Genomic DNA, 536,930 nt, shown 5'->3' with positions numbered 1-536,930 from the left:
GCTATTATCGTAGCTACTGCTGACACTAAAGATCGTCTGATACTGCAAGATAACATAATACTTTACAACTAAATGTATGAAATTAGGTAAAACAAGAACTTTATTTAAATACTTGGTTAATAAAAATATATCAGCAAGTGTTGGTATCACAATCTGAGGAGTAATTATAAAAAGGTTCCAAGCATTTCATTTTAATTGAATGAGTTTAATAATATGCAAATATGAACCTTAATAAACAGTAATTAAGGTGCTCCCGTCTTAACACTGGCTTCATTTGATTTCAGTCATTGAGTACTATAGAAACATAGGCAAGATATTTTTAAACTAAAATTCAAAGTGACGCTAGTAAATATATCTAAGTATTTTTATACTAAATCTCATTGATAACTTCCATACCGAAACAAAAACGATTGACAAATATAAGAATGATTATTAAAATAAACTTAATTACTTAAAGGTAGTACCTAATAAAGCCTATGTCCTACAATTTCGATAAATTCAACCACACTGCATATATTTCAATCCGTCAAGTCGTTTGAGCTCAGGACATGCTAAAGAATGGTACATACAAACATACACATGCCCAAAAAACATTACCGTCCACAGGCGGCTAAAACCAATATCATGTGACATTTTGCTTTTTTAATAATAATAATAATATAATATAATAATTTAATAAATGGTAATGAATTATATAGGTACTAACATAGCTTAAGTAATCTGTTACTAACACATATTATATGGGTCTATAGTTGCCTGAAATAAAGGAATTTTTTTTATTTTTATTCACCAGTGACCAGAAAACACTGATCTAGTACTGCGACCTGTCATGGCGACTCTAAATTAAAAAGGCGGAGTTGTTGTATAGTACTTCTATTGTAAGTAATAAATGAAAATTATTGGATTATATCCAAAATTTATTTAAAAAAAATGGTTTTGTGACCATTATTTTGACCTATCAACTTAGAAATAATGCTTAATTGAACAAACCATTAAACATACAAAAGACAACGAATTCCATTTAAAGATAATAAGATAAGACAGATAAGATAATACAAATTCCTAAAACCCGAAATAATCAGTTCATAACCCTTTGTATTGTTTCCAAATTCCAAATAGAAACTGCTTCCATTAATACGTAATTATTCATTAATTTTAATGAATAAACACAAATATATTTAAGTAAAATAAGAATATACGTTTATAGAAGAAATGTAGATGTTTTTTATACAATACGACTAATAACTAACTGGCTCTAGGATTAGTATTAACGATACAACAAAGGAGTAAATATATTTAATACGATTCAAATTTGACGCCATATCTTCAAAACATATAAAGAAAATATATTTATAGATTTATAATAGATATAGGAACTAGGATAATTTATTATAGATATAGGAACAAAATCGAACAATTAGTTTGATTAATTTACTGATGAAATGTCGGCGGCATTGACTCTACACCTTTGTCGTTACATAATAGAAGAATAGATAGAGTTCGTTTAAAAAAAACACTCACGAAATCTAAAAACATATATATAGATAAACATAGACATGTAGTCGGTATCGACTTGGCTGCTGTTGCTTTGGCTTCCTTGGAAGAAAATGCTTCCCTCCTTCCTTCCTTCTTTGGAAGATGGAAAATGGAAAGGTGGAAACTGTACTTGGACCAGGGTATACCACATCTTTGTTTAACAGTCCTTACGTTTCTGTGGAAGGGTGTGGAAGCCTGCTAACTTACATGTGAAGCGACTGTTTTAGATCTCAAGAGGCTTTACATAGAACCCCTTATCTAAATGGAATTGGTTACATATTTCCATGGGTTTCAGTGACTACTTACCATCAGGTGGACAGCATGCTCGTGTGCTACTTCAGTCTTATTTGTTTTTATTTTCCATTTAAACCTGTTAAGTACATACCTATATTTATCCACATACCAATATTTGACTATTTTGCTGTGTAATCGGGCACGGCAGTGCCTCCCAAGTCGAGCATAATATTTTAAAATGCCTTACTATCTTGGACTGTTAAAACACAGTAATCCAGACACTGTTGCTGTTGAAACAGAAGTATGTATAGAGCAATCAGACGTAGAGTTCTAATAATATTAACAAATGTCGTCCTATGGTCATTTGAATACAAAATTAATAATTTTGCTTATTATTTTATCTGACAGGTTTAATTTTGTAATAAAATATGAATATGAATTGCTAGTATTGTTTAGTAAAAAATATTTAGATTTCTTCTGCTTTTCACGAATATACTACTTAACTACATTCAAAAACCTATATATTATACACACGCATTCTACACTCACAGCCCCACACTAGGATTCCCTGTCGTGGGTGCCATGGACACACACATAGACAAATACACCAACACCCAGACCCAGAAACAGAACTCTAAATTCATCATTTAGATATCTGTCTGGCCGGGGATGAACCCGGGACCTATTGCGCTTCAGACCGGTATGGTGACCGCTTCGCTACGCGGGTCGTATTAGATTCAAACTATTACTTATTTTATGAAAATTGGTTACACGTGTTTCTAAGCAACTAAGTACATCAGTAAATAACAGGTTCGGAGGAGATCAGTTTAAATATAATGAAGAGAACTGGAGGCCTTTTTGCGTTCTGTACTACCAGCGAAACATAAAGAGTAGAGATTGGAAGCATACCTTTCAGAAGTACTGAATAGAAAAGAGGAAAAAAAAAACCTTTAATAAGACAGATTAGGATGAACGCGTGAAAAAATATAGCCAACAATGTTTGTAACAAATCATTTAATTATAAAATAGTTTTATTTAATTATAAAATCTTTGAAATTTCTTAAAAAACTCTTAAGAAGCATGTGATAAGAACTTAAAAATAAATACTTTTGAATTTACAGTAGGTATGAGTATTCTAAATCAAGTATTGAAAACTTCTCAAGAAGTGTAGAACTACAATAAGCCGACAATGAAAATTTAACATCATCGTAAAATTTAACAGCGCACTTTAATAACTAAAGCCCGAAGCCGATAAAGCGTCGTATCGTTGACAAAAGGATGAGTATGTCGAGAAACCTCTTTGCCCACACCAGCCACGTCTCGCACCCACACACCTGCGACCGCAGAGCCACATACTATACAGATTCACCCACACAACCAAAACTTACCACTACTAACCCGAAACCCATACGCCCACCCGCCAAACACGCCCAACGTCTTGGGTTTTCTTATAAACCACGTTGTGTTCGACGTCCCACTCTATCTTACGACACTATGTCGCAATCTCTCCCTCTAGCGCAATGACGAGCTCCACATAAAGCGCCGCCGCATTCCCGCCTTTTTTCCCACTCCATTTTGACAGCTCGCGGCTCCATATCTGGCCGGAAACTAAGACAGCGTTCACAGACATATTACTTCGACGTTAAGAAAAACATAAATACCCATACATGTATTCTATCCTACATATATATTCAAAACATCATGAATTTCCATACATCTACACTACCACCTAAAAGGAAACTACTTTCAGAACTCGTACATTATACCTAATTACGAATGTACGCAGGTTTGCGTACTACAACATTTAACACGAAATTTCAATGAATTCTCCGATAGCTAGACAAGTCGACCTTGAACCTTCGATTAAATTTTACATCGATACAATATTCCCAATAAGCTTCAGGCTACACTGCAATAATCGATCGTTTGTTTTCTACTTTTAGCTAACATGTCTTATCAAAGTAATAAATGAATTAAAAACTCAATTTAACCTTCTAAACAGTATTTTTACGGTACTAAAGCACCAGGTCTTTCATACGGGCTTAAATGAACAAAACAGTACATAATTCAAATATCGAACGCAGTCTTAAGAAATTCAGTTTTAGCTCAATGTGCGCGTCGTCTTACCGACTAAGTGGCTCAAGACGCGTTAGCGGTGCGGGCGCGGGCGCTGGGCGGGGCTGCGGGGATGCGGCGCCCCGCTATCGGCACACCGAAACACACATTTTTCCCGCCGCAAACCTCGCGCCGGGGTTAGCCGCGGCCCGCAGACGTTCGGCGGGAACGAGACGGTCTATGCCCGCGCCTGCGTGCTAAGACGCGCGCCAATTTTGACAGCTCGCCTCGCAGTGGAAATGCGGAAGTTGGCGCGAACGGACTCTGAACGCTCCTTTATTAACAGTGGCAGGAAAGAAACATGAACTACAGATACTGAAAATGAATGAATTCCTCTACATATCATACTTATAGACACAATATTTTCGTAGAACTTAATCTGAGGTTTAGAATTTGACTAAATGATCAACTGTAGGTATTATTATTAAAATATCCTAATTATAAATATTCAAAACGAGACCGAAAAATTAGAGCATGTCTTAAAGACGCATTATAAAGATTTTTTAAAGAACTTACTTTAATAACATTTTTAACAGGAATAGTGGTAGAAAAATATGTTACACTTATTGCCCTTTACTTAAAAGGTATCCTGTAAAGCCATAAAATCAAGGATAAATCCAAGTTGAAAAATTAAAACATTATCAATTTTAACAATACGAGAAAAAAAAACAAAACTTTTCAGGAAAAGTTTAATCTCCTTAAAGTTAAACAATTATTATGACTGCGGCCGTCTCACCGCATTGTAACGAAATAATACCCGAATTGTTTCAAACATAAGCCTGGGTATCGGCGGACCGCACCTAACTTGGGAGTTGATAGTGTCGACCTCAAAAGTGGTCGTAATAGTAACCCGAACTTGCATGGCGTGTGGCCACAGGGTGGGGTGAGGTGGCATATCAAAACAAAACGGGTGAGGCCGGGTGAGGTCGGATGAGGTCGGGTGAGCTAATCGCGTGGTCGCGGCCGCTGACAATTTGCAGGTTAGCCGCGCGACCGCCGCTGCGGCCGGCCCGTCAGCCGACGATCCTTCGCGCGCTAACTATCATATTAAAACGTTCTCAAATCATACACCAGCGGTGAAACTACTATTACTTACAAAATCACGTACCTACGTATCCTGTTGTTATAAATTTTATGTTTTTGTGTTTATCGCTCCGACGTTCATGGATATTTGTAGACAATTTTATTTCTAAATGGTTCGACCTGCTTGTTTTTCATGGCAGACTGATCTGACTCTGACTAATGTTTTAAGTGTTCAATTAATTTAGCAAACAAGCATTTAGTCTATCCAAAAGTTAATAGCCGCTGGCTCTATGGAATATGTATGAAGCCCAAATAAGACAAGGGTCCTCAGGTTAACCACTAGATATTTCGGTCCTGACGACAAGTTATCATGCTCCACGATCTGGCTAAACCTTTCAGAGCAAAACACAGCATAAGTAGTTCTTATAAGACATAAATAATGACATTTGTGCTGATTTGTGATGCTCTACCAGATAACAGTTAGATATACCGTATCCATTCCATCCAGACACGCTCTTAGATAATTGCCATATAACTCCATAATAATTAGATTTTCCCGTAGTGCGCTTACATATTACGTAAATTACTTACCAAGCAAAAGATGTTAACTTTATCCCTTTATTAAACCCATTAATCTCCTCCTAAACACCAACCGGAGAAAAGTGACTTCTGGACCACACAACACAGGGCAAACCGAATTCAATGTATATAAATTTACATGTTCAACAAAATCAAACCTTTAAACATAGTGTGGCGTAATTTATTTGTTCACACACGATTTATTATTCTGCACGGTGCGATGTGTAAATGGGAACAGCACCGACGTCACTGAATAAATAACTTGACACTTGTTTGCGAAATAAACAATTTAAAATGTCAAGAATAGGGAAAGGGCACGCGAACCCTTTTCCTTCCCGACATTATGTTTCTTGACAACCAATTTCAAAGGTGTTTGCGCTTACGTATGACTGTTAACAGGGGTAAAATGATGGAAAACGTGTCATGGTGTTGCTTTAATTTTTATCTGTAATACTATTAGACACTTACTACACAATACGGAATTACATTAATTTAGGTGACAATTTTAGTAAAAAACCGAAATCTTTTCTTTATTTTATAATAAATTTATTGATATTTTAACAATCAAATTTTATGGAACAATAATCCGTGTAAATACATAGAATGCCTCCTTTGCCTAAAAACATTTATTCAAAACCATTCAAACGAAGTTATTGTTATAAAATATCAAACAGTCAAGGATACTTTTAAAACATTTTTAAGTAGATCACCACTGTGCAAATACGTATAGGAGTTTAGAAACAGGCAGTTTTAAATAGTAGACAAAGTTGGTTTAGTTGTAAATGGGAATTAAAAGATAAAATGGAAATTGAAAAGTTTGATCATTTTAGTTTGGTTCTCTAATATTGTTAGTCAGTTAAATTAGTTAAGTCGATACAGCTACAGCTGTGTCTGAGAAATGTTATAGGGTTGTAACAGCAATTAGATATTATCGATAGATCTACATTCTAAATTATTCTTATTTTACTTCACTTCTAAACGGGAAGAGTCCATACGGAAAACATCGTAAATATTCTTCCTGTGACATATTCGTTACATTAGATAAGTCTATTTTTTCTATCATAGCCATTCAGAACACTCAAATGAAAATGTGCATTCAACACTTTAGCTCAATAGGTTAGTCAAATGTTTTAAAATTTAGTTGTCCATAATATGTATATATTGTATACACACTTACTAAAATACAAGTTAGATAAAAGCTTGTACAAAGTAAAGTATATAATTAGAGCAATAAATAAAGTAATTAAAAATAATGTAGTGTATTAATTGTGTTCTTTTTGTCAAATACAATAAATAATTAAATTAAAATTTAGCACCATGAATATTTTTTTCATACTACACTTTATAAAATCTATTAGAGTGTAAGAAGTAAATAACGAGTACTTAATTACACAATACATCAATCGTTATTCACTTATTATCTAGCTTTATTCACTCTAAAACACATCTAATAAAAAATTCAAAGAGTTATTTTGTAAAGGGAATGAAGTTTAAGAAAATGATATTAGTGCTACGAGTTCGTAGCATATATGTAGACAGTCTACGACTTAACGGAGCCTTAGTGTATTGTTAAGGTGGAAACTAACTAATGCATTTAATTGTAATGAAAAGTCTATATTGTAAGAATAGTTGTATCGAAATTGTTTTCTCATATATTACATATATTTTAGAAATTGTGGTGGTATTAACTACCGTGTGACGTCGAAAGTACAAAAATGTTACAAATCAACGCGAAATGTATTACGTTGAAAAATGCCGAAAGCTTTCAAGAAAAAACATTTTAGAAAAGTGCATTATTAAAGTGAGTATTTTTTTATTAAAATAAAAATAATAATTTACATTGTACTGTACCATGCGCTAGAACTACAAGTTTCATCACATTGTTTCAGTTTGTTGACCGTTTAGTTTTAATAATAGGGGATTTTCTTATATTTTACTTACTTTACTAGAAGACCACCGTAGCACAATAACCTTGCCAATCTGTTCAGAACGTGCGAAGTTTGTTTCCCAGCCAATCCTATGATTAAATATGAATTAAGATACTTGTTTCAAACTCGAGTGTTTGTATGAGCATAGTTATGTGACCTGTGGCATCCTCACGTAAACGATTCTGTAATTATGATGATTCTAATTATAAGGGGATAATGCACAGATTCCGGGTCCGAGGTTCAAATCCCAGGCACGCACCTCTGATTTTTCAAATTTATGTGCGTATTAGAAATTAATTATCACTTGCTTAAACGGTGAAGGAAAACATCGTGAGGAAACCTGCATACCTGAGAGATTTATAAAAAAAATCTTAAAGGTATGTGAAGTCTACCAATACGCACTTGGCCAGCGCGGTAGACTATGGCCTAATCCTTCTCATTCTGAGAGGAGACCCGTGCCCAGCAGTGGGACAGTAATGGGTTGATGATGATGATGATGATGAATGCACAGATAATGAGTGTGACACTCCAAAATAAATTAGGTTCATCTTATTTATTTATTTTTGTAAGATTGGAATTACTTGTTAGTAAGTTATTTGACTTCCCAATGTGGTAGAATATAAGAAACTAGTTATAAATTTAAGATCCTTGTAAAATACTATGTTCTTGCGAATAAATGATTTGATTTGAACAAACTAGCTTCAAGAATCAAAACATACAATTTTCTCCAAACATTTACAATAGGCACTATGACGTGAACAAAATAAAGAATTTCATATGTCACAGGTTTACTACTAACAAAAATTCGCAACAGCGGTTTCAAAGGTCGATATAATTGCCCTACCGACAATACAACCCTTTGTAGCCGCCATATGCCGACGCTGGGTGCTCGCCCTTAAATTACAGAACTTCCCGCTCATAATAGAGAGATATGCCTTTAATATCTGCCGGAAACGGCTCCTGCCGTATTTGCTTTTTGCCTCCGTTCTTATATAAGATATTGTGTAGTGCAATGCAGTTGTACATCAAGCACCCTGTTTTCATCAGCGGTTATTGCTAATCTCAACATAAGTATTACTTTTGTGGTAGATAGATGTAAATAATATTAAAATTAAGTAAAATCTATCTGTATGTGTAAAAAATATATCTGTCGTACATACAAAGCTCTGTGGCTTTAATTGATTAACAATAAGAAAAATAATTAAATAACAACGGGTGTGGTCAGAACTTGATTGGGTGACCGCAAATAAAATTATATGACCACTTCTTTTCTCATGACAATATTTAAGCCCTTGGCCCCGATTACCGCCACTGTATACCAGCCGTTAAATCTTGGAAGATATGTGTGATTATTAGTGAGTGACCTATATGAGTGATTTCAAATATTCCACATGGGTTAACCACTAACCAATTCATCAGTTTGCGGCCTATGTACGTTATGAGAGGAGATTATGATTTACTTTTGGTTGATAATATTTTAGTTCTAACATTCGGCTTTAAGAATAACACACTTACTTACACAAAAACTTTATTTACCTAATTTTCACCAAATTTTTACCTTCCATAGATAAGACGACAAAACTTTGGAATGACATTACCCATAGAAACACTACAAAATTAAAATTATATAACATTCCAATAAATCTTCCCTCGCAATATCCTAACAGGAACGCATAAAAACGATATTATTCTCAATCGACCCCTAAAACCGTCCCCTGCAAGACTGGATGCAATTTCAATCACAATTCCGGGCTAGTACCCGTGACACACCTGCTGACTCACGGCCGAACACGTGCCCGGCTAAGAGGCTACTTAACGTAAGTGACCCCACTTACCGAGTCCCAACTGTGCCGTCCGAGACACTCCAATGGCCAGCAATTTCACGAGCGACGCCCGCCATCTGCGACCGACGCGCCAAAAAATAACATTCCCCAAAAAACATTTGCGAAAGAAAGGGATATTAGTCTCCGCGGGGCCATAATCGAAGCCAATTGGCTCACCGAAGGCTCCGACACGACACTTTCTCTTATTTATACCATTACTTCGCTCTATGGTAATATCGTAAAATGCCTTTATGGATGTGTACACCGGATTTTACAATATGGCTTTTTTGATTTATCACACTTTATGAAACTGTGCTTATCGATGTAATTAATGGGTTTAACATGTGATGTACCTACCTATTAAAACGACTTTTTCAAAAAACTTTTATGTAAATAAATAAAGATTTGACTAAATTTCTTTGAGTATTATAAAAAAATAATTTTAACGAAAATAATCAAATTAATGTGGATACTAAAATGGAACAAGACGTTTGTAACCTAGGTACTTACAGAAAATAGAATCTAAAATATTCCTGCATTACATAACTGGCACCATTAGCGTGGTTGTAATAATGAAATACCCAATTATATGTTATATGACATAATATAAATCATAGTTTCATATTATTATATATAGGCTATACGGTGCTCGATCACCATACTAGCAATAACAAGCTATTAAAACCGTATGCGTAGGTATGTGAATGATATATCAGGCGACGAGGGCAAGTGTTAAAATTAGATTTGTAGACGAGAAATGATCGTGTCGAGAACACTTCGCACCCCGCTGGCTTCATTCCTCGTGAGTCTTGAGTCTACAAATATTAAATTAAAAAGACGTAGAGACCCATGGGTTTTCAAATACATACTTAGTAATTACCTATATTATGAAATAGGTAATCATACTACTTCAACCACTACCGATACCTAGGTATTCATATAATTAATACGTTAACATTTAATGTAAAATATAGAGCGAATTAGTTAACAAATTACGCATACTTAAGGTATTATTGTACAGTTTTGCGTAATTATTTATAATGTATTGCAATTTATGTAAAAAATAAATGTTATTAACAAGAAGTTCATATAAATATTTTTATCGCCACTTTACAGCTTTATAAACCCCCATGTTTATTTTTTTTGACAAAAAAATATTTTTTTGTTGATTAAAAAAAACATTTTATTAGAATACAAGTCAATTTGAAATTGTTACAATTAAATGACTGATATGTGGATTAATCGGATTTTATTGGATTGCTTTGAAAATCTTTACATTCACTTTACAATGTTCCGCAGAGTAGAGAGAATAGACAAGTGTCACAGATCATGAAAAAGACATTAGATGGAAGGCACGAAATTTTTTAATTGTACAGATAATATATTTTAATATTTTAACACTTCCTTCAAATGAGAGCCTTCCTTCAAACACAAAATTAATTTTTAAAAAATATATATTAAGTTTCTATATTTAACATACCAATGTTACCTCTTAACAACTTAAATCTATCTCGAGGTAATGCTTTTGTAAAAATATCAGCAAACTGATGATCTGTGCTTACATACTTTAAAGAAATAATTTTTTCATTATACTTTTCTTTCACAAAGTTATACTTAATGTCTATATGCTTGCATCTTTTGTGAAATTCACTGTTTTTAATTACATTTATAGCACTTAGATTGTCAATATGTAGGCACACAGAGTTTTGTTTATACTCTCCTAAATCACTTAATAAGTATTTCAACCACATTGTTTCTTTGGTGGCTGCACAGGCAGCCATAAATTCAGCCTCAGTGGTTGATAAGGCTATAGTTTGCTGGCGTTGACTGGACCAAGTTATTGCAGCTCCATTTTTTATAAAGACATATCCTGTCATAGATCGCCTTGTTGTTATATCATTGGCATAATCCGCATCACAATAGCCAACTAGATCTGAAGACAGTGGCTTACACTGATAACTTAAACCCAGGTCAATGGTCCCTCGTAAATACTTCAATATTTTCTTTACAGCACTCCAGTGAGACTCATTATAATTGTGCAAGAACTGACTTACCAGACTAACTGCATACATAATGTCAGGTCTGCTCACAGTCGCTAGGTGTATAAGTGATCCAACTGCTTCTCTGTATGGTAGATTGTTGTCGGGTACCGTCTCACTTTTCTGGAGCTTCACATGAGGATCTGCTGGAATACTGTTGGGATTAGCACAGCTCATGTTAAACTTTTCTAATAATTTTTCAATGTATTTACTTTGATGAATAAAAATGTGTCTTTTATTTCTATATATTTGCATGCCCACAAAATTAGAAGGGATACAAGTCTTTATGTCAAAGCTTGTTTTCAATTCATCAATTACTTCTTTCAAGACTAACTTTTCTTTTGACATTAGAAGGCCATCATCTACATAAAGGCATAAATAACATTTAATTCCTTTAACTTGACCAACATAGACACACTGATCAGCCAAGCTTTTGACAAAACCGAACTTTTGTAACACTGTGTTAAATGTATCATTCCAGCACCTGGGGGCTTGTTTCAGACCATAGATTGATTTATTAAGCTTACACACAGTATTAGGTGGACATTCTAAGCCCTCAGGTGGAACCATGAATATATGTTCTTTCAATTCTCCATAGAGAAAAGCTGTCTTTACATCAAATTGAATTATTTCAAGGTTTTGTTCAGCAGCTATAGATAAAAGTAAACGTACAGAGTCATACCTGACCGTAGGTGAGAAGGTTTCATCATAGTCGATTCCTTTGGTTTGTGCATATCCCTTAGCACACAGACGGGACTTGTATCTTGGACCTGTTGGTTCATCTTTCACTTTGAATACCCATTTGCATCCAATCACTTTGGCATTTTCTGGTTCCTTGACCAATGTCCATGTATTATTTTGACTATGTGATTGTAGTTCTTCACCTATTGACATTTTCCATTTCTCTGCATTGGCCGATTTCATTGCGTCTTTGTAGGTCAGAGGTACATCTAGACTTCCTTCATTGTAGCATAGATATGTTTCAAAATCTTCAGTTTTAGATTGTAGTTGTTTGTTTCTTGGCCTTAATGTGACATTAGAGACTGGTAGGTTGTCAATTTTCCTGTCTGGTACATAGATGCTGCTGTTTGGTGATGAATCATAAGATTCATACTCTTCACAACTACTGGAGGAGTTTGTGGAACTTAATTGTTGACTGTCACACGATAATTCTTCATTTACAGACTCCTTCTTTGATTCAGTTAAGTCCACCGGAACATAGTTTCTTACAACAGTTGATTCTAGAAAAACTGCATCTCTGCTTTTCACAATTAATCCAGAGGTAGGAATTATGAACCTGTAGCCTTTGGTGTCACTACAGTAACCAATGAATATGGCTTTCCTTGCTTTTGGATCCCATTTCTTTGTTTTCTCTTTTGGTAAGTGCACCATGGCTTCACAACCAAACACACGCAGGTGACTAACACTTGGTTTTGTTCCAGACCACATCTCCTCAGGAGTTTTATATGACAATGATTTTGTTGGTATTCTGTTTAATAGATAAGCAGCAGTTTGAATGGCTTCTGCCCAATACTGTTTAGATAATTTGGCATTAAGTAACATACTTTTGGCTTTTTCTATTAAAGTTCTATTTAATCGTTCAGCAACTCCATTTTGCTGCGGTGTATAAGGCACTGTGGTTTGATGTACAATTCCATTACTTTTTAGTAGCTCAGAGACACTGTTGTTAATGAACTCGAGGCCATTATCAGTTCGAAGGCACTTGATTTTACATTCTGTTTGATTTTCTACATATCTTTTAAATTCTTTCAATTTCTCGATTACTTCTGATTTCTTTCGTAGGAAATAAACAAATATCTTCTTTGAAAAATCATCGGTAAAGGTTAGGAAATACTTTGCTCCGCCAAGAGATTCTGTCTCCATTGGACCACACACATCGGAATGCACTAGTTCAAGGAGTTTTGAGGCACGTGTACCTTTGTTTTTGAAGGGCAATCGTGCCTGTTTTGCTTCTAGGCATGTTATGCATGTTAAATTGTTATCCTGTTTCTTTAGTACTTTCATACCTTCAGTATTTTCAATCATTTTATTTAAGTCATTGAAATTCAGATGGCCCATTCGCTGGTGCCATAAATATGCATCATTTTCTACAACATCAGATATGTAAGCATGTTCGTTATACATATTTAGTCGATACATATTGTTCACTAAATCTGCTGTTCCCACTATAGTGTTATATTTGTTCAGAATAACACATCCTTTGCTATTGAATTTAACTTGGCCACCATTTCTAATTATTTGGCTAACAGATAATAAATTAGTAGCCAGCTCTGGCACAAAAAGCACATTCTGAAGTAAAACTTTACTGCACTGACCTGTTTCATCACAAACATCTAGACTCAATTGCCCCGAACATTTCACTGGTAAACATTTTTCATTGGCAACCTTGATTGTTTTGATTACTGATTCTTTCTGATGTGACAATAAGTCACAGTGTCTGGTCATGTGTGCAGAGGCTCCGGAGTCAACATACCAAGCATCACTGCTGTTATTAGAAGCAATGAATGCAGCAGCATAACTTGAGCTTTCTGCTTTATTTTTCTTCTTGGACTTACATTCCGTGCTGATATGTCCATACTTGTTACAGGAATAGCACCGAGGTCCTTTTGGAATAAACTTTTTATTTCCTTTCTTTATGAAGTTCGTCTTAGTTGCAAATGCTGAAGTTTGACTTTCACTCATTTTAACATCTTGTAGAATTTTCGATTTAACAGAATCTGAACTTATTTTGAGTCCTGAACTTTCAATTGCAATTATCATGGGTTGATATGACTCGGGTAGACCGGAGAGCAATAAGGTTCCTAACCACTCATCGTCTACTTTAAACCCAATATTTCTCAGTTTGTGTGCTGTCGTCATAATTTTACTGACGTACTCCTCTACATTTTGGCAACCTGTCAGTGTGGTTGTGCACAGTTCCCGAAGCAATCCAACACGGCGTGTCAGCCCTGAGTCATCGAAGGCTTTGGCAAGATTGTCCCATACTTCCTTCGCGCTTTCAGCCTCTTGTATGTGAACGTAATTAGTGGAGTCAACCAACAATATTATTTTTGACTTCGCTTTGGTATCGCGTTTGGAGTCAGTACAGCCTTTCTCAACGCAATCCCAGAGTTCCTCGTGCTGTAAATATGTTTTCACAGCAAATCTCCACGTTGAGTAATTGTCTCGGCCGCTTAATTTTTCTATTAATGTTAACGGATTGCTGGAAGACATCTTGTACGCGTGAATACTTTTAGGTTAAGTATTTGCCGGCTTGCCGAAATCACACTTTTACAGATTACTAATCTTTTATGATCACTCGGGCTATTCTGGGCCCTTAACCTGATACAATTAAATGACTGATATGTGGATTAATCGGATTTTATTGGATTGCTTTGAAAATCTTTACATTCACTTTACAATGTTCCGCAGAGTAGAGAGAATAGACAAGTGTCACAGATCATGAAAAAGACATTAGATGGAAGGCACGAAATTTTTTAATTGTACAGATAATATATTTTAATATTTTAACAGAAATAAAAACGTTGTCATTATATCACGAACGTGCATAAACTTCTCGTCGCGATGGCGCGCGCGGCCAATTTCTCCCGCCATTTCCCCCGATTTTTTTCAATACGCGTTCGAGATCATTTAACATTTTTATGTGTAATCTTGCTTGGTGGCGATAAGACAAGGAGATTTTTGCGCGCTTCTCAGTTTATTTTATCGGCGACGTTTTACGGCGAGCTCTAAACAGATTAAATCTAAAAGAGTGGGGCCCTTCTGCATCCATTTTCTATTTATTGGCTCGTATTCTGGTTTTATAAGATTACTCGCATATTTCTTATGTTGTTTTTGTGTAAGCCACGTTTATAAGATAAGAGGACAGAAAAACAAGTAGCAAAAGTGAAACTTAAAAAAATATTTTTGATGGAAATTTCCCTGAATGAAACTCTCCGTAAGAGGCATGGGAAAAATTAATAGGTACCTATACATAAGTATGGGTAATTGATTTTGGTACATGAGTACCAAAAATATAAAATCAATTACAGATAACATATGATAGGTACTTACCCGTTTAAGATACTTTTATAAACACAATAGTTTAATGAAGATTATTCAGTTTTTCGTAATTGAGGAAACTATGTAACATTTTATAATGATATCTCGTTGGAAGGTTACCCAAAGTAATGAGTTGTATATCATTTGTGTTTTATAGACAAGACGGCACATAGGATCGTCTTTTTTAAATTATGCAACATTTGTATGGAAATACAAGTCACCCCGGACCCTCCTTCTTAAAAATACATCCCATGTTATTTGTTGCCATGGTTTGACGCTTACTCGCGATTTGATTGCTTTTTCATGTAGATCATAATACAGTGGTCTTGTGTATAGGTACAGCCAGTTTTGAAATCTTCATCTGCTCATCTACTTCTGAAGCTGACTGTACATACACTATTTCGATAACGCAATTTTGTCTTACAACAAGCCTATTTATTTAAGGTATAATAAAAGTCTATTAATACTAGATTCAAAGAAAACTTATTTATTCGTATACACAAAGAGATATTTCCTACAATTCATTTTCAAAAAAATAATACTTACGTATTTTTGTCAATTTAAAATTACAATACAATACAATACAATAATTCTTTATTGCACACCAAAGACACAATAAAATAAACAACAATAATAAATAATTAAGGGTACAACCGGGGGTCTTATCACTAAAATAGCAATCTCTTCCAGACAACCATTGATTTTAAGGTAACATAATTCAGTAGTAAGTGAAACAGGGTAGGGTATACAAAATGTATATACCAACTTTAATATGTCAGCAGCTCGTATCTAACATCAAAATAGCAAAAGGAGAAGAACACAGAATGAGAAAAATAAAAGATTGATACAAATAGGTATTTTTGTCAATTTAAAAGTACCTACAACTACATATACTGTAACTTAGCTTATTAACGCGGGTTACATCTATCTTGGTCACCGCAATAGATTCACTCACTCACTTTATAAAGAGACCTCTATGCACGTTGCCCCGACCTTACCTATGTGCCTTCGTGTATCCGTAGCACAATAAAAGTATTTCTTATACGAAGCTAAATATAGGAGGTAGATTTATTTATTTATTTGCAGCACAACAGCAGTACACACTATTGTTCCTGTAAGTATTACACTAAATGGTATTAGACAAATATGCATACGTATTATAGGCGTGCGCAACATTTACAGATTTTCCTTACTAGTTGCTACAGACTTAAAGATATACATTTAATTGATAATAAAGTACAAGAAGAGTACAATAAAAATATATAGATAGGTAGGTACGTTTAGATGTGTTGTGTTGTGCCCCACCAAAGCAGTTGGCGTGAACGCAGCTGCCGCGAGGACAAACAGCGAGCAATCACTAGAGCAAATGTTTGCCGACGTGCCACTACTTCAGTACGCCGCACACTACACGAAATATAAATAAATACAATCATGTTCTACAAATGTTATGTAAAGTACCTACAAGCGAACTTGATTTCGTGGAGTTGGAATAGGGTCACATATATGCAAACTACTTTTAATTTTGGGATGTCTTTTTTTTCACGGATTAGTCATCTATTATTATAGTCATCTGTAGAGATTGTGTCTTTCAAATGTTTTCATCTTATCATCACGGCACAGATCTCCTCTGAGAAATATAGGCATAGCTAAGAGGTAGATAGCCATAGTCCAACACCCTGTAATGGGAATTGTTACTTACACTAAGTATTTTTTAATATAAGTATTTAATCGGATTTTTTAATATAAGTATTTAATATAAGTGTAAAATCGGAAGTTCTTGCTTAAAATTGAAATTCAGATACCCAATGTGAGGAGAAATCATTGCCTACTAAGACTGTTACACCTAACTTTCAAATCAAATCAAATCAATACTCTTTATTGTACCCAATTAAAGAAAATACATATAAAAATAAATAACTAAATTAACAAATAATACAAAAGGCGGTCTTATCGCTGACCACCGATCTCTTCCAGACAACCTTTAGTGAGGAGTTTATAGTAGGCATGAATAGAAAAATAGGTAGGGTTCAAAATAACAATTTTAGGACTAAGAAAGCATAAACATGTAGGTAAAATAAAATATAGCAAAAATTAAGCACCAGTACAAGAAGGAGACTGAAATAGAATGGAAGGGAAAATTCAAGAATAAAGTAGCGTAACTCTGGTCCTTGAGTTAAAGCTTTGTAAGTAATAGGATTTAACCAAATTTTTAAATGAGTATAAGGATTAACTTTGTCTACATATAACATATAATTCATATAGGTACATTCTTTCATAAATGCTTACCTAATAAAGGTACATAATCAAAGAAAATAATAAAATGTACCTACTTACAAAGACGACATATACAAAGTTAAATCATTTTATTATTTCGATAGGTTGCTACATAACCTCGTTGGCTTCCAGCAGCAGCAATTTAAGACCGCTATTCCTTACCTACAACCTTAAAATCGACTTTATAGCACTCGAATAAAGTCGAATTCGGTTTCAATTACAACCTTGGGTGAGATTACAATTCATACCAGGCTAACCTTATATTCTTCAAAGAATGGTTGGTAGATTTTCAATACTCACTTTATTAAGGGTGAGGCGGAAGGAGGGTGAACGAAACGGCCTTTATTAGATTCTCTAGGAACGTAAGTACGAAGCCAATCGCATAGGCTGCGACCGACACCTTGATATTGAAAATTTTCGCAAATTGAATTTGTTGTGTTATTCCTGTTCCATACTGTACCCTTACCATGAGTTTTTACGTTTTGACAAATATGACTGTTTTGGTATTTGTTTACGTATTGGCCTATACAATTTTCAAGTTCTGACACAATCCGCTAGGGGCGCTGATTGGAAATAGTATGGGCAAATAGGTAAAGAAATACCAAAACAGTCATATTTGTCAAAACGTAAGAACTCATGGTAAGGGTATTGTTCCGTGATGCTCGCTTACGCTTATTTATAGTTTATGGGAGTATTTATACAGGCTACATTTAAAAAATGTTTACGTAGACATAGATCTAGATTTAATTTAGTCTAGTTATGTATAAGTATTTAGAGTTAAAAGATTGTGAAACTAAACTGCCCCAAAGTACTTAACATGTCTTTAATGTGTTTTATATTGTATAGTTTAGTCATAGATTAGTATAGTAAGGAAAGTTGTTATTACATTGGTATAAAATTTATAAATTTGTACCCTATTAGCCTGTAATTGAATAAAAAGGTTAACATTGTTATCGCCTGTGGTTTTCGCATAATAAATTAGTTAATTTATTGATAGTTTCGAACGCTGGGCCAGCGGATTCTTTTTTATGTTATCAGTACTCCAACCAGTTACTTAAACGTCCACATCAGATCATTTCAAATTCGTTTTTGGTTAATCGTGGAAAAAGATTGATTCCTAAATAGCAATAAAATTATATTTCACTTTTAAATTATACGATTTTTTATACAAAAATATAGTTAGCAAAACAACGCCATCTATGGAGACACTTCCGAAGTAAGTGAATAGCTATTCCATGTCCTTGTCTTCATAGTTCCTCAATTCACTACCAGAGGGAGCAACTAGAAACATAAAACATTAATTTGATTAATACGAAACTGTATTTTTTGCAATATTTATATCAAAATTTAAATGTGTTATAAGTAGAGACCGGATAATATGCATTTGCATATTTGCATATGCATTTGCATATTTAAGCGATTTTCAAGGCTAATAACATATTTTTACTAATATCTAGTGATGATGCATATTATTGCTATAATTTACAGTAGGTATTTTTCGAGCGTAGCGCACTCGGCAGTCGCGCGTATTTTGTTTTGGTAGGTACTCAAAAAATGAAAGAGACAAATGATCGCGCGTCCGCGCGCTCGCCTACCGCGCTACTCCCACCTATTATGCATGTCATTATTACTTTGATTGTTGACACGCTCGTGCTCGGATAATTCACCTGCAGTTAAAAGTTTTTGTGTGTGTACAATGCCTCCCGAAAAAAAAAGTGTGTCTTCGTGGATAAGTGAATTTCCTGGAACATTTACTTACGACGGAAATGTTTTATATTGTCGAGTTTGCGAGAAAAACATTTAAAAATATTTTGAATGATCGAAGACATAATCTTACCACTGAACATTTGGAACAATACTTGATTGTTAATGTTTACAAAAATATTAAATAATGTTATATGTCTGCTGTATCGATTAACATCTATCAATGGATAGTTTTCTATAAATGTATGCTGATTTTTTAATAAAAAATATAAAACTTAATAGTTTTTTTATTTTATCAAATAACAATAAATTAAAAAGATACATACATAATAAAGTAAAACATAAGACAAGTATTTACTAACAAAATACTTAAATCTAAAGGAATAATATTTACAAAACAAAAAAAACTCATTTAATGTTGCATATTCTGTCAGTTTTCGTGCATATTTTAGGCATTTTTCATGCATATTTGCATGCATATTTCAAGCTTTTTATGTTGCATATTATCCGGTCTCTAGTTATAAGATACTATATATTCCATTTTAAAAATCGTAAGACTGAACGTTTTGAACATCGTTGGTCCACAATAATTAAAAATCAATTAATTCAGTGTAGCCTACTATTTAATTTTTACCCTAAATTACAGTAGAAAATAAATTTAAAAATTAAGAATATTTATGAATATTTTATTGAGCTTCATCAGTAATAATAACAGTTTCAAAAAATATATTGATTTAACTAATACTTAATTATAGATGATACAGATACAGAATAAAAAGCAGCTCGCTAGTAAAGCCCCCTCGGTAATCGTTTCCTATATAGGTTTCTATACACTTTGATAGTCCGCTCTGAATATAGAAATGAATCGCGTCGCCGTATAACTCCTGCTCGGAACAACTTCAGAGCGAACTAGCAGACGAGAACTATACTGAATATTGTATCTTTGTATCGTTTTAAATAACATTCCAAGGAAAAACTACCGAATGAATTGGCAACACTGAATCTGTAAGCGTTTTAGGTTAGGTTTATTTATGTTAGTTGTGTGATGTGTGATGTGTCAGAATTTTTCAATTATAATTAAATCGTAAAAAGTATAAAACGCTGATGCGATACAAAAGATTTTAACCGCCTTACTTGATCTCGTAATGTCTGTCGTAATAGAAACAACTCTCGGAGACATTACCGTGGACCTGTATTTAGACCAACGACCCGCAACATGTTTGAATTTCTTGAAGCTTTGTAAGATGAAATATTACAATTTCAACTTATTTCACACCATCCGCAATGGATTCATTGCTCAAACGGGCGATCCAAGCGGCGAAGGATCCGGTGGGCAATCAATTTGGGGCCTCCTCGAAGGCGCCAGCAAACGATTTTTCTCCGGCGAAAAGATGCCTAAAATACGTCACACCGATGCTGGCTTGCTCTCAATGGTATGTACTGATGATATGATGGTCGGCTCACAATTCTTTTTCACTCTTGCTCCTGATTTAGATTCATTGGATGGTGTGCATTGTGTTATAGGGGAGGTTACGGAAGGACACGAAGTGCTCACCAAGCTTAACGAGGTGATTTGTGACGAAACACATCGCCCTTATCAAGATGTCAGGATAACTCACACGGTTGTACTTGAAGACCCTTTCAATGACTTACCTGGGCTCAGAGCGCCGTCTAGATCACCCTCGCCGAATGCTGAACGGTTGAAAGGAGGCAGGATAGCTCCAGACGAGGAAATTGATGAAACACAAGGTAAAAGTCATGAAGAAATTCAAGAGATGATAGAAGAAAAAGAGGCCAAAGCTCGTGCTACCATCTTGGAAATAGTAGGAGATTTACCAGATGCCGATATCGCACCACCAGAAAATGTCCTATTTGTATGTAAACTTAATCCAGTTACAACTGATGATGACCTTGAAATCATATTCAGTCGTTTTGGCAAAATTGTTAGTTGTGAAGTCATAAGAGATAAAAAGACTGGAGATTCCTTACAATATGCTTTTATTGAATTTGATGATAAAAAGTCCTGTGAAGATGCATATTTCAAAATGGATAATGTGTTGATAGATGACCGCCGTATACATGTTGACTTCTCTCAATCAGTGTCAAAAATGAGGTGGTTGGGAAAAGGAAGAGGTGTACAGTACTTTAACGAAAAAGACACAAAACATGCAGACATACAAAAGGGCAGGTCAAAAAGGTCACCTAGTAGAGAAAGAAATGATAGAAGACAACATTACAAAGATCAAGAGAATAGGGAAAGAGATAATCGGGATAAAACATATAGAAATGACCGACACAACAATCACAGAAGAGATAGAAGTAGGAGTAGGTCTAGAAGAGACAGTTCTCAAAATAGATACACAAGGAGTGATCGAAATCATAGTAATCAAAACTATTCTAGGGAATCCAGAACTGAAAAATCTAGTAAAAACAATAGTGAAAATAACTCAAATAGATATGATAACCAACAAAGACATGATGTTGACTATGATAGACATAAGAAATCAGCTAAACCATCTCCTGAGAGGAATGACAGAAGGGAAAATTCTAGATCTCCAACAAGAAAAGATAAGGACAATAGAGACCAAAGTAGAAAGGATAAAAGGGACAAAACTAATGATAGACACACTAGTAAAAGTCACAACACACATAAAAAAGACTCTAGGGATGAGTCTAATAACAAAGTCACAAAACATAATAGAGAAACAAGAGAACATAGAAAAGCAAGGAAGGAAGGGATGAAATATAATAAAAATAGAGAAGAATCTCAAGAAATAGAACCACATACACCATCACCAGTATTCGAAAAAGATAAAGTTAAATCAAAAAAAGACAAAAAACAGAAGATGAAAGGTAAAAATAATATAAGGAGAGATAAAAAAAAACGTAAACCGTCAACATCTTCAGATAGTGACACATCAGATTCAAGTACATCCTCTAGTGACTCATCTTCAAGTGGAGAAGACAAGAAAAAACGTAGACGAAAGAGACGTCGTTCTTCTTCAAGTAGCAGTAGCAGTAGTTCTTCATCTACATCTTCCAGCTCCACTTCTAGTGATTCATCTAGTACTGATAGTGACTCTAATAAAAAGAGACGAAGGAATGAAAATAGAAAATCAAGTAAAAAGCCAAAGAAAAGGTTATAGTGTCGACTAATGATACACATGTTTGAACATGTAGTACAATTATTTAAGAAACAGTGTTTGTTTTGGGTTTAATCAAGACATAGACGTCTTGACATAAACTGTACGAAGCAATATGTGGTTGTAACAAGAATAATGATATATAATTAAGTCTATATACACAAAGGTACATATTACTTCATATCAACCCTTGTAAGGTAATCCTTTCTAAGTGACATTGACTAAACTTTACAGATGAACTTTATAAAGTTTAAATATAAAAAAATAATAACTAATTGTGGAATTGAAATGATTTTAACAGATATAGAAAATTTTTGTATCTAACAATCATAGATTAGTAAAGATTACTCACTCCTAAGAAGAAAATGTAACCAGTTTTGAGAATTGAAATAGTTGTGTAAAAAAGTTTTGCCACATATCCGTTCTAAAATGTCCCTAAAATATTTGAAGCAATTATTTATTTATTATGTAAATTACGCAGTATTAGTTACTTATTCGTAAATTTTCTCTAAAAATGTTTTATTTGTCAAGAATTCAAAAAAAGAACTTACTAATAAGCCGTTTGTGGCTTCATTCAATTTCAAGGCGGCGAAGTATTTTTTGAGATTTTTTGTATATATTGTAACTTTGAAATTAGTCCTGTAGTTTTCTTAAAGTTGCTTAGTAATTATTGCCTGTCAAGTTTTATTATTCAATTTGGCAACAGGTACCATTGCCTCAATTAATGTCTTGTAGCAGTGTTATTAGTGAACAAAGTATCTTTATAGTCTTCTAATAAGTAATAGTGCTTCCAAATCAATATCTCGACTTGAATAGCAATAATGTAGGAGCATAATAATATAGTAAATTGATTTGGACTTTTAGCTAATCAGATCATATAGGTGATTATTTATATATTTATTTAAAATTATCAAACTGTTTTAAAGTTCTTGTGCATGATACATTTAAAATGTTAAAATAGGTTTATAAAATCCTGGATAGATCCTTGGATTCAAAGCTTGTACCAATTTGTAATCTCTTTTTGCTACTTATATTACCAATGCTATATTAAATGACAGACAACCATGATATTTTGTAATTGAAATATGTAATATCAAAAAATTTAACTTCAAAGTATACAGAACAATAAGTTTAATTGTTTTTAACTTATGTAATGTTTTCTTAGATATCAAATTTAATGTAATTTATAAGAATTACATCATATAATTATAATGTATCTTCCAATATTGAAAAGACCATAATACTAAATACTATATAGTTGCATTTACTAATAGTTATTTATTAACCAGTTTTCATTAGTAATTTTATGATAATAATACGATAGATGTATGAAACCATACATAGGATACCTTGTAAGGTTCCATATTAACAATTGATATGCTATTCAATTCTTTTAATTATTAAGTGGATAAATATAAGACATTATATCATGATTGATTCATGTTAGGAGATTTTGGTAAAGTTTGCGAAAACATATATAATATTTTACACATAAAATCAACTTTCCATAAGTTAAGCCAAATTGTTTTTGGAATCTGTATTGGAATGGCTCAGAATTGAATTATCTCTGTATTGGAATTGCTCAGATATAAGTTTCATTTCTTTTCATTTGTAACAAAATATGATTCAAAAGTAAAAATGTAAGTCAACGTAATTGTTTATTTATTGTGTAATTGTAATTTTATTTTTACCCTTTACATTATCTAATGTAATGTTTGTTGATTAAATTAAGATTAGAAGAAGTACAAATGTGAAATAAAATGTGTCTTAGAGTATGCAATACAATTATTTAGTTGGAAGAACTATCAATTAAATTTAAAGTCATAGTAAATTCAGCATTACAGTTACTGTACTGTACTGTTACATTCACCAATAAAATAATAAAATAACCGATTACTTACGATTCTATATCAATGTTCAATAGGACTAATATTTGAAGTATTGATTAAAAGACATTGTTAATATTACTTCTTGTAAATAAGAAACTAATTTTAAAAGCTTAATGATGTCTCAATTAAAAAGTGTATAAGATAAACCTCACATTATATCTTAAATTAGATATCTAGCCATTTAACTAATATTATTATTGGTAGGTAAATTACCTTTGAAAAATATTCCTTACTCACTTTACCTTTTTGTTCATTTTACCATTAGCCATGCATTGTTTTAATATGATTTAGATAATAAAGTATTGCGAAATCTTATTGCATTGTATCATTGTTTGCGTTACTTTTTTATTTAAAAAGATTAATTAGCGATAAAAATATCCCAAAGGACCGTATTTTAACCGCTGATTATTTTAAAGCTGAACCGTATTTTAACGGACAGGTGTCGAATTAAATGCTTGGTATATTCAAGTTCGTCATCGAAGTTGAGTTATGAAGGTGGTAGAACGCTTTGTAGTTCGACTCCAGCGGCACCACCACCACACCTATTTCTGCCTCATAATAGCAGTGTTAGCATAATAGCAGCGCTGCTGTGTGAAGGGTGTGGTAAGGGAGACACTTCTTGGAGGCTTTCCAGCTTAGTCCTAAAGGGTAGCAGGGCATCTGTGCCAGACCGCAGGAGGAATCTAATCCTATCTAGGGTTGATTACAGATGTCCATGGGCGCAGTACCCACTTACCATCAGGTGGACTGCATGCTCGTCTGCTACTCCTATTTTATAAAAAAAAACTCAATCCTTCCTTCACCACATATTGTATTCATAATTATCTTGGAATTATAATTGAATACAATTCTCTGTGGTTTCTTTATGTTTTTTTTTTATATAATATAGGTGTAGCAGACGAGCAAACAGTCCACCTAATGGTAAGTGGCTACTGCCGCCCATGGACATCTGTAATCAACCGTAGATAGGATTAGATATTCCTACCTGAGGTCGGCCACAAATGCGCAACTACCCCTGAGGACTAAGCTGGAACGCCTCGGAAAAGTCTGTCTCTCTTACCACACCAGGCATGTTACCAACACCTATTCCATTTGGCGGTATAAAAAGATTCAATCAGCTTAAGGACCACATAACGTCCGATAAACTATATGATAGATTTTTATTAATCGACCGAAGTACCAAATGAGCATGCACCTGATTGAAAGTGGCTACCAAAAAGTATAGTTACGATACTATACTATTTTAAACTATTTTAGTCACTAAGATACTATTTAAGTATCAAGTAAAGACTATCTATGGGTAGGCGAAGTACATGCGACATACACTAGTTTTATTATTGTGTTTGTTATATAAGATAGAAGCTTTCTACGGACTATATAGAAACATATACATATACCTTCATAAATCTTTTATTATTGAAAACATTTTCACTTAGGTATAAAAGAAGGATCTTTAATATTGAACGAATATTCTTTCAAGGTACTACAATAGATTCCACCTACGCTTGTCTATTATTAAATTCCTTTGTGAACAAGATACACTTACATAATTCTTCTATTCTTATTTTTTTCTTAGTAAATAAATATAAATTTGCTTATGATTCTTTTACATGATACATAAAGGACTATTTTATTTTACATTATTTTTAGACTATTTTTTAAAATAACACTTTGTTCACTCGTAGATAATTTGTGTAGCTACCTACTTACTGCAAATTTATTACGTTAGGAATCTACTTACATTTATTTCGTATCTGAGTAAAAAAAACAGGCAATATTGGAAATTTTCATTTATTTAGGTATATGTACGTAAGGCTGTTCAGCCTTACGTACCTATACCTAAATAAAAAGAAAAATAATGTAAATAATAATACCTATATAAAGAAAAATAATAGAGTAAAAGATAATAGGTATAGACATTTAATTATTAAAAACAAGTGTAAAGAGCTCTCCTTTAAAGCCGGCGATGCGATGCTTTGGTGACCTCTCTGGTGTTGCAAGTATCCATTAGTTAGGTAGCCTATCAGCATTTTCGATAGGTTTAATTATTAAGCACAATATATAGAAGTTACAACCGAGCACACAGTCTCTTGCTGCTCTTATTGTGTGAGTGAGTACCTACTACGTATTTGAAAATAAGAGTCATTATACAACCTGACACCGAATACAGATGTGTTGTATTGAGGAGAAGGTGTCAACTAAACGTATCACCACATTCTTAAAACAATACGTATTTACTGAAATCTGCGGATTAGTCGAATTGTAGATATTTACTGGTGTATCAGTTTTAATCATATCGGCGCAATAAGAAGTGTAGACATTATACCTATAGGTATATTACGATGAAAGGAAATCATAAAACATGTCAAAGTTTCGAATGGAAGGTACCTACCACCTGATTACAGGACGTCGTTAGCTCGCAGGAACATTCTATTGCCTGGCTCATTCAGCTTTTGTGTTGTAAAGTGACCGAGCATGAAGATGATAGCTCTTAACTTTGTTATTGTGCTACAACGGAGGATCAGACTCAGAATATTGTATGGTCTATATATATATATATATATATATATATATTATTTAATTAAATTTATTTAAAATTATTTATTTAAAATTTGAAACACTTCTCAAGAACCGATGACAATATATGATTTTAATAATTTTGTCCCATTCTCTTCATCAGGATCGCCAGGATTAACGATTTTCCTTACGCGATTTTAGCGTGGTTTTTAGTTTTTCAACTTTAATTATTTACTCGTATATTCACTTGCAAAAAATATAGCTTGCGGCTATATTTTTTGCCAACATTCATAAAAGACCATTCAATGTTGTTCTGCATTAATAGTTCGATATATAACAGAATTCTAAGTGTCGGACGTGGGAACGATCGTCTTACATATTTGTAATCACTAGCTGATAACAATTCAATACTTATAGTTAACTATGTAGGTAGATATTATGTTCTAGGTAAGTACGTAATGCCTATCTATTAAATTGGTATCACGAACGATTTTACACAACGGAAAAACACTCAACGCCTATGAACACAATCGACCTCAAACGTCTATTTATGACAAAAGAAGATCAAATAAGTACCTAAATAATATATCGATAGGTACAAGCATACACAAATAGTATTGCAGATACGTGTGGGAGTTAAAGGTCATAGGTAAAATTTAACCCTAAAGGTCTCTTCATATTTAATATCATTAAAATCAGCGGGGTAATCGTGTAAGCTGTTTAATGTACTGTAATTAATAGATTCTGTCGCCTTCTGCTTGTCTCGGTTCATCTTCCAAGCAATAAGACATATTTTATGATGCTAAACAAGTTAGCTCTACAGACTCAGACGTCATCGAAACGGGGCCGAACTCTACAATGTCTTAGAATAGAATATTCCAGACCATTATTTCGCGCAGATATTACGTTGGGCTTATTTTTTACACGACTCAACATACAGTTAAGTAATAAAAAGTACATTTCGATTTTTATATATTCCTGTCAGACAAATCCGTTAAAGTAAGACCTATCGAATTTCTGCTTAAGTAATATCATAACAATAAATTACACTCTTTGTAATACTTATATACAACAAAAACGCTTTTTTATGCCAAAAGTATTTAGTACTTCAAAATGTAAACATTAACACTAGAATCTACTGTCGATGCCGTAGACGAAAGCTCCAAGCTTATAAATAATAAACTATCAATATATTTTCTTACATTACCTTATAAAGAAAAACTAAATATTAAAACTATACTCATAAAATATATTAGGGATCAATCCATCCCTGGTGCCGGGACTGCGCATGTCGCAAATGTATCGACAGGAACCACGGCTTTTCTCTCCAGCGGGTTCAGGCAAGCGACACTCGTTCCCTGAGAGCCGACACTTCATCAACGCATCCGTTTTCTCTAAAAAATATTAATAATCAGTCAACTTAAATACTTTTACATTGCGAATTAAGCATTACTAACAATGTTACTAATTTATTTGACCGCGATCTTCGCGGTTTTCCTAGTGACCGATGCGGTGCCAACGCCTACTAACAAAGGTACGATATTCGGGGCTTGTAATTGTTGTAATTGTTCTATTTTTTATTTAGAGTATATTGCAAAACTTAAGTACTGTGTTTTCTATGTCGCATGCTGTGGGTGGTGGTGTTTTGTCTCGTGTATCGATTAGCCGGCGAGCGATAGGAGAGCTCTATATTTAGCAACAGGTGGCTCGTCTGCGCCGAACCTGCGGCGTAGTTTTCTCTTCATGATTCAACTATGACCTTTCCCTCGTGTGTTGCATCCAAGAACTAGTTCTATTTATATTTGATATATTCAATTTCAGTTACTGTTACAAGATTTTTAAGGAGGCTAGTTTAGACATTTGCCTTTGTTTAATTTCCCAATGCGAATTCTCTTGTTACCTATGGCCTACCTATGTGAAATATTTAGCTGCTAATATTATTTATTCAATTATATATACTTTATACGCCTATTAAAATTTGTCATTTACAAGCATTGCCGCAAGATTAGAAACATTAGAAACTAAATAGTATTTTTTTATTAAAGCCAATATGTTTATTATCATTTAGTTGCATTTGTCTCTCGGTGAATTTGACACTTTTAGGAAACAAAATAATGTTTATTATAATATTATATTATAGGTACCTATTCGGGTTTTATTACAATGAAAAAATTAAGAAAATCATTAAAAACAACTATTATTTTTTTAATAAATATAATCAAACTACGTAGGTGACATTGATAATTATTTTTGAACATCAGTAACCTACCATCATTTCTGATCGGAATTATACGTAATAATTGGTATGATAGCGAAAGAGACTTAACTTGAAAATTTGCTTTAAATAGTGACAGGTTTAAATTATAACGTCTCCACAATGAGATAAACGCCATACCTACTGATATTGTGATTTGTGTGGCGGCGGCGATGCTATTCAAAAGTAATGAAACACTTAGGTATTATACCTACTAAAGTGATTTAGTCCAAACTGTAAAGTTATTTGAAATTGTAGAAGGCGGTCCCATCGGGGAGTTACCAGAAAATTGGGATCAAACGAAAGATGACACACAATCCCTATTTTTGAACAAGAGCGACAAGAATGATCTGGAACCGTACCCACTCGCGCTCAGCGAGGAAGGTAAATTTGTATCGTGACGCGTACAGTAGTAGCACATAGGATGTTGCATATAGGTGATATTTCATACAAATAAATTTTAACAGGGAATTCTGAAGGATACGAACAAGGAGTGGACCAGAGATATGACTCTCCTCAAGCTACCGGAGAACTGGATAATCTCATCATGAGACCAGAATTGTACGGCGAGCCCCCAGCAATGGAAGGCCTGTCAGCTGGCTACGATTCGAGGCGCCGTAAGCGAGGAAGTGGCAAAGTAGGAGGGGCTGGAGCCGCGACTAAAGTAGCTACCAAATCTAATTCTGGAAAGAAAAATTTGAAGTTAGTACTCATTTAACATTAAATATGTGAAAATGTGTATGATTGGTGTGATGTCAGCCAGTCTGTGATTTCAATGTGGATGCTTATAAAGATTGTATTCCCAATAAATTTTTTTTAAATGTTGTCCGTATATTGCCTAATTAGGGTTAAACTCTTAATGGTCCATTTATTAATAATAAGTTCACCTATTTTTTCAGACCTGAGGATGCTTTGTCTCCTGTAGAGACGATGTCGAATGAGCATGATGCGTACCGCCGCAAGCGAGGCAGCGGTAAAGTAAGCGGTGCGGCTGCCTCTGCTAAAACAGTATCAACCAAAAACTCCGGTGGTAATAAGAAAAACTTCAGGTAATCGTCTGGTAATTTACTTATAGTATTTTGACACGATAATATTTAAAATTAAACAAAAAATTGTTTTCTCTTCTATTAGGCCAATTTCAGAACGTCGCAAGCGAGACTCCGGACTTAGTGCAGCTGATGTGCGCGCTTTGTTGAATTTGTGGGAGGCGCAGGAACGCAGGAAGCAAGAGTGGAATGCCAACCAATGGGCTGCTGATCGTTACTATGGCCGTATGAACTCTCTGGAAGACGATCAACCCGAAGTGGACGAAAATGGAGATTTATGGTACAATGAACCGGTAGTAATTGGGCAACGCGAACGAGAATATCCGCATCGCTCGTACTTCTCGGAACAGAACCGTATGGCGCTCGCTCGAGGCATGCCAGACATGTACCAAGTTGATCCCAATGAACTAGCGCAGAGATACGAGGAAGCTCGTCGTAAGAGGCAGTATGCTAATAAAATGAAGCGTTTCATGGTGGCCCGCAAGCGTTCTGATAATATGATGCACCAGAATAACTACCGGCCCCGTGATGACCTCTACACTTTAGCAGAGCTGCTTCGCTCAGCGCCTCGTGTGCAGGAACAGGATATACCCGTGTATCGGCGGCTGATACTTTAAACAGTTCAGGTCGAAATGAAAATTTGAGGTCATTCTTAACTTGTAAGTTTAATGTTAGATATTAGTTAGCTTCTTCCGTACTCATTCCGTACAGTAACGCACGTTTCTCCTATTAGTAGGCAATTTATTCAACGTAATGTTTTCGAAATTACCTACATTATAAAACATTTCGCAAAATATTCAATTTAAATTCTGAACCTACTCAAAAAAAAATGAATGTTTTAATTATTTCTATATAACGTAACAAATATGTTTCTTAATAAATATGGCCTAGAATTTTCAAGAGTTATCGATGGAAGCTATTTAATTCAATAAATATCTTAAAAATACAAATACCTACGTTATTATTGGTCCTACCTCATTTACCGCATATCTTTTTAGATCATGTACCTACTCTTTTTAATGTTATGAGTATTTAGGAACATTAAGGTATTTATTAACATTTGATGGCTACTCATTATTCAGCCTACTTCTACTATTCTATATCGTATTTATGTCCCGTAGTGGAGTCAAACTTCACACTTAACATTATATTAATCTATCTAAATGTACATGGTATTAACATTTGTGTATTAAATTAGTATTGTCGAAAAATTGACTTTTACTCTAGTATCCAAGCCCTAAAACTGCGTTTAGAGTAAATGCGCGACATTCACTTCGAACGACAAAAGTAGATGTCTACTAAATCGAAACATTATCAGTACCTAAATGTAAATAACATTATGTTCTATAATGCCAATATATTCCAACATTGCTGTAATAAAGCTCTTTACTTATCTCACATATATCTAACTTATCGATAATAGTGTTTATAACTAACGATATATTATACCTAAATTCAAATATGATTATTAGATATTGTGGTTTATCATGTAGAGCGCCATTATGATTACAATAATCGTAAATCCTCTACAACCACACCGGGCATATTAAGCTATCATGATCTTGACTGATGATGGATATTTTAAAAAAAAGTAAATACATATCATGTGTATACCTATACAAGAAATCTACCTACTCATAATACAAAAGAGGTATAATATTATTACCTCTATCGGCCAAATTAAACAAATAAATCACCCTTCATAACTGATTATGTCAAAGCTACTTCCTCTGAAGTATCGCAGCAAATATTTAGAAGATAGTGTAATGTTAATATGTATGAAGAAGTTGATATCAATTTAAGAAAGAAATCTGAGAAAGTACTTGATTCTACTGTAAAATCAAGAACTGAAAACTGCAATGAACTGGAAAATGAAGAAACCCACACTTGGTCGAAGTATGACATGTTTTTGTATATCTTTTATTACATTGTTATGTTTTTAAAACGTTTGGGAAAAGATTTGTTTATATCTGCCTTGAATTTGTTTTATTCTGAGCAAGTGTTACCAGGACATATTTTAGACTTGATGAAAGCTTCAGAAACATTACAATTAGAAAAAAGCTCACGTAATCAATTCTGCATCAGACACTATGAAATAAAGCAACCCTTTAATGGGAAAAATATGTGTGAAAGCCCTATCCATATTAATTGATTAGTTCCAGGCACCTAAGTTGGATACAGAGAATAAGGTTATTTGTAGAAAGATCCTTTAGCGCATTTAAGTCGAATATGCTGTCAAATGAAGACGATACAAACTTTCAATATATTTCGGGAAAAAGTTCTACAACACAAGAAAATTCCAATTTAAATCCAGAAATACAAAAAAATTCTAGTTCACGGCGTTCTTTGCTCAAAAAAACAAAATTTTCCACGAACATAAATACGAAGAATATTGATACATCGCCCTCCACAAGCAAGAAAGATAAGAATAGTGTACTTGCAAATGAGCTCAGAGCTCCAAATACTGAAGTTAATATACAAACTGCGAATAATGTATTACACGACAATGATGATGACAATGACTCTATAGTCGTCGCTTACCTTAAAGTAAAAGATTCTATTATGGATTTAGGAACTTCAACAATACATAAAAGAGTATCTGTATTGGATAAAGTTCCCAAAATGGAAACTATTCTAGAAGGTGAACAATTTGAAGCCTTCCGAATCACATCACTAACATCAAATATAGAACCAACACAAAGTTGTATTCAACAAGGTGACGAAGATAAATTAGACTGATGTAACAATAATGCTATATATTAAAATTAAATTATAGGTATTAAAACTGTTTTAAATATATCCAAATAAATAAGGCCTTCAATATTATCTGATATGGTTTAATTTACTTAAATTAATAAATAAAGTCGAATACAGAACCTCCTTCTTTTCGAAGTCGGTTAAATATTTAGATACTCATAAATACTTATTAAAAAGGCGGTGAAATAAACGAGTTTAACGAACTTTATTACTTATTATCACTTATAGTTATTATCACATTCTCGATTACTTCCTACCTACGATTAGTTAGGAACGAGTAAATGATTAGAATCACTATATTTTATTCACGCATTTCAGTATAAGTCACTTAACAGTTTGTTTTGATTTTTTATTCAGCATTATCGGAGTCATCCTTGGACGTCCACATCCCATCCTTTCCTGGCTCACCAAGATCGCTTAATATTGGCTCGGCAAGCTCTCTACAATCAATTGAAAGTCATGACCCCTTTTTTGTTGAAGCTGTAGAATTTCTTCACGAAGATAAGGACTTTTTAATCGCTGCTGAGACGGGCAACCACAAGATTCTTGATATTCTTATAAGGTATTCTCTGCAACGATTTTACTTATTTAAGTAGGTACTTATCCTTGTGTGATTTGTACCTATATCGTCAATGGAAAGGCTAAAAGTTTAAAATACGACTTTGCGCCTTCGACTTTTAGCTCTTCCAGTGACGAGATAAGTTAAATTGTTTAGTGTACTTATATTCATACTATTTTATAGGCGTGGAACAAATATACAACAAAAAGATCACTTAGGTCGAAATGCCCTTCATCTAGCAGTTTGCTCTGATAGTGAAGCCGCTGTTATGTTGCTTTTGAAGACTGGAATAAAAACTAACGTAAAAGATAATCTTGGCATGACTGCACTCTCACTATGCTTAATGAGAAGGTAAATTAAACACCTTTCTATGATTATATTAATATAATAATACTTAATTGAAGCATTTACCTATTTTAATTGAGATGTTGATTACTCTTAAATAAATTTGCAGACCATCATACAATATAGCGAACCGATTATTCGATCATGGTGCAGAAATTGTACCACGATCTAATCCAGTGGATACAGGTCTATTTCTTCGTTAGTGTTTTATTTTTATTTTTTGCCGGTTTTATTTTTTAATTACTTATCAAAGCCGAATTCGCCATGACAGACTGCGATTGTTGCTACCGTTTGCTAGCAATTTTTTATTTATAATTTAGGCTCAGTTGGCTATTCCAACTGGGGTCGGGTGTTATTAGATTATTAGAGAAAAAATGTACAGTACTAATATGCGATACGTAATAAATATTTCAGAATTTGTGATGATGTGCACGCCAACTACAAAAGACGCTGAAATATTGAAACTTCTTGTGAAGAAAGGTGCTGTTGTAAATGATCCAGAGGCACCCGGTGGACGGCAAGCCCTCCACTTTGCAGCTATGAGTAACAACTGTCGACTTATCGATATACTCGTTGAATTAGGAGCAGATTTGTTCCTCACCAACCATAGAAACGAGACACCAAAAGATGTGGCTGAAACATTTAAATGTAAAGAGGCATTTGAACTATTATCAGAATTAGAAGAACAAGAAGATAGTGATGTGTCTTTATCTTTACAAAATAGTAAATAAATACAATTTAAGTATATAAAATCTGCTTATTTTTAAATCTTTTTAAAGCTTATTTTTAGCTTACGGCTAAATTCCAAATATATAATAAATTAATAATATGTATATAGTTTTGAGTATATCTTTATCTAATTTATACTAAGACTTGTTTATCATGTAGCATTTTTTTGATATTGGTGCCGACTGTAATGAATAGAGAACTCCAGTTGACATAACTTGTTTTCATACAGATTATAATAATTTAAAATTGACAAGTTATAATTTAAATTGCCATAATAAAATACATAAATCGTTACTTTTATTTGTATACCGTGTCAATACAATATTATATTTGTTTATTTAGTAACTTAAAAACCAAGAATCAATGGTCAACCAGTCCCTATAAAAATCTTCTTCAGTTTCAAAGATGGCGGCCTTGTCGCAGTTGCTATTCCGTGCTAAACAATAACGAGAAAATTGATCTAACCAACTATTTTTAACTCTTTTCTGAGGAATTGGTATAATTATTCAAATAAATAACATTTAGCTTTCAATCCTAGTCGTTTTGATAATGTGATATTAAGTGTACCGATGGCTTCCAATGTGCAAGACTCGCCTGTCGTCCAGCAGACATTCGTTGAGGAGATAGATTACAGTGAAATACAAGAGTTGCAGGCAGGTTTAATATTATTTGTGAATTTTTACGTCAACTGTAGCGAGATGAATTCATATTGATAGGTGTTATGTTGACAGGTTGTAGGCAAGGGCGCTTTTGGCGTGGTCTGGAAGGGTTTATGGCGGAACACATTCGTGGCGGTGAAACATATAAACTCGGAGGCTGAGAAGCGAGAGTTTGCGATAGAAGTGCGGCAGTTGTCGCGAGTTTCACATCCTAACATTGTAAGGTTGTATGGAGCATGTACGAAGGGGGCTCATGTGTGTCTCGTCATGGAGTATGCGGAGGGCGGTTCGCTGTATAATGTTCTTCACGTACGCCCTAAACCAAAATACACTGCAGCTCATGCTATGAGCTGGGCACGGCAGTGTGCAGAGGTAACGGAATTATATACCTATTAAACTTCATTTCCCATAGATAAAAACTAAAATAAAAAAAGACTGTAATATTTCTCTCATAATAGTTACTTGAAATTAAATTCAGAAAGAATGTGCAAAGCATTGACACAACAATGAGATTTAAGATCGTAACTGGATCTCTATATATTATATAGGGTCAATTTATTTTTGTTTATTTACAAGTATTCTACATTATTTACATAGATTAGATGTAATACTTTTCGTATAAACATTTTCAGGGTGTAGCATACCTGCACGCTATGAGACCAAAGCCTCTAATACACAGGGATCTTAAGCCACCGAACCTATTGTTAGTGGCGGGTGGACAGAAGCTCAAAATTTGTGATTTTGGAACTGCAGCAGATAAGGCCACATACATGACAAACAATAAAGGAAGTGCTGCATGGATGGCACCAGAGGTATTTTTTCTATTTTACTATACATTATTGTAATAATAGTTTTCGTTTTATAATATGACCTTAACCACTCTCTATTGTTGATTCCAATTAGGAAGCCCCACTTTAGGCAAAGTCCTTTAAGGTATGATTCTAGAGCTATCACAAACATCTCTGTCTCACAATAGAACCAAGAACTACTATGTTCTGGGTTGAAGGGTAATGGCAGTATACCTTAACAAAGCAATCGAACCAAGTGCTTATGAGCAAGTACCCATGTATTTGTTGGTGGAACTTTATTTTATTGAGGGTTTATAAAAATGCCCATCAATGTCAGTAACCACTTACAATAAGATAGATTTTATGCTTGTTTGCTATTTCTATCTAATCTATTTAATGAGTCTAGCAGACTAAGGGGGGACGCAAAGGTGGGCCCGGTCCTGGGGCCACCCAAACACAGCTGATAACCCTTCCAAATTGAACTAAACTGCGATAGTTGAAATGTTCATATGTTATTTTCTAAAAAACAGAAATGGGTATGAATCAGCTAAAAAAAATTATAAAAGCAAATCAACATTTTAGACTACGTATTCCCAGAGCACAATGACATTAATTTCTTCAAAAAAGATGTAAATAGATATCTCCTTCAAAGCCAGCAATGCATTGGCTTCTCTAGTGTTGGAATTGTCCATTGGCTTTGAGGTTGAGTACTTTCTGTTGAGAATTATAAAAAAAGATATATAGTAACAAGTCACTGTATTAAAATTTCCTCAATTTCATAAATTAAATTATCATTAATATTTTTATTTTAATTAAACCAAAATATGACAAGACAGATTTTAAAGGGTAATAATATGACAATTGTCTGATAACATATAACATAATTATTCTACTAATAAATATACACAACAATTAAGTTGTTTGGAATGAATAAATAATCGCAAATCTTAAGTCTTATTTCAAAAACATACTATTGTTATCATTTATTTTTAGGTCATCTTTACATTAATTTATTTAGAATTCACTCAAAATATAGTTAATTTTTCAATTTATGGTAAATTGCTTTAAATAAAATTATGGTTAAAGTTACATAACTCAAAGTGAACTCGTCAAGACATACATGTATATTTTTTTTTCTCGGTACTTAGATTTTTTATGTAAATATTAAAGTCAGCTGTATTTTAAGATGCTTAATCAATTTTTTATGCATTTCACTCTTGTGTGTTTACAGGTCTTCGAAGGGTCATCCTATACAGAAAAGTGTGATGTGTTTTCCTGGGGTATAATCCTGTGGGAAGTGCTGTCTAGAAGGAAACCATTCGAGGAAGGTGGATCAGCATTTAGAATAATGTGGGCTGTACATACAGGTACTACAAAACATTTTGTCTTAAGCCTTATTTTAACAATATGAACATAATTGACTGTTACAAAAAGTGTGGATTTATTTCTTTTCTTTTTTATTAGCATGCAATATAAATTTATTGTCTGCAGTCTCATCATAGCACAAAGATTTTTATCACAGGTTAAGATTGTTAAGTTTTTCTAAATGTGAATATAAATATGTATTCACTTTATTTCAACCTGGTGTATCAGAAACATTAAAATTTCCATTCTTTGAAATAGGATTTAGCAATTTAGCATGTAACGTCCCACTCCATGATTGATTATGATTTTTTAGTATTTCATGATTTTCTCACTTCTCTAACACACTTAAGAATACTAATTTTTGAATTTATTAAGATAGTAATTAAAGTGCCTTTATATTTTAGGTCAAAGGCCAAACTTAATAGAAGGTTGTCCGGAACCAATAGAACAATTAATGACTCAATGCTGGCATAAGATCCCTGCGGAAAGACCTAGTATGGCCAAGGTAACCAATACTATTAATATTTAACAGGTGGTATAGGATTTTATGGTGTACCTTTCCATTTAGAATATTTATTGAATTTTTATAGTATAAGAATTGGTCTGTTAGAATTGAAAAACCTTGTATGCTGCCCTAAAGCAGCTGTTGTTCGGCCCTTATCTACTGTCTTGATTTGTGAGCTGCCATGATACAGACATACTCATTATAAATATCACTCATTTACAAGTTATTATTATAAAAGCTCAACTAAAAGGTGTCAGAGGTTTCAGTTTATTTTGGAACTATTCTTTCTATTGAAAGTTGGTTACAACTCTCCACAAGAAGAACTTGCAGACTTATATTCCCAAGTTTGCTACTATTATTAGCTGATTTTCATTAGACACAAGTAGTCCAGAATTATATAGTTCCTAGAGAAAGTATACAATAATAATTAATTCATATGACTTTCGAAGCTGCGTTTAATATTTAAAAACTTTTAGGTTGTGGAAATAATGGCTGCACTATGTGAATTCTTTCCTGGAGCCGACACTCCTATCAACTTTGACGATCTGGAAGAAGACGATACAGACGCTTCTATTGATGACTACGGGCCGTATGACACGCGTGACAGCTTCGAAGAAGACACAGAGAATGTCTACGGAACAAACAACTCACTGCCATATTCAGAGGACATACCAAGCAACCCTGTAGTGTATCGACAGTCCGACCTGTCACAGTCACCAAGACCGCGAAGTTTTGTGGAGAGCCAAGTAAATAAGCTTCAAAACCTGATGACAGATCCTCATAATAGAGCCTCAGGAGTACAGAGAGATGAGACAGATGTACATAGAATGACGAAACACCCGCAGCACTTTAGAAAGATGGACACTACCGAAGCGGGTAGACCACCCGTTGCTATCAACAGAACATCTAGTTCGCCCGTGCCCTCAGATAAACAGACCTATATGCTCAGTGAAAACAGCACTCCCCACGATACCTTGAATATAGTCAAAAGCCCTTGTATCTTCAGTGGGGGTTCTTCACCAAAGCGGTTGTCGCCGATAGTCAATTACAATATCGGAAATATGAATCCGAGGCATATAGACATCGAGCAGTATTGGAATAGAGAAAATGACAAGGTATCGTCCACTAGGAGCCCCTCGGTTACAAGTAATACTAATTCTACAAGGAAAGAAGATTACAACCAGAATTACTGTGATAGACTGAGTGCCGCGAATAGTCCAATGACTCCCAACAAAGAATATAACGGGAATATCCCACAAAGACTGCCAGTTGACCCAAGATATCAGACACCATTAAGAATAGATGTTGATCCTGTAAGTAATAATAGCCTTTAATTTATTTAAGTCATTGTCATAGTAAATGTTGACAACTGTAAGTCAGTCTTATGAGGTAGTAGTTGACTTCAGAGAAAACATCCATTCTATATAGAGTTACATATCCATCCATGGGCTACAGTAACCACTTGTCATTAAATGGACTACATGCTCGTATGGTACTTTCAATTTTAAAAATTGTATAGAATTATCGCATAGAAAACTTATGAGAATATTTAAACCTGAAACCAAATTGAATCTAAATATAAAATATCACGTAATGATGTAATTTATCATTCTAGGATGTGTGTCTGTAAATAACAGCACTGGGCAGATCAACCATATGCCAAAACTATTTGTATTTACTTATTGTAGAGTGTCGTTACGCCAAAACTATTTGTATGTAGTTATTGTGGAATGTAACGCTAAAACTATTTCTTTGTTGTAGTCGAATGTCGTTGAGGTGTCCGTGAAGTAAAAAAAATATGTCATTATTTTCTCTTCTTTTTCTTGAATTAAAAAAGTATAGGAAACTGCGCTTGCGAAGTGTGCGTTTTTACTTTTTAGACATTTATGAGATTGTAGAAAGCTCTCAAATATGTAGAAGCATGTCTTGGATTCGTATAAAAGGCTTGGCTTTATAAAAGAGAATATAAGCTATGTTAAAGTTATTGTGAAAGCATTATGACTTATTATCATGTATTTTATCTTTAATATTTAAGAAAATGGTTGCCTATTGCTAAAAGCCTTGATCGAAATTTTATTGAAAAAATGCAAGAACAGTTAAATAGTTCTAATATTAAACTATAGTAAGTAATATTTGGTGCTGTGTTTTACGTTTTATTTAATTAATTCACTGTAAAATTTCAGAATGCGTGGGAGCTCAGAGATTTACCGCTCAATTTCGATGACTACGTAGAAGTAAAGAACACAGCTGGATTTGATAAGTTCATCACATTAGGTGAGTGCTAGAATAAAATATCTATATTGCCTTATAACAGACGTAGGAATAACGCGAATTTATTAAACAGTTGCACACTACTGTCTGAAAGGTCCTCTTCTGGCAGACCACATACATTCCTAGATTATAATTTCTCATCTGCATTACTTCGAATTATAGAGCAATATCGTGATAGAAATTATTATTAATTAGAATTAGGGTTATTTGTGTTCAATACCGAATTTGGCCCGCCATTACCTCGTGTAGCTACTATGTATGTAGCGTTTTACCAAAAAGGATGTCTAGAGCTGCTCTAAAATTACAATTACAAAATAAAGCATTAATGTGTAAAAGCTACTATTGTTATAGGCTTATTGAAGTCTCGAGGCGATCAAAGTCTCTCTTTTGCAGGATCATCAGTATTCTTTGGTCGTATTTATGTCTAAATGATAATTAAATTATTATTGGTTAAATAATTAAAGATGTTTTGTACTTATAATATTACTAAATTAAAGGAGCGTCTACTTAATATGAAACCTAACAGGCCGACCTGATGCTGCTGACCTAATATTCACTCGTATGTTCACTGTTTGGTAAATTCGTAAAAATATGAGTAGTTCATCTAGTTATTTTTAAAGGAGCACGTCTTAATCTTATTACTCAGTAAATATTTTTAAACAATTATTGAAATTGTCCTCAAAATGTTAATGATTTGTGAGAATTCCTCATAAGTGTTGTAAACACTGAAAATAATGATGTCAACAGCTTACACGCGTAAAAGTAATTGGCATAATGCCTCAAAACAACCACTTGCACTTCATTAACACTTGGTTCATAGGTGTTTTTTCCTTTTTTTCATTATTTTCACGAGCCAATATTTATTTTGAACTCATGCAGTAATCATTTTGCAGAATACGTATAAGTTTTGCACGTGATGATGCACTATTTGCATTTTGTATGTTTACTTCACATCATAATTATGATTAAGCGTTCTGGTTTGGTTTGGTTTGAAACGCGTGGTAATGTAGAAAGACAAGGCGTCTCCAAATTCTCGTAAGTAGCAGTGCATCTTAAGGTTTGCATCGATTACATGTGGCCGCTCCAATTATTTTTGAAATTTATAACAAATGTTAGAAGTTAGGCATTTATCAATTATCAAAAAGTAGATGGAATAGTCGTTTGCTGGCCCTATATTATAAAAAATACGCCGAAACCACTTTGCGTCCAAGCGCATATTATAATGTGAACTTACATATCCTACAATGGTTCTTTAATTTTACGATTAGATCATGGAATTTTCGACATAAATTATCTTTGGGTGGATTTTTAGCGTTTGCAAAATAATAGTATAGATTACCAAAATTAAAATTCAAACAGATAAAAACGTAAAAGCTAAAAAAAACTTTATGTTGTTAATGTTCATCATCGTAAGTAAGCATGGTTGGAAAGGTTAATAGTTTCGAAATCAAAAAGAGACAATTCATTTTATAAATGATAGCCTTCTTTGAAGTCGCTTAATGAACACAAATATAGCCTAAATCTTTCCAAAAACAAAAATATAAAGCACACTTATATTACAAAGAGGGGTAATCTAAAGTTAACTAATGCATCATTGGTGAGCCATCGCGTCGGAATAGCCGAGTCCTGTGCCAGGACATGCGCGCCTCGTGATTCACTGGCGCTTTATATATCATCCGCACATCGAATATTTAACCCGGGTTCCTATAGAAAATATGGGAATATACCTTTTTCGTATTAGTCATGTTGTGAAATCCATATTTTATTAAGGTTAATAGTTAATACAAAATCCTAAATAGATTATTCAGTATTTTCTTGACTGTCCAATAATTTTGAAGTTATACTTATTTTGGAGCGATGGGAAAGACGATGGAAATGTCTTTACAGAATCAACAACGTTAATCCAATCTACCGTAAGTTTTGGGCTCAATCTAGGACCTTCAAAGGGATAAATCAAAATTCACTCACTGGTCTATCAATGTATTTGCTGGTGGATAAAACGAGAGTTATGAATTAAATATGAATAAATTTGTTTATTTAAAATTAGACAGCTGTTTTCATGAAGCAAAAATAGGTTCAGAAGTACCACATCAAGTGGTGTTGCCATTTGATAAGAAATAAACAGTGAGCGCAAATATCACCGCTTAGTCATCGGGCGTCGCACGCATCTACATGTAACGTTCGCAATAGTTCACATACCCTATTTCATTGCAACTGGCTAACTCATTCACTGCGGATTTAAAATACTCGTAGATGAGACGCTAGCGTAACGCAAGATAATTATGTCGGATTTAGCAAGACTAAACGAGGACGGAGGTTGCACAGGTTACCGTTGGATTTATCTTTGGATAGCTCGTTAAACAAATTGGTCACAGTAATATAACAAGTAAAGTCATTTTAACATAGGTAAAGTCGGTAGCCCTATGGAGGTTTATATAAAATCATAAGAACTGGACTCCTTATGGAATGGACTGGACGAATTTGGTGGAATGGATGGGCGGTACTGTAGTAATTATAGACTGTGGATTCCACACTCTGCAAACTAAACTAATTTCACGTCGTAAGGTATGCTTCAGGACTTCCAATTTTCCTTAAACTTTAGCCCTGGCTTCATAAAAGCAAGTGACGTTTTTTTATATAAAAAAAATCTTTGAAGTAATTAGGTAGCTTTGATAAGAGATCTTAATAGGTAATATTACACAATAAAATTTAACGCTCACACATTGGCTACTGCTCGTATTCTAACGATATAACTGAAGTACACTATATCGTTCTAACTAGGCAACCCATTCACTGGTCTATAAAAAACTACACTAATAAAAGCTACTCGAATTTTTTGCCGTAATTCAATGTGCGAGAATGTTTCGAATGCATTCATCTAATTCTTTGTTATTACAGAACTCTGATAAAACTATTTAAAAGTGCTATTGTGTCTGTCAGTAAACCGTTTCAGTAACAAATCAAGCTTCAAAGTATTAAATGTTAATGAAATTTATAAATACTATGTTTCAAAAAGTTGTGTTTCGTAATAAAACATTTTTCGGCTCCGCAGTAGTGGATACAGCTTGCATAATATGTGCGTAGGATCAATGTTTATTTGTTTGTGCTCATTAATTACTTCATTGATAGTACTTTCAATTTATTTAATGTTTAGTAGACTAATAAATAGAACTGAAAAGAACTAGATAAATTTATGGGTAAAAGACCCATCTCCAGTAGGAATAAATACTATGTTTTTGTTTGGACTTGGTCTAGTCCGAATAGCTTACAAAGACTTTGAACACTTAATTATTTTTTAAAGTAGAATTCTCTATAAACTTATCGTAAAAGAATTATCATTACTTCCAGTTGTGCAAAAACCATGTGGGTTGATTCTTTATTACACTTGCTAGTAAATATTCAGATCGTAAGTAAATTTGGTTACGAATGTACACGCTAACAATTTATTATAAGTACATATTATTATGTAGTAAACATATATTAAAACAAAGAGTCATTGTCGTATTGGCTTATTTCTAGACTATCGTGTAAATGCTAATCTTATGAATAGCCGAACTATCTTTGCCTTTTAAAATTAGAACCGTACGCGTGTGCAAAAAAGCGTGGATTTTTTTCGTAGAGGCACATGATCAAACGATATTTTTGCTATTCAGTATACATTCGGCCGTTACGTCCGTATTAGAACGTAAGCGTACGCGTGCGCGTTTTGGGTGCATTTATAAATTCGACGTGTATAATACATGATTATAGAGTATCGTTCGGTCCAGATGCGGCTCGGGACGGTCCCGGTGTGAGTCACGATTCTCGGAAGAGGCCGCGACTATTTTAGACTGTGTCCGCTTACCTTCTAGGAACCGGGTGGTTTGGGACCAACGACCGATCGCAAAGCCAAAGTATTGTTAGATCGCGAACGGGGTTGCTTGGGCCACCATCATAATGTCGTTTCCTCATCTTATTCTGGCTACTGCTAATCAACATCTCTTCTAGGAAACAAAGCTTCGCGCTAACGCTCGGCTTCGGGAGCTAACAGAAAATGTATACCGACGACTGGTGATTCATTTACTCGGCGTTTATAAGAACCCTTTACATCGGCCAACAACAATATTACTATATGCTCATATTGTAAATAAAGCTCTATGTAGACTTACATTGTAGTGATTGTTTCTCGAAACAATACTCATGACGTCTTATTAATATAGTTACGCAACGGTTTACTTGTGAGTCTGAATGTCAATATTGATCGGCGTCTGCGCAGGTGTAGACGACTTCTATTTATCCACGGGCTTCCGGACTTCGCACGTATCTCCGTCGACAGACAAATGGAAGTGTGTGATGAATAAGCTGAAAATTTAATATTTCACGACTCATTTAAAACGCAATTAATATTGATTTTCATGCTGCTTCCTTGAGTCACAAACAAATTTAAACATAAATGCAGATTTGATTAAGCGATGTGTATTCACGCTGTTTATTTTAATTTACTAGTTTCAAAGGTGATATCTTCAAGCACCATAATATCTGGAAAAATAACAACACGAGATAGAAAAGAAATAAGCGTGTCTTATGTGCGTACGGTTCGTAACATGCAATAAACATTAACCGAGTAATTCGCTACATTCTTGAAAGCTGCTACCCACTCTTGGAAATTTTATGGTAATTTTGATAAACGCTTTTAAGTGAAGAAAGCCTCATGGCGCGTGCCCTGCTGAGTCAGGTTTCAGACGTCAATGCGGTAAGAACAGCATCGCGGTAAAGTAAATAAGTCGTAATATTTTCATGGGTGCCGCCGCGGCGGGCATCTCGCCCGTTATGCGCTGCTCAAATAAACAAATGTGTTGATTTTTATACAGTAACGCTGGCCTTTGAGAGCCGCCCGGGCCGGCTTCATCGTTTCTCACTAACGATTACCGGAATTTACGGACGCGCTCTTAACTGAGGAATAGTTATCGTGGATTCGCTCCGTCCCCGGCCGAACTCCACCTGCGCTTTACGTTTTGGTGCTCATTATGAAATCACCGCAAGCGAACGTCAAGTGGCACGGGCGATGCGCGAGCGGGGGCAAAATGGAGCCATTCGTCTTCCTTAATCCCTATTGTTAAAATAAGCCAAACACATTTGTCTTGTGTCAACAGAAACGCATTGCGCGTGCACGCATGAATCAGCTCGATACAATTAATCTAATTTAAGGTTATCGGGGAGGCATGGGACGGGCTCGGCGACGTCGCACAGTCTCGCGCTGCCGCCGTGCGCTGGCGCATCGCGCATGCACTCCGATGCAACCGCGCGAGCCGGCACGCACCGCTGTCCGATCGTCACTCCGTATTATATCCCGCGTGCTGTCGCCCGTATTCCTGTGTTACTCTCCATATCGTATCTGTGCAACACTTATGCGGCGGGTAGTGCTAAAGAGGACGTTCCCTATGTTATAGCTTAGTGAAATGCCGCAAACAGACTGTTCTGTTCAAGTTTCGATAACAGTGCAACCGAATTGCAACAAGTTACAAGTGTTCGTTGACGTTTTCATGAGTGAGTAGCTGTTTGTTTTCGTACGATATTTACTAAGGGGATGTTAAGGAAAAATAGAAATATTCAATACAAAACGTTTATATATTTAAATATAAACAGTATTTCAATATTAAGGTATTTAAATTTAAACAATGTTGTTTCATCATTTTTTTGTGTTGAATGAATCTTAATATGAAAATGTCATTCTTCTTATACTTCTACAGGATTTTTCATGAAATCTTTCTTTTCCTTCTTTAAAACAATAACTTACATTTGTTGAATTTCGTCTATAAACGCGTAGGTACAAGTATTTTTTTATTTGAGGCATTTGCTTGAACCATCGAATTACCTACACCACTACTTAACATAGTAAAAAATTGATTATAATAGGAGTATACCTATGACTATAAAATCACCCCACTTAAAAACTTGATTATATTTAATATTTTTTTTGTTATGTCATCGTCAACTCTGTTACATTCAGTACCATTGCTTGTCACATATCTCTCTCCTGTTCTCCTCCTAGAAATAGATACTAACACTAAATATACCACGGTAAATTTACTCAATTTACTTTCCTGTATAAAAACATTTTATTACTACAAAACATTCGAATTGATAAACGAATGTTCCTAATTAGTTTTCGCGTCCCCTTAATAACAGAGTCTCGTGGTTCAAGTTCACGTTTCAATCAATTTAATTATTATCTTTTCTCGGGGAGTTACCCTATCAAATTAGACATAAAAGTTGACAAATGTGTATCAGAAGACGTAAATAAAAGGTTCAATAGTGGGGTGAACATTTTATCAGCTACAAGATTTAATTCGTATTTTATAGTATTTCTTATAAACACTGAAAAGGAAAGTTATTTCTCGAGAGGCTTAATTAGAAATAGCGCCAAAATAACCCGTATAATGTTAAAAAATATAACATTATTATGAGTATTATTATGATTAATTTCCATTAATTGTATAGTTTTCATTTCACTTCTTTTTTTACGTTTGTCCCTTATTATTTACTTGTGTATGACTGAACGTTTTTGATATCCTCATTTAAGTATCACGCCATTTTTTTGTAATTACATTACACCATTTTGCACCAATACGTAAAAAATCTAATTTTCCTCTTCATATGTAGGGCCAGTAGTTTGATGGACAGAAGCAGAAGGAAATCATAGTCTTTTTGGCTACCGAATAACGCACTTAACTTTAATTTTTAGGGAAAGTTGCATAGTGACCTGAGAAAAGAAAATAATGATTACTCTAAATAACTAACGACAGGTTTATTTATTTCAAGAGATTGACAAATAATGTGCTCATAACAATATTATGACAGACAATCAACTTGCCGCCATAAATCATAACAAAAATAAGAATTGACTGGCATCGCAATCACGCGGCAAATTTATAATCACCGCTAACGATCGCCGACAGTGAAATAATCGGCTGTCAAAAAGCAATGCCAACAGCCCGCGACGGTTATCTTAGCGTCGGGACGCCGAGTGACGCTTTCGCACAGATGAATCATTGCTAATTATTTTATGATGCACAAGTAGGGCGAGCCGCGAGAGGCGAAGATCGTGTAGTGATGTAAACATTGACGGATACCTCGACGGTTATCTCGCAGCATCTTATGTCACTCACCTGTGTTGACAACTAAACGTCAGTGTCAAACGATTGACAGTCCCTTTATTACTTTTTAAATTATTTATGGTTGAAATATATGTTTGTTTTGGTTATTATCATTCGTAAAACTAAATGGAACTGGATCTGTAATACCAGTTTGTTTAGATCGCTAAATGTTTATTCCTAAATAAGAGTAGTGACATCTGGTGAAAAAGTGCATTACGACTGCTCTTATCATTGAGTCACTCACTTCACAATGTCCAGTTAAAGCTGGGTCTGTACCGCGTATGGCAACACCTAGCGTACTCGGCTCTTATCCAAAATTACGAGCGCTCTAAATTTATTCCCAATGTTAATTCTTTTGTTATACCGTAGCCCGATTTCAAAGCTCGTTACAACCCTCTTTGAAGATTCAGAAATAATTGTGTTTACGTGACCGACAATCAGGTGAATAGGCCCTTTCTGTTGTTCGTCGGCTCCACTTATTTTAGAATAATCGCTTTATACATTAGTTGAAAGTATATTATGAAAGTGTGTGTTTTCTTTAAAAAACGAATTCTATAAGATAAGTTTACGCAGATAAAATTTATCTTCTATATGAACTCTCTTTTAATTTTAAATAACGTTGTATTTTAAGATTAAAATGGAGAAAATAACTTAAATCCAAAATAATCTTTTATTTACATACACAAAGCATAGCAATGAATCAACACTCGACCTTGATAATAGCTGTAAACAATGTGAAATCAAATTATTTCTATATACGGTCGTGCAATCACAATGCACGGAGTCAATGTATAGTGGTGAGACATTTTGCAGACGGCGCTTATAGTGATTCAGTCTGGAATACGATTGCCTTTATAGCTGTGATGGTGGTGCGCAGCGTCCGGGCCGTTGGCATCGGCAACGACATGACTAACCGCTCTAGATACAATCAAAATATGTGACAAGTTTATTTCTATTCGGAACAACACATTCTGCCCTGCTCGATATATCCCGCTTCAAAGTTGAACATCTGCTGATTTTTTTGACGACATAAGTAGGTCGGGGCTCGCGTCTGCGTCACGCGCCTTCCCGGCCGCGGCCGCTCACCGAACGCTTACGTTTACGCAAAAACGTTACGACGCTTCTCTGTGACCTCGAGTTCTATCTCGATATCTGGTTATCTCGTTACTGTGTCAACACTAACTACTGTTTACGCGTATTTCCAAACTAATTTAGAATAACATACACCTTGGTTCAAACTTGCAACTGTTTATTTACGCGTCATTGATACGATAAACATAGAATGCTCGTTTAAAACTTATAAACTGAAGGTATAATTTTAATTGATAATTTAAATCAAATTTTGTCTCCTTTCAATCAATAATTACAATTTCATTTGTACTGACCAAACCTGATGGCCATAACACAGCAGCCTTGATAAGAACACTAGTTCATAGCACAACGGCTTCAATAGAAAGTCAAAACAGCGTTGAGAAGTAGCGAGTGTTAAACGCGTTGCGGCGTAGGGGCTGGGAGCGCTCCCCCGAAATACTCGCGTGACTCACCGAGCTATTTCGCCACGATACCTTTGCCAATAGCTTTTGTATTGCTTCCTGTTGCTGCTTCACCTCCGATTTTTTCACTTATACTATCAAGGATTGTAGATTATCAAGTGGCTCTCAAAAACCTATTTCTCTTCCATTGTTATCATAAGCGTTATTACTGTTTCAATACAAAATTCTGATCCCCGTTCATCTGAAAGGTTGTAAGTCATCATTCAGATCAAATGTTACTTGAAAAACTCATAAAAGTTAAAGAATATTGTTGATAGCTCTCATTATCTATGTTTTCGTGAATTTCCGTTTATATTTCTGAAAATTTCTTGAGCGTCATTTAAAGGTGTTGATATGATGTGGTTTGTATGCGTTGAATCATTTGCCAAAACAATAACAATCTCCCCTTGCTTCCGAAGTTTCTTGTATTAGAAAAATTTAAAACTCACTTCAGAAAAGCTTGATACTTCATTCATTGACATACATTTCACATTTCTTTTGTGCTGCAATAAATTGATAGGATAATGAATGAAACGATTGTATTATTTGAATTAGATCTTGCTTTGTAAAAGTTATCTGTCTTAAATCATCTTGAATGTTCCTATTTCTCAAGAAGAGGATCAGTAAACGTCCGTGCCATCAAGTGGCGCGTTGGGAAACGTAACAACTGGATTAAGGCCCGCCATTTCATGTTGACATTCAAAGGCTGCAACGTGTCTTGTTCTGTAACATGCAGAGCCGATGCCGAGCTTCAGATATTCAGATCACAGTTACGAAATCATACGAAATTGTAATTATGCAATAGTCGTAGTTCCATTTGATCATTGTCGTCGTACTCTTGTATAATATCAGTTATAAATACTTTAGGGTTTCCTGCTCTTTGAAAAACTGGGCGGTAGAAATAAGCTTCACTGAAGTTTCGTCATGTCAATCTTCAATATTCTGTGTCTCATCTACTCGATTGATCTGTCAATATAAATATAAGTATGTGAATATATTTTAATATTTAAAGGAACTATACGCGGTTTTCATATTGACTAATACTGATATTGATGCTGATAATATTAGTCTAAAATGACACATGGGTAAGAAAAAAAATCTGTCATATATTTTCATTTTAAGAACAATGTCATGATCGAAGTTTTCTCTAAATTAAAACAAGGAAAACAAATCGAAATTGTTTAAATACGTGGTAACTTTTTTAGGTTATGGAAGCATAGGCATCAGAAAATATTGGCTATCTATCCCACGGGAGACTTGAATCATATCCCAAAATATTTCAAGAATTTCTTATTATTAATTGTTTTCTTCGAAATTAAATATTTTATACATTGTTTATCTTGATGACTTGTGCGTTTTACTCTCTATAGCCACTCTTCTTTAAATGACCACTTTCCTTAAACAGACTCACTTGATGAGTTCCATAATAGAAGGTTGTACTTAATTTTGTCGCGACCCTGTTGTTCGTTATATTGTATGGATTTGTTTTAACTTGACTATTGTATTTTTATGTAATCACGGATAAGTACTTTGCATCACAGCTAATTCAAATTCTTTTCCTAATGGACTTTTCTTCTTCGTTTATGTTTCATGCTGGCGATTCGTAAAAAAAACTTTCAAACATTGTCACAGTTAGCCATAAGTATGTGGACAAATCTCACCAATGTTAAATACCTAAGTCAGATTCCTACTTGACTGCCAATCAATCAAACAATCACATTGTGTTGCTATCTCTTTGCAGACCAGAATCAAATATTAATTTATTCAGTTTTTGTCTCATCTTATAGCAAATGTAATGATATTAATGTAAACTGTGAGTAGATACGAATAAATTATGCAAGTGTGAAAATAAAAATAGTTTATTTTTATAAAAGCTATATTACTTTGGAAGAGATGCGTGTTACGATGAAAAAGTCGGCCACCATAACACCTACTCGTGGTTGTAAATGGTTACGTCGATTCTACTACGCTGCTTATTTTGAAGCAACTTTTACAATTCATGTAATTATTGCCTCAAATGTATAAATATATTCAAGAAGTTTGTTTTTAATTAAACTAGTATATTTTCATTTATATATTATACACAATTTTACTAAAAACTTATTGAATAAGAACATTTAGTATGAACACAATTTATATATAGCAGTAAATGAATTCGTGAACGGAAAATTTCACGTATTTTAGGACCAAACGTTCCGACCAATAAAATTCCACGTCGCCTCAGTTGTCGTATCGACGGCTACTGGCTTCGATCTAAAGCCATGCAATACTTTGATGTGATCTGGATACTATCACAGCGCAAACGGAGACTGGCCCAGTTCCGATTTCGCCGTAGAAATTGGCACGAAATTGTAAACTGCCCTCTTTACAATAGGCAATAAATATTTACGCACTGCTTCACTGACGGGCCAAACGTGTCTTAAGTTTTATATGGGTTTGAAGTAAGATCTCACAAAACATTCTTATAACAAGCAGATTTTTTTATTTTTCATGTTATGATAGAAATAGCCAATGGACCTGCAGTCGATCTGATATTAAGTGATCACCGATGCGTTGGTAGTGATGATTAAGATGGAATCTGAATCAGTATGTAGTAAACACACCCTTGAACCTAAAATAAAGTCGCCCTTCATTGCTACTATTGGTCAAAAAATAGATGTAGAGTTAGTGCCGCTACACACAAACGCCAAAAAGTTCTACTACCTTCAAGTGGTTATAGACATTTTGAAAGTCGATACAGTCGACAGTTCTTTGATTTTCAACACATCTTTGCTTTGACCTTATTTTGATACAGTAAACATTTTTTAGACGCAGTTGTTTTTCAACAATCTGTTATACGCATGCTATTTTATGTGTATTATATTGCATACTATAAAACCCGTTGCAAGTAAAGATGTGAATGGTTTCCGTACAAAAATATATTTCCCACTTCCAGCTAAGTTCACGAAGTTGTTTTTTTAATATTTTCGTTAGTCATTCAAAAATTGTCTCATCGCCAGCAATATATTTCCCGAGTATATAATTATCCTTTATGTATTTACATTTGAGTTGTACGCAAGGACGCTTAAATTTGTTCAGTAGGTATTTCCGGATCGAATGAAAGTGTCTTCGATGAATCAGACTTTTTTTAAGGCTGGATGTACGACGTAATTCCCTGTCAGTGTCACTCGCTTAGCGCGATCCCAACATTAAAAGTTTGGACATTCTGTGGATTTTTGGCACTTATCTCTAAAGTCGATGACGGGACCTGATGCCGAGCTACCTAATTATTGTTGAAGTCATAATAAATCCCTTTTCTTTTATTATTGTGTTTTTTGTTGCGATCATATTCGGCGTGTCAACGTCTAGGCTAGTTATAGGATCTAGACGTTTTCCGTATTTTCGGCTGCGGTCGTAAAGCGCGTCGCTAATAGAAAAACCTGTCACTTCAGGGACAGTTTCCTCGAGGTGTCAGCCGGCTGACGCAACCGGCGCGGTCTGCGCTCCGTCCCGACGCCAAATTGAAAACATATTAATGCCACGGATCAAAGATAGCTTTACTTCACCGGTAGATTTACGGTATTACCGAGCCGACGTGTAGCACGCGGTGCTCTCCGACCCCGAATTATGAGATTTTCCACCCATTTATCATGCAATTACGTCTCCGTTCCCGTCGTTCCACTTACACTGAACCTAATTGTATCTGATGCTGAACGATGTGGCTTATTTTGGAATGGCAATGTAAACGTGAAATCCGCTATACTTTTCGAATCTGCTATAAGAAAATTAGGCTGTAGCTTTATTTCCTGGCTTGTCTGCTCGCCGCGTATAAATATAAGTTGTAAAATTTGAGCGTGATTCACCAATGCGAGAACTACGTCCAACAACAGACCATTGGATTACCTCTTTAATTTCACTCACGTGATTCGCGTGACGTACTGAAATTGTCCCCCGTCCAGAACTTGTTCGATGATAGAGCAACAGTTTACATTAATGCATTAATTTATTACCTGCAATATGTTTCACCATTAAAATGGTTTAGGAAGTTATATACATAGTTGGCTGTTTAGTAGATTAAGCATGAAAAAATTGTACAATACTTTAAGAGCTGTGGATTTTGTTAATAAATAAAATAAAAAAATTGTTACCTATTGCTAACGGCTGATGCTGTAGCTTCGTTTCCTCTTCTACTCGTATTAAATCTATTAGATGTAGACCGGTGTCTCAGTACGAAGTTATTCACCATGAAGTCACCCTTACCCTTTCTTCGTTTCGGTAGAAGGGTGTGGATGCTCACTGAATTACACCTGAGGCGACCATCTCAGACCTCAGGAGTATCACCCCATCAGTGATTAAGTACAAATGTCCATGGGCGGCTGTGACCAATAACTAGAGATGAATTGCATGCTTATTTCCTGTTTCAATTTTATCAAAAAGGTTTATGTGTAATTATAAAATTATAGTCAAAAATCTGACCATCGCCTTATTAAACTTCAATAGTAAATATAATAGTTTTTTTTTTTTTTTTAAATATGTTTTATGGCACTTATATTAAAAAACAGCACGAAAATATATTTTGATATTATTTTTTTGCTACATCGTAAAAACGGTGATCATCAAACTTGTTATGATTATAAAGCAATAACAAATGTAAAATAACAAATAATAAAAATTGGCCTGTGTGAATCGAGTTCATTTTTAACCTTCCCAACTGAATGAAAAACAACGTGAAAAAAACATAACATCAAATATTAGGCGATGGTATGAAAATGGGACAGTTTTAGCCAATTGTTCTTATCGCCAACCCTGTTGTAGGTCTTCTCAGAGTGGTTAGGCCATAGTTCATCGTGATAACCAATCCTCCATAACTTTTTTTTAACATCTCTCACTCATATAGGTTTCCTCACGATGTTTCATTTCCTTCAATAATTATTAATTGTGCTTCCATAAATTAAGATTTAAGTTTTGTAATAATATAAAACAGTCAGTCTTTGTATAAATAACCACCTCCTTTTTGAAGTCGGTTAAAAACACTACCACAAAATTGTCATTCACGCTGGATTAAAACTGTTCTAAAATCCAGTCCAAAGTTAATTTGAAAATTAACAGACTTCAGCCCCGTTATAAATCTATTAGATCAGATTAAAACGCGTGTAAACTTTATTGTTGGCGGTATAAATTTTATGCTTCATCGAAGTTCGCAGTCGTAAAATGTAGCGTGTATTAGTCACGAGCGTCCAACGACGTCCGGAGACGATCCATCAACAGGAGCGCGTGTCTGTACGCCGGTGCCTTGTCAGCGCCTCTTAGCTGTACATTAATTAACACGCTCCAGCGGGATCATTCGTTTTTTTCATATACCTTCCCAACTCCAAACCGCTTTCGTGTCATCCGTTACGTAAAATTGTACGTAATAATACGCATACAAAACGGACACCGGAAAGCTCGCGGATACTGACAACGCGTGCTATCGTCTCAATGGCCATTCACAAAACAATCATTTCCCCGCAAAAACGTTTTAACACGTTGCGGTTTAGTTGTGGAAGTTTAAAGCGAATACGCCGCGTTCTACTTCCGCTGTGAGTTGAATTTGTGCGTTGGATTATTCTGGGCACTCTTTAGAACTTCGTAAGTTATACTCAGGCTGTAATAAGCTATTAAAACAACGAAGTTGGCAAGCTCCACCAGCTATATATTTTCTAAGGGCACGTGGGAGACGCTCGATAATATCCATATTGGTAATCAGGAGACGGGATTAAGCAAACAATAGATACGTCATACTTCAATTTTCTGACGCAAGTACTACTCGATGCACGTAGTTTCTTGGCTTGAATTTGCTGCTAAAAAATTATAATTTTATCTTCGTACTTATTTCTGATTGTTATGTTATTTTTAGTTTCAACTGAAGTAAAAAGTGGAAGTAAACCTAATTTAATTTTTCATTCCCTAGCTGAGAGTTGTGACACATAGTGGCTGCCTGTAATACGTCATATTTCGAGAGCGAATGCGTTTACGTCGGAACTACGTTGTTTTTGCGCACTGCACCTTTGGCTGATGTATGCCGCAATCGTTGTATGAATTAGGGCCGGCTACGATGCCGTAATCACCTGGACTCTAATTTATCCCTGCGCAATGAGCACGCGAACGTTACAAACGCGCCACCGCCCGGCTATCGTCCAACGCGCCCTGAGGCACGCCGCCCATGTGACCTTACAAATAATTGCATCGTAACATTGTATGAATCACTGCGATGCTTTCAGTGAAATACTACAAAGAAATGTAGAAGTTTCTTAGCGGAGTCTCGAGACGCGTGCGGCGGAAGGGATACGCTAGGGTAACGTTGCGCCGGAGATGAATGCAAGAGTGGAAATATACGTGGGCGAGGGTCGACGACCCGCTACGGAGAGCGGTGCGCGCGCGACCTGCCAGCGAAAATGGCAGAAAACCTCACGAAGGGCGGCAGCACACGGTATCCGCATTTAGCTCGGGCTGACGTCTCTGAGTCACCGCACCGCGAATAGCGGCGGTTTGTTTGTTGCACCGCCCGCTCCCGGCTCTCCCGCCGATTATTTCGAGTCGTCGACGGCGTGCACGGCTCCACAGCAGTGCTCGGCGCACTGTCTCCGCGAGAGGACGCGCCATGCCCCCGCTGCCCGCGCCGCCCGCGCGCCTCCGCCGCCTCGACGCATGTGACGCCTCCGCCGGAATCGTCACCACCATCAGGGACACAGTCAGCTGTAGTTGGATATTTTACAGTGAGTGTCGCCCGTACTCTGTCGCACGCGTCCCGCCGCCTCGTCGGTAGAACGATACGCGGAAACATCGTCGCCCGCCCTACACCGTAGGCCGCATCTTGCGTCGACGCACCCCGACGGCCCTGCGTAGCACCGTGCACTTCCTGCTACGACGTCATTCTGTCGCGAAGTGGTGCGATTCCATATTTTAGATAAAATGAAAACGACCTTTATTTAAAATCGATTGCAGTGTGTGAATAGTCAGGATCTTCTGTTTTGTTTTGTCTTGGTTTTGTTGTGACTGTTACTTAGAAAAATAATGTGTATTTATTTTTCGTTGTTTTTGAACGTTACTTAAAAAAGTGGATTTCTTTAAAAAAAAAACTTCTAGAGTGGTTAAAACTGGTTATGCGTCTGTTATCGCTTCGTTTTAAGTACCCTGCCGCCATCTATTTGCGGGAAAAGGAATCATTCGTTGAAAGCTGAAATCTAGGTGAAGCGTCTGACATCAGCAACACGAAGTAAATTTAACTCTTGACGTATTTAACCCTGCCGTGAAACTGCTACTGATTCTTTCGAAATACCTAAACACTGGGATTGTTATCGTTATTATCGTGCAACATCACACTTGGTACTATTCATTTTTAATATGCGCTGCATTTGATGTGAAAGAGTAGGTATTTCGTAGCATAAAAATAATAATATTTTCAATTAGTTACCAAAAAAAAAGTCTACATAAAATTGTAAATATCTCATGCTATACGCCATTTTGTTATCTTACTTCGTATCGCTGTTGCGTATATAAAGCTAAGTAGGAAAGCTACATCATTCATTCAGACATAATTCAGTTCGTAATTGTTAGACTCGGAATACTTCAAACTATTCTCGAGGCAATAACCTATGCGTACATAAACACAGACATAAACATTGGGTTATACAGAATGTTTTATCTGGGTACGTTGCCGATAGAAACGCAATTTCAATACCATTTGAAATAATTGCTAATTAAATCGAACAGTGGATCTATCTCGTTAAAGTTTTACTGTAGTAGTTTTTCGAAACTATTTTGTGGCGATCAAATATCTAGTTATTGTTTATCTGCTACTGATATTATCTTAAGGTTTTGATATTTAATGTAAAATTTATGCCATCAGTGAAAACAAAAATCTATAACTAGCTTTGAAAGAGATCTCTTTGTTCAGGGGCACTAAGATAGCGTCTCCTTATTGCTTATGTTTTATCTATAATCTTCTAATAAAACATGTGACCTATGTTTTATAAACTTGTTTTAATTTCAATTAGTTTTATATAATGCAAATAGTCACTAACATCCAAAGTCAAGTGATTTTAAGGTACTGTAACTGAGGACGAATTTAAGAAAAGTTACTCGTATGTTAGGACGATCACAAATTTATTTTTATCACTATCAGTGTCTCCAGACTCTTCAAATCAAAATACTAGTAGGTTTACACCATTGTTATATGTTAGAAAATGTGTAGCGCTACAGATGAACCACAAAGAATCCCACCGTCTTCGAGTACACTTGTGAAATTGCTATTTTATATCCCATCCACCAAACAGCAAATAAAGGTAGCGCACCACATATCCCCTCTTAATTGGCGCCTATTCAACCGGTCCTAGACCCCAACCAAACGGTTACTTATTTATTTTATTGTACATTATCTCATATTGTATGATGTGTCGCACGAATATAAATGTTAATTTCGCGTATATTGTCCGCAGGTAATAGTAGTGGGTCGACGCCTGCGGAGGGCGCCGCGCCGCCGCCGTCGGAGCCCGACCCCGACCTGGACTCCATGCACATGATGCTGGACCCACATCTGCGGCCCATCTCGCCGGACCTCGCCAACGACGAGTCCAAGCGGATATTCGACGAGCATAAGCAGTTGGCGCAAGAGTACCTTAAAGTGAGTATTCCTATCGTTTTATAGGATTCCGTGAGGGACTAAATGCGCGGACTAAAACGGCGATTGCCGTGAAGGCTGTCTGTTGTCCCGTAAGTGAAGAAAGTTGTTTCTGACAATCAAGATATTGATTGTTGAGTCTTAAGAGTTTAGGTAGAGTACAGAAGAATTGCGGCATATCACCACATCATAATATTGAATTATTGAACACCCGAATTGTTTGGGTAAGCTTGCGGTAACCTAAATACCCTTTTTTTGTTAGCGAAGGAAAAACCTTCAAAAGGTACCCGGTGCCGTGGGAGCGACACCGGATTATGTGGAACTCTTACCGCACTAAAATTCCCCCGGTGGCCGTCCTCGGCGCTGCGTTGAGGAGTCCAGGATCTCCAAAGGAACGCAACCGGAGTCCTCTTAGCGCGTTGCCCCGTAACCTAAATACCCTAAGCAATATATGAAGATAAAAGTGGTCAATGATCTTTTTATAAGGCTAGTGCCTTATCTGATCTATCTCAAAATCTGGTGACTTGAAAATGAATAGTTTCAGAATTAAAACATACATAATAGTATACAAAAAATAGAAAATCCATTTAATATTCAGTTAATTATAATATAATCATATACCCTTATGTTACAAAAAACATGTATATTCTTTTTATTTCAGATACAGACTGAGCTTGCTTACTTAAGTAAGCACAAGTCAGAGTTAGAGGAACAGATGGGAGACGAGGAGCTCCGACAGAAACGGGAGATCATACAACTTGAGAATGAAAAAGTATGCATTGCAATTGATTTATCACTTGTATTAACGCTATAAGAAATCTTGATGAAAGGAACCTACACGCCTCAAATTCCATAGCGCGTGAGACGTCTACGAATCCCCACTTGGTATGCGGAATATATGCTAGCCGTTCGGATTTACTAAGTAATATCAATTAACTCTGCATCAATAAATTATAATTTATTAGCCTGTGTCAGATTGAAAATTCTGGCATTAACTCCGTTAACACAATATAAAACAGACATGGCTTTATCTCAAAAAAATATTGAAAGCTTGAAATAAAAATACTGAATGATCTGCACCTATTTACATTCTGGTTGGCGCTACACATATTTTAAACAATATTTCTTTTCGTTTCAGGACTCGTTGATAAAACTGTACTGTACGTTGAAGAAGCAGCTGGCGCGGGCGGACACGGACAGCTGGCTGCTGCCCGAGCCGCGCCCGCGCGACTGAGCCCGCGCGAGTGGCCTGCGACGCACAACGGTTTATACGTTCTTTCTTGAAAATATCATGCGCTGTTCCGATTGGGGAAGATATTTTTTTTCTTTCTTGAGAAACTCATGCGCTGTATTCGGTTGCGGATGAAGATAGTATCGTACTGAAATCGACAGTTTTATCGAAGCAATTATTTGGTGCATATATAGGATGATATTTTTTTTGAAGATTAGAAAGCTACATAAAATATTAGTCACATTTAATAATACAGAGTGATAATTTTGTTATTATTTTTGTATGTTAAGTTCAAGATCCTATCTGCATATGCATTATGATTTTGATCTTAGTGTCGAATTCAGTTTGAATTAACAGTCAAAAGCGTCGAGCCATAATACTTTTTGAGCAAAATAAGGAGTAAACCTTTGTGCGGTGCAACCACAATGTTGATTTGCCCAATGAATGATGACAATAAGTTGTTCGCTCGCCGCGAAACCGCCCGAGTCGGATAGAGGACCCAATTGCGACTCAGTTTTATTTGAACCAAATATTGAATGTATTTAGAAATACTACTCAATTTTTGAATACATATTATTGCAATTTATTTATATAGAGCTATCTTTTTAAATTATTTTGTGATATAGAAAACTTAGAAAGTCGCAAGTAGTGTCATCTGGTGGAATAATACGGCCCGGTTGCCCTTGAAACGTATTCCACGTAGAAGTGCAGTGGTGTGCAGCGGACTTCCTGGCGTGTAGATGTAAACCACTTCGTAACATTGATCTCAAGTCGCCAAACGAGCCGTCGTCGGTACAATTACCGTTTATTTTTACAGGATCCTATTATAGATATTGTGTGAGACGTGTCTACAGATTATTTTATTGCAGTTTTTATTTCTATGTACTTAAATGCTTTAATTGTATTACTTACAGATTAATATCCGTCTTGCCTAACAAATTTTACTGCCAATAAGTTACCTTTTTCCTTATTATATTCTAATCATGAAGGCGTAGTACCAAATTATTAACCCAACGTTTTTATTTTTTGTATGTTATTTCACTATTTCCAACAGCACGTTTTAGTGCTATTTTGTGTAAATACAACGAATTTAATATGCAAAAGTTTAGAACCGAATTATTTAAAATTTATAATACTTACATACAATTATAATTTTATGAAATAAATAAATATGTATCGTTGTTTTGGTGTTGAACAGTTTGTGTGTGCAATAATTTGCATATTTTGATTTTGTTAATTTAAGATTAGTGTTAGTTGTTAAGATACGATGTTAAGTTTAAATATATAATTATATACAACACTTGCATTTATTTTTTCACATCTGCAACCTACCAACCATTTATTTGGACGTTTAAACACTTCAATATAAAATACTACACATAATTTTAAAAAAATATTAATTAAAAATATTTACAAAAATCTATTCTATGTAAAAGTTTCATAGGGGGTATAAGACATTGTGGTGTTGAAATAAAACTACTTTTAAAATTCAGTCCAAATTATTCAGTTTTAATAATTCAAATCTGTGTCTATTGGAATGGTGTGTTCATGTTACAATAAAGTTATAGTAAAAAATTAAAATCCTTGGAATTTGGCACTTGAATCAATATTTTCGAGATTCTGCTCTCATACAAATAAATATAAATAAATGCTTTTTCGATGCAACCATCGATTGGACGAATCATTACATAATAACAACTTATTTACAATAATTACATAGGTATTTGTCTTTATTACTAAAATGCTTTATAATTTTTTCCATACAAGGATCTCCAACATGCGGCATTATTGAACAATTTAAAAATACAAACGTGAACTATGTAATAAAGTAATAATATGGTGATTGTTGCTATCTATACTATCATAAAACTGGTTGTCCATTTCAGTGTCACACAGAAACTACTGGACAGATTTAGATGAAATCTTTTATGTTAAAAGCTTAAAATTAGACTTAAAACTGGCATATATTTCATTCTGTTACAATTAAGGGAGCCATAGATATAACAAAAAATATTCTTTCACACAGTAACAATGCATTTCCCTTTTTGATTTTAGAGCTTCCTTTTCACCCTTTACAGCAAATTCAAAAAAAAGAAGTCAGTTATTATATTCAATTTCTGTTAAACTTGTGGTACAACAATCCTATAGACAATATTTTAAAGCCCCAAGTTGTATTGAATAATTACAGCGACGACTTGAAAACTACCTATGTAACTGACATTCTATTGAAACTTCTTCAGTTTTAGTGGTTTTGAAGTCCGCATTAATCTAAGTTAAAAGTTGTACCCACTATGACGTCGTGTCGAGCTGTCGAAGTTGCGATCAAAAGCTAATATTACATAAAACTATTTGTGATGAGTGATTAAAAACCTTGCCAATATTTAATATCTAAATAAATTTATTATTACAATTATAATTTATGTCATATAGTGATATGATAAGTTTAACTATTAATATAATAAATATACGAAATTTCAAAATAAATAATGTCACTAACATTGATAAAACAATAATTCGTCATTGAGAGGACAATAATGGTCATTACACCTCACTAGAGACGGTATTAAAGAAGAAATAAATATTTTTGATTATGTTCCAGTATTGCTGAGGTACTCTTAATAATAGTACAATTAAAATATTTAGAAAAAGAATGTGATTTCTTATAAAACACGTACAGAATTTTTATTAAAGATAAAGAGTAAATACTATTAACCACAACCATAGATCAGTTTATGGTATAAAATATTAACCACGATGTTGCATTGAGTAAGCAATATGAAAAGCAGACTTATATAATAAGGGTAAATTGATAAATCGCAATATACTTTGCATACCTCAGTAATAAAGAACATGCCTAAAGATTACAGTTTTCGTTGTCAAATGCCTAATATTTTTACAAATGATTTAAATCCAAAAATACGTTCACTAAACTACCATAGAAATCTATTTATAAAATTATATAAAAGGCAATTCCATTCCGTCCTTTTCAATAAAGACGATATGCACTAAAACATTAATTATCATACTTGGTTCCTATTCAACAATGACACGAGTAGATTTAGAATATCATAAAATTAAGGCAACAGTTTGTTTGTGTAAGTACAGATTATTGTTAGACCTGCACGATTCGGCAGTAAAATATTAAAAGTAGTCTTTTAGTATACTCAAGTCCTTACAGATTTAACAATAACAGCAGGTTATTAAAAACAGTTCCCTACATAAAAAATAATCTCATTTCAGCCAATATCTACATACAAAATTTTGAACAGCGCCATTCGGAGTCATACACAAATTAGGTCACGATTAAGGGGGAAATGATGTCACATCTTATTAAAAATGTATATCACCCGTCAATAATAATCCAGTAAAATATGAGCGAAGTTTATAAAAAAATAACATTGTAAGTCTCAAATAATTGCGTAGCGTTATGACATCACAGAAATGTGACGTAGTCAGGGTTAAAGACAATAAAATTTATGTAACATATTTTATGGATGGTCTCTTATGCGCGTACAGAATACATCGCAACCAAAAGTAAAACGCGAAATCATAATATCACGATTTCAGCAATACATATTTTGATTAACAAACTTACAATAACATATTTCTGTATATTTATTTAACTATCCTTGAAATAAAAATAATGTATACGGACTTAACAAATATTTTTTCATATTGAAGCACCTTTGCATATATACATACTTCAAAGACGGTATAACATAAGAACTCAAAAAATTGCAAGCAATACACTCCCGTATCTAAATCACTCATTAAAAGGAACTTAACTATATTAGCGTTTTATTTATGTAATAAATTATATAGTAATATATAATAATAATGCATAGACCAGTTATTAAATAAAGAGTCATAAATTTCCCTTTATCACTGGCAGTCAATCCTAGGAAAAGAATATTACAAGTATACATTAGAAATAATAAATAGATACTGTTATGTACTTCATATAAATTGTGGCAAATCTAAGACAGTTCGGCAATAAATATGGCACAAACTTGCGTGCCGCTAAAACTTGGAAAGTAATAACTGTTACCTGAAACCTCTAATTGTTCATTAAATCCACAGACATAGAATATGTCAGACACGCGCTGTGGCAAACAAAATAATGTGTTTCTATACAATGTATATTAGCAAATGTATCGTAGCACGGCCGCGCAAACGCGTCGGCCCTGTCAATGACATTGTATAAAAAACATTATTATGTCTGCTGAGGCTCGTGTCTGGCATGTGCAATGTATGTAGATATATGTAAATGAACCTTAAAAGGTTAATATATATAGTCCGCGCCAAACTGCTAGTCCGCTCTGAATATAGAAACGAGTCGCTTCGAATAGCAAATTGTAGATATTAGCGGGACGTAGACAGCGCGGGATACCTCCTGGCAGCCGTCCGCTGCCTGTTCTCGCCCGGGCACATAGCTGCGTTAGTATGCCCTTATGCTACGGAATATATGCTTATAGTTGTGGGCAACAACTTCAGAGCGGTCTAGCAGTTTGGCACGGACTATACCACTGTAAGGCATTGGAATCTCCCACTTAATGTAGTGTAGTTAGGTGAATACGCCCCAACACTTGTGTAACTCGGTATAGGCGGTTAATGACCAACCCAAATTAATAATACGAATAATTTCCAAGGCAGTTATACACGTCATTAAATCTGCACAAAGATTTACGGAATTAATAGCGATCATAATAAAAATAGTAAATAGTATTTAAGTATTGTACAATTTGTGAGTCAATATTATTATATATTTTTGTATTTAATTCATTGCATAGTTAAAAAACAACACATCATCTGTAACAATGTCATTATAAACAGCAATTTAATAAAATATAATCTCACATTCCCTAAGTCATGGGAGGGGGAGTATTCTTAAAACTGATATAATAATGAGCATTTTGCTTCGAGTCTGTTGTGACATATATATTTTTTTACAATTACGTGTCATAAGACAACTGTTATTATCTTAACAATTAATAAACATCTCAAGAATTTGTGACATAAGGTTTAAAAAGTATTAAAATATATGTGTAAATGAATAAAACATCTCATAAAAATCTCATGAAAATGAAACCAACAATACTATTTCATTCAGTACAATTGTGTAAGATCTGTTTGCAAGCGTTACGTAAAATAAACCGTTTTCGACTTACTTAAATCTATTTAAATCGAAATATAAGCAAAACCTTAACTCAGTATCACTCATAAACACAGTAGACACAATCCTAAGTTTGAGCAATGTTTACAGAGATACAACATATATAACACCATATTATGTATTGTCAACAATTCACAGGACCTCGTGTCGATATACTAATAGATATAAAATTTAGATATAGGAATAAGGAATAAAATCTGATATCTAATGACGGGGAAGACTATTATGGTCTATCGTTGTGTATCCTGTAAATAAATAAAACATATATTAATTGTTGTGAAATACCATTGTAGTGTAATAGAATGTTTTAGTGGTAAAAGTAAACTAAGACGAGTTTTTCTAATACCATAACTTATAACGATACGGTGATCAGTTTAAAAATCAAAGAACCTTAGTTATCACACCTTTAATTCTATCATTTTCAACAACAAGTCAAGCTACAATAAATAAGGTGGTAGAACCTATGTAGTTAGATTCAGGCGGCACCACCGTCACACCTATTCCTGCCTAATAACAGCAGCGTTAGGCGCTGCTGTGTTCCGGTTTAAAGGGTGTGGTAAGGGAGACATACTTTTCCGAGGCGTTCCAGCTTAGTCCTCAGGAGTAGTGGCGCATCTGAGGCCGACCTCAGGCAGGAATATCTAATCTTATCTGGGGTTGATTACAAATGTCCATGGGCGGCAGTAGCCATTTACCATTAGGTGGACTGCATACACGTCTGCTACTCCTATATTATAAAAAAAGGTAGATAAATAGACAAATAACAAAGATGCATGTACTAACTGGTGCGTGTTGGGACTAGCTGTCCGGGCGGCGCGCCTGCCACTTGAAGTCGAGCTGCATGAGCCACTGCTGCGAGCGCGCGCGCGAGCACGGCCGCAGCACCGGCTTCCACACGTCCGCCGCCTCCGGCTTATCCAGGCACATGCCCGTGTTCGTGTGCTTTATTGTGCGCGTCTGGAAACACACCATACATTACTAAAGATTACTCACTTCAAAAGAAAATGTAACCAGTTTTGACCATTGAAATTGTCACTGTCATCTATTTTCGTGTTTGAAAAATATTTAAAAAATGCAGTTTTAGCGCATTTACGAATGAAACGATATTTCTCCGCATTTTTTCTTCAATTTCGTGTTTTTGCACCACTTAACTGCGCATGTCGGCATTGTTCCGCGTAAATTACAGGATCTCGAAAGGAACGCAATCGGAGTCGCCCCGTCGGGCTCGACCCAGGTGAGCTTGACGCTCGCCACACCGTTTGGTGGGTACGACGGTATGCGACCACACATACCGCCGTCCTTTCCGAGGTCGTTGGCCGGGCGGTTCGAGCCCCCACTCTTGCCGCCCGCAACCCCGGAATCCCCATTTAGTCGCCTCTTACGACAGGCAGAGGATGCCGTAGCCCTATTCTGGTTCCGGAACTAGAGGGACAGTGGCGGTATACCTTGGTGTCGTAGGTCCACTCCTGGTTGCCGCGCATGCCGTGGCAGCGGATCAGCTTGATGGGCCCGCGCGGGTGCGCCGCGTCCAGGCAGTTGTCGTCCGACATCACCTGCTTGCGCTTCGTGTACGCGAACACCTGTAACATTCATTATTCATACATTTATTTTAAAAATCACATATGCGCAAAAGAAGTTACACTTAAAAAGTTGGAAGGTTTGAAAGGCTAACGCTAAATCTGTGTCTGCCGTAAAATAGCAGTGGCTAGGCTAACTAGGCTGTGTTTAAATTTGGAGGTTGTTACAAAGGATATACTTACATAAAATGTTCCTACTTAAGTCCTTAAGGGTGACCACGCAGCGGTGATGCCCCAGGTAGAACACCACTCATTATATTAATGTACATTACAAATGCCCATAAGCGGCAGTAACCAATATCCATCAGATACACTAAACACTCTGATTATTTTTAACGTTACATACCTGGTTGCCGCCCATCCCGTGACAGTAGCCCATGCCCAACGGCTGGCCCGCCTTGCCACCTAACGTGTCCAAGCAATTTGACGTCTCCGCATTACGTATCTGGAAACAATGAAATGTAATTGTTAACAAACGGTTACTATTATGAAACACAACATACACACATATCTCACAATAATTTTGTTGTATTCCGTTTCGTCGTAACCATTGACACACATAAATAAATCCAAACCCAGAATCCTAGAAAAGTATTTCGTGCTTAGTGACAAGAGGATGATTATTATTATTTATTTCTAATTATACTATATTGAATGAAACCGCGAGCAAGCTTATACAACAAAAGGTTATCCGCAATTATTAAGTTTCAAGGAGTTAATCCTAACCTACAGTATCTAGTTTCAGACATATAACATATGATAACAGATGATATATTAAATTGAAACTCTTCCTATTACTTACAATAGTTTCATCAATAGGAAATAATCACTGCAAATTTTATATCGCTGTAGTATCCCTAATCGTAATCCTTTAAGTATGTTTAGAATGCAGAACAGATAGATTAATCTTTGTTTAATTTAGATTATTTACTATTAATCTAATCGAAAGATTGTGGTACTACGAGTTACACTTAAGATTGTAAATGTAAATACACGCTATTCATAACAAGTGTTATCAAGATAACAGATTACTTGTTAATGAGATTTTTAATGAATACCACAGTTTAGTATGTAGTGAAACTGATAAGAGTGACTTGAGTGTCAGTCTTATAAAAAATTTAAAGAAAAAATAGAAGAATAGAGAATAGAAGAATAGAGAATAGAGAAAATAGAAGAATAGAGAAAATAGAAGAATAGAGAATAGAATAGAGAATAAAAATAGGAATCAATCCTAATAGAAAACTTACAATATATATTAACTAGCTGACCCGGCAAACTTTGTACAGCCTCAAAATCTATTTATCAAATATATTTCATATAAAATATAGCCTGTTACTCGTGGATAATGTAGCTTTCGAATGGTGAAAGAATTTTTGAAATCGGTCCAGTAGTTTTTGAGTCTATTCATTACAACCAAACAAACAAACAAAGTTTCCCTCTTTATAATTTATTCTGCAATTCCTACTTATTGCTTGTCTTACTAAACCGTAATATCAAGAATAAATTATATAAACATGAAAAATTAAGATGATCATACTCACTTCACCCAAATAATAATAGTCGAGTGGCATCTGACTCTCTGGGTAGATGTTTTCCAAATACCATCTGAAGCTCTTGCATTTGAGGCGGTTCCGTAAAGCCTTGCGCTCGCTCACGTCGCCGACCGGGACGTTCAGTGCACCTGCTCAATTTTAGTCAACTTTTGTTAAAAACAATGCTCACATTTGGTCAACTTCAACTTTATTCGATTGTTGTATCAATCCTTAAGAATCAAACGTACATAACTTCACAGTGGTCCACATATTAGATATAACTTCTAATAATTTCCCCATTACCGATAATCCCTTACTTAGATTAATTATATTTTTATTATTATATATACTAGAAATATTGTTAACAACAGTACTATTTCAATTTAACAATTCATTATAAATAGAAAATAACCACAACCCCACACAAATGAACAATCTTACGGATGAATGAAATGAATGCATGAATGATGTGTTCACATTATTATTTTTAATAAAATTAGGCAATATCACAAGTTTAGTATTCAGATTGAACATGCAATGTTTAACTTAGATGTGTTCCTGTTTGCAGAAGAATTTTAAATTATTTTTGACAAACATTAACAGCATTTAATTTAAATATTATATAAACCACAATTGATGGCAAAATAAATTCGTAAATATTAAAATAGTATTACCTGATGTGATAATATCGTTTGTTGCTTAAAAATAACAGATGAACCGCTAGCAAATGTTAATGTTTCGTACTACAAGACTTGGTTTCCCACTTTCCCATCAGACTTAATTTTAATATAATAAGCATAAATAATAAATTGACACGTTTACTCTGAAATTAATCGTCGTATAATAATTATACTTCCCTATAATTTCAATCACGCTATATTAGTTACAATGATGCTAACTGAAATCGTAACAACTCTGCACATAAGTATTTTTAATGGACAACTTAATTCGAGTCAAACACGATTGCAACTTCTTTCGTACTCCAATTGATTTCCTTTCGCTGTTATTGGCAGTAGGTATATGTATGTTAATTGTAGTAACTTTATGAACAATTAAAATTAATTTAAAAGTTACATAAATGCTCAAGTTAACAGTTACGTCACTGCTTCTTTATCGAACAAGTGCACCGAAACGAATCAATTTCCATTCATTCTTTAACGAATTTACTATAAAATAAAAAAGTAGCGTAGTAATATGTAAAAAAATAAAACACGTCAAAGGTAACTTGCGTAACTTGTTACCATTTATCATGTATAATTCAAATTATCTTAAAGCGGTACAGTCGAATAGATGACGTATGTTTTATGATACTGCAGTAGAACAAATTATTCTTAATTTCAGAGTATAGGCGTCGTTACGATAACAAATCGCGACAAGATTTACGTTTTTTATGTGACGACAATAAATAATATTGAACTAAACAACCAATATCCGCGTCTACGAGCATCAATTACGTAGTAGCTAGCCGACAGCGTCGAATTGGCTGATGAAAGGATGTATTACCCCCTCATGTCTGGTGACCTATTAAATTCGACGATTTTTGTTCTTTCATATTAGAAACAAATATCGCCAATTACAATTTTAGGTAAGTATTCTTACTAAACTACATTCTTTATTATTTCCAATATGGTCTCTCATATTCAGTGTCCGCAGCCCAACAAAATTTTATAGCACTCAGTTTTCTTAATCGTCCCATTTAGTAATACAATAAAACAATTGTGAAATTTATTATTTGATCAGGTAAGGCCTAACCAAAAATACAGCACACGGAGTACGGCGTAGCTGCTAAATGGCTATCTTTCATTCTACCAAGCCTCTCCGTAACGGACATCCGTATGTCTTCCATATTAAGAACTACTACGAATCTCTTGTTCAGAGTAGACTTTTGAGAACCAAACTAGATAGCGCATAAAAAGTGAGCACAGTAACGTTTTCTATCAAAACAAAACGCATCATATCACAATACTAAACATCCATCAGCCAATTCGACACGACCGCAACAGCAAGAACACCAACGCGTCAGTTTTATGGACCTGGGTTAATATTGTAGTAGAAATGCTTCCAGTCGTCGAGCCAGACCTCGGCGAGGCGGGCGTTGTTGTGGTTGACGACGCGGCCCGTGCCGCCGGGGAAGGAGTACGGCGTCGTCTTGCGGAACACGTGGCCCACGTGCGAGCACGGCGCGATCTCCAGCCGCCCGCCGCACATCCACACCTGCCCCGCCCACCGCACCGCGCGTTATGTCACGGCAACTGACTCACTACACTTTACTTAATTTTTATACTGTAACTTTTACACTGTAACTTTATACTTTTTATACTGTAACTGTAACTATATACTTTTTTATACTGTAACTTTATACTCTTTTATACTGTAACTTTATTTGTTTTTTATACTGTGTTTTTGCCTAAATATGATATGATTTAACAGGATTAGTACTTTCGCGGTTTATAATATAATTAGCGCCTATTTATGAACCCTCTGAAACGTCATAGACATCGTCGGTCATAGACATAGTGAATATTCTAGATTTGATTATTAAGCAAATTATTTAATATTATTTATAGCGAATGAGATAATTCAATGAAAACACCCTACTGAGCTTATTGTTATAAAAAAACTTCATTTTTACACTCCGTCACAGCTAATTTTTGTCTCAAACTGTGAGGCATCATCTACTGTTTCATTTGAATTCTATATCTTAAGAGAAGATAATTATTTATTTAACAAAATACGAATTATTTACATTTTACAAACAACAAGTTTAATCAAGTAACCCATAACAATTAAACCTTCCCAATTCAAGGGCTGCGAAGTAAACATAATTACCAATTCCCGTGCAATTATTGGAAATTGCGTCTACTTTAAGTCCTTTGTCCTCAAAACCAAACTGTTCGAGGTAAACAGATCAGAACCTGTTATAATAACGTGACAAGATAATTTCGTCCCGTGAACAATAATATGAAGTTAATTATTTCATTATTATAATAATATATTATTTAAGTAGAGCAATAAGTATTTGTCATATCACGTCTTCTCTCAGTCTTATCTCCTTTTGTTATATTAAACAGCTCGTATAATTCATTGTGACTTGAAAATTAATCGATTATTACTTTTTTTCTAGTTCTAAAAAAATATTTTCTTGTTCATTGTATAATTTGTGAAGCCACCCGAGTTTGGATATTATTTTTATCAAGATTAAATTCCATTTTATAAATTAGGGTTGCCATTCGGGTAACGTAAAAAGATACAAAAATAAGTATACTCTCTTTGGATTGTTTTTTAGCTTATAGTTTTATCATATTTTAGAGTAGGTATACAGACTACGTAAACTAAATTATATTAATGTTGGCTATTAGATTGCGACACAAATCTAACGTACACACGACACGTCATAAGGTACGTACCACCACGTCGTACGTACACTCATTCGTTAGTGCTGTTTGTTACGCCACGTATAATCTAGTGATATTTAAGATCTTTGATATAAGCGTAGTGTACAAATATATAAAAACAATGTGAGAAAATATGTTATTTCCTTTCCTACGAATTACGTATGTCGCTTGTTTGATTAAATTCGAAAAGTCAGTTGCCATCACATAATTATTTTGTCTGTTGTTACTATAACAATGTACGCTGTTTATCGTATTCCGTACATATTGATAATATTGAATTTAGTGAAAACATAATGCTAGATTCTTATGCCAACAATATAGTCGAGATAAACAGTGAACATTGTTATTAAAGCAACCACACAAAAAGCATAATATTAGCAGTATTAGTAATTATGACGATAAACATCATAAATATACCATAAATATACTTTAGTGCAGTTCTACACAGTTAAAGCGTTTAATTTTATGTATTGTTAACTTTTATGACACATAAACTCTAACAATATGGCCACTTATCAATTTATGTTAATATATCGGTTACTCTACAACTAAACAATACAAATATTAGTTTACACTCCACGCATATATAAGTCCCGTATCATATAATAGTTAATTTTATCACTACTTATTCACTTTGTAAGTAAATAAGAAATATATAAGATATAAATTAAATAAGTTACAAAAAACGGTCTCGTTGGATGGCGTTAGATGCGGTTACATTTTGTTATCAATATGTTATTCTATTAAGCCATGAAATGTGGCAGAGTTGTAGCAGTGTGACTAATAATGTTAAAAATGCATAAAAATGAAATACAATATGATTGTAATAGTCGTAAATTTCACATTTTTGTAAGCTATAATAATATATCTTGGTCACATAGAATCCTAAAGCATAGCTTACCTAAAATAAAATAACAATTTAATTCGATATGATAATTTTAATAGCAAAAAATGTATAATATTATTCTCATGTTATCTTCAAACTATTCCTTTAATTAAATTAATATATGATTTTTTGTAATAATTCTGCTACAACTCTATGCCGCAAAGAATTGCTGTGGATAATTTACTGACTCCAAATATTGTCTGACTTCATTACAATTATATCATTGCTTCTGCATTAACAGGAAGCAGCTTAAAAAAGAAAAAAAAATAGGCAAAAAGAAATAAAAAATAAAGTCATAAGATGGTACAGACACAAATAGAGACCTATAGAAAATGATAAGACAAAATAATAGTAAGACATAAAGGATAAAAACATAGAGATAAAAGCAATAAAAAATGAAATGAAGCGAATGATCATGCAGGAATAAACAGTGCAATAATACTTTTTGTAATTACATACGAGGAACAAGAATTGGCGTATGATGATCTGTAAAGTTATAAAGGTAGAAAAAATAGCAAATGGGTTTAGCTGCTGCAGGCCATCTCACCCATTCTGCCTTATGACTATCTCAGTCATGTTTCAGTTTGAATCATAATTAAACGTGGTATTACAATGTAATCCCCAGGACTGTTATTATTCCATCTAAAATGAAGATAAAGATCAAGTAAACGCTTTTCTCATGGGATCAAGATAAAGTGATCACTGCATTCCTAGCGGGGATTCAATGTCATGGTCATGGTATGTTAAGATAATCACGACCCGCGTCTAGTTCGATCTTCGAATAAAAATTAGCTATCTAAATGATAGATAAATATCTAAATGAAGAATTTAAATATGTATACATATTTAAATATGTATATGTGTACGATATAGTACAGTAAATATAACTCCTCTTTAATAGGTTATTAAAGTAATATTATTCACCATTAGACGTTGCCATTCGTACTAGCAAAAACCAAAACAGTTCTTGCTGAAATTTATAAACATACGCGTATTCAAGTTCCTTGCATGTTGTTACTAAGCATTATTTACTGTTATTACTAAAACGTACAGGCGAATGCAGCTGCAATGTTAATGTTATTAATATTCAATGTTAGAAGCTAATCCGTTTAATTAATATGTTAATGACAACAATATAACGCCAATATGGTTAATTGTATCCCAAGCCACAACAAAACTTTATTATATGTGCCTTAACTGCCGACATTTGTCTATTAACAGTGTCATTTGTCTATGGTAATTATTTGTACTTCAAGAATGTAAATAAAACAAAAGTGGCCTAAATGAGAATAAATATTAAATGCGATTATTTTAATCTATTAAAGTATATTATATACGATACTCGTACTTTACTCACAAAACATTGTTTTCTTGATTAAGCAAATATTGGTTAAAAACATGGGTGATATCCAATTCCAACTTGCAGTAACAGAGACCAATAATATCCGCATTAAATTATCTAAGAATCAATATGATATATAAATTACAGCGTACATTCGTTCAAACACCCAAGTGGAACAAAGTTATCGCGAACACGAAGACTAAGTGGAACGCACCTACAACTCGAGACAAATGTCAAAGCTGTCAAAATGTCGGCAGCGTTAGCAACGTCCTCTGCGAACCTGGGTTCATGGCGTAATAGAACTCCCCCCACTCGTCCATCCACACCTCGGCGACACGTGCGGCGTTGTGCAGCACCACGTTCTGCACGCCGCCGGGGAACGAGTACGGCGACTTGTCGCGGAACACGTGCCCAACGTGCGAGCACGGCACGATCTCCAGCCGCCCGCCGCACTGCCACACCTTCACCCCGCCTCATATGTTATGATTGGCTAACTTTTTCATTTATATTGTGAGATTATTTATCAATTCGTAAGATGTGATCAAAGATTTATTTTTAAATCTTTTTATTTATAGTTGACTTCCGACCAGCCTGCCTTCAGGTTACCTTACGGACGGAATATAATACTAAAATATCCAATAAGTGATCAAAGTATTTTCGTAATCTTTCTAAAACATTCTAATACGTTTATTCTCCTATTTCTAAAACGTTTATTCTCCTAAATCGCTTACCGCTTTAAGCGCTTTTAAGTAACATGATAAGTGGCACAAACGAACCCTATTCATCTTCTACTATTAATTTCCTCATCAGCTCTATCACGAATGAAGCTAAATACGATACCCTGAAGCTCATTTCGAGGTTCTCGCCGCCCCAGATGTCCATGCCCTCGTCGTAGGAGCCGATCTTGTAGAAGTATTCGCGGTCGATAGCAAATAGCCCGCCCGCCATAGTGGGTGTTCGCAGCGCCGCTGTACGGTCACCGCCTCGCCTCGACATCTCACGCTCTGGGACTCGGTACCTGGAAATAAAGGTGTCAATGTCTAGACTGTTCTACAAGAATACCTGGTTGTTAGGAAACGATAGAAGAAAATACCTGGTCAATTTTGAATGGTTACATATGTCTTGGCATAGCATAAATGAACAGGTTTATAGGTAGAATAACTAGGCGATATTAAGTTAAGAAAACATGGTCATTGTTAAAAGTAAAAAAACATACCTGGAGTTTTAAATATAAAATTATTTATATTACGATATTTAATTTAAGACGGACATGGCAAAAAATAAGACTTAAACTCGTCGGTATAGCTTAAAGATTATCCATAAATTACGTTACGTCAGAAGTCTTTCGAATATAATAGCATGGTTGATAATCCAATCGTTTACTTATTTATTATTAATTCACTTGTCCATCTCTTTTCATTATCAAACGAAGCTTTATACTAAAAATAAAACATTTTTATCGTGTTTAATTTGTTAGACGTCGCCGTATGATTACTACACATAATTAAACAACAGATTAATTAAACCGGGCAGACACGACAATGAGAGTCGTATTTTTCACTGAATTTTCAATTACTACGTTTACGTTGTCGTTAAATTTACTACTATATTAATGTTATTGAAATTCATCATTCTATCTCATAAAATATTATCTTTGTTATTGTCATAAACTTTCAATAAATATTTTTTAAACTAGGGATCCAATAGGAACTCAATTCTGTTTAGCTTAAGTTAAAATGGTTGATTAGGAATTATTTTGATTGAATAACTATTATTAAAATTATTTATCGGAGATACCTCGTCCGCGTTATGACCTCTATGTTACGGATTTATTCATAAGAGAACTTGCATCTTATTACGAAACAAGAAAATCGCATAGCAAAATGTGTTACGACCAGTTACTACGTTGCGATATCGAGGAATAATGGCAATAAATTGATAAATTTTACGTCTAAACGAGACGATTTTCGACAAGCGTGTCATTACGCTGATAACGTACCGTCCACTCGTGAGTTGTGTTATTGAAAACAAGAAACTCTAAGACAATGACTGAGGCAAAGTACTAATAATAATAAAGTAATATAACTTGTATTAGTGCACTTTAGTACGGATCATGTTTCCTTAATTTCAATATTGTTCATTTTACGCATAAATTTATTTCGGAGGACATATTAAGCAGCGTCTTTGATGTCTACTCTACAGAGTAGTTACTGTAGGTCTCTAACATTATATAAAATAACTTTGGATGTTTTAAAAATATTTTGATATATCTATTGTCCACCGTCTTAGTTCCCATATCCTCAACAATCATTAGAGCACATATAAATATGCTCATATATTCTCACAGTATCAAACAAACAAATATTCCGCTGTTTCATAGCTTTACCACATGTTTTATTATCTTTTATAACAGATCTGCATGACAGATCTCAAATGATTTATCTTGAGCTAATCTGGTACATCGTTACTAACTCCACTAATAGACATGTTTTTTTTCCCTCATAATAAGAATGGTTGTACATTGTCCATCAATATCCCTTTTGAAAACATAAGGGACACACAAATACACCGTTTAAAGCAAATGATCATTCATCTGTGACGCAAATATTTCCCAAAAAATTAAAGTTGCTTAAACTCCAATTTATTTTAAAATGGTAAACCACATTCCGTGCCAATGGACTATAGTGTTACATCATTGGTGCATAATTAAAAATCACTCTTTATCAGATGTACGTTATCGTTCGAACGATAGATCGTATCGTGATTGCGACCGGTTCATGCACAGGTTCTTCGCCTATTCGCACGAGTGGGGGCGGATGTACGCCCGTGGTAACAATGGAGCCGTCGTCCTCTGCTAGTTTCATCTTTACAACTGAGAGAATTTCTGATATCCAATGCCAAATATATTTTTCGATATATCACTTATACCTAATTATGATTTTTGAAAACTTTGAGTAGTACGAATCCCAAGTAAGACTGATTTTTCAAATTAATTTTCGCTTGATGAACAATCGTTTGGAAGGTGGTAGAACTCATCGTGGTTCGACTCCCGAGGCACCACTGCACCAGTAGCATTGATCGCTACTGTATTATGATTGGTAGGGTGTGGTAAAGGAGTAGCGATTATAAGAGACGTTTCAACTTAATCCCCAGGGGTAGCAACGAAGTCAACGAATCCGCAATTAATACTAGATTGAGAGACTGGCAAGTGCTCAGAGAGAGAAAACAATAATGACGATGTACAGAGTAAAAGTACTCAACAAATATTATTTATCATTTATTACTTCAATTTTTAACAGCACGGAGTTATTAATTAACTCCCCAGCACCATCGGCGCCAACAATGGGCGTTGCGCAACCAAAACAACTTCAAATAACAATCGGGCCCTCACCTTGACGCGTCACTCAAGCGACGCTTTCGAACCAAGGTCTTTGCTACGCGAATTATTCAATTAAGGTACTATTTATACCTTCGTTAGTGGGAAATTCACCCATTATCAGAATGTCTAATTAAAATCGAAGTGTCAATTAATAAATAATTAACATGATGAACATTTTTGAGTTCTATACGCTACGATACTAAAATTTAAAAATCTTTAAAATGCTGTCCCTCTGTCTGTACTTATTCTGATGGAACCTTTTCTTAATAGTAGATCACAAGAAAATCAGCACGGTAAAGTGTCATAGTAAAGAACATTCTAACTTACATGTAATAAAACAATCAATGGCAAAAAATATACATCAAATATATTCGCATACTGATAAAATTTACAATAGGATAGAGCTCAATAGGAAGTACCTAGGTCACCATAAATCATACTATTTTATATCATACTTCACCATCGAGTATACGGGTAACATATGGGCTATGGCCTTTGTTTACATGATAACAAATAATAACAACGGACTATTTAATGTGTCCTCCGTCTTCCTATTTAAGGTCAGATTCAGGGTTGATTATCTCGATATTTATAATTTGCAACATTTCCTTGTAACCATAGAATTGAACGAACTGACTTGCATATAAACTTAACGCGATTTAATACTACAAAGTATACTTCTTCTATCAAAAGTTAATTCAGTACGTCTTTCTATCGGATGTCAGAGACCTATAAATGTTTCAACGCAAGTTGCTACTACACAAAAAAACATAAGACTTGTCAAAACAACGCCCAAAATATTGTGATTTTAAGTTTCCGATACAATGGCAACTCTTCTGTTATTGTAGACAAGCATAAGTGAGTGATTATTCTTCACTTGCCGAAAGTATCCCATATCTTTAAATTTAGTTAAAAACAATGTTTCCTACTCACCACCTAAAGTTGAGCTTCCAGTTGAAGCCTCCCCAGGTCATGTCCGAAGCTTGTATGTACTCGAAGGTTGTGTCCGATATGACGTCGATGATTGGACATACCACCGTTGTCCGGTCTTCTACGATCCGCGCCAATAAAGGCTCTAACCAACCCTCTGAGGAATAAATAATTACTTCAATATGAAGAACTGCTGAATTGAAATAGTAAGAAAACTAATTATGAATAACTAATTATGTCGCTACCCTTTTCCTCTATTCTTTAATTATATATTATATTTGTAATTTGAAAATAATATTGTTTTTTTGCGAAAAATAAATTATACTAACGATAAAAACTCTAAAGGTACATTTATTTTGACGGGTCTCTCGCGGAAGGGAAGAAAGACCTCTTCAGAAACAAAATGGCTATATTTATTCCTCTTAAGAAACTATAAATTAGAGCATAGTAATAAGAAGCCGCAAGGGCAAGCTTGTTTTAATACAGAAATTTAAACAAGAATTTAATAACCCACAACAATAACCGCATTAAAACTATTGGTATAGACAATTTTGAATGCGATAACTCGCTAACACGATTCTAAGATTGCCAAAGTTCAAAGTTCAAATTAATTTAGCACGCAACAAAGTTTGTGTTGCCTTTTCTTTTTCAATAGTTCATATGTAATTATTCGACAGCCAATTAATATTTATTGTTTACAATAAAACTTTGCAAGTGGTATGTTTCACGTGACGGAATTTTTAACCGAACAGAGTATTGTGGGAGACAATTCTACATGGAATTCGCGGTACTTTCTCTGTCATACATTCACCATTGACATGATAATTGATAAGATTTCACTGAATATTTGTAACTAAATGATATGACATGAAATTTAGAAAGTTCGCACTTTGTCGGGGCGCAGGGTCAATATATTATGGATATTGATAAAAAGACCTTGTACAAGACGTATTACGTATTTTTTAATATCATTAATTTATATAAGGTATATGTCATTTTCTAATCATACTTAATGCCTATTCTTACAATACCAAAACATAAAAAAATCTTTAACAATTTTAGCTGTCTATTTTTCTGTTTGACTGTCTATACACGCCACTATAATTTTAGCCACTAACCAATATAATCACTGAGCTTTCTTAAACGAGGCATTCACACAAAGACAGAGGACTTATTGGAAATAACATAGAGAAGAATGTAATACTTCTTAGTTACCTGTACATTCACAATGCGCATCGAGGAAGGTAATGACGTCCCCCTTGACATGCTTGGCGCCCAGTAGACGCGCCCTAATGAGTCCCGAACGATTTTCCGTCCGGAAGAGGTGCGTCGGGACTGGCAGCGCCTTTATGTAGTCTTCTAGTTTCTTGCCCAAATGTTCTGTTTCGGAAGGGAATGATCATTATTTTCCTAATTATGATTTATTTGTAAATCATGATAATTTCTTAGTGCGTTGAATCTAACGACTATTTTTGCGCCGAAGCTATGTCTTCATCAATGATGGCAAGGAATTTGCTATCAAGTTCAATTTGATTTCTAGGTTGATCTTTCCAATTTTCATTTACATCTACATACATGTTAACTTCATTTAAATTAATATTAATTCCAGTCATATAAGAAAACCATTTACATATTACAAAAAAAGGATTAATTTCGAAATTAATGGTATGTGTGTGTGTGTCTGTAGAATCGCTGATGTGTGAATATATAATAAAATACCTTTTTCACTAGCGTCGTCAACGAGAATGATCTCCTTGAGCAGCGGTCGCGGCGACCGATTGATGGTGCTCCATATGGTGCGTATGAGTGTCGTCCACGCCTCGTTGTGGAACACTATCACCACGCTGGTGGTCGGCAGCAAGTCTGGATACCGTTTGTTTTTGCATCTGGTGACAAAGTACTGAATTACGTATTGATTGAATGGGGAAGAAAGGTCCTCGAGTGGCGACCACGCGGAGACAAAAGAAGTTCAGGCCGCACCCCGACCAGGTGGACCGACGACCTGAAGAAGACAGCGGGAAACGCCTGATTGGCTGGGAGGCCTATGTCCAGCAGTGGACCTCAAAAGGCTAATGGATGGATGGATAATTGTGTTTTTATTGTTATATTTGTCTTAATATGTACAATTAGCTATCGATCGGAAAGAACATCTTATGGGAAATTAGCTCTACTGTACATCCTCTATGTATTAATTCGTCAGACCGAGTTTATAAAAGCAAAGCAAGATAACATGGAACAACAGTCTGAGTATTGTATAATTGCAACCCTTTAGAAGTACTTAATAAACAAAACATAAAGTAATAATTGTTGTGATATTTATCACATACCTATTCAAAAACTTTCAATTATATTTACAAGAATGAGAAAACTTTGTTGGGGTGCTGAGATTTAGTGTAACAATGTCTGGTTTATTTAATTACAAAGAGAGATAAAAATTTGCACAGAAATGTATTTACCAGTACACTTCAATCTTTCCATACAAATTAAAAACAAGAAAACCTATAATAGATAATAATTATCAGCTGCAGCTCAAGAAAGTCTACAATCAACCTTCAGATCACTTCAATAGAGTAGCTTATGCATATTTAATAGTTAGCAGCTATGAAAAGATTACTGCAATAAAAATACTATTTAATCAGTGCCCGAGGGGAAAATCCATATCATAAATGAGCATAATATGACAGGAAGTTATATTAAGAGGCAAAATGATGCACAGTTATGAGATTTAAAAATAAATATAGTTGTACGAACAGAAATGTGATAAGTAATCACTACCATAGATTAAAGTTGTAAAAATTATAAGATACATCATTTACAAAGAGGTTCTATTGCAATTTATTTTTCTTACAAAGTTATTACTTATTGAGAAAAATTATACTTGTTGCAACACATAATAGTAAGACATTAATTAATTATGACGTTCATTATCATTGATGTCATTAAAATAACATGAAATAACAATTAGCCCGAATTGTTTTATCAATAATGAAGTAATTCAAACTGTTATAAGATTATCGAAGATAAGAAGTCCATTAAGCAAAATAGTTTTATGTAATGATTGTCATCTTGATTGAACGTTTTGTTACAAGGACTACTAATTACAGATAAACTACATAAATTCGGTAATAATACATTACTTCCAGTTAAGATACCAAATTACATTAGTGAACTGATTTTCCAACTTATTATTAATGAATAATATAAATTATTTGCATTATTTACCATTCCAATAGATAGTACACCAGTACTATCTACACCAGTAATAGCTACCAAGCTATTGTATTGAAAAGTAAATTAAAAAGTATGTCTTAATTATTTAAAATATTTATACTTATATTTTCCATACCAATATTTCCAGTGTAATTGCAATTTTTCCTTTAGCTTATTAGTTCGAGTAGAAATTCGACTAGCCAAAACAAATTATTGTCGAGAGACATCCGATCAAGAATCCGGATAAATAAATGTATGAAAAAAAGAATTTACAGTCGTTGATCAACGATTTGCCTCTTTTCGGAAGTTTGATTCAGCGATTAAATGTACATTCTACACACATTTAAGCACTGGTTGCAGTTACTGAACATATGCAAATGAACGTAAAAACGCAATGCAGCATTAATGCAGTTTCGTAACGGTCGTTATGTCGCCAAAACGGTGCAGTATCGACGAAATCGCCAAAACGCGATTCGTCTAAAGTAATTAGATCATCACAAAGTTACTTGATCATGATTGAAAGTCCGGATAATCAAGTTTCTACTGTATATATCTATAATTCAATAACACTCAAAGTTACTCACTTCTCAAATCTAACATCAGTAAGAGATCTGTTGACTGAGATCATGTCACTTGCGAGTAAATTGAACTGGTTCTCTTGGAACTTGTCCAACATCAATTTCTCTTGTTCTATTGGAATGTTTACAGCTTTACCTGGAAAGGAAAATATGTTTAGATTCTTAATAATCTATGATATAATTATATTATATGATAACCTTAGTTATCCACATACATTAGCATATTTTAACATAACTTAAAGCAAAATATTACAAAGTTTTACCTAAATAATATGACTGTAAAATAAAAAATATATGAATTATGTAGGTACTCTATAAATACGAATAAAAATGAATATACAGCATCTTGATACATTAACAATTCCAACAGAAAGTCTATGTACATTCTTAACAAAGAGCAAATTATATGGATGATTCACTAATTACACATAATTGTTTAGCAAGTCTTATGAGAGCAAGATTATGTGTTAAGGTTTTGTAAACATTTTATTACACGGAATACAAAATAATTTTTAATATGTATACCTTGTGTACTCATAGTATGATGCAGTTAAATCTATTATAGAAAGTTTTGTGACCTTCATGATTGGTTTGACTCATACATGTTTCAAGAACTGCTTAGTTAGAATAAGTTCAAAGTGGATAACAAATGATACTATACCAAAATACAAGCATGATTCAAGCAAATAAATTAAAAATATGTTGAGAATCCATCATTTCGACTAGATTAATCATTGGCAGTTTATTCTAAGACTACAACTGAACATCTTTAAAATAGCAAACATTCATTATGAAAACAATAATTAGCAATAATAACACATAAATAAAATCCAATAGACTTAGTTCATTTAAAATTATAATTAACTCATCTACATTTCATTAATTTCAAGTGTGTCTCATTTAAAATATTCAATTAATAGCCTACTTCATATGTTACTGTGCCATTAATACAATATTTCCAGTATTATTAAGGTGACATCTAAGATGTGTAATAAAGATGTTATAGATAAGTGCAATAGCGTAATATAAGCACAATAGTATACTTTTTGTAGATTCATTCATTGTAGATATTTATTAAAAATTCAGATATTCAATATATTAAACTAATCATAAGTAACAACCCTGACATGCTACAAATTTAGTCATTTCAAAAATATATTTTAACATTAGTCTAATAAAGAGTAAAACTATCCTTACCCAGCTCTCCTGGCAATTCTCCTTCAGGTTTTACCGAAGGTGCCACTGCCCATCGTTTCAGCTTAGACTTTGGATATGCTGATAGCATCAGGCCATCTTCTCCGATATCCTGGTCTACCTCATTTTCTTCTATATTTGTGTCATCGTCATCTATTTTTTGTTGTAATGCAGCCGCTATAGCTGCCTTTTTACCTCTAAACTCTTCTAACTATATTATGAAAAAACATATTAATTAGTTCAAACTTTCATAAAAAAAATGATATATCAGTGAGCTATGCATTTCTACCTAGACTAATGCATAGAATATATTTCACTGAAATCTCTTAACACAGTTATTGAATAAACATTGTTCCTACACATAACAGTTCACTGGAGATTACCATTCACATACAAATCACACATCTTGAAATATTTATACAAACACTTGCTTAACAATTAGCACCTTATGAAACACACAGACACTTATATCAGTGAAAGCACTTAAAATATTGCTACAGTGTCAGTAGCTTATTATAACTTATCAACACAAATAATCATTCTCTTTTTCCTAATTTCGGGATTCATATATCATGCAAAGGGCCCCAGGTTCAAATCCTAGTTAAAAACAACCCTGAATGATGTATTTAGATGTGTATTCTACTTCAAAATATTTGTGTACTTGGTTTTAGTTTTCTATAACACAGAACATCCCCCTGGATCCCATGAGAATACAACTGTAATATATTTATTCTATTTTTATATTTATATTATATTTATCACACTTACTTTTAATGTATCACTTGTTGTTTTCTTACACTCCCAGCCATCGCCGAAACAGTCCGAATATAGCGCCAAAATCGCAACATCGACTAGTAACCACACAAGGGACGTAAGTAAGATTATTCGACAAGTGTGTATTCTAATTTTACTTCTGAACATTTTGTGATTAATCTACTGTAAAATCAACTTTATTTCACTGCCACATGTCAATGCAACGCGCCCCACACTTTTGTTGACCTGTAAGGAGACAAAGCCAAGTTGTGGTTGACGTTGCGCGCGTTTTAAACTTCACAACTTACTGTTTTTAAAGAAATATTAAAAATAAACTTTTAATTAAAGTTCAATGTATTACGGCAAAGTAGGTTTCCGGATGTAAATCGTGATAATTGTATATGTTTTTCCAAAGATTCCACTTGTACTGGTCACACAAAAAAATCCTAAACGAATATTCACTTAATCACAGTACTCACTCGGCTTAAAATATCTATTTCAATGAACTATTCCGTTTTATTTCATGAAAGACTAGCGGTCCACTATTACCAAACGCATACGCACGTACCAAACGCATACGTCAAACTTTCTATAACTCGATCTCGATTCTCGAGTGCCGTGTCCTCAATAGTTCGGATACTCTAGTAGATATAATGTCACAATTTTATTACAGACCTAATATTTTTATTACTCTATAATTATTTCTTATTTTACTAAATATATTATGTAAAGAATTCAAAACTCATATTAATATACACTTTTTAAAATTGGTCCAGTTTTCCTTTTTTATAATTTCATAAAAAAATATAGTCCTACAGATTTTTCTGTATGTTCCTATATAGGTTACTATATTCTATTTGTCTGTATGTCTGGCAAAGATCAGCTAGTGCTAGTGACACAGAACACCTATACTCCTATAGTGGCAATCAAAATCACTCCGTTAGGAAAATAGCAAGAGAATATAACCACTACGTTTTAGAGTATAGTCACAGTATAAGTATCTATACAGTATTCTATCTTCATAAAAACGCACAGAACGCAACTTATACCTACGCGCCTCGATTTCGGTATGCGAACAGGCGCGAATGTGCCGCAGTGATGAGCAGTCGGTGTTTTTAAGCAGTTTTTTTTAAAACAATCATATAGCGTGTATACGATAATGATTTGTTTTTTTAAAGATTGGTATTTCCAATTTTTACCGAGCAAAATACCTGGATTCATAAAGAAATAAATGACACACGAATGATAATTGAGCAAAAGGTATTCTCGTTGAACATGAACACATTATAACTACACTTTTCATACCTACTAATTTGCAAGTAATTTATTATATAACTTATTAATTTACTTATTATTTTCCACTAAAACAAATGTCCGTCAACCTCTCGCCTACTAAGGAGCAGCTATGTAAAAATAATATTTAAGAGGCTAAAATATAATATTTACAATATAAAAATCTAGAAGAAATTCAGACGTAAATAAAACACTGTAGGCGCGTAGCCCTAACGCGAACTCTCGCCCAGCGCCCCTGTAGGTATATATTTCAAGGACAGGGCAGAGTTACAATATTGTATAGATCCTTATACTGTGGTATAGTATTCACAGAACACGAAAGTATAAGTTGTTCTGTTCTGTGCTAGGATGCAAAGAGTATAGTAAGCCAAAGAGTATAGTAACCATATACAACAGCTACGATGTCAAAAGTATTTACTATGAATCTCTAATAGAAATGTTAAATATTACTCATTTGATTAACGAATAACGTAAATTCTATTTTTATTATTTCTTATAAATGACGTAAAAGCGAAAAAACTTTTTACTTGAAGAACTGTGTGTGGCTATTTCCAACATAGATGAAGACCCAGAAGACCTATACTCCAAACTCCTAACGGAGGTTTACAAAATCCTCGGAACAAAATCCGCAAGACACACGAAATAATTTGTTAATTTTTACAGCATGTAAATGATGTATGTTGTGTTGTTTTATCTTGATTTGATAAAAAACTAAAATCAACAAGTTGTCATATGTGACATTGTCATGTCAACAATTCAACATAGGAGCTACTTAAAATAGACTGCGGTCAAACAAGAAGTTTATTATTTCATTTTATAGACACTATGTCTGTATTAATGCTTACGTGGTTTCGTAATTGATAAATCCATTACTAATCATGAATCGAATCAAGAATAACAATTCTAGGACCACACGAAGTTCAGTGCATACTAGTGAAACCGAAATGAATGCTGATAATTGTCAACTTATTAACGAGAATAAACCGCCCGATATAAAACATGGAAAAGAAAATTCATGGGTCGCCGGAGTTCAAATGTTTATATCCTTTCTGCTCGCCGGCTATGGAATGGTGGCGGCCAGCCTGTTACTCGATCGAGTACAACACTGGAAAGTCTTCGAGGAAGTATCTGAAGTGTATATCCTAGTGCCTGCGCTTCTCGGATTGAAGGGTAATTTGGAAATGACTTTAGCATCTCGCCTTTCTACTCACGCTCACCTAGGGCACCTTGACACGCATCTAAATAGCTTGGTTATTGGTAACCTGTGCCTCATTCAATGCCAGGCAGTTCTTGTGGGTTTCTTAGCTGCAATGGCTGCAGTGGCCATGGGCTGGATACCTGATGGCAAGTTTTCTATCGGACATGCCATGTTACTATGTGCCTCGAGTGTACTTACAGCATCATTAGCAAGCTTTGTGTTAGGGCTAATTATGATTGGTGTCATTGTCATATCTAAGAGGGTGAATATAAATCCAGATAATATAGCAACACCAATTGCAGCCAGTCTAGGAGATTTAACTACTTTAGCCCTATTGTCCTCCATAGCATCTATATTGTATAAATCTATTGACACAAGCATATTTTTAGCTGGTGTGATTATATTCATTGGTGCTGCCCTTGTACCAATTTGTGGTTATATTGCCTGGAAGAATGATTTTACAAAACAGGCATTGGATGAAGGCTGGGTTCCAGTTGTGTCTGCAATGGTCATCAGTAGTGCTGGAGGATTGATATTAGACTACACTGTGTCTAATTACAAGGGTATAGCTGTATTTCAGTTAGTCATAAATGGTATTGGAGGCAATATGGTAGCAGTGCATGCCTCGAGGTTATCAACAACTTTCCACACTGGTCAGAAGGAGGGTTCAGTTTTAGGGAACACAAGCAGATTGTTATTGCTAATGGTGATACCCAGCCAGTTAATATTTGTTTACACAATAGCTGCCGTGCAAGCTGGTCACACATCTGTCACACCTATATTTATTTTAATTTACATGTCTGCTGCATTGTTGCAAGTTCTCCTGCTATTAGTTATAAGTCATTACATGGTAATCTGGATGTGGAAACTTGGAATGGATCCCGATAATTCAGCTATCCCATATTTGACTGCACTTGGAGATTTGCTTGGTACAGCGTTTCTAGGTATAGCATTTCATATTCTATATGCTATAGGAGATAAGGACAGTGACTTAGGGGATTGAATTACCTACAAATGTGTGTATGTGTGTCACGGAATGTTATCTTTATTGTGTTTTAAGTATTATATTTTTAATCTTAAAATGGTGGCCACAATATCTTATGGTCTTGCTCTTAGTGGCTTTTGTTAAATTTAGTTTTAAATAGATTTTACTGAGACACTATTTTAAAAATATTTAACCATGAATCTAAAAGCATAATATTCTGCGTGTAATTTTATTTAAACCTTTTTGTGTATTTAAAGTATGTGTATAGATTCCATACAAAAGACATTAAATTTATAACTTGACAAAGTATGTACATATTGTTTTCGTATAGTGATTGTTTTTTTTTCAATGTAAAGAAAATTTAGTTTGAAACCAAACTATAAAAAGTTGTATATTGGTGCTACATTTTTGCATATCAAAAATTATATTTTTACTATGTCCCAACATACCTACTTTTGTACTTAACAATAAAAGAAATGTTATTGAATTATGATAGTTATTTTATTACCACAGCAAAGTTATGCATTTGTTCTGCCCCTTTGAGGATAACTTTTCAATAATCTATTCTTACCTACATGATACAAGAAACTTGTGTAAAATTCCACAGTCCAAGAATATAATACTTTATTCTGTTAGTCAGTTCTACTTTTAAAGTGCTGAGCAGATCATAAAATAATGTTTATTTTTTAACAATCCTCTTAGTAAAGCAAAAACACTTGACAGATAAGTGTGCATAAGTCAACCTATCAAATATGTTAAATTTACCCAGTTATATGACATGGACATGTTGATAACAGAAATGTTATCTCAAACAAACAGATGTTGGTTGATCAGCAAGCATTTCTTTTTATTTTTTATACCACAAATTGGTATGGTTGGATGTACAAAAGAAAACAGCATATTTTTTAGCTTTTGTTTATTGTCTTAAAATTAAATGTTTACTTGACTTCACGCAACCTTCTGACAGCAGACCTGCATGAGGAGGCAGCGGTTGTTGAGAACACCCATGCTCCTCCTGCCACAGTCCTCTTACAACGCTTGCAAGACCAGATGCCAACACAGGAACGTTTCATGGCATCCTGGAAAATATTTATAACAGAACCATGATTTGTTGTATTTTAGTTGTCCATTTTTCTTTATAATTATTGACATTTATTTTATAGCATACAAGTACCAAATGAATAATATCTACCTAATAGCAAGTAGCTATTGCTGGCCAGACAACTTTAACGGCTGAATAGGATTGGAGCTTTACTCGCAGTAAGGTATAGACAGATACATTAGTAACTCTAGAGACAACTCGGATAGTTCATGTTGTCGCTTACCACACCTTTTATACCAGAACTCAGCTACCATAGTACATATTTAATATTAAAATCAGACTGTCCAACTGAAAATTGTAGTAATTGTAGGTAAAATCATACATCTTTGCTTATTTATTAGCAAGTTTTACAAATGATAGGTTAGGAAACTTGGTAAGCATATATATTTGTTCAAAAGTTTAAAGTATTTATAGTAGAACATAACAGAATCTGACATTCAGGTACAATTACATTCATAAGGAGTACTAAATATACATGCAAACATTAAAGATGATATGATATCTCAAAATTATTCATCATACACAGTAATGTTTATATTATTACGGTATTGTAAACCAAAATCAAATTAGGCTTTAACTGTTCTTTCAGATTTGTTACGCCGTAAAAGATTGTATATTATGTGTGTTCTTTATGGTACATATAAACTTAGTCTTTGAGTCAAAACTTCTAGCAGGAACATCGATAGTATGGATGACAACTAACCTTTCCACAGAATGAGCAAGTATATTTTGCGTGTTGCGTGACTTCCATCTTCTTGACCATTTTACGCAGTGAGGCACCGTAACGTGTGCCATATTTGCCAGTAATTCCAACCTTTTTCGTACGCTTGGCCTGAAAATAACGTCGAGCGGTCAGTGGTGTAAACTTTTAGAGAAACACTTCTAGTGCATTTAGTCCCAAAATATGAATTATTTGTCGCAGCATTGTCACTAAACACTTCAACTGATCATATTTTTAAGAAAAATAGTCCGTGATTTCATTAATATTTAGAAATAACTTTCTCACCATTTTAAAGGAACCTGCCTAACAGTATTGTTGACAGAAAAAGAGAATTGACAGATAGTGTCGTATTGTAAGTGACATTCAAATGTCAATTTGACCACAGTTAATAAAGTTGCAATCAATTTAAAGATAGGGCTGCTCGTTATATACAAAGCTTGTAAATTATATAAAGGTTTAATATGGAAATAAATAATATCTGATAGACTCTATCCCGCTTGGTATAAAGTTATATTCTTAATAAATATTATAATATAGGATAATAAATATTATAATATATCCTATATTATAATAATTAATGAATTTGCTGTAAATAAAATTTTTGCTAGCTTGTTTTATAAAAAAGAAAATATTTAAAACATTTTCTGTCATTGTCACTGTCATCTGTCAGGGACGACTTCCATTTCAACGACCTACAAATCCGTAAAGGTCGATCTTTCGGTTTTATATAAAACCGTCCTATTATTTGGACGGATTAGGTATAGTGAAATTATTTTCAGAAATGTTGCGAACGATTCTTGTACGAAACCAGGTATTAACAGAGAGCCTAAAAAAGGCTATACGTTGTAATGTCACGAGATGTATAAGCACAGAGTTGGCAAGAAGAAAACATTCTAACAAGTAAGTTGAATTTAAGGATGGTATTTCGCAGCATTATATTGATCCAAATATGGTATTCTATAGTAAAATATCTCTTTATTACGTATAACTTTAAAATATACATCGTATTTTTCGCAAACTTGTCTACATATGCGGTGCGAATTGCATAACCAAAACGTCAATGGTTTGCCTTGAGAAGTGTCATTCGCGAAACATGCTTAAGAGTTGAGGAGGTTCCGGTCGATCAGATTATACTAATTCAAAATTTTTAAATAATTCCTATGTACTCTTTGGAGTTCAGCATAGTTTAAAAGCTTCAATGCTTGCCATATGTCTGATATAACTTGATTAGAATCTGAAGGTATAGTAATCAGCTGAATGTGGTTTACTTTCTACATGTTTTATCAGTCAATATTTACACACTGTAAGATGAAGGATTATTCGTATACTAACAATGTAAGTGTAAGTAAAGTACCCATGTAGTCTATAGTTAGAAACTTTATCAAATACTAGCTTACCCGGCAAACTTTGTACTGCCTCAAAATCTATTTATCAAAAATATTTCATATAAAATATAGCCTATGTTACTCGTGGATAATGTAGCTTTTGAATGGTGAAAGAATTTTTAAAATCGGTCTAGTAGTTTTTGAGCCTATTCATTACAATCAAACAAACAAACAAAGTTTTCCTCTTTATAATATTAGTATAGACTAAACCTTATCTTAAGTTAACCAGCTCAATAAATAAAGCACTACAGGAAAGAATTATGTATGAGGTTTCCTCAGGGGTGACAACACATTTGACTGGCTTTAAGTAGAAACGGATCTAGTATATGGAGTTCAGCATTGAATAGTTTCAATCAATAACAGGTATATCAGGACTATAAAGTTAGTTTGTTAATACAATCTTATATAAAACTGTGACTCTGTAAGCAGCTTCCTACATCTAGATACAACAGGTGTTTCATATTCACCATTAATTGCAAAAGGAGAATAATAAATATAAAAAATAATAACTCTCCAAATAGAAATTGTACATGTAGGCAAATCTTTTGCACCTCTCAGAACTCAATATATCTATAACATTTTAGGTGGAGCATTATTTATGATGTGTAAATAACAGGCCTTGAATATTTAAATGTTCATAACTATCTACAGCTTACACAAATAATGATAAAGAATATTTCTAGATTACTATCACCGTCCAACAAGAAGATTGTATTAGCGCCACAATGGACCATACAGATGAGATATTACTCAGACCTGCCTCCACACAACAAGGTGAAACTGCCAGCCTTGTCACCCACTATGGAGAGCGGCTCCATTGTCAGTTGGGAAAAGAAAGAGGGTGATAAACTTTCTGAAGGTAAAAATAAAAAGAAATCAATTTTAATTTTTAAAATATTAAATATTTGTACAAACATTTGGTAAATCAACTGACTCACATTCTAAATATTACTACTTGCTATGTCTGATTATTGTAGGTTTAAGAAATTCATATATTCATATAATTATATGATTATTGTTCCCTTGCAATCCACCATATATCATGTATTTTACCCCTAAAAAATTTAATATTAGGTAACAAGAGTTACAGTTCAAATTATCCTAGCTTATTGACTTGATTTACCCACTATTGTGCTTCTGTTGAACATAGGTTTGCTTTCAGTATGAATAGGATTAGCTTAGTTGGTAGGGCTTCCAGTTTTGTCAACAACTGGTTCTAGATTCCCTTACATTCTTACTTCTTTACTACTAAAAATATTAACATTCTAATATGCACACCAGCCCTATGGCATGCATTGTATCTGAACCAGGTTATCTAGCGTGAAACTGAATTTTTAGTTCAGATTCTAAATATGAATTCTTTTTCAAATCAGGTGTAGTCCGCATAAAACTGCTAGTCGGCTCTGAATATAGAAATGAATTGCATTGCCTTAGAAAATTGTATCATAACACCTGCTCGAAACAACTTCAGAGCAGACTAGCAGTTTGGCGCGGACTATACTTAATTGTAAGACTAAGTTTGTAGAAGTTCCTTTATGCAGGATAAAGATGAATCTTATGGGTTCATTCTCTCTTAAAATTTTCAAAATTTGCTCATAGACTAGGAAATGCTTTATAGTATAGATGTATAATGTTAATAGAATAAACATAGTTGTAAGAATTTATTATATAATGTTATATAATACAATCTGCATACTAAGATTGATAAGAATGTACTTAGTATTCAACATTGAAAGTTGACCTCTAATAGATCTATGTAATTTATCACATAACTAGTTACTACATAGTTAATTCGTGCAAAAACATATTTTTAGTTCTAAAAAAGAAGTTTGTGAAAATATTGTGTGAATTCAAGCAATAAAAACTATTAGCTATGTGCTTAAAACTCATATTTAAATGTAATACCAAGTTTTACCAATGAAAACATGTAAACATGCAAAGTATTCTTATACAAATTGTATTAAATCAAACCAATTTTTGTTATTGTATCCTGAATGCAATATAAAGTTTACTGTATATGTTTAAAATATGGTATTACTGTCAATAAGCAGCTTGTTAAATCCATAGGTGATCTTCTGTGTGAGATTGAAACCGACAAAGCGACCATGGGATTTGAGACCCCTGAAGAGGGCTATCTGGCTAAAATTTTGATTCCTGCTGGAACTAAGGGTGTACCGGTTGGTAAAATGCTATGTATCATTGTCGAGAACCAAGCCGATGTTGCTGCTTTCAAAGATTTCAAGGATGATTGTGAGTATACAATACAAATTTCAGGATATTCTACAAAATATTGTTTTTTTGTTTATAATATGAATATAGTCCTCAAAGCATGTATTGAATAATATATAACTGGGTGTTTTTTATAAGGTTATCTACTAAAAATTTTATATTTTGTTACATCAAATCCATAAATGTTCATAATGATATGTCATACAATTTGTGGGACACATTTCTCCAAACAATAATTTGTTAATAAAGGCCTAATAATGAATATCTTCATAGTATTGCATGTATGAGTTGGAATTCTCTTAATGATGTATAAAAGAAATTAATGTTGGTTAATTAGAAACATTTGCATGTGGTTATTAACTCCTGATTGTCACCCACAGCCACTGGTACTCCTTCAAAGCCTGCTCCCAAACCCAAAGGTAAATATAATTACTTCCACATTCCACAAGTATAATATTTTTAAATTGTATCATTTCCATGCATTGTTAATGAGTTTAATTGATGTTGCACATAAAATAACCATTCCTTATTATAACATAACAGGTACGAGGGTACGTTTTTAAGTTCGCGGAATGAGGGACAAGGAGCGAAAATAAAATGTCAAAATTATTTTTCTTTTTCTACATATTCTCCTGCAAGACGAATGCATTTTTCAGATCTTTGTATTAACTTATTTAAACCCTCATAAAAAAATGTTTTGTCCTTGTCGGAAAAATAGGAGGAAATTGCGTCCTTTACTTCTTCGTCTGTAGAAAATTTCTTTCCACGAAGCTCTTTTTTCATTTTTGGAAAGAGATAATAATCGCTGGGAGCCAGGTCTGGACTATAGGGTGGGTGATTTAAAATATCAAAGCCCACCTTATGCAGGGCAGCCAGTGCAATACGGCTCTTGTGTACGGGCGCATTGTCGTGCAACAGCAGGACACCTCTGGATAATTTTCCTCGTCTTTTTTCTTTGATGGCTTCTTTTAACCGCTCCAAGATTGTTGCGTAATATTCTCCGGTTATAGAGACACCTTTATCTTTGTAATCTATTAACAAAATTCCTTCTGCATCCCAAAAGACTGTCGCCATGAGTTTGCCGGCCGATTGTGACACCTTAAACTTTTTAGGAGGTGCTGTACCCTTTTTATGCCACTGCATGGAGTCTTGTTTAGACTCAGGTTCATAATGGTGAACCCAAGTTTCATCTCCAGTAACAATTCGATTCAGTACAATATCCTTATCTTCTCCACAGAGGTTCAAAAACGCACGGGAACATTCAACGCGCTGTACTAATTTTTCGACTTCCGCTATCGTTTCCGGAATGGTCACCTCAACAGACCGTCCTGGTCGTGGGTCGTCTTCAAGTGAATCCCTGCCTTGCTTAAAAAGGTTGTTCCACTTGTAAACCATCGTTTTTCCAGGGCAAGAGTCCCCGTAAACCGATGACATCTCTTCCATTATGATTTGCACAGACTTTCCTTGCTTGGTAAGGAACTTTATAACGGCGCGATGCTCGATTTTCTCCATACTTCCAATTTTCTTCCGGATTGAGTTGTTTAATTGTCGATAGTTTTAAAACTAATGATGCAATTGTGATAAAACTTTATATTTATACTATTTATGAGTCACTTAACACGTACCGCCCTTAACGAGCCCGCTATCCCCCCTCCAACCCTGCCATTCCGCGGACTTAAAAACGCACCCTCGTATCAGATAAATTAAGTTAATGTCTTTTATTCTTATTTAAGCTATGTGTAACTTCACTACTATGTGAAAAGCAATGCTATTTATGCAAAAAAGTTGTTCTTTGCACTCAAAAGTATTTTTATTTTTTACATTACATAATGATTTATTTATGTATTTACACCTTATGTAATACGGCATTGGTATTTTAAATATTTCTTTAAAAAGCTTCATAATTTTCCGACTTAGTTATGTGAACATTACTAAGTTATCATTTAAAGCGTGTTTTGCGTAAAGGATACTAATTGCAATTTGATTTAAAGAAACTAATTCATTGTTACATTAAATCTTATTGCCATTTTACGTTCTAAAGTGAAACTTGTGATGCTTCACATAATTTTTTTTCACCAGGTGCTATTGCTAGCTGTCCCTAACTCCCTACGGACATTCATATTTGTTCTCATAAGTTGTGTACTAAACCTTTGTATTACACCACTAGCGGCCGCAGCCCCTCCCCCCGCGGCCGCAGCGCCCGCAGCTCCCTCAGCACCCGCGCCCGCCGCACCAGCCCCCGCCGCCCCCGCCGCGGCCGCGGCCGCCGCCCCCGCCGGCAGGGTCTACGCCAGCCCCATGGCTAGGCGATTGGCCGAGATCAAGAACATTCGACTTGGTGGTGAGTTATGTGAACCTATGTAATTCTGGTTTTGACACGGCTCCATATTCCTCAGAGGAATAGTGGGACAATAATTGTTAATGATGCTGTGGTATAACAACAACTTACTTCCTAGTTTCTGTCTGGCTCTGAAATAATAAATCCACCTCTATAATTTTTTTGAAGATGAAAATAACGAAAATGTAAAATAATAGTATGTTAACTTACATTTTATTTTTACTTATTTCTTGTACGTTTTCTAATAACACAAAGAAAATCATAGAAAATTCATAGATTAAAACCCACCACATCATTTGACATTCACTGATTTTAATCATCATACTATTAGCTCAAAGATTGCCTTTCAAATGTAGTCGGTTTTGCATTATACTCGTAATATTGCACGTGTTTTTATGCTGATCTATCAATTTAAATTGATCAACATCATAAGTCTAGTAGATGTCATGCTATCAGCCGTTGAAGACTTTATTTGATAGGATCGTGAATCTTAATTTAAATTGCTTATTTTTTGATATTCATGTAATTTAAGTTATGATATCATTTTTATTATATAGCTGGTTTTTACTGGATATTAACCGATTTTTAAAATTGGCAGTAGTCCAATCTACTTACTTTCGTATTACACCAGTTCAATCCAGTTATTCACTGGATTGCGGAGAAAAAAATGGTGCCATACGACATGCGTAGATTAATCTTCTTATCCCGAATTTAATGTTGTTTTATTTTTTCGTTTTTTACAATACACTAACTCTTAAGCTCACTTATAGACCACAGACCTATATCTAAACCTTTAGTATATCAAAACTTTAGAATCATCTTGATCTTTATAAACGTGTGAGATTATTACCCAAAATAAATACAGGTCTGTGTTAGAGACCGTCTATAGTGGTATAGACGTGGAGTTGAGCGTGACGTGTTGCATGATTGACACAGGGCAAGGCTCTGGGCTATACGGGTCGCTGAAAAGTGGTGATCTCGCAGGCGCCCCCGCCGCAGCTCCCGCCGCAGCCGCACCTGCGCCCGCTCCCGGCGCCGCCTTCGTCGACATCCCGCTCACCACCATGAGGGAAACCATCGCGAAGAGACTGTCCCAGGCCAAGCAAACCATCCCCCACTACCAGCTGTCCGCCACCGTCAATATCGAGAAGACCCTCGCCATGAGGAAGGCTGTCAACGACCGGCTCGAGAAGGAGAAGGCTGGAGTTAAGGTGAGCGTTCTAAACATAGTAAAGAAAACATGGGGTTTGTAAGGAGTGAATTAATGTTATTAGAAGCTTGAAGAGTTGGAAGAAAACCTACTAAGGCACTTAAAGCTGCAACCAGAGAATTAGTGAGAGCCAGAATGAGAAAGATCCTTACAATATGGAATTATAAAAATGTTGTTGATCTTTATCTAAAGAATCCACCAATATTATAATAAGAAATGTCGTCAATCGTCATTGAGAAATTGTAAAAGGTTATCTTAAGCAATTCTTATTATTCTATATTAATTTTGCTAAACGAAATGTTCGAGGTGTACGATATCTTACAAGTACATGATAGTTAAACAAAATCGAATATTTATTTTTTCAGATTTCCGTAAACGACTTCATAGTGAAGGCAGTGGCGGCGGCATGCAAGCGAGTCCCCGCTGTAAACGCTCACTGGATGGAAACGTACATTCGACAGTGAGTATCTCTTATCTAATCTTTATGTTTGACACTGACTTAGAATCATAACAAAGTATAAACATTGAGATATGCACTAATGGACTATATTTTTCACTACATTTTTGAGCGTAGGAGCGATTTTTAAGGCTTTTAAAATTTTGCAATTTATTTTGTTGTTTCCTTGTTTCAAAATATTATGTTGAAAGATGAATGGAACGTGGATAGGTAACCTAAGGAAAATGGGTAAAAATGTCCAATAATGAATTTTACAAAGTCAGATATGGGATATTAATAATTTTCCTGTTTATCATGAGAGCATAGTAAGCGTGTTTGCAGAATATCACATAAAACCTAAACAACTGAATCTAAATTTGAGTGAAAATAGTTTTACGCAACCATACAGTTTGTAACATTTTACGTTGAGACACGTTTTTAAAAATATCTCAATTTTTGATCACTAAACAACTGAACCTAATTTTGAGCGAAAATGGTACTTTTACGCAACTATATAGTTTGTAACATTTTACGTTGAAAAACGTTTTTAATTTTTTCCTACAACCCTACATTTATGTATGTGACGTACCAACGTTTCTCACCAGATTCTCGAACGTGGACGTGAGCGTTGCGGTGGCGACGCCCACTGGTCTGATCACGCCGATCGTGTTCAACGCGGACTCTCGTGGCGTCATCGACATCTCCACCAACATGAAGGAGCTGGCGCAGAAGGCTAAGGATGGCAAACTGACTCCACCAGAGTTCCAGGGCGGTACCGTTACTGTCTCCAACCTTGGCATGTTTGGTGAGTTACATTGTAGCATATTATTGTATTACAATAACAATGATCATTTAGTGGTTTGTCAATCGGGTGGTTCAAGGTTCGAATCCCAGGCACATATCTCTATTCTACGTATTAGTAATTATTTGTCACTTTCTATAATTGTGAAGGAAATATTTGATAAGAAACTTAAAAGCCCAAGTTCTTAAAAAAAACTTAAAGGTGTGAGAAATCTTCCAATTCGCGATGTATTGCACCAGGTATAGTCTACCTCTCTCACTTTTAAATGTCATAATTATAGCAAAAATATAATGTACGATGTTAGGAAAATGCAGTTACTAATGCAATATAAAATTTCAGGCATTACAATGTTCAACGCTATCATCAACCCTCCACAATGCTTCATCATCGCTTGTGGTGGTGTTCAAGACCTTGTTATTCCCGACAAAAATGATCCCCAAGGGTAAGTAAATTTTCTGTATTCATTTGGTAGTAGTAGAGTGGTAAAGTAAGCTTTCGCTCTCCAAATATGTGGTGGAGTATGCTTCAGTCACTAGGACAGACAGGTGCCCATCAGTGGGACACGAAGAATGAAAGCAATTTATTTTTAAAGATTAATTATTAAGATTAAAGATTTTTGGTTGTTAATTATTTAAACAATAATAAAATTATATTTCTGTTTCGGGTTTGTGTGGTCATTTATATGTCCTTATAGCATCCACTTGGACATAGTCTGGAGTAAACATGTACAAAATGTGGGCCTCAAGAGTTTGTCCGGCAAAGTGCATAATGTTGTAAATCTTATTCTTAATCTTATACTCTACTTATGTGTTCTTTATTGATTGTCTGTGTGTGTGTATCCACAAACGAATACTGTAGGACTATGATTGTAAAATAATATCAATTTGCAGATTCCGTCAGGCGAAATTCGTGACGTTCACGGCGTCGGCCGACCACCGGGTGATCGACGGCGCGGTGGGCGCGCAGTGGATGAAGGCTTTCAAGGAGAACCTCGAGGACCCCGCCAACATCATCCTCTGAACACGTAGACTATTGTAACACTCGTGCAATTTGCTGCTTGGATCACTTTTGTAGATAATTCCACATTATGTTTAAGAATAATGTTTGTTATTATTTTTATTTGGTTTATGATTGGTAAGGATATGCCAACAGACTTAATACGTTATATTTGTATGGGCACTTATTGTTATTCAACTTCAGCCACCAGAGCTTAAAAAAACAATTATTTTTTTTGGAAATGTATTTTTAAAGTATTGGAATAATAATGTGATCATGTTTCTTTATTATTGAATTTGAGATAAATATTTTTTATTGTATATATTTTCGACACTTGTTTAAAATGTTTCTTTTATCTACGTCTCGAATCAAATCTACGTTAAACCATCCTAAACAGCAAATTGCGTCGAGTAGGAACCTTCGATAATATTCTGACATATCCTTCGACACATTATGATCATTGGCTAAAAGCTAGGTTGGGATTTTTTTGATAATTTACAGTATTTTAAGGATACACCATACTGTATAGTCGATTGTAGTTTTAAGAATTCATAAGTAAGTTTGTACCTCTAGATAAGCACACTAGTGACCGCGAACATTCGAAGGATATGCAGGTTAAGAAGGGTTTATTTATTTAGATTAATTAGGTTAATAATCGTACAATGAAATATGCAAAGCAAGGAAACTAAAGTGATTCATTGACATTATAAAAGTTACAAAGTACCAAATCCCGCGATATATTGTTATAAATAACATAAGTTATTTATTTCTGTGCAAGATGATATTGATCGATTGTTGATATTGTATTGGTCTGTATCTTAAGGTAACAATAGACGGTGACGCCTGGAATTTCTTGTATATCTGCAAACTTGCATGCTTGTAAAGTTATAAAGTTAGTAAAGTTACGCATGTTTATTCTATAAAATATTGTTTAAAAGGCACTAAATCATGCATTTTTGTATAGTTTTTAGTTTATATTTTATCGTAGTGTCTTCCATCGTTTTTGGAAAAATTATCTATTAGTTTTTTTATTTATTTTATTTTGTTAATGATTTTGACGGAAATCGGAAGAATAACAAATCAATGTAAATACGTAATGGCGACGCGGCGCTTACGATGGAACTCAGACGTCTTTTGTTACCAACATTATTGTAATGGTTCGATGCTGCCAGATTATTTTATTAATGTTAGTGGAATATATTTTATTTATAAATAAATCCACTTTTAACATAACTTTATTGTTTTATTTTATAACTGGTCGAAGGAAATATAAACATTTTACTATATTGTTTTCGTATTACATCCTGTTTTAAGTCGAGGTGAGTGTTGTTCGAATGTTTATTGGTGGCCATAGTGCAATACGTACATAGAAAAACTCGCATTCTGGATTTAGTTCTACAGATTCCTCCTAAAACATCACGGGAAGAAAGTAAATTGTCCTATTTTAGGGTGAAGCTACACTTTTAAATAATACTACACTGTGATATACACAATTGTGGTTGGTCGCAAACGTTTCAGTACATAATACCATTTGGGACTAAGTTTTGAGCAAAGAGTATAGTAACCTATATAGGAAGTTTTGTGTATTTATAAAAAAACATATATACGTTCGAATTGAGAAACCTCGTTTTTTGAAGTCTGTTAAAAACGGATATTTTTAACACGCTTTTATTAGCTTGGGTTGTATGTATGTAACTATGTAACGGAATCTTTGAACCCGATTTCTATCCACTTTGAAGGTTCAGTTTATTTCAAAACTTTGAAGAATTATCAAAAACCGATGATAATACACGATTTTAATAATTTTGTACCATTGTTCTTGTCAACATCCTCAGGATTAACGATTTTCGAGGCGAGATTGTTCGAGCGCTTTAGAGAAAGTTCATCGCAAAGTTTCTAGATTGCAACAATTATTGCTTTTTAGTTTCAATAACTGTTATAACGTGATTTTTAGTTAGAAAATAATAATGATATTTGAAAATTAATATAACCAGCATATTTTGAGTGGCGCAACCACTAAAAAGTATAATATTACATAGTTCATGGCCGAAAACATTAAATTGGCGTGCAAAATAGCATCTAATTCTACATGACGATGGGTTTGTCATGGACACAATATGACACGCATAACTGTAATTAATTAAATTAATGTGACAGGTGATTATAGTGAGCAAAACTTATAATTAAAACACATTTCAGGCAAGGTTAGCCGTACTTTATACTTATAATTTCAATTTCATACTAAGCATGCTATTTGCATTTTCATTTGCAACTCATTCCGTTCAAATATTTACATAAGATTACTTAGAGATAATGTCAGAAGAATCCGCAGAAGGGGAATCTGAGTCAGAAATAAAGAAGCCTATAAAAGAAATTCCTGTGGTGCAAGACCAGGGATGTTTTCAGCATGATACAGGCGACGTGTACGAGGGATTTTTCGAAGCGAAGAAAAAGGACAGGAGCGTTAAAATGCACGGTAATGTATTGGCCAGAATAAAACAACAAATAGTGTCGATAGAGTTCAACCTAATGTATTGAATCTATTAATAATACAGTCGAGAATTTACGAGTGCATTGGGGAACCTTGAATATCTAAGTATTTTCGCGCAACAATCTAATGTTCTACGTTAGGTATGTGTCCTATGTTCTAACGTAGGAAGCTTAGATCTTGATTTAAGGATGTTCGTACCTACGGATCATCCTACCTTATAATATTAAGTGGTTACTGCAGTCTCCATAGGTATCTTCAAGTTAAAAACGTTTGCGTAAATACTTGCTTTATAGTAGAATGAAGTCCTTCTTACGAGATTATTTAATCGTAATAATATGCTTGACTGCATCATATTCAAATGTAAGGTCTTATAATGTTACAGATTAACCTGGACTTATTATTATACTAGGTATGTAGGCTATGCCTATTACTATGGCTTAATCTCAGACGTAAATAGGTGAAGATAAATACTGACTTACCCAGGTGGATACCTATTTATAATCGAGCGAGGCGAGTAAGGAGACAGCCATAGATTTTAAGTCCTATTTATGTAACGGGCATTCCTTCAGGGACTTACTAAGCTTAAGCATAAATTAGAAGGATTAAATTTTAATACGTACACGCCTAAATAAACCGTAACGTCTTTTATATACTTAAGTAAGATTTAGGAAGTCATTTGTAGCTAGTAATGAGCGTAAAATATCGTTACGATTCCCCAACGAATAGCTAACGGCCCTAGTGCCATTACGTTTGCTATTTTCTGGGTTCGACTCCCGAGGTAAGCAAATGTACAAAATGTTTGAAAGTAGAACATATTGTTTCTTATATTCATTCTATGCAGTAATAAGTATCGACTCATATGAAATATTATTATGTGAAATACTTGCGGCTGAATCAGACGGTGTCCTCACAAACATTTTAACATAAGTCACAAGTGAGCACTTAATTTGGTACTTAATGTTCTACATTTTAAAATTTACGCCTACGATACATCCAAATTGGGAATGCAACGAAGCAGCACTGAATGTTTTTGTCTTTTATCGAGTAGAGTTTAATGGACCGTTCAGCGATCCATTCCAGCTCATAAATGCATAGCGTTACGCTCTAATTGTACGAAACGCTAGATACGATGTAGTACTGTTTTTTTATTTGATTATTTACCTTCATTTTTTAATAAGTAGGAAGTAAACTGTTATTATTACAAAATTTCTGGACAAGAGAAAACGTCGTAAGGTTGTATTAATAATAAGGTTCTGGGGTATACATTGTTTTGGTAGGTTTCGCTGAACTTGAGGCACTATTTAACATTAGAAGGTGGTAGAACCCTTTGTGGTTCGAATCCGGCGGCACCACCGCCACACCTATTTCTACCTAATAACTGCAGTGTTAGGTGCTGCTGTGTTCCGGTTTGAAGGGTGTGGTAAGGGAGAAAGACTTTTCCGAGGCATTCCAGCTTAGTCCTCAGGGGTAGCGGCGCATCTGTGGCCGACCTCAGGTAGGAATATCTAATCCTATCTGGGGTTTATTACAGATGTCCATGGGCGGCAGTAGCCACTTACCATCAGGTGGATGCAGTAAAGTAAAGTAGTGGTAAGTGGCTCGTCTGCTACTCTTATATTATAAAAAAAAAAAATAGAAATTACTCATTAAACATCTTTTAACTATTGGAAAACCGCAAGATATAACTAATATTAATATGTACAGAACGAAAGTACCTATCGGTGATCATTACGACATGCGGATCGTCGAGGTCGATAGCATTTATAGTAAATATTTTTGTACATCAAACATTTTTATAATTCAATTTCTTACGTTTTATCAGGACCAGGAAAGTACACGACTGCAGAGGGCGACACCTACAATGGCACTTGGGACGCGGATCGACTAGGCGCTAATGAAGACGTAGTAGTTACTTTTACGGACGGCTCGAGATACGAAGGCCTGTTCAAAGACTGGTCGTATAATGGTCGAGGCAGATACTTCTATCCTGATGGGAGTGTACTCCAAGGTGACTTTGTTGAAAATTCCCCAACCGGCCACCTTATGTTATTGGATCCCAATGGACATAAATGGCTGGGTCGAGCTGAACAAGGCTACGGGTGGTTTCAGCCAGTTAACCACTTTTATGAGATGTTAGAAAAAACGCGAGAGAGCAGAATTAGACGAAAACACAAGATTAAAGATTTGGTCGCAACAAATATGTAACATGTGGGACAAAGCAAACATTGAACGTATCTATGTTTATTGTTATTGTTTCATCTGTGTGGTTATATTTTACGTTTATTGGCGTTTAAATGAAATATAATTTTGTTGTTATTTATTTATTGGAGAACACGTTTACGCCGAAATTGGCGTACTGCTGGATAAAAGTAGCAACTTAACTACTATTAAGTTTTATTTTAATATTTTTATTTAATTTCAAGACGAATTTAAATAAACATTGCAATTAATGAAATGTACCTATTCAGTATTTCTATATAAAAAATAGTTTCTTTTTATTAAAAATAAGAAAATATTTTTCCTATCTACTTAGATAGACATAATTTATTTAATTAAATACTGTTTTAGTTCTTCATAATAAATTCAGCTAAGTTATCAAGGTTCCTTAATTAGTTTTATATTGTCCCATATCGAAATTGGTGTCGATAAAGTAACGGTCGATGTTTGGAATTTCCATTCATATTGTAAAGGAAGGGCTATACTCAGATTCTATGTAAGTGGACCATTTGGACGTCTATTCGACGTGACAGGAAACGACTATGCATACCGACAGTCAAAATGGGCACATGGAATTAAAAGTGCCTTCCGTCAACAATACAAGTTGTTCCGTCAACAGTACAAAATTAATGAGATTTCAAGATGGTACTTGGCAATAGAATCGGTGAGTCGAAGTAAACAATGGTTACATCGAATAGAAAACGTCTTTGTCGAAGGTGTTAAGTGGTGTAGTTACTCTACCATTTAGGATACGTACACACTTATGTGACACTTCACATTTTGAACCCACTTAACTTAATAGAGCACTTTTAGTGGTAGGTGCGTAATAGTGCGTATAATCGTGTGCGACTTGCTTAAGTGTAAATTTTTCGTTCGATTTAGTGGCATATGCATACATATCACAATGGCAAACTATGCATGAAAATTAATAAGGTATTATGGAGGAATTTTTTAGTGGTTCGACACGAGGCCATGTAGGCGACCGAGCTTTGTAAAAAAACACTATCTTTGACAAAAATCACAGATTAATGAAAGTTTTGGAATAGCTAATGTTTGAGTATTCGATCATAGCGCATAGCTACGAACACGTACACTAGTACCTAAAGTATGAATATTATGAGTTTCAGTTAATTTTATTTGCCCGTATATATGTCTCCAGTGTGTAATGTGCAAGGGAATAAACAGTAAGGTTTCCCTGATAAGGATTAGCTTCAGAATTAGGACTTATTGGTACCTTGGTTACTAATTAGTACTTATTGGTAGCAACCTTAACTATAGGTACAATCTTGAAAATATTGTATTTCAACATTAATTTAGCAATACTTAAAGTAAATAAGCGTAACATTTACTTTTTAGTGCCAACTGACCCTACGCGTCTATTACCTTTTGTGTAAGCAGTAGGTAATGTCGCAATTTAATCTTCTAAAACAGGAGTTGGCAAATAGGCGGCCGCCCACGCACCGCCGAACAGTGACATGTTGAGACTAAGGTTGTTTACACTGTACCCATTATTGCCTCGATCTTTGTATTTTGACCTCGAATGTACGCCTCCAACTGCAGTGGACTGTTAAAAGAAAGAAAACAAAAAATTTAAAAGGATTTTTGAAAGTTAGTGAGTGTTGGTTTAAAACTTATATGTTTGACTCTAGGCTAGAGTTTCAAAATAAGGTGGTGTGATGTGTTTCAAAATTTTATTAATTAAAGTGGGGTTTTTCTTTTCTATTCTAGGAGGATATTTGTCTAGGCTTGTTGAGCTAAGTAGAAGGTATTACGTTAATTTTAACACGTAACTACCGCCTTCAATTGATTTTGCCCCGATGAGTATCCCCCTTTGAGAACCCCTGTTTTAAACAATAATCTTTAACAAGAGCAGACGCTCTCGATAGACGTCGCAAATAAAATATATTTCACCTCACTATGGATTATCGAAATTATAATAGATGCAATAGTTGTTATAACTTAGGTAGGTATATCGATTTCCTGCCAATCTTTAGGTGCGGCATTCGTGACTAGGTTATGACTATCTGGGTGTTATATCGACAATTAAGAGACTCAGGAATTAATTAATGGCATAAGTCCACGATATTACTACCACTGGTATAAACATTATAGCCAAATTACATAGCATTTCGTAAATTATAGTCTTTTTGTAACGATCCCATAATTTTCGAGATGAGAGATATTCTTGCTATTCGTTAGGATACATTCTGCGTGTAACAACCGAGTAATGACTTTAACAGAATTTGCTGACGTCATCACCGTGTGATCCACGCATATCATATTTGCATATAAAATGAATAGTATTAAGCAATAACATGAACTTTAATAATAGATATCTAAGCCTATTTATTGTGAAATAAGTAATGTGCTTCCTTTTTAATGACCACCCTTGATGTGCACTATTTTTAGGATGAAAATTTAAAAATGAATTCAACACGTTCATTCGTTCGCGGCGTTACCTGTGTGCCTCCCTTATTTCGTGTACACAAATACCTACTAAAGTAAAAAATGGAATTATAGACATACATTTATTAGTATAAGCAGAGTCAATCGTCCTAAATTCAATGCAACGCATTCGTAAATTTATCTCGTATAATGTCGGGCGATAGTCTGAAATTTTCGCGCTGAAAAGTTTACAGGAGACTTACTGAATCTTATCGCACGTCATTGTAAGCGATGCAGTGCGGTGGACGGCGGCGGTATCGAGGTGAAGTGCGTGTACTGTGAGTAGAACTTCGGCAGATGTCGGCTAGAGGAGACGTGGGAGCGAGCCACCGCGCCGCGAGCGCGCTGCCCGCGCCTCCCCTTATCACCTTATCAGCCCTTATCACTTACTACTCATCGCGAAACTAATCGCATAACCAGTTGATTCATACACGTGCAAATATCAGTTCCAATGTGATTCAATTGAAGCCGATATGTTTGGAAAATTCGTGGTGTTCACATCATTATATTTGTGCGCGTTTTTCATGATTATTGGATATGTAGCCGGTCAAGGTGAGCATAGCGCGTTACGTTTACTAATACTGAAAAATTTTCATGTTTTCCGATAAGATATACATAATAACCATTTAAAGTACTTGCTATAATTGCACCTCGTGTAATATTTTTTCAAATTACATTCCTTTATTGAACTAATATTTTTTCTTCAAAGTACATAAAAAAGTAATGGGTCGTTATGAAGAAAGAGGCGAGCATCGTAATTACTAACAATCATGTATCGTCCCTTATCAGGCCATAAATGTTGCATCTAACTTCAAAAGGAGTGATTTATAGTCTGTGCATACACGAAATGCATTTGTAACTAAAATAGCCAAACAGACGAATCCTCGATCCCGGAACTCACCTGTTACGGTTGAGTTTTCTAAAATAGAAAATATCTCAAATAGGAATGACAGTTTTATTTATAACGGCCAGATTTGGTTGGTTAGTATTACCGACGGCGTTGTAGAACATTATGCATCGTACTGAAACGTGATTCACTGAATGCGATTAACGATTAATGCTTAGTTATGTGGATGTTAAAGTAATTCACTGAAAATTACGATCCACTTGATTTTCCTCGGATGAGTTGTGACTCAATTTTTCATAAGTACCTACCTATCCTGTTTTATTATATCTACTGTTTTATGATAGTACGTTTGATGTTTATGGTGTAGACAAAATTATAATTAATTGTATAATTAATTATGTTTTCACAGTGTCAGCGTATTAGGTAAGATTAATCCAGTAGTTTTTCATGCAAACACTTATTCTGACATAAATTTATTACTGCTTTAGTTTTTCATTTTTTACGGCAAAAGGTATTACAATGGCGCTCTATTTTATTACACTGTTTAGTGACGTATTCTAGTTCAAGATTCCCTCTTTATAATGAATGTTACCGTTTTTATAAAGAACAGTCACGTGTAACATAAATTATATAGGAAGTAGCCTATTGTTTCTTGATAAGTTTTTTTTTATTTCCGGGAAAGCGAAATTAACCTGTTACATTTTTTATACTATTTACTGTTTTGGACTATTTTTAAATTTAAAAATGTTTTATATTGTAAACTCCTGATCTTTTCTTAATTCAGAGCTTAACACCAAGGGTCTCTTCAGTGCTCAAAACTCAGTAGTTAAAATTATAGGAACTTATCGTAGGTTCCTGAAGCAAGATGGGACTTTATACCCACCAGTCTCTCATATGCCGGCGTCTGCGTTTGCAATATGGTGGTGGGTTGGGATTATTCGGGTCTCGAGGGTCTCTTTGCCCGGGCAAATTCTCAAGGGGTGGAATACCCCCTGGATTTTTAATATTATTTTATAATAATATAATATTATTATATAATATAATAATTTTATAATAATATAATATTATAATATAATGATGTTGTCACATTAAAATTTTACCAACCCCGCTGTTTAGCGGGAGTATATAGGTTCTTATGCAGTACTAAACTTACTACCACTATGGGACATAAACCCATTACATTTTAAGATTCTAACGATAGAATTGTGTGATCGTGTTATCTACCACTTCAAATTTTAAATAAACTTTGAGATACATCCGCTGGTTTATTACCGGGCATCGAGCTACTACACTGCGGAAATATGCGATATAAAAACCGATAAGATGTTACTAATCGACATGCAGGTATGCCTTACGATGGGTATTTGCTTGCCATAGAAATAAGGTAAAAGGAATTACTCTATATAAGATATAGTCATATTATTCTGCCCCATACAAGTAAGAGAATCAGGAAAAAATATTAAAATAGGAGTAGGTCTTGCTTCTAATTTTTTATTTAGTATGGGAAATCCCAATGTACGTTATAGGTATGATACAAATGTACGTAAAATAAAATATGTTATCAATAATAAAAATAACCCTTTAATAAACTCAAATTATTATCATGTATTTAAGTTAATTAAGTTAAATAAAATTAAAATTTCGCAAAAATATGTGCCTACCCATATTTTTTTGTTATATACGTTTCCTCATTCATTAACACTGTAACGTCTATGGCGTTAGGGAAATTTGGGAACGTAAATTACGAGTTTTAATTTTAACGTTAATACGATATTGGGTAACTATAATTACATGCTGTTATCATGATTGGATCTGTTGCTACGTCTCCATTAACCCGAATATTAGGCACGTGCCCGCTATATCAAATTAAGTTATGTTTAGTTATCACCATACGCTCGATATCAGCTAGGACTGTTCCCGTTAATTTGAATTTAAAATGAATTTAATACGAAAAAAATATTGATACAGTTATAGGTTGTGTAAGAATGGAAATAGTAACTACTAACTATTATAATGCTTTCTTATAGTATGTATCAGCGAAATATTATATTCAACCCATAATATTTCACATAACGATGTGTGGGATACATCGTTGTTATTGCATCCATATTAGGTAATGTTAATTTTGAGTAATACATACATTTTTAACAAAAAAAAATGTTCTTCGACGTTATAACCGAATATGAAATAACAAGTACTAAGCAACACCAAGATTAGATATTTTGTATTTTTTCGTTAACCCTTATAAATTTAAATGTCCTGTTAAATTGCCTAAGTTATGGTAGACCTCGTAGTGTTATTGTAGATGGTGTTAATCTGTAGTGTAGGTACTGACTCATAATCGTGTTTACGCCCACACAAACTGTGTCAACACAGCGTGACATAAAAGTGTGTGATGATCCAGTTTTGCCGTATCATTTTTAATACTTGTTCAAAAGGTTATTTAATAATATTGATATTAAGCAACGTATAATACTCTGAAAATGCTTGCGAAAAAGCTTTTAAATCAATATTCAATATTGTCTGAAAAAATCTAGGGCTGTAAACGAAAATGTTATTCAACGTAAAGTTAACCCTTAAGACATATTTTTTTATTAAGTATATAGCGTGAGCAAGAGAGCTTGCCGGTCATATATCAGTAGGTAACCACTGGATTGAAGTCTTATAGATTGACCACAGAAGCGTCACTACCCCTGAGAACTAAGTTGGAAATCTTTGTATAAATCTTCTCCTGTAATCGTAACTCACGCTAAAACAGTGTATTTAATTATAAATATTAGAAGATTGCATGGCATGAATATATGTTGTATTCAACCAATGCATATTTTAACAAAGAAAGTGTCCGTTATTTCAGAAATGAAGATATCATATCGTTGAATTTAGCTAATCAACACAACCTTAACAACATAGTGTCAAAGTCAACACGAGTGTTAGGATAAATATTAGCTGTTATAAAAGTTGTCTCAACGACACTAAAATTACAACACAAAAGGGTATTTTTACTAACAATAGTAAAGTTTGGTGCTAATTTGTGACTAATATTTTATGTTGACAGTTGACCAACAAATGTTGAACAAATTGGTGTGTATCGAGCATGAGGAATGTGGCGCGTGTCTGTCTGCGGCATCACATTGTCGCTGGTGCGCCGATCCCTATTATAGGTCAGCTATCCCGCGCTGCAACGATGATGAGAGGTGAGGACAAGGATTTTTTTATTTTGACGTAATTGAATGTCATCTATAATGTGTGACAGATAGCTTAAAATGCTCCCTTGGCTGCAGTTTTGCGGTTGTTTTGTGAGCGGAAATACATAACTCTCAAAGTCAATATACGTAAGGGAAAAATACTCTATACTAGTCTAGACACAACACATATTTTCATAAGTTTAGGGTGGAGACTACTGTAATGTGTGAAAATCGAAAAAATGTAGAGTTCCTCAGCAAATCTAAGAGGTAGAGTCGACACAGTTCTGTTTTATGTAGAGCATTAATTCTAAGAATTGAAAGTATAGGAATTTCACTGAAAGATGTAGCTAATAGCAAGGCTTGGCTTATTTATTACACTTCAAATTATAAATAACGAAAAACGTATGTTTTGGTAATTATTTGAACTTTATACAGTAACGTTAGTAACGTTACCTACTAAGTTAAAGTTAAACAAAGCAACAAAATAACTGTACTACAAAAAATGAATAGAATTGATTGTGTCGGTAATTGTAGGCGAAATAAGAGGCTTAATTCGAAGCCAAGCTCGGGTCAATAAGTTGTAATGGGTGTTATAAGTTATACTATTTACAAACATTACCGCTTCAATTTAGACTTGACGTGGAGTTATAACGTTCCCACGACTCGTTGAGATTTGAAAAGAGAGGTCGAATTCTGAAAAGAAACAATTGCATTATTTATACGATTTGAACCTTAGAGCATCTATCAACTGCGTTGACGTTCGGCGTTTTGAACTTCCATTTTTAACGTGAAATCCACTAAATAAGTTTGCTACATTTTCTCATATTGTTAATAGGCAATTCGTTTGATTGCTTTAAAGATTAGATTGAAATAATGTATTTTCTATCTGGGTCACTTCAATCGAATGATGAATCAATTTTATGTATTTAATTTGTATGGAGTAATAAAAGATGTTTGATTAATTGTTTTAATCAATTTTCGCATAAAATATAAACCGGGCTACAGATTACTCTTCTGTTATATTAATAACAGGAAATTGTAATCAAGTAGGTTACTGTTACTTGGTGTATCTAATTTATGTTATACGAGCAAACATTGTATCCTATACTTAAAAATTTCAAGTACATATAAACATGCAAATATTAAGAAACTTTATCGAATTGAGTTTAGTATCTATTTATCGAGATCAATAAATAAATAGTAATTGAAGGACTCTTTCACATTTAAGACTATAACTTATTTAATACCTGCTTACAGTTGTGTTAGAAATATATTTAATTATAGTATTATTTTAATTAATAATTTTGTGTTATTTTCATGATTAAATAATGTGTTCCCCCTTACTGTCACTATAGTCACTGGCTGGAACGATTGTATGAGTTAGTTAAAAAAAGAAAAAGAACGCTTTTGACGTTTGAGCATAGATTAGTACGTTTGAGTTGTATTTTGCGCGGGAATAATAAAAGTTGTAAATTGGTCGAAGAAATAGTTTTGTTTTATTCGATGATATGAGATTTCTATAAGGAATACAGAAACAAATTCTAATAAATAGAAATGCATTTCCTCAAAATTAGTCTGCTTGATTGCAAGTAACCTAATAATTTTAACAGTTCTCGTTGCCCTTCGCTCGAGCCGCCTCCGCAATCAAGACATCTCGATGATAGATATGGACGTGGTATATCTTTGACAGACAAATTTAGGACAAAATTAAATGCTTTTAAGCTACGGGCCTGCTTTGATACTTACTTCAAAAATATAATTTAATAATAGATCTACTAATCTATGAATAGATCCGTCATTTTATTAATTTATACAGTGTTATAATTCTAAAGCTAACATTGTCGTCTTTATGAACATAATAAATAGCAATAAAATATAGAGTCAAGGGATAGTTCGCGTAAAATTGCTAGTCCGCTCTGATTATATAAATGAATCCCGTCGCCATAGCAAATTGTATGACTACACTTGGGGGTTACTACCATCTCTTAAAACAATATTATTTTAATCATACATTGAAATTTCGTACCATAACATCCTTAAAACCAAATAATGTTAATGTAATATTGAAATAAAACTTTCCTGAACTATGATGTTTTTTAAAAGATGGTGGTAGACCCCCTGCTCGCAACAACTTCAGAGACCACTAGCAGTTTTGCGAGAACTATAACTGTTAATGAAATGTATAATTAAGCATGTTAGTTTAATAAAGACTATAAACGTAAACATTCTATGATAGTAATATCCAATAATTCGTAATAAGAAAGTTGTTCGTTTCAAAAACCGAATTACTCGGTTCAATAAGGAGTTATTCGGTTCGAATTAAAAGCCCTTCATTCCGACCACCTCTCGAGCTTCGTACAATCAAGACGTTTCCATGATGGATAGTGAAGCGCATGACGTGCCACGAACGCTCTCAATGCGCTTATTTTATTGTAATCGCATGCTGCGCCTGTCCGTATTATCATTGATCGACAATCAATGTCTTGGAGAAACAATGAAAAGCTCCGAAGAATGCCACCAGCTGAGCTTAATTTTGATGCTCAGTTTTAATTACGGGACAGTTATCACTAAAACTTTATTGCTGTAACTTAACATAATAAGTGTATAAGTAAATCTGTTCTTGCAAAATTCTCAAATGTAGTTAGACAAGTTTAGGCCATATTTCACAACGCTTTCTTAGTGGAGATGGATAGACTTTACACATCTTTGAGGTTTTAATTATAAACAAGTAACTCTCAAGCATATACGTATCCTCATGATGTTTTCCTTTCCTGTTGAAGCGATTGATAAGTATATTTACATTATTGATATTCACTTAACTTCAAAAAATCAAACATCGGAATTTAAGTTTCGGATCGAAAGATTATGAGTCTAATTTCAAATCACTATGGTTTATATATTATGTACATTTTGTTATCAGTCTCGTAGCAGCTGGATGCAGCCAGGGTATGATTCAACGTCCAGAGAAGCCTGTTTGGGAAGTAGCCGAAAATCGCTCACTTCAAGACGTGGAAGTCGACAGTGATGAAGCTGTCGTTCAGATACAACCGCAAAGAATAAGGCTTTCTCTGAAACCACGTAAGTTGTGTGTGAGCAATACCTTGTTATTACAAAATTATTGTTCTCCTAGCTTTACGTGTTTGCAAATAAATTGAAAATTATTTTTCATAAAGACAATATGATTTAATTATTAATTGCTTGGTTTCGAAAAATATTACAAAGTTTTAAAAAGGCGGAAGTTTTTAAGTTTGAGGGAATTATCATTATGTCAAATTAATCACACGAAAATAATTATCGAAAATTCATGAAAACCTGGATGTTGAGAAAGGCAAAATTTCCCTCACATTGTCACTTAATAAAAATAAAGGAAACATATTTCCCTTATAAAGCTATCCGGTCATCGGTATTAGAGTCTTTAAAAATGTGATAAATAAGGAGTGATTTATCAATAACATTGACCGTATTTCGACACTGACACCGCTGACTGGACCCTCTATATAAAGAAAGTATAATCAGGTCATGTGCTTGAGATCATAAAACTGAACTATAATGATAGATAAATAAATGCCTCCGATTACTTTGTGACGAGATTTAATTGCACTTTTAACCTCCATTTCATCATTCCAGGGGAAACACGGGTAATCAAATTCACTTACAGGCCAGCTAAAAACTATCCATTGGACCTGTATTACTTGATGGATCTCACGTGGTCGATGAAGGACGACAAAGAGACGTTGGTGTCCTTGCGTGATGATCTTCCTGCACTGTTGAAGAATCTTACCGATAACTTTAGGTAAAACTTTACTCTTGAATGTAACTAAAGGACATAAAATGCACCTGATTTTAAGGCTATTTTATCCTTTAATAGTACCATTTTTAAGTACCCATAAATAAGATCCAAGTCTTCACTAAAATCCGTAATGATTCCTCTGGCGAATACATTGAAATACTTAATTTCTTAGTATAGTCTTTATTTAGCATAGAATATAAAATGTTAGATCAATGAAAAGATGTAAAGATACGAAATATCAGTTTGTATTAATAAATTAAAAAAGTTTAAGGCGTTTCTACAATATTTTATTATTTAATTAAAGTAGACTAAAAGCTAACAAATATCGAATTTTGGTAGAATAGGATAAATAAAAATGAATACTATTTATTATTACACACCTGGCGTATAATGAGCCCTTAATCTAGCATATTTATTGTATTTTGCAGAAATGTTTTGAATCAAAAACAGGAAGATAAAATTAAGTTCTACTCTTTATGTTTTTCAGACATACATTGGTATAGATACTTCGCCGCTCATTTGTCAGTTCATTTTTTGAATTCTTGACAAATAAAAACATTTTTAGAGAAAATTTACGAATAAATAACTAATACTGCCTAATTTACATAGTAAATAAATAAGTATTTCAAATATTTTAGGGACATTTTAGCACGACGTGGCAAAACTTTTTTACGCAACTATTTCAATTCTCAAAACTGGTAACATTTTGATGTTAGGAGTGAGTAACCTTTACTAATCTATGTTTTCAGACTTGGTTTCGGCAGTTTTGCCGATAAGCCGATAATGCCATATATAAGCGTGGACGAACGGCGACGCGCGAATCCATGCACGGTCGAAGAGCAGGCGTGTGAAGCAACTTACAGTTACAAACATCATCTGTCGTTAACGAACAAGGTACTCGTAAAATAGATTTTTATACGTTGGAAGTTGGAGTTTCTCATATTTGTTGAAAACTCGTTGCTTGTATACACAATGCCTAAGTTTACGAAACAGTTTTCTTAATATATACGGGACTTTCGTAAAAATCATAATGAGTGACACAAGCTTTTATTGCTCAAAAATATCTTATGAAATACAAATTTAAAGTCTTTCTACGGCACACCCGTATTTACCCTATCGAACCATGCTTGAACATGTTTGGGAAAAAAATATATACCGTGTTTATATAATGCCTGTTTGGTTCCTGAAAATTCAGGTTTCCAGTTTAATACACAACGAAGTTACAGGGCGTCAAAAATGGCCTGAATTCCTTCGAGAAAAGTATGGTACGGCCGTGCTGCTTTCTTTTCGGCTCGACTTGGCGGAGGCACATCCATGCCTCCAGATAGATAGACTAAATAAAAATACACTGTATTTAAAATTGTGCTTGACCTAAAGGCAAAATGGCGACTTTTGCTTTAACTTTCTGCTATGTGTAAAGTAACTCACATTTATAGCCAGTCAATTTTCTCTATACTTTCCAGGTGAACGAATTCATAGAGGTAGTTAATAGCTCCTCGATAACAGCAAATTTAGATAACGCCGAAGCTCAATTAGATGCATTGGTCCAGGTCATGACTTGCGATAAAGAAATCGGCTGGTCACACCGAAGCAGAAAAATCGTCATCTTGTCATCCGATGGCCTAATGCATACAGCTGGAGACGGAAAGCTTGGTAAAATAATTATGGCTTTTATTAAATATATCGGAATTATAACTTTAGTTTCATAATCATCATCGACCCATTATTGTCCCAATGCCGAACACGGGTCTCCTCTCAGAATGAGAAGGTTTAGGCCATAGTCCACCGCGCTGGCCGTATAGGTGGACTTCACATACCTTTGAGATTTATTTTTTAAAAATCTCCCAGATATGTAGGTTTCCTCACGATGTTTTCCTTCACCGTTTAAGCAAGTGATAATTAATTTCTAATAAGTACGCACATTATTTTATATCACGGCGTGCGTAAATGGACGTTTTACGCACGCTTCGCGTGCGCAAAACCCCCATTTCCGACCCCGTAATATAAAATTTTATACAACACGCGGACGAAAAATGTTTTTCTGACTCGTGTGATTGCAGTCCTCGCCTGCGGCTCGGCCTGCAAACTCACACTTGTCAGAAAAAAATTTTTCGTCCTCGTATTGTAATGTACTATTGAAAAATCGTGTGTACCTGGGGTTTGAACTTCGGACCCCTCGATTGAAACTTTAGTTTAGTAATTGATTATCATTTGCAGGTGGCGCGTCTATAAGAAACGATGAAACATGTCATCTTGATGAAAACGGGTACTATAGCGAAGCTGGAATTTATGATTATCCATCTGTAGCGCAAGTTTATAGACTATTAGATAAGTACAAGGTAATTACAATCTTTTGTTGACCTAAGTTAAGCCATAGTCGTTACGCAAATCCCCATTGTACTCATATTAACCTAAGGCACGCTTACATTACACGATTTTGTTTACATTACAAGGCTATTTCTTCATGCGATTAAAAGGTTATGTGTAATCTATGACATTGTTTTTAGGTGAATGTAATATTCGCTGTAACGGAAAGTGTTAAGTCCCATTACGACAGCTTACATCGACTACTCAGCGACTTTACTTACGTCGCGAAGTTAGAAAGTGACAGCTCGAACATTCTGAAGCTCGTAAAAATGGGTTACCAAGATATCGTGAGCGTGGTAGACTTTGAGGATGATTCCGTATCGGGCCCCGTGAAGGTTAAGTACTTTACGGACTGCGGAGTGAAAGGAGGGCCATTGGTAGAAGCACAACGATGCACCGGAGTCGAATACGGCATGACACTCAATTATGAGGCACATGTTAGTTTAGATTCGTGTCCCGAATACAAAAAGGTCGGTATAAAAACGTGCGTGTCCAATTAACGGTAATTATGTATGCATAGCATTTGTTTGTATCTGTTTCTCTGTTCTACAGCTAACTCAGACAATCAAGATATCGGAGAGTCAATTGGGGCAAGACTCATTAATTGTGGATGTGGATATTCAGTGCGGCTGTAGGTGTGAAGGTGATTTGCTAAGGGAAATATCCCTTACATGTCCTCCCAACTCTCACAGTGTTTGCGGAGTTTGTCAATGCAACAAAGGATGGTAAAGTCTTATCTATATATTCAATAAATTTGAATTTCGTAATATTTAATGATGATTCTACATATATTCAATACTTTGAAGTTATTAACACTGCCAAAATTGAAGCTTAGTACTGTAACGGAAATTATGAATACAAAAATAAATTAAAACATAAATTGCCGGCTTTAATTAAATGTGCTTAATCACATTGACCGCATGATGATTGTATTTGTGCATTTCCTTTATAATTAATTTTTAATTAAATAATACGGTTATGTTGCTATCGGTACATTAAAGTTTATGCAAGTATTTTTACTATGCCGCGTCTGTATGCGTGCCAAACCGTCACAAATTTAAGCATGTGGATCGAGTGTTTGACTTGATTTGTGTAGGCTTGTAGGCGCTTGTGTCAAGCTTTTGATCAAGCGAAACGTTTGAGGTTTGCTGTCACCATGACCGTCTGACGTGCAGAGGGTCCCGGGTTCGATCTCTGGCCAGACATACATCTAAATGATGAATTAAGATTTCTGTTTCTGGGTCTGTGTGTTTGTGTATTTGTCTATGTGTGTGTCCATGGCACCCATGACACAGGGAATATTAGGGCTGTGAGTATAGAAAGCGTTTTTTTTAGGTTTGCATTAAGCGCCTAACGTGTACGTGGCATTAAATTTATTTATTTATTTTCATCGTTAGGTCGGGTCCACAGTGCGACTGTTCTATCGAAGACGAAGCGGCATCGGCTAATCTCCAAGCACAGTGTCGGGCACCCAATAGTACTAACTATCTGGCGTGTTCTGGCTTCGGAGACTGCCTCTGTGGGAAGTGCCAGTGTGACAACGGCTTTAGCGGACGTTATTGTCAATGCAAGGCTTGTGAAATCAGCTCGTGAGTATGATAGATATTTTAACTTTCTTCTTGTATGTTTATGTGCAACTCTGTTACGAAAACACTGAACGAATCAAGTATTCTAGAAATGTAGAGATGTACACTACTTGTATTATATTTTTTATCATGTCAATATAACTTATTACACACTAATCACTAAGCTGTTAAGAAACTCGGTCTCTTGATCGACGGGTCCGAGGTTCAAATCCCAGGTATGCACCTCTGATTTTTCAACATTATGTGCGAGTTAGAGATTAATTATTACATAAGGAAAACATCGTGAGGAACCTGCATACTTAAGAAATCTTACAAAAAATGATTTCAAGAATATGTGATGTATCACTACTTATACCACTTACATATAGATACTTATTCTATTCTGCCCGTGCGTAGCGCGGGCGGGCTGTTAGATGCTTTATAATATGTAGTGATGATATACTTTTTCGCCGTTCTACGCTGAGGGTTAACAAATCAAGGTTGAAGTTTGAAGGTGGTAGAACCCTTTCTGGTTCGACTCCGGCGGCACCACCGCCACACCTATTTCTGCTTAATAACAACAGTGTTAGGCGCTGTTATGTTCCGTTTTTAAGGGTGTGGTAAGGGAGACATACTTTTCTGAGGCGTTCTAGCTTAGTCCTCAGAAGGAGCGGCGCATTTGTGGCCGACCTCAGGTAGGATATCTAATCCTATCTGGGGCTGATTACAGATGTCCATGGGCGGTAGTAGCCACTTAGCAACAGGTGGACTGCATGCTCGTCTGCTATTCCTATATTATAAAAAAAATCAAGATGTCGGAACAAGTATATAGGTACTTACAACACTTATACTGCCTTTAAATTAATACGATCTCATCTTTCAGGGAGAATGGTAAAGAGTGCGGCGGTGTGGGTCGCGGGGTGTGCGGGTGCGGGGAGTGCGCGTGCGCGGCGGGCTGGCGCGGCGCCGCCTGCGACTGCCCCGACACCGACATCACCTGCGTCGCGCCCGGCACCGACGATGTATGCTCTGGACACGGCGAGTGTCATTGTGGTAAGTAGAGTCCGCCCCGCTAGTCCGCTCCGAAGATAGAAACGAGTCGCGTCGCAAATTGTAGATATTGACGGGTCGAAGACGACGCGGGACTTCCGGCATCCTCCGCTGCCAGCTCTCGCCCACGACTAGGTACATACTACATAGCTGCGTTAGTGTGCCCTTAGGGTGTGTGGCCACTGCCGCCTGTCCGGCACCGACGATGTGTGCTCTGGGCACGGCGAGTGTCACTGTGATAAGTAGAGTCCAATACGATGTCATTCTTAAACGGTTAGTGAAAACGGCAAAGAGTAGGTGATGATGTATGCTCTGGACATGATGACTGTCATTGTGGTAAGTATTCCCCGCGCCAAACTGCTAGTCCGTTCCGAATATAAAAATCAGTCGCGTCGCAATAGCAAAAATATTAGTAGCAGAAAGACAGCGCGGGACCCCCCCAGCACCTTCCGCTGCCCGCTCTCGCCCACGGGTACTGCGTTAGTATGCCCTTAAGGCGTTTGTCCACCGTCGCCCGCCCGGCAACCACGATGTGTGCTCTGGACACGGCGAATGTCATTATGGTAAGTGAAGTCCGCGCCGAACTGCTAGTCCGCTATGAATATTAGTGGGACGGCGACAGCGCAGGACCCCCCGAAACCTTCCGCTACCAACTCTCGCCCACGGGTACATATACAGCTGCGTTAATGTGCCCTTAGGGTGTTTGTCCACCACCGCCATCACCGGATTCTCACCGAGGACGACCCGACTTTAAAATAACATGACGGACATTCTTCGGAGACACGGCTATAGTAAATATATGTAGCGCTAATTCGGCGCCGTCATCTTGTTCTCGGTAACGGTCCGGTCACGTCCAGTGACGGCGGCGGTGGACAAATGCTCTTACGTTACGGAGTATATGCTAGCTAAACCTGCGCGCAACAACTTCAGAGCGGACCAGAAGTTTAGCGCCGACTATACCTATATACTTGTTTCGACATATTGATTTGTTAACTCTCGACGCAAAAAGAGGGGTTGTAGTTCAACATATAGTTATAATATAGAGTAAATGTAAGCTGCTCTGTTGTACCTATCGTATATTTTGTTTGTTTAAAAATTCACTTCATTGAGAGTTTTCTTAGTCGTGAAGCGGTGAGTATTAAAGAAAATCTATACAGATGTTGAAGATTAGCTCTGTTCTAGTTAGATGACTATTTGCTGACGGTGTTTTTAATTGATTTGTTAGAACATACGAATAGAATTACTTTTACTACATCTACAATTTTATTAATAGTTATACTATGTTATTTATAGTTTTACTAACTTTACAAACAAAACTAATAAATACGTCGGTATATATTTTTAAAGACCTTTTCAGGTTTAAACTACAGTACCGTGTAAGTAAATAGGTATCTATAAAATAACTAAAGACTTATGCGCCTGTTCTTAACTTGTTAGCAACTAGAACGGATCGATTGAAAGTTTGATTCAAATGTTGAATTAATCAAATTATAGTAGCAGACTCCTTATTGCAAAAATGTCTAAATACGAAACTATTTTGTGTTTTACCGCACTTTCTGAGGTCAGCCACAGTTTTTTCGCTACCTCTAAAGATGGAATGTCTCGTGTAGTTGTTTTTTCTCTACATAACCTTCGAACCAGAACACAGCAGCGCTTAACTGTTAGTACGGCGAAACAGCGGTGGTGCTGCCCGAAGTCGAACCACAATTTTATACATTAAAACGTTTTCAGGAAGATGCCAGTGCTTTTCACCAGATCAAGATAGCGACACGAAGTTCATAGGCGCGTTCTGTGAAACATGTGCGAATTGTGTGAACCCTCTGTGTGCGAATGCGGAGCCCTGTGTGCTCTGCCACCTTAGCAACAACTGTACCGACACGTGTCACATAGGAAACGTTAATTATACAGTCATACAGCGGCTTCATAATGCTGGTGGGTATACTTTTCTTCTTTATAACATGTAATTGTGAATGAACCATTAATTAATGATAAATAATTAAACATAAGCGAGCAAGCGGTCCATATAAGAGGCTTATAAAAAGAGAAACTGTTCTATATTATACCAATGAAAGCTACACATTTTACAAAATGTAGGCTAATTACAGCTTGCGGTTATATTATTCTAAGAGCATACTTTGACAAATGATATGTCATTTCTCATGAGGCTGTGATTTGAAAAAAATGTATATTTAGTAGTTATCTTTATAATGGCAGTGAAATGCAAAAAAACTCGAGGTGTGACAAACTCTTTCGATCAATTATGTATATTTACATTCATTAATAAATATTTACCTTTTATATTTATTAATGTTTTCTATTAAGTTTGTTTTATCAATTTCAGAAATCGCGGACGTAGATGACATCGCTTGCATTCTGCGTCTTGAAGAAGATGGTTTAGAATGCGAATACCGGTACACATACACAGCCGGTATTAACATGGTCATGGCGATGGAAATAATCATCAGGTCCAAGGAATGTTCCCAGCCGACCAGTGCCCAGATCATGATAAGTGGTTTTATCATCATGGCCTGTGTAATAGGGATGGGCGTTGTGGTCATTATGGGGGTTAAAATTGCCCAAATCGTATCTGACCGAAGGGCGTACGCGAAATTCCTCCTAGAAGCTCAGGAAAGCAGAAAAAATATGCAAGAGCTGAACCCGTTGTACATATCTCCTATTTCGGAGTTTCGCTTGCCAGAAGCATATCCTAGGGATAAGAGCGATTGATTGATTTTTTTGAGTCTCTACCAACCTAATTAATGACCTACGGGTAGATAGGTAATATATCCAAAACGTGGATGTGGACGTTTTTGTTATAAAAAATTGAAAGTTAAACTTGACGACTGGTGCGATGCAGCAGTAAAAGAAACTGTTCATCTCGTACTCCCTTCCATTCAATGGGGGTCCTAGTAAGTATAAAAACACATTATTTGAACTTAGCAAAAAAAATATGTTCTTGTATTCTGGAACGTGGTACCGATACACCTAAGCACCCTTTTTTATGTTTTGAGACATGGGTCCTTGAAAAGATCTATGGTATAAGTACTCTTAGCTTATAAGAATATTTCGTTAATTACTAAAGGATTATGCTAGTCGTTATGTGGTAAGTCGGTATCTTACTTACCTTATTAGTTACTCTACAGAAAACGTACTTACTTATAAGTTTAATGTTATTCATAAAAATCTATTAACACACAAAATAAGCTTTAAGCTTTTACTAAGAATTACTAATGATTTATTCTATGTTATGTTTAATAATTGAATATTTCTTAAATTTATATTAAACAGTAATAATTTATTAGTTCCTGAAATTTTATAAATTTCAGAGAACATACTTGTAAGTATTTCACACCCTTAATATAATTGACAATTTTGTTTTTAAATAATGATTAAAATAAAAGACTTGGTGACTATTTGTTGTTTTTTTAATTTCCTTTTTCAATCATTTTACAAAAATACTTTGTTAAACCCCACCCTTCCCATTGTCTTTTATAATTAATTTATAAAAGCATGTATCGTCTAAGTACGACTCAAAATTACTATAGTAAGGCCTGGTTTTTTGGAAAGAAGAGATCTAATTAATAAAATCCTTTTTCAAATTGACACTGAACGACACTGAAACGTAAATACTCATTATATAAGCTTACTAAGAGAAATGTAGAGCTTTATATGTTACAGCTATAAAGTTGGAAATCTCATGCGGTTCCCTTTAAGATTACATCAATTTAAAACAGCTCTATTGCAGAGAATAGGCAGAAAGTTAACTGTAAAATAATTGTAGTTTTAAAATTACCAAAAATAATTTCAAAATATCTCTTCACAAAACAATTACATTTCAGAACGAATGAGGTACCTCATCCTGTTTATTACGAGTATAATTAATCCATTCGATTTCTTTGCGTGTTTTCGTCTATAGAGATTATTATTGCTAAATGAAAATCGGAGTCGATTAAAACAGTATAAGAATAAAGCAGGCATAATTGTAGTCTTATTATCAAAAGGTAAGGATTAGTTTGGAATGCCCAACCTATATTACGCTAACTACATTTTACACTCATAATATAGATTTACTTAACTCACAACAAAAACAAAGCTGTTTTTTAAACTTGTAAAAACAATCCTAAAGTGTATACAAAACGTTATTTCTATTACAATTTACATTTAGTTAATACTATGAGGTATTCAAACATGAATACAGATCACAATCAATTTATGATGCTAAATATTTTGTACAAATTCAAATTAAGTTTATAACAAAAATGGAAGACTACAGACATGTATAAAAGTAAATAAAATAAAAATTAATGGGTGAATTATGAATACAGATATTATAATTCTTCATTCAGCAAGTACTGTGTTTTTTCGGCATTTAATTTTCGAAACAATGTCTCGGTAAATCTAACAAAAAATGACATGTTAATAATGTTGTTAAAAATTAATTACATATCTGGTACTTACGGAGTTGTTGAACCCAAATTACATGAATAAGTACATTAATTTTATTGAGCAAAAAGTCGATTAATACATTATGGAAGTTTTATTTACAGGAAATAACCAGTAGTAGAGTAGAGTAATTAAAGTAAGTACAACTTCAATGAAAAGATTTTATGGAACTTGAATGAGGGTTGGTTTTACTATTAGTTGCGTCCCTCTATTTCACCCGCATTTATGTACCCGTACATAAATGCGGATACAAAATACATATAACTCACATTTGGACTTCATTATTAGAGTAAATTGTAATAGACCTCTATTATATATGAGACTTCATACTGCAGAGAGGTCCAGCTGAATGAAAATTGAAGAATAAAACTCTGACGGGTTGCAGAAATTAACGCGTTCAAACAATATCTTCATTTTGTTTACTATTATAAAAATAAGACTAAGAGGTTACTGTCGCTCATGGATACTTAAAATTAAACTCAGATAAGATTAAAGTCCTACCCGAGGACAGTTGAAACTCCTCCATCGAGTGGATCTTTCTAATACCGCAACGAGCTTTATAATGTTAAAGAAAAAGTACAGATATTGCTTTTTGCAATATTCATTGTATTTTTTTGTTTTAAAATTTAAATGATCCCATCAAATCTGAAGAATTCAATTCGTAACCATGGTACCCACACCATAAATTAACTCTATCCCTATAAAACTCTTATACACGACTGAAGTTAATATAATTGGTAAGCAAACAGTCAATAACATCTAAATATCTTATTTATATTAGAATAGAAGACTCATTCGTAAGTTTAACTTTAGACATCACTTATATTTGATTGCATGATAATATTCTTAGACATATTTCAACTTTTAAATGTTTACGCACGAAATCTTTCAAATGATTTCCACCTTGCTGTAATAATATTTATCAGTTACACGAATGCCTATATTTAAAACACTAAATATCAATTCATTTCATTAATTTCATTGATTTACATAAGGCAATTTTTTGACAGCAATACATTATCCCATACATTACATTATACCATAAGTAGGTACTTATTAACAAAGGTATCTTGGTCCCTTCGCCCTAACCTTATATAGATTTTCCTAAAAGATAAGAATTTGTAAGTACGCACTACATGTTGGAGCGATTTTCCCGTCGTGCGTGCTTAGCTTCAATCACGCGTCTCACACACACGCATCTATTAGCTCGCTACAGTCACTTCGCAGCTAGTGTGCGTTATAACGACAATATGATATAAGTGACACGCGTGCGAGTGGGACCCGCGTGTACACACGCGCGACAGGAAAAGCGCTTTTACAGGTTAGTCACCAGCCGTTAAGTTCGGTTAGGCATTAATGTTATATTAAATAAATATCGTATTTAATTATATGTTGTTCTACAAAACATGACGAAAACGAATAAAATGAAACAAATTATACTCTTTCTTTCCCATTGAACAAATAATTTTCAATAATTAATCACGATATGTAGTAATACATCTATTTATTCATTCTTTTTTATGTTTTACGGAAGATTCAACGTAGTGCGTACTTATTGAGCCATTTCCCAAGCTTCTGACAAAGTTTCTCATCTTTTACGGGTCAGACTTGTCTGTCGTGGCGAGAGGGTGGCGCTAGCGACATGGGGCGCGAGTCGCTCTTTACCGGGATAGCTTTCTGTTGTAATTTCGCGTGCCAAGCCTGAGTGCCTGGCATCGGCGCTGGCGAAGCGTCGGGTACCATCCGACGGATCAGCACTGATATACACGACCATGGTACCACCCTGTAATTATAAAAAAAGATAATTACTATATTTTAAGAACAATAAGGAAATGTGATGAAGTAACTCAAAGTAACACTCTCATTTATGTTGTATTGGAATCGTTCTTTTACATCATATTACTTGGATATCATTTTGTTTTATCTTTGTAAGGATTTAAATATGTGACAATTGAACTATTAAATGCCATTATAAATAACTTATAGCCTAATTTATAACTACCTAATTATCACATAGTATCCAAATTTCTGAGTTTAATATCATGAAAATTATGTGTACATTATATGCACCAAAAAAGGTAGATTGTTTATAAAATTAAAAAGAAAGGAAATACTGACGAGGAGTACCTACTCCCATGGCTTATAGCGTGGACTGTGAACGCGATCCGGATTCTTCATACAGAACTTTTTTGTTTGTTGTCGAAAAATTTTAAAGAATATTTATTTCGAGCCTTTAACAAAGGTAGTTCAGATTATGTTGGGTTTCAATGAGCGACAAAAAGAAAATAAAATATTCAATCTTTATAGAACCTGTTTTAGTTGAAATTCGCATATGGCTTGATTTACCGATAAAAAATTCCAACCGGAGAGTTCCGTACAATGAAATATTCATTTATTTTTAGAATTAGTTATCATTATAATGGTGACACGATTTAAAAGGTAAAACTAACAACGCCGAAAAATAGGGACTTCTTATATGGCGAGTGGCGATCCCTATTTATTTTTAGTATTTGGTTTTCTATCGGCCATCGTTATATGTATGTACATTGCAATTATGCATTACAAAAAATTCAATTGTCTACCTATTACGGTTCAACAGATAAAGCGAAAAATGCCGAAAATTAGCGGTTTTTGTATGGCGACTCCCATTTATTTCATTTTTTTATTTTTAGTATTTGTCTTTATAGTAGCCACCATTATACATAATCTGCGAAAAAGATTAAGTATTTATCTATTACGGTTGCAGTGATTGAGCCTCGTGACCGACGAACAGATAGCGGAAGCTTCGTAATAGGATTCCGTTTTTACCCTTTGGGTACGGAACCCTAAAATCTAAATTTAGAATGGCGTCAGACAATTTTATGCAATTTATATCTTGCGGAAGACAATGTAATTTATTATAAAAACTACTAGTATAATCTAGTATATTTTATTATTAAATTCAATATTTATAATCTAAATGTGAATATGCAAATAAAACAAGCATAGAGAGATGATTAATTGGTCTTGAACGCAACCTTGAATTTTGATATTCTACTATCACTTTATCATTATTTAGCGTATATACCCAATGTTTTGTCTATCATCGAAAAAATTCAAAACGAAATAGCGAAATTAGACAATTTCTGCAACCAATTTTCAACGAATTATTTTATGTATTTTTAATCCTAACAGGCGTTGCATTGTAGACAACTAAGCGTCTACATTACTACATAATACCATTAGATAAATCTGCAAACGCGAGAAAATATCAGTTTCCTAAATCTAAATTTTTTTTTAATATTTTTTTAATAATTATTTTTTTAGTATTATAGCGGGCATTGTAATACATACTCTGTAAAAATTGCAAATGTTTATCTATTGCAGTTCAAGTAAAAGACTTGTGACAGTAACGCTGAAGGATAAGAGAGGTATGCATTTCTAAGCCTCTAAGGGTATACTAATACTTACGTTTTGAGCCTTTGGATCGGGTATTTAAACATATAAACCAAGGTACTTACCATTTGAACGGCATCATCAACCGGAAGAAGCTCGGTATGACCGCCAGCGGCTCGTTGGTGCGTATCGCGAGCACCACGCGGTCCGCCACGTCATTTGAGTTCAGCTGTGGCACTAGCCTGGAATTGATAAAAAACATTAGGTACATAAGGTGGAAATAAGTAACAAACATTGGATAAACATATTGAAGGTGGTGGATCCCCCCGTGGTTTGAATATAAAAACATCATTTAGTCTGCTGTGTTTTGGTTTGCAAGATGTGGTAAAGGAAACACTTACGATGATTTACAACTTGGTCCTCAGGGCTTGCAACGTATCTGTGGCCAACTTCAGGTAGGAATCTAATCTCATCTGATGTTACCCCTCGCTAAACAGGGGTTATAATTTTAATGTTGTCTCATATTGAAATATTATTTGATAATATTATATTATTATGAAAGAATATTAAAAATCGAGGGGGTATACTCCCTTGACATTTGCCCGGGCAAAGAACCCTCTTTATTTTTACCTTTTTATTCGGGTCTCCAGGGTCCCCTCGAGACCCGAATAATCCCTACCCACCCCCATATTGCAAACACAGACGCGGCATATGAGAGGCCAGGTGGGTACGAAGCCCCATCTTGCTCTTGCTCATCTGATGTTGATTACAGATGTCCATGAGCGACAGTAGCCACTTATCGTCAAATGAACCGAATGTCCCTTTGCTTGAAGTTGCATTGATATATTTTAAAAAGATATTGCATTGTTTATTAATACAGACATAATGTAGAGATAACCTGGCATATATACATAACGTTATGTCAGCCCTTGGCAAAGTGTTAATGAACGGAAAATTAGAAACACGATAAGTAGTTGGTCCCAGTCGGTGTCATTAGGTAGCAATCGTTAAACTACGTTCAAAGTTCGGTGAAACATTTCCATGGGTCAGCCATTTCGATTCTCAATTAAAGATTAAATTGTAAATAAAATAAATATGTAGAAAATCGTAAATATCATAATAAACGTTATGTAATGCTTAATGTTTCCTTGATAAGTACTCGTTCGTTTTTAGAAATTACCGCTAAATAATTGTATTTTTTTAAATATTTTGTTGATCTTAAAAAATATATGAATTGGTGTACTTATATTAAAAATTAAGTCGCCCGGATTCTTGTACCTGTTTATTTATTATCAGCACTTATAGTGTTGATACAGTTTAAAAAATAACATGAAATATTAATCATCATATCATATAATGTGGAAGTAAGTGTAGGTAACTTTATATACTGACCTGATTACAATCCTAGATGCTTCTAAAAAGTATCCCTATCCTCAAAGTCAGGAAAATCAGAAACGAGATCTTATAAGCCTATATCACTGCGGAAATATAAAACATACATAGGCTTTAATGTAACCAAAGGCCTATACAATGAATATAGGTACCTATTCCTTGATCATCCGTCAATATTAACATACCTTTCCATGCAGGGAGATTTATGACTACAGTATTAATTAAAGGAAGCGAGACACGATTACCTTGAGTTGACTTCCTCGAACATTCCGGTAGCTCGGATGAAGTAGGGGCAGATGAGTGACGTGTGGATGCCACTAGCCCCTTTCACTTCGAGCTCTAGCCTGAGGGCCTCATCGAAGCCGCACGCCGCCGCCTTCGACGAGCAGTAGTCGACCAGCTTCGCCACGCCGACGTGACCGGCCATGGACGCTATCGTCACTATGTGGCCGTTGTTGTGTTCTATCATGGTGGGTAAGAACGCTTTTACCGTCTGGAAGTATAAAAGGTATATTGGTGGCTTTAAATTAAAAATAGTAATTACCTAGAAATTAAAAATTCCGCTTACGGTGCTCTATGACCTAATCCTTTCTCAATTTAAAAGGACAACTTTACTGAGCTGTTGAACATGAGCAGTTAATTGGTCATACAATACTATAGTCATTAATAAGCAATCACCAAATGATTGTAGCGTCCCCGACTATAATAGAAATATTATTTGGCTCGCAAATATCCTACCACGTCCGCTCGGGCCGACAGTCTCATATAGACTGACTTAATCTTCTTATGACATTTGTGAAGTGACGTATGCGCTCAAGAAAAATACTTATCTACCCACTGACTCTCTGATCGAATACAGAATTAGGCGCTGAAACTAAACATAGCTCTTAGTGGGTATGTTTGTTCCTAGAACAGAACTGCATCTAGAAATAACACAGTTGTATGGCAACCCGCTGATTATAGAGTCGGAACGCCCTGGGTAATAAGTACCTATGTTGCACCACAATGTTTAACACGGGTTAAAACAGATCCAGCTTTGTTGCAACCTAGACTTTGTTAGAGCCGCAACTAAACATGTGTCAGAGGTTTCTATTTACCTTAGCAAATATAAATATATAAAATATTTCCGTACTTGTAGCCGCACAATAGGATAAGTTTTTTAAGTTGAATGTACCGCGATGAAATAAAAACAAGGTAAGAAAAAACCAGACAATAATGATTATTTATATCCAAATTTATTTAACCTAGACCAGGCGATTATTATGGCGATACGCGGGCCAACATACAAAATTATTATGATTATTTAGAGTTAGATGTGGGAAATAATTTTAAATAACACATTCTCATCATTACTGCGCTTGTAGATGCTTATCTATCGGAGCAGTATGCACTTCATACAAGGACAAAACATAGTAAATAATGTTGATTTGTTTAAAACACGGAAAGCTCGGTGCTCTCCGCGTTTGAAACAAGTGTTGATTTCTGTATTTGTATATTAAATATTTAATTACACGTTTTTTGTATTCACAGTATATTGTATATTGTCTTCATATTAAATATAAGCCAGATAATTAATTTACATAGGAACTTTAGCTATTAACGTATGAAAATGAGATATAACCCAGCGCATCCTATGAGAATTAACAAGTACATTCTTAAATTCCTGTGAAAAAAAAACTGTTTTAATGAAGTGACATGTGTATCAGGAAGTTATACATTACGAGGCGAGTATATAGACCATACCGACTTGACTTGTCCTCGCCCGCCGTGTTGAATTTAATATAAGTAGATAAATACGAGTTTATATACTCACACGGCATTTATATTATATTAAGACGGATACAAAAAAAACTGAAGTGATCATTTCAAGCGTTTCAACAACGGATATCATTAAAAGTAATTTAAGCAATGACGTATTAGTATACCAAGCTGCTTCATAGTTGAAGTATTTTTCCATATTACGAGGTTATTCATTAATAAAATGAGACACGACTCCGAAAATGACGAAATCTCGATATACATATTTATAAAATATAACCCTATATACTTTAAAATCAAACTAGTACTTGATTTACTTTACCCAAAGACGAGTTACCGAATATATTAAATACTCAATATATTGTAATTATTTCTATGAGGTCCGAGATGTCCTAGAGCGTACGTTTGCACTTTGTTTGAATTGGACAAGGCCAGTACATAATGAAATCAATAGCTATAAAATTTGCCAGAAATTTTTCATTAGGAATCTATTTAATTCCTTAGTATAAGACTTAATGCGCAATAAGATAATATCGCCCCAAATTAATTATTTATAAGCAAACAACGATTACTTTGTTGTAATGCAATCGTGAGCAAGGTTAATCTTAATATCTGTATAATAATCCGAAACACGTTTGTAATTTTATTAAACTCATCTTCAATGGTTTTGATAGAGCCATGTTGGAGACCTTTATTAAAACTTTATGGTATTGGGTTAAGCTCACAATAAGTAATATTGTTTAGCTTGGTTAATGTTTGATGAAAGGTGCAAGTCACGAAACCTTTTTAAACGGTCATGCGTCAACGGAACCCCCTTTTTTGCAATTGCAAATTTTACATACACAGGATGTTTGCACTACAATAAAATGTTAATGTACTAAAATGTTAATATTTCATTTATTCATATAAAAATTTTTTTCTGTATAATTTTTATATAGACTTGATTTAAAGTTATCTACTACATTTTAAGCAAACAGAAAAAAATCTGATATACTTACCTATGTTTTCATTTGTGTTAATTTTTATATCGGTAATTATTAAATAGTTAATTCTTATCACCGTTAATTCATTAGATACTCTCATTCCGGGCACGGGCTATGCATTAAATTAAGAGAGGTTCAAGCCATTGCCCACCGCGCTGGCTACGTGCGTATTTTAGGCTGTACATAAATCTGAGAACTTTTTTAAAAACTTGGACTTGCAGGCGTGTAGGTTTCCTCACTTTATTTTCTTACGCCGTTTAAGCAAGTCATAATTAATTTATAATACGCATATACTTGTAATAAATCAGAACTAGCCACAACGTAATTATTGCTATATTTAAAGTACTATCTACATATATTTCAGCTCATGCAAATGCATCTTTCCGCTTCAACACAATTTAATGAGGCCGTACACAAACGTTTAATATTTACTTACCCAAAAATGCGCCAATATGTTGACGTCGAATGTCCTTTGTATAAGATCATCTGGAGTATCCAGCAGGTACCGACCGGACACCACACCGGCATTATTAATTAGCAGGGATACCTGTAAAAGAAAGTAGGTACTTCGTTCATAATATACCAACAGAGTTAACTAAAGAAACGTATCATAATAAATAGGACACCCTATCCTGATAATTATGTATAGATGTTTGATACTAAAAAAAACTTCAAAATGTATACTTTTAGACATATTTCGTTATGTGTGAAATAAATCGCACGTCTTTCATTGTAAGATGGATGGATTAATCTTCTGATTTGAAGTTTTCGAGCGAGTGAACAACAATAAAATTAATGAAATCGTTAAATAAAATATAAATACTTCGATGAGTATGAGAAAAAAATATTTACTTCAATAATATAGTTTTGAATAAGGTCTGTTAGTCATAAATAATTAATATCAAATATTTAACCATACTTTTATATTAACGCAAAATATCGCACGTAAATATGGAAAGCAAAAAGTTTTAATTAATAAACATGTAGTTTAATGTTATATATAAAAATGCTAATTTAAAAACATAAAATATGGAAATTAATATGAATATATGGTGTGGCGGTGTGACTAGTAAATTGACGTGAGATTTTAATTTATTAGGTACATGCAGTATGAAAAATAACAAATAAAACCGGATTTCTGCGAATTGCCTTTGTTTAATGTGATAAATGTTTCTTGGGTAATATTTATTTTTTAAAACATTAGTCAACGAAGATATAAAGGAAGTTTGGGTTAAAATGACGTAAATGCTTTTTGCGAAATTCAGTGACGGCATATACACGTACGAGTATAATCTGAGCTCATTAATTTTGAATGGCAACAAAATTTGACACTTTTTTATACTTTTAATAGGTATTTATTTTGGTAGTCGTTTTAGTAGGTTTTCGTTTTCTTTGTTTTTTTTTTGTGTAAACCAGTGTAAATTTTTTTATGCATCTTGGTTTCCACTTCTAATAGTAATAGTTTTGGCCTAATCGGAAACTAAAAAAATATTAAGTACTTCCTAATCATTACGATATTATTTAGTAGGTATACTCGTATAATAATGGTGAACATAAAATACACCTAATCCAATCTATGTATTTCAGTAATGACTTTTAACCAAGCATTTTTCTTTACGACAAATCTATAAAAGTTATAAGTAGCCTTATGATTACTTTCTTTTTATATGTTTGTAATTAGTTAATAAAGTATCAGCAACTATACACGTCACATGATCAATCAAATTGCTACTTAATTTAGAGAGAGAAACCAGTCGCTTACGTAGCAGTCATAAATCATTGTATGTACGTAATTATGCTGTTTAATTTATTCAAAACGACCTTTTTGTGATCTCTTATTGGTAAAGAATAATATTTGATTATTTTATATTTGCTGGCAAACATTATCGTGGATGTCCGTCACTCCATGACTTCCTTATTTATTTATTCGCTTCGTAATAAAATTTTGAGGTCTGGTTAATATGTTAAGTTTATAAATATTGTATCGTGAATGTAAGCAGTGATAGCCTAGTGGTTAAGAAACTCGGCCTCTCGATCGAGGTGTCCGAGGTTCAAATCCCAGGAACGCACCTCTGATTTTTCAAAGTTATGTGCGTATTAGAAATTAATTATCACTTGCTAAACGGTGAAGGAAAACATCGTGAGGAAACCTGCATACCTGAGAGATCTCAAAGGTATGTGAAGTCTACCAATACGCACTTGGCCAGCGCGGTGGACTATGGCCTAATCCTTCTCATTATGAGAGGAGACCCGTGCCCAGCAGTGGGACAGTAATGGGTTGTTGATGATGATGATGATGATGAAGCAAAACTATCAGATAGTGGAATAATATAGAGGGTGTATTTTTTTTTCAAAATTAACTCGTTCTATTTCCGGCTAAAGATATGTTAAAAAGTAATGATGCAGTTTTAATTTTTATCAAAATCAGCCTCGTAACTCTTTTCAGCATTTTTTGCCAATCCTTACAGTTTGGGATTTGGCCCTGAAGGCCCGTTTGAAAAATTTGGCAACGATCCTAAATATTATAAGAGTCTTACTTAAAGTCGATCATAGTATCTAGCGTTATTGCCCATATTAATATATCTGCCAACCACTTTTTTACCAACAAGTAACGGGGTATTTATAACTGTTTAAATGGTTTGACATAGAAATCTCTACATTTAAACTCGGTTTTTTATGATAAACAATACAGATAAGATAGCTACATGTTAACTGTATATAAGATAGAATCCTATGTATGTAAGATATATGAATATATAATATATATAACATAGAATCGAACTTACCTAATTTACGCAAACGCCAATAAATTATACTTATTACTAATAAAAAAATTGAAAAAACCTAAAAATATTTATATAATTTAATTTGTAGTAGCTAGTATGTACGTAGCGTATACTTAGTAGGTACATTTCACCCGCCAAAGAGGTACCCATAGGTATTTGTAAGACTTTTTTAAAAAATATTTAATAAGTCTTCTTATTTTAGGTAATTGATTAATAAGTATTGCACATTGGATAGTTGAATATCATTACATAGCCTTAGGCGATTTGCAAATTTAAACGCAACTAGTATTGCATTCTAATGTTTGAGCAATCATATTTTTTTTGCTTAGAAATTTCTTAATTACCTACTAGAAAGTTGTATGCACCCATGTCAAATATAATTTCTAGAACTGTGTTGAATTTCTTCACCTTGATGGTTTTAATAAGTCACGATATGGTCGAATGTTACAATAAAATGTCTAAGAATAATATAAATATTTATAACACTTAAAAAATAATGGAAATTAAAAGATGAGTAAGAGCATGCAAATAACTTTAAAACAATCTTCAGATTACATTTGAATATAGGTTATTATCTAAAATAAGCAGAATTAATATTAAAATTGTTTAGTTAACAGACGCGTAATATTTAGTACTATAATATAAAAGCATTGAAACCCGTCCTTAATGTTTTTTAAATTGTCTACCTATTAGAAGAAACCTTGAAAACAGTCGAAACGATTTTAATTGCATCTTTGCTACTTTTTGCAAGAAAAATATTTTTAGAATAAACATCGTTATAGATAGAGCTTGGCAATGCTCGCAGGGAAAACAAAATTAAGCTAGTTAATATAATATATCTTATACCGCTTTCGCACGTTTGCCAAACTATTTTCAAACGTGTGGATAGAGTGTTTGTTTCGGTGTGTAGACTTCCAATTGTAGTACAGCTTTTGATCAAACCAAACGATTGAAAACTTTTGGAGTTCGTGCCAAACCTCAAGTGTGTAAACGCAAAATTATAGTTATGTCTTACCCTGCCGACTTCTTCATCCACTTGTTTCGCCACACGATATATGTCGTCACGACTTGCGAGATCCACCACATACCCGTAACATTTGCCCCCGATACCCTTTACTAGTTTCACCGTGTCTTCTAATCCTGAAACCAAATAAAACTATATTGTAATAAAAATATGATAAAATTATATAAGTACAAAATAGAAGTAATTAACACCTCTATTATATTGTAAAATTACGTCTATTTTATTGTTACAAAATAGACATAATTTTACAATATAATAGATACTTATATCTACTTCTATGTAAGACAAAATTTTATTTGTACCTAAACAGTTTTATACAATTTGTATCTAATTAAAGCTAATTACGGATGTCGTTTAGTTAATTTCACAATGAATTTATTTAAAACACATGGTAGTGGGAGATTATATTATATTTATTAAAAGTAATGAAAGTATCCAGCACTACCGTTATTCTTAGTTGTATGGTTTCCAAGAAAGCGCTTTATTATTTCTCCATTCATCTTATAAACATTTCTACAAACTATCGTATATCATATAAATGGAATCCAATATTTCAAATGTCAATCCTACTTTTCACTCAATGTTCAATAAATCTCACTTATTTTACCGACTGGTACTCACGATAATGTAAAAGAAAAGCATTAGATACAGGCAAGAATATTTTTTCTTTATTCATTAGGTACTTTAGCACTTAATAGACAGTGCAAGTTAAATAGAACGTTTTGTATTTTTCAACTTCATATATTTATGTATGTCTATATATAAATAGCCCAATTATAAGTCAAAATAATTCAGTATTTTCTATCTTTTGTTTCGTTATTCGCTGGCTTAATTTTTTTCGTAGCAACTCTAAAATGGTTTTCGGAAGTTATTTCTTCATTATTGACACATGGAAAGTTTTAAAGGTTGCTTGAGTATGTTTTTATATCAAAAACAAGACAGAGTGTAAAAAGTTGTACTGTTATGTTACAATGTGAAGTAAGTGGGGCTACCTACACCGAAACTGGTATGGGTCGTATCAAAAGTCCTGTTTAGTAATAATAACTGTAGTTTTTAAGAGTTGGCCATGCATGAGAAACTGCGAGAATCATATAATCGCACGTGTACAAAAATATACATGTATAAATATATATTCGAGTATGTCTATCATAAGAGCTTTTAAACTATAAAAGAACTTGTAACAGTGACTGACATCAGAAGTTCAATGACTTTAAATATTTGCTATCCTGTTTTCGTAGAAACGCAGTTTTAAGTGTGTAATGTGCTCATATATTTTCGTTATTGAGTTCTTATTTAAGATTTAATTAATCTTTTCAATACTCCGCCGTGAAACTGGTAAGTAGGTACAAGTATAACGAAACCACACAACTTTTTTAACAGTAGTAATTAAATAAATATTATAATGTCATAATATGTGGTGTCCAGATTATCGTTGCTTAAAGCCGGGTTTGTTTATCAACCCGTTACTGTGCTACTGCTTGCACCTCTCATAGTGAGGGGTTTAGCGCTGGCCAAGTACGAATTGGCATACTTCATATATATTTTTTTTCTTCTCGAGGGGGAAACCTTCAAAAGGTACCCGACGACGTGGGAGCGACGCCGGGTTATGTGGGATTTTTACCGCACTAAAACCCCCCTGGTAGCCGTCCTCAACGCTTGTTGGAGAACTCCGGGATCTCCAACGGAACACAACCGGAGCCCTCCAAGCGCGATGCCAAACGGGCTCTTCCCTGGGGGTGCAGTTTTCGCTCCTCCCACACTATGTGTTTACGACGTATGCGACCACACATACCGCCGTCCTTCCCGGAGTCGCTTGCTGGACGGTTCGAGCTCCCACTCTTGCCGCCCGCAACCTCGGAAGAATCCCTTTAGTCGCCTCTTACGAGAAGCAGGGGATACCGTAGCCCTATTCTAGCCCTGGAACTACAGGGACAAGACTTCATACACCTATGAGAACTTTTGAGTACTTATTACGGAGTAGTCATTAACGAGTTGTAACTATAACCTAAAGATACAGTAACTTGTTATAATGTGTACGTACGAAACTATCTTCACTCACTACGAACTACTTCTATGAGCAATATTTGAAACGTATTGTAACTGTTATGACTACCTGAAAGTCCATCAAATGTATTTTACAACAGTTATATACCTGATAATATGAAGTATACAATTAATTAAGTGTTAGAACTATAAACAGTTGTTACTGTCGTTAAGACATAATATATATGAGTTTACCGAAACATAAAATGCAAGGTAATGACAATGAGTAACCATGACCCCAACACGATGTCGAAACTAAATTTTTGGTACCTATGTATTCTGTAGTTATAGACTACACACTAAAGCATACTTAATGTACCTAATGGTCTATGGCAAGCATTTTAAAATATATTTTTAAAATTGAAATATATTCTAATGCATAAGTAGAAAATATTTTTCGTTGCTTAAATTTCAGTGCCATAACACACTTTCTTTCTTAGGCATTTAGTGGCATATTACAAAAGGAATATTGACGTAAGAGTCAAACTATATGCCTAATAGATCTTTTATTTGGATCTTTTTAATACTTAATGGGTAAAACAGGTATTTGGTAGTACCTACAATCTCTAGCGGCCTAATTAACCGAATCACAAGAGAATAATCTTATGACACATGTATAATTTTGTAAAATCAAATCAACTTTTTAGACTGGGAGCCTCCAGCGATCATAGTCCGCCACTGCCTACCTACAATAACAATTATTTCAAATATTTAGTTCATCTTCATGCGTACGCCGCGCCCAACTATAAATCAAGTTGTTTCTATAATAAACATTATAGATAAACATCACTCTAATGAGAATGAAAAATGTCTAAGCAGTCATTTCTAAATCTTTAAGTAGTATCATATATCTTCAATATGAAATATTACTAACCTTTACCTTGCGAAATTTAACTATTTCATATTTATGTGTTACGCTTACTGTTATTTTATGTTGATTAAGTTAGCCAACTGAAATCTGATATCATTGTGCTGTTTTGATTTTCTTCATATTTTTATTTAATTTGCGGTGTTATTTTATTATTAAAATAATTGCATAATATGGGATGAAAAGTACACTTTTTTGTCAATATTTTTTTTACTTAACTTATTTTCTGATATTTATTATCAAAGTGTTAAACTTCTTTGTAAAACAATGTTTCCCATGTTTTACCCATGTTCTTTTACATGCAGATGTAAATTGCAAATAATATACATTATTATTATATTTGCAAAAAAAAAAATACATTCCCGTAAAGATAATTATTCCAACATAATATTTTCACTCAGACTTATATTCATGTTAATCATGTTATTTGTGAACCACATTTTTCATAATTTTAAATTTTAACCTCCATAGTGCTAAATTAAGAAAGGTTAAACAGTGTAATAAGAAAGATAAACACTTGAACGAAGTAGTTCAAGTCTTTATAAGTGTTTGTTTATAGTGTTTGTCACCTCAGGGGTAGCAACTCATCTGTAGCGGACTTCAGGTAATATGAGGCTTTGGGCAGCAGTAGCCACTTACTATCAGGTGGACAGCATGCTCAATCGTCACTTCTTTAGTATAAAATAAATATCCCATCATGTTATACCTACTATAGTTAATCCTATAGTAAGTGGTGTAAGTACCTACGTTATGTTCTATGAAGGTGAAGTTCGATACTTTCGAGTACACACTATTTGTTTAGGTAAAGAGAGAGCTTTAGAGGCCATGTTTAGAAGAGGAAACGTTTTGCATAAACTTCGCAAATTATGGACGAAGAGGGCAATTCATAGGCAGGGCAATGGACGAATTTAATGCCACGTAAGACTTAAGTGAAAAGTAATTTGAATTTTAAGACCAGCATATAAAGGAATATTAAATTATAGTTGATAAGAAATTCCAATGGTATCTATGTGAAATTTCTGTTTTTGCGATGTTGGTTGTTGATTTTCCTACATTGTAGAGACTAGTGGAATTTATTCATTTTTTTAATCTACACTAACAAAATGCACATCTATTGTAATGAAATCAAGTCAGTCCCACTGCTGAGCACGAGTCTCCTTTGAGAGAGAGAGGCCTCTACAAAATCGTGTAAGTGATCTCACGCTTTTCACGATTTTGTAAAGCAGTAAACTATTAACTATTTAATTATGTTCCAAAATATTTCGATACTACTGACAGTATCGATAGTCAACGATTACTTTAATGTTTACTGCATCTTTATTTCTTATTGTCACATCTATTGTTAATTATTTTAGCAGCTAAAACTTTAAATTGTAAAAAGTCTTGTAAACATTTGGCATTGTAGTGTAGTCAGTGATACAGAATGGTTTGTGTAACATTACGATAGCGCAAGAGTTGCCATGTGTCCGGCTTTAGTCAATATGTATTTACAGTTATGTCCGGACCGCTAATTATGTATATATTAACCCCGTCCCGCTGTCAATAGACTTTTGGCCAAACGCATTAAAATATTTATTGACGGTCGCGATTATGATCTGTTTAGAAGTGAAAAAATAAAACACCTAAAGTATTCCTAAATTAAATTTCTGGTGTACATAACCTAATTAGGTAGATATATAAATATCTATATTTTAATTTCGCTCAAAACAAAGCTTACGTTATAAGTTACAACAAATGCCCCACGATACATTAATGTATGTATGTCCCCCTGTTTCAGTGCTTCGTAACCCTTATCATTATCAGATTACAGAACATCTTCGTATGAGTTTTTGCGTTTTTACAAACTCCCTGTTTTGATATTTGTTTACGTATTTGCCCATAAATTTTCAATCAGCGTAACCTAACGGATTGTATCAGAACTGATTGGAAAATGTATGTGAAATACGTAAACAAAAACAAAAACAATCATTATTGTCAAAACGTAACAACTCATACTAAGGGTACAGAAAACCAATCAAATTCAAGTAGGTTACTAAATCCGATTGGTACTTCCAGAGATTCTCGTGTTCAGTGTCTGTGTTTGTCATTTTTCTTCTTGCAAATAACTTGCTCGTATTCGATATAGAATATTTTGTTCGTTAGTTACATACCAACAACAGATACAGAATTTATATAATTCTCCAAACATATCATTTTTAAATTCACGAATCGGCAGCCGGTTTGTAGTTGTAGTTGTAGTTTGTAAAATTTATATTTTGTTTTTTTTTATTTAAGTCATACGCCTGGCAACCCTACGCGCACTGTGGCGTAGCGCGGATGCGTTTCCGCGTATGCGTCGCAACGCTAACTAGATTAACCTATCAAGCGTGACCGCCGTACTGCCTTGCTCCACTGTACACTTCATTTATTACACAAAAACCCTGATACAACGTGTTTGGGTTCGTGTTACGAGTAATGGAAAGGGAATTTCTTACCATTGTAGTTGTACATGAAACAGATAGTTTTCTGATTCAAATTTCCAGCCTTAATGTAAGAGCCTTGTATTCTGTCTTGTATTCATGTATTTAAATACTTTGAGATATTTTAAGTTAAATAACGTCAATACTCAATCAAAAGTACTTATATAGAGGCGTCTTACTCGGAAAAAATACTAAAATTATGGTACGGCTGTGCCGCTTTTTTTTTGTTTTTTAGCTCGACTTGGCGAAGGCCCTGCCGTGCCTCCACATACTGCAGTTATTTAGGGTTGTTACTGAAGTCATGTGTCTGACTTTTTGATTTACCTGTACTTTACAGCAAATACATAGTCAACAACTAGTAAGTACTTTCGTGAACATAAAAACACGAATACTTATAATAAAATAACGCTGTGTCGCTGTGCTCTACATTTTTAATAGAGCACTCTATAGTCGACAATGACGGTGATAGTTAGAGTTAGTTTATGAAAATATAAAGTGATTTCTAGGTTTGATACAAATTCATAATATTCGTAGATAGGTAGGTTTGTTTTCAGTTGCGGGAAAACTCTACCGTTTTGGTCTTGGCCGAGTACACTTGAAACCGCCTGCGCCTGATTCAATTCAACGAACACGACATTCGTTTACGTTGCGTAAACGCCGGAATCCAGTCTACCTTGACTGTTAACTGTAATTCGGTTCTCGGTTAAGTTTTCATACGCATCGTTTTCAGGACCGCTATACTGAGTCTACTGGTTACGACATCAAAGGGTTACACACAACTAAATACAGGATGTGAACAAACTGAAACTCTTTCACAACGCTACAATATAATTGTCAGTTTGACTGTGTTAAAAGTAAACCTATATTGAGCTTATTTATACTTTATTTTTTTAACCTTTAATTTGATTCTTAGATTTCATCATCCTACATTTATTTATTTCAAAGATTACCTATATAATAAAAAGGTGAAAACATTATATTATAACGAGATCTCCCACTTCCATAGCACTTACATTTGTTATATACGCTATGAACAGTTATTTCAACTCGGCCCTAAAAGGTCCTCATGGAATCAGTAAAACTGTATTACCACAGTAATTTCTTAGATATATTGAGAAACAAGTAAACAAAATGAATAATAGTGTAACGAGGTAACTTCTTTGTTCATATACACGGAATTGTACATTATCATAAAATTTAAATGAATTGCAATATTGCATTATTAATATAGTGGTAAAATATAATTTAGACGTACGAGCTATGGATAAACACAGTAATATTATGGTAATATACTTTATGGTATTGGCCCACGACTTATATTATTATGACATTGCAGTGATTTATACGTACATTTTGTAAAGGTATAATAAATTTATCATTATATAAAATGCAAATTAAATATAAGGGTGATGTTTCCTTATCATCGAAAAGCAAGTATTAAGATGGAAATAATAATAGAAAAATAAATAGACGATTATCCTTCAATAAGAAGATTATGTTATTATTTCCGCAAAGTTTCATAATAAATATGCAAATAAATTAATATTAATTTAAATATAATTACTTAATAATAACAGAATACTTAATAATAACACAGAGCAGTGATGCCTAATGGTTTAGAAATTCGGCCTCTCGAACGAGGGGTCCGAGGTTCAAATCCTAGGCATACACCTCTGATTTTTATGTTAAGTTATGTCTGAAGGAAAACATCGTGAGGAAACCTGCATACCTGACAGATTTATATGAAAAAAATCTCAAAGGTATGTGAAGTCTACCAATACGCACTTGGCCAGCGCGGCGGACTATGGCTTAAACCTTCTCATTCTGAGAGGAAACCCCTGCCCAACAGTGGGACAATAATGGGTTGATAACGACTTAATAATATATTGTTTAACTTTATATTGTTTAATTGATTTACAGTTATAAATTAATTGTTAATCGCATGTCTTTTATCCCTTGGTCGTGAATCGTGAGTTATGTTAGTAGGTATAACGTAAAAACGTTATGCATCTGTTTAACATATTAAACAGATGCATAACATCTATTTTCGACATTTCGATAATAAAATTTTATTGGCCATCGACTTTTATAAATAGCAAGCTTGATACGAATGGATGGGAATTTATGAAATGTTAATAAATGATTATTGTAGCGAATCACGAATTAAACACGATGCATGTTTTATGGCTTTTAAATAAGACGAATTGTTATTACATTGAATAAAGAATTTAGAGGAATTATTTATGATCGAAATCGAGTTAATTAATAACATCACGCAAATTTAAATATGTTAAGCATCCAATATTAAGCCACAAGCGACAAAAACAGTGATAGCCCAGTGGTTAAGACACTCTGCCCCTTAATCGCGGGGTCCTAGGTTCAAATCCGAAGCACGCTCCTCTAATTTTCAAAGGAATGTGAAATATGCCAATTCGCAAGTGGCCATCGCGGTGGACAATGAACTAATCCATTTTATTCTAATAGGAGACTTGTGCCCAGCAGTGGGACAGTGGATTGGTGATGATAATGAGGTTATATAAGACTTTTGAGACACGTCACGCTGATGCATACATGCAAAATCAACATGTAGGTATCTTGTTAGAGTAAGACATAAAACAACATAGGCCATTAAACACCTAAAGACCTATATTTATCCTCATATAAAATCATAAAACTGCAGGTAATATTTTTTAATGTATAATGTTTAAGTTATTTCACGTGTCATGCTTACAAACAGATGATTTAACTTGGTTTAAAAATCTGCTGTTTAAGAATACGAAGAATAAGAAAAAGTATTATTTCAATATATTATACCTTACAAAACTTTTTGCCTGCCTATAGAGTCGTTGACACCATTTAATTAGAAAAATAATTTGAGGATTAATGCATACACGTTTAAAAAATGTTAAATCACTACCAAGAAATGACAGCGAATAATTATACTTATTTCATTCTAGTTATTCATAAGTTTTTGCAATATTTTATGCCTACTGTAAGTAATTCATATTCCTAGTACAAAAATTAAGAAAGCAAGTCACGTTATTAATGTTAAAAGATCCTAGATTACAAATGTTTTATTAGATATTAATGGAGAGAGACTCGGCGAAGATTTTTTATACTAAGAATATACCGTTATAAAGCATGGATCCGTGACAGATAGAACAAGTTTAATGATTGATTATAATCATGATTTTAACATATATATTAAGACAATTAAAATCAATCAATCTTGGTTATTTTATAACTGTCTATCTATTAAATTTAACGATAAAAATATATTCCACTACACAATATCGTCAATATCTGACAGTCATGTTGGCTACATGCACATATCTCCTATCTGTAAAAGTGTTTTAAGTAAAGTATGCTTTGTTATAGTAGGCAGAACCAAGCACGACGGCAAAGTATTTTTTAAATGTAAACAGCGCCTATAACTATTTGTGGGCTACAAAATAACTCTACAAAATAACAAAATACTCAAGTCTATCTAGACATCTAACTCTATTTGCCCCCGAGCTATCTTTCCGTGGTTGTTAGTTTTCCGTAGAATATTTCATATTCTAGGTTATTTGAAAGCAAATATCGTGGCGGTCGCTCCCGATATCAAACCTTTAAAACTTTCCTTGACAAGAAAGACTAAGGTAACACTAAATTACACGTGCACTTGACTTTAAGACTCGAGGTTTGGAGATCTTGACTTTTGTCACAGGTCAGAACATAACATTTAATTATATTATTTATACGGTATTTTAACATGACAAGTCCAAGGAGGTGAGATATGACTTTAATAACGGAAGCCATCATTTTCAATTAACAGTTATGCTATGACAGTTTTACCAACCTTATTAAGTTTGACATTTACCCTGAATACGTGTTAAAATCCGTCCTTATTTTTACATTGTTAAAATTTTCTTGAGCAATTTTGTAATTTGTAGAATGAAAGAAATAAATGCCCAAGGTCAAGTTTAATAACCTCATCATTGGGATTGATGTAGGATTTAATTTTGAAGTCTTTAGCACAAAATAAATACCTTTTTATTTTATGCCTTTAGGAAGATTCATTAAAGCGAGGATAATTATGTCCATTTTAAGAATACAAATCATATTTTGGAAACCTATTATTGACTTTGCTTTTTGTTGAATGTTTCGAATATTATTGCATACTAAAATTACATATACCTAAAGTAAATAAGAAATAAAATAAGCCCTTATGACCAGTTTATTCCAAATCAATTGATTAGTGCCTACACGATATAGATAATTATATCTTCATGCTTCATATCATTCTTACACGATATTAAGAAGATATCAAGCGTCGATCATACACTTAAGTGGTCAATTAGCATTCTTCTTCTCTAATGTGGCTTATAATACCAACTTTACATGCATTATTGAAAAAATTGTACGAATATTGATTTATGCTTATACGCTAGAGTGCTGTTATATTAATAAATAAATAGTATGTAAAAGTAAATTCTTCTTAAAATTGCAGTTCCCATGTTAGTGACCGTTTTAGATGCTTTGTAAAATGTGTGAACATTAATAACAATGAACGTATGGAATCATGTCTTCACGTACGCTTATTTGTATACATGCGTCTCGATATACAGACAGTTCCGTTCAGTTTATTTACGAGTCCCCTTTCCCTCAATTCACAAGAAAATGTTCATACTAACAGCTTTTAAAACGGAAATGTGTTTCCAAACGCCTGCAGCCATTTTGTTGGCAAACATCTAAATGAGTCTCTGCTTGCATAGGTACTTTTCCACGTACGACGCTTTTTCAAGAGAATTTAATATTGTCTAACTTAATATTATAGACTTCTTTAAGCAGAAAATGCATCCCCATAAATTCCTCTAGCTTTACGTGAAGCATGTTATCAGAATTCTATCATAATTGGTTCGGCCGTTTCCATGGTTAATTCGAAAATTAATAATATGGATTTTTTTATTTTCTTGCCGTAATCCATGTATATGTATATGTGGACAGGATATTGCAGTTTTACTTTGAAACAAAGTATAGATACATTAATATTATTAAATAAATAGTAAATTCACAAACACATATATTCTAGTCTAATATCACGGCCACGATTTTAGACTAGAATGTAAATTATAGGTTCGGCGGTTAAAAATCTTTAATAATCTATTTATTTACGATTCTTTTGATAACAAAATAACACATTGAATATAACTATCCCCATCGCTTAGATTTAGCAGACACACACAGTAATGACACAAAAAATGTTTAATGTATCTCTATCAAATTCATTCGTACATAAATATACAGGATAAAACGAAACGAACATTATTTATTTATGGCGCAATCAATACTTTCCTTGAATAGTTAATTCCAAGCGACACTCCATTTCTATGTGTGAAGCCATAAACACAAATAAAATAATGAATTCTGAAATAGGTATAATGTTTTGAATGGGTTATCGATAAATGAGTTATTTCTTTATAAAACTTTATGATATAATTTCCGTTAGTGTTAGTTTCGATCTATAAAATCTTAATAAAACAATCCTTTCTAGCTTTATTTAAGATTCTTAATCAATAAACAATACTCTGACTTCTCGGTATCTCTGCTAGACAATTCAGAATTTATTTTTCGGTGATTATGTTGTTTACACAATTCAAAACATTTGAGGTCATATTAAATTGTCCATTTTACGGTATCAAAGACAGAATGCAAAAGAAACGAAATAAAAAGGTTTAAAGCAAAAAAGAAACGATTAGTGAATATTAGCGTTTACCGGTTACCATAAGTTTAAGGCCTCGTGCATATATAACTTCTTTAATGTGAAATCAAAGTAAGGATTAGTACAAACAACAGACTATTTTCCTGTAAAACTAAAAATAAAAATTTAGTTTTTTTATAAATATCAAGCATGGCAACAGCGCCCATCAACCAGCTGTTATAATTATAAGCTAACAATATAATTGTTGTAAAACAATTGAATTGCAACATGCGCGTGTGATTATCGACGTGGCGAATTATATCAATAAGTACATACATTATTTATGAGGTAATTATAATGTTAGGCAATTAGATCAAAGTGTATCTAGAAATAAAAACTCACCGAGGTATATAAAGATAAGTTGGAGTTTAAGATGATAAAATCTTAGAACACTTTGTGGCGTCGCCCCCGACTCTCGCTATATTATTTTGCCTATTTCTGTCTAATAGAACTGTTAAGAGCTGCGTTGTTCTACTTTGAAGTAAGACAGACATTTAGATGAAGTTTTCCAAATTAGTCTTCAGGTGAAGCAAATAGCAAAAAACTGTGACGTAAACAGACAGGTAGAAATTTTATCCTATCTGGAAATGATTACAATTGTCATGGGCGCCAGTGACACCATCAGGTGAAGAGCATGCTCGTTTGCTTCTTCTAACATCTATATTGTGAGCATAGCTAAGTATGGACATCTCACCACCTAGTAATTGAAGGAAGCCATTAACTGGCTTAAATGGCTGACAATTATGTCAGCAATTTAATGGCTGTCATGGTGTTGCCCGACAATGCCGACATGCGCAGTTAAGTGGTGTAAAAACACGAAATCGAAGAAAAAGTGCGGAGAAATATCGTTTCATTCGTAAACGATCTAAAAACTATTTATTTTAAATATTTTTCAAACACGAAAATAGATGACAGTGACAATTTCAATTGTCAAAACTGTTTACATTTTTTTGTTAGGAGTTCATGAGTAATCTTTACTAATCTATGATTGTGAGCACTCTACAGAGTATACATCAGCATCTATCGCCAGTATCAAAGTCAAATCAAACAGTGCCGGTAATCCGTCGGCGACACTAACAACTGCCATCGACATTAACCTACTTACAGTAACTAAATACATCTGTTGCTGACCTTAGCAATTATAAGCTCGCCTTGAACACTACGTAAATACGGTCAACAAATGTTACGAACTATTACGACTGTATTTATGAATATGTATTCTATGTTTAATTGCATATTAGCATATTATTTAAGTCAGCAGCGGTGATGGACAGCATTTTTATTTTTGAGTATAGCTAAGATTATGAGTACCGATCGAAATCGTCCATTAATTAGATAAATGGTTAATTCGTCATTATAAAGATAAATATAAAGTGAAATAAATATTTTCTTTTACTAAGAGTTTTGGAGAATAATGTTTAAGAACGCTGTAGCAAAAGTTTATTTTAAAAAGATTTTTAATTACAATAGCAGGTATTTGAGCATAAGAAAGTCATCGTCATTATTATTTAGTGTTAAAACTCCATTTAATAAACCTGGACGATAGCCTAAAGTTTTTTGACGTCATATTTGCCTTATGCACTTCGAAGAATCTGTCTAGGTTTTTTCCTTATTTAAATCCAATTCCACTAGAGTAGGTATCCCAATTCAAATTAAAACGAATCGATTATATGTCTACGATTATTTACACAACAACAAAATACAATATTGTTTAAAATATGTATATACTGACTTATTTTGGCAACTACTGAACCTATTTCGTTTTAACTCTCCCCAAGGACTAACAAGGAATCCTATGTTTACGACGTCATGTAGGGTAGTCAAGAAGCGTTATGTGTGAGTGGATCTAACTAGATAGCCTGTAATTCTAGGAATAAACACAGAACTAATTCTAGGAATTAGTACGCTTGTACAGACATTGGTTGTAGATAACCAAGGAATTCCTTTTCTATATTGTCTATGCTACTGTACCTTACGCACTCTTACTTTTCACTTTGTACAGATATACCCAATATATAAATGAAAACATTCTACGGCAAGGCCCAGATTTCTTAAAAATCCCATTTAATTTAGTTCAATTGCCACATTATCCACGCGTCCACAAATTTAAATTTACTGTTTTTATAAGTATGAAATAAGTAGAAATGTCAATCACAAATATTTAACCTTAATGACTCTAGTATTATTGACCATTAAATTAAAATAAAATTGTCATTAGGCAAATGATCTATGAAATTTTATACGACCTTCTTAACAGAACACGAGCCTTAAATTGGACCAGTTGATTACAATGTATAGGTATATTAAAATTATATTTTGTTACGGTATACGATAGAGTCTCGTTTAATAAGACTCTCTTTTGTTTAGACATCTAAAAAAACAGTTTTTTTTAAATATAATAATAACAAACGAGCATGCAGTCTATCTTATATCTATTGATCTGTTTAATTCTAAATAAACAACACTTGATTTGGACGGTCTGAAACTCACATGCAGCACAATTGATTCAAGGTAGGATAATACGGATTCTTGAATTAGGTTCAAGAATTTCAGTATTATAGTTCCTTATTACCAGAAAATACCAGCTTTACACTGCTGCTACATTGCAAATGTAATGTCAATACTGTCTTTAAGAAGTCGAGAATGTTGGTTCATACACGACTTAGTAGCACCGCGTTATACTAAAAGTATTGCTTCAACCTTAAGAAATTTAATAGCGTTTTCTTTTTATTATTAACTCTACAGAAAGATAATAAGCATTTTAACATTTAAATAATTATTTCATAAAATATTGTAATAATGTAATGTTTTGAACAAAATAAAAATGTTTAATTTTATATTGAAGAAGACTGTGTGTGTTTCTACAGTTTTTGCGATCCATTTTATTATAATTTCTAAACACGTAGGTACGTAAAATATTGTAAGGTAGAAACGATAAGTCACACTTAGGTGAGCACGGTAGAACAATGAAAATAATTTACCGCCATTAAGTATTCAAATAATAATAATGCTAAGCTATAGGAAGGCATAGACTGCAATTAATTACTTATGATATTTGCATAATCCATAATGAGTAGAGTAATTAATTCTTCATAAGATATTTTAACTAGGTAATAATAATAATAGAAAATAATATTTTTCAACTTTCGCCGACTCTGGAGCGTGTACCTATATGTCTGTAAGTATGCACATTGTACGTATGTTACATTCTTTGGCACGCCTACAGATTCCAGACCAAACGACTTGATGGATTTTAACATATGAGGTATCGTTGGATTTGTCTAAATTATACGCATGACGTAGGGTTTCTACCTAACATTTTAGTTCATTATATTTAAGCAGGATCATTTAATTTGGTTTTTATTATAGTTATTTAAATGTACTACCATTTATATAGAATGATATTTTTAATGTTTATACCACAGACCTGTATTTGTTTTGTGTTTATACAGTACTACTGGTATTAGGTGTTTTATGTCTTCTTCCAACAAAGAGAAACATGTTTATGATTTAGTAATCAGATAAAGCTTAACTTAAGTCTTGTTACAAATAGATTAATGTCTTAGAATGTTAAGAGATAAGTAGCAACGATACAAGCCTCAACTAGACCGCGTTAATTAGTTTCGAAATTTAACAACTGTGCATGTTTCTTAACACGCATTATTTAAAAAACAAAGGCTTATTATTTTGTGGCTGTGGAGTGTGGGCATATCGTGATGTTTTCTGGATATTTGTATTATGTATACTAACATTATTTTGAGTTTTGTAATATTGTAATCAAATTAGGATTTTGATTGTTCACAGTTATGTGTTTGTTACGCGCAGGAAAACAAGCCTGAGAAAACCTATTGAATTCTTCAAAAAAATCAAATTCTCAAAGGAGTACGAAGTATACCAATTGACACTTGCCTAGGGCGACTATGACCTGTAAATAAATAACTATAACTACGATCATTCTGAGGAATTGTTTGAATAAATCTCTCGGTGAAATACCTAATGAAGCTATCGGTTAGTCATGTAATGAAGTGTAGAGGGCACCAGAGCGTGAGGAAGGGCACCCACGCAAAGGACGGACCAAATTAAATTCGCTATGGATTTCATGATTACACCAGGATCTGCCAGACAAGAAACATACGAAAACGACAACGATAACGATAACATACGAAAACGAAAACGATAACGATAGAAAGGTACGAGACATCGTTTGGTTAGCTACACCGGCCTCCTAAAGAAAAAAAAAACAATTAAACACATCTATTTCTGCCTAGCAACAGCTGGCTTGAGCGCTCATATGTTTAGGTTTGAAACCTTCAAAATTGTTGGTTGATTACTTACCAATTTGGTGGGTACTTAGAGGTAGCGACACATGTGTAGCCGACTTCAGATAGGACTTATCTTATCTGGGGTTGATTATGACAAAGAAGAAGAACTACAAAATATCTGAATTAAAAGCAGATATAAAGTATGTCGCTTGATCATAGACTATGGAAACATACAACTATGGATATAAGTAGGTATGTATGTATTTTCGATCAGCTGTTGCAATAGTGGCTTTGGCCTTAGGTCGTAATGCCGTAGTAATAAGGCAAACATCAGTTTCGAAAGCCCACTACGCGCGAAGGGTAAACATTTGATTGCGACTCTATAATGACCACAGGTTATAAAAGTAATAAACCATTAAACTTCACCGCTGCAAAGTATTTTTAATACTCGATCAAAATGTGTAGGTATGTTTTAATTTTATTATGACAACTCTACAGCTCGTCAATAGCTCTCTACTAAATGAAAGAAAGAAAAGTTGATAAACTAAAGGGAAAAGGTACGAAACTGTGTGTGGCTTTTTATGTGTACCTATTTGTTTCTGTATCCATTTATCTAGCAAGATACGGAAACAAAAAAAAATATAGCATTATTAAAAGTGAGATAAATTATAAAAATGTAAAATATCAGCCCAATAATAAAAGTGTAGAGATTTTGTTATTAACCCTATGGTATACATATAAAAGAGTTCAACGAGTTTTACATCACAATTTTACTTCTATTTAATAAACATTTTATGTTTTTATTTGTGTGTTTGTGTCAATACATAATAATTCTTCTTAGATACAATAATAGAAGGAATGAAATGAGATATCAATAACGTTACAGCTAAATACGTGCAATGCGATTTTTAAAAGGATATCTAAATTATACATATTTTGTTGCAATTTCATAGTTATTTCATAAATACTTAGCGTTATTTAATAAGATTCTTACATTATTTAGCTAAAGATTAAGTGGGTTCTTAGAAAGATCTTACTATATGTCTAAAGTGCTATACGTAACAAACACACCACACACGCCACTTCAATCACGAGTCAATACTGTAGTCTCGATCTCAAACAGCGCATAAAGTAGGTAAATAAGGTGTATGTGTGGCAATAATGGGTCGTCTATAAATAATAACATCAATGTGGTGTATATTATCTTATTCTACAGTAAAAGGGCTAAGATATCCTGCTGTTCCTGCTATGAGGTAAAAAAAAAACCTAAATGTACAGATGATATTATCGCAGTCAAAAAAATTAACTTCGAAAACGAGTCGATAGATCATATAAAACATGATCTCTTAGTAGCATCATTATGTAAATCAATCGACGTAAGATAAAAGTGGATTGATCATGTATGATAATATATTCGTAATAACCAAATTTTTGATTTAACAATGTTTTAACCCGCGTTTAAGTTTAATTACGATTAGCTTAAGTTGCACTTCTTAATTCACGCATAAATATACCTTGAAGCATAATGAGGGCAATAACTGCATAATTGGCTTAATTAATGTAACACGTACGTAGAATAACGAAATATATACTTAAAAAAATAGTTAAATACAGTTACTGACCTTGTTTGTTGATATCCCATAACACGACCACGCAGCCGAGCCGCGCCAGCCTCAAGGCGATGAGGCTTCCGAGGCCTCCACCACCGCCTGTTACAACAGCTACACTTCCTTTCAAGTCCTTCTTAGGGTAACCGACGATCGATCTGTATATCGCCCGTATTACGTATCCTATGATTAACAGCCACAGGGAGATAATGTCCATAATCCCTTGTATTATTGTGTACTTATTCCGCATACATTCTGGGATCTCTCTTGTGAGCGGTCCCGGCCTCATGCCATTGATGTATTCTTCTGTTTCGGTGGACATCTTGGTCTCTTTGAAGTTTTCCGTTATGTAAAATATGTCCAACTGACCATTACTTTTCTAAAGTTTATTTTATGGTCCCATACGATTAACAGGGTATTTGTTTATCGTGCTATGTACCTGGAACAAATGATATTCTTTACTTTAATTACTTTATACGTAAGAAAAATCTATTTAAAGTTTTTTCGAGACTTAAATATAATACAATAGTAACAGAAAGAAACAAAAGATAGGTTAAACTTTTCAATTGAATAAACAAAACTAAAACAAGTGTTTTCAAAACAAAAAGAAATAGGTCAAAGAAATATGCCAGTAATTTTAAACATAATATTATGAATGCACATTTCTTTTAATACAATATACTCACACAGTAATTTGCGTATTGATAATAATTTATACAGATGTACCGATATTTGATTTTGCTTACTATGTAAACACCTACACCTGTATTCATTTCGTTTAATCTGTTTTAGTAGGTCGAAGTCGTGTGACGTAACGCATTGATGAAATGCTTATAACATTATAACAATTCGATAAGAGTCATACCGCAGTTCATATTTTTCAATAATTTAGTAGCAAACAAGAATGCAGTCCACTAGATGGTGAGTGATTACTAACACCCATGGATATCTGTTATAATACACACATAACTTGGAAAAATCAGAGGTGCCTGGGATTTGAACCTCGGACCCCTCGATCGAGAGGCCATTAACCACTAGGCTATCACTGCTATGTGCGTTATATAAATTAATTATCACTTGCTAAACGGTGAAGGAAAACATCGTGAGGAAACCTGCATACCTGAGAGATTTATAAAAAAAATCTCAAGTCTACCAATACGCACTTGGCCATCGCGGTGGACTTAGGCCTAATCCTTCTCATTATGAGAGGGGACCCGTGCCCATTAGTGGGACAGTAATGGGTTGTTGATGATGATGATGATGATGGATATCTGTAATTGCACTGCACTGCACGCTTGGACTGCACGCTTGGAGTACCTACATAGCTGTGGTGGTGCTACGTCCCCAATGGAATCATGTAGGTTCTACCACCCTACAAATATTAAGTGGTCTGATCATCATATCCAAATACGAAAGAATTCCTTAGTTTAGTATATTTTGTGTACATATATTTATTGTATCTATCTTTAAATCAAGAGGTCAGCTCTACAAAATGCTGTTTTGAGAAAACACTATTCTTATAAGAATATCATTTTTATCATTTTATCAGATAATTTTAAAATTTTAAAAGCGGTAAAGTGGGATTGTCTGACTAACTTTTAAAAATATCAATAAACCGAAGAACCTAACAAATGGATCTTACGAATGTACTTATTCAATAAATATTTCACTTTTTAACATTGCGTACTAAATTTAGCTTTTTTAAACACAAATGTAAAAAAACTAAGTTTATGTACGTGTATATATTTCCCTATTAATATGAGATTGCGTGAGGTAATACAAACGCAATACACGTAGTCTATTGCTTTTCTTGATACGTTAGTAATATAATACCTAGTGTGTATCGAATCATCTTGAATTACCTTAGTTACCAAGGAATTGATGTACATTACAAAAGCTTAGATAATTCGCTTTCACAAATAGGGCACATTTCACAATATTATTCGATGCAATAATAATTTCATCTGCCATAATGAGTTACGACATCTGTATTTAATTAAGTAACCTAGGTTAAGGTGTGTATGATTTATAACTTCTGGAGACATAAAAGAGTTTGATCTTTAAGTTTATATAATGTAAGTACATAAAATCAAACTAGAACGTTTATATCGGATTTATATTATTGCCATTTGGAATGGCAATAGAGGTAAGTCAGTAAAGTAAAACCTATACATAAATATTGTAAATACTTTGATCATTACTTTATTTTAGGAATGAATACAGAGTAAATATATACCAATATAGAGGTGATCAGAAAGAGAATATGAAAGTAGATTAAAGGAACTCTGGTCTCGTAGCGTGGTAACTACAAACGTACTTCTTTTACCCGTACATATATCCAAATCGGAACGGAAATTTTATAATTAGATAATGTTCAATATATAATGATGGAGCCAGGGATGACAGAACTACCGCGATACTAGCCACATTCGCTCCGAATTAGACTTCTTCGATAAAGGTAACCATTATCACAGAAGATTATAGCGTAAATAGATTGAAATAACGCAGTGTACTCAGCTATACATCACAAAAAGTATTATTCGGGACAATGTCAAAGGCATATAATTAAAGCATTAGGTAATTTAGTTATAGTAATTATATCCGTCATGCAAGAGAATTCAATTCTGGTTAAACGAGTTTGTATTTTGATCTTATGTTGTTTATGACCCCGTAGATATCAATCATATGAATGCCTAAGCCTATTACATACCACGTGTTTATAGATTACAACACTATATGAAGTAACTATTTGACATCTCGCTAAACGAACGGCTTCACCACACAGTACCCTTAGTATGAGTTTTTACGTTTTTACAAAAATTACTGTTTTTGTGTTTGTATACGTATTTCTCCATACATTTCCAATCAGCGCCCTTAGCGGACTGTATCAGAACTGATTGGAAATGTATGGGAAAAACAAATACAAAAACAGACAGTTTTGTAAAAGCGTAAAAACTCATACTAAGGGTACAGATAACTAATTAACTATTACAACCGGTAGCGATACAAGGTTTTTACATTGTTTACAAGGTTTACATTGAACGAGCAAACTGGGAACTAAAATGTGCATGAATATATGCAAATTTTTGACAGAAACTAATTTATGACAAACTTCCTTATGTTAAAACAAATATAGAGTTATAAACGAGCATATGTTATATGACTGGCACCAAATATTAATTTATTAGATAAATTACCATCTGATATCATAGAAGCAGTGAAATAATATATAAAAATAGTAGGAATTATAGTCTTCGTAAAACAAAGAATACCCGTTAACTTTAAAATGCTTATTTCTTGTACAAGGAATATTTTTGTCACTCGATTATTGCAGACAATTATGCAATTAAGGTTTCCTACGCCAAAGAGTAATTTTGTCACCCTCAATTATCGCAGGAAATTATGCTAAGGTTTCCAATCACCAATATGTAGAGTGAAACCAAACAGAATCTATACTACTATACCTTCAAGAACATTTAACGCAAAAACACGCGGGACTAGTCTAAGAAAATGTTTTTTTTTCATATAAACTCGTTTGTATATAATCGCGAGTCGTTTTTTATTCAAGGTTATAAATATTTAGTATTGTGTAGTAATTTTTTACTCAAGCGATATACCTATTCACTGTACGGAGTGCGGTAAAAATTAGGTAGATGCAAGGTCATAATACTAATGATTGCAAGATTTGTCGCGAGAAATAATACTTGATTGATAAGTATCAAATAATTTACAATAACTAATAATTACAATTTAACTAAAAAGGGAAGTAATGTAACCTATATTATCAATCCCGCAATGACGAATCCAACGACACTTCATAGTTATATTAAAATCCATCAATCCGTTTGAGTTGTAGGCCGTGCCAAAGAATGAGACACATTCCCACATATGTATGCTCGAAAAACATTATCCGCCAAACAATTACAAATACCAATTAAAAGCACTCGTACCTAAATGTAATCGCAGAAGTTTTGCTACCTGTTTCAATTCTAAAACTTTATACAAGCAATCCAATCTTATCTTATCACAAACATTTTGAAAACAGTTCGAAATCAGCTGCTAAATATGTGGCGGTAGTGTCGCCTCAGTCACCCTAATACCTTTTACCATATCCCTCATATGTCGACACTACCGTATATAATTCAGTTTATATAAATATATTGTCTCACGAACACGAAACATTTAGATTATAATCCACTTAATTTAGGCTTTGTGAAGCAATTTAGCCCAGAAAAACGAGAAATTGAATGAAATCTTTAACCAAAAGTTGGGTAATACGCAAATGCTTATCATTGCATTGTTGAGGATTATTCTAAATCGTAATAAATTTAATGTGTGTGATTCATTGAAGTGGAACGTCAAGTAGACAGTACGCGAGTGGAAGTTTACTCTTTCATACATCGGCCTGATGTCGCAACCAGCTATCGTCGGTCGGTGAACGCAAGCGTGTTGCACAAACCGCTGTACCCGCACCGTGCTAAACTAGGATTCTATATTCTCTTAGAACGAAGGTCATATTTATAGCACACATTGTAAACAGCGACGTCGTCAAGATATACTGATGAGTATAATTACGTGAGACTGTAGTCGGTCGGTAATCTCGAGTTGCCCACTTTCCAATGGTAATTGTGTTCGCTCTGTAATTGCTTTCGAAATTGTCTATTCATTTTTATTATTTCGCGAAGCTAATTCCTTTTTCTGTTCAGCTAGTATGCAATTTTGTTATTGTTTGGTTCTGTGAGACGATTATAGAAAATGCATGTTTAGTGTAATACAAAGAGCAAGGGCACGTAACTGCGGTTGCATTATCTTATTTCAGTTAGTTAAAGTAGTCACGAATCGGCAGTTAAGTCTTATGAACTATGGTGTTGGCTATTAGGTGTAATATAGAATACAAAGATTCTACATACAAAACTAAGAAATAGAAATAAGTTAAAATTTCTTCATGGCAGACGATTATGATGTTTCATAGTCACTCTACATTAGCTCTAGCTCTATGTAACTACCTTATATTTGTATAATTAAACTAGCTGATCTGGAAAACGTTGTGTTGCCATATAAATAAAAAAATGTTAAGGGTGAATAACCCTTAAGTGATAAGGGTATGAAAATCAGATAGTAGCCGATTCTCAGACCTACTGAATATACATATAAAATTTGGTGAAAATCGGTACAGCCGTTTCGGAGGAGTACGGTAACTAACATTGTGACACGAGATTTTTTTATAAGTAAAATAAAGACTTTGCTCCTACTGCCGACTTTGCATTAGAAAAAGTAGTAATAACGTTTTATTTTAATACCTACAATAAGACAGAAATTGGTTGTCACAGGAAGCGCGCGTAGCCCTGCGGCTTGAACAAATCGTGCTGATCTACAAAGTTAAATAACGTCAAGCGCAATAAAAAATACTAGGTGATTCACTGGACGCAATAAAAAGGCTAGGTAACCCGTAGGTACTTCATACACGATTAAATTCAATGGAAGGCACGATAAACTGGCGATAATTCGCTTTGGATAAACGTCTTGTTTTGTCTTAATGTCAAGGGCAGTTGGAAACATCCGACACGGGTAAGCCATTAACACGTACCGTATTCTACAAACCACATTAAAGTAACTTTGTGAAAAAATCTTCAGCATTTCGGAAGGTGGCAGAACCCTTTGTGGTTCAACTCCGGCGTCAACACCGCTACGCTTCTTTCTGCTTAATAACAGCAATGTTAAGCGCTGCTGTGTTCTGGTTTGATGATTTGAGTTTGGTAAGGGAGACATACTTTTGAGGCATTCCTGTTTAGTTCTCAAGGGAAGCCGCGCATCTGTGGCCACCTCATATCGGAATATCTAATCCTATCTGGGGTTGATTACAGATGTCCATGGGTGGCAGTAGCCAAATGCCGTCAGGTGGACTGGATGCTCCTCTGCTACTCCTATGTTATAAAAAAATATAGATTACAAATAATAATAATACTAGGCGGGAGGAGATCTTTATTTATCAGCGGTATATAAGCAAATGACGCATTCTACGCGCGTGACTCCGTGATCTGCATAGGTGATACGATACTCACTTACCTTACATATTGCTATTGAATGAACTTCAAGAGCATTCAACTTCACCGATTGTTCTATTGATGGACTTGTCAAGGACGGTCGCCAGCAGCCTGGTAGTATTCAACCAATGCCAACAAATCACTATTATCATACAATAGTATGCTGCCCGATAAGAACGCTTTGTTAACTTCTTGATTGTGGTTTTTATCGAGTATGTTTTTGCGAATACGAATGTAATAGTAAACAATACTACAAAAACGTATAAAATGTTATTTTAATTACTTTATAATTGGCTTACATGGAGGATAATGATTAATATTAAATAAGCTATTACATAAATTTAAATGTCGCACACAAATCTCATCTGGCCAGCACGGTGGACTATGGCCTAATCATCCTCACTCAGAGAGGAGATCCGCACCAAGCAGTGGGATCCGCACCAGTAATGGATGGATGATGACGATGAAATTTAATTGCAAATAAGATTTTTTCACAATATCGAAGACGGAGAAAGTAATATGAAAGTTCATTTTTAGTTTCATCGCCGAAACATAACTTTACACCACGTATTTCAATAATATAATATCATGCCATGCAAATATACAAAGACTATGGATAAGACATCTTATTTAGTACGGCTGTAACTACAGGGCACTGGTTATAAAATAATACTGTGATAATAATTAGTTGTACAGGCTGGCGTGTACAGTTTGATTGGCAACGAATAATCTCTCCTTTCTAAATTCGCCAGCGGATAACGGATCGTTGTGGTTATTCGTGTGGTGATAGCCACTAATAACACCTTTCTTTCCGTGGATTTCATAAGGTGTAAAAGAGATTGAATGCAAAAGACAGGTGGTGGTTGAAAGGTGGTCAGAAGTTAAAACCAGAAACTTTGACCACTTCCATGCCTATTTCTAGCATGAGGCAGTTTTTGAGTTTTGGTGGATAGGTGTTGTCCCTGTAGTACCTGGACCAGAATAGGACCACGGTATCCCCTGTCTGTCGTAAGAGACGACTAAAAGGGGCCTCCAGGGTTGGGCGATGTGTTCCGTTGGAGATCACGGAGTACTTCACCAAACGCCGAGGACGGCCACCGAGGGGGTTTTAGTGCGGTAAAAGTCCCACATAACCCGGCATCACTCCCATAGCGACGGGTAACTTTTGAAGGTTTCCCCCTCGTCAACAAAAAAAGGGTTTAGATGCCAGCAGACGCATATGAAGCTACCATTTTGCTCCTTAGGAGTGGCACCGCATCAGTGGTCTGCTTTATGTAGAAACCCTGTTCTACATAGGACTGTTATTCTCTCTATGCGGCAATTGCCACATATACCACCATTAGATAAAGTTCGCAAGTTTCTTTACTACTTGAATTAATATATAAAAATGCAAATTAATCATGATAAAATTAGACATAACACATAAAAATGTAAATTAGAGAGAAGAATCGAGGCGCCTTAATTTTATTTGACTGTACAGATTTCTATTCAGTTTATTTTCCTGTTATCATTGATTAAATTATGCTGAAAAACAATATTTTGCTGTTAAAATTAGCGTTGGTTATAGAAATCTCAGTTACTTTATTCGGTTTACGGTTTGTTTTTTATTATTTATTACTTTCGGCCTTCGATCTCTTCATTTATCGGATATTAAATTTGCTAATTTTGTTTTAAAGCATTTTGACATCGAAGTGTTAATGTAGAGACGAAATTGATAATCCTAATAATACAAAAGCGATACAAAAGTTTATTTCCTTTCATATATTTCCTTAGCTATTATTTGCACACTTACAATGCTTATCATTTAAATAAACAGTTAACTTATCGGACCCTCATAAATAAAGTTGGCAATTAGCAAGATGGATATACAAATAAAAAGGTTTTGTCGTAATGCGTTACAGTTGTTAATAAAATTAAGGTTTTATGACAATAAATATGTAAATTTTCTCCAAGATTACGATTTATAGTAAAACACTTTAAAAAATGTTTGGTCAGAGCCTATAAATTATTCTATAAAGCATCGTTTCGTTTGGTTTCATAATGTGAAATAGGCTTCATCACATTTGAATAAACGATAATGGCCGGTAAACAGTGATTGCTACCTTTATTTTTATATGTATTTTAACAAGTTAGATACCTTAACCTTATTAATTACACAAATAAAATGAGAAAGTAAATGTCATCGATTTTAAAGTCAAGTTATTTTACTCTAGACGTGCATTAGAAAATTTTCAAAACAAGCAGTGTAACATGTCGAGTTGGGTGCTTCTTTTCAATGTCGTACTTCGACTAAGTTAAAAGGACGGTTATTGCCTTAACAAATGTTTTTTTAGGTTTTTATCTCAGTTTTCCATACATAAGGATGCTTTCCACCAGAGATGTGCGAGTTAGCTAAGTAGTGTGCGCTGGAAGCTAAGCTACGAATCAAAGCTAGGCGAGTAAGATATGCTATGATTTTGCTTCAGCTATCGTCGTGACCCTTAGTTCGCATACGTGGCTCCAACCTTTACAACAACCATAGCTAACCAAGCTAAACTAAAAAAATGAAATAAAGCAATATTGTTTGTGGATTTAACACACATGCGCTTAGCTACTTCGCACATCTGTGATGGAAAGGCACCCTTATGGCATAAAGAGTACCTATTTCTATTTCAAAAAATACAGGTTTTATGACCAGTCTCTAAGCTTGTATGTGTGTATGAATAAACACAAAATCAGGCGCGCTAAAACTAGAAAGAGTGAAATTATTAAAATTATTGATCTTTATATCTTCATGTTTATGAGATTTGTACATATATGGAAACATCGTTATGTAACGTATGTTAATATTATAATTGTATGCAAAGATCATTATTCAAGATCATAATTAAGATCAAACAATTATTATAATTTATACGAATATCCATCACGCACGTCATTATTATAACCTCTGTTAAAAAAACTCAGTGTCTAAACAACAAGAAGTAATCTTGCCACAGTGTTCTCCAAGCGTGCAAGTTGCATAAAATAGTAATGATGAAATTATTCATCTCTAATAATACTAATTATATACATAATTTGATAACGAAAAGTAATTTCTAAAAGCTAATTAAAGTTGCTAAATCAATTTGTAACGTGCAAATATTAAGTCGATGGCTTTTTAATATTTTATTCTTTCGTTGCTAGCTTATCTGCCACATTCAAACCATTATACGATTTCGGTGCTTTAAACCTTCCTGTTTTTTGTGAGCACTTTCTCTTGCTTTCACTGCGGCATTGATGGACCTCAATTTTGAGTATAATATCTCAACAGCGGTAAATATATGACCGTTACCGCATTTACGCATGTGAACGTTACACCAACCTTTCATTATATTTTTAAACCTTTTTCGCAGTATTTTTATAATTATAATTAATTACGTGTTTTTATTACCTACCTACTTTATAATTTATGTATGTACTTAAATTAAAATTAATTTAAAGACATAAATAAGGCTACGAAATATCCGAAACATTATTCGGACGAGTATATTTTTTACATATAACGTGTCAAATTTATAATGTAATTTTAATGTTAACGAATTATAACATACAGTTACCGAGAAAAAATATGGAAAAATACTGGCAAGAATATTTATGCCTAAATGCCTATTTATGGGCATCACAAATCATTTGAAAAGCTATCAACTGTCAACATATTTAGGAGGTTGTACAATTCACACGGTTGCCAACTGGCATTGACCTAGTATGTACTCGAGATGTCTGCTGACACACAGACATCCAAACTTTTAAAACTGCTAATTATTTATTGTTGCAATTAGTTACAAATAGTGTTTGAAATAAATAACAGATATATCATTCTATTCACTATAATTATTATTTATTTTGAAGACGTATGAGGTAAAAAACTAGCATTAAAATTTGTAGTTTTGTCTGTCATATCTTTTCTCACTATGTGGTTTGATTTAAGCAATAAAAATAAAACAATGAAATATAGCTGATGTCCTGCTATTTATTTAGTTTGTATGAGTGACTTATGTTATGAATATGCGTTGATATTTTAGATAGGAGTCGGGTAATAACTGGCTCCACCATCTTCACTATCTTTAGCGACGACGGACGGTCTAGGCATACGAAGCCGATAGTTGTGCTCCGCCCAGGCGAGCTTGAAACTCACCACACCATCTAGTGTTCACGACGGTATGCGACCACACATGCCGCCGTCCATCCCGGGGTTGCTGGCCGGGCGGTTCGAGCTCCCACTCTTGCCGTCCGCAACCCCGGAAGCCCCCTTTTAGTGGCCTCTTACGACAGGCAGGGGATACCGTAGCCCTATTCTGGTCCCGGAACTACAGGGACAGACCAAAACCATGCCTTTCTTTCAGCCCATAGCATATGTCATAACTAAATTAAGCTCACCACCAGAACCCAGTAAAGGTGTAATGGCCATGAGGGCTACAATTACACATTTCGAAAAAAAGAACAATAAGAACCAGCGCTCTCGCAACTTGTTGCACAGAACGGGCCAGAGGTTTGGTGAAGTCTGCGTTCAGCTTAGCAGTGTTCTTATCAAAGTTAAACACTCATAATTTATAGCTATTGCATTACATTTTATAGTATACCTTTAGAATGCAATAACGTGTTTTCTCCGATTGAATTAGTCGCTGTCGTTTTAAATCAAGATGACCCTACTGTTTGCGTAATATTAAAATTTACAAATCGGCTAATTACCAGTTGTCCTTCAAAATCAGCGATGCATACACATTAAAAAAATAATAAACATGCTTATAAAAATCGTTTAATGTAACTGCAGCTAAATAAATGAAAATTGATGGAGTCGTACCTTATATTTTTATATTTTTGTGAGTTAAAACGATAATAATATTTTACAATCAACTTTATATTGACGGAATCTATCAAGAATCTTAGTTCTTCATTAATATTCATACCGATTAATGTAGTGTTATGTAATATTACATGCCCGTGTAAAATAACATGTGATCTTTTAACCATCGACTCCGAAGTTTATCTCGCACTGTCATTTTCGTAACCCACTACGATTGTCCCATCTCCCTCACATATATTTCACGTATAGTACGTTTGTTTAGAATTACCTTATTTTGTAAACCGTGGATGAATAGGAAAACTCCTAAATTTTGCTAATTGCCTAGAAAATTATCAAATGAATCAATACACGAATATGATCTTAATACTTGACGAAAGTAAAAAAACACTTATTATTTAACAAAACCCATGTGTTGAAAACTAGACAATATAACTCTTGAGTCTTTTATTTTTAAGGTGACTCATTTTTTAGCGGAATATCGTGGTTCTTTCTACGATGGTATCTTATTATACCTAGGCTCATCGCAGGTAACTAATGGTAACCAAAGAATACTAGAAAATCGTTTTTTAAGTTCATTTTGGTGTATGTACCAGTTTAAGATGGTAGGTATATAATAGTACAACTTCTCGCTGTTATATAATTAAATTTATAATTCGCGTTAAGATTCCATTTCATAGTTTATAGAGTTTAAATAGCTACTTCAAGTTGATTAATTCTTTTTTGAATGTCAATCGATAAAAAATATTCATTTACATACATGAAATACTTTATTTAATTCAAATATCAACATGGCCCTCACACGTGTCACTTGTTTACTTATCAGAAATGTAGAGTTCTACGAAGCAGAAAGGCCAAGTCTTTCAATGCCTTTATGGGGATTTTAAAGGTTTATAATTATCACGGTAGAATAGATGTGATGAATAATAATTATCAAAGCATTCAAAAATCTTCTACTAGAGATATTTTTTATAATATAGTAGTAGCAGACGAGCATACAATCTGTCGCCCATGGTCATCTGTAATCAACCCTAATTAAAATTGGACGTACCACTACCCCTGAGGACTAAGCTGGAATGCCTCGGAAAAGCATGACTCCTATACACCTTTCAAATCAGAACCCAGCTGCGCTTAAAACTGATTTTATTATGTAGAAATAAATGTAGCAGAAATAAATGCTGCCGGTGTCTAACTACAAATAGTTCTACCACCTTTAATAATAGATATACATTATACACCTTTCTAATAGATGTAGTATCTATAGTGCCATAATATTGTATAGTCTACCTTCTAGACGCGTTACTCAATGAATATGCAACAGGTTAATCTCGACGTGATCAGTCTGACATATAAGTTTGTTACCACCGTCCTGTTGGAAGATAATAAGTATTTATATCTAAGATTAATTGCCCGCGTGAGATGATAGTCACAAGCGCGGTGGTACAAATAACTTAAACATACTAGTCGGCCTTGCGTTACTCAACAGCGCACGCGCATTGCCTGGCCTCTTATATAGCCACATATATACTTTGATATATCTATTAACAGCTATTGAATTCGTGCTGTGTTTCTGATAAAAATTGTAATGTTTCGTATTATTAATAAATTTATGTCCAACAATTAACACTCGTTGTTAATAATCAATCGAACTAACGTTTTACCAAAGATCGTAATTTGACTTCTAGTAGACAGAATTTGTCTAATTTCGATTTTAATATTATGCATATTGAGTGGATTGGTTCAACACCAACTCATTACTGTCCCACTGCTGGGCATGGGTCTCCTCTAATAATGAGAAGGATTACTTGACATAACTTTGAGATGTTTTTTTTATAAATCTCTCAGGTATGCAGCTTTCCTCACGATGTTTTCCTTCACCGTTTAGCAAGTGACAATTAATATCTAATACGCACATAACTTTACTTCAGAGGGCCTGGGATTTGAACCTCGGACCCTTCGATCGAGAGGCAGAGTTTCTTAACCACTAGGTTATCACCGCTGCGGGTTGGTTAATGATGACGAAGGTAAAAAAGCTAAATATATTTTACGCAAAATGTATCAAAATATGTTTTTAACAGTCTGCACTGAAAGCGTATTAAAATTTTCCATTATGTTGTAAAACTCGTATTCGTTTCAACAGAATAATTAAATGCAATCAGCGTAAATAATCAAACAATATTTTTGTTTAAGAGTTTCATTCACACATCTCTGTTCATTGCTGTGAAGAATTAACTTACTTTGTAACAATTATTCATGCATGTTTTAAAATTTAAGAAGATCCATCAGTAGTAACCAAAAGACAAGAAGTGACGCTGATTCATGTAGTAATTTATGTTCATTCCAATGTTGATCACTCCAAAATAAATTTGTGAAAGTGCCGATTTGTAATCACGTCCAATAACCCGTTAGTTTTACAGAAACAAAGTTGATTTGCAAATATTCTGGATCAGATAATTTTATCTGTATGTCTATATTTGTACCGTGCAATATTTTACATGTATTTTGTCACAAACCTTAAAATGTTTTTAAAGGACATAATTTTATGTTCACGGAAGTACTTACTATGCAACCTTTAACTTAATTTCTTTACTTATCATTCTTATCAACGATATACGCGGCACAGACCTACTTAAATATATAAATCTTATAAATTCTAACAACCCAAACATATTTGTAAACCTTTTTTATAAAGTTACTTATATTATTAAGTATTTGGGCAACTTCGTTGTCAAAAAATGTCGGCTTCGGAACACACCTAATAATAAAAAACTGTTTTTAGTAATAAACATTTTCAAAATATTTTAGATACGTTCCCCGGAATACAAATCATGACTTCTTTAGTCATTAATTGTTGAAGATACATATATAAACTCAATGTAAATAAATTTACTTTTAAATATATCTATGTGTCACTCTTTGATTTGATCAGTCTGTCTGTCAAGTGTATGTATAATGTAGTGTACAGATTCCAAGTAATATATCGTGATTAATCCTGCAAGTTCGTTTATATTATCCTATAACTCCTTCATTAATAAGTAGCTGAAAAAATTGACTCGTCTTTTCTAACCTTTAGCATGGAAGCTATAAAAAACGCAACTTTTGCTGAATTACATTTACCTAAAAGGTATGCATTTTTTATTAATGGTTGTCTTATATCAGAGCTAATAAACAATTGTGAATATTGCTTACTTAGCATTATAATTCAACCAGTGGCCTAAATATAAGATGCCTAAAAAGCGGAGTGAACATAAAGTTGTCATCTGTGCCACCAATGTCAATATTGCTTTATCTACCTTATTATCAACGACAGTTGGTAACTTAACTTAAAAACGTAAAGAAAAGATCGAAATAATAACTCAAGAGACAGAAAAAATAAGATTTAATCATTTGAATAAAAAGTTTTTAATGACTTGTTTCATTAAACTTAAGCCAATGATTGGATTGATTTTAACTTTTAAGCGTTCGTAACATTGCGGTCATTATCATGTCAATAGTCTCAGTAATCATTATATTTTTTTAAAATACATTCTTTTATTTATTGATGTATATAGATACAAATACTGCTCACAGTTTTATTGACCGTTACATTTGTTGTTTTTTTTTTTGCAACGATCGGTATTGCTTCCGATGAAAAGTTGCTTTAAATCATTTTTTTCTTTACACCATACGAGAAATAAACTTAGTTTTGATATGCGTTCGATATATAATTTATTTCGGTAGCAGGCTCAACTTGTCAATTCAGTTTCGTAAGGCTTTGCTCGACACAGATTTTATTTTAACTGACACTGGCCTACAGAAGATTCCGCTCATATTGTAAACTGGTTTCCCAATTTTGCAAAACAAGTCGATTGCGAATATTTATTGTTTTGTAAGTCATTGATAGCTTGTTTGGTTTGGGATTTTTATATACCATAATTACTACTGGACGGTTTCAACACGATGATTATAATAATTGTTAATCCCTCAGCATTTATGTTTGGCGTCAATTCGGATTCGTATTTAATTGTGTGGTTGTTATGGTTAATGACCGATTATTCTGTGATAAACTCGTAGAAGTTAATAGGTATCTAGTTAGATGTCATGATAAATATATGAAAGTTTTATAATGTTGTCATATATAAATTCATTCACTCCTTTTTCAAGTATTTACTCTTGCTGTGCTTGTTAATTCTTGTAATGTGCATAAAATATTATTAAATTATTTAAATAAATACGAATTTATTAGCTATTTATGTTCTTATAACATAATAACGTTACGCACAGTAATATTTTTTTTTTCTATAACTCATAAATATGTTTTTTTCTAATTCAAAGTCAATCAGATCACCAAGAAGCATGATCGCCTTGAAATACTTTCCAATCTCTTGTGAACTATGCGAAAACGTTTACCTAACACGAATCAACATTTAATTAACTACCCGAAGGTTTGACAAGTCAACTCACCTAATCGTCGATTTGACAGGAAGCCGGTGATCAGCTGATCACACTCACTGTTCACACAAAGTTCGGGTTCGTTTTGACTTGAATGTAAAGTTTCAAGGTAAACGATGATTTGTTGTGTTATTGTTTTTTGGTGCGCGCTACTGTGTGTTGGTGGTGTTGGTGGCGAGAGGCCGGTGGCGGCGCGCGACGCTGCGGATCGACTGAGCGCGGTCCGCGGAGTGCTGCGCGCGCATGCGACCCTCGCACCCTGTAGATCGCGACCTTCATGCTCCGCCGCCCCTGCTTCTGTCAGCGCTGACAACCAACGTCAAGTGTCTGATATTGTCAAGTGACAGCCATGGCAATAAATCTTCCATTGCGGTGGTTAAACCCCTTATTCCGGGTTCAACTGCGGTAATCTGCGGCTAGCCTGACGTCATATTTATGTGTTTTTAGTTCTGTGGATGAGTCACCCTTATATTATCTACGACCGAAACCAATGAAGAGAGATATCATTGCGAATAGAGTTCCAAGAGGAAAATGCAAGTCGCATAAACTGCAACGAAGAACAAATGATTAAGTAATTCAGCTCTTGTTAAATTGAAATATTCGATTCGAGAGTTCAGAATTTTTGAAAGAGTTCTACGAGAGATCGGAAATAGAAATTAAGAAAGTACTCACAATCGCTTACTTAACTACGCAATCAATAACTTGCCTTTATGATTGCTTTGAACAAAAATTGACATTAACATCTTAAGTATCTACATTTTAACATTGTTAATAAGAGTATCTATGATTCTATGCTATTTGTTATCAGTCAGTAAAAGGGGTTTCACTTTCACTTCAATAAAAAATACCTACTGATATTAGGGATGATGATCAATAAAAATACGTAGGTAGGTAATAACTACAAATACCTATTATCCGAGGTTAAACTTATCTAAAATACAAAAAAAAATAGATATATCTACCCAAACTAAATGTATTTTAATAGATCTTATTTTCTTATTTACATGTTAAAAATGCCTAAGATTCAAGATGCCAATACACTTCTATACTTAGGTATTTTATAGAGATGCAAGTTAGCTTAACGATTGTATGTTGAAACTACATTTTCCTTCTGAGAACTTATTTTAATAATACCTATCATTATCAAATTAAAATACTAGTTACAGACAGACCTACAGGTGTAAAACAAAACCGTAGGCTTCGTAGAGTCTAGTGTCCTACACAGCGACACGAGATAGTACGCAAGGCCGACCGGCTTTGGCAATCAAGTATTGCTGCACACCGCATTACGATAACATTAGATTTAAATAATAGGTACTATTTTGACCTAAACGTTACACATAAAACATGGATATTAAAATGATTACTTAGCATTATAATATTATTCATAAGTTTATTAATAGTTATATTTGTGGTTGTTCAAGAAATATCACGACTCTTTGTACTTTCGACCTCTACTGTCACATCCTGGTCTCAAATACTCATATTTATGTGACCCCTCCGATTTTGTATGTCAAAGCTAGTTGCTAAAGGATAAATTTTGTCTATTAGGCTAATAATATTTATGCTGATATACGAAATGTCTATTAAAAGGCGGTAATAGCCTAGTTGTTGAAACTCGGCCTCTCCATTGAGTAGTCCGAGTTTCGGATTATTTCAAAATTATGTGCGTATTAGAAATTAATTATCACTTGCTACACACTGAAGAAATTAAAATGAGGAAACCAACACGCCTATGATATAAAAAATCTCAAAGATGTGTGAAGTCTACCAATACTTACTTGACCACCGCGGTAGATCAACTTCTCAACCTGTTTTTTCGTGACTTTAAAAAGATACTCAGTGCCATAGAAGCGATGCAGAACCCCATATCCATGTGGGATTTTTACCGCACTAAAACCGGTGACCGTCTTCGGCGTTATATAAAGGACTCCGGGATCGCCAAAGGAACGTAACCGACCAGCGCAGTAAACCAACCCCTCAACCTACACTCTTCTCAATATCGCATCAACCAGTGCCATACATTAATAGGGTGACAACGACTAAAGTCATTTTTCTATAGACATTGAGCATGTCAGCCCAATATTACACCTATTCATTTTTCTTTTATGGCTCCACTCGTGTGTTAAGTAGAAATTTTCAACAACTTGCTCGTTCACCTACTTCTTAATTCCGTCACTTTACCTTCACATAACACATTTATCGTGTTTGCATGCTTTAAAAGCACAACCATTTTAATTGACCTTTTAGTGCATACAAGTGGAAGGTCATACTGATACTTCCGATTCCTTAAAATTATCGGAAAAAATATACATTCTACATCTGTCGAGTTTTATATAGCATTTGGAACGAACAACATTTTCAAGGTCCTCAAAAGTTCAGTAAATGTCTTGGTCCGATCGCAGAATTTCCATCTGGTTGCCTTGCTTAGACTCATTAGATTGTTCTCGATAAATAGTTTGTGATGTTATTGTGGTTCGTGTCTGAAGGTAGAGCTGTACCTATGTGTTCACTGTGTTTGGACTTGTTGCATAGAATATACATATCTACCTTAAATAATAATGTGTACATACCTAAATCATGGCAAAATATTTACAATCTAATAATGGGCCTAAAATGTGGTATGAGGAACTTCGTCCTGATAACCGTACTTCATCATCATCATCATCAACCCATTACTGCTGGGCACGGGTCTCCTCTCAGAATGAGAAGGATTAGGCCATAGTCCACCGCGCTGGCAAAGTGCGTATTGGTAGATATCACATACTTTTGAGATTTTTTTATAAATCTCTCAGGTTTCCTCACGATGTTTCCCTTCAACGTTTAAACAAGTGATAATTAATTTCTTATACGCACATAATTTTGAAAATCAGAGGTACGTGCCTGGAATTTGAACACTATACATAACCATGAATAATTAAGAAGTTGAAATGAAATATAAGATTTGGACAATTCGAGGGCAATAAACTGATTGATACCTACTTGTTTGACTAAATTTGGTACGAGATCACACAGTTATGTATGTACTCCTAAAATGGTGTAATTTCATTTTATTAATAACTTCAAAGTTATTTTTAAGATATAAATATTTACCTGCTTATAAAAAGATATCATAATGTTAAAAAACGTAAAACTTAGTGTTCTTTACAAGGAGGTAGAAGGATAACTTCATAAATCGTGATTATTATTGTTTTACGTTGTTTTTTGTTTAGGCACGAACATTTACGAACGAATAAAACCTTTTGTAACAACCAAAAAACTTAATACCTTTACATGAAACAAAAAAAGGTCAAACCTGTTTTAATGACTTGGAGCAAAAGGTAATTTTTATGCAAAAAAATAACACGTGAGTATATGAAAAACATAATTAAACACATAAAATTCTCGGAAATTTAATAATTATTATTATAATATTAATCGTAAATATATAATATAGGAATATTTTACCTCTTTCTGTCTGGGTATAACTGCAAGCATATCATATTATTATTAATCATCTTATTATTAAAATGAATTATTAAAAAATCAATAAAATAGGAATGTTAAAAGAATTATAATTTTCCCAAGTTGGAGGCATGAAATAGAGCCTCAAGCGATTATTTTTTTAAGTATGGTTTTTTCACAACAATTGCATATATAATACATATTATTTTACCTATTTATTTCAATAATTTAAAAACGAATGGTGCATTTATTGATATTTTTTGACTTGTAGAGTATGTCTTAACCAAATCGTTATTTTACATTTATGTACGTTAATTAAGTTAATTAAATATAAAATCTACGCATTTTCTGGTATTTTTTACACATCAGGCAACATATGCAACGCCATCTGTGAGGATAAGCACTAAACGAGTAAGGCATAGAAACAGGTTAACTACAACCTAGCCACAACGCGTAGCCTTCGTATGTGCAAACTTATGTCAGCCGTTGTAAAGTTAACGTCACTTACAACTAGATGGTGCTTGATAGTTACAGGCAGTGACCACGTCTTATTGACTTGTACTGATTTTTTTCGGCTTTAATTATCGTCACCAGTACATTTACCATGAGTATTTACGTATCGACAAATATGACTGTTTTGGTATTTGTTTACGTATTGGCCCATACAATTCCCAAGTTCTGATATAATCCGCTAGGGGCGCTGTTTGGAAATAGTATAGGCAAATACGTAAACAAATACCAAAACAGTCATATTTGTCAAAACTCATGGTAAGGGTACAGATGCAATACAAAAGCAATGGTAGGCTTTTTTGGAATCCTAAAGACTCTTCTCTGATTTCTCCAAGCTATATCCATGTTAGAAATTAATTATCACTTGTATTTACACTGATAGAAAATAACGTAAGGAAACCTACACTCGAGTTTTTAGAAAAATGTTATCAAAAGTTTATGAAGTGTACGAATTCGCAGTTGAACAACGCGGTGGATTATGGCCTAGGCCGCTCTCAATCTGAGAGGAGACCCTTGCCCAGCAATGGGACACTAATGGATTGATGACGAACAGAAAATACTTTACACATATGACAACATGACAACCATCATAATATTTCATTATATGAAATACATCATTTCTAACGTTATACTTAATGATCTGTCCATATATGACTCTACCTATATTATGATTTTCTTCTTTGACTTATTGACTCAATCCTAATGTCTTTATTTTCATTATAGACATATTAAAATTACAATTATACAACAATAAGCAGACATAATAAAAACATTAGTATATTATATATTCGAAAAATATATAATGTCATAGACACGTCTAAGCTACTCATACATTTACCTACATCTATAAAACATGTCATTCGTAGCCTCGATACCAAACCAATTATAGCTTCAATTAGTACCTACCAAACTGCTCTATTGCGACAACTCTACTCAAAGAACATTATAATCCGGAGCTACTCAATCATACCCATTACATACACGCACAGGCATTAAGAGTTCAAGAACAAACTTGGTAACCCATTAATAAATATAACAAATTTAGAAAAAGTAAGTTGCAATTGACAAGTTACTTGCAAAATCTATAATAGTAGTTACACTTCAAGTTGACCTTTATAAAATACCCTTAATAAAATAAACAGCGAAGAAAACGCAATCCCAAATATCAGTATTTTACAGGAGAGCCAAAAAAAATTTGAAAAACCAATTAATGTATTTTTTCTTTTTTTTATAGATTAATAATAGTGTTATTCATCATTGGATGCACCTTTTTTAATTTTTTAAAATACTCGTACCGTGTGCTTAGATCACATTTTTTCAGTAACTGGTTTGCTGATATTTCGTTTCGCGGCCCTTTTGCATTTAATGAGCGATTTATGTATGGTCCAGAGATGACACCGCGGACCCCCATACATATACTCGCGGACCCCCAGGGGTCCGCGGACCACAGCATGGGAAACGCGGCCCTAAGGCACAAAATTTAAGCGCTGGCGTGTTTATTACTTAATTTACCATCAACATGCATTCATACATGTTAAGTTCTGTAATCTTATTGAGCTGAAAAACAAAAGATACCCACTACAAAATAATGTTGTATTTAAATGCAAATAAGCATTTGAAATTTTGCATGAAATCTTCATAACAATATATTCTTACTTGCTTTTTAAGTGTGTATATGTTGCAAGTATACCTTGAAATGTGTTCAAAAATATTGTGAAGAACTATATTTCATTCTTGGTGCAAAAATCTTTTCTTGACGTGTACCTACTGTTACATAACCTTTTATAACTTTTACGAATAAAGTTCACATTTTCTTTACCTATTATTAAAGAAATAACGTTTTCAAACGTATTCTACATCAAAGATATTTAGGCCGCAGCATAAAAATACTGGTAGAATCAAACGGTGCATTCTAATGGTCTCTTATCCACATGTAGCAATCAAAGTCTGTGTTCAAAGTTTTATAGAGATTGTAAACATTTTAAATCCGAAATAATTGAATGAAAACATCTTTTCCCTTTGCTCATTACTAAGGTGTTTTCTTAAATCGGTTTCGTAAATTCTTAATCGAGTATATTAACTAGTATATATTACTAGTACATATTACTACTAGTATATATTAAGCCATTAACTCTATAAAATGCAAAGCGATAACATATAATACGTTAGTATTGTCACGTAGTGTTAGACAAGATTTACCTATCGAACGCCGTAGACAAGATTTATTAAAGTTTTTTTCTAAAACTTGGCATCATTTCTGTTGGTAATAATATTTTATGAGGATTTTCTTTATTTTCTTGAACTGCTTCACTCTATGTATATCTCTGGCGATGGTATAGTCCGCGTAAAACTGCTAGTCCGCTCTGAATATAGAAATGAATTGCGTCGCCATAGTAAATTGTACTACTACACCTGCTCACAACAACTTCAGAGCAACTCGCACAACTTTTAAAAATTACACAGCTTAGTGTAACTGGGCTATATTCATTGATATTTTACAGTCAGTACATTGCAAGGTATTTCAGTTCTTTCCTAAAGCAATAACACTTAGCAATTTCCTTTGTTTAATGCACGGCGAACGGCGGCTGGCGGTCCATAAATACGCCTCAGGACGTTAGAGGGCATAACAAGCGCGTGCGACCTCGGATAATGAGAATTTAACGGGAACTGAATACAAATTAAACTAAGATATACTAACTGACACGTATGGTAATAGAGACTGCGATATCAATAAGGTTAACACCACATTGTAAATATGTAATACCTATAATGGCGGTAAGTGGTGCTATTTTCGGTTTGAAGGGCGTGGTAAGGGAGACATACTTATCCGAGGCGTTCTAACTTAGTCCTCACGGGTAGCAATGCAGATGCGCAGACCTGAGGTCAGCACATCAGCTCCTCCTCCTGTGCTGTAGGACTCCAATCGTATCTGGGATTGATTACAGATATCCATAGCAGTTGTCACTTACTTACCAGCTAGACCATATGTCACCTCATATTATAAAGGAAATTATGTATAAAAGTTTTAAATTTCCTGAGCACGATAACTCAATCCTACAATGGACAATCGAATTTTACTAATAACCTATTACCTTTAATACCTACCTAACTCCAATATCATTATGGTTATAATATAAATGTCAATCGAGCACAATCAGGTACCTACCACTTGTCAATGCGTAGATATACTATAGGTAGGTACATTAGCTTGTCCCTGTAGTTCCGGGGCTAGAATAGGACTACGGTATCCCCTGCCTGTCGTAAGAGGCGACTAAAAGGGGGCTTCCGGGGTTGCGGGCCCCGGGAAGGACGACGTTATGTGTGGTCGCATACCGTCGTATACACCAGATGGTGTGGCGAGCGTCAAGCTCACCTGGGCGGAGCCCGACGGGGCAACGCGCTAAGAGGACTCCGGTTGCGTTCCTTTGGAGATCCCGGAGCCCTCAACGCAGCGCAGAGGACGGCCACCGGGGGGGTTTTAGTGCGGTAAAAATCCCACATAACTCGGCGTCGCTCCCACGTTGTCGAGTACCTTTTGAAGGTTTCCCCCTCGACGAAAAAAAAAAAAAAAAAGGTACATTAGCTTGTTTGTAACTTGCATAACGTAAAAAAATAAATACGAATGAAGCAACTAAAGGTACATAAATGCTAAACCAACCAATGATTATAAAATCATTGGCACCAGCCAAATATAGTTTCACAATTCCTTGAGGTAGTTTTTTTCTTTAGTCGGTTCATTGCGGATTGCCTGTAGCTATAACATGTTTGAAAAATTCTAATAATAAGAAACCAACATAATATAATACGGATATTTGTTTGCAAAAAATATATGTATTGTTTAGAAACATGATGCCTATGAGCTAATGAATGTAGTATATTATACTTACACATTTTCATATAAGTATCATTATACATATTTTAAACTCTTGAAAATGTAGAGTACATAACACTTTCCAGATTGAAATGGCAAACGAGAATACACTCCATTTGATGGTAAATGATGCCACTGTTGCCCATAGATTTATGTAACCGACTCTATATAAAATAAGAATTCTACCTGCAAATGATCACGGTTTCGTTGCTACTCTACTCTACTCTTGAGAGACGGTCGATTCATACAGGTATATAAAGTCAGCCGACATACTACCGTGCCACACAAACGGTAAAACAACTTCACTCTCGAAATAATACAATAAATTTGATAAATGAATACAGTTGCACTTACTTTCAAACTACTTTTATATATACTCTAATGAGTCTACTATATTTAGGAGCTATACGTTATACGTTTAATTTACTTAATTGATCTCCCTTAATATTACCATAGTTGCGTGTGATCCTAGCCTAGAATTGAACTATTTCTTACCTTTTTGGAATTTGACGCTACCAAACCGGGTAAAACGAATTTGTTACGACAAAATCTTTCCAGAGGTAAATTATATTCAACAACAACGTATAGCATATCTACAAAGATAAACAGCTAGATTTAGCTAACTAGCCCTTGGCTAGATTTGATATTTGCGTCCGTTAAGATTTTTCCTGAAAGAAAATTGTGGTGGGTGCGCAAAACTCTCCCCTTGAACACTGCCAACCCCGACATTGTTAATGTGAGAAGAACTGAGGTCAATCTAATCTAGTAATTAAGTTTCTGCTTGTAATTCGCATATATTTACATTGTGATAAGCTTTATTCATACATGCAACACACGTTTGATTGCAGACGACTAGACACTAACTGTGATACTCATTTATCACCTCATGTTTAAATAATTCCGCAAAAAAATACTACCACTTTATATATAGTCAATTAACACTACTAATATTTTACTAATTTTGTTAGGAAAACTTTTAAAATTTGATGCCCCCAAAATCAATACATATGTCAAATCAATACATCAATACATGTAAAATGGATTAATGTAAAATAAACAGAAGTAAACATTGCTATGACTAATGTTCGTTGACCGAAATTAGTTTGAACATAAGCTGTTGTCCAGTAATTTCAACACGGTGGTTCTTACAAGCATGTAGCGCGAATACGCTGATCACATACCATTAACGCAACGTAACAAGTAATTAATTAAAAAAATCAAAAACCCGACTGCACCAAAAAGGCTGAAGTAGAATTTCCAAAAGCAGTGAAATAGGCATTTCATTATTTTTATCCAGAAAGCCAAATACAAAGTTTCATAGTAGGTGTCCGCTTCAAAAACAAAAGATTTTCAAACAATATTATCCTATTTTATTCTCGTAGTGCTCATTTACGCTATATAAAGAACCTATGTGAAACATTCCAGCACGCTTAAGTTTAGCGGTTTCCCTTTGCGTTGATCTCCGGCACAGCATCTCACTCATTTAGTCAGACAGTCATCTCGATGTGTATATACGAGTATATATGTACTAGCAGACCCGGCAAACGTTTTCTTGCCATATAAATAAAAAAATGTTAAGGGTGAACAACCCTTATCACTTAGGGGTAAATAAAAAATAGATAGTGGCCGATTCTCAGACCTACTGAATATATATATAAAATTTGGTGAAAATCGGTGAAGCCGTTTCGGAGGAGTACGGTAACAAACACGAGGTTTTTTATATAAGATAGTATATTATTTAATTTTTGTGTAATCTCCTCTTAATTTCCTTTATTTTGACATCCTACTTGATAGTTTTGGTTAACTTATTTTAAAACGTGTTACTATTTCGCGAAAAAAATCCACCATTTAAGGTCTATAAAATATATTACTTCAGTAATTCATTGTTTCGGTCATTATTTTACCTCTTTAGAGGTAGAATTTCAATATTGTTATCCAACAAGCCTGATACAAAAGTTCATAGTGTTTGCTTCAAAATTGACGGTTGTTCAAATGAACTTTTAACCCTTATTTTACCGTCTACGGGGTTAATTTTTCGGAAGGGGATAAATAAGTGCGTCTTTATTCCTATCTAGAAAGGCAAATACAAAATTTTATAGTAGTTGCTTCAAAATTAAAGGATTTCAAAAAGCTGTTTTCCCCTATTTTACCATCTTAAGGGTAGAATTTCCAAAATGCCTTTCTTAGTACTTATTCACGCTATATAGAGAACCTATGTGCAAAATTTCAGAACTGTAAGGTCCTTGGTTTAGGCTGTACGGTGATTTCTGAAAAATGAAAAAGTCATTTAGTTCGTCAGTCAATCAGTCACGTTGCTGTTTTATATATAAACAAATATGTTTTTATAATCTCCGTTTAATTTCCTTTCATTTGATACCCTACTCGATAGGTTCGGTTAACTTTTTTTTTTAAATGTGTTACTATTTCGCGCCAAAAATCCGCCATTTTGATTTTTTTTTACTTACACCTATCTAAGGACACTCGGGTCATTGGGACAAATATAATGACACCTTAACTGTTGAAATTCATCCAGCCGTTTATTAGATCCGATCAAATAAAGAAAGACAAACATACAAGATACGCGCGAAAAACATAACCCTTCCTTGGCAGTCGGGTAAAAAGACAATAAAATCCATCAACCTGACGGCGTTTCGGCTTCCGTGACAACCATCGCAATATTAAACAGTGTGGTAATTACTTTTTATAGTACATACTTTTTAAGCAATGTAAATGTGATGAAAAATATGCCCTCAGAACTGAACTTTAACTTTTTGGAATTTGGCTATAAACATTTTTCTGAACTTTACATAGATAATTAATTAATTAGGATGTAATGAGTGCTTTATACCAAACATGAGATGTACTTCCCCTATTTTGAAATTATTATTACCTAATATTTGTAGTCACAAAAAATAGACTAAAATATATTTATAGAGGTAAGTTGCAATACATGTTTTAAGCTAATCTATGGTTTTAAGAACATATTTCAATTTGCAACTAACCTCTTCTAAATTAGAACGTCTTACATGTAATGAATTTTTAGACATAATGATTAAATCATAGCACAGACAGCCGAAATAAACCTTGCACAATTTTGTTAAAGCAAATAGGTACTCGTCCTGATCACCGGTTCCTACATATTCTCGATTTTAACCAACCCCAAATTCTAAATAAGTCTTATAAATTTTTAACATTTAATATTACTCAGAATGTCCAATTTTACTATTTGAAACCATAAAACAGTGACTCTAGGACCGCAATTAAACCCCAAAGTTTTATTCTACTTATCCTTTATCTATACAATCTCATTGAGAAATAAAAACATGTCATTTTTAACGTAAAGCAGTAAAACATCGTGTACCGTTATCGGAGAAAGCGCGGGAGTAGCACAAGAGGTGCAGTAGTAGGCCAGCCGGCGCACACGCAGCGCCGTCTCCCGCGTTAATTGCGCGGATAAATAGATTCTATACGATATCTGTGCATTTTTTTTATTTTTCTTGTGAATATTGGATATATTTGACATAATAAAGGTGCTCTTTGGTAAGGATCTTGTTAAATTATTTAAAAGTTATAATCTAGTATATTTCTTGTATAAATAATAAATATTTATATTTTCGAATTTTAATATAATCCCTCACATGGAGAAAGAAAAAATACTACTATAAGTAAATTTTGTTTATATATTGTTTGGGTACTTCTATTTATTTGATTATTTATCGACTTTTATATAATATTTAATTTTACATAATTATTAAGTTGTGAATAATTTAGTTATTATTGAGTTCCTACCACCTGGATATATTACTACATATTTAAAGTAATCAATAATAATAATAATATTAAATTCAATGTAAATGATTAGGTAGGCAAATAATCCGCTTTTGTACAAAGCCATTATTTTTCCGGTTCCAACGAACTATTGCAAAATATCGATTACTATCAACATCGAACAGATTGTCTACCATGGATACCATAAAATAATTAGAGCGAATACCGTACGTAATCTAAGATACCGTTACAAGTATTGCCGCTATTCTACTTATAGTTGCCAATATATCAATATAGTAGTTATATATCAATGTAAAAATATTTACATATAATATCTAGGGTCAATATTGTATGTATTTTTCTACATTTCGTGAATTCTGAAATAAAAAATATAAGAATAAAACAAAATAAAAATATGAATTATTATTCCAGTTTAATAGCCATATTCATCAGAATACAACTCCCATAAAATTCATTGCGTACAAACTATAGTATTCGAGTTTCCTGTCTAAGTGTTACAAAACATTTAATAGTGTGCTCGTAAAATATAATACATCTAGACAATATTGTAGTATATGATGAGATACTCTTAAATACTATTTTGTAGCCCCACGGCAAACCAAAACAACTTTCTTTTAACCACTTTTAAACAATATTTAAATTGTTTGCACTAATTGATTGTAAATTATTATACAAACATAAAATAACTCTTTATAATCTGGAGATCCTTGATTCCACTTAACTTCATCTCAGCAACATTCCAAAATGAGGGGCGTACCTACCATACGGGATCTACCTTTAAAACACTCGCAACTTCTATTATTTTAATCATGTCATTATGCACTGTGGCTAGCTAGCTATGTTGCACAGAATTACCGCTAAAATTGCTTTTTAATAGCCTTGCTTCATATGCATCAAAATATTGTTCCCATGAAAGTATTTTTAACATAAACTGTTCTATTCAAGTATCTGTCTAAGTTTCACATCTCTCTATACTATACTTTATATAATATGAAAATATAATACGAAATCTAGATAATATTATGAGATGAGATACTTGTCGATACCTACTTTTAGCGCCACGGCTAGACTATAGAAATTGTGCACTAATAAATGTCGAAACAACTTTCGTTTTACTACTTTCTCAGAACGAATTTTTAAATTGAAATGCATTTTATATGATTGATTATTTATTTAGCAACGTATTTTTAAAGGTTTTTAACGAGTTACATCAAACATTATTTTTATGTTTCTTACATCGTTTGATGATCAAATGTAAATAAAGTTTTCTAAATATAGGAATATATATTTATAAACAGTGTTATGGACATCGTTGATTTCCTTAAGCTAATTTAAGACATTCTAAAATAAGGTGTGTAACGTAGGCAGTGGACCATTAGGCCAATCGCAATCTCCTATATTTTAATCTTCATCAGTATTCAAGATTCATTTTAATCGATTCAACGGTGTCGCGATTTGCGTATAGTTAAACGTATTTGTTAGATTTAATGATATAGATAATAATGATTAATGATAAAGGACATATGAAATATGTGGATACGGTGAACCCAAATAACGAAAGTTTTAGATACAATTGAACAACATTAGATTCTTATTTACATTGGGCTCCTCATATAGAAATAATATGTGACAAAATAAATAGATTCGTATTCGTACTGAGAAGGTAGTTTGTTGACTTTCAAAAAGTATTCTTTATGAATCAATTTTGAATAAATGAGATTTGAATTTGAATTTGAATTTGAAATGATTTAAATTTCACTCTAAAGACGAATCCAAGCCGGGACCATCAGCATCGAATACACGATCAAGCTGCGTAACAGGCAGTACTTGATTCAGTTTGTAGAATATTACAAGCTACTAAAGTAGGATTAGTAGGTACTAGTTCAAGTTAAACTCCTATCTTACTTCTAAACTTGATGCACAGTATCCAATATAGGTACTGTTTTAGTGAAGGTAGAGGTTGGCCTTAGTTAATGTAGAGCTCCATAATTGAAGGTAGTTGTGTTTGAAAACCACATTATTAACTAATTTATATCTTATAATAATATCAATGTGTACAATTTTATGCATGTTTGGGCGTTTAAATAATTTATTCTTGAACATTAAAACGTAATGTTATTTATTAGGTAAGGAATGTATAAGGAATGTAATTGTATTCGATGTATGACTTATAACATTAAGGGCACCGACAAATATGTAAATACATAACAACAACGATGACCACAAATACCAACTCTCGTGTTGATACAGTACTATTCCCTCTCGTGCTATGGATGGTTGGAAGACCAGGTTTATCCAAAAGATAGATAGAGAGCATTGGGCAAACGGAGAAATCTCTTGACCGTTAACCCATAAAAACAATGTAAAAAAATGGGGCCATTCTTAAGGAAACGAATCATTGTCTTTTGCCATACATTATGTGTACATTTTTTGTAATACCTACCCAAAGAGTATAGTAACCTATATAGGAATACCTATCATTGGCAATGTATCTGGGTGTGAACTAAAATTATTTTACATATACATTTTATGTAATTGTTAGTTGTGGTAATGTTTTCTATTATTTACAGGAACAGACCATGCTTGAAGGTACAAAGATACACACACCATCTCAGATGGCCAGCATTTTCGATATCGCCAAGGACACCGTCCTATTTCTTCTGCTCTCCTGTTACTACATACTGGAGTCATTATTCTGGACCCTCGTTCCTAATATTATACGGCCCATGAAGAGTTTAAAGGGTGATGTGGTGTTAGTGACCGGTGGCGGCGGTGGAGTGGGACGACACTTGGCGATTAAGCTGGCTAGACTTGGTGCTAAGGTCGTAATCTGGGATGTAAATAAAGAAGGTAAAAAACAAAATCTCTAAAAATTTAATCATCATCCTGCCTATTAATTTAAAATTAGCTAAAAACTTAGCATTCGTAGTATTAGTGACAATTCGTTCCCATATTGAAAACGAAGTTTAAAATTAATTAAGAGTCACTTACAGACTGCAGTTGCAGTTAGCTACTTCGATAACATAAAATATACTTAACTTTATATACAAATACATATAGATCAATTTCATGCAGACAAGTACCTATGTTTTACGTAATACAAAATAATACGACTTGAAGTAAACGCAAATTAATATCTGGTATTAGAACTACACATGTTTACATATACTAAAAAGCAACTAAACCTACCTTTTTAGGAAGATGTTCTCCATAAAAGGTATTTCAAAGAGTTGATTGAAATCTTCTGACTCTCAGGTATTTGTAGCGCAATTAGGTAATGATACATTACTGGGCAAAAAATGCAAGAAAATCTTATTTATAAATAGACGAATACGATGAATACTAATGATGTTGAATTTTATATCACTGTGAAATCAAGAACTAAATCCAAACTGCAGATTTTTTAAGGAAGGATAATATGCGTATTAGGTATGTACTGTATTTTAAACTTTATATAAATTAACATTATATGTAATTGTATAGCTTTGCAGAAAACATGTGCAGCTGTGACTGACGAGGGCTACAATATAGCAAGTTACTTGGTGGATCTCGCAGATAGAGCAGCCGTGTATGCTGCAGCGGAAAAAGTCAAAAAGGAGGTAAAGAAAACAAATTTTTGACGACCCGCGTGGCGGAGCGATCACCATACCGGTCTAACGCGCAAAGGTTCCCGGGTTCGATCCCCGGCCAGAGAGATGTCTAAATGATGAATTTAGATTTCTGTTTCTGGGTCTGGGTCTGGGTCTGGGTGTTTGTGTATTTGTCTATGTGTGTGTCCATGGCACCCACGACACAGGGAATCATAGTGTGGGGCTGTGAATGTAGAAAGCGTTTATCAAATTATAATCTAAAAACATTTTTAATAAATTTAAAACCATATACATTTGCACTCGTAAAATTATTTGATGTCTGATATTAATAATAATACTGATGATACGGTACTTACATGCTAATTAACTTTTTAATAATTTATCTGGATACTGTTTACTGAAATGCATTTTTCTTATGTTACTACTTTTTTCTGCGTTTTTGCTTTAATATGGCAATGCTTGAATCCCACACCAAGTTTGGTGCTAAAATTACTCACCACACGAAATATATGTGATGTGGCTATATAGGACAAGGTGAAGATAAATGTTAGGAGTTCAATCCAAAGATTTTATTAATTTTGCAAGAATATTATTGCGTTTACTTCAATATAAGGAAATGCGTGACATTAAAGAATGCACCATTACGACCTGTTCTCGACCATTAAAGTCGCTGGACGGGAGCATTATTGTTTAATGACACTTAATGTATTTCATTTTGAAAAAGTGATATTCAAAAGTGCAAAAGGCAGAATTATCACGATAAAGCATCCGCAGTACTTACATACCTTCAGACATTTTAATTCGTATTTTAATTTTTCTTTTCATCTCAATCCCACCGTATTTATTTGTTCTTGTACTATAATGATTAATCTGCGATCTAGATTTCGATTCTTTAATAAAAAAAAAGGGTTAAAATCGGGTAACATAGGGTGAATACTTATTGAAAAAAAAAAATTTCTTTAATTCGGTGTTTATCGAAATCAAGAATTTTTACGATAATATTGACGAAAATAAATTCAGTTTCACCATTTATTGCATCATTTTATTCTGTAATCGGTATTTAAAAACTGCACCTTTATTTATTTCAAAAAATCGAAAACTAAATTCGAAGGTTAGTTCTTATTAAAGCACTACTCCTTCTACCAAAGAAGATACTATAGACTCTTCTATTCTACTCTTCCTATCGCATGAATCTGTTTCTGTCGTCCTCTGGATTTAATTATTGTGTCGACATCGGCGGTTTTTCATAGAATAGAGATGAAGAGCCAAAAGATTTTTGACCACAATAGCCAATGAACACAACAATGACGAATAGACTCTTAAGTAAACTGCGTTTTTAAATCATCTTTTAAACGACTAGGATAGTAATTGAAACTTGAGGTCATTTTCTGATTACAAAATAACTGCTTACTAAGTTAAATATTGCTTTTTTTTCAGGTAGGAAAAGTCGACATCCTAATCAACAACGCAGGAACAGTTTTTGGCGATACTCTACTGGACTTGAGCGATACGGCCATAGAAACTACGTACAAAGTGAACATCCTCTCGCATTACTGGGTAAGTGAAACTACAGAATTAATAATCATTATCACTATTATAAAGCATCTGCTGTAATTACTTGCGAACAACATTGTGGAAACGTGTTGCACATTTTAAACGATTCGAAGAGACTTCCTCAGATAGAATACACATATTATATACAAGTGTCTTCATCATATTTAAGAAATTAATAGAAAAACTATAGAATATAAATACAATTTAGCAGATTGATAGAGATATTGCTGAAACCGGATCTCTGTGATATAGATACACGAACCATAGGAGGAAACTTGTTTCAAGTAATCTAGATAAATTATCCGAGAAGATTAAGTCATAAAGCCTTTCCAACTGCGTCGCGCTAGGCTAGCTACGATAGGCTAGATAGACTAGGTAACTATTACGGCGGTGCAGTAAAGCGTGTTCATTTATGACACAAAACTACAAAAAAAAAACAATAAGCTAAAATGATTTCATCATAATATTACTAAATTTAAAATTTGTAGCCTATTATTTTTTAGCTCTACTAATTGTAAAACATGCTTTCACGAGATATTTTATAAATTGTTGAAATCTCTTTGAGGTTCTACTGTATCACTGTATTGGTATTTACTATTCTGACGAAAAAGCTGTAGTAATGTAGTTTTAACTTAGTGCCAGCTTCATTTTTATTTGTGGGGGCATACTACAGAATACGAGAATCAGATTACAATAAGTGGACTGCGTACCCGCTTGCTCCTCCGAATAAGTAGTTTTATTTTTAAATCTTACTTACGTTCTACGTCTTAGTATAATATTTAGAATTAGTCAAATTGGCATCAAACGCTACTATTTACTTTGTTGCTTTGTTTAGCTACTTGTTTGGTATGTAATCTCAACGAAAACAAAAGCTATCGTTACAAATGTCTTTCTTGGAATGTAGCAGTAGATATAGCAAAAGCGAGCTAATGGCAGTTATATTCAACGTACCGTAGATGAAATATGAACTAGTTGCGTCATGGTGATTATGTGGTTGTGTTAGGTAATACTGAAATTATGACAAATTTTGCGGCTTTTTTAATAATTAATAATTATTATACGTAACTGTCGGTATTATAAAAAAAGAAAACACTTAATGACTTTTATACGATTGTTTAGCAGCCGTTTAACCGGTTTACTGTATAGCACTATTAGTTATAGAAAAAGATACCCATATATACCTGTAGTAAAAATAAGATTACCATCCCTGAAAAATATAAATTTATTCAAAAAATCAACAAGAATATAGGAAAACTGTAAGATATAAATAAAACTGTATTAACCCTAGGTAGGTTGTAAATTTAAAGGACAAGTTTCTAGTTATTTATTTATTTTGACATTTTGTAAATTCTGTTTCTTTAAATCACGTACAGAAAAAACACTTGCGCACTAGCAAAAGAAAACGATAAATGCTGCCCATTCTATTTTAAATTTTTACCAAAAAATACTACTACTGCGACGCATCATTGCCACTCTAATACTAACTTTTATAATCTTTTATTTCAGACGGTGAAGTCGTTCCTTCCTGACATGATAGAGTCGGGCAAAGGCCACATAGTGACGGTAGGCTCGGTCGCCGGACTACTAGGCACGTACCGCTGCACTGACTACAGCGCCACTAAGTTTGCTACCGTTGGTTTTCATGAGAGCCTCTTTACGGAATTAAGGGTTAGTTAATCATAATTATCCATTATTATTGCTGCTAGGCCATAGGGTGCCATGGACACACACATAGACAAATATACAAACACCCAGACCCAGAAACAGACCCATAAATTCATCATTTAGATATCTGTCTGGCCGGAAATCGAACCCGGGACCCTTTGTGCGTCAGACCGGTATGTTGGCCGCGCCGCCACGCGGGTCGTCCTTGCACACTTGTAAGAATATTTTTTTTATTAGCGAACTCTAAGGCATCTGCAACTACGATGTTTTCCTTGACGTTAAAACGTGTAATAATTAAGTTCCAATACACAGGAGCCCCTCTTGTGAAAGGCCGAAATTCATAAAACTATGCAATAGCTGTTTATTGACGGTCAGTTGCAAAACATTAGCTAACACATTTATCATTAAATTATGTAGATTTACATTCTCAAGTAACCTAGAAATGCAATAGATTCTAGATTTTTCAAGCGAAAACAATCAGAAGATACGTTTTCGATAGATACTTACGTAACAATAAATAGGTATAAGTAAGTACATAAATAACTTTCATTTTTCAATATTGTTTTTCTCGTTATATAATGAAAATGCAAAAGCAATGAGGAAGTTTCCTCCCGTGAGGATATTGCGTTGGGGTATTCAGGCATGACCGGCGTTCATAATCACATATTAAAGGATTAGGTACTACTAAGTTTTATTACGTGCTCGATGTGTCAAACCACTCAAGGGTTACGAGCGATTACTCCTATTGACTATTTAAAATACATATTACATACATACCTGCGTAGTAATACAGCACTATTTTTTGCATTTCCATCGCCTGACCTATTCTCTTCAACGATACATTCCATTTGTGCTTTAAGAACATTGCAACAATAAAGTTTAGTTAGGTAGGTAGTTTCTTAAAATTCCTACTGTAGATAGATAAAAATCTCACACGCCACGGGTGCGGGTTCGATTCCCAACCAGACAATATTTAAACCATGAATTCTCTCTCTCTAAAAATCTCTAAAAACAATATTAAATCATACATTGAAATTTTGTACCATAATTCGATTAAATTTATAATAATAATTGATTTCGATGCAATATTGAAATAAAACTTTCCTGAACTATTATGGTTTTTAAAAGATGGTGGTAGGCCTCCAGAGCGTAATAAAAATACCATCACTTTCTAGCTTTGATAAGTAAAGATACTTCGCCACTTTGAAATTGAATGAAGCTACAAAAAGGCTAAATGACAGACAAAAAACATTTTCAGAGAAAATTTACGAATTAATAACTAATACTGCGTAATTTACATAATAAATAAATATTTCAAATATTTTAGGGACATTTTAGCACGGAGTCGTGGCAAAACTTTTTACGCAACTATTTCAATTCTCAAAACTGGTTACATTTTCTTGTTAGGAGTGAGTAATTTTACTAATCCATGCGATTAGTAGAGGATATTTAGTTATAATAGATGCTTCTAATATATCTTGTTTAATCTTCAGGCTCACGGTCACACCACTATCCACGCGACTCTAGTATGTCCATACTACATCAACACGGGGATGTTCGACGGCGTCACACCTCGCCTGATGCCCATGCTGGAGCCGGACTACGTCGCGGAGACCATGATAGACTCCATCCGGAAGAACGAAGTCAACTGTATCATGCCTGGTTCTGTTCGATACTTACTGCCCCTAAAATGGTAAGCAACTACTCGTATTAACTACATCATGTTCTTAGACACTTGAAAATTTTACAGAGTTTATATGGTGGCCGCTGTAACAAATAATACTAAAAATAAAAAAAAAAAAATGGTGATTGCGGTACAAGAAACCGCTCTTTTTTACTTCATCTAATGAACAGTGGTCCGTGACATTTCCAATTTTCACAGGGCATTTATTTTTATGGTAAAAATACTAAAAAAAAAATTGGGCGGTTTGAGACACTGCGTTTGCGACTTCGACTCGCACTTGGCCATTATTTACAGTTGTTCATGGTTGTGCTGGTTTAAAGATTGAGGAAAAGCATCATTTCAAGGAAACTTTCCAACATTATCCTCGATATAAATTATTGCTAAGTACTAACTACAGTACTTGGTACTTGCTTATGTTTCGTCAATATTACAGAAGCATTTTTTTTTATAATATAGGAGTAGCAGACGAGCATGCAGTCCACCTGATAGTAAATGGCTACTGCCGCCCATAGACATCTGTAACCAACCCCAGATAGGATTAGATATTCCTACCTGAGGTCGGCCATAAATGCGCCACTACTCCTGAGGACTAAGCTGGAACGCCTCAGAAAAGTATGTCTCCCTTACCACGCCCCTTAAAACGGAACACAGCAGCGCCTAACACTGCTGTTATTAGGCAGAAATAGGTGTGGCGGTGGTGCTGTCGGAATCGAACTACAAAGGGTTCTATCACCTTCAAAATTTAAAATAGCAATTTTATATTTCAGCCTGCTTCCAGCCAAAATGTGTTGGGATCTGATGCATCGCGTGATGAAGGGGCCGCAGTCCATGATGGAGTTTAAAGGAAAACCCAAAGTTGCCAATCAATAGATAAAGTAATGAAATTCCCTCAAAATCAATTTCCGATGTTCTAAAGACTTATTCTACCAGTGCAATAAGTCTTTTATAAGCAACGCCTACAAAAGTTATAAGGCATCTGGTTTGAACAAAGCATCATGCAGACTTTATCTAAGCAAAAATGTTATTCAACATTTATTGTTAACTTACCATTTGAAAATGTACATTTAAATAGTGTCTATGTACGCGCCTTTACGGTTATGGAGAATTTATTGTAAATTACTGTATTATTGTATTTTGAATATTATAAGGGCATTATTTGCGGTCTACCAACCGAATATTTGTAGATTCTTAAACATGTTCTTAAATAAGAATTTTCTGTATCATATTTTTTAAGTTATTTAGAAGACTGAAGCGTGCTGAAAGACGAGACAAATATACGATAGTAATCTTTCTTCAATATTAGACTTTTATTTAATCTAAACTCTCCACCATCTACAACCTGTACACAAAAATTAAAAAAAAGGTACCTAAGTACAATTGTACAATTAGACAATTAGACTGGTTAGGAAAGGGCGATGAAACTTGTCCACTTTTGTTTTTGTATTTAATTCAAGTCATAATCATACACACACATAGGCGAAGTAGCACCCAGACCCAGAACGGAAATCCAATTTCATCACATCACAAATATTTGCATGGCCGGGATTCGAACCCGAAACTTTCGAATTGTGAGTCAGAATACAACTACAGTGAAGGCTTCTTACCCAAAAACTAAATAGTAATTGCGGTAATCTACATCGCAAGGGTTTACATTACAAGAATAGGTCGTAAAGTTAAGGGCTATATTGCCCAATTACTACCAAACAGTATACCGTATGCGTCAACCTTTACATCAATAGTCACTGCTAATAAAGGCAATATTTTTGGTCGTTGACAAACATATGAGTTAAATTCTTTGAGCACATAGCGACGATTGTTTGACGATCCACTATTAGCTTAACCCAGATCTCCTCGTGTGTGGCTAATGTAGGTCTTGGTGACGCAGATGTGAAAGTGACTATTCCATTGGGTCAGCCAACGCTCAGCTCTCGATTCGTATTACGAATATCAATTTGCATATATCGTCTCATTGTCATAGCACTATCTGAACCCTTAGGACAATTTTCATGTGGCGCGTATTTACGCGCGCCCGGTAGTTAGCGCCCGGGTGAAAACACACCGGATAGGTTATAGGAAAAAGGCGTTAAAATTATTTCCATTGTAGCGAGTCGAACCTTAATACAATGTTTTCCATACATCTGCAAACAGCGCCTTAGTGACCGGAATTTGAACTAAAATTCAGCAGTACGACTCACGCGAATAAAACAAAAATGTAACTTTTGTTTTTGAAATTTACAATTTAACTTTGTTTCGAAAAATACTATATTGACTTTGTTAGTTTCACTTTCACAATCTGATACTCTACTGTTTATTCTACAAATCTTCACCTTACCGCTAAGTTTGACTATTTGAAAACTGCTGGCGAAACATATAAAGGGATAACTTCTTGCAAAATCTAGGAAAGTCGACCTTAAAATGTTTTAGAGGTGTGGACCATACATTAATACACATACAAGGACAGGTAACAAATTAAACAGGTAACTGCGAGAAAGTAAATAGCAAATATACAACTACTTGATTTATTTATCGAAATTAATATAATTTAATAACATAAGACTAGTATCACATTAGATTAGAATAAATCATAAAAGTAATCTAATCCTTGTCCTATTTCCCAAATAGCTACTCCTGTGCCGTATTCGCGTGCGAGATCTAGCCGCTTCTTAATGGAATATAGTGTGGGGAAGAATATCTTCTTAGCACCCTGAGATGTCCTGCAATTGAACAACTAAAGTAGAAACATGAAGTTGCAAACTAGGTTAGTGTCTACCTGATGGGAGATGGCCACTACTGCCCATAGACCATATAAACCCAGGTAGAATTGACTTCTCATTTAAGGTTGGCTAAAGATGCTTTGCCAACCCTGAAGACCAAGTTCATATCCATTAAAACATCCTTTGAACCAGAACATAGTAATATTTAACACTGCTATTATAACGAAGAAATCGATATTATAGTGCCTCTAAAGTCGTAACAATGGTCTCTAATTCACTTTTAAATACATTATAGGCATCCATGAGCAGTATAGACAGTATAGGTATAGGGCCCATGGATATCCAGTAGAATATGCAATCCATACCCATGTAAATTTGTAATTCTAGCACAGAAGTGACATACACCTAGATAATATTAAATTATGCAAATATACTATAACATCATTATTTTATATTGCTGGATTATATATCATGATCCAATAGACCTGCACCTTAACCAAATTTCATAAAGATACAAACCAAACCCACCTGATTTCAATATAATTTTCAGCAGTGTTATTATTATATTGCAATGCCTGGTTGTTCTTAGCATTCTTTAACAGTTCAATGTACTCAGTGCCAACAATGGGCCCACCTCCATTGGCAGTATAAGAGTTTCCATAGAAATTAAGACCTAATAGGATCTTTGAGCGCTTTGATGGGTTGTCATCATTATCTATCAATTTCTCTAAACACAACCTCACCCAGTATAAGGGAGCATTGGGACCTGTAACAGAAAAAAATAACATTAATGTATCATTCTACAATACAATCCTTACTAATATTATAAATCCGAAAGTAACTCTGTCTGTCGGTCTGTCTGTCTGTCTGTCTGGTTGTCTCTTCTTCACGCCTAAACCACTGAACCGATCTTAATGATATTTTGTACAAAGATAGTGTGAGATTCGAGAAAGGACATAGGATAGTTTTTATCCCGGAAATCCCACGGGAACTAGGGATGGCGATCTATGATCGATTAATCGGAGAATCGATCCTTTTTACCCAAAACATCGATTATTTTAATCGATATTAGTAAGGATTGAATCGTAAACTATGCATTGGATCAAATAATCTTTAGCAAAGTTGAAGGTAGGAATTTACAGTTTTATGTATGTTATATTATTTTCTTCAAACGCGGGCGAAGCCGCGGGCAAAAACTAGTCCTATATAAATAAAGAAAGAAAAACAATTTATTCAGCAAAATACATAAACAAAATAGTAGCATAAAAAAATACTATAGCTCATCAAAATTATTGTGTCTGTCTGTAATTTCCATATTAATCCTTATATGTAATCCGATTTAAGTAGAGGTGTCAATGCAAATACTTACCAGGCTTTTGTGGATTGGAGAAATCATATGTCATCACAGACACAGCCTCTACATAAGGGTGAATATCATTAAATGCTTGTATGAAGAATTCATCACTTGGATAACCTCGGAATGGAGGATAGACTAGAATCAAACTGAGGTTCTCCTCACTCATCTCCAAACCTAAAAAAATCTTGCTTATAATAAATTGAAAATGTAATGTACTATACTAAGTTTGTTATCTATTCTATAACCTATGTACTATATCTATTAGGTCTGTTACCATTTTTATGATTTTAATGAGTTAATGCAGGTCATAGGTCTTAGGACCACAATTAGGGGAGGCTTGGATGCTCCACCCTGCTACTCCAACACAAAATGGTAGAGGATGTTTAGCGACTAGTCTACATCAAATATTTTTACATTTAACAAACAGTTTTTGACAAGGTTTAGTAACTTTTTATAGTAAACCTGCTGATGATGCTTATCATTATAATCATATTATGATGATCTTAACACACTGAGATTATGACATAGTGATTATCTCTTTTACTTTGGATTTCCTTAGTTTCTGAAGCAGAAACCAGAAAGATATCTTTTTACAGATTTTCTGCATTTATAAAAAAAATTGATAACTTACCAAACTGTTGTATAAACTTCACTGACTTTTCAGTGTACTTCCCAATCTGCGAGAGCATTTCTAACACAATGCCATCAAACTTCCATTGCTTGCATGTCTTTTTCACCTCATCAATCAGAGCTTTCTGCTCAGAGTGGGATGTTGCCTCCGAGAAGAATGCCTTCAAATCAGACTGTTGCCAATTGTCGAAGAGAAGTCTTGGTACAACTGAAATAATGCATGATAAAAATAAGAAATAAGGAAACACAATTATATAATTTTACAATTTAAATAAATAATTAATTAATCTAATTAATTTATTAATTAATTTTGCATGAAAATAATGCTAAGCAGATTTATTTCAGAAGGTTTCATGAGAATACAACTACAATGTTCCTAACTGAATTGACAGTTTGAGGTAATACAAAGGTAAAAATATTTATCTATATAATATATAAAAGCCAGTCTAGTCTAGAAAGTAACCATTTAAAATAACACACATTATGCTCAAGGAATATTTTTATTGGATACATTTAAACTATTATTTAAACTAATAAACTTCATAGGAATGTCTTATCATTACTCACTTCTCAAGCTGCTCTCAGAACCTCTCTGGCGAATAGTCTTCATCCAGGCATGGTCCACATCATGCAACCCGGTAATAATGTAAATGTTGGGAGTTTGTCTTTTAATCTGTAGCCATACTGGCGAAATGAAATTGAATTTTGGTGACCAGGTCTTCGCGACATCATAACCTTTGCTATTCCACTAGAAATAAATGTTAAATGACAAATTATTTACTATATTGTAGTAAATCAAATTCATAAATGGTGTATCTATTATTATTAGTTTTAATTGTAACACAGACTTATTAAAATGGTTAGTAGAAAAGTTATAATATTTATCCAAAATATTTCTTACATACAAAAATTATCATTGTTTTATTAATATTGTATAATATCAAAGGCAACAGTTGAAGTATCTATAATTATTTATTTACTTATACACATGAAATCGTATCGCATATAAATAAACAATGATAACAATCGCATTCGTAAACTAATCAATAAACTGACGCAAACTGAAAACAATACCTACAGGCGTCACGAAACCCAGGACTGTATTCTTGAAATTCCTCCACGAGACGTCGTGGTGATACGTTGCGTGGTATTTCAGTATATCCTTCACGAGCGGTGTCTCTACCACTAATTTTCGGTCCAAAACATTATTCTTCCTCACACCCTCTTGTGGTTTGACGCCTTTTTGCGACTTCTTATCCGTTGAAGGCGGCGATAGAGTAGCTAAACATGCACTTAAAAGGAAAAGCACCTGCAGGATCGTTGGTGTGCATTTCATTTTATAATAATCTCTCAGTATTTTAATAAATAAAATGAATTCAAACACCGGCACTCAAATAGCATCTATTCAATATTGACACTCGTTTGACACGTTTGTTCGGTGTTGCATGATAACTTTGTAGTAAAATAACTTTTTAAATCCAAAGTAACTAGTATGGTAAAGCCAATTATGACAAAATATAATTTAAATAATATTGGTTATAGAAATATTAGCAATTAGTAAATAAAATTACATCCGATATTTATTCAAGCTACATAATATTATTACAGCAGGACATTTGGTTTTTGCATTTTATCGTTCTTACATAAATGCCTTGAGTTGCTGATCGAGCTATTACCGACTAGATAACTTACCTATAGTTATCAATGATCATTTAATATATTGGTCAGTGTGTTTAGCCTCATCAGAATCAAATCCTGCGAGAAGTTATAGATAGCTGAAGCTGGTCGCCACATCTGGGAGTCATGTGGGGCGCCTGATTACCGCATGACGGTATAGTCTTTTATGATTCAGTTTGTATGGCTCAGGTATGACCATGGCGATTGTGTCAATTTAGGATCACGTAAGCTCATCTCAAGGAGATGGCAAACCAATATATTCGTCTATTTGAGGACAGCGTTCTCCCGAGTTCCCATTCTTCCTCAGGAATGTGAACGCCTGAGCACGACTGCTGACGCCCAACCGGGTGAAATCCGTGGAATAAATATACCTACCAATTATATTGTACCTATAGTAATAAAAATAATATTTGAACACAGAATGAATATTTCGAAGAACTTACCCTGTTGTGAACAATGAGAGTAGCACAAAATAAAAATAAGTAGACTCGAGACTAATCCATACGAAATTTGCTGGTTTGATCTTTAACTTCAGAAAATAGCTCATTAAGTTTCTTTCTTCTTTTGTGAAACTGCCTAGTTTTATCCATAATAATAGAAGAATTAAGGTAATTATTATAAAATAATTGGAAACTTAAATTGTAAAAATCATTTCAATACGCAGTACTACAATATTGCAATATTATGTGATTGTATTAGCGACTTTCATACTTCCTCTGATGTATTAAAAGAAAGTAATGTCGGTAATGGTCGACGGACTGGCTCATAAACAGTATTTTACCAGAAACCGAGTCCGCAACATGCCTCGGCGACGCCTTTCACGACTTATCGTAACTATTGTCGTGTTAATTACTTTAGGTAAACAATATTTACACGCACTACAATTAAATCAATTATTTATCGACTAAGATCATTGAACTACTTACTTTTTAATTTATTAAGTATTTCCGTGATTGATTTGAAATAAATGTGGGTTCTCAGTTACGGTTTTGAAATAAAATATTATTGTAGTGATGATTTATTTACGTTAACTAATTAATTTCAGGAGTGAGTGCAAAACATGTGCAAAAAAGGAGTGCAGCTAACATAAAGTGCCATGAAAGTGGGAGATTTTACAGGTTTCATTTTTTTTCTATAAAATAAATTCTGTACTTGTTTCAAATAATTACAAAAAAAACAATAAATCATATACTTTTTTGCGATTTTAAAGCACCTGTATTCGAAAATAACTGGTTAATTTAAAAGTACAAATCAAGAAATTAAACATTCCATATTGAATTGGTACCGTATCTACCTACTATTAGCACTTTGGTAAGTATTATTTCATTAAGTTAAGTAATATAAAGTTACTTCCGTTCAGACTAATCCGTTAATCCAAGACCTTTTATTTCCGGTGTTAAAATAATCAAGGTAGATATAATACTTGTTTTCTTTTTCTAATACACGTATTAAGAAATAAAGTAGTCATGATTAGGTCTACTTACGAATATTTTATCGACAGATAAATATATAATTTAAAATATAATACTAACTTTAAAAACCTATATGACACTCGATTGTTTGCATAGGACTTCCCTTTTCATAATTTACCACTCCATTCATAAAACTCTCTTACGTTCCAAACAAACAGAGGAATAAGGAGAAATAACAGGAGTTCTTTTTTGCCATTTAACAAAAGCATGCAGTCCATTCCATCTAAATGATCATTGCTGCTTATGAATATTTCCAAATGATCAAATAAATAAAAGTCCTTGCCTTAGGTACTCGTAAGTCTTTCACTTTCTGCGTCGATCTTAAGATGTGTCGCTACCCTCAAGGGTTTTATTGGAACTTTTCTGACTTCTTTAAGTACCACTTCCATGGACCAAATAACAGCTACACTAGACACTATAGATGTACGTGTAATATATGTTTCTGAGATCCCTCTTCGAAACATGAAGAGTTCTAGCGTCTTCGCTATCAAGTTTCACTGATTTGATAATCCTAACTTAATTCGAATATCACTACTATAAACTTGCGATAAGGTACATGTCTAATATTAATATATTTACATACTTAACCTACTTTTAAAACATACACAGATAATGAGTAAAAACTTGTTCGTAAACATTTTGTATTTCATAAGAGATTTTAAAGGTGGTAGAACCCTTTGTGGTTCGACTCCGGCGGCACCACCGCCACACCTATTTGTACCTAATAACAGCAGTGTTAGGCGCTGCTGTGTTCCGGTTTGAAGGGTGTGGTAAGGGAGACAGACTTTTCCCAGGCGTTCCAGCTTAGTCCTCAGGGGTAGCAGCGCATCTGTGACTGACCTCAGATAGGAATATCTAATCCTATCTGAGGTTGATTACAGATGTCCATGGGCGGCAGTAACCACTTACCATCAGGTGGACTGCATGCTCGTCTGCTACTCCTATAATATATAAAAAAAGAGATGGCAAGTAAATACCGAAACCCCACACAATAATATATAATCTGAGTGAAATTTTGTGGGTTCTTCGTAAGGCGTAACTAACGCTTAATAATTCACGGGGTATCCGAGGTTACGCAAGTTTTCCACGGTGAATCGATTTGCAAGCATACCTACCGTTTTTACTATTCTATGTCATAGAGAAAGTTAAACCTGTAGGAATCTGATAAATACGTACCGTGTCTAAACAATTTATTTGTCTATAATTATTGCGGTTTACAGTTTGCCTGCCAGTAGATTATATTAATAATAATTACTTGGGTATTTCCTGAAAGCTGTATCAGTTATTTTTCAATAATATATTTTTGTCAGTAAAGAAAAAAGTCCCAAATTCAATCCTCAGCCTTTTGCCTCAGCCAATAAATTATCTAATTGAAATGTTTAGATTTCTTAGGTATTACGGGTGTCTACCGAACCCAAGACTCTATAAATCATATTTTATCACAGTAAATGACTACGAAAGCTAAAAGCGTTTGTCGTTCTTATTCATACAAGAAAGATTAGTGACATACACTTATGAATGAAGAAGTATATCGACGACAACAAAAGAGTCACGCACGCGGTAGTGCAATGCGATAGGAAACACTTCCTAGCTTCCTACGATGTTCGATACGATAGAATGCGTGGGGACATTGACCCGCAAGACTTTCGCCACAACCTTGACAGCGCATGCAGCTAAGCTGCCGTCCGCGCGTCCGGGCGTCCGTAAGCAGTGTACTATATGTGTTTCACATCTCGTCAATTTCCTGCACTCGCCCGAGAAATTCACTTTCGCTGTTCTTAAGTTCGATCCGCTTAAATCATCATGACGCAATAGTGTCATACTAATTACGCATGCATTACGTGTTTCGTGCAAATATATCCATGACATTTTAAGTCTGGGCTTATTTTTTTACAATTTGTCCGTTACAATTCGAACATTTTTTATTACTACCTATTATCCTAACAATTGAAATAGGACTGGAGCGTCCTCCTTCGGTCCGTTTTCCCTAATTCCCATGCCAGGATATTTCTTTAAAAGATTTAAAGATTTGGACCAAGCAGACGCACGAATGAAATTTAGTCATTACCTAACAGGCATACACAACGCCTTATAAAATGCTTAAATTTGTTAATGAGTAACAATCTTTACTATAAACTATTCCCAGAGTTATGAGTGAAATGAAATTTAAATATTTTTTTTCGATGGTCCAGATTTTTTGCCTGCGAATATTTAAATTAACTTCTATAAAAATTATTACGTAAGCACATACATTATAACTGGAATAATATTTAACAATCGATGTCAAAGAAAAATCTCGTGGATATGCATGTAGGTATGCAAATGCAGTCGTGCTTAATATTTTGATATTTCTAGGAATCCTGACCGAACGGAAGATGTAATGTGGACCAGCAACGAATGCGCCAAGTACTACCTCTGCCTTGAAGGCGACGTGTTCGAGTTTCGTTGTTCGCCTGGTTTACTTTTCGATGTCAATCGTCAATTGTGTGACAAGCCACCGAACGTACATAACTGCGATCTGACGACAGGTATGTACACTTTCGTTTACTCTTATGTAAGATCGTGTTAATAAATAAGCCTTTCCCATACCGCCTACCGACACAGAATGTGGGCAAAAACATAACGATATTCAGCAAGACGGATGTTAACTTGATTTGTATTGCGATCACGAAAGCCTTAAACACTACTAAAACTATAGAAGATAAACATATGTCTTTACTTATGTAACATTTGTAATTTAGCATAATTACATATTTATTATGAAATAAGTAGGCACTTACTTTCTTCATGTTTGGTCCTCTTTTTTCCGCACTTATTCAAATCTCTGAACTTCTCTTTTCATGTTTATAGAAACTCTGATACCCAAACCACTGCTAGAAAAAGCGACGTGTGCCAACGAAACACATCTCGGCTGTTCTAATGACAGTTGTATACCTGCTGAATACTTCTGCGATGGCTCTATAGATTGCAGCGACTCATCTGATGAAGTAAGTATTAGTGACTTCCTACAATACTTGATAATCGGAATGGCTGAATCGGGAGGCTCTCAATTTCCAATAAATACAGCATAAAGTTAAAGATATTTTTTCTTACTTTCATATTTCTCAACTGCTTTTCTAATATCTAAGTGCAAATGACTTACATCCGACAAAAACGACTGTTGCTAACTTTCACCTTCAGTTACTTAAAAGTCAAAGAATATCAATCCCTAATTACGTACAAACCATTTACTGTGTACAAAACCTACCGAATATAATAATATCTATTTGGAAGTTATGATAGAAGATGACTTAATTATTTATCATGGTTATATCTTGCCCAGGGCTGGTGTGATATCAACAATGATCCCAACTCTGCAATGCCTTGCGATCCGGGTTTGTGTAACTTACCTGAATGCTTCTGTACAAGAGACGGCAACGAAATACCAGGAAGACTCGTTCCAAGCCAGGTAATCATCATTATACATTTGCTTTATTATGAACGGAAATAACACCGACTTCCTATAAATCTCTCCTATAATGAATGATTTTCACAGACGCCGCAAATGATCACGCTAACATTTGACGGCGCAGTCAACCACGAGAACTGGGACATCTTCACGAAGCATCTATTCCCTCCTGATCGTCGGAACCCTAACGGATGTGGAATCAAAGCAACATTCTTCGTATCGCATCCTTACACAAATTACAGACACATACAGAAGTTGTGGAACGATGGCCACGAAATAGCGGTGCACTCGATCACGTAAGTTCATATTTTTTCTTTTTTGAAATCATTGTGTTTATGATATAACAAACGAATGCGTTATATCTGCAAATATGTTTTATTAAGCGAGTTTCTATTTCAGACATCGTGGTCCAGAAGAATGGTGGTCAAAAAACGCTACGGTAGAAGATTGGTTTGATGAGATGGTTGGTCAAGCAAACATCATAAACAGATTTGGTAGAGTATGGATGGAAGATTTTAGGTTGGTAACTAATGAAGTGATACATCCCAACGTATTCTGTTAATAACTAATAATGAACTTGTTCACTGGCTTTCTAATTGATATAAAGTACTTGCGTCCAATAATGATTGTCATTAACTTTCTCTGTCTGTTACGATTAACAACTGCAAGTCCGTCAAACTAGTCCGATATCGCCCTAACGACAGTAAATTGATCGCGTAGCAAAGTACCCAAAGTAAGCAAAGTTTAGAAGGTGGTAGAACCCTTTGTGGTTCGACTCCGGCGGCACCACCGCCACACCTATTTCTACCTAATAACAGCAGTGTTAGGCGCTGCTGTGTTCCGGTTTGAAGGGTGTGGTAAGGGAGACAGACTTTTCCGAGGTGTTCCAACTTAGTCCTCAGGGGTAGCGGCGCATCTGTGGCTGGTGTTCCTCAGGTAGGAATATCTAATCCTATCTGGGGTTGATTACAGATGTCCATGGGCGGCAGTAGCCACTTACCATCAGGTGGACTGCATGCTCGTCTGCTACTCTTATATTATAAAAAAAAAAAAAAAACCTTCAATATATTCATGAACTTTCATTGAATTACCTACCCCTCAATCAATCCTCAATCAGAGAAAAGCGAACTCTGAATCTGATTTTTATTAGAAAACCATCTTAACATTTTTGTTTTTTTATTTGCAGAGGCCTGCGAGTACCCTACCTCTCAGTAGGATGGAATCGGCAATTCCTGATGATGCAGGAGTTCGGTTTTGTTTACGACGCCACTGTGGTAGCCCCAGTTTCCAATCCACCGTATTGGCCCTACACATTAGACTACAAGATGCCTCATAACTGCATGGGTACAGTAACTAATAATGTTTCTCTATTTGTAAGCGCAGCCACCAGTATCAAATTAGTACATTCTTTTTTACATCGTTATATTTAACAGGCGTATATAACAAGTAGAGCGTGTGAAAGACGATTAAGTAAGATGTTATGACTATGAGTCTATTGTAATGGAGGACGCGCTGACAACTTCGTAAGAAAATCCATCAGATAGCACACTGAAGATACTTTATCTTATTTTAGCGTCAAAAAGATCTTAAGCAATTTTATTTTGCTTATTTCGTAAAGTTTTAATTATGTGGATACTATACTGATGTATTATGAGAAAATTGAATATCTACATCCCAAGAGCAGCATCGCTCTACAAAAGATATATTATTTTTTAGGTAACAATCAGTACTGTCCGACCAGAAGTTACGCGGGTCTTTGGGAGATGGTTATCAACCCTCTTGTGAGCGGAGAATACACTTGTGCCACCCTGGAATATTGTCCATCCACCCTTAAAGGCTCAGACATTTATAATATTCTAATAGAAAACTTTAAAAGGCATTACTTGAAGAACAGGGCTCCATTTGGAATCCATCTGAACTCCACATGGCTCAAGAATAAGGAATATTTGGTGGCATTGAAGGTAGACATTTTTTAAACTATTCGATACTGTTATGGATGCAACACATTGTATGTTACATACTGCACAAGTCTTCTCCTACGACTGGAAAAACCTGGAATATATTCCAAAGGTTGATGAATCCAATCCTTTCACATACTTGTACAAATTCGGAATCCGAAGTACAATTTCAGGTTTGAACCAGCTTCAAAAATTTACGAGTACTTACATTTAACGGGATGTTTGTTTACATACCCAAGAATTTTCTAGATATAGCTGCTTAGTTTGAAAAAATATTAAATTCCAATTAGATTACAATACCAAATTCCGTTAAATTAGTCAGAACACTTTTTAGGACAAGTTTTATCATTAATAATAATACTACATAATCATAATATTTCAGAAATTCACAGAGGAATTACTGAGACTACCTGACGTGTACTTCGTGACCTATCGCGAAGTTATCGACTGGATACGACGACCGACGCCTGTGCTCCAACTGAAGAAGTTCCAGCCCTGGCAGTGCAAAGCGCGCCATTTCGAGCCAGCAGAGATCGCTTGCAACAAACCCAATACTTGTAAACTTCCTTCGAAAGTATTGGAACACGACAAATACATGATTACATGTACTGACTGTCCGAAGAGTTATCCATGGATAAGAAACGAGTTTGGCTTTGAATAGACATAACATTCTCTAAAAAAACATTTTCAGAGTTACCTTTAGGTTAAGTAGGATATAATTTAATGGGATTGTTTGATGTAACTTATTTAAATTATCTTGATGCTTTTTAAGTACTAAATTGTGCAATACTTTGTTAAGTAGAAAATAAATATTTTGATATTAACTGTTTTTCTTGTATTGAGTTGAGTTACAAAAAAATATACATATATCATTATTATGTAGTTTGCAATGCTTAGCAGCATATTCAATATACATTTTAGAACAGTTCAGTCAGTACAAACCTTACAAAAATGTACAGAACAAATGTACAGTTGGACTCACTGTTAACAGATTATTCAAAACTACCAGCCAGATATATGAAATGAAATGAAATATATTTATTTTGTATAGGCCAACGGCGGCACTTATAAATCTTAAGTTACAATATTTTTCTTAAACTACTACCGGATCAGAACGCGACCTCTTAACGCGCATAAGAATGTCAAAAAATAAAAATACAGTGTATGTGGAACATGAAGTCTGTTAAAAATTAAAACCACTCACAGAACACTCATATACCTAATGGAATATATATACATAAATATTTATTGGGTAACATATGTATAATGTAATAAACTATATAATACAGTATAAGCATAAATAAGTCGACAGCTTGCTTCAGTTACAGGTCATTTTTATGATGAAATGAATGAGAAAAAAAAAAGAATAGGTAGTCTTAACTTTGTATTCAAAAACACTTAAGCAACCTTAATTCACTCACTTATTTCATTGTTCTTATTGTTAATATTAAAATAGACATATTGCAAATACACTATCCTTCTTGTGTGATGAAAGGATTTGGAATGGCTTCCATGCCGTCCATAGGGCATATTAACACTACAGAAGTACCTCTACACACTACGAGACCTAGTGCTCTTGTGTCGTCTAGGAGCTTATAGGGGTCATCAGGATCTGTAATAAAAAATATATATATTAAAACTAGACAAGTTTATAAGGACTCTTGGATTATCGGGTCTGATACCACTACATACATATACTTCTATCTTAGTTTTGTACAACAGTTTTTAAGAAATAATTAAAACCCAAATGCACTCAGGTATAGTCCATGTATAACTGCTAGTCCAGCGGAATATAGAAATGAATAATGTTGCTATAGTAAATTGTATAACTACACCTGTTTGCAATAACTTCAGAGCGAACTAGCAGTTTGGCAATAACTATAACTTGTTTTTTCATTAGATACATAGTGGTCCGAGACTCATTGGCAGTTTGATTACAACTAACAGTTGAGTCTAACACCAAATGGCCAAAGTTGGGAAGCCTGGAGAAAGCATCGCTTCTTAACTATACTCATCAGATCTAACCACAATAACACTTAACAATATCGTTATAAAACTGAAGCAATGGAATTGTTGTGGCATTGATGTGTCTGAAATCAAACCACAAAGGGTTCTATCTTTAAAATTGACGCAATTATGATTGCGGTTATTATTTAATAATTACATACACATTACATACCTCTAAGATACTCTGTCGTATTGTCTAATACAAGATTCAGGAGGGGGTCATAACCCTTAAGTATGCCGGCGGCTTCCCGCCCTCCCGCGAATTTAACTCGGATACTCTTCTCCAAATATTTACTCAAGTCCAAAATAGATTCTTTCCTTCGTTTCTCTTTATTGTCTCCGGAACCCTGCGATCCCTGGAACATGTAAACACAAACTTGTTTTGGAAAAATAAAGGCAGCGTATCAGTGAAATGTTTTTAATTGATATGATTTACGCACTTTTCCTTTATCGCCGCTTTCTTTGGATGCCATTTGTTACGAACAGAACTTTATGTAGACTTACTGTAAATTATATTTAATAACTTATTTAGATCTAACCGGCGCAAATTCCTACAAAGCAGTAGCACGAAATGAATTTCTTGTAAATTCTTGTTGTTTTGACACTAGAGATGTGCCGAGTCAGGTCAACTCGAGTCAGTACTCGAGTACTTACATAAACTCGCATACTCGAGTACCAATAGTGATACTCGAGTACCAGTGATACTCGAATACTGACGATACTCGTACACTACAACTACTACTCGTACAAGTAAAAACTTGTTTCATTTTGTGTAGTGAGTGGCGTTTTTTTTTTTGCTCTGCCGTGCTATTTGACTGTATGTTGCAAAGTACTCGAGTACTTTGTGAATACTTTGGACTCGAGTACTGACTCGATTCTTTTTTATATGAGTACTAAAGTACTCGAATACCAAAAATGGCCGACTCGGCACATCATTATTTGACACTTGAAACATGAAACATGAAAGCGTAAATTTGAGGTTATTCAGTGTAGCCAACTTCAGCATTAAAAACATTTGTTTTTAATATTAATTTTAATATTATATATATAATATTTTAATATTTATTAAATTATTATATTTAAAAAAACGTTTTTAAGTCAAAATTAAAAAAGAGATAATGCTTAAAGGAAAAACCTTCATATTTATTGTATCTGTTATCTTATATCATGAAATTTAAAGATTAGTGTTCTTTGCTTATTGAAGTTAGGACGAATTAAAAAGTCGATTTTTAGTTTATGCTTGTCCAAAATTGACAGTTGTATACTGACAGCAATGTCATATTGTCAAACAAATGTCAGCTGATAATCGTAATCTGTTTATTTTATTCTGTACGCTTCGATTATTTATTCATTCGTACGTCATAACAACGGCATTATTCCAATACTCCAATTTCACTTCTGTACAAACCGTGTTTATTATATCATGTAAGGAAACCTTAGCCTAGTTAGTTCGCAATTCTGTTCGATTGATTTATGAAGTAATATTTTCGTTCCAGCTGTGGTTGTAATGGGCAATACATTAAACCTGTGAGAGTTTCGTGTTGTGTACAACAAATGGTATATCAATGCGCTCATCGGTGAGCTACATCCTGTCTCACGCTCCCGGAGAGTCGGTGATGTCGCACCCGGACTATGCACAGCACGCGCAGCACCACGCGTGCCTGCTCGTGCTCGTGAAGGGCATAGGGGGCGTGCTCGGCAACTTCAACAAGCTATGGGAGAGGATACAGCGCGTCAACAATATTAAAGTAACTGGTAAGAGTATGGCTTATATCTGATGATTGTGCTGCAAAACTTTAATGTGCTTTGTGTCTAGACAATATTGAATCTACCATGGATAGTCAGAGCCAAGAGTAGTAACTGCACAAAGTTTTTGCAAAGGATACAGTGCATCAACAACATTAAAATTATTGCAAGAAAATGTATTAGTATTGAAATCTGTAATGGAAGAATTTTATTGTGTATCTGGTAGTTAGAGCTAATGCTAAGTAGCTGAAATAAGTTCTGATGAACAAAAGAACAACTATATTAAAGTTGCTAGTAAGTGCAAGATTAAGTGTTTGCAATGCTAATCACTGCAACATGCTCTACAAAGGGCAGGCTACATTGCGTCAACAAAATTAATATCACCTGTGAGTTAATGTATTAGTAATAGTTGTGTAACAAAATCTTCTCATATAAAAGCAACAAATATAATAAATGCTATATAGTTAATTGCACCAGGTGGAAATCTATGCTATTAAGTTAGGATTAAAATTACTTAGCAAGAATCCATCAAAGCCTAATAAAATATACTTTGCCAATAATATTTTGACAGATTTTAACTATGTAAAATGTTTATTTAATTTAATTATATTTTTTACAGACTCCACAGGTCAAGTCAGAGACATTTGGGTGAGATATGTAAGAGATTATCCAGTGGAAAATAATGACTGGGGAGATTTTCAAACTCACAGGTATATATGAGATGAGAAATATTTTTGTGAGGTTCATTGTACTTTCTGGACTTTACATATATAGTATACACAAATACTCTGATACAATATATCTTGGGGGACCTTGGGCTGGGATCCATATCCACAAAAGGATAAGTCAAGTCTCAAGTCACATGGATCAAAGTAGTGACAGATAACAGATAACAATGAATACACTGTGAAAATATGTCCTAAATTGAAACCAAGCCAGTTTAATAAATAAAAAAAAGTAATAAGTCAATTACTGAACTATTGGTACACATATCTTGAATACAGGAGATTTTTTTGTTTACAGGAGATTATTAGGACTGATAACTCTAAGTAAATTCACAAATCAAATAGAGCTGAATGAGGTGTGCAGGGTTCATGAGTCTCTCAAAGTGAAATACTCAAACACACTGTATGATTCCCGAGCATTCATGTTTGGTCCGGGCAGCCACTTGAAGAAGCCGGAACAAGAACCGGAGACATACAGTGTTTATGAGGAGGACAAAGTGTCTAAAGATAGAAGTAGTTTTAGTGATAAGTAAGTAAAAGTATAACAAATTGAAAATATCCACCATTGATTAACCAATGTCTGAGACAGTCTTCTATCAATCTTCATTTGATTAGTGTAGAAAATGTTACTGATGTTGTTGAATGTAATTAACATTAATAAAAAAGGAGTTAAAATTGCATCTTAAAACACTATTTTTCAATATTTATTCAGAAGATTGCGATTTGGGAGTATTTAAGTAATCTATATAATTCCTCTTTTAAATTTCTGACAAAGTTCACTATTATTTTGTAAAAATCTTAAATTACTCTTAGAATCTACCAGTTCTGATACTTACCACCATAGTTACTTTTCAGGTGATTAATTGACTCAAATTAGGTCTATACAATATAATCTATGGATATATGTATTGTACATACTTTCAGAGCTTCCATCCCAAGTGAACAACCAGACAGCATATCCTCGTCAGACAGTTTCCCACGTTCCTCGTCATCAGCAGCTTCTTATGCTGTTCAAGAGGAGAACTTCACCACACCTTCCAACTTCAAAACCACAGCCATGTTCTATGGAGAGAATGACCCAGTGCCGGATCTAGAGCAACATGTTGCGGATCTAATTAATTCTCTGTTTTGGGTGGTTGAATCTAAGAGACTAGAGAGGTCTAGAGAGAAGCTGGAGAAAGTTTCATTGCTTTTAGCTCCTTTTGAGAAGAAGGATTTTGTAGGTAAACCTATTCACCAATTATTCTCTTTTGTTTTAAAGGTATCAACTGAAAAGCAAAGTCAAAGCAATCTATTATCTTTTTTTAGTACTTAAACAGGAAGTAGTTTATGTACAAAAAGTAATGAAAATAATAATACTTTGAGAGAATTATTTATTATTTTGGAAAGTAATAAAAACAAACAATATTGGTCTGTTACACTGCTAATTAATTTTTAGGCATAAACAAGTCATATAAAGGCTCCATATACATAATCAGATAATCATACAGGCCATAGTCCATTACTTGTTTAAGTTAACTTTTCTTGTTATTCTAACAGGTCTGGATATGGAGTCACGGAACAATAAAAAGCGTTGCATGGGGCGCGTGACGAAGAACCTAGCTGACTTGACATTGCAAGCAGGATTAGTGTCTGATGCTCTTAATATTTACCACTCTGCAGCAGAAGTACTCAAATCTGTTAATGATTGGCTCTGGTTAGCTGCTGCAAAGGAAGGTATGGATTTAATATTTAACTATTATCTAGAATATTCATTTATATAAGGGTCCAATCAATGAAAGTTTATGTAAGTCAAATACTACAGGGTCCTCCGCTTTTCCAACAAATGCTGTGAATTGATTTACAAATGGAGCTGTTCACTTTTTATTATTTGTGACAGGTATCTGATTTGGTAGGTTATTGATGGCAACAGTTACAACACTTGTCTGCCATAAAGGATTTCAACCTTCAAATTAATTAAAAATTGTACCCTGAGCCTTATGCATTTTATGTATTAAGGGAATTTACGACAAAGAATATTATTTTTGTGAGAGAATGACCGTAGAAAGAGTCCATCATAATTATAATTTACTCAGCAACAATTTTCAGGTCATTGTGCAACATCAGCAATACTCCAATATCCAAATTTGAGAAACAACACGCCGCTCCATCGTAACGCAAGCTTACAAGAGAGTTCACCGAGCAAGGCGAAACCTCTATCACTGTACCAACCGGGGACTGACCCCTTTAGGAAGTATAAACTGACGTCATCCCCACTCCGGTCTTCTAAAACCTCTAGCCCAATAAATCCACCCAGTGAACTGACGCCGTCCTCTTCAGAAAGTATGGAAACATCCTCACGCCAATCTGAGACGGATAATGCAGATTCGGTATCACTAGCGTCCTCTAGCGACATTGAGTATCAAAGCCAGAAGTCTTACTTAAGCCCCGACTTACCTTCAATACCAAGACAACTCCCCTCCCAAATAAATAACCAACATCTGCTTAGTGGAGAGGAAATCGCAGAGAAATATCGAAAAGCAATAATACACTACAGTAAATACCAAAATGCTGGGATAATAGAGACTGAAGCCTGTTTCAAAGCAGCCAGGATTGCAGTTGAGCAGAATAATAGCTTGCATGCATCAAGTTTTCTGCAGAATGTCATATTTATCAACTTAACTCTTAGCGAGCAAGAGAAGATCCAGAGATTCGACACATTAGCAGAACTGTATAAGGAAATAGGTAAGATTTTATCTCTTCTTTACAAATTGTAGGATTTTTTAAGACACAAAGGTCTTGGAATCTTAACTTATAAAATATTAATATATCATGTCAGTAATTTCTAAATAATTCCCTTTCATTCATTTTTTAGACTTTTTTCAATAAACACTACACACAAAGATGCTTCTGTATGTGTCCTTCTGTCTGGCATGTCTTTAAAACAGAACGACCCATTTTCACAAGATTTTCACTCCAAACTTTACATACGATACTTGCCCTCATGCCCGGCATCCGAAAAACAAAGACAAACAAAACGTGAAAAATAACACTAATACGTCAATACAGTTGTTCTATATAAATCCTAGGGTTCCTCCGTAAGGCGGCGTTTTGCCAGCGGTTGGCAGCGACACGGCAAGTTAGCCCCAACAACCCGAATCCGGACTGGCAACGCTGCTACTACCTCATGCTGCACAGCTTCCCTGGCCACCGACTCAGTCTTGACCCCAACTATGTCATACAGCATCAAGTGGGTGAGTACAGCTCATACTAAATTCAAACACAAACTAATCAGCTGTTCTGAGCTGTGTTTGTTCCTGCAATCAATGACTGATTGATAGATAATGGATATACAATAAGCTGAGGCAGTATCTATTTGGTGCTGGTGGTAAGTTGATTTAGTTTATTAGTAGATTTCAATAAAGAGTTTTTATAAAAAATTGGAAAGAATAGAAATTTTATTTTCTTCTATTTTTATTTACAGTACTGAAACTAAATAAGATTTTAAGATATTCCTCTACAGTAGCAACCCGTCTACGATCGATTACAAATACGACTCCTGTTGTCTTTGTGGTAGTTGACAGAAGTTCAGAAACATTAACCACTTAGTCTTATTGTAAGTTCATTCAGTGATAAAAAAATCAAAGAAAGCGTCTATCTACAGTTATTTTTAGGGGACATTCACCTTTTTTATTATGATGTTGGTTTCGTCCCAGGTTGGCCAGCGCTCCAGATCCAGCTGCTGCAGGAGTTAGTGGTGGCGGCGCGGCGCATGGGGCACCCCGCGCTGGCCACGCGCCACATGACCTTCCTGCTGCAGACCATGTGGCCGCACCTCTCGCGACAGGACCACCGCGACCTCGCCATCCAGCTGCAGGTTCGTATACCGCTAAACCTAACAGCGAACAGCTTAATAGTACTAAAATGTGGGAGAACCTTCCGTGTTACTGCCATGCTTATTACTTTTTTCTGTCTGGTAAAGGTAGTATTAAACACTGTTGGGTTCTGATTTGAAGAGCGTGGTAAAGGAGGGACACATAAAACATTTTAACTGAATCTTTACATTGACATTTTTAGTTTAGTTTAGTGTATATTTTTATGTTTCATCATCGACCCATTACTGTCCCATTGCTGGGTACGGGTCTTCTCTCAGAAGGGGAAGGATTAGGCCATAGTCCACCGCACTGGCCAAGTGCGAATTGGTACACTTCACATACCTCATGATTTCTTAGGTTTGTAATTTTCCTCACAATGTTTTCCTTCACCATTTAAGCGAGTGATAATTGGATACCTAACCCATCTATGGACACATATCCGAAATAAACTATTATTATACTATTATTTTTAAAATTAATTCATAATACACACACAAGTTTTTATGTTTAAAATCGAATATACTCTAAATAATATATTCTCATATGGGTAGCAGAGAGCATTGTGCACCGATTGACTTTTACTCAGAGATAATTTAGTATAAATTTTACATTATATGCAGAATAATACGCCCAGGGTTGACTGGCAGAGAATGCCATCAGGCATTATGTTTACCCTTCGTCACACTTGTTTAAGGTGTTTCAAGAACATTAAATAAATAAATAATATAGTTCGGTACTTACAAGAGAGTCTCCTTCCAGGCGCTATCAGCTCAATGCGAGGGCGGGCCGGTACCCCTGGTGCTGGAGACGGGCGAGGTGATCCCGCCCGCCAACCTGACGCACGTGCCGCGCTGCTCGCAGTTCTCGCCGCGCCCCGCGCCGCCCGCGCGCGCGCCGCACCTCGTCAAGTGCAAGTCGCAACACGGACCGTTCATATTCACCCCCATACACTTCGGTAGCTTAGAACGGAAGGCGAAGAAGGATGAAGGGAAAATGGGTGAGGTTTTAGTGATTGGTGCTTTTCAATTTATTTGTTGTTTTCCTTTTGATTTTTTAAATATACGAGAAACTAAATTATGGAATAAAATTAGTAACTAAATATGTAAAAAGACGAAATAATGACGGCAAATATTTTTATTACGATTATTTATTATTCTTAAACCCATAACCACCATCAAATACATGTGTATGTATCATCCCATCATACCATCACAATTTTAAATAGCAAATCGAGAAAAATATTCGAAGTAAAAAATAAATGTTTAAGAAACACTATTAGAATCAATATTAGAAGTTCTATTCACTACCTATAATCTTTAAAATTATGTTTCAGAATACTTATGGGTTGAAGACGACATCTGCGAAGTACAAATGAAACTGACAAACCCGCTACCATTCGAATTAAAAGTATCGAACATGCGCCTTCTGACGTCAGGGGTCGTATTCGAATCTATCCCAGAAACTATAATCCTGCCGCCGGACTCACCAACAACAGTCAATCTACACGGAACACCAAAGGAAGTGGGCGAATTGCAAATATTAGGGTACTCCACTCATACATTAGGAGTCAAATCGAATTGCAGGTTGAAGAATATGCCTACGCCACACAAATTCCCCGCCTCGTTCACAATTGAAGTGATTCCGAGCTTACCAACTATAACAATAGAAACTACAGTCGCGCTTTCGGGTAACATCAATTTGGCAAACGCTGAGAATGTTGGAAGTATTACGAATATTTCCTTGTATAATGGTGAAAGCACTGAATGCACTATTAAGATCACTAATACCAGTAATGTGCCTATCGAATATCTGGATTTGGCTATCCAAGTAAGTATTATAAATGTAAACACATCTATAATTATGTACTCTGAAATTAGGTATCAATATATTCTAATAAAAGAGAAATAATTCACATTTACCTACAATGCCCTAGTTTCAACTTAGTACTTATGTGTAATTAACCACTAACACTAACGTTTTTATTAGGATACATAACTGCTACTTACTATGTTATAGTGTAATGTATAAAATTAAGCAAAATAAACAATACTTATTTTCAGTCAAACATGGACAACCAACTCCAATCAAAAGTTTTCCAATGGTCCAATGAAGACGTCCAAGCGCAACTACCAATCGCTCCTAACGCCGTAGCGACAATAGTTATGAATCTGTATGGCGAAGCCGATTTTCTAGACCTGGGCGGAGTGGGGGAGAACTTGTTCCCGAACAGTCTAACTTCGAACTATCCGTCGAGAGTGGGGTCCCCAGTGCCACATGCACAGTCGTCACTGCCAACGCAAACTTCGAATCCGCAGACTTCGCTGAGCAGTGGTCTTATGCCTAGGACTTCTGGCAGTTTCAGGTACTTACATAAATTTGTATTTTTCTACTCACAAAAAATGTTTTATTATTTTAAAACCTTTAACGAAAGTCTTAAATGTCACCTGAGAAATTGGATTTTTTTCAAAGATGGCTTTTATTCTAAAGCCTTATTTGCAAACTTCATTACAAAAGAGTTAAAAAATGATCACTGATCTAAGCATATAATATGTGAAAATACAAGTCTGATTTAAATACTACTATTAATTTATTCTAGATCAACAAATTCTCAAACGACAAGTTGGTCCGCGCCAATATCAGTAATGCCACCATCAAGAGGTCGTCAAATTGAAACACAGGTATATAAATAAACCTTTATTATAATTACAGGTCTGTGTTCCTTGTTATCTTAACGAGGCTAGAAAGAGTATAGAAAACTCGTTTTTTCTTATAAGTTGTAAGAAATTGCTTAAAAAATTCTACAATTTTGACTAAACTTTTTTCAGATAATCATAAGATATTCCGGTGGAGCGGGCAAAGAAATGCACTGTCGTCAATCAACTCTACAAATGAATCTGGAACTGCTGCCCAGCGTGTCCATTACTCACTGGGATGTATTGCCTGCTGAAATGTAAGTTTCTAACCAAAAATATTGATCAAATAATCTTATTTTATTAGTAAAGTTAATAAAAATATTTTTTTCTTATAAAATCGTGCAATATCTGTAATAATTGGCACCGGAAAATTATGTAATATGATTAATGTAACCCCTAAGGCTTTGTCTTCATCATAGAAACAAACTAGAACAAAGTCGCTTACATCGGGATTATAACACCAGGAGGTAGAAATTGATGTGGATATGGTCATGCTCAAGTAGGTACTAAATTCTGTTGGAGATCGATTATATCTTTGCGCGTTTGCGATCTTGACCCTTGACCAATCACCATTATATAGAATAATGTTTTGTTATTTGTATGTTATATACAAATGTTTATTATTCCAGCCCCAGCCAGCTGTACCTGGTGCTGGACGTGCGCAACCTGACCGCGGAGGAGATGGAGCTGCACTACGCGGCCGGCAAGCACCTGCTGGTGGAGGGCGGCGAGGCGTGCCGCGTGCCCGTGCCGCTCGAGCGCTGCCCCTTCGACGCCGTGCCCGCCAGGACCGACGATGACGGTAGTGTTGGGGAATAGCGATTAAATATAGAGTTTATAATAGCGTTTTGCATTTACACGTTGGTAATGGGTACAGGAGCGAAAAGCTTCAAATTCAATTACATGTTACTGGTAATAATTTTGAGCTTTTTAGGCAAATTACATGTGATTTACCATAATAATATTTCTTCAATCAGAAGTACTTTTAGTACTTCTAAAGTTTAATAAAATCTTCACATTATTGAACACATATCGTCTTGGTAAGAAGATTACAAAAAATACATATAATATAGTGTAATTTAAATGTGGCATGTAAAACTATTATAACACTATTTGCGAAGTATGGATTGAACGGCACGTGCAACCTTTTCAACCAGCTTCTTACTGAATTAGAGTTATTTACAGGGACAATGAAGCGTCGGAAGGCGGCTTCGGGCAAGTTAAAAGGCCATTCCGACGTCTAATTTACCAATTTCTGTTACGTACAGAGACAACCGAGTGCCGATCAGCGGGTTCGGGCGCGTCGGGCGGGTCGTCGGGCGCGCTGGAGGCGGCGTGCGCGGCGCACGTGGCGGCGCGCGTGGCGCTGCGCTGGCGGCTGGCGGGCGGCGCCGCGGGGCGCGCCGGCGTGCGCGGCATCACGCTCTCGCAGGCCATGCTCGACGTGGTGCGCATGTCGCCGCTGCACTGGGGTGAGTGTGCCGGGGGCGGGCGGGGCGCTGCGCTGGCGGCTGGCGGGCGGCGCCGCGGGGCGCGCCGGCGTGCGCGGCATCACGCTCTCGCAGGCCATGCTCGACGTGGTGCGCATGTCGCCGCTGCACTGGGGTGAGTGTGCCGGGGGCGGGCGGGGCGCTGCGCTGGCGGCTGGCGGGCGGCGCCGCGGGGCGCGCCGGCGTGCGCGGCATCACGCTCTCGCAGGCCATGCTCGACGTGGTGCGCATGTCGCCGCTGCACTGGGGTGAGTGTGCCAAACACCAACGATTTACGGTTTTACGCACTAATAATGGAGCTTGGACTTTCTTTTTTCTTAACGAGGGGGAACCTTCAAAAGGTACCCGACGACGTGGGATTGACGCTGGGTACCTTTTGGAATTTTTATCGCACTAAAACCCCCCGGTGGCTGTCCTCAACGCTTGTTGGAGAATCCGGGATCTCCGACGAAACACAACCGGAGTCCTTAAAGCGCGATAACCCAATCGGGCTCTGCCCTGGGAAGCAGTTTTCGCTACTCCCGCACCATCTAGTGTTTACGACGGTATGCGCCACACATACCGCCGTCCTTCCCGGGATCGCTTATTGGACGGTTTGAGGCTTGAGCTCCCACTCTTGCCGCTTAAAACCCCGGAAGCTCCCTGTTAGTCGCCTCTTACGACAGGTAGAGGTTACCGTAGCCCTATTCTAGCCCCAGAACTGCAGGGAAAAATGGAGCTTGAACCTGGACTTTGAAAACCTATACATATACAAATTATTATATTAAAATAACATAGTAACGCTGACAACATCGTCAAGAAACGTTCATACCGATGAGATCTTTAAAAAAAGCTATAAAAGGTGCGTAAAGTACCAATTCGCACTTAGCCAGCATGATGGAGTATTACCAAATCCTTCTTATTCTGAGAAAAGACGCGTGTCTAACCATGGTACAGTTATGGGATGATGATGATGATGTATGTAAGGCACGATTCTAACGTTGCGTTTCTTTGTAACAGAGGTGCAGGTGAACGAGCAGCGGGTGCGTCCGCAAGCGGAGTGCGCGTGCGCGGCGGGCGAGCGCGTGCGGCTGCGCGTGTCGCTGCGCTCGGGGCTGCGCGCGCCGCTGCGCCGCCTGCGCCTCGCCGTGCGCCTCTACCAGGACCACGCCAACGGCACGCTCGACTACCGCCTCGAGAACCGCGTCGCCACCGCCGGGAACAACAAGTATGCTATATATAACATGCTTAATAAATAATTCCGAGGTCAGACTACCGCCGGGGACAACAATATTAACAACATGCTTACTTAAATCATTCCGACACTACTGCCGCCGGGAATAACAAGTATGAATAACATGTTTAATAAGTCATTCTGACGCTCGACTACTGCCGGAAACAACAAATATTAACAACATGCTTACTTAAATCATTTTGACACTACTGCCGCCGGGAACAACAAGTATGAATAACATGTTTAATAAATCATTCTGTCATTCGACTACCGCTGGAAACAACAAGTATTAACAACATGTTTACTTAAATCATTCTTGACGCTCGACCACCGCCTCGACAAGCGCGTCGCCACCGCAGGGAACAACAAGTATTAACAACATGCTTACTTAAATCATTACGAAGTGAAATTTAGTTTGTTGAGATTTGACAAGATTTTGATTGTAACGATGTTTAGGGGATATCGTTGTAAAGGAAAGTGTAAAAGAAAGAATATTAACTTTACTCTCGTATAAGTAATTAACTCAAGTTTTTATAGATTTCTTTTTATTGATTCCGCGAATTTTTAATATTTAAAAATCATAGTGTGGCGACACTGCACTTATCTCCCTTATTCCAGTCCAGCTTTTCATTTGTTTTTGTATCCTAATCCTATGATCATTTTTTACAGAGTCGTCCTCGCTACTTTACTGGAGTCTGCAACATTTCATCACGAATGTACTGTCGTGTTCTTGACGCCTGGAGAATATAAAATTGATATTCAGTGCTCAACAACAGAACCAATGTTGGATGAAACTTCTACTATAAAGGAGACAGACAATCAGTCCATTGCACAGTCGTGCGCGGGCGAAGTCAGTCATGTTTGGAGGTTCATTCCACCAGTAGCTATAAGTGTTACGGATTGAAGAGATTTATATAAAATAAAATAAATATTTATTTTAATTTGTTACCTAGGTTAAGACTGAATAATTATCCAGAAATACATATATTATACCATTATCCAATGTTTTTTTTAATTTTGAAATATATAAGTACCTCAAATATTGATGAAAGATTGAAAAGAAACAAATTAATGAATTAAATACAGCCTGGAAACAAATAACAGTACTGATTGTTTATTCAGTTCTGGTAAGTCTGCTGTTTTCGTCTAATAAGATTATTTTGTATTACTATTTAAAAAATAATTTATTTGTCATGAAAACACCATAACTTTTGAGGCCCATTTAATTTCAAACATTTTTATAGGTAATAAAAATGTGAACATTTCCTAAAGGAGCGTTAGACGTTGCATACCAAATGCAAGAATGCTGAACATAATAATTTAATGTAAATATATAAATATGTAGAAAATTTCAAAAAAACCTCTACGATTTTCTGAATGAATTCGAAAACTCTAAGCGATTAAAACTAAAAATTAAAAACAATGATCGTGCTTTTTTTGTTAAGAAATGCCTATTAACTGTAAGGATATATTTTCATTATAATATTTTTTAGTTAATTTATGTTAATAAGAGTCTATTTAATTGCTGGTGATGTAGCGGAAAACTAAATAAAAAGAAAGAAGGATATTATGTTTTTAGAAAATTAAGATGTCATGGAATGAGTTGTCAGAGAAAATAAATAATGGAGTTGTAATTGAATCTTTTATTATATAAAATAGTATTTCAGGAATAATGAGCTTATATAACATTTGATTAGATCAAATTTTATGGGTTTGCAAATAAATAATAGTTTCCTTAAATAGATTTCAAGGACGATTGCAGCTTTTTTTATTTCGGAGGGTTGACAGCATAGTATAGGAAGTTGGTAGCCCCGTTTCGTTTTAGTACATTCTTTATTTCACTTTCATTCTGTATCTGTGTTTACATACTGTCGGTTTGTACTATCTGTTCATATATTGACATTTGACGTTTGACAAATGACAGCGGAAGCGGACAGCCTAGTAAATAAATAGGAATAATTTAAAACGCAACATCTAAAACTTTGTTATAAAATTATCTTCAAATTAAATTTCATTCCAGACGAGAGTATAGTATAAACGTGTCCAATACGCCTTAGCAATGACATACAACACACACTGTTTCATACAGGGATGCAAGACGACCGTTTTCAACAAACCTACAGGCGTCAATTTTTTTCCGTAAGTCCAATATTTAATACTTTGTATTTCATTAAACTGATTTCAAAGTGATATTTCTTTTATCAATTACTAGTAACATAAACATTCGTTAACGTCACAATCACAGATTTAGTTATAAATATTGTAGTCTTGCTTGAACAACCTAGAAATTAAAAACAACAGTAGCAATTAGAAATATAAACAAAAACATTTCGTCAGTCTGTTCTTGAAGACTTGTGCATATTACATTGTCGTCACCACGTATTTCCCGGTCTTAGAGTTAGTCTAACTCTAACATGTAACTCTTGCATGTAATTTTGTTCATAAATCTTTCACTGATCTTGTTCAAATTTTATTTTATTTGTAACATGCGTTGTGACTTATTTCTCGTATAAAAATCTTTTTTCAACTTCTTCCAGGTGTCCTACTTCAAATGAAATGAGAAATAAATGGCTACATGTCTTAAAAAACAAGTGTTCTTTGATAGACTGGGCCAGGAGCAGAATCTGTTCACGGCACTTTGAGCTTAAATATTTTGATTCACAAAGAAGGCTTAGGGATAATGCCATTCCTACTTTATTTCCAGTTAAGGTATGTAGTTTTTCAATATATATAAATATTTATCAATTTTCATTGTTTCATTCCTTTAGAAACAAAACCTAGTATACACTAGATATATGACTAACTGTACCAATCTGACCTTACCTATTAAATTGGAGATTAGGAATTATATATTTATTTTGGTTATTTTATCACTGTGTAATGATATAATGTTTTATTATGTTCTTTAGCCTTCCGATGCAAGCAAACCAAGACTCGACAGGTTATTGAATAAAATGACTCAATCAGAGCTCTCTGAGAACATAAAAGAAGAATTACAGTTGCTAAATGAACCATTTAATTTAGAGAATGGCCTCAATGATAACTTAAAATGCAAAACAGATGTTTCTGAAAAAACAAAGCTTTGGTTAATAATAAAGAAGCAAGAACACTTGAATGCTAGATTATCGGAAGCAATTGCTCAGAATAGAAGACATGCAGAAATGTTACAAAAAACTGTAGATGAATATAAAAATAAGAGAAAAGACAAGGATCAAACAGCAGAGACATACAAATATATTGTAAAATGCTTACAAGAAAAACTAGCTACTTATGAAGAACAAATTGAAATATTAACAGCTGTGGAATCTGTGTAACAATTAATTTATATTTCTGTTCTTTCATTACTATATTACCTAATAGTTGTAATAAAATAAAATTTAAGTAAAATAGTGTATTTATTTCCAAATATTTAAAATGTTACATAAGTCTAAAACAAAATATTATAGTATAAGATCAGTATCATTTTCAGTCTTATTTTACATGATTAACATAAAAGTTTAATAGTTCATGTATTTATTAAAACTATCATAATAAATATTAGTACATACATAACCTAATTCAGGATTTCACCTTAAGATTATAAAATGCAATATTATAATTATATTCTATATTTTTTAATTTTTTAATATAATCACACAGGTGTCTACAATTTTTTTTTAAATATTTGCTTTGTTAAAATCTAAGAAAAATTGTTCTTTATCAGTGATTAATTAATAATAATGCTCATCAAGAATGTTGAGCATTGTTCATATGGTATTTAGTAAAATTTAATTGTACTAACATATTCTTAAATGTAAATTAAAGATAAAACTGTGATGTTCTGTCACAATCCACAATGTAAACTATCTGTTGAGAGCCTATGAATAGTTACAGGAACTACAACCAATTATTTTCTACGTAATTGCTTTTCTAACAATTCTCTAAGTTTGTGTTTTTTGTTTGTCTTATCTTTTAAGGTTCTTCCAAGTGGTATGATTTCCATTTGTTGAAGGCGCCGTCTAAACCTTTGATAGAATTCTAAAACAGCTGGATCAGCCCACACATGTCGTGAGTCAAAGTCCAAAACTCTCAATGTGTCTAAGCTTTGGGCTCTACTCAAAGCAACATAAGCTTGCCCGGCTTCAAATATTTTAGACAATGACATTTCAACACAATCTAATGTCAGTCCTTGTGATTTATGGATAGAAAATGCCCACGCTAAATTCAAGGGAACTTGTTGACGGCATAATAAATTGCCATTTGAATTTTTAACATACCAGCGCTCTGGTCTTGCTGTGTATTCCTTTTTATTTTTAAATCTTACCACTGGTAAACCTTCTTCAAATCTGCTCACAATTCCTCTAGCACCATTCACAAGACCTGCATTGACGTTAATATTTTTAAGTAACATTACTTGAGCACCTATTTTAAGCACTAGTTTTGAAGGTGCAACTGTTTGCATGTCGAGCAAATTCGTTGCATTATCACTATCCTGAGAACTAAATATTTTCTCATCACCTTTAAGATCACGGAGTTTTGATACATTTATTGTTTTAGAGTCATTAGTGTGAGAACACAACCTTGTAGCCAAGATTCCGTCACTTTCAATTTTTTGAGAAGCTGTGCCGAGAAGTCTATCACTTATTTCTTTTGTCATCCGACCAATTCTTACGCTATTAAGTATTGACACAAATTCTTGATCTTTTTGTCTGTGCACTTCCTTCAATTCAAAACAAAGTTCAATGCATTTATCCCAGCAAGGAGACTGGAAGCAGAATCGTTTACCAGATTTGTTTCTGTCTACTACTGGTGGTAGTTGTAGGAAATCTCCACATAAAATTAGTTGGATGCCTCCAAAGGGTTTATCATTTTTTCTTACATGTCTTGCTACTGTTTCCAATTTCTGAAATATATGTACATATTTTATGTGAAAATAACATACAATAAAAAAATAAGCTCCTTCCAAATTAGTTAAAAAAATGGAAAAAAAGTTTCTATGTACTTTTATTAGATTAAAAAAATATATGATTAAAGTAATTTTTTAATAGCCTAAGGTAAATTTTTAATACATAGCAAAAAAATTGTTTAATATTTTACTACTTACTAGCTGACCCGGCAAACTTTGTGCTGCCTCAAAATCTATTTATCAAATATATTTCATATAAAATATAGCCTATGTTGCTCGTGGATAATGTAGCTTTCGAATAGTGAAAGAATTTTTAAAATCGGTCCAGTAGTTTTTGTGCCTATTCATTACAACCAAACAAATAAACAAATTTTTCCTCTTTGTAATATTAGTGCAGGTAGAAGGATAGATAACAAATGAATACCTCAAAGTAAGCTCCATCCACCATAGATATCTCGTCAATGATAAGATGCTTGCACTTCCTCCACTTCTGAGCCACCAAGGGTAATTTCATTGCCTTCTCACACAGATGTTCTGTGGTACCACTCCCATCCCCAATACCAGCAAAGGCATGAAGAGTTGTCCCACCTGAAAAATATGTTTTAAATTTTAATAAGCTCTTCATTTTCCATCTATATATCAGGCACATATGTACATTAACTGCTTTTATATAATTGATGAATTCAGAGTTTTAAAATAAAACAAAAATACTGCTAGTTTAGAAGATATTGCTGTGCTGCTAAAATAATGTTACAGTTAAAAAAGTGTAGCCTTTAATTATTAATACTTTGCATTTTTTGGACTTTCAATATGGTCATGCTGCAAAGAAATATTTTTTTACTGTTGTGTAAAAATAAAATTGCTTACCAATGTGACAAGCTGCAACACCAGTAGAGGCAGTGGGCATTGTGACATCCGGAGGCAGAGCTGCGACTATTCTCTTGAGCAGGAAGCTTTTACCTGTACCAGCAGATCCAGTGAAGAAAATATTTTTACCACTAAGACAAGCCTCTAAGACTCTTTCCTGTTCAGGGTTCAATGAACTTGTGGTTGTCAAAGGAGATGGAGAATAAAGCTTCTTAGGAGCTGGTCCTTTGCCTATATCCTCAGATTTGCGCTTCTTTGATGGCGGTGAAGGAGTTGTTGCAGTGGCTTTACTAATTTTGCTTTTAGCGCTACATATATCAGCGACCGTCACTGGACTTATCTCGTCAAATGCTTGTGCTTTACCACTTAGAAGTTTAGCCCTCATACCCTGCTTGGATGGGGTACTATTACCAGACTGTTCTTTATCACCAGTCATTTTCACGAATATTGTTCTAAGGAAAGAAACCAAGTTTGTCGGTGGAGCGTTCGATAAAAACAACGTGCATCCCACTTCTTGAAACTTTATGCTAGCCTTTCCTTCGGCCATGAACTTTTTGAACACATTTATACCTTTCAAAGCCAATCTAATTGCAGCATTTTTGTCACTCGATACCTCCATAAACATTTCCCGAAATTCATTCCTAATCAACCGCAGAGAGGCAGACTTATAATTGACTTTCCTGAGAATAGATCCTTGCGGGCTAGTCCATTCAAGAGTTACAGCACACGACAAAAATGATTCTCCGGAATTCATCTTAATAATTAATACGGGTTTAATTCATAAATTAATACTTTGAATTAAAAAACTATGCTAACATTAATTTAAACAAAATGATAAATGCAACCAAAAGTGCGCGGGCGTCGAGTCGACACTGTCAGTGTCAATATTCAAAGAGAATATAATCAGTGTTGGCAACCTGGGAGATGGCGCTGATCGTACCAGGGGTGTAAAATTATCGTATCTGCCGAATAATTATCGTACATTTCATAAGAACGCGTTAGTTATTAATGAAAATAGATATTTATCATAAATTTATATTGCACTCGACCGCCCGACCGGCGCGACACGTCATCGCATACTCGACAAGTAAAAAGTTGTTCAATTTTGTGTTGTGAGTGGCGGTTTTTTTTTTTTTTTTTTTTTTTTTTTTTTCCTCATCCACTCGATTCTTTTTTATATGAGTACTAAAGTACTCGAATACCAAAAATGGCCGACTCGGCACATCATTAGGCGCGATGCGCGCGTTCCGTTTACCGTAAATTTATTAATAAAAATATATTTTTTATTAATAAATAGCCCTTTTTTCGAAAAAATGATCAATGAAAGGCATATATAATACGTTTATGAATTCATTAAAACAGTTTCCCAAAAAGTTTCAAGTAGCCAATTATCGTACATTTGCGTACGATAATGACTCGCAATCGTACATCGTACGGTGGTATCAAATTATCGTACATGTACGATAATTATCGTACGGTTGCCAACACTGAATATAATCACTACGTTTTAAATATTGACAACGTCAAAATTCCTCTTCAAATTCAAGTTTTTTTATACTGTTTTTGCGGCCCTGGCTACTTTCTCTTTAGCTTAACCTATCGATAAAGTAAAGTTTTATTCTGAGGACCTGAGAGCAGGACAAAGACATAAAGTCATTGTTATTTTAAATTACATTTATTATTGAAACAAAAAATATATCATATATATCCTAGCGGCTTAAGGGGGGGGGGGGGGAAGGCGCGGTCCCCAAGAGTATAGTTATTTGGGCGGTCCGCCCCAGGCTCCCGATCCTGGGGGGCCTCCAAACACACTTGCTAAAAAAAGGTCGGCAGAACAGGTTACTATACTCTTTGGTCAGAACCGTAACCGAATCACTGGCGAACTTTTACACTGGGAGCCTCTATTCAACTTTTTGCCCCCGGCCTCCGATGACCTTACTCCGCCACTGCATATTATATACCCAGAGTTATGAACGATAATAAAATGTTCCATGAATGAGTAAATTATCTCCGCATAATTATCTTTTGTTTATAAATAGCAATATACAGAGTTTCCAAGTGATTGCTCTGATTATTAAACTGTTTTGAAAGATAAAACAATATATATTTACCAAAATAAATATGACTTAATTTGTAACCCATTCGTTTTAAGTTTTTAGTAAATGTTTTAGACAACATTTATCCTTAAAGACTTTTATGGCGACTTCCCACAAGAGATGGCGCTGTCTGAATCTCGCTATTGAACTTTTCTCAACATACTTCCCGGTCATAAACATCTAGCCCAAAGGGAGATCTCAATTCGCCAAAATCTTTTTTTGCTATTACTTCATTACTACTACTCCAAGTTACTTGGTAGCTAATAACATAGTTCTGTTATACTTTATTAAAGGGAGCTTTCTGAAGCGTACACCTTCAAGGGTAAGCGTAGCGCGGGTTCGCGGTAAATTTGCAGTTACATTTTAAAGTGAAATAGAGTTTCCATTATTTGATTATTTTGTACAAAACGCCATAAACGACGCTGGATAATAACTTAACTTTACTTAATAGCTTTACATATAGGTACATACGCATATGGTTACCGTACTCAACACTCACCGTTTCTTTCACATCTCTATGTTCACTGGGCTGAAAACCTGAAACTAAATAATTAATAAACACTTTTCAAAGTGAATGATTTAAATAGTCGTACGTTACACACATTAAATCACATGTAAGTATGATTAGTCTAGTTACGTACCTACTATGGATAGCAAATCAACATATTTCAACTAAATAGTACAAATTTCACATTAGTCCGCGCTTATTCTTTTATTTTATTTCGTTCCCGGAGACAGGCTGTCACTTACCGAACGGCTAATAATTCATCGCCGGGTCGTAAAAGCGGCTAAAGATAAACAGACTGTCAGGAGTAAACAGAAATATACGAATATACGTTCCCAAGCGATGTTTACCTACAAACACATTGTATTATTGATTAAATTCAATATTCAATAAATAAAGCTTTCTTCATGACTCTAAAATTAAACATAAAAAAGAACATAATATAACATACATGACAGACACATTTTTATATAATATACCCTTTTATATAATATACGGACGAGCATGCAGTCCACCTAATGGAAATTGGCTACTGACGCTCATGGAAATCAACCCCAGATAAGATTCGATTTCTATCTGAGGTCGACCACAGGTGCCGTCGAAGTTGAACCACAGGGGGTTCTGCCACATCCGACCTATTATATTAATTTTGTTTACATTAAATAAAACTGAACAAATAAAACACTTTGTTTCGAAATATATCTAAAAGGCTTTGCTTTTTTAATTCTATGATGAAAAAACGAAGCAAAGTCAATTTTGGATAATATCGGCCGGTGGAACGTACCTACGCGGCTTTCACAATTTATGAAATAAGTAATTTAAACAATGTATTAGAAGGAAACCGCACTTCTGTACCTATATGGAGACTATTAAAGTAGTTATTAGTTAACTATCTCTTCAACTAAATCCAACATTAATTTATGCAACTGTAGGTAACAACCTACATTTATCTTATGTGTAACTATCTATGTAGGTATTCCGACTAGCAAAGCTCCGACTCCGGTCGCGTTTTGAAATTTGATCCGAACACGAAGACAAGACAGTATTATATCGTTTCAGAGACTCACTGTGCAGAAATCGGTAGTCTTCCTTCAGTATGACGCAATCCCAGTAATGCCAGACGCTCGGTCCAGAAATTCATTACACATGCTATATTTCAAAAGCCTACCTACCGTGACAATAACCAAACCTCGATGCCAAATGACACATGAGGTCATCAGTCAAACACTGTTTAATGTTTAGCTGAAATTGATCGCCTTCTGTCTTTAATGACTGACTGATGATTAAGTATCTAGTTGTGTTAAGTTCAATATTTTCAAAGGAACCCGACATATCTATCTTTCTTTGGAAATATTCCTTAGTATTTTTTTCTTATAGGCCTACGTAAATAATAAAGCTAGGCCTTAAGTAATTATCTGTGAATATTCGAGGCAACTAGACATCTTAGATCTTACACAATCTGGTATTTCAGTAACAATAACAATATCATAACAATAACACTTTATTAATTTCGAGAAGTTTAATTCGAAGTATAAACGGAAACGGCTACTAAACGTATCAACGCCGTTTGCTTTCAAAGTAAATACACTTATTTTCGCGACGATATGGAATTATTTAGCGATGAAAGAATTAAAGTCAATAAGCACCCAGATATCGCATATACTATATTTTATGACTACATTAATATTTTCCATCCTTTGTTTAAAATTAATGATGTCTGACGTTGCGATAAAATTCTAATTTATATCTACCAAGTCAGAAGTCATTGCGGCAGAAATTAAATTAGATTATTACTATTATTCGCCTTGTAAATAAAGTATAGGTATACAAGTATGCGTTACTTCTTCATAATATACCTACATTCTTCTTAATACCTACAAACCTAAATGGCGTAGAATATTATGATTTACTTTTATAGAACTTAAATTATAGATGTCAATAAATCTTTAGAATTACTGTCGTTAATCAGATATTATATTATTGAAATAAAAAATATGTCGGAATTTCTATTTCTACCGAAATGGCCGGTAATTTCCTACTTGATGACAAACGCCAGGAATCAATACAGGAAACGAGCGCACATAACCCAGAATTAGCAAACTGTCCGGTGCATCTGCAGCTAACTGGCGTTTCGCATTGTAACTGCGACAAATGTAGAGGTAAATATCTACCTATCTTTACATTCATTTGAGTAATCCTAACAAATACATATCTATGTATTCTAATAGATTACTCAAATGACCGCATCAGCCCTTTGTTTTACAATTAGGCACGGGTCTCTTCTCTGATTGAAAAGGTTTTGATTAGAGGGGAGGCCATTACACTAGGGCGGGTCAGGCTACTTCTTATAAATATTCTGTATAAATAACATGAGGTTACTCTGCGTGTTTTCCTTCATTGATTAATTCCGGATAAACGCCTATAACTAAACAAAAATCGCGACATGCGGAATGGTAGAATGCCGGTATTTTCCTGGACTCGAACCTTAGACTTGCGCCCTGCGATTTATATTATACCAAACTCTGAATATTACTGCGAATATTTTGTTAGGGAAATGTCATTGTTAGGGAAATAATTATGTATTTATGTATATTAATGTAACACATAAAAAATAAAACATAATTCAATTTATGCAAACATCATAAATTTCTGTCTCGTAAATGGTCAATTCTTTTTTTTCACTGTTATTACAAATTACGCACCATTCCAATACATATACATAATTACTAGGCTTAGGCTTGAAGAATAGTAGGTAAATAGTGTGAAGTTTACATTTCTTTGTAGAGTCAATTAGTTGGCTCCATTCCGAGTAGGCAGAAATACTGGGATGCATTAGCAGCATCTTAAATAAAACTATTTCAGCCTTTTTCACTGCCGACATATTATTGATTTGAAAATGCTTAGGTATATTATTTAATATAAGGTCTTTCAATGTAGGGGGTCCAAGGTGCATATCCTACCACATGTTTTTGTAAAAAAATAATTTCTACTTGTTTTAACGGTTAACGGAAACATCGAGAGAAAACTTACATTTTATTCAAGGGTTGTGAAGTCAAGATTCCGCACTTCAGAAGTCTTTTTACGTCTTTGCCACTTTACTACATTTTTAAAAAGCTGATTTTCCTATATGAGTTCTAACTACTTAGCTACAAACGCGGGATTTATGCGATTTTATTAAATAGTACGTAACTCAAGACCACAGCCTGAATCATAATTCAAGGTATAATATCTCTGTATTCAAACTCTATTTATTACGTAGAAAAGTCCTAAGTACCTACACATTATTTTGTATCGTCTCGCGTATTTTGGATTTTTGTGGATACTAAATACTTTGTAGGTATAATATTACTCGGTGTACCTAATTAGTTGGCTAGTTTCCACGTAGGTAGCGATGCCCGGGTTGCGTTGAAACCGTGTTGAAACAAACAAATTCGTGTGAACGCCGGACAATGCAGGGTGACGTTCGGGTGTCCATATTTACGCGATCTATTAGGACATACGAGAAAGTCGTGAAACATTGCTATGACATAAAACAAATCCTTAGCACTGCAATCCTTTAATATTTTTTTATAACTAGTCGTTGTATAATATTTATTTTATTGCGAGCACGAGCACGAGCACGAGCGATGTTATCTACTCGAGTCCAGATAGTAGGTAGGTACTTACCTATAGGAATCTAACTTGAAGTCGATAATACTATATAGGTATACCTACACATGACTGCCTCATAAATAAAAATTAAACCCCTTAATTATCTGGAGGCACGGCAGTGCCTCCGCCAAGTCGAGCCAAAAGAAGCGGCACGGCCGTACCATACTTTTCCCGAAGCAATTCGGCCCATTTTTGACCCCCTGTAACTTCGTTGCATATGAAGCTAGAAGCCTGAATTTTCAGGAGCCAAGCAAGCATTGTATAGACACGGTGTATTACCAATTTTATTTAATTTGAACCTGTAGTTTAAGAATTACAAGTAGTCAAAGTTCGTAATTTTGTCACTCACTGACTGACCGATCATCAAAATGTTAAGGCACTTCTAGCAGACATAGAAGGTTAAGATTGAGAATACAATTAGTGTTTAGTATATAACTCACGGAAAAACTATAATATTTTGCAATTTCTTTCCGGTTATCTAGATACACCAACTACATAAAATAACTTTGTATCCTATATAAGTATATAGGATTACAAAGTTACATTTGCAGTTAATGAATCTGTGTTCCTGTTCGCGAAATGTACGAGTAGTAGGGGAGCCCATGATGCTTAATGGGAAGAAACTCGAGCGAACTCGTTTGGACCTATACGATTGTATGGATTACACTTTAGTGAGTGAAAAAAAGTTTGTATGATATTTTTCGATTCACGGTGGGAATAGCTTCTAGAGGATTCGAAAGATGTAAAAAAAATGAGTCAGACGGACATACTCAAGGCGCAGCAGAAATATATTTATCTGCTGGTTTGCAGCCATACGAGAGGTAAAAATGGAGAAAAAAATTACACCAGTGCATTAGATTTTCAAAAGGGGATATTAAGTTACCCCAGATGAGTCGCCCATTCGAAAGATTCGATTCGACTCTTCGAAAATGCAAAAAAAAAATCGTTATCTTGACACACTCGAGGGCGTAAGATTATTATACAGGAAATTCCAGCTGATGTTTTACTTCTCATAACCCTTCATCTGACGATTTAGTGGAGGGGTCTTTTTATACCGACGATTTGAAAAAAAAAATGTATTTTCAGTGACGCTATCAGATAGTGTACGCCACCCTCAAATCGTCAGATTGTTATAAATTTATTGTTTTCAGCATGTAATTAAGCTACTATAGATTTCACGATATTTTCCCCGTGCGAACCCTCCAAATGGATGGTTTAAGATACTGTATAGGATGTAAGGTATCTTCCATATCTTAATCTGCCGCGTTCGAGTCACTCTCGAAATCCCCTCTTGGGCTCCCCTACTATTATAGGCGACGTCAATTGTTTTTATTTTCGAGACAAAAGAAGTATTCAATTCCAACTTCAATTTAACTTCAATACAAATAATGGGTGAAGTGCGAATCGAACTCGTACACTGAGGGTTCCGTACCAAAAAAACATGTGTTTTTATATTTACTAATTGATATTATAACAGCCATAGAATGCATTGTGAAAATGTCAACTGTAACATCTATTACGGTTCAATAGATAAAAAACGATAAAGTGAAAAACGCCAGAATATGGCAGGTCCTTATATGTTTGTCCCTGTAGTTCCTGGACTAAAATAGGGCTATGATATCCCCTGCCTGTCGTAAGAGGCGACTAAAAGGGGGCTTCCGGAGTTGGGCGTGGCAAGAGTGGGAGCTCGAACCGTCCTATAAGTGTCCCCGGGAAGGACGGCGGTATGTGTGGTCGCATACCGTCGTGAACACCGGATAGTTTGGGAGGAGCGAAACCTGCTCCCCCAGGGCAGAGCTCGATCGGGGCATCGCGCTTGGAGGACTTCGGTTGCGTTCCATCGGAGATCCCAGGGTTCTCCAACAAACATTGAGGACGGCCACCGGGGGGTTTTAGTACGGTAAAAGTCCCACATAACCCCGCGTCACTTCCACGTCAGCGGGTACCTTTTGAAGATTTCCTCCTCATAAAGAAAAAAAAACTCTCCTTTATTTGAAAGTTTTTCTTTTTATTTATAGTACTTGTTGTTAAAGTGGCCATCATTATACATATTCCGTAAAATTTTAAAGTTTATATCTATTAAGGTTCCAGAAATAGAGCTCTATGTCAGACAGAAAAACGGACAGCTTAGTAATAGGTTCCGTTTTTACCCTTTAGGTACGGAACCCTAAAAAGTAATATAATATCAAAAACATTCCGAATTTCTGACAAATGTCATGAGAATAAAAATAATATGTTACGGCTAATGCGCCTAATCAGTTATAACGCAGATTAGCTTGCCCATTACCTAAAGTACAAAACGAAGATTGTATCAATTTTCACCCCTTGTCGTGTGCATGCCATGATGCCTCGTCGTGTCATGAATTTACGACAAACATTGCATATTTTCAAGAAACAATATCACTTTGCGGCATGATGTCGCTATGTGTCACGATACGTCGTTATGTCGTAAAAAGGCATATATATGTTTTAGCCCTAAGAACGAAAGTCGAAACGAACGAAAGAAAGTCTGAAAAGATGTTTCGAATTTTAATACATAGTTAATCTGCATATTATTATCTTCTAGCTAATCTTGAGACTAACTAGTTAATGTGTATGCTAACGTATTCTGCAATCTAACGGTAACATACACAAAATACAATAACTGTCGTGAGGTAAAGCAACTGTCACCGTATTATAAAATAATAATAAGTTTGTTTCCAAGGAAACAAATGTTTAGGCAAATTTCGCCCTTGTTGCGCTTAAATAAATGTCTGTATGAAAATAAGCATACATAATTATAAAATTTTACAAAGTTCACAATGTAAAATCCTTAATAACTTTTAAACGGATTACCCTAATTACACAATTCCTTTTACCCTATCCGTTTTAGACCTAAACCTACCAAATGGCATTAAAGACAAACCAATATCTACACAAACAAAAAATCATGTTTTCAACTTACGTAGATAATATTTGGAAAAAAATACACCCTCTATATTATTCCACTACCTCATAGTGTTGCTTATAAGGATAAAATTCTTGAAAGTAATGATAAATGACAAAGTAAAGGAAAAGCCTCATTTGTAAGAAAATTTAATTTTTTTCATAATAATTTGGCAGTTAAGTTCATTCATTAATTTAAACATTTCGCATATTAACAATTTTTTGGCCTTATGTTTTAAATCATTCGAAAGCGGACGTTTTGTTCTCCAAGAATTTATATTTTTATGTTCGACTTAGTTAAGGTTATTTTTAGGACCATTATAATAGATTTGTAAATTGCTATGCGTTTGTAACTTGCTATGCGTATGCGGAGTTTACATACAGATGTAAAGTTGACAATTTACGAGAATGACTTTTTCGAGTCAAATCCGAGTGATTACTTAACAAAGAGATATTGAAAATCATATTCAACGTTATTACGAAGTTGTAAACAACGAAAAATAAGAATTTACTAATTAATCAGTTATCTATTTTTATTAAAAAATAAATCCTCGGCGGGAACTTAGTTGCCAACTTATTACTTTCTCATACTAAGCCGTAAGTCATGGCCATAACATCGAAGAATTAGTTGATTAACCAACAAATTCTTCAATTTTATGACTTATGTATAGTCCTAAAGAATTAAACATAAGTCATATGTTATGTATAATCCTTAAGGATTAGTATGCCAAGGTATGAAAATATATGTATTTTCTTCAAAATTTTCCTTTTACTTTAATTTGTCATAACATAACATTACTTTCCAGAATTTTATCCTTATAAGCGACACTATCATATAGTGGAATAATATAGAGGGTGTATTTTTTTAAAACTGAACTCGTTCGACTCCCGGCTAAGGAAAAAGATATTTTAAAAACTAATGATGCAGTTATAGTTTTTATCAAAATCGGCCTCGTAACACCTTTCAGCACTTTTCGCTAATGCACTTTTCGATATTGTTCGGTGAAAAATATGGTCTAGCTGAAAATATTTATTATTAATATACTTTGCAAGTAATAATTTTAAAAATAATTACAGGTTGAATGCAGAAGACAAATACAGACTAATAATTTAAGTATGATTTCGTTATTGGTGAGTAAACTTACTGAAAAAGGATTTACTGTTAATTTCCTGAAAAACGGTGTCACTATTAGTAACTCTATGGATAATATCATCGCAACTGGCCACAACGTACATGGTATACATAAATTTGAACAATTTGTCAAATCACCGATATGTGATTTGACAATGTCAAATAAATATTGGCATAGAAGACTAGCCCGTACTAATCCGGAATATATGCGCATTTTAAAGAATATTGTGACTCGTCTTGATGATGTGAACATTACGACGGATATGTCGACTAGTAAGAAACCATTTCCAAAACTCTGAACGGGAGCGAACGATGTACTGGAGATCGTACATACAGGTTTATGTGGTCCCATGGAAGCTACTTCATTCAACGGTTCAAGGTACATGTTATTATTTATCGACGATTATACTCGAATGACATATGTTAATTTTCTCAAACATAAGAGTGAGACTTTACAAAATTTAAAAAATATAAAGTTCGCGTTGAAAAGGCAACTAGCAAGTCGAACAAGTGTATGAGATCAGATGGTGGAACGAAGTTTTGTAATAGAGCTTACGATATTTTTTTGGCAACAAATAAAATTCTACATCAGAAGGCGATATATAGTATATACCACCAAACATAATGGTATAGTTGAAAGACCTAACAGAACTATTATCGATAAATAAATTGAAGCAAATTTGAGCAAGAGTGTTAAATATTGTGATTTATATCAAAAACCGGAGTCCGACTAAGGCAGTGAAAGACTACGTGCCACTAAAAAAATGGTCTGGGAAACGAGTAGATATTACCCATTTATGCTTATTTGGATGTGCAGCGTATACTCTTATACCAAACAGAAAAGACGAAAATAGGATGCAAAGTCAAAGCCAATGATATTTGTCGGATATTCATAAGAAGATATCGATTGTTTAATACGAAGACACGTGAAATCACAATCAGTCGAGGTGTTAAGTTTTTAGACGATGTTTTTCCTGAGGATAACGGGAGTAATTCCAGTTGTCAAAATATTAACTTTTTCGATTTAATTTATTGTCATGTTCGAATGAAAGTGATGATGAATGAAAAGAGTGCATGACTGATGCTGGTGTTACAGGAGATATAGGTGTACGTGTGCCTGCGGTTACAGATACAATTGATGTAAGTAATGTGACTAATGCTATGACGGATGTAAGCGAGTCTGAAATAATGGAACGTGAATCTGTTGATATAAGTAATGATAGTAATAGGCGTTATCCTGTTAGAGAGAGGAAATAAACTTAATTTTACAACTTTTTAACATGTGATTTAATTTCAGAGAGTGGTCCTGTAACGGCCTGAGTGTAGGCCTGATCGTAATTTGTGCTAAAATAAAATCAAACTTGAGTTCTTGTTGGACCTGCGCGTGATAACATGCTTATAGATGACTGAGTGATTATTTGAGACCAAAAACAATGTATTTTAAAATTATTGCAAGCGTTTGGTATGTCCGTTTGTAAGTCCGTGTCAACTTCAATGGAGGTTGATTTGAAATAAACAAAAGGTAACTCAGATAGTAACAGTAGTCTACCGTGTCAGAGTTTAGTGGAGATTCAACTATTTAGCCAGTTCCACGAAAGAGTTATGTTTGGTAGTATTTATGTAGAGTTTTGTTATAGGTGGGTAATATAGATAAAGGGGGCGTATTGTAAGAACCTTTTTAATATAAATTGTAATCTATATTACTGGTTGTGTATAAAATGATATTGTTCGGTGACTCAAGATTAAAATAGAAATGAATAAAAACGTGGTGTAGCGGAAAATATGTTTTATTAATATATTCTTCAAATAATAATTCTTACAATAACTACAAATATTACCTACAAAAAAGAACGCTCATTCTCGTAAGACAGTGAGAGGGCTTTAAAAAAATCTGTTGTTGACATTTAAGTAATAGAAGGTCCCGGAAAAGAAAAAAAGTAGGCATACCTACAAAAAGGAATGAGATGCCATCAAAAACACTGCTTGTAAAAAAATCCAAGCCTCGCCATTCAGCTCTTCCACCGTAAAAAGTCGTAAGATCCATGCAATCCAAGTCGGTTGATGCAGTCTCTACTTAAGAGACCTTCTGTCTTAAGGTATTATCTCACTATCTAACCTAACAACATCTATGGGACCATATCAATATTAAAAATATTTTATGTTTCAAATAAATAGATTGGACTTGGCAATCGTAGTAATGTTACTCATGTGCTGCGATATGATGCGATTAAAACAATGTGAACTGTTTGTGGTATCACCGCTTCCAGCGGCACCACCGCTAGATCATTTTTTGCGTCTTAAGCGCTGCTATGTTCTAGTTTCAAGAGTGTGGTAAGGAAGATATACTTTTCCGAGGCGCTCCAGCTCAGTCTGTTTCCTCTATATTATAAAAAAAAACAATGTATCTCACAAGTATATGTATATTAAATTAAATTAGTTTGTTTAGTACGATTGCCAAATCCAATCTATTTATTTGAAACATAAAATATTTTTAATATTGATATGGTCCCATAGATGTTGTTAGGTTAGATAGTGAGATAATACCTTAAGACAGAAGGTCTCTTAAGTAGAGACTGCATCAACCGACTTGGATTGCATGGATCTTACGACTTTTTACGGTGGAAGAGCTGAATGGCGAGGCTTGGATTTTTTTACAAGCAGTGTTTTTGATGGCATATTATTTTTCGCGTAAAACTTTATATCGTCACTATATCACTGGTGCTTAAAACCCAGAACAGAAAAAGTATGACGGTGAAACGCCGCAATCGGTCGCACTATAAGAGGTTTCATTAACCTCGATTACCGTTTTATCGAAGTCCGAGTTTCTATTACTCAAAATCATTTTACATATTTATTTATTATAATATGAATTTCAACTGTCCACGGTGTAATATCGTCATGGGGCATGTAGGCGGGCGTCGGCGAAGGCGGAGAGAGCGCCACACATGGGACGCATCTGTGCGCTCGCTGGAGGTGTACCCTGAAACGCGTATTTATAGTGCAATCCACGTATTTTGAAGCCAGTTAAGGCTTATTCATTAATATTTAGTCACTTGTAGCGGCTTCATAATTTAAAAAACTTATCAAAATGCTAAATGTAGATGTCATATGGTTTATTAAAAAATTGTAAAAGTAATTACATTTTATTTTAAATTTTCTTCTGATCATACCGATTACATATCCTTTATATTATATACAGGCATTCAGTGCCTTTTGAATGTATACAATAAAAAGTATATCATACTAAATATTAACTGGTTTTATTAAAATATATCATTTTCTGAAATTAATTGTTTAATTTTTCCAATCATCAAATGTATTTAATATTTTTGTAAATCTTAAAATCGAATAAAATACTAACCAATTAAATGCTAATAAGACGAATATCTAATAGTAATAAAATGTATAACTTAAAAATAATAATAATACTAATAATTGTCTCGGGTTCTCAGAAACAATTAAGAAAAGCTTTTTAGCCAGCTAATCGCGCAAAACAAGTTCAGACAAGTGTTTTGTGTTTTCGTCTTCTTAACTTCTTATCATAATACTTTCAGCACAGGTGTTCGCAAACATTGATAATACTGTGTATTACTAAATTAAAAACTGTAAGAACAATGGAAGCGTTATCAGTTCATCAGGTAGTAGGCTGGCTCGACTATGGATGGGGCACACGTGTGACGTATTTTCCTCTAAGCGCAGCTGTGGAGGTCTTCGCAGATGTTTTATGGCACTGAACATTTCCAAGACGCTTTATTATTTATTACGATATTGCCGTTTAGAACCTAATCTCCGTTTTTATTATCCAGAAGGAACAATGGTCATCATGGCTAAACGTTATTTTTGGCATACGGAGTGCAGCTGTGGTGTCCGCGTGGGAAAGTATGTGTTTTATTTGCATTGTTTGAGCAACCCCTAGGTTCCGCTTAATGACGGCAACTAATTACAATACTTCCTTCAGTATTACCGAAAAGAAACCGGGAAATCAACATTTTGCAAGCATACACCATAAAAACTGTAGGTATTTTTTATAGATTATGTTTTAATTGCTTTATACATAAGAATGTAAGCAGCGATAGCCTAGTGGTTAAGAAACTCGGCCTCTCGATCGAGGGGTTCGAGGATTAAATCCCAGGCACGCACCTCTGATCTTTCAAATTTATGTGCGTATTAGAAATTAATAATCACTTGCTCAGACGGTGAAAGAAAACATCGTGAGGAAACCTGAGACCATACCTGAGATTTATTAAAAAAATAATCTTGAAGGTATGTGAAGTCTACCAATACGCACTTGGCCAGCGCGGTGGACTATGGCCTAATCCTTCTCATTCTGAGAGGAGACCCGTGCCCAGCAGTGGGACAATAATAGGTCGATGATGATTATGATGATGATGATAAGCCTAGCCTAGTCTACTATTAATCTCCAATACTGTAAAAAATCATGTAACATGCATGTATATCTGTAAAATATAAAATATCTGCAGAAGAAAGATCGTTTCCTCGAATTAATTTTCTTTACTAACGACAAGTTTCAACATAGGTATACATTATTAAGTTATACATATAAATAAAATTTAAATGTTATCTGTGATATCAAAATAACCCTCATTCACCCTTATTATTTAATAGGGAATGAAAAAAAACCCACATGTTTTTCTTTCCTAAAGAGTTCAAGACATGAACTTAAATATTTCAATTACATATTATGTTAATAACTCTCACTAACATATTTGTCTAATTTATTAATGACAGTTTTCATGTACCAGTTTCAACTTATCTCATTTTGGAAAATTGCATAAACGGCTCCCATAAATTGGCTTACAAGCATCGTGGCCTCATCTCGTTATCTAAAGCAGGTGTCACTTTCAACCGCAAACCCCGAAAGTTTGAAAATAAACCATACTGTCGTAAAACTCTTAACAAAATAAACTTAGCAAGGCGTTAATCTCTTGGTTAAAACATCTGTACCGCGCTTCCAACAAGGGGTTGACAGCGTTTTATCTTTACCCCGCATTAGGAAAGATTATACTTGACTCATATTAAGTTGTACGTTATAATATCGGCTGTTCTTAAATTCACGTGAGTCATTTAATAGTATATATCTTTAATCTTACTTCATAAGTAAATAAAGATACTTTATCTTAGTAGGTAAATAATATCTTCCTATATTTCTTTATAGATTTCTCGAACTTTGCAGAACAATTTATTAAACGAACACAAGCTATTCAGATAGATTTACCTTAGTATAAGTACTCTTTAATACATAATACAACAATGGCAAGCTACAGAAATTGCAGATGTAGGATTTAAATAAAGTGTCACACTAAATTGACAAGATGTGAGACAGTCTTCCTTAATAGGCCACAAGTGGAGGACCTACTTAACCCTATATAAATGCCCTAAAGTTCTTTTAGGTACATACGAAATCTACATTTAGTCAATCAAGTTTATCCCCACATCGAACGAAATATAATAGATACCTGATGTAAAATTTAGAAAAGTATCGTATTTTAAGAAATAACTTTGTCCATTCATGGTTCAACATATGAATGCCGTTTTGAAAAAATAGATAACGGTAAGTGGTTGTATTTATGAATGAAGCGAAAATACTTACAATAGGAATATGACACTTGTTTAGCAGATGTTCCACATGCTGTAATAACTACCATAAAAAAACTAAAACAATTGTTAAAAAAAAACTACGTAAAATTTTATAGTTGTTTACTTATTATGGTAAAGCAATGATATATATTGAGTTATTATATCATTGAGATAAACGAATATATAAACATTGTAATACCTATTAGGCATATTGATAGGCACCTACGTGTCAACAAAAAATCAAATTTCTACTTACATTAAAGGACCTAAATATAAATAAATGAATACAAGTTACAACTAATACGCAATTCCAAGTAGGTACCTATCTACTTTACTCTTTACAAAATTAATTAATCATCTAATAATAAATTATCAATAGGTATTTCATTATTTTTTCTATAATTTTCTAACGAATTTATTATCTATTTTGTAATGGTCAAACACAGTTCGTTATAAATATATTTCTGTTAATTTTGAATGTATTCAGTAATGGTCTCGTGTACGAACATGGATTGAATATCGGATCTATTATTAACGCCATCAGAAACATCACTGCCTCGGTTGGTAATTATTCCTAAAATACATTCCTGGGTTAAATAACCCTCGAACTGTATTATTTACGAACTGTTGTTTTTATTTTAGTATCATTCCTAATATTATTTGAAAATTGTAAGTGCCCGTTACTATGCACTTTGCTGAAATTATAAAGCATATGTTTAATTTGATAGGTAACAAGTAGGTAGGTATGTTTTTAATTGCTATTGGAAAATAGTTTTTCTATTGCTTCTCTATATAAATTTTAATATTTATTCAGAAATTCTCAAAACTTCAAAGCATGCGCTTCCTTTAAGTGGTTCGATTTCGATGCTCGAGGGTCGATGTTTTTGCATTTCCGTATTCCAAGCCTCTTTTGATTTTTACGCGACAGACATCCGTTGTAAGATTTTTAATGTCCAAAAAAACAATTTTATAATTTTAACCCATAGATAAGTAAAGATTACTCACTCCTAACAAGAAAATGTACCTACCCAGTTTTGAGAATTGAAATAGTTGCGTAAAAAAGTTTTGCCACGTTTCCGTGCTAAAATGTCCCTAAAATATTTGAAATAATTATTTATTTATTATGTAAACTATTGTTGTATTAGTTATTTATTCGTAAATTTTCTCTAAAAATGTTTTTATTTGTTAAGAATTAAAAAAAAACTTACTAATAAGCCGTTTGTGGCATTATTAAGCAATTGTGTTCATTCAATTTCAAGGCGGCGAAGTATCTTTACTAATCTATGTTTTAACCTAGGCATTTATTTAACTTGTCCTATTTAGGACCTGCATAGTTAACTAAAAGAAAAACTTAAATAATACGTAATATTTTTATTTTTTGTAGTTTTAATTATTATTCTAAGGTAGTAGGTAAGCTTATTGGTGTGTACTTTCCTTTTAATTTAATATTTTCTCGTTTAATTAACAACAAATATGTCGATTTAGAAGGTGGTAGAAACCTTTGTGGTTTGACTCCGTCAGCACCACCGCCACACCTATTTCTGTCTCATAACAGCAGTGGTTAAGCGCTGCTGTGCTCTGGTTTCAGGGTGTGGTAAGGAAGACATACTTTTCCGAGGCGTTCCAGCTTAGTATTCAGGAGTAGCGGCGCATCTGTGGCCGACCTTAGGTACGAATCGAATCCTATCTGGGATTGATTACAAATGTCGTTGGGCGGCAGTAGCAACCTACCATCAGGTGGACAGCATGCTTGTGTAATGTAATGACTCATATGTACCTACGTATTTATTATGTACCTATTCAATTTAAATTACACACAGTAGTCGTTAGAAGCTGCGTATTTCATGTTCATAAAAAAAAATAATAACATAAGTTAATTTATACAAAATAACGGATCCAGATTCCATCCAGATATCTACGTCTAATGTCAGATATCAATATAACAATAAACAAGTCCGTTAAAAGTAGATATTCGTAACACTGTCCAGACTCCCGTCATAGGCGTCGTTATGAAGGAGTGCTAGATAAATAAATTAAATATTTATATTGTTCGAGTAAGGCATGATCTGGCGGGTCTGGCCGTGGGATCGCTGCCGGGAATCCGGGGTCCGATTGCGTCAAGTATATTTTTAAACAGCCGACAGAACGACGCGACGACATAAAAACTTACAAGCAAGGGTGGCGCCGAATATTTCTACCTAGGTTAGTGTTTGGAGTCGATTTTAATGTTCTTAATATTTTCTTTGGTTTAGTTTTTCGTATTTAAAATATCCTCGCATATGTGAGTATTTTTATTTTAAAATTCAAAGTTGGTCTGGTGCACTTGCTGTTTCTAATTTCTATTTAGGTACCTAAGTACTAAAAATGACTATAGATTGGTATGTTACTCAGTTATAAAATGCAGTTAGTCATTAAGTTCTTTGCATTCGTTATTCCGTGAAGTCTCACAGGATGCAATCGCAGTGATGCGATCGGTTATGGCGACTGAATCCTCGTAGGTATATAGCTGCCTATGTATGCAGTATATACCGCTTTCAAGATGATGGACAAGATAAACAGAAGACGAGCCACAGAAATATTATCGCCGTCTCTGTCCCGCGCATTCAAGAAAGCGTTGTCAGTGGGAGGCGGCGCCGGGCGGGAGGCGCGCCGCCGCCGCGCGGTGGAAATGGTTATTTTTTGTGTCTTGTCAATGAAGGGACGGGTAGGGGCGGGCAGCGACGCAGGACTTCGTTCAGTCGCTCCATGGCAGCAGGCGCTCGCGCTTACCACGCGCAAATGTTGCACGACAACGCGGCATACAGTTCACCGTCGATCGGATTCCGAACTATGAGTTACGAAAACTACGAAAACAGAGTGCTCATTAAACGCGAGGATCCCGAATGTCACGAAGAAGACGAACATTACTACGGGTACCTGCCTCTCGAAGTGAAACGGGATAGTGCAGAGATGCAAGTTTTCGCGCCAAACTCACCGACTCGTCTCATGGACCTCAGCAACTCCGAGCGGCCGTCGCAGATGCAGCAGCCGTGGCCCACGAACGTCATATTCGACAACGAAGATCGAGTGTATCAACAGCCTCAATATCCACCCTATGACCAAATGTACATTGCCGACCAACGTCAAAAACAGTTTCCGCGAGCATTTTACTTCGACGATTCCAACTCTCAAGACAGGATCGAAAACTTCGATTCCAGTGAAGTGCCAAAATTGAGCGAGCCCGCCTATAGGTCCTCCACAGAGGAGCGGAGCGACGAAAACGAAGAACAAAGAAGGTCGAGAAAGCGGGCCTCGAAGTCGTCACGGAAGAAAGCGCAGTCGTTCGAAGATATTCAGTTGCAGCGAGTGATGGCCAACGTACGGGAGCGGCAACGAACACAAAGTTTGAACGAGGCGTTCGCGAGCTTGCGGCAAATCATTCCATCGCTTCCCAGCGACAAACTTTCCAAGATACAAACGCTGCAGCTGGCCACGCAATACATCGAGTTCTTGTACCAGATCCTGTCGAATGGGGAATCGGCCGCTAGCAGCGATAGCAGCGATACAGGCAGTGAGCACGGAAAGTACCTCGCGCAGGAAAAACTGAGTTATGCATTCTCCGTGTGGAGAATGGAGGGCGAGTGGACTAACGGCCAAACGTGATACCTTTATTAATCATACTACAAAAAGACGATTTAATTCCATTATTATTATCAGTTGTTTATTATTTGTATAAATGAAAGTTTATAGATATATAAGTTGTGTAAGTTAGATTTAAGAAAAATGTGATAGTTAAACTTCGGTACCAAAATCAATTATTTTCTATTAATAAGTGTAAATTTTGAAAAGTGTAATATTACATTATTGTACTAAGATGGTTAATATTATGTGTACCTAAATTTAATACAGCTACATGCCAAATTTATTCAAAAAACGATATGTTTGTAAATATCTAAAAATAGGTTATTGTGAACAAATAACAGTACTAGGTTATTTTTGACTCTTACATAATTAAAATGTATTTTAATAATAACATGCACCAAAAATTAATTAATAAAACATACATATCTTTCAGTACATTTATTGACTACTTATTTTACAAATTCATTTGATTTAAGTAAACGTGATACAATAAAGTACTCAAAATAATAATAAAAAATTAAACAATACAAACTGTTTCTCTTAAATATATTGAATATCAACAAGTTAAAATATAATTAAACTGAATGTACACATACTTAATTTACATCGTAAGACTTATTTACTTTTAGGACCTTAAAATTCAACATATATCAACAATTTCTAAATATTTAGGTAAAGAAAATAAATTGAAAGTAGAATACCGCAGCTTTAAACCTAGTTCAATTATGTTGTATTTATAGACAGTTTTATAAAAAACGTATGTACCTATCACTTTATTTGACATTATAAAATTTTGAGTAGACCAGTCGGTACCTTTTCCTCATATTCTTGGGTTACAATACAATTTGTCCACATGACAGCGGCGAGTAACAGTATCAATAGTCAATTTAGATTAATAATAATAATAAAAGTACATATCAGTAAACATACATATACAGTATCTTTACACAAATGCATTGAATGAGAAAATCAACAAATTATGTTCAAGCGTCTCTTTTCAAAAAGGACGGTATAATCAAATTAAGAAATATAACAAGTTTTTATGGACTAAAATTCGGCTTTAAAAAATATTTTTTTAAACAGAAGATCACAAATTATTTTACTATATAATTTTAATATTTTTTTATTGTTTAGACGTGGTCGTGTGTTCAAATGAACAGGCAGATTAATACAAGACCTGCTTCGAAATAGATATTAGTGGAATATATAATTAACACCTTTTCTTACAAAAGAATATCTATACAATAATCACAGCTTGATGTAGCTCACGATTACAACGAATATTTTACAGTACACCTTTTTTAAATGTGCAGATATTTCATAAGTATGTGGGATTTCATTTACATTTGAAACCTACAAACTTTTTTACAAATATAAAAAAAATATTACAACAAAAGGTAAGGCGCAATGATATTGCTAATTTTAAACAAGGACAGTCAATGCTATTAATTTTGTCATTTATCGTAAAAATATTAACAAACAATACCAAAAAATCATGAATAACATTCCAGTATGGGACATTACAGAACAGAAAGTACATCCCTAAATCATCTAGAAAAGGTATACTTAGGATATTTCAACTGTATAGCACTTTATGATAACTAATGATAATATTTTTATATTCTTCATATGTTTCATTTGCTTTATCAGCAGTCAGACTCCAGAAAACCTTGCACCAAAGACAGAAAACAAATTTTGATACTTGTAATTTTATCTTAAGGATTGAATATAAAATTACTATTTTTAAAGTGGCTTTGTCAGGAACAGTTTCTTAAAACATAATATTGTCTCACTTTTTAAAAAGACTAGATAACATTGTTGACATATATATCTAGTTATTGTATACCTCGTTGTGCACCAATAAGCAAGTAATGATATAAAAGTATCAAAGATACTGAATAATATTATGCAGGTTTGAGTTAAGACTCAGTTTATATTGACAAATACACTTACTTACATTATAATTGCTAAGAAACTATCAGTTCATCTGCATTCATTTCCAATTCATTGATCTGTAAAAATAAAATAATATTAAGTAATTAAAATAAACATTATATGCCTGTAACAGTTAAGTGCATTGGTAATTCAATGTTTGAAAATCGGTTTCTCGCGCGCACCTCTGATGTATCAATATCATGGGCATATTAGAAAATAAATATTACTTAACGTAACAAAAAACGTAAGATAAGTTATATCCCTGAGAGCAGTGGCGGACTAAGGTCGTCGGAGTCCCGGGGAGGAAAGTTGAATGGAGACCCCTCAGTGTAAAAAGTAAAATAATAAAAAATAAAAATAAATATAGTTTATTGCTTTCAAATGGAGTCTACAAAACAAGTGGCATGGGCCCCTGTACTGGGTTGAAAAACCTGTGTTACTGGGTACCCCGCTCTTCCAAACAAGGCGATATTAACAATTTGAAATCTAATTTTAGACAAGAAAAAATATATGAATGGTTACAAAACCTACCTTGGTGACCTATTTTATTTTTCGCGGACATACATGATACACATTTCATAGATTGTTTGGTACTTATGACCTTTTTTTAGCAACTGTGTTTGGGGGCCCCGAGGATTGGAGGCCCGGAGCGGACCGCCCCTTCCGCCCCTTAAGCCGTAAGAGGCTGAGAAATATATCAAAATGGTTATCAGAAGTATGTGAACTTACCAAATCACATTCTGCACTCTGTGGTGCACTGTGATCTGAACGATTCCCACTCTAGAGGAAACCAGTCAGCCGTTAGACAGAAATGGTTTGATAATAAACCATTATTAGTGTTGTTACTAAGTGGTCAAACTAAGGCCCAACTTAGAGGCCAAAAGCAGAATTCCATCTCACCATAACATCACAATGCAGATTATTACAGGTAGTAAAATGCTAATCTACATTAATATTACAAAGAGGAAAACTTTGTTTGTTTGTTTGGTTGTAACTAATAGGCTCCAAAACTACTGGACTGATTTTAAAAATTCTTTCACCACTCGAAAGCTACATTACCTACGAGTAATATAGGCTATATTTTATATGAAATATATTTGATAAATAGATTTTGAGGTGGTACAAAGTTTTCCGGGTCAGCTAGTTTAAGATAAGAATCAATGAATCAAAGATGTCAATGCTTAACGTGATCTCAATATCATGAAATAGCTTAAAATCCCGCTACATAGTCTATTATTATTATATTACGACTTGATTATTAACATTATTATTGATTTTTATTTTGACATGATTACATAAGTCTTAATCTTAACATCATTTACCCTTAACACCTTTAATACTTTTATTGTTAATTCTAACATTTTAACTAAGTTTTGACATGTGTAACATCTGTAAAGGTAGCATTTAATTTGACTTTTGTATCTTTATTGACCTATTGTACTGAATGCTTTACACAATAAATAAATAAAGAAGGACCGATGGTACTGTGTTACTCGTGGGAAATTAGAAACTTAAAGTGAACAAAATATTGACTTAAAATAAATACAAAATGTATTCCTAACTATTAGTGACAAGTAGTTTTATTGTCTCTCCGAGAAGCGCATTACGTCAGTTACGTGCCAATAATAGGGCCATATGGCAAGACAGACGCGGGAATATCGTCATATCTATATCAATTTTAGATTGGCACTAAAACTTTTATAATCGATTAAAACTTTAAGAGAGATAATAAAAATAAAAATTGTCATTTCTACCAATACATATATATAATTCAATTATATTCGCGCTACAGATTAAAGATACACTATAAATCCTCATTTCATAAAAAAAACATTTAATATCATGCAGGTGCATACAAATCATTGGACAGTTATCTTGAGGTGTTCACCATATTGAATTTAAAATGACGTCACTAAGCTAATCCCGCATGATCATCGAAAATAATGTGTATTTGTGTAGTTCGGGGTTAACTTTTCTAAAATACACATGCAAGATTTGATTGGCACATACTAACTAACAAGGCAAGTTAAATAACCTTATAAGAAAATGTCAATTAATCGATACTCAAAAGAAGCTCTGTTTACAAAGGCTTTATTTATTTATTTTAATCAAAATTTGACGAACCGTCACTGTCACATCATCATCATTGCTTATTTGGTCACAACACTACAAAGAACTGTCATCGAGAAAATAAAGACATGGAAATAGTATAAAATTAATTACGCATTTGCGGTACAGATACACAACAGATTTTAATGTTTAATATGGAGATGATTTAAGCCGCGACAGGGTGTAATAGCCTTTTTTTTTTTTGTTGACGAGGGGGAAACCTTCAAAAGGTACCCGATGCCTTGGGAGCGACACAGGGTTATGTGGGGCTCTTACCGCACTAAAACCCCCCCAGGGGCCGTCCTCAGCGCTGTGTAGAGGACTCCGGGATCTCCAAAGGAACGCAACCGGAGTCCTCTTAGCGCATTGCCCCGTCGGGCTCCGCCCAGGTGAGCTTATCGCTCACCGCACCGTCTGGTGCTTACGACAGTATGCGACCACACATACCACCGTCCTTCCCGGGGCTGTTGGCCGGGCGGTTTGAGCTCCCACTCTTGCCACCCACGACCCCAGAAGCCCCTTTTAGTCGCCTCTTACGACAGGCAGGGTATACCGTAGCCCTATTCTTGTCCCGGAACTACAGGGATACCTCGCCGGTGACCGCTAAGTACGGCCGCAGCGACTTCTCCGAGCGGGTTCAGCGCGCTCCCTTGCTCGCTCGGCGTCTTCCAGGATGTAATAGCCTACTATTTTAAAAGTATCTTTATTTATAATTTAGGAGTAGCAGACGACGAGTATGCAGTGCATCTGATGGTAATGGCTACCGCCGGCCATGGACATCTGTAATCAACCCCAGATAAGATCATATTCCTACCTGAGGTCGGCCAAAGATGCGCCGCTACCCCTGAGGACTAAGGTATGTCTCCCTTATCACACCCTTCAAATCAGAAAACAACAGCGCTTAACACTGCTGTTGTTAGGCAGAAATAGGTGTGGCGGTGGTGCCGCCGTAGTCGAAACACAAAGCGTTCTACCACCTTCCCTGATCACCAATAAATAGAAAAATTATTTCACGCGAACTCAGTCGACGGCTCTAACGGCTTAAGGGGGGGTGGAAGGGGCGGTCCGCCCCGGGCCTTCGATCCTGGGGGGCCTCCAAACACAGTTGCTAAAAAAACCAAACAATCTATGAAGTGTGTATGAATCAGCGAAAAAAAAAGGTCACCAAATCACAGGCGAACTTTTTACATTGGGGGGCTCCATTCAACTTCCGCCCCGGGTCTCAGCCTACCTTATTCCGCCACTGGTCGAAGGTTAATACTAATTAGATAAGTGACTTACATCATTATTTAGGTCCCGGTGTAACGGCTGTATGGTTTCCTCGTCCTCTTCGCAGTCTTGTATCAGCCACTCTTCCTCTTTGAGACCCGACTGTGTAACAAAATGTTAATAGTTTAGAATAATTCAACATTTGTATTCTAAACATTTCAATTTAACGTTATTAGCTTAGGTTATAATTGGCTTTATAATGAACCGATACGATAGGCTTTTACGAGGTAATTTTTTGCATATTTCAATTTTTCACATATCTTTCTTAACCGATTCAATGCGGCGGCCTTTTGGACAAACTTTAAACGCCTAGCGGCGAACAGATATTTCGTGGCACCACTGTGGTGCCAAACGCCAGGGACTTTGATGGCACCGCTAAGGTGCCCTCCGCCATGAATTGTAACTTATCGTTTTTTGTTGCTTTTTCCACGTGCTGTAAGTTTAGTAGCCACCCAAAAGCGAAAGTGAATGGTTTAACTTTTCGATTAGTATTTACAAAACTGACTATCTACGTGTAATAACGGAAATGGAAGGTAAGTGTCTTAATTCCAACAGGTGTTGTAAACATTTTTGTAAGTTTTTGATGAATTGATTGTTTTAGTGTTACTATAGAGATAAATATGAACATGCGAGACGTGCAGAGCGCTATGATAGTTCTTTTCTGGTGTTTTGTTTAGACTAAAAAATCAAATTATTAATGGATAGGTTTCTAATAGAATATCGAAATTGTATGCGCTATTTATTCAGACAAAGATAAACACCAAAATACGAATAATTAATCCAGTTTCTATTGGCTTACTATTAACGAAAAGTATGTACTATTATAATAATACAATCACAGTAATTTGCAAAATAATAAATTATATTTTTTTGAAAGGTTTACTTACAATCCCTGAAGTATGTAAAATCACGTGATCTGCTGAAACTGACATTCTAGGAAGGAACTACGTGATAAATAAAGATACGTTTTCAGAACAACTTTGATAAACGTCAATTTATCCGAGTTTTATGGCTTCAAATTTTGGCACCTCTCGGGTGCCACCCGCCATATACAAAAGAAGTGGCATGGCACAACTGTGGTGCCATCCACACGGAATCTGATAATTTGAACAATTGCTAATTTTGCATAACGATCTCCGCAACCGATTGAAATTTTTGAGGAGTTTAAATAAATCCGAAACTAGTGGGGCTAGCGTGGAAAATAGATTTTTTTAAACTTTTAAATAGTTACAATTATAGTGGAGATTACTTTTGAGATATTATAAGGAAAGTCAATAACCTAACTGCACACAATAATTTATGACCCCTTAGTTTTAGGTATTTAATCTAATGGTAAGTGTTACACTACCTTATATTTACATCTGTAATCAACCTCAGATAGGACAGGGATAATACTTATGTCAGTCACAGTTGTGTAGTTATACCAGAGGAGACCGCGTGTTAGCACCGATATGGCGGCGACGTTGCTTTGGAAGTAGCAATTAAATTATTGTATAATATCATATAAGCGCTTCGACCAGGCTCGGTACTTCTTGTACGAAAGCTTTGCGGTATTGTATATAACTGTCCTGCTTAAAACTCTTAAGTTTTTTTATAAGTCGACGAGCATGCAGTCCCATAGACATCTGTAATCAACCCCAGATAGAATTTAATTTTTACCTGAGGTCAGACGCACCGCTACCCCTGAGAATTAAGCTAGAATGCCTCAGAAAAGTATGTCTCCCTTACCACACCTTTGAAACCGGAACACAACAGAGCTTAAGACCGCTGTTACGAGGCAGAAATAGGTGTGGCGGTGGTGCCACCGGAGTCGTACCACAAAGGGTTCTACCACCTTCCAATTTGCTTGTATGTTTTCACATGAACCCTTTTTGGTTCGACTCCGGCGGTACCACTATACCGGCAAACTGGAACACAGCAGCGTTTAACACTGCTGTTATTAGGCAGAAATAGGTGTGACGCTGTTGATTTTCAAATATAATACTCAATCTACGCAAATTTTGCCAATTTAAGATTGAAATTTGACAATTTATTTACATAATGACGATGATATAGTCCGCGTAAAATTGCTAGTCCGCTCTGAATATAGAAATGAATCGTGTCGCCATAGCAAATTGTGGAACTACGCCTGCTCGCAACAAGTTCAGAGCGGACTAGCAGTTTGGCGCGGACTATCTTATACATAAAATTCTCGTGTCACAATGTTAGTTACCGTACTCGTCCGAAACGGCTTTAACGATTTTCACCAAATTTTATATGCATATTCAGTAGGTCTGAGAATCGGCTGCTATCTATTTTTCATATCCCAAGTGATAAGGGTTGTTCACCTTTAACAGTTTTTTTTTTAATTTTTGAACAGATTTTGTTGTTTTTATTTATCTATAATGTGGCATTTAAAAATACATAAAAACCTAAATTTTTACCCTTTTATCACCAACTCCTATTTTTTAACAGCCATTTCAGTAATTTCATAATTTTTCATACCGTTCGATGAAACTTCGGTACGATTTTTATTTTTTTTTATATGGCAACAACGTTTGCCGAGTCAGCTAGTATATAAATAAAGTAAAGTAAATAATACTGACCAGCGCGTCCGCGGCGTCCATGTGCGCCTGGTGCGCCTGCCGCACGTGGTCCTTGAGCGCGAAGGCGCGCGCGTAGCTGGCGCCGCACAGCCGGCACGAGAACTTCAGGCTGTTCTTCTTCGCGTGGTCGTCCATGTGCACGCGAGCCGCGTACAGCGACGCGAACGGACTGCATGAGGAACAAACATACATTACTTATTTATTTATTTTAAGGTTCACCAACACAAGATACACCATCGGTCCTTAATTTCTAACATATAATTTGTTGTTCAATCTTGTTCTTGCAATTACAGGTGAACACAGCTTACCTATTTATTTTCACAAAAAATCGTTTTAATTATTACATAGGCACTACATTATTATTATTATTAAAAAAAGCTATTTATTAATATTATGATTAAAATCTTATTACATTATAATTAGAAAGTCCTAAAATTATTAATGAAATATATTAATATGGTCAAAATTACAATAAAATTAAAACACACACTTATTGTCTAAGATCCCCATATAAGACGACTTTCACCGAGCTGCTTAATGGACGAAACGTTTTTTTTATTTAAATATGTCAAAAAGTATATTGCAAATGAGTTGAATAAAAAATTTCAGTCCGGAATATTATTTTTTTACAATATTTTTTTTTAACATTTCACTGGTTTGATTTATGTACAAATTACATACATACCGATCGAAATATGAAGCCTATAGAGTATGAAAATGTTAGGTTGTCTTTTCCTCTCACAATCCTTGGGTAAGCCGGTATAGACAGGTAAACAAGTTGGCCTACCCAAGGACTGTGACAGGAAAAAATGGTCAACCTAACATATGCATATTAGATAAAAGGCTTCATACTTTCGATTAATTTGTAATTTTTCTATTAACGAAAAAAGTGAAATGTATAAGAAAAAAATCCGAACTATTTTTTTTCAATCCATTTGTAATATACTTTTTGACATATTTAATTTGATATAAAAAAGGTTTCATCCATTAAGCAGCTCTTCTACTATTACACTACTTTTTTTCGTTTAGGAAATTATTATCAGTGGAATATACTAAAATTTATTTGATTTGCTTCCTAAGTCCGGTGAGTATTCGATCGTGTACGATTTATCGCAATACAAACGTAGTGTGAACTGTACTATACATAATATGCCCCAGTGTTCAGTCTGTATGCATATTTGTATGAGCGTTACTTTGTGTATGCACGCATGTTCAGCTCCCCGCCAATACACAAATGCATACACTCACGTACGCGGACTGACGTACACAATGCTTATCCTGTACACACGTACGTATGCAAACGCGGGGAAACGAAAGCTTGCATGCACAAGCATGAATTCCTACTACAATGTTCTACTCTACTCTACCTGGAGTATTTATTATTAGGAAATATCTCTCTCTTTAATAGTTGTCTTGTTGGATTAATGTCCTATATGACATTGATCTTACCGAACTAAAATTCTATAGTGAGTGTTTGGTGTACCAATGCTACAGTTGTTGCTACAGATAATACAGGACCTATATTATTAAATTTATTACGTAGTTTCTATGTACAACAAGATTAGCAATTAATGTCAGTAACAATATTTAAATGAAATAACTTACCGATTACACTGTTGGCAAGAGAAGGGTTTCGTATGCGAGTTTTTATGACCGGCAAGTTGGACGGAAGTTTTGAAGGCCTTCGGACAGAACGGGCACTTGTACGCGCGTACTTCGGAGTGCGTTAACAGATGATGGTTGTACACACTGTGCGCTTTGAACCTAAGGTAAAAAATACATGTTTAAAGAATATTAAGGACTTATAATAGTAAATATTTTTAAAATATTCTACAAAATAAGTGCAGCGTGAAGCAGTGAGTATGACATTCCTATAGGGATATATGATATGTGTTTGATCTGATTTTAGGGTCATAATGGATCGAAATATCGCGTTCCGATCCTTACATCGCAATGTCATGATCCCATATTGAAAAGATCACAAAATTAAAATTAAAATCATTTTTGAATCTAATGGCTTCAAATCGATGACCAAAATCGTTTGATCGTAATCGTCATAGTCGTACAACAAAGTCGGATTTTACAAAATAAATACCAAACTTTACAGGGCAGCCATTTCAAGTTATTCACAAATGTTATTTTACTATGAGCGCATTTCAAATCGTCCCTCGTTATACCGACTGATTAATTTGAAAACTAAAATACATAGATTTTTTTCTGTAATGCAGTAATAACTATCATCATCATCATCAACCCATTAGTGTCCTACTGCTGGGCACGGGTCTCTTCTCATAATGAGAAGAATTAGGCCATAATCCACCGTGCTAGCCAAGTGCGTATTGGAAGACTTTACTTACCTTTTATTTTTTATGAATCTCTCAGGTTTGCAGGTTTCCTCACGATGTTTTCCTTCACCGTTTAGCAAGAGATAATAAATTTCTAATACGCACATAACTTTGAAAAGTCAGAGGTGCGTGCCTGGGATTTGAACATCGGACCAGTCGATTGAGAGGGAGAGTTTCTTAACCACTTAACCACTACGCTATCATTGCTCTCAATAATCACTGCAGTAAAAATATTTACACAATATGTTATCCAAATATGATAAAAAGTGAATTTCGCATTTTTGTCAAATCCGTCTGTGTTGTACGACTATGACGGTACATTCGTGATCCGATCATCTGTAACCTCGAGACGGATCGGCACATGACTAGTTGTGTACCTCTTCCCGCAGTGCTGGCAGGCGTAGGGGCGCGCGCCGGTGTGCGTGCGCATGTGCAGCGTGAGGCAGTACGACACGCGGAACGACTTGCCGCAGATCTCGCATGAGTGAGGCTTCTCACCTGACAAGACAAAATTTTTTTTTTTTATATTATAAGAGTAGCAGACGAGCATGCAGTCCACCTGATGGTAAGTGGCCACTGCCACCCATGGACATCTGTAATCAACCCCAGATAGGATTAGTTATTCCTAACTGAGGTCGGCCGCAGACGCGCCGCTACCCCTGAGGACTAATCTGGAACGCCTCGGAAAAGTGTGTCTCCCTTACCACACCCTTCAAACCGGAACACAGCAGCGCCTAACACTGGTGTTATTAGGTAGAAATAGGTGTGGCGGTGGTGCCGCCGGAGTCTAACCACAAAGGGTTCTACCACCTCCAAAAATACCCGTATCCATATTTCCGTATTTAATACCCGTATCAAAGACCTGTATTAACATAATTAAATTGAGATGTGTCCTGTTAACGTCTTAATTACGGGCCCACATGCATTACAGCGTGGCGCACCCATAGTTTAGTAAACTCCTAATAAGAAAATGTAACCAGTTTTGACAATTGAAATTGTCACTGTCATCTATTTTCGTGTTTGAAAAATATTTAAAAATAGTAGTTTTTAGATCATTTACGAATGAAACAACATTTTTCCGCACTTATTCCTCGACTTCGTGTTTTTGCACCACTTAACTGCGCATGTCGGCATTATTCCGCGTAAATTACACCATGACAGCCATTAAATGGCTGACAGAATTGTCAACCGTTTAAGCCATTTAATGGCTTCCTTCAATTACAAGGCGGTGGGATATCTATACTTATCTATGGTCTCTTTAATCATAATATGCAGGATTACAGGACAAGTCGTATTTATGGAGGTTATGAATCAGATTGTTACTGACCGATTTGAGCCTATTTTCATTTAAGATTTATTGTTTGAGATTATTTACATTTAAGATTTATTTCTTTTTTGATATTCAAATTTAAACTTAAGAAAAACTGGGATCCTTGTTGGCGTTTCTTTTTTGCTGTATTTAGATAGAGGGCATTATAATTGATAAAACTTTATTAAACTTCGAAACAACTGGTAACAGTGTAAAGTGGCTGCTCAATAACTATTAAATAACTAATAAATTGTAATACCGTATACCAATATTCAGACTATTTAGACAGTAATTCAGGAACACTGGCATCGTCTTTATTGTGTAGTGAGTAGATAAAGGTAGATGGACTTATAACAATTCTATACATTCCTTTCATTTCCTTCTATTTCAAGTCAAGCATTCATAATTACTTAATATTATAAAAATATATAATAAAATAATACCTGTATGTATTCTTTCGTGTTTAACTTTTTCATGTGGCCTGGCAAATTTCCTGTTGCAATAGACACAGGTATAAGGCAATGTTTTATCCTGTTTACCTACAACTACCTGAAAACAAATTTTATTACTATTAATATTTTTATATTATTACAGAAAGTTTTTTCCTAAGGTAACTTTATCTATTCTTCAATATTTTAAATAAATTTTTAACAGTTTAAGCTTTTAAACTTTTATCAAAATCTACCCATTTCCCCTTGACCATTATTGCTATTAATATATTTCAGCTATCTACAGCCAATCCAAAATATGTATATGAAATAGATAAGTTATGTAAATTACCTTTTCTAAATTATGAACATTCATGTGCATTTCCAAGTATTCTCTAGAATTGAACTTCTTATTGCAAATGTGGCAGTTAATCTTGTTGGTATTCTTATGTGAGTTCTGATGTATGACTTTGTACTCCACCGGTATTAGCTTGTTGCATATAACACATAGGTACTTGTCCTCGTTTACGACTTGGCCCTCTCTCGTTTCTACTGGTGGCTCTATTGGACGGGATCTGTCACAAAAAAATATGGAATAGAGAGAACATCGTAAAAATTAAGAGGTGAGTGCATTTTCACTATATATATATATATTCTAAGGGTCCCTAAGTCCAAAAGCTGCTACAAATTGTTCACTGTTGTACGTTAATATTTAATAAAGTGACACTGTGGCACATACTCCTAGTGGAAAAATTGGCAGCAGTTCTTAACACTTACTTTCAGCTGAAATCCATTTATCCCACAGAATAACATGGATATATAAGTTTTTTATTAAGGATATGAGTTCATGGAAATTCAAATGTTGGTTATTTTAAATGGTCTAAAGACTGGACAGAGCTTAACAATATCTATGGGTTATTAGGAGTAGTAGGTGAATAAATGGTGTTTAAACACTGATAACTCTTCTTAAGTAAAATAGTAATATTATTACGAACTAAAACTTCTTTTAGGGACTTACTTGATAGGATCATGCATTCTTTTGTGCAATTTAAGTGATTTGCTTGTGGGAAACACTGTGCTACATACGGCACATTCAAATGTAATATTTGCCGAGTCAAATGCTAAATCTGGAACAAGATGTAACATTAGAGATGTGATAATCTAATTAATTATAATTTCATTTATAATAATGGAATTACATTAAACCTGGTTTAGATTTGTGTACTTTCATGTGTGCACATAGTGATTTTGAGTTCTCGTAAGCTACCGGACAATGAGTACATTGATATTTAACTGAAAAATAAAAAAACAAAAAATTAAATATTTTCTACAAAAATAAAATATATTTAAAACTTCAACTCATCATACACATTATAGTATAATAAGTTTGTACTTTATGGTCGAGATACATTTACAATGTAAGCAAAAAAAATATACTTCTGTACAGCAACATGCAAATAACTATCCAATCCCCACTTATTCTAATATCTTTAGCTACTAAAAGGTTTAATTATATAATATGACAATTTGAAACCACTTACGTATTTTACAGGGTCGCGATTTAAATTCAGTTAATGTCGGCTCATACAGATTACATGAAATGCAATTGTAAATTTTAACTTTGTTTCCATTGCTTGTTACCAATTCTTTGACCACAACCTTGTGATGTGGACCCCCTTTTTCTGTGAACAATAATAATATTAAATAAGTAATATACATGATGGTTATTTATTTTGGTGTCCAATAACTTATCCATAATGCCATTAACCACATCTTAGCACCTATAACTTCAGATATAGGTACATATCAATGTATACCATTGAAAGCGCATTCTTACAAATTCAATGAAGTATTTTAACTGAAATTGTTAAAAAAAGTTACAACTTATTATTTTAATTAATACAGAATAAGGTCCCATTATCTACAGACAAAAACATTTTGTTCAATATTTTGACATACAATATTTTGACACACCCCGTGCATGTTACTAAAAATATAAATATGTTCGCATTGTATGTAACAATGTAGTCGTACTTTTCTTTGCCATGGATTGTCTCTGACATATTAAGTCTGTGAAATTACATCATCATAATGTAGCTTTATAATAAATATTCCATATATTGTATGGGATAATATACACTATAATCTTTAAATATTAGTAGGCCTTATGTTCTTATGCGTGATATATATTATAGCAGATCAACAATTAGTAAACAAGTAACCCTACCTTCCTCTTTAATATTCTTAATCATACTGTTGCAAAATTTGTCTACTTGAACAAATCTCTTAGTATTATTTAACCTGTCTTTTTCTACCGTGTCAATTTTCACAATTTGTGCTGAAAAACAAGAATATACTAAAACATACTGATCAACCTGGTTTACAGTATACAATTAGTAAGTAGTAGGTAGTGAGTAGACAATTGATTGAATGATTATGTGAAGAGATCCTTAGTAGGCTGTAGTAATCTAACAAGTTTTGTCACTATTAACAAAGGCAATGTTCCTGAACCCCATGGTCGAGCAGTTACAGTGGTGGTCTGACACAGTTGATCATGGGTTCAATCCTTGACAATTCAGACATGTAAATTTAAATCATGGACACAGAAAACATCATAGTGCGGGGCTATGAGTATAGATAGTGTAACTTTTGTATAAGCCAATAGTTTACTATCAGTCTGTACTCTACAAGGATGGTACCTGATACAAATAATATAATAATACTCGTCATTAACAACTAATCACATAGTCAACCAAGCTAGTGCAGTGTGAATTGGTAAATTTCACACACCTCTTAGTACTTTTTTTCCAAAGAACTCAGAGTAATAGATTTAAAAAAAATGATCCTTCAGCAAGTGATAATTAATTTGTAATAAACACAAGTTGGAAAAATATGGCATGCCTGGGATTCGAACCTCAGACCTCTTGACTGAGAGCCAGTTTCAACAAATAGATTATCACTGCTTTTGCTTGCTAATATTGTACGAATATTAAAAATTATTAATATACCCATTTGTTCAGCAGGTTCAGTAATTTCTTTAATAATGGGTGTTTCAACGATGTCACCATTATCAGTAATCATGCGACGCAGTGTTAACCGCTCTACCGTAGTTTTCGGTACTTCCACATTCATGGGTTCAAATTCAACTGGTACTGTTTCCATATTAATTGTTTCATTAATAGGCTCCTGCAAAATACAATAAAAATGTTAAGGATATTTAATTATTTACTATTATTTTAAATAAAGTTTTAATTTACGTTAAGAATGTTGGTGAGTAGGTAATGTATATGTTGTAGACTTTCGATTTTATTTGAACTTTGTCACGCAATCTCCATATAACTTAAGTAAGCAGCAATATTCATGTATAGTTTTCCCACTCTAAAAATTTTTTAAAATTCGAGCTCCCACTCTTGCCACCCGCAACCCTGAAAGCTCCAATCTACTATTCTAGTCCCGGGACCTGGGATTACTACAGGGACAAAAATTAGGAATAACTTATATACATTTAAACTCTATATGGAAAGATATATTGGTACATATACATATATTTATACATCTACATGTATTTTATTGGTATATCTACATATATTGGTATTATTAGTCTTAAATACAGTAGATTTTACCTCAACAACAACATCTTGATCATTATGATAATTCCTTATGTGTTCAATAACTGAAGTGAAGGATACTCCACAGGTATTGCAGCTATATACTTCTAACTGACTTTTCTCAGACTCTGTCTCAGATGGCACAGGTTCTTCTTGTTTGGGATCTAGGATATTAATAAACCATTATTTTAGCAGCAGTAAGAAATAAGAAGTAATTTTAGCTATTTAAGTGCTCGGTAAGATTGCTTGTAGGTATTCAATAATTTAAAGAACTGAGTAACCAATTACATGTTATGGTAATGCTATTTTCACAGAAATCAAATGCAATATGTATCGCTATAGAATTACAAAAATAAATAAAAATTACCTTTTACAGTAGTCAAGGATATTGTTCCATCATTATTTTGCTTAGTAACTACAGTATTCTCGGTGCATAGGTTTTGAACAGAATCGTTATTGGCCAAGAGTACATATCGGCTCTCCCCATCCTCCAAGACCAGTTTCAGTTCTTGAGAAGGCATAGGTTTCATCAATGGTTTCCCGAGTAGCTCCACATACATTTTATTTACCTCATTATTTTCAGGTGACAATTTAACGCCATCAGCTGGCACTTCTTCATCACCGTTGTGACTTATGCTAGCTGTCAACAAAAGGTTATGTTATGATATAAGAAATTAAAAGAATCTAACTGTGCAAACATTTACAAAGGAATTACCAGTCAACAGATTTTCTGTCTCCTCAGTGGATATTTGAGCATTTCCATCATTTTCTATATCAGAATTATTGTTGTTAGTCGTTTCACAGTTATCAGAATTCAAGTGGTCAACAAGATGACTGACTGAACGACATTGTTTATTACAAACAGGACAAGTTAAATTTAAAACTTCACTAGACAAATGTTCAGCGAGAGACCTTTTAGAATCAAATGCTTTATTGCAGCATAGAGGACAATTTAAAAACATATCTCCCATTTTGAATAAGACATTCAGTCATGCCATTGACGAAAGCAAACAGAAAAGACGTGGAAGTCCTTAGCAGACATGGACACTTATCTTGTAAAGTGTAAACATATCACTTGTGCTTAAATACAATTTGACATTAGGGTACAGTAATTCGTATCTAAATTCTCAACACATTCATTTTTGAGGAACTTCACACCAAACACCAAACTAAAGTCACCAAATTGCACATTTACAACATTTCCACAGATTACTAAGAATGCAGGATACTAAGGTATGTTACTATTATATACAGAATTTGGGCCCACAAGCGGTCTCTTAAAATGCTTAGACAGCTTATTATGAACTGAATTTTGTTAATTATAATGGTCGTTTATTGATAATATAATATTATGAATTATTATATTGACCAAAAAGAAAAAAATCATGGATGATAGAATAGAACAAGAGAAAACCATAGACGATACATTACTTTATGAAAACTTAAACTACGTGACCGATCGCCATTTTGTGGAGTTGTTTTTATTGGTTTTCTCCTAAACATTTGATGAATCGTGCCTATTGTAAAGAATAATCTTTATAAAACTTAAGTATCATTGTGCTCAAATAAATTAGATTCATATTTCGTACAGATCCTAATTGTGGAAATGTTGTTAAAGTGAGTAGTAGGTGTGTACTTATGTATACGTCAATATTTTCGCGGGTAAATTTAACTGTGGCAAGATGTTGGGGAAAAGAATGCATCACAACAGTAAGGGGCGGCTAGCGAGTAAGGGGCATGATAATGGCAAACCCTCCAGTCCTGGAGTGTCCCCTTACAGCAAACCTGCGAAACTGCCTGGCTCTGTTTCTGTTGGCAAAACAAAAGTTGATATATGCCCTATTCCATACATTAGATTACAAGATAATGCTGTTCATTTGCCAAGACTTACTGCCATATCAGCTAGATCTGCAGATGAACCCATTGGAATGGACGAGCTTGATGCTCTGCAACTAGAACTGGAATCATTGCTATGTAACGCGGCGCTTCGTGTCAGATACTTCCAGGGTGAAATTGAGAGTATTGATACCAATGAATCGAAAAGAGAAAAGAAGGGAAAAGCGGCCGGCAAACAACTCCAGTACTCAGTTAAAAGGAAGTTCCAAGATGATAAACTTAAGACCAAAGACTACACAAAACTATCCAACCAACCAAAAGTGCCTAAATTTAAAAATTTCAGTAATGCATCTTCTGGTGGATCACACAATAATTATTCAAATGACACTATGAACTCTGATAATTCTGTTAAATTGGAGTTATCTCAGTTTCCTCTCCCAAAGAATAACATTCCGTATAAATTTTGGAATTCAGTAGAACCCTACTGTGCCCCTGTTACTTTGGACGACATTAAGTTTTTAGAATCATTGCTGGCCCAAAGTAGCAATACAACTTTACCGCCCATACCTCCACTGGGAAGACATTATTCTGAAGTGTGGGCAGATGAGCATATTTCTGAAGATCAGAACGCAGCTAATCCTAATAAACAGAAATCATCTGGGTTGTCACCAGATGCTACAAATCTGCGCAAAAAGCTTGACAAGTCTGAGAATATGATTACTGGACCCTTAACACAAAGACTAGTGTCAGCTTTAATGGAAGAAAATGTGATGCCCTATGAAGTACCTGACATCAAGATAAAACAGGGTACTAACACAAAGAATAGTTATAAGAACTCTCTTACTTTAGAGAAATGTCTTCGAAAAGAGCTTGTAGAACAAGGCATTTTAGACCCAGAAGATCTGCCCCCGCTCACGAATCCTGCCGATGATGAAATATTAGCTGAAATCAAAAAGTGTCAAACAGAACTAACTGCTGTTAGAAAAGACAATTGTCGAAATCTCAAGAATTTAATAGGTTTATGCAAACAAGAGATGATAAGGCTTAACTTGAAAAAGCAGCTCGACCAAGTTGATATGGAATGCATTGATATATATAAAAAGATGGTAGCCGCTAAGCAAAAGAAGCGGCCCATCACTAAGAAGGAAAAGGAGGATGCTTGGAGAGCAATCAATGAACAAATAAGACTCAATAAAGAAATTAATGCTTTACCTTTAACAGGACCAAATACAAGTTAATACATATATTTTTTGGTCCATTTACTGTGCATGGTTAATGGTAGCACTAGCCTCTAATGAGTGTAGCAAAACTGCTATTCATGGCCTTATGTTATCATACAGAAGTACTTGCTATGTAAAGGCATTGAAAGCAAGATTTTGATGGCCCTTTTACCCGAGCCTGATAGTGCATTGCATATAATTATGTATTCATCATTAGTAAACTTTGATTTTTGCCTTAATAAAGATAACTTACGTAATACACACTTTTGTCTTATTTTTTATACCAGTAATCTGATAATCTATCAATATCTATTTATCTGATAACCTATCTAAGATACAATCAGATATCCATCTAAACTATGATAACCTGATAAATCAATAATAAGATAAGGCATGTTATATTTACAGTTATTTTTTTAAAATACTTTGATAATGTTTCTTATCAATTGTTTTTTGTTGATGTTTAATAATTTACACATGCATTTAAAAAGTTCCAAGTACATAATAATTATTTTACTGCATTGCCATAGCAGTTGAGTAGCACTTACTTAGAGATATTAATTACAATAAAATGCAAATATTTCATGATATGGAAACATATTATAGAAAAATCAGTTCAGCCGGGTCCATAGACTATCAGTACTTTTTCATTTGATAATTTTTTTTATATTAAAAAGTGAAATATGCTACAATAAAAAATACATTTACAATAAACTACAAAGTAAGTTCATTAACAGGCGGCATTATATTTATTATCTGTGTCAATTGATAAAGACAATCTCTTTCTGTGAGGTTTTTTGAAACAGCTAAACATAAACAACAGAATTGTTGTCTATATTTATTTGTTGCCAGCTTTATAGACAATTTTAAATTTTTCCCAGATGAAGACATTTTTTTAAGGGTACTTGACTGGAGGATTACTATAAGTCAAAAAGCCCATGTAGTATATTCATAAAAATGAACGTAATTGTAATGATGTTAAGGAAATTACGAAACTTGCTTATATTATTAAAAATAATCTTGGACGTCAGGTTTAATAAATGATTGATTTTATAAGTAATGGAATTTATACATAACTAAAATTAACTGTCAAAATGAATTAAAATATTGTTATTAGAGATGCTTAATAATAAATTTTCATAAACATAAGCGTTAAAATTTTCCACTTTTTAGGTAGTTTTGATAACATAGCAACATTATGATCGCCAGTGGCGCCCCTGTCACAGCTGTCACACGCACAGAAAAGTTTGTCGGACAGACTTTATTTGTCAAACAAAAACAAAAAGTCAAAAACCATAGATTTGTCAAATCAAATAACATAACGTCAATGGAGAACATTCAAATATTTCAAATCATAACGAATCGGAAATTGGTTTTAACGACTGTTGAATTACTGTAATTTTTATTGTTTCATCTTAAATGATTGTAATCTTTTACAATGGACAATCCTTTAACGCCAAATAAAATCCAGAGATTGATACATTTAGCTGAAGATAAGTCCTTCAATGTTCCAAGACGTTTGTTATTAAATGATGAAGATGTAAAACGGTAAGTTGTTCAAATGTATTGTAAACCATAATTACAGGTAATATTTATACGTATACATATTTTTATATCAATTTTGCATCGATGTACATAATTTGGTTAACTAGATATTAAAAATATACGATAAATTAATGTTTACTTATTAAGATGTTTTTTAAGCAGTTTCGCGTCCCATCAAATAACAATGAACAAATCAAATACAACAAGTACAAATACAAACTATGAATCATCGTCAGGAATTCTGGATTTAGAAAAAGTAGAAGGTAAGAGTAAAATACCATTTATTTTGTTCTGTTGTGTATTATAACAAAGTAACAACATAGTAATATTTTTTTGTAGATTTTATTTATCTCTTATTTATATCTATCTTAACTTTTTCAGGATTCGGGGAGTCCGGTATCGGTAATATGTCATTGAGCAAGTCTGTAAGTAATAACACTTATTTTTCCTTCTCATAAACCTACCAATACTTCTACTTTATTATTCTGACTGCAGTCAGATGACTGTTTCACAATGTTATTCCTAAGAGCTTTATTTGAATTTATTTCTTCAAAGATTTAAAACATAGATGGTATTATTTATAAGGTATCTATGATACATTAAGTGTGTTTTGGTAGACCTAGGTGTGATTATGGTATAAAGTCTACTCTTCAAATGGAACAATCAATATGCATTCTTTGTTAGGTGAAGCTTTCTATGAATACTGCAATTTTGAGACTACATATTTAAATTCTAGTGGTAGTTCCATCTGGTAGCTCTTCGTCCTTAAGAGTAAAAAAAATCTCAATAATTTTAATGCATTTAGTGACATTGCAATATTGTCAGACTGCATTCAACCCAGGCGAGATGACAGGCAGGTCCACAGGCACAGAAGATGTAGACATAAATCCTGTAACCTCTGAATTACACCAAGGGCATGATGATTATGGCCGCCATTCCCTCGCCTTGGACAGTCTTCAAAGCCACATGGATAAACAGACACTGGAGATAAATGATCTCATGAGACATTCTATTGCTACTAATTATTCTTTTCATTTCAAGGTAAGTAATACATATATTAGCAATATACACACACATACTTAAGTTATGCACACATGTTAAACTTTATATTCTTACATTTTATGCTAGTCATAAATTTATGATGATAGGATTATGAGTATGGTCCTAGAATTATAAATACAGCATCAAAAAATTTAGCTTAAATGGAGAAAGAATAAAAGTGAGAAAACCTATCAATTTAAATTCTCATTATGTGGGATATCTCTTATATAATTTATGTTTTCAGCGTGATTTAACAGCTGATGAAGTTTCTCTTGTCATGAGGGAAGCACCACTGCCAGTCACACAAAGCACTCAATTAAACTTTCAAGATAGTCTGCTGTAAGTTGCCTTCAATTTTTGATTACTTTAATACTAAAACGATGTGTCTGCTTTATCTAATCAATATTCTTCCAAATTTGAAAGGTTTATTATTTTGCAGAATGAACCATTCCAATATGTCTGTTGGTGCTTACTTTAAAAACAGATGTCCAGAGTTTGGAAGAATACTTGCAAAGACTGATAGCCCTGATAGATCTATGCAACCCAGTATAACTGATGGTAAGGTTTCTTTTTATAATTAATGTGTTATAATTATAATATAGCTCATAAGAATGGTTTTCAATTTTTCTTTTGTATTTATTGTAAGTAGCAAATGAGCTGTCTGTAATCAACCTCAGATAAGATTAGATAGAGTTCCTAGTTGAACCATAGTGAGAGATGGTACTGCCTACCTTACCTTACACTGGTAAAATTTAATTTGCAGTAAAAAGTGGCAAAACGTTTTTATTTATAATTTTGTGTAAAAAGATATTTTACGTATTTTTTATTTGATCTGAAACAGTTATCTATAATCCTTCATGTATTATATATTTTTTGTGTTCTGTATTTTCTTTTTTTGTTTTTCAAATTTTAGTATCATCACATGTACCTGTTGAACCGACGGAAAAGTTTGCAAATCAGACATTCAAATTAGACAACACATTAGACAGTGTTCCAGTGAAACAGCCTAAAGTACCAAATAATGAAAACACAGTGCAACCTACGCTCAACAATGAAAAAGTAATGGATAAACCAAATAACAGTATAATGAACATGTCTAGTATTAGAAATATGGACCCTCCCAGATCTGATCGTGTAATCAAAGGACTAAACATGTCTTCTGCCAGCCTAGCACCAAGCTCAGCTAAGAAATTAAACCAAATTCCTAACACTCCAAAGTCATTCATGACATCGTCCAAACCAACAGATGTTTTGCTCAGAAACCTACAGTCATCTTTAAGAATGGTTACAGAAGATACTGAGGGCTCAATGGAGAATTCATTGAGTATTTCAAAAATTGCAGATTATTTAGGTAATATTTTTATAATAATTCATTTTTTGTCTTGCTTTAGAATTTTCACATGATATTTATTATTGTTCTTTAATTCTTTAGACTATAATTGTGATTTCATTATTTTTGCAGGAAAGCAGTCTAACATCAGTATAACAGACATGCTTCAACTGAACAATCAAACAAAACAACCAACCAGAAAGCAACCACTAACAGAACTTCATATAAATATGCTGGAAAATAAAAGAATGAATCAAGATGTTCCTGTTACTCATTTGAAAGACACTAAAAAGGCTGAAACCGCCAGTTCTTCGGGAACTGTAAACACAGTAATTTCTCTTGATAAATTGAAATTCAAAGATGAGAATGAAGTCCCTTCAGTCATTGTTACACAGGATCTGGAAGTGAAAAGTGATGGCGATGTACGTAACAGTGAACAACATAGTGTTAGAACTCAAAGCCTTGCGAGGTCCAAATCACCGTCCAGCAAGAGTCAGTCCACACTGAGCACTGTGCAGGAAAATATCATGAGTTTCAAGTCTGCAGACAGTCCCACACATTCTAGTAGAGGTAATTTGAGTTGAATTTTAATATTTTAAATTCATATTTTTATTTGATTCTTTTATACCAGTTTCCTCATAAATTTTATTTTATTTTAGGAAGTAAATATGTATGTATTAAAACAAATAGTTAGTGATTTCAATGTAAATTACTATTTTATTTAAACAATTCCAATAGATTGTTATTAGACTATATTAAACCTTTTATTTTATAAAAGTAGTTATTTTTAGTATGTATCATATACACTGATATTATCATATACACTTTATTTACATTTTATCATTATATCATGTATGTACATTATTTTCGATGATAAGTAGTTAACATTTTCAGGCGAAAGTCACATGACACATATTCCTTCCCCAAATGTCGGTTATAGAGAGTTAGATAAGTCAGTAGATTGGCTCGAAGTGTTGCAACAGAAAAATTTGAAAGAAGAATGCTTAGCTAAAGGTTTGTGGGCCTCGCTTCTGTCGCCTTTCTATGGGAATATAATAATATAACAAGTTCTAATGGTTTTACATATTACTAACACAGGCTCTGTTGCATTATGTTTTGGTTGCATGGTAATAATATATTAATCAAGAATTAGGTTTTAATAAAATATTGGTGTAAATTCACATGCTAAATGAGATATTAAGTATCACTAATGTCATGTTATATAGATTTCTTAGATTTGTGGTAGTAATTATTTTCATAAGCATATGCATAAATGCACTCTGCATTAATACATATGCTTTTGTGATTATCAAACTATTTTTTTCTAAGATTGACATATTTCTGATATCCTGTTTTTATTAATTTAACATGGTATTTATTATGTGTTCACTTTATATATAATATTATTTTGTGGCTTCGATATGTCCAGATTTTGTATCTGTATTTTCTTATTTGTTATTATGGAGTTATTGTTTTATACTTTTATCATTTACTTACAGAGAAGTGGGCCGACATATTGGCGACATCAGTCAATGGTTTTGTTGGTAAGTAAGACATAATATCATTTACTGTACAATGTATGAATCTTTAATATTGTGAAGTGTTATAGTAATGTTAAGTAGGATAAGGATGTATATAAATTTATTTTCATGATAAAGTCCTACAAAGCAAGAATAATAACAAATAAGAGAGTGTATTTATTTCATATTAGTCTTCATATTACTTCATATTAATTAGTAGAAATCAGTATTTATTTCATATTTCTTCATCGATTTTAGGTGTAAGCTGCGTCGTTACCATAACAGTGTCAACTCTCACGGACAGTTGGTTGACAGCTAAATTCGAATTTGACGATCTTCCCAATGACGGACAAGATCTTACCATAGAGCTCCCTCGCCTTCCACTTCTACTATCACCAGGCAAAACCGAACAGTTCACTCTCCATCTAACGTCCAACGTAGAAATGGACACTAAATTACCATTTACAATGTATCTTAAAGATGCTTCAATAGATGGGGACATAGAACAGAAGGGATTTTTGGATGTGAATATCAAAATGCCTACAATACAAGCTATATCGTGTGACGGCGTGAACAAAATATCTTTTCCGATTGTGCAAGAGAAATCTATCCTCACTAAATATTTCGTCCTTATTAGCGATTGCCCAGTAGATTTAAAACTAGAATTAGCTATCACAGAAGGCGACAGCATGTTTGTTATAAAAAATGTTCAAGAAATAAAGAGAAATGAAGTAAGTAAAGCATTGATGGACCGCCAAGGTTCTGTGGAAGAGCAGGCATTGAGCAAGCCTAAAGGAAAAGGCACAAATAAGCAACTTTGTAGATTAACTAATGAAAATGCTATAAAAGTAACAATCACATTCAATTCGCCCAAATTATCTGACTTGGACATATGTGAGTATTGAAGCTGAAAAATTTATAACTTTTACTACATTTGACATGTGACATTAATATAATTAAAATAATGTATTCTTGTTTTCAGCTGAAAAATTGGTAACATTCACAGGATCGCTAAACGTAAACTTGATCGGTCTTAATACGGTATTAAAAAAAGTCGGTATTGTCGGTACGGTCGGAATCGCAAAACTTGCAGTACAAACATCCTCTGAAAAAATACAACTCTCCACTGGTAACTATAAAAAATATTTATTGTTTGAGCATACTAATGTAAGTTTTATGTCCTCTTAATCCTTGTAAAGAATTAAAACAAAATGAATTACGAAAGCGTTAAGAGATCGCGAGAAATACGTCGAAACCAATGTTCTTCGTACTAGCGTCGGCAGAGAAGTGAACCCGAAAGAATCGCTATCCCTATTCTTTAATTACGGACGTCTTATCGACCGTCCTACGTGCGAAGTAGGTCACTGTCAGTCTGACAACTCTACTACCCTCTAAACTTTAAAAAAATTTGACGTTCTTAACATTTGTTTTTATTTACATATTTGTTCAGCTCACCTTATTCTTGCCAAATTACATTTCATTTATTTTAATATTATTAATTTTCTTTTACAGAACCAGTCAGTGTCAATCTGACTAACACAGGGTCAACGTGTGGGTCTTGGATTGTCAAATTTAAGAGTTCTGCCTTCACTGAGAGCAACTTCCCATTCAAAGTTTCACCATCTAAATTTGAAATAGAACCTGGTTGCTCTTCAAAGCTAAATATGGTGTATGCAGGGCCAGAAGAAGTTTTAAATGAAGCGTAAGTAACATTAAATACTTTTAATACATAAACATAACATAAAAAAAATACGCTTTCTACACTCACAGCCCCAGACTGGGATTCCTTGTATAGTGGATGCTATGGACACACATGATACACGAACACCCAGACCCAGAAGGTAGATTTCTGTCTGATTGAATCCGGAGATCGAACCCAGGATTCTGCGCGTTAGACCGGTATGGTGACCGCTCCGCCACGCGGGTCGTTAGTATTGATTATTTTTCGGTATGTAATGGTTATCTTATTATTTTTCAGAACTTTAATCCTAGAAGATATTGTTACTGGTAATATAACATCAATAAATATTTCCGGCGGAACGGATAAACCGAAAACATTCCCGATCAAAACTAACTTCAATAATATGTCTTGGGTGAGCGCTGGACGCAAGGAACTGAGTCTGAAGAATTTTAGTAACAAGAAAGTGCAAATGAGGTGCCAAATATTAGGGGAAGGGTTCTCCATAGACTTACCCGGAATGGAGTCTAGGGGTATATACTGTCTTGCGTTCGGGCCGTGCGAGTGCAGACCGCTCCCGATAGTGTTCACGCCGACGTCTAATAAACCATACATTGCTGCTCTTCATATTGTGTTCGACAAAAATAGCAACTTTTCGAGAAAGGTATGTTGACTGCAAAAATCCTTTTTATATTTGCTTACATCATATTTTGTAATAGGAGTAGCAATAAAAAATATCGTCATTTGTAATAGAATAACGGTTTTGCATATCTTGTTAAGTGTATGCCTAGTAGGATTTTTTATTACGAATAAAGTTTCGAATATTATCATGGTTATGGATACAATAGTCCTATCAGTTGACGACGATGTGTACATAGTTGGGATGCGTCGCAATTTTTATCATCTCTGTGTATCCACAACCTTTATATTTGAACTTAGCAAAATAAGGTCCTATTTTTGCTTCGTAACAGTAGTGTTAAGCGCTGCTGTGTTATGGTTTGAAGGGTATGGTAACAGGACATACTTATCCGAGGAGTTCCAGCTAAGTTCTCCGGGGTAGCAGCGCATCTGTGGCCGACCTCCGGTACGAATATTGAATCCTACCTGAAGTCGATTATAGTTGTCCATGGGCGGCAGTAGTCACTTATTATACCATTAGGTGGACTGCATGCTCGTCTGCTACTCCTATATTATAAAAAAAATCTATACGAATGTTTCTAGTTATTCAGTTATTTTAGGGACAGCCAAATTATTAAGGCACAGTCCGACTGTAGTCAGTCAGAGTTGTATAAGTGTCTATCGATCCTCAGATCAAGTTGCACGGCTGCGCGGGCGGCAGCTCGCTGCGCTGGGCGGGGCTGGTGACGTACGGCGACACGGCGCTCGTGCGCGCGCTGCTGCGCTGCCCCATCGACCTCACGCTCTACAACAAGTCCTCCGCGCCCGCTTTCGTCGCCGCCAGCGTGCACTTTAATTGTGAGTCTTGACAATAATGACGTATAATTTGTAAAAGTTTGAAAATTTGTAACATATTTGCCATTAATTGAAATTTCTATAGAGAAGCTGGGCATGATGATATAATAAACTATGACCTTAATCTGCGTCGCAATGTAAGCAACGCCTATAAGAATATTATCTCTAATTTTTTATTCATAAGCAGATACCATGGTTTTAAACAATATTGGGTTTAGTTGGGAAATACATGAACAACTGCTAATTGTTAAGCTAATGTACACACTTCTGTAATTTCGATGGCTCGTTCGTTTTGTCCTGTATGGTTATTATTGGACAGCAGACATTAAATTTTATTAGAGAATCACTAACCTGGAACAGCGTGGTGGAGTACACCTCAGGTCTTCCAGTTGTGTTAAGTTCAGTTTTGGTTACAACCTTCATCAAATTGCTCTGCTTTTTGGTATTCGTTTCACTTATCAGCTTAAATATTGTAAATAAGGGTGTTGAATTCAATGAAACAATACACTTGTAATTTATGTACATATGACACGTCCGTCTCTCGCGGCGATCGAAGTAAGACTGACTTATTCGGCCGGCGGGCACATTTATTATAACAGCGGGTAGTACACGCATCTTATTATGCAAACTACCCACTATTTGAATAATAAAATGTATCGTCACAATAATAAACGATTGATAAGTTAATGGCGAGACAAGTTTGCGTCTACATTTTCCGATATTCTCTCTATCTGTTATGTATTGAATTGTAATTATCGTAGGTACTTTATTATCCAATTAATGTTATCCACCTATTTCTGCCTAAAACAGCAGTGTTAAACGCTGCTGTTTTAGGCAGAAATGTCTACATTTTCCGATATTCTCTCTATCTGTTATGTATTGAATTGTAATTATCGTAGGTACTTTATTATCCAATTAATGTTATCCACCTATTTCTGCCTAAAACAGCAGTGTTAAACGCTGCTACATCCTGGTTTGAAGGCTGTCGTAAGGAACACATACTTAACAGAGGTATTCTAGCTTAGTCCTCAGGGGTAGTGGCGCATCAGTGGGCGATCTCGGGTAAATATTTGATCTTATTTGGGGTTGATGATAGATGTCTACGGGCAACAGTAGCTATTTACCATCAGATAAGATGCAGGTGGTATAAGTCTTGTGGTTCGACTCCGGCGGCACCACCGCCACACCAATTTCTGCCTTATAACAGCAGTGTTAAGCGCTGCTGTGTTCTGGTTTGAAGGGTGTGGTATGGTTTGAAGACATAACTCAGGTAGAAATATCTAATCCTATCTGGGGTTGTTTACAGATGTCCATGGGCGGTAGGAGCCACTTACTACTACTACTACTACGACTACATACTCGTCTGGTACTCCTATATATAAAAAAAAGAAAAACTGCTTGCTTGTCTGCTATGTTATATAAAAAAATATTCGTCCTCCGCAGTGCAATACGCGTGCGTGTCCAGCGGCGCGTCGCTGCAGGGCGCGCGGCGCGTGGTGCGCGGGCGCGCGCGGCTGCCGCTCTCGCTGCGCGTGGACTGGCCGCGCCTCGAGCGCCGCGCCCGCCAAGCGCGCGCCACCGCACTCGCCAGCGTCACCGTCATCGCCGGCCCGGAGTACACGAGGCGACGGATACTCAGGTACTGCTTGGAGCCCAATACAACTCTTTCTAAATAAACGCTTTCTACCCTCACAGCCCCACACTAGCATTCCCTGTATCGTGGGTGCCATGGACACACAATGACGAATACACAAACACCCAGACCCAGAACAGACATTTAAATTCATCATTCAGTTATCTATCTGGCCGGGGATCGAACCCGAGACCCTCTGCGCGTCAGACCGGTACGGTAACCACTCCACCACGCGGGTCGTCATATATTTAGGTTTGGTATAGTCCGCGCCAAACTGAGCAATTTATTGAAGTCCGTTCTGAATATAGAAATGAGTTGTGTCGCAACACGGGGCGAAGATAGCACAGTACACCCCTGGCACCCGTCCGTTGCCTGCTCTCGCCCACGGGTACATAGCTACGTTAGTATGCCCTTACTATTGCTACGGAGTATATGCTTGTAGTTGTGTTCGACGTCATTGGCTCGCTGACTACACCTGCGCGAAACAACTTTAGAGCGGACTAGAAGTTTGGGCGGACTATACAGCGTTAAACCCAATACGGGTACAACTTATACTTAGCTACGAATTTAAGTAGATTTAAACTTGATACAACTCTTCATGGGTTAAAGGCACCACTGCCATACTTGTTTCTGCCTCAAAACAAGATAGCACTGCTATGTATGGTCTGGTTTGAAGGGGGCTGTGAGAGATACCTGTGAGAGAGATTAATATTGTATGATAAAGTACTGCACTGTATTCTGTATCCATCGGCGTTTAGAAATACATAGCTGAACAATCTGTTAATTTATACCAATGTTATGTCTTTTGCGTCCTGTTAATTTCATTCCATTGTGTTTTCACATATTTCAATACTAAATGTAATTTTTCAGAATTTTGAGAAGTGAATCAACTACTGGGGAGCTGGATACTTCCTTGTTACCTGATCACCTTAAAGTTTTAACAGACCAGTTTGAAGGAGAAGACCCAAATATGGATAAACAATTAGAAAATTTCAGAGAAACAAAGGTATAATTTTGTGTAAAATATCCTTATTGCTTTCTATTTTAAATTGTACAATGAGGTTTGCAATAAAAAAAATTAAAAGTATCTTTCATGCTCATTTGCATATTATACAAAAATATTAAATTCCACATTTAGAAGGTTTTATAATATCCCATACTCTAGTCTTGAAAATATAATTATCGATTTTGATGGAAATTGCATTCAAAGATTAATGAAAATTTGTATTACATATATAATTATAAGGGTTATGCTTAAATTTGACATCCATTTGCATCCCACAAGATTTTATCATGACATTTTTCAGCTTTACTCTTCTCAAATCGTCATAGTAATTGAAATCTTAATTCTTTTGCAGGCATCATTAAATGACCTCATCGAAAGTTTGCAAGAGCTGACTGCCCAAATCGATTTGCCGCAGGATTTTGCAGATGACAACACTATTATCATAAGCGACGACACAATGGTCGAGCATCATACTCTTTGTGACTAGTATTATCAGAATCCAGATGTTAAATACTTCATTACCAATTCCATAATTAATTAATCGAACAATAAGACTGTCCATGCCTTTATAGTATTTAAATCTAAATGTTAAGCAATTAGTAAAGAATAATTTGAATACTTGTACCAGTACTTTGATATAGCCTTGTAGTTGTTTGTAATGTATTCTTATATTACTTAGTTCTCATGTAATTTATACTAATCATAGTTCATGCATTAAAACATGATTAAGTGAAGTACAAAGTCTAAAAATTTGCAAATGCACCAATGCACAATTCTGTTATTTATAGTGTCCGTCCTGATTTGGTGAATATTATCATTCGATGCTGACTTAATGTATTAATATTAATTAAAAATAAAGCAAATAAAATGCAATTATTTAATTCATATCATTTATTATTTTCTTAACCAGTTATATTTATTCCAATCGTTTTCCTATTTTTTTTAATAATTGTATCTAAGAGATTCGACTGACAATCGCAGTTATCTGTTAGAAACGACCTTTAAAAATATTGCCTACAACTTATAAAACTAAAATGCTTTTCCATCCACTTATAATAATAAAGTCATTAAACACCGCAGAAATGATATTTTATATACAGTACTAAATTTGACGGTTCATAAAATTTTAAACGGTTACCTTTGCTAATTAATTAAACTAATTCTTTACAACGAGCCCCATTTTACATCAGCACAAGTATTACAAATTATTTACCGCTAATATTGAAAATTAAAGGTTTGTATGAAAATCGCTCACATCGTGGGGCTTGTCGTAAAGAACTGCGTCAATAGTACATCGAGCTTGGTGTATTTTATATTATCATGATTATACATATTATCTCTTACACAACGAAAATATTCTTCTAACGCACGTCACATACCACGAACACACGGTCAGACATTCGTCACGCAACAATCTCACCGCGACGTCATCATCACAAACATATCGCATTTGGCAGTTTATCATAGTTTTCTCACAAATGTCAATATTCACATGAAACTCGTCTAAATACAAAATCGTAACTGATTAAACTGAAGCTAGATATCTCTTACAAAACATTAATACGAGCGAGAGATAAAATGTGAATATCAACAGCATAAAAAGTGAGCTTCACACAGGAAGTCTACATGCCATACACTCTACGTATGAAAAAATCTTATTAAAATGGAAGTACTTATGTTTTACCATGACATTAATACAACAAATCGGGGTCAAAAATGGCTGACATTGATTAGTAGTGCTTTAAAATACGTTTTTTACATAAATTTATTGTATTACATCTAAATATCTAAAGATGCAAAAGAAGACTTACGGGAGACAACGACTTTAAAGAGGATGATTTTATAACTTTTAATTACATTAATTGGATAATGTACAGCTACATAATCCTCAGTGTCATTTCGAGCGCATGTAGCCATCGATATATACATCACACAATCACACTTTTTACAATAGGAATTAAGGGTCCTAAACTAAATAAACCAGTCACTTAATGAGCTACAATATAGTATGAAGATTGCCAACGATACACTGGCCGGGCCAAGCTATTGTAATGAGAACAACATCTCTTATAATAGTTATTAATAATTGCTGAGGCTCGTGAGTTATGTATAAGTTGCTGTCATTCACTCTAAAATATTTCTTAACAAATAAAATACGATCGGCTGACATCATATTCTAAGAGATCAATATGGCTTTAAAACACGTGCGGCTTGCTTTAGAGCTGATCGATGTTACCGTAAATTTTCCTAGTCCATTACTTTCACATAAAACATAAAATTAATCAATCGTCAGAATAGAACCGAATCATTCCACCACTAGAGTATAATGTAGGTGTGAACAGATGGGTGCTGTTTGTCACAAAACATTGAAATCAAGATATGTCCACGTCAACACAATTGACAGATACCAATATAACATAAAATTCAGAAATAATTTGCCATTAAAGTATATTATCACAGACAATTCTAAATAAAAATATGGTGAATGTATCGGGATATTTGCATGACAATTAAAAATAATAAATTCAATTACAAAATACACCAACTATATAACTAGTTTTAATGGTACATTAAGTATCTGGTCACAAAGCGAAGGACTACAGTGTTTATCTTTAAAGTAATAAATATTATTTTATTTCTATTAATGCAAACGTAATTTATAATTTGTCTGAGGGTGCGTACATGTATTTACATAGTCATCGCTGATCCGCGAATTGTTATTGGCGCACTGTTATCCTCGACTTTGTGACAGAGAATTGGGTTAAGATGACAAACTAGTATTTTATGTATATTCCATTAGTCTACATAATTTCGGTTGACATAAGCTATGTAAGGCGCAATGTGCAGGCTATGCCCTGTGGAGAGACGGCCGAAGCTCGTTTCTAGAAGTCCTTTGTAGAAATAAACCATTAACTATTAATCATCAACTGGGCACTTTGATACCCGAGCATTCCTGTTAAGTACTGACTTGTATGCACAAATAGTCTTTGGGATATGACTAACCAGTGATGCTTTAAGATCGGGTCGGACGGAATATGTATTAAGTTGATTCACGCGGTTAATATATCCATAAAATCAGTGTTCAGACCCGAAATAATGGCTACTTTAATTTCGATTGTGGCCAAATAATTATTCACTTTAAAAAAAGTCAATTTGGTTCTTGTAACTTCTGAATGTAAATTATTTCATCGGATGCTATTGAATCTTAAATTTATCAGGCGAATTATCACTATTAAATGCGTACATTTACGCACAGACTGGCATTTTTCGCTTAACATTAGTAAAAAACATATCAGAGATAATGTAAAATATTCGTGCGAACCCGAAGACAAACGATTTCATTCAGACACAAGCAAGGTATGCCTACATACTGCGACGTATTAAATATTATCTTAACACTACGCCCAGAAGCGCCGCCTCACCCGAATTCGTGATAACAGTTTCGATTCACCCGAAGGGCGGGGAGCACGCGGCCCACACAACACACGGAGGACAACATCCAACTAAAGCTCATTGTAAAAATACATCTATATCTATCTGTCGAACGGCGGTTGCTCTCGAACGTGTCTACTTCACACTAACAATACCGGAATCTTGGATGAGTTATATATAAATACTTTTCCAAGGGCGCTTGTCCTGTCGCGCGCGTCTATTGCATCCTACCATCACGTGTCATAAAGACATTGCAGTTAGTTGAAATCTATGCGTATAGCCGACGCATACGCACACGTGTCACGAAGACACTGCAGTTGTAATGTATGCGTATAGACGACGCACACGCACACGTGCAAAGACACTTCAGTTAGTTGTAATGTGTGCGTATTACGCGTGCGTGCGCAATCCCGCGCGACAAGAAAGGCGCCCTAAACGCTCACCGACGTCGCTTGGTCGGCCGGCGCTAGGGCGGCGCGGGGCGGCGCTAGGGCGGGCGGCGCTCGGGCGGGCGGCGCTAGGGCGGGCGGCGCTAGGGCGCGCGGTACAGCAGGTAGGCGGTGAGCGCGGGCGGCAGCGCGAGGCGCGAGGCGGCCGCCCGCAGCCGCGGCCGCCCCACGCGCTGCCGGATCACGCGTCTGCACAGCTCCATCAGCGGCAGCGGCTCCGCTGTAACACACAACGAACACGTTAGTAACCAGGCTAGGTGGTCATATTGCAAACCTTCTTAGATATAATTTATAATAACATCTATATACTACATGTTGAAAACTGATAGTAACTAATATTTGTAGTGGTAGAAATAAAGATTATAGTCAATTTTACTACTCATAAGAAGTATTGCAAATTGAACAGTCACAAGACTGTTCCCTGTTCAATTCGTGATATTTAAAATATTATTCACGATAGAACTTCCTAGCATGCAGTGATGATTAACAATTTCATTGAAAATTAACAATGCAAGTATGCAAGAATTATCAAATATCGATAATTGTTCGTCAAACCGAAAATTAACAATATATTTAATTTAACAATATAACAATAAGCAGCAATTGTCGATATATGGTACACAAAACCTTAGAACATACCAATCAATTATTTATAAAAAACACACACACAAATCATTTTACACTCACGATCTAGCCCGCCTATATACTTCATAGTGATCTCGGCGTGTCCCCACACCGCCGACACTATCGGATAGAGCGTCTTGCCGCGGAGACCGCGCGCCGCCACGCCCAAGTACCGTCCGTCCGCGCAGAACGCGAGCGTGCCCTCGTCCATATCGAGCACGACGAGCAACCGGTCCGGCACTAGGAACTGCTCGTCCGGCCGCAGGAGAGCGGGGTAGGTCGCGCCGCCGCCGCCCGTGCCCTTAGCGTTGTGGTACACCTGCAACACCAATATGCAGCTCTTATCTACCGTTCTACATTCATTGTTCATTTCAATTTATTCTAAGATCTAAGATTAGATTACACGTTGTTACTTATCGCCCAGGTTTATAGCCCAATACATTTAGGAGAAAACAAGAAGACCTATAGATCCAAAAAAATAAATCTACTCCACAGCTTAAGAAATGCTTAAGAAATTGGTATTGTTACCAAGTTCACTTAACACAATTTTCCAATACTTTTCAGGAATTCCCAAACATAAAGATTTCGTAGAAGATGATTAGTCACAAAACATATGTAAGGAAAAAAGCGATGGGAAATATTAAAGGAAAATATTAGTTTTCCTTCCATATATTTAGAGCTCAATCTTTTATGTTGATAATTCAAGCGTTGTAGGAATTTCAATTTTTTTTTATAATTTCTCTTCCACTTCTTTCAAACCCATATTCTGACATTAAATTTAGTTACACATTTCTAATGACTCAACATCTACGAAGGTGGTAGAACCCTTTGTGGTTCGACTCCGGCGGCACCACCGCCACACCTATTTCTGCATAATAACAGCAGTGTTAGGCGCTGCTGTGTTCTGGTTTGAAGGGTGTGGTAAGGAAGACATACTTTTCCGAGGTGTTCCAGCATAGTCCTCAGGGGTAGGTCTGTGGCCAACCTCAGGTAGGAATGTCTAATCCTTTCTGGGGTTGATTACAGATGTCCATGGGCGGCAGTAGCCACTTACCATCAGGTGGATTGCATTCTCGTCTGCTACTCCTATATTATAAAAAAAATCTATACGTTACAATGCGAGCTCACTGTATTACAGAGTTAGGTGGCTCTGGTGGTATGTTACGAGTCAAAACCGGCTCCCTACAACACACTTAACAACTCACTTTATTCCTGCCGAGGTCCCACCCCCAGCTCTGGTCGGTCGCGCCGACGAGGCTCTGGTATCCGACCGAGTGGAGCGGCGCGTGCGACGTTGCCACGCCGACGACCGCGTGCGTGCCGCGTTGCCGCGCCGGCCACACCACCTCCCAGCAGTGCAGGCCGCGCGAGTAGCCCACGCGGCCGCGGATGCAGTCCGTGCTCTGCGCCACCGGGTGGCGGTGGAACGTGAGCGCATCCTCCTCTTTCACGAATATGTTTAGTGATCTGGAATGTGGTAATGGTATAGTTATGCATCATGTTCGTTTAATACACATGTAAAGATTACTCACTCCTAACAAGAATATGTAACCAGTATTGACAATTTAAATTGTCACTGTTATCTATTTTCGTGTTTGAAAAATAAAAAAAAAGTATTTAGAGCATTTACGAATGCAACGATATTTCTTCGCAAATTTTCTTCGATTTTGTGTTGTTTTTGCACCACTTTACTGCAAATGTCGGCATTGTTCGCGCAAATCACACCATGGCAGTCGGAGACGTAATGGGAAAACAGTCAGCCATTTTATGTGTCAGCCATTTAATGGCTTCCTTCAATTACAAGGCGGTGAGATATCTATACTTATCTATGGTTTAATGTTATAGTCCGCGCTGAATATAGATATGAATCGCGTCGCCATAGCAAATTGTATGACACCTGCTCGCAACAACTTCAGAGCGGACTAGCAGTTTGGCGAGGACTGTAGTAATTGGTAGAATGTGCGTCATATTTAGTAAATAATTAAATTACTTGTGTATGTTTACTATTTTTAACGGTAAACATATATCGCAATCTCTAGTAAAGTATAATATCGATTTTGGTTTGTACATGTGACAATACATTATGGGCAATTTAAAATATTTATATAACCAATTTGTGGACATCAAAAACTTATTATCAGCAGTGCCTTAAAATCTGGATACACAAGATTCCATATAATCTTCAATAACTAGAGCACCCATTACATAATTTTAATAATAGGTCGTTAAATAGACAGCGACAACTTGCGCTTGCGCAATAAAATTTCAAACTAATCGTATACCTATGATTAAATTATTAAATACAAGTTAGTCTTTTTTATCCAATTTGTATGATAGCACTTCACTTCATAAATTGTTATAAATAAATATAACGTAATGTTTATGCCGCTTTGGATTGCGTTAAAAAGGTTATCATGTCAGTATTTTATACTTAAAGACCAGCGATTATGTTCGTTGGTCATATAAAGTGACGTCACGCATTTTATTACGTAAACGCACGATGCCATCTTAATGACCCGGGGTTTTATCGGCGAAACAGCCTTGTATCGCCAAATACGTAATCAATCACACGAATTGAATCGTAAATGGTGTAATGCAAGGTCCTCTCCGTAATCTGCATATGCGACGTTCTTTCTCTTTGTCGCATAATGCATACAATATATTGCTATTGGGCAAGGATACCTTATAATGATAACGCCATCTGTCCTTACGATTGAACGAAGGCCAGGAGTGCATCACTCGGTAAGGGGTTATCGATAAGTAACGTAACGCAGATTTTATTGTTTTTCAACTAGGAAGGATAATTTTAATTAGATATGATATTAACAGTGATCACTACACATGATTTTCTCACTACATCACACATTGTATAGACCTTCTCGGCCCAAAATAATAATTGTGACAAATCTTTTAAATATCCGCGCTTTAATTAGATGTAACATGAAACGCGTGTAGCTCTGAGACTCGTGGAGACCTTAACCGATCTACAAAGTTAAGCAACGTCGGCCTTGGTCGGAGTTAGATGGGTCACTACTAATGGCAATTTCTGCGCCCAATGATGGGCGCAGAAACAACCACGGGACAAGTTAAACCGTTATAGGATAGCAATAAATTAATATCGTCGGAAGGTCTTATGGTCAGCCTAAATTTGGCAAAGAATTGGCCACTAATCCGTACCACCGTTACTAATACGCATTGGAGTAAGATGGTAGGGTAAGCTCTAAACATACCTAGTAGTGAGAAATAAATAGGGGTTACAGCCCTACATAACTTTCAACTTATGCCCTTATACATCTACATATCCAGTCATAAATTTTATTGAGCTTTCTAGCCTCTAAATTTACCATAATGGTAATTGGATGGTCGGTTTAAAACAACCCTATAAGTTAAGACATATAAATGGGATACCTACCTTTTAACATTTTTTTGTACAAAAAGGTCTTAAGGTCTTAACTTCTTCATAATTCTTAGTAGCTATCAACAGTCGTTCAAAAAGCCGCTAGTATGTTAATTGTGATTCGCTATTAGTAAATAGTTATGATCAGTACGATACCTGTCGTCCGGGTTCCACGCATGCTTCAACTGCAGCTCGGGATGCGCGGGCGGCGCGTCGAGCAGCGCGTCGAGCCGCGCGGGCCGCGGCGGCTCCGGCGCCAGTTCCCGCGCTACTACCGCCTTGAACGGCGCCGTGCACTCGCGCGACACCGACTTTACACCGCCGGACAGCTGGGGAAACGGAAAATAGATCGGGTTTAGTAATACATTGGTAATGGAGATAGAACTCTTCGTGGTTCGGACACTGAAGCAACCACAACATAACATAATTCATCGTCATAACAAACTAACTTAAAAACGTATAACTTGTGCGGACTAAGCGTTTTAGCAACTCATTCCTGCTGCGAACCGCCAAAGAATGGAACGCACCCACGCCTTCGTTGTTTCCCGATACATACGACCCGGGATTGTTCAAGTCAAGGGTGAATAGGCTACTTCTAGGCAAGCGCGTTTTGACCAAGGCTGCATCTCACTTAACATCAAGTAATGATGCAGCCAAACGCAGGCTTATAGTAAGTTAAAAAAATCATCAGAACAGCAGCACGTCTCTGTGGTAAAGGATAGATACTTATAGCAATGTAACTGAAGTCGATGTCAGGTAACGAAGGGTGTGGCAAAGGAGGGGACACCTTTATCACAGTATAAGGATATACAGTAATTTAACTCTGCCCTGACCTTGAATTAGATACCTACGGTTGCGCTGGGCACGGTAACGCGTTAGGGCTGCCTGCCTACAGTTTTTTAATTACATCTGCATACTTGTCTTTCTTTTTAATTTTTTGATTGTAAATGTTGTATTTTTTTATTTAAACAAATGAATGCTATAGTTAATTATATAGAAAGTGTTGAATGAAAATGCATGTTATGTTTCTTAATATGTATATATTACGTAATAAAAACTATTCTTATAATTGGGTACTTGACAGTTACAACAATAAAATATGAAATATGTTCGACATGATAGCTTATAAATTAACACAAATTATGCAAAATTTAGTTTAAATATCTAATAATAATTTTAATATAATCTATACTCCGATTCATAATTGGGTGTCCAAAATGTAAACAAAGGTGTTGACCTATCAAGAAAATACTTTTCAAATGGTAGTTTCTTATTTTTGACGATCTTAAAATAATACAACTATAATAAAATATTGATCTAAATAAATTAAGATCAATTCTCATTTTCTAATATTTATATTACCTCATTCAGAATAGTCCCTCGGCGGCATATCGCGCGAACAAACGGGTGCCGAAAGGCCGCTAAGCCACGCCCTCAGCCTTTGTTGCGCCGCGCGACGACGAATAAATACGACGCGTGCGTTGTGCAAGCAAGCCCTTCGTTTATCAACAGTTTCGAGTTTTATTTTGCGCGGGAATAATAAAAGTTGTAAATTGGTCGAAGAAATAGTTTTATTCTATTAATTCAGAAGAGGGATAACCTCAAATAACAAGCTCTGACACCTGTCTACTGAACCAAAATTACAACAATCATACGTATTTTTTTAAAATATCAAATTGTATTAATTAAAAACTAATCTAATTTAGTAGTAGTAGTACCTAGTAGATTAAGTATCTAGTATTAACATAAAAATCATTGTAATTGTTTTACCTTTCGGAGTTTCCAGGCAGTTTAAAAAATGTTATATCTGGATGTGTTATTGACGAATTGAAGCAACCAAAAACAACACAATATAATCTATAACTTTTCTTCGCCATATTATTCTTGAAACAACAAAATATCTTACAAAACCGTCACATCACCCGCTCGTCACCGTGGCACATTCACGAATGTTCGTGTACCGAGTTAGTACCGGCCCGAGGCGAGTAGGCGTGGCTTGCGTTTCGTGCGTTTGTATGAAGATAAAATACTGTATATCCTTATACTGTGCCTTTATGACGCGTAACAAATAATTCCTCGGGTAGCTATCTCAGGTAGGTATTTTAATTGTATTTGGGATTGATAACAGATGTCTTCTGACAGCAGTGGTTACTTATGTACTACTGCATGTTCGTTTGCCACTATCGTCATTACATTTAAGTATGTAATATTTTTTTAACTGACCCTAAAGACGTTGTTGTCCTTTCTGGTAGGTGGCGGATATTGGATGCAAATTGTGTCGATTTCTTTTTTGGCACTTATCCATACATGTCAGTGACTATCAATCAATCGCGACATGAAATTATGGGCAGCTACTGTTTATTATGGGAAAAATTGAAAACAAAAAATAAATTTTAATCGGTTATAATTTAGTTTTTGACACTTCAAAAATAAATTGCAGCAGATATTCAATTCGACTACATTTTTATACAGCTTTTGTTTCCCATAAAAAATCAATAATGTGACCAAGAAGACCTCCAGAGGATCAACAACGTAAATCCCAAGTAATGTTAAGTATGCCTAATGCCTATGTTTTTGTAATGCAAGAAAAAATGGTATAGTATAATTAGTATATTAGTAATAGTGGCATAATTAGGAAAATAGTAGTACCTTTTGCCCCATGTTCATGCCCCTGCAGCGAGTGCGGGCGCGCTTCGGCAGCGCCTTGAGGCCGCCGCGCCGCGCCTCCTCCGCGCCGCCGCCGCCGCCGCCCCCGCCCCTCACTGAGCGCACCCCGCTCTTGTACCTGGAACATTACATATCGCGATTAAGACTAGAACATCCAATACGAAGAATGCGATGTTAGTGGTGTGGGTACATTGTAGGGTAAACAATAATACGCTTCCTACAATCACAGCCTCTCACTAGGTTACTCTAGGACTTGAGCATCCAATTAGGCATAGGCTATGTTAGTGGTGTGGGTACATTGTATAGTAAACAATAATACAAACGTTATCTACACTCACAGCCCCACACTAGATTTCTCTGTCGTGGCTGCCATAGACAGACACAAAGACCCAATCACGTCCTTGAGTTAACTGTCTGGCCGGGAGTCGAAACCAGAACCCTGTGCGCTCCGCCACGCGGGTCGGCTTGCGACCATTGAAGATGTTGTCTATTAGTCTATTGAATAGACCGAGTAGAATAGCGTTAAATGTAGCGAGGACATTAAGAGAAACAAATCGATGTCAACTATTGAGACATCTATTTTTTTAGAAAAAAATGTTTTTTTTTGTAATCACATCAATTAGGTATAAATCGTTTACTAGTAAACTAAATGGAATTCATCTAAATCCGTTTGCATGTTTATAATCTACCGCATAGCATGAGTATCGACAACCTTTGCATTAGTATTTAAGTACTCGGACCTACATTTTTATACATGACCTTATTAGCTAAAATATCTAAATATGGTGCGGATTAAGTAATTTGCCCATACATAAAGCTTAATTAAACTCCCTCATACATAGCTCCAAGTATGGGTAACAGCCACGCAATTATTGGATATCTAAATTAATTTTCTAAACGGGGTGACCGGATATGCAGGGGACGTGGGTATATACTTTTAACCAATAGGTCTTTCGGGCCTCAAGAGTAACCAATATAGAACGCTACGTGTGCCACGTTCACTGCATCAGAAGCTCCGTGGCACTTTTGCTATTATACCTACGCTATACAATAGAGCATATATTACAATATTTTTTAAATAACTAGTAAATCAACTTCCATACATTTAATTAACTTAAATACTTTGGTTAACAAGTATTTGATTATACACAGTTAATCATCGTTAGTACTCATAATAATTTTAATTACGCCCAAACTCCAATTAGGACTTTGCTACTTCCCCTATGTCAATTGCCAAATTCCTCGTGAATCCACATCGCTACTACATAATAAACTTAAGTATGCTATAAAATAAGAAGGCCGTTCAAAGTTAAAAATATACGTTGTAAGTAGGAAGAGCACTAAATTCTACAATCAATTCTAAGTGGTACAGCTTCGTTACTTAATTGTATTGTTGGTATCAAAGAAACTGGTTCTCGAGTGGTTTGTGAGTGGTCACGATGTCATCATAGCAGACGCCGGTGCGGGCGTCGGCGGATCCAACGCGCATCTTATGTAACCAGCGGCCGTCTAACCGTGAAAGTCGCCGCTCAAAAGCCAAGGTTAGCATGGCCCTGGAGCCTCGCTCCAACAACACATGCGAATATTACATGACCGTGTTTGTTTGTTTTTTCCTCTAGTATGATATCATGTAATTGCACGGCTAATCTTTAATTGTGCGAGGCATCAACGGCTTCCCGTCGTGGCGGCAGCGTGTCTTCTACGTATAAACAAAGCCCGAACGTCGAGTTCGGTTTTGCCTAATTTATCTGGTGGTGACTACAATTGCGTATGATGTCATCGACGGTGGTACTTTATACACTATGTAGGATGGGAAGGGACGTATAGAAGGCGCGCAAGTTACAAGGCCGTCTGCCTTTCCGTCGCCTAGAGTGGCTGCATGACAAAAGCGGGAAGTGAAAGGCAGTGAATGCGTCCCCTCCCGTCACGTCACCTCCGACCAAACGAACTTCTTCACCGGTTTTACTACATCTAGAAGTCGAATACCCGAACCGTGAAATATTTGCTCAGTTTAGCAGCTACTTATATAACTCTAATAAGATAATGTTTAAATAAATATTCATTACGGTAATATTTTCAAATAAGTGAACGGCGGTTTGTTTAATACACGACCGATATTGGGAGATAATCTGTCGAGTTCACATGGCCGTCGGTAAACAAACCGACACGAGACACGTGACAGGCCGACAGTGTACGCGGCTACGTATTTACGTTATTCTGTGGAACTTATCACTATTGCAGATGTTTTCCACGCCACTAAACCGAACAGTAAATTTCATCCGGATCTCCATTTGCAGTTTGCCGTAATGGTCTATTTCCATCCGGTATTCATGCGCGGCGTCGCCAGGTTTCGTTGAAAAGGGTTTGAGAATTTAGCGAGGAAGTCGTTTTCGGGAGGATAATATGTTAAAAATTGTCAAGCGTAAGATCGGGCGCGGTTGTGTTGAACATAACCGTTCACGCTCGGTGAGAGGTGAATGGAACCGGCGAGCGTTGCTAGGCCGACTACATTAGCGTGTGCCAGCGCGCTCGAACAATGAACTAGACAAATGACGTACGTTCGGTACACGCCATTGTAAATATTACATCCCATCCTCACTCCGTTCACGAGAGTGATTGGCTCGCGGTGAAATTCCTCTCTCCTTTTGCAACCCGCTACGTGCCCTCGTATTGCGATGATCGATGCACATGTTGCCATCCATAAAGGGTTAGTTGTTATTGTTCAGTTACATTCACAATGCACGTTTTATTCTGATTTTCGATATTTAATTATCGTACGACGTATGAAACTTTTAATTAAATTGATATTCAGTGAATAATGTTCTTTCATGATTATTCACATGTTAAGTGCTTTGCTCTACTATTAACGTAATTAATGTTAATGTTAACAATGTTATTATTGTTGGAAATAAAAAGTATATCATATACCTACCTACGTTTGGAGGTAATTACATTAATGGTATCTTTAATGGATCGTAACACATTTATAGATTTTTTCGTTGTACTATAATGGAATTAAAAGAATGTACTAAGGAAAATTTATCAGTCTTCAATATTCGGAAAATTCTATATAATACGTAATGAGTAGGTATGTATATTATAAAGAGCGTAGCATAATTTGTTTACGGGTTTTAATAATAGCACACGTCTAACATGAACAGAATTAATAAAGAATAAGGTTGTGTAAGGAAGGGATGGAGATACATACAGGAAGAATTCTCACTTATTCCTCAGAGGTACCAACGGACGGTTTCAGTTCTTGTGTCAATTAAAGATATCTCCATGGATTTCTAGAACTTTATCTATAAGAACACAAAAATTATATTATGTGGACACACCCTAAGACTATTAAAGGATTTATCCTTTTAGAACACCGTGTTAAAGTTTGTTAACCCATATTCATATACGTAAGCTTTAGCATGTAAATCCGGTTGTAATAATCCGTAATAATACTAAGCCCGGTGTACCCGAGCTCCAGGGTAGCGCTCGGCTAGGGCTTCTAAACGCTCCGCTAAAGGTAGGACATTCCGTTTCATAGGAGCTATTTCGTAATAATGGAAAGAAGTTGTGTAAGGGGATTGTGGTCGAAATTGAATCTAAGAAATCCTCACATAAGGAAAAGCGTGTTGTCTCCTCTCATGCCTTTTTATTGCCTATGTGTGCATGAGAGTATCGAGATCCGCGCAGTAAACATAGACAGTGGGAATTTTGTTAAAACTTATTAGTCATGTGATCTAAATTTTCACCGCATAGTTCAGCTTTCAAATATGAGTACGGTCGTTCTTTTTGCATTTTTTTCCGATTCTTTATACATTGGCTGGTTTTCGTGCTTCTTAGCAAAGTCCTGTATTATCATTGTGAAGTTTTGCAAGCCTACGCTCAGCCCATATTTAGTTGGCTTAAGCTTATCGACTGACTTACTGGCCGACGTGCGCCCGCCGATAAATAAATTACATGCCTCGAGTAGCCAGCTAAATCATGCTATGGGTAAGATAAAAAATATGCTGTATTGTTGTAAAAACTAACCTTCATTACTATTAATAAGGGCAACATTAGCTGGTAAGTGGCTTTATAAAAAATACTGGCAAATACGTGTAGAACTCGCGGCAAGAAGTTTTCATATCAGTTATTACATAGGTGTCAATGTTAACTTCACAAAACATACTGATTTCGAAGGAATGATTTTGGTATTTCTTCCTATATCTGTTTTGTGATAACTTTCTCATTAGCGAATTTTAAGTAGCAAATGATATGCTACTTAAAATTCGCTAAATGTCAGTAACTTTGCTAGTTAAATAAGGGGTTTCATACTATTGAATTAATTTAAAAACAGATGGAAAATGGGTACCAAATATTCGTACTCGAAATAACAGTGTCTAGACTAGAAAAAGAAAAGAAACAACAGTAAACTGAACTGCACCGGGATACAACGGTTCGAGTTTTTTTCTTTCGAACTGCGGAATCCTAAAAAGCCGGCGGATATTTTATTATTTTATTCGTATAAAAACAACGCTTACAAACGAAATTGAAACGTCCCAAAACTGAATTGGACGTCGGGCGAGCGCGGAGGGAGGATTAATTATTAATTGGATCACAACACATCGGTATATTTATGATTTGTTTTTTCCGGCTTGACTTTAAAAGCGAAACGATTTTTTATATCGACCACTCAAACATTTAAAACTCTTTTCAATTAAGTTTCGTTGGCAGATTAATTTTAAATTATCATTAAAACAACTTTTAAGATATTCACCTACTTATTTTGCGGTAAATGCTTAGATAACAGTTTTGATTTGGTACTTTTATATAATTCATCGGTAATTGGTGAATGAGGCAAGCCGATTGAATGAGACATTGATTAGATAGTTAGTTCACAGTCAGTTTTACCGCGGTAATTGATTTCTCTAGCGGAAAGAATATTGATAGACATTTCGATCGTTGGTCATGCCGGTATTATTCAATGGCCAGTATAAACGTTATATATTATTTTAATATCGAATTTCTTCGAGAATGTGCTTACAGTAGATTTTTATGACGGACGATTAGTTCCACTGTAAGCGTAATACCGATTGCATTCCGTTAGTCATTTGTCATACATTAGTCTTAGAACTGACCGAAGCTGAGATGCATATCTGGCCACTCATTCTTGACATTCAGTCAGTAAAATTAACAGTTGTAACATTAATACGTTGTAATATGGGTTGCGATACGGCGGGCATAATGTGCATATAGACATTGCTATCTGTGATTTGCAATCTAATTGCATCGCATTTGCTATCTAACGGAGACCTGTTACCGAAATGGAATTAGTATTACCGCCAAATACTGCGTAAGTGATGCATAATAGCTCTATTCGAGTTTATCATTGATGATCGGCAGTAGGTATAGGTTTGAATAATGCAGTGAGAAAGGAGTCATCGACAGCAGTAGGTATTATTTAAATTTAAGAGGTAGAAAATTTAATCAACCTGACGGTGAGTGGCCACTGACGCCCAAGTACATGTATAATCAACCACAGATAGGATGAGAGTTCTATTGGTGGTGGGCGATGGATTCGTTGGTATTCGTACCATTGATGATTAAAGATAAATGCCTTGATAACTCGCTATAACCACTCTAATAAGATAGAAATAAGTATGGCCGCCGTGTTTTCGGAGTCAAAAAAGAAAGTGAAACTTAGTCGCAGGTGGTAGAACTTCGTTGGTGGTACGCAGAGCGTCACAGGGCGTGACATTACAACTGCGAGATACAAAGACGAAATATATACCAGTAATCTAAATATAATTTGAGTTTAGTACGAAAATGATCATCAAGGTAGGTCGACATCAAAGGACATTTAAATATTCGATTGGGGATCGTATTGATTCGAATCACACGAAGCAGCAACTTAAGCTCGACACGGGTCGGATTTGTGAGCGTTTTCGAACGCAGATAGTTTAACTTGTATCGGAGGATTATAATCATTATGCTGGAAACCCCTAACGAAGTCTGTATATGTAAATATCGCTTAATATATTCATGGCCGCTTATCGTAAATGGAATTAAGCTACGTGATATGCATTATTATGTATATAAAATGTTTAACTACGTTCCTTGCACGAAGCTGTGCGTATGTGTTCATGCAAATCGATGTGTACGTAGTACGTACATCTTACTTATCCGTGTGTATTGGAATAAAAGATACATTCATTAAATTTTGGGAACACAAGTGGATTCTATTTCGTTAATATTCACGACTAAATATAATTTTAGTGTGCCTACTTAGGTATAACACTAACGTGTAAGAAGTCTATCCAATTTTGCATACCATAGAAATATTGAAAAACCGAAACTATTTGAACAGCAGACTGAACTTTAGTATATTTATGCTTGCTGGATATCCTATTTTTATGTATCCCTTAAAATAAATCGATAATTTTTCAATAATTTGTGAATAAGAAATCAATAATTAAGCTAAATGTATTATAATTATTAACCATAATTTAAAACCACTTACGACCAATACTAGTTCGCATTCCTGTTACCTTCAGTCATGTAACCTATCCTGCCAATATATAAAGTTGTACAACGCTTGTTCTTAGAAATCGATAAAACGCATTCAAACACTTCCTGGTAGGCAAGAGACTTTGTACATCCGATCGGTTAGTCTTACAGCTATTAACCAGTTACCGAGAACAGGTGTCAGTCGAGCGGCGAGATCGGCGCGTTGCGTGCCAACCGGCGCTTAGTTCTAAATCATCGGAGCTCAGAGTAATTATAAGAATAGAGTGAGCATACTCGGGTGAGAACAGTAGGGCACGGGTCAGAACATCATTAAACCTGCATACCTGAGATTTATAAAAAAAAAAAACTCAAAGGTATGTGAAGTCCACCAATACGCACTTGGCCAGCGCGGTGGACTATGGCCTAATCCTTTTCATTATGAGACCAGACCCGTGCCCAGCAGTGGGACAGTAATGGGTTGTTGATGATGATGATGATGATGATGATGATAGGGCAAACAAAATTCTGTTTTGTAAAAATACAGTGTTTCTCTTTATTTCACTCTCAATCGCTAATAATCAAGTTTTAAGTTCAAGTAAACAATTAAATTCGTTAACTCACTCTGAGTTTATAGTCTATCAATTTTCAATTCAATTCAATCAGTCTATGTTTTAATAGTCATCAATGTATTGTTAGTGGAATTAAATGTGCTGGGAGTACTTAAACTATAATATGGCATTTCACAACCAGGGCATTTAACCAGTCATAGCGCATTAACTATGATTATGATGACTATGATGACCATTGGACTTATCCATACGGACAGGTGTAGATGCGGATATGGTAATTGAACAAATTGCTTATGTCAACTTTTCACGCAAATTGACAAGTACAGAACAGACGTCAAATCAAGCGTCTAATCATATAAGTTAGCTTTGATGCAATTGCGTTTTGTATTTGAAAACAAAAATAACTGTTAAGTTAAAATGAGGCTATATAGTGTAGCTATATTCAGTTTTAAAGTACAAGTGTGGAAACGTACATGCAAATACTTAACTTTTTCTTTCATAGCCCCCTGAAGTAGTAAGACATTTAACTAAACTACTTCAGCTAATACATTCTTTCTGTTTATAATTAATTATATTTAAGTTTTCCCCTTCATTACGTATTAGTTTTTATTTCATAGCTGTTAGCATTATAAATTAACTCTTATCAAAAGAATAGAAAATGTGGGACAAAGAATTAAAACAAAAACGAGTAAAAGTACTGGCATGTTTGAATATGGAAATTTAGAAACGAGGGCGCTCGAAACACCAATGAAACCATTTTTTACTTTTAAAACGAATAATAAAATGTCAAAACAAGTGCAGAATTTTATATCAGTGTTCTGTTGTGCGCTTTTTGGAGAGTCGTTTTAACAGGGCATTTTTATTGTTACCATATATTCGTGTGGAAAGGTTTAATGTCAATAGGTACAAGTGCAAAAGGTTTAAGTTGTGTCGCATTAACATTTCACATTATCCGAAATGGACGGAGAAAGCGGCTGCCTCGCGAGAGACACTTCTCGGGGAAATGCGAGGCCGGGCGAGCCTTATAGGGTACAGTAGCGCAATATAACAAAATTAAATATGATTCGTTGCGCGCTACAAAATTGAATTTTAGCACGAGTAATAAATACAGTATCACTGCGTCGTTGTGTTTATTTCGACTTTTTACGTTAGGGTTGGAATAGTTTACAGTTACAGTTACCACACGCTAGCGTATTTACGAAATTACCTAAATAATTTTGATTCTGTTATGTAATAGAGCTTTTTAATCTGTCCAAACATCAAGAACTAAATTAAAAGTTTCTATTTTCATCATGCTCGAACAAACAGATAACAAAATCCTGTTGGTTTAGGATCGCCCGTACGAAAGAAAATCATGTTAGACATACATGCTAGGTATTTTAAAGTACCTACTTAGGAAGACACAAAGATGAGTGTCATCTAAGAGTTTATAAAATCTTCCCAATGTCCGCTCTGCATTTATTTGATCTCCTTGGTTAAAAATCAAGTATCATTATAGTTATATCGCTAGTCATGTGTCCCTTTTCAAAATTAGATTTAGAGCTTCAAGTGACAGTTCACTGAGTTATCAATGGTCAATACTAAGTAAAATCTAATAATAGGTATTCATTCATACAAACGTTCACAAATATAATCGATATTATAACAGGGAGCATCGAACAGTCGGTCGACCTTTCTTCGACTTGTTTCACGTATACATATCCATTACATTTTACAGGTCATTACCCCAACCTGTAGGGTTTTATATTAAAAGTGCGTTAACTTGTTTTATTGTCTATAAATAACATAGGAAAGAAGTTGGTAGAACCCTATTCTGCTTAATAACAGCAGGGTTAAGCGCTGCTGTATTCTGATCTGAAGGATGTGGTAGGAAACACATACTTCACCGAGGTATACCAGCTAACTCCTTAGGGTAGCGGCGCACCTGCGGCCGATCCCATGCAGGAATCTTATATGTATTATTACAGATGTCCATGGGCGGCTGTAGCCTCTTACCATTAGATGGACTGCATGCTCGTCTGCTACTTCGACACTACAAAAAAAATCTTATAATAGATTGATTGATTCAATTGTTATTTCCAGTCATCTGCTAAGTGGTGCCTGCACTATATCTTGTACATGTGAGCTCAATTAAATCTGAAATTCTTTTCGAAGTCGGTTAAAGACATGCAAAAGTCGTGTTTCTGTGAGTTACTGACGAAATTTTTAAGTGCCTGTATATATGCAAGTACGTTCGAGGACAAATTACTTAATCCAGTGCAACGCACCTTATAAACAATAGCCCAAACACTTCTATTATAAAGAAGTAGGTACCATTTGCTGCTTCATAACTATGTTACGTTAATTCCATAGTTAAATTAAGCCTTCAAGATACTATGATGGTGGATTTTCCGAGTGAAAAGGATTTAGTCCAACGCGCTGGCCAAGTGCAGATTGGTAAGTTCACACACAACCTTGAGAATGGTTTTAAGTATACTCATTAGGTAGGTTTTCTGAAGATGCTTTTTTCATCGTTTAATTAATTTTTAATTCGCACATAACTAAAAAATATGGGATTTCAACCTCAGATTTCTCGAGTTCCACTGCTTGTCGGAAGTATTTCTATGTACAAAAAGATTTTCAATTAAGACCATTTAATTAATTATACTGACTACAGATAAAAGATACTTAGATATACAAATATTACGGAAACGTATATTAAATATTGAGAGCTCCAACGACTCACTGAACTCCTTTATCGTTAAATTTTGAACTCGGGGAACTTCGTCAAAATTGATAGTCGAAGTTTGTAATCTCTTTCGCGAAAGATAAGCTTAGTTGGTGTAGTTAACTTATCGTTGCTTAAATATTTGTTATTTATATATGCATGAGAACTTGTTAGGCGATAAGACGTATGAATGTATAACGAGTTTACATGGCTAGTTAGTAAAATAGTATAGGTAAGTAATATACTATTGTACCATAGTATGTACCTACAACAGTTCGTGTGATATAAATTAGAAACTACGCATGAAACGTATGCCGTCAGATTTACTATTTGCTTTTTAATAAACGTCAAAAATATTTCGCTTTTTATACGATTTAAGTAGTAAACGAGCATGGTAGGTGGTTACTGCCCCCCATCTGTAACCAACTCTGTATAGACAACTCCTGGGGATTGAGATAGATGCCTCCAAATCTTTCCACCGAAACGCAAAAATCGCTTCACGTTAGAAATAGGTGTGGCGGCGGTACCTCCCCGGTCGAACTATACTAGTTCTAGTACCTTTCAAAAGGTGTTTTAAGTGGTCAATTAAAGTTTTATTTCTATAAAAACGATATGGTTTTTAATCTAAATAACCTATCTGGAGGATTAATAGGTCGTTTCGATCATTCTTTTTTATCAACGTGGGCACAATCCGTAGGTTGGTTCTAAGAAAACTACGCGAATATCTGATAATGGGTTTGAGAATCAGATTAGAGTTGAAGTGATTTTTGTAACATTGAAGTGGGTATTTTTTGTTAAATAATTGCCAGTAATTACTTTAATTAAATATCAAGGATCTTGTTACATCGCAACGCGCCGTGATGCAAGCGGACGTTAATGATTGACGGAAATAGGTAAATCTTTAATTCGCGGATAAAATCTCGAATCGTCATTTACAGGCCTCGACATCACGACTGTCTCTGGTTTCAATAACAATTAAATAATCGCTAGGGCGTGTCACGGCAACCTTGTGTCAGTTGCCGCGTTGCAACAGGGCCTTGTGTCAAGGAAAAACCCACTTTACAGTTTCCCTGGCCCTGAACCGACGCTATTTATTTATTTATTCACTTTTTATTGAACCATTAACGGCGGTGAACACAAAAATTTCAATAAAGGGTAGTACAAAAACATTTACCTAGTATAACATCGCGGCGGGTGTTGGTTACGTTTGCGAAAATTGTTTATCCGTCCGAAATAATTAGCTCTTTTCCAAGATAGGGAGATATAGGGACTTCATTCATAAAATTCGCACTTCTACATTTCTTTGAATGAAATTTCACTGAATATAATTCAAGCAATACTACTGCTGGAGTCTGGACACATATTACATAACTTAGCTATCTCGCACATCTCTGGTGGGAACTTTAAGGCACCCTTGGTCATAAGTGCAGCTATCAGTAAAACGGGCAATAAACATCTTGCCATTCTTGAGGACTAAGTTAGAACATAACATTTAACACCACATTATTATACACTACAAGCAGGAAATAAAAAGGAAACGATCATTTGATAAAGCACAGTTTCTGAATGGCAATAGGTGTAGTTTTAAGCATTTAAAAAAATTGTAACAGGGATTTTCCGTTACGTATGCATGTTCCATGAATTAAGTGCTCCTATGAACTCATAGCTTGAGTAAGATATAGTTCCGCGAATCTGGTGGGTCCATGAAGTCATAATTGAAAGGCTAATCTGTATTAAATTTAATCAACGTTCAGAAGCTTAACCTTTTATAACGTGTTATTAGGATTAGTCAGTAAAAAAATGGGCGCGAAGTTACTGGTTAATTCAAATATTAAAAAAAAAGTATACTACTATTTTTTGTTGATTTGATGTAATAGGCGAATCATATAAAAGAAGGCATTTTTTGCATTGTCATTAATTAAGATAAATTAAATAGACACTGATTTCTTAGCCTAAGGGTCTAACTCCTTATGAGCTGTCGTACAATACAAATGATTTCAAGACAAACTACATTTACTTTCTAATAATCTTCGATTGCTTACAACGGTTACAACTTTTATAATGTAACTTTTCATTCTCATTTTACTATCGAAAGTAGTCTATCAATCATTTTTATTACTATTTCGCGTGTACTCATTCTAAGTTGAAATCACAGTAGACAAAAGCTACGTCATAACATCATATCAATACAATGTTTGCAAATAATGAGTGTTTATTTTTATTTATTCAGTCGTAAAATATTTGTTATTACATTACAGTCAGTGAATAGAGCTGTCATTGGATGAAGTGTGAAGATGTAGGTAGACTTTATTACAAAATGGAACCAAGTAAAAATTGAAAATGAGAGGAATTTGGAAGATATTTACATCTTTTTGGTCCCTAAAGACGTGGGTATGGAGTAAAGGGAGCGTGAATCGCCGAATTTGTGTCAAGGATAGAACGACTGGTTCATATTCCTTCAGTAACAAATTACGAACAACACATTTAGTTAAACTCTGTCTGTATATGAAATGTAATTTTAGTTTCTAAAACTTATATCTATGAAGACTCGAACACATTGACAAAGATTGATTTCACGTGTACATAAATATATTTCGCTCAATACTGACTATTATTAAATTCTCCCTATTCTAAACAAAGGATACATAGGTAATTACATATACTTATGTAATAACATTATTTGGAATTAAACCTGTGGGCGATGGTGTCGATGGGTATTGCAATAGTGATGGATGTGCAATTTATGAAAATTGCAATATCTTAAATCTTACTATTAATTAGTCATTCGTCTCTAGTTCGTGAGAATTGTACATCAAAATACACTTTAAGATTATTTACACTTTTACATTCTACAGTAATCCTAAACGGTTTCTTGTTTTTTCCATCCATTTACCATCATTACTCCTTTTGTACTACTATCCTCTGTACACCTCTCCTCTAATAATAAGAAATTTTAGTGCATCATGCTAGTCAAGACTGTATCGATTCTGTTTCCACACATTTCTCAAGACATTTTCTTCGACTATAAAATCAAGGTACAAATAATTTGCCATCAGCTAACAACCCTATTAAACCCGCCAGCTAGCAACCCTAGCCGCTGCAGTGGGTGAGGATTACATAAGAGTGACGTGTGCGCGTGCGGTATCGCGGCGTCCATGTCAAGGATGCACCGGCTGCGGCTCGCCTTAATGTTGCTGACTTACCGTTAAGCCTGCTTATTTAGCTTATTTTCAAACCAAAAGCGAACTATGTAAGGTCTAACTTTTTGACATTCAATAAGTGTAAATAATCTCTTCCGACTCGCGTGCGAGAAGCGTCTATGTGATTTATTCCCTGATCAGACATACATTTAAATGATGAATTAAGATTTTTTTGGGGTTATGTTTATCTCCTTGTGGCAGATGCTAAATCGTTGATACGAAACATTGAAATGACACTGGGAAGTGGGACTTTGTGAGTATCTCCATTAGTTTATTATTGATATATATGTAACCGCTTGCTATTTATATTATTATCACTTTATAAACGGACACTTGATATTGTGTGCTACATTTATTTTAACAAAATTAAGTTTGTAACCATAAAATATGTTTGAAACGCAAGATCTAAGATTAAGACCAAGGACATACATTCCTCAAACCTCCTAAAACCTTATTTGGCGTTTGTTAATATTCATGCGGTAACCGCTTAAATATAAGGTGGACTGGAAGTCCGTTTCTGTTTCAACTGTATAAAAAATATGCATACCTACATAGCACTACATACCTACGAGTAGATAACATTAAAGCAACCTTGTTTTTTCTTAATATTTGAACCTAACGATAAAGCAGACGTGCTCCCAGACGTAAAGAAGTAAACGTCACCTATGGACATTTGCAACACTAGAGGAGTCGCCAATGCATCGCCGGCTTTGAAGGAGAGCTCTTTTTGCACCTCTTTTGAAGAGACTTTTTCAATTTTTCTCCAATTCAAAGATCAAATTCAAAAATAACTGGTTTTTGAAAATTGTAATTATTGCGTAAAGTGTTGCCACGTCTCCGTTCTAAAATGTCCCAAAAATTTTTGAAATATTTATTTAATAACGTAAATTACGTTATATTATTATAGTTATTTATACGTTAATTTTCTTTAAAATGTTTTTTATTTGTCAATAACTCAAACAATAAATGATAAAATCATCTTTTTGTGGCTTCAATCTTAAGGCGGTGAAGTATCTTTCTATTTTACTTATCAAAGTTTCGAACATTAAACTGTGGATAAAGTCGCCAATATCGATTACCACTTACACTTAGTTAACCGTTTGATTACATCACGGCGCAGTTAGTTATCTAACACGTGACATCTAGAAGCACAGTTGACGTTATGTGCGACGTAAATGCAGTAAAATAAATATCGAATGTCAACAACATGCGATCGCGATTATTATTAACGCTCCGGGCATTGTTGGATCATAGTGCGGGAGATCGACCGTATCGATTAGAGCTGGTATGTATGACGAATTCCCAGCAATCCTACGCAGCTTTACGCGCATATTATTTTTTTGGATTTTTATACAGGAAAGAATCCTTAGGCTTGCAACTTTTTTTTAATATAGGAGTAGCAGACGATCATGCAGTCCACCTGATGGTAAGTGGCTACTGCCGCCCATGGACATCTGTAATCAACCCCAGATAGGATTAGATATTCCTACCTGAGGTCGGCCACAAATGCGCCGCTACCCCTGAGGACTAAGCTGGCACTTTATATTAGGTAGAAATAGGTGTGGCGGTGGTGCCGCCGGAGTCGAACCACAAAGTGTTCTACCACTTCTTGCAACTTGCGTAGTGTAATCCACCTCCAATGTAAAGCAATATAGGAGTTAGATGGGTGACCGGTAGTGGCTATCACCTAATGCGTACTTCCATGTTTCGGAGAGCACGTTAAGCCGCTAGATCCGGTTCTTGTCAAAAGATAGCAGTTGTTAAGATCATTTAGATTAAGTTGGTCATTAATATGTGCCTCTTTTAACATTCGTTGAGTGTTAAACGGTATTGAAGCAACAAGGTACATAATCTTCCTAGTCTAAATCTAGTTATTTTTAAGTTAAAAAGTAGCCTGTGTTGGGTGGGATCATGGGACCAAACATGCGTAAATGAATGTCGAATAAAAACGCTTCATTTGAAGATAAAACCCAAAATGTTGTTAATGTACAAAACGTCATATTGCTATATTGATATTTATGTAATAGGGATATTGGTTGTTATTTCGTACTTACAACACAGACAATTTACTTTATATACATAAATTATGATGAATGCCCGAGGCATTGTGTTGGATCAGAGCGCGGGAGATCGAGCGTATCGATTAGGGCAGTTATGTACGAGCATGATGTATGAGTAATGGTCGGCGCTTGTGTCTAGGCTGCTTGGTTAATAGGCTTGCCGTAAATCTACTAAGTATTGGAATAGTAGTTAGAATTTAGCTTTACTTGGATATAAAATTCGAATTTTAGTCACTACTGATTTTTTTTTAAGTTACGTGTGTTGGGCCTACTACGAACTAACCATCATTTCATTGAAGAGGGTTTCGTCAAGAAAAAACTTACATGTGTGATACGTCAGCTTAAAATTAGTATAAAATTAAATTCGAATTCTCCAATTTAGGAACTGAAAACAGACTGAATGAATGAATGTTAAGATTAATTGCAGATGTCCATGGGGACTAAGTTGCAATTAATCTCTGTGGTTTGAGTACAGCGGCGTCTTTGCTACAAATTATTTCTCCAGTTTAGAAGTAGGGCAGTGTTGGGCAGAATTGGTAACAAGGATGCCGCATAAGGCTTAGGTATAAGTAGAAGTGTTTTGTACAAATACAGCGTTAAAAGGTACAGCTCAGGGGTTGGTGACAGAAGTTCAAGTACGCTAAAGGACTCTCCTTCCTTTCCTTCTTCTAAAGGGGTCTCCTTCGGTTTTTTTTTTATAATATAGGAGTAGCAGACGAGCATGCAGTCCACCTGATGGTAAGTGGCTACTGCCACCCATGGACATCGGTAATCAACCCCAGATAGGAATAGATATACCTACCTAAGGTCGGCCACAGATGCGCCGCTACCCCTGAGGACTAAGCTGGAACGCCTCGGAAAAGTATACTCTCCCTTACCACACCCTTCAAACCGGAACACAGCAGCGCCTAACACTGCGGTTATTAGGTAGAAATAGGTGGCGGTGGTGCCGCCGGAGTCGAACCACAAAGGGTTCTACCACCTTCAAATATGTCCAGAACCTTTATATATATGTCCAGAAACTATACAGTCAGATAAAGCCGGACCGGCACATGCGACGGAGCCTTGACTACAATGCGCGCGCGCCGTAGCGTGTCAAGGGAGTGCTGCTTTCGCCGCCACGCCTGCCAGGGTAGGGTTGTCAGGCCCAAAAACAGAAAAACCATTCACTCCTTCCTGACATCTTTTTAGACACATCTTGTTTTAATTATATAAAAATATTTTTAATTATTTGCTTTTTATTTAACAGGTCGGAGAGCGAGTGAGTGACGTTATCAACTTGTCTAAGAACTTAACAAACGCCGGATATGTAAATATTTGACCGGATACGACTGTAAAAAGCCGAATATGTCTGGCTAAGGACGGATAAATGACAACCCTATCTGCAGGCCTACATAGATATTTTGCATCGGGGCAACACCAGATATAGCCACCTAAAGGTCTTTCAGTTCGCTTATCAACAGTTTCAACTCATTACACTATGCGGTAAACGCAAAAAACATTTAGTAACGCTCCGGAAAGATTTGTAAACGCGTCAAAAATTACTCATTATGCATTAACTTTGAACGCAATCGAAACGTCAAGCAACGTAACGATTTGCGGCAAAAGTACGAAATTTGCGAAAAAAACTCACAAAAGGAAACAAAACGGTGACAATGTGAAGGAGAAACTGGGTCATTGAATGTTTGGCTCAACATTGGCACACAATAGGTTATAACAACATGCTGAAGGCAAAAACAATTTAAACACGGCCTCTGTGCCGGGGAGTTGTGTAGGTTTTAAAACGTGTCGTATGAATTACCCATACGACGGTGCATCGCGTTTGAGGTGATTACATGCGTAAAGACTTTGCCTTGTACATAGAGGTGTTAAAAAATAATCGATTATTATTTTCTTATAATCGATTTTTACAGTAATATTATTTTTTTATAAATTGGATATTATTGGAAACAGTTCGTATGTATGCAAGTAATGAAAAATCTCGAATTAAGTTCATACGTAAAGTAAGTTGATTAAATATAAACGGTGCCATGCCGGTGCCGGTGTAATTTATATAATAGATTTATAAAAAAAAAACGATTAATATTATTGTAAAAATCGACTATAAGAATATAATAATCGATTAAAAAAATCGATTATTTTTTAACATCTCTACTTGTACACGGTGTCCTTATCGCACTAAAACCGTGATTCAATATGTCAACGTAGTCGCAATTACAAATATGCATTCGAATGATTAATACCCTGTGTATTATTTGTATTATGATACAAGCGTACGTAACCTCAAACATAAACAATGCATCTGACATGTATTACGGCATTGGAAGAAATAGTACAAAATCCTGTTTATGACAATTATATCGCTTGGCGTATAATTTAAATGTTAGGTCAAGATCTATAGTCGTAACTATTCCTACGAAATATTATTAGTCTTAATTTTTTTGCGGATTAACATGAGCCACGAGAAATAAAACTTCCCTGATCGCGAATGTATTGCACAAACGCTTGCATTCTCGAAACATTAAAACAAATAGCTTATTACAAACGGAATAGAAATAACTTATTAGAAATGAAATGTAACGAAATCTTAGCCGAGATTGAAGACGGGACCGGAGACACAAAGAAGTGTAGCGCGAAGACAAAGCCGAGCAATCTTCTAAGTGGTACGAGATGTTGGCTGGAGAACAAAGCCGCCCCCGCTAACCCTCGCCCCGCAGATAAGCACACCCTCCACCTCTAAATGCCTTTAACACCACTGAATGACTCCGTGTCTGCGAAACTTTGCAATATATACTTTTGAAAACGACCGTTACATTATTTTTTATTGTATTTTCTTGCATATTCCTATATGCTTTTAAAATAATCACAATCGACCATAACTTTACCATTACTGTGCCATTAAAGAAATAGAATTCTGAAATTTGTAGAATTTTTCAAAATTTGTTTATGTTCATACGACCATCCACCTTGTTTTGTAAGTATTAGCGATGAGCTGCTGGGTTTGGACTTGTGAAGATACATACGTACACATACATTAATACGGGGTGTTCCGGACCTAGACCTTAGAAACATATCCTGCGATTAACATCAGATAGAACTTGCGCCCTTAGATTTGGGACAGATAAGAGACAGCAGTAAAAACCAGAGCTCTTTGCTCTTTCCACTACACAAAAAGGAAGTAAAATTACTAAGAGGAACTCATTGTTTTCATCCGAAACCAGTTTCAAGGACTGGTTCGAAAGATAATTGCTTTGCAATTAGTCTGAAACCAGAATTCCATGGGATAATAATATTTTGGTTTATATCGTATGAATTTCTAGAGGATACTAACTTAGAAATTAAAACTTAAAGGGTAGCATTGTGACTTATCCTTTAGTAATTTTGTATTTACTTAATGGAAATCCAAAATAGGACTGAAGATGTAACTTAAATACGTTTCGAAGCAAAATAAACGATGATATACCACCCGTAGAGATGACGAGGCGAAGTTGGTTCGTCTTGGTATTATTATAGCCAGAAATATTTATGTCCGCGAGTATTTCGAGTAATCGTAAAGTGAAAGCGTTTAAAATGTGTTTAATATTTAATTTTGAGTTCATATCCGCAAATATACATGCCATGAGTAAAACCACTCGATAAATGTTAACTTGAGACCTCCGAGCAATTTTTGGTACTTAATTTTTTTCCGAGACACGTGTGTTTTTATGATGTTGGAGATAATTTATTGCATCGATTTTCACAACGTCCACGACGATTTCCAAAAACAGAAGTAGGTAAGTCAGAAACAAGAAAAGCTTATAAGAATTGGCAAAGAAAACGGCTATAGAGTTTAATCAATTCATATGAAAGGAACTTCTCTGAAGCTCTAGTTAGCAAATTTTCAAGTTATAACAACACATTGTGAAAATGTAATACATAACATTTTCACCTTATCTTCAATTAACCTTCCCTGTCTATCAAATTAGCTGTGTAAGTACTGTTGGATTATAGTGTACAGCAATATTATGCAGTTGTGATCCTCATCGTTATGACCATTTATTATTTCAAAGTTACGTTTCTTATTCATTTTAAATACTATACATATTGATATTATTACACACACGTAAACGGTAACTTTACAGAAACACTACATTAACTGGAAGACAAAAAAACATATCAATTAATTTAATGATAAGGCCGACTGGCTACCTGGTGGAAAGTAGTCACCGTCGCCTATGGACATTTACAACACCAGAGGAGTCGCCAATGCATCGCCGGCTTTGGAGGATAACTCTTTTGCACCCCTCTTGAAGAGATCCATGTCATAGCGCTCAGGTAATAATGTATGATATGAGTCACTAATGTAAATCTACGACACCAATGAATCAGGCAAACGGTTTCATGAAGATAAAGTGGAGTATGCAATATACATAGGGATATATTTGTCGGGTGCGGGGGAAAACACAGAAAGACACAATCGCGCGGCCCGTTTAGCAATTCTTTCTTCTCCTGCGGGACGAGTCGGCGTAGGGTGGCGTCGATCTGAATTATTCATACACTCGTACCTTGGCTGTCAGACGTAATGCCACGACGGCGGGCTCTGTCGGGTAAATTACCACTGAAACTTAACCGTACATGAACTGATTCAATTTGGATCATGGATCAATGTCGATGTGACTGTCGTAGGAACAATCGGGGTTATTAAAGAATTCATGAATTTTGATTCAACACGCATACAACTTGAGTGTGAGATTCTCTAGCTGTACCTATTTATTTTTATTAGATATCGATGTCAAAATTATGTAAGATAATAGACTCATTGCGTTCTTGTGGGTTTATCACTCAGCAACCTAAATATAAGACTGAATGTTTTTGGTTTAACAAGTAATCCTTCAACAGTGGTAGAACTGTGTTTGGATGGATGGAACAGTTTTTCTGGAATGTCACCACACTTATGTGACGCAGCTGTGATCTATTGGCAAAAAGTTGTTGCGAACAACTTGCACATATGTATAACTTGTGTACTTGTAATTTTTATAAAAAAAAAATTATCCTGGTAATTCAGATAAGCATATTTCAATGTTTTTATTTCTTTTATACTTTCTTCGAAATGTAAAAGTAAAGACCGACTTATCGCATCGAAATAACTTTTTATTTCTTTATCTCTACAAACAACAATATGAACGCCTAGCATTACTAACACAGTTCGTACAAGTATCGAGTTGCGGGGTAAAAGCACAAGACAGTTGTTTTGTTTTCGTCGGATAAGATCGGCGATGCGGTTCCACCGCATTCAAAACCGGTATTCGAGAAGGGCTCCTAATGTGATGCGCGATATATCAACAACACCACTAAATACCAGTTTAACAATACGGTTTGTGGGAGAGTTAATATGTACATATATACGCTATGTATACAAAAGTGGATGTATTGGTTTTCAAAATAACTTTTATTTTCCAATGCGCTTTTAATACAATGAGACGTAAATTAATACCAGAAGATAAAGATCTAGTATTCATCAATTCACGTATTTTTATTACTGTCTATAATTCTGGTAACCAAATGAGAAACTCCTCTTTTAGCGAGAAAATCAGGACAGGTTTTATTTGTTAAAAGTGTGTTCATTTTGTCACTATTTATTCTTAGTGTAACTTTAAAGTGCTGCAAGGGCTATGTAATACTTAATATATATGTATAACATTAGCTGACGTTGTGTTGCCATATAAATAAAAAAATGTTAAGGGTGAACAACCCTTATCACTTAGGGGTATGAAAAATGCATATAAAAATTGGTGAAAATCCGTGAAGCCGTTTCGGAGGAGTACCGTAACTAACATTGTGACACGAGATTTTTATATATAAGATATTCCGGCTAATGTACGAGTATTACTTAGTGGGTTCCTGGGTTATATTGTAATTTGTATAGTATAATAACGTGGTGGTAACAACTTTCGACACCACACCACCGTGTAAAGCATGATTGGCAAACATTATATCATATTATATAAGAATGGTGCGACAAATAAGTACGTAATAAGTTTACTCGTGTTAAACAGGGATATCCAGATTAGTCAGTTTTATTTATAACATTTGCTAGGATTTGCAAACTGTTTGGTAAAGTAGGATTTTTTTCCATAGTTATACCTAACACTTTCTATATGAAATATAATATCTAAGTACCAGTAATAAAAAGATATGAATGGAAACAAAGACCGAAAGTGCAATTAATAATAAAAAGTATCACTTAAATAAACTCAATTAATAGATAGTTTTAACGTGAAGCTGGGTAACAAGCTCCCTTTCATTTCATTCATCAACGTAATGAGAAAAAACTTAACGCCATGTGAGTTAATTAACTGCCTAGTTATTATTATTTTTTTGTTTCGAAACCTTATTATGTCGTTATAAATGTAGTTTGAATAAACCACTTCGATTGTAAACCTTTGGCTTGGCAAACAAGGAAAGGAATCTTAAACAAGGAAGCAATGACAACAATCTTCAATAGATAAAGAGGATTTGCTAATATAATAACTTTCACAGACAAAAACGTTACGAGCGCAGTATGCGACGCGTATTGAAAAAAGACAATAATCCGGGAGCGTGCAAAATGCTAGTCGCACTATATGAATAAAAAGCTATAAATAAAATAGAACACAAAGGGCAAAGGATAAATTGTGTGGCGTATGTGTGAGCCGAATGGGGCTGCTAGTGGGGTCAATGACACGCACCCCGGCCCACGGTGGGGCACAAATACAGGACGTGACTCACTGGGGTTACCAGCTGCTGGCAAAACTACCCTCGGCTGAGCGTGTTGCTGCATGCGCTGCTCTTTATTCTTAATTTTAATTAAGTAAACAAGCTCGCACACTATGCAAAGCAGTTGCTTATTATATTTTAACAAAAGATACATTTTCAAAGTAGGTAATGTATTAAATTCTATGCGCCACTGCGAGTGACGTGCGGACTGAGCAAAGCAAAACTGTTTGTCCAGTAATTGTACAGGTAATCATTGTTTACTGCTTATACACAGCGCTTTATCACAATATCTGACTAATGAGCTGACCAGTTCCAGCATTTCTAGCTTATATCTTTAAACATCATACGACATAAAGATGAATACAAATGTGCAATTCGAAGTTGTCACAACATTTTCTGTACATGTAAAGTACGTAACAACGATTGTGATGTAGGGAGTGAAAGCGGCAACATATGCCGGCCTCATTCGCTTTGTAATGTGTCGATCTCGTCGCCATATGGTACATTGTGAGCACACACTAGGTCACAATAGTCCCGATTTTAAAATTTAAATTGTGATCTACAAATTGATTGAATTTTAATGCATTTTGAAAACTGTAAAAGGACTTAACATTTACATTTATAATCGGCTTAATACATGTATAAAACGCAAGTAATGAATAAGTATAAACAAGGTAGAGTAATCCAGATGTCAATGGGATGCTGTAGACTGTAGGCAAAGGGCGAGGAACCACAACAATCGGCCTTCACCTAGGGTTGGCTGGGCATCGATCCTACGAGTATGTCTGCGCCTGCTTGACGGGTATATTTATAGATATGCTCGACACTGCAAAAATCAACTTACTTTACGCGAACTATGTATCGCTGCGACAGTTTCTTGCCAGTAATAAGGACATTGCACCTAACGTATAATGTGGCTGAGTCAGTAACATTAGTTCGGCACTGGCCACCTTAAAATATTGTGCGGTGTAAGTATATACAAATTGTGTTAGTCGTGTGACTCACGTCGGTTGCTACCAAACTTTAAAGGCGGAAACTAGCAAGGGAGTGACGTAATATGTATTGTGGTTATTCATTAAAATAAGATCGACGTGAGAACGATCGGCTCAAGGAGAAGGCGACCATTAGCGGCGTAGAGTCGTCCTTGTCCTTAGGTGTTCTCATGATGAAAAAGAATAGTTGTCTCGAGGCGTCAATAACCTCGGCGGTACGGATCGTGGAGGTTGCAATAAATACGACATCGGCGGCTCTGGCCTGGTCAAGAGCCTTTCAAGGCCGGGAGGCGAGGCGGGGAGCGCCCGCGCCCCACATCTGCGCCTGGGCCACTCTTGCCCTACCTGCATTCCACCAGATACAAACCGCTCTCCGATTTACAAATCGTATTTCATATTGTTGAATAAGAACTTTATGTAAAAGCTACAAGTTCTAGTTCAAAGGATTCTGATTAACTTGAAAATCCTTTCATTGTCGATTTCCAAGTGGTGTTAAGTAAACGTTTCACAATAATCGTTTGGTAGCATCTGATAACAAATTTTCTTGTTAAATATTTTAAGAGAAATCACGACGCAAATTTTTAAGACTACATGTGCTCGGGTCGCCAGTTTCATAACTTAGTCTGTCAAGGTCGCACATTAATGGCTTTGTACTTGAAACGTTAACGCTATCGGCCTAGAACCTACTGTGTAATTCCTCCCGCCAGCAAAATCCTCCGAAGCCCTGCACTTAATGGCACTATTATTTATTTTCTTGAGTATCTCCGTAGAAAATGACACTTTAATCAAAACATTATCTCGGAACTATTTTACGGCGGAGAAATACTTGCACCGGGGCACGACACTACACACTACGAGCATCTGTTTCTTTGGCAGGTAGAGCGCGTTGAAAAGAGACGGACACATGTCATTCTGTGCGAGGATTCAACAAAAGATCGGTGCGCCGCGCCAGGAAGCGTGCGGCGGTGATGCGAACTCACCGCAGGTCGAGGAAACGTGCGGCCTTCGTTCTCCTTTCACAGGACATGTCGTCTGCCGGTTGATGCACTGCGATGTCACTTCACCAACGGGGCGTAGGCACCATGCTCGCGGTTCGCGCGCGTGCGTCCGCGCACCTCGGACACTACCACCGGCGGCGAGAGAACGCGCGCACTGAGCTCGAGGCTCGGTTCGGCGAAGCGCGATCTACCTGCCCGTCGTTTCCGCGGCGAGGTGAAGCGGAGGTGCGCATCGCGGCGCACGGGCAGGTACGCGGCCGCTCGCCGACGCGCACGCTTGGGGGAAGGTGGGGTACTCGATATCCTCTCCGCAAGTTCCAATGTATACCCACTCTAGCCCCGTCAAAATTGTCAATAGACCACTTATACAACCCGTCATCGATAACTGAAAGGTTCTTGACACTAATTAGAAAGTCCTTTATTAATAAAAACCTACTAAATATAAAAGAAAAAGCCCGTTATAACATAAGGGTAAAATTTATAATAAGGAGCAAGGTACTTTGTTTTAGTACCTAGGTATCTATTAATTAATTAACAATCATAATCGAATTGTTGTCGCAAACGCAATGGCAATTAAGTTGCTGACTGTACATAATCTTAATAAGATTTTCCCACGGCATCATTAGTTTGACGGAAAACAATTATGTTTATTATTTGTATTCTTTGTAGGCGATTGTCCTATGTTTAATGGGTAGTCAAGTCGCCTTATCAAGTCAACTTCTTTGTTGTAGTTGTAATGTTTGCATTGTTGGCATATTTTTAGTATCCTTGTGTTAACTAATCTTAATTTTTGTTAGAATAACGTATAATTTAATAAATAATAAAGTATAATTTAATTAAAATAATATGGCAAATAAATATAAAACACGAATTCCATCTAAGGTTTCTGAGCAGAATGTTGGAACACTACAAGGGACTATAATCATACCTAAACACGACCTTTAAATAGAACTTTTATATGGCAGGTAAATATATGTAGGTGATGATGCCAAGATGCAACCACGAAAACTACTAAAATTATGGTGGATAATAAGTTAAGTTCTTAATTATAAATAACTTAAGTTGCCGAATTAAAATTATAAGATTACTTCTTTCGATCTATTCCCAGACGACAATCTGCTAATTTCCGTAATTATAAAACGAAAATTGTGGAGAAATTCCAAAATTGAAATTGGCCCACGTGGCCCTAATTTACATGTGAATATCGTTTGTTGAAATATGAGTCATTTCCGAAGGCTCGGCCAACTTTCACCGACTCATGCGCCAACAATTAACCAAGTAAACGTGTGCTCTCCCTTCCTTCAACACAATTTACTTACTCGTGGCCGGGAGTTTTATAGCCTTCTAATAGGCTGAATGTGGGTCATGTTTTCACCTACGTTCAATAGGTTAAACTTTGTCCTTATAGAAAATTTTGACAGATTAAAATAAAGAGAAACCTTTAAAACAACAATCACTTGTATATAATAGCATGATTCGTTGGCGGTATTTTGTTCGGCATATTACATATGTACCTAGTAATGTGTTACTCAATACTCAAAATAAAAATATGTGATTGTATCAGATTATAGAAGGTTACAAAAATCCATAAATAAATTTAAATATAAGCACACGCACATGGATAAGGTACCATTATGCTAAGATCTTAAGCAGTGTCCACTTCTTTTATTTAAGTATTCTTACTAATTTGTATTGAACTCGGCTTTTAGCAGATGATTTATTCCTTAATCGTCCACTTAAATTGAGCTCTACAGCCGAGATCCATTTGAAAAATCTTGTAACAGTCTCAAATACATCTAATTTTTATAACTCAAAAGAAAATTCAATTAATACGCTTGCGAATAGCTCTTTATAGCATTACAAACTTTTATTTTTCAATTTAACCGTTATCAATCAACGAATTGTAACTATAAAATAATTTAATTCTTTATCCAGTTCAGTCTCTTGAAATTTAAGTTGCCTTTTATGTCATTGTAATTGTTTTACAACAATGAAACGTTCATTGAAAACAGTTGATTGTAACAGTTTTAAGTAACACGCGCTTCATGGTCAAGCAGTTTTTATATCAGAAATCTAGTTTTCAGGTCAATAGTACGACTGTTTTACTTAATCCCTTTCTATGTCATATGTGATTTGAGTTTTTATATATCGAAAGTTTTAAGGCCTTTCTTGGGTGCATTCGGAAAATATGTTTGGCAGTATTAGGATACGTGAACACAGACTGTCACTAAAATTGACAGTCAATTACAGTCCGCGCCAAACTGCTAGTCCGCTCTGAAGTTGTTGCGAGCAGGGTCATACAATTTACACGATTAGCACGAGTCACACAATTTATTATGGCGACGCGATTCATTTCTATATTCAGAGCGGACTAGCAGTTTGACGCGGGCTATAATAAATATATATATTTGACTAAAATATTAGACAAGAAATAAATACACGTGAAAGTTACAAACGTGAATTATTACAATTGTGATTATTATTGTTCATTTAACCTTATTCTCATTGAATTGTTTTTTTGTTATTATGATGAAAATTTTCGATTAATATGTGAGTTTAACTCTCTATTAGTTTTAATATTCGTATTATTTATTTGTAGGCATACCAAACGTAGTAATTTCAGCGCACATATGAAAAGTGCATACACCCACTTTTGAATCGACTTGAAAAAGGCAGAGGTTATATTTTTTCATGTGTTCCTTTTTTGTGGACGTATACAATCGTATAGAATATTTCTATACAATTCTATACTTTTTTTTTTTTTTTTTTTTGGTTACGAGGGGGAAACCTTCAAAAGGTACCCTATGCCGTGGGAGCGGCACGGGGTTATGTGGGATTCTTACCGCACTAAAACCCCCCCGGTGGCCGTCCTCGGCGCTGCGTAGAGAACTCCGGGATCTCCAAAGGAACGCAACCGGAGTCCTCTTAGCGCGTTGCCCCATCGGGCTCTGCTCAGGTGAGCTTGACGCTCGCCACACCGTCTGGTGGGCACGACGGTATGCGGCCACACATACCGCCGTCCTTCCCGGGGTCACTAGCCGGGCAGTTCGAGCTCCCACTCTTGCCGCCCGCAACCCCGGAAGCCCCTTTTAGTCGCCTCTTACGACAGGCAGGGGATACCGTAGCCCTATTCTGGTCCCGGAACTACAGGGACAATACAATTCTATACTAGTAGTCTAGTAGTTAATACTCTAGTCTAGACGCTAGTAATGGTAGCATGTTGTCCCACGAGCTGTTTATAAAACCATTACGAAATTGTACAAAAGTTCGATTTCTTACCCAATGAGTTTCCTAACAGTATTGTAAGTTACACGCAGTAGTGTTGTAGGAATACCGGAAAGGAAAGAAACAACTTTTCTTATTCTGTAAATAAGATGTCAAACTCTGCGAACGTACGAATAGAGTTGTTTTGTAATACGAAGGTACAAATGGACAAGTTTGTGGAAAGCTGAAAAGGGATAACGAACTTTAGTAAAACATTTTTTTCTTCTAGAATCCTTTACCTGCTTTGTTTTATTTTTAATTCTCAGCATGAAACTATGTGTTTCACGCAAAGTTTTTCTAAATATTTTCTATTTTCTAAGGGAGGTAAATATGTTACCCTTAACAAACAGAATCATAAAATAAGTACTATACTAGTTCAAATACACTATTTAATTTAGATACCTATTCTAAACGCAAAATAAACCTATATATAAAATTCTTGTGTCACAATGTTACTTACCGTACTCCTCCGAAAAGGCTTTACCGATTTGCACCAAATTTTATATGCATATTCAGTAGGCCTGAGAATCGGCTACTATCTATTTTTCATATCCCTAGGTGATAAGGGTTGTTCACCCTTAACATTTCTTTATTTATATGGCAACACAACGTTTGCGGGGTCAGCTAGTTTCTATGTAAAATACAACGTTGCCCCAATACATAAGACGACCCAATATATACAACGACAAAAAGCGCGGCTTAATTGGATGGTATGCAAACGAAAATCCTCTCGTCACAGTAGCTTGGCGATGTAAATAGCGTATAATGGTAGTGTCCTGAGCGCTTCTCGTGTACTTTCTACTTATCCTCGTCCCGGACAAAACGACGGGACGAGAATTCCCGCCGGATTCCCAAACGACCCTCTTGTTTTTTCTCCACTGAAATATCATTGTTGCCACACTCCCCGTTGTTCTCCCAGTAATTCGGTTTATTGTACACAAGTCACTGTGTGGGCGACTATTTTCAAAAACAACAAATACTTTCCGCAGCTTAGAAGGATGAATGTTAATTGCACGTCTGATGTTATCGTTTTAATGGCAATAAAATACGGTTACACTAACACTAAAATTATGAATACTCTAAACATGGAAATTACGTAATCGTGTACTCGCAAGTACAGCTGCGGGCCCGTAACTAGGTAATTATAAGTTATGTTCACTGATAAAATTAAATAAGTAGTACACATTTCGCACAGCGATAAGAAAACCTAGAATTGTGGATACTGTGCCTTTTATAGTATACGTTCTTACTGTTATCCTTTCTGTAACAAGCTAAGATTCTCTATGCTACACAATTAGAAAAATCTGCACGGAATTACAATAGTAGAATATAGTTTTGACAAATTAAAGAGCCATAAACATAGCCATAACTTACTGTGATTAACTGAATTAACGGTTACAATTATGTTTCGACCTACAAGTATTATATAGGTTATAAATAAAATTATATTTGTAGGCCAACGACTGGTTTTATTCGATAGTGTCTATTTCAGAGCTTTTATGGTCTGAAATATTGTTGTTTATATCACAATAATAGTCATTTTAGTATCGTTACAACAAAAGCGCACATGCATACCACATAAATATATATATTATTCGTATATAAAAAAATGTATCTTTTTGATTAAAAGTACAATATTAAAAAAGTTCAGAATTAAGTGTAAATTACAATGGAATTAAACAACTCAATTACAACGATACGCAACATAACTAATCAATCTTACCATAAAGATAAGCAAGGTCAATTTAAGTGTGGTCGTAGGAAAGTAATATGACTATTACGACTAAATTTATTTCGATAAATATAATAGATATGTCAATATAATGTGTTTGTACAATATATATTCGTATAATATGTTGTAAAATATATATTCGTAATAGATTTATGACCATTAAGATACTTCATCATAAATCAAAAGAAGTGAACCCAAATTCCAATAAAAGGTTTTTGAAGGTGGTAGAACCCTTTGTGGTTCGACTCCGGCGGCACCACCGCCATACCTATTTCTACCTAATAACAGCAGTGTTAGGCGCTGCTGTGTTCCGGTTTGAAGGGTGTGGTAAGGGAGACAGACTTTTCCGAGGCGTTCCAGCTTAGACCTCAGGGGTAGCGGCGCATGTGTGGCCGACCTCAGGTAGGAATATCTAATCCTATCTGGGATTGATTACAGATGTCCATGGGCGGCAGTAGCCACTTACCATCAGGTGGACTGCATGCTCGTCTGCTACTCTCATATTATAAAAAAAAAAAAAAAAAAAAAAAAAAAAAAAAAAAAAAAAAAAAAAAAAAAAAAAAAAAAAAAAAATGTACAAACTACCTAAAGTAATCAAATAAAATCAAAATGTGGATTAAAGGTATAAGATTCTTTGTAGAATTATGTTTTTACGTCAATATTTTACTTTTACAAGACGTTTTATATGTGGAAGTAGGGGGCGAAAGATTCCATAATAAACATCTATGGCATAAAATAGTATTAACTTAAAAATAATGGAGCAAGACAAGTTAAAACTATTTCAGAGTAAACGTTCTTATCTATAATGCTAGTCTTAAGAGCATAAATAGAACATATATAGAGCAGAGATAGCCAGCCAAGAATTTAGACCACCCATATTGGCCGATTAGGTTTTTATTTTTGATTTTTTTCTTACATCCATTCTTGAAATTCTACCCCAATGTATGATTATTCTAACTTTTGGAGTGAACTATAATTATAATAATTACAGATAACATTGTGATGTCAGGATTTTTGTAGTATGTTTTTAAAGGTGTGTGAAGTCTACTAACTCTCACTTGCCTTAGTGGAATATGACCATAATTTTTCTCATTCTGAGAAGGCGACCCGTGTCGAGCAGTAATGGGTTGATGATGATGATATTAAATATAATAATATGTCTTCTGAATGACGTTGCAAATTGATAATTATGACTTAACGAGAGTTTAAAGAGACTGATATTTATTTTTAATAATGCTTATAGTCCTATGTTAGGTATTCTTGCATCGAATGGAATGGACACACACGAAGACGAAAACACAAACAACAAGACCTGGGAATTCTTTATACAATATTTAGTTACCTGACCGAGGATTGAACCTAGAACCCTCTGTGCGTCAGTTGGTGTTTGCTACGCCGCGTGGATCTTTGACGCGGGTAGCTGACTTGGGAAAGTCTTAGTACCTACATACTTAATTACGTAATACGGGTAGGAGCGGAAAATTCAGTTTACGTCGAATTAATAACGTCGGCACTTATGGGCTCTGACGTGATTAGAAACTTGGAGGTGAGGGAACTCGTATAATAAACGCTGCATATTCCACCCCCAGTGTTATGGCAAACATTTCCTGCTCCGATCGATCGCTCGTGCTACTATGTTAAGCAGCATTTATGTCGAAAACAGACTGAAATTATGAGAAAGATTGTAATTTATCTAATGTTACATAAATCCGATGTCCTCGTAGTATAAAGTTAGAGGTTGGATTCAATTGCGTCGACTATATCGTGCACTTGCTTCCCTTACGATTTCGACAGAGTAACTTATAAGGCTAAGAAGTGTTCGAACTCAGCCTGTTATGAGCCTGGTGCTTCTAACAGGCGTATTGAATTTATTTCTATCTATTTCAAAATTTCGACGTTTGATCAATTAAGATGATTATTAGTGATTTTAAAAATATACATTAAACGTATGGACATTTAATATATATATTAAACTAACCTGATTTTAATATCAGTATAGTTACGATACAATATAAGTCTTGTCATAATAATAATAATATAAAAAGAAATTAAAAGTCTAATAGTGTGGATTTTTTAAAAACGTCGGCTTCAATCCACCCTGTAACTTTATCGTTTCGAATTCCGTGTGACCGCATAGATTAATGTTCCTGTGGTCTCGTACGTAGATTCCTCGACGCGACCCAATTGGCATTCGCATTTTTTACTTACCACTGCGTAATTCTACATCAGAAATCGATAAGCTTGACGTGAATACGACGTTAATGAATATTGCTACTGATTTCATTGAGATTTTACTCTTATTTGTGTCGCTGTATATGTTGATTATAAGAATTCTTCAGATCAAAGGGAGAGATAAGCATATTACCGTAAAAAGTAAATGTAAAATTACATTATCGTAACGTATTACTTACGATATCGTAGATGTAGAGCCTGCTTGAATATTGTAGCTTAAAGCCAATCAACATTGTTGATTCTACTAGATATTCAAATATTTATTTTCAGAAGACGAGAATAGAATAACTGTTAAAATTAGAACATAATCACATAACAAAAAACAACATGTTTATTAAGCGGATTTGTCGATATTTTCGGGGTAAAAAGTAATCTACCTAGCCATTATCAAGTGTCTTCAAAACTATTTACTGAACCAATATATTATTCCATTTATTTCTAATTTTGTAGTTGTTGTGTTGTTGAAATGTCTTTGCTTTAACTATAACCTACTATCAGTTTACGCTCATTGAACTTATACCTCAATGTCGATGATAATCATCGAAATATGAACATCTCTATAATAAGAGCCGACAGCGTGAACTACGAACTCCGTTCGATTTGATATAAGTACATGTATCTATCTATCTCAGCGCCACATCACGGATCGATAGCGTATCGCGAATACGATATTTATGGAAATTGCTAATGCTTCCACTCAGATACTCTGATATTTTGTACGGATTCATAATAAATTGAGTAAAATGTTGGAAGTATAGAATTGTTAGACATACCGTTTGAGAACATCATTGCAGTGCGTATATTTAACGTTATATTACCATAGTTTAAGTTTACTGTATACTATTTTCATTAGTGAAAACCATCCTTTTTTGTAATAGTAAAAAAATGTATTCCGAAACACGTACCTAACCATATCTAAGTTATTTTAGCGCTAATATTTTAAACTTACTAAACTTTATAGGGTTTTCATGAAAACGTAGAGATGTTTTTAAGGTAAACAGAAATACTATAGTTTGCGGACGGAAATGCGAACAAAAGCTCGGAAAGAAACACGTAGGAAGAAGCTGCACACACGCGATGCAGACATTACAAGATGGACGTGTACAATTCAGTAGTAAAAGAAAATGTAGTTATTAAAAAATAATAATTAGCTGGTTATCAGTATCAACCCCTTACTATTTATATGCGTGTTTGTGTGGCAAGGGAGACATACTGCTACTCCTATATTATAAAAAAAAAATACTATGACGACGCATTCCAGCTTGGTCCTCAAGGTATACGGTATCTGTAACAGACCTCAGGTAGGAATCTAATCCTATTTGAGGTTGATTACAGCTGTCTATGGGCAACAGTAGCCACTTACCATTAGGTGTACTGCATGCTCATTTGCTACTCATTTCTGGAAAAAACTATCACTGCCTATACGGGTCATTGAAAACAGCTGATCAATAGACTAGTAAATAAGTTAGAATTAGCTGTGTTAGAAACAACCTTTACTTTAAAAAACAATTTTGTATTGAAAACTTTTTTAAATACCAAATAATGCCTTTATCTGAAGACTTTGAAGTTGAGCTTTTTTGGTTAATCCCAAAACCAAACACAATAAAACATTTTCACTAGAACAGACGCGTATTAAGCTAAACTTTATGAGATGGGTGTTGCCGTAACGATTCCACTAGGCGTTAAGTAGAATAATGTAATGAAATAGGCGATCGTTGCCAGACTTGGTTTGTAATGAAAATCTAAATGCACGCGAAGTCAGCATTAGGAGTTGGGCGTTGGCGGAGTGAGCGTATGATAAGGCTTCTTCCATCTGATACTAGGTTGGTATACTAATGTGTTACTGTGAGGTGTACTGCAATGGTGGGTACATCGATCTATCGGTCTCTAGAAATCCGTTGCCGGAGATAGACCTTAATACTTTTGATTTAGTCATTGTGCTTGGCTGTGCGTGTTGATGACAAACTGACAACAGTAGGTGCGTAGTAATTTAGAAGAGGAACGATGCTACCAATCATTTATTACACTTAAGTTTCTTTGGGATTAAACCATAGATTAGTAAAGATACTTCGCCGCCTTGAAATTGAATGAAGCCACAAACGGCTTATTAGTAAGTTCTTTTTTTGAATTTTTGACAAATAAAGACATTTATAGAGAAAATTTAAGAATAAATAACTAATACTGCGTAATTTACATAATAAATAAATAATTATTTCAACTATTTTAGGGACATTTTAGCACGGAGACGTGGCAAAACTTTTTTACGCAACTATTTCAATTCTCAAAACTGGGTACATTTTCTTGTTAGGAGTGAGTAACCTTTACTAATCTATGGGTTAAACAAACAATGAAGTAGATAAATAGACAACGTAAGAAATCTAGGCTTACATGACGGATACTGCTAAGGACATCTAAGGCAAATATATGTACTTATGTATTCTCCAGGTTCAAATACCAGGCACGCACCTCTGATTTTCAAATTTATGTGCGTATTAGAAATTAATTATCACTTGCTTAAACGGTGATGGAAAACATCGTGAGGAAACCTGCATACCTGAGAGATTTATAAAAAAAAAAAAAACTCAACGGTATGTGAAGTCTACCAATACGCACTTGGCCAGCGCGGTGGACTATGGCCTAATCCTTCTCATTCTGAGAGGAGACCCGTGCCCAGCAGTGGGACAGTAATAGGTTGATGATGATGATGATGATGTATTCAAATGGATAGTATATGGACGCAGTTAGCAGGTATTAAATATGGAGGAACCTATAGGGAGGTAGTTAAACGCTAAATAAAGTATATTAATTGCTTAATTACTATTGTTGTGACACAAATACGACGGTAATTGTAGTGATACGCGATCTAAAAAACAAATCAATTTGAAGCGCCTGTTTGTAATTTAAAAATAATTGCCATACTTTCCTTTATTGCACGATACTAACAATGAACATTTAACTACCCTACACTAGTTTAAATACACTATAATAAAAATAAAACAGTAGTTATTATAACAAAAACCTGACTGTATAAAAAAGTTAACTGAAAAGAGAAATAGGTAACATAGTCATAGAGTCGTAGACTGACTAATTCGTTTAAGTTGTAGGAGTGACATACTCTCTTACAATTTAGAAGAATCCATCGACACCTCATATGTTAATATCAGTCAAGCGTTTGAGCTGTGGGACATACATACACATACGCTTATATATAACTAGCTGACTCGGCAAACGTTGTGTTGCCATATAAATAAAAAAATGTTAAGGGTGAACAACCCTTATCACTTAGGGGTATGAAAAATAGATAGTAGCCGATTCTCAGACCTACTGAATATGCATATAAAATTTGGTGAAAATCGGTAAAGCCGTTTCGGACGAGTACGGTAACTAACATTGTGACACGAGAATTTTATATATATAAGATATTCACTATACACATTACATTCCGATAAAATATATAAGTAGGCAGCATTAACACTGCAGGCAATCAACGCTACTAGGCTAGGTGGCTTATAAAAAGCTAAATTCACGCGCTCTATAACGATTTCAGGGCGGCCGCACTGAATGGGGAAATTGCGCTTTTCAGCGAAATGAAAGCTCGCCCGCCTGCAGAATTCCTCTAAGATAAAAAACGCACATAAATTTTCGGATCCAACGCTCCTTTGATATTACATTATGTAACGGGCTGCTGTGAAACGGGCGTATTAATTTTTTTCTGAATTATTGCTATTTCATTCCCACTGCTTATTATTCTGCGAAGCATCTACTACCTAGTGCTTATAAATATTTTATGTAAAAATTTACAAGCTCCGAATATTTACTTGCACTAGTATGTGTAAAGTGGTCACCATTATTAATCAACCTCACTCATATACAGAGACCTAGAAAATGTAAACATCGTATCACTTCTGTATACTTCAACAAAAAAAGAAACTTACTCGTAACTATAATGTAACTGATTAATGTTTCCTGAAATGATAAGTTGAAACGCTACGTACATTCTGCCAACTCCAGCAGAGTGGTTGTTCTGTTCCTTGTAAGATATCAAATATTTATTATTGCCAATATGATCTACGTCAAGCTTCATACTTGAAATGTTTTGGGCTTGGAAAATATTAAAAAATAAAATTATATTTTCCTGGAGCGTGCGATCGTAAAAGACTGGATTTACGAATTGAATTGGCTCGAAATATTTCAATTTCTTGTAAGAAAAATATTTCCTGAGAACATTTTATTATTGAAAACAATTTTATCAAAAGGGAAAAATAGAATACCGGCGACAAACAGTATCGAGTAGAAGTAAATAGAGCCTACCTAGAGTCCAGAGTTAATTAAGTACAACATGAAATAAACAATCATTAACGTAAATATTTCGGTATATTGGTACTAAGGACCCGAGTAGACATGCTATTACAAGCATTGGTGATCGTCGATTTAGCTGCTTGTCAGAAGCTAGATACAACAATCAAACTCTCCACATTATAGGCGTAAGAACACCTGTAGCCGCGATCGGCGATCTTAGAGTTTTACTCCTGTAACGACAATTAAACACATTTACTCACAAAAATGCGATGCACGCTAAAACGTGAGTTACAAAAAGATGCGTTCCGATACCGCAACTAAACGCTGCAAATCGCCAAAACATGATACAGCATCGGTGCAAACGCCAAAACGCGAATTGCAAACGCTAAAAGTAGCATATCTACTAGGGCCTACGTGGAAATGAAAATGCGTAGCGTGGGTTGCGTGCGATAATAATAAATGCGAGCAAACCAGACACCACACTTCATTTTCCAATCCATTAAATACCTACATTGTTACGAATTTAACGTGTGCAATAATTTCATTCCACAAATAACTTCTAAATAATCTGCCTACAATTCGAAAACGCAATACGCACCCACATTAATTCTATGAAATGTGGTGATTTTAGAATTTATCATTAAGCCCGAATGGCGTTGCAGCAAACATAGTGGTGCGTGTGTAAACGTGATGACTGTATTAGAATTTATAATTAGACGAGCTTTGCTATCCTCAAAGGATTTTCGATCTACAAAGGTGACAAAAACATTCGGGAGTTGTAGTGGCATAATGTTAAAAGCGCAAATTGCAATGGGTTGAAAATATCCAAAGTCCAAAGCATATTCGGGAATAATAGGTAGGCAACGGTACCTACTCTTGTTAACTATTCTAAGTTTAAGTATTGTTAGAATTGCAAACATTGTTTGAATCGCTTCAATAGTTTCCCAGATTATCCTGTACATACCGCACAGAAACAATACATTTTATATTTTGTTATAGGGAAAATTATATATGAGCTAAGCCAATGCATTAAAAAAGCGCTTATTTATAATTGCAAACATCTTTAGCCACTTTATAGAATAATGTCAATATTTTGAGGCACTTCAATTTATTTACCTAGATACCTACTACATGGCTATGTATATAGCACTAGAACAAACACAGCGTTGCGTATGTAAGTAGGCGCTGTTTAATTTTTTGTACAGCGAACAAAACAAGAGAACTTTTTTTGTTGACCGGCGGAAGTGGAACACCGGCATTGTGAATGCAGATCTAGGAAGAGGAAATGATGTATCTTACGCAACAAGGTCGCCGAGGCGGCCGTGCCAAAAAATGTTAACAATTGTAGCAGGAAAGTGTTCTCCCTGTAATAATGCCCTGCCCTGTAAGTGTACTCGTGAGAATGATTTACAAGCGTGATGTATTTTCTTATTTATTCACACGAAAAGGATTTCCAAAAAAATACTAGGTTTAGTTGGACTTAAATGTAGGGCGTAGCGTAATAAAACAAATGAAAGAATGTGGGTTTCAGTTTGTACACCTCCTACACCCATTAGGTCTATATAAAACAAGACGTCTAACTACTTTTTCTGTATATTTCTATACATAGAGGCCATGAAAGCTTATGACATGGTTTAAGTGGATCTGTTCATTAAACGCAGAAGGTGGTAGAGCTTCCCTTACAAGTATCGACCGAAACATGATACCCACACCTCATTTTCTTTTATAGCTCACACTGGTGTGTTCTCGCTTAGAGGGTGTGCAAAAGCAGAATGTATTAAGACCTAAGGCGATCCACTTTACTTTTCAGACCCTTGACCGATTTTAATAAAACTACAATCTTATTTGGTTGTGACTGCATTATGGGATTTACTTAAAATACTATAAGTTACATATGTTTTGCTTTATCTTAGTCATATAAATATAAATATCTACAGGAAGTTCATTCGTTTATTTATAAAAATTAGGAACATGATCAAGACCTTTGGCCGGAAATTAAGTTTTTTTAACAGTCAACACATTTACATAAATAGCTAATATTACTTAAGGAATATAGTTTGCATAGTAGAATAATATGAATAAAGTAACTTATTTATGATATAATATGAATAAAGTAAGTTATATTATTTATGACCCAATTCTGTCTGGTCAAGCTCTACCATTATGAGTTTAGAGCGTTTCTTTGTTCAAACTCTGTTGCTATGTAGATTTAAATTGGTTGGTTTCAAATGAAAAATCAGATATTTTTTGTCAATAAATTAATAGAAACTCCAGTTACATAACAATTTATTTTTCTACTTATAATAAACCTACTCGATATACTATTGATTTGGCGAGTTATTTTCTAATTATATTCTTAGACGTTGTTTAGTAACGACGATGTATGGTGTTTTAAGTTTCTTTAAATTAATTTCGAAGTTAATTTACAAAATTATATCGCTAAAAGCGGAATTTTTATAGAGTACTTATCAAACATTGGAACTATCCGCAATTTCAAAATCTCTTTTCTGATTCCCGATACCATAACTGAAAACAGGATTTTCAAGTTTTGTGTGTGTATATTTGATCTAATCATGGAAACGGCGGAACCCATTTAAACTTTCACTTAACCCTGGAGTCAGGCGTAGGCTGAACACGAGCGGAAGTTCGTCATCAATAGTTATACAGTAGGCTACCTGTACACGTGAAACATTATACCTGTTTAGCTTTATACGAGAAACGATCGTATGTAATGCGATTATGCAATCCGCTTTAACATATCGTTATAAACACCAATGCCCTATGCACATATATTTCCCGGCAAGAATCGACGCTAGTGTGTGATTTCCACGTTCATATTGCACGAGTGTAGCGACCGTGTGCGATAATCCTATTTGGTTCATCTGGTGCTGTTCAAGTGGTATTCATGTATGTTACACGACAATGTATTACATTTTTTCCGTGTTAAGCTTATTGAAATATACTGTTAATACATACAGATTATTAACAGTATATTTCAAAAAAATATTTTCTCATTACTATACATTCAATTCAACGACGTATTTATATAAAAATACATTTAGACAAAAATTGCCATTTGAATGAACTTTAATGTTAGGTACACGTACTTATCTTAGCAAAAAACTACTAGTAGACAACTATAAAATGCATTGAACTTTTCAAGCATACGTACATTTAACTTGGTTTAAATAACTGCGCAAAAACAAATAAAGTTTTACTCTTGGAATAGGTATAAACGCAACGAAGAGAATTCTTAAGTAGTTACAAAATCCCATTTACTTTATGTACATTCTTGCTATAAAAACGCTACCTACCAACTGTAAAATGTCTCGAGTGAAAATAGCGCAGTCTTGGTTAGTTAAAATACCTTAAGGCTTAAGCCATTCAAAGTTGTAGGTAAGTTGGTGGCCTCAGAAAACATACAAGCGCTTAACATGAAACTGTAACTTTTTGTTTAGAGGTGCAATGACGTCATAGTTTAGGTGTCGGGGTACTACCGAGACCCTTTTAAACATCCAAACTTGGCGCCTGTCACCGACTTTGAAGGCATGCAAAATTAACTAAGGATAATGAGTAGAGCTTAAGCGACGCTAATCCTGCGTGATATTACTTGCGATCTCCAGAAACATAGGTACTTTGCCTACAGTTTATATGAATTATTTATTAGCTACGCATACTATTTGCTTTATTTTATAGACGTAATCCTACTAATTTTTGTAAAAGTAGGTGAAGGTGGTAGGACTTTGTAGTTTAACACGGCGGGACCGTCGCCACACCTTTTGTTTGAGCTGCTGTGTTTTGCCTTATAGTATGAGACAGGCTCATTTACATACATAAATCGTCCGTCGTAGTGGTCGAATATTTTTTTATAATATAGGAGTAGCAGACGAGCATGCAGTCCACCTGATGGTAAGTGGCTACTGCCGCCTATGGACATTTGTAATCAACCCCAGATAAGATTAGATATTCCTACCTGAGGTCGGCCACAGATGCGCCTCTACCCCTGAGGACTAAGCTGGAACGCCTCAGAAAAGTCTTTCTCCCTTACTACACCCTTCAAACCGGAACACAGCAGCGCCTAACACTGCTGTGCTTGTGTTATAAGGTTGAAATAGGTGTGGCGGTGGTGCCGCCGGAGTCGAACCACAAAGGGTTCTTCCACTTCCACTTGCCTTTGAAGTTGGGAACCACCTTCAAAATGTGTCTGTTATTAATTGTCTGTTATGAAATGGAAATAAAGACTAAACTTTAGATACGTGCAAGTATACATGCATTCTCAATTGCAACAAACTAGCTTATTTTTAATAAGGTACGTAATTCTAATATAGCTTTAATCTACTTCAAAGTTTATCGATTAGTATAGAATATTTCATCTCTGAAAAAGACGCATTATAGGCAAAATTAAGTTTAGTTAATGAAAAAATTGGTAACTAATATTCAATTCTATATAGTATACATATATATTTTTTGGATTGATCGTCGATATTAACAGGCGACAGTTTATTACTTTACATCGTGTGGTCCCGTTTGCAAGTTATATGACACAAAGCCAGAAGCATTAAATATTACAATAGGAATATAATACTCTATTCATTTCGCAAAATACACTTCATTCCAAAATTCAACTTTAGATAAGCCCTTACACCGTTCGAAAGAAATGAATGTTTTCACGATAACACCACCCATTGTTTATACCTTTCATTTCTTTTCTTGTTGTACTTAGTTACATGGTAGTGAGAAATGTTGGTTTTAAGTGTTCTATGAAGAACTTGGGGCAATAAACTTTTTACAAAAAATACAACCAAGTTCTGAACCACCCCAAAGTGTAAAACAACCAAAGAAAGTTTTTGTTAACTAGGATTTTTCGAGTTTCAATAGATAATAATAATGGAATTTTTGATAAAGGTCTGTACGAAATTCGTCATCAATATGACAAGTCAGAATAAGGGTTTTATGCATTTCATATGTAAAATAAACGAATAGATTCATTACAAAGTAAAGTTCTGGACATAAAAAATGTGTTTAAGATAAATCCGTCTTAGGGCATCTTAGTGCAACACATATACGCGTGTGGCATTTATTTACATTTACACAATGTAACACTCTAGCACAACATTACACGACAGAAGTATGCTACTCTATTATGGATAAGGATAACAAAAACAGCGTCGCGAAATGGTCTTGTAATGCGAGTAGGTCTAAATCTCGCCGCTGCACAATAGACATGGGTTAGTTATAAAAGATCAGATCCTTAAAGTACAGATTTTTTAAATCTTTATTTCATAAAGGAGCTTGGTCACTTAGTGACTATATCGCTCCTGCAATTACATCGAATAATTTAATTAAAGTACAGATACAAATAAATACCACGTTACTCGACTTTAAAATATTTTAAAAGTATTTTACACAATACTAGTTCCGAATTCCATTCTCTAAGTATTAAATGCAAATGAGATTACCAGGATTTCAAACCAGGTTTTTAAAAGCCTCCTTTCCAAGCTGTCTTGCGTATTCTTAAGGACTTTTGTTAATCAAGTTCAAATTAATACTACATCTCTATTTATAAAGTAGCTATCTCTAGCCATGCTTTGTTTTGTCTCAATCTAACTATTTATTTGGAAACAATAATTGGAAATAAAAATGTGTAAAACGCTCTTATATAGAGCTCTTATATAATGCGACGTTGTAAAAAACACTTTCCACATTCACAGCCCCCTACTAGGATTTTCTGTGTCGTGGATGCTAAGAACATACACAACGACGAACAAACAAATACAGACCCAGAACAAAACCTAAAATTTATCATTTACATATTACATATGTCTGGCCGGGGATCGAACCCAAACGTGCAAGCGTTGGATAGTCTATAGATAAACATTAAAAATATTTCGCGTCTTAACTAACTTGGTATAGATAACCGGTTGAGTAAACACGGCGCTTCCCTAGCACACACTCCTGTTTGCGCGGCGTCTCATCAGTAGGACTACCATGAGTTTACAAAAGTATTACTCGCTAGCGACTGCGTAAAATAAACGTATGAAAAATTGTACAGCGCCTCTGGTGGTTACTCGTAGAACTAAAATCCGTAGTGACGTAACTCGATACGTAAAAAACCTATCGAAATCAAATCGCTAGCGAATGTCATTATGATCTATTGCCATACAAATTCGGTCCCATGAGTCATTAATTTGACAGACGTTGTCAAGAAATACCGTAACGATAGTAGTTATGTTATTCACTAGCAAAATGACAATAGTTTTCTATTTACCATTTCTATAGTGGCGTTTCTATGCCAACTCATGGTAATGCTACAGAACGCGGTACGTGTTCTCATTTCGTGAAACAAATCGCGTCTACTTTGTCGGAAGAAACAAATCACGGATATTTTAGATAAGTCGTGATAGGAGCTTTGTTATACTGGATGTTCGCAAACATTTAGTTTTCTGTTTTTGTTTGAGTATCTCTGAATTATTTATAAGTTACGTTTTTATCGATACTGATGTATTACCAGTACTGACCATCAATATAATGCTTTGATAATTGGTTGTTTTTTATACTCTTTTCAATATCTTAACCGTTTTATTATTAACATTATTCAATGAATTCATCGATCAATTACGCTTTCGTGACGGAACTATTCAATTAAAAATCCTTATACAATTCATGTACAATAAGTAATAAATAAAATATGTACGCTAAATCAATAATAATTATTTAGATATTTAATAACAGATTAATTTCGATACAGTCGAAACTTTCGAATATTTGCCTGTTTGAAAAAGAGTGATACGTGTTGCGAGCGGGCTGCAACCGTTTTTGTGTAAACACAGGTAAACGATTCAATTGTTTCCATTGGCCACACTCTTCGTACCGCACCGTCCAGGCGGCACTGACGGTGACACCCGCATAAATATTTGCACAATCGCTGGAGCGGTTGTTACTAAATAAGCATGAACTCCCTACTCGATAATACCAAGGCTTTCCACTTTCAGTAACTATGTTTACGTCGGTTACTTGCCACTCGAGCCGCTGCCGTGCAAATTTCAACGCGAAAATTCACCACGTGTCACTTTAAATGACATTCTACTTTGCATACCTTTCGCGTCTCGTAGATTTCTCATGTCGTTTCTTATAGTCCTCAGATAATAAATTAACAGAATTATACCTAGACTGAAAGCATTAAAACTCCTTAGAAAACAAAATAAGCGTATTACCGTAAACGTTTACATTAGCGTTTATTAGCAACTTCGAATAAAAAAGTACATTATCTTTCACTATCAACGTTGTAATTAATCTTAGTTGTATAAAAATAACTAGCTACTTAAGTATAGAATTGGTAATGAACACGTTTCTTCGTTTACGAGGTCTCGAGAGTAAATGGCGCAGAAAGGAATTTGTCGAAATGTCAATATCGCGTCGGACCGTGAGGGTTATTCATAAAATTTTGCATAAAAACTTTAATGTGCATTCGATAAAACCGCGTACGATACGTATGAAGAATACGATATTGGAAACATAGCGACCTCGAATGTAGTAACGCCCGCGAGTGTGGTAGCGTGATGAATATGATTTGCATTTCGCAATTACATTCATTATTGAGCGTATTATATTATTCGTAATTACAGAACACAAACTGATTCATAGTAATTCTAAAGCTAAATTGCTTTTCTATCAATGTTAAAATAATTCTTTAAACTTGTATTATATTATATTAGAAAACTTTAAACATCGAAATAAATCACTATAAATATTCAAACAAATTATTTACTGTGACAATCCTGTGATAGTACCAAAATTTTTTATCAAAATATTCTCAATGGACAGACACCAAATTTATAAATTTCGATATGTATACGTAGATGAGGAATAAACTTTTTGTCACAGAAAAAAACACGTAAACCTGTACTTTGAGTACAGCCTGTAAGTCCTTATCAAGGAAATGATAAACAGATAGCTACCTTAATAACTTTATTTTTGAGATAACTTATTCATGAAATTCAACCGGTAAAATTAAGTGGTCACCTGGTGTTAACTGACCTTATATGCTCATGAAGATCCTTCATCAAGATTATTTGTTCCTTTTAGAGTAGTTTCGCGTTGTTTACTGTTATGTTAATTGACAATAAATCTCATGGACATACGTAAAGTATCTCTACTAGGACAGTTATAGTGACGATCTTGCGCACTGCATATCGAAGTTCCCCATGAAACAATCCATTTTCCAAAGACCATTTCGACTCCACCGCAACAGTTAGCTGCAATGCGGTTAAAATGGTGTTACCTTTGCTTGTGTGCTATATGCTTTTGTAGTGGTAGTTTATAGCTAGGTTTTCGAATTCATTTGCTAAATTTCCTTCAGTTTCTCGTAGAGTTGGTGCCGTAAGATAAAGATAAGGAAACGATCTATGAAGCCAACAACAAAGTGCATACATCTACAGAAAAAAAAGTGTAGTTTACGTATAAGTGTTAGTACTTACGTATAAGTATGATATTGTACGTATTTCTCTACGTTTGGCGACCTCGAAACTATATTTCGCGCCTGCGTCGATAACAATAATCGTGAATTAAGTAGACTTTCTCGATAGTCCTTCAATATGTTCCTTACTGTTATTGTTTTACTATTAACAAGAAACGAAATGATAGTGAGTAGGTACTTATACAGAAACGATATTATTGAAGTGTTGAGTACTTGTCACGTATAATGATATGTCACCTTCATAATTTTGAAAGTTAATTTGAAACTACACTTGAGTATTATTAGCAACAAAAATGTTATCAAAAACAATCTCAATAACCTTTATTATCATTTAAATACCTTAATATTAATTCTAACCTTGCGGCAACGAACAACCTCGTAACTTCATGTAAAATAAATTATTCAGCCTTTTAAAAATCCCCTCTTCCGTAAAGAAATTCTTTGAGAGGCTAATGTAGCGTTTGAAGATGAAAATCATAAAACTTTTTTACACTTCATTCAGGTCGATAGATTGATCAAAGGGAATAATTCGTGAACACACTTTAAAAGTTAGATAAATAAAGTAGATAATAGTAATATCCATTATGATAAAACCGTTGAGGTATTAATAAAATCAAACAACATTCATTTGGACAAAGTGGCGTACCACAACGATGCGTCAATTAGTGAATCATATTATAAATCGTTTTACATCACCCAAACTCATTTATAAACTCCACTATGGTTTCTATGATATGTATAGAATCTTTCAGTATTATTGAGGTATAGCTAAACTTAAGAATAACAAGAACATATTTCACTAAAAGGTGCATACAGCTGAATGAATGTTAATAACATAAGCATACACCTGCGACGATCGACGTACCTCAGGTAGCGGAGCGCAACGTAACACAGTACTCCATTATAAGGCGCATCACGACCGAACACAGTTTTATATGAGATCACTGTATAAACAAATTGCACGTAAAGTCGATACGAGTTCGCAGTCACACCGTAATATCGTACCGTATAGCCGTATTGCTGTAATGTAACACGTGTACGGAGCAGCGCGCCGAAACCAACTGGGACGGACGATCTATTATAGCGGTGCGCGTGCACAAGCTCTCGGTCCATTTCCCCCACGCAACTTTGCTCCGTTAGAATTTGTCGCATCGATCATGTATTTCTCTATGTTTCCTCGCATGCATCTAGAGAAATAGCGCTTAGATGCATGCGTAATGCACCCGTCAATCACACTTTGTGACGGCCACAAACGGAGATATCGGAGCCGTAGTGGTGAAATGCACAAACATTAAATAGAAAGTATGTATCGAAAATGCATAACCATTACCGATAATAAGCTAATTGCACAGTCGTATTGTTATTATTCTTTGAATAGTTATGTTTTCTTTGTCGAACAATAATTCCAGAGTTAATGTACATTTGTAGAAGAAATTTGGTCGGTTGTTTAGGTATATCGGAAGGAATTATTAAAGACCTATTTCACCGCACGCGATCCTCTGATGGGAAGTGGAATTATTTATTGTACCTTGGTGTTAGGGGAATTCTTTTAGCATAAAATATGTATTTATTACCTTTGTTATATAATTATTTTTAACTACATTTAAATTTCAAGTGATGTTTGACAAAAGTACATACTTAGCTAACAATTGTCGTAAATCATGAAACTATTGAAATCTGCTGAGAGCACTTTACAATTGTATAAATTGTATTAATACAATTTGAATATTATTTGTTCTTTACGAATATCCACACGTGGCTCTGTATGCGTGTTATTTATGTTCAAAATTACATCGATATGTTGCAATTTGGACATAACTAAACTGACGCATAGAATCAAAATAGCGTACAGTATATGGATTTTACGCCAGTAATATCATTAGATTATGGTCCGTAATGTACATATGTGGTATACATAGTAGTTTAGTGGGTCGAGATACGAGATGCAGTGCATACCGTTAGGTGTGCGTTCAATTTTTTCCAATGCACTCGCGATGTTCGAGAGCGGCCGTTATTCACCGGCGAGACAGGTGTCGCAGTTATCGTCATGTTGGTTTCCACGTCGAGTCGAGTCAGGGATGGGGATCGGAGATTGTTTAATCGTAAATATTTTGAGACAAAAATCATAGATTTATTTCAATTGATATCAACAATGAACCTACCCCAGGTGTAAAAAAAATACATATTAGATTCGCATTTTTTTAGTTAAGGCATTTTTTGACAAAATTTGTGAATTTTGGAATACAGATGACATTTTTTTTCGCCAATGTATACCTAAAAAAAGGACAAAAAATTGAATGTCAATCATTGAGAAATCGATCTTTCAGACTTCGATTCGAGTAGATTTAAAAATCGATCTTTTTAGGGAAAATCGCGATCCCTATTACCAATCTCTTACATTTCGACTACTTTCCCATTCCCGTTGTATGTTATCTAAATACCTACTTAGGCGCTGCGTGTACATTTATATGCTTGCAAACTTAGTTTTTCACCCGAGTAATGACATAATCTTAATAACGTCGAGCCGTCTTGGCGCATCATGCAATATAATCGTAATAAGTCTAGAAATATCGGTAGCGATAATGATAGGTTTTGCAATGCATAAAAAGAGTTACTTGTTTACATATAACAAATACTGGAGTAGAGCAAAGAACGTCTTAATATGAGATGCCCGGAACCTACGCATTCCGAAGTAGTTTTATTGGATGCTGGAAGGAGTATAATCCAAAACAAAAATAGCAAAGTGCGATTCGAACTCATACCACGGAGGGTTCCGTGCCACAAAATTTTCATTTCATATTTTTAATACATATTTGTAATCATAGCAGCCCTGAAAGTACATGCTTTGTCAATAAGTGTGTATGTATCAATGTTTAATTAATAGAGGCTTTAATTTATCCAAACCGAAGAACGCCTTTATTTTTTTATTTAAAAAATCTATAATGTTTCTTGAGTCTATTTACTTTAGTTAATATTTTACTTTAAGCGTAAGTCAAGTGATGTTTTGTTATTAAATAATTATGTTGATTACACTATGACCTACATTCACCGCACGTTATCAGCACTTAACGTCACCTAATCAGAAATGAAAATATTAGTAGGTACCTACTCAAATATTTGTAGAGAGGCCCTACAAGTTTTATCCAATTAAGTTTCTTGTCGCAATAATAATCACTTGCCTAGAGCTTTGAGAATTCCACACAATTTAAAACCAGACAAGATACGTTTCTGTTTACGGTTGTACGACTTTCAAAATTTTTTTTACTTAATGTACAAGAAAACCTTGTGAGTTAGCCTCGGTGTCAGCCTAATAGAATTTATAAGTTCGGGGCGTGCTGCATATTAAGCTGCGCCAAGATCGAAAGAACAATGCTTGTATGAAAAGTTTTCTGTATCTAGAAAAGATTTTGCCACTTATCTATAATATAATGTAAATATTTCCGTAAATATCTGTTACTTGTATGTAAAATACAAACGCTTTTTTTCCATTGTCAGTTTTTTTAAAAGGTTTTCATTTTGGGAAGAACTTGGTTTTTAAAGTTCTTTTTAACATACCTGTGAATATTTTTAGAATTTCAATCAAAGCCATTGATTTTGAGATAAATACACAGATAGGGATATATTTAAAATTCATACACCAAGTTCAGTAATAAATTAATAAGCTAACCCGCGAGAAAAATTACAATGTAATAGCTCACACGACTATAATAATATTGATAATCCGCGACATTACATCACAAAGATTTTTTATGTAGCGGGTTCCGAGTTCGATTGCCAGATAGGCAAACATTAACATTATGATTTCTTGTTTCTAATATAGACGTTCAAACCTCTTTGTGTATATGGCTATATGTGTCCCAGGCAACGACACAGAAATCCTAGTGTGGGGGCGATTAGTGTAGAAAGCGTATAGCATACTACTATAATAAAGTGTCCCGCTACTTACAAGAATCTAGTGCGACTCATGTTCTGTCCAGTGCGGAACTCGTATTACCTGAAACAAATAAACAGATAGTATTCTTAGTATTATTAGATAGTAGATTTTGTATTATCATCAACCAACCCACTGCTGGGCACGGGTCTCATAATGAGAAAGATTAGGCCATAGTCCACCGCGCTGGCCAAGTACGTATTGGTAGACTTCACATATCTTTGAAAACTTTTTTTTAAGATTTCTCAGGTATGCAGATTTCCTCACGATGTTTTCCTTAACCGTTTAAGCAAGTAATAATTTCTAATGCGTACATAACATTGAAAAATCAGAGGTGCGTGCCATTGAATTGAACCTCGGACCCCTCGATCAAGAGGCTGAGTTTCTTAACCACTAGGCTATCACTGCTTGTTTTGTACACAACAGCAATACTCACATTCGTGTATCAGTGACAACAAAGGGACATTTGCACAGACATGGATATGTCATACATGTGGACAAGTTATAATACGTGTGTGGATAAAGTCATTATCACGTATATTTCATTTCATATCGTTTATTACTGGCCGTTTATTCCGATTGTGTATAATGTAGCGTGGTTGAATATTTATTGTAGTGGTAGTAAAGGGTTGTATGTACAATGTACATACATCATAGGTATAAAAAAATAAAAAAAAGTAAAATAATAAAAATAATAATAATGGTAGTCCGTAAAATGTAAATCCGTAATTGGCTAATTAGTTTAACATAGAAAGTATTATATATATCATTTAAGTAGCTGTGGATTTTGTTGAATAAATAAATAAATAAATAAAATTGTTTAATCGCGACTATCACGTGGTTTTTATTTAAAGCGTTCAAAGCTTATGATACCTAAAAAGCGTATTACTACTCTACTCGTTTTATTTTACGCATAGTGATAACGTTTTTATGTATTTTTCGGATAGCTCTGACATTTATTATGTGTTTTTATTAAAATAATTATTTCGATAAATATAGCGATGATTTGATGATGAGTTAATAAACATATTTTTTGTATCATTAGATTGTTGTTCCATAGCAATTATAATTTTCTAATAGTAGATATATATTTAAATTTTAATGAGTAGTTGGTACAAATTTGAAAGGTGGTACAACCAGTATGGTCTTACAATTTTGACCGAAGAGGCACTACCGCGATATCTATTTATACCGTGAAGCAGTTCCTTCGTTTTCTTGTCCATACCCGCTGACTTACATAAATACATAACACATACAGCGTTATGAGGCGTTCCTAGTCTCAGGAATGGTAACGCATATGTAATTTGGCTTCACGTAAGACCCCCGTTCTATATGAAGTTACATACAGATTACCATGGGTGGTAATGACCACATACCCGGTGAAATACATGCCATTTGTTACTAGAATCTTATAAAAAAATATATCGATACGGTCATAAACAAATGATCTTGACCACGGAGGTGATTAGATCGTATTGCGAAAATAAATGACACCGCTCGTATTGCATCATTGCATTATAATTATATGTTAAATCAAACATGTTTTGCGTAAGGAGGTCAAGTTCGCGTGTGGAACTAACTAGCATCGGTTGGCGATCTCCGTACGTTCGTACAATATACACGCTTGTAGTCTGTTTTTAGGGTTCCGTATAGTAAAGAACCCCGTTTTGTCTATATGTCCTCACTTTAAAGTGCTCAAGCTGGTGAACCGTAATAGGTTAACACGTTTTTCAACAAGTGCCTTGCCTTCTTCGTATTCTCTTACTTAGGCCAAAAACTAACACGCTGATCAAATGCCGACTAAAAAATCTCACACAAATTCGACAACAGGCGAGACAAAGTCTTAGGCGTACGTATATGTTTCTTAACGACGATTCCTTCATAGTTAAAGCAAGTGATAATAAATTTATAAACACTAAAATAAATACTATATTCTGAAATTTTATTTATCTTTGCTGACAACATATTAACAACGCTACCTTATATGCACTAACACACCAAGTTAAAAGAGTCAACAGCAGCTGGGGTCAAGTAAGTGGCACAATAGTTGAGAGGTCGTTCCATTCGGCAAAATGTTACGAAATCTTCATTAGGCCCAAGTTCACCGGTAAACTCACAATCGAATGTCAATCCTCGAGCCGAGACCTTGCGGAGTGACTAACGAGTAGACCAGGCGGTAAACGCGAACGGCGAGCGGACCAAGGTTAGACAGGTTTGGTTGAGGGCTACAGGAATATTATATATGGTTCTATAAATAACGCTGTATGGTCATAGCCCCATATTAGGATTGGGTCGTGGACACAAAAAGACATAAACACGCCGGTCTAAAACACAGATCTACATTTATGATTTACGTATGAACGAACTGAATTTCTTAGTTGTAGCTTGATTTTACGGCAAAGAAAGAATATGTCTAAGACTTCTCTATAACATATTTAAAGATGTATGAACTCATACCGTTCTTATTCTCTTTATATAGCGCCTACTCATACCCATCATTAACATGATGACGTGTTGAAGAAACGTATCGTATCATATTGTACGGAGGCCAGAGATCGCTGATCATTACGAGAACGTGTCGTATGTACATTGTACATGCTGCGTCTTAACGCTGAAGACGTATCGAAATGTAATGCGTACGAATATGTATGCCGAGTGCGGTTCACTCGCGACCGTAACCGTCGTAATGGGTCCGCACAAAATGCCCTTTATTGCCTCTGATGGGTCCATAACACGGTCATTGTCGTGACATCAATTAACTGCGATGAATTGGCCGGTTCGCTTCCGATGCGATATTTTCCCGTGTAAAATACAGCGCATCAAAATTAATAGGATATTGGCGAGTCCGCCTCCCACGTTATTGGGTACGCCCACCGAATGAGTTTTAAATCACTGTATGCATGTTATAAACGTTTGGTAAAAATCATGACTGGCCTAAAAATGCAATGTAAACCTATAACTTACGAAAAACAAAACAACTATAAATGAAACAATGAATTAGTACATAACATGGCTGATTAAACTGATGACTATACCAAAATTGTTTAAAGGAAATGAAGGAAAAGATGTATGATGCTACAATTGAATGTAACGTCTTCTCATGGAAACTTCGGCATTAGTAGGTATATTCGAATTTGCCAATAATTATGAAAAAAACGTATTATATATTCAACTTTAAAATCAGTCAACAGTAGATAATAACCATATTATACTAATTTATTAATAACCATACATAAAATAATATTCAACGCGATATTACTTTTAAAAATTATTTCATCTGTTTTGATCAATACCTCAAGCAGATAAGTAAAGATATACACGCGGTGTCTTAGTATTACAAAATAAAGCACAGAACATGAACTAATAACTCAATCAAAGCCAAACCCCTCAATTTCACCGGTTTTAATAAAGGAGGTTATACGCTTGTCCTATTTCGTGAAATACATTAAGCATTTGCGATTAAATCCAAACAGAACCATTGAAATAGCGATGCTAAACAAAAACGCGCTTAACACGGGCCTTAGACTAGGACAAATGAAGCGAGTCACAAGACAAATGTGGAATTGATACGGGGTTCATCAGTCGGTGGCGAGCGGTGGCCGTACGGGACCCGGGATTTAACTAGGGACCATTAATCTCGGAGACCCAGATAAGCGGCTGCGAGAAATGTTCAATCTGCTTTCTCTCGCTCTATATCAACTGTGGAATTATAACTTAATTATAAGTTTGAATTCCGAATGGAACGCTGTGCGAAATTCGTGTTTTTATGTGAGCGACAATTTATTAACAGAGATTTTTTGTGCACCTAATGAGTATTGAACTATTTGACCCCCTTTGGGAGAGGCCCATGCCCAGCCGTGGGACATAAGTATGGTACTTATGTCCCATGGCTGGGCATGGGCCTTTCCCTCACAGATTGGGAGGCTTAATGTATTCAATCAACCACGCTTCTCCAATGCAAATCAGTGCAAATCAGTGCAATGCAATGCAAGTCCAGAATGAATTTCGTGAATGAACATATTTAAAAATCTAATTGTAAACAACAATTTAAATAACATTGATCTCATTTGATTTTACGAGCAAATGTTACTTATACGAAATTATCCAATAAGTACAATCGTACGTACGACCAATCCAATCTACACTAGCGAACCCAAAACACAATATTTATTCAGGAGCAAAAAAAAAAATTGGATCGTCAACTTTGCAAGAGGGATAATCAACAAGGTCGTTATTAACATAAGACCTGTCGATGACACTCTGATGGCACTCTAAGAGTTCACTCCAGTTGTTGCGGCGCGCCACCGAAACGCCTCAACGATCATCTGTGTACACTTTGCCAGAATGTGCGCGCGCACTACGATCAATATCTCCGGCTGCCCCGACTTCGCACTACGTAAACTCCGTCGAAATTTTTAAGACCTTCAGATTGACGAGAAATATTATCTTGGACGAGTTGTAGCTCAGTGCGTGGAGGCGCCGGCGAATCGTATGCTATAAATTTCACTGCTGTCCGGTTACGCGATATCCAATGCGATCTGGCGTCGGAAATGAAAGATTGCGGCAATGTTTTATTCACTTAGCACTAAGACCAGTAGAGACTGGAGTTTGATTCCAACTTCCCGGAATGCATACGACCGGTAACCAATATCTTATTTAACTATAGCTTAAACCTGTACTACATCAATAATAAAAAAATATTTTCAATAAATACACATTAGTCTATTTTAGGATGGCATGCGATGATGAGATGCGTGACGATAGATAAATTATTTAAAAGTAACCGTAAAAGTAGTTTCGCGTGAGAGACTGTACACTTAAAATAACTCAATACGGTATACGATCTCTAAATTACTATACATACATACATAAGCACACAGTTTTGCCGCGTAGTGTCAATCGATAGCCCTATTTAGTCTAGTGCCAGTCTACCGATCGAATACCATACTGTTTATAGCCAGCTATAGACCATATAATACTGTCCGAAACATTTGAAGCTTAGATTAAAAAATCTAATTATTTTTCCTAAGATGACTCTATTTACTTAATCGAATAAAAAAATATCTAATATTCTAAGAAAACACTCATTAAGTCGAATTCAAGTATCAGTCAAGTGATTAATACAACTTATTGAGATTGTAATTTAATAAATACCTTGAACTATTCGCAATTAGTATTCTAACGAAATATAAAACGATGGACGTCGTCAAAATTAATTACGCATTAATTAAAGACACCGCTAACATTTCATCTATTCATAAAATTCTATAAGTCATTAATTAAATTTCTCCCAAATTAATTCAGCTGTAGGTACTGTACTGTAAACGTTAGGGAGTATCCAAAGATAAATGTGGGAGAGGTTGATTACGTAATTGTATTAATTTATTAGCAAAATTTCCAGTAGATAACCCGCTAAAACTATTAGTGTTATTTTCAGATGAATATCTAGGAATCCGAAAGGTAAGCTTCCTTCCACGACTTGGTTCAAGCAATTAAGTTTTCCTTAAAAAGTGTTAAGTTATTTTGAATTTGTTAGTTGAAGTTATTTCTACTTATTTGACAGACAGTCATACTTCTTATTAAATAATATCTGGTAATAATCTGGTATTTTATTTTGAGTGCATACGTATTAGAATTTCCTAGACAATTAAATATACCAAAAAATGTATTAGGACTTTTCTTATCTACGCGTTTGCTTAACAAATGGACGTTTTATAAAAAGCTTTGTCTTGGAGAGCTTCGCTGGTACGTACGTTTGAACTTGCTTTAATTGATACAAAAAGCACGAATAAGCTCCACGACAGGAGGAGCTTCAATAATTTACACGTTAGACTGAACGTAAAAACGATAAACAATTTCAATGCACGGAGAAGCTTCCTACTCTGCTCTAGTGGAGCGTTCAAACTTGCGATTAACGTCGCATAAGTTCCATACATTGTATAAGCATGTTTCCGATATTATATAAACATAAACAGTTTTTATTCATGTGTAATATCGATTGTATATCGATATATATATATGTCTTTGGGCAACTGCTGTAAGAAAATATCGACTCAAAAACACACGTACTGAACTAAATTATTAAAAGCAAAACTAAAACTATTCTCAATCGTGCAATCGCTACGTTTCTCTACTAATTACAACACTTTATTAAAAGAGAAAGAGAAGAGATAATTAAATCGATTATGATCAATACTCAGTATTTCTCGATGGTTCGTTACTTAAATAACAACTTCTTATCAATACCGACAACTGTGACTTTAATATCGACGGACTCGTAAGACAACAGATTTCTGTATCGATATATGGGCTACGAAACAGTTAAACTGAAACGATCAGAAACGACCATATCTAACATATAGTCTTCAGTACACGTCCGCGTTTGCTTGAACGAACTTAATATCATCAAAGAAGCACGTGCAGTTTCACCATTACACAGTCTACGAAGTGTGCCTCAGAAAGTAACAATGGGGAAGTGCTCGCCAACCGTCACAATGACATGGGTGGGCGTCGCACGGGGTTCATTGAACGCCATTGTGAATCTTCAGGTAGGCACCGACACATGGGATAGTTTCACTTTGTATCCCAACAACCCTATGTGAAAGCATTGGTTTATATTGTCCCATCCGTAGAGTTGTTTCCTTTCAAACAGCAAAGAATCATAAAATTTAACATTTTAGTTAATTACAAAGCGTTATGAACAAAGTAAGCACTGCCATGAAAGCATTTATGATTGTAAATATACCTAATGGTCAGTTGATTAATGATTTTCTATATTACAATCAAAAATTTGTTATAAACAAAATTTCCTTCAACTCATTCCTAATGTGACTCACAAGTTCAAAGACACTGATCTTCTCACATATTTCGGTGTTTCCTCATACTATATTTAAATTTACGCGATCATTTTTTATGTGACAATACAACACTTATAAATTCTAGGTATAGCAGCGAATATAGAATAGAGAAGGGTTCAAAGTTTAAACTAGGTAAACGGATAGAATTTGCGTGCATCGACGTCAGCTTCATAATGGGTAATGCAATATTAAACGAGGCGTAAGATCCGGCGAGCTACTATACTTAAAGTATTGTTTTCAAACTTGATCATTTCTACTTGAATTTAAGATAACATGCTAGTTTCATACTGAATTGGTAAAATTCTTGAGTATGTACATAAAGCACTTTAAATTCTAACTCATTTACACACGCCGGAAATTTCAGCGAAGCAAAAAACATGATATTTGGTCAGTTGTTCTTACAAAGAAAAGAATTGTATACGACATGTACATTTCAGGTATATTTACACAAAGAATTTCAAGTGTTGTTATTGCAAAATAAATGCACTAAAAAAAATGCTTTTAAAAAATTGACTGTTCGACTTGTCAGTATCTAAATTGCTTAATCGAGTTAAGCCAGCAACTTAAAAATGGAAGATTTTATTAGCAAAAAAAATTTTAACAAAAAAATACAACCGACTTCTATGTCACTACAAAGTAAAAAACAATTGAAATAAATGTTGGTTTAGTACATATTTCTGAAGTCGGCGCTCAATATATTTCGTTGGATAACGATGTAAACAGCGTGTCTAATATGAGCGATAAGAATTATTAAAATCGGTCCACTAACGGCGGAGTAATTTGTGTACATACATAGAAAAAAGATACCGGCCGATTTGATAACCACCTCCTTTTTGAAGTCGGTTAAAAATATTCAGCCTATTTTTTACTTCAAAGTAGCGTAAAATAGAAAAAGTCAATGCAAGTTATGACTTAGCAAATTAAGTCGTAAAACCTTACGTTGTATTTTACAAAGTACTTGAACTTTGTCGGCACTACGTTTTTTTTGTTGGCGTGTCATGTACAATACTAAAACAAGACAAGATTTTAACAACGTACTTGTCCATAACAACTACTACAGCACAGTACAAATATATAGGTTCTTATACTGTGACTATAGTCTTACTATTTCGCAGATTTTGACATTTCAGTGAAGACATAAGTAAAGCACTTAAAATAAAATTGTACACATTTTATATACATCGACGTCAATATCATGCCGTTTTTTTAAACCATATTGTATATTTTCTGATTTTAAACAGTCCGTGAGCTAGAGCTCCCCAGCTGTGTGTTGTGTTCTGACACACGTGTTGTCGCAGTTAAATATAACCGGCAGTTCAACGCTCGAGGGGGGCCGGAGCGCACAGCTAACCTACTACCGTTATGGTGGATTACCGACTAAAACACCGCACTCAAATTATATACAAATTAGATTTAAATACTTCTGAAAGAATTATACTGATATAGTCTGACATACGACTAAAGGTGGTAGAGCTGTGTAAGCTATGAAAGAAGTAGTAACGACTTTGTTATTGACTTCAATGAAACTTTGTTGCGTTTTATACACATAGGCCTCTACAATATGATTTTTGTGTTGTGGACTCACAAAAAGTATACATAAGAAGAGCAGACTAATGGCAAGTAGTAAAAAGTAGATCTACGGTAGAAATCCAAATCTATCATTTAAATATCCTTCAAACCTTGATGAAGATCGAACGTGGAACTCTCGTGAGTTAGACCTGTATCGTGACTGTTTTGCCATTGATTACATGCATTGATTGGGTTCAATTGATTACATACACGATGTAAATTATCCGATGTTATTAGACTAGAATTTGTGCCATGAAGTGAAGTTAAGAAGTAACGACTTCAAACGATTTGTCGATTGCTGCTTCTTCACATAAAAAGATACGAGCTAGTGTTATGTTACGATCGGCTAATGGCATTAATAATAATGTAGTTTGTATGTAATAGTCTGCTACTTCCGTCAGATAAACATGTTGAGTGACTTAATCGTAAACTCGTCTCGAGTACCTACATTACGACTGAATCGATTACAGCGAATGGCTAAGACGGGATGAGTGAAGAACGCGATGTGCTGAGGTTTACGTTATGTTTAAGCTAAGTAAAAGTAATGTTAAGGTGGTAGAATAAACTAGTAGCGATTCCGTTGACACTACCGCTAAAATTATTTCTCCTTATTAACAATAAATTATAAATAATATATCTTTATCCTGTCTCGTGCACGCGTATCCACCATTTGTTAGCCCTTTTCCTTTCACAGGTCTGCTGGAAGAAATTTCATTAGGAATAAGCAGTACCTTTGCATAAAATGTTATTTATAAGTCTTTTGTATTAGTTATCTGTGTGCATAAATAAATAAATAAATAAGCAACCGCTGCAGAGGGTGTGGTAACCGTCCTTAAAATACTTATACGACACATTTCTAACTTTCTACTCAGGGGAAGCAACGCATTAGTTGTCGAACTCTAGTAGGATTTTAATTATATTTGTGGATGAATACAGGGTTCAATGGGGGGCTATGACCAAGAGGTGAACGACATGCTTGTTTGTAACTTAATTTAAAGAAAGGTCATTTACCAATGGTCAGTTCATCGAATTTTTAAAAGGATACACATTAAAAACAATAAACCCGCCAGTTAATGTTTCTGCAAGTCCTTATAAAACCTTTCATAAACAACTCCTTTATTAAGTAAGTACAATTGCAAATGAATTTAATTAATTTCTTTTCCATGTATTTTTTAATCGAGAGATATATTTCCAACTGGCTCTCATACTGGGTTATTTGAATTAAAGGAAATCCTAAAATAATAACAATAAAAAATACGTAACCATAATTATAGTACTTAAGTGCTAAAGTACTTACATATGTATTGTAAATTCAAAACGGTGCCCAAGCATTATACCTTAAGTATACAATTTTTGTATTTATCTTTCGTATTCTTAGTTCTACAATCAACAATAATAATTGTACAATCCTACAAACAAAATGTGTATAGATGACAATAAATATAATTTTTGAAAAGCCGAGATTAAACGCAGCAAACAGAATCGCAACAGAGAGCATGATGCTAACTGCGTGATAATGGTCCCCATCCATTGTCTGTGGAATAGCGAAGCTTTTCTAAATATTACTTTCAAAGCTGGAACGTTGATGCTGTAAATGCGACTGCAAAAAAGACTTCTATTTTACGGAAGAATAATAAATGACGATGCCATTAATGAAGGAAATCACAGTGAATAACCGTTGTTTAGTACTAAAGATTTTTTTCGCGGTATCCGATAACGCTTTGTTTACGTGGGTTTTTCTGTTTTTCTTTAACGTCCACTGCGCCGTTAATTAGGGGACTTTTTTGTTAAAACTTTGATTCCACTACAGTCCGCTTATTATAATAGAAAATTTAGCGAATGTTTAAATCTGAAACAAGGCCTTTTTACTTACAAACTGAAGAAGAAAACCATTGGTGGTGATTAATTAGCGTCGCCCAAGGACATCATTATAAGCCACGCTGTAAAGAGCAAGGGTTCTATCCGAATTCAATCAGAGATACGTTGCCACTCCTGAAGTTTAAGATGGTTGTCTCCCATGTAAGGTCATGGTAAGAGACATACTTCTCTGAGGCGTTCCAACTTAGTCCTCAAAAATACATGTAACGGTGGAACCGCCGTTCGAACCATACTAGCACTTCCAATATCCTTTACAAGAACCAGTAATAAGCAAAATGCAGTTAATTTATTGCCACGTGTATAAACGTGCAATCATTATAGCGTGCTTTACGTCCATTTATATTATAACTCATGACATAAACATGGCAAATGAGAACATTTGCCATGAGAAACCTATTGTATGTACGCCACTTACCAGAAGGTAAGTGGCGTACATACAATAGGTTTACTGACTTTTTGTAGGACCGCTGAAATATACGCTCAAATATGCTCGAAAATACGTTAAAGGTACATTATACACTGTTTTGAGTAGGTATTACCATAATATTCATTACCACATAGTCCGAAAAAAATGAATAGAGAGAATTAAAACGAACGTCAGGTGCAAATAACTTTTAAAGCATTATTTTACGATGCGTTTAACTCTATTTATTATATTGCATTATCTATGAATGTAAAGCCAACCTACAATTATGACGTATTGAATTGCATTATTCATATTCAGTTATTAATCGTATTGACGGCGAGTTTCAATAATTCCTCCGATGAAGAGGAAATGAATATCAATATACAATATTCTATTTACATTATGACCGAGACCCGACTTCTATATGTTGTTAGGGATGGCGATTCTTTCCACACAATATCGATTCTTGAATCGATTCGCATCGAAGTGCGATAAATCGAATCACAAAATTAGTCAAGGCTCGAAGAATCGATTCTCCAAAAATCGATCTTCGATCTTTTGGGGGTAAAAAGGCGAAAAAGTGTCAAAAAAAATGTCATCAGGACCAAACAAGCACTGAAATAAGTCCGTTAGCAAAAAAATGTCTATAACACATTTGATAAAGTCAATCAAGTTCAAAAAGATCGACTTTCGATTTTCTACGAATCGATCCATTGCCGGAAATCGATTCAAATAATCGATGTTTTCGTCTAAAAGATCGATTCTTCGATTAATCGATCTCAGATCGCCATCCCTATATGTTGTAGATACCTACTTATATTTGTAGTTGAGGTTCAAAGTTTGAAGCACGTGTCGAGTGCAGGTTTCGACGATTCCTGCGATCCAACTATTTTCATTTAACACAACTTAGATGTCGGACTATTGACGTACGTAACCTACTTTTCCGAGTTTCAGTCAAGTTTAAGTAGAATGGGAAAACCTGTAAATACTATTATATGTGCACGTGGCGGTTGAGGAAATTCTTCCCATTCCTTTTTGCATACAATTTGTAATATTTTTGGATATTTGTATTTTTTTTAATCTTTTATGAGATAAACTTAAAAGACGTAAGAATGAACTTTCATGTCTATATATGTTGTGTTAAGGCAGCCTATGGAGCTCACGAACATGATAATAACTCTTAATAAGGTCAGAGTCTAAAAATACATTTATACTTAATTGTCTCAGGCAAATGAAATACCTAAGTCTGTTACCCCACTACACATTAAATTAGAACAACAGCGACAACCAACGCACGACAATTAAGTCGGGCGGTGATTCTTCCGCAGTTAAATCATACCTTATAAATTTTTTACAATAAATAAACAACAAAGCCATACTACTTCAATCTAAGCACACCATAAATACACGTCAATACAATGATATGGTAGGCGGCTTTGATTATAAGATTGATGTTGCGCGAACATGTGAATAACCGGTGAGTTTTTTTAAGTGTAACGACTTCGAAATAAAGACAAAGAGGTTCGCACGACCTTGTCGGCGTGTGCCTTACTGGCAGGGTTGCCAGCTTTACTATAATATATAACAGGGGTCTATAAACTATAGGGGGTAACTAGAAGATGATAGAACGCTCTGTGGTTCGCATCCAGTGGCACCATCGCCAATACAAACAGAGCAGAGTCCTGCTGCGTTTCTGGTTTCACAGGCGTGGTAAGGCTTATATCCGATGTTTTTATCCGAGGCGTTCCAACTTATCTCCTGAGGGGCGGTAGCACATTGCGGTAAGCTAATGGAGTAGTAAAAGGATACTTCATATTTGAAAAGAATACGGAAACTGATTCTTCTTATGAATGGATTATTTTTTATATAATATTTTAACACCTTATCAAAGCACATAATACTATTATTGTAGAGAATAAAGTGTCTTAAGATGAAAGTGAAAAAATATAGTTGATATAAAATTTCCATTCATCCTCGACATTTTTCGTATCTCTATTTATTTGGAGTGTACTTTAATAGCTGACAACCCTACTCGTTGGGCTGACGAACGCGGAAGCGTCTAACGAACTACCGCCTACCAACCTTACGAATTCTGTAGTTAAACGATGCTCGGCCGTTTAGTTGGGACTTCCCATAACCTCTATGAATGCCACCGGCCTATGTTGCAAGATTTTATCTTTTAATAAGTTTTTTTTCGTAACTCAACACTAAGGACGTACCTATGAGTTTCATTGTAAGTACAACGTTATAAATGCCCTTGTAAGGACTTGGCATGTTATAAATTTTACTACGAACAAGCTAATAAGGCAACGTGTACCTACAAAAACGAACATGTGCTAAGCAATATACTTATTTTGTATTCGCGATTTGCGCGGCGATCGCCGCTGCACGGAAAATGGCTATGAGATCTGAACAACTCATAGCCAATGAGGTGTTGGCGTTTATACAACACGCCATCGACACCATGGATGAAGTCAGCATCATCCAGATCTGTAAGACCAACTTTACACGCGAGGAGATCGGCGGTGCCAAGATCCTCCTGTTTGAGTCGCTCGGGATGAGCGACCGGATGCCTTCCCGCAGGAAGGACGAAAAGGGAGAGAAAGGACTTCAGGACATAATCAATCTCCTAAAGGTGACTGATCCTGATGACCTGCCAGCTTTTGTGGCGAAGAACATACACAAGCTGCCGCCCGTCACGTTCGACCATGTGGATGTAACCAGGCTGTTGAAGGACATCACAACACTGAAGACAAGCCTGGCGGAAGTAGTGTTGAAGCTAGAAGCCTCGCAAGACACCATCAGCGACCTACGGACTGAAATTGCTACATTACGTAATACTGTGGCAGTAAGTAGGTCGCCAGAGGTTACTAACATCAACACGCGTCGTGGGGCATGTAACACCTCGTCAGCAAGTTTCGAGTCTGCGAAACTTGACACGACCCCGACCGCTGCGCCCGCATGTGGTGACACGTGCGTCACCCGCCCCGCACCTCCCCCCGCCGAGGTGTCGCCGTGCGTCGTCATGTCCACGCCTCAACGTGGCTACGCTGCAGCTGCCTCCCGCCAGCTACCCGGGAAGCGGAAGACAACGAGGCCAGAGAGGGAAAGCGGGAAATCCCGCATCGAACCCCCTCGCAGTGCGGTGTCCAACCATGTGACAGACAAGGACGGCTTTATTAAAGTCGAGCGGAAGAGGAAAAAGCCTCCTTGTCGTAACCAATGTGGCACAGCACCGACAGGAGCGGATCATGTATTGCGTCCTGCTGTTCCCGTAACGCTCGTGTATGTCTCGCGGCTTCACTACAACACGAAGCCGTCTGATGTAGTGGAGTATTTGGCGATCAACACCAATACCCGACTGGTGGTCGAGAAGTTGGAGGCGCGTAACGCAGTGAACTTTAGTTCATTTGTTGTACGCGTCCCAACCGAGCAATTGTCGACGTTCCTGAAGGAGGAACTGTGGCCGCAGGGAGTTGTGTTCCGGAAATTCCGTGGACGGAGAGGACCCCCGGCAGTCACCAGACCCGCGTTTCACGTCGCCGCAAATACGTGATTTAGTTATAAGTATATATTAATATGTATGTTAGTCTGTAAGGTATATATGATATGGACCTCTGTATTCAATTATACTTTTGTATCTTTGTTTATATTGTCTGAAATAAATGTTTATTATTATTTATTATAAGCAGTATAAAACCAGGCTTTATTTATTAGTAATGTATAATATGTGCTTTATTTACTTTAAACTACGACACGATAATTATTAAAAACCTTATCTGATAATAACAGTCAGCTGTAACATAAAGTTATTACTTTATAACGTACTTTATTAAGTTTTTATAATGTCATTAGTTGTTTATAAAATCTAACTAGTTTCGGTATAATAACTTATTACGACAAACATTATATAACGTACAATCATATTTTAGCAAGCTTACATGCAATAGTCGAAATAGCCTTAAACTTCGCGTCCAGTGAATAAATCTTGTTTTATCGCAACCCCATCCGTTCCACAGCGTGTTTTACCGGTATTTAGAGACTTTAGCAAATTACATTTCACATCGTACAATTTCAAACGTTTCTTGACCTGTACCCTTATTTTACGTTGTCACCTGTTTATACGTTTTTAAAAAAATAAGTTTTTGTATTTGTTTACGTATTTACCCATACATTTCCAATCAGCGCCCCCAGCGGACTGTATCAGAACTGATTGGAAATGTATGGCTAATACGTATACAAATATAAAAACAGACATTTTTGTAAAAACGTAAAAACTCACACTAACACTGTCTGTATATCGCATATTACCAAAATCATTACACACTTGAAACACTCAAAATACTTTAATCTAAAATAAATAACCATAACAGTATAGAAACAGGTTTTTAATTAATACAACACGTATTGTATAACAAAAAGTCATCTAATCGTTTAGTATAAAAAGACGTTACTTTGCGGAAGGCTTTAACGCAAATAATAATAGTTTGCATAAATTCGCGGGAATTTGATGACTGGTCTATCTCATAATATTTTGATTGAACTTAAAACCGTAACATAATTACAATTTGAAATTTTCCTTCCTTTAGTTTTGCAGCAATATAGCGGAAGTTAAAATGGAAACACACTAAAACACTTTGGAAGTGATCATTATAAATCAGAGTAAATAGTGCACTAAGTTTTTAAAATACTGGAACGAATAAAGTAGAACCGTTAAAACTTCAAGATTTACTAGGTAGCCTAGTTGAAATGGCCGTTCAATACATTACTATAAAGGCGATCAGATTAAGGAATAGTATTAGAATTATAATGCTGAATCTACGCGCTTGCCAAACCACAATAAACCGTCACAAATTTAAAGGTGTGGATAGAGTGTTTGACTTGGTTTGTGTACCAAATTGTTGCAAACAAATCAAGTCGAATGTTCTACGAACATTCGGCTTGGATTTTGTGGCAAGTACCAAGCATGTGGATGTTTTATAAGGGTAAAGACACTAGGGTTGTGAGTTGATGAAATTATCGATAAGAATATCGATTTACACTAAGGTTCCAAAAATATAGATAATCGATTGAATCGAAAGTTTCAACACGGTGATTATTTATCAATAATATTAAACGTTTACATACTTGTTAGAATTAGCCGCCCGTCCTCTTAAACGTACTGCCCTACGAGCCACGAGTAATGAAGAAAAAGGCTTCCAATCTTTATAAATATAAAGTTTTACCTGTTCCCCATTTATAAGTTACACAATCTCTTAACTCTTTCACTTTTAAACCCTCACATTTCCCAGAAACACTTACGAATGGATAAAATATTTGCAATTACGTAATTAATAGTTTCCGCAAATATTAGTTCACTACTTTCATATAGTGATATTTAAACATTTCAATGGGATAATGTCGTATCAACATTAGACATATTACCCATAACTTATGGATGATATTAGGTAACATTTGATATATTTTTGCACTTGACTAACAATAGTCAGAATATTTTAAAGTAAAACAGAAGGCGAAAGGGACCCCTTTACCTAGTCCACTGCCCATATCCCTTAGTTTTTCAAACCAGGACAATGCCTTAACATTGTAATGTACGAGATTCCGATTCGTGTTCGCATTTCACAGAATAGCACTACTGGTTAAGAACGCTTGCGTTCTATCCGGGTGTGGTAAATTTATTAGTTGTTATTTACAAGATGGCAAAATGCTAGCAGTTTCCTTATTTCGTCACTAATACTTAAAAGAAACGTAAATAGTTTTATATGAGGTAGTTTTTCTATTTTAGTAACATATTCATCTACTCATACCTAGCTTGAAACACGTCTGTGCTTTAAATATTGTTATCACATAATAGTCATTATCACCACATTAACAACGGGTTTCTTTCACAATTTTACTCCTTAAGCTATAGTATAGTCCGCGCCAAACTGCTATTCCGCTCTGAAGTTGTTGCGAGCAGGTGTAGTCATACAATTTCCTATAGCGACACGATACATTTCTAAATTCAGAGCGGACTAGCAGTTTTACGCGGACTATACATTTTACAATTTTCACGAGAAGACTTAGGTTACATTATAACACTTTATTACTGGCTTTTTAACATACTAATTCACTTTTCATTGTACCTACTCATTTTCAAAGTGTATGTTTAAGTGGTTTTGTAATGCTTGCGTGGATCTGCACGATAAAATTATACATTTTTGATACATTTTCAGTTTATGCTCCGTTCGCGTTTACTGCTATTGTTGTTAATTTGAATACAGAGTATATTATTAATGCGTTTGCATGAAAAATGTTGGGCGAACCTTTCAGATTTACTGATGAATATTAAGTAAGTATAAGAAATAATGTTAAATCGGAGTCATTTTGTTATCAGATTACGGTTATAAATTTCTTATTTTTGAACTAATTAGGGAATTATGATTAGCTTATTGTCGCATATAAATATGATTTAAGGTGTCACCGCCTCAACATCTATTTCAGCTTTGAAACGAATAGGTTGTTGTGTTCGGCTTGCAGGGAATGGCAAGACAAAGACAATTACACGAGGCAGGACTCATATATGCTCAACCACAGTTGCGAGTTAAATTCTATTTGGGGTTTACGTCCGTGGGCACTTTCCACTTATCATCGGGTGGATTACATACCTACTCGTTTTCTACCTCAAATACATAAAAAAATGGAATTTGAGTTGCATTTTTGTATCGTAATACAAACGATACAACCTGTTTATGCAATACCTAGTTCCGTCCTTGGCCAGTTGATTGGTAGAAGAAATTTCCTGAGCGTTTCCGTGGTTTCAAGGGCACGTTGAGTAGCCCCGATTGTTATCATTAGATAACATTCGTTAAACCTTGCTAAGGCCTTATACTTGTTACATCACTCTGAGGGGCTGGTCAGTAAGTTGTAGTTCGAAACTGTATTATAAGATCATACTTCAAACAACTTTAACTTCAACCTTAACTTCAAACTTCCTATGCCATTAATATTGGCAACATAATTTATTGAACTGAAAAATGTACAAAAAATAGCACAAAAAACATGCCAAAAATAGAATATTTCCGTAGTATCTATGAAAAAAAAATACTGATTATAATTATCTTAGAAATAAAGAACAGTATAAATCTACCAGTACCTGTCATTTAGTAACTGGTCGGGCGACGTCCATCTATAATAATCTAGTATTCGTATGTATCTACTATGGATATTATTACAATATTAAAGTATTTAAAGAGCTAACTTTACTTGAATAACCAGTTTAACTTTATTAACAATATTTTTAATTGCAAAATCATACACACACAATCACATTGACACACCAATACATACACGTACTATATAATCGGTAACAAATCGCTTCAAATCTAAGTAATATCAAGTAGGTACTTTAGCTATCAGTTCTATGTATTTGAAAGGTATTATGACCATTATACTTAAACTGGGGAAGTACCACGGCCGCACCTTTTAACGTGAAGTCTTTCGGTGGGAGGTTGTGGATGCCTGCCGACTAACTTATGAGTCAATCATGTCAATCTTCAGGAATAGCAACGCATCTAGAAACAGTGTGAATTCTATGTTAATATATTTTATTATTCTAGTAGATACTTGTATTTCCTTTTTTAGGTAATGATTTTTAAGCATTTTTATTAAAAAAAAAAGCTATTTGAACGCTTTTTGGAAGCGTCAGTGTAGGTATTTTGTATCAAAATAGTTACATTCGTGTTCTAATTTCTAATACATACATACATTTCAAAACATTAGCATCCCGGTGCAGTCTGGTAAAAATACACACAATACTCAGCTGATTTCAATATAAAAATACATAACTCAGTCAACAATGACGCACGATATATTATTTACCTGTTACATGTCCGAGTTCCGAGTACTTACAGCAATTACACACAAGTGCCTAATAAATAAAGACTCGATTGAACTATTAATATTGACCGCATTTCTTGACATTAATCCATTACGTACTTAACCTACTTGTGTGGTGTCTAACACTAAGTTTAGCAACTAACTACTTTTATTAGTATTTTGATCGTACATACAAATTACATTACAAATTGAAAATTTGTGAAAGTATATAATAAACATGGATTTGAAAATATGTGTCGCCAAAATACGTAAAACATGATTTATGGCCATTTACTTTTTTAATTTATATGTGGTTTTATTATTAATTATTAATTTAAGAATATACGATTTACCATTAACAGACCTTCCATAAAAGTTCCTGTAAAAGTCGGAGAGTAAGACTTAGTAAATAGGTACAAAACTACTTTAGTTTTTATGTTTTGGTATCGTACAACATAAAGTCAGGAATACCTACATAAGTAATACGAATATACGACTTCCTAATAAAAAAATCTATTAAAGCTGAAATAAATGTATAATTTTTAGATCAAAAAAATTTAGAAGTGGGTCTTAAATGTATATACATTATTATACATTTTTGAAAATATATGAGAACTAATTATATCATTACATTGAATGCACAGTTTTCGGCGCATCTCATCCTACCGCTGCTTTTGTTCCTGTTTAATGTTGAGATTTAATAATGGCACTTGAGACGCGATGTTAGTCGAAATTGTAGTGCCGAAGCACCCGTCTGCCGAGTTTTGGCTGTAAAATGAAATGTTTCCACTAGGTAACATCATATTATCAGACTTCTGTAATGGCTGTAATCATTTATGACCATTGTTGGGAACGGGTATCTTCCTACAACTGGAGTATGCATGACCATGCAGATTTAACGGAAATTTGTGTCTAAATTTAAGGGGTCAATTTTTATTTGTCCATTTTCCATTTATCGGATAAAATTAAACATGTTCAAATTACTACTTTGTTTTTAAATCCACCTGCACAGTCAGAACATTAAGGAGAGCTAAAGCAGCTTTTATTCATATACATTTTACGAAAAAGAACATTAACTCAACTAATGACCTAAGATTGTAAGGTTCGGAAGCCTTCGCTTCTTTCGAACATCATTCTGGGAGGTGGGGTGTGGGGGAGGGGGCCACGAGGTGTCAGGGTTCGGACGTGGACATTTCCATCTAAGACGTAAATAGGTCATAGACGTACTTGATCTTATCCTGATATTGTAAAATTGGATCGGCACTGTCCGGCATGAAGTTATCAATTTGATGTTGAAGTTTATTTATTCCTTTAAATCTATATGTATTTCATGAAATAGTCGGAATTTGTTCGTGATCATCTTGTTCGACTCCTTGCGGATCTTCTTAAGAGAATAAAAACGTGAAGGCGTAGTGTAAAATAGACTTCAACCTTCATTCAGCCTTGCGAATAAATTATAATATTTTCCTCTATCTTTAAAAGAGGAAGTGTTAGTAAATAATCTGAGTATGGCTTCTTACTCAAAAGTTCTTGAACATACTTTGGATTCGAATCCAAACCGTAAAGTAAATTGGCTACTATCACTGACATTACCTACATATTATGACGACTCTCTTTTCTTTCCAAGTATCGAGGCAAAAGTAATTGGGCGGGACCACTTCCGAGCCGTTGGGCACATTGATCAAATAAAAAATGCTTCCAAGGTTCCGTGGAGCGTCAAAGCAAATGGGATCCATATTACTATACTTTACGAGATGGATTTTTACGCTCTTAATGGCGTTAAATTGTATGTTATCTTCTGAAGCTGGTTCCGAGCAACATGGCAGGTGCGTAAAGTGGTATTATAACATTAATGTGGACAAATAAGTTTTCATCCAGACACTTTCATAGAAACAGATCTGGCGTTTTTTTTATGCAAAATAAGTACGGAACACCGGACAGGAAAGACGTCCTTTTGATTTTTTTTTTGAAGTTATTACTAGTTATTACTATTTGAAGTTATATTTATTTGATTTTGATGTTATTGGCCAAAATAATAAATAGAGACTATTCCATGTAATTGATGCATCAAACTATTTGAACTACCGAGTCGTCGATCATTGGCTCGTAGCTGCGTCTGAAGACTAAACTGGAACGTCTTATATATGTCCCCGCTTTACAAACCAGAACACATCCACTTTAGAATTTTACTACAGTCACTGGTAGAGATTTATCAGGTATTAAAAACTTAAGGGCAAACGCCCTTCTGTACCATAAATTTATGTTAGCGGTGATACATTAAATAAATGAGGAAGAAATTGGAAAGGCGGAGATTTTAATGAATTATAAAAAATACAAATGTCCAATGTTAATCTAGTGCTGAATATATCTTATCCAATGTGGTTAAGTGTCCAACCTAAGATATTCAGATAGAGGCGGCGAGCTAAGTGGTCCTTTGACACTTGCCACACATGTTTATGCCCGTGTCGGTACACTGAACTCCAAGAGATAAAATGTTGCCGGTTCCAGGAATCGGGCACGAGCGGACGTCGGTCCTTTACTGGCACTCCTAATAGAACCGTAAAACGGTCCTTAGAAGTTCTTTCTACATTGACAGATTCATTATGATTGAAATTGGTTTTCGTAAATAGCTTCGGCCATGTCTACGTGGTGGACTATTTAATTCCATTTTGAGCCCTGTGTTGAGCGATGTGACAACAAAAGGTTGATGATGATAGTATCTATATTTCGGGCTAAATGTAATTTTAATTACCTACGTCGAAAAATGTCTCCAATAATATCATAATCGTCACAAAGTAATTTTATATTTCAATAAAGTAATTTAAGTATATGTGTACATACTTTTCACTTTTGTAATAAACAATAGTTCCAAATAATACCTAGAATAAAAATTCAATCATCAACTAACAACTAGAACTGAAATTGTAAAAGTAACCTAGCTGTCTATTTCACTCGTAAACTAAACACATTAATTCCACATCCGCGTAAAATTGGGTAAAACTGCAACGTGTGGCTCGGTCAGAGATCAACCGCAAGCCGTAGGTTCGGTACGACGGTTGCGTGTTACCCTCTACTTACAACGTTGAATTATACAATAAAGAATCGATAAGCCCCCGCTACTTTGTAAAATACGAAATACCCTTTCACATAACACGAACTTGTTAGTGAAACAATACTGATGTACGCCGCACGAGTTAGGAAAGGCTAAATCTATTCTGAGGAAGAAAAAATGTTATTTCTTGGAATGAAAATTCGGTGGAATATAACTTTTTTTCTAGATGTAAGGAATAGCTAGAGATAATAATGTAAAGGTGTATACTGAGCTACTAAAGCATCGAATTTGCCTCTGAAAGTTTGGTAGTACTCAAACTTGTTTTTGATTAATAGCGACGATCTTTTAGGATTTCTAGAATAAGCTAGAAGTAACAATGTAAAGTTGTACTTTGAACTACAAAATATTTATTGAAACGACAATTAGGTAGGTTGAGCATAATCTTTATTTATAATTTTTCTTTTGTTTGGTCAACAGTACGCGACACTGTACTTTTTAGATAAAACAAGAAGCGTGAAGTAATAATGTAAAGTAATAACATTTGAAATTTTGAAGCGTTGTCTTCCAAAGGGGCACTTGTGTTGAGAAAGTGGCATATCTTCGTTACATTTGCGAGCCGGTCGCCGCAAGGCAACCCCGACGGGAATCGGGATGGATTGTCATTGTAGAAAACTCTTCCGGGAAATAAGCTGGAGCTACAACTGTTAGCCAGAATTTGCGGTATCATGTATAAAACATACAACGAAATTGTTCTGAAGTTAAACAGATTCTGGAAACTATGTTATTTATTTAGTGTTTTGTTTCGGGACATGGCTTTTAATTAAACTTTCTATAGGCAAATTATTTACTGCAATGATTTCGTAGACTGTAACGAGGTTGTTGATATTATTTTGGGCCAAAAACTTCATTTCCCAAGAACATATTTATAGTAACAAACAGGAAGATTAGTGTAACGACCCACCATACTCGCCCACGACTGGATATTTTTGTTATGTAGATTAACGCTCCCTTTTAAAAGTCATCAACTTCATATAACCGCTATAATGTTTGAGGTAAGCTTTTCCGCTACGATCCCAGTCACTCTCGCACGATTTTTCGGAATTTACAAAGAATCCTAAACAGTTTCTGCCATATTCGTGAAGTTTATTATAATGTAATAATGCCATTAAAATTGTTTCGTTATTTCAATCAACCTCCTAAAAAAAGAGCCCGTTCTTAACTTTCATCTATTGAGCATTTTAAATCTATAGGTTTGAAAATGGAACGTTCTAGTTATTTAGACAGACCCGGCCCTTCAATATTATTAATTTGAACAGATAAACGACGTTGCCTTAAAAACTGTCAACGAAACTACTCCCGATCGCGCATAAAATTCATAACATGACCGCCACCGACGTTTTAGGTAAGATTATTGCGATCGTGAGCGGCGAACGACGCGGGTGGTACGCCACGTTGAATATAAACGCCCTGTAAACATTACACGGCTACCAGCTAGTATCCGAGTGGTCCAAGCTAATGATGTGCCGAGTCGGCCATTTTTGGTATTCGCGTACTTTAGTACTCATATAAAAAAGAATCGAATCAGTACTAGAGTTCAGGTATTCAAAATGTATTCGAGTAAGCATGAAGTAGCCGAGTACTTAATAACACAGTCCAATAGCACGGAAGAGCAAAAATAAAAGGGGCACTCACTAAACATAATTAAGGAAGTGTTACTTGCACAATTCCTGCTGCATTCACTCGTTTGCCTATATAAGGTACTGAAGACTGGGGTCAGTGTACGAGTACCGTCAGTATTCGAGTATCACTGGTATTCGAGTATCACTTATTTGTACTCGAGTACTGACTCGATTTGACTTGACTTGGCACATCTCTAGTCCAAGTTCATTAGGCCCCTTTTTAATACGACAGCTGCGGAGCGGCCGATCGGTGATCGGGTTAAAGTAGTAAAACTATACGGAGATTAGTATTCAGCGCGCAAAACGGCTGTTATGATTTTATGTATAGCCGATAGAATATTTTTAGAGAATTTCGCGTAAACGGCTTACGAATGGGGCGTGAGAGGTTTATAGAAATTGTGGCTAGAGAATCAATAACTGTTAAAGGTGTAGATTTGAGGAAAACTTTTCTATTTTCCTGAGCATAAATCACGTCAGGTAAATTAAATGCAAATCGTTTCAAATGCGTTTCGCTACGATAAATGCATAACAATGTCAAGATAAGAAACTAAAGGAATTCTAATAAAACGAATCAGAAAAAACTAGGTCACGGTTCGCAATCGGGATCACAAAAGAAATGAGGAAAACGATTTCCAAAGGGAGTTTCAAAGTGAACTAATAGGAAAATCTATTTTTGACGGTAACGAACATACATATACTAGTGTTGTAAAATCCGTAAATTACTTTTTGATGTAACTGAGACGGGTGGAAAAACGGAACGGATTAAGCTTTCGCAAATAGCCAGTTTTTAGCGGAACGGTCTAGATCCGTCCCTCCATTCGTCTACGTCTGTTCGCAGCTTTACTCAAAAATTATAGCGTTGATGCAGCTGCGCAAGCTGGCGTTTATATACAAGCCGTGCTTTATAAAATATCACACAGTTAAATATATTTCGAAAATCTGAAACGTTTCGTCAACGATCAATGTTGGAAACTTACAATCTTTGACTAGACTTTACTTTAAACGATTTTTATCAAGACGGTGTTAAGTTTGTAAGTGATTGTATGGAAAAACTGCGTACGTATTCGTTCTTATACGACTCTGTTCTTTGTATAAATTATTGGAATGTTTTGATTGTAAATAGAAATGCAAATTAAAATTATATGTAATTCATACTACTAAAGAAATATGTCGATATTGCGTCGAATACATTGGTAACAGCACGTACGCAGTATACGTCACCAATAGTATTTTTGATACTGGGTTTATACAAAGTGTGCATCCGTAATTTTGTTTTATCGAGAGTTGGTCAATTCTCCGTAACTTGACTGCAAACATGATGAGTATGTATATACCTTGGCTATTCTGAAAAGTACGTCATAAAATTTAAAGCTATAATTTTCAGACCATGGAATTCAGCGTTTACTTACTGATACTAACATTGCTCGCGTTTCTACTAAGGTCTGACAGGTGTAGTAAACGTTAATAATACTACCTCCTTTAATTAATAAACAACCTATCCATCCAATATTGACAAATTTCGGTCTATTGGTTAGGATTTACGATTTATGTTAGCGGGCGCTAGTCTGTAAGGATAGTTGTCGAATGTATCTTAACGTATCGGGTTTCATTTTTTTTTATTTTTTTATTGTTTAACCTAACGATTAGGCTGGCAGGCCAATGCATCGCCGGATTTGTATGAGAACTCTTTTTGCACCTTTTTTGAAGAGCCCCATGTCATAGCGCTCCGGGAATACCTCAGGAGGAAGCTAATTCCACATCTTACACGTCTTATCCACCTCTCCATGGTTATTTCCACATGTTATCTGTCATGTTAGCTTTTATCTTATTTAACATTAATTTATTACAGATAGAAATCTACATGGGACATCCCTGCGTTGCGTATTCTTACCTAATAATACGTAGCGTTTTTCATATTTTTTCATGTTCCCCGTATAAATATAACATTTTATGCAAAATATCGTTCTCAAACATAAGTTATGCTACTTTTAGAGCAACGCAGTAAAACTTCCGATATCGCTCATAGCGTTATTATCCGTTATAAAGGGAAAACTTCGAGTCCGCTTTATAGCTACACATATGGAAGTATACTTTAATTGCAGTGTTATTTTATCTTTCCGTCGGATCAAAGGAATTTCATTTTGTTCATAACTCGAGGTCAATTGCTTTTGTTCGACTTAAGGCACGTAGGATTCCTTTCGTATTAGTGCAATAGTGGTACTGTTATCTAATGTTACATAACGTATTAAATAAGTATTGCTTCCGAACATTAACGTTGAATATATTAAAGCGAGTTTAGGAACTAAATTTCCTACAACAAGGAGTCACTCACGCTTTGTATTTTCTTTAAATTGTAAGTAACAAATTATTGGAAATCAATTTAATCCTACTTCTATTTTTTAATGTAGATCTGACGCCTGTTACCGACCCCAGATGAGTTTGTGGTTCCACCTAAGGTCCATCAGACATTTAAGTTGGATATCCCCATGTACTTACTTGTACTGGACACAACACAGCTACCACTTTTAACAGAAATATGTAGGTGTGGTAGTCACTGGAGTCGGGTCACAAATGGGTCTACCACCTTCAATGACTATAACCTATAATGAATTATTGGATTTGTCCAAATTTTAAAAGACTCTACACTACTTTAGTTGCCACGACTTTAATTAGTGTCAAACTGTATTAAATATAGTTTTCTCTTTAGATTTAAGCTCAAAACGCCATTCCGTACGACATGCGTGGGATGAGCTCTTGGAATTACAAAAATCCATTTAGCACATACATGACATATGATATTTAAGAACAAAGACTCCACTGATTGCGCACACGTGTAACATTGAATGCGTCTAGACGACATAAACGCTATACTCAAAACATTTAGCTGTTCACACACTAGAAACTAAATATTAGGTCGTAAACTGACGCGAGTTTAATTTGATGGCAATGACGTGTTGTTAAAACCGGCTATTTAAGTTACCATGAGCTGATTTAAAATTATATCAAAAATATTCAGGTACTATGAACTGTCCAATACAGTTTGTGACTTATACATATGATGGACCATCTTAGTGGTCCGACGTGGCACTGCCTTCAGATACACTTAATGTTCTACATCGTTGGTACGTCCATGAGCGACGTTGGCCACATACCATCAGGCGGACTATGTTCGTTTGCTATTTCAACCTTATAATAAACTTTTCTATATGAAAAAGATAAAAATAGTACAGGAAATACTGACATCTAATGGTCGTTTCATGCGGGCATTTGCCACATCAAACGAAACGCTAATCCGTCCCCCGCTTTTAGGTACTCTTGCGTCTTTTAAGAGGCTGGTGTCGCGAAGCTTCAGAGATATCTCGGAACAAAATTCATTCTACATTTTTTGTACGTGAACAAATGAATCAGACAAAGTACCTCGCCATTGAAGTCTTGGTAAAAGCACCCTGCTGTAAAACAAGATCGTAGCCAAACGATAAGGCGATATACCTACTTGTAATTTTTTTGTTACGTTCAAGTTTTTTTTAATTGCATTTGACATTTTCTAGACTAACCTTGCGTTGACCCATTAAACTAATTTAACTAATCGTTACTGACGTGACACCGTTTATGTATTTACGTATAAGTTCACACTATTAACATAAACATTAATAAACATAAACCATTATCAATAAATCCGTGATTGGGTATTGCTAAACCATAAATCTGACGAATATCTAACGTCATAATTCATAAACGTAGTAAATTTCCACTTGCAAATAATTTATTAATTATGTCAACAGAATACGCACTATAAATGTCAATTACATTACATCTATAAAATAAATTAATAGATGTGACCGATCGCAGTTTGCTCGCATCAAACGACGTACTTTGTAATTGTGTATTGGTTACATGCCTAGCCTACTATGTACCTAATAACTTAATTAAATAAATTAATGAAACGCTTCGCACTCGCGACCACTTACAAGGATTACTGTGTCGTGGTGAGTGGTTTGTTCACCTTGGATATTTACAATATTAGAGGCATTGCCAATACATTGTCAACCTGCAATGTTTTTGTAGTCTTGAAGATCTCTTGACTATGACAAATAGAAATGGAAATAGTGAAGGTTTTTCGCAGTGCGCACTCAAATCTATACGTTCAATACTCAAATGAAGATTGCCTAATGTCGATCCGTCATTTTTATGTGGCTAGTGACGTGATGATAGAATGTAATGTGGGCATCCAATTGAATAGTTTAGTAGAACAATCAATATAACAGAGGCGATTTAACACAGGTAGCAACCCAATTCTTCCTTGCTATTAAAATTTGGGGATCATTGATGATTCCAAATGTCACAGACAAATATATGGATCAATAAGATTCTTTCGCTTACAAAAATAAATACCTTACATACAGAAATCTGAATTATTTAAATGTATGCTTGATCGGAAATTCTGTTCTCGACCTTTTGCAGTAGTGTCTGACATAATAATGTTTACGATGTGGACTTATTGATTGTTTCTAGTCCTAATATTTCACACATAACGATATAAAATATTAATTAAAGTAACACAATTCTTTTAGCATCCAGATTAGAATCTAAACTGAAGAATAATTATGCGATGTACGAAGAACTCAATAGTGTATCTCTTGAAAGGTTAAATGCAAATTCGATATACAATCTTGAACATAAAAATACACTCGTAAATATTTAAGATTCTTGCAAGAGAAGAAGGAACTAAAATCTAATAAAACTAAACATGCGCTACAAAGAATTAGTCATTGCTATTAAATGACGTCAACCATTAATAGAGTGATAAACGTGTTTTGCTAATGGACTTAAACAAATATTCGTAAAGCATTAATGCGATTGTAAATATATTATGAAGCATTGTTAAGAAATAAGCAATATTACACAATGTGTTATGTAATATCGTAAAAACACTTATTTTAGTTTTTAAAGGCATTAGGTATAATCCTGAAGTATAATTTAATAAAGTTATCTTTCCTATATTTTTTTAGAAACCTATTTTACTATTCTCGCAAACTATTTCGGGCAAAAGGAAGAGGGTTAAACGCAATACATGGGATCGAAATCTTGTGTTAGTGGAAGCTTTGTAATCTCCGATTGCCTAGTGTTAACAATCTGTTACGATTTATTTATTTTTGTTCTTAAGGAAAATATTTGCTATAGAAGAACCGGAGTCACACCATATCGATGGGAAAATACTTTTTTATTCTCGTTCTATTGCAGATTAGGTATAAAATTATAATATTAATCTAGGATCTAGATTGCATGTATACTTTATTATAATGTATTTTATCTGAGCTGTCAAACGTCGGGACTGTAAAGGGCACATGTATCGTATCGGTATCAAGGAGTTGGTATATATTTGGGGCAATGGCCTTAGATACCACTGACGTTACCATCGCTTATTTCTTTATCAATTATGAAACGAATATCAAACGTCTATATTTCGATTACATCGTTGACAGATATGCGATACTTGCGATGTTGTTGCAAGCGTATAAGGAAGTTATCAACACTAGACTATTTAAATCCTCTCAATAGGTTTACAAATGAAGTTCCTGCATGCATAAAGTTCTTAGCGATGTATCACTTGTTTAGTTATTTGTCTTATAAGTAAGGAATCTACAGTTTGTTGATGTGTGATCGATGACATAATAAGTTGTACATGTTGTTTACCTAGCTAGGTCAAGAGCAGCTTGCATTCCAGCCGCCACGAACCACCAGGGCGGCAGCGGCGTGCACATCCGCTGCGGGTGTGCACCTCACGCGACCATGCACACCGCGACCACCACGCTCGTAGTTCCAAACACCGGTTCACATTCACCACTCGCACTGGGGTAACTAGGCGCCAATGTCAACGCAGTGTCATGGTTCACCGCCTCTTAATTGACCTAAATACAGATAACGGTGACGTAAAGCGTTTACCAACTTGGGTTTACGTCCGCGACAGATCTGCGAGTTTTCCGGCGCATGGATCGATACAAAAATTAATTGTTTCTTATGGTCAAAGTTACAGGATCTTCAGTTTCAAGTTTTCAAAGGAAACGTTGATCGCAAAAGAAGTATTAATTGCACGAGATAGGAGTAACTTCAAACTTGTAATTAACTTGAAATTTAAGAGCGGTAATAAAAATATTAAAGCAATAAAACTGCACGATCGAGACTCCAATTTTTTTCAAACTTTAGGGGAGTCAATAATTAGAGGGAGCGACCGGCTGAATGAAGAGAATAAGGGTTGTTATGGCGGCAGCGGTAGGGTCGATAAACTTTTTATACGAAGGGCCAAAAATTTACTCGCAGACGAGTCGTTATCGAGCGCAGGGTTAGGATGCGCGCGGTAGGAGAAGTCAGATGGCGCACATGCAAGGGTAAGTTCGCGTAAAGGAGTCGCGAGCAACGCGAGGCGGTCGATCAGTGCGTCGCTCGGCTCGGAACTGACGTCGGTCGGGAGCCAGTCGGCCAGCGCGCCCGCCCCCGCGCGCCAAGTGCTGCCCTGTGATAACGCGCCTTGCTGACGCGCGGCGTCCCGACGACATAATCTCACAAAATTCATCATGTCATAAAAGGCTTCCGTGACAACGCTGATCGAATGCTTTCTTACGGAAAATCATACCTTCCGACATACAGCCCCTGACTGAGAGAATTAGATATTATACGGGAAGCCCTACGCTACGTCGGTATCCGTTAGAGAATCCCGTTCTTTTTTGGATGATTTTAGACGAAATAAAATGTAACTTACTTATAAGAAAAAATATTTTTAATGTTTTGTGAATCCAATAGGTAGTAAAGCATGATGCGGGATTTTAATTCACTCGAAAATACAATTGAAACCGCAATAATTATGATTAATTAAGATGTTCTTTGAATTTCGTGTGACCATTTGTTTTATTATTAGCCAGTATTTATTTCATATTTCGCACGTACGCACCTGATATCCCTTACCAGTATTAAAAAAATCGATGATTTAACAAACCGTCTTAACGACGAGATAAGGTTAACGTTGATAGTTCGTATATCAGCTCTTCAACATTAATAAAATTTATACACCTAATAATATAAGTTTAATGAGCGTGTACATTAAACATTTAACGTTACAACATACTCGTATCATTAAACTTTATAAAGACAATTTCGAAAAAACTCAAACTAACACGGATACGAAGTTTCTTATGTTTCTTCTTCACAAATATAGATTTCTAGTGTAGAACCCATCCCGGCACGTATGCGACGTTGCCCATAAACCATTCCGATATCGGACGTTGCTCTAAGCCGCGCCGTCCATACATTAAGATATTGGGGAACCGGATAAAGAAAGACTGCCCAGAAAATATATTTGGTTAAAATTTACTGTGTTCATATCAGTTTTTCTTTACTTGAAAACGATAAGAGGGACTTTTTAATAACAAATTGTTGGCATTTTGAAAACCAATTATACTAATATAACTTTACCGTTAATTATTTACAAGATAAAAATATATAAGGTGTTCATGGTTACGCACGATGAACGCTAAGAGGAAAATTTGTTGTTTTGAATTGTAAGGAATTCCTACAATATTTTGTTATAATGTTTTTCGACAACGCTCAAAACGGCACGTTCGAGCAACGGCATACAAGAACCAGTCTTTTGCGTCATACAGATTTTTGTTTTATGAGATTAAAGGAGCAAACGGGCTGGCGGTAAGTGATCACTGCCGCCCGTGGCCATCTGTATCCATCTCTATATAAAACATCTTACATCTGAAACATAGGTACTATAGATGCGTTGCCATTCCTGAGATCCACCCATAACACACCGAAATGTAAGAACTGCTTCATTCTAGTAAAAGGTATGGCGTATGGCAGTTGACTACTAGGTCTACTAACTAGTCCCTGTAGTTCCGGGACCAGAATAGGGCTACGGTATCCCCTGCCTGTCGTAAGAGGCGACTAAAAGGGGCTTCCGGGGTTGCGGGCGGCAAGAGTGGGAGCTCGACCCGCTCGGCTAGCGACCCCGGGAAAGACGGCGGTATGTGTGGTCCCACGGCACCGGGTACCTTTTGATGGTTTCCCCCTCGAAAAAAAAAATATGGTCGGTTAGGTAAGTATACCTACTCCACCACACGATACTTATTTTAACACTTTTTAAAGATCGAAAACATAAAACAGGGAACCATTATTGTATTATCCAAGTTTACCACATTACAAATACGTGCTGTTGTTAGGCTCAAAATACTTGAATCTAATTTATTTAAAAATATTTTAGATTATTCTAACGAGTGCGCTAATATGCTTCGAGTAGTTTATTTTTGTACTTGTAAATTTATCTAAAATAAAGTAAGAATATTTGTAATGGATTTATGATATTAAAACATGAAAAATTCATATAGAAGACTATGAAGGTTATAAGCGAAATATTCAATGTAAGATGTAGTGGCTAGTTTAAATATTTATGAGATATTTTTATGCGCAATTCGTAAAATAGCAGCCTAGACTGTAAAATCGAAGATTAAAAAATGGTTCATAGTTTTCTTCATCTCTATGCAGTATTGGAACACTTTTTCGGGTTAAAAACCCAACTGATTAATTTTGTACGAAAGTTACGTCTAAAAAAGCTATATTTTGTTTCGTTTTTGTTTGCTTGTGTGTGTTATGGTTCAAACCTTAAAAAATAAAAAAATGTTTTATGATTTCGTATGCCATATAAGAAATTGAGCTTAGAATGTTTTATTAACTTTCATCATTAATTTTAAATTCCATACATAATTTCTTTTCTTTGTATAGTTATGTAGGCGTAAGAAGTTTCGTTTGGGTTAGAATAGCATTCTGATTTGTTTCGTACTGTAAACTATAAACAGAGGATTGCTAAACACCTAAATTGGTCCATTTGCATTTGACAGGGTACTGACTCATTCTGGTTTGCGTAAACAAGCCAATATAAACCAACGTAACAAACAGTTCGCACCGATTTAACATGTACAATATCGAGTTCGATTCTTGTCAAAACATATATTTAAAAAATGTAAAATATTCTTCTGTATTTGTAAAATGTAAAAAAGATTGAACAAAAAGGATAATCATGTGTTATAAAATAAAGAGAAAATATTAATTTATGAAGGTAATTGCATTTTGTGATTTAACACTGAAAATGTATGAGAATACTGTTTTATTCAATAGATTTTAATAAGAAAAAAAATCAAACGCAGAATTACTCGTAACGAAGCAGTTTATGCGAATCTCGTTTAATTTTATTAGGTATAGAATCGTATTATTATATTACGGAGTATTCCTACAGATTAAGATTAGTTTTAAGCTCAACGATCTTGGGAAGCCTATGAGCCTATGTATAGGAACTGTTGATTGAAAGAATATGGTATGGTAGACAATTCCGCATAAAATATTCATCCCACGTGTAATATATTGCGTCATCTAAGAGCACCTTATCCACACAAGAGGATCGGATAATGATTTAGTCGAGCCTTATGTAAATGCATAATACCTACTAATATTAATATTAATGGCTACGTCAACACATAGGCTTATAAAGGTAGTACGATACAAGTCCCTTAATACTATAAGGACTTCATATTTTTTAAATACTTTTAATTTTTATTACTTTTTTATTTTTTATTACTTTTAATACAGGCACAATTTATTTTAACAGCGCTTTTCATTTCGTGCATGTTTACGCACCGCGTATATTAATTATTTCGCTAGTCCCATCGCGAACCATATGCGTGTGTCTATGTATACGATACAAGAGGCAAGCGTACGGGTGGGATACGCATGTACCGTAAACAGGCGCGACAGGAAATGCGCCCCAACGGCAACTCCAACGTTCAGACAATATTTTTGTACTAGTGCATTACCTAATTACAAGACGGAAAATGACTAGTTAGCCATTGTAGGACATTTCCATTTTGTAACGGTGTAAGTTTGGACCTTCGATCAACGATACTATTTCGATCGTAGTCTTGGTCGAAAGTTTGGACATTTCAATGATGACTCTAATTTTATTTGGTAAGCCGTTACTGAAAAAGCTCCTGACAATTTTGTTTCCTATACTCCTACCCAGCCGTGTTATTAATACATAAAAAACAATAGGATTAAAAATAATTGTCGTCTAATTTTTTGATCGGTTAGTATTATGTAAATCAAAGCGATTGTTTAAATCAACTACGCCCAGTAATTTGAGCCAATTAACATTACCATTGCTAGAATCAATCGGAGTAAGTCAAGGTTCTGATGCCAGGCGATCGTGAGGCACGTTAAAGTATCATGGAGTCAATTTAAATAATTTAAAGTTAATAAGCTCGCTGGCTAAATGCAAGTTTCCGTACAAGAAACTTAAAAGAGCTGAGAGCTTTGGTTTTCAATCAAAGTTTAAACGGCGCAAGTTGAAATTTGTCTAGTTTAAACTATCCTTCCTTGTTCTACTTACTGAAATTGATTTTTATTTACGCCAATTGTAACTGAAATAAGAAAATAATTCTATATTGTAGTGTTAATCTGAGAAATTTATAATTATTTAAATTATAGAACATTTTTAGGAAACATTTTTATTTACAAGAATGTTATGTAATTATGTTGTATAAAAACAACTTTGAAGGTGGTTGGTGAAGACCCCTTTGTGGTTCAACTTAGGAGGTACTAGCGCTATACTTTTTTCAGCTCTATGAACAGTATTTAAGTATTTATTTAAAAATATCTTTTTGGACTTCGAAGTACCTACGTATAAGCCTATTCTACTCTATTTTTTTGTAGTCTCGAACCGAAAAGGAAGCATAATAAATACCTTAAGTTTAGTAAACGCTTCTCAAAATTGGCTCCTCTACATAAAACGAACAACACTATTAGATAGAAACTTTGTACTTACAAATTAGGTGCTTTTACTCTTAAGTAAGATACATAAGTTTGCAACTGTACAAGTGAATGCACGAGGTACACACGGGGCGATAATTACTTGCGACTTGAACCCCAAAGTTTGGATAACTCAAACATATAACTTAAAAGCAACACGGCCCTTAATGAGAGCAGGGTCATATGCAGGAATTATGAACATTAGCGTGGTAACTATATTTGGCTGCATTATAATTTGGGAGACTTTAAGAGTCAAGACTGCGTATTATTTATCTCGGGAAGGTACTAAGAGGAGAATGGCTGTTATTCCTATATTCGTTGTCACACATAAAATATTATTTATGATGAAAGTCTGAACTGTAGTATTTATTAAATCGTTGCAGACTGTTTTGATACCTAAGTATGAATTGTTTACATAAAGACTAGAATAAAAAATGGCGGCATTTCTGTCACGATTCTTACAATATAATGTATCAGCGATAAATCATTCATAGATCGTTATTTTTGTCTACACCGCAACAAATTAAGCCAAAATTCAAAATATTTTTATACAATTATAGTAGCAAACTAGTATGCGGTTCACCTGATTGCTAGTCACTATTGCCATTAGTGGACATCTGTAACCAATTCCGTATAAAACAGGGGTTCTACCTAGAGCCGATCACACACATGTTGTCACACATAAAGACTTATGTGCTCGCTTCATATGTAAGTCAGCCACCGCCACCACCCACAAATCTACAAAATGTATGCATATTTTAGGTTTATTGGATTACTGCTAGTTTTTGGAAAACGGATAACATTTTTGAGCCGGAAAGACTTTAAATAAAGGCTTATAATAAGGCGTCTTTATCACACCTCATATTATAATTCAAGCAGCCAGTCTCAACGGGTAACAGGACAACGTAAACGCAAGGTGAAATTCGGTACGAGTGAATGGCTACAAAGGATGTAGCGGGTGACCCCACGAAGAAGCCTTGGTGGCGCCTGCGCATTCTAAATACAAATTATACTTGAGCGGTGTGGGAAATACTCGTATGATACGTAATAATTAAATTTTATTAATAATTAAATTGTTAGGTAAGAACAAAACTATTTAATAAAAGATAACTGATTATTTAAATATGATTTTAGGTCAATCCGCGGTTTTTAAGTGAACTTATTCAAACTTAATCTTGTTATGTTAGGAAGTTGCGAGATCATGGATAAAAAGTGGCAAAAATTTATTATGACATTTACATACATGTTTTATAGTGCCTACGTTGAATTTTTCCATCACTTGAATAGATCAAACGATTGAGAACCGGATATGCCTATTTACATAATAGAGTGGCAAAAATTCCTAATATTATGAGAAAGTTAGAAATAAAATGTGAAAAAAATGTTTTAGGATATGCTTTATGGATAACAGCTGAACTCAGCGCACAATTTATATACAAAGCCTGTTTTTTTTATTTTTTTATTTAATTTTCTTGTAACACCTTAAACTAGTGTAACAAAGGGTAAACTTAATGCCTCATGGCAATTTTATGAAATACATAAAAGGAGTGCAGATAGAATCAGCCGAGTCCTATCCTATGGACACTTCTATCTGCGTAGGTAGTAATTTGAAATTACTTGAATAAATGGCTTTATCACACCTATCAACAGAACACAGCAATACTTAACATTTCCTTTTCAAGCCGAAGTAAGTGTAGCTGTTGTGCCTTGGGAACTAAACCGTGGAAGGTCTACCATTTTTGATCTCCTGTGCATTTTGCCAATAGTTTGGTTACTGTGTTGAGAGTATAATTCTCTAAAAACAATGTTAACGTACAGAAATTAATTACTGTTTTAGAAGCAATGCGTCAGTCCCTCCTAACCTCGGCTCTCCAGCCTTCAAGTCAGTTTACCACTTGAACGGCGAGGTGCCATTGCGAAAGTTGACAACACGGTACGTGATTCGCCTGCAGAGGATTCTCGTTCTTGTTACGTCATAACGTTTAAGCCTCTTCTCTGATTCCAATTTGTTGAAAGATTTTATCACCCTTTTGGGATGTTAACTCAGAATTCAACCACGACTAACGTAATTTCGCAAATGTGACTAGATTTTAAATGGATTGATTTTAATTTATAAAATATTCTTTTCCAAGTTTAATGTTTATAGAGAATAATGAATATTTCTTAACATTATAATAATTCTAACAGTTGAAATCTAGGTATGAGGTATTATCGATATACTAAAATAGATGCACAGTGCACACACATATTGATATTAAAATTTACGGCACATATATCTACTATAAAATTTACTGTACTATGTCCATATAGTAATATAAAATGGTCATATATAAAATAGTAGGTACATATAAAATGTCTTGTGATTTAAAGTCACTTAAAATGCGGGATCGATATCTCAATTTCTGTGGGAGAGAGTACACTTATCGGCCGATAAAGATTTACGAAGGCCCAACATGTCATTAAAAGAAAATTGATATCCAACCGGGGACAAATATCTACATTTGTTAATTTATTTCTTTACTAGCTGTCCCGGCAAGCGGTGTGTTGCTATATAAATAAAAAATGTTAAGGGTGAACAACCCTTATCACTTAGGGGTATGAAAAATAGATAGTAGCCGATTCGCAGACCTACTGAATATGCATATAAAATTTGGTGAAAATCGGTAAAGCCGTTTCGGAGGAGTACGGTAACTAACATTGTGAGTTGAGAATTTTATATATATGATTTATATTGTAACAAACACCTCACATAGTTCTATGTTGGAAACAGGCGTTATCACGTATTTTATACCACCTACACACAACATTCGAATACAAAAATGCTTAAGATTATAATACATATATCCTGAATAGATATTGTACTTGTAAAGTAATCATTGTAATAGGTAGGATATTACTGTAATAATAGGGTTAACAAGAACAGAACTACAATATATTGTTGATAGTTTGATTGATTGAAAAACTGGCTGTCTGTTATAATCCCAATTGTTATATTTTGGGTTACGACTAAGAAAATACTATAACTTATTACATACATATGTATATGTTTACATATACATTTGTGTTATACGGAATATTTTTCAATATGAGAGAAAAACTTTTCGCAAACGAGGTCAGTGGCAAATGTTGGTGTAATTTAATTTATATATCGGATCCATGATATCATAACTTCTAATCGTGTTGATAACCTTTATTTAGGTTTCTGTTGGCTGTTAATGGGCTTGATGGTAGGCAACAATGCGACATTAAGACCCACACGAAGTACTTGTATCTAAACAAATGTAAGTTATGTCCATATACATTATACTTTAAGCAAACGGGCGAAGGTTGCGGTGGCGTAACTGGGTAAAGCAGTAAAATAACGAACTTGTAGGTAGGTATGTAACATATCTTTTAACAAACGTATTTTGGACAGCCTCTCTCTAAGCGCTCTGTGATCTTGTCTTGATGTCAGCTAAACTAGTTAGAGAGTTACGTACGTAATACATTTTGTCATAAAATTGCTTGAAAGCTTTGTAATAAGTGAACGTTAACAAGATATTAGCTACCCAACATAAGCGATAAAACGTTTATCAGAAAGCATAATTGTTTAATAATATTTGAAATCTATTTTCCGTGACACCTATTTCGAATAACTTGGAAAGTAAAATATTATCTGAATAATTTTTTTTTTATAAATAACGCGAAACAAAGTACGTTAATTAACTGTTTTCCCGTGAAAGGGTGAAGTAGGGAAATAGGGAATACCGCCATCCGTAGTTTTGGTTTTTTCTTGTTTTGTGTACGCAGGAATCTAGGCCGCATGCGTAACACTTGTAATCTGTTATTTCTATATATATACTTTTTCTATCATGCGTGTTACAATCATGCAAACTTTATTTATATCAAATATATTGATTTTAAAAGTAAAAAAAGATCCAAATAAAATAAGAAAACAGAAATCGTTAGCAACTAAATATGATAATTATTAATTCCGATTCTAAACGTTTCGATTGAACCGCAGTTATAATTATAATTTTCCGAGGTCGTAGGTTTCAACGGAAAGTGACTCGAGTACCGTCGACGGAATACGTTGTTTAGTTCAAGGGTAGGTGCTTCAGGGTTAGCTTATGGAAAAAAAGAAAATTAATGACCTTAACATTAATCATTTTGTATTTAAAAATTAGATAAATCAAAGTAATCTGGTTCAGTTACTATTGATAAACTTCTTTCGATACAGATTGCAATTCACACCGGCGGCTATTATAGGTATATGTTTCTCGCATTCATTACAAATTATAGTATTTATTTAAATAATTTATACATAATTATATATAGAATAGTAACAGAAAAAAACAGAAACTGCTCTTATGAGATCAGCAATGTTTCCATTAAAAAACTTGCATTTGTAGTAGGTACTTACATAATAATATAATTAAATCAAAATGAAAAAATCAAAATTGCCTAGCAACAGTTTTAACTTTACAATAAGCAGAGTGAAGCTTTATTTTTTCCTTTTAATGGATAAATCGTTAACTAATTATAAAAAAATAAATAAGATAGTTACACGAAAATAATAAGATTAGAGAATCAGTATATTAATTTATTTAATAAATCACAAATATTGTGTTTTTCGAATACAAGAAAAACAATTTGATTATTTCAGCTTATTCTATTGATTAGTAAAGTTATTAAACAAATCGTGGTAAACAATAGGATCCAAAATTGTTTTTGATCCAAATTTCAGTTTCAATTCGATAGTTCCAACGCAAAATTTATTCTTGGAAACCTTGGATTGGACACTCGTTTAACTATAAATCATATCAACTTAATTTAGAGTTCATATGATTACGGTAGACACATCAAAGGTACGATATAAATTAGATACCTACACAAGAAACGAGGGATTCTCAAAGTTAAAAAACTTGCATTTGTAGTAGGTACTTACATAAAAATATAATTGAATCAAAATGAAAAAATCAAAATTGCCTAGCAACAGTTTTAACTTTAGAATAAGCAGAGTGAAGCTTTATTTTTTCCTTTTAATGGATTAATCTTTAACTTATTATAAAAAATGAATAAGATAGTTACACAAAAATAATAAGATTAGAGAATCAGTATATTAATTTATTTAATAAAGCACAAATATTTTGTTTTCAAATACAAGAAAAACAAATTGGTTATTTCAGCTTATTCTATTGATAAGTAAAGTTATTAGACAAAGCGTGGTAAACAATAGCATCCAAAATTGTTTTTGATTCAAATTTCAGTTTCGATTCGATAGTTCCAACGCAAAATTTATTCTTGGAAACCTTGGATTGGACACTCGTTTAACTATAAATCATATCAACTTAATTTAGAGTTCATATGATTACGGTAGACACATCAAAGGTACGATATAAATTAGATACCTACACAAGAAACGAGGGATTCTCAAAGTTAACTACACGTACCTTTATTAAACTTCAATGAACTGTGAATTCTTTTAATAACCGGACTATAGATATAACATAATAAGTTATTAAAAAAAAGAAATACAGTCACAAAGAGGGATAGATATGTATTATTAATTATTTTGATAGATGGCCTCGTTTTTGTAGCAAATTGAGTCAATTCCAGGAGCAATTTCGCAATTACGTCAATTTTATCGCGTATCCCCTACGTTTTAATGGCGTACCCCTTGGTACATATAAGTTTGACAAGCCCTGAACTAGATGCGATCAGCGAGACCTATACGCGATCCGATCTCACTGTTCTTAGCATAACAAGAAACTGATAGGGCATCCTTGTGCAACAATTAATCATCGTCAAAACAGCTTGATAAGTAAACAATGCTTAAGGAATCGTGTTGCGGAATCTCATTAAGTACCTGCGACGTTCGATTGTTTCCACGTCATTGTTACAAATGATCATTAATTGTGCTGTGTTGTCAGTGTTACGAGATTAGTGGGTAACGTAACCTTATATCAATTTGTGCTCGTGTATGTAGGTAATTTGATTATATAATTGGTTTCTTATACAGCTAAAAAGCATGGAAAAGGGCAAAAAATGAGGTAATATATTGTGCGCAGGTGTTCAATCATAAACAGAAATACTTTAACGAAATAATATAATAACGATTGTTCTTGAGCGTTATGAGCTGGTTATAAATATAACTAAACTGAAATAGATCAGTTATCCTATGTAAGATCATTACTAACTGGATTGCTTCGGACTAAATTAATTTACAAAAATTGTCGTACCACACCCAAATAATATAGAACACAACACCCAACCATGTTAAAGTTCTTGACACATAAATGAATTAGTATATCAAATAAATATTTTAGCGGTGACACGGCTGTAAAACCATAGTTTTATACTTTTGGTACCGACATCATTATTACCAGTAGGCTACCATATTAACGCAGGAATAAATTAGGTAGACGTTAAGAACGTTATGTATGAATGTATGATTTATGGTAAACAATAGGTATTTTATTACAATACAATTAAATCACGAGACCGGTCACATAACAGACCATATTAAAGTCCGTTGCAATTAAGAAATATGGGGAATTCTCTAAGGTTTTAATACAATTATACTTCCGTAATAGTTACTAATTAAACCTACGGTTTGCCTACACGTGTACTACAGTACGTAATTATGGCTAAAATATACCTATAAAAACACTAATAGTAAAAACCGCAATAACTAGTAGGGCGCATATTAAACAGATCTAATGGCTGTAGATTACGAAACGTTAAATGAGACAGGTTTAAAAATATTATGACGATAGTAGAATAATAGAATTTGACATCGAACTACTTATTCGGCGATAAGTATCAACTAGTGACAATGAGGTTTATGTAAAAGTATATACAAAAACTTCAGTGCTTGGTTGAACGTCCTAGACACACTCAAGGCCTAGAGCGCCACGGGACCAGCTGAGCGGTGGTGACCGTCAGCCGGTTCAAGGGCGTCGGGTGAATGCCACCAGTCGTATTTTTTACAATCGTCATTCGCTTACGTGATGACTGATCTTATAGAAGCCGGATGGTTACAGCCCGTCGCTATACATATAACTAATATTTGAATCGTAATATACGTATGGTATGGTACCTTTTACTTCCATATCATGAACAAGGCAAGTCACCACATAAACTTACTTCTCTTAAGTAAGAAAATAAAGTTATCAAAACTCTTTAGAACTTTATTTTTTATGGATTATAGCTAGTCTACGTATAAAGAAGTTCCGTATAACATAAAAATAACGCCGTTTCGCGATACAATGCAATCAGACGCCGAGACACAAAAAGCTTAGACTCGCACTTTCACACGGCATTTTCTCGGAGGATGATCACTAACAAAATAAAGAAATTCCGGCAAGAGATAACAAGTTACACCTGCGGGGAGTTGGGATAACTAGCTATAACTAGGTAAGCGTAAAAACCTTTGTTCTTTCACGTCCGAGGGCCGACTCCACGAAAAATTATCTTTTTACTTTTTGCTGCGTAGCTCCCCGAGCGGACCCGAGCAGGTAGCTTGAATACAATCACGCTATGTAGTGGTATGTAACTATGTACATAGTTCTACTGCAGTGTTGAAGCGAACTTTCGTACAAAAGCCTAGAGATAGCCGACTTACCGCATAGGTTTCGTAGTTAAATAAACCAGCGATGAATAGCTAACTTTTGTTTTATTTTGTTCTTAATAAATTACAGAAGTTATTCACACATACACACTGGAATGTGGGGTGTACTGTTATTAAAATTGAGTTGACATTTCCTGGATACTTATACTATATTTACCTGGGACATTTACAAAGGCATAGGTGAATATTAGGCAGTAACTTAAATAGTGTAAGTTTTATTATCATAAAAATAATACAGCGACATTTAAACTTACTTGCATGATTGCAAAACTGATAAACACATTTTTCCATTTTTGTGTGTATGTTTGTTCACGGAACTTGTACTGGATGGATTTAAATTTACATAAGTTATTTTAAGTCCTGAGGCAGACTATGAACCGGACAGCTCTATAAGCAGGAGCTCATATATTATTAAAGTTATACTCACACGTAAGCCAATTAAATGTGCTATGTATGTACCTTAATGTTTATGTGGATTCAGGTGAATAAATATAAATAAATCCATGTTGTTCACAACAATTCAACATTATGGTTATCAGAACTCTATACAGTTGATCTTAAGTGCAATCATTTGAGGTCATCTAAGGATAAGTAGAGACATCTCATGAACACCAAGGCCTTTGACTGTATTTAGTTATTTCCTAGGTAAAATTGCTTGTGTAATGCCATTATGAATTGTAAAGTATGAATTATCTAGCAGGAAACCAAATAGAAATAGGTTAATAATAATGGTGACAATATTGTTAGTAATATTTATTGCAGTGGAAATGACATGATGAAGTGATGTCAATGTTTTATTTAAAAGTAGATGTAATTATGTTATTAAAGGTTAATAAAATATTAAATTGTTATTTTTTATATTATTAAATTTAACACTACACTTGTAGGAATCAGATCTCATCTGGGGTTGACTAAAGATGTCCATAGGCAGCGGCAACTTTACCATTAAATGAATGTTTGCTTCCAAGTTATTTATGATGAAACTAAACAAGTTAATATATCAACTAGCTCAGGATTCATTGGTGCAAATACAACTGTTTAGTAAAGGAGAATGCCCATTCTTGGTACTGGTTTTTCTTCTGCGTCAAAATGAAAGTAATATTAAAATTATTTATTGTTTTTTTTACGTCGTTTGTCCATCAGAATTTTTGTTTTGAACAGGGGATTCCATTTAAGATAAAATAAGACGATATGTTGATTGTTGTTCTTAAAAAATTAAATGGTGGATTAGGGATGCGATCTGAGATCGATTAATCGAAGAATCGATCTTTTGGGCCCAAAAAATCGATTATTTTAATCGATCTGCTGTAATGGATCGATTCAGTGAATCGATCCTTCACCCTAGAAAATCGAAAGTCGATCTTTTCGAAGTTGGTTAATGTGTTATAGACATTTTTTGCTGACGGATAGGTACTTGTTTGCTCCTGATGACCTTTTTTTTTTCGAATCGATTCAAGAATCGATCTTTTTCGGAAAGAATCGCCATCCCTATGGCGGATTTTAAACCCTGAATTCAATAAGTTCCATTAGTGTTGTGACTAAGCAAATAATTTCATTACAATCGATAATTGTTTATAAAGTGACAATTTGATGGCAAGGGTACCCAATTTTTGCTTTAATCGATTTTTCGTATTGCAATGGTCAAATCGCGTGTTGTTGATTGGTTCTCGTAAGAATAATTTCAAATGCATTTGCAATAATAAAAATCTTTATTTTTATAATAAATTATTTTATTTCATTTCGAAGGCATGCGAGTGACTTAAGAGTATGGATGCTTACACAGAGATGGCGCTGCAATAGAACATCGTTCGTAATGAACGATATATTTATATTTTCTTGTTATTTTACATCGATGTTAAAACATAACATACAACACATAAAACAAACAATTTATAAACATTAAAACATCGATGTTGTTTTAACATCGATGTTTATGAACGAACTTCGATGTTTTAAAACATCGATGTATCGTTGCATCCCTACTTGCGCAATATGACATTATCGGTGCCCGGCCGCCATTGTCTATTTTGTTGTGTCGATCGAGTTTTACTCTCCACCGAAATAAACTGTAAAGTACTGTGCTCATTTATATTATTGGGAACGTGTACTTCTTGTTGAATTGAATATACCCTAAAAATGTCAAACACATTGAGTGAGGTGTCGCTGATAAGAACATTCGACCGGCGGAACCGGTGTATCAATTGTTCTTTTTTGATACCTAGAAACCAACGAAGGCATCCTTTGGAACAAGCGCCTAGTTCAATAATCAACATATTGCAGTCATGGATAACTCCTACACAGGTGAGCTTAATTTATTTGACTCTTATGAACGGGCATCACCTACCTGACACATTCTATTTTTTCTTTCTATTAATTCCTGAATGAGGAAAAATATGAAGTATGTATTATTTTTAAAAAGAAGGGATGGCCCCTTAGCGTATCTTATGTATTATGGTATCCAAAAAATACCTCGCGTAACAGGTACTAAGCTAATTATTATTTTATACAGAATAGTTCCAAATAAGTAACAGATTGTGATATATATTTTTTTATTTCAGCTGTCCCCAGGAAGCATTATTTGTACTGAGTGTTCTGAACTTCTCACAAATCAAGCAAACACAAGAGAAACAGTTTTAACTTTGCCTGCCTTTGGACATAGGAGTGTCTGCTTTCCTTGTGGAAATTCTATTTTAAGAGCACGTAGGACATACTCTGTACAAGATCGTCAAGAAAGGAACATTTTACTGAGATTGGTTCCGCTACATCTGGTAAATAATTCAACTCATTAACAATATGCTTATGCAGCTTGAAATAATACTTATTATTGTATTTATACATTATATACATTTTAGGTTTCAAGAATGACACGTGTGTGTGCTGCTTGTTGGAGGTCAGCTACAAGAGAAGTGCAACGGCAACAGCAGCATGACTCCAATCGCCCTCACCTGGAAGATCTTGTGCTGAGTGGAAATAGTATTCCAGATCCACCTCCTCTTCCACCACTGAGACCACATATAGTACCAGAAGTTACACCAAAAGTCACATCATCAGTATATAGACGTGCTGCTAATACATCTGGTCACTGTATTTTTGTGAATTGTTTTGAACCTGAACGACTACTTATACCATCTTCTTTAAAGGAACTATTACTATATAAAAATAAGTTCTATGTCCCAGCTGGTGCGCGTGTCTGCCAGCACCACCTAGATAATGGTCCTTGGCATGAATTAACCTCCCAGTTAAGAGATTTCACTGGTAGGCAATTTGACAATATTTTAAATATGATGCAACGAGCAAACAGTCATACATTAGATTTTTCTAATATTTCAACGATGCCGACTCATTTATGCAATTATTGGCTGGGTATGAACTCGGGTCAGTTTCATGAATTATTAAACTGTGTGCCAAATCTAGCAGAAGAAGTACCAAATGCTATCATAGCTTTGTGTATTTATCTAGTCAAGCTGCGAACTGGTGACAGCAATGAAAGATTGGCCACTCTTTTTAAAAAACCACGGTCTACATTAGAACGATTGATGACAAATGTCAGAAATTGTTTAGTAAATAATTTTGTCCCCTTGTATTTGGGATTCAATCATATGACTGTAGAAGATGTTGCTTTTAGAAATAGGATTATTCCTGAAGGAATTTTTGGTAACCCTGAAATGCCACCACATATTAAACCTGCAATAGTAATTTGTGATGCTACTTATGTATTTCTCCAAAGTAGTTCTAATTATTTATTTCAAAAGGAAACATATAGTCTCCAAAAACTAGACAATTTAGTGAAACCATTTATGATAGTGTGTTGTGATGGTTACATTGTAGAATGTCTGGGTCCATACAAAGCCACTAGTAATGATGCATCAATAACTAGTCTAAACTTAAGAAATGAGGAATCTTGTTTAAGATCATTTTTTAGAAGAGGTGATGTTTTTATTGTTGATAAAGGTTTTCGAGATGTCATAAATGAACTCCAAGGACATGGATTTGTCACATATATGCCTGAGTCTCTTCTTGAAAATGAGCGCCAATTAACAACCGAGCAGGCAAACCGTTCTCGTTTAGTAACCATGTGTCGCTGGGTTATAGAAGTTGTGAATGGTAGGGTAAAAAGAGATTTCAGATTATTTCGTCACGTTTTTAATAATAGAGCTGCTATGCACCTCAAGGACGATTTTAGAATTTCTTGTGCCTTATTAAATAAGTTCCATATTGTCATAGATAATCCACCGGAGGCTTTAGAATATGTTACAATTGCTAAAAGTAGACTTTCACTTGTCAACCATTTGGCAACATATGTAGAGCAAGAAAATATTAATAGAAGGAGAGTATGCTTCCAAACAATCGATAGTAACAATCCTCATTTAGATAGATTTCCACGACTCACAATATCTGATTTAAAGAGGTTGGCCCTAGGTACTTATCAAATGAAGCAGGCCCGTTCCTACTACGGGGAACATGTGCGACAATCTGGAATGTATTCTGTCGAAATTAATAATGAATTAGATGATGATGTTCCTCTCGTCTTGGGTTTAAATAACTATCTATTGAGAGGTAGAATTAAATCCCGACATGTGAACAGTCGCACATATTACACATATTTATTATTAAGTAAAGACGATGCTGTAGCAAACACCCTAGATGCTATAGTAGGTTACTATTGCAGTTGTCTCGTTGGTAAACGAACCGTTGGTTGTTGCGCACACGTAATGACTGTGGTATGGTTTCTAAGTTGGGCTCGCTTTAATGACTTTGATGCTCCAGCACCATATTTAGATAATTTTTTCGATGAGTGTGAGTACGATGAATAAAATCATCATCTTTAATTGTGTTATAATGAAACAGTTGTACTTGTGTGTGTTGTACCAAAACTGTAACTGGGTCCAATAAAACAATTCCATGAAAACATTTGTGTTTTTTTTCCACTGAATCTCTTTAAGCTGTTGTTTATTTGTATTTACATATATTTTTCACGTTTACATATATTTTTTACATTATGCAGCAACATGCTTAGGTTATTTTAGGTTTCTTACCTATTACCATTAAAAGTAAATAGAATATGTTAATCGAACTTCATTATGGGTACCTACTATTAGTTAAAACCGTTCATCAAACGATCTACCTTAACCAATAAGTCGGGTAATTTCGATTTTGAGGTTATGTTACATTTCGGCAAATAACTTCAGAACCCGGGTGCTGATCTAAAAAATAATTATTGGGGATAGTAACTGGTTAATTATACATTGTCCACAACAAGTTTCAATTTGATGCAATTCTGGACGGCGGTCCATACATTCATGGGCATTGTCCTTTAAGAATAATAACTCAACTATCCCCCTTTTTTGGTAGCTTTTCTGTATATTATGTAATATCAATTTATTATATCAAGGAAATACCATTGTGACTACATCAACAAAGGATGTTTCTACATGGAGCTTATTAGAGATACATTGCAGCACCAAAGGACAAACTTAGAAAGTGGAAACACATGATGAATGTTCCTGATTATACCCTTTTTATTGTTTCTAATTTACCTAATTATGTATGAAACTTATGTAGTGGTATTGATTCCGTACTAGGACCACAAAGACTTCTATTACACTCACCTTTAAGCTGATAAGATACTGCAAGTAATAGTTAACTTTTTATTTATGTATTTCCACATATATAATTTGTAACAAAAAATGTGTAACTTGAAGAATTTGTAACATATCATTAGATATGTACATGATAGTAAAAACGATAAAAAGCAGTAGTAATAGTGGTAACATTTACATAGAGGAATTTATATAAATACCTACATTTTGTAACATAAATTGTAGCAGGTAGAATTAAGATATTATCTTAATTTATATTATATTTAAATGTAAACTTTAAAGACTTTCATTATCATTGTTAAATTTATTGCTTTGTTTCGTAGCTTAGCCTTTTAGGGAATACCTAACTACTTAATTGTATTAGTTTAATTTCCACAATTAACTATATATAAAAAATACTCCACATATTGTTTATATGCTGTTAATGAAACTTGTTTTCTCTTCCAAAGTTTCGATTTAAAATAAGTAAAAAAATCAATAGCTATGTAGAAAAGACTTCTTTGTATGTGTTATCACACATAATACTGTGTAATGCTACTTATCAAGAAAGATAACCTCTTTTCCTAATATTTGTTTGAGTTTTTGATTCTATCGCTTGGGCATAATATTGCCTAATAAATTAAACAGTTGGGTTAATTCTAGCACTTAATAAAATACTATATTTGCCTATTTTAACTGCAGTACCAATACGAAATTTAATACTTGTTATAACTGAATGTTGATCAGCGTACACACAGCCTACTGTTTACATTTGACGCAAAACGATTTCTGCATCAACAATGCAATTGAAAACACACTCCACGTTTGGCAGATGCCAAACAAATTAAAGTATTATACTTCGTTAGTACATACCCTAAAACTTATAAAACTATGCGAAAGTATTAAAGTAACTCCGCCAAAGTATCCAAAGTACGTCTCGGAATCGATTTCCAATTTTTCTAGCCAACCGAAGCGTCATTCGTAGAAACAATGAAAAGTTTTTTTACCTTCGTTTTCGTGACTCCACGATGCCGCTTTAGTTTCCCAGCGCTGAGTACAGTTATTCACAGCACTTATCATCACAATACGATAAACAGATTAATAACTACTCTACCATTAAAAGATAGAAAAATATTATATCTACAATTAATTATTTCTAATATAAAATACACAAGCAGGATAATACAAGCAAGGGTTCGGGCATGACACAAAACAAACCAATAGAAAAAGAGAAGGACTAGAACGCGACGCGCATGCGTGAAACTCGGACAACTGTCGATAAAACAGTTCCATAGAGGGCGCTTATTTGTCAAATTTACATTCATATTTTTGTATGGCAACAAAATTAAGTTTTGCATAATCTTATTAATTATTATTAAGCATATTTTATAAAATAAAACATGTATTGTAATGTTGTATATAAAATTATAAAATGTTAAATTAAATTATAAGTGACAGGCTAAATCTTAGAACACTCATGTCATTACTTTGTATTACTTGAGTTATGTAGCGACATCTAGATTTACGATATTAAACTAAAACCATTCCTCCTAACCATGTGTTTTTTGTATTTGTCACTAGGTGTCAGCTTAGGAGTTATTTCACCTAGTTGGTAGCTATTCTTATTCTTCCCGTAGATGGCTCTGATACAATATCAATTAACTGTCTAGTTCATATTTTTAGGTCTCGGTAACATTAGAAAATTGATGGTATTTTAATGAAGGCTGCTTTTTTTAACTTGTGTATAAGCTTTAGTATGTAGTATAATTAATTTTCCCGAACGTAGAGCAATGAGTTTTCGTCTTTTTCTGAAATTATGGCCGCAGGAAAACTATATTTTTGTAGAATTATTTGTGTGTCAATTTATTTAAATAATTTATTATCTTGGATACTAATAAAACAAACCTCTTTCGTAGGTAACAAAACTTTCTAAAAATACATTTCAATACAATTTCCCATGACTTGATGATATTGTTTATTTATTACTAGTAAATTATAGTATTATTTATTTATAGACGATTAATCCACACGGATATTCGGCCGGATAGGTGTTACTATCCGGTATCCGGCCGGATAGTGTTTAGCTCACCGGATAGGCCCGATACCGGATAGTTGCGATATCCGTTGCATCTCTAATAATTAGGTAAATTACAAAAGTAGACATAACTAATATGTTTCTTACGGAATTCTAGAAAAATGCTGTTAAAAGATTAAAAAAATATTTATTGTCCATATGTTGGTTAAGTTATTTTACGATCACCCAAACCGGCGGATTTACGATTTCAACTTTACGTTAGGGTGTGCTCAATTTCATGCCAAATTAACGTTTAAGACATCCGTGCTCAGTTTTTTATAATAAGCTGGTTTCATAAAATATTTGTTCACATCGTTATAAATGTGTTTGTTTTAGTATAATTAGAATTTGAAATAATGCGGAGTAATAAACTCCGTATATCAGGATGATATTTGTCATTCATAAGAATATAAAATATTATCTACTTATATTAATCAAATATTATGATGGAAGTAGGTATGTTTTTACTTACGCAGTTTGCAAGTATTTAAAAAACCTATTATTGCCGGTTAAAATACTATCAAGTTTCATAGCAGTTGTTATTGAAGATATAATAGTATTTTAGCGGTAGGTAATTAAGTAATTTGGTAGTTTTTAGGAACTCTACATTTCTTAAAGACATGTTTAGGCATACGTAGGTATATTGTGAGAAAAAATAAGTAAGCACCTAAATTCGTTTAATCGTTTGATTCTAATATTACCTAATATCTTATGATCTATGTTATTCTAAAAATACCGATTTTACATGGTGAGAGTCATATTCAGAGTTCCAAATAAATTATTTGTGCTCGTAAAAAAAGATTTTATTTATAATTTATTGTAACATAATAAACTATGTATTTCATTTGCATAAATTGAAGTGTAAGATTAGATCCAGTTTTATATTTTTTTAGAACTCATGGTCTTAACAGACAAAGGTCACAAAAGCTCGACCAGTACAGAAATAATACTATTAAGAAACAAAGAAGAATGCAAATAAGAAAATAATAAGCGTTATATCTAGAGGTTTATCTCCACAGTTATAGCAGAAAAGAAATCTCGAAATAAATACATACTTAAAAGTCTGTTACATTTCCTCCCTAAACGTTAAAATACAGGTAAAATTCAAATTTCAAATTGGCTTCCATTGTCGAGGATCTTTGATCTTCGAGCGAATCGTCGACCCAATTTCTATCTCAAAGACATGGGCTCAGTGGCTTAACAAAGGCAAGAGCTTGGACCTAATAGGGGCTCTCAAGCCATGGTTACCGTCTCACGCCTCCCTTTGACGTTGCCGACAAAATGAAGCCAATTTAAAACATGAACCTACCTACGTCAGCTGAAAATAAATTCGGTAATATTTGTGCATACAAAGGATTTTGGTCCGTGGCTGAATTTCAGATAACTAGGGAGTAGGTTTGCGTGAATGTTTGAGAGATTACAAATATAAAATAGTGGTTTATTAGGTTGTTGTACTACATATTATTTGTATCATACACACCATACATAGTAGCTAAGTAAGAAGAGTTACTTGATATATATTGTGTGTATGTTATGTGTCATCCTAAGAATTGCGTGGTATGTGGTATTAATAACTGATTAATTTGATGAATTAGTTATCTAAATCTATGTTTGTGTATGTAATGTTAATGTTTTGTCAATTATCAAGATTTATGACCGACAACATGATATTAACATACAAAAGAGTTTATTGAACTTTTCTTGTTTTTGATATAATACGAGTAGCCTACCTATTTTTAGAAATTTAATACACAAAATGGACAGATGTTATATATTTTAAGATATTTTACAATAACGTCTTCATAGTACTTAGTACCTAATCTGAAACGTCATTAATTTACCAACTTATAATATGTAGGTACCTATTATACATACATCTTGTTACGTATATTTCCAAGTAAAGTCTGCAGACACACAAGAAGTTAATTAGATCTGACGTCGTTTCAGCGTTGCTGAATGACCTGGATACGGAGGCTGCACCGCAGGCGGGGGCGCGGCGAATCGATGTGTTGCCATGACGACCGCGACGTCTGCCGAGGAGCCTGCGCTCTACTGTCCCTTTCTGTCTCGCCGTGATATCATATCACACGATACTTACTTTGAAAACGACTTAAATACCCCACAACCAACCCCCAAAGTTTATTCACTGTGTATAAGTTACAGTTTGTTTTCGTTCAAGAGGAAATCCTGAAGCGTCGTTATAAATGCGAATCAGGATCTTCGTACGATATAATATAAAGAAGAAACAGTTTCTGGAATCAATAAAGACAAACATGCCGTTAGTAGCTTCCAAAAGTAGACCGTATGGAGCGCCGAAGTAGGTTGGGAACCGCATGCTAGGAGCATTGATATGTTAAGTATACCTGTGTAAGTATATTAGACACTCAGTGGGTGGCTTTACAAGATATTTGGGGTTTGTTCGAGTCTGTTAACATCTGGCTCCCCATCTACGGAAGGGTAAAGTCTGCATCTCAGATTGGAGGTGTTGCAATTAATTATTTATTTTCGCCGACTGTTTGGGTTTGCGAAGGGCGAATTATTGTTGTCTGAAATTAATTTTGTTGCAATGTAACATTGTATTGTTGGTAGATTGGGAGAGAAAGTTAACTTTGGATTAAATATGTATTTGTATCTTTCGATATTAATCTTTTCTACCTGCTGTCACAAGAATTATGACAGCAGTTGCGAAGTTATCATTGTTAGCTTCGCAAAAGGAGAACGATACAAACACTATTTGTGTTTAAATATTTTGCCTTATCAAAAGTTTGCCTACAAAACGAACCTACCTACAAAAAGAACTCGTTAGAATTTCAGGATTGGAGCATAAGTGGCTTTAGCTGAATAAAGACGATTTAATCAAGTAAATACTATAGAACTCTATGTAGTTGTGTAGTTATAATATGTAGCTATAATTCTATACAGTGATCTAGATACCCACTCCTGATAAAATCAACAAGAGATATGGTTCGACTCCGGCGGCACCACCGCCACACCTATTTCTACCTAATAACAGTAGTGTTAGGCGCTGCTGTGTTCCCGTTTGAAGGGTGTGGTAAGGGAGACAGACTTTTCCGAGGCGTTCCAGCTTAGTCCTCAGGGGTAGCGGCGCATCTGTGGCCGACCTCAGATAGGAATATCTAATCCTATCTGGGGTTGATTGCAGATGTCCATGGGCGGCAGTAGCTACTTACCATCAGGTGGCCTGCATGCTCGTCTGCTACTAATAGATAATAATAAAAAAAGAACAAAAGATAGGTAGTTACATATACTTACAAGTTTTAGCAAAGTTAGCGATTTATATCAATCAATAAATTTGCTATTTAATACCTTTAGTAAACCAGTGTTAAATAAAGACGTCAATTTTGTGCACATAAATTATAAAGTTTTCACGCCACCGTCGGGACAAAAGCGCGCTGTGAGCAAACAATATCTTGTCTGTTTCTGACGGGTTGAAGAAATATAGTCGTTACGTAATAGCACAGTATAAGGATAGATATTTGTACCGTGGTAATAGTGCATTAGTACACAATATACATAATAGATTTTGAACTTTTTGTATTGGTTACTAATATCTATTATTTTCCCAGTTAAACTAAAGTTTGTTTAAACGCATAGGTATGCTATTTTTGTAGAGCCTGTAATTGATATGAATTATTATTTTATTTTATACTAGGAAAGGAGTATTGTACATACTTTGTCTACTATACTATTTCCATGTCTTTATTTTCTCGATGACAGTTCTTTGTAGTGTTGTGACCAAATAAGCAATGACGATGATGTGACAGTGACGATTCATCATATTTTGATTGAAATAAATAAATAAAGATTACCTGTCGTAACAATTATATCGTTTCATTTCATTATTAGGCGATCATTAACGTTCATGGACATTTTGTAATATGTAACTAATTTCATATGGAGCAGTCTTTATTCAAATTAATTATAGATAATATCTTGCCACCTTAGTGTACTGAGATGGAAGATGAAAAAAGTAAATCTGGCTGAACACACCTTTCAACCAAATCTTTAATGTATAAATCATAGATTAGTAAAGATTACTCACTCCTAACAAGAAAATGTACCCAGTTTTGAGAATTGAAATAGTTGCGTAAAAAAGTTTTGCCATGTCTCCGTGCTAAAATGTCCATTAAATATTTGAAATAATTATTTATTTATTACCTAAATTACGTAATTATTACGTAAATTAGTTATTTATTCGTAAATTTTCTCTAAAAATGTTTTTATTTGTCAAGGATTCAAAAAAATAACTTACTAAAATAAGCCGTTTGTGGCTTCATTCAATTTCAAGGCGAAGTATCTTTACTAATCTATGGTATAAATGCTGTTAATACTTAATAGGCAGAGATATGGTTTGTTTATGCAGTCTAAAGCAGATGACACAGTTCTACATTGTGACAATTAATCTTACAGAATAAGGATTGATTAAAAATAGATAATTTACTCCATATATAAAACAAACTAGAACTATTGGACCTAAAAGCGACTATAACCAATATCGATTTAATATTTATAAGTTTCCCTTAGCAATAGTGTTCGATAAGGTGATTATTCATAAATTACAAAGTTTCAACGTCGCGCCGGAACAAAGCTCTCTGTGAGCAAACAATATCTTGTCTGTTTCTGACGGGCCGTTGAAGGTGTATTGTAAGACTTGCAGCATAGATTGTGGTACAAAATGTTTATCACAAATAAATTAAATTAAATAATCTTACCCTTACTTTTAAATAATTGCTTTTTAGGCTTCTTTACACAATATTGAAGTTATGTAGCTCTTTATAATGTGTAACAACTGCTCACAAGGTCGTCTTTGACATATTGAACTGACTTGGAAAGGGCTACAGTTTTAGCAATTCACAAAATGTGATATTCACTATGTATTCTAATAGTTATCTACGCAGTAGTTATGAGAGGAAAAATAGCTATTTACGGGGAAGGAAGTGAGTGTGTGGGTAACTATCCACATAAGTAACATTTATCATGGGCATCTACAATATTTTCAAATGACAGTTTTTTCAACGTTTTTTCATTTCATGAGTTTACATTTTAGACCTCAGGAGTGTCAGCTAATCAATTATCCTTAGGTGAACTCCATTATCGTTGGTTACCTCAATCAGAAAAAGCTAAGTGTTAGGATTCTATTTTAATTACAGGGATGTATGTCATCGGAATGCAGCTGTGTTGAGCACTACATATATAAGGTAGAAATGGGTTTATCGGCGGTGCCTCCGTATCTGAACCTCGTAGGTTTTTATATCTTAGTAGCTTTTATTCACTCTACATAATATTGTAATCTCATTTGACATGACCTCGTCCAAGTCAGTCGTTATGATAGTCTTACTTATAACATCCAAAACGGAATATCTTATCCAAGAGACCACCCTCACATTTGAATATGCATAGCAAACACGGTCCCCTCCACCGAACATTAATCACTCATAAAAAAGACAAAGCGACTTCTGAGGCCCGTCATATCTACCATCGGCCTTAGTTTCATTAAAAAGTACGAAGGTAACCGAAGCTCCCTAATGACCGGCCGCTCGTGTGTCACGGAACACGCTAATATTTATGTAAATTGCAGAGAATATGATTAGTCCGTCGCCTCCCCTGATAATCATATTTACGGCTTCCACCCACAGGTTCCCCCTTAGGCGCTTCCGTTCGCGACTGTGATTTAAGAAGAGTTCAAGTCATAATTGTTTTCATTGTTTACGTAAGTCAAAGTTGAGTGAAGGCAGATGTTTACAAACTGTTAAGTCATCTGCGGTAGGTATTTTTAATGTTTTGTCGTATTGCTGTCATATTAATAGGGATAATATAACAGATAGGGAGCTTTTCCTGCCTACATGCACGCGTGTTACTTGTCGTATCCAGTCGTTTCATACGCATACTATACAGACGAGGAAGAGACTGCTGCAAGTTAAAAAAATGTGTGTCTGACTGTCATATCGACAGGCAATTAGATATACTGGGTTCGAATCCTGTCTGAGCTTATATCTAAATTATGGACTTCATTGCTTGTTTCGGGTCGCGGGTGTTTATCTGAAATCTGTTTGTATGTGTCTAAATACCCATATAACGGAAACTCTTAATGTAGAGCAATAGTTCGATAAGTTGCGTAAATGGAAAACACATCATGTACATCAACAACAAATTTGTGACTAACTGTGTTAGGACTGCACTTATGTTTTTTTTTGTAATTCACTGAAAAAAAAAACTAATATAAATACTTGACTATAGTCTACTAGTGTCATATAATTTGCTGATAAAATGATGACGGCATAAATTATATAAGGCCTTAATTAATATCTTCTTAATGTGTTTCGTTGGTAGATATTATTAACGACCTACTATAATATCAATTGGGCTGCCGTTTGTAGCTCATTATTACGAAAAAATAAAAAGCAATTATTTTGGACAAAAGAGGACGTGCAACACGCAAGACAGGAGAAGTATGGTGGCTAATGAGTGCAATGAACACGGCGGCCAATAACCCGCACTTCATTCTATTGTTCGCCTGAACCGCATACTTGTTACATATACTTAAGTATCTACTCGTAGGTATATCCATTTTATACTAACTGGTTGGAAAGTGTTGAATAGTAGGTGAATATTATCCATTAATTCACAAATTACATGTTATGTTCTAATTTATTAAATGCTATACAAAATCTTAAAAATATAGGTACATATAGATATTTCTTTATTCCTTCAGCCCCAGAATACTCAGTGCGGAGTATATACTTTCTACCTATAAAGTACCTACTTAAGTAGCTTTTGCTAAAATATATTTCCTAAAACTTGGCCTTGGGTCTGAGGTTCGACACCCAAGCACACACCTCTAATTTTTTAAAGTTGTGGATATTAGAAATTATTTATTACTTGTTATAACGGTGAAACCTAAAACCTAAAAGATTTTCTCCTTTCTGAAAATTCCTTAAAAAAGTTTTCAAAGATGCGTGAAGTCTATCAATTCGCACTTGCCCAGCGCGATAGGCTGCGGCTTATACCCTTGTCTGAGGGGAGACACTCTGGGCATGGTGACCAGCAGAGTGGTGGTAGGTAGTGGCGAAGAATTTTGGTTTTCCGAATTTGTATGATAAAACATCCCTTTTTTCACCTCAATTTTTTTTCTGAGAGAAGATCTATACTTACTTAGAAGGTTGATAACTGATTATTATGAAAGGTGGTAAAGCTATATTACTATATATTATATTACTGTATTAATATATTACTATACTATATTACTATATATTATATTACTATGTAATATATATTTAATCTATTGCAATAGCAAGGGATGCATTGCTTTATTGCAGTTTGAAGGTTGCAACTAGGTAGAGGTATTTACGTAAATGAAGCATTTTAACTTAATTCTCAGAATTTCACCTGTGAATTTCTCAGATTTTCACTTAACATCACGTGCCTGTTATTTCCTATTGCATAAAGTTCTTATATACTATGTTGTTAGCAATTGTGAGTATGTTGTTAGAATTTGAAGTTTCAGGAAAGAAATAAAATTTCATGAATCTTACTTAAGGCCTAAGGCGCTTAAGAGAGTCATATCTTTCGATGTGTCTTTATAGTTATATGGTAGTAGAAAAGACTACAGAAATGCTTTAAGTATTTTATGTATCTCCTTTATATTTTGCACAAAATCATTATGAAACGTTATAATGGATCAAAAAGTTATTTTATACACAAAAACAGAACTTCGTTTCGTCTCAAACTTTACCTAACATTGATAATAAGAAAAGTTTTCATAGAAAAAAAAATCCGTGCTAATAAGGATGTACGATCTACGTAGGTACTTGATTTTTCTTTGAACCTAATATAGCGTGAAGTATTTTTGGTCAAAGAAATAGGGCTTAATTTAAAGAAAAGTCGATATTATTTAAGAACAAATTTTCGACTTAATTCTTGTTTTTGCCTGTAAGTTATGATTAAGGCTCTTTTTCTTTTTTGATTATGTTGAAGATGGAGTGGATGCTTAATTTGGCCACCATTACTTTTTAATGAAAGGAAGCAAACGGGTTAACAATTACAAATAGTTATGTAAGTTATAGAATGACAACCTGGTGTTGAATGGTTACTATTGCCTACCGATTTGACAACCTATCCAAACAAGGCAGAAAAAGTGAAATAGTGAAGATTTACTTGACTTGAAGACTAACTTGGAATGCTTTGTGTTATGTACTTCAGTATTTCGGGTATCTTTGCTTTAGTTACCAGGTTTTTAAATCAGTCAGCATTACAAATATAATGACAACGTTATTAAAGCCCGTATCTTTGCGAAAATTTCGCAAAGTTACTTACTGAAAAAGTTTTCGTTACAAAGGTTTCTATTACCTGATCATGATCATGAAAATAATTTGGTAGACATTTTAAGTTTACATAATAGGCATAATATTTACCTACTGTAGGGAATTTTAAAATAATTAGCTAAAGTGCGACAATGTAGAGCTATCAGTGGTACCATTTTTGTTATATTAGATATTATAATGTAAAACTAAACTTATTCAATTTCTAGATTCTTGAAGGTCATCTAAAATAATAGCTGAGGAAGTATAGGTAAGGAAACAATGTTAGATGTGTCATCGTTAACCGTTGGCCATGTGGAGAAATTATGTATGATTAACCGAGCGCTTTGATTAAAGCGCTCGTGTTAGCATAACACTAAACAAGAAAGAAACCGTAATGGCTGGAGGTAGCAGTAATGACGAGTCGTGAAGTGGGTGGGTGGTAGCGGGCTGAAATGTTCAAGTCTCCACTGACAGTTGTCGAGCGGCCGCGGGTCGGTCACTATCGCGTTTCCCGCGTGAAAATCGCTTTCCCCGCGGTCGCGGTGCGGCGGAGCACGTGAACGCAGTGTCCCGCCGACCGCTCGCGTGACACGCCGCGCTCCTCGCGTTCAACCGCACGACCACCCCATCCTGCAGGACTCGCGTACGACCCCGGCGCCCGCCCGCGCCACACTGCGCCCGCTCCAACCGAACTCGTGCGCGCACTCCGCTTGTTCCAATTTTGAAAAGTTAACTTTTTAATAATAGATCAGCTACCATCGATTGGCGATCGGAATTGTTGACAGCCGGAGCGGTGGAGGACGCGATGCGGCTGAAGGCGGTGGCGAGGCGGCTCAATGCGCAAGGTGAGTGTCACTCGTAACTTTATTAATAACCGCGGAAAGTTGTCCTGAAAGTGGGACGTGAGGGGAACTTTGCGTGAGTTGTTTTGAAGATGCGCAGAAGGTATATAAGATAAGGATAGTGATGCGCTCGCCGTGTGTTGCTATTGGTCGGCACCTCCCCCGCCTGACAAGATAGCAAGGGACATCCTCCGCGCATCGTTGCGCTGTATTGTGCCATATAGCGGAGTAGTAGAGCATATTTTCAGTCGCGGCCTCATTAGGAGGGACGATCCCTCTGTTGTCACTGTCATTGGATGCGCTCGGAGGCTTTTCCTTATTTATTTACATTATGTGTTATGTCAGTGTCACTCTGTTGTCACGTGAAACGAGTATTGTTTTTCCTTATGTAAGTAGGTACCCAGTCGGAACTTTGTACCAAACTTTGTTCAAGGGTAAGAAAAGTTTGTTGCTTAGTTGAAAGAGCAAAAATTGCTTAACCAGTTTTCAGGTTTGGTTTCTTTGTGCTAGTGTTGTTGTTACGGCACAAGTTGATTATACCTACTTCAGTTTGAAGACAGGTAGCTATTTTTTGTTTAGGACAGGATCTTAATGCGTCTTGAATTTTATTTGTTGTTTAAAAGAAATGAAAGCAGTTGAAATTACAGGTCGGATATTTTTAAATTTCTTGTTGGGTATATTATTATCTACTATATGGACGTGTTGATAGATAAATCTATTTGTAAGTGGTAGCTGGAGGAATCTACTTAATTGAAATCAGTCAAAATATACGGGAGTGTATTGTGGAAGTTGATTACTAATGTATTGCAACCCTTAAGAACTTATTTGTTTGTATTAAAACAAAGACCTTAACTTCAAATTAGACGGCAAAAAATATACGTTCTTCATATATAATTTCATGCATAGTAGATTAAGAAAAAGAGCATCACACTTTTGTATTCAGAATATAACCCACAATCGTCGAGAAATGGATACTTAGCTGCATATAGTACCATGTACCAACGTACTGAAAAGAATACAGTAGAGTACTTACCACTTTGGTATCGACTTATATGCTAAAAGTAGCTGCTAGGCTGGGAAGTTGAACTTGGGACTCTCTGTATTAAAATCTTGCGCCAAATGATTCGTACGTCTTTGAAGTCGATATACTAAATTAACTATCAAAATAAGGCTTCAAAATACGTCATTTAGCTTACTTAGCGGGATCACCAACATAGGTATTAAATTGCTATTACTTGCTATTTGTTGTAGCGACCTCGCCAACTCAAACCTACTAAGGAGTGTATAAACACAGGCATAATTTAGTTACTTGATGAAACAATATAATAATGATACTGTGATGTGCTCCACGGTGCATTATCGGGTAAGATGTTATGGCAGTTAATTGATAATTTTAAATTTAATATTATTTCTTTGTGATATACTAATTGTCATTCTGTCGGGAGGGCAAGTTACAATACACCCAAATCGAAATGAGACAAAATTATAGTAAATATCTAAGGATTAAAAATATTCTACGTAAGGTTCAATTTAGTGTTAGAAGAAGGAACGTCATCATTTTAGTACATTTTGAGTTAACCTATAACAGCCTATGACCACTAATCGAACGGACTATTACCTAGTTCTTTCCATTACACCGGAACCTTTCTTTGTATGTTCCACTGCTGGGTTTGGGTTTCTCCACATATGCGAGAGGACTGAAGCGAATTTTACCACGCTGCTCAAATAGAGTTTGGTGGTGGGCGGTAGTTTTTAACTTCAAACCGCCCATAGGGCCTCCGACAAAGTTTAACGACTGTTATTCGGTAATACAGAACTGATGACTTAACGTGCCCTGCAAAGCATGAAAACGTGCATAGATTTTAGCTACTAGTAAACATATTTTTATATAATATAGGAGTAGCAGACGAGCATGCAGTCCACCTGATGGTAAGTGGCTACTGCCGCCCATGGACATCTGTAATCAACCCCAGATAGGATTAGATATTCTTACCTGAGGTCGACCACAAATGCGCCGCTACCCCTGAGGACTAAGCTGGAACGCCTCGGAAAAGTCTGTCTCCCTTACCACACCCTTCAAACCGGAACACAGCAGCGCCTAACACTGCTGTTATTAGGCAGAAATAGGTATGGCGGTGGTGCAGCCGTAGTCGAACCACCAAGGGTTTTACCACCTTCAATTCCTGTTTAATTCCTGATGGTACCCGACGTTGCTTATCCTATTCGACTGGTTGAGATCTACACAAGCAATGCAGCTATCCGCGCTTTATTTTCATTACGTAATACATTTTATAGGTAAAACCGACTGTTATCAGCAAGACAGTTTCCCAAACATCGCTTGCACAATATACTCTGCAATCTGGTTTTACGATGCGTTTTATAGCGGCCCGCTACGCCGTAGAAACCGTAGAAATCTACCTATAACTGATGTTTATACTTAAATTTATAAGGTATTTTTATGTTAGATCAATAGTACAGTGCATGCAGCTTACTTGATGGTTAGTGGTCACTAAAAATTGAAGGAACTAGGTTGAATATGCTTAGGTATATGACACATTCCACAATGTTAGTTACCGTACTCCTCCGAAACCGCTTTACCGATTTTCACCAAATTTTATATGCATATTCTACTGAATGGATAGTAGCCGATTCCCAGACCGGTTGGTCTGGGAATCGTCTACTATCTATTTTTCATATCCCTAAGTGATAAGGGTTGTTCACCCTTATATTTTTTTATTTATATGGCAACACAACCTTTGCCGGGTCAGCTAGTATTTTAAATAAAGTTAGTATTTTGCTTCTTCTTGGTTACTGACTCACATCATAGAGCCAGTTTTAGAGGATAATCAATCTGTTAGCGTATTAGTAAGGAATATCACTAAGGGAGAGACGTCAGTCTACAAGTTTGATATGCAGACCTTTCCGGGTTCGATTCTTAGTCAGACAATAATTAAAATTTTCCTTCAGTGTCTATGTGTTTTTACTGATTTCTTTTTGTGTTCATAATACAGGGTATCCTCGACAAGAGAATTGAAATTGTTATCTAACCTAAGTATTCCAGATACTCTAGATCGACCACTAGTTTAATATTCAATACAATTGTCGCGGTAGTAGGGGTTATTCTATATTCTGTAAACGTTGATGATGATTTTCATTTAAATGGCTTACTGAACAAAAGTAAGGTACCTATACCTAACCTCGTATACATTATACCTACGTATGTATATTTTAATGCACTGATACAGCGTTCATATCTGCTCGTTTTATCGTATGTCATTAAATTGAAATATGATTGTGTATGGATTTGCGAAATATCAATATGTGTTTCCACATATGCAAGTAACGGACATAATATATTAGTTTAGGCCGTATTCTACTGCGCTGGACTAGAACTATTGTAGACATCACCTTTGAGACACCTTTGAGAACAGTTTTTTAAAGATCACTTAGGTATGTATGTTACTTCACGATGTTTTCCTTTGTTTAATTTAAAGAAACTCATACCATTAGGATTTTGATGCTTGATAGACTAATTTCACGAAAGTGTTTTGAAGAGATGAGGTTTGTTGCGTACCTATGTCGAGGGGTTTCAACTTATCTTAAATGGTAATGAGACCTTGTATTCAGTCTTAAGAACTCTTGTCTCATAGTAAATAAAATAAAACACTAATTTACGTATCTCACGTTAAAGTATTTACTACCTATATGTATTTGTGTATTAGTGTAAAGTCCGAAAAACGTCCCGAGTTTAGTTCGACTAGCCACGTTTTATGACCCTCATAAAAGTTCCCGGGAACGATCTCATCCGAGTGTCGCGAAACTCGATGCCCTTTGTGCCGTCCAACTGATCGACTCAAATGACCCTATTCCCTTTCTTAAGAATATAAAAGTAACGATCGTACGTAAAATTAAGTCAATTTGCTGACCGTTTCAGCCACTTTCTCTACGGGCACGTATCGGGGTATAAGTATAAGCTCAAAACCAATATTTGCTCGGCTCCGGTGACATTAACAGTCGCCATCCACCGGACCGTGGCGCTGTCCTCCATAAATAACCTGCACAATATTCAATAAGCCCGAGGTTTATTCCTCCAGGAATAGTAGTCGTAAAGTTCGCAGACATACATAAGGACGGATCCTCGAATCACAATAACGCTGGAACTCAGCGGAATCCATAATCTTATTTTTGTACCGCACCGCGAAGCGTGAATTTCGCAATTACGAGAGTGGCGGTCGCTGCACGGAAATGTCATCTCAAAGGCTCCGCGCTTAAAGGCCACTGTCGCGTGCTAGAAGTCTCTCAAAATAAACACTTCTTGTCTGTACACGTGCGAATGTGGACTTTATCTCGAAGTCGGAGAGTTAGCCGGCGGGAGCGGCAGGTGGTGCGTGAAAGCGGACTCTTTGCGGAGGGACGAGAGCAGATTATGCAGCGCAGATGTCGCACGGCGACATCCATTGTGTTCCCTCCTATAATTTTATCGAAGCTGATTTACGATCGATTGTTCGGCCGGTGGACAGTCAGCGAGGCGTCGTGTGCGTGCGTGCGCGCATGTGTGCGCGGTGCGTGCTTCCACGCCCGTCGTAACTTACCTGCAGATGGCGCTCGGATATGAGAAGCCCGCTCACCGCACGACGCCCTCGTAAATTAAGAAACGTCGTCTCGAACCATGTTCTTTTCAGCTTTATTTTATGCATCGCGCAGAAATTACGGGCCGTGCTTGCTTACCTTTACTGAAAATTCCACTTCCCTTTTGTTACGAGCCCCGTTGCAGCTAAAACTCCCGATTGGCAGATGTTTATATTCAGCAAGCTTCCGCTAATGCCGAGATAAAACACCTTCGATAAAACGAGTAATATGTTTCGCTTGGAAATTGTTTTCCGGCACAATTAAGATTGAATTTCAATACTCAATAGGCACTTGTTAGCTACTGTTTACTTCAATCAATGGGGTGTAAAATATGAGAAATTGCGAGAAAGGCATTAAATGCATCATAAATATTTTTAAACGGATTTCTAAACAATCAGAAATTTCAATTTAAAATAAGTTAATCGTACTAGTTAAACGTTACCGGGCACAAAGAATTACTAATGATATTTGATATCATGAATATTAATTTTAGATTATATTTAAGAATTACTTAGGTAAATATTTCGATACACTATGGTTGTAAGAACAATTTATGTACACTTTTGACAGTGAAAAAAAATTAAACTTTAAAATATTCCTCATAACTCAAACGGCGTCTTGACATTAATTAAGGCAAGACAACTATTAGGCTAAACCAACTTTCCGGGTTGGAATGTGGGCGAAGGCGAGCTATAATTAAAGGCAAGCCAAGGAAATGAGGTCGGCCATACGGGGCTTCAGCGGGGCCTTTCATTACATAACCCAAAGGGAGTGTGGAGAGAAGTGTTTTGTCTTATTTAATTTAATGTACACTTCGTTACTAACGTCATTAAAAGTGAGGTACAAAGGTTCATTATCGAACTTAGGCTTTCTGCGATTGTATGCGGAGTGTGAAATCATTTTTGGTGATACGGTTACTCATTATTCATTAATTTAGTTGCTTATGTCAATCATTATAATTTCGTAGTATATATCTATTGTTTACGTTATAAATCAGGGTTTAGATTTCTTTTTTACAATATAGGAGTAGCAGACGAGCATACAGTCCACCTGATGGTATGTGGCTACTGCCGCCCATGGACATCTGTAATCAACCCCAGATAGGATAAGATATTCCCACCTGAGGTCGGCCACAGATGCGCCGCTACTCCTGAGGACTAAGCTGGAACGCCTCGGAAAATATGTCTCCCTTCAAACCAGAACACAGCAGCGCTTAACACTGTTGTCATTAGGTAGAAATAGGTGTGGCGGTGGTGCCGCCGGAGTCGAACCACAAAGGGTTCTACCACTTTCAAAAATTCCAGCTTCCAGTTTCGTTTAGATTCCAGCTGACTTCCATCTGAAGCTACCATCTTAATCCTCTGGCGGAGCATCGAGTTTTCACTTCAAGTAGGACTTGTGTGCTATGTTACCACTTATCATCTTGAACTGCACTCTACTTTACTACCTCAACCTTTAAAAAAACTAATCTTGCGATAGGGTATATTTTTCTCAAGACAAGATGAAGGCAGAGTTACAATGGAGGAGTTAAATCCAAAGGCTCAGATATACGATGCAAAACTAAAGAATTAAATGAAATGGAAAGAATTAAAAATATCTAAGTTTCATTTTATATGGAACATGTTATCTGATCAATAACTACACTTCTAGAGTAGTTTCTGCAATAATAGGGTGATCTCAGCGAGATAGCCTTATCTGTGACTCACTACCTATGTTTCACTTCGATAATAGCTGAATGTTAGGAAATAACTGTTCCGTGATGCATAAGCTACAGTTGGAGTATCTTTGAATGATGAAAAACTTAGTTTTTAGGGTTCCGTATTCAAAGGGTAAAAGCGGAACCCTATTATTAAGCCTCTGCTGATTGTCCGTCTGTCACAGGGACGTCTACCTCTTGAACCGTAATAAATAGACATCTGAAATTTTTAATTTATATATAATGTTTTTTTCTACGCATATTTTTCAACTACAAAGAGTAAATGAGGCCTTTCCCAACAAAAAATAACTGTTGTTGTAAGTAAGCCTAAAATGTAATAATATTTAAAAATATGTAAAGCAACTTTTTTATTCATACGAATTTGTATCGGGTTTTTATAGTCGTGTCAATAAACTAAGAAATTATAATAATTCTTCCTAAATTATTTGTTAACGATATCATTGATATTTTTATTAAGAATACATACATTATAGCACAGCTGAGTTGATTTCTGAACAATAGATAGCTCAAGTAATTTTTAACCGACTTCCCAAAGGAAGAGAGTTTATCTATTTATTATTTTTCTAAAATTAATTTTAATAATAATATTAAAAATATTTACCATAAATTTACGATAGGTATAGTATAATTTGGTAATTACTTCAGTAGATATAGGTATTAACAAATTTACTCACTAACTTTCGACGAACGCCATGGCCACTCGAAACTAAAATATAAAAAGTCCAAAACAACGTACAAAACTTTTACGCCTACAAAAGGTATAAAGCCCTATTTTATGTCCCATGCCATTACTGTCATTTAAGCATTTAGGACTCGTTATAATACCGAGGTCAGTATTGCGTGAATGACTGAAATTAAAAGAAAAATTACTTGCCGTTACTTTAGTACCATTGCGCATTAAAAACGAGTTGTAGGTAACAATGAGATATGACTGTAGATATTGTTCTGATAGTATTTAGTTATTAGTACCTAAGGTACTTGTCATATCGCCGGCTTATACTTGATTAAGGTTGATAAGTTAATGATTTATACGTATTCTGTAAAATGTAATTAAGATTTACGAAACGACGCGACGACAAAAATTGCATCAAAATAATGAATGGCTTTCATGCTAAATGAAAAATATCAAATTAAGAAAAATGAAGGAATATGGATGTAAATGACAAAGTTCTTTAGCTTTTGTTTTAAATATAGTCACTTCAGAGTAGTTTCAGGGAAAGAATTGATTTGGCTTATTAAATACGGCGTTTGAAACTTTCTCTACGATCGCGATTACTAGTTTGAATACATAAATGTAGACTAAAATGATTTTGTTTAAAAAATACGTGGTCGGATTAGACTGTGATTTCGATGAACCAGAGGAGGTACCAAGAAAAACGTACAAACTCCACGAAGCTCCATTTTATAAAGCTAGAACGCGAACAAATACTTTTTACACTTATAAATAACTTAATTTCATCATTCAGCTGTTTCGTCGGATATTGAATCTTAAGTCCTCTGTATCCTAAGCATGAGTTTTTACGTTTTTAAAAAAAATGACTGTTTTGGTATTTGTTTACGTATTTGCCCATACATTTCCAATCAGCGCCCCTAGCGGATTGTATCAGAACTGATTGGAAATATATGGGAAATACGTAAAAAACAGTTATTTTTGCCAAAACGAAAAAACTCATACTAAGGGTACTGTACCATTCCAGCGACTGCGCCACGCGGGACCTCAAAGGGCAATGGAGTCGCATATAGTTGGCGACGCACAATAAAATAAGTCCTTGACATTAACAAGATCCCATAAGCATCAACGTCCATTTTCACGAGTAAGGTCACGACTCGACCCCGCTGGGAGATGGGCAATTGGCATGTTGCCATGTTGAGTATATACCGGAAATATACGCTAAGTAGCAATAACAAAGAAAACTTTCTATATAAGATTATGGGGAAAACAAACCTCATTGCCAGCTTTGTTGTTATCAAACATATGGGTACCTATTTCTTGTTTTGGTACATTTATATCCATTATATTATAGTTAGTAAATAACGTATAATAATAAAAAATAGCGACAAAAACTATAGGTAAAAAGTAAAGTAATATAACGCCCATCTTTTAAATCAATTATTTTATATCGTTTGTATCTTCATTTTTCAGGAAAAGACGTGCACCTCCTAAGCTATTGTAATTATTATGAAGAGAAGGATCTATATATTCTTCTTCTTTTGTGGTTATTATTTCCATGTACTTACTAAATATAAACTGGAAATATCACATTGACAAAAACACTGTTATCTACGAGTATGGCATAGCGTTTAATTCCATAACAATCTATGTTACAGCGTATATTTCGAAAGAAGCATTGACAAAAACATAAAAATCTTTAAATATTAAGTATTAACATCTTAATTAAGTATTCATTAGTATTTTCTAAGAACTAGAGTCGTCCTTGACATTTACTGGGGGTACCTAACATCTGCCTCCTTAAGTAAGGTCACGAGCTCCCGCGGTGAGATCTTGTTCCCCGGAGTTTGAAGAATATTCGAATGTAATTTAAGAATATTGTAAAACACTAAATTAATTATTCAAATTTAATCCTATATTAAGTATTAATATCTTATTCAAATTGAAGTATGTTTATTTTTCTATACTTTGTACTTTTTCGCATGAAAAGGAAAACTGATGATATGACTAATTTGAACTCCTACTTTACTTAAACATTTTATATTTTGGGGTCGTGTATAAAAAGATAAATCGCATGGCCAGTAGATTATGGTGTAATCCTTATCAATCTAAGTGGAGACCCGTATCTATGGGACAGTAATGGGTTCCTGATTAAAATATAAAGTAAGTTATGAACATCATCTAGTGAAAAAGATCTCTGTTGACAGTTGTAGTAATTTAATGCTTGTATTATATAAAAATTATATTCAGCATGATCAATATGGTGGTCATTCCTGGAACCGCTACCGTATACAATACAGACATACAAAGTACTACAAAGTTGTCAATAGAGATCTTGTTTAAACTATAAGATATCGTATTCAAGCCACAATACATTGATTTGCGTGATTTATGTTCGAATGATTATAATATTTTCCCAAATACATTGTAACCAAAAATGTGGCAAGTCATATCAGCGGTGTTTTATGCTAATTATTATAAATGAATGTTCGTAAGGGTTATTGTCCAGTGCGCGCGATTCGATGCTATCTCGCTTCCGAGCGTCGCGCCGTTATTATGATAATAGCTTTGAGACACGAACCTTATTACAAAAGGCACTTGTTTGTGATCAATCAGTTTTATTTCGTCATGTCCTTTACACGTTAATATTAAATGGGAACGCTCTATAACTACTTGGTTGCCGTCACCCTTAACTACTTAGAAATAAGCCAGCTTTCTAGCTATGGCCTTCCGATTGAATGAATGTGTTGCTGCTTCTAAGTTCAATCGGAAAATGACTTATATTTTTTTTAATATACCTACTTATTTTTTTCTGTTATCAATTTATTATTTTATTGTTATCAACACGGAGATAATGAATTTTGTTCACTTTTATGATGTAATATAAAAATAATATATCACTAAATTGATGCCAATTGTAAACTTATCCTTTATTTTCTTACTTGATTCTCACGGGAGATCTTGGGCCGTATGGAAACCTTCATGATCCTAAATCTCCCGGACAAAGGTCCGTGATAAGCGACATCAATCTATCACCCCAACAATAGTACTGAATCTAGTGGCACTAGTGTCGCCATCTGTCTCTGACACACTTTAGTGTCGATGGAAAGTAAGTAGACTTTGTAAATATTTTATCAATGCTACTATGTTACTAGAAAGTAATAGTTATGTATTACTTTTATAAATATACTTTTATACTTATTAGCAATTTTTAATTAAAATTTCATTTCATCATTAATTAAGGTTGTAGTTATGGAAACGCAAAAAAATCTTCGTAAAAATACGTAAAATGTTTTAACGGTTCTGAATTGCATTGAAATTTGGTTATTATTAATTATGGTAACATCTTTCCATGTTTTTCGATAAAAATTTAATAGCAATAAATATCAGAATCAATTAAATTCATATTTTAACTTATTATACCTAAATTGTTACAATTCGTGATTTATTTAATAGATGTATTACGACGATGAACGACGACGATCCGTCAACCGGACAATAAATACCGTTAATCCAGCTTCTGTCATCCGTCACTGAGATACACTTGATAGAGTCGACAGAAATCCACTACGAGTAACTAAAATCCAATAAAGATTTGTACACAGTTAGCAGTGTGCATGTTTTTAAACTAAACTATATATCTAAACTAAATTAAGTACCTATTATATATAAACAAGTATACATAAACAGAAACATAAAAATAATAATATATATAATTGGTCTGTTTTTTTAATTACGAGGTTTAATTTTTAGACTGGTATATAAAATTTTATGATGACGTAGGTACCTAACGTTGTAATTCATTTGAATTAATTACCTAGAGATACTTTAACAACTATGGCTTGATTTGTGACAGATGAACTACAGTAACTACGAGTATTTTGTATCTAAAGTTTTTAGTACGTACATTCTAAAAAATACCTTATCCTACGGCAAACAGTAAGGGCTTTCCATTTATAGGATTTTTGCAAAAATACTACAAATAGGCAGGCATTGAAAAACTGTCTGTTATACAAGGAAAATATTTTTACCCTTATCTCGAGTGTCGGATTACAGCGTAATGTTCCGTTTTCCTCATTTTATCGCACTTCCGATAGCCGGACCTTTAGTATCCTTATTCTTAGGAAAAAGTAAGAAAAGTTCAGAATGATACGTTTCATCTATAGTAATACTATAGTAGGTACTCAGATCGCTAAAGAATTGATTTAAGTTATTATAACTGGAGTTGTTAATAGACTTAACTCAAATGAGAAAAATATTTTGACTGTGGTAAGGTCTTCCGTAGTTATATCCGCAATAATCCAATGACTATTATTTACATACGAAGCCTACCTACATCTTGATAATAGGTAATAAATAACCTATGATATATATTAATATTCTCATTAAATTTATAATCACCGGTAGCCATAATAAGCTCAGTTTGACAGTAAGACAAAACAATCCCTTGTTTTTGTAAGGGGCACGATCTGTTGTTATTGGAAGAGGCGTTTTGTATTGTTATAAATAATTTATTACGTTAAGGGATAATATTACACAATGGTTTCGTGAGTTTATTTTTGTATCGTCTTGTGCCTTCGTCTTGCACGACGGAGCTAAAATAATCGATATTTTTTTCGAAATATTTAGTTTAAATTGATGCTTTCTACATTTATAGCTGTTCGCTACAATTCAGTGCGTGTAATCATGGGTGCAGTGAACACAAAATTCTTAATTCATTATTTATTGATCTAAGATGCGTGCCATTTCTGCAGCAAGTCGATCGTATTATTTTTGTTTCTATAGTTTTTTTTTTCAATTTAGTAGCGAGCATGCAGTCCACCTGATAGTAAGTGGCTACTGCCGAGCATGGACATCTGTAATCAACCCCAGATAGGATTAGATATTCCTTCCTCAGACAGCGACAGATGTGCCGCTACCCTTGAGGACTAAGCTGGAACGCTCGGAAAAGTTACCTTACCACACCCTTCAAACCAGAACACAGCAGCGCTTACACTGCTTTATTGAAATATGTACGTCAGTCGGTATTTACACCCTTCCATCGAAACGCAAGAACTGTTTATTAACCTCTAGTAAATTAAAATCGATTCCTGCAACTCTGATACGTAACAGAACATGAGAAACCCTTGGGTTATATAATGCATCATAGAAATAGTCCCATGCGTCACGATGTGGCTACAATGTAGGTGTCGATGACGCATTCAGAATCACTTGCTAAAATAGAAAATTGCTGTGTTAAGTCAGTTTTATGCTACAATATCTGTCAATATAATTAGTGGCATATTTGTTTGTTTATAGCGTAATGGAAGTTGAGGAATGGTTTAGGTGTTCAAGCTTCTGGTCATTATAACGGCATCACAGCCACGTTCTACCGATTTCAGAGAGGACGTACTATATTCGGCTGAAAGTCAAATCTTATGTATTTAAAATTGATTCGTATAGAACTCTTTTAGAATGGCAACAAGGTACCACCGCTTCGGAAGGTGTTTTGTTATGGAGAAAAGCGCCGAAAGAATCTCCATAGGTACGTGTGCAAATTTGCATCTTTTAAAAAGTAAATATACAATTTTATATAGTAGTATATATAGATTTGCCTCCACGAGCAGATTTATCATTTAACTTGTATGTAATTATTTGCTAATTTACTAGCAGTCTCTAGCAGTGCAGTTCTTGTTTGAAGATGTGGTAAAAACACTTAAATAGACATTTAAGTTTTCCACATAGTAAAAACAAGCAATTCCTTTATCATAATTTTCAACTAGAATTTCTGTATTACTTAGAAGTGAGTTAGGTCCCAAGGCGGCGGTGTCCATTTAGTATCAGCTGTCTATTTCTTTTAGATATAAATTCGGTTAATAAGTATTTTACTAGAATTTATCTGTTCAAATATTGAATCAATACATAGCACGACGTGAAAGCTTTAGAAGAAAACCGTGAAAATTCAGTTCTCGAAATTTTGCTGCTTAGAAAATTCAGTTACGAAAAAAATTACGTTTTAAAAATAGTTCACTTGTCACATTTTTCATTTGTATTTATCTTGATTGTGTTTGACTATTTGGCTCAAAACCGTTCATACTTATGTTAATACCAAAATTGTGGTAACATGAGCGTGAAATATTATTGGACGAACATGCGAAGGTGGGCAAGGGTAGCCAAAGCAGAAATTTATGAAATCAAAAGAATCGCCGGTTCACGCAATTGGGCTCCTTTACATATTACTTGACCTTTGGAAGGAAAAGTTAGATATAGCGTTTGACTAAATGGAAAAGAAACGGGACTAATGATCAGTGGCATTTTGTCATTGTTTTTAATGAGTGGTTTGTATGAGGTTTTTCGTTTTTACAAAATGACTGTTTTTGTTTTGGCTTACGCATTTCCCATACATTTGCAGTCAGCGCATCTAGCGGGCTGTATCAGAACTGATTGGAAATGTATGGAAAATACGTAAACAAAAACAGACATTTCTGTAAAAACGTAAAAACTTATACCTTAACTTAACCTTGTCAATATATTGGTTATATGACTTATGTTATAATTAAATTATTTTTCAATCGATGATTTATGTGCTTTTATTGCGGAAGATAAAGTTTTTCGAGTGTATAATTTTACACATTATGTGTCACAAATACGTCAAAAATTTGAGAGTGACATAGGCTTTTTTTAGACAGTCGGGCTTTTTGTTACACCTTATAACAAAAGTAGACTGAGTTAGCTAGTTTTGTTACTAAAAGTAATCTTGTTCAAACAACCTAAAAAAAAGTTGACTATAAAGTGTATTTAAAGTAATTAAAAAACGTCGACAATGTTCATAAAGGACCCAAGACATTAAATTTATTTTATTTATTTATATATAGTTATAGCACCACAACTAATTTCCTAAGGTATTGAACGCGAACCAAACAAAGATATGTTCCATATTCGCTGTCAACATTTTAATCTAAAGACTGCAGCTACTAGTATTATAATGTATTCTATTTCCTGTAAATACCGCATATCCATTGTGGTCGAAGCCGCGCATCGTAAAGAGTTAATTGGTGATAAAAGCGCGTAATTGGCGTCGGCTATCGCGCACACTAATGAAACCGAATTGCTGTTACTGCCATACCTAACGATCTATACGATATCTCGATTCTTTTGTACATACTCTTATGTAAGGTTTAAATAATCTGAATCGCACTGTTGAAACTTGTTTTCCGAATTTTCAAGTATTTGTTGTTATCAAAAGTTCTGTATGTATTATAACTACGCGATATATGCCGTAGGATTCTTTAAAAATTGTATGAGGACATATTTTGGGATCTAGTAGTACCTATCGAGGCACACCATACTAGTTTGAAATGAAATAAATCAATCATATAACTTGAAGTTACAATTATATATTTAAAGATATTTCGCAATTAGATCAAACTAATTAAAACATTTCAGTTTAAAAACATTGATAATAACATTACATTTCTGAAATATACATTATATAATAAAAACTTAATTGAAAACAAAAAGTTCGGTCGTGGAAAACTTTGTCTGGTAACTTCGTTTAATTTTTTACGTAACTTGACAACTGTACAGACGAGTTAATTACATTTTGACCGGTCTTTTATAATTTGGCTAGATTATCAAACCTTGCGAAACAGCTTAAAAATATAAATTAGCTTAAGTCGCCTTGAATGTGAAACATAACAGATTTCATTTGTAGGTTAAGTATTTTTGATAGGAGTAAGGCTTAGCACGCACTATGATTTAAACGCGCGTTTAAACGCAAGACTGGTACCGCAAAAAATGTAACACATTGCTTTCTATACAAGTACATGCACTAGTGACTTTTTTCAGTGACTGATTTAAAAAACATTGTCACATTTCAACGCGGCTTATCAAGCACGTTTTTAACACGCTGTTATTAGCTCGAATTGTATTTATGTATGTAACGGAATCTTTGAGTTCAATTTTCACCAATTTCCACAACTTGATTAATTTGAAACTTTGTACACGTATCAAGGACCGATGACAATGCAATAATTTGATAACAGTTTCCCATTAACGTTATTAGATTAATAAATTCCCCACGTTTTTTTACTCTGAATTGAATTATTATTTTAGTAACTTAAATTTTATTAAAATTATTTTTTAATTAGTCCGATTACCATAAAAGCGTGTTTTTTTAGTTTTTTTAATTATTATTTATTTTCCATACTAATAGTACGGTGGCGCACGCATTGCGATTAAGCTCGTTCGGTTTTTCCTTCTATATCGATAGGCGAGCGACCAAACTAACGTCAGAATACCTGATGTTCGCCAGAAATCCATGATGTTACTGAAATAAAATTTAGCCAAAAGCCAATCGCAATGCCTGTACGTATGCGTTTTTGCGTTTTCAGCTATTTCTATTCCGCTTGCGTTTAAGCGCAGTGCGTGCTAAGCCTAAAATCGTTACGAATGCTTATTAAGGCTGTGGAGTCACGTCAATTAGGCCGGCGTTCGTGACTTTTGACTTATGGCGGTCCTCTTCGATGCGTGGCCATTCCGACGATCCGTATCAGAAAGAATGGAATGGTTGAGCAGTAAATGAGATTGGAACATACCGGCAAATTGAACTGTTTGAGTATACGCCTTCCTACTTATGTATATGTGCCACCATATCTATACTAATATTATAAAGAGGAAAACTTTGTATGTTTGTTTGATTGTAATGAATAGGCTCAAAAACTACTGGACCGATTTTAAAAATTCTTTCACCATTCGAAAGCTACATTATCCATGAGTAACGTAGGCTATATTTTATATGAAATATATTTGATAAAAATATTTTGAGGCGGTACAAAGTTTGCCGGGTCAGCTAGTAATAAATATAGAATAGTATTTAAAATCGAGTAAAAGCATTGTCGCTTTTATGGTTTTGTATAATAACTTTCGAAGTAATCAATATGAGGAGAGCTAAAGCGAAGAAAAATGTGGTCGCTATAGCTAACACAGTAATTAAAGATGTTATTGATTGTTTTATAGATTAGTGATAACGACGATTTGCTAGTTCGGTAAAAAACAAAATATAGATTATTTTTGATGTCCAATAGGATCTTTACTAGTAATTTTGGGTATAAAAAGAAATTAGAGTATCTAACTGAAGTAACTGTAATAATTTTCATTTTCAGAATATTACAACTTGTACAATTGTAATTTTGAGAAACACGTGAGACGTAACCAAAATATCTTTAAAAGCTTTATTCTACAAAATCTCAGTAAAAATAATGGATGAGACCATCTAAGTTACCATAAGACCCTATAATAATGCTCACGTGTCTGAAGGCCGTTAGAAAGCATTAAAATTCTAGAGTTTTAATAAAAATGGTTCTAAAGCAGAACAGTTTAGTGGTACAAGTAGCCGTAGAACGCGGCAATTAAAATTCAATTTGCACATATCAGGGGAAAAGAAAAAGTAAGTGCTTATAGCTCAGTACCATATGTACATCAAAAATATAATAGACAAATTTAAACTGAAGCTATTTAAAGTAAGGTAAGTAATGAAAACATATTAAATGGCGTTCTATCTTCCTCAATCCTCCTCTACACTTTTCTCATGAACTTGAACTAGAAATTAGTATACAGGGTGAATTTTTCAAACGGGCCTTCAGGGCCAAATCCGAAAGTATTAGAATTAGCGAAAAATGCTGAAAGGAGTTACGAGGCCGATTTTGATAAAAACTAAAACTGCATCATTTGTTTTTTAAAATATCTTTTTCCTTACCCGGGAATCGAACGAGTTCATTTTGAAAAAAATACACCCTCTATATTATACCACTATCTGATAGTGTTGCTTATAAGGATCAAATTCTGGGAAGTAATGATAAATGACAAACTAAAGGAAAAGCCTCAATTTTAAGAAAATACATAATTTTTCATATTAATTTGGTAGATTGATATGAAAATTTATGGCAAGCCTAATAATCGTTAATCGATAATAATAAAATAAAATATTTGATCTAATGAGACCATAATAAAATATAGATAATATCTTATCATCGTTACGGATAGTAAGACACCTGTCCAATGTAAAATTATTCACAGATATTCATTTGTGTCCGCGTGTCTTAGCGTAATGTATTACAAAAACATATATACGGTCGAATTGAGAAACCTCCTCCTTTTTTGAAGTCGGTTAAAAGTATATATTTTGTAGATAACTGTTTGCGTATCATAATTAGTTATGTATGTGTATTTTGGCAGTATGGTTAATTAGCGGATCTCTCCTTACATTTAGAATTATGAATTTTTACAAAATTTTAGTTATGTAACATTCTAAACTTTCTGCCCTTTAAAACATATAAGTACACGAGCCATAGCCATAATAGCCATTTTGTTGAAATAAAATACAAATTTTCAAGACTATAATGTTAATGTTAATATTTTATATGTATCGATTAAGTCAGTAGATTATGTTGATTATAATATTATGGATGGACAGTGATAATCAGTTATATTTACTGTCTATCAATAAATTATCAGTGAAACGTCATAATCATTAAGGGATTTTCCCATATTTCGGAAGATATTGCAAGATATATAATATTTTGAATTGATGATATATGATATATGAGTGACACGCTTTATGCTGTGACTTTACCTGTGACATGTTTCTATATTGTTTAACTGTACTCATGGCCGTCCTCTAAGGTTCGGTTTGCACGGGAGTTCTTGCCACGAACGTGTAAGATGTGGAATGTTTCTCCTGAGGTATTCCCGGAGCGCTATGACATGGGGCTCTCCAAAAGAGCACTCCTCCAAAGCCGGCGATGCATTGGCGACTCCTCTGGTGTTGCAAATGTGCATAGGCGGCGTTGACTACTGCTATCAGGTAGCACGTCTGCTTAATCGCTAGGTTAAACAATAAAAAAATGGTTTATTTTTTGCGTTGTAACTTATAGCTTTTCTAGTCACGCGTGTGTTCGCCCACATGCGTGTCCCACTCACACGCGTGCCAGTTGCGTTCTATCGAAGGTGCTATCCTGTCATACGCATACAAAGAAACTACAACTAGTTATTTGAGAAGCGCTCATAAAGAAATCGTACATAAAGACACGTAAATTTTATTTATAATTGTGTGATACCTGTGATAGGTATCCTTTAGCACCAGGTGGCATATTCGTTTCCTGCCAACATTAAATACCCAGATAAAATAATTATCCAAAATTTTATCAATTATTACATATTGCTATGTTGCTCGGAAGTGGTGACGATAATTGACATTGATGATCCAACAATCAAACCAGTAGATGTAACTTTAAATAATTGCAATTAAGGAAGTTACAGAGAAGATTGCCCTGTTAAGTTAATAGGCAATAAATTTACATACCAATTCGCGTGTTACAATACTTATTTAAATAAAGGTTTAGCCCCTCAAGGATTCACTTAACTTCCTTTTCAAATAAACACGTTAACACCACATTACTGGTGTCGTGTGACACTGGCGCTATTACCCTTATCATTGGAGTACTTCGTGCTTTCTAGCCTTCCGTGAAGGAATTCGTGGGATTTCTATGGCTAGAAATGACCGTTCTTAACGCATTCCACGTGAGGACGCTAAAAGTAATTTAGTTCGTTCTTGTCATTGTAACTTCTTTGTTTCTTTTGTTTCTTTGTGGTAACGTTTAAGTATTTATATCTACAGATATTGGTCGTGTCGTATGCAAGAAAATCAGATTATTCTACACATTAATAAGACAGGCGCGGGTCATGCCATGCCATGGTTGGATTAGAGAAGATATTTGTAAATACGTTCATACCCAACGATTTAATTGTGTTTTTTAGATATAATTCCATTAAGAGTTCCATTTCTGTTTTTAGACAAGAATTATGTCAGACAGAATCATATTTTTCTATACATTATTTTAGCTTGTCTGCGTGGCTGTGTTACGGTGGTTAGATGTAACCAAATGAACCCTAACACTAAATGAGCCTAACCCTGTATAGTTGTTTATACTACAGACGCCTATATGATGTAGCCATACGAGTATATACATATGTATACATATACGCCTTCTATTAAGGTAGTATAACTAACGTACTATATGTGTATATAATGATCGCATTAATTAGGTAATAAAACACTGCACTGTTATATCTCTAAACATTATCAAGGATTATCGAGTATTTTCCTTCGATCACTAATAAGAACTAGATACACAATCAGCGACAAAAAAACGGTGCGACGAAAAGAGCACCCAAATAGACATTTGGGTGCACAAACCTGTCAAAGTCATAGCTTATGACAGCTAGCTTATGTCGTAAAAATTTATTGCTTTTAGTAAGCAGTTTTTAACACCTTTAAATAATAGTGATAAGGTTGATTTTGCATTAATTTTAGATTCTGTCGCTTAGAATTTTATAAACACGTTTGACGCCACTTTTTACGTCATTTTTGTATGGGATTGTGTATCTAGTTCTTATTTGTGATCGAAGGTATTTTCTAGATAAATCCACAATTGGATTTGGTCGTTAATTAATTATTGCCATTTATCTTCATGCGCTCACCTAGTGTCGAGTTTATCTGATGTTTAGTACTTAATTTGAATAACATTTACCAATTTCAAATACAACTGAATAGCATAACCAATGTCTAAATAGTTAACCATGTTTATAAGTAGTTAGGTATGTACCTACAATTACAATTGATTTTTTTTATAATAGGGGAGTAGCAGACGAGCATGCAGTCCACCTGATGGTAAGTGACTACTGCCGCCCATGGACGCCTCGGAAAATTATGCCTTACTTCACCCTTGAAACTAGAACAAAGCAGCGCTTAACACGTTAGCTGCGGAACGCGGCTTAAAACACCTCGTCCATGTCTGGTCGTTATAGCGGCAGTCGAGGCTGCGTAGCGACGAAGTAGGACCGCTGTCTTTATGTTGAAAATTATCATGTTGAAACGTTGCCGAAAAAAGTTGATCATGGAGGAAGATGAAGAAAAACCGGTTGAAAAATCTGAGCCAGAATCAGAATACAGGAAGATATTTCAAAAACAGGTAAGTCACAAATATACTCTGTCTAGGTGAAAGTCCAGCAGTGAGACTTGGCAGGCTAGGCGTATATCCGTATAGTAAGAAATTACATTATAGATAATTACGTTTCCTGTTATAGTTCAAACAAAAGTTAAGTAGCTACATTATTGATATAGGAAACGTAGGCAAAATCGTTACCGAGTATTCCGATTACTCTTTACCCTAATCTACTCGCTCCTACTTTTCAGAATCCACTGCAAAGAAAGCACATCATCTCGATAAGGGTCCAAAGAAGAAGAGATGTGTCGGATGCTACGAAAAACTCCGCACATTCTTGACATGTCGTGAGGCAGACAAAAAACCAAAAAAAAAATCTCACGGAATGCACTGTTTGCAAAAAACCTTATTGTCTGAAATGTTTCAATGAAAAACATCCATAACTTTTCCCCTTTTTGTATTCATTCTGTCCATAACGTTGATAAATAAAAACAATAAAATAAAATCGATATTTATTTTCCCATCACTAAATTATATGGAAACCTGCCATTTTTCAGTGCGGTCCGAGGTGCATTAGACCCACATTTTATTTTACCCATAGAATCTAAAGTAACGAATTTAACCAAGGGCGGCGGCAGTTTTAGGTTAATCAACTCATTGTTAATAATAATCAAGACAAAAGCCGTCGATTTTGTCTTATTTGGCGCCAAAAAAAGGATTTTAGTCTCCTTCGGGCGGTGGGATTTAACACGCCTCGTGCCGCCACAATGTCGGATATAGGACGAGGTTTAAAACAACTCGTAACGCAGTAATGGAAAGTACAGAAAAATCTGTGCCGCAGGGAACGTGTTAATACTGCTGTTATGAGTCAGAAATAGATATATTAAGTACTTAATCTACTTTGGACCAGAGTAATATGTTTTGTGGAAAAGTCTGCTTCGGTACCTTCCGTAGTTGTTGGAAGAGACACGTACACAGCAGTTTTTATATGTTTTAATTAGCAAAAGCAAATCTTGTAAAGTACGCAGTCAAGATAAAAGAAACAAAAAGGGATTTACCTGTATCTGATCACAGATATTTGACACTCATAAATACTAAAATATTCGCCTAATATATAAGTATACGTTTTAATTATGTAAGAGTTAAGACAACATTATTTGATTGATGAGTGATTATCTGATACATAAATTATCAAATTAAATGTTGCAGCGACTTGTCTAATTGGCCCTTTAATTAAAAGCCTAGCCTCTTTACTCAACGGCGCCGGTCAACTAGGTTCTTGAATGATATTCAGCGGTAGTGTATAATGTACAACAACAACAAACAAACGAACGCTTTCTACACTCATAGCCCCACACTAGGATTCTGTGTCGTGGGTGCCATGGACACACACATAGACAAATACACAAACACCCAGACACAGAAACAGAAATCTAAATTCATCATTCAGATATCTGTCTGTCCGGGGATCGATCGAACCCGGGACCCTTTGCGCGTCAGACCGGTATGGTGACCGCTCCGCCACGCGGGTCGTCGCAATTTAATACAAAATACAAAATTTGATAAAATCTTTAAACTAGCTACCTGATGCTAAGGCTATTCATACAGTGATATAGAAAGGCATTCTTACTTGCAAATTACGATAATGATTATTAAAATACCGGAAAATTTAATTTCATGGTCAAAGCTTAAAGACAAGTATTTCAGCGACTGAGTTTTATTAAAAGAAACAACAGATAATATGCCCAGGCAAATTTATTTATATATATCGTGGCTTCATCCTATGGGCTACTGGGTCGAATTTATTTAAATGCAGTCCTAACCTTTGATGACCACCTTAACACAACCACGAAGATGACGTTGATACAATTGAATTAGTTCATTTGTTTATTATCTAGCTGTTTGATTAAATGGCTGAATAGCATCCAGGAAGTTGGTTAAACGACATCATTTAGTAAAAAGTCTAGGCTGTTTTATGAATGGCTAAATAAGCTAGTAGCCTGCTACATATAAGCTAATCAAGTGTTTATTAATACACATTTAAAGATTAAATTTCCAGATTACATAAAACATATGAAACACCAGGTGTGATGATGATCAGATACTTGTAATTACAAGTCACTCTGATGTCATTTAATAATCTACATATTATTTGGATTAATACTATATCAGAATTATACAAAATTTTTCGCTTGGCTGTTGTCGGTACTTAGGTACTCGCAGTGTTAGGCGCTGCTGTGTTCCGGTTTGAAGGGTGTGGTAAGGGAAACAGACTTTTCCGAGGCGCTCCAGCTTAGTCCTCAGGGGTAGCGGCGCATCTGTGGCCGACCTCAGGTAGGATTATCTAATCCTATCTGGGGTTGATTACAGATGTCCATGGGCGGCAGTAGCCACTTACCATCAGGTGGACTGCATGCTCGTCTGCTACTCCAATATTATAAAAAAGACACTTAATACAATACGTTTGTTCGCCTTTCTGTCTTTTTTATCCGACTACGGAGGGTACTGTTTTTCGAGTGTATTGGGTGTCTCATTTTTTTTACGGGCTTAACGGATTTTTAGCATAAAAAGGTGCCTTTTTCGTAGCCATATCTTAAGCAGTCGCTTTTTTATTTTTTCTAGTTATTAAGTGTTTCGTAATCTATATTGACCTGCCTCAAACTAGCAATTTGGGTTGAGATTGTGTTAGAGATTTACGTAAGTTCATGTATTCCGAAAAATAAAGCACAACATTTTAATTCAACATGTGTGTTAGTATGTTATATTATTTTCTTTTAAACGCGGGTGAAGCCGCGGGCAAAAACTAGGAAATAATAATGATACTGAATATAGTCATACTTGATACTTTAATAGTATTGAAGTATGAATAAGAGACTGTGCTAAAATAAGTTCCTAGTTGTGCATGATACGTTCTTTATCAGGGCTCGTATGCGGTATCAGACAGTTCGCATGTCGTTAGCAGCGTGCGGAGACCCTGATCCAATTACACTTATCCGATTAAGAATTAATTTTCCACTCCATGTTCTAGTTCTGTGTTTGTCTAATATGAAAGGTATTTGACCTAAAACGCATCTATTGTCTGAAGTTGGAAAATATATCTTTAAGTATTCTTTGTGGTTCGTTGGCATATGTGTCTAGCGCCATACCTTTCGCTGCCTTAATAGTGTAAAGTACCTTTGTTGTGTTCTAGGTCATTGAACCTGTCGATTTCATGTGACGGAGTGTACAAGCATATGTCGAAATGATATTTTTACTCACCTTTCCCAAACTAAACCAAAGAAGTAACTCAAAAACTTGGCAAGTAAAAGGCTTAACAGATTATATCAAAAATAACGAGGAATTAGTTATGAAAGAATGGTTTCTTTCCATGGAGACCTAAAAAATAAGCATTTAATTCATACTTATCTTATCACAATCTTGAAGGAAAGTACCTTAATATTTATCATCGAATCAAAGCTAGGCCGAGTGGAAACGTAGGAAAAGCAGTTAATTAGGCGGCGCTGGTCACGCATGTCGCCTATCTCACCGGCGAACATATTTTCTTCATTAACTTGTCCGCCTCCTATATTTTTACGTCGCAGTAAAAAGCTTAAGGTCTTTTCATATTAGAATATTCGCGTGTGTGCCGGCGTAAATCACTGGATTGTCACTATGGTCGACTTATAATTTTATTGTCGGAGGAAGGCGACACGACAGCGCGGCCGTCACGCGAGGCGTCCGTCGCCAACGCCTCACGCTGCTTGACCGCGCGGCACTAACACGAATTAGCTGAATAGACGCCGAATACGAGAATTTTCTGGCGTTACATCTGACTAACAGATCTAATGTAAAGTTATACATTACAATTGATGTTTATTCAATTAAACACGAACTAACTGAAAAGGCGTTTAATTAATACAAGTATGAATATTCTAGCGCAACATCTGTCACATAGATCTGTAAAGTGACGCATTACAATCGGTATTTTTAAGGAAATGTATGTTCACCCAAGCATGTTTCAAATTTATATTTTTTTTTGACAATTTTATATGTTATCCTTATTAATAAATAAAAATCTTATATCTGGAGGCACGGCAGTGCCTCCGTCAAGTCGAACCAAAAAAACAAAAAAAAAGGCGGCACGGCCGTACCATTATTTTCTCGACGCAATTTGGGCCATTTTTGACCCCCTGTAACTTCGTTGTATATGAAGCTTATGAATATAGAAGCTTAAATTTTCAGATTTTGTTTCTTTTATTCACTGCATTGGGTTTGTCTGTGCCAATGAAGAATCAGGTTCCATTGTACGTTGACCGCAATACATTCACCGACCTTACAGTATGAAATCAAGTAAGTAATGAAATATTACTTTACGGAGTCTATAATCAATTCGTCTATGGCTTACCACTACGACAACGTATGGATTCAGCTTTTATTGTCCCCGCTCTAATTATGGAGTTATTTCAAACTAGATCTCACCTGAGATTGCCCGTCTAGACTTGCCATTGGGCGTTTTCTTTCGTGCGAGATTAATTGTATTTGCGGCAATATAAAGTGGATGATTACGTTTTTTGATGGTTTTCGCTTGACCACGCTCACGTCGACAGAGATTAGTTGTTCAGCTTAACTTATTGTGGGGGAAATTATTATGAGATGTACCTATAACGAAATTTCTGGTTTGGAATAGAAAATGCTTTTATTGGACGCGATTACCGTAGCTATTAAATAAAACGTTGAATAATCAAAGTGTAGATAAAGGATCGTCTTATCGTTCAATTGGCAATTGTTAAATTAATGCTTGTAGAGATAAAAGAAAGGACACATGTGGTAGAAAAACGGAAAATCGTATACGAAATTACTCTACATTTTAGGTATTATATCTTTGGTAATTCTTATTGAGATTAAAATAAATACCTAAGTGTTTTACAAAACTAAATTATAACTATAAAAATTACAGTGAAATTAAATAAAACTATTTATTGCAAATGTATACCAGTATTTGAGTTTAAACAATTTCATTTGATATACCTGCTTAGACTAACTAAGGTACTTCAACTTTTAAATATTTCAAGTTGCAATCCACCTGATGATAAGTCCTCACTGCTGCTGCACTGTTGACCAACTCTACATAGAACAAGTTTTATCTGAAGCCAGTCAAAGATGTGTTGTCTATTGAGAACTAAGTTGATCGATTCAAACCGACTCATATCTCTATCGCAAACTATGTTGAAATAAATTAATATATTAGTAGCTGTAGATACATAAACGCAGTAAGTAGGTACATAAACGCTTCACAAGCCGCCTGAAAGTAGGTTGTCCGTGCCCCACCCCGATGCGGGGTTATTATGCGACAGGACGTCGAGCCACTACCTAATAGGTGTCATTATTGTGTCGTTCAGAAATTGCTTCACTATCGGACGAGTTATCACGACTTTATAGGTCCAGATTACATGCTACCTTTTTATGCCGTCGATAGCAACCGCATTCAGCCCCGCCCTGCATTGTTCGTTACGTATTTTAATTGCTCTGAATAATTCTTATGTAGAATGGACGGTAGAATGAATGCGAAAGCTCAGTCGCCGCTTTTTATTTTATATGTAGTGTAGCGAATGCATGACACCTGATATTAAGTGAATGATCGTAGACGTGTGTTACCTTCCATAAATAAGATAAAAGTCCAATATGGGGTCGGTCTTATTAGTATCGTCTAACTACAATTTTCAAACTAGAATACCTTCAGAAGCTTAGGGTAGCGTGTGGTAATGGTACCGCTGGAGTCGTAACACAAAGAGTTGAACCATTTTTATAGATATAAACAAAGCTTTACAGGAAGAATAATTTTTAAAAAGTGTTACGTTAGCTGAGGATGATCAAATATTATTTACTTGGTTAATTTATAGGGTAAAATTTGGGTTACGAAAAGTAGATAGAATTTTATACTTAAGGGTAAGTAGATAAAAGCATTTAAATATTTAACACCTCTTTTGCTTTTAGAATCTAAGCAGATCATACAATAAAGCGTAATAATAGGTACATAATTAGTAATCAATAAAATACTTATCAAAAACGCATAAGACTAATGATCCAAGGTATTTTTAAACCAGGCTCTCAGGAATAATTTAATTTGGAAAATAATTCAATGCAAGTGATTTTTGATTAAGTACTTTATATATTTCGGTTTATCTTTTGTCGTCCTAGTCGCTCCAGCTAACAGCGGTAATAGTGAGGCGTTAATATATGCACCGCTGTGGTATTCATGCCAGCTTGAAAACGGGTGTTATGATACCCAGCTCTGCCGGATATCATACGATACATGGAAAATTAGCGAGGAAACTCCGATGTACAAAATATTATCATTAATTCTTCTTTTTGTTATTAGTACTAGTACGGCCACCTTTTTATTTTAAGCAATATCTACCCTCTATGATCCTTTAAGATCATCTGATCTTAAAAGATCATAGAGTACCAATCCAACTGGATTACATGACCAATACAATGTAATATTTTCGTAACGTTCTAATTCGATTTTGTACCTACATATTAAACGTAGTTATTATTATTACATTAAGTACCTAATTCAAAATTACTTTATGCACAAAGTTATTTATTTTCCTGAATGTAGGTGTTAACAGTAGTATCATTCAAATAAAAGGGATGTAAAACAATTTCGGACTTGGTAAAATAACATCTTGAAATGACGCGGAAAGGAAAATTAAATTTTTACGAATAAAAAATAATTAATTAATTAATATAATTTAAATATTGTATAAGTAAAGTAATGAATATAAATAATTGTAATAAATATTTTAAGACGATTGTTGTGTGTTGATAATAATTTATGATTTTATAACATAAAATAAAAAACAGGCATATAGAGGTAAATGTGTGATAACAAATAATATTGTTTAGTTTATTATAATCTCTTAATATACAATATATACCTAAACAATAAAATAGTTTGTTTTTATTAACGCTGTTATGGCAAATCATCAACTCATTATTGTGTATTGTAGACAAAATTTGGTCCAAGATATTTTGATTCTAGAAGAGCCCTGTGGAATATTTTTTGTGGAATAACGTGAGTGAATATTTTTTTTAAATTGATTCGAATGAACTCACGGATTACTGACTCTACTCGTATAAGATATAATCATGTATCTACTTACTTAGTTTTTCTTAGTGTATACGTACACACATATTATTTTCAAATTAGATTATCGTCCGTCTAAACGTTTAAAACATTAGAATATAGGATACTGTGCTACTATATAATAAGCGTAATTCTTTATTGCAAATGATAGGTATATACATATAGATGCGTATTTTAAATACATTCAAGTATTTTTTTGTTACTAATACATTAATATAATTCTTATATGATTTGGAGCCACGTCAGTCGGACTGTATGCCTGTTTCTAATTAGGTACGATAGGAAGATAAAAGAAGGTTTTTGTTATCTAATTGAGAATTTTAAAATAATTAATAGAAATAATCATAAAACAAACGAATAAATATACGACCTCCGATAATTACTTCATGACACATTTAGTCGTTCTATGTCCGTGTTAAGTCCATTAGTTCATTTTAGGGGTAGATGATGTATCCAGATACAGGGGTCAAGTGTCCCCCCGAGGGGTGAAATATCCATAAAGGGGGGTAATTTCTGGCCGCGCAGTCAGATCGAATATGAAGATAACAGCGGCGGAAAACAAGACAGCAATTTTATGTAGAATTCTGAACTCCTTAATTGACTTGCAGATAACTATCACGCAACATTAAGTATTAGATTTTAATTATTTCGTTGGAAGGGCCCGCTGTGATTGTTTGTTTACTGTCTGGGGTATTGAAATATTTTCTTTGAATTTCAAGAGTTAGTTATTAATTTTCTTTGCGCACTTCGAAGAGAAGTGATAGCTTATAATCTTGCCGCTCAGAATATGTATTCCTGAAGTCTTTCAGTCAGTGTCAGTTGGAAATGTGTATTTTATAATATAGGAGTAACAGACGAGCAGACGACCTGATGGTAAGTGGCCATCGCCGCCCATGGACATATGTAACCAAGTCCAGATAGGAATAGATATTTCTACATAAGGTCGATCACAGAAGCGCCGCTACCCTTGAGGACTAAGCTGGAACGCCTTGGAAAAGTATGTCTCCCTTACAACCAGACACACCAAACCAGAACACAGCAGCGCTTAACATTGCTGTTATGAGGCAGAAATAGGTGTGCCGCCGAAGCCGAACCACAAAGGGTTCTATCATCTTCAAAAATGTCTAGAAATGGGGAAAGCTGAACTTCCTTAAGTTTTGAATAAAATTAGCGTAAAATAGAAATAGTATCTATCTGCAGTTCGTACTTGATATATATTTATACTGGTAACTATTTTTTTCTACTTCATTTCTAGTTAAGCCATTACTATTATGACTATTAAGGAAGTAGTGTTTCCACGAGGGTTTGACATCGGCGTGGTATGGTACAAACGCAACCCTTACAAGAAAGTGTCGACAATAACACGAGTATAAGAGGGTTGCTTTTATGGCTTTCACCAGATGGCGTGTGTCATTGGTGCACCCATATCTATACCAGTCTTACTTGACCCCTCCATCTTCAACATGACGACATTCTCTCGAATTAAATAACGGAGTTGAGGGTGCGAACTGGGGTCTTATTAGATTGGTGGCTTCACTGAAGGTTAGATGTCAAACGAATCTGGCACGTTATATTACATCGGCGATAAATCTGTAGCCAGTAATAGATTTCTGGACATAACAATATCATACATCTTTAGTACAATGGTTATGATAGAAATAGAAGACATTGGAAAATGTATTTTTCTTATTAGGCTATTTCAATTTCTAAATGTAAAGTCTTTAACTCCAATAAGAATAACATAATGAAGTATAGAGTTATATAATTAATTATATTGTTGTAATTAAACTTCAGATAACAATCTCTTATTGTGGATAACGTGTGTTCGTGATTAACGTCATCTTTATAATTTCGTTCCCCAAATTCAATGATGTCGACTGTTATTTTGGCATTGAGTAAAGCTTAATATATATATTTATCTCTCTTATCATAATATACTTTTATAATTAAACCATTTACATGTATTGAATATTTAATTGGGATCAAATTAAAAAAATATTCGAAAATGTATTTTCATGTTTATTTTCTTTTTACATTTCCCATGCTTGTGATTTCTACTAAACTTGTTAAAAACATGTATGTATCTATACATATTGGTATCTATACTTATATAAATCTAATATATAAAATTCTCGTGTCACAGTGTTAGTTACCGTACTCCATCGAAACGGCTCTACCGATTTTCACCAAATTTTATATGCATATTCAGTAAGTCTGAGAATCGGCTACTATCTATTTTTCATACCCCTAAGTGATAAGGTTTGTTCACCCTCAACATTTTTTTTGCCGGGTCAGCTATTAATATGGGTAATAATAGGTATAACGGCATATCATATACTGAAATACAACCTTACAATAAGTACAATAACGAGCTTCTGACAATCGTAGAGGCTCTACGGTTGCATGTGGCTCTACGCCGAATAATTTACGTAATGACAGCGCTCGGTAACAATCGTATCGTTCCAGTTTTCTCCAAAATACCTCGTTTGCTTCAATTTTAAAGTGCCTCCTCTATTAGCATTTCTATTACGTGTTTCCGTGATGAATGTTTTAAGTTTGTTGTGAAGAAGGAACGGTTATAATAAATGCAAGTATGTAAACGGCTATTTTGTATAGTGTTTAATTTAGTTTAGTTTCTATCTCATCGTGAATATACCCCGAAATTACAGCGGAGCCTGCATAGGGTCCACAATTGTATCACGTATAACGAAGATTATAAAATCTATACCTAGATATAGTTGTCATTTTGTCTCATATAAGTAAATATAGTACACTATTCGTAACTTTGTTAAAATTTCCAGCTGAGTTTCAAGTCAAGTTTCGTGCATGGTTTTGCAAGTTTTACATATTATTGTAATTATTTTCTGTATGAGATACAAAAATTAAAAGTGACTATTATGTCTCTTTATCGAATATCCAAGTACCTAAGGAAATTGAAGTATAGACACTTCACTTATATTTATTTGTTATATACATGTCACAAAAATGTTAACGCAGTAGTAATCATAGATTAGTAAAGATTACTCACTCCTAACAAGAAAATGTACCCAGTTTTGAGAATTGAAATAGTTGCGTAAAAATGTTTTGCCACGTCTCCGTGCTAAAATGTCCCTAAAATATTTGAAATAAATATTTATTTATTGTGTAAATTACACAGTATAAGTTATTTATTCGTAAATTTTCTCTAAAAAAGTTTTTATTTGTCAAGAATTAAAAAAAAAAAAACATCTTACAAATAAGCCGTTTGTGGCTTCATTCAATTTCAAGGCTACGAAAGTATCTTTACTAATCTATGGTAGTAGTAAATACAATATTTGAATAATCTCTGTTTTCACGCTGCTCTATGCTATTTAAGTAATTTTCCTAATGACAGCCGCTGCCTAACGATCCTATCGTATTATGCTTCCTTCAATTTGGAAATAAAATGTCGAAAATTATTTGGGTTTGCAATTTCGTGGTCTATCTTAATTTGAATATTTATACCTTTATTTGATAAAGATTGGATTAATTGTTTATTATTAAAATGAAAATCTTTCTTATAATCGTAGTTACCTATTCATTTGTAATCGGCTAAAATACATAATACTTGCGTATTTATTAAACTACGATATCGAAATAAAAAACGATATTACGTTACAATTATTACATTTTAAAATAAATATGCAATTTATTTTTAATATTGGCACTACGATTTTTCGTAAAAACATTCACAACGGTTAATTTTCGTAACACTTAGTCATAATTATATGGTTAATTTTAATAAAGAATATGTACAGTCAGCTTCAGAAGTAGATTTAGAAAAATAGAACACTAACGCGTCATAAGTATCTAACATTGTATGTGCAAAATAGCTGACGTCAGTATATGATATGTCACTGTTCAGCTTTTGACATTGTAGTGTTCATCTACTTTTGGAGCTGGCTGTTCCACACTAGTTAGTCAAAACACAATATGTGGAATTTGGTTTATTTAAACTTGAAAACGTCTCGGTGATTAAATTTAAAGTTGCTGAGTAAACAAAGCGGAGATTCGTTATCACGTAAGATTTTTCCAAGTTCCGCAATAAGCGTATTATAAACAATGGCGGGGACGGCGTAACGGTTGGCTCGGCTAATTAAACAATAAATAGCCGCTAACGATTATTATATTCAAAGGCAGCTTTGGATTCGCATCACTCTCTGGTAATGTGTCAACGGAGCAGTACCCTATTCTCAAGTGCTGGTTGGACGATGGCCTATTTTCATTTTTGGGTATTTTAAATATATTTTGTTTAAATTATGCGTTTTACTGATAGATGAAAGTTCTTAATATAAATTAGAATACGAACTCTAAACCACATTTAGAGAAAAATGCTTGATGTCAGTAAGAACTATATATTAAAAATGTATGCTTAAATTACATATTATTACAACATAAATATACTTTTGAAATAAATGTAAAAAAATGTTCTAATAACACACTTTAGTACCTACTAAAATAATTAACATATTTATAATATTTTTCTTTTTTCTTAAATAATGACAAAAAATAAGAAACAACGTTTAAACGTTTTAATCTATTTTCCGATTAATATGTAAATACTGTAAAATATTTTTATAACATTAACTGATTATAATAATAATATTAAGCATTCACGCACGGATTAGGTAACACGGTCGCTCGTAGCGGCGACACAGTTATATAATGTATGTCAGGTTGCTCCGAGAATAGTCACCCGCAGTCATTACGGAAAGCTCGTTAACTCTCTCTAATTGCATCGGGTTAATATAGACTTTGTTAAATAAAATCTCGTCTCGCCCCCCTTGTGGAGTTTTTTCGTTATTTACCGCGCTGCAGATGCCCTTAATGACGTTCTGAAACTTACGATGACACTTGGCGTTGCCCCGTCCGTGTTAATTGCGCGAGGAATTAAAGAATTTTCGTTCTTCCGCGAGATTAAGGACGCTCTGACGTGCAGGTGGGGAATTTTGAATGCTGGGATTCGTCTGTGCGTTTAGTATTTTCTTGTGTTATTGACTATGGCTTCTCGAGTACGCCTTGTAGTTATGTAGGTATGTGATGCTCACATGGGAATGAAGGGTAGATGAGAAAATAGTAAAAAATAAACTTGATCAAATAAGTATGACGGTAAAGCTTTTACGTAGTACCTAGCGTATGATATGTCATTTTGGGTTGACACAAAGGCAAGTTTTGATAGATTTTCTTGAGTATCACAGACCTTCGAAGACCCGATCAATAAAGTTATTTCTCACTAACTACCTTATGGAGGTTTTTCATTATTTACCGTGCTGCAGATGCCCTTAATGACGTTCTGAAACTTACGATGACACTTGGCGTTGCCCCGTCCGTGTTAATTGCGCGAGGAATTAAAGAATTTTCGTTCTTCCGCGGGATTACGGACGCTCTGATGTACAGGTGGGGAATTTTGAATGCTGTGATTCGTCTGTGCGTTTTGTATATTCTTCTGTTACTGCATACGTCTTTTTGTAGCTATGTATGTGATCATAGGAGAGTGGAGGGTGGATGGGTAACCAGTTGAAATAAATTTATTCAAATATACGACAAAGTCTTATGTACTACCTAGTGTATGATATGTTATATTACTTTAGGACGGTACAAAGACACGTGATCATAAATTATAGATTTTGTTGAGTATTTCAGAGTTTCAAAGACATGATCATTACATATTATATTTGTCACTAACATACTCAGCAATAATTGAACGATATATTTATGTACCTACACTGGATTTTATAACCAGTTGAAAATAAATATTAAAATGTCAATTTACTTACATACATGACTTTCTACGTAATATTTTATTTATAGCACATACGATACGGTAGGTAAACACGGCAAACATTTTAACCCATTGAATAATTTTAACTTTTCATTAATGAAATCACAATTGGCATGAAATTATTAACCATGCCTTCATAATGCACAAATTAACAGTTAATTGACAAAGACCTTATTTGCCTTCTATTCTTCCGAGTTCCGAAGACTTCGTGTCTGAGGCCGTAAAGATTTGCGAATATAAGTGTAGTTCGGAATTAGGCGCCACGTGGCTAAGACATTACGCAAAATTCGCGCACAATTAAAATTATCCCACTCCGTTATCGCTGAAGGGAGTGACGAGTTATGTAGACGTATGTGTGTCTAGAATAGAGTGCTATTCTTCACGTTATCATCCACTTCCGTCATAGATTATCGTCACCATCTAAATCATCCCCATCATCATCTTCCATCATTGATCTCAGAAGGATCGTTTTTTCACTGTTTAACCAAAGTTATTATTATTATTTCTTTTCCTTTGGTTTATCTAGACTTAATCTAGAGAAGATAATATTTTGCATATTTTTTTACAAATAAAACATACGGTACTAAACCTATACTATTAACCTTGCTATATTTCTTGTGTACAAAGAAGTTTTTAGTTTTTGCAACAATTTGACCTCTTATTTTTATCATGTGTTAATAATGCCTTTTTATATTACTCTTTTGTAGGTTAATAAAAACGAATAAAATAGTCAAATTTGAATTGAAACCTTGTACAGCCTTGTATATTAATTATTACCCCTTCTTGTGATTTAGAGGTCTATGGCACGATGTTAACTAAGACGTTCGGCAAGACTGGCGTGATTCGAGCGGATGACGACGTGATTGGCGCCCTACTTAATTAATCCAATCCCTCTCTAATTAATAACAATAATTCCAATGCGCCTTGTCGCCGATCCACCAGATGACGTACCCATTCACAATTCGACAAACGGCCCGAATCCGCGGCCGTCTTCCAGAAGTTCTATTATCCCGGATAATGTAACAGCATAGAAATTCCGGGCTTGGGTTCATATTAAATATGAATGCCTTAGTGATTTCATTAGTAAATTTATGAGACTACTTGTGTGCAATAAGCTCAAAGTTCTCATAATAAATTATTTTTCGAGAAAATCTGTCAAGCCAACTGTCACAAAAAAATCTATTATCAAAGAAGGTGTTGATCCTAAACGTACGATGTAGATACGATGCTATCCCTATTCCGTTTTTAGTATCCAACTCAAGAAATAATAACAGTATTACTTTTTAGACTTACGTACTTATAAAATTATGCAACACTTAACTACTATTATAAAAGAACTAACTACACTATTATAAAGGAAGGCAACAAAGTGCTGTTATATACAATAAAGTACATAACTGTGTTTACCTTAGTTTTAAGAAAAAAATACATAACGACGACACAATTACAAACTTTTGAATAAAATAACCCTTAAATGAGAGAAGCAAACAAATTTTGAGAAAGCTTCTAGTTCTTTGAATCAACACCGCAAGTTACGGACCTTTCCTTCTACGGACCAAATTATATCACTTGTTTGGAAGGTGTAATTATTTGAACAAAGCACCAACTTGTCTCAACCAAATTGCTGATGCCGTAGTAATGCTAAGGGCGACAGATCAAACGTTCTATTGTTTTATCTGTGGGTGACAGTACAAGGTAACTGGGCATTTTTTAGGCTTCATCTCGCCTTTGTGTTCTTTGCACGAGGTGACAATAAGAAAAGGTGAAAAGAAACAAAAAATGTCCTTTGAAGTAACACTTCGGTGGCAATTTTACTTTTGTTCAATTTTTGTTTGTAATTTAACTTCATTGGTGTTGGCATGGTTAAGATCATTACATAAATAGGTTAAGACAAAAAGGTTCAGATTTTTCTCATTTCTTCACCATTACGCGAGAACTAGTTGATATAAATAATAATCTTTTTTATTTCTTAGGTAGTGCGAAATATTCGGAACAAGCCATTTATTGCTAAGTAAGAAATACATTTTTAGCTTCAATTATACTTTAAAACTACATTAATATAACGTTACCACATTTTTTATTAGTAATAACTACTTTGCCTCTGATTTAAACTATTAAACGTAACGCATCCATTAACTCTAACAAAAAAATATATCATCCACTGCAATAAAAAAGTTAACACCTACTGCGTTCGCGTTAGGGTCATTACAGATAATAGCGAGAGGCCATTTATAACATATCTATATTTGCCCAGGCGAAGCCCCAGGACATGTGTAACTCAATAATTTCATTGTGCGCGGGATTTGGCGTACAATTGCGTGAAATATTATCAGTGGGTTTGCGACATATGCTGCGGAACCCCACGCGAGGGTGACCTTTGATAGCTCAATATGACTGTAGACAATAGATATTTAGGAGCAATTATTTTATTTCGATTTTATGGGCTTGAATTTTTTCGTTTATTGTTTAAGGTTTTCTTTAGGTGTACGTAAGTTGTAATTATAACTTACAAAGAAATAAAATTAAATGTTACGTTAGTAAGTTTAACAAAAATATTATTATGCGTAAATTTATGTATTAAATAAGTCATGGAAATTTAGGAAGTGTAACTTTTCTATTTTAAAACTTAGGTAGTAGTATTTTTTCTTCCTAAGGGTTTATCTTTATACTTAGTGTAAGTGTAGGATGGCATATCAGGCATAAAAATATTTTCTTGTTTTATACTTAAGCAGTATTTTTACATACTGTTTTAATTTTTAAGGTTATTGTTTATTATAACACACTTATTTAAAAAAATACGCGTCCAATAGATAACATCTCTTCTTTGGGAACTCGGTTAATAACTTAACCGTATTTTTTTCTACTACAGTATTAATTTGGAATCCCCGTAAAATCACCGTAATAATACAAAATGTGCAAGAATTATCTGGAATTACACTATATTTGTACATATTCTCAGTGTCTACGTCATAATATCGTTTTAGATCCCGGAATATCCCGCTAATTTGGTGTGCAGGGGAGGGTTAGGCAGACAAAGCGAACGAACAAAAAATGCGACGTCTCTATTATAGCGTATAATGTTCGGATAAATGTCGTTTCGTGTTATTTTTATGTTTTTTGGAGGTGACTGAAACAATGCACATCGCTGTTTTTAGGTCTCGGAATGAAGTGTTCTTACTAAGTTTAAATGGAGTATTTAATCGCAAGTTCACTTTGTACTACATTTTTTTAAAGTAAAAGTCTAAATAAATAGTGTAAAAATGTTATTATTTAAAAATATTGCTTTAGAAATATATTACCATTTAGTACTCTGAAATTAATTGTATCGATTAAATTTGCAGTTCTTGATTAGGCACTTACTTATATTTAATAATAGCACAGTTTATTAAGTAAATACGAGTATATTATGAAAATTAATCATATAAAAATAAAATATGGGTTTAGTGCGATACAACTATATAATAATAACGTTATATAGTGGTAGTTTATCTACAAAAGTTCCGCCGACTAGTGGGGCACATGACATAATAAAATTTTCCAAAGCAATCAATCTTATTGGATCCCAGAGTAACTTCGTAAATCCTACGAACAATTACGTTGGCATCATTACTCGTGCATATCTCGTCTAAATCGACAATATCTGTACAGTCGCGTGCCTTGTAATCCCTGGACGTCTCTACCGCCCACCCATAGAGGGTTGCCAGTATGTTGAAGCCGGAAAAAATATTTTGTTTCTTATTATATTTATATGAATAAACACATGTTTATAGTACAACCGATCTCAACAGATTAAATTTAGAAAAATAAACTTTACCTTATTAGTAATTTTTAATAAACTTCTCTAAATAATGAATCTTATTTAAATGATCAAGAATGTGGAATTTTTAATCTTATGTTACTGCTTCTACATTACTGAGAACTAAGTAAATAGCCTAAGTTTTGTCACATGTTGTCAACCTCCAACTCTAAGTTAGAAAGACTCATATATTATACCTCTTATCTTACTTGTACTTTGTATTCATAGATGTATAAAATTTCATTGTTTGTATTTATATGTATTTATGTCGTGTACATAGATTAGTAAAGATTACACACTCCTAACAATAATATGTACCCAGTTTTGAGAATTGAAATAGTTGCGTAAAAAAGTTTTGCCACGTCTCCGTGCTAAAATTTCCCTAAAATATTTGAAATAATTCTTTATTTATTACGTAAATTACGCAGTATTAGTTGTTAATTCGTAAATTTTCTCTAAAAATGTTATTATTTGTCAAGACTTAAAAAAATAACTTACTAAAATAAGCCGTTTGTGGCATTCAATTTCAAGGCGGCGAAGTATCTTTACTAATCTATCGTCGTATAAGGAAACTTCTAAGGGCAGTATGAGATATATTCTTTTTTATCGTTTTCCGCCCTGGCAACCCTGATAGATTGGATACAGTCGCGTGAGAAGTGAATTAAATCGCCGCGGGGTCCGATCGACCACTTAACGGATCGTGTTCGTGTCTTGCGATTGATAGCGAGGGAGGGTTAGAGAAACTTAATTCATGTTTGATGTCACTCCCGTCACTTTACTACGTGTTGGAGGAAATGCAGTTTTCTTATGAGAATTGTTTTATTAGTTTGTTGGAGCGAATTTATTGAGTTTTTTTTATTTTGTGTTAGATATTTTAAACTACAATAGTTTGGCTTCCGTTGCATAAATGAGTATTAAAATATCTTAAGGTGTGATGACTATAAAATATGACTGACGATATGTTATATTAATCTGTAGTAAATATTACCTAATATAATAAATAAAATAGTAAATATTACCGAAAATATATTAATCTGTAGTAAATATTACCTAATTCCTAGAGTCTCATGACTAACAAGTACATACGCTCTACTTTTATGTAGGTATCACTGCTGGACTAATCTCTTCCTATAACTGAAAGTTATAGTATTTAATACACGTATATGTATAGTGTACATGTCGTAAATATGAAAAAAAAGTTTGTGTGTAACATTCAGGAAATAAATGGGGTAAAACTACAAACACGACACGATTGAAGCTTATCTTATGAACATTTAATTAATCTCCTAGAGAATATTGACAAAGTGACAAATGTTCGGGAAGTAATTGTTTAAATTATCCTCGCAGTTTATGAAGAAGACCCTCTCGGGGGCGCTGTTAACCCTTAAACTGCGCGAGGGTTGTAGGACACGCGGACTGTCACATTCACAATAATGCGTCATACTTTATTATAATATTTTCGTACAATATTGTCCCCTTTTATTTCGGAGCTAATGCATTTTGCTTTGTATTGTGCTACGATATAGGCCAGTTATGTTTCTAAAGCTTATTATTTTTATTTTAGTTAATTTTAGTTTAATTTTTCTAAAATTATCTAGTCTAATGTATTTGATTAGTGTATATTTTACATGTTAAAATGACTCTTTTCTGAAAGCATACGCTTTCTACATTTTAAATGTACGTTCAAATCTTTATTTTCTTGTTTATTACATTTACTCATTTGTAATCATAAAAAGATAGAACACGAGAGGGGAAGAAAGAAGATTGCGCTTACGACAAGATAAGTTGCATACGCTTTAAGCATCTCCTGATATTCTGATCTGTCCATTATAGGAACAGAATTCTATCTGCAGAAAAAAAACAGCAAAACTGAGCTATAAATGTACAAAATTATTTCATCTACAAACGGAATAACTCATATGGTATTCCTTTGGGTGCAATAATGTTGCGGCTTGATCCGACATGACAATAAATCATTTAATATAGCGTTGAAACCCAAATTCCGGGTTGATAACATTAGGATTTATTCCACGATACGATTTTTTTATAACATAGGAGTAGCTGACGAGCATGCAGTCCATCTGATGATAAGTGGCTACTGCCGCCCATGGACATCTGTAATCAACCCCAGATAGGATTAGATATTCCTCCCTGCGTTCGGCCACAGCGCCACTACTCCTGACGACTATGCTGGAATGCCTCGGAAAAGTATGTCTGCCTTACCACACACTTCAAATTAGAACACAGCAGCGCTTGACACTTATTAGATTAGGCAGAAAAGGTGTAGCGGTGGTGCCGCCGGAGTCGAACCACAAAGGGTTCTACCACCTTCAAATCGAATCGAATCGATTTCAGATCGGAACATTTCTTCGTAGCATCTATTCTGTACATAATAGAAGTGGAAGAGTATATAAGTGTATCGATTGAACGTTATGTACAGGGAACAATGGGCTAAGGCGTCGACACAATGGACAATGCCTGTGCGTCCGATACGATAATACACTCATCTACACTTGTCTGTGTGAGTGTCGACTGCTTTCACATTGTGTAACACAATACAAGTGTTATGGTAGCCGCTGTAAACGCCAAGGCGTAGTTTCTCGACTATTAATAGAACGTAAATTTTCAAACGAAAGCGACGAATGCCGTATGTTTGTTTCATTGCATTGCGTATTTCTTGGAAATGAAAACCTGAATTCTTAGAGGTAAAAAATGAACATAACATGGTTCTTTTCGCCCTTAGGAAGCAACTATTCGTATGTGGTAAGTTTCTTATCTTATTTGTAGTGGAATTTAGATGTCTACTGTCATTAAGTTTTGCCCAACACGTTAATCACGTCATCCATTAACACTATCGCCGGGAGTTACAGACACTCAAGTTTTTTGGAGTAAAATTTCTGCTTTAAATAAACTTGTACCTCTTTCATAAACCAAGTAATACATACATTAAGAAATATATTAAACACTTTTCGCAACAAAGATTTGACGGTGAAAATCGGAAGTACTAAGTATTTTTCTGGCTTTATTTCGTCATGCGTTTATTCCGTCACAGAGCTTACAAGTTAATACCGAAACAAGCCTCACAGATGTCTGTGGGGAGTTTATGAAGGCGTGGTTCTGGTAGATAAGTAGATTTGTGACAGCACGGTAACGACACACATAAATTTGTGAGGACAAACACCGTTATAGCAACTTAGCTTCCGAACAAACAGGGGCAGCGGGCCCGAATGACACCGTGTCGCTTTTGAGGGTTATAACTGTTTATTAGCTTGGAATATGCCACTGGTATTGAAGACAAATGTCGAATATGATGTGGGTTATAATTCCATTTTAATATCTACGAGTAATATGTACTAGTACGAGAGAAAGTACTTTAAAGGTTTAAAGATGGATGAATACAGAACCCATCTTTTCGTCATTATTTCCATGTAAATGACTAAGTAGTAAATTAAACATAATTGGGTCTTCTGACAAAAATATTTATTGCTGCATATTATTTGTTTTAAATAAGCTGCCTAGGCCATTCATTATTTAATCTTTGCATTATTGTACTTTTGGCTTTGTCTTATTTTCATATATATGTTTCTTATAAATGCACTGATGTTAGTTAATATACGTTTTGATACATATTATTTTATATAACAATACTGGTAATATATTAAAAAATCTGGAGTTCTCTGACCTAGCATAGCGACTGGCACCGTCACAAAGAGGTCTAAGGAGCATTGCAAGCGGCGCGTGCGCAGGCGGGTGCGGCCACAATGGAGCGGAAGACGCCGCGCCGCCCTCGGCAGATGGTCCAACATCTTGGAACTGGTTCTTATGAACGCGGTTTTATTGACCTCTGCTTTAGTAGGTCTATTATAATGAGGATCTTGCTCGTTTTTCGCAGTCTGCCGGGCAAATTAACCGCTGATAAAATTGTGAAGGGTTTATTTTCAGTATTTTCAGGAAGGAGTAAGCTTAAGGATACGTAATATAGCAAAGAAGTTTTAGATGTATTATCAGAACATCCAACTAACTGTTGGTTAGTTGTATTATGATTAAAATTTGGGAATTAATACAAACAATGCTATTACTGTGTTTAGTTTAAGTTTTCCATTCCATGGTTGATAATACAAGCAGTGTTGCCCACAATCAACAATGTGCTTTAATAATTATTAAGTAGATAATCATGAATACTAATATGAATGGAAGTTGTTTATGAAGAAAGCGGCATACGGCATAGTATTCTTTCATCACCCTCAAAATATGTTTTAGAACTCGTTTCCGCTTATCATAGAAATCACGGCACGCGCACGACACACAGACACAAACTCGTACCACAAACACACAGATAAGAACACGCGCCAAATTATTATTGAGTGCCGTAATGAATGAGCTCCTAAATAAACCGGCGTACAAAGAGAACATCTTGTATTACACTTTTGTAAGGAAAGGAAGTAGGAAGGCAGCTGGTGCTGACTTCTTTTTCGATTTGGTAATGATGGTTTGTAGTGCATTGCGCTTTTGTTCCGGTGTCCTGTCGCGTGCCTCGGTCTATTGAAACTAAGTATAGCAAAGGTGTTGGGGCGTACCAGTACCGTTGCTCAAGATGTTTTGATAGACTAGCACCGGGTCGCTACGATAATTGCTCGCGTTACTTGCAATGTCTCTGCATAAGTACAATACCAGTAACAATATCGGTGACTTATTATGTTACTGCCATATCCAAATTTCATGTGGTAGTTTGGGGCAGAAATATTATTCTGTGAACTAATTAAACATTGCCTCATCTATTTATGCTTTATAGATATAATATTCGCTCTCCTTCATCGGGTAACGATGTGCTTGAAAGGTAGTAAAACCAGTATAGTTTGAACGGGGAGGTAACACTGCCACAACTATTCCTAGTGTGAAGAAGTCCTTGTGTTTCGGTGGAACGATACGGATGACAACTGACTTATATATAAAGTGACCTAAGTGGTTTAGTGCGGTAAAAATCCCATATAACCCGGCGTCGCTCCCACGTCGTCGGGTACCTTTTGAAGGCTTCTCGTAAACAAAAAAAAAAAGGTACCAGCCAGTACCACTACATGTAGCTATGAGAGTATTGTATTGACTTTAATTAACAAACCCTCATCCACTTATGTAGTTGTCTTCGGGGGATGCGTTGCACGCTTTAGTAATTAGTTGAAATCGTCCGTAACCAACGACCCTCTTCAGTGCTTGTCGGTGCCAGTATCGTATCCTGTTAGTGTTAAGCAGTTTGTTTGTTTTTACTATATTGTAGTTACATAAAATATTCCAATTTAGTTTTGTTTTAGGGCGGTTGGTTCGTCATTGTTACCCTAGGGTTGAATCTAGGCCTCTTAATGGCCCCTCCATCTAGGGTTCGAATCCCATATAAGCAAGTTCAGTCTTTCAAAGGCGCGTATTAAAAATTAATTATCTTTTGCTCTTACGGTGAAGGTAATCTTCGTAAGAAAACCTGCATGCCTGGGAGTTCTTTGAAAAAAGACGTTCTTTGAAAAAAGAACCCCTCACTCTGGAGCATAGTTCCTATAAATCGGACAATGAAATTTCGTTTGTGTAGGTCAAATCTTTGACGGTTTAATTTCATTATTTAAACTAAAAATGTAGTCAATAAAATGCCTATGTATGCCATACAAGTCAATTATAGATTTTTGCATAACCATAATGACAAGCAGTAATCTCTACATAATTTTATAGTAATATGACGTCATCAGTGACGTATGTATGACAACCGTGGTCGTTAGGCGGATCGACCAGTCATTTCGAAGATTGTAAGATTAACTAACATTGACAGGTATCTGATAAGCTGTTTATCTAACAAATACATTTTTTTAGTCTACGTTTATCTGTTTCAGGAAATGAAGAGGATGTCGAACCATTACCAAACGGTGACTGCAATGGAGGTAAATATTTTTTGAATTATCTAAAACCATGTGGGTGTGCTCACTATTTAAAAAACTTGTGGCATTTATTTAGTTTATGTGTGATTGTAAAATAGTAAAGGAGCATGTAGCACATTTGATAACAGCTGGTCAGTACCGCTCATGAACATTTGCAATTAACAGAATATAGAAGAGGAGTTCTTACTGAAACTGATCATAGATGCGTTGTAAAGTGACACCGCATCTATCAGCGGACCTACATTTGAGGTGATGAACATAGTACTCAGAAGTCTAAGTACAATGTTGATCTCCTCAAATGTAGGTCCGCTGATATCCACACCTTTCCACGAAATGTAAGAACAGTAGCTTTGCGATAGAAAAAGATTTTGCGGTGCTACTTCCCCGGTTAAACTTTATTGGTTGTACCACCTAATATGTAAGGTGTCTTAATTAATGAGAATGAAGTAAGGAGTGGTCATACGTAATACTTGCTAATAAGTATTCTGTGAGTTATCTGTTCATTTTAGGCTTGATCGCTTGAAAGTTGCGTAGATAAGTGGTAGATAACCAAAAAAATCGTATAATTTATGAGTGGAAAAACCCTGATAATATTACCGGTATCTTGATAAAGATTCTAAAGAAAGCACGATAATGTATCCGTATTATGTATACATTATCATTATTTTATTCACGTGCTATAGAAACATCAAGTTTTTTCTTTCGTAACATAAGGACTTGGAAAACGAATCAAAATACTTTAAAAGGATAATACAGTGACGTATTTTATCAGATTAATGATAATACTAATAATAAATCTATTTTAATTGAATTCGATTTAAAATTAAACTGAATTTGAATTTGTATCTTATCATAGTAGCTTCTCCTCTGCAGTATTCTCGAAATTTGGACTTTATTAAGAATCCGAAAACCGGAATTTACTAAAAACCCAGATATTGTTCAGATTATAAATTCCGAAATGAATTAGGATTTTTAGATGGAGATTTGAATTGTTTCCATATGTGATGGACAGTAGTCACGTATGATATATGAATCTTATGGATTAACTATTATTTAGTAAGAATAGTTAAATGTATCAAGACATTAATTATCACATTTTAAATAATTGTTTGGTTTTAACTAATCAGCATGCTGCATTCCCCATGAGGAATACGAGGATGTAAAATATACTACTAGGTTAAGTCTTATTGCTAAAGGTTAATCCATTTTGTAAAAGAGGCCTTACAGGACTTACTCGACAATACATCATCATCATCGACCCATTACTGTCCCACTGCTGGGCACGGGTCTCCTCTCAGAGTGAGAAGGATTAGGCCATAGTACACCGCGCTGGCCAAGTGCGTATTGGTAGACTTCACATACCTTTGATATATTTTTTTATAAGTCTCAGGTATGCAGGTTTCCTCACGATGTTTTCCTTTACCGTTTAGTAAGTGATAATTATTTTCTAATACGCACATAACTTTGAAAAATCAGAGGTGCGTGCCTGGGATTTGAACCTCGGACCCCTCGATCGAGAGGCTGAGTTTCTTAACCACTAGGCTATCACTGCCTAGTGGTACTCGACAATACAATAAAGACCAATTACACACACATAACTTATGATTTCTTTCATGTTATCAAACCCGAAAATGCGAGGTACTTCTGTCCATATCTAAGTCTCTGCACAAAATATAAAATTATCAATGACAACGATTTCCTCGTGAAGTGAACATATCTAACAATTCCGATTACATTATGAAGGATGATTATATTATCAGAAATTATTGTTTTTTTGTCTAATCTATCGTTATTTTTGAGATACGAAGAAGATCGTCTGCGATGAGCACTCCGATGGCATATGCCATACAAATCACACCGCGAATGTGTTACGATTGTGTTACTGTGTGCTTCAAAAATTGGGTCCCAAAGCGTTTTCCGAGGATTAGTGGCGCCCTGCATGAGGTGAGTGATGTCTAACGTGTTTTTAATCTTAGGGCGGAATTTATTTTAAGTGGATGTATTTTCTCTGGCATTAACGTGTCTGAATTATTTTGAAGCAATAAGAAAAATGGTAACGAAATCAGAATGTTAATTAAATTACCTGTTAAAGATATTTTAATTATTTGCTTTTATGATTTTGATGATTTTTATACTTTTAAGATTTAAATTATAACATTTATTAATAGATAGTTTTTAAGTAATCTTATGTTTTAATCTTATGATTCAATTCAGTTTTTTTAATATCTACAAGTAGTCTTCTCGTTTTGACATACTACGGAGACACGAGTGATCTTATAAGGGTTCTGTATTTCCGTTTTGATGTACGGATCCCTAAAAAGACAAACTCTGCTTTTGTAGCAGACCGTCTCAGTTGAAGTCGAGATTCTATGCAGGGGTAGTTAATAAATAATATACTACAATACATAGTTGTCTGACATATTTAACTTTAAATAAAATAACTGAAATTTTATGTTTCTGGGTACTACGATATTCTATTCTGAATCGGCTTCAATTCGCAGTGAAAGTATGTCATAGAAGCATCATCAATTAGGTCTAAATTGTTATTGTTACTACTTATTCCATACAAAAAACAGCAAAAAAATAAGAATAAAAAAATAGAAATACAAAGAACTCCCTTTAAAGATAGAGTGTATATTTAAGGTATATTTTAGGCCATAAATACGGATATCTTGTTATATCTCTAGATAAGTATACGTTGCCCTTATCGTCTAAGTGCCTACGTAGAGATAGTGTACATTATTGGAAGATAAACCAGGTAACGTTACTTGTTCTAGACGACACGTGTACTTATCAGTGTACTAAAACCACAAGAAGTTATTGCTAATGTACTGGGCATAGGAATGTGGTAGGGGTAGAACACATTGTGGTTCGACTCCGGTGGTACCACCGCCACACCTATTTCTGCCGTTATGAGGCAGCGTACGAAAGGTGTGTAAAGAAGATATACTTTTCTAAGTCTTAGTCCTCAGGGCTAGCGACGTGGCCGATCTCAGGTAGAAATATCTAGTCCCATCTGGTGTTGATTACAGATGTCTATACATAGTGAAAATCAGGTTAGTTAAGGCTGTTTTACAATCACAAGCTAAAATCAAATCTTTGGATATGATACGAAGCTCAGATTTGATAACAGTAATCGATCGTATAGATCTGTATGTTTTGGAAATACCGGTAAAAACAATGTTTATCAAAAATTGCAAACAGTAACTCAGTTGAATGGACTTGAATTATATTATATATACCTGCCTATGTATCATTTGTCGAAAAGAATATTTGTTCAAATCCGGTATGGTATTGCTGTCGTACGGCGCAAGTAAAAATTGGAACCGTCTGTTTATTATCGATCAATAGGTAAAGCGAAAAATGACGAAATATAGCGGTTTCTTGTAAGGTGGCCCCTATTTATGTTAAAGATTTTTTTTTTAATTTTTAGTATTTGTTGTTATAGTGGCTACCATTACTCATATTCTATGAAAATTTCAAGTATCTTTCTATTACGGTTCCAGAGATAGAGCCCTGTGACGGACGGACAGACAGCGGAGGCTTAGTAATAGGGTTCTATTTTTACTCTTTGGGTACGGAAACAACAATCGCAATATAAAATAGGTATCAATATAGCCGTACGACACGACCGACCACAAGTGCGATAGTAAAATGGGTCGTGAATCGATTCTCTTCCCGGTCTTTACCGCGACATTAATAGGATAAATACACAGACCTGTACCTAAATAGGCGAGCATTAGAAATACAATCACAATATATAATAGGTATCAATATAACCGTACGACACGATCAACCACAAGTGCGATAGTAAAATGGGTCGTGAATTGATTCTTTTCCTGGTCTTTACCGCGTCATTAATAGGATAAATACAACTATATGTATCTAAATAGGAGAGCATTAGAAATACAATCGCAATATATAATAGGTATCAATATAACCGTACGACACGACCGACCACAAGTGCGATAGTAAAATGGGTCGTGAATCGATTCTCTTCCCGGTCGTTACCGTGTCATTAATAGTGCGATCGTAAAGTCGCGGGTCGTGGCGATCGGAATGCGTCGGCAGGCACGCCCGTCGATAAACCGCCGCCTGTCTACCATGAGATTAAACTTGAGAGATTTATTTATTTACTTACGCTGGTCAATATATCTCAGTTTTGCCTACTAAAGATTGAAGGTCTTCGCCTAATGGAACTGTCAAATTCGATCTATGGTAGAAAAAAACATTGCAAAGATTGATTTATAATTATTTGTGACTTTAAGTTAGTTATTGATGCGTTATCTACTAAGAACTGAATAAGAAAGTCTGATTTAATTTCTTCCGCTTCCTAAACCACATAATACAGCAGCGCGTAACACTATTTATACAAGGTAGAAATAATAGTTTTAATGCAGTGAATAAAAACAACTAAATAAAACGAATTTGGTACCTTCGTGCAGTCATAACAACCATTATTTAATCAATCATTGTCTTATTGTAAAAATACTAAGAAGTTTAGAACTTAGAAATCAATAGTTTTATTTTTAGCCAAACTAAGCAAAACGAATTATGAGAATAATAGTTGAAACCTTGGCGAGTGAAGTTCATCACACCGTGAGAGGCGTTTAAAGACCTGAATGTCAAGGTTTGCGAAGCAGAACCGAGGACCACATTTACAACACAAGCACACTTCACTCTTTATTCCTGTCAATGTGGAAATAACGTGGTTATTTATATTTCTTTAGTTTCGTTCCATCTTCAGCGCCTTGGGCTTTTGTGCGACGTGTGGTGAGAGATTCTTACAACACAAATGGTAATGCGAACTTGAATAGTATTAAAACGTTCTTTATTTAGCGGGTGTGAAGTTGCTGTTGTATTGTCGACGGGCAAACGATATTTGTGTACAAATTACAAAATGACCGATTATGATTGGGTCACTTTGACAGTTCAGTAGGACTACCATGAGTTTACAAAAGTATTACTCGCTAGCGACTGCGTAAAATAAATGTATGAAAAATTGTACAGCGCCTCTGGTGGTTACTCGTAGAACTAAAATCCGTAGTGACGTAACTCGATACGTAAAAAACCTATCGAAATAAAATCGCTAGCGAATGTCATTATGATCTATTGCCATACAAATTCGGTCCCATGAGTCATTAATTTGACAGACGTTGTCAAGAAATACCGTAACGATAGTAGTTATGTTATTCACTAGCAAAATGACAATAGTTTTCTATTTACCATTTCTATAGTGGCGTTTCTATGCCAACTCATGGTAATGCTACAGCTATTGAATCGTATGGGTATAAAATAACCTTCACATATTTTATGTTACTGTCAGCCATCAAGTTAATTGCGTATCGCATGATAATAAAATGCTAAGCGATAAGAAATATTGAGGGTAGTTAACTTTAATTATAAATAGTTTTACAGTTAATATTGTATTTTAGTTATTTTGAGTAAATGTACGCACAGTTAGCATTGATCTCAATGGTCAACCTATCTAGGTTGATCAATATTTTCTCCTTAATTTTTAGAAAAGTTCTCCGTATAAAAATGATAGGTACTTGATTAAACAATTGCGGTACTAAATTAATGTTTTTCGATATTTTATCGCTTATCGCTTATACACACATGTTACGACAAGTCCCTTTCAGTTGTCCCGGCCTTAATAAGCGCCTCCTTGCTGCGTTGCTCGCTTGACGCTCTCGAGACGCCATTAGTCGCGGTACCTAATTAAAATCAACCGTCATTGTCCCTTAATGTCTTTGTTTCAGGAAACGCAGGAAATTGTGATTTATTCTTAAATAATAGCATAAGGCACATGGTTCAGGTTGTTGTGACTATACTATTTTATGCTAGGACTTTTCGCGAGATCATAATAGATTCCATGTAAAAAACTCCGAATAACATTGTCTTAAATAATAGCACAATGTTTATGGGAAAGGTTGTTGTGGCTATAGCATTAGAGTTTAGACTATTCTTAAGCTAGGACTTTTTACGAGATTATAATAGATTCTAATTTAAGAACTTATTTATTTAGAATAGCTTTATACTAGTTGCTACCTAATTCAAATTAAAAAACATATTTCAAATAAGGAAAGTGTTAAATTTCAAATAAGGAAAGTGTTAAAGTGTTAAGTTTTTACTCCTTATACGTAGAAAATGGGCTTTCTTGTGTTATTTTTGTTGCTACGTCCAATATTACAAATATATTGGATTCCAATTACATATGCAACTCCAATTATATACTGACCGTCTTATTAAACCCTAATCATTTCTTGTTACTTTTAAGGGATAAACGTCTTTTAATATAAGGTAGTTTGCCGTGCTACACACTTTGAAATTTGAAGTGAGTAGGGCAAAGTCTGATTTGAAGCTCAGCTCAGCTCAGCAAGATCAGAATATATCAAAACTACAAAATACTTTATAGTAAATAGGTGTGGTACTGATGTCGTCGCTGTGGAAAATCCTATCACCTGTAAATGAGTATCTCGTTGATATCAATACTGCGTATATCAGATTTGTTATCGAGTGATATCGTCGAATTATCGAATCTCACTTAAAATCTATTGTACTTAGATACTTTTGCACTTTTGAAAATTATATATTTAAGTATATGATACCTGTTTTAGCTAGGAATAAAGTGGTTGTGCTACGTGTGTGAAAATAGACTTGTTTTTTGAAACTACTACCGGATCGGAACCCGATTTTATCAGAAAAGTTCCAGCGAGAAACTAAGTAGGTTTGTCTTTTTATTTATCATTATTAACATATTGTTTATTATATTAATGTATTAATGCCATATTTGTTTTAAATTTACAAAAATCTAGCTCCAGTACTAACAGTTTTAGTAGCAGATATTTTATAATCTTAATATTAAATAATAGCGCGATTTAGTTACCTAAAGTTCCCACATATTTTACATAGGGGTGGCACGTGCAACAGTTTTACATGAGGACCACCACCAATTAGAAGCAATACCAAAACCATCGGCTGAAGTGCCATCATTATCTCGGCTTTGATACGGCAAGTTGGCTCTTCCGTCGCGGCCATTAGGCGGAGAATCCAATAAAATATTCACGGGTTTTTGGAGACAAGTGGAGTGAGCAGTCCTGAAGTATGGGGTTGGGACATAGTTAAAGCGTTTAGGTCGAGAGTCGTCGAGTGTACGGCCTTTTGTAGATTTTTCTATCGTTTTGGCGGGTATGCCGAAGCTATTTTATCAATTCGTGGGGGAGCGACTCGTTTTGACAACTCAATGTTGTTGTGCCGGGAAATGTCGGGTTGCGTTGTACCTACGGGTTGTATGTTATGTGATTTAGGTATTTTATGTGATTTAACATTACATATCATTAGATTGGGTATGTTTGCTGATAAGCCCGTATGATTAGGGCTGTTATGCATAATCAATTCTTTGTTTACGAATGACCGACATTCAACAAATTCCGCCTATTTTAAATTAACGAATTTCGATCTTTAGCAGGCAATCATTGGATAGATTGATTGTTTTCTAACATTTGTAATTTACGAGCGTTTTTTCTCTTTTGTAAGCCTTATACTTATATGAACCATTTATATATACTTAAGAATATCAACTATGACAATCCACATGACGGAGCAGTCATAATGTTCATCTGACATGCAGTGAGTTCCGGCCAGTTAAATCTAAATTATGCATTAAAAATTTTGTTCGGGGTTTTGTTCATTCGTCTTTATGGCCAGACCCATGATACAGGAAATATCCTAGAGTGACGTCATGGGTTTGAAAACATTAGCTATCATTAACTTCAAATAGCCTTTACACGCACCAACATAAGAAATTACACATAAAAAAGCGTACAATACATTCTATTTCCATTCTTCAATGTCGTAAGTTAAAAATACGAATGAATCCACACCCGAGGGCCTAGAACATGGATATTACCGCCATAACAACTGCATAAATCCATCGGAGCGTGCAACCACTGATTGGATACCTATTTCTGATTTAATAGGATCCACATATTTAGATATACGATATGCATGTGATGTTGCGAGTGCTGTCGGCCGTGTACCGAATCGCAAATATTTTAATTGTAACCGTGAAATTTTCCCCATTCATATTCGTATGTGCATAATGCAATTTATACAGCTAAAACGAAACTATACAGTTGTTATATTCAAAATTGGTTTATGTTGACTTTTTTATTCGTTTTTGAAATAAATATGTTGCGGTAGAAACCCAGGCATACTGCTAAAATATTATAAAAGTTAGTGGATAAAAAATCTAGATTGATATAAAGGATGTCAAAGGAAAGCGGTGCAAGGACTCAAAATAAAGGGAAAAAATTGGATAAAGATTAGATAGAAATAAATAAATATTGCTATAGCGACAAGTTCTTAAATTGCGTTGTAATGTAAGCATAGTTGTCCGATAAATAATGCATTGATTAAGTTGGAAATCATTTGAATACATTAATAGTTTCGATATGAAACCTATAAAAATGACGTCATATCGATATACAATTGCTATCTCTACAAGCTAGCGTTGTGCTATGTAGAGATAACTGATATAGTGGAGTTTCCATACAAATATATTTTGATTCTTATGTTATGTTTAGAATATTATTGCCAAATGGTAGTTACCTACTTATAACTATGTTATAGATAAGTAAATATACTTCTCCAAAGGATTTTTTAATTTTTAGTTTTTTTTGATGAAATATATGCAGCAAAAGTGCATGCATTTTACCTAATGGTAAATTAGAACAGTTGTCTGATCAATCAGATAGGATTCTAATCTTACTTGAAGTCGGCTACGGTGAATTACAAAATGAAGTTACATAATCATATGTACGAAGTCCAGATGTATGCTGAGTACACAATATTTGACAGGCAATTAATTTTAAATTCGTGATATCAACTCAATTCTTCACGAGGTAATCATGCGTACATACCAATTACATATTACACGTATATAAATTGTGATTAAGATAATTAATTGTGCGAATGAGATAACTATAGTTATCATATAATTTTTATGTATATTAAAAACAAAAGAGAAAACTTTGATGCTGGTAGAACCCCTGTGGTTTGTTTCCGGCGGCACCAACTCCATACCTTTTTCTGTCTAATAATAGTGTTCAAAGCTGCTGTGTTTTAGTTTGAACGGTGTGGTAAGGGAAACATACTTATCCGAGATATTCCAGCTTAGTCCTCAGGGGTAGCAGCGGCAGTGTCACTAGCCACTTACCTTCCGGTGAACTGCATACTTATCTGCTTACTTAACTAAAAACACTTAAAGTATGTAAGTTCTATAAATAATATGCATTTTTTTATAATTTAGAAGTTGCATACGTGTATATAGTTGTAGTTGAGAAGTTACACCCTAAGTGATCATTGTCGCACATGGACATCTGTACTAACTCTTTATAGAGAAGGGGTTTTACTTGAAATCGATTACAGATGCGGCACCACCTTTGGGAATCAAGATAGTTGCGTCATAAGTTGGTCCTTTCCACCGAAATGCAAGAACTGCTTGGCTCTAGAAATAAGTATAGCGACGGAATTGTACTGGTTTTACCACATACATACTTATATACCTACCTTATACCTATACCTTATACCTACAAATATATGCATAGACTCAAAAAACATAACCCTCTATCCGAGACAGTCGTGTTAAAAATAATAATAACCAAGCGCGACGCACAACTGCAATGATTTTATTTCAAGAGAGTTCTTCCCATACAGCATAATGGCGAACTCTCGTATTAAACTGTGACCATTGTTTTCACCTTCCACTCTTTGTTTCAAGCCCCTCGTGCTTAACGCAACCCATGGGGAACAGATAATATTCCTCATAGCGTTTTGGTATTATTCTCTTGTATTTCAATTAGATTTATTCTTCCAATGGGAATTTATTTTGAAGTTGATGATTTTAACTGATGTTTTTTTTCTAATTTGTTGCGTTAGTACAAGTTTTGTTTGAATACATTTTAGAGTAAAGTCAAACATAGCTCATGAAAAGTAGTTCACAATGAAATATAAACTTAAAAAAAACAAACGATTATAGATGTGTTTATTGTTAGTTTGTCGCACATTTTTTTAAAGTTATGTTGAGTACATATTGAAAAAAACAATCATCAAACGGCTCAACCTATAACTAAATAACTATATCTTATTCTACATGGCTGCTAAATAGCTTTTCTATATATTACTATACTGTGCAGGAAACGCCTTCCTGATGTTGGAATAACTTAGCTTGCGGACTTAGAAAGCTTCACATTGTCTTATAACGCCATTGAAAATAAAAACGCACTGATTATTACATACAATAGTACAAATAGTAGTGACACTGTAGTATCACTCTTAAAGTTATTATTGGCACATAGTATGTAATGATTTCGATATAGGTCCGTTTTTAATAATCAATTTATCCAATGTTATGCTTACAAAATATTTAAATTTGTAAATTTTTGAATACTAGAATACGAATATTCCAAATAAACACATTTTCACAATTCAAATTGCTTCTGAATTTCTAAGAGCGTATCGCGTATAAATGTTATCACAATATTGTATTTAAGATTATCAAGTTAATAGGATAATTGCTAATTCGAAACCGATATTGTTCCGTCTAAAATAACAATCTGATTAGGTACATTTCGTCGCACGTGTCTGTCCAATGTGTACGATTACCCTGCGGCTATGTGAAATTAATTTCAACTGCGACGGTCTTGTGTACACTGGCCCTCTGTGCGATGGGAACCGGGTACCCGGAAGCGAGAGGTTCCGATCTTCCGTTACGACGATTTAGAATACTGAAATAACTATATACTATATATACGGATTTTACATTTTTCCATAATTAAGTAATGTTCACCTCATTTTTCAAATAGAGTAGGTTAATAGGCACTGTGAGTTGAATTTTCAGAAATAACTGGTTAACTTTAAGTAGTTATTTAAAGTAACAGTTTTATAAATAAATATAAGTACATTAGAGATATTTCGAGATTTAGAGATTACCCGATGATTTTGTTTTAATTACAAAGGGCTGCTAGACATTAATTTACATTTACCATAATATTACTTTTGGTATATTATACTAAAACTAGCTGACCCGGCAAACGTTGTGTTGCCATATAAATAAAAAGATGTTAAGGGTGAACAACCCTTATCACTCAGGGGTATGAAAAAAGTAGCCAATTCTCTGACCTACTGAATATGCATATAAAATTTGGCGAAAATCGGTAAAGCCGTTTCGGAGGAGTACGGTAACTAACATTGTGACACAAGAATTTTATGTATAAGAGATAATTTCATAAAAGTTTCATAAACATTATAATTAACACATATAATGTAATGTTTATACGTCATACTCGTCGAACAAGAGTTGTGTATTAAGGGTGATAATATTGAGATAATTGATATTGAAAGATTAAGATAATACTTATGTGCTTAAAATTAATATTGATAACGTAAGATCACGTGATTGTTAAATTGAATTGAATACAAAGATAAAAAAATTATGTAGCGTAAAATAGCGTAGAATCTTAAATTATGCATTTGATACTGTGATGATCTTTAGCTGTTGTTGTGCAAAGAACACGAAGGTTTCTGAGTTGGTACGACCAATTTTCGACAGATGGCGCCACTGTTATTCCAATGAAGGTACAAATTTTCAGTTATATGTATGTAATTTTATTTTTTTAAAAACGAGGGCGAAGCCGCAGTTTTTACTTGTACTTAATATCAATATAATTTGAAATTACGATATTTTCAAATTATTTATTTATTTTACCATAACTTCTCATGAATACTTAAAACATATATTTTACGTTTACGTTTACTAAAAATACAAAAAATATTGAATTATAAGAGGGAAATGATTATGACTTTATAATAAAACGTCTCTAACCAACGTTCAGTACATTGGCAGCCACCCTCGACCCTCGCGCAAACATGCCCCCGGGGTGTTGACTCCGACTGTATTAGCCACAGATACAACAGTTTATCTACCGTGTTGATATTTCAACCGCAAACCTTATTAAATTTTGAATTTTTGATGCTCAACTTTGTTGTATTTTGAATTTGTAGACTTTTGTATTGGAGTTATATTTTTTTAAATGATCTTAAGAGCAATTGTTCATTAATCGTATATATATTTTTTACATGAATAAGGAACCAATAAATATTAATTTAATGTACTAATTAAATCTTAGAAGGTCTTTTATTAACTGAAAAATATTTACAATTATAATTAAATTTACAGTAAATTAAAAATAATAAATTAAACTATAAATATAAAATAACTTATTTACAAAATTTACATATATACAAAAACGAAAAACAAAAATATAAAAACAAAAAAACTACCATAAAAATTGTCGCCATCACTGTCTTTGGGCAAGGTTCCCAAGACGCTGGCAGCATTTCCTCTCTGAATTGCTATACCAATTCTTTGAGCAAAATGCATGCCAGCTCTCGGGTCCCCAGAGACGTCGACCAAACGAGTTGACAGCTGTTTAAACAACTAATTAACTATTGATTATCAAAAACGAACTTACTAATTAAATTAAGTTCGTTTTTGATAATCAATCTGTCCAATATTTTACTTGTTAAAGATCGACATATGACAATATCTTCATTGAAATCATCATTGTCAAATTGTCAAATTTTACATTGAATTTTACATTTAAGATTGGATAGATTAATTATTAATAAGTAACATAACTGTTACTTACGTACCTACTGTAGTTTACTTCTATGTCCCTACCGCATACCCCGTGGATGTTTATTCCGAGCTAATTGTATTTAACCACCAATGTACTGGTCTAGTGTGTGAATTTAAACCGCAAACACGAATTAATTACACTAGGTACAGGTATGATTGCTTTTTAGTCTGGTCCTAATATATTTAAAAATATTCATATATATTGGTGGGATAAGTAACAAGTTGATTTATAAAGTATATCAGTCTATAGAAGAACAAAAAATGTATATTCAGTTAAAATAACTCCATAATAAAAAGTTAATTATCGTTCGTAATTATGTTTAAATTGCCGTCAACAAGTACATAATACTAAAATATCTCCACATCCCAACTACACACACATACCAAAATTAGACAACACACACATCGCGTACAAGATCCCTCCATAAAGCCATAGACACTTACCTACAACCGCACATATTCCACGACGTCCCTCAGAAGTCGGCTTTTAAGAGGCCGAGTGAGTGGAGAGCGGTGTTGCGATCGGCTTCACTGCACACCCTGGCGACAGTAAAAAATATGAGCATCCCCCCGATACACCCACCCCTGCGCCATCTTGAAAAACTTTGTCACTTGTAGCCACAAATCGATCTGTGTCTACGCGGCCTACGCCGTAGGTCGCGTAGGCGGCTCTATTGACGTTGAAGATAAGGCTTTCAATGATATCGCCACTGGAATAAGCTGGCCATATATTTTAACGTCAGCGTGACGTAATATATTTAATCTTATGTAATGTTGTTAGCTTATTGTTACTCTTTTTACGTTAGATAACGTTTTAAGTAACGTTTTCAACGTGTTTGAAATCACGTGTTACTAAATGCTTTCACTGTAACATTTTATACCTTTTAATTAAATTCTGTGATTGTTTAGAGTGGGATTTTTTTTTGAAAATAGGACAATGTATCTGTTATGTAAGGTTGTCCGCGAGACCTATTTTTTGTGACAGGCTTGTGTAAGCCCATTACTATAGTTTTATACCCATTTTTATATAAGAAGACGCAAAGAAGTAAGGTAGTAAAGGATTAATATTGTTTGTGTTGAAATAAATATTAAGTGAAATATGTACAAATGATAGTCCACTGCCCCTCACCATATTCACTACTCACCAGTGACGATTTAAATATAAGCATGTAACTTAACACTAACTCACTCATCTATATACATATTTGTATTGTGTTTTAAGCATTGTAAAATCCCCTTACAGCTTGACTTTTGTCATTTAAATGATAATCAATAAAAGGATTTGTAAGGATTTATTCACATGGCTACCTTGACAAAACAGATACACCCTGTGGCTACCAGATCTATTATTGAGTCTATCATTGGGAATACGACCTTATGATTGGGTAGTATGAAATATTTTAAAAAGGTGCATAATACAGTTAGTACTCAAGTAGGAATACAAAACAGGAACACCTAAGGGTCCCAGCAGGTGTCTTTAGAATTTTACTCGTAATGTCTATGTTGTTTGAGCAGTCAATGCACAAATAAGAAGGTCGAAACACATTGAGATGCTCATGAGTATTATTATCATGTTGTTGTATTATATTATTTATTTTGTATTACATAACTGTTACGTATCATATGACATACATCATCATTCCTCTTTTACATACCTAATATTATTATTACTCATTACTATTTATTTATTAAAAATACGTATTCTGAACTAAACCAGGTACATCTTTATTTTCTATATTCCTGCATAATATATTATAAGGCCAGGCACCATATTATGCAATTTACTTCACTTGGGAATTTGCTGTTTGTAGTATGTTAGAGAATCGTAAAGTGCTGCAGCCACTACTTTCACCGTCAGATACTAGTTTACTTCTATTAATTAAAATAGGCAACAAAATAAATCACGTGATTTATATGACGATTAATCTCCTTTAAAAATAACTGCTATAAAATGTAACGGTAACGTAAAATAGATTGTTCGGGAATAACCGCAAAATTTAAAATTAAGATATATAATATTTCATGTCTATATTGGATGGGTTTAAGCGGAACAATTGACCATGATTAGCTATCTGTTCCGCAGATTCACACATTTTACAAAAAAATAACCCTAACCCTTAAGGTCAAGGAAAGGGATCAACCCTTGACATTTGTTTAGAGACAGGTAGCGAGAGATAGGACCTTTAATTTCTTAAAAGATAGTTGTATAGTTGCTGTCACCTCGAAAGGGTAGAGGCAACCAAAATTAGAGTTACATTCAAATAAACTGTGACACCCCGATTGTTATAACACACCGTGCGAAATCTATAACAAAGATCAAATAAAAAACGTCAAAAACCTTTTTTTGCCCTAAAATTCTGAAAAGTGTTACGAAAGGGTAAAAATGTGTGACATGACCCTGCGTGATGTGTAAATTTTACGCGTTTTTCTAAAAAATGAAAAAAAAAAAATGGTATCTTGTAATCGTAATTTATTTCTAACCATAAATGTGTTCTTTTTAAAATTGACAAATTGGAGAACGCAAGTTTAGAAATCTGCGTCATTTTAAAGTTGTAATATATTTCAATATCTAAAGTTTTGGCTATCTAATTGATGAAAGTCTCACTTATATTTGAATTATTTGCGTAAATATGAATGGGTAACATGAACTCTCAATCAACATAATAATTTAGTATATCTTAAAGTCAGCCATAATAACGTAGCGGCAATCCAGCCGCTTAGCAATAAGAGTGCTAAGAAAAAAACTCAAACGAAGCAATCGAAGTAAACAAAGCTTCACTTCCCAGTTCATTTCAAAGTAAACTCATTTAACAAATCAACTGTGTAGTATGATTATTATCAGGCCATCTTTTGTCCGTAGCACTGGGGTAGAAAACAAAGGTATGTGAACATTTTACCCGCGCTGACTTATAAAATGTCCGGATAGGTTTATTATTTGAGAGTTTTATCAAGTGAGTTAAGCTTTGTTCTTCTTTCGCACAAATGGTGCCTTGTTTATGTACCTTAGGAGTTTGTGTATGTAGGCACTTGTACTTATACAGTTATATCTGACTATGAAGTTTGCAAGTATTTTAGTTTTAAGATTTTAATTTGGTTTGTAGAATATGGAATCGTGGAGTTGCATCAAATAACTGTTCTGGTAGCTTACATCAAATTAATTTAAAATACTTCGGGTACCTACATGTGACGAATACCAAATTGTTATGTTTTCCAAATCTAGCAAATTACAACCATTAATCTATTTTTGTATAGTACTTGTATCTATAATATTATCCATATCATAAAATTGTATACTCAAACATGATCGAACAGAAAACGTAATACGAATAATATTTGTAAAAGTAAACATAATTACAACAAACATTACCATAAGTAAAAATAAAACGTTGGAATAAATCGGCATTAATACACCTTTTGTTACGCCGAAGAAATAAGTCGTTGATGTATGATAAGATTTTTGCATGTACTTCATTGATTATAAATAATGAACAGTGTTCCAGTGGTCATAGAGCTGAGAAGTAAGGCATTAATTTAACTAAACTTTTGTTTATTGACGATTTTCTTTCGTAGACACTCAACTTTCAATGTTATCGTCTTACTACTTTGCAAAGAAACTTTTAATGCGTTCAAATAAGGTTCATGATAGATTGTGGGGTAAAGTTTTATAAAAACCCAAGGTACAGGGGTAGGAAAGAATAGATATGGGGCCGACTACGCCGATTGAATTCTTTGGATTGTAAGACTCGTAACGGACCCTAACGTATATTTGGACAGCAATCTGAGAGGTCTGAAGTGGGCCCGTGGTTTATAATTACGATAATTTGATGGCAGATGACGGAACACTCTAATATCAATGAGCACCTTTAGGCTGAGATGAAATGAATATTGAGAAATTTTTGATAAATAATCACGGTTTGAGAATGTGCACTGTTGTATTTTGGCTGTACCGGTTGTGTTTTGGATGTTATTTTTATGTACTCGTCATAGATTAGTAAAGATTACTCATTCCTAACAAGAAAATGTACCCAGTTTTGAGAATTGAAATAGTTGCGTAAAAAAGTTTTGCCACGTCTCCGTGCTAAAATGTCCCTAAAATATTTGAAATAATTATTTATTTATTACGTAAATTACGTAATTATTACGTAAATTAGTTATTTATTCGTAAATTTTCTCTAAAAATGTTTTATTTGTCAAGGATTCAAAAAAAGAACTTACTAAAATAAGCCGTTTGTGGCTTCATTCATCTTCAAGGCGGCGAAGTATCTTTAGTAATCTATGGTACTCGTATACAACTATACAGAGGAAACGACATTTAATGCAATGTCAGCTGCTCATGTTTTTTCTTTAGGCTTTCAAATTAAAATTATTAATGGCATATTAACTATTAATTAAGAAGGTAAGAACCTAAAAGACAGTTATAATAATACTATGAATAATATATAAAATTCATACAATCCATAAAAGCATATTTCTTAAGTCAGGCAAGTAATTAAACTAATTATTAAAGACATTAATGAAAATCGATTTGAAACATCTCCGAGAAAATGAAGTTGAACGACGAAAAAATAAAATATTTAGAATTGTACTATAAATCATTGTCACTTAAAATCTTAAAATTTTAATAAATATTGGCGAATAATGGAATCGTATTCTGTACATTTTCACAAAAATCAACAAACGAGCTGGCTGGCACCGGCTTTTATTAAAACGTGATGAGCACTGCATGATATATGGACATGAGGCTCGCATGTACGTATTGTGGGGTTCACAAAAAATGGATAAGTTTTTGTAAAGTTCTGTATGAAAAATGTATCGACTAAAATACTTTTTCAAATAAAAAAAGTAAAATTGAAATTGGTCTACAAATACTCGAGTTTTTCAGATTATATGAAATCAGGTTTTCCCTATTTTCCAGGAAAACAGTCATAAAATCCCTAATGTATTTTATATTCAAACTTTCGTTGTAAGATATGCTTTCAAATATCTGGAACTCTATCGAAATTGGATCAGTAGTTCTTGAGAAAATCGCGAACATACATACAAACATATATACATACATAGCGGTCATCTATAGACCCTTTTTGTTTGAAGTCGGTTAAAAAGTAATGATATCAAACGATGTTCTGTTACACGTAAGCAGTGGTCATCGGACAAAGGGTTCATAGTTCGATCCCGGGACAGGCAATACTGACACCTATATAATAAATTTAGATTAATTTTATGAATCTGTGTGTGCGTGTATTTGTCTTTGTGTGCGTCCATAAAATACGCAAAGTATTATAATGTAGGTTGAAGTCGAATTTATTAACTCACTCACTCACACATTTCTAAATAAAGTCATATAATGTATTTCGATATTGGTTTTTGATTGCAATAAACTCTAATAATTATCAGTTTTCTTTATATTATATTTGCCTAGTAACAATGGGTAATATCTCATACGTTTAATAAACGTAGACCAGATAACTTATCTTGGTACAGTTTATCTTTTGCAATTCTGATTACGTTTCTATTATATGTGTTATGCTTTTTATTTTTTAGATATCGATAATTAAAAACATTTTCATAAGTTTCCCATGACCATATATGTCAAATAAAAGTCACACACATTTATTAAGGCTTGTTAACTTGAAGGAAATCTAGTTTCGTATATATTTAAGTTCACATTTTACAATGACTATAAACGGTTTTGATCAACAGTAATAAAATTAATAATGCAAAGTTTTCTATTTTATTTATTACTCAACATTAATGTACTCGTATTACTAGTATTAGTAGATTTCACACATATTTGTGTTTTTTAAGTAAGTTGGAAGTATCAAACACGTGATTCGTTTCGATATCTTCCTTCACCTTTAAGCAAGCGATTTAAATTTCCAATATACTACTTAGTATCATCATCATCATCATCAACCCATTACTGTCCCACTGCTGGGCACGGGTCTCCTCTCGGAATGAGAAGGATAAGGCCATAGTCCACCGCGCTGGCCAAGTGCGTATTGGTATACTACTTAGTATGCTAATTTAGTACTCAAAATGATCTTTCCACACATGAACCACGTAACCACACTGACACAGCATCGCCCTACCGACATGGCGGCGGAAAAATAGCGTTTTAAAATAAGCAATTTTTCACGGATCACGCGCCGCGCCGCCATGAATCGCAAGTCGAATTTAAACTTGATTTACTGAGCCCAAATGTGCAAGCAATATCTGTTTGACTTATTGCTTTATTAACTCTGCATATATTATTGGTTAAACGGAATCAGTTAGAGTTTTGATGGTGGTAGAATCCTTTGTGGTTCGACTCCGGCGGCACCGCCACATCTATTTCTGCCTCATAGCAGCAGTATTAAACGCTGCTGTTTTCTGGTTTGAGGGGTGTGTAAGGGAGGCGTTCTTTTTTAAGGCGTTCTGTTTAGCACTCAAGATCTGATTACAGATGTCCGAGGGCTGTGGTAGCCACTTACCATCAGGTGGACTGCATGCTCGACTGCTACTCCTATATTATGAAAACAAAATGTTAATTTCCGTAGAAATAACGTCGTTTTATAGATATAAAGCATGGCCAATCTAAATGTGTATCTGTTTTTTGTTTGTGTACTTTAAGATTCATATCTCACTAGGAAGCGATTGCGACGTAGCCGCAACGAGCCAAATAGTTCATACATATATAAATATAATTTAACTTATAATAAATATGATTGTCATTGCCTAATACTAGACTAATGTTTTCGATAATAGAAAACATTCAAATATTATCTTATAAGCTGTTTTCCGAGTATTTTGATGATTATTAAAAGTCACTCTATCTATTATTGATAGTTTATCTATCTATAATCAATTTACTACCCTTTTGTACACGGAGCAATATAGACACGTTATCAAATGACACGTTGTATGTTCTCTCTTTATTACAAATTACAGAAATTAATATAATTATCATCTCGGTAGAGCCACATATACAATTTCTGCCTCAATCATACTATATCTTAATTATTCAGTTAAACAACATAAATCTACTCGAATAAGGAATCAAAACCAAAACAAAGGGACCATATGAATTAATATATTTGTATGGGTTTAAAATTATTCCTTTAGCATATGATGTGATAGAAATGCATATGAAATCCTTAAGCATATCAAATGATGAAATGCATTCATATGAAATTATAGTTGACGAGTAATTATTATAAAAACAAAAACTCTACTCCTTAAAATTATATCTTTTATTTATAATATAGGAGTAGCAGACGAGCATGCAATCCACTTGATGGTAAGTGGCTACTGTCGGACTTGGACATCTCTGTAATCAACACCAAATAGGATTAGATATTCCTACCTGAGGTCGGATATTCCTACCGCAAATGCGCCGCTACTCCTGAAAACTAATAAACTAAGCTGGAACGCCTCGGAAAAACATGTCTTCTTAACCACACCCTTCAAACCAGAACACAGCTTTAACCCTGCTGTTTTGAGGTAGAAATAGGTGTGGCGATGGTGCCGTCGGACTCGAACTGATATTACTAGGACAATTTAGCCAAACCCAACAACACCTTATATTATATTAAAGTTCGTCATGTCGTTTATGCTAAAGGACATGTCAAACAATGATGCATACAGACATCCGTTCGAACATTACAGACTGCAGTCGGGTAAAAATATAATAAGCACATTAAAAAATCTCATAAGTAACCTCGAGTTCGGTAAGAACTGATAACTGATATCTTTGTTTCCTTACGATGGATACGATACGCCTCAAGGTCAGATAAGTTTAGATAAGAGAATCGTCATCGAGATTAACTCTCCTTTAAGTAAACAATATACAAATATTATCTAAACTGTTAAGATTTTTGTTAATAGAAGAAGAAAATGAGGTTGCTTAAAAAAGTGTGCTCTGATGGTAAGTGGCCCCTGACGCTCATGGATATTAGTAATCAACTTGAGATAGAATTAGAGTCCTATCTAACATCGACCGCAAGTGACTGTTTCCTTATTACATACTTCAAACGAGAACATAACAGCGCTTAACTCTACTGTTATGAGGTGTCAATACGAAAATATCACTGGCATTATTTAAACAAATAGCATCTTGTGGGCTATTTATTTTAACAAATTAATTAATAATATAGTAAAATAATAACAAAATTATTAAGTGGAATGACGTTTGCTTATACAGAATATTGTCCAAAACCTATTGTAACTGTTAATGGGCTGTTCTCTGGTCTTCCTAATATCCTATACTCTATCTAGCAATAGGCGGATTTCAGATTTACGATTTATTCTGAACATTTTTTTTATTTCGCCTGGATACTTCGAAAGCAGGGTATCGAATAATAGAGACTTGTAGGAAAGACAGATTTGAGTAACCCACTGAAAATGTGCAAATCCGTCACTTTATGTAGATATTTTAGATATCATAGTGTATATAATTTTATAGTAAGTTTTTTTTGTGTGGATTTACGATGACAATCAGTAAATTAACACTGCGCGTGTCACTTTAATTCTAAGTCGACATATATTAATCGAGCAATTATGGAGATAAGATCTTGGATCGTACTGAAGATAATAGGTAATCGTTGTAGAATGTTATAGAACAAATTTTACATTTGGTCAAGTGGGAGGCTCGCGTATTAATGTTCACTATAAATTATATTATTTGCTCCATGGTCAGGTCAATTTAATTAACCGATTTCGAAAAAGAAGTGGTTTTGTAATCCACTGTATGTATTTTTCTTAAGTTTAGTTTTTGTTTTATCTTAATACTTTTGATTATAAAGATACCACGTTTTTCCTTTGCGAATAGTTTAAATAATTATTTTCAAACAGAATAGGTACAATAGTATAGTCCGCGCCAAACTGCTAGTCCGCTCTGAAGTTGTTGCGAGTAGATGCAAAGGACCTTTCAATTAAACAAATTTTCCAAATACTATTGAACAATACCTACTAACATGTTATGCTGGCTAGTCTGCTAGTGACATGTCCTTTGAGGTCCCAACGCATGACAATGAATTGTTTGACGTCACGTATCGATGTAATTCAATTATTATGTATGGTTTTACCATGGAGTAATCAATAATATTCCCAGATAATATTCTGAGAATAACATATAATAATTTGCTGATATGTATTAAAAAACCGTTGTGGTTTTAAGGACATTAATTTCCTAACATCCTTAACGCAACAAATTAAAATGCTATCCAAGAGCAGTTGCACTAATGGTTGAACCTAATATTCAATGACATTTCCTCTGATCATAATCTTATCATAGCTGATGTTGGTACGATGAGGTGATAACATCATCATAAAATCAGATGGCTATATCAATACAAAAGTGATGAAAAAAAATCCAAAAATAATTTACTTTCCTTGAGTCATAAAAAATTGTAAGGTTTGAGAAAAATGAAAATTGAAATTCTATACAAAGAGACTTATTTGAAAGTAGCAACCGTGGGGATAACACTCGGGTGTCAGAAAGAAAATTAGGATCCGAGCCGTCAAAACTTCAAACCCAGGCCATCAAAGAAACATTTTGAGGCTCGTCTCACTGAGAGCGATTAGCGAGGCGAAGCTATAAATAAATTAACTAAAGTATGCTACAATTAAATCTACATTCTAAAAAAATATAAAACTATCAGTAGCATCGGCCGAAAAATTAAAAAATAAAAGAAATCTCTATTTATCTATGTTTTGTCGAAGTATGGACCTAATATCATTATTGCTGAACTGAAATTAACGGGAGATTTTGGTTAAGAGACTAACAGAGAGTAATTTATACTCATTTCAACAATAATATTAAATTAAGGTTCACATTATAATAATGTGAAAACCCACGTGTACGTGTTTGCAGACAGAGACACACGAGAAAGTTTCTATATAATTAAAACACGCTCTCATGATGTGACGTAGATTTCCTGTCATAAGTCACATAGATACACACAAGGACAAGAACACAAACATCCAAACACATTATCGGCGATTTCTTTTGATTATATTGCAACTCAATCTTATTTCTCTTCGTAACTTCTGGTGAAACATGTACCTAAGTGCAACATTTTAGAGGGATGGCGCCCCCGCATTACACCTCTCTTATTATTTATCACATTGTCGCCGAAATTAATGGCAAACCCTCGTCAAATGATTTTTATTTTATAAATAAAACTCGTGGCCGCTGGCAGTTTAATCATATCTTTGTGTTCCGCTGTCTGGGATGTGACGCTTTTAAAATAAATATAGATATAAATTCACGATTTTAGATAAGTTCTGAGAACTATTATTGCTTAAGGAAAGAAATTTATGTGATAAGCTATTTTGACTAATAATGTAACTTCACTATTTAACCAATTTTAATGGAAATTAATGTAGATTTTGACTAAAACTAGGACTATATCAAAGACATTTTAAGCAATAATATATTTTTTCAGATCTAAAAGTTAATGTGGCAAGGAAAACCGCGCACTAACTAATATCTCTATTAAGTACCTATATATAGGCGTATTTTTATTATGATTTATTATTTTTAAATAACAGTACTATAACTTCCTCATGAACACATAAAATTTAATTAGCAGAATATGGATGTATCTAGTGTCAGAGGTCATCTAAGAGGAAACTCTTTCTGTAATGCAAATGACCAATGACGCCATTAAAACACATCGTTAACAGTGTTTTAATCATCAGCATTATCTTTTTATTGCAGCACAATTTTAATTACGGGAAACAGCGTTAGTGTCTCCTAATTAAATTAATTTATCACAAACACGAAGTATATTTATGGCAAACATTGATAAGCAATATTTTTATGACGACGAAGTTAGAATATTGCTTTTACATTATTTGTATTCCCTCGATAAATCGGCAGTATTTTGGTTGTTGGATTAATATTGCGTGGATACTCTAAATCTGAGTGTTAAGGGTGAGTTTCTTGTAGCAACGAGCTTTTAGGAAAATGTGAAGTTTATAATTGAAGGCCGTAAATTAAGGTGACATCGACAGTTGTGGCTCGCGGGGACGACGCGGCGCGAGGGAACCTCTCCAATATTTTATCGGGAAGGTAATTATTTGATCGGCAGCGTAACAGATGAAGCTTTGCCCTTCGGTATGAGACATTGTGTTATGAAATTTATGATTGATTTGATTATCATTTGGATTCGATATATGGAATTACTAAGAAAGAAAGTATTTTCAGATTGAAAATATTACGCGTAAGGTGTAATAAACACCCTAAATTTTGATTAGCACATTGGGTACTTTAATGGAACTCAGTAGCATGTTATAGTGGTAAAACTATTTATTTTTAAAATAACATTGAAATTTTACTATCAGCAATTTTATAACAAAGAATAGGGTCTCTTTGTCTGAAGGATTAAAAATATGAATACCTATGAAAAATCCCCATTTTAATGAATTTGCTTAAACTTAGATCAAAATTAGCGTTATAAATACAGATAGAAATTAATAAATTAAAGATAACATAAAAAATAATGTAAAAACAACACAGTTTTCAAACACATTTGTACATACTATTTACATAGATCAATGTGTAGATCAATGAAAAATCTAGGCTATCCCGTTCTCCTATCGTTCCCAACCTATAAAAAGAGTGATAATGGATACGTCAGCGAGGCGAAAGGCGCCCGACTGGGATCTGTCACCAGCGAATACATCAAAGGGTTTTGTCGAGGTGCGAATTAAATCGGCCAGCGGGAGGCTTCCGACAGTTGATAGGAACCGGTACTATCCCTCTTTGTGCCTGTAACGGCTCAAAAAGTTTCATTTTTGATTGCAATTTACTTTCTGTACACGAAATGAATGAATTTGCTTAAACCTACATCAAAATAAGCCTTATAAATACAGATAGAGATTAATAAATTAAAGATTACATAAAAAGAAATGTAAAAACAACACAGTTTCCAAACACATTTATTCCTACTATTTACATAGATAAATGTGTAGATCAATGAAAAATCTAGGCTATCCCGTTCTCCTATCGTTCCCAGCCTATAAAGAGAGTGATAATGGATACGTCAGCGAGGCGAAAGGCGCCCGACTGGGATCTGTCACCACCTAATACATCAAAGGATTTTGTCGAGGTGCGAATTAAATCGGCCAGCGGGAGGCTTCCGACAGTTGATAGGAACCGGTACTATCCCTCTTTGTGCCTGTAACGGCTCTTAAAGTTTCATTTTTGATTGCAATTTACTTTCTGTATACGAAAATTTAATAAAAATCTGTTTTATGGAAATGTATGTATTGATAAGGCATAACGTCATCAACTTTCGTAATATGTTCTAGACACTTACTTCAAATGATGGCGACAGTTGTATTAAATAATTTCGGTTAATTTTAGATATATACATTAGATATCGATAAAAACACATCAAGAAATATTGTCAAAGTATCTCGATTGATTTGAAAAATATATCAAATGAGACGGAGTATTCCAAAATGTAGGTAAATTTTAATCTTATATATAAAACTCTCGTGTCACAATGTTAGTTACCATACTCCTCCGAAACGGCTTTACCAAATTTTATATGCATATTCAGTAGGTCTGAGAATCGGCTACTATCTATTATTAATACCCTTAAGTGTTAAGGTTGTTCACCCTTAACATTTTTTTATTTATATGGCAACACAACGTTTGCCAGGTCAGCTAGTAGTGCTATAAAAACGTATTTCAAATGTGTCATTGAGTATTTCATTTTACGTGTCAAGTCATGTATGGAATAATTAAAAATGTACGAGTATTCTTAAATAATTTCGTTAATCATTTCATTTACAACACATGAACTATCAGTTCAACGCTATCAACTTGAACTCGTGTCCCTATTTCGAATAACATTTACAACGAAACGCGATATTTTACGACAACATCAAAGAGCTATAAAATTGTAACTGATTATTAATTAAAAAGCGGTTACAAAACAGTCTTATTCTATGAAGCGGTTCGGAAGCGAGGTGGGGAGGTCGGCGGACGTCCAACTATCAATTCTGAGAGAGGCCAGCGGAAGGTCATCTTCATACATTGTTCGCTATCTATTTGATAACTTTTTTCTTGTAACAGCAGTTGCAGGGTATTATCTTTGCATTTGGAACTTGTCACGTGGTTTGGAAGAATGGTACAAATTAAACGGAATCGGGAATTTGTTTTAGTGACGAAGAGATAGGCATGAGAGTTGCGTCTTGAATTTTTATCACGTCTCTTGTGTATCTTGAATTGTTGTCTTTTAAATATTTTAGCGTTTAATGTGATAGTGCTTTATGTGTATTTGTTGTGAGTTGAAAGGTAATTGTTATGCTACATTTTTTATTTTCGGTATTTTCTTTTAATTTGGTAGGTTGTATTGTTTCGTGGAAATAATAGTATCAATTTGATATTAATAGGTATTAGGTTTATCTGTTTTACTATAGTTTATTTAGATCATAGTGTTGAACTGAAAAGTTCGGGCAGTTCTTTCATAAGCACATTAGTAAAAGAGTTTTTTTATATATATTTGAGCCTAACGATAAAGCAGACGTGCTACCTGATGGAAAGTAGTCAACATCGCCTATGAACACCAGAGGAATCGCCAATGCATCGCCGACTTTGAAGGATCTTTGAAGGATTCTTTTTGCATCTTTTTTGAAGAGACCCATGTCATAGCGCTCTGGGAATACCTATATTATTATAGTAATGGGTCGCATGTTTAATTATTACGATTTTTTTTCAATTTTCAGGATAAAATGTTAGGTAAGTACTTTCTGTAAAGTTAACGTTTAACGAGAAAATTGCGTTAAAACTGATTTGCATTTTCAAGGGTATTTCGTAGAGACTATCTACAATTTTATTTAAAATTATATCTTAATGTTGACGTTACTATAAAACAAACATTAAGATTTGAAAATTGGCAGACTTCAAACACATTATTTGTAACACTGACAGAAATCGACAAACTGCGTTTCATTCGCACGATCCGCGTATTTTGAGCCGATATCGTATTTCGCGCAAAAACTTTATCATTGTCATACAAATGTATCTTTGTTACCGTCTCGTAATTGCTGGCCTGGTGTGTAATTTGCGAGCTCTTTGTGCAGAAGTCAATGGGGAAGTATTGTGACCTTATCGAACTAGTGAAGGGGCTCTTTAAACTAAAGATTTAGTTTAGTCCGTTAGACTTTTTGTTATCCGTCGATAAAATAGAAATGAGTTTAAATGACCAGTTGAACATGTAGTTGTGCGTTTTAAATATTATTATGTTATATTATATTAAAACTAGCTGACCCGTCAAACGTTGTGTTGCAATATAGATAAAAAAATGTTAAAGGTGAAAAACCCTTATAACTTAGGGGTATGAAAAATAGATAGTAGCCGATTCTTAGACCTACTGAATATGCATATAAAATTGGGTGAAAATCGGTAAAGCCGTTTCGGAGGAGTACGGTAACTAACACTGTGACACGAGAATTTTATATATAAGAAAAGATTATGATCAATGTTGAATGAAATATGAATCAAGTGTTGGTTGTGGGTTTTAAAAAACCTTGTTAGGTATATTAAAATATTTTCCCTGTAGTCCCGGGACTAGAATAGGGCTACGGTATCCCCTGCCTGTCGTAAAAGGCGACTAAAAGGGGGCTTCCGGGATTGCGGGCGGCAAGAGTGGGAGCTCAAGCCGTCCAACAAGCAACCCCGGGAAGGACGGCGGTGTGTGTAGCCGCATGCCGTCGTAAACACCAGGTGTGCGGGAGGAGCGTAAATTGCTCCCCCAAGGGCAGAGCCCATCGCGCTCGGAGGACTCCGGTTGTGTTCCATCGGAGATCCCGGAGTTCTCCGCCAAGCGCTGAGGACGGCTACCGGGGGGGTTTTAGTGCGGTAAAAGTCCCACATAACCCGGCGTCGCTCCCACGTCGTCGGGTACCTTTTGAAGGTTTCCCCCTCGTAAACAAAAAAAAAGGTATATTAAAATATGTTATAACGATTACGACTTATGAGAACTGATGAAATCTATGAGATTACGATGAGATTTATTAATGTAAGTGAAGTGATTATTTAATCAGTAGACTTAAGGTAACTTGTAACGTTGCGTAATCTCCATTAATCGCTATGATGTAGGTCATTATGTAATATTCATATAATTGCACGACTCATGATGCGAAGCATCAGAGAGTGCTTTACGATCGAAAAATTTTTTTCGCTTCATTTTACTGCTTTTCATACTTATAAAATGATCAGCGCTAAAAAACATTTTTCTGTTCAGTTTAATGGTTTAGTTTGGGTAATTCGTATGTTTATTTTTCATAAATATTACAAGATAGACATGTTGAGTATGAGTAAGACGATTAAAACAAATACGAGCGTTAGCATTTGTTGAAACGCTTTTTTTCACGCGAAGCAATTCTCATAGATCGCCTTTCGCTCAGAGGAGTGAAAGGAATATTTATTCTCTCTCGGACTCTTATGGGTAAACTCCGCAAAGTTTCTTTGGATGCTTGGTGCCGGGTCATGAGAAGCGTTAGCATTATATTTATATAAATAATCCTTAAGCTCTAAACATCGGAATTGAATTTCCCAAATCTGCCTCCATGGGTTAGAAGCTTTAGCTTTATCTTAACCCCTTGATGTTCCGACTAGAACATCACGAAGATTATCTCCACATTCTCAATGCAAAGCTTAAAATCATTAATACACATCAGCATCAGATTTACTAGCGATGTAAGATCCCTTGCGCAAATGGCATCCCTCCAGCATCACCGCAAGACGCATTAGCGGATTTCCTCTAATGACTACTAAAACTGAAGTGAGGATAACGCCGTAAGTGGCTTTAATTCACGTTTGTGGTACAAGTGCATGAGCAAAGAGCGTTTCTTTTTTATAAGTTTTCAGTATGACAGCAATAGAAATATATTTTTGAGAAGTCTAGTTTTTTGAGTATAAAATCGTTTTTCTTAATACACTGGCTGGGTTATATCCATCGCAAATATGACGCTACGAGGAAAATTAAGTTGTATTGCTACGTATTTCACTACATATCAAAATACATGCATTGCTGCTGCACGCTGCATTAGAGAAATGCTTATTTATGTAACACACATAGATGACATCTATTGTAGCCTAGAGATGAACATATTAGAGGCTACATGTAGGATATTACGGCTTATGAATTACAACTACTATAAAAACAAACAAAATAAGTAAAATAGATATATGTCTAAAGCTCAGAAGTCAACGAATAGTATCTAAATTACATTTAACCACAATATTGGGCCATGGACGGTAAGAAAAAACATGTATGCAACTCGCTTCCCGCTCATACCTTGTACCTCTAATAGGGACAGTGGGGTGAGTTGATTGATGAGCCTCCCTTGTTTCGCGATCGCCGGCTCAATTACAACACGATTACTTAATTTGACATGATACTTTGAACCTGACGCTCCCTCAAGGGTAACTGTTTTCCAAGTGTTTTTCTTGACTTCGCGCCTATTTCCCCTACCAAATTGAAAATTGGACTAATTTAGTTGGTGAAGATTTATCACGTCGGTTCAAGTTTTTGTTTTGGAACAAGTATATCTTTGTATGATAAAATCGGTAAAACATAGGACTGTTTTTTTACAAGAGTAAAATAGCTAACGAGCTTGCAGTTAACTTGATGGAAAGTGGTCTCTCGTCCATATGTACAATTGAACATAACCGGTACATGCGTACGTGGACGACAGAGACCACTTACCATCAGATATCTCCTAATAGGAACAGGGTTCTACCGGAAGCCACACATTCTTGCATTGCCACTCCTGAGGACTAAGGTGGTGGAACCCTTTGTGGTTCGATTCCGGCGGCACCACCGCCACACCTATTTCTGCCTCATAACAGCAGTGTTAAGCGCTGCTGTGTTCTGGTTCGAAGGGTGGGGTAAAGGAGACATACTTTTCCGAGGCGTTCCAGCTTGGTCCTCAGGGGTAGCGGCGCATCTGTGGCCACCTCATATCGGAATATCTAATCTTATCGGGGGTTGATTACAGATATCCATGGGCGGCAGTAGCCACCTACCATCAGGTGGACTGCATGCTCGTCTGCTAATCCTATATTATAAAAAAAAATAAAAAAAACTAAGATAAACGCCACATATAAGTCAGGTGGTTTACACCTTTCCATCCTATTCGTAACCTAAGAACTGCTTCGTGCTAGAGATAGTTGTGACAGTGGTACCTCTTCATTTGAACTATACTAATTCCACCACCTTGCAAATTTGTTACCAAATGTACAATATCTGGCGAATTTAATATATTATTAAAAAGAGCTAATCACCTACGTTATCATTCATGTTCATAATATTTGAGATAACAAATTATTTGCTTGTCATCTATATACGTATATTAGATCACGTACCTAAATAAATTGTGCTATGTATATTTTATCTAAAAAACAAATACAAATTTCACACAAAAATAATAGCAATAATGACATTTGGTATTTAATCTAGCTACATTGGGTATCTGCATATTTTAGTCGCATTAAAAGATAATTGAAAATGATTCATCAATTATAATATATCTAATGATATATGATACTTTACTATTATATAATTGTTGTTACAATTTATTATAACTTTTATACTAATACAGAAAATATTCAAAATATTTTTAAAAACAAGCGTTTTAGGTAGGTTATTTGGTTTTTTATGTTTTTAGAAAACCAAATTCTGCCATATTTGGGCGTCCGTCATATTCAGTGTGAAATGACGTCACTAATCTAAACATGCGCTGTCATCCAAACCAAAAGTGTGCTTTTCAGCTCAATCGGATACCGGGAAGTTGGTCTTTAACTAACAAGATTTGACTCTCACATAGAAACGACTTAACAAAGCAAATTAAAAGCTTGTGAGAAACTTTAAACAAAGCCAGGAGCGTGGTGCTAGTTATCATTTCCGTAATCCGCGTGTTAATCGCACTAAATCGTTAGCCCAGAACAAAATATTTGAACAGTTCCGACCACTATCTCGACGAGAAGTCATGCAAGAAACAATTCAGTCATGTTTAGCTTTATTAAGTTAGTCGCTTCCGGTTTTCGTGATGTTTTCAGTAAATGCCCACTGAAAAAATGAGCTTTGAATTATGTCCTCCACCTTAAATGGTTATTGCGAATGGTCATTCAATTGTCACATATTATTTGTAAAAGAAAGATAACTTAAACTCCATCAGGTAATTAAAAAAAATGACATACCTATTGGTTACAATTAAGAAAGTAAAAAATAACATTTAGGTACAAGAAAATAACGAACAAATGTTTATTACAAAAATAAGTAGACAGGTATTCACTACAGTTTATTACCAAAAAATAAAGAAAAGAAGAAATTCAAAAGCTTTAGTAATATAATTATTGACATACTTGTAAGCCTGAAAATATGTGTACATCCAGATAGTTTATCCACCGCGATTTTGGTACGGATCCTATTTTATGAATAAACTCGTTTCATCCGGTACTTTAAAATGTAGTTTTATCTCAAACTACATATTTCCCCACACAAAGGTCCGGTCGTGTCTACGGGCGAGCGACAGAGTAACAGCTACTTCTAATGCTACTTTATTACGCCTATAAATTCGATAGATCGCCCCAGGAGGCGCTTACCGAGTGGCTATCGCGCTTTACGATTTAGGGACCGTGCACACTTCGCTGTTTGTATCAAAGCCACTCCACATATTCTTTATTTGAAATAGATACTGAAGTATCGAACGAGACTGCAGTTCGAATAAGTAGTCGACTGTAGACATCTCTATGTTAGTAACTCCATATTTTGGAGTCCTATTGGAGGTCAGCATAGTTGCCACTCGTATGTCTGTGGCCCAAGTTAGAACGGCTCTAGTAAGTGCCTTTTTAAAACCGTCAAATTACTCAGTAGTAATCTAACTCTGTAGTAGATCGACAGAAATGGAACAGAATAATAAAATGCCCTACAACAAATCTAATATTTAATCCGTTAAATAATGCATATAATTTGACGAATGCTCGACGGAGCATTTAAATTGTAAGTACCTAATACGTAATATAAATCTAGGGCGCCAATAAGTTTTAAAAATTTATTGATAAACACTTAAATTGTTAATGGTGAATAAGTAACTAAATTAGATTTATGTCATTCGTTGATAGATGGAAATTCTGTATCTAAAGTTATCTGATGAATGATAAGTCACTCTAGATCATCGTATGTATACGAACCTTTATAACTCAATTCGCTCAAAATTGAAATGGTGCACCCCTTTGTCGAACCAATTTAAATTGAACATTTTAAATGCGATTCTTTTGGCGGTCATTGGGTTTAAACGAGTTCGGGAACGATTGGAAATGGCGATGCGTTCAAGATTGCGAGTTTAAATCGTCCTCGTTTATTTAAAGATACGATAGTTTCGAAAATAGACAAACAACCTCGATATTTGTGTTGGCTGGATGGAATGATAGCTTTCTTTTTGATCAAATTTCCTAAAGATGCTTATAAAAAGTACCACTAAGACTTCTTTCATTTACTATTTCGTAAAGATTGAAGATTGTCTACGAGGTTAAACGAGTTCTTATAGTAACAGTTGAAAAAGTCAAATAACTTAATTGTAAAAGGTTCTTTATTAATTTTAAACAGGTAGTGGTTATTTGCAGAATGTATGTTAAATTAATAATTAATAAATAAAAGTTTATCTTAGATGATTATTGAATTAATATTTTAAATGCAAATCCCTCATAATAAACAGGTATGTAAATAATAAATATATGCATCTACGACAGTATCAAAAAGCTTTAAAACCTCATGACTCGCATTCGAAAAACTTTGATATTTTCGCAAAGCAAGAGTTTCCGCGCTGAGTATTGTTATTAAAAATAGGCCATTCGGTTAGTACTAGCTCTTAATCTGTAGAATTAGCGTGTACACTAATCGCAGAAACAACGTTGTGTTTGTCAGAGAAGCGAGCGACGTGAGTTATAGTGTGGTACCAACATAAAGCTTGCGACAAAACTTCGAGCAACTTTTTTGCTCAAGTATTCCACCTCCGTAGCTGGCTTGTTCCATCGTTTAAGCTGAAACTATAGATAATTTAATTTCTTTACTATGAACTATGATTTATTATGTTTACTCTTTTTGTAAGACCCATTTACCAACGATGACAGGAGCAATCTTCAATCACGTTACTCTGAAGTGGACTCGATATTAAGTAATGGCTATATTATTTGTGGATCAACCGAAGCTCTACGATAATATTTCTATTCATAAATCGTCTAGAGTAGTTAGTATCATATGTAGATCATCCAAATGTAGAAATTTGCATAAGCTTTATTGGGAAAAGCGAAGACAAAGGCAAATTACGAATATTTTCAACTCAATTTTAGTGATTAGCGGTCAACCATCCGAAGACATATAATTTATAAAACTGTAACTTTTAGACTTCACTACAGAGTAAATGTAATACATTTAAACATCTTCGTTTAAGAAATAATAAATGTCGCTATTTTCTCGTTTAATGGTTTGCGATTTTCGCTAGCTCCATAGTTGTGAAGCAAGCCTCTAAGGGAGACACGAATTCCCAACAAAGGGAGGTGCCAAGTAGGGGGCAGTTCGCAAATAAAATTGTCGCCACAGAAGTTGGTGGCGTCGCGTGAGCTCCAACTCACGTAGTCATTTGGAATTCAACGCGGATCCCGCTCTTTACGACGGTCGGAACTTTGTTTCGATACAGAATTTATTTAGGTGGCCAACGTATGTACCTACGCAAACATGTTGGCCAACTATTTGTGTAATGTTGATGAAGTTTCGACTAGTTGTCTAGTTTCGCTGAGCTTGTGCATCAAATATTGAGGGGTATGCCGTAGGTGTAGCTGTGTGCGGTGCTGCACTACGAGTATTTGTGTGATGTAAATATCAGTACCATGTTGCTTGCATTGAAAGATAGAAAAATATAAAATAGAAAGCTTTTTTTATTGGCTAGCATTGCGTGATAGCCCCTTGCTAAGTTCTAACTCTTATTTGTTTATGATTTGTACCATATATTATGTAACCATGTTATATGAAATGTTATGTAAGTGTTTTTATTATTGGCATACTTATGTATTATTCTCGTAACGGATACCATTAACTTACCTTACGTATGAATCCTGAATTGTTAAGAAGTCATTTTCTCATAAATGTATGCCATACTAACTTGTTTTTCCATTGAATATGATTTGTAACTACGAAATATTTTTAAATATGGTCAAGGTCTTCGACATTCTTATTATAGTAAGTAGAATTTTTAAAAATTCTCCAAGTTCCTTGTTTTTTTGTTTTTTTTTTTAGTAGCAGACGTGCATGCAGTCCACCTGATCGTAAGTGGCTACTGCCGCCCATGGACATTTGTAATCAACTGCAGATGGGATTAGATATACCTACCTGAGGTCGGTCACAAATGCGCCGCTACCCCTGAGGACTAAGCTCGAAACGCCTCGAAAAAGTCTGTCTCCCTTACCAATTCGATCCGAAAAAGTCTGTCTCCTATTCATTTTAATCCAATGCACGTTATTAAATTGTATACTTAGGTACATTATATACGATAACGTAACATGAAATCACTCAGTACAACCCACTATAGGATATATTATCTCGGCGGTCGTTATTCAAGTCAGGCAACCGACTTCCTTTGTCCGAGGTCCAAGATGGCGATTGTTTGAACTTGCCGCTCCCCGGGGCGCCACAAGACATACCTAGCTTCCGTTGCATAAAGCTCTATAGTGCAAGCTTTAGTGCTTGTGAAGTGTAAGCCTCGCTTATGTATAGCTATTGTGACGTATAAAATACTAATGATGTGATTGAGTTACAGGTTGCATTTAAAAATTATTTTTATATGTTATGATTGGATATTAATCTACTATGTAGGTGTGATCAAAAAATAATTTCTTTTTGTTCTATACTAAAAAATAACTTAGATATTTTTTTATAAAATTTGAAGTGAATGAGCGTACAGTGCACCTGATGGTAAGTGGCTACTACTACCCATGAACATCTGTAATCAACCCCAGATAGGATTAGATATTCCTATCTGAGGTCGGCCACAGATGCGCCGCTACCCCTGAGGACTAAGCTGGAACGCTTCGGAAAAGTCTGTCTCCCTTACCACATCCTTCAAACCGGAACACAGCAGCGCCTAACACCGTTGTTATTAGGTAGAAACAGGTGAGGCGGTGGTGCCGCTGGAGTCGAACCACAAAGGGTTCTACCACCTTCAGGTCAATTAGACATTTTTTTTATAAAATTTGAAGTGAATGAGCGCGCATCGTGCTTCTTTCCATATAATATTCTATATACCTTAAGGCTTTCACCTGAAACCAATCACAGATGCGTCACAGATGACAGATTCCTGAGTACTAAGATAGTCTCTACATATGTAAATCAGCATATTTTTAAAAGGAATAACGCGTACATTTTTCTAAAGGAAGTTATGGTAGTTAACAAAGTTAATGCGTCGTTGTGACTACGTAACTACGCATTACATTGACATATATAATTTATCCTTGCCTTTAGATATAAAGTTACACTCGTTTTAATTAGGTTTTTATACGAGCTTTTGTTTGTAAATTCTTTCCATTATATATTACTCGTAATAGCCATATCGGTTTCACAGAAAGTTCCGAGTTAGATTTTCGGTCATGCCAACTTTAACTAGGTGTTTGCGTGTGTGTGTGTGTGTGTGTGTGTGTGTGTGTGTGTGTGTGTGTGTGTGTGTGTGTGTGTGTGTGTTCGCGCGCGTGTGTGGGTATTGGATCATCACAACACAAGATATCAAAATATCATATGGCTTATGGAGCATTTATATTTAAAGACATTTATATATACAGTCCTTGGCAAAACAAAATCATATCGTTCTATACTTGTAGGTACATATATGGAAAATATTGTGCAGGAAAATATGATTTTGTCTTATACGACACGTTTAATGTCTTTAGATATAATGAAGCCTTACTACGGTAAAACCCGTCGTAATAAGTGGGACATACACCTCATAGCTACAATTAATTATATTGAAGAATGGACCTACAAATACCAATAAATTATATTCCTTAGCCATTTCGTAAGAACTTTGACCCTAACGTAGATACAGTAGGTACATATGTACACAATGGAAGCCTATTTATTATATTATAATTCAAATGCGGCGGTGACACAAGCAACCTTATAAATTCATGAGGCCAACGCCATATTACAAGATATAAATTTTCATACGTGTTATGAATTTAAATTCTCTTTACGATAGGGTGGGGTTGGTATGAAGATAGATGCTTTCTACAAAATGTGTGGTAAACTTTTCTCGCGGTAACATTATCGAAATTTTGACATTTTTCTTTTTATTTTTATAAGTCAGACATGTTTGAATATAATGAAAAATATAGGAATGAAAAATTAGGACATAGTCGGCAAGTTCACAACGAGATTCTACTTTTTCAGGTCCCAAGTGCGATTTCTCCATAAGCGGAAATGGCGAATATTGTGAAAAGTGGAAATCGAGAATCTTAAATCATTCAATTTTAATATAGTTTTTGAATTTGCGAAGTTAGGTCATTTTCTTTGTAGGTATATTTAATTGTACCTTTAATTTAAGCAATGAAAAGTAGAAATTATCTTATTTAATACATGCCTTTTTTATGAATACCTCCTTATTCAGAAGTAAGACGTCTACCCGAATCGTATGGTTAGGTCCGTTAAGTGAGGTAAGAGTTACGAAATAGAGTTAAGAAGTGTAAAGGAGCCCTAACTCAGTGAACTTGTGACGGTAGTACCATTCATTACATTGCATTCAAAAATATTCTGTAAAGAATCTACTTTAGATAAAATGTTTCCATTTTATTGGCTCTGAAGTAGATACTTATTTCGTATTAAATTAGTAGGTATGAAAACATTGGATTATCTTTTGATTTTTCTTCAACCCAAAATTAAAATAAGTATTTCTTAAAAAGTATTGTTTTTTTCTTAGGCGTATTACAAAAGCAGCAATCGTATCGATTACTTACATGCATCATACCCACATAGCTACCCCATAGACATCTATAATAATCTTCATATATCACTAGAGTACCTGATGCCTGAGTTCGTCACAGATGCTTCCTTGCGGACTAAATTGGAATGTCTCATTTACGTGACTCTCCTTTACAACACGGAGAAGATGGTGCCTTTCAGATTTTAATCACGAAAGGCTCCATCTTCAAAAAGTTCTGAAAGTCTCTCTGAAAGTTGCAAATGTCCATAGGCGGCGTTGACTACTTTCCATCAGGTAGCACGTCTGTTACGTCACGTCGTTAGAGTAAACTATAAAAAAAGAAAAAAAAGTTGCTCTATACGTATTAAGGTAAAAGTAGAATAATTCCCGATAAAATACATACATGTCTACCATTTGACACTCATTCAATCTGCATCGCGTAAAATCGATTACCGCATCGGAAACGGAAATCGATTACAGACGTCGTGTCTGACGCAAATCGATTCTAGTTGTCACCTTCACGATGCAATCGGAGTTAACGGCGATGTACTCGTAATTGATTCGCTTTTAATTTTCGAACGCTGATTGTCAATTTGACAGGTGTCAATTGAAATGAGTTTTGACTTGTAATTAAAATGGAAAGCGAGTTATAGTTTAAATAATTAAGTTCTCATATGACTTATTATAAGGCATTGGCTATACTAGCCTATAGTGGTTGAGAAACTCGGCCCCTCGATCGGGGGTCCGATGTTCAAATCCCAGGCACGCGATCGAGGCACCTCTGATTTTTCAAAGTTATGTGCGTATTAGAAATTAGTTATCACTTGCTAAACGTGAAAGAAAACATCATGAGGAAACCTGCACACCTGAGAGATTTATAAAATAAAAACTCAAAGGTATGTGAAGTCTACCAATACGCACTTGGCCAGCGCGGTGGACTATGGCCTAATCCTTCTCATTATGAGAGGAGACCCGTGCCCAGCAGTGGAACAGTAATGGGTTGATGATGATGACTTATTATACATCTAAAATTATTACCGACACGGTAAAAGAGAGAAAGAAAAAAATAATGCTATTGCGTTTTATATTATTTTTTTAACAACTTTCGGGATTTATGTTGAAATATGTCGTAGGTGATCTAATGACGTACTGATTGGCTTATTTATTTTTGACTGGATTTAAAAATAGCTTCTACTGTATTTTAAAAATAAATACATATCTACTTGGAAAGGTACAACCGGAGTTATACTAGTACTAGCTACTAGGTATATATACAGAATTGATACTTTGGAACTGCTGCAATAAATATGTAGAGCATAAGCAAAATATAATGTATTCTAACCTACTCTACATTATTTTAATTTGTAGGTACCTACATGTTGATGTTTTATAGGTAGGTAAGTATTATTTCTATATAGAAAAATGATATTAAAATTAGCTATTTTATTTGGATATGAAATATTTCGCGTAGAGCAAGAACCTTAAGATCAAATTCCAACAGGTCAAAAGTACAAAGAAGGTATTTTACCTTTTTGCTGCGTAATAAAATTTATAAATATAATTTAATTAATTTAGACCTTGTTTACCTACCTGACAATAATAAGTGTTTACCTACTTGTCAATAATAAGTAATACTTTTTCGCTCAAGTGAAAATCCTATACAAATACGTAAGAAGTAAATTCTTCATAATTAGCGTTTACCTACATAATAATAGCAATTGACAAAATAACGCAATGATTACTCCATCAACCCCATCTTAGTACGCAGCACTCGTTACGTAGCGCATACCTATACTAGAGCTATAGGGTAGCGAAACGTAGAGCGAACTCTTGATGCGCAAAGCACCTGTGCTACAGAATCCACTGACAGACAAAGACGCAGATAACGGGTATCATCCCATTGGTGCATCCGTCGCGAAGCCCCGCCCCCAAGCCGCCACAACCAATCACGACCGCCCGCACAGATCTTGAACGTTATCTAGTTGTCTGCTGTCTCACTTGCCACTCTCGAGCTATTTTCAGACGTTCGAAATGTGAAAATGTACATAGAACACTGAAACGTCACGCGAGGAAATTACGTTTCGATTCGCATGAGCACGCGTTGATACGTTGTAACTTACTGTGGTTCTTGAGTATATCTAATGTTAAGTATTATTAATAGTAAGTCTAACTTTATCGTATTTACTTCGATTTAGGTATTTCATATAGACTCTGCATACATACAATTACATTTTGTCTTTATAGTTTTACATTACACGTTGCAGTTGCAATGTATTTTATTTTGTTAATTTTTTCCCAATGAAATGTTTGAATACATGCTTTTACTATTTCTGTGCCTACTCATCATACATTTCTATAGAGGTCTATTTAAAAACATAAAATATAGTATCATAGTTGGAATGCTTGGGTATTCACAAATGAAAGGACCCTATTATTGATATAGTAAGTCGTACATACTGGAATATTCGATCAGGTTGTTTAAACAATGGGTGCCTTGTCCGATGGCCACCCACGTTGCACGTTCTGGTACCATTAATTAATAAAGGTCGTAATTACAAGGGTTTATCAAAGAATCAATTGTTTTAAACAGTTCTTGACAAAACGCCTTAGTTTTGAAGTTATATCTATGATAACATAGTAGTCTCAAAATTTAAATCTTAAGAGCAAATACTAAAGCCTTAACGAAGAAATTTATAAGCCATTACTACCGGTTGTAAGCGTCGCATAGAACAAGCATTCATTGAAAAAATCCTGGAGTATTTTCAGCGGTAACCTTGTGCGTCCCCGAAACCGTGCGAGAGAGAGGGGTGAAGAGGGGCGCGGGGGGTAGGGCGGCCCGGGCGAGGGATTCGGGATTCTAGGGATGAGCTGCTCTCGCTTCCTCCCGTTACTCTGGCACCGTTCGTCGCGGCCGGCGCACATGAGCCGGTGTCGGATCTGAATCGCGTTTTCGCATCCCTAAGGCTCCACTCCAAATTCGAATTACGCGCTCGAATTGACAATCTTTTCTTTTAAATTTAGAATTTCTGTGAAGTGAAGTAATTTTTGTTTTTCGGTTTCTATTTATTGTTTATTAGTAATATATCAGGTTGACCTAATTTGATTTGGTCTTATAAGAGTTAGTATGCAGTGGGTTCGGACAGTGGACAATTGACGTTGAAACTAATGTTGTAAACGTTCTGAAGCAATACAATGAAGATGTCTGGTGAGTGGATTAGATGATGATTGTGTCATCATTGATTATTATTGGTGATTAGAATTTTTTGTAGAGATACAATCCGATTATATTTTAGTACGGAGGTTTTACGATAATAGGATGTTTTATTTATCTAACTTGTAGTCAACGTTGTTTATTGGCCTTAATAATATTTTTATTTTGATTACCAAATATTTTTAATTGTATTTTTACATGTTTATTAAGGCCTTATTTTTGCGAAATATACGTTGAGCTTTGTGTTAGATTATTATTAATTCATTTATTTTACACTTTATTATAATATCCGTATGAGGTATTACAACCAACTACAGATAAATGTGGGTTTTCCTTAATTTATCTTATATTTGTAATTTAATTAATAATTGTTTTTACGAAGTCATTCATTGATATAATAAACTAAGTTATGTTTTATTTATTATTATATTACTATTTAATTATACATATTTCATGATATCTATATTAGTAATAATTATTTATTTCTAACTAAAACCCTCGATACCTAAACCACAAGAGCTCGTTCTATTAGGCAGACACATGCTGTATGAAAAACCCACTGTATTGATAGTTTTAGATTATACCTATAATTGATAAATCAGTTAAAACCCTGTGTTGAGGTTTTTGGACCGTTAGAATAATTTTGGCTGCAATGTAATTAGGTTTTAACGCGTGGACCATGGTAGAGCTAGAATTTCCCAGTAATAATAATTGGTTGATATCACGGGATTTTTCAGCAAAACTGCGGTTTCACTGGGTATGATTGTTTCATGTAATTTTATAGGATTGTAACAATTTTGTTGCAGTTATGTGTTGATCGAAATAGATATAAAACTAAATTATTATAGGTACTGACGGTGATAATTATTTTTCGTAGGTAATTACGATCGTAATCAAATAATTCTTAATTAAAACTCATAATAGGTACCTATTGTAGATATTACATTTCAAATGGCATGGTTTTATCATAAACTTTTCACAATACCTATCTTAGAGGTACCTATGTGAGTAGGTTTAATTATCATTAGGTATAGATAATTTGATGACCCACGTGGTTATCATACCATTTCGACTTGCCGGGTTCCGTGTTCGATTCCCGGCCAGTTATCGTAATTGTAAAATTAAATGCTATCTTGATGACTATATATCTGGCATACTTGTCTGGAATTTAGCTACATACAAAGTTCTTCTTTTGAGATCTACCTTCAATTGAGATCTACCTTCGATTGAGATCTACCTTTATTTCGCATTTTATCAGTTTCCAAGCCTTTTCCCACAACTAAAGAAGACACAGAGCAAATTTTACAGCTGTCCAGCGGTTTTGGAAATATCTGTTTATCTATGTAAATTGTTAGTTTGGTAGAGCTTTCAAGGGCCCAATAAATATAAAGTATTTATGCACACATCATAAAAAAGGGCTAACCGTCTCGCTATCTTGCTATCTTTTTCTGTTAAGGGTGTGCGAAATAGAAAAAAAGAAAAAAGGAAAAAAGATTATTTATCTGTGGTGTGTTACAAGAGTGTCAGCTTTTGGCGGCCGCCGCCGGGTTGAAAGATTGTTTGTTTAGAATGTTTGAAACAGGTTTGATTGGTAAAGGTTTGTTTACAGCAATGATGTGCGAATACGGTTTTTATCTGCCCCAAACTGTTTGCGGTTTAGGGATTACATTTGTAAAGGTGTTGTAGGTGTAGTAATATTGTGTAGATGTTCATCATCATCAATTATTGTTTCCACTGGGCACGGGTCTCCTCTCAGAATGAGAAGGATTAGGCCATAGTCCACCGCGCTGGCCAAGTGCGTATTGGTAGACTTCACATATCTTTGAGATTTTTTTATACATCTCTCAGGTAATGCAAGTTTCATCACGATGTTTTCCTTCACCGTTTAAGCAAGTGATAATTAATTTCTTATACGCACATAATTTTGAACCTCGGATCCCTCGATTGAGAGGCCGAGTTTCTTAATCACTAAGCTATCACTGCTATTATATAGATGTAACTAGATTGTAATGAAATTACCTTAAGATATAAAGAATAACGTTGGATGAATGCAACACTTACTCATTTATCTTTCAACATCAACCCATTACTGGCCCACTGCTGGGCACGGATCTCTCAGAATGAGATGTTGTTAACCCTACGTTATCTTTAATACTTTAAAAATAGTAGTAACATAATAATACATACATACAAAGTAACAACTATTTTACAATGTAAAGATTAATACAATAATCTATATTATAATATTATAAGGAGGAACACTTTGTTTGTTTGTTTGTTTGATTGTAATGAATAGACTCAAAAACTACTGGGACGATTTTAAAAAAATATTTCACCATTCGAAAGCTACATTATCCACGAATAACATAGGCTATATTTTATATGAAATATATTTGACAAATAGATTTTGAGGCGGTACAATGTTTGCCGGGTCAGCTAGTTGCATATAAACCACTTAGAGTTGGATTATGGTGGCACAACCGCCTCATATAGGTATGTTTACATTGCTACTTATAAAAGTAGAGTAAAGCAATACTATGTGCTTATTTATGGAAGTTGTCAGGGAATTATGTAGTTCTGTGCACGACAATCATATCCCTCCTCCATACCTCAGGCATAGATAAGTAAAGATTACTCACACCTAACAAGAATATGTAACCAGTTTTGATAATTAAAATGTCACTGATATCTAATATTAAAAAATGTAATTTTCAGAGCATTAGGAATTAAACGATATTTCTCCGCACTTTTTCTTCGATTTCGTGTTGTTTTTGCACCACTTAACTGCATATGTCGGCATTGTTCCGCGTAAATTACACCATGACGGTCGGAGATGTAATGGGAAAACAGTCATCCATTTTACGTATGTGTGCCATTTGTGGCTTCCTTCAATTACAAGGTGAGATATCTATACTAATCTATGACCTCAGGTAGGATTTTAAACTTATCAAAGATAACAGATGTTCATGAATTATGTCATCACGTTTGTTTTCTACTTCAGGTTCATAAAAAACAATAGTTATAAGTAATATAACAAAGGTTATTACGACTGATTTCCAGTGAATACCTACACATTTGACTATTCATAATTATGATAAGTTTAAAAATTATTCATTAAACGAAAATTATGGATGGCGTCACTGTTCGCATTGTCGTTGTCGAGATAACCTTCATTTAATGAGGAGGTCAATTTTTTCATATAAAAGTCAGTTATTGCCTAATTTGAATACAAATGTATAAAGTCAAAACACCTACCTATCAAATTAAATTTTATCGGTCATATATTATTTGAATCTATAAGAGAGGTATTTTAATTTACCTACTACGAGTATATTGAAAACAAAATGTCTTTGCTTTTAGGTAATTTAATAACCTTATTGTATTATATGTCGATAGGTACCTACCTATATTTGGAAATTTTACAATATGGTAGATTAAATGTAAAGTTTAAGCTACACTTTACTAATGATTAGTGAGATATGACTTAGGTACTAATGATTAGTAAAATCATTGTAGAAAATTCCTTAACACTGTGATTCTTAGGATGTAGAGTATTTAAAGTTATGATGATAAATTCCATGAACATTTGTAATTGATTATAAAGTACAGGAATCCTAAGTTAGATTGTTAAATCTTAGATTAGAAGGGAACTTTGACTTTCGGACTTGCCACACTGTTCAAATCAGAGATAACTAAAGGCTACTACTGCTACTGTACTGTACTGTACTGCAACTGTAGCTTCGAAGGTGGTAGAACCCTTTGTGGTTCAACTCCGGCTGCACCACCGCCACATCTACTTCTGCCTATTAATAGTTGTGTTAGACGCTGCTGTGTTCCGTTTTTAAGAGTGTGGTAAGGGTGACATACTTTTCCAAGGCGTTCCAGCTTAGTCCTCAGAGGTAGTGGCGCATCTGTGGCCGAACTCAGGTAGGAATATGTAATCCTATCTGGCAGTAGCCACTTACCATCAGGTGAACTGCATGCTCGTCTGCTATTCCTTTATTATAAAAAAAGCTTCACTTGAATGTTTATAGAGTACAGTTTGGTAATCAATAGTGTCTTCAAAGTCTCCTATCCGTACGAGGCCAGCGTAGTGGATTAGGACTTGGACTTATTCTAAAAGAAGAGTATTTACCTTTTTCTGTCTCATGACAGCAGTGTTAGGCACACAATGTTCCGAGGCAATCCAGCTTAGTTCTTAGAGGTAGCGCCGCAGCCACTTACCATGCGGTGGACTGCATGCTCGTCTTTTACTCATATATTATATAAAAATATGCAATAATAGGTTGAAATTATTTATATTCGACCGTGGTAGTATAGCCTGTATTGCGGAAAGACACACTTAATTTACCTACAACTTTGTGACTGTCTGGTATAAGAATATATTAGCTTTGTATCTGTGTTTCGTAAGTTAGAAAGCGGACTTTCTGCGAACACTATTCAACGGTCGTCAAATGAATTCCTATTTAGCGTCGTATCTCTGATGAAGCATGCAGTTTGCATGCGTAGGTACTTAAGTTTAAGGCTGGCTACTCATTGGCTACTTTCGCTCAAGCTACTATTGAGCTACCGGTAGCTTTAGCGTTTAATTAACGGTAACGTGACTGTCACGTGACAAAAATTGCTCATTAAGTATTAATGACAGTTATTGATAGTAGCAATGTTTTCCTTATTAGAGAGCGAAATGGTCCGATTTTTAGTAAGCAGAAATGGTTAAATTTTGATCTTTGGTGGCTAGATAGATTCATTTTTAATAACGGGCGTAAGAATTGTTAAACGCGACTGTTGAAAGTTGCTCGGCGACTATTTAGTAGCTTACGCGTAGACAATCGACTCTCGACAGATTTTGGAATAAAATCAAACATAATATGTCGTTCGTCGATCGCTTAAAAAATAAATTGAATAGTGACGCGGCAGCGGCTTAAGCAACTGCTCAGTAACTTAAGCGACTCTGGTCGCACGTAGCTGTTCACGCGACAGTCTCCAATGAGCGGTCAGCCTTAACACATTTGGAAGTTTAAGAACTTCGTAAGTCTCAACTCTATTGTAAAGGCTTAAGATGATATTGTGAAGGTGTCTTTGTATGACAAGTTTTATGGGGAGCGTTCCGGGCCAAGTGACAGAGTAAACCGCGTTATTGTCAGTCGCCGTGGCTAAAACGTGAAATCGGCTTTCCGTGGGGTCTTCGGACAGAGACCCGTTGAGATATCGAAATGTTCATATGCTTTTCTGTCCAAAACATGTTCTGGGACCTTATGAAGTAGATGAAGCAAACGATTATGAAATCTAGTTAATGTTAATGTTAAATAAATGACGGACGTTTGTAAACAACTTCTAACAGAACAAAAGATCCACTTGAAGTTGATCTGACGATATTATTATGTTTTTCATTGACGATTTGAAACTAATGTGTGTTCCTAATACCAAAAAAAACATTAGGTAGGAATAATAGTTTTAACTTAATCACATCATTGAATTGAGCGTTATATTTATTACCTACTTATGGTTTTATATATTTTTAAAAAGTAAAACCGACATGTTTTTATCAAAATTTCTGTTCTGTTCTGGCTTCTTAATTGTCAGGTTTTATTAACAACTCACGCCATTAATAATAAGCAATCTATTCATTTCCCTGCCAAAGATTGAAAGTTGACAATTTATAGTAGGCACAAATTGTCAATAATCTTGGGTAGGTTGGATAGATTATTAATTTAAAACCTCACTTGATTGATACAGGTATTCATGCTTTTGTTTTCATATTCATAAGTCCAGACAGTGTAACCTTGTAAATGAAGTTGCAAATTAAGTGACTGACCGACGCAAAGTCGAGGTGTTTCAGTCATGTCAAAGGGTCATAATATTCGGATCTCAGGAATGAAGGCTATCAATATAAATGTTACGGATTACAGACAAACTATCAGTATTAATATACCGATCAAGAATTCATGATACCTTCATACTAAGAAAATTTTAAAACATACAACCACACAAAAGACATACAATGTTTGTGGCGTGCTTTTTCACCGAGTTTAAAGTGCTTTCGTGAAAACTAATAAGCATAGTAGAAAATTAATGATTAGGTGCTAGTATGATTATTAGGTACTAGGTAATGATAGGTTAGTTTTACTTTCAATGAATTGGAATGCCATGTTAAAAAGTTATTCATAATGTTTTCAAAGATAAATTCTAACTAACCCACACTTGGCTGACGATCGAAATCTCAATCTTTTTACGAGAATAGTTATTCCCAGCAGCATAAATTTACGATATTTTATATAATTGATGATCATCATGGTGTTCACACATATCTATTACAGTTATGATAAACACACCTATAACGAAAGCAGTAAATGTAACAAAAAAAATAAAATACTAAACAGATCACGACGACTCCATCGATTTCATGTTCCGCGAACGTTATTTTTAAACTGGCGCGTTTAGCGGAAAGCGAAGACTTAACGACGGCGCGTCCGCATTGTCCGCGCACGCAGCGTTCGATACATGAACCGCAACGGCTAATTTGAATTTGAAATTCGAATTTTACGACACACATAAGCGTGACTGTCAAAACGATAATGCAGTCACTTAACGTTTTCTTCGATCGTTTTCGAATGTACTAATTTAACGCGTGACAAACGAGAGTAAACGGTGACACAGTAACACGAGTTGTAAAGGTGGCTCGGCCACTATCATGTTCCTCCGATAATCTCTTATTAGATAAAACAATAGAAGTAATATTATTGGTTACACACTACTTTAAAACAATAGAAGTAATATTATCTAAGAGATTTATGTGAAGTCTACCAATACGCACTTGGCCAGCGCGGTGGACTGTGGCCTAATCCTTCTCATTATGAGAGGAGACCCGTGCCCAGCAGTGGGACAGTAATGGGTTGATAATAAAAAAAAATTGGTTATACACTACTTTCTAAGTGGTCATTGTAAGCGGAGTTAGCTAGTTAACTCAAGTACCTACCTATGTCTAAAATTACAGTAAGGGCCAAATTTCAAGTTTGAGATAAAAAGTATTTTAGAAACTTCTTATCTTAGAAATTATCACTAAATAGGGCCCACAGCAATGAGCACAAAGCTTAAGTAAAGAGGGGAGATATACGAAAAATCTTATAAGTAAGAAAAATCTAAATAAAAAACCTAAATCACATCATGAAACCGTTGAACATTAGGTAGTCTTAATTGCAATTACTAATTATTAATAGTTTATTGCTATTTAACAATAGGCAAATTTAAGTGTCTAAGAACGTATTCGTGGGTTGTTTTTTTACAACTATGCCAACAAAGGAGTCCAAGATTATTAAACGTCATAAAAAACAAATTGATAGCGACAGGTGAGCTGGCATAGCAACGGCGCAAAGGACGTACCGAACTGGATCCACAGATCCCTTTAGACTTTTAACATCCTGCGTATTGTGCGGAACTGCACTTTGTGATGTAAAGCAGTTATCATTTAACCGCATTGTATTAGACGCATATCGAGCGTCTAATTTTATAGCGTTTTTTTCAACGCCACGTGCGTGAAGACGCAGACAAGATAGGGGTTGTTTTAACAAGTTTATTAGCAGTAATGGGGTGGGTTATGATTTATGGAGTGTCTCTTTCAGCTGCTATTTGCTAGGGGATGCGCTATTGACACGCGTACGTTTTGTCGTGTGTAATGAATTTGTTTTCTTCGTAACGTGTAATTTGAGCAATTTGTCATACTTTTTATTTGTACTTCGTTTTTCGACAAACTTTCCTTAATGTACTGACGTTAACTATTAAGTACTTTAACAATAGACTATTAATATGCTTAAAAGACATACTAAGTTTAGTATTTTTTATTTATAAGTCTATGGCTAAATTAATGAAAAAAAGATAAAACAGTCTGATATCTTCATGTCGTGGATTTGCATTTCGGAGGGATGCTCTGAGAGACAAGAGACAAGCGGAAACGCTTTGTGGCGAGCGGAAATGAGGCATAATGCGATCACCATCTTGCATTCCACGCTTTTTGTCTCGCAAATAAGTCCGACCAACAGGTTTGCGGGTGTAAGACATCTAAGTGCCACATTGGCTGTGGAGACTGCGCATTTTATAAAAATTATAATTAAAGTTTTACTCGGTACACATGGTATTTGGACTATCTTGGAGCTAGCTAATAATGTGGTAATAGGTAGGATATGAGTTATATTCAAAATATATAGATAGTTTATATTTCTTTAAAAAACTAGACAGTAGTAGGTACATGCGGTCGACTGGAATAGCCGAATGGGTTAAATTTGGTGAACGCATTCCGTGCTATTTTATATTTTCTAAGTATAACAATACGCGCGTTTATATCTGCCCGCGTTATTTAATTGTTTTACATGTTTTAAATAAATACATAAACTTAGAAAATTAAATTTAATTATAATTTATACTTATTTTTTTTTAACAAATATCGTTTGTTCGCAGCAGCAGACAGCCAGGAATCTGGCAGTCCGCCACCGAGTCCTACCGACTCCGCTACATCCGAATCAGCACCCACCTTAGTTCATATCAACCAAGAAAACATGGCCCCAGGAACTGACATCAAAGAGTACTATGGAACCCTCGACTTCGGCATTCCAGACACTTACTTGCCACCACATTCGGCAGATTATGGAAGAAACTTTCTCCATAGACCTTTAGATATACCAAATCAAAGGTTTCTAGACCCTGTGAAGAGTCCAACGGATAAAGATGACGATTCGAAAGCCGATGAGCTATCAGAGAACCTAGACTACAACTTACCAATCGAATTAGTCTTCAAGGCTGGTGGCATTTTCTCGAGAGTCAATATCCCGAGTGGGACGAAGTACGGACCTTTCAACGGGAAGTGGGAGAAATACCCTCTGGACAAGAAGTACGCTTTCGAGGTAAGTCTTTTGTAACTTCCTATTAATGCTCTGGTTAGTTCTACCTACTAATGTTCTGGTTAGAAGTATGTGGTAAGAGAGACATATTTTTCCGAAGCATTCCAGCTTAGTTCTCACGCGTAGCGGCGCATCTGTGGCCGACCTCAAGTAGGAATACCTAATTCTATCATGGATTGACCAGTAGTAGCCACTTACCATCAGGTGAAAGCATGCTCGCCTGTTACTCCTATATTATAAAAACAAAACTAATTAGACAGGTCGTTGACAACGCCACAATATTTTGAGGTTTGAATGAACCACTTGTGAAGCTCCGGGATCAAGTGTAAATATGTCGAAGGAATGAGTGGTCTTGTTAATAAATTATCCCTAACCAAAGCCTCAGTGTCAGACGTGAGCAGTAAAGTAGTTATTTTATTGATACCCCTGTTCTTTCTACGATTTTTTTGGTTGCATTTTTTCTCGTCATGTCACAGTTCATTAGTGACAAGTAGTGCTTGTTTTCTTTGTTTCTTTAAGTGTAAGGTACACACATACACAGCCACTCATATATTGAAATGTATCTCCAAACTTGGGTGGTTAATTAATTTGTAGATTTTTAAATTATAAGATGATAATGATAGATGAGATCTTAAATAATAATAGATAAAATTACGTCATTTACGTCATTCACTAATTTAAAAGCAAATGTTCTCATTTGCTTTTAAATGTATTATGCAAAATTATAGAAAAAAGCATTTATATTAAACAATCGTTACTTATAATTTATATTATAATATAATACTTATTGAAATCTTTGTCCCTCAAAATAACCAGTAAGCACTTTATGGGCATTCTTCTTGCTTTAAATTTGATTATCAGCGAAATTGGCTTAACTAAATCGTGTCGTATTTTAAAAGGCGTTTTAAGATACGAACATCATGTCGAAGTACGCACTCATATTCGAAGGGCGTGTCTCGTTTATCTGCGCATCGGAAGCGGAAACGAATTGTTTGATTTGCACGCGGATTTAGCAGATAGAAAAGTATTGGGTTTCTGCAATATTTGATCCATTGAGAGCGCACCTTTTGTTAGTTGTGGTGTTCATTTTATCTTTCGAAGTAAGAAGTGTATTATTGATACACATAGATTAGTAAAGATACTTCGCCGCCTTGAAATTGAATGAAGCCACAAACGGCTTATTTTCTAGTAAGTTCTATTTTTGAATTCTTAACAAATAAAAACATTTTTAGAGAAAATACGAATAAATAACTAATACTGCGTAATTTACGTCATAAATAAATAATTGTTTCAAATATTTTAGGGACATTTTAGCACGGAGATGTGGCAAAACTTTTTTACGCAACTATTTCCAAATTACAAAACTGGGTAACTTTTCTTGTTAGGAGTGAGTAATCTTTACTAATCTATGTTGATACATTAGATGTTCCAAAATAGCTTAGTTTATTTGCTTACGATTTGGTCAACTGTTTACAACTATGATAAATGGGCTTGATCTTTTTTCTAAAATTATTTCTTATTATTTCGTTTCATAAAGCGTAAGTAATTACTTTCTCTATGTACCTACTCCTTCACTTAGGTATCATTGCAGGTCCGTAGCTAAACCACAATATACAAATATTTTTTTGCTTTAGGTCTACTTAACGATGGATTTAGTATATGACACATAGTATTTTAGATGTCAAGGTACCTACAATGTAGATACTAGTAGTATACTTTGCCGTTTTATAAATAGTTTGAACTGTACTGTTGCTGGTAGAATGTATGTTGAGATAGAATGTATTCTTACGCATTCCAATATTTGATAACATTTTTTTCAAAAGACTCTATACGCTATTGCGAATCCTCTGTTACGCCCGATATCGGATGGCAGTATCCGGCGGACAGATAGCACTTACCTTCGATATTATTGGTGTCTTGTTACAATCAAATTAAGCTATTGTGATCTTGGAATAGGATCCACAGTTCCGGGTTTTAGGAAGGACGAAATTTGTGCATTTTTTTCAAGTCTCTAAACGAGGACTTCGGTAACTTAGTAAGTTATTTTAATCGTAATTTTGAAACTCGGAAATTTAAACTTTAAGTTTTACAAGTTATACGTAGTTAGCAATTGCAAATTATTTGTCTATTAAATACCTATCTTTCAATTACATTTTATATGTACAAAAGTAAAAAAATGTTCAGGTTTTAGATACCTACAAAGTATATCAAAACTTTTTAATTTCATATTATCACGAGTAAAAAATCGTAATCGTAATCGCATGTGAAAAAAACAATTCCTTTATTACAATATATCCAGTTTTTCATTATCTAGTCTAATCTGAAAATAAAAAAAACTGGAATTGACACTTCAATTTGCAATGATAAGCAGGTACTATCAAGCGTCATTCTCAATACTGTAGGTGTCATATTGCAATCAAACCAACGCATTGAAAGCTTTCGAAGCGCACTCGCTTCCGGTTGACATAAAAGCTCCGGAGATTTATTTTGCTTCACTGATTTAAGGATTGGTCAAAAGAATCAAAATTTGCAAATGTATTGTTGAGTGCATTGTGCATTTGATTGCTCTAAAAATAAATTTATTTTTACAAGTATTTTTTTAATATCTTTTATAGATTTATTAAACTATTGAGCACTATGATGAAAACATTACTTTATTTCTAAATAATATAAAAAATATTTTAGTTTATTAAACCAAAAAAATAAAACATATTGTTTAAGCCACGGAAAAGTAGTGAAAATTTTGAATTAACATAAAAAACGAGGACTTAAATCATCTTAATAACGTTCTTCGATAGCGTGAGTTATTATCATTACCTAATAACTTATAGTTAAAACCAATAAGTACTTAAATTGTGTATACATATTATAGTAACTTCACTTGATCTGACGCCTGTACGTGACGCTAGGGTAAAAGTGCCAATTGCGGGCACGTCATTACGAGGTATAACGCTGACCGCGCTTCCGCGCCATCGAGTGGAAAAGCTCTTTGATGGTTACTCTCTGTGACGTCACTTTGTGATTATGTTTAATGTCACTACGTATAGATGTTCTATTGTTTCGATGACAGTGAATAAACATATTGATGTATGGTATTTAAACTACTTTTACAATATAAATAGTACGTATTATAGTAACTTCAGTTGATCTGACGCCTGTACGTGACGCTAGGGTAAAAGTGCCAATTGCGGGCACGTCATTACGAGGTATAACGCTGACCGCGCTTCCGCGCCACCGAGTGGAAAAGCTCTTTGATGGTTACCCTCTGTGACGTCACTTTGTTTTTTGTTTAATGTCATTACGTATAGATGTTACATTGTTTCGAAAACTTTTAAAACATGTTGTTCGAGTTTTTGTTTTACTGTTACTAATTTCTCTCCCAGTAGGACTAGTTTTGTTATTTTAATTTATAATCAGAAGGAAGTACTTATAGTCTCTTTATTTCCTCAGTATATCCAATATTTTTGTTACCTACAAAATAAGAGTTAATGTCCTAAGGCAATTTGAAAACAAAAGCCGCATACTTTGTGAACAAAAATTGTAGATATAGTGAATGAAATACACCAACTCAAGAAAAAGATAATTAAGGTGTAAGTAAAAAACGTAACATACCGTGTGAGTAACGTTTGAAAAAATTAAAAAAAAATCAACCGAATGACGGTAATGTTAACCCATCCGCGTCCGTTGATACCTGCACTTACACAATGGGATCGGATTAATTCAATAACCTCATGTCTACGTAAACTCAAAGGGGTGACACATATTCTTACTTTGCGACGCGGTAACATTATCTAACCACCATTTCACAAGTCGCGATATCTCAATAAAGATCTTCAAGAAAAAATAACAAAAAACATATCGGGGTAATCACGGGACTCTTTATGCGAAGCTCCCGTGTCAAAGTGCAATAAAGGTTGCGTACGAATAAACCTTAATTTTTACTAAGGCGTGACCCCCGTCAACAATTTTTTACCTCAAATTTACACTTTTTTAAAGAAAAAATCGAAGTAAGTAACGGTAAAATTAACAATACGACATGTCAGTAGGAACTTTTGGAATTAAAACTTGATTGGCGAGTTTTTTAGTGTAGCAATCGTCATGAAATCTCTTCAAATTCATCTCTTCCTTTTGAGTTCTTATTATTGCAGTTTGTGTACATCTTTTCATTTGATTAAATCCAAGATTCTCGTCAAATTTTCACACGCATTTAGGAATCCGTTATCTTAAAATGATGTCTTTTGATGACAAGTAATTCCTCAACTCCTTGTTATATTAATTCATGGTGTAATGAGCTTTAAACTTAAGCAGTTAGTGTAGTAATGTCAGTAATAATAATTATGATAAACCCAAGATATAATCTGTTTTTTTGTAATAATAAACATGCACTACACTTTTAATTAGATAACTAAAACATTATCATGAAACATATTTTCCCATAGACATCTATAACCGATACCAAAACGATCAGGAGTTACTTGCAGTCACACAATTAATAATAGAAGAAACTTATATTGGTTACTTATAAAATTATTAATTATCCAAAATTATCGAATGATTCCATGAGAACTGATCATCAAAACAGATCCAATGAATTTTAGATTAGATAACCAGTTTATTACAAAGCCATCATTTTAGATGTCAATCAAATTATGAATTAGTTATAACCTTATTTGCATGCGATATTCCTCAGGGTGCATCTGTGAAATTGATGCGAAATTGGCACGTTATGGATCCCACTAATTATAATTGCAATTTTTAATCGCAATGAATGTAAAATTCTATTGAATTGGTTGGTAATGTTTGGTTTGGATCTGACAAAGGGAATTGCCTATGAATGTTTTATTGGACCCTGTTTATTTTTCACTGCGAAGCGTCGGTGCTCGAATAATTTGTTTGCAATGTTATTGTTAAATCGGAACATCGGGCTGTTTGATTTCTCTCCAGTATATACTGTAATGTGTATCTATTGAGTACTGATATACGTTGCGTATGTACCTATAAAAAAGTAAAAAAAAATATTCAGTATTTTTATGTTATAAATCTAATGTAGTCTGCTTTAAAATGTAGTGTACCTCATAAATAATAAATTACTCCATCTTAACGCGATAGGCTCAGCCAAATAATTGAGTAGTTTGTATAGGCAAGAAAAACATTAATTTAAAGTCTTATATGTATATCCTAGGTTTCGTATTAAGAGAGTATTCATAACTAGCAATATCTAAACGCATATTTAACTGATATTGATATCTAAGGAAAAAAATCGTAGTTGTCAGATGTACCTGCTTCTAGATTGAAAAACTTGACGTAGGTAGGTAAAAAAAATCTTATGTCTTTATATATCTAGACACCACCTCACGATACATATGTCTTTTTAACATGAAACTCTACAGCTCATGGTTGGTCAATAATAGATCAAATTTTAATTAACGTGCGTAACTCTAAAATTTTGAATGTTTTTTTTATCAACTAAATAATTGTTATTAGAAACATCTAATTTTATAACACCCTAATAATAATTCCTAATCGCGCATTTTGAAATTAATTTCATTTTCGATTTAAAACTCGGACCTACTCCCAGTAGCGAACCAGTTGCATTACTGTCAAAATATCTGTCATATTCGTGTGACATCCTTTGAAAATAGCCACCCCCTTCGGCAAAGGATTAGCCGATGCAGCCCCATTACATCTTCATTACGGTAGGCGGCTGACATTTCTGTCTATTGTTGTATTCGGAATAATAAATATAAAAAATATTATTGTTACAGCATTTATTGCCACTATTGATAATATTTATACGATCCGTGATCTCCGCTTACAATGTACAGATGCCGTTCATGTTTGGGATTGTGATCATGTAACTCATCTCTCACCGAAATTGTTAGCTTGTAACGTTTTATTTTGAACATTATTCATTTAAAATTATCTTTTAACATAGTTCTCTATTTTCTGTTTGCAGATTTACGATTTCGATTATAGTTTAGGTATTGAATGATATTTCTTTAAATAAAATCCCGTAGTTCTGGGATCTTAAAAAGCAAAGATGTTTAAATAATTTCGTCAACCCCTGATCACCATCATTATACAATCATTATCAATCCATTATTTTCCCCGTACGTAGATTTCTCAAAATGATTTCAATTAATGCTACATTGTTATACGATGATTTACCGAAAAAATCTGATGTGACTACCACAGATTCAATTTCGAATCTCTAGTCTAGGGCTAATATTCATACCCCTCACAGCCTAAACCCTTTTGTACCTAATTAATCAGTCTATAGCGATTAATCAAGCGAGCATGAAAGCTAATTCATCGTACAACCACATCTTCATTCCTCCGAGCTTGATAGAGTGGCGTTATAAATAACGCTAGCAGAGGGAGCTTCCCCTTCTATAAACATTTCTTTTATTATTAACAAGCAGACACTTATCAGTTAATCTTACACCGTTGTACAATAGCAGCTAATCTCCGGGTGTGATAGGAATTTATCTTCGCCGTATCGACGATCATTGTCACGTCTATCCCCTACAGATACGCCTGTTTCGGAAACATTGACAGTTTGTTTGGGGTCCGCAATGTCATAATTTTTCGGGGTGATTTTGGTTAACGCAAAAACTTGTTTAACTCTAGTCAATGGAGATAGATGTACGGACATCTGATGATTACCAAATTTGAATATGTCGAGAAAAATATCGACGGCCTTATGTAAAAATGTACTGGTCCTACACGATTTGTAAGTATGCACTAACCACGCAGTAGTGTATAAATATATCGAAATCATTTAGTCTTTGAATTTCAAAAGATTTATTAAAAGTCATGTTTAAAATTACCTAGGAATATGTACTTTTAATTATATTGTTCTTGCTTCAATGTACATAACTGAGAGCTACGTAAGAAAAGACTTATGAAATACTCTCCCTCCAACATGCGGTAAGAATAAACGTAACTTAAATAATTCGCGTACAATTGCTTCGAACTCGTAATAAAGTCTCATTGCAAACTTTGCTCACGAGTCGTCTTTCTGCGGCTTCTTATTTCCACCAATATTTTTCCCAACAAATTCGTGCAAAAACAGTGCGGGCGTGCACAGTGGGGCAATATTTCATCTGAGCTGGCCAGAACAATAATAGCCTGTGGAGTTGAAGCCACGGCACGTTCGCGCCACAATGTTAAGCAACCACCACTATTCCCTGATCCCCCACGTCTCTGCAGAATCATCGGGATGCGGATTCGAAAAGAGGAGGCGCGTAATTCGCTGGGATCTTCTTGTACTGGTTGGTCAACAATCGCCAGCATCCGTGTAGACAAAATAACGAAATACCCCGAAAGCAATGCGATATATGCACCGGTTATTGGGTTAGGTTAAGACTTGTTTACACTGAGAACTCGGCAGAGGCGATTGTTGATGCGTGGGATGCCAAGTGGCTAACGTTGGCGCTGTAAATATTCCGCGGTCGATTTCAAAACAATACTCTTTAACAACTCCACATTCAAAGAGATGAAAATACGAGTATCAACATTGATGGATTTATGCATAGCTAGTGGAGCTCGAAGCTAGCGCAGCGATCTGAATGAGGATAGAAATTTTATATTCGAGTTTCGAGTAGTTCTATGATGCTTTTTTTCAAGATTCTTTCGGTTTTGCTTATAAAATGTGAGGTATTTCACGAGTATTGTATTATTTAATTAATCTAAGAAAGATCGCGACTATTAAATACATATATAAAGTAGGTATCTTACGCCCACTATTGATATATAATCCACCCAATGTTTTTTTTATTTGTTCATCTTTGGTTGATAGAATTGGATACATTTATTATTAATAAGCCGTGTTTATCAAATCAATATTTTCTGCACAAGACCCTATGACCCAGAGTTCCAACAAGAAAAAAAAAACGGGAGCAATGGAGAATGATAAGCAAAAAAACCGAATATAACCGAATAATTCCGGCTCCCAGCAATTGTCACCGTGACGACGTCGGTGTCTGTGAGGGTAGTTTTTTGCGAGTTTTGCGTGTAATCTTCCACTTAATCCGTTTTAACGCGTCCAGATGTGCGCTTTGAGTACGAGAATCAGATTGCTCGCTATGTTCCAGAATAGATAACTGCAGGTACCTACATCGCGTAGTTAGCTTTTATTTCGATTTTCCTTCGTGGATAAACAAAAAAAACAATTTAACACTCTTTAAAATAAAATAAAACGAATATAATTATGTAACACAAACATTTTATAAATAAAATAAATGCGCCAAATCGCTGCCCCGTGGAAGTGTACCAAGTGTTATTGTAGTATTTTTAGTAGGATTTATACAAAGGGAACTATATAAAATATTATCTCCATAAAATATTTGAAATATTCGGACAGCTTTCAAATCTACCAAATTATTGGTGTTGGGTGGTTACGTAGAAGTTCATATAAACATCTGATTTTAAAATTTAATGTTCATCGTAATTATTTTATTGATCTTGTATTAATGGTCAGGCAATCAACAGTCAAAATGAAATTAGTAGGTAATATAAAAAAAATGGGGTCAAATGTAGTGATGACGTAAACCTAATTTCCATTATTCTTTATTACTCTGACATGTTCGTGGTCCCTTAACTAGTTCACGACACAATTATCGTACAATTAGTTATTCTTACTTTATATGTAGATACTGCGACTAAGAAATAAAAGTTGAATGAAACATTAATCGAATCTATGTTAAATTGTGTATTTGCCTATGTTTGTTCAAGATATTTATATAGGCACGTTCTAGTCAAAGAAACAAACAGATAAATAGACTAAAAGACAGACAAACATATGAACTAATTTCACAAATAAAAACATTTAGAACGTGCCTACTTATCCTTTATTATCCTCATTAGTTGCACATAATATTGCGTTCTATGCATACACACGGGAAACATACGGTCCTATTATCATCGATAGATTCGTGTTATTCTGTAGCAAATACAAAAATACAATCGTTAGTGGCGAGATCGTTCACCGATCGCCGAACAAACGATGGCGGCTTTTGTTCCTGTCAATGGGGTGCCGATAATACCGCGTGAATGGCACATCACATTTTAACACCTACATAAGCTTCCACCACCAAAATTCAAACAAACCTCACTTATACAGACATAGAGTTTATTTTATAATATATCGCAAATGTGAAGTTTTTTGCGCAATGATATCAGTCCGTGAATATATTGTCGTGTCAGGAATTAGAACGTTTTGTCTTCGCTTAATGGTCGAAACGTGACCGTAAACGAGGCTAATTTCTCAATAATAGTCCGATACAGTGACAATGATGAACAGTGTAATCCTATTGAAGGTTTACGGTAATTTATGTGAACGTGTCAGGGCGCTTCTTAACCTGAATGAAAGTTAGAAAAAAGATATGAAACAAACAAAGGCTTGTAGGTACGAATGGCCTACTTTCCGTACAGTTTTCTGATAGTTTTTTTCTAAAAGAATGCTTTTATCAGACCACATAGGTATGCAAAGTTAGGAATTTAGAACACGGACTAAAATTTAGACAAGACTAATACAAGGTGGTCGGAATTCCGGACATAAAACGAATTTCGCCGCCGCTTACGGAAGCGTTCCGTTGAGTGATTTGAAAAGCTAATTAGAGATTTATAAAAGGGTTTTAGAACGGCAAATCTTATTTGCACGATTATTTGCACGATTATTTGAAGATATGACATACCTATATAAGTAGTTGCCTATTTAGGACAAATTATACAGTTTAATGGGGAAGTTCAAATTCGGCTATACAAGGACGTTTATTAATATTATATAGGTATACAGGCGGTCCAATTTGGCGCAGGCGTGCACGGGATACGGGGAAATAACCGCGCACACAAATTGTTATCTTGTGAAACGAGACGTGTGATTCGCGCAACGACGCGTGACCGCCGCTACGGTAGGAACCGCTCTTCAGCGCAATAGGGATGGGATGTGTCGATATGTTGCAACTTTTATGATAGTGTATATGTTTAGTGCGATCGTATGTAGGTAATAATAATAATAATAATAATATTCTTTATTGTACCCAAAAAAGAACACAAAACAAAACATACAATTTTGGACGATACAAAAGGCATCATGCTGATTAATCCTTACACCGTACTTTTGATTTATTAAAACAGACGTGTCCTATAATGTGCTTTGTTATGTTGTTGTTAATATTGATTCTCGTAAACAGTACCTTTATTCCGTAAAAAGTCTGAGAAATATGTTAGAAAATTTGCAACAATAATAAAAAAAATGAGAAAATAGTTCGATTACTTTCGAATGTAATTTTTCATTAAATGTCATTGTTCACCTATTAATAGGAGACTTGATTGGCCACATTAAAAGTACCTAAAACAAATACCTAATACATACCTAATTATTGATCAGACAATCTTGAACAAAGGTTTACTTCATCGTCTGTCAAATAGAACTTGTTATTGTGCTTCGAAGGTAGTTATAAAGAGTTTACACATACGAGTATTTATCTGATACCGTCCATTGGTATTTATTAATAATATATAATTGCTATTATTATCGGTAATAATTACTATAAAGTTTAGCTTACGACAATAGTAACAAAATTGCATCGCTATAATTTATATAAACCGACAATTACTATAAAAATTAGCTTACCACAGAAGTAACAAAATTATATCGCTCGACACGGAAGCAGGCCCACGTACATCACTAGAATTTATGAAATGTAATTTTCCGACGCGAACGAGTCGCGAACATTTGTAGCTTTCCCCAAGTATTCCGGGAAATTGCGATCTCGCAAAATATGAGATCTACCACAGTTCGTTTAAATTACAAATTCGCTTTTTATAATAATCTGCACTGCAGTCATTTCCACGTGCCCCATATTAAAGTATGGGTAGGTCGGTACTCGAATTTTAATTCTTAAAAAAGGATATTATTTTTTATGCGTTTTACTAGGGAATAATGGTATTGGGATTTGCTGAATTTTCAGTATACATATATAGGTAGAATTTACTTGATTTAAGATTACATGGGTTCATATCAATGTTCCACATTAAACAAGTGTTTGTGTGTCACTGCGTCAATCAGACTGAAACAAAGAAAACATTTTTTCCTTTACTACAGATTTTTGCAAAAATATACCTATAGCTGTCCGTACTTTACCTAAATAATATACAAAACTACACTTTAATCATTGTTATTTTTTTTTTAAAATAACTTACACAGATATAGCCTAAAATTAGTAAGGAACTAGACTCTACAGTTTTAATTATTTCAACAATTTTGTAGAATCGGTTGGTAATGTTGGTATTAATCTTAAACCAGTATTGTATAATAGACAATTACCCAGCCCTTCATCTCAAGACACGGAACATAACTCATCATACGGTCCATAGTTCACGGGGCAAGTAACATCGGTGGCAAGTGTCCGCACAATCATCGATGACTGATGGCCGGCATGTGGCGCCGCCACTCGCCTACTCATCGCTCGCTAGTTTCTAGGGCTGGCAAAAGCCTGTAAAATTTCACATTTTCCAAATTAGTTTATTCAGAAATAAATAATAAGCTAGTTCTGCTCTTGGTTTTTGTTTTTATTTTTATGTCACTCGCCTACTAATCGCCCGCTAGTTGATAGGGATGGTAAAAAACTACCAAGTTTCGCAAAATTTGCAAAATTTGTTTATTGAACAAAAATTAAGCCACTTCTGCTCTTGGTTTTTATTTTTATAACAATCTGTAGGTATATTTTTATGTAAAATGACAAATATTTGTTATCAACTCCAATTAATCTACGTATTTTATCCTCATATGTGTACCTACTATTATCCTATTGAAAGCATAATCTATCGGTAATATTACTACTTAATATGTGGCCTAGAATTTAAATGAGTTTTTTATTATTACAAGATTTGTATTTATATTTCCAAAATTCACTCTACTTCGTAGACATTCAAAGATTGACCCTACAATAAAAACACGAGAAAAGCACTAATAATTTTAACTACCACGCAAACGCCCCTTGAAGATGTTAAACGTTCAGCCCTGTTCAAGACGAGGGTCCCTAAGATAATTATCTTTTTTACCGAACGCACCCGACGCAGTTTTAATAACGTGATAAATGCTGCGGAAAAGGCTTGTCGCTGACGCGTAAGGAGGGTTTCCCGAATCCAGCTTTGATTAATACCTTATACTTGTTTTGTTCCATACCTACTAACCTAACCTAACCTAACCTTTATTCCAAAACCGTTAGATTGAAAATAGAGTGATCCCGCGCCATGATCTTCACTATTCGTTACGTCTTTTTTATTGTGCAACAGATGCTTTTTATTTTTCACGTGATTTTCTCCTAATTTTGTACAACTTCAGGAAGGGGATCGCCTTTTAATTTTACGCCGGATTACGCACCTTCTTTCGATGACTCTTGTAGGTCTTGTCATTATTTATGGCTATATTGAAAAATGAATTTAAAAAACTGAGTTGGAAGGAAAATATACACAATATTACACCAACGGAATAGACATATGATTATTAACTTATATTACATGCGCGTATCAGAATAGGTACAGCGTAAAATATTTTTGCGTTAATCTAAACTTTCTAAATTATGTAATCTTGTAGCAAACTATTGATATCGATATTAATAGGTATGATAGTAATGTTACTTACTATCCATAAATAAAGTCGTTTTATTACATATTTACAAAACTGTCTTATAGAGCCAAATAATAGCGTTACCGCCCATATTGACCGTTCAAATTTGAACTGCAATAGATCAAGTTAAAAACCCCAATTGAAGCTAATCCAAACACGGAACCCTCTAGAAAAACATCTTTATAAACAACTTGTTCTACCTCTAACCAGTAAACGATAGACTATGAACTATATTTAAACAATAAACTTTAGTTAGTGACAATATATTTATGGACTTTAACTAATTGTAGGTAACTGATTAAAAATGCGGTTTATTTACCTACTTGATTACTTTTTTCATTAAGGTTTACATGATGAATTTATAAATTAATTTGTAACGAAAATAACATTCTGATAACAATAATAGGCATATAGGAAAACATTTAATCTATGTCAAACAAATTAATATGAATTGTGGTAGTTCGCTAAGTTTTTTTTTATTCTACTCTGAGCAGAATTCTAAGTAGTTTCGAATAGTTATGAACATTCTGCCACGTCGGACAATAACATAATTATTTTTATGCTCAATAAAGATTAATATAATTTGCGAACTAGGCATCTTTAATATTACTAGCTCTTGATCCGGCGGCGATTAAACACCGCCCTAAAATACAGGCTATTGAGTATCATGACTCAATCGAATGTATGCACACTGAATTGTAGTGTCTGCCAGAAAATTGTAGGTTACGCCACCCCTTAGTTACCCAATAACCCTCTTGTTTTAGCTATCAGAGCGAATAGCGGACGGTTGAAGCTTTTCAATGGGAATTTTTGTTGAATAAAAGCATAATTCGATATAGGTACCGTCTTTTTGTAATGGAGGTAGGAGTTTACTGATGTTATGTTTATACGTCACTGCTGTATGTAGACATCTGTCATTAATTCCTAAATGTTGATAGGAGTCTGTTTATCTATAGGTATAGGAGATCATATGCGTTCCATATTACCTTCCTAAACAGATTACCTATTGTTATTTCGGCACAACATTCATTCCACCCGAGAATAAGTTAATTTATTACATATCTTCATATTAACTATACTTATAACTACCAGTAAACCGTTAAAACAAAATAGATTATTAATAAAGAATATTTTGCAATGCTTCTTCAATAAATAATATAATCATTACGTTAGCGCTCTATGTAGAGTTACTACGATAAACAAATACCTACGTTAAAAAACCTACCTATCCAAGTCAACTAGGTAACTAGAACGGTCTGCATAATAAAATAATGTAAGCAGGTACAACTATAAGCGAAATCAATTAATAATGTATAACCAGGCGTACATAATCGCACAACACGCCTGTACGACTGCCCAAATTCAAAACTGAATTGAGTTATGAGCGAAAAAAAAAACAAATTATGCGAAGTTGCATCCCCGCAATAAAAACTTGATTAATGTGCGCGCTTCCTATGAAAATTAAATCATTTGGGGAGGTTACTGACAAATGGCCAAGCTGACGACCTCGGTGCATCTTGACAGGGACTAATAGCGCCATCTATTGTCGCGTTGCGGTGTCCACTCTAATGTCTGCCGGCAGGTGGCGCGCCATGACGCTCCCAAAGTTATAGCTGCGGTGGGATTGTCGTATCTATCAAGATAATTTAGCCATCATATTAAAGTATTGTGTCTTAATCGGAAATTCATCTAACTAATTGTAATAACATTATCGTCATTGGCATCGTTTATAAATGTTTCTTGGCTTATTTAATATTATATTCTTATGATTTGTAACTTATTTAGATTGAGAGTCACAGGTAAAAGTTAACATTTCATCAACATGACTTTTATCATACATTGAACTTTCGTACTATACTCGAATGAAAGCTAACCATGTAGTTCATGCAACTTTGGGTAGATGTCGCTGTTTTTTACAATTCAACTTTTAGAGTTAGGATTTATTCTAACAGGTATTTTATGTTGATAGGTAATAATAATATTTCTTTTTGGATTTCAGGTTTTTGGAAAAAATGGCGGCTGGCTGGATGGCACAACAGATAACACAAACTGGCTGAAATTCATCCGGTCCTCCAATTATCCTCATGATGTTAATGTACAACATATGTTGCTGGGTGGACAAGTATGATTTATATTCTTTTTTTTATTTAAATATTATTGGTTTCTGACAAATCTTACTTAAATTTTGTATATGCAATTTAGTATAGGTATTTGGAGATGAGCGAGTATAACGAATTAATATATTTAGCATTATTAGTACGTAAATTTCTACCCTAAAAGCTATCTAGCTTTTATAGTTCAATAGTATAATATTTAATTAATTGGTGATAGATAATACATGTATGTTAAATACAGTAGGTAGTAGGTAGGTATTCTTTAAAATTCTACCATTTCTTATTCGGTCATATGGGACACCCAATATAACATTTAAGCGTTTTTTAGTAATTAGGTATTTAAAAATAGTATTTAGTATATGAAATACAAGGTAAAATGAGCATTCAATATTATTTATATTTAAAAAAATCACAACATCGCGCAATATAAACACCACGTTGTTACTCACAAAAATCCCATAAGTAACGACATCGGCGAATCATTATCAGAACCCTCATTAAACCTTTGTGCTACCCCAATCAAATTTGAATGTGGAACGTTGGCAACTTCCGGTGACAGAAAATCGGCTGAACAACTGTATCCCACTTCCGGTCAGAGGGAACAGATGCGGTGATTAGATTCACTCAGCGACCCTTCAGGTTAAACGCTATTTGATATTTCGCCCCTGTATGAATAAACCAGTGTAATACGAGGTTAAATTTTAACTGCTTTTGTTTGATATTTTACAAACATTATTTTGTTATTTCGTAAGTATGTTTTATTTGCAAAATGAGTTTGTTAATGTGTGTCGTTGTTTTTGCATTATTTATCGACAAAATCTTCCAATTTTCTACTTGTAAGACAATGGTCGAAATTGAAGCTCTAGGTGAAAACTAATTATATTAAATTAATTTAATGCTTCTTTTTTAATGTCTGAACGGGAATCGAACTATAAACCGTGTCAGACATCCAGTTGACCCTATGACTCGAGTTTCTTTGACTTATACAAAATTATTTGCTTGCTTTCTTAATTATAGAGCCAATCAAAGCCTTATCAGAGTCTGTTCTCCGAAACATATTGACGTTGACTAGACGTTTTCTAAGTAAAGGAGCCTTTTATTGGACTCTATAATAATCTGGACTATTAGAAAATAATAAAAAAACTCGTGCAGCTAGCAGAGTCGATATAGAGTCACTTTTTAACTTTAAATTCTTTACCAGAGAGGAAAGAGCCGATGTAGAGTCAACGAAATTTTTAACATTAGTATTATTTTAAGTATTTTTAATATGTAACTAAGTCTCATAAGTTATTTTTATGTTTTCCAGCTCTGGTATAAGGTGATCCGCGATGTACCTTCTGGTCAAGAGTTGCTGCTTGGTCCACGGACGATCTTGCCGCTACAAGATGATCATGCTGCTACCGGTAAGTGCTTTTATTATTTATTTGCTTAAGGCAATACAAGCTGTTTGTTTACAAATATACGGGTAAATACGTAGGAACCGAAGGTTATTTTTAATAAAAATGTATTGACAATAATTTTTGCTCCTCCTCCTTTTAAAAATCTTACAAAACTTTGTTGCAGTATGTATGTGCGTATAATAGAATACATAACATAATTATTTTATTTGTAATCAACTACATTACAATTCATTAGTCGTTGTTCATACATAGATTTGGGTTTGCATTTTTTAAATAAAATTAGTAAAATTACAAAGCATAATAATAATAACTTATGCAAATAAACAGCAAAATAGTAACAATGCACCAGGTGATCATAGTTGCGAAGTAACGTCAGTGAAATTATAGTGCACATGTATATTAGCTATGTATGTATAGAGGTATAATTTTGTTTCGATTTTTTTAAATAAAATAAATCAACTTATCATATAAACATGCAAATAATAACAGCAAAATAGTAACAATGTACCAGGCGATCATACGAGTAGTTGGCGAAGTAACGTCAGTGAAATTATAGTGCATGTGTATATTAGCTTTGTATATAGGTATAAGTTTGGTTCGATTTTTAAAACAAAGTCAATAAACTTATCATACAATACATGCAAATAATAACAGCAAAATAGTAACAATGTACCAGGCGATCATAGTTTCGAAGTAACGTCAGTGAAATCACAGTGCACGTGTGTTTGACGTCACACTTCACTGCGCTGTCCAGGGTGGAGTTAATTGGAGTCACCTGCCTTGCGCCCCGTTACGTGTGACTTTTGACTCATGCACTAGTTATATAGGCAGCTCTGTTAGGATAGGCTTGTTTAGAAATAGTAAGCAATCATATGTACGATACAAAAAAAAAAATGAGATTTGAATGTGTTTCGAATTTTATTTTACACTGTCTAATAAAAATAACTGTCAACTGAGAGTAAAGATACAAGAGTATATTTGTTATATCGTAGCATTCTTAAGACCTTCGAATTAGGTATGAAGACATAATTTGCAAATAAATGAAATCTTATATGGATTTACTCCATGTTAAGTATAATATTTCATTCAGAAGTTTAACACATGTCACTATAATACTATATCCTACGATAAAGTGAAAATGACTCCTGCATAAAAGTTTCAGAATATACATTTCGATAATTTAAAATCACTTGTAGATATAGGCTTTTCCGATGATTAATCAAGAACGTTTTAATTGCTCTTAATGCACTTATTCATTTTAATCGACTTTCGTTGATTTTATTTTGACGTATCCGTGATCTGATTCATTTAATTAATATTTTAATATTAACAGCTTTTGGTACTTATTCATTTTAATCGATTTTCATTGATTTTTTAACGTATCCGTGATCTGATTCATTTAATAAATATTTTAAATTTAACTATTTTTAGCACACGCTGTATGTGTCACACAAATATCATGTACCCATGATCTGGGTTTATTTAAGAATTATTTAAATAATATATATTTTTTTAACATGCTGTATATATACGCAGATACGTCACAAATCACAGGGCGCGAACACACCGCGCGGGTGCGCACGCCGCGCGCCGGTGACACGCGCATGCGATATTTAATTTAGATAAATCGCGACGTGCCACGGCCGATGTGAAAAATCACGCATATGCTGTATTTATGTAAGGGCTGCGATGTCGCGATCGACTAGATGTGGCTCTGGCCGTTTCTCAAAATATATATCCACAGTGTCACAAAAAAGATGTTAATGTAATTTTCATTTTCTTGTTAAATTAAAACAATAATATTCCATATATAAGATTTTGTGTTGGTAATAGTAGGTACATGATTAATTGAGCATACGATTAGTGTTCGTCATTCGTTTAAAAGAAGTGATCTAAATATATAAGCTTTAGACGCTCCGTTTTATAATAATCACTGTTACTTACAATTGGCAAATTATTCCATATTATTTAACTAGACCGTATAATACTTAAAACAACTACAAATAGAAGTAGATCTTAAGACATTTGGATTACCTGATAGTAGTTCTAGCTGTAGTCACTTCTTCAGATCTGAACTGTATGCTTACTAGCTACTTAATTCATGTTAAAATCGGATAACGGGTATGATATTAAGAAGCCACATCCAGTACAGCCCTATTTCAGTAGCCGAGGTTCCTCGAGCTTCCTGCAGGTTTCCGGTAGGACGGCGTCGCAGCCGGCTTCACGTGATATATGCGATTCTGATTGCACGTAATTACCCGTTTGATAGTATTACGCGTCACTCACGTTCATATATGTACCCACCTATGTGTATTAATATTAATACGATATCCTATGTACTGATAATATTTGTGACTTATGATATTTTGTCAGGTTGAAAATAGAAAATGTTGAAAGAAAATTTTAGTTAGGTACTGGTTCTAAGGGACTATAGAATTTACTGTATTGCATATTGAAGGAGTCGAGTCATATAATTCAAGATAATGTTTTACAACAAATATTATTTTAATTTTCATGGATTACATTTGGAATGGAATGAAATATACTCGTACGATGAATTTAGTGCATTATTACGAATGATTGAAATGTTGTCAGATAATTTTCAACATTCATAAAAGGTGAAACACAAGCCCTTAATTTAATAAGATCCTATGATACCCTGGCGATACGTCTAGTATTACAAATGTCGTTAAACTACACATACTTTACAGCCACTTACCATCACGTGGTTTCTAATATCCTCTAAAATGCAAACTGTACCTCGTGGCTCGCGAATCTTCTTGCATAGTTATAAAAACATACATCAGCACATTCCCCGTAGCTCTCAGCGCCCACATCGCGTCAACATCAGCTGCATGACGTTCCAATAACGTCCACAATGACTCTCGAATATAATCCATAATTAGAATCGATTTGCAGTCGGCCTATTCAAGCATTTGTCGTAATGCTCCGGGCTCAGTTGCACAAGACATGATTGATGAGGCGTTTATCGCAGGCCACCTATCGGCTCTCATTGAATTATACGATAACACGCACTTTTTGCAAAAGGATTAATAAATTCAACGTCACAAGCACGAGATAAGTGGCTCGGTTTGAAGGTAAAAGCTTAAGCTCCGTTTCCGTGATAGTAATTGATTGATCGCCGTTTTTGTTTTCAATTTGGGTGCCTGTGGAATTTTATTTTTGAGGTCACTTTCAATCGAACGCACTTTATTCATCGGTTTACTTATGATAAATCCATTCTAATAATGTATAATAGTAACAGTATTGTAGGGACAGTCAGCATCAAAAGTTGATGACTGAATCCAAATTTTCTAAGCTTTAATAACGAATAAAAATATGTTATCTTTGTTTAAGATACAGAAACAATAAGACAAACAAGTAAATTAAATAAAAAAGTTAACATAATTATGTTAATTACGCTTGCAAATTAAATTAAGTTATATATTACCTACATTGGCGTACGTTTAGGCACAAAAATATACGAACCAAAAAAAAAAACACGAATTATGATTGACCCCGTCATATGTAATAATAATGCGAAGTTAACCCTTTATTAGCGTTCCTTTTTCGAATTGGCCGCGTGCGTTCGTGCGAGTAATGAATGAGTGTCGCGCTGACATTTGTCATCGCGCAATTGTCGCGCAGATTAAAATTGATGACGCTGCTTTGTCGCCGGCGCACGCGCCATTGTTGTACGCAGAATCCGTATTATCACGCGTACGTATTTTAGACGTTCAGATGCAAAGTGCGAGTGGGAATAGGCATTGTTGTAACACCAATTATAAATAATGGATTATAAATGGAATGGTCATGGCAATGATTTTCGGTATTTCTGTTTGTCGTTGTGGAAAGTTATGTTCATTTACGAATATTATGTCAATTTATCAAATTAAAATAAATATGAATGTTTACTACAATGGTATTGTTATAAAATATATTTTTTTAATATCTTTCTGTACTGTCATATAGTTGCAACGTGGTTATTATTACACTAACAAATCATGCGCTAATTCGCATTACGTCGTTCTAACGTGAGCATCAAATACATCTGACACATTTACTGTCCCAGAAAAAATATCAGCTCCACTTAATGCAACTAGCGTTATCTATAATTTACATTTAGGTTTTACAATTTCAAAGTCATGTTATCATCACGACATCTTTGCGCAAATCCAACGTAACCGAATCGCAGCGATCCCCCACGAAAGCGAATGATTAATCAAAAAATTAACCAACAACAATGGCCGCACCCCCATTAAACCGACAATCGCTCGGCGTCCCACATCGCGTATTTATTTAACAATCAAATAAATATTACGGACAATAAAATAGAAATATTTCAATTTAATATCACCGCCCTCAGTGAAGGGTTAAATCTGGTACGGGTGTTTGTCCCGTTTTTGTTCGCAGATTAGATGGCTTTAGTCATATCTAGATGTAACGCGAAATTGAACAATTTTTAGTTGATAAAAGATAAACTATTTTGATTCATGATCATTGTCCATTGATACGAGTATTATTATTATAACGGCCAGTGTATTAAAATTAAGTAATAAACAAATTCACAAATATACAAGATAGGCACGAAAAACATAACCCTTCCTTGCCAATCGGATAAAAAGGATTCTAATTTTATATTCAATTTAATTTTGCTATGGATTAAAAAAAAATGCTCTACCATCCGTAATAATAATCGCTTGGAATAACACGTCTCATAATTGAAGTCGCTTTCGTTTATCTTATCTCCTATACTCTTTTCTTAACGTTCAGTTTGTTTTACTGAAGGAGCTTTTTTCCGCACTGATTATTCGTATGTAGTTGCCGAACCATTTCCATTTCAGTCTGCATAATCTGTGCTATATCAGTTGGCATATTAATAAATGACATTAATAATGATTATTCCGCGTATATACTGAACAGCATAGCTCTTCCTGTTCCTTTTGTAATTATCAGAAAAAAATGTTTTATTATATCCTATTCGACCAACACTACCATAGGTACTGCAAAGTGTAAGCACAATTTCTACGCCCGGAGCTACGTAGATGAAAATGAAATTCTCGAGTTTATAATACACATTTGACCCTCAAAGTAGATTAGGTTTATGTCCAGAACAAATTCAAATCATCTCTACATCAGCTTTCTGTCCGAGGAACAATGTATTCGCACTGCAGGGCGTAACGGTAATGATACGGTACACGATGCGTTTAGACCCTTCAGGGGAATGGTAGGAAAGTAGAAGAGGATGTGTTATAGTAATCTTGTTAAGTTGTTAGTGATTGACAGTTACATTGGAATGCACAGATATTTTCGTCATATGCTTATATTAAAAATAATTCGAAAATTATTTTTTAAAATAAGCTTTTAGTTTACTAAAACAAAAGTATTAATTTTATGAAATTAATAAAAATAAAATATTGATAATTTTATAATTATTAGTTTGTTACAAAAAGTTTATTTCATAAGCTCAGAAAGTATGATAACATATAGGTTTGACGAGGCACTAAAGTTCATTAAAATAAGTAATATTTTTTCTTTTTTAAATTGAAGTATGAAGAAGAAACATGGTAAGGGGTCACTGTCTTATAGACATATGTAATAAGTCCGTATTATGTTTGGAATCCTATCTGAAGTCGGCTATAGATGGATCTAAGTCTCTTCCTTACCACACCCTTAAAATCTAAACAGCAGCGCTTGAAATTGCCATTACAAGGCAGATATAGGTGTGGCAGTCCTTCCTGCGTTGAACCACGGAGCGTAGTACCTTGATACTACTACTTCCTACATACAAGATTGTTATTATAAGGAAGTTGCACAATCCCGCCGATCTCGGCTCGCACCGCAGGGTGTAACGGTGAGGCGACGCACCTGATGCGTTGCACCGCGCCGCCCCGAGCGTTCAGCGGATTGGTGGTAAACACGACTGTTTATTAACGTTTGTAATTCGCATCTGAATTCCCTTACGGCGGTATTGTGGAGATGCATTTTATTATTTGTATCATAATAAATAATCGTTTATTTATGTGATATTAAAGGTGATCTAAATGCGGTACAATTAAATGAATACCTACAAACAGAAGTTTTTTTTTTTTTTTTTTTTTTTTTTTTTAATAAACGTGAGAGTGATGTAATCTTGGAAATGACATATGGCTCTGTATCGGTATCCATATAAATAAATAAAATAAAATATTTTGGCGGCGATTACAAAATGAAGCCATCTACGAAATCCCTAGGTTTTTTTTGCTAAATATTCAATCCCAATCAGAACATTTTGTCTTTGCCTATATTACTCGTATAATGTAGTTAAAATATAAACAAAACGGCGAAAGTGACAAACACACGAATCATATTATGGGAAAAATACGCAAAACAACAGGTGCCATACAGTTTGAGGGTTCGTTAAATTCATTATAAAGATCGGTAAGTCACCGTTCCGGTGCGCGCGCGCAGAACTTAACGCCATTTGGTGGCGTCGTGGGAAAACTTAACGTGCGCGCCATAAGTCCAAATGTTGATAAAATTATCGCAATTGGTACATTTATTGATTGAAATTAAATAATTAAATAAAGTAATTTATTAACGAATGGTATTCATTTTATCGGACTTCAATAATGAGACTTGATTTGTGTTGTAGAGAAATTTAAGATAGTAAAAGAAGAAAGATACGTTTGCACTGATTATTTACCAGTATTTTTATATACCTATTAGTCTGATTTCTGCTCCGATTTTGCCAAAATTGCCATGTACCTATATGTAAAGAGAGACGTTAGAATGAGGGAGTACCTAGCTAGGTAGGTACGAGTAGGTACAATGAAATTGTAAACACTACGAAATTATTTTCGCTATTTCAAAGTAACTCCATTAACACACATTGACCAACTATATGGAAAAATCACAAAGCCTTTGAATAGTAATAAAGTCGAATTACCTAGTCAAACCCACACGGTGTCACGCATGATGATTTTCCATGCAAAAGTCGGGTCAAGTGGGCATATTAGCCCCGTGGGCAGGTGGGGTGGGGGTGACTTGCCCCCTGATAATTTGTAACCAACACTTCAGTGTTGTATTGACATCATACACTGTTTGGTGGACTCTTGGCCTCTTCAGGTAGCATCGCAGTGAATCGTGAAGCATCCTAGTTAGGTAAGTCGAAAAACGATTTTTCTTTTCAATATGTGGACGTAGAAAATATTAAGTGATCATAGGTTTGTTTAGATTTTTTTATAATGATAAATGTATATTGTTTAAAAAAAAGCGGCTTTGATTGCCCTAGTCGCTAAAAATGAAGCGAAAATGCCTATATAGCTCAATTGTAATTAAATCAATTTTCATTAACTTTTTGACCTAATATTTTAGTATTTTGAAATTATTCTGTAATGATGTAATAAGACGAACAATTAATATTTGTTGTTCATTGAACGCATCAGTATTTTCCTAAAATCTATTAGAAGGAATAGCGCTGTCAAAAACTAATAAGGCTATTGAGATTTTTTTTTAAATATCCATCATTTATATGTATCTAAATACGCTTTTAACTTTAAATAACTTCACCGCCCACAACTTTCGTGAACAAACGTACGCTCTAGTTACTTCATTTCTTCCTATAATCCATAGTTCTGCGATGATATCACTTATCTAGCCTTGCCTTATCACGGATGCGGCCGCTTCTCGTTAGACAATGTTTGAGGCGTGGCTTCTCTTGTCGTGACTTGAATTAATTTTGCATGTGTCAATGTAGAACACTTTATAGTTATTCATACTTCAGACCAATGCGTGATCGTCCAATCATAAATTTGAACGCGGACCGCTTTGTTTGAATGAGAATTAATTAGGTGGGATGGGATATACGAGTAAGTAAGAGCGTTTAAAGGCTTGATAGGATGAAGTGTGACAATTATTGCTAATGTCGTGACTTTCGGTAGCCATTGAGATTCGTTCAGTAGGTATGTAGTGTAACTAAATGACAAAGACGTATTTTAATCGAGTTACAAGGACGAAGTAACGTAAAGTAAACTTTAAACAAATTGTTATATTATTTCAACCTCTACATTTGTTAGTAGGTAGATGTCTAAGGTAGATGTTTAAGCAAATTTCTGTTTATGTGAAATTTGTCTACGTCTAAATAAGGTCCAATAATTCTTACGGGATACAAGCTTAAACAAAAGTCAACCAAAAAGATAACCAAACCAAATATGACCTAATTGAAATATTTCCTATATGTTTTATTTCAATTTTCCTATAAACTCTCTGAAATTAAGTCAACTAGGCAGTTACATTTTCTCCCTTACTTAATAGAAAGAGTTGTAAAGTGGGTGAAAGATAAATAATTCCAAACATGATTCACCGATGCTTAAGATCTTATCCCAGCGTACGCAGACGCCGCAATGCACATGAAATACTTAATGAATAACAAATTAATTCACGTCACTATCTCACTGAGGAGATTTTACATCCTGTTATGAAAGTTCCATTTAATTACATATAGGGTTTTCACCGACGCACTAACTTAAATATAGGCGAATTGTTTAAGTAAAAATGAGTCATTCTATTTGTAGCGTTGAGTTGAATGTATGTCGTTATTTGGTCAGAAAAAAGGAAATTTGCAAAATCTTTTTACATATTCGTAAAAGCTTTACATAGTCTTTAACTATGTTTTTAAAAATCTTGATTTAGGGTCTAATTTGTTTTGTAAGTTATCTTCTTATGATTATTAAATTTATTCTTTATAAAAACTTCAATAGAACGTTTATACAATTGCACAATTCATTATTTATATACTGGTAACTATTTATTGTAAGATTAGAGTTGAGCACTGCTTTGTTCTGGTTTTAAGAACCAGAAGCAGTTACAGCTTAGTTATTAGTGAATTGATCGATGCACTAGTGACTCTACCTCAACTAAGACTCTAATCAAATCTGATGCTGTTTATAGATGTCCAGATAACTTATCGAGTATCCTATTTATTCCAGGTCGTGGAGGCTCCAGCGTCTCTTCTGGCCAACAGCAGACTGAAGACGAGGAGCGAGAGGACACGGATCCCAGGTGTTCCTTCTGCGACGCGCCTTTTCCTAATATTGACGTGTAAGTACAAACGAAGACATATTACACACAAGTACACCGTAAATTTAAATGGTGGTTAAATTTATTTTTGCCTTACAACTGCAACAGTTTAAAAGGTGTGGTAAAATACGTCTACTTATGACTCTTTCAAATTCTAAAGAGCTTCTCGTGAAATTTCCATTTGAAAACGACCTAAAGTAGCATCCCTTTCGGAAGCTCTAATTTGTGTTACTTACAGTTATTTAATATCATGCACAAGAAGAAACGAAATTACAACGCAAAAAAATCATACCTACAATCTATATACTTTATTTTTTTACTCTTTGAAAAATATTAAATCTATATACTTTATTTTTTTACTCTTAAAAAATATTTTCTCGTATTTTTAAATAGTAGTGCATTTCCGAGGATATCATTTTAAATATGTAGGTAATAGGTTTGATTACACTTACTTATATTATATAATTTGAATTACGCAAAATCCCAAGATTACAGTAATTACAGTATCCATTAGAATAAATGGTCGCAACGTTAAGCAACGTTAGTTCTATTGGTTGTCGAATTAAATTCGTATCACTCATGAGGTTCCTTATCCGAGCGATCCATTCAAGCTGGGATGCAGAAGTCGATCAATTTCAAACGTCTTCAGAGCCATTAACCTCTTGCCATTACTGTTTGGTCGTCCGAGGAGCGGTCCGGTAACGATTTATTTAGCGTTAGAGATGTGCCCGTTCGATAAGATGCGTCGATGATTTGTGTCGGGGCGGGACGGAGGCACGCGACGCCGCCACATCTCTCGCATTCTTACGATCACCACTATAAATGGTTGCGATACGCTCTTAACATAAACAAAATGTTTTTTACACTCATCTACTCACATTTGTAAATAAAACTCGATGTTTTATGTGGTGTGATTACTTTTGTGCTAATCCTTTTCGAAAAAGTGACTGTATGTAAAACAACAAAATAAATGGTCACTGGAGCCATATGACAGAATATTTGATTCTGTTGTACTTACTTTGTTCGTATATAAGCAATTAGTGGTCGAAATTTGATTTTAAAAAGAATTTGCATTCTAATTGGACTTGGTAACAGAATTTATTTGCTCTAGTGACTAACATTTGCAAATCCCATTACATAAAAAAACAGTTCACAACAAAAACCAAACAGCGCGATAAAATCAAAGTAAGCAGACTAAACGTTTCATCACGAATGAAAATATATCATGAATTTACTGTGTGACAAGCGACAGAAGGCCATAATGGCGTGTGTCATCATATTCTATTGAAGCGGGCTCGTCAATAATGCAAAAGATCGAGATAATCGACATGCACCGTTTTAACGTATCGGCGCCCTTATCGGAAGCTCCATCACTATTGTGTTAACGACAAACATTTCTAGGGCATTTGATCGATTAGTGATATGTTAAGGACTTTTTAAATTACGGTTTAATTGATAAATCGGTAAAACAGTGGGTTTTGTGGTTATTGTAGGTTCGAGGTTTGAATGACGGGTAGGCAGTGAGTTTTCCTTATTGATGTTATAAATTATTTATAAATTAGGTATTCAGCCGTGACAGTAATAATTGTAAGCAAATATATGAAAAAAAAGATACTAGATAAGTCTACCAATTTGCACCAGCTTGGTAAACTATGACATAAATCTTTATCAAACTAAGGTAGTTTCCATTTTTTTATGATGATTTTAAAATTATGAATGGAGTTAGTATACACTCATTCTTATATATCTACTATACATACATGTTCAAGTATCAATGTTCAAGTAAAAAATATCTACTATAGAGCACTTAACTCTCAGTTCAAATAGTACCATAGTCTATGGGCCTATTTTCCGAGAAAATAACAACCTACCTAGGTACACGTAACTCTGTTACTGCAATATTGTTCGGATCCCGCCAATATTTTTGATAATCAGGCCTTTTAGCAGCCATTTACAACAACAAAAGAAAAAAACCGTTCAAATTTATTTCTATTATCAAATCGTTTACGTCTCTTACTTTCGATTCGCTGTCACAATTGGAATGACCATCGCCGTCACACCTTCGACCACAGATTATTAAAAATTAATAGATAGAGCACAGTAGGTACCCATAATTCTTAAAACATAAAATTAAATGTAAACAAATTAAATTAAAAAAGTATAAGTAAATAAATGAGAGTGGGATTAGAACAAACATGTCGTAAATATGACACATCCTTTTGACCTTGCTTTAAATTAGGTATATAAAAAATATCTATTAGAAAATTTCATCGTCAAAGTATTTTTGTGTGTCTATGGCACTACGGCACGAGTAATTTTAGCATAGAAACATTTTATGTGTATTTGTTAGTTACTCTATCGATTTTTTATAATCTGTGTACAGCTATCTGATCCATCAGGTAGCCGTTGCGAAGTCAACCAAAATTACAGGCTACTCGTGATCGGCCTTTGCGCAATCGATATAACTCGTGCATCACTTTATTTTATTTACTAACCGATCTACTTTAGGCTCCACCGAATTCATAGCGTATTTTTATAATGCCTAGCCCTGGCATTCAAATAGACAAAACGATATCTACACCTTCAATCTGTATTGCAACCGAAATGCCTTATATAAATCTACACTTACATAAGGTCTACAGAATATAAGATACTAGAAGTATTGTAACAAAATTATAAAAGGAATTATTATTATCTTATCATAGAATTAATACATATATAATTACGGTATGTTAATTATAAACAAAATGTGTTTGACAGTTCGCCGGCTAATAACTAATTAGAGATTAATAATGAAGTATTAATTAATGTTATTTTTTCGTTACTCGATTAAAATATTGTAACATAGGAAGTTACATAAAAAATAAACAGATGTAATTATACAATGTTATTATTAAAATGTAAAGGGCGTCGTCTGTTGGGTTGTACGTTATTAGTCTACTGGAGCGCTAAAATGCCGTTCGACGAATAAATAATGCAATTTTTTTTAATATTTTATTTTTAATTATATTAGTTGGAATCTTAAATTCGAAAACATTTAATGCGAATACACACATTCTGTAAAATGCATTGTATTGCATAATATCGAAGTGATAAAATATTAATAACACTTATGTGCTTATTGATTGTCAGGATGCCAATGATTAATTTAGATTTTTATCTAATTTCGTAGAATTAAATATCTTAAATATTTGATATATTTTAGCGATACACACTATATCTTATAAATTGGAATTCATTTGTAACTACATAATATATATCAATCAAGATAATGATCACTCAGTGATCATTACACCAGTAAAGGGTTCCGGGTTGGTTCCCAGTTAGTTAAAGATCTGAATAATTAATTTAGATAAATATGTAGGTCTGGGAGTTTTTGTACTTAACGTTATATGTATTAATTGAATTATAACAGGAAATCCTATTGGCATACCTTAGAAAGTTAAAATAAAACCAGTGTTCGCTCTGTGATCGCAATTCGGTCTTGATTAATTATTTTCATTCACAGCACTAACGTTCGTCAAGTTTAATAAATTAAATATAAAGAAAAAAAAAATGTTGACAAACAAAAAAGAAAATGAGTTTACTTCTGTAAAAATTAACTAAATTGAGGATTGTAAAACCTTGCTAAATTTTATTTTATTTTCCACAATATCTGAACAAAATGCGCAGCGCCATTTTAGCGGTTCTCCAGGTACAGTGGCGTATGTGGGTGTAATGGATCGGACCGAATGAAAGTTGTTCATCGGATGTTATCAATCCGTGAACATGGAGATCGATTCGCAGATCGAGATCTTATAAGTCCGCTCTCCTGTACGGTACGTGTAATTCACATGCAACATGATTGATTCTTTGGTTACGATTGTCTATTTAAGAGTACTGAGAACTTGTTAACTGAATATAAAAGAGTCTAGTCAATGGTAGAGGGATATAGTACATTGTTAAGTATTTGCTACAGGCAGATTTTATAACAATTCTGAAATAGTGTGTAAAGTTCAACAATAACGTTTATTTCACGGCAGAAATATTTGACAATTACTTTGGAGAGAAATAACATAGCCTCTCGTCGTTCATGTGATTATTTGACAGTATGGTTTGGCGCGAACTTTTACTTTCCAATCCTCTGTTTAACTATTTTTTATAGATTAAGGGTTGGTCTGAATATATCTGCTTAAAATACCTTGTATCTAACAATATGTTATTCAAACGTCGAAAATCATCCAACTTATATTTTTAATTGTTATATTTTTCTACTAATATTAAAAAATAAAGAAATTTTCGTAAAAATAATCACAATCGTAATTCAAATGATTTTACTATAACTATATAGATACTCAAAAGAATGATATTTTCGCAACTTTTTCGTCTCCAATTGTAATCGTACCAAAACAGGCATTAAGAAATGCGAGGTTCTTGAGGAAAAAAGATTCCAATAACAATCCGTAACAAAAAGTAAAAAACTTTTCTCGTTCAATTTAAATGGAAAAAAGGCTGACAAAAGTGTCGTGTATAACAAAAATGGACGGCCTACTTTCAATTGTCTGTACACGCAATACACTATTAATAAGTACATTGTCGATATCTCGGACGTTTACATAGATGTTGTGTTGGCCAGTGGTTCTCAAACTAACCAACATAAATGAACATCACACAACATAACGTTATATGTAATATGTGTGTATACTTGAAGATATTGTGGTATTAACATAACATTAGAAGGGCGTAAAAGTAATATAGTAAACAATCCTTATACATTACGAGTAATTAGTTCAGATAAAGGAAATATACATATTGCGTGAAAATGGTAGAGCCCTTTTTGCCACACCCTTGAGTGTTAAAAGCAGCTTCGCGTTTACAGTGGCAACCATTTCATGACTATCCTTTTATTAATATTGAAAAAATATCGAACATTACCATGATGCCTTAAAAACTCTAATATTTCTCGTAACAATCCCGTACAACATTATATTTTTCAATAAAAAAAATTTAAACGTCAAAACTTCTTTGCCTCTTCCGCTATACTAATGTAATTCTATGACCCATAAGCCTCAGGTTTAGAAACTCTGATAGATAATAAAAAAATATCCATTGCTGAAGATCGCCGTGTCTGATAGAGACGTAGCGCCCCGAGGCGCGCCTTGTATCTGTTGCGTACGCATTGAGATATTCATAACATAACTATATAATAAGTTGAATATGTGATGTCAAAATAACATTCTATACCTAAGACCCGTATTTACAAGATACCAAAATTGATTAATACTTTTAATTATGTATCTTGATATATTTAAATGATCGTATATCGTATATTACTGTTACTGAATAAGAGTCAATTAAAAAAATCTGTATGTATAACGAAACCACTGTACAAATTTTGATGAAATTTTCACGCATCGATAGGAAATATGTAACGATTACATTAAAAAAAAAGCCATGAGAGTGCTCACGTTCATTACATGTATGAAAATTGTACATAACTTAATATGTATAAGTTTATATATTTTTTAAATCAATGCGTATTAATGACTGCACTACCCAGCAAATAAAAATGTAAAGGAAATATAAAGGGTCCATAATTTAAACAGAATCCTTTTACTCTAGTTTGCATCACAGTAGAGCAGGTACGAGTAGTGCTATGCAACAATCCCTACAACCACTGTTTTGATTATCGAGTACAGGACTAGTACGTAACAGACGAGTGAACAGCATGTAAGCGACGGAACTATTACTGACAGTAGATTTTATTCCTAAGATTAATTAAAAGATACGGCAGCCGGCTATCCGAGAGTGAAAACGCTTCACCTTATCACATTGACGGATGAGGAGCTTTCGAACTGACAAGCTGTATCGCTACTTCTACAGCATATCTAATCAACGCTCCCAATCAAAAGAAGCAATGTAACGCATATTAAATAAATAATCGTGTTATGTAACGCAAGACAGGTGCGATAGAAACGCCGGAGGCAGGGGTTGCGTGTAGTGGACCAGTTATCGTCAAGGAGAGTTACTGAGATTATTTTTGCAAATGATATACGTTTTACATCAAAGTCGGAATACCCTAGACGACGTACTGGATGATCTACAACTTTCTATTCGTACATACCTTGATTACTAAGATGAACTATCTTGCTACAGATACCGTGATTATAATCTTTTATGTGGTTTGTATCAGTATGAGTATAACTTGTTCCCTTGTAGATATTTTAACTTGCAATTACCGTTTGTGAGATATCTTCGCCGTTTCTATAAGAGCAGTATTAAGCTTTGCTATATTATACTTTGAAGGGTGTAGTAAGTAAGGCTTTGGCCGATCTTAAGACGTATTATAAACTAATTTGAAGTTGGTTACAGGTCAGCAAAAAAAAGATACAAAACCAAAATGATATCTGTATCATTTTTCTTTAAAGTTAAAAGTTACTTTCTTGTTGATTTTTTTTTTATAATATAAGAGTAGCAGACGAGCATGCAGTCCACCTGATGGTAAGTGGCTACTGCCGCCCATGGACATCTGTAATCAACCCCAGATAGGATTAGATATGCCTACTTGAGGTTGGCCACAGATGCGCCGCTACCCCTGAGGACTAAGCTGGAACGCCTCGGAAAAGTATGTCTCCCTTACCACACCCTTCAAACCGGAACACAGCAGTGCATAACACTGCTGTTATTGGGTAGAAATAGGTGTGGCGGTGGTGCCGCCGGAGTCGAACCACAAAGGGCTCTACCACCTTCATGGGACATAGGTGTTATGTTAAAATATTTTAACATAACACCTATGTCCCATGAACCAAATTCGATTTTCGGCGAATTTATTAAAACATATCTTATGACGTCATTACCACGTAACCACATCACGTCCATTGTTGATTCCCATAATACACTAACATGGTGGTTATTGCAAAACGAATTGGAACATTTGCTGTATGAACCAAAACATGTTTGAGTTATGTATGGGCCGAGCTGCCATAACTTATCGCGGCGTAGGCGATCTTGATGCGAAATATGATTTCGTCGTCTCCACTTGCATCCTAAGACCTACAATAGCAGCGTAATAGCAAATAATAGGCCATTAGAAAACAAGCAAACAACCAAAGCATTTACTATGGTTCAAATAAATAACTCGCTCTTTAAAATTTCCAACATTAAAGACAAAGTGATGCCTGTTTTTGATTTTGCAAATTCTTGCACCAATGGATAATCACAATCAATCTGGATAGAAGATTTAAAAAAATATTAGCTAGAATTCTTAAATTATATAGTGAATGTTAGAAATTAATTTTACTTCAACGGCGAAGGAAGGTATCGTAAGGGATCATTCACGCCTGCGAGTTCTTAAAAAAGTTCTCAAAGTTATTTGCATCCTACGTATCCCAAGAGGAAGTCCTTGCCAAGCAGTGGGGTATTAATGACATTACAGCAATATAATTATTAATCTTCTTTTCTTTATTCCAGACTCGATCGCCACTTGATCCAGGCGCACGCGCAGCCCGCTTCAGCATTCCACTGCGAGCTGTGCAACCGGGCTTATAGCTCCAGGACATTACTGCTTCGCCACCGAGCTCTTGCCCACACTGACATCAGGAAATACCCTTGCGAGAACTGCCCTAAGGTATGTATTGACATAGAGAGGAAAAAAAGCGTAGTTTAATATTGTTATGTGCTCAAAAAGATTATTATATTAGACTTTGAAATATCTCGAAATATAAAAGCCAATTGTCTAGGACTGGCCCATAATATTGTCTTTGACACTACGAAAATTCTGATAAGCTTCTAGAATCTAGAAACGTATTAAGTAGCCCCTGTAACTTTAATACTTAATATACTATATATTTTCAATTGAGCATACTTAGATACTTAGGTCTTAAGCCATAAGAGCATGTAACTTCACGCGTCCCGAAACCTGACGGTATTTCAGGCATTTAGCGATCCTTCCAACCTGCAGCGCCACATCCGCGCGCAGCACGCCGGTGCCCGAAGCCACGCCTGCCCTGAATGCGGGAAGACCTTCACCTCCTCCTCCGGCCTCAAGCAGCACACCCACATACACTCCAGTGTCAAGCCCTTCCAGTGCAAGGTCTGCTTAAAGGTGAGCATCATCATTAAGCTACATCTAATATATTTCTCCGAGGACGTAGAACGGGCCTTTTTTTGATTGAGAAACGTAGACCATCATATATTGATGCGCAGGTTGGCAGACTTGATACCTTGAAAATATCACGAAAACTTATTGGAAATCTAGGTAATCTTTAACATTATAGGAAGTGATTTTTAAAAAGCATACTTCAAAATTAGGGATGTATTCCTAGGGATTGTATTCATGGACTTCTTTTCTCTTATTTCTAATGTATGTCATTAACTTTGTTAGGCATTAATAGACCATTGTTAATGATTTATTTTTCTCTTTTCAGTCCTACACCCAGTTCTCAAACCTGTGTCGACATAAGCGAATGCACGCCTCATGCAAAACATTGGTGGAGTGTGGAAAATGCGGACAACCCTTCCAGACCTACGCATCACTGACTAAACATAAGCGATTCTGTGATACTGCTACTGCTGCCAACGTGCGTCTGCGACAACTGCCACCAGGTCTTCCGCAGATTCCCTCACTACCAAACGTCGGGATGAATACACAGAATAATGCAAATCCCTTCCCAATGTATAGAGGTCAAGGTTTACCTCTGCCATACAATACGTTTGCTCACTACCCAGCATTATTTTCAGCAGCGGCAGCTGCTGCTTGCCCACCAGATTTTTTGAACCCATTGCTCTTCAACGTACAAGGTGCAAGATTAGCGATGGAACATGATCTTGCTATGAATTCAAATTTGTTAGCGCAAAAACAACAAGAAGAGCGTATGTCTGTTAAGAGTATGGATAGCTCCACATCACTCGATGAAAATAAGAAGAACATCGACATGGACGTTGATGTAACTAAAAGAGACGACGACAGTATGGATAGAGTAACTCCTAAATCCCAGTCTCACTACGTAAAACAATCTTCACCATCAGAAGAAACTTCTGAACAAAGACCTTCACCAGTAATGCTAATGCAAGTACCCCTTAATCCATACAATTTTGTAGGAAATGATGTGAAACATAGCTCACCTTTCAATTTGACACTTAAGCTCAATAACAACGAAACGTTGGGTAGACGATCAGTGTCCCCATCATTACCCAAAGATTTGACAAAGAATATTGGAAATGATGACAAGAGATATTCAGTTAAAGACGATGAGGAAAAGAAAGATCAGGGTGATCAACCGTTGGACTTATCAGTAGGACGAAAACAATCCGACAAGGAATCTGAAGGCGAAAATTGTGACCGTTCCTTTCGTAGGTTATCGATTAAATCTTTCACTCCACCAGATACAAACCCGATAAAACGTGAAAGTAAAACTCCTGAGAATGACACTACAGATGTGGATGTAGAGGGAGTGGAGCCAAAGAGAGAGAAAGAATCTCCACAGCCGTTGGTGTCTTCTCCCTTAGCATTCCCGATGCCCGTCCATCCTCAACACAATAATAGTCTCATTAACGCCATGTATCCTCCGTATGAAATGGATTCGATTCTTTCAAGACGTTTCTCTACCCACTCGCCATACGTTCCGGGTTCTTTCAATTTTTTATGCCCACTTCTCGGCACTGATGGGCCGGATCAGCAGCCGAGTGCATACGCAAAATTTCGCGACTTAAACGCCGGCACTGGAAAACTGCGTGATCGTTATGCATGTAAATTCTGTGGAAAAGTGTTTCCAAGAAGCGCGAATTTGACGAGGCATCTCCGTACACACACCGGGGAACAACCTTACAAGTGTAAGTATTGTGAGCGTTCGTTCTCTATTTCGTCAAATCTGCAACGCCACGTGAGAAATATCCATAACAAGGAAAGACCATTCAGGTGTCCATTATGCGACAGATGCTTCGGTCAGCAGACGAATCTCGACCGACACCTGAAGAAGCACGAGGCAGAGGGAGGCGATTCTCCAAGCTCGGCTGATACGGAGAGGGAGGACACGTATTTTGATGACATTAGGTCATTTATGGGGAAGGTCACATGTTCTCCAGGCCCTAGGACTCCTCCTGTGTCATCTCCTCACACAATTCCACCCCACCCACCGCACCCTCCGCACCCGTCACGAACTTCACTCGCCATCTCCACATAGCCGATGGCCTTCCCGCTGCCGCCTCCGCCACCGCTCTGGCCACAACCTTTCGAATAAAATTCAATTGGGTTCTCCCTTGCATTGAAAAAACGAATTAAAACAAACTTGCCTGATGTAAGACATTTACAGAAATCGATTTTCGTTTGATAGTGATATTTCTATCAAGAAATATAATTCTTAGATATGTTCAAATTTATTTTAAGCTACTTATAAATAAAGAAGAAACTTACGGCACAGTTTAAATTCGTTCCTTTTAATTTTAAATAGGTGTATATCGACGAGCGGCGAGAGCGTTCAGTGATGACTCTCTATAATATAGTACCTACAGACCGAGAGCAATATTATAAAGACGATATTTCTCGACTAGTTAGTAACAAGTTTAAGCTAGATAGGTTAGTTTGCTTAGAAATTTAGGTATTTTAAATTACTATAACATGACAAATGTTTTTATTGAAAGTTCTGTAAAATAAGTCTTATTCAATGCAGGCTAATTTAGCTTAAAGATTGGGATATGCGTTCCTAGATTGTAATGTGATGGCTGAATGATTCGAGGGAGTTGTAAAAACGTTACTTAGTAGTAAAGTATGTTGAGTGAGAGGTTCATCGTTAGGGTAAACTGTAAAATAGTGTTAATATATTGGCGAAAGATAAACGATTTAATCACTATAAATCACTTGTTTAGTCAAAAAATCTACCAAAGCGTTTTTTAGGTTTATATTAAGATTTGGTTTGGAAATACCGCGTAATATAAAACATTGTCTTTAAAATTATAAATAGAAAATGTCGTTACTTTATCAGAGAAACAAACGCCATTTTAAATGTTTTGTTAAATTTGTTATTTACACGTTATTGTAAATATGTATTTGAGGTTTGCACAAAGCATATCATGCATTTAGGTAAAGAAAAGCTCAAAATTATTAGCTATATTATTAATATTATATTGGAATTGTTAAATAAGATCAATACATAGAGAAAGTAAGTTCCACGAGTACCTACTTGCATTTTTAAATATTCACATAGAATTTTAAGCGTCTTTTGTCATATCTTACTGTGTATAATTATAAAGTCACGTGAGTAAGCTTTGGAGTACTTATGGAAGTTACGGAAATGTTAAAATCTGATTTGTAATATATTCGAGAAGCAATGCAATACCTTTAAACTTGTGTCTATTCACACGTACAACAAGCACAATACGGCATCGACAAAACGTCAAGCTGTTCTTAAACTTTGTCTGCGATATATTCGCCAACATTTCATACGCGGCGTCACTTGTAGTTGTGATGTCAGTATCGTCCACACTGTTGATATTGTTGACGGCACAAAGTGCTTCGTGTAAATCATCATCAATTTCCTGTCCCACTGCGTAAATAAAAATATGCATTTCATACATTGCAACGCCTATGCAGATGTCGTTACAGTGTAGTTGTGGTACGTGTGAATAGACTTAGATATTTGTACTGTCATATCACATGTTTGCACTAGTTATAATTTAAGATTTCTATTGTCACATAATGTTTCGTCTAGTTTAGCCACCTGTACCTACTTACTTTATTTTACTTGGAATTAAATCGCAAAACGTCAATATTGTAATGCATTGAAAATTAAAAACAGTACAACTTATTTTTTTTTTGTTTTATTCAGTCTCTTAGTTCAAAATTCTGAAACTTCCTTTTGAAAATTTACATAAGGTAGCATTATGCTTATTGCGTACGCAAGAAGTAGGCACTGAATTCAATTTACAAGCTTTCATACACCTCTGTCTTATCATACTCTTCAAATTAGAACAAACATATTTAAACTATTCTTGAAAAATAGATTTAGATTGAAGCTGTAATCCAATCATTATAATTATATCACTTGAACACTACCTTAGAATAATTTTATTTATGTTCTGTCAATGCAATACAGTTCATATAAAAATCAGAACTCTTCAAATCAGAACAAACATATTTAAACTATTCTTGAAAAATAGATTTAGATTGAAGCTGTAATACAATCATTCTAATTATATCACTTGAATACTACCTTAGAATTATTTTATTTATGTTCTGTTAATGCAATAAAGTTCATATAAAAATAAATTCAATTATACTGGCACTATACATATAACTCAGCGTTATTATAACTGCACCCACAGGTAAGCAATGACGTTACTAGGAAGACCAAATGGAATTTTTAGCGCTATCAACTATTTCTGCAATATATTTCCTCTTACCAACCGTTACCGGTAACTGTTTTGTTAAAAATAAACATATTTATCAAGTAAAATGCAGAAATCGTTATCTATGTCATTTATCTGAGATATGAAAATATGAATATAATGCTAATTTAATACCTGTATATCAAGTATTCTGGAACGCGGTAAATGTGTTTTTAATTTATTTCACAACGGAATTTGAATAGTTACAGTTAAATCTAGCGTAATTAAAATAATATAATTGGAGGGTCTTAGACAATAATGATGAATTCTCCTAATCCCTGAGGTCGGCCACAGATGCGCCGCTATCCCTGAGGACTAAGCTGGAACGCCTCGGAAAAGTCTGTTTCCCTTACCACACACTTCAAACTGGAACACAGCAGTGCCTAACACTGCTGTTATTAGGTAGAAATAGGTGTGGCGGTGGTGCCGCTGGAGTCGAACCACAAAGGGTTCTACCACCTTCATGATTGATAGAATGATAGATAGACTTGGTTTGGGCTTGATAATAATTGAATATCTTTGTAGCTGGCGGTGCTGTGAATCTTTTGGATTAGTGCTTCCTTATTCTACTACATCTATACATATATAGAGAAAACCTTCTTACAGGCATACATATTGAAATACAAATGTAATACGTAATACATAGTTCAATACAAATTTCAATGTAACTATCTTTTATCCAAAACGAGATACCCACAGTGCACCGCACTTGTTCACCGTGTTACTCCCTGTAAGGTATTTTATAATTAATGATTCTATAAATAAACTTTATATATAAAATTAACATTGAAAATTAAAGTTATTTTAAGCTTTTTATCGGAATTATTTAAGGTTATTATATGTCAAGTAAAAAGATCGAAGCTAATAATAAAAATATGTAAAACGTGTCGCATTCTTGGGTAATCTATTAAATACTTAACGTTTTTTTCTTCATGCTCATCAATAGACATATTATTTTATTCAATATATTAAAGGCAACTTGTATGTTTGAGTATCACTATACCACTGAGGCTGATTGTTGCAGGTTTAGTCCCCGGCCAGACAGATATTTAAATGATAAATTAAGATTTAGTTTTTGGATTTGGGTGTTTCTGTATTAATATATGATCTTTCTAATTGTACGAGTTGGTATGGTATGGTATGGTGGTTGGCACAGCGAGGGCACAAATGCAGGATAAGATATAAAAAAAATGTGATATAAATTCAGGAATTATTCTGTGACACAACTTTTACTGTTTCAATTCTATGTAAGCTTAATTAAACTGAGAAAGGGAAGCTTAGTGCTGGGCTATGAGTACATCTTTTGATATACATTATTTGTACCAAAGTCAGGAAAAGAGCATACCTTTCCTGTGAGCAATCAGTTCTTTGTTGATTTACTCGATATCACAAATTAGTGGCATGGCTCGCTTCTGTATCATTACATCCCGTAATGATATGTGCATAATATCTGCAGCGGATGTTTGTAATTGTATGAACGAATGCCGAAAAATAATGACTGCATTTGGTACAGCGAGGCCACAAATGCAGGATAAGATACGAAAAAATGCAATATAAATGCAGGAATTATTTAGTGATACAACTTTAACTGTTACAATTCTCTGTAAGGTTAATTAATCTGCGTGATTATAATGATTAATTGTGTGGTCTGATTTTTTATTTCGTTTGAATTTATTCCGTATGAATAAAGGTGAAAACCAATTAATAGTTGTGTTTATTTTATGAATAGTTTTACATTTTCTATTTGTTTCTCTTTGGTAACTGATTGGAGAATTAAATAAAGAGAATAGGAGAAACAATACAATAGATTTAAATACGTACATATAGAGTAATTAACTTTTATTTAACTAATTCATAACAATATATGTGAAATATAATATAGCATAGAAAATGCAGGCTTAAATAAAGAGATGTAATTTACTCCAAGGTATTTTAAATAGGTACTCAAACAATTTTACAAAAATAACAGTCTCTTAGAAGCAAAGAAACGCTCCTTTTTTTGTTTACGAAGGGGAAACCTTCAAAAGGTACCCTATGCCGTGGGAGCGGCACGGGGTTATGTGGGATTCTTACCGCACTAAAAGCCCCCGGTGGCCGTCCTCGGCGCTGCGTAGAGGACTCCGGGATATCCAGGGGAACGCAACCGAAGACCTGTTAGCACGTTGCCCCATCGGGCTCCGCCCAGGTGAGCGTGACGCTCGCCATAGCGTCTGGTGGGCACGACGATATGCGACCACATATACCGCCGTCCTTCCCTGGGTCGCAAGCCGGGCGGTTTGAGCTCCCACTCTTGCCGCCCGCAACCCCGGAAGCCCCATTTACTCACCTCTTACGACAGGCAGGGGATACCGTAGCCCTATTCTGGTCCCAGAACTACAGGGACAAAAGAAACGCTCCTAGAGTCCTAAAGATTTAAACATATTTGATAGCTAAATTAAATAACGCAAAATATCACAATAAGACGTAGTACAGTTACACACAGACATTTCATTTGATTTATGGTTTAAGAAAAATAAATCACATTTATTTTTTATACATGATTTACGTTAATCACGTTAAGTATCTAGCTAATTACATATCTGGCTCGAAGCTTACATAAATGTGAACGTATCGAAATATTGCACTAACGTTTTAATTTAAGAGACCAGTTTAAAAATACCATACGCGTCCATAAATAGAACCTTTTTACCGAATTAGTCATCCGGGCTATAGTTCGTAGGTACTGTCAGAATGAGATCGACGAATCGGGGAAAAACACACGACCTTTAACAAAAGATTTAAACAAGTCGCTGGTAAATATTATATAAGAGATAGCCAGCGAACGGTGGCGTTATCAGTGAAAGCAAGGACGCAACAAGGACACCGATAAGGCAATTATACTTATTATCGAGAGGTTGCCGCTCGCTGGTGCCTTTGTACCCTATAATAGTGGCGGATTAAGTGGGCGATTGAGTTCAAATCGCGACACGCCTTGCTGTACATACTAGTGTAGGCATGGACTATTTATGGTTCCGTTTCGTGACATCTTTATGTTCAACTATTGTGTTTTCAAATTCGGAACTCATGTGGTGTATTCACCTTAAAATTCTTTTCAGATAGTACTTTAAACAGATTTTTAAAGTGGAAGAACGCTTTGTGGGTCGACGATGGTGTCAATGTCTTGTTCTGTCTTATATCAGACTGGTTTGAAAGGTAGAGCTAGGCACAGATAAGAGTTAATCCAAAATGTCCTCGGAATACCAATAATCAAACTCAGATAGGGCTACTGTCCTTTTTGAGAACTAGTGTAGATATGACAGCCTATTTCACAAGTCAGTACCATAAAGTAGCAACCTTTTTTAATAAGTAACACAAACTTAGTGTGTATTTGAATCCTTATAAACTCATTTAATTAATTCTTATTAGCTTACATTTTTCTAACATAATTCTTATTAGAGCAAGATAGATTTTATTCTTATGAGAAAGATATAAATAAGACAAATACATGAGTGGAGTTTGAATAAGCCTTTTCATTGTAAGTTCACCGACTTTATCTGGACGTAAAGCTGCTATGCTGTCTCCCAAACATACATATAAAGCTCTATGCACATGACGATAATATTTTCAATAAATACCTGAGGTAATATTTATTGAAAATATTATTTCACTGGGATTAAATTGACTAGTGCGATTAAATATTCTGGTTTTACACTTATAACAAATACTCGTATACATAACTTAAGTATACTCTACTTAAGTTACATATTATGAAAACGAAATGTTTATGTTTTCGCATCGATTTTTGCGATTTAACCAAAAAACTATACAACTACTGAAAATGTTGTTCATTTAAAACATTTCAATCAATCATACAGTGGTTTTTTTTTGGTAAGAAGGTTATATTTTCTAGTACTTTTTTATGAAGCGAGAACAGATCAATTTATTTACACTTAGTGTTAACAGATAGGTACTTACGATACGCCATTTTTTTTAATCCTCATTTCCATTTCTAACCGTGATTACCTGTTACATATTAAGATATTTCAATTTCGCGATAAAATTTCTCTAAAAGCATATAACGTAACATTATTTAAATACGTCAGCTCAATATAATGCAGCTTTACTCCAGTGACATCCCGTGCATTGTGCGCCTTTCCGTGGCGCCGCACAATCGACGCATATGCGCCTTATTAAAGGAAATGTTTGTTAACTGTGGAAATGCAAGACAGCTGACACACTCCTAGATACTGCATTATTTTGTTATGACGCCATGATGTGGTTGGGGAAGAAAGGTTTTCTGGTGACGTTTAGGCAAAAGGAAAACAAGTGGACGGACAAGAGGAAGACAGCGGGAAACTGATGGGTTGAGAAGGTACGGGACCTGCCTGATTGGTGCCAATTAGAGGAAACTTAATTTCAGCAGCTGTATGCATACCGTTCTGCCACGCAGAATGTTCCAGGTTCGATCCCCAGCTAGGCAAAAACCGAAGAGATGACTTTAGATTTGGTTCTGAGTTTTGATTGCTGTTTACCTATCCATGCTACTACTACCCAAATAAAAATAATCCAAGCGTAGGGATTGAAGATTGAGAGTAGAAAACATTTTATAAATATAATTTAGTATCAAATCATAATGGTCTCTGGTCTATTGCGAGTATTATGAGTAAAAATCGTTTCGTAGTATCACAGAATCACAGAGACACACGTCTATTTAAAAACTTTTAATATCAAAAAAATCTGTACTAATGTGAAACGTCGACATAACCCATGTTTGCAACTTACGGCTTACAAGTTACAACTCGTACTGTCCTTATATGTATGGTAAAAACGAAATAAGATTCAAATGAGACGTTACGAAGAAATATGTCTTTCTGAATTATTGTTAGCGCTGATATGAATTGCTGTGCTCTCCTTCTTACATACGTGACTCGGAACCCGCTTCGCAATTAAACCCAATCGTTGCTTGTATTTTGTGTATTTTTTTATTTAACCACTAGTCATTACTGGGGCAATAAATCTCTCTTGTGTCCGTCTGTCGTCGTTAAGAACTTCATTAACTTTTCCGCGATGAGTTTTTCAATTGAAATCATGAGAACGGGATCTCCAAGCATTTTAATATCGCGATCGCGATGTGACAAAATGCCAGGAAATTGATTCAGCGTCATTGTCATTAAGGTTGGTTACCGGGAAGGTTTGTTTTTGCCAGTTCCCTGACCGGCCGTATTGTGTAGGGGTAATGGAGTAGTTATTTAATATGAAATTATTTCGCACAACGACGATAGCAAGTGTTTTAGAATTTGTAAAAGCGGATATTTTCTAGCGGCTATTAAAGCATTTTAATTAACACTAATGTATAGAAAAATCCCGTCTAAGCTATAAATGCATTAGTTACATGGATCACATTAAAAGAGAGCCATTTGATAAAGAGAATTATCTGGACCAACATTGGATGCTCTAATGTTAATAGATAGACATACATGAGGTAACACAATGGTTTCTGTTAATCTAAATATACATAACTCAAAGGTGACTGACTGACATAGTGATCTATCAACCCACAGCCCAAACCACTGGACGAATCGGGCTGAAATTTGGCATGCAGGTAGATGTTATGACGTAGGCACCCGCTAAGAAAGGATTTTGATCAATTCTACCCGCAAGGGGATAAAATAGGGGATGAAAATATTATTTCGTAACGCGAGCAAAGCCGCGGGCAAAAGCTCGTATTTATTATAAAGCTTATCTATTTCTCTTCGGATTTCATTCCTATCACTGTAGTTTGAATGGTAACTGTGAAACAGGTCCTTTATTGCTCGAGACGTTGGTATTTCTGTATGAACGAGTAACGAATTGGATAATTATGTTATTAATCAATCGTTTATCGTGTTGCAAAGTTGCTGTACCTAATTTAAGTTATTTTGGTATTAATCATCTGTAGTAATTTAGGTTTTTATGACTACCTAAATATAATTTAAAAGGTGGTGGAGTTATTAGATTTCGAAAGAGGTAACACCGCGAAACCTATTTTTAGCTGGAAACGGTTGTTTTGGTGTATGGGTGTGGATCCTAGATGTCGGCTGACCTTCATATGAGCAACCATCTTAGCATTTAGGCGTATTCTATGTGAAGCTGGTGACAGACATTCATGGGCAGCAGTGACCACTTACCATCACGTAGACAGCAATCTCGTTTGCAACAACAATTAATACACCATAAAGAAATATTTTCACCTATTTCTTAGATTCTAGCTATTTATAATTGTCACCGTTTCCCAAATCGAAGTAACTGGAATAAAGACAATTAAAGATTACCATATCTGTCCAGCTGGATTGAATCACTGGATCCGGCGGTTTACTAAATAGGCTTTTAAGGAAAATAGAACGCCTAGATTTATAAAAGGAGCATGTACCAGCGATACGATTGGCAATTGATTATTGACACAATAAGCCTCCGCCCACCGGCTGTCACATAAATCAGACATGATATTAAGAGCCACATCCGTTTTAATTATGGTCCGCATGACGTATATGTATGACTTTGCGGATGTTAGACCGTTGTTTCCAAGATCCCATGTTCAGGCTAATCTTAAACTAATCCTGTACCATCGACTATCTTGGACTAGAAATATTTTGTACTTTAATCTGTTTTTGTTATGAAAATATTTTTCATGTCACAGTAAGCAATACTCCTTTTCTCACGGGCTATAAAAATGAGATTTCAAAAAATTGTCATTATTTTTCTTTTAGTATTTTAGTTCTACTAATTAATAAGTAAATTGTTAACTTAGCTTGATATAGGGAAATTTAAAAAATAAAATAAAAAAGTATTAAATCAATCCACATTTCTATACTTATTGTCGTTTTCTATCATTATTTTGAACAGATCTGTGCGTGTAGTGTAGTCCTAATAGAGTGGAAAATGTGCAGAAAACACCGAATTTTTAAGCTTGACTGTATATGACGACCCCAGTTACAAAAATATCATACTTTAAGCTATTGACTTTTTCATGTATGCATATTCTTCAAAATATGAAACATAGAGACAGAGTCAGTTATCATTTCATATAATGTTATTAGAGATCAAACAATAAACGGATACGTCAGACTTAGTTATTTATTCATGCATCGTAAGTCGCGGTCAAACGTTATGGTATTGTCTTTACGAGATATGTCCCTATTTATGTTAAGCGGATGGGACTACGTTGTATGTATGAATTAGGTTTCCGCCTATGATTGCACTCGCGTGAGTACGATTTTGAAAAAAAAAAAAAATTGCTTTCTCGGAATAATGCTTTAAATTATAATAGGTAGGTTGATATGTTACAACGAGCATTATGTACATATATTCATAGGTATGTATATTAATAAGTAACTAAGAATGACTTATCAGACCTAAAGGATTTGTATGTAAATGAGTATCAAATCGGATTAACGGCTTCCTCAAAAGCCTCTCAATCTAAAGGGCCAATTCGCACTCAGGCATGCATCTCTGATTTTCCTGTTATGTTATTAGTAAACACTGTTATAACGTGAAAGAAAACAAGGCGAGGAACCTACACGTCTATAAGATTTTTTTAAAAAAGTTCTTAATAATTTATGAATGTACTAATACACTAACAATATACACCTTCTTTTTTTTGTTGGGAAAACCCTTCATGGGTTCTCATGGTTCTCTCAGCTGCGGGGATAGCGGAGAGGATATGCCGGACTCCTACCGGCTAAAACCCGACGGTGTTCCTCTGGACGCCTTTTGTCGGGACCACGGGTACGCTAATAGCACTCGTCCGCGATCCCGACGGCGTTTTCCCACGTCCGGGCCCGTCTCGGTTCGGGATGGTACTGGAGCTACTCCATCCGCTCATCTTTGAGTGAGTGAGTTTGAGTTTTAATAGTGTTTTTGACGTAGGACACCCCCGTGTCCTACGCCAATGCCTCATTCACATTTTGAGAAGAGATCAATAGCCAGCATTTGGATAATAATGAGTGACTAAGAAATGTGTGAAAATGAGTGATATGTAAATTCATCCGATTGTTCTTTCGAATAACTTCTTCTATGTATGTAATTTGTATTCTTGAGTGAATTCGCAATAGTTGTGCTTCATATAATATGTTCAATGAAGTAGGAATGTAGGTAAGAATTTAGTTAAGTGTTTAAAATAAGGCCTCTCTATCGTATTGGGTGTTTAGCCTGTAAGGATAGATGTAATGGTGTTTTAAGAATAAATAAATAAATAAATAATGTATGGCAATTGTAGTTTCAATAATTGTATTAAATTAAATTTGTCTCATCCGAGAATAATGGATGCGATCACACATAAGCGGTGGACCGGTCATACATCTTCAGGTGCGGATGTAATTAACACTTGAAAGTTTGCCTTTTATATGCCACGGGCCTTAATAAATACCGCGTGACTAAGATGCATACCTATCTTAAGTGGTAAGAGGAATTTTTTAACAGCTCTTCTCGGAAAATATTTAGATTAATTGGACAAAAAGTAGATTGCGATTCCTCTGTTTTTTGTGATGATACGAGAATATTGTGTCATCTGCATTGGTAGATGGGTACTATTGATTTTCTCTACGCGTACAAGCTGATGATGCTGCACGTTTAGTTACAACTTTAAGACGTACTAATGGGCCATAATTTTACAAAATTACCATTATAGTGTTAGAAAACTAATTCAAATTATTTTATCATTAGTATTATTTTAATTTATGGTATTATTTAAATTATAATATATAGTATTATTAATACGCTTTTAGTAGCTTCAGACGTATGTATGTTGGTATGTTAGTATGTAACGGAATCTTTGAACATGATTTTTTTTATTTATTTTGTGTTATTTTCATGATGTGTTATTTTTATAATATTAACTTCTATTTAAATGACCACTGGCCAGTACGATTGTATGAGTTAGCATAAAAAGAAAAAGAACAGTCTTGACGTTAGAGTTATATTTTGCGCGGGAATAACAATAGTAATGTATGTATTACAAATTTATGCGAAATAAAAAAGCGTATTAAAAAGGAGACGATTTGTGTGAAAAACAACAATTTTAATGTTAACATTATGATATATTTTATATAATTGAATTAACAAATAAACACGCATTCTTATTAATGGTAAGTAGTCACAGTTATCCATAGAAATCTGTAATTACTCTCAAATTCTAATTGAGATTGTTTACAGATTTGTTGCAGACACGGATTAAGTAAGAATGTCTTGTGTAGGTGTCACTCCCTTACTTCACCTTTCACACCTAAAAACAGCAACAGTTGTAATGCTGTTATAAAGTAGAAATAATATTTATTATACGGAATAATAGTGTCTTATGTTTGTTATTTTACAGGTAATTGTATTTCTGCCTAATAACAGCAGTGTTAGGTGCTGCTGTGTTCCGTTTTGAATCGTGTGGTAAGGGAGACATTCTTTTCCGAGCCGTTCCAGCTTAGTCCTCAGGGGTAGCGGCGCATCTGTGGCTGACTTCAGGTAGGTATATCTAATCCTATTTGGGGTTGATTACAGATGTCCATGGGTGGCAGTAGGCACTTACCATCAGGCGGACTGCATGCTCGTCTGCTACTCCTATATTATATATAAAAAAGGTAAAAATACTTGTCTTAACACACTGTTTCATAACAGACAATATTTTAATATAGAATTACAATTAATTTTATCAAGCAATTTAAGAAACAGGCAGAGAAGAGAATAGGGTTCCATTTTTAGCTTTTGGGTTCCGCCCCTAATAAAAAACGAAAACGTAGTATTTTAAAAATAGTAAATTTATCGATAAAGATACAATTACTTTATATATCCAACTATTCATAAAATAAAATAATGAGTCAATTCGTGACACATAAGTTATAAAAAAAGGTATTATATATAGATCCTGGATTCTTGGAAAATAGTTTAAATGGTTTTTTACGGTAATTAAAATAGTAGTAATATCATAGTGATTGTATGTATGAAATATGTATTTTAGGAATGCGCTGATGGATTCATACATTTTTCTCGTACTATATACTATACTGATATGGATATAATATGAATATGGTAGGCGATGATCGAACATTACTTAATATGATTACATTAATAGTAATACTAATTAGTATTACTATTAATGTAATCATATTAAGTAATTACTAGTACTAGTAATTAAGTTGTACTAGTAATTACTAGTAATGTATTCATAGTAATTAGTAGTAGTGACGACCCGCGGGGCGGAGCGATCATACCGGTCTGAAGCGCATACGGTTCCAGGTTCTATCCCTGGCCTGAAAGGTATTTGAATGACGAATTTAGGTATCTGTCCTGGATCTGGGTGTTTGTGTGTTCGTCTTTGTGTGACTCACCCATGATACAGGGAATCAATTAGGAGTGTGAGCCTGTGAATGTAGAAAGCGTGTATTTGTTTAATTCTATAGATTATAGGTAGTCATCTTCTATGCAATGGTACATCCTAAACTACTTATCAACAGCAGAGATAATTTCTATCTAATTAACCGCACTCATTTATCAAAAACTCAAAAAAAAGCAGTGATAGCCTAGTGGATAACAAACTCTGCCTCTCGATCGAGGGGTCCGAGGTTCTCAGGCACGCACCTCTGATTTTTTTCGAAATTCTGTGCGTATTAAAAAAGAATTATCACAAGCTAAAACGGCGAAGGAAAACATCGTGAGGAAACCTGCATACCCGAGAGATTTATAAAAAAAAAATCTCAAAGGTATGTGAAGTCTACCAATACGCACTTGGCCAGCGCGGTGGACTATGGCCTAATCCTTCTCATTCTGAAAGGAGTCCCGTGCCCAGCAGTGGGACAGTAATGGGTTGATGATGATGATTTATCAAAGAATTAATTTAAGGTTCAACCTATATTTTTGACTCAAAAGTTAATCAAGAACAAACACTAAACAATGAATGCATTACCATTACCAAAAGGCTACGTTTTAAGTGCAACTAATTCCGTATTTAGGTACGACTGTACATTTCTTCAACAGATATCCTGCTCTTTGTGTATTGTCAAGCGGAGTGGGGTTGGCGCGTGCGCCCTGAACTGTACAAACATCTAATTTTGTACTATCGTTACGTTCCATAGTGATGTGCGTTATATTATATTAATTGTCGATAGAATTCATTAATATGATACTTAGTGATATAATCGAATTACTTTGTCTTAATCAGGGGTAGGTAAAATGTGTGAAACTTACATACAAACTTTCGATTATCATCTCCATTTTAGTGTCTAGAAATGGATAAAATATGTATTATTAAAACCTTTATTTATAATATTAAAGTAACAGGCGAGCATGCAGTCCACTTGATGTTAAGTAAGATGGCTACTACCGCCCATGGACATCTATAAACTTGCCCACAGAGTCCCCAGTCATTGTATGCAAGGAAATGCAGGAAATATTAATATCATGTTCTACAAAATCTCATTAACCATCCCCTATTTTCATTCAAACATTCAGTTTTCAATATTTTTATACACGGCAATAATAAAGAAGTTAAAGACATTTTAACGTTGAAACCTATTTTAACATCGATTATGAAACTAGTAGGAAACTAAAGCGTTTCGAATGCGAGCACCGGCGAGCGCGGAAGTTCTGTAATCGATTGCATCCATATTGTCAGAGGACACGCAGTTGCGTGGCGATGGAATTGATCGCAATAATTTTATCTGTTCTTCGAAAATGTCTGCTAATTTTTAAGGCTCGACGATGGCACTATCGTAATTCTGAATTTTGTGGAGCTGGATTGACTTTACTCCCACTTTGTCAGAGGGCACACTTGAGATTATAAGATATTCATAACAACCCTGCTAATTTTCGAAATTTGATTTCGACAGCCACATGTTTTGAATTCGCAGGTTTCGAATCGAATTTTGGTGTGGAGTTTGCAGCATGGTCATTGAACTATTTTGTCTGTTGCAGTTCTTTCATTTTCTTTTTCCAACAAGAAGTTTGACTTCAATTAAAAAAAAAAAAACAAATAATATAAAGGTGCACCCACATCACTGGTGGGCGCGGCGTGTTGCAACCCGTTACGCGAACTGCACGCAGCTTGTTGCGATCTTGTCATTGTGCCAGTATTGTGCACTCACTGGCCTATACATAGTAGCCTTATACTTAAGCTTGGGCTTGTACACTTGTATAGAACGTGGGGTTAAAGCTGTGAGTGCTTGAAAAGTGTAACAAGTAGAGTCGAATTTATTTTTATAGTTGTAAAGTCATGTATGTATAAGTGATTATAATGTAGAGATCACTTAGGGCCTAAACTTAAAATCGTCCTCATATACAAAATCATCTATTTTTATTTTATTGCTACGTATATAAATATACTGGTATTACCAAAGATGTAAATAATAAGTTATTATTTTGAAAGTTCGATTAACAATTAGAACATACGTTACTTGCAGACATAATTGTCTTTTAATTATGAACCACTGAGAATAAACTATGACCGTAACAAAAAGTTCATACTTCATGTCTCATAACGAATACCAAAGTGACACCACGTGACCATAAATGTATTTTATGACTTTATAAATTATAATATCACAACCGTACCAAGAATTCTCATCGTCCTTTAGTAACTCGTAAAGCACTCGCTGTTTTTGGTAAAATAAAACGGAAAGTTTTGAACTACATTTAAATATACGTACCGTTTCCTAGTTGAGTCACTGTGTCAAAACCTTGAAAAAAAAACGAAGGTAAAAATGGCGTGACAACCGATTCGTTATATGCATCGTAAAGTGGATCATAAAATTGCTAATTGATCCATATAGTTACGTAATGGAACTTGATTTGTCGGTGGTAGTGTTTCCACGGTTGTCAGTTGTATCCGGACGTCCTGTTTATGTTGAAAGTAAAGTAGCAGAGTAACTTCATCAATATTAATATGTTATGAAACATTATATTATCAATTAGCTACCTTAGTAACTTATTAAGAATATATTTAAGAATAGCAAGCGAAACCCGGAATATTAGTTCTATTCAGGGTTTCTTTTTGTATTGGATGAAAATAAGTCACAGTATTTTGCAAAAAATGTGATTCAGATATACGAGTAGGTGCGGTAATAGTACCAATGAAGTTAAACTACAAATAACTTTATAACTCGTCTTAATATAAACACAATCGAAGTGTAAATTGTCCCGGGGCTTATATAAAATCATAACTAATCTATAAAAGTAAGCAACATCGAGTTCTGTAGAAAGTTTAATGAGTAACCGCATATAGTTAAATTTAAAGTGTGCTTCCATATTTCGAAGGGCATATCATTGTGGGATATAATGGCTGCAGATAAGACTAATATATAATTAATACCTGATATATTTAAATATAGTATGAGTAATATAATTGTAAATCATTATTAGGCACTTATTTACATATGCGCGGTATGGTATAAGCAGATTTCTGATTATGTGAATGAATTTCAAATTATTTTCGAATAATCATATTAATACTAGCAGTTCCACTGATGCAGACGTATGTCCTGTTATAACATTACGCATGGCTACACCAGCTCAACCTGTCCGTGACTTGCCAACAACTTGTGCACTTGTCTTACGCTTTTTATTTCGTAGTCGAATCAGAGCTTAAAGCTCGGTATGCAATTAGCTGGATTTTTTGTTTGTTTTATTTTTTATTTTTATTCGGTTGTAATAACTATTGTTACTAGCCAGCAAAATTGTTTGAAGTCTAATATAATAATAACTAGGTAAATCGTGCTTTTAACTGACTAATGCTGAAGTTGCTTATTGTGGAATTAATTTGTTATAATGTTAATAGTATTCTTCGGAGTATTTATAGAAAATACATACACATATTTATTGAAAGAGGTTTCAGAGCTACCACAATCCGTAAAAATATTACAAAGAGTATTAATCGTCGATTAATAGAAAGTACTTGTTTTGGAGTTTGATTAAAAGAAATGATATTAAAGTATTTATTATTAAAATAATTAAAAAGTATCTTGGCGCATTTTATTTTAACTTTAACTAAATTAAATTAAAATTTATATTAATCAATCTTTAGCTTTCAAATCCAGTAAAATAATAAAATATTTTAAAATAAAATTTACAAAACGCTTTTTTTAACAAATTTTCTTTTACGGTATTAAAATAAGTGTCATATTTCCTTAAAATTATAATGATTTGTGGAGTACGTACTCTGAAAAATAAAAAATCCAAATATTATTATTACAGACTGTGCATAGTTATTTATATCTGCAGTAATAAAATTTAATTGGCAAGCTATTCTAAGGTTGGAACAGCACAATAAATATGCAAGATATATTTTGTGTATGTAATTTAATAATTAATTTCATGCATATACCGCTCTGACATGTAAATTCAAGTTGCGTGCTACGCTCAGATCAGGAATCGATGCAATCTCAAACAATTTGTCATATGTGGACAGATAGCTGATATCGCGTCCGTTTTAATATCGTGTCTTGCATAATTATATTTAGGTGAGTGCATACATTTGCCTTGCAATTATTGCAATACACCTTATTACGGATAATAGACATTTTTTTTAAATATAGGTGTAGCAGACGAGCATGCAGTCCATCTGATGTTAAGTGGCTACTGCCGCCCATATACATCTGTAATCAACCCCAGATAGAATTAGATATTCCTACCTACGTCGCCACAGACGCGCCTTTACCCCTGAGGACTAAGCTGGAACGCCTCGGAAAAGTATGTCTGCCTTACCACACCCTTCAAACCGGAACACAGCAGCGCCTAACACTGCTGCCATTAGGCAGAAATAGGTGTGGCGGGGTGGTGCCGCCGGAGTCGAACCACAAAGGGCTCTACCACCTTACAAATTGTAATTAAACCTAAAATGATGGCCAATAGAATCGCCGAAAACTAATTTGTAGATAGCCATTAAATTTTGAAAATATTTTTTATGTAAATATATGTTGCAAATGTTGAAGGTGATAATGATAGATACTCTTTGTGGTTCGATTCCGAAGGAAGCCGTTCGTATTTCTGCCTAATAATAGCAATGTTAAGCGCTGTGTTCCGCTTTGAATAGGAGATAGTTATTTTGACGTCATTCCTTACCTGGGGTTGATTAAAACAGGAGTTCATGGGCGGCAGTAGAGCTCAAACTATAACGTCGACCTTTATTATATATATATGCGAATGTGAGTTTGTTTTTTGTATGCAACACATTTTTGTCATTAAATTTTGTACACAAGATGTCTAGGGTTCAAAAAAGATATAGAGAAACCTTTATCTAAGGAAGCTTTCTACAAACTTTATTTATTCATTTGCTAAGATCAGCTGTCTCAGGCCGAAAAGCTAAACGACTACAACAAAAGGTACCACAGGTGCATACACGTGCTGCATCCATTGTAAAAAATAAATAGCATTTGCATTGCTACATTCCGAGATCAGGAAGCGATGCTAACAATTTGACACATTGATATCAGGTAGAGATCAGTAATTAGAATAACGAATACATTCCTTGTATTGGTTATATGTTTAATGTTTATCTTTTTTATTTTATTTGGACGACTCCCGTGGCGTGGCGGAGCGGTCACTAGGTCTGTCGCGCAGAGGGTTCCGGGTTCGATCCCTGCACATGCTGACACATATCTGAATGATGAATTCTGAGTCTGAGTGTTTGTGTACTCGTCTTTGTGTGTGTCCATGGCATCTACGACACAGTGTCGATGTTGTGAGTGAAGAAAGCGTATTTTCTATTTCACATTAATATTTGATTGTGATTGCGTCCAACATTGGACCCAACAGACCACTCTTATTAGTTGGACCTGATATTGTACAAAATAAAAATAAAATTTGGCGTAGGTGTTTATTGCTAAGTGGTTAACACTCACATTTGACAGAATAAAGATTATAAGCTTAGAAAGGATATTTTAATTTATATCATATTTATTTTTTTATACACATGATTTTGTTTCACAATTATTGCAGAACATATTTTTAGAGATATACGAGTATGTAGAGAGAAGGAAATGATTAATTATATAGTTGACAAGATTAATGTCATTTAAACATATACTGCATTTTTCACTGCATGTTTTAAGCTGCATTAATTATAATATTTGTTACAAGAAATTATGTAACTAACCCTCGTTCCTTGTCTACGGAGACATTATAAGTGATCAAAAATATTTTTTTTATCATCATCATCATCATCAACCCATTATAGTCCCAGTGCTGGGCACGGGTCTCCTCTCAGAATTAGGAGGATTAGACCATAGTCCACCGCGCTGGTCAAGTGCGTATTGGTAGACTTCACATACCTTCTGAGATTTTTTTTATAAATCTCTCAGGTATACAGGTTTCCTCACGATGTTTTCCTTCACCGTTTTGGCAAGTGATAATTAATTTCTAATACGCAAATAATTTCGAAAAAAGAGGTGTGTGCCTGGGATTTGAACCTCGGATCCCTCGATCGAGAGGCCGAGATTCTTAACCACTATACTTTCACTGTTCTTTTTTACTACCTGATGGAAAGTAGTCAAAGTTATTTATGGACATTTGCAATACCAGAGGACTCGTCAATTCATCGCCGGCTTTATAATTTTATATGAGGCGTTCCACCTTTTGGACTAAGTTGGAATGCCTTCTATAATAAGTAGAAATGCACCTGAGATCGATCGAGTTAGGAATTCTGTATAGTATTTATTATAAATTTTATAGGCTTTTGGAATTGGGATCATTATGATAACTCATAGTCGTGGACTGCATGCATATTCTTTTCATAAAAAATATCTTCTCTGGCAATTTAATGGCAGAAGCACTACCTAAATATTAAATACCTAATAAAGTATCCATTTATATAACATGCAAATTAAATATTAAGTTATCCATTTATATAACAAGTTAAAAAAACTTAAATTAATCAAAAAAGCACTACCTAAATTTTAAGTGCCCTTAACTAATTAGATCAGTTAAAAAACTAAAATTGGATATATTTGCAAAACATAATTGCAGATCTGTTAAAATAATAATTAAACCATTACGATGGAACGCTTTAAACGGTGTGACTAGAAATATTAACGGCGATGAAAACCTCAGTAATTGCCACACTCCACAATGATTAATTACATTAGCGACATATAATTAACTAGTTTCATACAAATACACAAGTAACGGATACGTGCGTGTCAGATCCGCTTTAGAAGCGGTTTTACATGGGCATTAATTATTAAAAACCGGCCAAGTGCGAGACGGATTTGTACAGGAAGTGTTCCGTACAAGTGTATATTTTTAACACTGCGTATTATTAAAATAGTAAAAATAATAAGCAAATCGAGAACTTCATATTTCATTTCATTTTATTAATTTATGTATACAAAAAAATATTCGACAGAGAGCTTATACTTAACGTTTAGTGCAAATCCACTTTTTTAATATTAGTAGGTATTTTATATTGCTATAATAATACACCTGAAATATTTAAAAGTCAAACATCTTCCTGTTATTATAGTACAACAGACACAACCATACGACAGAAGGACGGAGCCGGGCCTTTCTAAAAAAGTTCCGATCGCACCCTTTGGACACGGAACCCTAAAAAGATACCTAAACGAGCCTCTAATTACCATGCAACGTCATTTAAATTAGGAACAAGTGTCAAAATCATTAGATATCATTGTTATCTATGTATTGACAGGGTGTTTTTATGATATCTTGTAGAGGTCGAGTGGTACTCATAGAACCAGTATGGTGCGACCAGGTACCACGGTCACACCTATTTCTGGTGTGAAGTAATTCTTGTATTTTAGGGAAAGTGTGGATGCCGGCTGACGTATATATGAGACGACCATTAAAGTTATCAGAAGGATCAACGCATCTGTGGCTTTTAGAAGAAACTCTGTTTCATATGGAGCTGGTTGCAGTATCCATGCATGTTAGTGATGTACCAAACCCTTCCGTCTGGTACTTCAATATTAATAAAAAGTTAAAAAAAGGCCCGTAATTCGTTCGGGAAATCATGACAAAGAACCGGAACAAAAAATAGACCAACAACAAAATAGGAGCAAAAAATGTAAATTAAAACTGTAATACAAGTTTAACTGTGGTCCTACAATTCCTACAAAATCCATGTCTCGGCATATTCATCGCTTTTAAAGGAAACTTGAGTAATATCAACTGCTTGATTGTTGGAAGTTTATAAAACTAAAACGATTTTAGAAAGAGGCTATTGCAATTACGAACCTAGTTTGGAATAAATTCAAATTTCAAACAAAATATCTACAACACCTTTTTCTATACCCTATCCTTAGATTAACATCAAGAAAAAACTACAACACAAAATTAAAATAACACACTAGTCGAAAAATGCACGCTTTACCATTTAAAAGATCGTGTTACGAAAATGTAGCAATGTGTTGCAGTGTCCACACACGTTAATCAGCATAATACTAAGGTAGGGAATACGAACCACGCATGACTCAAGCCTAACCACAGTTTTTTACGAGACCGCGTATCACGTTAGCATACAAAAAATAAGAGCAAACTCCGCATACCTCTCCAAAAGATGTTATCCAGTCAATTAGTACGTTGACTGTTTAATTACAATGTAATTAAAATCTATATTCGCTCGTTAATCAGTAAACATCATCTTGATATGGTCGGGACGTTGCGATTAAACGGTTGAAAAACTTACTCTATAAAGTCGATGGCACTAATTTTTTTCTAGATTCCCTCCGCACTAGGTTTCTACGAAGCCGATTTCATCACACCGTGGACGTCTAAGGAAGATATTCGTCATCAAGCATCTTATGTCAACTAACAAATGCCGTGGACGGCTATTAAACGGAGACATGTTGTTTTATTCATAACTTTCCTGTCTGATAGTAGGTCTTGCAATTGGTGTCACTCGCAATAGAATTTTACGATATCTGTCGATTTGTACACGCGAAATGAATGATAACGGTTACGGTCTGGTCCAGTTGTAGAATCTACAGCTTTTGTCTGTTTAAATACTTGTCCACTGGTGTGAATTGTTACAAAATACTTAACGCTTAACACTATTATTATATTAATAACGATCTCTTATCTAATGAATTACTTTGATATTCGTAATAAGTTTGTAACTTGTATTAAAATTTTCATCGATTCATTACTGTCCCACTGTCACACAGGAAGATCTAAAAATAAGGCGGATATCGATCATAATCCACATAACGTACTGTAGTGGTTAGTTCTCAACCTTGTAATCGGGGGTCCGAAGTTTGAATGCCAGACACTTACCCACATATTTTAAAAGTAATCTATCAATCAGAAATTACTTATCACTTTCTTAAAATGAAAATATTGTGAGGAAGCCTACGCCTGAGAGTTCTTAGAAAGTGTGTATGTATTCGCACTTTTACACATACACACACATCTTAAGCATTTAATGGGAACTCAAATTCATGTAAGTTTTCTTTACGAGAATAGCTTTGAAAAAATAGGACTTAAAGAACCAATCTCGAACTTCAGTATTAAGTTTCGATACCTAGACTACGCTATCGTATCGATATATAATATTGTTTAAATAGCCGCCAAAATGAAGCGAAAAAAATTTTTCGATCGTAAAGCACTCTCTGATGCTTCGCATCATGAGTCGTGCAAAATCCAACTAAAAGCCCTAGATTAATAAAACATTTACATACTTTGCAAGTTAGGGTAAATAGATATATAATTTAAATACTGTTACATTATATATAGCAGTCCGCCTACGATTTTTGTAATAAGTACATTATTATAAAATTTTCAGAATAATTACACCAGATTAAGGCACGGAGCATGTTATTGTATAAAATTATAGATAATAGACATATTTTGACTTCGATATTTAGACGCATATACATATAAATACGACGTCAGAATTATGATAACTATTACTCAGCATTTAGGGTCTCATTAGAAACAATTCGATCAGAAATCTTATTAAGAACATGTAGCATGAAAGCTAAGATAACGAAAATATAAATTATTAAAAATTAATTTGTAACAGATGTTGTGACATCGTAAAAACATCATTAATGTCATAAAATATGCGGGGAAATTATGTGAAAGATGTCACAACGCATGCATGCACGCAATGCAGCCAGTGGCGGTTGAACAAGGATCGATGTAATCAGTAATCGATTCTAATTGGGGAAATCGATCCGCGTCGCTCATACGATGGCATGGTAATTATTGTCAGTTACCGCTAAGACGAGTCATATACGAATCTTGCTTGGAATTCATTCGCCGACTTGTAGAAAATTGCGAATGGTTAAGCGTGAATCTCTAGGGAAACTTTTTTGTAATATAGAACAGCGGTCGGTGGCCTACGGCCCGCGGATCTTCATGCGGCCCGCGGACCTTCGTAGAACTTAATTTCTCAACCGTTTTCTTTGCCGTCAAGTTCAGAGATTATTCTTATTTTTACTTGACGACCTATTTTAATGGCCAAAATATCAGAGCTTATTTCGAAATGCTGTCTGTGATTACCTAATGCAAGTACTATGTGGCCCGTATTAACAAATGAATATCTGTACTCAGCCCTAGAAATAACTGGAGCCTTATATGAAGTCAGTTGCAGATCCGATGTTACCTCTTGGAACAAAGTTGAAATACCTCAAATACTTCAAATCAGAATAGAACAGCGTTCAAAAGTGTTATTATTGGGCAGAAATAGACATGGCATTGGAGTCAAACCAGAATATGTTCCACAATATTTAAAATAGCCTATCTTAAAACTTTGTAATAAAGTCATATTTATTTTCATGAGTGTATTTTTTCTTGTCTGTATAGATATATGTAGTTTAATTCAAAAGTTGTTAAAATCTACATTTTTAAGAAATGTCCTCCAAAATAAAAACATTCTGGGTCAATCTTTATTGCTACTTGTGACATAATAATATGGCGTAAACGATTGCTTTAAATTTTTAAGAGTTTTTAATAAATTCCCGTTTCAAGAATGAACATAAAAATATTTCGACTAAATATAGACTATAATAAATATAGCGTGTGTTATCATTAAATGTCATTAATAATTAAATAATTGGATAATAAGTGTGAATGAATAATGTTTATTTCATCTGTTCATTGAAGCTGGACAATTGTTTTTATAAAAGGCTTTATAGGAATATATTTTATCGCACTTAAACTGATGCTCTTTTGACATTTTCTATTGAGATACCACTGACGTTTTTAATTTTTATCTTTATTTGAAATGTTATTGTTATTGACATTTTATTTTATTACAGTTTTAATAATATTGGAAATTAGTATCTACATTTTAATAATTTGAATTTATAAAATGCAACTCGTACACCTTGTTCTATAAATAAAGATACCCTTTATATCAGGGCACTCCGGGTAATTACTGTTTTACTCTGCATTAAATAAAAGTGTGAAGTATAAACCAGACTTCCCCCAGCTGCAGGAAAAGACCCATGCCCTACTGCTGAACACAAAAAGTATTGAGGATAAACCTTCAACATTACTTAACATAAAGGATACGTATATGAATGAATGAAATGAATATAATACGTATGAATTGAATACGAGATGATCGTGTACGTAAAGGAGGCCAGTACCCTTAGTATGAGGTTTTACGTTTTTATGAAAATTACTGTTTTTGTATTTGTTTACCTATTTGCCCGTACATTTCCAATCAGCGTCCCTAGCTGACTGTATCAGAACTTTTTGAAGATGTATGGGGAATACGTAAACAAATACAAAAACAGTAATCTTTGTAAAAACGTAAAAACTCGTACTAAGGAGGCCAGTACTGCGAAACCCACACCAAATATGGCGGACATTAATATTTCATTAAAAACACACGTTAATGGTCCACACGCATGATGCTGATGTGACAAATTGAAATATACGAGTCGCGTTTAGAAGTGACATTTATAATAAACGTAGCGATTGTCTTACAACTGACCATTGTGACTCAACTGTCAGAGCAGTTTGCGCTTTACCCGACAATAAATCTTACTTATTACTCATAATTGTGTAAGATTTTCGCATGTTATATTTTCAAACGTGAGCTTTGAGGTACGAACAATGTTACAAATGACATAAAGCCTTACAAATAACAAAACAAACAACGCAATGAATTGTAAAATGATATGATTGTTTTATTATGTGTAATTTTCTTAGAAACTTATATGTTTCCTGTGTCTTCTATAAATATTTAACACCGTTTACATATAAGATACATTAGTGACTTGTTTGCTTTATTAAAAATGTTTACAAAAAATATTGGTCTCCCCGTAAAGGAAAATCACTTACTTTATAAGGATCATTTTATTTTTATCATCATAACTCCCTGTTTAATTATAACAAAACATTAATAACTTTACTTGTTATTAATTGAATTATCAAGTATTAAAGTAATAAACATTTTATTATTTCCGTCAATGAAGTTATATTACTGTAAATAAGCTCTAATTAGACAATTTGTCAGAACATGTTTTTGGCATATAAATCGAGATGGATGGACAGATCGTATGTTATTTGACATTACTTGTCATCTATAGTAATAGATTCAATATTAATTTCGTGACTTATCTTCAGATTACACCTTTTTTTTTTTTTTTTTTTTTTTTTTGTCGAGGGGGAAACCTTCACAAGGTACCCGACAACGTGGGAGCGACGCCGAGTTATGTGGGATTTTTACCGCACTAAAACCCCCCCGGTGGCCGTCCTCTGCGCTGCGTTGAGGGCTCCGGGATCTCCAAAGGAACGCAACCGGAGTCCTCTTAGCGCGTTGCCCTGTCGGGCTCCGCCCAGGTGAGCTTGACGCTCGCCACACCATCTGGTGTATACGACGGTATGCGACCACACATACCGTCGTCCTTCCCGGGGCCGCTGGCCGGGCGGTTCGAGCTCCCACTCTTGCCACCTGCAACCCCGGAAGCCCCCTTTTAGTCGCCTCTTACGACAGGCAGGAGATACCGTAGCCCTATTCTAGTCCCGGAACTACAGGGACAATCTTCAGATTACACCTGTAGCATTCTACCAAGTCGCACAATATTCGACCCTACATATCTATTATCAAGTGGTAATACAATTTAAACATTGCGAAAATGACCCTTATTGTGTTACAAATTGTAAGTCGAAAAGTAAGAAAGGGGAAAACGCAAGGTTCTAATTTAGAGTGGAGTTGTAACCAGTTCCGTTACAAGGCGTAGGCCGTTTGTCCATCGCCACCATCACCGAGCCGATACCGAGAACGAGATTATTTCGGGCCGATTTTAATATGACATGACGGCGATAGATTGTCCACCGCGACCAATATCGCCGATTTATTTTTTTCCAGCTGTCCCGCGGGTGGCGGTAGTATGTGGACAAGTTCAAACATGTTTTATATTGCCGGCACACCGGCCCGTCGAAATCTCGTGTCGTCTCGTGCTGATGTAGCGGTCACGCCGATCTACTCGAAATATCGGCGGCCGGGACGACGGTACTTGGGTGACGGACGTGCGGTGGACAAACAGCTATAGTAAATGTATGTACCGCTACTTCGGCGCTATCATTAATATGGGTATCAGCTCGGTGACGGTGGCGGTGGACAAACGGTAGTAGGGTCTAAAAAGGTTGGAACGATC

At 34.8% G+C, this 536,930-nt stretch overlaps 24 protein-coding genes and 1 long non-coding RNA gene across 42 annotated transcripts; 17 read left to right on the top strand and 8 right to left on the bottom strand.

The window, feature by feature from the left end:
* Positions 1-20,347: 20,347 nt before the first annotated feature.
* LOC140753755 (uncharacterized) lies at positions 20,348-24,664 on the top strand. Its single transcript, XM_073088525.1, has one exon. The coding sequence runs from the start codon at positions 20,463-20,465 to the stop codon at positions 22,461-22,463; it is 2,001 nt and encodes a 666-aa protein (XP_072944626.1). The 5' UTR covers positions 20,348-20,462; the 3' UTR covers positions 22,464-24,664.
* A 3,516-nt stretch (positions 24,665-28,180) lies between these two features.
* K5 (putative neuropeptide precursor protein) lies at positions 28,181-31,116 on the top strand. 2 transcript variants are annotated; one of them, XM_073088803.1, is made up of 5 exons: positions 28,181-28,400; positions 29,379-29,504; positions 29,588-29,822; positions 30,020-30,169; positions 30,252-31,116. In XM_073088803.1, the coding sequence occupies exons 1-5, from the start codon at positions 28,325-28,327 to the stop codon at positions 30,781-30,783; spliced, it is 1,119 nt and encodes a 372-aa protein (XP_072944904.1). In that variant the 5' UTR covers positions 28,181-28,324; the 3' UTR covers positions 30,784-31,116. The 2 variants fall into 2 exon arrangements, with proteins under 2 accessions (XP_072944904.1, XP_072944905.1); XM_073088804.1 differs by lacking the exon at positions 29,379-29,504.
* A 321-nt stretch (positions 31,117-31,437) lies between these two features.
* LOC140753948 (ankyrin repeat domain-containing protein 22-like) lies at positions 31,438-34,564 on the top strand. The gene is made up of 5 exons (XM_073088805.1): positions 31,438-32,062; positions 33,281-33,485; positions 33,666-33,833; positions 33,937-34,025; positions 34,242-34,564. The coding sequence occupies exons 1-5, from the start codon at positions 32,026-32,028 to the stop codon at positions 34,556-34,558; spliced, it is 816 nt and encodes a 271-aa protein (XP_072944906.1). The 5' UTR covers positions 31,438-32,025; the 3' UTR covers positions 34,559-34,564.
* Positions 34,565-34,928: 364 nt separating this feature from the next.
* Tak1 (TGF-beta activated kinase 1) lies at positions 34,929-59,981 on the top strand. The gene is made up of 10 exons (XM_073088496.1): positions 34,929-35,209; positions 35,288-35,587; positions 35,848-36,027; positions 37,235-37,370; positions 37,773-37,873; positions 38,350-39,186; positions 40,057-40,147; positions 57,269-57,453; positions 58,112-58,222; positions 58,589-59,981. Exons 1-10 carry the CDS (start codon positions 35,126-35,128, stop codon positions 58,682-58,684), a joined length of 2,121 nt encoding a protein of 706 aa, XP_072944597.1. The 5' UTR covers positions 34,929-35,125; the 3' UTR covers positions 58,685-59,981.
* Positions 59,982-61,830: 1,849 nt separating this feature from the next.
* Positions 61,831-83,245, bottom strand: Pgant5 (polypeptide N-acetylgalactosaminyltransferase 5). Of its 4 annotated transcripts, none has more exons than XM_073089101.1 (14): positions 83,110-83,245; positions 82,646-82,876; positions 81,881-82,088; positions 80,690-80,819; positions 78,615-78,781; positions 78,111-78,275; positions 76,899-77,052; positions 73,427-73,604; positions 72,867-73,047; positions 66,973-67,112; positions 65,778-65,876; positions 65,300-65,434; positions 64,638-64,811; positions 61,831-64,099 (listed from the first exon to the last, which is right to left on the bottom strand). In XM_073089101.1, exons 2-13 carry the CDS (start codon positions 82,796-82,798, stop codon positions 64,653-64,655), a joined length of 1,869 nt encoding a protein of 622 aa, XP_072945202.1. In that variant the 5' UTR covers positions 82,799-82,876; positions 83,110-83,245; the 3' UTR covers positions 61,831-64,099; positions 64,638-64,652. The 4 variants fall into 4 exon arrangements, with proteins under 4 accessions (XP_072945202.1, XP_072945199.1, XP_072945200.1 ...); XM_073089098.1 differs by having other exon boundaries at positions 82,992-83,225; XM_073089099.1 differs by lacking the exon at positions 72,867-73,047 and adding an exon at positions 68,997-69,177 and having other exon boundaries at positions 82,646-83,226.
* A 1,356-nt stretch (positions 83,246-84,601) lies between these two features.
* Positions 84,602-86,599, top strand: LOC140753734 (solute carrier family 41 member 1). Its single transcript, XM_073088503.1, has one exon. The coding sequence runs from the start codon at positions 84,802-84,804 to the stop codon at positions 86,122-86,124; it is 1,323 nt and encodes a 440-aa protein (XP_072944604.1). The 5' UTR covers positions 84,602-84,801; the 3' UTR covers positions 86,125-86,599.
* A 329-nt stretch (positions 86,600-86,928) lies between these two features.
* On the bottom strand, positions 86,929-88,333 carry RpL37A (ribosomal protein L37A). Its single transcript, XM_073088504.1, has 3 exons — positions 88,215-88,333; positions 87,912-88,040; positions 86,929-87,185 (listed from the first exon to the last, which is right to left on the bottom strand). Exons 1-3 carry the CDS (start codon positions 88,215-88,217, stop codon positions 87,045-87,047), a joined length of 273 nt encoding a protein of 90 aa, XP_072944605.1. The 5' UTR covers positions 88,218-88,333; the 3' UTR covers positions 86,929-87,044.
* A 250-nt stretch (positions 88,334-88,583) lies between these two features.
* muc (dihydrolipoamide S-acetyltransferase muc) lies at positions 88,584-98,558 on the top strand. The gene is given in 10 exon segments (XM_073089013.1): positions 88,584-88,829; positions 89,998-90,173; positions 91,382-91,564; positions 93,711-93,805; positions 93,807-93,841; positions 94,816-95,086; positions 95,457-95,551; positions 96,133-96,332; positions 96,669-96,771; positions 97,220-98,558. Coding segments are annotated over 10 exon segments (1,407 nt in total). The 5' UTR covers positions 88,584-88,710; the 3' UTR covers positions 97,350-98,558.
* An 802-nt stretch (positions 98,559-99,360) lies between these two features.
* On the top strand, positions 99,361-102,172 carry LOC140754032 (uncharacterized). The gene is made up of 3 exons (XM_073088937.1): positions 99,361-99,529; positions 99,634-99,801; positions 101,639-102,172. The coding sequence occupies exons 2-3, from the start codon at positions 99,639-99,641 to the stop codon at positions 102,019-102,021; spliced, it is 546 nt and encodes a 181-aa protein (XP_072945038.1). The 5' UTR covers positions 99,361-99,529; positions 99,634-99,638; the 3' UTR covers positions 102,022-102,172.
* Positions 102,173-104,778: 2,606 nt separating this feature from the next.
* LOC140754100 (integrin beta-nu) lies at positions 104,779-120,238 on the top strand. The gene is made up of 13 exons (XM_073089012.1): positions 104,779-105,030; positions 108,381-108,519; positions 111,431-111,588; positions 112,138-112,303; positions 113,050-113,194; positions 113,764-113,953; positions 114,518-114,639; positions 114,808-115,137; positions 115,220-115,392; positions 116,065-116,256; positions 117,116-117,285; positions 119,014-119,214; positions 119,624-120,238. The coding sequence occupies exons 1-13, from the start codon at positions 104,952-104,954 to the stop codon at positions 120,007-120,009; spliced, it is 2,451 nt and encodes an 816-aa protein (XP_072945113.1). The 5' UTR covers positions 104,779-104,951; the 3' UTR covers positions 120,010-120,238.
* A 2,517-nt stretch (positions 120,239-122,755) lies between these two features.
* Positions 122,756-165,553, bottom strand: LOC140754098 (estradiol 17-beta-dehydrogenase 11). Its single transcript, XM_073089010.1, has 7 exons — positions 165,335-165,553; positions 150,041-150,464; positions 133,035-133,159; positions 129,670-129,780; positions 126,738-126,985; positions 125,226-125,342; positions 122,756-123,508 (listed from the first exon to the last, which is right to left on the bottom strand). Exons 2-7 carry the CDS (start codon positions 150,345-150,347, stop codon positions 123,328-123,330), a joined length of 1,089 nt encoding a protein of 362 aa, XP_072945111.1. The 5' UTR covers positions 150,348-150,464; positions 165,335-165,553; the 3' UTR covers positions 122,756-123,327.
* A 10,983-nt stretch (positions 165,554-176,536) lies between these two features.
* LOC140753975 (short-chain dehydrogenase/reductase family 16C member 6) lies at positions 176,537-186,336 on the top strand. The gene is made up of 7 exons (XM_073088846.1): positions 176,537-176,687; positions 179,507-179,786; positions 180,420-180,535; positions 181,964-182,083; positions 183,587-183,748; positions 185,239-185,438; positions 186,197-186,336. Exons 2-7 carry the CDS (start codon positions 179,516-179,518, stop codon positions 186,297-186,299), a joined length of 972 nt encoding a protein of 323 aa, XP_072944947.1. The 5' UTR covers positions 176,537-176,687; positions 179,507-179,515; the 3' UTR covers positions 186,300-186,336.
* Positions 186,337-187,934: 1,598 nt separating this feature from the next.
* LOC140753900 (chitinase domain-containing protein 1) lies at positions 187,935-191,559 on the bottom strand. The gene is made up of 6 exons (XM_073088726.1): positions 191,209-191,559; positions 190,698-190,878; positions 190,132-190,338; positions 189,513-189,674; positions 188,672-188,909; positions 187,935-188,143 (listed from the first exon to the last, which is right to left on the bottom strand). Exons 1-6 carry the CDS (start codon positions 191,464-191,466, stop codon positions 188,002-188,004), a joined length of 1,188 nt encoding a protein of 395 aa, XP_072944827.1. The 5' UTR covers positions 191,467-191,559; the 3' UTR covers positions 187,935-188,001.
* Positions 191,560-192,512: 953 nt separating this feature from the next.
* On the top strand, positions 192,513-199,509 carry ChLD3 (Chitin and LDLR binding deacetylase 3). Its single transcript, XM_073088532.1, has 10 exons — positions 192,513-192,665; positions 192,853-192,925; positions 195,635-195,807; positions 196,130-196,266; positions 196,602-196,727; positions 196,815-197,023; positions 197,127-197,246; positions 197,914-198,071; positions 198,444-198,688; positions 199,068-199,509. The coding sequence occupies exons 1-10, from the start codon at positions 192,545-192,547 to the stop codon at positions 199,344-199,346; spliced, it is 1,641 nt and encodes a 546-aa protein (XP_072944633.1). The 5' UTR covers positions 192,513-192,544; the 3' UTR covers positions 199,347-199,509.
* A 547-nt stretch (positions 199,510-200,056) lies between these two features.
* LSm7 (U6 snRNA-associated Sm-like protein LSm7) lies at positions 200,057-201,270 on the bottom strand. Its single transcript, XM_073088533.1, has 3 exons — positions 201,133-201,270; positions 200,865-201,048; positions 200,057-200,297 (listed from the first exon to the last, which is right to left on the bottom strand). Exons 1-3 carry the CDS (start codon positions 201,163-201,165, stop codon positions 200,158-200,160), a joined length of 357 nt encoding a protein of 118 aa, XP_072944634.1. The 5' UTR covers positions 201,166-201,270; the 3' UTR covers positions 200,057-200,157.
* Positions 201,271-201,956: 686 nt separating this feature from the next.
* Positions 201,957-213,411, top strand: brun (trafficking protein particle complex subunit brun). Of its 2 annotated transcripts, XM_073088563.1 has the most exons (18): positions 201,957-202,117; positions 202,189-202,447; positions 203,058-203,148; positions 203,462-203,692; positions 204,088-204,386; positions 204,703-204,879; positions 205,252-205,887; positions 206,232-206,396; positions 206,859-207,019; positions 207,777-208,014; positions 208,351-208,844; positions 209,078-209,379; positions 209,614-209,695; positions 209,843-209,967; positions 210,340-210,512; positions 210,979-211,182; positions 212,200-212,407; positions 213,083-213,411. In XM_073088563.1, exons 2-18 carry the CDS (start codon positions 202,258-202,260, stop codon positions 213,315-213,317), a joined length of 4,011 nt encoding a protein of 1,336 aa, XP_072944664.1. In that variant the 5' UTR covers positions 201,957-202,117; positions 202,189-202,257; the 3' UTR covers positions 213,318-213,411. The 2 variants fall into 2 exon arrangements, with proteins under 2 accessions (XP_072944664.1, XP_072944663.1); XM_073088562.1 differs by lacking the exons at positions 212,200-212,407; positions 213,083-213,411 and having other exon boundaries at positions 201,958-202,117; positions 202,172-202,447; positions 210,979-211,334.
* A 911-nt stretch (positions 213,412-214,322) lies between these two features.
* LOC140754019 (uncharacterized) lies at positions 214,323-215,800 on the top strand. The gene is made up of 3 exons (XM_073088918.1): positions 214,323-214,552; positions 214,951-215,122; positions 215,323-215,800. The coding sequence occupies exons 1-3, from the start codon at positions 214,473-214,475 to the stop codon at positions 215,725-215,727; spliced, it is 657 nt and encodes a 218-aa protein (XP_072945019.1). The 5' UTR covers positions 214,323-214,472; the 3' UTR covers positions 215,728-215,800.
* Positions 215,801-216,051: 251 nt separating this feature from the next.
* Pif1 (Pif1 DNA helicase) lies at positions 216,052-219,038 on the bottom strand. The gene is made up of 3 exons (XM_073088677.1): positions 218,166-219,038; positions 217,723-217,886; positions 216,052-217,295 (listed from the first exon to the last, which is right to left on the bottom strand). Exons 1-3 carry the CDS (start codon positions 218,917-218,919, stop codon positions 216,300-216,302), a joined length of 1,914 nt encoding a protein of 637 aa, XP_072944778.1. The 5' UTR covers positions 218,920-219,038; the 3' UTR covers positions 216,052-216,299.
* A 17,664-nt stretch (positions 219,039-236,702) lies between these two features.
* Positions 236,703-238,056, top strand: twi (twist protein). Its single transcript, XM_073089114.1, has one exon. The coding sequence runs from the start codon at positions 236,818-236,820 to the stop codon at positions 237,712-237,714; it is 897 nt and encodes a 298-aa protein (XP_072945215.1). The 5' UTR covers positions 236,703-236,817; the 3' UTR covers positions 237,715-238,056.
* A 60-nt stretch (positions 238,057-238,116) lies between these two features.
* On the bottom strand, positions 238,117-254,573 carry LOC140754164 (uncharacterized). Its single transcript, XM_073089112.1, has 15 exons — positions 253,997-254,573; positions 253,649-253,921; positions 253,297-253,445; positions 252,682-252,859; positions 251,901-252,011; positions 251,215-251,355; positions 250,880-250,966; positions 250,692-250,800; positions 250,026-250,248; positions 249,689-249,794; positions 248,314-248,434; positions 247,197-247,355; positions 245,592-245,760; positions 243,019-243,108; positions 238,117-239,705 (listed from the first exon to the last, which is right to left on the bottom strand). The coding sequence occupies exons 1-15, from the start codon at positions 254,250-254,252 to the stop codon at positions 239,661-239,663; spliced, it is 2,217 nt and encodes a 738-aa protein (XP_072945213.1). The 5' UTR covers positions 254,253-254,573; the 3' UTR covers positions 238,117-239,660.
* Positions 254,574-254,710: 137 nt separating this feature from the next.
* Ada3 (transcriptional adaptor 3) lies at positions 254,711-256,598 on the top strand. Its single transcript, XM_073089113.1, has one exon. It carries the CDS (start codon positions 254,964-254,966, stop codon positions 256,353-256,355), a length of 1,392 nt encoding a protein of 463 aa, XP_072945214.1. The 5' UTR covers positions 254,711-254,963; the 3' UTR covers positions 256,356-256,598.
* Positions 256,599-257,689: 1,091 nt separating this feature from the next.
* Positions 257,690-268,448, top strand: LOC140753688 (uncharacterized). Of its 2 annotated transcripts, XM_073088440.1 has the most exons (18): positions 257,690-257,885; positions 258,045-258,145; positions 258,264-258,307; positions 258,708-258,923; positions 259,168-259,262; positions 259,363-259,481; positions 259,837-260,274; positions 260,386-260,823; positions 261,148-261,267; positions 261,753-261,797; positions 262,032-262,667; positions 262,756-262,902; positions 263,286-263,475; positions 263,752-264,115; positions 264,762-264,927; positions 266,368-266,563; positions 267,428-267,563; positions 267,916-268,448. In XM_073088440.1, the coding sequence occupies exons 1-18, from the start codon at positions 257,776-257,778 to the stop codon at positions 268,048-268,050; spliced, it is 3,696 nt and encodes a 1,231-aa protein (XP_072944541.1). In that variant the 5' UTR covers positions 257,690-257,775; the 3' UTR covers positions 268,051-268,448. The 2 variants fall into 2 exon arrangements, with proteins under 2 accessions (XP_072944541.1, XP_072944540.1); XM_073088439.1 differs by lacking the exons at positions 257,690-257,885; positions 258,045-258,145; positions 258,264-258,307; positions 258,708-258,923; positions 261,148-261,267 and having other exon boundaries at positions 259,167-259,262.
* gus (splA/ryanodine receptor domain and SOCS box containing gustavus) lies at positions 268,437-374,426 on the bottom strand. 10 transcript variants are annotated; one of them, XM_073088454.1, is made up of 8 exons: positions 374,161-374,426; positions 359,544-359,574; positions 325,826-325,873; positions 278,115-278,250; positions 275,622-275,794; positions 273,274-273,535; positions 272,132-272,387; positions 268,437-271,664 (listed from the first exon to the last, which is right to left on the bottom strand). In XM_073088454.1, the coding sequence occupies exons 3-8, from the start codon at positions 325,843-325,845 to the stop codon at positions 271,528-271,530; spliced, it is 984 nt and encodes a 327-aa protein (XP_072944555.1). In that variant the 5' UTR covers positions 325,846-325,873; positions 359,544-359,574; positions 374,161-374,426; the 3' UTR covers positions 268,437-271,527. The 10 variants fall into 10 exon arrangements, with proteins under 10 accessions (XP_072944555.1, XP_072944554.1, XP_072944549.1 ...); XM_073088453.1 differs by lacking the exon at positions 359,544-359,574; XM_073088448.1 differs by lacking the exons at positions 325,826-325,873; positions 359,544-359,574; positions 374,161-374,426 and adding exons at positions 354,803-355,017; positions 355,421-355,573.
* On the top strand, positions 368,623-372,483 carry LOC140753894 (uncharacterized). The gene is made up of 3 exons (XR_012103611.1): positions 368,623-369,875; positions 370,133-370,342; positions 370,427-372,483. It is a non-coding gene; the product is annotated as an uncharacterized LOC140753894 (long non-coding RNA).
* Positions 374,427-384,042: 9,616 nt separating the features above from the next.
* LOC140753689 (transcription factor hamlet) lies at positions 384,043-512,526 on the top strand. 3 transcript variants are annotated; one of them, XM_073088442.1, is made up of 9 exons: positions 384,043-384,393; positions 426,985-427,032; positions 475,362-475,801; positions 490,435-490,557; positions 491,856-491,952; positions 500,919-501,030; positions 508,459-508,615; positions 508,922-509,092; positions 509,415-512,526. In XM_073088442.1, exons 1-9 carry the CDS (start codon positions 384,354-384,356, stop codon positions 511,167-511,169), a joined length of 2,943 nt encoding a protein of 980 aa, XP_072944543.1. In that variant the 5' UTR covers positions 384,043-384,353; the 3' UTR covers positions 511,170-512,526. The 3 variants fall into 3 exon arrangements, with proteins under 3 accessions (XP_072944543.1, XP_072944542.1, XP_072944544.1); XM_073088441.1 differs by having other exon boundaries at positions 475,359-475,801; XM_073088443.1 differs by lacking the exons at positions 384,043-384,393; positions 426,985-427,032 and adding an exon at positions 466,603-466,901.
* Positions 512,527-536,930: the final 24,404 nt, after the last annotated feature.

Source organism: Epargyreus clarus, unplaced genomic scaffold (assembly GCF_041222505.1).
Source record: "Epargyreus clarus isolate Ecla_fem2 unplaced genomic scaffold, WU_Ecla_fem_2.2 ptg000027l, whole genome shotgun sequence".
Lineage (NCBI taxonomy): Eukaryota > Metazoa > Arthropoda > Insecta > Lepidoptera > Hesperiidae > Epargyreus > Epargyreus clarus.
This window is presented reverse-complemented; position numbering and strand designations above follow the sequence as displayed.

What these genes read in the sequence shown, in the direction of transcription:
- LOC140754100 (XM_073089012.1), top strand. Translation starts at nt 104,952, where the DNA reads ATGTTTGGAAAATTCGTGGTGTTCACATCATTATATTTGTGCGCGTTT. An exon ending in AATCTTACCGATAACTTTAG is followed by an intron (nt 112,304 to 113,049) that starts GTAAAACTTTAC and finishes CTATGTTTTCAG; the next exon opens with ACTTGGTTTCGGCAGTTTTG. An exon ending in GACTATTAGATAAGTACAAG is followed by an intron (nt 114,640 to 114,807) that starts GTAATTACAATC and finishes CATTGTTTTTAG; the next exon opens with GTGAATGTAATATTCGCTGT.
- LOC140754019 (XM_073088918.1), top strand. Translation starts at nt 214,473, where the DNA reads ATGACATACAACACACACTGTTTCATACAGGGATGCAAGACGACCGTT. An exon ending in ACAGGCGTCAATTTTTTTCC is followed by an intron (nt 214,553 to 214,950) that starts GTAAGTCCAATA and finishes AACTTCTTCCAG; the next exon opens with GTGTCCTACTTCAAATGAAA. An exon ending in CTACTTTATTTCCAGTTAAG is followed by an intron (nt 215,123 to 215,322) that starts GTATGTAGTTTT and finishes TATGTTCTTTAG; the next exon opens with CCTTCCGATGCAAGCAAACC.
- LOC140753688 (XM_073088440.1), top strand. Translation starts at nt 257,776, where the DNA reads ATGGACAATCCTTTAACGCCAAATAAAATCCAGAGATTGATACATTTA. An exon ending in AAAAATTGCAGATTATTTAG is followed by an intron (nt 260,275 to 260,385) that starts GTAATATTTTTA and finishes TTATTTTTGCAG; the next exon opens with GAAAGCAGTCTAACATCAGT. An exon ending in AAAAATACAACTCTCCACTG is followed by an intron (nt 262,903 to 263,285) that starts GTAACTATAAAA and finishes TTTCTTTTACAG; the next exon opens with AACCAGTCAGTGTCAATCTG.
- LOC140753689 (XM_073088441.1), top strand. Translation starts at nt 384,354, where the DNA reads ATGCGGCTGAAGGCGGTGGCGAGGCGGCTCAATGCGCAAG. An exon ending in GAGGCGGCTCAATGCGCAAG is followed by an intron (nt 384,394 to 426,984) that starts GTGAGTGTCACT and finishes TATCTGTTTCAG; the next exon opens with GAAATGAAGAGGATGTCGAA. An exon ending in AGTGCAAGGTCTGCTTAAAG is followed by an intron (nt 509,093 to 509,414) that starts GTGAGCATCATC and finishes TTCTCTTTTCAG; the next exon opens with TCCTACACCCAGTTCTCAAA.
- brun (XM_073088563.1), top strand. Translation starts at nt 202,258, where the DNA reads ATGCGCTCATCGGTGAGCTACATCCTGTCTCACGCTCCCGGAGAGTCG. An exon ending in TGAGAAGAAGGATTTTGTAG is followed by an intron (nt 204,387 to 204,702) that starts GTAAACCTATTC and finishes TTATTCTAACAG; the next exon opens with GTCTGGATATGGAGTCACGG. An exon ending in AGGACTTCTGGCAGTTTCAG is followed by an intron (nt 209,380 to 209,613) that starts GTACTTACATAA and finishes AATTTATTCTAG; the next exon opens with ATCAACAAATTCTCAAACGA.
- Pgant5 (XM_073089101.1), bottom strand. Translation starts at nt 82,798, where the DNA reads ATGTTCAGAAGTAAAATTAGAATACACACTTGTCGAATAATCTTACTT. An exon ending in ACTGATGTTAGATTTGAGAA is followed by an intron (nt 78,782 to 80,689) that starts GTGAGTAACTTT and finishes CTTTGTCACCAG; the next exon opens with ATGCAAAAACAAACGGTATC. An exon ending in TGACGACGCTAGTGAAAAAG is followed by an intron (nt 78,276 to 78,614) that starts GTATTTTATTAT and finishes CTTCCGAAACAG; the next exon opens with AACATTTGGGCAAGAAACTA.
- LOC140753734 (XM_073088503.1), top strand. Translation starts at nt 84,802, where the DNA reads ATGAATCGAATCAAGAATAACAATTCTAGGACCACACGAAGTTCAGTG.
- Ada3 (XM_073089113.1), top strand. Translation starts at nt 254,964, where the DNA reads ATGTTGGGGAAAAGAATGCATCACAACAGTAAGGGGCGGCTAGCGAGT.
- RpL37A (XM_073088504.1), bottom strand. An exon ending in CTTGCTCATTCTGTGGAAAG is followed by an intron (nt 87,186 to 87,911) that starts GTTAGTTGTCAT and finishes AATATTTTCCAG; the next exon opens with GATGCCATGAAACGTTCCTG.
- LOC140754032 (XM_073088937.1), top strand. Translation starts at nt 99,639, where the DNA reads ATGTCAGAAGAATCCGCAGAAGGGGAATCTGAGTCAGAAATAAAGAAG. An exon ending in CAGGAGCGTTAAAATGCACG is followed by an intron (nt 99,802 to 101,638) that starts GTAATGTATTGG and finishes ACGTTTTATCAG; the next exon opens with GACCAGGAAAGTACACGACT.
- LOC140753975 (XM_073088846.1), top strand. Translation starts at nt 179,516, where the DNA reads ATGCTTGAAGGTACAAAGATACACACACCATCTCAGATGGCCAGCATT. An exon ending in CGGAAAAAGTCAAAAAGGAG is followed by an intron (nt 180,536 to 181,963) that starts GTAAAGAAAACA and finishes CTTTTTTTTCAG; the next exon opens with GTAGGAAAAGTCGACATCCT. An exon ending in GCCTCTTTACGGAATTAAGG is followed by an intron (nt 183,749 to 185,238) that starts GTTAGTTAATCA and finishes TTTAATCTTCAG; the next exon opens with GCTCACGGTCACACCACTAT.
- LOC140753755 (XM_073088525.1), top strand. Translation starts at nt 20,463, where the DNA reads ATGTCTGTCGTAATAGAAACAACTCTCGGAGACATTACCGTGGACCTG.
- LOC140753948 (XM_073088805.1), top strand. Translation starts at nt 32,026, where the DNA reads ATGAACTGGAAAATGAAGAAACCCACACTTGGTCGAA. An exon ending in TCACTATGCTTAATGAGAAG is followed by an intron (nt 33,834 to 33,936) that starts GTAAATTAAACA and finishes ATAAATTTGCAG; the next exon opens with ACCATCATACAATATAGCGA. An exon ending in GGATACAGGTCTATTTCTTC is followed by an intron (nt 34,026 to 34,241) that starts GTTAGTGTTTTA and finishes TAAATATTTCAG; the next exon opens with AATTTGTGATGATGTGCACG.
- K5 (XM_073088803.1), top strand. Translation starts at nt 28,325, where the DNA reads ATGTTACTAATTTATTTGACCGCGATCTTCGCGGTTTTCCTAGTGACC. An exon ending in GCCAACGCCTACTAACAAAG is followed by an intron (nt 28,401 to 29,378) that starts GTACGATATTCG and finishes TTGAAATTGTAG; the next exon opens with AAGGCGGTCCCATCGGGGAG. An exon ending in TCTGGAAAGAAAAATTTGAA is followed by an intron (nt 29,823 to 30,019) that starts GTTAGTACTCAT and finishes CTATTTTTTCAG; the next exon opens with ACCTGAGGATGCTTTGTCTC.
- ChLD3 (XM_073088532.1), top strand. Translation starts at nt 192,545, where the DNA reads ATGTCGGTAATGGTCGACGGACTGGCTCATAAACAGTATTTTACCAGA. An exon ending in GCAGCGACTCATCTGATGAA is followed by an intron (nt 196,267 to 196,601) that starts GTAAGTATTAGT and finishes TATCTTGCCCAG; the next exon opens with GGCTGGTGTGATATCAACAA. An exon ending in ATAGCGGTGCACTCGATCAC is followed by an intron (nt 197,024 to 197,126) that starts GTAAGTTCATAT and finishes TTTCTATTTCAG; the next exon opens with ACATCGTGGTCCAGAAGAAT.
- Pif1 (XM_073088677.1), bottom strand. Translation starts at nt 218,919, where the DNA reads ATGAATTCCGGAGAATCATTTTTGTCGTGTGCTGTAACTCTTGAATGG. An exon ending in TGTTGCAGCTTGTCACATTG is followed by an intron (nt 217,887 to 218,165) that starts GTAAGCAATTTT and finishes CATATTTTTCAG; the next exon opens with GTGGGACAACTCTTCATGCC. An exon ending in TGGATGGAGCTTACTTTGAG is followed by an intron (nt 217,296 to 217,722) that starts GTATTCATTTGT and finishes CATATATTTCAG; the next exon opens with AAATTGGAAACAGTAGCAAG.
- gus (XM_073088448.1), bottom strand. Translation starts at nt 354,870, where the DNA reads ATGTGCACGCCGCTGCCGCCCTGGTGGTTCGTGGCGGCTGGAATGCAA. An exon ending in GCTGCTCTTGACCTAGCTAG is followed by an intron (nt 278,251 to 354,802) that starts GTAAACAACATG and finishes GTAATGTTCCAG; the next exon opens with GTACAAGAGCGGGGTGCGCT. An exon ending in GCGTGGAACCCGGACGACAG is followed by an intron (nt 273,536 to 275,621) that starts GTATCGTACTGA and finishes ACCACATTCCAG; the next exon opens with ATCACTAAACATATTCGTGA.
- Tak1 (XM_073088496.1), top strand. Translation starts at nt 35,126, where the DNA reads ATGGCTTCCAATGTGCAAGACTCGCCTGTCGTCCAGCAGACATTCGTT. An exon ending in AATGTGGGCTGTACATACAG is followed by an intron (nt 37,371 to 37,772) that starts GTACTACAAAAC and finishes TTTATATTTTAG; the next exon opens with GTCAAAGGCCAAACTTAATA. An exon ending in AAAGACCTAGTATGGCCAAG is followed by an intron (nt 37,874 to 38,349) that starts GTAACCAATACT and finishes AAAAACTTTTAG; the next exon opens with GTTGTGGAAATAATGGCTGC.
- LOC140753900 (XM_073088726.1), bottom strand. Translation starts at nt 191,466, where the DNA reads ATGAAATGCACACCAACGATCCTGCAGGTGCTTTTCCTTTTAAGTGCA. An exon ending in CTCCAATCCACAAAAGCCTG is followed by an intron (nt 188,910 to 189,512) that starts GTAAGTATTTGC and finishes TTTCTGTTACAG; the next exon opens with GTCCCAATGCTCCCTTATAC. An exon ending in GAAAATTATATTGAAATCAG is followed by an intron (nt 188,144 to 188,671) that starts GTGGGTTTGGTT and finishes GTTCAATTGCAG; the next exon opens with GACATCTCAGGGTGCTAAGA.
- LSm7 (XM_073088533.1), bottom strand. Translation starts at nt 201,165, where the DNA reads ATGGCATCCAAAGAAAGCGGCGATAAAGGAAAA. An exon ending in AAAGCGGCGATAAAGGAAAA is followed by an intron (nt 201,049 to 201,132) that starts GTGCGTAAATCA and finishes TACATGTTCCAG; the next exon opens with GGATCGCAGGGTTCCGGAGA. An exon ending in TACGACAGAGTATCTTAGAG is followed by an intron (nt 200,298 to 200,864) that starts GTATGTAATGTG and finishes TTTTTATTACAG; the next exon opens with ATCCTGATGACCCCTATAAG.
- LOC140754098 (XM_073089010.1), bottom strand. Translation starts at nt 150,347, where the DNA reads ATGTCCACCGAAACAGAAGAATACATCAATGGCATGAGGCCGGGACCG. An exon ending in ATGGGATATCAACAAACAAG is followed by an intron (nt 133,160 to 150,040) that starts GTCAGTAACTGT and finishes ATTTGGTTTCAG; the next exon opens with GATTAGAAGACACGGTGAAA. An exon ending in TGGATGAAGAAGTCGGCAGG is followed by an intron (nt 129,781 to 133,034) that starts GTAAGACATAAC and finishes TTTCTTTTACAG; the next exon opens with GTATCCCTGCTAATTAATAA.
- twi (XM_073089114.1), top strand. Translation starts at nt 236,818, where the DNA reads ATGGCAGCAGGCGCTCGCGCTTACCACGCGCAAATGTTGCACGACAAC.
- LOC140754164 (XM_073089112.1), bottom strand. Translation starts at nt 254,252, where the DNA reads ATGGGAGATATGTTTTTAAATTGTCCTCTATGCTGCAATAAAGCATTT. An exon ending in TAAGAATATTAAAGAGGAAG is followed by an intron (nt 251,356 to 251,900) that starts GTAGGGTTACTT and finishes TATTGTTCACAG; the next exon opens with AAAAAGGGGGTCCACATCAC. An exon ending in ACACGAAAGAATACATACAG is followed by an intron (nt 248,435 to 249,688) that starts GTATTATTTTAT and finishes TTGTCTTGTCAG; the next exon opens with GTGAGAAGCCTCACTCATGC.